The sequence below is a fragment of the Dreissena polymorpha genome, chromosome 11, assembly GCF_020536995.1.
Source record: "Dreissena polymorpha isolate Duluth1 chromosome 11, UMN_Dpol_1.0, whole genome shotgun sequence".
Taxonomy (NCBI): Eukaryota; Metazoa; Mollusca; class Bivalvia; order Myida; family Dreissenidae; genus Dreissena; species Dreissena polymorpha.
This window is the reverse complement of record NC_068365.1, coordinates 56,531,005-57,107,720: the sequence shown is the minus strand read 5'-3', so window position 1 is coordinate 57,107,720 and position 576,716 is coordinate 56,531,005. Positions and strand designations below refer to the sequence as shown.

The window sequence follows — 576,716 nt, the reverse complement described above, 5'->3', positions numbered from 1 at the left end:
TTAAATGGGATGTTAATATGCCTTGCTCTAATGATCTGTCGCAACCCCAAATTTTACAGACTCGAAATGCTGCATATTTACCCAAATGATTAATATCTTCAAATATGGGATTTCGTTCCTCTCAACCAAGAATATATTAATGAACATAGGTCAAAGTGAAAACGTGTGTGATGTAATATATAAACACTTTCTTGGTCATTGAACACTATCATGATTATCTACAATTTACTCATAATTCATAAGATGAAACTGAAGGTCTATCAATATGATTCCTTTTATACACAGCAGAACAAGTGTAAGGACAGTTTAAGTTAGTATCCTGTAATTATTGTGTATGTCTGTCCGTCGGTCGGTGAGAATTCATTTGTTTATGACCAAATTAAAACTAGAGAGAGACACTCTTAAACGTATGACATCAGTGGATTAATGTTAGATGAAGGGTAATGTCATTTCCAAAAGTTTTAATTTCTGATACATTATTAAGTTATTGAGGTAAGGTGTAAAACTTCGCATAACACTTTTCTTGAAAGGCAAAAGCGTGTGTGCGTTTAAAACAAATTAAAGTACAGTTATAAAAACGAAACTTATTTTACGTTTAATATTTAGTGATATACGATGAATGAAAACATATATTTAGATTCAAATGATCACTGGAACATCGGCTATTGGATCCCTGGCGATTCTCCCATCAATTCGAAAGAAGTACTAAAGGAGTTGAAGGAGATGGGAGCATCATTACCCTTTTGGAATTACATATTTCTGTGGGCATTGGTCTTGAAACAACAGGAGGTGGCAAAATTGTGCTTGCAGAAAGTGGAGGTATACTAAGTTGCCTCTTTTCTTTTCAAATAAAATGTACTTTATTTTTCTACTTGCGGAAATTTACTGCAACCTTAAATTCACTTACTTGTTTTGGTGCATTGATACCCATTAATGACAATGCTAGCGTGTATACCTTTTAAACTCCTTTTTCTGAACTCCACTAACATTCAAAAGATATGTCGCGATCAAACATGCTATTTGTTATAGAACTGTTATTATGTACGCTATATGTGTTGTAAAATTTAGAATTCAAACGAACATGTGTAACAAGGGTTCTGATTAATTGAATCATGAAACCGCGCGCTCGGATTCAATATATGGTAAAGTACCATCCAATGGTAGTTCAATATTGCTCGACAGCATTTACCTGTCAATCGTGAACGCAATTAGCATAAATAATAATCGTTGATTGTTTCCTTTATTTGGATCGGGATTTTGGGCGTTCACGTTTTGCAAGAGTGTAATGAGACTATAAAAATATAAATAATGAGGAACACATCAATCTATTAAGTTAGTGTACCGGACAGAACATCTCGCCTTATTGTTTGATGACGGCTGATGCAGACATTTATCGTAGAGTCTATTCGACTGTGAACGCCTAAATTCGGTATAGTTCTGTTTACTTCGTTTTATCCTAAATTCGACATTATCCGTAAGAAATTATCAGTTTGTTCAAGACAACACGTTAACATAGTGTTGTATTGATCGCTGGCTTTTTTAAAGGTGGAACCATTATACCGGTATCTGAAATATGAGCGAAAAGCTGAACGTTATAATTGATAACCTATGTACTGCGTAAATACTGAATTCTAATTTTATTCTCATATTGTACGAACGTTACGTCTATAAAATTATTTAATGATCTTAACAAGCCCTGGATGTTCGTAAATTAGCAAGACAATAAAGACAACCTCCCTGCGAAAAATGGGTATTACAAATTAATCGTATAAACAATTTAAGGCTGCAATGAGCTGTTCTTATAACGGAATGAGCGTTAAAATGTATATATATAAATATGAATAAATAAATAAATATAAATAAAAAAACATAAAACAGTAATTTCCCCTCGAATAATAATCTTAGTGTCATTCTCATATTTTTGTTCAATTTAAGAATAATTGTTTTAAACTAAATTGACACATATAATTTACATATTTGTTTATGTCGACATGCACATTTAATTGGGGACAACAAAACAACATTTTTATATCAATCAACAACGTAACTTTCGGGACACTACTGTAAAAAAAAATGCAATATACATCGATGCCAAATAAGTCATACCTTCATGATATTGTATAGTGCCGGGGAAACAATTACATATGTATTGACATGTAACTTCTAAAAAATAGCCCATTGTTTTAACTGTATAATTTATTCTTAGGCTTGATTTGTGTACACCTTGTCTAAAATATTTTTTTCCGAGAGCGGCTATTTTGATGCTATGAGACAGCAAATATGTGCATATTTCCATAAGTAATATGGATAAATGCTGTTATTGTTTGCGTTATGTAATACAACGTTTTTATTTACAGCCATGTGGAAAAATATTCGCAAAATTGAGTGAAATCTATTACTTCAAAAACATAGGGGTAAAATAATTGATATCAAACTTGTAAACCGGTATCAGGATCAGGATTAAGGAAAATGTAATAACTCTTTTATTTGACATGATGACAATCGAAGTGTTTGTAATTAAGTCATGCATTATAACAATGTTAAGTTTTTCTTTTCAGGAATATGTTTTGTACATAGTTACAATGTTATAGTGATGAAACATGAAACAACAAAAATAAAACGCCAAAAACGGATACTAATTCACGTATACACTATTCCACACTTTAATGCGGTTTTTACAACACAAAAAACGTAATCAATAGTGCGCATGCGTTTTGCGGTACCTTATGTGCATAGCATTCATATTGATTTAACAGCTAATTTTCCCGTGCATGCGTCAAGTTTCCATGTGAAACAGTCGTCAACTAATTGTTTATAAAATCTATTTAATTAATTCTTATTATTTGATATATTTTGACGTTTTTGTCTAAGATGGAATAAGCGAATACACAAACTTACCTATATTAATTACGTATTTTTCAGTGTTCACCACTTTTTTGACAAAAAATCGTGGAATATATTGTGATAATTCCTGCTTTAGTTACGCTTTGTCAACCTCATGAATTGTAAAATGCGCAGCTCGATGCGCATTGTAGGACAATGGTAAATGTGTGTAAAACGCAAGTTTCTGATTAATGATTGTTTAATTTTAATTTAATAATGATACTAATAATATGAATAATAATATGAATAATAATATGAACAATAATATTTATATTAAAAAATACATATGCAAGCATATAAAGTAGTTTAATTCGATGTACGTTTCGCGACATTTGAACATGTACGTCTTATTCATATTTATTTGGCTGTCATGTTGACGTAAAACAGTACAACAATATAACGCCGATTTTCGATTTTAATTTCATTATAGTTTCTTGTTAATCTTAAAAACGTCGTCGATATGTTCTGTATTTATTGCACAGTCATACAATTCCATTTCAAGAACATTGCTGGAGGGTGAAATACCAGAATCCTTTACTGTGTAAATCCACCAACCTCTAGATAAGAATTTGTTTTAAAAATCTGATTATATTGTTGTGGATTTCTGTCAATATAACTTTTTTGGATAAACAATCTAAAGTCAACATAAAGCTGCGTGTTAAAATTCGCAATCGTACGTTTGATATCGATCCATTGAAACAACGCATTTCTGTGTGTATTATTAGCAGGACATCAGTTTCGGAGCGTAAGAAATTTAAAATTTACAATCTTAGAAATATTAAGATGTATTTGACGACATTGATCTACAGTTAAATAACACGCTTCTGGTCCTTTTCAAGCTTGAATTAAAATACACATTAAACGTTAAATTAAAGAGAAAAAAACTTTATCGTGGCTCCTGATCTACGACGAAACAACAAAACACTTTTATAAACATTTTAACATACAATCCGTATCAAGAACATGTGTCTGCTATTATGATGGACTCAACAAATAAATTCAAATAAATTTCGTTTTAATTAAATACACTACCTGACTGTTAAAGAATTGTAAACTGTGTGGCGGATGTAGTCACTTCCACAATAATATTTCGGCTTTTTATACCACTTATTGTATTGTTTATGCAAATACATCGTACATTGTACAAAACCGCCAGAAAATGCACACTCAACCGTTCTTGATTTGTGAACTATTTTAACATCAATCTATTTTACGTGTTTGACTTACAGCGTGCAACAGCGATGGCTGTGATTGCGTCTGATTTCTATGCTGACTTGAGTAAGCAAAGGCAGTACATAGCGAAAGAAGACGAAATGCAAAAGTATATGGTGTAAGTAGATTAATTTTTCCTCATTAAAGTTATCAATAAAATCACATATATATGCCCTCTGTCTTTTTATTAGCATCTCATTTTTATACAGTAATGTTTGTAATAATAACGGCATTTCGTCTAAATGAGATAACGCAGATGTATCAATGTTGTTAATAACACGAAAGTACGTATCACTATGGTGGCTCTCTTTTAAAGTTGTTCAAATCGTTCTACTCGGCCGTACATATCAGTCTCCAGAGGTTAACAGATTTAAAAAGTAAAAAAATCTCATATTCATGGCGCATAGTTTTGCATATCTATCTAGCATTTGAAACACATTTTCATCCAAAAGACGACTAAGAACAATACTATTTTATATATTGTAGTATCATATATATAGGATCTGGCACGAGTTGTCATATCATACCATATTTTATTAAGCGAGTTCAGGAATTTTGTTAGCCTTTGGCGAACTTACTAACGAATTTACTGGACAAGTTTAATAAAATATGGTATAATATGACAACGAGTGTCAGAGCTTTTTTATCACATGCTTTTAAATGAGCATATTAAATAAATATTTTTTGCAAACATAATGATAAATCCCGAATGTTGTTTACATTTCGTGACGTCATTTGACATTGCAACGTCATTCCAGCAAAATAACAAATTGCGATTGGTCAATACAAGAAAACTAAGCCAATGAAAACGCTTAAAATTTTTGTGTAATAAAAAAAAATGTAATGGCTGTATTACATGGGAAACAGGGTATAGCATGTGATAAATTATAGTATATTTTATAGTTTAATCATATATTGGTCCTGTCATAAAGCGGTCCAGTATGCTCAAATCTTGACTTTTCGGCCAGTGTTCTCAAATCAAGGGTGATGAGATGTTGTATAAAGGCTTAAACAGCTTAATAATTGTATTCTAATTCTTTACGACCACAAGGCCTTAAACTTTGATACACGTAATATTTGGATTTTGATAAGTTCCTCTACCAATATTTTTAATTTATGTCATGGGCTCAGAACTGACAACGCCCCAGGATTGTTATCATTTATGTAGATTTATATTGTAACTGCCCGATATCAACCAGGTCACGAGGTGTAACATTTTACATTACAAATCATATACTAATCATACCATTAGGTATCAGTACATAAAAAGGTGACGATAATGTTTTTCCCCGTCCGCGGGGCACATTTGTTTTAACTATACAATAAAAAAGCCTATGTAAAACAAATACACATAGGCTTCATTATTTTATGTGAAGTCGGATAGCTGCGCTTTAAAAAGAGTGTTTTTTTCGTTCACGCACATGTATTAACACTGGTCATTTCCCAATGGTAACATTTTAAATAAAGACGTTATTGGCAATCTTACTCTATACTTTTTGCTGCTTTTGTAACTTAAATTTAAGCTCTGCTTATTGCGTTCGGATCACCGTACTTGGTTTTACCTTTTACTATATTCAATTCGTTCAGCTTCTTGTTAATGTGTTCCCTTATATTATAATATTTAAACTGAAGAGGCAGCCAGGGCAAAAAGGTTTGACTGCGAATAATTCACTATATAAAGATACAAATTGTGACATATTCTGTATTCAAGATACGCATTTTGTTTCCGATCAATATAAATGTATTTACTCAAAATAGGGGCGGAATGTTTCATGTGTTATGGTTCCTCCAATTCCCGTGGGGTTGCAATTTTGCTTTCAAACCGCAGCCAACTAGCTAGGATATATTTTATTTTTATTTTATCACCGAGTTTATAACCAGTATTCCTCGACGTAAATATTCTACCAAGTGTCCAATCCGTTCAATCTTTACAAATTACTAATTTATCCATGGCAAAGGTATATTGGAGCATAATAATAATATATAAGGTGATTGCAAGTACTTGAACACTATAATGAATAAAATAACAAATCACAACACAAAATATTCGTCCCAGTTTTGGTTAACATGTCTAATATGAAAGGTCAAGACTTACAAATCATGATCGCCGGTTAATTTTTTGTCGATACTTAAAATATGCAAACAAGGGTCAATACAGTTACTATATAAAGAATACTAGGTCGGTGCCGAATAAAGCGAAGTTTATTTTGCGAGGCCTAGAAAATCTAAACCACGAGCGTTTGCGAGTGGTTCAGATTTTCGGGCCAAGCGAAATAAACTTCGCTTTTTTCGGCACCGACCTAGTATTCGATTTATCCCATCAATGTTCTTAGTCGTCAATTATTTCTTAAAAAATAGAGTAGGGAAATAGAACTACACAGAAAATCCCAAAGTTATTTTAAGCAAAGATTGTTTTATTATCTTATTCGTCCCGAGCATAATATATTACAAAAAGACCAGTCACTAGCCTGTTTTTTCTATTTATCATACCTCTTTGTCCCCGATTTTAAAGAAGTTATGAAAAAATACTAAAAAACTGCAGTTATAGCGGGAAAGAATATGACTTGTCGTTTTACGTGTTAATAATGACGTCATGAGTACGCGCACTTAATATTTAATAAAAATAAATTTTTGTTTTGCTTTTTGTGTTGCATTTTGTGTTTAAAATATATTACATCTTGGTTGCAAATTGTTTGTTTTGTTGAATCTGATTCAATTTTTTTAAATGATTACTTTATAGTTGATTCCGAGTAATATGACTATAAGAGTCCGCCGCGCGTGACAGCTATATTACCGAAATACAGGAACATATATTCCATAGTGGTTTATTTCGACAATGCACGTCTGATGATGGGATAAAAGAAGAATTTGCCTAACAACCTTGAACAACCGTGAACAGCAACTTAAACTTGAACAAATCTGTCATAGATGAAAATAATGAACATTTTAATATTTTGAAAGAAGAACTATAAACAATATATGATACTCAATTAAAACGGTCCTTTATTAGGTCGAGAGCTAAATGGGTTCAAAATTGTGAAACAACTTTTTTTAAATAACCCTTGAAAAGTACAATAATACGACAAAAATATGACCAACTTTATTAATGAACACGGACCTCTTATAAGATAACCAATCTGATATTTCAAACGGAATCGCCTTATTCTACAGAAATATATACCATTCTCAAAATATTAACGTATACGATGAAGATTTAAATAGTTATGTAAATGGCATAGAATTACCCAAACGTTAACGTGAACAATTATATTGTTTAGAAACTCCAATTGAAATGAAAGAGATTTCTATTGTTTTAAAAAAACACGTTAAAGCAAAGGTTAATCCGGTTTTACAACGACTTTTAAGGAATTTTTGCCAAAATTGGGCACCTTAGTTTGCATTGCTCAATATCGGTTTTATGTAGTGGAAATGTATCCGTTACTCAAACACAAGGTATTATTTACATGCATACCTAAAGGTAAAAAACTAAGACAGTTTTTTTTTGTAGAACTGGCGGCAAATACATTTATTTAAAAAAAACTTGGCTATGGATGCATTGCAAACAGGTTGAAATTATACATAGATTAATTATTAATCAATAACCATTCTGGATTAACAATACTTGGGCCATAGGGGACAATACCAGAATCATCGACGATATACTTTTATTACACATATGTAAACGATAGTCCGTGTCTGCTGTTTCTAATAGATTTTGAAAAGGCCTTTGACTCTTTGTCATGGATATATGTTAATCCGACACCATCAAGGTATAATTTTGGTCCTGAAATAATTAAATGGTTTAATTGATTGTATAGACTGGAGTATCGGCGGTCATGCAATGTTGGGGTTTATCTGATTTGTTTCTAACACAACGTGGATGCAGACAATGGGATCCCCTCAGTTGCTACATTTGCATACTTTGCGCTTAAATATTGTCTATCAATATATGGTCTCATGGGAATCAAAACTTATGACATAGAATTCAAATTGCTATAATTTGCTGTTGACACCTCTTTACATCTGGACGGCTCTGCAGAATCTCTTTATGACGCTTTCGCTGTATTGTCACATTTTTCACATTTCACAGGGTTAAAGGTTAATTTCGACAAAACAAATGTCTGGATAGATGAAAACAAGTTCAGCGCCAAAAGCACAAAAATCAGATTGAAATTGGAACCTATAAAAATTTGACATTATTGGCTTAAAATTTCACGTTATCCTTGAACAAATGTAAGAAATTAATCACGTTGATAAATAGTTAAAATAAAGCCTTATTAGAAAAGTGGTCTATACTGGTTGTCACACTGATAGGACAAATTCATGTTAATGCCAATATTAATGGTGGGATTATATTAAAACTTTAACATTACCGGTGTTAAATAATCTCTTGTCGTCCGTGCCAATTCCACCGTAATATATTTTAGCAGAAATCAATAAATTGTTTTTTTATTTATGGAATGGTAATCCGATGGGAATCGAAAATGGATACATATTGTAAATACATTGATTGATATTCAAAAACTATACAATAATGTTAGTATCTTGAAAACTCAAGTAACACCATGTAAAATAAATTTCGGGATGATACATAAAATTCATCTGTTGAACATAGTAGAAAAGAACCATTTTAAAACCCACTTTTTTCTTCAGAATCCACTATTATTTAACCCAGAAATAAAAACAAAAATGTATATTTTAAATCATGGTGTGAAAAAATGCTTGCATTTTGCGAACTGTTAACCATTTACAGTTTAATGACTTTCGCCACGTAAATAACTTCAAACCAAACTATTTATTTTGCCAATAAATCATTCATGTAGTTACAAGATATATGAAACTGAGAAGCTCTACTGAGAACTGCTATAAAAGCCGTTTATTCCCACAAGCTTATGCAAGTTACGGTCCATTCTAGTAAATACAAAAGGCACAAAACCAATGTATGATATTATTACCAAAAAGTGACCAGTATGTATAAGTAAATGGTCGTCGAATATTTTAACTATATTGAAACAAAAGTTTGGAGACGTTTCTATTTGACTTTTTATATTACAGGAAATATCGATTTACAGTGGTTTCAATATAGAATTTTACATAGAATCATAGGTACAAAACTGACCGTTTCAGATTAACGGCTTATAAACAAGTATAAAAGAAAAAAGCTTTTAATTTTTCATTGAAAATAATAATTTCTTACTTTAGTCGTATTCTTTCGAATTCCGTGCGAAAACAATAGCATACATTTGGTTGGTGAAATGAAGCACATTTCAAAAAGTATTTAACAAATATATAAAAACAGTCGATGACAGTTGTAAAAAAAATCGCAATTAATGCACGTTAATACCGCTATCACCCACAAAGAGAACTGAGATGTATGACTCCTTCAGAAATGTTTACCACTGTCTTCGTGCATTGATTTACTTTGCCAATTTTAAATTGAGTGAAAAAGTGTGTTTAATTAATTTCGGTGATGATTTAGTTTTGAATGTATCACTGTGTATAACTTGCAGCGAATGGACGAACATATCAAAAGGAATCATTAACGTATCTTTCTCCGACGATGAAAAGAAAACGGCTTCTATGATCTTACAAAAGCTGCCTTACTGGGACAATAACTCTTGCATAGAGTTGGCCATCCACTCTAAAAAACTTGACATTATTGCACACCCTGCCTGTCAGAAAGCGTTTGATTCATTCTGGGAGATGGGTCTACATGGAAAGAAATCGTCAATAATGGTATAAAGTTATAAATAATATACGTGAATATGTATGCAAATGATTGATCTTTAGGCGATTATATATGGTATTTGTTAAATTTACATGTTTGAAGGCATAACACTTAAAATTGAATATGTATCATAGATTTAGTTTTTAACGCATGAAATAAAAAACTGACAGCGACGGAGTTTTTGCTGCACAGCGTATGGAGGAACAGAAAATGCAACTTCAAACTATAAATGCCACAGACATGAACACCTGTGTACAATCGGGATTGTGCCGTCCGATAACAGTTAAAATCAGAACTTTAAGGTTTTGAAATATGTGTTACTCCCACAAATGACAGCTTTAAGTGTGGCTGGGAACGATATTTTGACCCATTTGGTGCTGACGTTTCCGAAAACACGATGTTAGCTTGTGACTAACGTTTCGCGTACTTTGTCAACACACATGTTTTTACAAAACATGTTTTATTTTTAAGTATAACCTAAAACAAAGTTATTTAGTCAGAGGAACAATAGCTTTCCGTATTTTCTTTTGATTTTGTATGATTTAATTTAATATCAGCTTGTATAACAATAAATATAGTAGGGCATAGTTTGACATACATAATGTCCGGATAAACTTCTTGCTCTTTGACAAGGTATGTTTTTTTTTAAACTTTTTAAATTGTTTTGCTTTAACAGAATGCACATTTTGTCTTTTTTGCTAGAGTTGCATGTAAAATGAAACTATTCCATTAGTCATGGTGTGTGTATGAACCGTTTTGGCTGTCATATTGAAGATTGTAGACGATATTTTTGTGTTTTACCCGAAAGTTGTAAAAATCTAATTACATCTCAATTATCATTTGGTGTTGAACTGTTCTATAATGGCAGTAAAATATTAGGTTTAAAAATCTAGTGCATTTATTTACTTGAAAGCATTCTACTTTCACTTGATGTACTGTAAGATGATTGTCTAACCGTTGATTAGAAGACAGCAGACTAACTGTGTACGGAATAGGGTTTAATCAAATCTTTGGGCACTCTCACAATGCCATGTAATGAATGACACATTTATTTGTAATGGCAACACCATTAATGTGTCAGTAATGTGATTGAATCTTTTTAATGATTTGTATGAGTATACTTATTATTATTTTTCTTGTCATACGTTTTAGATTGGAATGTCTATATAAATGGTTGTGCTCATGATCAAGTCAAACATATTTAAGCTGTTGTATTAAGCTGCAACTTTTCGTTGATGTATTGCAGTCACAAATACAGATTTGGCAAAATGACAAAGTGCGAACGCAAAAAGATGTGCCCATTATTATCAGGTATGATGTGACATACACACTGTATTGTTAACCTTATATGTGTTTAATATTTGCTAGAAATGTCATATCGTGAAAATGATTATCTAAGGCATAAGTATGACACAAGAATCGTTTTAGCTTGGAAATTAAATGTGATAGGATAATTTGCTCTGTTGTTTTCGCAAAGATTAATATTATTAAGAATAATAACGATATAAGCAAAGATAACATACTATAATTATTTGAATTGCAATTAACAAGACAGTTGACACTATTTTGTGAAGTATTATTGATGTGTCTGTTACAGTAGAAGATTGTTAATTAAGTATAAGCTATTTTTGTTTGTTTATTTGCAGATCTTCACAAATGAATTTTTAAAATCCAGATGCTGTCTGAGCTTACCAAGTTCACATCTTACTGTCTGTTTGGACGTTGTTTGGATATAAAAATTGGAAAAGTATGGTTTTCATAGTGTGCTGTGATTGACTCTTATTTAAAGATACAATGTTGTATTCTAGACTTATGGTGTCATAAAGAAAATACAGTTGGAATAGTACGCACGAATTTCTAGAACATAATATCAATGGTATGCGTCTTGTGTTATTGTTTTAATCAGTCTGTCACCCAAAGGTACGCATATAAAGCATGTTAAAGTTTGTAAGGGAAATATTATGTTAACATTCTTCTTGTTCATGCACACTTTGGTTTAAACACTATTTATTTAGTTCAAAAGAAAGTACATATAAGCAATACAATACAAACATACATATTATTTTCGAACAATACACAAGGCAGGAAGAAATTGCAGTATTGCTTAATATAAAGGCTGTCGGATACAATTTGACAGAATTGAGAAAAAAGCTCGAGGCTTATGCTATGTCTCTCTTCTGTCAGTTAGAAGCTCTGCTGATATGGTGTAAACAACCAAACGTGTAACTACAACTTATAAAAATCACAAAATTATGAAACGTATAGTTCAGTTATTGGTATTTGAATACCGTTTAGAAATGGAGAAAATATATATGTAGTAATACAAATCATATAACAAGATAGTATATATACCAAAAAATGTAATACGTTGAGAAGGAAATGGAAGGAAGTGTAATAGTAGAATTCGAATAAGAGAAGTTGCGATAAGAAAGGAAGTAGTCGCGGGACGGGGCATCGTTAGCAGAAATGGTTTGTTTCTGAGATGGAGAAGGATTAGAATCTATGACTATCTCGGATGAAAGACTGAACATGTTTGAAAATTAGTGAATTTACTTCGTATGATCCGTCTTTAACACCAAAAAGAAGTAGTTGCAGAGTTATTGGTTGAAAACTGGACAGATTGTCAAAAAGGATAACTCTTTTTGCAGTATAAATGGGGCAATTGAAGAAGAAATGGTATGTATCTTCAATCTCACCACTTTGACAATATGGACTTTGTACAATATTTTTTGTGTACAAATGTTCATTTAAGCTGCTACAATGCATTCGTAAACGTGCATGTAAAATATTAGACTGCCGCTCTCCATTGTAGTAATGCTGGGGAATTATTTTTTTGTCTTTGTTTGGATTTGCTTTGAAAGCTGAGAGAGAAGGAGCTGTTCTTACAGATTCAGGTAAATTGTTCCATAAGTTTATAGTTGATGGTAGGAAAGATCGTGAAAAAAGTTGTGATTTACATTGAATGCTGCGAATATTGTTAGAATTGCGAAGTGAATAAGCCGAACTGTCTCCAACGCTACAGGGGATCAGAGTACACAAATATGAAGGTGATATAGAATTATACATTTTATAGAAATTGGTGAGTTTATGTTTTGTTCTCCTATTTTTTAATGGTTCAAGAGCCGTTTCATTATATAGATTCTGCAGAGATGCTAAACGTGTTCCTCCGCTAATTATTCTTGCCGCTTCCTGTTGAATCTTTTCAAGTTCAATTTCATCTTATTTAGTAATGTTGTCTCAGACTACATCAGCATATTCGAGAATTGGTCTGATAAATGCTGTGTATATCAATAGAAGGGACTTTCTATCGAGCGTAAACTTGAACGTTCGCATTAAATTAATTCTCTACCATGCTTTCTTCTTGATTGATTCAATATGCTCGTGCCAGGAACATGAATCAGAAAAAAGTAAGCCGAGATGTTTATGAGACGAAACCTCAGTGATTTGGCAGTCGTTGAGAAAAAGAGGGGGGTGGATTGGGCGGTTGACTTTTCTAGACATTACTAAGGATTCGGTTTTGGATGGATTGAAGGTAACCAACCACTTATGAGCCCAAGAATGGATTTTTGCAAGATCAGAGTTAAGATGGTTAGCTGCATCAATCGGGTTGTCGACGATTATATATAACGCAGTATCGTCTGCAAATTGGCGAATTGGACAGTGTATATCTCGTACAATATCGTTGATGTATATAAGAAAGAGGAGGGGCCCTAATATAGACCCTTGAGGAACACCAGCATTTATGGGTAATTGGTCAGATTGGAAGCCGGAAACTACAACACACTGGATCCTCTCCTGTAGGTAGTCTTTTAACCAAGATAGAAGATATCCAGAGATACCACATAGTCGGAGCTTGTGAATAAGTCCTTCGTGCCATACTCTATCAAATGCCTTAGAAATGTCACAAAATACGGCTCTAACCTCTTTACCTTCGTCGACAGCTTTAATAAAGGTATGATATACCGAGACTAATTGGTTGACAGTGGCATCTTTTGGTATGAAACCTGATTGAAATGGGGTTATAAAATCGGTAACCCTTAAATGGTTAAAAATGTATTTGTGGAGAATTCTCTCAAGACATTTACTTAACACGCTTAAAAGTGAGATCGGTCTATAATTTCCAACATCCTGAGGATCAGACTTTTTGTGAAGTGCACAACGTTTGCTTCTTTCCAACTCCGAGGGACTCTACCAGTACTGATGGAACAATTGAAAAGATTTTGTAGTGGACCTGCAATCTCAGATGCAATTTGCTTTAAAACTTGGTTATTTATTTTGTCTGGTCCTGATGCCTTTCCCGTTTTCATTACTTTTATGGAATCTAAAACATCTTGACGGGAAATGATGAGATCTTGAAAGACTGGGCAATCTGGCTCGTGGGAATGTAAGTTGTGCATGTGCGTACTGGGTATAGTTAAAGTCGATTGAGATAGGAAAAAGGAGTTTAGGATGTTTGCTTTGCCAAGAGGTGACTCATATATTGTACCATTGTGAATTAAGGGAGGCAACTCGCTATGTGAGGTGTTTTTACTCGTGAATCTTTTAATTATCTTCCAGAAGTCGGATGAGGAGTGTTGATTTTCACGTATTTGTTTAGCAAGATTATAAAAGTGAACTTTTTTTGCTGATTTTACAAGATAATTGACCATATTACCTTGTTGGCGATAAATGTGCCAATGATGATCTGAATTGGAAGCCTTGACCTTTTTGTATGCTCTTTTGCGGCGTCGAATTTCTTTTCGAATATTATTATGTAGCCATGGAGGATCAGCTGTTCTTATAGTAACTGTTTTGGATGGGATAGTAGCTTCGCAGAAACAGATAAGTTGACGTGTGAAATTTGAGGTATATATGTCAATGTTATGATCGCAGCAGTTGTTCCAATCAAAGTTCTGCACAAGTTGTCTTAGTTTAGTGTAGTCCCCATCTTTGTATTTCCATATTTTACGTTTAAAATTTGACCCAACTTTTCTGTCGAAGTTTATGACGCAGTAGATTGGACAATGAAACCGAACTTGTTGGTCAAGAAAAGGTTCTCCGACGCCACTTTTTAGCCCTGACAATGATGATGTTAACATAAAAAGGTCAAGAAGAGAATTCGAGGTTTCAGTGAAATGCGTAGGTTCCTTAATAGCCTGTGTGAGATTGTACTGTAAAAGAAGGGAGTCTATTTTGATCCTACACTGTGGTTTATTCATGTCGAGGTTGAAATCACCTGTGATAACAATGTTTTCAATACCTGTGTCAACGGCTAGTGAGATCGAATCGTTTATGCATTCTAGTATATAAGGACAAGAGTTAGGTGGTCAATAGAAAGATCCAAATAAAAGACGCCTTCCCTTGATACGTAATTCAACCCAAAGACATTCTAGATCGTCTATTTGTAGGTCAGGTCGCTCAATGGCAAAGAGATCAGATTTTATGCACACTAGAATGCCTCCATGGGGATCGTTACGTCTGTCGCGTCTAAACGGCGTATGATAGAAAGGGAAAAGTAAGTCGGCAGTGTCAACTGTTGAGCTGAGCCAAGTTTCAGTAAAAACTATTATGTCAAAATTATTAAGGTCGGAATATAAAATATCTTTCTTGGCGAGGAAGCTCTGAACGTTGTAATGGACAATTTTAAGATTATGCGCAAATGCATCAGATATGGAAGATGAAAAAGATGTACCCGTAGATGAGGAAAACATATCAAAGGAGTCGGCGGGTCCAGGATTTTGGTGGACATCGCCTCCTCTAAGAAGAAGAATTGCCAGCCAGCAAACTAACTCGAACATATTTATTTGTTGAAGCCCTTTACTTTTCATTGTGAGGAAGTAGAACAAACCAATCCTCATCCTGTAAACACCTATGTCAGTGTACATTATGTTATGCCCAAGTGTAAGAGATAATTGGATGAGGATACGCTATCGTGCGCCCGGCCCGCGAGAAGTAGAAGATAGAATGGAGAAATTATGACAAAAGAAGAATAACAAAAATAAACAAAAAGTTTGGTCATGTTGATGTTTTAAGGAAGTTTAAAACCTCATTTGATAAATTTATATGTCGCCCTGTCTAAAGGATACAAAAAGTCGAAATTGTAGTCGATGAGCGCGTGTTAACATAGAAGTACAATAATCTACGCAACAGGGGCTTAATAATCATGCCGAAAATTGGCGAGCTTTTAGTATATGCCAATGAGGCGTGCAAATGAACGCCGAACGGGAGAGTCCGTGTTTGTACAGTGTGCACGATTTCCGCAAGCTGAAAATAAGATACATGTGCACTGGGAGTGTGCCAAAGAATTGAAGATTACAGTTTAGGCACAAGTTAGAGGTGATAGAACGTGTTAAATATATGTAATGAAGTTAGGCCTTTGCAAATATTTTCGGGTGAAATGGATTATTGAAAGTGCATCTTATTGGATTATTTTTAGTAAGAAGCGTGCAGTTGCATTGAAAAAAAAAATGGATGTGTTGTTCACCAAAGTGTAGATATTCATATTTCAAGCTAGTGGATTTATTCATTCGAGGATTAGTTACCAGCTGTTATGGGCGTAATTGCACACCACACTTGAAAGAAACATTCGGACAGACATGTACAAGCAATGTGTCTGGTAAGATCTTTAAAATCATAGTAGAAGGTAGAATGCCACAAAGCTGTAGAATTAGTGTCTAGAAATCTAGTTATTTATCGTAGGATATTATAAAGTAATAAGAAAGAAGAATATACCAAACGAAAGAATACATAGTTGTTTTGGGGAGTGATAAATATAAGAAATGTTTGCAACTATGTGTTTGTGTAAATAAAACATAAGAAATGTATGCAACTTAGTGCATGTGTAATTGTTGGGTATAGATTGTACATTTAACGTTTTTATATATGCAATGTTAGTGTGTACTTGACGTTATTTGTTTGAGCACTTATATTAGGAGACAAAAACATGTGTTGTATGAGATCATGAATAAATGACTTCACATAGTAAATTAATTACATTCAGTCAACATAACAACACAATAATATTAAAACAAATAAGTTACTGTACAAAAAAAGTCATATAGCAGCTGAGCTTCAAACATTTGAGTGCTATTAAGTACACAAGCTTCACAGACAATTAATAACTAAGCTGCTGTATAAAGTAGGATTACTTATGCAGTGAGGTTCAACTTCATAAATGCTAGAGATTATACATAGTAAGATAACTCACCCAGCAGGCTGAGGTTCAAAAATGAGTTTTACACAGAACCATCAATTATATAAGACACATTTCAGAAGCAACATTTTATACACCATAATAATTAATGTGTTATAACATTTATTATGTACACCATTGCAATTATTCATTATCTTATTACTTCAGGCTTATAGAAACAAGATACATATTTAGCATGATAACTTAAGTACATATATTAGTTCTGAGAAGGATTCATCATTTTGGTGAAAATATATAATTGCTCAATTGGAGTAGATACATGGCCTTTGTATATGGCACAATAGATTTGATAGATGGTTAATGCACAAATTTTATGTAATTCATTTGGTATTAGTACCTAATTTTCAGTTGTATGATGCTGTTTACTCATTGTGTACAATGGAATTAATAGATGACTCACTTTTGTCATAATCTTGTAATGTTACAAAAAAATGGAAGTGGGTCTATGCTTTTTTAGATAGAAGAAATATCAATATCAAACAATCTTGGAATTTGAAACCGAAAATGACCAAGATTATTTGGAATGTTGATAAAATAACATTTAATTATTTATTATATAGATGCTTGCATTATGTAAGCATGTCAATTAGAATGAGTGCAAGTTTTTATGATTTCTATAACATACTGGTACAGGCATAATTGATAATCATAGGATGTGCATATCTACAGAATTGGAATTATCAAGTGATTTTAGTAAACCATTGAGATTTATCTTGTTTCAACATTGCAGTAAAAACAAAAGTCCTGCCATGTGATTTGATTGTTGATTTCAGTCTGTTTTATTGAGCGTGTCATGGTAACAATTAAATAGATGATATATTGTGAATGAACCTATTGATGGTTGTGTACATACACCAAGCAGTGATGTAATTTATTATCAAAACAAATTAAACAAAGGTAAAATACAGTATGTGATGTTCAGCAAGGCTATTGTAGGAGGTGTAGTGCACAATAAATGCTTTACATGTGGAAATATGTATCATTTTAATGGTATTTTGAAGTTACAAAAATTATTTTACAAGAAGATTATTATTGAGAATAACATGTGATTAATGTAGATAACATCTTAATGATAAGAAGATAAATAAATAACTAAGTCTACACAATTTATTATAAGTTGAATTTGATAAATGGGATGTTAAGCCACATTATTTAAGCAAGTAGTAGACATGGTTGTCTTTTAATACATTTACTTGAATCAGTTTTGCATGTAACTGGTATTAATTAGATTTGTTTATGACTATTATTTTGTTAATGTAAATAGAACCTCTTTTAGTACATATGATATTTACATTTTTATGGGGATAGGGTGGCAGTGTTAATATGTATCTACATAATATATTGTTGTTGGCATTCAGGAAAAAAATAAATAAAAAATAACATGAAATATTTTACATTTTGCAAAACATTTACATCAACTTCTGGGACATTTGTTACATACATTGGAGTAAGAATTATGACATTTTTGTAAGTAGTTATGCAAATATTTACATTATTTTCAGTAAATAGTCAGTGCGGATATGGTAGTATGTGTTCACTATACCTGGTTTTATATATTGATAGTATTGTTGAGATGAGGAAGTCAAGAATAAATATATATGTATATACATATAGATATATGTAGCAACTTTAGTACTATTTGCAACATTTTGAGGTAATAATGTGGCAACATTATTATAATAAACAGAATATATTGATAGCGTTTATGAAAAACACGCACAGTATTTAGGAATTTGTTATACACACATGTATACAACATATTTACACTTAATGATGTTATTTGTCAATATATATTGGGTGAGACTACTAGTACTTTTTAATAATTGTACATTTATAAATTCTTAATGATGTTATATGTCAATGTATTGGGTTACACTACTAGTACTTGTTGATACTTTTACATTTATAAATTCTAATATACATATCTATCCATTACACGTATCCAAGGTTTTAGGTTTAGAGTTCTCTTTATAATGATCTTGAATTCATTCATGTGTAGTGGTATATATCAACATATACTTGTACAAACAAACTTATACATTCATGTGTTAAGGTATATATCAACATATACATATAAACGTATACATTCATTTATGTGTTATGGTAATGGTATATATCAACATATACATGTACATACATACTTATACATTCATGTGTTAGGAATATATCAAAATATACACATATACTTATACATTCTAACATACATGTACACACATATATGCACATACAAACATACTTATAACATTTTTAACTTGTATGTTAGGGTATGCATTTTTGTTCCTAATTCTGGTGGGGACTGGGTACATATTAAATAGTCATTGAAAAAGGATGTTTAATGGAATGCAGAAATTGTTTGAGAAAAATTGACAAAAACTATAATTGAAGGTCAAGTCAACACTGGGTATTAGCTCATGCATGTGAAATTAGATTTGTACTTTGTAAGATACATGATAATCTATTTACGATTAATGATAAACAAAACACTCATACTGATTTCACTATGCAATATCCTGTACAGTATTATCAATACATTGTAGTGTATGCCTTGTTTATGTTCTATGATAATATAACTAGAACGGCTGTTTTTCATATTGAAGTCAAGATATGTGATTTAAAAGTATATTTTAATGAAAGTATGTGTACATTTTTTGTTATCGGTAAACAAACATTTTGTTGTGTTCGGTTCAATATAAGGTGACGTATGCCATTAAATATGTACAGCCTATTGCGTTAATTATGAAAATCATGTTTTTAAAGCTCTACAAAATTAAAATGCGTGGATTTAATTTTCTACACATTTGCTATGATTAAAAATGTATTATATATAAAAACATTGCTGTTTATAAATAGCATTTACAATTTATTACTTCCATAGCAAAAGTAAATTAATTCTATCTCATACCTTTTTCATTCGTTAAACAACATACAATTGCTAAATACATTTTAGAAAATGCCTAGCAGTATAAATGCACAACACAAATTGTATCATGAGATGTTATTCATTTAAGTTTCAAGTGTTTAGCTATACAAAATGTTCACTTTCTAAATACATAACTATTTCCAGTAAATGTGAATATATACATTCCTTATCTGTCTAGCAAATATTTTGTTGATTTTGCTCTTATTTGTTGTCTTAAATTTTATAAAATGGTAATAAATATGAAAAACAACATTGTTTTCTTTTCATGGCAAGCGTGAGTATTTAATGATTTATAAAACTACAGATACTTATGCACTTTGTAATTAATTATTTTCATACGCGAACAATTGAGTTATTTTCAACATAACCTGATCAGCATAACATGTACTTATACTCGATGAATTGAAACGTCATTTTATACAAAACGGCGCTCATCGGCGTTTATAACATGAACCACAAAAGATGACATAACTTCATGAATTTAAGGAACTTGTTGCTCAAATATAAGATTTGTATTTGTCAGAATTTGCACTTTTATGATACCTGATTTACCCCCCGTACTCACAGTGTTGCGACTTTACGACGATCATACCGATCAAGCCACGATCTGAAAAAGGTTTGGATCGGGGCGGATCGAGGCCGATCGGAGTCTTAATCGAGCAATTTGTCAAATTATGGTCTTAATTTCGACTTTTGTCTTTATATGTCCCCAACCACTATAGTGGGGGACATATTGTTTTTGCCCTGTCTGTTGGTTTGTGTGTTTGTTTGTTTGCCCCAACTTTAACATTTGAAATAACTTTTGCAATATTGAAGATAGCAACTTGATATGTCGCATGCATGTGTATCTCATGGAGCTGCACATTTTCAGTGGTGAAAGGTCAAGGTCAAGGTCATCCTTCAAGGTCAAAGGTCAAATATAGCTTCAAAGCGGCGCAAAAGGGGACATAGTGTTTCTGACAAACGCACATCTTGTTCTTCTTGTTTCTTGTTGGTCACGATCCCGCTTCGCTTGTTTTGAGCATGTTCAAAATAAGCGTGGTGAGAGCGTAGAGCTCTCCGATCATGAAGACTCTACCGCGATCATACTGCGCTTATGAAGACTCCACTACGTTTCTCCTGCGATTTGTTACGATCGGCCACGTTTTCGGCCACGCTTTGATCGTAGTAGAAGCGGCGTCTATGTGTAAACGGGGGTAACTGAATATGTATTTTTTACCATATGGGTCAAAATCTCGTTCCCAGCCACAACTAAAAAACCGCGCTGTTTTTGTCTTTTATTACCAACTTATTTTCAAAAGAGTGTGTATATAAGTCCAATGGGGTAAAACTTAATTTTATTATTAATAATAAAAAAATGCTTTGCGTTATGACTTTGTACATTTTGTTTAATGACTTTATAAGACCATTAAGTTATTAATTATTACATAACGTTTGTTCAGATCAGGCCTTCAGCGTTAAAATTGGTCACTTGGTAAACTATTGTGTAAGCAACTTAACAAAAAATAACATAATGTGGTGCATCTATTGTTATCTTGGAAATCATGTCTAGAGATACAAACATGGGTATTGTGGGTCAATGATTTGCTAACAATCGTTTATTTGTTTAATATAACGTGTTTAATTTCAGTTTACGATGTGTATTATCTTCCCAGTACTGGCAGGACTTTTGGAATTTAATTCAACAGACAGTGTTAAAGAAATTATCACGAAATTCTTCTACATGTCAAAAACGAAATTTATATACACCATGGTAAGTACACAGACATATCAGGTTTTGTGTATTTATAATTCTACTGATATAAGCAGGTAAAACACGCATATAGAGTATATATTACAAAGGAGTCGAAGAAAAAGCATCAAACGCTGCATTCATATTATTCTATAAGTATTTGTACCTACTACATTGAGCATCATGCGCAATAAGTTATTGTAAATCATACTTGCATATTTGTTTATTTATTTTTTTATAGATATCGTATTTTGCGTTATTATTCTCTTCCCATACGTATTCGTGTTTGATCTCGGAGACACTGTGACGACCACTCAATACGTATTGTTAGCATGGGTTGTGACAATGCTTCTCGAAGAAATAAGACAGGTAATTTTACGCTTTCTAATCACAAAAGTTTGTTAAATCGAACAAGAAAATAGTTTTGTTTTAAATTACTTTCAATACAAAGCGTTTAATATGTATTTACAATTCAGTCGTATCTCGGTTACGTTTTAGATATAAACTTAAAATACAATTATTGTAAGTCATTGCCTTTTTTAAAAATACTTCATACTTTATATACGCGTTAAAGTTAGCTGAAGTTCATTATGAATAGCCCTTAATAGTCATATTTTGTAGTATTTCGTTACAGTATGTAATGTGTTTAGTGTTGTTTTGTGTGTGTTTTTCGGATCGGTAGATTTGCAACCTGTCAGTGGTTTGAATTTAAACAAATTGTGTATAATGTTTATCTCTCTACTCAGATGAAACGCCGCCATATAAAATACTTCACAAACGGATGGAATGTACTTGACCTCCTCACGATCGTTCTGTTTTCTATTGGCTTTGGTCTACGATTTACAGACATGTTGAATACGGCTAGAGTCTTGCTTGCTATAGATTTTGTGGCTTTCGTTTTGCGCCTGAATCATATATTTTATGTCCACAATATCTTTGGTCCTTAACTGAAAATGATTCGCAAAATGGTATGTGCTGTCTTTATTTTTTTATTCTTAAACTTAATTAACGATATTTAAAAACATATTTATTTATAACATATAATATTAATATATTATTCAGACTGTTGTTGATGATGTTGTTATTGTTGTTGGTGTTCTTGAAATAATACGAAAATGATACATACTCTGTTAAATGACGTAAATTTATAGAAAAGTAATAAGTAGAATTTATATTAATCATAATAAAAGTAAATTAAAATGTTAAATCAAGTCCTATTGTATGGATTATACTTTGTATTATGTAACAACATAGTTATACATAACGATACATGTTTTGAAAATAAATCTAACGCACAAAAAACACATTTAACTGTATATTGTATGCGATTTCTTTTTTTGAATATAATATTCTGCCACTGATAATGTCAAATGGCATTTACTTTATTCCTTTCTTTGCTTTTAGATAAAAAACATGTATCGTATTATTTATATATTATTCAAACGCAAAAATGATATAAATATTTATCGTTAACAATCAAATGCATGTTGTGTGAATTGACAGTTTCGGGATCTGCTGTATTTCTTAATCATCATGGCAGTGTTTTTTTTATATCGTACGCCATTTCATCGTATGCAATCCTTTACCCGGATTCATCGTTCACTTGGGAAACTGTGAGACAAATACTTAGAAGACCTTATTGGCACCTTTACGGGGAACTGTTCTTGGAAGAAAAGGAAGGTAAAGTGAACTTGTTTACACATAATTTCCATGCAATAATACAATACTGGTTTCAGCTTAACATGTTTCTTTGTTATGGTTAACGCTAATCGAAATGTCACATTGGAGCATTTTGCGAAAGATTACCAATTTCAATAACCTATAGCGGTTATATACAGTATTTATTTGTTGTTTACGGATATTTCGCCTGGTAACTATAATTAAATAAAATCGCGATGGTCAGTTTACTTAAACATAACTTAGCCAATGTAAGCGGTTTATCTATGTCAAACATTATGAATGTAACTGACAAATGCACTTGACTAACAGCTATGGTTATGATTAAACTTATTTTGCAAACAGGGTTGACGGAATGCACGCACGATTCTGTTTTGTGGACAAACGGAACGTATCCACGCTGCCCGAGCGAAACTGGAAAGATTGTAGTTCCCATTATGATGGCGATTTACCTGCTTGTTGCCAATATACTGCTTCTCAACCTTTTGATCGCAATGCTTAGGTATATACACAACTCCTCTCGTTTTGAAGTAACGAACTGAATAAGGACTCAAACAGCCACTGGTGTTTTCAGAGGTATTCCATATTTAATGAATACGCTGACAGGCCGGTGTTGTGTCCACCTTTAAACGTGTTTCTGCTTCTGCATATGCTTGTTAAAATTTGCCGACGCAAACCAGTAGAAATATACGCCCCGTTAAGTGAGTGTTTTGATTTAAAAAAACGGATCATGTTTTTCAGTTTTTGTCCCCTTGTGTAAAAATCCACAAAACAGTATGAAGATGTAGCCTATTTTTCATTTTTATCTTCCAAATGCATGAAAATAAAATACATAATTTTAAAACAATATTTTAATTGCATCGTCTCCAAAAATTGAGCATAATATGCATGTGTTCATTTGGAGACTTTTCTAAGGCAAAACGTATTCGATCAATAAAGCTCCCTTATTTTAGAACGGAATTTGTTTACATTTGGACTCAGACTAGTTTTACACATATCTTATACTTCAAATGAATTTAATTAAAATTGATCAACATTAAAATATCCAACATAACAAATTAAATTAAAAATCAGTAAAAAAGAAAAATTCTCAAAATCATGCAACGTAAAATAATAATGTGAAAAGTAAAACGCATTAACTTACACGTCTTAATGACCAACCGGCTTGCAACATTGCGCTCATGAATATTCATACGAGCAATATCGTTTTTATAATTAAGGTTATGTTTTCCTAGTGTAAAAACCCACAGAGAATAATGAAACTGAAAATAAATTAGAATTATATAGCGTTGTACCACACCTTGAAACTTTTCGAAAGCAGCATGTTTCAAACTTAAACATCTCAGTTATGAGTAAATATTTTGATTTAAAGTTGTACATGTGATCATTTGACTACAGTATGTGCAAGCAAACAATAAAATCATTCATCAGTGACGATCGGATGCTTCAGCAAGTGGGGAATGTAGCCTGCAACATGCCGATCGCGACTCTGCGCTCCTGAAAATTTATACGAGACATAGTGTTTTTTAAATTAATGTTATGTTTTCCTGGTGTATCAACCTACCTTAAATGAAGAAATTTAAATTAAATTAGAATCATATCATGATTCGCCATTTTCACGTTCAAAAAGATGAATCTACACCTACCCCACGTGCAAAAGCGCCAAATTGTCACGGATCAATAATTTAATCGATAATATAGTCAAATGATCCTATGTGCAATTTTAAATCAAACTCTGAACTCATTACTGAGATATTCAAATTTGAAAAATGTTGCGTTAGAAAAGTCTCTAAGTGTAGAGCCAACTTTGCAAACGCTGACGTTGTAAAGTATGCATAACGGCGTATCTTTTATTTTTAAAAAGTCCTAAAATTTCCGTGATCATAAAACAATATTGTTTTACTCCTCTGGTTATTTTCATTAAATGTCAGATAGTGTAGTTGCTTTTTGAATAGTTATTGCATACTTATTTTATACTTTATTGTCGTTAAAAAGGCGAATACTTCAAAATACACAACATTAAATTAAAAAAATGTGTATCACTTGACAAATAAATGAGCGTTCGTTGGACTGTCATCAAGTAGGTTTTTTATTTTGACAAGTAATTCCCATCATTACAAAATGCAAAAACTCTAAAAGAAGGGTATCAGGAATTTGGGTTCATCCCCTCAATCATATACTCCTGCCTATCAAGTATGCATTTCAAACCTTTTTAAAATTTCAGTGTTGTATGCTCCGGAAAAATTAGATACAAAAATTAATAAAGGGCATTAAGTTAAAAAATGAATGCAATAATTATATTGTTTGTGTACTGGTAGTCCCCAACTATCTGTTAAGTTTTAAGTTGATGTTCTTTCAGATTTTACGTATTTTCCGGTCAAAAAATGCAAGTTCAAAAATTGAAAAAAAGCAAGACCTAAAAAAAGTTTTGTTATATGTCCATTGTTCATTTCTTCACTTGCATGTACCTACCTATTTATTTTTCAAATCGATAATAAACCTTTTCAAGAAATTCTAAACAAAGGGCAATAACTCTCAAAGGTATATATATATATATATATATATATATATATATATATATTTTTTTTTTCTTTTTTTAATGAATTAATTAATTTATTTATTTATATTGTAACACCCAATGTATATAATCATTGGCTTAGTTAAACGTGCGTTATTATGTAAGCAATATTTATTAGTTTATGTTTATTCTGTTTAAATTGCGTTTGTACCATAAACGATGTTTTTGTTTATTTAGGAGTGTCTCTGGATCACAGAAAAATGGAAGACATAAATGAATTTGAAAAGACGATGGTTTAAAAATACCTTTACTCTCAAAAACTGAAAGACTCTGAAAGTACTGACGGCAGGATAAAAACCACAAATGAAATGTAATGCGTATGCATCTTACTCTAAACATCTTTACATTATCACAACTGCTCTTGAAAAATGGATATTCATAGTGGTTTAGTAATTTTACTGTGAACTCATATACAGACCATGATACTAGATACTAATACTAGAGCTCAAACACATTGACATCATACTCAATAAACGTAAATGATACGTTAAAATTATATCCAATAATCTTAATTGGTTTGTACGTGAACATTTATGTAAGATTTTTATGACATGGTAACAATAATTCAGTAAAATATTTTCTTTAAATATATTTCTTCAATTCGGATACTATTATATTAGTTGGAACGGTATGTAAAATGAATGGAAATGGAAATGGAAATCATGTGACTACAAAATTAGCCCAATGTGTTACACTCATTAACTCAATGTATGCTCTGCATTTTCCTACTAACATAAAAAATGTTGTTTTTGCGTTTGAACTGAGACCAATCACTGCACCACTATGCCACTTGTGGAAATTTATTTCTATTATCACTTGTAATTAAAAAAAAACAAATCTTTCAACGCAAAACGAGTTCATCTCTATAAGAATCTCGATTTCCTTGCAAGATATTTCAAATAAACCAGATGAGATGGAACAAAAACCTTTGCCAGTGAACACAGTTATACTACATGGGTAATGTATTCGTTTCAAATGTCGTTATTGTTATTTAAAACGCAACATATGATTCATACGTCACTGTGCTGTCAAGTTTAGGGGTGTTGAATAACGCATAAAATAAACACTTCGTGTTAAAACAACGTCTTTATTTTAAGTTGATGTTCTTATAGTATGTGTTTAGCATTATCAATGCTTACTTTAACCAGACAGGTCATTGTAGTTGGTTTTATCGTTTTTTTATCTTTGAATGACTTTTTGCATTTAACTAATGAGCGATTTTTTGCTTATTTCAGACTTCAAGATATGGTAAGTCTAATATGTTTAAGTCTTCTAATTATAAAAACAATCTCTCGAATGTGTGTTTCCTTCCGATAAAGGCAGCGTGTTGTTCTTGGTTGCACGCTATCTCTTAAAATAAAAACTAATAATTATGTCGCTTTATTTTAGTGCAAATGTGTGTCTATACAGCATACATATTTTGTTCTTTCATGCGAATGTGTGTCTGTATGCGCATGCACATATCATGACAACTGTATATTTCAGAACAAAAGAATGGGCAGAATGTAAGTACACCTTTAGTCCAATTTATTTCATTTGGTGCGTGAACTGAATTACAGAAACAATTTCATTTCCCATATAATATGGAATATGTTTTGTCTCCTTTGTTTTACGGAGACAAATCACTGCACTGCTGTGTCACTTATGACGCAATTATTTGACTAATCTTTCGTAATATCAAGATAATAATCGACTTAACACCTCTACTTATTACTCACTAGAAACATAGGTCCATAAGGTTGGTTTACTATGTTAATATGATTATTTGCGCTAACTTATTTTTGGACAAAAGCATATTTGATAACGATGTATTGCAATAATTAGTATCAAGACAAAATTGTGTACAAAACATTATAATTTGTTCAATGTAAAAAATTATTCTGTCAACAAATTTAATCTTTCTTATTACTTGATGCAATAAAATGCTCTTTTCATCTTCCAAGCCTTTAGATCATATAATTAAATTGTGTTCCTTTGTGATAATTGTAGCCTTAAGAAATTCGAAGGTGGCTATGCTATTGTGGGCAAGTGGTTATGATGTCCGCCTAGAGACTGTGAGGTCTCAATACCCTAAGTGGGAACGCTCTTTAGATAGACTAAAGAAACAAAGTATTGGTCCTACCCAGCAAACGAACTCGAGAATATCTCAATAAGCCTCAGTGTTTGTATGCAATCGAAATGTTATAAATATGTGTCAACTAAAGTGTGTCAAATCAATTAGTATTACAGGGGTTATCAATATATAAAAATGTGGAAGTACAACTTGTTTTGCAATTGAAATATTTCATAAGTACATGTGTATCGCATGTTACACAATTTTTATCGCCACCTAGATGAAAATTCTGTTGACAGGCCGTTAAAATATGATTTCAAATAAACAAATGGTGCGACACACCATTTTAAACGTTTGCCATATGTGTCCTGTTTATCTTTGCGATGCACAAACAAAGGCTTTGAATGATACTTTTCAAAATGAAATTGATCAAAATGAATACATGAATGAACAATAATATTTGATCGTTTAAGCTTAAGTGTCTACCATTCTTCTTAAAGCAAGATGTCGTCACTGTTAATTAAAAAGAATGAAGCACCCATTAGTTATTTTGTCTGATACTTTTTATAAAATAAAACTAAATATCATTAATTTCCAATTAATTGTTGTGAGCCACACAAATTTAATGAATAAATGTGATCCTGTCAATTAAATTTCTATGTGACATTCCACATGTTATAATTTATATATCCATTTTTTGTGTGAATGTTACAGACAAAAACAAATTAAAAAGTTGGTTAGTACGTTAAATATAATTAGTATCGAAACAAAGATATTGCATATGGAAAATACAACGCGCACACAAAATTGCATATATATTGTCCTTAATCATACAGTACAAAAGCGTAATTGAGCCGACACTGTTTCCAGGTGTAATTTGTTTAAAATTTTCAGGAGCTTTTACGCTGAATGATTTCAAATCAAGTATAAGGTGATTTTGTTAAACTTATATAATCGATATCTGATTGATAGGCGAAGAAGATAAAATAGAGAAAGCAATGCAGCAGATGTAAGTACAGTAAATTATATCTTATAAATATTAAAGCAACAACTCACCACATGAGACAAACCGCATTAATGGCATTACACTTGGAGCAAAGTTTATTAATGTTTTTATATTGAACATTTATCATAATATACTTCTTTCAACATATTGTTTCAACATACCTTTGGTTTTCAAATGACTATTGATGTCTTCAACATTAATAGTTGTTACGGAGACTGTGTTTTTTGATACTTTGGAATGAAAGTTGTCTTTAAGACAAATAGAATGTAATAAAGCCACACTGTACTTGCCAACAAAACTAAAAATAGTTTTAAAGCTTAATTGCCAATGTAATGATATACGTTAAATAACGTCATTTAACGGTCTGAAACTTATTTTGAAGTTATTTCCTAACACTCACGTTCATGTCTTCATGTTAAAAAAAGTTGGTGTGTGTCTTTAAAGTGCATTAACTCGGCAAATATCAATGGTAAATACTGACATTTCCATGTTTTGTAAAATAAACATAGCTTTACAACTTAAAATCACAAATCACATATTTTTGCATGAAGTGAAAGTTTATCATGATAACTTTCCATTAGTTATTATGCGTTTATTTCGTTATATTTATTGTAGAATCCAGATTCAATGACATCTACGAACCTTTCATAGAAGAAATATGACAAGTAAAAGGGATGAAATCGTTCGAGTTGATAAAAATATATATTTTAAGCATAAATGTATTGATGTATACCATATAAATAAGAGTTTCGTTTGAGTGCGTTTGTTCATATTTTATTTTACTTTTAGAAAAACACAGAATATAAACACGACAATTTGAGCTAAACGTGTTGCTTTCTAATCATTTATAATTATTTTGCTTTAGAAATGTAGTTTATAGTTGAATGTACTTCCTCCTTTAAACACTTTATACAGAGATGAAACATTTATTAAAAGTGTTAGCTGAATGGAATCAAGCTGTCCACAACAATTGATCCACAAACACATAATATAAAATTGCAATTAGTATAACCTCGCGTGTTTTGGAGTTAAGACAGGTATAAATATGCGGATTTTCTAATTGTCTGCATTTTGTATATTGGCCCATATATCTTGCACAGGCTAACTGGGTAAAAATTAGTTTGTTTGTTCTTTGTGTATAACAAATAATAGATTTGTAAGCTGACCGAACGTTCAATACTTTTAAATAATTGCAATTCTATTTAGAGAACATTATTTGTCTGATATTTATTGGAATGAAACAAATTATTCTACTGTTTGTGTATTGTCTATCTTCTTTATCTTCTTGCCTTTTTTCTGCAATCATGTTACTAATTTGAAAACGAATTCAGATTGGACTTAATAGTATATGAAACGCATTTATCGCAAATGATTATCTCAGTGGTAGATGAATGTAACGTATAGTGTGTTTGTATTGGGGTGTTTTTGTTTTGTTTTATGTGTTGTACTTAATATTTTTAAAGTGTATGTCTTATATTGGATTATTCAATTTATTATTACATACTTAATAGATGGTGGTACAATTATTTAGTGTCAAAATAATGCCCCTTTCATATATGAATAAAACGTTTCATTGATGTTTTTTATCGGAAACAATTACCATGTCATCGATATGAGAATAATTTGTGTACCTTATAAAACAATACTTAATTATTGTGGAAAAGCTGTAAATATGATTCGGCTATGTCATTGGTCGACTCGAGTTATGTGATAGTCTTGAACTCATTTATCATGTATTAGATGTTTTATTGTATCAAATATGCTACTCGGTGCACGTGTTTTACGAGTGAACTGATACGATACAAGCAATTCAGTGAGATAATCTTTTATCTACAAGATCAAAATGTTCGCTCTTTATTGCACTTAACATTTATACAACACAAAACTTACCCTAAAGATCGAAGTTTCGGCCCTTAGTAAAAGTTCTTCATAGGTTCGAAACTTAATATTAACTTTACCAACCTAGTTAGCCCAGACAAACAGTTTAATCTTCAAACTGCATTATATAAGTATCATAAGTTAACATGTTAACAGTCTCATTTCTTCATTACTGTTATACATTGATCTCTGTTTTCTATACAATATACATGTACAGTACATAATGCTATAAATAATGATATCTTATTCACTTTCATTTTCACTTGAATTTAAAAAAAGGCTCGTTATAATTATGTCTAGCTCTTACAGTGATTTCAAGAAATGCATGTGGTATTTCTGCGAAAATTTTAATTAATTACATAGCTATATAATGAGTTATTTATAAAACGTATATCTAAATTTAAAATTATGTAAAGTTTTTCGTTTGTTATTTAATTACACTAGACACTAATATTTTAACAATATAAATAAGGTGCTCCTCCTTGTGCAAATAGAGTGTGTATAAGAAAACAAGTAATCGTTCGTTTAGTTCCGAAATACGCTTAACTTTTTCTAAATAAGTAGTTTATGTTAAATATATCTTGTCATGTTTTTTTTGGAACTTTTTTGTGTAACTACCTTACACGGAAAATTTATATCTGATTAGTACACTACAACGTGTAATAAAATTAAAATTCTGTTATTGAAAAATAGACCATTTGAAATGCAATATGCACGTACACCATTTATTCACTTCCTTTTAATGTGTCATTCATTTGGTCTTTGTATTTCTGTTTATGTTGTAAAAGTTTTCGTTAATTTAAATACTTGAGTTTTCTTTCGCTGTATCTATATGTTACAATTGAATGTAACTGTTGTGGTTTAGATTTTATATTTTTGTATTGAATGGTTTTAACGAATGCAACACGTAGTAAATAGTCGCATTATTTAATACCATGGTCTTTGTTTTGATAAATCTGTTTGCACTATTTGAATGTAAGTTTTAATTCATTTCTCAATTGCTGTTACGTTATAGTATGTAATCTTTTGAAACCCGACTTATAATAAGTATGTAGTTTATAATGCGTATAGTTAGTATTTAGTTTTCTTTGCTTAATGAAAATATATTGTTTTGCGAGTCACGATGTTCAAGGCATTACATCACTGATGAATAATATAAGAAGTTCCCTTTTTGCTCCCTATTTATTTTCAAAAATAAAAATAACCAAGGAATTGTTGAATATATGTATTGTTTACAAATATTAGCTTCCCATAAAAGAGTTCGAAATTCATAATTGCAATGTGTGTTATTTTTTATGCAATGCCTTTGATGTAATTATAGTTACTATTTAAAAAGAGAAAAACCTCCTGGTGTCAACAAAATGCATATTAAAAATACACGACTAAAAATTTAACTTCAAAGTTAAGTTGTTTTATTTTGTATGTAGTAAAATATTTTTAAATCGCTTATTACTTGTCTTGAAGACATGGTCCAATAACTCCAAATATCTTCATTTATGTTTATTTAACTAGTATGTTTAGTAAATTTAGTATTTTTTTTATTATATTTCTTTCATTAAACTATGCAAGAACGCCGTCCATCCATATGTCGGTCCACCAGAATCCAAATTTGTACTGCGTCGAAATCCGCAACTAATTGAATAGTTTTGAAATATCTTTGCGAATTCTGTATGTGTGTTAGACTAAAAGTTTGCTGTATGAGAAACAGTGGGTTGCTCGATTATCAAATAGTAAATGTCAAGCTTAGTTTAAATATTTTCTACAAAACTCGAAATACTGTTTGCACGTGGTACGTTTTAGGTTTGCGTGCATGTCAAAGCATTATGGGGAGGCATTTATTACCTCGTGCGATAAACCTAATAATAAACCTTGTTGTTTTAAGGCTGCGTTTAATATTTCTAAAAAGGAATATGAAGCAATTGAATTGTAATTACATGCAGCTTTAATACTATTGTTCATTTAAGGTACAAAGAAAATATATTTACATTAAAACGCACTTTGTTATTTATATGGTGATAAATAAATGAAGAGCCTTAAAACTACAAGTTTAATACATGTATATTTACTTACATGATGTAGTGTAAGCACTCAATAGTATAATCGGATGCACATACGGAAATAAATATTGCACGTGTCTAGTTGTTTTTTGTCTTTGATAAATCTTGTCATTTTCAATCACTTGTTTAATGTTTAGATTAAAATTGGAAATAATGATTGTGGTTTCACAGACAAAGCATGATCAAAACGATGCAAATAACGAGTCTCTTGTTTAATTATTTCAGATTTTACGTTTATGTGTGGCCTAATTGTATGTATTATTGTTGGATAAGACTGACTGTTGACGCCAAATTGTCCAGTTGAATTCGCGTGATCAGAGTCGTTTCAGGTATAGAAAATCGGCACGAGACCGATATGATCATATTGGCCCAGCGGATATAAAAACGGCCCGCTAATAACGTCAATGTGTTAGTATATTTAGTAACGATATGCTTTAGATGCTATTAGAAGGCAGTGTCTTATTAACTTAACAATTAATTTTATTTGAATAGCTTTCCTACAATTATATAGGTGCTGAAAGATAACTTTTCACCTGAACGAATCTTGTCTAATGACTATAACTCATAACCCTAGTTGTAGCGACTAGTTTCTGCCAAAGTCCTAAATCTATTACTTACTGCATAGTTGGGAAATACAAATAAAGGCATATTAAGTAGGCACAGAGCTTCACCAAAGTTTAACCATGAATGTCAAGCAAATAAGTGTTCAAGTTTCACCAGTTTTCGTGATCATTTTCGGTTTCGGGATGTTCAGGTGGGTGCTAGCATATGAAACACTGCATGCTTTCTTGAGTACCTAACCAGATAATTGACAGAAACTCAGCTATCTTGGAGTCACCCATTGCGATTGTTTTGAACTCCAAAATAAATGATGATGCCCTTTTAAATATGCAGACGAAATAGCGCCTAAAACTAGGAATGCTCATCTTCGAACTATAAATGCAAGGCAGTATGACACATTCCATGTCTTTACATAAGACATTTCTTCGTTTTCACCTAACATGTTAAAATTCCAGCCATTAGGGATTCTACATACAACTTATAAAACATTTCAAGTGTTTTTCAGAGTCAATGTATCCCTATTTTTTTATAAATGTATGTCTTTCCACTTTGCTGAGACAGGTAGGTAAATTCCAATCAAACGTTTTAAAAGGGTCAAACTTAATTAACTTCTTTTAAATGCAACTTAAAACAAGTCCCACGACAACAGGTTTGTGAATAAATGGACTATATTTCATTTGTGCGTATTTTTCGGTACCCATTGGATATTGGGGCTTTTTGTCCAATTCTACTTGTTCATGAAACATGTTGTACAAAAACAAATATTTGACTTAAATGAACTTTGCATCAAAAACCCTTCTTAATTGAAAAGTTGTTACACTAAGCTGAACAACCCACCCACTAATGAGTACAACCTAAACGAAGCTTGTAAAACTTGTACTCGCAACACAGTATTTTAAGTTATTATAGTTAAAACATAAGTTTAAACTTAAACATGCATTTGAATACATATAATGAACCACAGTGCCTACGAAACATAACCTTGCAAGACAATTAAAAGTGTAGCCACATATTGATGACCAAAGTTGGGCATACCAAGCAGGCCGCTGCTACGGTTAAGCCATGTCGCACTTGTTCAGAGCTACTGAGAAAAGTTGGCTGAACCTGATGTCCACACAAGATCACGTCTGATCCTCTGCAGGCAGTTAAACTGATGCACAATAGTAAAAGATGCACCTAAGATTCACATATAGGCCATCTAATTCATGCAACCTTAGAGCACATGCAAAGCCACACGCAAAGCGATTGAATAGTGTTGGAACTGAACAAGAAGCGACCAAGAACATAAGCGTTGTAAATCATATGCTTGCCTTGATTTTCTGCTATATTAGGGACATTATTTACGTAATTCAGAAATAAATTATCTTTCCTGAAACAGAATCACTACACATTTCTCTGATACTGCTTTAAACCACACACTTATTAAATATTATCCTAAAAGAGGGCTTTTAGCCCAATTTGAAAAACTTAAAATGTGTCCTTTTCGGGTAAATTCACAGCGTGAAATTACGAGATTTTGAAGAATATATGCGTAAATACAAAATATTTGATTATTTTAAAAACAAGTTATGTTGATGATGTATTGGTCCATATTTGTTTGTGTTATATTTTATATATTGGTTAAAAAGGGCTCAACATTGATTTTGCGAAATGCAGCAATCCTTCAGCATGATAAATAATTTCTTGAAAATAGTTGCTATTGATATCTAAAGTTTTTAATTCATTCAAAAACTGTGCAATATCAGCTTCAACAACACTGTAGCATCACATCGTTTTAAAAGAACTGTATTAATTTAAATTGAAAAACTCCTTTAAATATACAACTAACATTTTACTTGGTCGCATATAACATTGGATAAAATGTGAACCTAAATAAAAATTTCACCCCAAATATTACATTGAATATGCTAAGAGTACCTTACTTTTTGCCCACTTGACAAAGGGGGCATTCTCTGATTCTTATGAACTACCTTGAATCTACCTTGAAAAAATGAAAAACATTTGGATGCTAAATCATGTTTCTTAATAAATGTGCAAATATATTAATTGTGTAATTTGATTAGTTTAAAATAAATGCGATAAATTACTTGCTCAGTTGAAATTTGTATATTTACCAAATAATACTATAGATAGCACGCACTTAAAACCATGTAGGGTTAGCGCAGTACATGTAGTAAGTACAAGTGCTCCTCGGCTAGGCGACCAGGGTTCAATCTTCGCTCATGAATACCCATTAAAAACAAAACCTAGTTTTTGCACCTATATTTCATAATTCCTGCCAACTTCCGTGAGTTTAGAAAATTGTATAAGGTAGGAGTGCGAGCACACCCTCTGGGACCTATCATAATGCATCCTCATGCGCGGAAGGACCTCATATACTTCGAATCACACGCAGTTCGCACAGTGGTTGGTATACGCGCTTCTCTTCTAGTTTGGTTTGTGGTCACCGGACAGATGGTTTGTCCTCCGGTAACTCTGGCTTTCCTATACAGATCAAGACCACATGATTCGCCGAGTGACTTAGCGTTAATTCTTATGCTTCTGCTCACTCTAATGGAGCTCTGTGATCATAATAATTATAAATAAAAACAACTTGCACATTTTGACTGGAATCACAATATATATACTGGAAAAATATTGACATTTTTCACTTAGAACATGGTTTGAGATTCAAAGTTATCAAAACCATATTATTATCCATAATGACTATTTAATAAACCATCACAACAATCACTATTGATTTCTGCCATTGCTATTTTATGACAATCTAATGGGCATGAGAGTTTGCATTTCATGATTTCTCATCGATTCAAATATGTTTAGATAGTCAGCTTTAATTAAACTAATACACATAAAGTGAAACATCGGCTGCACCAGCAGTAGAGAAAAGTGATTGTACAATAAGGTCATTTTAATGACAATGAAGAAAGTGCCAAATAGTGAGACTCAACACAATTGCACCAGAGAAGACGCACATGTACATAACAACAGATCAGAAAGAAATCAAAGCGCTGAAGGCACTGAAGTTGTTCTCTATTGAATAATTTAAGACGTAACTCATTGTTCAAAATTAATCGCAAGTTTTCAATGAACACAAGCCATTCAAATTTATAAAGTGGGTCATAACGCACGGGTCGATTTATGTGTGCATTTTTAACATCCTTTTTATTTGATAGAGATAACTTGGACAAGATAACAACAACATGGCCATTTTTAACGTTCATAAAGCATAGAAAGTATTATGAAAATGGTAATGAGAACTGAATATAAAGACAATTTGCAATCACTATCATATTAAATGAATATTGTTGGAATATCGAATACCTTTCTTACTAAGAATATAATTTCATTATGGAAATTCCCTGTACAAAACTTTTGCTTGTTGACACCACATACAAATTCTAAATATACAATAAGATAATTGATGAAAATAAATTTAAAAAAATAAATCTGCGAGCAATACTTTTTACTCACGAATTAGGTAGACATAAAGACAGCCCTGTTGGCCCTTACTTTGTTGTTTATGCTTTACTTGTTACCCTAGAAGTTCACACGGTGTCAACAACTCTGACTTAAACATGGGTATAGAGTACTAATGCGTTTAACCCAGCGTTTCACCTTAAATGACTTTTACTTAACGCCAGCAGACACGCATGAATATATTCGAATATTTCATAGGCTGATTCGAGATTAAACCTCTGAACTTTTGCTATAGCACTGTGCCTGTGCTCAGCGCAAAGGATGTATCACTATTCATTATAAGGAATTCCGGACTACTCTCTGTATCTAACGACACCAATTGCGGCCCAGTTACAATTACGCGTTAAAATCCATCTCGCAGAATTTCAGGGTCAGTACTCGTTCACTAAATCCACCGGGGAATATATAATTAACTATCGATAAACACAGTTTTGCTTTCAAGATAAGAAAACAAACGAATAGTATAGTGTCACGATAAGAGGAAAATCGTTTAATTATCAAACCACAAATGTTTGCCGTACTCGGTCAGCACGTCTGGAAATCGTTCCTAAACGCCTGGATAGGCTGCCCTTATTTACAAGTTTGCTATTTTGATGTCAATTTTTTGTATCGAAAAGCATTGTGATAAAATGTGCCATTTACAAATCACAATTTTTTAATGACCCTCGTCATGCGAAAATGGGTTTTATTCCATATGCGCCCATCATATGTATAGCCCACTCAGTCTGCACATCTCTCAGTCTGGTCAGGAGATACATAATGAGACCGTAACACATTGGGTTATAGCGAACAGCATCGCCTCTGACCAGACTGCACAAATGCAAATGCGTAAGATACGCTGGCCGAAACGCATAAGACCCATTTTCGCATGACGCGGCCATGAAAGTGTGATTATAATGTGTCGAAAGAAAACTGCGAGTAAATCAAATGTTAAAATACGATATATTTCGATGGTGCAGAAATACACTCATAATAAGGCATGTGAGGACACATATGATGTGCACTCCCGTAGTATAATTGTTATCTACTTACACTAATGTGTGGTAACCCCGTAGTATAATTGTCATCTACTTACACTAATGTGTGGTTTGACAATGATAACACATATTTCATGCGGTGAATATGTGACTAACAAGTTTACAAACACAATAGTTAAACTTTTGTTTTCAATTTAACTATTTAGAAACGTTAATTGCAAACTTTATTTCAAAGTCTAGCGATTATATAGCATTTTTGTTGTTGTCTATAGTATACCTGTAGTAATTGGTGAACTCATGTTCAACGTTTTATTAATTGAGAAATTTGAATGTAAACAAAACTATTGCGTTGTTAGCACCCGTGAATACAAAAGATCGCCGCTATCTGTTGAGAACAAAAGAATGTTGTCCAGGCATATCAAATTTAAACCCGCTCTAGCAGCATGCTCTATGAACGAGGTTATACAACATCCCACGATACTTGTTTATTAGCATCTATTAATAGCCTCAGATTATGAATAGCGGCGGTTATCGTTCTTAGCGTAGTTAAGAGCAGACCGACTATCATCGCGTTGCACTAACATTAGTTGCTCGCAAGCGAACAACTAATAAAACTGAGGCCACCGATATGGAACACTGTAAAAGCACATAGGTTTTTAGGAGCTAAAACCTTGCACTTTGCCGAAAATTAGTCATAAAACATGAAATGTTCTATTGACATTAACCTCCTAACTTGACGATTGATAGAAAATGTAGAAAGAGAGAAAGAAATCAATAAAATTACAATTTAACTACTCAATTGTATATACAGACCAGTGCACCAGAACCATACCTTTCTGAGGCACGATGAAATAAAACAAAACGAAAATTTCGTCTTCGCTAAAAAGCGTCATAGAAGTAACATCATCGTTTAATATTCAGACCATCGTCATGAAATTCAGGAAGAAGCCACAATAAAGGGTGAGAAAGGTCAAATTACAAAGCTTGGTTATGTATGTCTATCTTTAGTCACTTAAAATAGTTTAAGTCTGATTGTTTCAAAATCTGTATAAGCCAGTTAAATTAATAATTATGACAATACGACAAGCATTTAAATGTGAATTATCCGCATCAGAATCCTGCATGCGTCAGGAAGAGCAAAATATATTCAGTGGTGAAGTAATTAGATCCTGCAATCGGTTTGACATCTGATACAAAATCAGAGCTTACGTTTAAACGAAATAATCTAAGAGCCTAATCTTCAAAGTACTTAAAATATAAATTCAACTCGTTCTGAAAGCAACTCAGAATTATAAGAATGTTTTTGCTATATTTTACGACTTCAATTTAATACAAACTTAACTTATGAAACACGTGAAAAAACGTATTTTTTAGGAATATATAATTCTCTATTTGTTGGTAAATTGTATTTATTAACTAAATTGCTATTTTCTACATGTATTAATTTATTAATTGTTATAACGTAGATCAGAGATCGGCTTATTGCTGATATTTTGATTAATATAAATTTCAGTCATTTAATTTTGTTATATGTAAACATGGTGTAGTAGCTTAAAATACACACATCAAACGATCTACCTACTGCGAAAAATAGACAGTAAATTCAATTTCTTTATAAAGAAATCTCTGCATAAATATGAAGTTAGATACAATAATCTAGTAATCTATAGGTGACACGGTTATGATGAAAATAATTTCAGATCAGAAGATAATTAAATGTAAGCGACGGCACGTAATTTAAAACGTCTGTTAACCAAATCTTACTTTTCATCTCAAGAACCATGAGTATCCAAATGTAATGACCCTAGATGCGCCCTTTGTGGTTATATTATTGAAGGGAATTCTTTTGATTTTAATGGCAAAGTGTTCAAAATAAAAACTAATATGTCATGTGATATACAAAATGTGATTAATGTATTAATATGCCACGGATGCAAAAAATATTATATAGGCCAAACTGGCGATAAACTTAGAAATAGGCGATCTGTCAATGAACAACAAATGCAAGACACCTCAACAAGACAGATGCCTTTAAGTGAACATTTAGATGAATGTTCACATTATGAACCGAAATTTAAAATATTTCCATTTTATAAGCTGTTTTGGAACAATATTAGCTAGGTTAGCAAAAGAACGTTTTTATACATTTATTTAAACTCCAATTCAATTCCATTTAACATTTATTGACGTTATGACGTCATAATTGATATGACGCTATCCCCATGACATTTTGACGTTGTAATATATTGTATTATGCCCTGATGAGGTGTGCGAAACGCGTTGGCTATATAAATATATATTTAAAATCCCAGACACGTGATATACTATACAAAAACGAGTTTATCAACTTAAAACACAGATTTGTCCTTTTTTGCGTTATAACGTCGAAATCATTGTAAATTGTTGATCGGCAATTTCTAGTCCAGCTTCATGTCGATCACACGCTCACGTGAAATGCGATTCTCGGTTTCAGATATTCGGTAACTCTGAGGCCCGGAACAAATAGTTTGATAAATAGCGTAAGGTGAAGGACGGATCATCGTACATTATTGAAATAAACATTCAAACATAGCGGTTATATAAGTGTTTGGTGTGGAAAAAAAGACAAATCTGTGTTGTAAGTTGATAAACTTGTATTTGTTTATTGTACTTATGCAGATTATGTTCGGTAGCTGGGGTATTTGATACTTTTACTTTTGTAAAAATCGGCACTGAACGTTCGGTCAGACGAGAGCCGACCTATCATTTCTACAAGTTCGAGAAGTGTTTTCTTGTAGTTAATGTTGATAAGTAGCCGTTCGTGGTCATTTTTCGTCACGAGGCAACCATTCCCAACTAAATGGTACATAGTTTACGAAAATCGACCGCCATTTAGGCACTGTATGGCTTTAACATGTTGATGTAGGTGATTTTCCTGTGTTAAGAGAATCTTACCTTGTACATATATCCATGGTTTTACATGTGACCCGCGCGTGTTTAAATTTAGATAATTTCTGTCCATGGACAGAAATTGAAAAGCCATATTTTTGTCCTGATTTTTGGCATTTCTCGATAATGACATTCAGAGGTTAAGAAAATGCGAGTCAACTCCTAGTTGCAATAATTCAACTCTCAGCTTAGGCTGAGAGTTGCAATGTGCGCTCTCTTGTCCATGGGTGCAAAATGTTATCAACAATTCAAAGGTTAATGAACACTGAAACTGCAAGAGCTTATTAAAATTTACCTATCTAAACCACAAACTCATCCAAATGGTACCATTAAAGCTAGAAATAATTGATTTGTATTGACTAAGGTTTTGTTTTGCACGCTGTATCCGCCATATTGGAAAATTGACCCAATATAGGTCAGGTCGCATTACACCAATATATTGTACGTCGCGTTATGTGTTGGAGCCAAAAAGTCGATAACGATGTGGTATTCGATACAGAATACACTGTTTCAAATTTAAACATAACAATGTCAGCGAGAAAAGTGTGTTGAAACATCGTCGTGTTTTTATCGGATGCATGCAAAGGATAACATCCGTAGGTTTCCATTCAGGTAAATTTAACATGGTTATGAAGTTTATTCATTATTTTCCTCAATTTGTCTCGAACGACGTCTGTAACTCTGTTTAGTGAAGCGCACGGATTCGCTGCGCTGAACTGCACCCATGTTTATGAAAGGGTGCATATGGACTGCCAGAGCCGCCATAGCAAAAATTATCAAAGGTTCTGGGAGTCCGTTTATATGGACTAGTCAACTCCCTGATTGGTCGGTCATCCTGTGCTGACCTGTTGTAGAAGTATGTTAACCTTCAATGTTACTTGCTATACACTACCTTGCGTAGATAACCGGCACACAATTCAGCCAAAAGTATGCAATACAAAAATATGCACAACCTAAGGCTTCAAGATAATCACAAGCTATAAATCATAAACACTTACAGGATGCATGCTAACAGTTTGTTAAAAAGACTATGTAATTATATTAATACAAGGTTTTGCTTATTTCGCGTTCAGAGTCAGTAAACAGCAAATAAAATAAAAGTTGTAAAACGTCAATAATTGATTGTGAAACACCTCTCGATTTTAATTAAAAAGGAGACTCATTAATCTCAAGGATCGATTGGAAAGTCCAGACCAATGACAAACAATATATCATATAGCAAGTATAAATTTGATCCATTTTTCGTTGGAGAATCAGTAGACTTCGGACACTCAATAGATAAGGATGGGTATATGAAAGGATAAAGCATAGCATACTTGTGAAAACGGAAATAAGTTACCATAATAACCCAAACTTAGATATGTTCGTGAATAGAACGCGTAACAATTTATAGGTAATATATATGCGTGTGAATAAAACTAGTAACATTCTACAGGAAATAGATATAATCGTGAATAGAACTAGTAACATTTTAGATGTAATATATATGTTCGTGAATATAACTAGTAACAGTTAACCGGTGGCCTGTTGTTCCATATGTTTACCTTTAACGTTTATGTGGTGTTGACAGCCTCTGATTGTTACGAGACAGACCGGCATAACAAAATTATATCGTTGTTGTTTTAACCGCAACTGTTACACTATCGTGGTATTCATTTATACCGAACATTGTACATCAATCGATGACGAATTAGTGTTTCAATAACTAACCATTTATTCGAATCAATTGTGGTGTTTTAGCAAAATATTAAATATTGATAGTTCATCTCATTTTGACGGTTTCGGGCTTTTAATTGTTTACTGTTATATATTATATTATATATTATCATTCGTCCATCTCGTCACGGTCTTGCTTCGCACTCAATCGTAAAACGCACTAAATATAACATGTTACTGTCTAATAGTTGTGTAATATATCAGGCGAGGCTAAGAATAATATAACGACTCGGCTTAAAAAAATCATGCAAACAAAGTCGCTACAACGCTGCATTTTTAGCGGGAATACATATTATTTTTGAAGTTTGACGTGTAAATAATGACATCCTGAGCACGTGCGCAAATATTTGTACAAAATGTGTTTTGATGTTGGTGTTGCTTCTTGTGTCTAAAATATATTGCATCTCGGTATCAAATTGTTTGTTTTGTTGAATCTGATTGTATTTTACTACAAATAATGACTTTATAGTTGATTTTCAGTAATTAGACACGCCTCATATCATCGACTGATTTAAGAACATTCTGTTGAACTGATATAAACAAAATATATCAGGCAGTGTTATATCACGGGGATACCAATGCAGCGGCATGATAAATTGCATCACATTGTCGCTAACTCCTTCCGTCTCATTCGTGTGATTTCAAAAGTCTCGTCTTATTCGCTTTGTCTATGTCTTGTGACTTATTGCCGTCACTTGTTACGCTAGTCTCGCCTCACTCGTCGTGTCTCACCCTTTTGTTATCAGTAACGTAGCTTATTGTATATCACTAATCTGGGATGATTAAGAGTCTCACTTATCTGGGATGCATTAGCGATATCTGAACGCAGATACCAATCCTCTTCAGTTCTTCACACGAGTTGTTGTCCGTTGATCAGGGAAGTGAATCCTCTGCGGATCCGCATATTCACGTCAACGTGGTCATTTTTAAGATGCAAACATGAGAAACATATATGGGGGTTCGGATACGATCATTAAACGATTGTATCTGTTATGTATTCGCTCAGCAAATTTTGAGCAACTTTTACGTAGATATGTTAAAAAGCTGTGTTTGAACATAATAAGCGAAACTGAAACATATGAACGAAAAAATTCATTGAGATTTTATTCGATTCGAAAAAAATGACGAATTTGATGGTGCTAAGTTTGTCAATAATTGTGAGTGTTAATACAGCTGGTTATGTGCAGCGTGTGTATTAAGTTAATACAACTTTGAATTGAGGACGGGTGGTGAGCACATTGCTAGTGGTCTATTACAGAATGATGCATAGGTATATGACAATTGCGAAATTGGTAGTGTATTGTTCGCGGAGTAATTTACTGAAACATACACAAATGATATATATTATTTTTGCATAACGTAAACTATGTCACTATGAGCATTGCATGCGCAGGTTAGGTAACAAAAACATCCAATTAAGCTTTAATAATGGGTACATTATTTCAAAATTTATTAAAATATGTTCATTATTTAAGTACATGTTACATATCGTTAATATCATTATTATTAATTTGACGTCGCGATCTGGCCGTTATTCGTATATGGCGGGCAAATACGATCATATATACCCATGGACCGATGATTTTATCACTGAAATGAATCAGATCGGTCCGCTTTACCTTAATGAAACGGCGTCCACATTCAATTTAAGCCAACGGCGATAAATAAAACTAAGCCACAATTCAACGGAATAGTATATAATAATTATATATAAACGTAGCAATCACAAGGGATAGCTGAAACTGGAGGGTTTCGTCATATGAAATACGTCAAACGAGATCCAACATGCATTGCGTAAAGAATTAAAGACGATTAAATATACAAATGACATAAATTAATCAACATATGCATATGAAACACATCACACAAAAGTAAGTATCCAAAACGACATCATACAATGAAAACTATAGTTACTGCTATGTGATAATTATTTCAAATTAATTTTATTTCAATAGTAGAATAGCAATGCTAATATTTAGCCCGATGCATATAAATATAAATTGCGTGTGTTTATATTTCATAAAATACAACATATGAAAAATAGTAGACTCAATGATCACACATTGTTATCCATTACATTATTGTATAGTTATATCTTAAATATCGTGCACAAGAACACGTTTGTATCGTATGTTTAGCCACTTATAATATAATTATATTAAGAAGTGAAACTCCAGCTGCTGGAGTAGTATTGAATTATTATTATAAACAATTAGTAGGTCCTTTATTTAAGGCAAGTGACCGATTGCCCAAACAGTACAAAACAGCATAATACAGCACAATACAAAACAACATAAACACATATAAGAATAAATATGGGGTCACCGCCTTGAAACGGTCAATGCAAAGCGTACAACACGCCGAACGTGCCAGTTAGCAGCATTGTTTGTTTCGTTACAACACAACGATTGTCTGTAGTTATGTAACGCCTCATTATAGTCTCCTTCCATTTCATAGCAGTGTCCCAGCAAGGTAAATGCAGTCTCCAGGTGATACAGGTTCAATTCATTTCTTATATCACACACATAAGACTCTAAGTCTCTTAATGAATGTAGCTGTTTATAACGTTCACCGAATGCTCCATACGTGAGATACTGTAGACAGTGTAAAAACGAACAAGCATCTTCCTCAGCGCTGTCCATCCATAGTCTTTCAATATGAACTCTATGAGCAACTTCTTCATCAGTGGTATTGCGAATCATTTCAAACAACAATATATTTGGAGTGCAGAAAGATTCTTGCCTAGTAAAGTTGACACAGAATGCGAAAGTGAATTTGTTGTGACTGTTACCCGACAGCATATTTGTAAACAGATTGTGATCACTGTCCCATTCTTTTCTTCTTCCTCCACACACAGCCTTGACGTTGCTGTGAAACCTTTTATCTACGTCCTCCAATACTTTAACTGCCGCGTGCATATGTCCACTACAGTACAATATAGAAGCCAATTTTAAGCGACTAGAAGCTAAATCCATATATAAGGTATATTTAAAACGTCTTATAATTTCGAGGTCAATTTCGTTTCGTAATCGCAAGCAGTTCGATAATTGCATTGAATTGTGTACCGTGTACAAGTGTTTAATAAACTCTAATGCAACACTTTTCAATCTGACATTCGTGGAACAATAGTACACATTGCGTAGTAAATATCTAACACTTCGCTGAACGGCTGTATTAGATCTGTGCATTTGATATTTTACTATCGGTAACATACTCAAGAAGTACACCACACGCTCGAACTTCAGCAGTAAGCTGATGCTGTCACGTAGGCATATACGCCTTTTTACTCCAGCTTTTACAATATGTAGTAAACTACAAGCTCTTAAACGACATCCTATTTGATTTATATCAATATTAAATACATCTTGTAGGTTGCTTCTTATCATGGAGTCAATATACACTAAAAGGCGTCTCTGCTGCCCCTTAGAGATTTTCCCATCAAACAAATTCACTCCTTGTATGATATAATGCGGAAGCCTTCCGAATCGCAGAAATTTCCGTAATACATTTAAACAAAGACAAACTAGAAACATGAGATTATGTTCAAACCACAGAGAAGGATTTGTTATTTCTATCGTGTAAAACATTATAGTTTTACAATGAAAGCTTGATAGAGAATCTCCCACAATTTTATAAAATAAGGATTTCTTTATCAATTTTAAAATAATGTAACATTTAATTTGTGTCATATTAAAGCTAAACATCAACATTCGTTCTATCAGGTTCGGAGACAGTCGCCATTCTTCGCGCTTGTAATCACTGTCTGGGTGCCCCGCTGGTACCAGGAAACTCGAAGTTACCCGTGCAGCCTCAAGTAGCTGGGCAGGTGGCCAATGTCTACATCTACATCTGTCTATTCAGTGCTGTATTTCAGGAAGAGGCTTGCATACGTGAACTGCAATTACCATATCCCAATTAAGCGAATTGCTTACAGAAGGCCCATTTCTGGTTATCTCTTCTTTATTTTGTATCGTATACTCGACGATCTGTTTATGTCTTTCAGCACTGATCAACACTTCTCCGGAATCTTTTCTAACGAACATATCCCCACGCAGACTAGTCTCCGGTTCCGGTGTGTTATTTCGGATGGCTTGTAACAAGTACTGTTGAGGTAGACCGATGTCGTCTTTGAGCATCAGTGCGTTGACAATCCCATACTCCCAGTCTCCCCAGACTCTCATTATATTGATATTAGTGGAACTCGTGAGAAAATCAATATCAGACTTGAGACCGGGTATAGTGGTCCCTTCCGACTGGCTCCCGAAATGAAAACATTCACAATTCTGCCCACTTAGTGTGAATCCTATCATCACCATGTTCTCCCTCCACAAGTAAGTTTTTCTCCGCTCCATTACAGTATCCTGCCCAGCTCCACTGTAATCAAGTACCTCCGATAGCCGGATGGACAATTCAGTGAAGTACTCCGGAATCTACATGTATACATATTATTTTAATTTTGATTAATATATCAGTATCATGTTGATACGTATGCATTCTACATAGTTATACAATATGATTTTTACAATACGTTTATGTCAATTGCTTAAATTAAAATTAATGTGTATTGATAAGTTTTCACTGGTGTATCGTATTCAATGGTTTTGCGTCAAAACTGAAAAGGGTGTTAAATATAAAACTTAGGTATAAAATGTAGCACACAATACATTTAAGTCGTATATTTTAAATATATGTTACAAAAAGAAAATTTTACATAGTGATTTTCTATAGTGTTTGTTTCAGAAAACTTATATTTTATGTGAAGTGTGTTTGTTTAAAATAAATCAACATGACATATTTAGCTTTGAAAATTAGGTTAAATTTGAATATCTCGTGTTATTGTCCACCAACCCAACCATCCGTACACCTGACCGTCATCAATGAAAGGTGTATTGTATGTCCGTCTTCAGAACACCCAACTTAACGCCTATTTTCCCTGCTGCCCGTCTACCTATATACCTGCTTGCAACCTGCTCTGTATTAAAGTTTTGTGTTGACCAGCCCGTATATTCGCTCGCCCGCCCACGTCACCGCTGTCCACCTCTCACTCTGCGTTCCTGTTTGTAAGTGGGTTAGTTCCCCTTTTGGCCTTACTATATGTATTTATGTCAGTTCGCCCATCTTACACTGTTATACTAACTATGTTTAATATGTATTATAAATACAGACAAGTAAATTATATACCTCCATATTAAGTTGTAATATCGCTTGTTATTTGACCAATATGATGCAGAACTCAACGCGCGATTTTCTGACAAGAATGGTGTTGATGAACTACCAGTATATACCTGAAACTAGAATAAAACACGAAATATAAGAATAAACACGTAATGGCGATTTCATAAACATTTGCATACAGTGACATAGTAAGCTAGATATACGTTTTATGCCTTTTATTGGCTGTAAACGCTTATTGTATACGACTTCATTTGACATAGTTTGTATATTTCAAAATATAACAAATGCAGACGTATACATATCATTAAAGTTTAAGTCTGACATTTAAGAGCTTAATTCCATACATTGAATGTATGACAATCTGTATGTTCAGCTCTTAACACCGATTTCATACATTAAAACAACCCAATATGATTAGATAACTTGCAGTACAGGTAATGACCTTTTTCGATGACTGTAATGCTGCTTGTTCATCGAAAATGCTTTAGTAAATGGTAAAACACATTAAGATGTAAATTGAAAAACACATTATAACAAATAAGAAAGTAAAATATATATTACGCAGAGCATCAAATAACATTGTTGTCATGGAAACGGACAATCAGCGTTAACCAGCGTTTTCAACTCTTTCCCACTCAGAAGCAAAGTGAAAATGGCTATGTGCAAACAACATAAAACCAGAACAACCTGCGAATACCTCCCAGTCTGTTCAGGTTTTATGCTGTTTGCGGTTTGCTGCTTATCAGTATATACGGGTTGTAAAAGAAGCCTTTAAAATGCGATCTTATAATACAGGTCTTTAATTAAATGTAACTTTCTAAAGTACTACACATGCGTCAAAATACGTATCTAGGCGGTAAAGGGTTAATAAATGTATCATGATATCAAGTAACATTATGACACAGCTTTTGTAAATATATTGCTTAATCCGAAACATGTAAAATTGACAAGAAAATGGACATATATGTTTTGGTCTAAACTATTTCACAAACCCGCTGCCGCTATAGCATTTTTACCGATTTGAGATGATATTCTAAACATACATGGGCACCTAATCTTTCAGAACTGTATAGGTATTTATATTTTTATTTCTTCCTAAGTTTAAACATGTTTAGATATTAAGTGAATAAAACGGGTGCCATGATATTTGGAAGTATTTAAAAAGTGTGGCGCTCTCCCAAACATAGAATAAAAGTAGAATAGCATATTGCATTAATACAAATTTAAATACATGTACATGTATATGACTTTCCAAGATATTTACCTGTAATTTTAACTGACGGAATAAAACATAATTATTAATTATCTTACAATCGGTAAATGTTATTGATAAAGTTTGGTATTATGACCCACCGAGAAAGATTGGTCGCAATGGAAAAAAGGTCTACCGGTGGATGTGGCCATATTTGATAATGTTTAATGTTAGTATTGTTTACTGTCAATTTAAGATTAACCACAGACACAACCTAAAGGTGTGCACAATGACAAGTTAAATCTTTATATTTAAAACAGTAATGTTACTGTGAATACTATTAACAAATTCTTACATCATTGTTGCATAAACCGTTGGTCTGTATAATCCATGATAACTTGAATTGATCAATTAACATCCTTGTGATAATCACTCTCTCGTGAAATTGTACATGAAATATTACACTAGTTGATATTATGATGAAATAGCAGTGTAGTCTCCTCATTCTCTTTGATACATGAATTGTTAAATCAATTATATCATTGTGTATACAACATGTTTTAAATTTAGGAAGTAATATTTACTGAATATTTAAATGTTGTTATTTCAATTACCATTGATTTGTTGCAATTATATTTGTTAAAGCAATACATGACATAAATTGAATTCACGTGGATTTAATTTCCCACCTAACTGTTTTTCATAAACTGAATGACTTATACAAAGAAATAAAGCATGTTTATTGATAAACATGGCTATTGTTGTTCAAGTTTTAATTAAAGCGAAGCTGATCATGTTGTTGACAGATATTGATTAAAGGAAAATGAATACAACTGTTTTACTGGATACAAAGAACACGGAAACATTTGTTAAATCTGCCAGTATTTTGCTCTTGAATTGCAGATACAGATCATGAAAGAAAACAACTAGCAATTATATCCGTTGCCCCGGTCTTCTTAATGAAAACACCTTGTTTGAATGTTAAGTGAATATATTATAAAACATCAATGTTGTATATGCCAACCTGTAGCTAAATATGTATTCTTGGACATACAAAGCACAGCAAATCCGTATATAAATCGGATATATGTTGCCAACAAACTTATCAAATGTTTCTCCCCGTAATAATCTAAATGTAAATTAAAAGTTTCTCAGCGGCCGGCATATCTGCTTGGTTTCTTAGGTATCTTACTTATGAGATTGTGCTATAAATACTTTTGAGTGGATATTTCTGTTCATACAAAAATTCAAATAGTTTTACATTGTTTTAATAAAGAAAAGATTTATTACACAGTTTTTCAACATATTATTGGACTCTTAAACATGAACACACACATATAGATTATGTGATTATAATAACTATAATGACCCACCTTCAGTGTCGACTAAGTATCATGCGACATATCGTCGAACAAATAGGGGAATACAAAGCAAAAAAATCAAAAGTTGAAAAACTTTAAAAAGTAACATTTCATGTCCAGAATTTCTCGATGGTTATAAAAAGTAGTATCGTTAAACAAATGGACCGTTCGGTTAGTTTATACCGATTAGAAACAAAATATAATGTCTTGTCAAGAAATATAAATGCTATATACAATAGACGCTTACCTTTTAAAGTTCGAAGAAAATATTTGCCAATTTGATTTTCAAATAAACAAATCCCGATGAAATAGTTGACAACTGCAAATGCTTACGCCATTAAATTTAATTTGAAAACGAAAGTACAAACATGCAAATGACGCTTAAATGAGCGGAAAGATAAATAAGTAAATACATGGTACGGTAACACACTACTAGATAAAGACAACTTTTGAAACTTTCTATTTATTTAAATTAAATTGGAGATGGAAAAGCATTGGCATTGCCTTTAGCGGCATTTTATTGTGTCCGCTAAATTTGATATTATCATCATTTATAACGTCAGTCATTTTGGCTTGTTTTGTCATTAGGGACACAGGTATTATTTAAAAGTACCCGCTGTACACTTAAATATACTTTAAAGTACCCGGAGTACGGAACAAATATTAAAATACCCCGGAATATGGCCGGGTGTTTTTAAGCGCATTTAACGTGACCGGGGTATATTGCTGTATACTAAGTAGTAACCCGGGTACTTTAAAGTAGTACCTGAGCCGTCAGCGACACATTTAGGCCAATTGAGAAAACAACGATTGGTCATTGTCGGCTTAGGTATTATTTAAAAGTATTCCGGGTACTCTTTAGACAACTACAAATTTTCATAAAATAGACTCAAATATTCTTTAAAATGCATCGGGATGTAGCCTGGTGCCTCCGTACCAGGGGTATATTGTTGTACATTTAAAAGAACATGAGGTAATTTTCATTAGTAAAGAAGCCGACAACGACAAATTGAGCGTAATTTAAATGTACACATGTTGTCATTATAGAACTAGTATAAATTGTACCGATATTTCGTTTGGACCTCAGTTGACATCTTACACTCGATGGATAAGTATGGGAACAGGAAAGGATAGAATGATTAAACGTTTTGCGAACATATATAAGTTACGATAAATACCACGTTTTATATATTTTCGTGAAAAAAAGTGTAAATTGATTTTGTATTTCATTGGCTTATATATGTTACGTTTAAGTTTTGTGGTGTTTGCATCGTCTAAAGGCAACCAGATGTAGATTCTATACATCATTATAGTCGTGTAGCTGTTACTGTTAAGTGTTATTCATTCATACCAAACGTTACGTGCACATAGCAAACGAAAAGCTTTATTGATAACTAACAACACATACGTTATACTTGTGGTGTTCCGGTAAATGTAATATGAAATATATTTATTTTCAAAGATGTTGTCATAGTTGGCATAGTTGGCATTTATTAATCGTAACGGGTACCTCGTTTTTTTTAAAGAGAATGGTGATTGTAATCCTATGCTCGAACGTCTAAAATATATAATCAAGCCTAAATTGGTTTATACAAAATGACGGCACAAGTACCTCCATAGTTTGGCATTTTTAAACTAATTTGCCATATTTGATCATTAACTGGAAGCTAGTCTTACATAAATTATGCGTACTTAGGTATATATGTGGCTCAATTTTCATGTTGTACATGTATATATTTTAAGTGCTAAATATTTATAGATCACCTGAGAAAGACGTGATCGACCGTCGTGAGTTGTCATTTTTTACTTTGTTACATCTCGATAAAGGCCACAGTTTCTTTTCCATCGTAATGTAAAACGGATCAAATAGGGTCAAAACTATGTCACCAGATTATATCGAAAAAAAACGTGTTTTCACTCTAGAAGTAGCATTCATTAACCAATCTTGATGAAACTTGGCCGAAATGTTTATAATTGAAAAACCGTGTTACCACTTAAGACACCACAGACAGGACTCAATCATGATAAACCTTAGTGAGAGTAGTTGTATTGGCAGTATCAGTGCAGAAAGTTTGGATTAAGTGAGATAAAATAAGATAATCACGTCAACTTTAGTTTGAATGGTTCCCTTCAACATATCTCTGCATATTTTAAAACCGTGTCAAGTGAAGTTAAAAATAAGCTCACTTATTTCAATATTGGGCAATTTTTATTCCACATGATTTTTAATGACCGCTTTATTGCTCTTAACAATACACTTTCTTTCCGAATACGCATTTCATGAGGCTCTTGAGTATTAACATTGTTAAGTACTTCGATTAATAATTCAGTCTTAAAGCGATCTCAATTACATGTACCAATTAAACGACTGACGAATAACGAATATCAAATACATCATATGCTAGTTTAGTGCATGTTTTGTCGTAGCTATCAGTAGTAGTAAAACACTGTTTAAAACTCCCAGAATGACTTACGATCGGTATATAAACTAAAGCTATTTTAAAATGCAAAGCTAGCGCTGTACACACAGGACAGTATAGCCATTAAAATATAAGAAAGATCCTAACAAATTCCATTTATAAAACAATCAAAATTATGCTCTACTACTTATAGTCACTAAAGACTGACATATGATAATTTTTACAAACATGTACACAATTTTTATCTTCAACAACAATTTCATATAAACCTATGTGTATATATGTTTCAAGTACTAATATTTGTACCTATATATTTATAGTTGTATAGTTGTATAGTTTTACTTCGCAGCTCTTACCTTATCGCACGAATTAAACACGAAAAAACCTATGGCTGAGTAAAATCGAGCACATATTGTTATCAATGTGAATATTAAGCATTTTCACGTTTATCACCAATCAAATTTCCATAATTACTGTTGCTGAACGATCTGTTAGCTTTAAGTTAAACTTGTATCTGTAAATCGCGATATGTTAACACATTAAGTGTTACACAAGATAAATATGATAGCGATTCATGAATTTATTTACTGGCGCGAACAAAATATGGATTTACAGTTACGGGTGGACTATTAAACCATTAAACAGCGGTTTTATACAAATCGAACTGCATAACACATTAAATAAAAACACGCATTGTATAAGTCATATTATGTACGCAGCGAAATAGAGTGTTAGTTCTTTTGTATAAGTCACGGATAAACTTCTTAAATGTGCTTGTTTTTCTCAGATGCACGTTTGGTTTTTGCTTTGGTGCACAAGTTTTACTCACATGTGGAAATGGTAGCTCGATTGAATAATTGCGCACACAAACTCGAAGACGTTTTCAGTTACATTGTGTTGCTGTCAAACGCGACGCTTTCCAAGTGTCCTTATTAACAAGATAACGGGCCTTGCGCCAACAAAAACATTGCGCATCCTATGTATAGCTGACTGTCGTCAGCTGACCCAAAGAGCATATGAATATATTAATAAACCTTGAAAAACCAGACGGAAGAATGTTATACAGATGTTGAAATGCGTAACTTAAACAGGAAGATTACAGCCAATTAAACCTGTGTTGTAATAAAAAATTGCAATTTGGACAGACACGAAAAAAATCGTATATGTTTAACAATTAGTCACTGACCACGTTTTATAACTGAATGATGTTTAAATATTTGATCAAAATTGGGATATTACGTTACATGTGTTATTGCGTGTAAATTAAAGTGACTCAACGATAATTATCACTAAAATGAAAGAGACGTGCTTCAGTACCGAAACTAATATCTTTCTAAAAACGGATTTCAAATTAATGAAAAAAGTTGTTAAAAATCCGCCCATGGTTTACTGGTTTTGAACGAAACAAAAATGTTCAGTCAGCACACGACGTATACTCGAAACAAATACAAGGATGTTAATGTGTATTGCATACTTTCCAAATAGCACTGACATTAAATTCATAACATGTTTGAAAATAAAGATAAAAAGAACAAGGCGTAAATATTGTTTTGCTTGATATTAAATAGTGATGTAGCCAACAATGAACAAAACATTTCAACCTCACGAACGTCCGATATTGAAAAATCAAATACATACGATTCGATTTTTAAATGAAGTTTATTAGCAATGTAATGTTAATTAGCTAAGAAAATTAACATATCAACATATTAAATCACACAAAAATCCCACCAATAATAACATTAAATACACATAATTGATATTCTGTTTGGGCAATTAATGTTCAGCGATCGGTCACATGTATGAAGCTATATTTTAACACACATCTCATAATAGTAAAGAAAATGTCAAATGGTGCATTGATGTCTGTGTATGAAAACAAGTTATTTCAAATTATTCATTTACGTTACGTAACAAAAGTATTCATTTCATTTTAAGATACGGTCGCTGTACAGAATATGAGGGATTAAACTCCACATAACCATCATCCATAACATTATACAAGTGGTGCATGTAATCGATCACGCAGACTGGATATAAGATATCCGTACATTATGTCATTATTAAATCTATACTGCAAAATCTTGGTAAATTATTTGCGAACGCGCTACATATATACAGGTAATAACATGAAACTTTTATTATATTTTCGCACACCATGACTTTGGAATTTGCTGTAAGTTCATGATATCATACATGCTGACATGTTGAGATTTTTCAAATACATACACATTTTCGCACACCATGACTTTGGAATTTGCTGTAAGTTCATGATATCATACATGCTGACATGTTGTGATTTTTCAAATACATACACGTGTATTACTTTTACAGACACAATTATAATATTACCAAACAGCCACCAGCTTTAAAACAATACAAAACAAGTCGCAATAATTCACTTAACAAATCTTACGTTTTGCAAATACGACTGATGTAAACTGTTACCTTACAAACCGTATCCAATATCCTAAAAATAACATAAATACATCATTACAATAGTATAACATAGCGTTACACTAATCGGGGGTACACTTGTGGTTTAGTTAATATATTGTTAAGAAAATCGAATGTCATTATAAGAATGGAGATCACAATAGACGATGGCTTGAAATTGTAACGGTAAAAACTTAAGATATGTTACTTCAAGGAAATAAGTTTAATGTATGACTGTTACGAATGTAAACCAGAACATTTTTTAATTTGTTACATTATTTCAATTTATTTCGTCGTTAAGACCAAGTATAAGCTGCACTCAGTCTGTATTTCGTAAGATAAGAAGAGTGAACACAAAAAGATGGGTACATTCAATTCACCACATCGACACTTAGGGTTATCCAAGATCTTCTTCAATACTTTTTAAGCTGTTACAATGTATCCTAAGACGTGCATGATACATGTCAGTCTCGCTTTTTGCCATGCAATCCACGCAAATTGACTCACACAATTGTATTCATTTTGCTATTGAAGACCTTCCCTTTAATACATGTATTGCTATCCTATAAAATTACACCTACCAGATAAATATATATTTAACACATTTTAACACCTTTTAAACTCGTAAGTGACGTATATAAATTGTATAATTATATATTATGGTGTTTTAAGGCAATATGTGGATTTGCCCTAAATACGATGCAAACTAAAGTATGCAGCATTGTATTTTTGTTGTTTACAGAACAAATCAAGGATTGTAAATTGTATTTATTAAGATACACTTACCTAGAAACCTCTACATTGTACAGAGTACGACATACATGATCGCGTTTCAGTAAACGAAATTAGGCACACAGCTATCACTATGAAACAAGTCAACTTCTTTAGGTTTACAATATATCAGCATTAGATAAATTGAATAAAAACATGTCAATAATAATAATAATAATTATTATTATTATTATAAAATGATTAACAAAAATGACGTACCCTTCTTTCAGAAGTTGTCGAGACAATTTCCGCTTTCGCTCGATTTTAATTTGGACAGCTTCACCTAAATTAAACAGGTAATTTTATGTAGTTTACTTAACCGTTAGCTGTTTGCATGTAAATGTTACAATATGATACTAACTTTCCTATATTTAAAGGCAGTTTTTGCATAAGTTAAGACATATCATACAATGGTTGAATGGGTTTTACGAAATGCGATCTTCTTAACTTATATACGTAGATACACATTTGTGTCTGATACTTTTTGAAATAGCAACGAAATATTTAAAACTGTTTCATAAATCACACACTGGTTTAAACAAAACGTGGCGTATGATGGAAGCTCCTGCGGTCGACGGCGGGAACTGGGCGGAGGGCGGCAGCGTCGATGGCAATAATGCTCGCTAAATATTTTTAAAAGTTAAATCATAAAATTTGGCGAAAATGCGAGTGGGAAGTATGAATTGGCAAAGTTAAATATTAGTCAGGCAGATTTAACGACCGACACAATGATTATGAAAGTTGAATTATAAAAGCAAATACTTAATAAACACTATCCGCTCTCTATTTTAAATAGTTTTAATCTTAGCTCGTCCAAACATGCTGTCAATGTTTATGGGCATGATATCTAAGCCAAGTCTAATAACCAGCCAGATTGAATGCTTAACAACTATATTATTGCCCAAATTTGCAAAAATAATGTAGCCTGCGCTCTAATAAATGTTTTTCGATAAATAACTTGTTTGTATGAACGCGTCTTGATGAATCTCTAGACAGTAAGGTTGAATAGAGACCTCACTCGGGATTGAATATGAGGCTGGTCAAATCAAGGTAAAGTTTAGTAAAAACAGACAGCATCGACTCAATATCCTGAGTAAGTATGAAAGTAGTGTTCCGAACTTTTTGTAAATGTCACGTACATGTTAACCTAGCTTGCTCTAGTATACGGGCCAGTCGGAAAAATGTCAAGGTCACTGTTGCAGGAAATAGACAGTTTCTGCCTAATGCCTTGCGTTTGGATGAATGTATGATGCCTAAATGGTGTATGCGGGTAAGCCAACGTAAATAGCATTGTCATGTTTCTTATAGCCTCCATTATTTGCTGTGACATCATGTCTTCAACTAATGAATACATCATACATATGTCAATGTATGCATATATTTTAACCGGCGTATGAGTTAACAAGCTTGCACTATTGTCGAAATTTGACATTCATTTTTAAAAATTTGTGTTTATCTTCTGTACAGAATGGGGAAGGGGAATATTTACTGCGATATATTAATCTTCAATATTGAAAATCTAACAACAGACATTATGGTAGAGCAACATATAGTATTAAGTCAAATTTATAGACTACGTGTAGTGGATCTTTAAAATAGCAAGAAAACATATACTGGGGCAACAGGTTTACACTTTCGATAACACGGTCATATTTAATACTAGTATCGGTAAGGAAGTTCAAAAGTATAATTTCACACTAAGAATAAACCACATTGCGATAGACAGAAAATGCATTTATATCAATATATATACATGTATTATGTATCCTTATATTAATAATGTAGATATATTTGGACATTGAATAGATTAGATTGTATACTTGTCAATAAGACTAAATTATCGCAGTATGGAGACATGATGCAAAAAAGACATATTTCGTGAAGAACTGATAAGATGTCGCTCCCCGTAATAATGTATGTAAAGTTAAAAGCTTCTAAGCGGCCGGCCTTCCTTCTTGGTTTCTTAGGTATGTTACTGATGAGATTGTTCTATACATACTTTTTGAATGAATAATTTGGTTAATACTAGTATTCAAACAGATTTACATTTGTCCACATAATTTTTATTAAACATTTTTAAATATATAAATACACTGTACAAAATGCACAAATAACTATTTGATTTAAATTCAGTGGTGATTTAATATTGCACCTTTGTGCAATACAGAGCGCATTGCAACTCTCAGCAACCCGTTGGTTTATACAACTGAGAGTTGAATTACTGCAAATACTGTTCAACATTCAAACACAATTCTAGGTGTTTGTGATTTAAACAATTGTGATGACCTACTTTCAGTGTAGACAAAGTATGATGCAAAGGATCGTCATAAAATGTGGCAATACAAAGCAAATAAATCAAAAGATATACAAACAAAAAATAAACAACATTACACGCCCAGTGCTTATCGATGGTTATTTAAAGTAAACGCATAAAACTCATGGGCTGTTGGGTAGTGCACGACCGATGAGAACCAAAATATAATGTCTTGTCAACAAATATATATGCTATACACAATAGACACTTACGTTTTAAATTCGGAGGAGATTTATACAATTGTTATTTTCAAACGATCATAGTCCGATGGAATAGTTGACAACTACACATTATGTCACCATTAAATTTTATTTGAAAACGAAAGTACAAACATTCAAATGACACTAAAATGCGCAAACATATTACAGAAATGGAACGGTTACACACTACCAAAAAAGGACAACACGGATATGTGTCAACACTTGTTGTCAATAACAATTATATGTATTGATTATCAATTCTTAAAAAATGCCAAATTTATTTATTAAAATGTTCAAATGCAACATGTTGGCTCATATTTAGTACTATAAATTATTCACGGTCTATTAGTTAAACCTGCTAGTATAAGTACCTAAAGGTAATTTAAAACGCTTTTTGCCGTTATTTTGACATTTTATATGAAATAAAATGAATATTTACTTACTAGTTCGTTTGGATACGTGTATCGTTACCATCCACATTGCGCTCACAGGTGTCGCTTCTCATATATCCTTTGAGATTGTGCGTGATGTATGGGGTAGACTTGCTTTTTCATTCGAGTGACGTCGTGCGCACCTTCAAAGTTTAAAATCCACCCACTGTTTCGTGAAAGGTATTGGTATGCATATGAGCATGAATAGCCATGTTCACACAAGCATAACTTAGATTCACACCATTTTGATATTCTATTTATCTCGTTACTTACTGATGTCCGAATAGGATATTCATATGACAGAACATGCATTTTCAACTGTCTATGTTGTTATTATTAATTTTATGTTTATTATGACCTATGTACTGAACACAACGTCCATGTTCGTTCTGCATATGGCTACAACCAAGATGTATCAGAAAAACAAATCTTCACGACCATTGTCTACAACAGAAAATACAACAACAACATAAATCGAACTTGCTTTAGACTTAATGAAATGAATGTAATACAACAAATAATGATGAACACAATAACTAATAGATCGATTCCATGCATACACAACCTAATATTGAACAAACACCTGCAAATGTCCGAAATGGATAGCATTGTCGCGCATTAAATCAATGTTATTGACAATTTTTAAGGTCTTAATGTAATACATGTAGTTTACGCGAATGTTAACACTGTTCGCATGAGCATTTTAGTGGGCTGTATATTTTCTTTATTCAGCATTCACCGATCATAAGATTATGCTCAGATGCTGTCAATGCAGTCACTAACTAACTTAAAGGTATATTCTAACACGGCAAACGACTTGTTTTCTATACACACAGAAGGAAATCAAGTGTGGGTTATTCTGCAATAACTTATGGGCGGAGCTTAATGTTTCGAAAATAGTTCCGAATAAATAAAGAAAATATTGCAGTAAAATGCACGTGCTAAAACCCGCTCTAAAAGAAATGTAATAAATGTAGCATGTATATAAATGTAATGAAACAATATATTGTATATTTGGTGATAAGAGGCATAACCACGTCTACAAAGAATGTTATTTTTTAGGAAACGTAATTCAGAAAACATTTATAGCATGTCAGCTTTTCAGTAGCATCAATAAACGTGACGTCATTAAGTTTCTACGATTGTTGTTTTCAATGAAAGTGACGTCATTTGCAAAATATTTATGAATGAAAATGACGTCATATGTTTGTACAATTCAATGACGTCACTAAATAGTGAACTTAGTACTTAGAAGGGCGGAGTATTGAAAAATATAGTTCACGTCCTAAAGCTTGAACCAAATCAATCAGAATCGTGTTAGAATCGAAATAATATTTTTCTATGATGGTTTGTTGTCGAATAACCCACAGTGAGTTGTATAGATTCGTGTTATCAAATCACTCGTGCTTCGCACTCGTGATTTAATTCCTACGCATCTATACTCCTTACTGTGGGTTATTCGACAACAAACCATGATCGAAAAATATTATTTCTTAAATTACGCACAAGTGGCATGCACATTTCTGGTTGTTAAACTCAATTTATGATGAATCCGTATCTTCTTGGAGTAGTAGTATTGAGCATTCATTTTATTGCTTAATTTAACGCCAAAATACTTAGATCATTTTTTGTTGAGGCTGCAATAGGTGAGATGGATCGCGGTGGACCATCAAGTGTTTGTGGCCTAGGCCGTAGACATCCAAAAGAAATGACATCGATTTAAATCTTACATTCAAGAAGTATCAAGTCGTAAAAACTGTTTTATCGACACTCCGTGTATTCGGACTATTAATTTAAATACACATGTGCAAGAATACCAGTGATGAAAAAGAACCATTATTTAAACTATCGGTGTAGGCAATTTTACAATACCTCAACCTCAAATATAGTATATCGTAAGCAGTTGTTTTTCGCCTCAACAAACATAAATCTAATGTAGAAGATAGCGGGATGATAGTTACTATGAACAGTTTTAAGATTCAAGTGGGCTGATTTTAAAACAGATACAAATGGGTAACATTTAAGTCTTTTTCAATAATGCCTGTCAGAACTGTTTGAATACTTGATTGTATCCACGGTCTAACATATCGTGATTCTACTGTAAAAAAAAAGTAAAACATGTTGCTATTTCCAATATTCAGAAAATATTTCAGTCATTATAAATGTCCAACAAAATGCCATTTCACTCAACCTGACATGACTTTTACATGTATTGACGTTAAACGATGATAAATTACCAACACACATGCATTAACAGTTAGCACACATTTATAAAAAAACGCTGTATTTCTTTCATGTGGAAAATGTTCTATTATGTGTCAGTCTTACACAAAAGCTGACAAAGTTAGTGATAAGTCAATCTGTAAATAACATCCTTTAACATTGTAAATTGAATTGTGTGTTATATTTGCTCTTCCAAGCTAGCACAATATGTTAGTTTCATCTGTATATTACTTTAATTCATTACAAAAGAAGCATAACATGGACCACAATGGATTATGTATTGAGTACTTTGATAATAATTAAACAAAATCTCTTTCAGGGAAGTTATATTAACCGTCGCGCTGTAATGGTAATAACGAACAAATATATTGTATTAAATCAGCCTACCCCCCCCCCCCCCCATCCACATGGTGCTTGTTCAATATTACCTCAAGCATCAGGAAGTTTATACATTTGCCTTTGGGCAAGCAAAGCGCATTCTGAACTACGGAACAACTGTGTTCGACTTAACGCAAACAGGCAATTTTGTATCCCAAAAATGAGGAAATAAATAACATAACTGCAACTGATTGTTTGCGTACCAGCAAACAAATCTAGGCATGTAATATGAGCAGGATGTACCTCTTACATGGTTCAACACTAACCGCATACGCCATACTTGTATGGTAGTTGCTTTCAACATCCTCTCGTGTGTGATGATTAGCACATTGTTTGCAATTCTTTTGCAAGGCGGTGACCCCAGCTTTATTCTTATTTGTGTTTATGTTGTTTTGTATTGTGCTGTATTGTGCTGTTTTGTGCTGTTTGGGCAATCGGTCACTTGCCTTAAATAAAGGAACTACTAATTGTTTATAATAATAATTCAATACCATGTAGGATTAGCGCAGTGCATGTAGTAAGTACAAGTGCTCCTTAGCTAGACGACCAGGGTTCAATCTTCGCTCATGAATACCCATTAAAAACAAAGCCTGGCTTTTGCACCTATATTTCATAATTCCTGCCAACTTCCATCAGTCTAGAAAATTTTATTAGGTAGGAGTGCGAGCACACCCTCTGGGACCTATCATAATTCATCCTCATGCGCGGAAGGACCTCATATACTTCCAATCACACTCAGTCCGGTTCGAACAGTGGTTGGTATACGCGCTTCTCTTTTAGACGACCCGGTCGGGTTCGATCCCCGTTCCCGAAAGCATGCGAGTTTGGTTTGTGGTCACCGGACAGATGGGACTTCCTCTGGTTACTCTGGCTTTCCCATACAGCACAAGACCACGTCTTTCGCCGAGTCACTAAGCGGTAATTCTTATGCTACTGCTCACACTATTGTATCTTCTGTGATCATAATAATCTTAAATAAAAAAACAACTTGCACATTCTGACTTGAATCACAATATATATACTGGAAAACTGGAAAAAAAAGAAATTGTTTACTTAGAACATGGTTTGAGATTCAAAGTTATCAAAACCATATTATTATCCATAATGGCTCTGAAATAAACCAACAAGCACTGGTACTTTCTGCCATTGTTATTTTATGACAGTCTAATGGGAATGAGAGTTTGCATTTCGTGATTTCTAATCGATTCAAATGTATGTTTAGATAGTCAGCTTTAATTTACTAATACACATAAAATAAAACTTCGACTGCACCATCAGTACAGAAAAGTGATTATACAATAAGATCATTTTAATGACAATTGCACCAGACAAGATGTACATAACAACAGATCTGAAATAAATAAAACTGGGGCCACCGAATTGGAGAACATGGGTTTCTAGGAGCAAACAAGCAATACTTATATCAGATGAGAAGTGTAGTTTGTATTAAACATCGCTATGACATGTTGTGACGTCAGAAACATTTACCAATTAAAACCGTTGTATCAATTATTTCTTCTTGTCGTTTCATCGTCTCTATGATAAATCCAATGATTCACTATATCTGCTTAATTTGTGCCTGGATCATTCATCGCCAACCGATAAACTTTGTATTGGTACCGAGCTTAAAATTGTATCAACAGTTTCCGTAGCATTTCTACAGGGCAAGACATGTTTACTTAGTAGCTATATACAATTGACGCTATCTTTACAATATTAACACATACATATATTTGATTACTGTGGGTCTATTTTATTGAATACAATATATCGTATTTTGAAATGAATATGACAGTTGAAATTTCGGGATCAACGAAGCCGAAAAAGACTGCTTACCCAGTCTCCTGCAATAGGTTGTCTTCACTTTTAAGAACACTTAAGTGACACAATTAAACAGCTTCTCACAAGGTTTTAAAGAAAAGCCTGTTACAACTAAACGGTCTTAAATATCGTTCTGATACGCACGTACAAAACATCTGAGGCTAACGTCATCGTCACGTTAATTTGTTGTAAAATTAATGATAATAACATGAAAAGTTAAAAACAACAGTGAAGTCTAAAATAACATCGCCATGTCATACCCTAATTCTGCACATAGAACAGTTCCATTCTCAAAGTGGCCATTTTACATTGTTTTTGTTCGTAGTTGTATTGTATAGTTTCAAATGAACAATCCTTTATCGTTTTGATGCTCAACTGTAAAACTACTCATAATTGAACCACTCTTTAAAACTGTAGTTTCGTTGCGTTTTATCATAAACAACAACACATCGAAAATAATGTATTTTTCACAGTAGTTGTTCCTTTAGATCGATATGAACATATTAATTGAATTATTATCTTCAATCGTACTTATTTTGTAAGTAACTCGTTATAATCTTTTTTGATATGAGGATTTTTTACTGTGATAACTCTGTGAAAAGTGTTTTAATTACTCCATATATCTTGACTGCAGATTACGATAGAAAAACTATAGTACCTAGTTCTTATTTTGTGTTTTCGATCGGATATTTATTTGGTTCGGTTATTTAAAAGTCGAAATGTTGCTTTATGATTAGTCAAGACTCAATATGTATACATGTGTAATTTGATCAAATAATACATAGATAAAACATAACACTATTTTAGTTATACAACGATCCCATGGAGATTTTAGCCGAGGGCATAGTATTAAGTCAAACATATGTGAAAACATCCCTTATACAGTGGATGCACAATTTAATGCATATCTTCAACTATATTTGCATGTTATATAAAGAAAAATATGTTAAAACAGATTGAAAATATTAATTATGTATAATTGCACATTTAGTAAATATAAATGTGATAAGCATAAGGTTAACAACATTATAACATAAAAGTTGCTACCTGTAGTGCATACACATGCAGTTTAGTGGTATTGGGAACATAATGGTGTTTTGTCACCTGTTTGGCATTATAGCAATAATCTTAAATCATACTTTGATAACGAGAGTGAACAACATCAGGTATGTGTGGATTCAAACGCCTTAAGTGCTTAGTCGTCATTCAGTCACAAAACAATACAAATAAAATAGTATTGCCACCTTGTCTCTTAGATATTGTATTGCAAATGTCTCTCGGTTCGCATACTTTGAACAACTTGCCACAGAAGTCGAACTAAATGCAGAACTGCCGCATTTCTTTTAGGTAGAATTTGTAAAGAAATTGTGTAAATCTTCCATGCCGATTCCACATTCTGCTCCAGTTCAAAACAATGCCCTAGCATTTTCAAAGAGGTATCAAAATAGGGGAATGATAGGGCCATTTTGCTTTCCGTTGAGAATGTTGTAGGTGCGTTGAGTTCAGTAAATCTCAATAACTTCGTTAAAGCTTCCGACTTTTAATTTCTTTGTTGAATAGTCTGTTAGTAAGATACTGTAAATAGTAGAGATACGGTTCCATTTGCACACGCATGAGGTCCTTGGTGTTATAAGATTGAAAAATTACTTCGGAGGAACAACGTTTTAACCTTAAATACCGTCGGTACATTTCGCACCGTAATAATTTAGGGACACACATGGCCTCTGATGGATTGAACATCAAAAAGACAGACTCTCTTTGTTTAAAAAAAAATTCATTGAAAAAAAAAGTTAACGATCAGAAAGTCGAGATAGAGGCCCTTAAATTAAAACAATGCGAAACAGAATATAGCCAAAGTTCCAGTCTCAACGATCTAGAGCAATACGGAAGACGAAACAGTATCCGGATTTCTGGCCTCTCAAATGACACTGACCAACAAGCATCAATGACCGTGGCCGATGAAACTATGAAAATGTTGAGTCAAAAGATTGGCCTTAAATTGGGAAGTACGGATGTGGACGTTGCCCATCGTCTTGGGAAATACATACCAAATAAAAGCCGACCAGTTATCGTCAAATTTGTCAGGCGGCAAACAAAAATTGAGGTCATGAAACGTGCCAAACTATTGAAAGGTACTGGCAGTTATATAAACGAGGACCTCACAAAGACAAATGCAGAAGTTTTAGCTTCATTACGTCTGAAAGAACCCGAATTAGTGGAGAAGGCTTGGTCCCGCGACGGAAAGCTATTCGTGCGATACCGAGGACATGAGCGCAATGAGATAGTGTCATCTGACAAATACAGACTTTGGCTGGCAAAACCATGGCCAAACAGAAACCAGATGACACCCGGTACAACATATGCCCGCAAAGTGTCAGATGGAAGCAACCCAAGACCGGCCAACAGATCTTAAACCTTCGAACAGTTTCAATAACCCTGGTCCCGGATATGGCTCCATTGTGCACCCGTAGAAACGTTGTCGTGCAACTATTTCATAAACTGTTGTTTTTGTAACTGTTCAACACACAGACACACACACGCACGTACGCATGCACGCACGAAATGAACCTGGTACGAATGAAAAATAGTTATGTTTATTATACAAAAGTACATAATTATCTAATGATGTAACATCTTATATTTGTCAATATAGCTATTCATGCTCATTTATACTTGATCCTAGATATTTTACACGTGCATTATTATAATACCACACTGTTTTTATGTAATTGATATATACTTTAATATATAACGGATATGGCTCCTTTGAGCACCTGTTGTCTGCAACCCTTTTCATAAACTGTGGTTCTTTATAATTATACAACACACACACAAACGCGCAAGCACCCATGCACGCACGCATTCACCGACATATCATTATATATACCTACATCCCCTACAAACACGAGAGCACAAACACACGCATGCACACATCACGTGCTTTACAACCACCGATTAACATAAAAACACATCCATTCATAAAAATATTAAAAAATATGTTTATTATACAGTATACCATAATTATCTAATAATGTAAAATTTTATATTTGTCGATGTAGCTATGTTTATTATACAATAGTATACAATTATCTAAGGATGTAACATTTTAATATTTGTCAATGTAGCTACTCATGCTTATTTATACTTGAACCTAGATATTTTACACGTGCATTGCTATAATTCCACACATCTGTACACTGTTTTTATGCCACCGATATATATTTAAATATGTAGCATGCGGTGCTTATAATATATACCGAACGTTTGTGCTAAACATGCAGATATATGCAATCTGTAAATTAGATTTACTCTATAATACCACATCACCTATGTTGTTATCTAACTACTCTCGTAAACATTTTTTAATCAAATACTTCATTCCCATTAGAGTTACACGCTCATAATTTTGATAACTTAGTATAAGCACATCCGGTAGTTAGTCTAGTTCATCTTTTTTTCGGAGCTAGATAAACCGACGGCCGGATACAGACGAAATTAAAATATGAGATTTTCATTCCAAATGTAGATTACTTCTAACAAACCTTTCTTTATTTAGTAAAAAGTGTGAGTACCCGTTAGTCGATCTAAGCATATTTCGTTTTTCGTATATTTGGATCGACAAGGAGACGGATGTACAAAATAACCTGTTAACCTGTTTTAATTTAGCAGTTTTACCCTACGTTTTCGTGTGCGTTTCTTTATAGAGCATATGTTTCTTAATATTAACACATATTTTTGTAACTGCAATAACCATATCTAGTTATTATTGTTATTAAAGTTATCTACGCTTAATAAGTATGATAACGTACACAGACGGGCAAACCCACACGTACGGACGCACAAACACATACACGTACGCGCAACCACATAGCGCGCATACCCAAAACTCACACGTTCGCGTGCACGAAAAGTTAAACCAGCATACGCACACACTCAAACGAATACACACACACACACATGCGCGCATGCACACACACGAAAGCGCACTCACGCGCACGCGGAAACACACGCGCTCACACACACGCACGTACACTCACACACAAACGCACGAGCACACACACGTAGGCACAAACGCGTGTGTGGATACACACGCGCTTACACACACACAAGTACACGCAAACACACGCACGAGCGCACGCGCGCACACGCGCATACACAAACTTGCACACACACGCTCATGCCCGCACAAACGCGCGTACGGATACACACCCGCTCACACACACACGCAAGTACACGCAAACACACGCACAAACACAAACTTGTGGACACACGCTCATGCCCGCACCAACACAACACACGCACACAGCAAGCACGCACACACCCACATACCCACCCCCAACACACACCAGGTTACGTGTAACTTGTTAAATGTTGATGTCGATAATAACACATTGGTGGATCGACTCTTTTTACATTATTAAATGTAAACTATATCATATTGAAACCAGGAAACGTACATTTATAATACTAAATATAAAATCGATTTCTTTTTATACGTAGAAAAAGAAATTCACTATTCAGTGATTTATTTTCCAAAGAGTGATCATCCATTGCACGGTGTCATATATACTAATTGTTTGTTGTTGTTGTTTTTTTCAGATCATTATCAATAATTTTACGATGTTGACAAAACAGTGTTTAGTCATCCCTGAACATAATATTCGTATTCCTTTTTGTACATATAACCTTTTTGTGTTGTTTTCTTTTTAATCTTGCATGTGTATTTAGACGCGAAATCATCCCAAAGACGATAATACTAAGAAAAACACAAAGTATTTTTATGAAATAGCTATTTTTGTAATTTGGATTGTGATTTTCTGCGCACAGTGTACTTATCTGACCTTTTATTTCTATTATACTAAAATTATCTTTTGAAGATATGAAAAAACAACAACTGTTTTTTAGAATTTACTGCCATACATTTTATGTCTCAGATCACTTTTATTACTCAATTAGTTTGAGTATTTCCAGTGTACGGAAATATGTTTTTTTTATGTCTCTATTGGAAGGCAGTCGTTTATTGTTCTTTTTTTCTCACTTTTGTTATTATTTCCTTTTACTTCCTCATTTCTATGGTATATTCATCTTTTTGTATCTCTAATCTTTGTTTCCTTTTTTTGTTTGTATGTATGGACATATGTCTTAAAATAGAAACCAACTGGACAAGCACACACAAATTATCATGTACATTACCCTCTACCGCTTTAAATGATTAAAATATGTACTTTGAATGTAAAAGGGCTAAACAATAAAGACAAACGAATAAAAATCTTCAAATGGTTAGACGAAAAAAAATATACTTTATGCCTACTACAAGAAAGTCACTTGACACACTCTTTAGCACAAATCTTAAAGGATGAATGGGACGGAGACATCTATCTTAGTGGACAACATACTAATAAACAAGGCATTGCTTTTTTAATTAAAAACAATACAGGGATCACAGTCGATAACTTAAACGAAATAATAATTGGCAGACTAGCAAGTATAGATATCAAAATACACGAAACACAATTAACATTAATCAACGTCTACGGTCCTAACATAGACGATTCCACAGTTTACGAAACATTACAAACCTTCATAATTAATAACCAAGATAAAAATATAATAATCGGTGGTGATTTCAATACTGTCCTGAACCCATCAGTAGATAAAAAGAAGGGAAACCTTTATAGTCATACTAAAAATAGAAACATTTTGAATAACATTATTGAAAACTACAATATGATAGACATCTGGCGTACAGTAAATCCAAAAGAAAGCAAATTCACCTGGCACTCAAACACAAAACCAACAATATTTTGTAGATTAGACTATTTTTTAATATCTGAGTCACTTTGCAACATTATTGACTCATGTAGCATTAAACCAGGATTTATGACAGACCACTCTCTAGTTGAACTTAAACTGCACAATATACAACCTGAAAGAGGCCCAGGATACTTTAAAATTAACAACAGCATCTTATTAGATACACAATACCAAACACAAATAAAACAGGAAATATTAAATACTGTTCAAAATAATAAAGACGCAAACCCAAACACCTTATGGGAAGTAATTAAAGGAAATATACGTAATACAACAATTAGATACACATCATTTAAACAAAAAGAAACACACAAACTTGAAACTGAAACCATCAAAACCATTGAAACACTTGAAAAACAATTGCATCAAACAAACACAAATGATACCACCGACATTGAAAATGAAATAACAATAAAAAAACAAATATTAGATGGAATCTATCATACACATCTCAATGGAATAATACTAAGAGCGCGTGCACAGCATGTTGAACACAATGAAAAAAACACAAAATATTTCGCAAACATTGAAAAACGTAGAAGTGAACAAAAAACTATACACAAATTAGTAGTCAATGGCAAAGATATAACAAACAGAACTCAAATACTAGAAGAACAACGTTTATTTTTCGAAACCCTCTATAAACGAAAAAATGTTGAAGATAACACCCTTTTTAAAAATACACATCACGCTTTAAACCAGGAGGAAAAACAACTGTGCGACGGATTGCTTAATGAATATGAATGTGGATTAGCCCTAAAAGAAATGCAAAATAACAAAAGCCCAGGATCTGATGGCATCACAATCGAATTTTATAAAATATTCTGGAATGATATAAAAACACATCTAATTAATTCACTTAACTACTCATTTAACAACGAAAACTTAACTACTCTACAAAAACAAGGTATTATATCACTTATTCCAAAACCTGGAAAAAACTTAGAATCGTTATCAAACTGGCGCCCGATTAGTTTACTAAACAATGATTATAAAATTGCAACTAAAAGTATAGCAAACAGAATTAAAAAAATATTACCATCAATCATTTCAAAATCTCAATCTGGTTTCATAAAAGGACGCTACATTGGTGAAAACGTTCGTCTTATCCAAGAATGCATCAACTATTTCAACAATTCAAATAATCCTGGTCTAATATTCTTTGCAGACTTTGAAAAGGCATTCGATTCGCTTGATCATTCATGTATGTTCTCTTGCTTAGAAAATATGAATTTTGGCGAAAGTCTCATTCAATGGGTCAAACTATTCTATACCGATATTAACAGTATAATCATAAACAATGGCTTCTTTTCAAACAGTTTTAACATCGAACGAGGGGTTCGACAAGGATGTCCACTCTCATCATCACTATTTATTATTTGCATCGAGTATCTATCACATCACATCCAATCAAATAAACACATAAAAGGCATATCACTAGAACCTGACGAAGAAATCAAACAATCCCTATTTGCCGACGATGCAACTTATTTTTTAAATGACAAATACGATTCTTTCCATAACCTAATAGAGTCGCTAACCCTTTACGGAATGACATCGGGTCTTAAACTAAACAAAAGTAAATGTACTGTGCTACGAGTAGGTAAATTAAAACAAAGTAATGTTCAATATAAAAAAGAAATGAAATTTAATTGGACAACCGATGAAGCCACAACGTTAGGAATTACTTTCACAAATAATGAAAAGGATACAGTTCTTAAAAACATACTACCTAAATTACAGAATTTCAAAAACTGCTTAAAATCATGGCATCATCGTAAACTTACACTCATCGGAAAAAACACAGTATTGAAAACGTTTGCACTTCCTAAATTAATATATGTATTAACAGTTCTCCCAAATCCACCAAATGATGTTATTAACGATATAAAATCAGCAATATTTAATTTCATATGGGACGGTAAGCCTGATAAAATAAAAAGAACTCAGTTAATTCAATCTGTAGAAAATGGAGGTATCCAATTAACGAACATTGACTCATTCTTAAATGCAATCAAATGCAGCTGGGTTAAAAGATACCTAGATAATACCAATACGAGTAAATGGAAATTATTCTACCAGAAAATCCTAAAAAAATATGGTGACTCCTTACTCTTTGAATGTAACATCAGCAATACTATCTTACATGAAATTGCAAACGAAAACATATTTCTGTCTGATGTTCTATCAGCGTGGAGTGATGTCACTCATAACTTAGAAACCCAAACCAGCAGTAAAACAATTTTGTGGAACAATAAAGACATAACTTCAAACAATAAGACGTTTTTCTATAAAGACTGGTTTGAACGAAGCATTAAATATGTCGACCAATTATATGACTACAGAATTAAGGATTTCTACTCTTTTGATAATATATGCTACATATACGGAATACCTTCAAATAATTTTCTGAAATACTACACACTAATCAAAAGCATACCCATACATATTTAATCTGAAATCAATACAAATAATACACCATGTACTCAAACAACATTTGTAGAAAACATACTTGGAAGAAAAAACAAAACAAATAAAATATTTTACACACTACAAATTAAAAACCCTACAGAAAACTCCAAAATCCAAAATAAATGGCAAGTCCTTTTTGGAGAAAATGAACTTAATTGGAAACACATATTTACCATGCCATATAAAGCAACTATTGAAAGCACACTGAGAAATTTTCAATATAAATACATCCAAAGAATTATAGCTACAAATAAATATCTCTTTAAATGCAAATTATCTAACTCAAATCTGTGTGACTTCTGCAGTGAAAACATTGAAACTATAGAACATCTTTTTTGGGAGTGCAAACACATCCAGCCTATTTGGAATCAATTAATATCTTTTCTTGAACAACATCAACTAAACGTTAAACTATCTTTCTTAGATATAAGTTTCGGAATTAACTCATTGAAATCAATAGACTGTAATAATATTGTGAATTTTATGGTCATATTGATGAAATATTTTATCTTAAACATGAAGTACAAAAAACTAGTACCAAATTTTAATTGTTTTGTCCATAGTCTTAAACTAAAAATCCAGATTGAGAAAGAAATAGCCCTCAGTAATGACTCATTACAAATCTTTGAACAAAAATGGAATCGGATTAAATTCTCATAATGTTTTGTCCACTTATATACATTCACTATAATGTTAGTTTATCTCTCTAAAACAGTTATGTTTATTTATTTATTTTTGTCAATCTGACAAGATCACTGTGAATATACAACAAAACACACAAGTCCAGCATGCTTTCTTACGACTTTATACAACTCATCATTTTTCATAACTATTCCTCTGTTGTTCTTTTCTTTTCTCTCTAAAAAAATATATATTAGCATATCTTGTATAACATGTTTGAACTTTATTGCTTTGTACAATCACTATGTTGTATGATCATATACATGTTTACATTGTATGTATGATATTGAATTATAAAAAAAAAAAAAAAAAAAAAAAAAAAAAAAAATTCATCTGGCAGCTTTGCTATCTGGATTGCTAATAACTCTGATGGAGAAACGCAAAACTGGTAAATGAGATTAGATTGTTTATCTTCTGTTATTTGGTTTTCTATCAAGTCAAAATATGTACAAGCTTCATCATATTCTCCGTTGCAGAAAAGGAAGGAAGCGTATCGCATATAGCAGCCAATGGTATCAGACTTGATGCATATACATTTGTCTAGCTTTATTGATGCCTTCGTGATTATATTCATGTCCTTCCTCGTTCTGTTCTAAATACGCCGAAGCACCTACACTAGCCATAATCGACATTTCGAATCGCAATACACAGTCATATTTTCTGTATTTCTCCAACGGGGCACGATAATACGTTTCTATGCGCGAAAATTCGTTTTCAAAAATAGCTTTCCTGGCATAGACGGGTTTGTTTGAAATATCAAATTCATACTTTAAGTCCTTCACTTCATTAAATACATAATGAAATAATGCTGATCCACAATATCTGCGGCGTTCAATTTTCCTCGTTATGCGCTCATTAAGCGTCGTTCCAATATTGTCCATTTGTACACTTTCGATGTTTGTCCGAAGTGAATCAATAGCATATGTTAGCTTATCCACCAATTAAGGAAACTCGTGTCTTTCAAATTTATCATAAAACAGGTTAACATTGTCTATGGTGAAATGTGGACAATAGCGGCGTTTTAAGAAGCGCTTAATTGTTGCAAGAATGTACTTGACGCAATTAAGAAGATTGTCCTCCCTCCACACATCATGCCGGATGTTCTCGACCGCAAAGAAGAAGGCTGTCTTGAAATGGAACGTACTCAGCCTGTCTCGATATTCTGACGCAAACAACTCCTTCCTTATCATCTTTGTCAATATAAATGCTTTCAGATGTATTGTATTAAAACTAAACATAAGTAGCCGCTCTGTTAAATTCGTGAACATTCGCCATTGATAATGAAAATAATCGTACGTACATATATTTGTATTTGTGGGGGGGGGGGTCCTTGTGGCACTATGAAGACGCCATATCTCTTGGCTTTTCTCAACGTCTTCTCCGAAGGCCAGTGGCCGGGGCGAGGTCTTTCGAAAACGAACTTACATTGCTTCGGAATACGTTTGCAGTAAAAGGCATTAACACTGTCAACATTAAATATACGTTCTGCAGGTCCGTGTCGTTTTGCTTGTCTTAATTCTACTGGATATTGGTTAAGGGTATCGAACATAATAGTATGTGGAATAATGCCGTCAGTTGAAGTCCAATCCCTTAGAAAAAAATTAAGATATCAACAGGATCCCAATCCGGATCCATTGTTTAAAACGCGATGCCTGTGCTGATGGTTCAATCATTGTTAAAACACAGTACTGCGATGCACATCCGTTTGTGCTCATCTGAATTACGACTTGATGATCATGTAGCTGAATGGAAGGCTGTTTTGAATCATGAAACACACGGAACGTTTCAAAACAAGTTAATTGGTCTACGTCAGACTTCATTCCAAGTGTTGTAGTGCCCTCCATTTGACTTCCTAACATAAACGTTCGTCTGTTACGCCCTAATGCTTTGTTTGCCAGCATAATGCTACGTTCATAAAAGAACAGTATTTTCCGTCTAAACTGTAGTAAGTGTTCATTGACCGCATAATAATCAAGAACACTTGAAAGAGTCTCTGAGAATTTTGTATACTCGGTCGAACTACTTCCCTGATCTAGGGCTGTTGTCCACGCATTCAACTCTTTCGTTTGTGCATGTTTCTGTTTGCATCGCAATTGATATTCACTTTGAAGAGCCATCATTTAAAGACAAAAAGCCTAACTGTACTCTAATCTCCTTTATTTATGGAGGGTGTAAAAAAATAAAATCATGGAAAAGATTGGGTAAGATAGCAATCTGTGCCTCTTGACAATTGTAAAACGATTACGTTACTAAATAGTAAACTCGATATAACTTCGCTAACATTCTGCAAGCCGAGCTTTAAAATAAAACGATATCGTACAATATAGCTGGCATGAACCGAATAGCAAAATAACACACACGATGTAAACCCATCTTTACATTAATTGACAACACTTGTTTTTAAACTGCATACATCAAATATTCATGTTACTGAATATTTATAAATTAATACATTAATAAATTATTTATTTCATCTGCTCCGTATTTGTTCACGTATTACTCTCGTTGGTTGTTGGATCTTTAATTACTTCACTCCTATTTTATTGTTTTAAATTGAAAAAAAAACACAACAAGTTAAACGATTTTGCATGGGCAAAATGTCTTCCGCTTTAAATTGATAAGACTGCATATGTATCTGTTTAACTGTTCACAACTTCCAACAAAACATGCTATTCTAACGACTCCAAGGTTTACACATACCACTTAAATGCCAATTGTATCAAAGTCCTAGTCAAAGTTCATATAACTAATGCTATCATGTCTATGTGTACCGAGTTTAAGTAAGCCTGCCGTACAAATAACTCCAATAAACTCGGAAATAAATAACTAGTTTAAACGTTATGAATAAGAACGATAATTTGAAATTTAAACCCGTTGACTTTGCATGCCACGTTGCGTTTGACGGATCTATTGTATTTATTATAACCATATTGATTAGTTTTGATAAGTGTTCTGAATTACGAAGCGGCCATAATTGAAACTCAATGACAGTGGTGTTATAACAGAGTTGCATGTCATTCGTTTTCTTAAAATATCAACATTTAACTTATACAATTGAAGAGACGTGATGAAATCTAAATATATGTTTATCTTTATAACCCGACGTGTTTTGTTCCCTACAGACTATGTATGTTTAAAGCCGGTACGCCTCTGATCTGTTGATAATATAACATAACTTTTTCAGAAAACACCATCTTATCTCGTCTACACACTTTTGCAGTTCATTCACATAAAAGTATAATCATATTCAGCATCCAACTGGACTTTACAAATGAATTGATACAGACAAAACGATCGAGCGCAAGAACGCGACGTGAGTAAACATGAATGCAGATAAACGGTGTGCTGAATGATAACAAATTGAATGGTTCCGTTATTTAGTTATTTTCGTTACCACAATAGAAAGCTGCATTTCCTTTTGATTGATTATGCATATTTGTTCTGTATTTGCTTGCTTCATGAATAGTGTATTGTTCTTATTGCTGTTAAGTGGTTAACATTAGCCAATATTTATGCACCTTATTCATTTACACCAAAAATTTCATAAAAATATTTGACATAATGCTTAAATTATGTAACTTATCATACGCTCGAAAGATTTGTGGTGGTGATAAGAATAATATATGCTCACAGTGCGTTGTATATTGGAGATACTTGATTTTCTGATTTTTATGTTTTGTTTTATTTTGTAATATTAATTGTAACGGGTTTTCATTGCATGTCGTTTTGTTTTAATTGGTTTGTTTACGTATAGAATGCGAAATGTTGTCTCTGTATAAACATTAACAAAAAATAGTTTTTGTCATATACCCGCAAATTTTAAATATAATGTCAAATCCAAATTATCCAAAAATGACGGTTTAATATAACGTAGTGATAGTTTGCTTAAAATTAAAAAAAAATCAAAGACACGTTCATTATTTATATAATTGAATAACATAACTTTACATTTTTTAAGAAAGGCGTATTACTACAAAACGAGCTTTAATCGCAATATTGCCTTTTAGAAATCTATAAATAGTAACATTCAATTTAGCTTTCTTTATCTATAAATTAACTAAAAATATTTGTTCTGTCTCGTTCATACAAAACTAACTAACGCAATCAGAACTTTAATTTGTTGTTAAGTAATTATAAACTGAAAAGCGAACATTATTTAATTGGGTCTAACATACTAGCATGATATTTGCTGAATATAAATATAATAAATTGAATATCTTATAAACAAAGCAACAATAAACCCTGCTCATTATACGAATAATACTAATACGTATTAATATTAGAATACTGATTATTATTATTATTATTATAGTGGTACCTTTAGTATTTTAGTCGTAGACATTTATTTTAACCAGTGTAGTGAACCGAAATGACGTTATGTGTCTTTGTACATAACACTTGCAAAATTATAATCACAATGCTTTAAGTAATTAAGGAGCTGACAAAAGGCTGAAGCGTAATACAATACATCTTCTTCATGTTCATTTGCTTTTGTTTAGAACAAAATTTGACGTGAATCATATTACAATCACTATGTTGTATCACACTTGGACAACACAAGAGAAAACAGAGCTAATTGTCAAACATAGGCATCTGTGCTACAACGCTTTGTGGGTGTATTAATCATCTATAGGGTTAAAAAATTTTCTAGTCACGTAACGTTAACTCGAGTGATTTTCTCTTGGACACTTTAACGTTGTTCTTTAACTGTCCATAAGTCATTAATGTTTGAATAACTGGCCACAGAAGCCGTTTATATGCAAGACGGCATGATTTATTTGAGGTAGCATTTGCAAGAACGTTTTGCAAACCGTCAACGCCGATTCCGCCTTGTGCTCCAGTTCAAAGCAGTGCCCTAGCATGTTCAAAGAGGTATCAAAAGGTATCAAAATAGAATATGCAGATATATCCCTTCGAAACAATACAATAAAGTATAATATTAAAAAATAATAAAATATTGTAAATGAATATGTACTACCTACGTATGTTAAAGTGTACACATTAATTTTAAAGCATGCTTCGAGAACAAACACAATGTACATGCATCGATGTACAGTGTTACCATTTTACCATCAAAAGAAGCCTAAAAACAATATGGCGATGACATTCGAATTATATAATGCCTTCATCTGTCACGTCAGCATAAAATATAAAACAAAACAGAAGCAGCAATTGAGAGCAATTTACATACACATTTTGACAAATAACGAACACAACAACCATAAATAGTATATATATATATATATATATTTTTCGAACTTTTATTTTGTGAAATAACGAAAGACACTAAAAACGTGTTTAAACGTAAACGTATTTATACTAAAACAAAAGTCAAACGTGTTTTCTTGAAAAAGAGACTTCTAAAAATTTCAGGAAAGATACATATTCAACATGTAATAGATTAAAAATCTTAATTCAAAACGAATTACTGTAAAACAAACGTGCATATTAATTATTTGGGAAAAAACACAGACGGACTGATCAGGGACATGTTCACAACAGCGTTTAGATAAAATAAACATGTGTCATATCTTCAAAAATACACATACAAGCAACGACAATTAAGATAAAAAATAAGCATAACAATTATTTTTATTTAGAGGTTACCAAAGGATCATACAATTAATATTAAACTTTCGTACACCCTTTTCTTTTAAAATGTCAGATCACTTCAAAACTATCAAGGATTATAAACATCACTATTTCCAGCACGCGCTAGTTAAATCATCCGCGGCAAATTGGATAAATCTGGATAACTCTTATCCAGTGGATAACTTTTGGTCATCTTCAATTTAAGGATATCTATTTTGGTTAGCGATTGTATAAACAAATAGATATTCAAACAGGTGCACGTTTTGGTAACGTTTTGGATAAAATTTAGCCAAGATATTTGATTTGGTTATCTTGATCCGAATAAAGGTTATCTTTTGGATCGGCTAAAATTATTAAAATTTATACAATTGGTAACATAAACATTAACAGGAATTAATGATTAAAGATTTGTATGACAGTTGTACAACTTAAGTTAATAATTTTATGTATTGTTTTGAAACTTGCCATACAAAATCGGTCAAATATATTTTGACCTTTCTAAAAATAATCGATCAAATCATATAGATCGGACTTCGTAACGCCTTTCTTCGGAAGAGTATGTGTTTTTTTTGCATTGTTTGTTTTGTAGCTCTCGTGACCGCGAAGTGCTAAAGGTGAGCTATTGTGGTCAGTCCGGTATCAGGCGTCGCATGTCTCGAAAATTAAGATTGTTATCACTTAAGAGGCCGCAGTTTTGGTAAATCTTAAGGACACTTGGTCAGGGTGTTTATCTTGGCAATATCTATGCATAGTGTAAATTGAGCTCAAGTGGGTTTTTAACGAGGTAGCTAGGTACAATCATAGGAAAACAAACATTATAAAATAATATATATCAATACTGTGTTGCCTAATTTTATTGAACCTTAGTCTGAATGATGATCATGACCATAAAGTTTAAAACTGGGTCATTTTAAGTAAAAAAAACTTGGTCACCAATTCTTCACTAATTGTTTTACAACTTGAACTCAGGTGGACGCTTTAGGAACATCATGGTCTTCTTGTTTATTTGACTGATCTTAAAAGAAAGAAAAATGAAAATTAACTCGTGAAATGTTACTGACTTATATATACACGAATAAATTGTTTACTTGAACACACGTGAAAACAATTGCGTGTAAGGAGTTATTGCCGAGTGTTCGCCTTGGAAGAGTGGAGTACGTACGCTACAGAAATGTGTTCTTTCAAAGTTCTTTTAAAATTCATTTTTATTTGGAAAGCTTACGTTTGTTCACAGATTTTGGCATGTTTTGAAGTTTGTCATTCAATGCTTTATATTAATAAATGTTAACATAAGATCTAAAAAGCTCCAGTGAAAGATCAAGAATAAAATTTTAAAAAGAACAAAGGTAACCCTCAGCAGGGCTCGAACCACTGAATTTTCCTGATATAGTAACATTTGTATTTTATACTATAGATAAGCAATCCTCGTAGTTTCACAAAATATAACGACAACAACAGAACTCTCCAAATTATTAATTTGTTTCGCGTTGCAACGCTTTATAATTTTCAGGTTTTTTAAATCGTCAAAATATGCATATAATGGCTATTTTAGAGCATGGTAAATGTTCAGTATTACTGTTTCCTCACAAATATCATAACTAAAACGAAAATGTGCGAATCTGAAACAACTTTTTTTAATTTTGTCAATTTACCCAAACGTGAAAAGGCCCCTTTAACGCTTACTCTAATGGACAACGGGAGGCAATGCTTTATTAATTTTTTTTATTGAATTTGATCATATTTCGGGATATGTACAAATTAGATATAATTACATACGAATAATATTGTTTTTTTAAGAATACATTAAATTACATCTACATGTACAAGTTTTACAGGCCATACACGTATAGTACAGCTTTTCTGAGATATTCAGCATGTATAAAGGTAAAAAAATGTAGATGGAGAACCAAATGTGATTGGCGAATGGATTGCGGAAGACCTCGTTGCGTACCTGGATTGCGTTTTTTATTCTCAGTACACTTGACTACTCGGGTGCAGAATACGTGAACTTCAGTTTACTTCCGGTCATCCGCTGTGCTAGGACCTCGTCAAACATCTCGCTGTCAGCGACTGTGAAGTGATTTTTCCAGTCTCCGATTATTCCTAGTAAAACATGTGCATAGTCCAATTATGTGGCCGTATAATTTATCACTTTCATGCTAAATAACGTTAAGCGAAAGACAGCTCTTAACTGATTCAAGTTTTATTTGTGTTAACCACCACAGATGACATCATTAAATATATAAATAAATGTATATTTAGTGTTCCGAAGTTTGCAAATGATAAGATGGTCTTCCGTGTATTTCTCGGCATGCTTACCCTTTCTGTAAAAGCAGCCTCCCTCTTTCCAAACCATTTCATTGACAGGTGTTGTAAATTCTCTCTTCTCTGCAAAGTTTCGAAAGGAGCAGGCATCGTGTACTGTCTTACAGAACTCTTCAGTGGCGTCCACACCGAGGAACCGCGCCAACCTTTGTATCTCCTGCACTCCGTTCTGTAAGCGTTAACACAAGTGGGTAAAAACCACTATCGAATTATTACACTTCAAACACTTACACTTCAAACACTTAAGTATGAGGCGATAAAATTGTGTCTTACATGACTATGGGTATATCGCGATCCCCGATGTGTAGGCAAACGCAGTTCCAAGAGATCAAGCCGGCCCGATCGAACAATCGATGAATATTATTGAACAAAATAGTATTTAAGATTTACCATCTTTAAATCTTCGTACATAACTAGGCAAATCTTGTCAGATTCTGAATTCATCTTTTCTTCGAATTCCCGAATATAGGAAAACATGTCGCCGAAGGGCACTGAAGTAAACATAATAATTCAATACGAACATTTCCAAAACAATATATTTGCCAACGCTACGAAAACAGTTTTAGTTTTCAAATACAAATAATTATGCAATTCCGTGCTATAAACACAATTTTATCGCAATGTTTCCTTATAAACTCAAGCTTCTGAGCGGAAAACAGTTTTGTTTGTAAAGTAATATTGCACTACACATCGATTTAACTGGCCTTAAACTAAATACCAAGCTATGTCTGCATGCAAGCTGCCAATAAACAAAATCACAGACCAATAAACCCATAAAAACGGCAACTATTGAGCGGATTCAGTTTTTGTATTTTTTTAACAGAGACCTTCAAATTGAACCCACTTTTCTCAGATGATATTTCGTAGAGAGGTTTTGATGGAAGTAACCTTTGCTCTAAATTTATGCACAATACCTTCATCGAAACTAATTGAGCAAAAACAGTTTAACCTTTACCCGACTGCCTACAATAGTATGCTAGGTCTGTTTTAACCTATACAAACATCAGAAAAAAATAACTCTATCCAAACATAAGTTATTTACCGGAAACCATTTTTGTTCTGTTTTTGGAAACAGTCACCTTGACCATACTGGCCCAAATGCAACCCTAAGCACGGTTTGCGTAAAACCTACATTCACGCAAAAAAACCTTAAGTCAAACTGAAGTTTTGGCCATTTTTCAATTAATAAGTAACTAAACAACTGGCTAAACAAACATGTCCATGATATAAACACATAAGTTGTCCACCGAACTATTATCAATAACGTCACCGGCTTTCTCCTAAATAAGATGACATAAGTGTTAAGTCAACATTGTCATGTACGTAGAAAGTTCATGCAAAATGTTCAGTCATTTTTAACCATACCGACAATTGTGACTCAATTTTCACTTTACAATATGACTAAAACAGACTGTCGCCAATAATATTCAAATATATTTTCCTAAAAATGCGAACGTATTTGTACATGTATACATTAAAGAATACTTTAAAATATGTCCAGAATAATGAATCTTCTTAAGGCTATGCTATTTAGTATAATTACAGAGATTTGACTGGAACCAGCATAGTTGAAGCACATCCCTGCCTTAATAACCAACCACGTGATAATGGCCGAGCCACATGTTTCAAATATTTTATTTTTTATTTTGAACCAAAGCTTATACACGATGTTCAAAATATAAAAGAAAATGATACTACTTTTCATAATATAAAACTTTAACAAAAAATGAAATCCTTCCAAATCTGGTAGGATTTTCTTGTGATGGCAGAGATTGTATGTGAGAGAATGGAACGACAACTGTGCGTGGGGATTGGTATAATTGATTAATAGCCGGAAAATATTGGTTTAAAATCCTTTTATGCATCTTACTTTTTAAACCCCATTATCAGACCTGACTGTTAAATGACAAACGCAGCTCGATACCAACATGAACACTTACGTTTCCCGTCGATATACAATTTCAGGAAGTTCTCAAATTTCCCTGAGTAATTGAACACGCGCATGCCGGTCATTACGTGATAATAGGACACTGCACAGTCCTTGGGGTTGCGCAATACTAAGACCATCTTAGTCTTCTTTTGCTCTAATTGTTTCGGCAGATATCGCAGAGGTAGGTGAGTGCTTATCACCCTGGGAGAAGGCGTTGATTCGAAGTTTTTCTCGGTGGTTTGCTCAATCAATGCAAACTTTCTCCCCGCTTCCATCTCTGTTTTTCGCGACAGAAGCATGTTCAAAATTTCGTCAACCCAACGGTTCCCTAAAAATGCATGGACATTTTATCGTTTACCTTCTTTTACTACTACAAATTCGTATTAGAGTGAACATGAACGCCCGATACAGTTGATTGATTTTATTTGGTAAAAATATGAACATTACATAGTTATTACATAATGCAGACAATATAAAATATATTATCACAGCAATATACATAGCAAACCATGGAATGCACACGCAATACCAAGGATAACACAAAAAAGAGAAAAATGATTTTCACTTATTTCCATTGTGGTCCTTGATATTGGTGGCAGTAACCATGAAACAGTCATGTATTAGATATTTAATAATGTTTATGTATCAAATATGTACTGTTTAATAAAGTATAATACTGATTAAGAATGAACAAATATAATCACATGTTCATTATTATCACAGAAGTTGCTTAAGAAAGTTACACACTGCATATGTAGTTAATAAACACACTTTGTAGCATACTATAAGTTTAAGAATAATTATGAGATCCTTGCATCTTAATGATAATAACACTTAAAAATGTATCACAGTATTTTAACAGAACATAAAATTCATACTAAAAATTATACTATAAAAAGCTATAAAGACTCTAAAAACTGTTTCTTGATGGCACCCTTGAAATTGTTAGGTTTAGTTACAGCCCTGATGTTTTGAGGAAGATTGTTCCATAAACAGATACCATTATATGTAAATGTGTTAGAACCGAAATTTCCTACTCTTGGTTTGGAAAAACGACCCGATTCGTCAAATGTAAAATTTTCAGCAAAATGATCAGATTCTGGCTGAGCTACCATATTAGACCTAGTACAACGATTATGTACACCAGACACTGGCTTAAAATTCTCACCCATATACCATTTTTAACCTTATGTACATGACAAAGTATGATCTGTTCTACTCGTTTTGAAACAGGCAGCCAACCTAAATGTGAAAACTGTTCTTGACCAACATGTGATCTGTTATCCATATTCAGAACAAACCTAATCATCTTGTTTTGTGTAGTTTGAAGCCTATTTTTAAGTGACTGAATAAGACCAGGGTACCAAAAAGAGCAGGCATAGTCAAAGTGGCACTGTATAAGGGACATGAAAAGGAGTTTTCTGGTGTGCAATGTTAAGAACTTACTATTTCTGTATAGGAACTTTATCTGAGTTTGCCTTTGTAATAATTGACCTAGGAATGGTTTTACCAGACAGGAACTGGTCCAATATAGCACCTAGGTACTTAACAGAACTTGATGGAGTAATTGACACATCATTGCAAGAGACATTTAGCTGAGGATTTGACCTTAGATTGGGCTTTGAGCCAAACAATATAGATTCTGTTTTACCAAGATGTAGGTAACGTTTATTGTCCACTAACCACTCACTTATAAGTTCGAGATCGCTAGAAAGAATGGATTCAATTTCTGAAATGTGTTTACCAGCTACCAGGATGCCAGTATCATCAGCATAAAGTAAAATTTTACTTCTTACCACAGCGGCCATATCATTCACATGAATTAAAAATAAAAGGGGACCTAAAATGGAGCCCTGAGGAACACCACATGAGATGGAGGCCTCGGAGGACATAGTACCCGATACGTCAAGAACCTGATGGCGATCGGAGAGATAGGAGGTAAACCACCTGACTGCGTCACTATGGAGACCAATAGCCTCCAGTTTCATGATTAAAATACGATGATTGACGGTATCGAAGGCCTTCTGTAGGTCTAACAATATCATACCAACCATCTTACCTTCACCCATCTTAAAACGAATATAATCAGATAAATGGGTAAGGCAGGTGTCTGTAGAGTAGCCACGCCTAAATCCTGATTGATAGCTATACAGAAGCTTTTTGTCATTCAAGTAACCTTCAACTTGGTCATAAATTACTCTTTTAATGATCTTTGAGATGATACTTATGACCGAAACCGGTCTGTAGTTTTCAACCTCAGTCTTAACACTTTTCTTATAGAGGGGAATAACTCTAGCTGACTTGAGGTCATCAGGAACAGAACCCTTTATGATTGACAAGTTAACAATATGAGCAAGGGGACAAGATATGAAAGAAGCACTATCCCTAACAAATCTAGCAGGAATGACATCAAAACCTGAGGCCTTATTAGCACTTAATTTACTTAATTTAAGTTGGATTCACAGCTAGCATATTCTGTTGCCGTATCAGGCCAGTAGCTGGTCTACTTATATAAAAACAAATGTTCGGCTTAAAAGAATTATATGTTTGACAAAACACAGGAGTAAACAAAAAATGAATAACACTTGAGTGACCGCCGTAGAACGGTCAATTGAAAGCGGTAGTGGCTCACACCTGTTTTAAGGAGCTCAAAACCTCACAGAACCAAGAGCTATTCACGTAAACGGTGTATTGAAAAAACTGACAAAAATAACCACATTTAAAAGATATAAACACAAAAAGTGGAAACAAAATCTTCGCTAAAGTGAATTTAAAAAGCCTTTTGACAAAAGTACCGTTTATACGCAATTTGATAACATTGCTTTTCAAAATATAAAATCCTAGACATGTCAAATGTATGTACATGTAAATAAATATCAATAGTGCTTACCAACCTGACTTTGGAAGGCTTTTCACGACAATATCATCATCGCGAATCTTCCATTCTCGAATGCTCAAAATTGTCTTCCCTCGCACAATGCCATCTTCCATGAAATTAGGCACGGGGTAACCGTCGACTGTAATCATACCTTGACACGTGGCCCCGCCAGCGTCCGTTAACTCGTACGGTTTTACGGACATTATCGTAGTCGTTCTAGTATATCCTTCAAATGTCGTAGTATCGTTTTTACTCGCACCTTTGAAACACAAAATTGAAACTTAACCTCACATGTGTCTATTAGAAAATGTCAATCATTCAGGATACCGAAATTGATTTTAAACACTAAAGTTAACAAAACTTACATTTAAAAGCATAATTAGGTTAACAGTTAATGTGGAAACACACTGAGAATTCAACGAAATGCTTTTTAGAAACATGTTGATTGTAAATATTGCTTGTAATACCAGATTTTTAAAGCTGAACCGTACACATGTTTGGCATTTGACCTTATGTTTAACTTGACCTTTGCAAAAAGGTAAGCACACTTTCTACATATAGTAAAAGTTCAAAAATCTGTTCAGGGGCTAACGTTAAACTTTTACTTGTATGTGCGAGAACTTCCAGGACGGGAAACGGTTTTTAAACGTTGCAAATCGTCCTTTTATGGTGGACGTTTATGGTGAATTATTTTTAAATTGCATCAGGATTTACACAATACCAGTCCGGACAAGCTGTTACTTCGACCTCTAAGTGCGACCTGCGACCTTGACCTTTGTGATTGGGAGATGGATGAACATGCAATTCGCCGTCATGCGGGTCATTTATTTCAATTTACTTCGAAATTATATTACAGTCCGGACAAGCGGTGTAAAGGGCTATTTTGACCTTTGAACCCGAAGTGCAACCGTTATCTGTGAGGAAAGGCGTTACAAGTAACTCATTGTCGTTTATGATGGTGCATATTTGTGGTTAGTTATTTAAAAATGTCCCGATGATTGACAAACTTACAGTCCGGACAGCCTGTTTGATACCAAAAATCGACCTCTCACCTCTAATTGCGACCTTGACTTTTTAAAAGAGAGACGGGCGACACGTTAGCTTACCATAGTGGCCATTTGAGGTAAGTAATCTGAATAGTACATGATGAATGACAAAGTTACAGTCGGAAAAAGCTGTTTTATTGACACTTTTGATCTTCGACAAGCAAGTAAGACCTTAACATATAAGGAAAAGACACAGTTGCTCTACGCGATACGTCGTCTCTTGAATTGCGAACAATGTGTGGTAAGTTTTTTTTACAATTGCGCGGTTAATGACAAACGACAAATAGACAGCCTGGACAAGCTCGGACGTACACACGCACGAATGCACACACTATCGAACCTTTTTACTGCTATATCGGCTGACATCGATATGACACGACGTTAGTACCACATAACCACGCATAAGGAAATGTCAATCATTGGTTATAAGTCTATAAAAAACGCATTCTGGTTATTATATCATGTGCCAATTTTATTGTCGATGTATACACATATATTAGCAATATATCTTCGAAAACGTGTTAATTGAAGGTAAATAGACCGATTTGAGCAAGGTTGACACACTACGTTGGCACTATTTTCGGTGAATATGTAAATAAAAATAGTGTACGTCTCACTGGAAATAATTGAACGACTTTCACTGATTGTTTATACATTTCTGTGTACGACTTATTGAAATTGATGCTCTTACTTTCAGACGTACTGTTTTTATTTTGCAACATTTTTTTCATAATATAGCTTAATCAGGAAAAAATAAATTCTTTTTTCATTTCGCAAGGGTAATGCCAACCTGAAACTGCATTATTGTAATCATAAACCGGGTAAGTATGAAAACATCATCAAACACTACATTAATTACTTAGACGGAACACTTTGACTTGAACTAAAATCCAAAGATGCAAGGTCTGAAACAACTGTTTTGTTTGGGTGTTGAACGTAATGGACGAATTTTTTATCAAGGGTAAACTTCCGTCAAATATATCAACTTCGAATAGTTCGTTTTTATTCATTACCCGAAAAACATAAGCTTTTAAGTGTGTTTTTTTTTCATTTAAAAAGTGTGCTTGGATTAAAAGCGATTAAATTGATATCAAATAGAGGTCATGCCTACTGCTTTTAAAATAAGCTAATATTATCATTTCAAAAGATGCAATATATAATAAATATTGGCAAGTGCTGGGTTAGAGGTGAAAATATTGTATTTCATATTCTAGGCCCTTTTCTGCCTATCTCACGGGTCCGATAGTCGGACCCATTCCCAATGCGAAACATGGATGTTTTTCCCCAATTATAAAAAAATTCCCAATATCCGACCGAAATAATCGAAGCCGAAAAATGCGTTTCCCGCAAGGTACCATGTTTTAAATAAATGGGCGCCGTGTTTTAGCGTGAACAGAACAGAACTCTGAAATATGAGGTTTAAATAAATCAAAAAAAATCGAACGCATTCATTTTAAATTTTGCAAAAGATTGTTAAATGTAAATATAAATACATGTAGTGCTGTAGTATATGGTGAGTTAGGCAGATACCCGTTGTATGTGAAAAGATATGTACGAATTGTTAAATATTGGTTAAAAATTGTTAACAGTAAAAATATTATTATACAAACTGTATATATCCAAGCATTGAATGATTGTTTTAAAGGATGCAAAAATTGGGTTGCAAATGTTAAACAATTGTTAAATGAATAAGGATTTTCCCATGTGTTTGAAACTGCAAATATAACTAATAGTAGTTCTTTTGTATGTGAATTTAAATGCAGACTTATTGACCCCGCTAAGCAAAAATGATTCGGAAATATGAATAGAAGTTATGTTCTAGATATGTATAGAATTTTTAAAACCTCTCGTGAATATTAGAACTACTTGGATTTATTGCCTAAAAATCTACGTGTATACTTTGTTTAAATAAGGGCTACGGCCCATACGTTGAGAATTCAGACCGGAAGGTACTCACGCAACATTTTCCCTCGTGAGGAACGGTATTGTCTTTGTTGTAATCAACGGGACATAGAGGATGAATTCCATTTTATTTGTGTTTGTGCATGTCTTCGTGTACTACGTCAAAAATACATTAAACGTATTTATTACATGAACCCATCTGTTGTAAAGTGTCATAATGTATTGACATCAAAATGTAAATTATAAATTATTAATGTATGTAAATATGTTAAAGAAGCCTTAACTATACGAAATTCTATTATAAATACCACTAATAGACTTAATAGTTTGTTTTTTCTTATTAAGTTCCCATAAATATCTGTCACTTATTTGCATTGATATAATGTGAAATAATTGTTCTTCTGTTTTTGTATTTTCTGCAAAAATTATATCATATATACCATACCCAAAATAAACGTATTAGTTTATCCTTACTGCCTTTAAAATAGGTATGTTTCTTCTTTTCAAAATCGTTGTTTTTTCTCTGTTCTTATTTTGTTTTGAAATTTCACTGAATTTACACATTGAATATATATATATATATATATATATATATAGATATATATATATATATATATATATATATATATATATATATATATATATATATATATATATATATAATATTGTATCATTGATTTTGTCAAAATTATTATATTTTGACACGTGACATTGTTTAATTTATAAATATATGCATTAAAGACGATGTATATGTGTATAAGTCTGAATAAACTGTCTGTTCTGTTCTGTTCATTAATTATTGTAAATTGGTTGAGAATCGATATCGATGGTCTGAGGTAAATAAATGTGAACTGGTTTCACTTTAAACGTTACCGTGGTTCGAAAGAATAAAATTGGGTAAACAATTACGGAAAACCGACCCAGTCTAAAAAATGTGGCATAATTCGAAGTACTACAGTATCGAAGTAAAATACAAAAAAAATGACTCGAAAGGCAAGCAAAAACTGAATATTTTGTGGGAAAATACTACCGCCAGTCAGTTTACGGTTAACCCAGAATCTGACTCAACCATTAACATTCCCAATAGTCCAAGTGAGAATGCCAGTTTGTGTTCCCCAGGAGGGGTTTCTGAGCAAGCAAGTGATGAACATTTACCACTGCTAGATTCAGACTCACTACCCTTTGTAGCTTCTTAAGATTTCAAAACTGTACATTTATGATGTTCAGCTTAACTTTTGTGTTTCAAAAAATGGTTGCCTTCAGACATTTGGCAACTTGAATTTTGAATAAAAATATGATGAATGCAGGTCCTTCGAATGTGAATAGTCATAAAAAAAATGTTTAATTACATATTGAGCTATGTATTGTATTTGAACTTCAAGCATTATAACAAAGTCTGTTTTTTTATCATACACATACTTTAATACGTTAGCATTGGACAATGACTGTTGTATGGTAAAAATCAGTTTAAATACTTTCTCAGCATCTTTGGCAACACCTATGTATGAAAACATTTAATAAGAAAAAAAATCAGAAAAAAGTTTACCAAATAATGCTTTTGTCGATGAAAATTCTTCCCAATTTGGACTCGAAAAATCCCAATTTTGCTAGGTATTTTTTCCCAAAATAGACAGAAAAAGGCCTGTATTAATATTTACAAAATGAACTTAAATAAAATTGTATACATGTATATATATTTTATTTCATTTATTGCTTTCGAAATATAATATACAAACGGATCTGATAGAGCCTCGTACAAGTTTTTAAAAATTATATCGTTCATTGCACGATTCACATTTGTATAGGGACAATAGTGCGTGTGTTAGTGCACTCGGCCATTTTGAATATGATATACTACATAAGTCAAGCATTTAAACTCCTTTATAATAAGACATCCTTCATGTAAATAAAACAAAATGCAAAAACTGTTCAAAATTCAAACTCATTTCCCCCACGATCGACCCGTTTTCAATATAAATAGTGAGAAGTAGCCTCATGTTCGAACTACAAATTGGAGTAGTGTGATGAAGTGAAGAAGTTGTTTATGAACACATGTGAATTTAACAAACCAGATTATCCTATATGTATATGTGTATCATAGGTATGTGTTAATACAAAATATTTCCGGTGTGATTATCGGTAAACGACAACTGATTGTATGACAACCTTGCATACAAATGTTATTTGTAAATACTATTGTCGATACAAATACAATGCCATCAACCATTAAAATGATTAAATATACAAACCGTCGATGTATATATCCTTATAGTATATATCCTTAAAACAAGCAATTTCTTAAAGTTAGCATGTGTTTACAGGTATATTTACTACTATCGCAATCATAACTTTCGCTTTATGATCCAATGTCCTATACATTACACACTGATATTACGGCGTTCTATTTTTTGAACTGGAGAACTTGATGAATAATTATAGTTCATAGTGTGATAATGCGGAAAATACGGAATCCGTATAGTGACATCTATAATTTCGCCCTTCTTTCATCAAGGGCGACACACAACACTTGAAGCGATACACGATATTTTGAGAGACAGTCGCGGCGACGCACGATATATTTAACACGATATATCGCCCTTGTGAAGGTAGCCCAAATTGCGATATATTGTGTTAAATATATCGTGCGTCGCCGCGACTGTCGCGGAAAAAATATCGTGCGTCGCCGCGACTGTTGTGCAAAATATCGTGCGTCGCGTCGTGTGTTTTGTCTCGCGTTCAAAGGGTGACGAACAAAACACGAAGTGACGCACGATATTTTGCGTGACAGTCGCGGCGACGCACGATATTTTTTATTATTCAAATATAGCCCATATTATCCGAATCTCGTGTATCGCGGTCTACTTTCAGACCGCGACACACGACGCACGAAGCGATACTCGATATTTTTCGCGACAGTCGCGGCGACACGCGATATTTATACTGTTCAAATATCACTGCATTAATATCGCCTGTCGCCCTTTTATATGCGATATCTCGCCCTTTGAGCACGACCGTCGCCCTTTACAAACGCGACCGCCGCCCTTTATGAACGCGATCGTCGCCCTTTTATATGCGAGATATGACACACGAAGCGATACATGATATTTTACGCCTTTATTGCGGACTTCACAGGCTAATCTGGAACGACATTTTACGCACATGCATTAAACCCCCTTTTCACAGAGCGCAGCTCATATGTATTAAATTTATGAGATGACATGCTGAAAAAGTTTCATTATACATGTTAATCTCAAATCACCGCTGGTCAATGCGAGCACGAATAAAGTCTTATTGAAACCTACAGTTCAAATCAGGCCTTCTAAGGACCCAGCAAACGCTCGATATCTCCGCTGCTCGCGTCACTTACTGTGCGTACTGTGTTGTGGTGGCAAAAACAATACTATGGCAGAAAGGAGATAAGCTGTTAGATTCATAATAAAAATAATTTCATAAATATTATATTTTTATGTCCGACAAGACTCGTTATATTGTCATCGGTGTTGCATCATTCAATATAAATTTAAGCTAAAGTGATGTAGCTTACTTATGATTACTAGTAATGTGGTTAAAAACAATCTAACGATTAGATACACCCTCCGGCAAAAAATCCCGGATCCGAACCTGCTGTGGTGTTCATTTTGCTGGAAACCTTTACACCATAAAACGCTGTTTACCCGACTTTACGTTCAACCACTTGTTTCCACGTGTCCAACCATTTTCAATACGAGTGAAATAAGATTGTTAGACAAAAGATGTAATTCAGCCTTTCTTTCGATTCACGTGCCGAATTTAAATAGAGTTGGAATTGATTTTTTAATTGAATCGTACATTGTTTTGTTAGTTTTTCTGGAGGATGTGGATCAAGAAAAACGAACGCCAACTCTTTACAAAAGCATTATATACAGCATGCATGCCTGAATAATCAATACATGTAGAAGTATATAGAAGTGACATAGCGACAATGTTCTATAGCCAATACATATTATGAATTGCGTACAATTATATTCCAAAACAGGATACAGTCTCACCAATAATTTCACCAAATATGACTTCCTAGCAAGTTTGCTGCAATAACTCAAGAACTTTAATTCCAATTGGAAAGCCTGTTCATTTTAGCTCTCCAGTTACTCGGTTGCAGAGTACGTGAACTTCAGTTTACTTCCGGCCATCCGCTGTGCAAAAATCTCGTCGAACATCTCGCTTTCAGCTACCGTGAAGTGAGTCTTCCAGTCTCCGATAATTCCTGGATAAAATACGTATTATGTCTGAGGAAAAGACAGTTCATGTATGAAACCAGGAAACCCGTATATTACTCAAGTTCACTGTTCGAAAATTAATTTCACTGAACGTATTTTGGGAATTCATTTATGTAACGAGTCCACATAATACATACTTTTGAAACGTCATAATATGCGTTATGTTTGTTTTCAATGATCTGCCTTTTCGTAAGATATCGAGATTTGTTCAATATTCGTCTTAACCATGGTAAAGTAACTGAGTCAATTGTCATCTTGTCATGTGTATTGCAGTTTATTGCCCCCGAGTATTGCTTTGCAAATAAGTAGGTAGTGTGCGTATTTGTGTGAGAAGTACGTGAGGTTCGTATATAATAGTTTGAACAGGATACTTCAAGTCATAGTCTTATAGTAATATCCGTACACTTTTATTGGATATGCGTTTCGTTTCAAGTATGGCTTTCCATGAATACGCAAAAATGACAACACATACAAATGAATTGAATTGTTGCGACCTGACAAAAAGGTAAGCCATGTTTACCGATTCGCATATTCGGATACATACTTACGTAATTTCTTTGAAATCTGAGATCATATCACAATTATATTTTTTTGAAATTTTGAATCGGACAGCTCCGAGTGTGTGATTCTCCAAACAGAAAAATCTTTTTGTCAGAGGGAAAGGACAATTTTCAAAATAACACAACGATTTGGTATTGATTTTTACAGAAGAAGGAATAGTGATTTGTTATTTACTTGAAAACACAGCTGTATGAACGATTTCTACCATCTACTAGTCTTATAAAGCTATGCATTTCGAGAGTTTCTAAAGTAAACATAAAAAACGTGTCAAACTCTTGAAAAGGCATCAAATATGTTTGCTTATTTGTGTCACGTTCTTGCGAGGTGGCGGCTTGTAAGTCGCCAAAACGAGAACCCGCCACAAAAAGGGCGACGAAATTCATGATTTCGTATTGGCATCCTTTTTGTAATTCTGTTGATCATATTTGTCGTTCTCCTGTTTTGGCGACCTAATCAAACGCTCGCTATAGCCAGAACAATATGAAATGTTTAATTCTTTTTCTGATAAATTGAACATTATGGAGTTGAAAACATTTAAGAGAATTTCTGAAAACCCGCATTTTGTTGGCATAAAAACCTACACATGGTGTCCATCATGAAATATTTAAAGAAGTATTAAATCATGCCAACAAATGTTATGGTGTTAAATGAATGGTTTATTTCAACACATACTCAATGAAAATTAAATAAAATGTGTCTAGTCATACATTCTTTAAACCCTAAACAAGTGTAAAAAATCGTTGCATCGCTTTGCAGCTGAAAAAAAAATCATTGGAACACCTACCGACAAACTTGTTACCCATAGTCAATGCCTACAACACGTCTTTGCAATTCTCACCAACGTTGCAAAACAATCACCGAGAACTTGCTTAGTATGTATCCAAACGGGTTAAAATATGAGACGCTTATTTCAAAGTTGGCGTAAATTTGAATAAATGCTCAAAATTTACAATCTTACCATCAAGTTTACAATCTTATTTGGTTCATTCAAACAATTTTTTTGAATTTCACCCAAACAAACATGCTATAAACGTATAAAAGGTTAAACTTCATTAAGGTTAACAACTCTATTCTTTATAGTTTATTGTAGTTCATCTATAATAACCCATATACAATCGTACCCCGATGAGAATGCACAGTGCGCTGCGTACAGTGAAATCGTTATTTCTTAATAATAAAATTGCACAATATTAGGACTACATTTTTCCACAGTGAGTAAGGATTCAAAGACGAATGAAGTAAAAGGCGTTGAAAATATATAAGTTCCTCGTTTCTAACATACAGTGTTTTAACTCTACAATATGTTTTGCCAGATTTAAGCAACACAATTTTTTCAACAATTAATTAGATTGATTTAAACACTACTAGCGTTTTAAAATTAACACATTGCACATAATTTCAGCTCCTTAAAGTCAACGGAATTTTAAAATGTTATACCTTTCCTATAGAATGAGCCACCAGGTTTGAAGAATCTTGCGCGTTCTTGTTCAGGCATACTTTTCTCCGCCATGTTGTGGAAAGAGCAGCTTTCGTGGACTGCCCGACAAAACTCTTCACTTGCATCCACGCCAAGAAACCTGGCGATACGCTGAATCTCTCTAACCCCGTCCTGTAAGTGAGTTAAAAGCAGAACGATGTGCACGATGTGACTAACCGTTGAGCCTCGTTCTGGGAAAACTGGGCTAAATGCATGTGCGTAAAAATGTCGTCACAGACTAGCCTTTGCAGTCTACATAGGCTTATCAGATGGACTCTTTCCGCATTTGTGGGATAATTCGTTTATATGAAGTCTCTTTTAAACAAAATCCGGTTTAGGTGGAAAGTGTCGTCCCTGATTAGAAGATCTCTCATCATGCATTATGCCCAGTTTTTCAAGAACGTGGTTCCGTAAGACTATTGAATTGTCTGAAGTATGAGACACTATCAGAATTCTAATGACGAACAGAGAACTATGAAAACAAGGAAAAGTGCTTTGTTAAACGATGAGAACATAAACAGCGACGCATTTTCAATGATTAGTAAATCATATAAAACGTTGAAATATTGTACTTAATGATTCAAGAAATTATAGACAATTTATTACAACAAGATACACATGTTGACCATGTTCAATCACAATTGAGTCATAAATGTGGTTTCTACGTCGTTTGACCTGGTGACCTTTTTTCGAAACACGTGACACTCAGTCAATTACTTAGTTAAGCAATGGTCAAAATGAACATCCTGACAAAGTTTCATAAATGTCATTAATTTGGCACCCAGAGCGGTAATAAAGCTTTTCTAATTTCTAATACCAGGTGACCTAGATCTTTGACCTAGACCTAGATCTTTGACGTAAATTACCCGGGTTATAAAGATTGAGTGTTAAATTCGGCCTCTAGGGAGGTAAATATGTAGAGAGAAAAAAGACTTAGCATTGTAACCTAGTTATTGGATGCTAGTTACCCAGGCTCGAACTCGGCCAAACATTGTAAAAATAAATATTAAGTCCAAGTTTAATTGAGATTTAATAAGTCAATTTGACTCTGGAGTGGTAACACAAATTTAATAACATTATCCTAAAGAAAATGAATAAACATGTACAAGACCGGAACTCTGAATAGAAAACATAATCATTATGGCAAAGTGTCTTCAAGAGTGAGCCATAAATAAGACCTCTACAGGGGTAACAAAGTTTTGACCAATTGACCTTGATTTTGGAAACCCGTAACCAAGATTTTAACTCGGTCTAGATATTTAAAGATAGACATTCCGACCAAGATTCATTAAGATGTAATCATGAATGAGACCTATATAGTTGTATCAATGTTTTTTGTGGGTTTTTTTAAGAAGTGATGATTTAGTTTTAGATGTATGTGACCAGATTAAAAAGTATTTGGATGTGTATTATAAAAATATACTTTTCAACCAAGTTTCAGAATGGTTAAGTCATATATATTTCCTGAAGAACGGCAACAATTTTTCTTATATTTGACCTGGTGACCAAATTTGTGGTCGAACGAGAAACATTTTCTAATTGAGCCTAAACATTATGTAGATAAACAGTCCGACCAAGTTTCATCTATAATGAGACATTAGAAAATGTGAGATAACATGCTAAATGTTGAAAACACACAGAGCATGCCGAACGACGCCGGACATAAAATGACCACGAAAGATCACCAAAAGCATCTAGTACTCAGGTAAGCTACACACTCATACCATTTTCAAATCTTCGTACATAACTAAGCAAATCCTGTCCGGTTCTGAATTCATCTTTTCTTCGAATTCTCTTAAATAGGAAAACACGTCGCCGTATGGCTCTGAAATGTAAATGGCACACTTTTAAGATTAGAATATAAGTCATTGTCAACGGGTTTATATAATGATTACCGCCGCAACAAGAATGTGTAATCTAAGGAATTGATTTGGACACATTTGGTAAATTATCAATCAATTAATAGTCCTTCCATTTTCTTTGTCTTGCGATGAAAGAAATAAAACAAATAAGGTTAACTATTCAACAATATATAAGCCCGAACAATGAACAACAATCATGAACAATAATAAAACTTACGTTTCCCTTCGATGAACAATGGAAGAAAGTTCTTAAATTTCCCTGAATAATTAAACAAGTGCATGTTCAGTGTGTGGTAGTACAAGGAAACCGCAGCGTCCTTGAGGTTACGCAACACTAACACGATCTTTGTCTTCTTTTCGTCCAGTTGTTGCGGCAGGTATTGCGGGGGTAAGTGTGTGGCCAAAATCCTGGGAGAAGGCATTTTATCGAAGTTTTCCTCGGTTGTAGCATCAAACAACGTAAATTTTCTCTCCGATGACAGTTCGGTTTTTCTTGTCAGAAGCATGTACACAATTGGGTCAACCCAATGGGTACCTGAAATTGCAGAGAAGTTTAGACAACCATTGAACGATTTGAGTACAATGCGTGCACGTTCTTGCCAAATACTCATTTAAATACAATGCGGCTAAGTTTATATGGAGAACAATTAGACCTCGTAAACACATTTCTTATCTCCTAAAACTTAAACATTTAAAGCATAAGAACTGCAAATTAACACACCCCCATCATATTATTTACAAAAAATATTCGGTAATGGTCAGAAAGATCATGGAATGGAGTATGTTAAGAAATAACAACAACATTGCGAAACTACCTGCTTTTGCAAGGGTTGCCAAGACAACATCATCATCGCGAATCTTCCAGTTCCGCATGGCAAAAAAATTCTTTCCTCTGGTAGTGCAATCTTGCATGAACGAGGGCATAGGGTAGCCGTCAAGTTTGATCATTCCTTCGCAAGTGGCCCCTTCGGCGTCCGTTAACACGTACGGTTCCACGGACATCGTTTTTTCGTTCGGGGATTCCCGTTAATTTTCGTAATAGTTCGTTAGTCTTCGGGACCTACATGTGTAACGATACATAGGATCTCAAGTTCCTGCTAACAGTAACATATCCGACAAAATATTGTTAACTAAAACATTTCAACACACAAAGCCCATAAAATGCATACTATTAAAATATGAATAATGTGGTCATTATAACTTTTTAAAGCAAATTCCCTTGTTTCAGTATTGTAACTTACTTACTCTGCCTTGTTAAAGCAAATTCCCTTGTTTCAGTATTGTAACTTACTTACTCTGCCTTGTTAAAGCAAATTCCCTTGTTTCAGTATTGTAACTTACTTACTCTGCCTTGTTAAAGCAAATTCCCTTGTTTCAGTATTGTAACTTACTTACTCTGCCTTGTTAACCTTGATAATCTTTATAAATTTAGTGTGGTGGGAATTCTACGCTTCCGTATATATTAAACGAAGTACGAGAGAAATAGAACAACTAGCTAAATCAATAAATATTTATACATCTCTGTTTGAACATGTTTATTAGACAGGTGAATTTATTATGGTACCTGATTGTACATTTGACGTGCTCGAATCAGATTAAAACAAAAGGTAAATCTAGATCCAATGCAAGTATGAATTACATAGTATACAAGCTTACATCAAACAGTTGTGTAAATGCAAGGCAAAACGTGTGTTATTTCACTCATAAATGAACATTGTTTTGAACAGCAATCAAAAGCTGTTTAAATTTAAAGACAAATCGCGTACTCACAGTTTGCACATATTTCTTTACTTCTCACTCCGATGTCACAGTGTTTAACGATGCGTCAAAGAAAAAGTACACACTTTATGTAGTTGTAGCAAACATATTCATAAGTTAAGAATCAGAACAGAGTTCTATTTTTTAAACTCGACAGTCCTGTATATACCGGGGGGGGGGGGACTTTCATCTCATATTGAGGTAATGTGAGGATGATCAGAATACTGGATTTCTTCTTTACAGTACTGTCTTGCTAGCGACAAGGCAAGAAGTACTGTCGCATATTTATCATCATCTTTAACTGTGGTACCCGAACTTTCCTTCATTTTTTACAGTGAAAAGGTACGGAATCCGGATAGAGCCATCTATAATCTCGCCCTTCTTTCATCAAGGGCGACACAAGACTCACGAAGCGATACACGATATTTTGCGCGACAGTCGCGGCGACGCACGATATTTTGCGCGACAGTCGCGGCGATGCACGATATTTTGCGCGACAGTCGCGGCGACGCACGATATATTTAACACGTATATATCGCCTGTTGTGCTACCTACACAAGGGCGATATATCGTGTTAACTATATCGTGCGTCGCTTCGTGTGTCTAGTGTCGCCCTTGATGAAAGAAGGGCGAGATTATAGATGACACTATTAGGATTCCTTAGAAAGGTCCGGTATAATCCAAATCGCAAACGATATCATCAGATAGGCAGTGTCTGGAAATATTGTGTTGTTTTAGCCTTTATATGAATACTTTAAAGATAGCAAATATTCGCCCTTCTGTGCAGTGCATTGTTATGTCGCTGCGTATATATAAATTAAGCTTAATTTCTGAGTTTACGGATTTTCTTGGCAAAGCTCTATTTTGTAGTATAGTTTAATATCGGTTTTAAGAACGCATTTGTATGGTGGCATAGAACGACCGTAAAGACTTGCTCACACCTTGGCATAACGATATTTTCGTGACGATTTTCATTGAATAAAAAAATAAAATAAACTAGCGAAGTAGAACGCAGTCATAAAAAATGTTACAAATATAAATATATGATTGTTTTAAACTGTTACCAAGGCGTTAGTTTGCAGATGTGCCTTTCAATTTATTTGTAATTGAAACAACGACCTAATGTTTTGTACGGTTTATCACTTTCCCCAGTGACACCCTTATCTCCTCATCATGACAAGGGATTATTATGTTGGTATTAAGAAAACCTCGTTCCGTTTTCAACATTCGAAATACAAATTCATATCGAACGATGTATTCATGTTCGTCTTTTTAAATCGCGATATGTGTTTGTTTTATTTTTTAAATGTAGCACTTTCAAATAAAATCGTCCTGTTCAGTAGTGTATTTTTTATGTGTTTTTAATAAAAAGTTATTTAATAAAAATACTGTTTTAGGACTGGGATTATCCTTTGTATTATATCGCAGTGGTTGAGTGTGCGATATCTCAATGCACTTCACCCGCGTACTGTTTTGGAGACAAAAGTGGAAATGCTAGAGACACTTAACGAAAAAATCTTATCAAACACGGAAACTGAAGAACTTGAAGATAAAATTGTGGAAACATACGTTTACATGATGTATTTACGCATGAAATATGACACACTTATCGCCGAGCGTGATCAACGGGATACGGACATAGGGAGTCAGCAGCCGACATTTCATCCCATGGATACGCAGCGTGGCCGAGGGGATACGGTTGTAAGAGGTCAACAGACGACATTTCATCCCTTAGATGCACAGCGTGATCAAGCGGATACGAGGTTGGAAATTCAACAAACGACATTTCATCCCGACGATACACCAACTACACTGGAGAACAGAAATACACATGCGTTACATAATCCAGTCGACACCATTCATCTGACAGGTATAAATCAAAATTCTTCCCAATTTCATAGATTACCTAAATTGTCCTTACCCATATTCAACGGTGATATTCTACAGTGGCAGTCTTTCTGAAATTCCTATGAGTCATCGGTCCATTTTAATATCAACTTTTCCAACGTCCAGCAGTCAATTGTATAAACACTGGTTAAAAATTACCACGGTAAAACAATGACCACGGTTATTATCGTGGTTAAGTTACCACGCAGTTAATCCGCTTGTACAAAACTTTTTACCGCGCGGTAACTTAACCACGATAATAAACAAATTAACCACGGTAATTAGTACCGCAAGGTGCACGCGTATGACGTCATTTTCGCGCACAACTGTCAGCAGAAGATCATAACAAACATGGCGAAGGAAGCAAAACGCACTAAGTCAAAAATGTTCACTTCTAGAGAAGTTGATATAATTGTCGACTTCATGAAGGAGAATGCAAGCACCATGCAAAGTAGGCACGCTTCCGCTGGTCCGGGGGCCGCCCACAAGGTCAACCAGTTGTGGTTGTCGTAAATGAACAGTGTAAATGCCTGCGGCAGCGGTCTTCGGATCTTAAATAGCGACTTCAGCGTATTCGTCAAAAAATAGCTCCCCTTCTGGCAGTATTGTGTTTAGCATGTTTGTAAATAATCATAACATGTATAAAAATCATTAGATGTTCAGCGGGAAATTACATTTTATCAAGGTAAGATATTTGTCTTATGTTTTATGATATTTAAAACTTGTTTTAACATTAAATTAATGACGATTGTTACGAAAGTTTCAATCAAAGTTTGGAAATTCAACGTTCGAAATCCGCCATTTTTGTTTGCATAGGTGTCGTAAATTCCGCTTCCTGAATGATTTGATTTTGGGAATTGTGGGTAGAACTTAGATTATTTATATTGTAGACAGACGTGCGCACGTAAAAAACAACAAATATCGAAGACAACATAATATTTTGTCTTGAAAAAATACATCAAAAGGGTTCAGGTGAATTAAAAATGCATATTTTACCTATTTGTATTTTCGTTTGCATCGATTTTATGTTATTTCATTGAAATCAAAGCTGTTTTCATTACGAAACAAGAAACATTGACCTAGTTATCGTCTGCGCATTTTATTTTGGAAGACCTTTACAAAGTCAAGGTCGATCTGTTTATAAACCGGAAGTTGTAAACTTGAAAACGAAAGTAAACAAAACAGGTGCCCAAAATTCGACCGAGATCAAATAATTTACTTAATAATTTGTTTTTTTTAATGATTTTAGTTTATATAAATTGATTGCACCTTAAAGACAAACATATTATGAGTAGGTAACAATAAGTTTATTGTTATTTATTTAATAAAATTAAATAAATCGTACAAACACGTCACTGTTTATTTAAATGTTTCTGGTACTAAACATGTTTCGGCCGTAGCCTTCATCAGTAGTACATAAATATAAACAAATACAAAGGAAGTGACGTCAATGTCATACAATAACGTAACGTCGTTTGGCGGAAAAATATATAGTTCATAATATTACATAATACATGATACAAAGATGGATCATTGCTGATACAACAGTCTATTAGTAATAATATAATTTATAAAAAAACATAGTAATAGACAAACATCAAATGTATATGTAAATTATGTTTATGTTCTATATGTCATACAGCAGTTTATTATTTAGACCGTTAGGAATCATAGTTTTTGTCGATGCGAACAGCATCGTCCAAGGTATTATAACCGTAGAAACAAATTTTCACAATGGCAACCTATGTAAAAGACCGAGCCAGTCCGATTGAGATAACTCGATTTTTCAGTTACTTCCCTTTTGCATTCGCTACTGCGTAGGAGATTGCTCGTCATTGATAACATTCTCCTAGCAGAGTTGTCGTTCGTGTTTCATCATTCAACAATGGCCGCCACCATGAGAGTCTCGATTCAAAACTTTCTTACTGCATAAATTGGCTTGTTTCGCTATTTAGAAGCTGTCATTTAGGATATTTGAATTATTTATTCACTATATCTCCGCTTATGACAGCAATAGTTGGAATTCGAAAGATATATACTCGATGTGAATGAAGGACTTTCTGGATCGTAACAGCTTGACACGGCAAAACTGGCATACTGGTATTTTTAGTTATCAATATAAGTCACATTGTGCTTTATAAATTGTATTCGAGCATTTTGCGACTTATTGAATGACTATGATACCCGATATCAACATTTCATCAGGTATTTGCAGATCACCAAGCTGTCCTGAAATTCAACATTGATTTCAAACTCTTTTAAGTCTTTACTGGTTTGTATACTCTTTCTTAGTGTAAGTACTTTTTATCATTTTAAACTTAAATGAACTGTGTCACAGTAAAAGAGACATTAAGGCGATTTTGGCCAGTTTGGATCTAGATCAGCCTGCAGTCGGTTGAAAGCTGTTTGCTTAAAAGCGTTTTTCTGACAATAACAAATAATTTACTTGGATACTGATTTGACTGCGCTTTTCCTGTGACCTGGCTCAAATAATAGAATTGTCATTAATCAAATTATTTATTTCGAACATTAATCAATTGTTTTTCTTGTCCCTCGGGATCAATGACTCCAACCTTTCCTGTTGAGCATTGGATACTGCTAAAGGCGATGCTAGGGGGCGTGAGAGATGTTGCACCTTCCAGTATCGCTCGATTGTTCATTGTCGGCTCGGGTACTACGTACATGTACCCCGGGTACTCTTAAGTATACTTACATGTATCCCGGGTACGGTAAATATACTAAAATGTACCCGGGAAATTTAACCCTAAATCCGTCGTTTTCGACTATTTTTTTGTAATAATTATATATACACATCAGGGCTTAACCCTTTCAGTGCGGGAACCGAATTTTAAATGCCTTTGCAAACAGTTTGGATCCAGATGAGACGCCACAGAACGTGGCGTCTCATCAGGATCCAAACTGTTTGCTATTCTGATAGTATTCTTTGAAAAAAAAATCGAAGAAAATGCTAGTTTTAGAAATTCAGCAGACGACATTTTAGCAGACGACAAATTACCCAGCATGCAAAGGGTTAACACTAACTTTTTTTTCAACTAGCCCGTTCGGGCTAGTAAATGCAGAACCTACTAGCCCTGACCAATCTTTCATGTACCCTGACCCAAGTATTATAAAAACCTTTATATTTATCATTCAACTTGTATTTTCTTGTGCTTGGAGATGCGCAATTATGATTAAATCATTCTTATTAGCTTGCCTTACTAATGCTGTTGAAATCAATATTCATCTATTTAAGACATCTATTTGTAATCTTCACGCCATTTCTGGAGAAATTTTCTTGTTTTTATATTTCCTCATACTTTCTCCTACTTTCCTCCTTCCCTTTTCTTTTCGTATCCGAGGAACCCCCATCCCCACCCGTAAAGCCAATCTTAAACAACGACATGAACGTTAAAACCTTTTTTACATAGATTGCCGGGTTACCGTCTTACAAGAAATGGTAAGTGAATCTCAATTGGCGAGGTATCCAGCTGCTATCCATGCCCAGCAAGGTACATTCTAGAGAGAATAAAGGCCGAAGTCAACAATCTTCTTAGAGAAGAGCAAGCAGGCTTCAGAGCAGTAAGATCATTTGCAGACCAGATTGCAACGCTCCAAATCATCATTGAGCAATCCATTGAATGGAACTGTCCGCTGTATGTCAACTTCATCGATTTCAAGAAGGCGTTCGACACAGTAGACAGAGACACGCTCTGGAAAATATTGATGCACTATGGTATCCCAAGCAAGATGGTAAACATAATTCGGAGCCTGTACGACAACAACCTCATCCAAGTCATCAACTACATGGGCCTCTCTGAGCCTTTCAAAGTACGCACTGGGGTCAGACAGGGCTGCCTTCTCTCTCCTATGATTTTCTCGCTAGTCATTGACTGGGTAATGAAAACAACACAGGATACACCAAGAGGAATACAGTGGACCCTTCAGAGCAAGCTGGAAGACCTTGATTACGCCGATGACATCGGGCTCCTGTCCCACACTTGCGCCCACATGCAGCAGAAAACAGAGAAACTGCAGGAAATAGCCAGATCAACAGGGCTAGAGGTCAACATCAGCAAAACTAAATGCCTAAGGATCAATCCAGGCAGCAGACAAGGCTTCCACATAGAAGGGCAAGCGATTTAAGAAGTTGACCACTTCACATACCTGGGCAGCATTGTCAGCAATACATGAGGTACAGAAGAGGACATCAAGGCCAGAATAGGGAAAGCACGCCACGCATTTGTGACAATGAGGCCAGTGTGGAACAATCGGAACATCCACTGGAAAACAAAGATCAGGCTCTTTAATACCAATGTCAAGACAGTCCTCCTTTATGACGCTGAAACATGGAAAAGGACTAGACGCCTGGACCAGAGTCTGCAAGCATTCATCAACAAATGTCTTAGGCAGATCCTAAGGATAAGATGGTCAGAGAAGATTTCAAACCAGGACCTATCGGCAAGAACAGGGCAGCAACCGGTTACGTACTCCATACTACAGAAGAAGTGGAGATGGATCGGACCCACGCTGCGAGGAACCCAACCCAACATAGCAAGGCAAGTCTGGATTAGAACCCTCAAGGACAAAGAAGAAAAGGTATGCCTACAAACTCCTGGCGCAGAACACTGCACACTGAGCTTCGCAAGATAAGGATGTCATGGGGAGATGCAAAAGCCCGGGCCATGGACCGAACCAGATGGAGAGCTGTGGTAAAGGCCCTATGCTCCGACCGGGGCGAAGAGGACTAAGTAAGTAAGTAAGTAGTATTATTGTATGACTGATATCAAGAATGCAATTATACGCGAAATAATGTAAACATCCTTTTTCTAGCCACAAAACATTATGAGATATATTTTTAAGTTTTTTTGTTTGCTTGTTCACGATAACTGCGTATAATGAAGAAACACACACATCAGCTTGCAAACACAAATAAAATATAACATGTTTTGCTTAGTATTTATTGTTTTGAAGTTTGTTTGAAACGTTTTTTATCACGATCAACTTAAACCAGTATGAGAATAATGTTTTTAACACGAGTATGTATTTTTTGGGGGGGTTACGTGTGACGTTCAGCATGCCTGTCCGATGTTTTGCATGGCGCCGACCTTTGCTTTAAATATTTGTATGTTTACCTGTCATGAATGCTGCAGTATAATGGTGTGCGCATATACGACGTAAGTCTCAGTTCAATATCAGACAATTTTAGTAATTTGAGTAATCGCGTTTAAGTTGCTACATATAAATGCCATTCACAGTTTCCGAATTCATTGATGAAATGCTCCCATATTAAAAGAAATTATACAACGACCGAATAAGAGTTGATCGAGTGTTTGAATAATCACGTCACTTTGTTTCCTAGACAAAGAGAGAATACGTTCATCTTACTTGGCATTAAAAGCACGTGAACATTCCAATAGTGTTTTATTAAATATTGTTCAATAAAAATATAGAAAGTAATAGCGGATTTCTATCAATCATTTAATGGTGTTGTATAAGTCAAAAGTATAAACACTGCCCTTCATTCAAGTCCTGAATCATTGAATGGGTATGAAATTAAGAGTTGATGCATGCCAATTTGCTTTTATAATACGTCATGGTACATATTCTTTAAATATGAATGAACTTTAAATGTTATCATACATATATATGTTTTCTTGGATGTAATTAGATTGTATTCATCTTTGTAGAAGTTTGTGTGTTTTAAAATGGCTCATTTTTAAGAACAATAAAATTAAATAAAAAAATATTTCACTAACTTTACAAAACTATCTCCTTTTGATATGAACACAACACTAATACAAAACGCGTGTTGATGTGGTCTCAAAATGTGCGAGTGAGCGACCGTTGGCATCTAGACCTCTTGTTTATAATTGTGTCAAGTCGAAACGGCGCAATGAGTCCGAGCGCTGAAAATGCGTATTTGTTCTTTATAACGGTCGTTGTAAGGTCGATCTCAATCTGTTTTCTTGTAATTCGCTTGTGCTTACATGCACCCCTGAAGAATCATATAGTAATTTCTTTTTCCGTCCCTCCGTCCCTCCGTCCGTCTTTAACAAGAAATATCTTTAAAAAAATATATACTTCGTCGATTGTGATAGGAGTTGGTGAAAGGTAAAGTGTTGAATGAATGAGATCAAAGATAGCGAATGTCTTTGTCTGTGCAGTTCTTAGCTGCATCACACGCAGTACGGGATGTAACGCGGAGTTTACGCGGCTTATTTTACATTATTACATATTGCTGGTCATAAACCTTTAGATACAAAACAGAAAACCAAAAGAAGAATGGAATTGAAATTAAAAGATATGAGTCAACCGGCCACACGCGAAGTATCCGTACATATTTTAAATATTTATGCGCACGTTCTTCGAACAAACCTGTTTAAGTAGTTTGTCGGGCATTACTATTTGATTCCATTATTAACAGTATCGAGAATCATCGCTCTCATGCTTAATACATTAGTCAATATTCTGGAATAATTCTTTTAAATTTAATCAAAAATAATATTTATCATGGTATTGTTGAAAACGCATTAAGAATCCATTATTGACATACCATAATTATATCGCTGAATATCTTCATTTAACATATTTCTGGTCTAAAGAAAATTCCAGTTCACATAGTTCACGCGATAGCGTCTATATTATATAACGAGTATTATACTGGCCGCGAACTGACCCTGATACCTTGCGGGTCGGAATGCAATGCATTAAAGGAATGCCACGCTTCGCCTGCTGGAACGACAGCGTGTTTACACCTTTATACTTACATGTTAAATGTTCAATTTCGAAAACAATTTGAAATGGTTTGGACAAAACGAATATCAGGATAGGGAAAAACGATACATTTATGAACTTAAATATTCTAGTACAAAGACAGGAATATGGAAGTTATTACTAAATATGAGAACATAGCCTTTAAGTACAAACGCTCTGGCGCTGGCAATCCTCTGAAAATAAAAGGTGCACGCACAAACTGTATTGATGTCGAGAGTTAAGTGTAAAACTGTCCAATCTATGAAGCCTTTTCAATAGAGATAAAATTGTTTCATGCTGAAAACGCAGTAAAACAGTGTTACAAAGACGCGTTCATGTTTCTAATGTTCTGGTGGTATGTTCAAATCAGCCAATTGAATAAATGAAGTGTATTCATAAGTATCTAGCCGCGGGAAATTTTATTTGAATTTTATTGGACACTTACAAAGGTCAGGTAAAGTGAAAAGCTGGCTTATACAGCTACGCCGAAAAAAGATATACGGCGTTGATTGTGGTCGTAGTTTATGAACGATCGAATGTTATATCTATGAGATCAAAAATATCGAATTCCTTTTTCTGCGCAGTTCTTAGCTGCATCACACGCAAATCAATTACGGGGAGTTGTGCCAGATTTCGTGGCTTATTTCGCTTTATTAGATATTATTACTCAGATATCTATATTTGCAGAATAGAAAAACACAAGAAGCATGAAAATTAATGAAAGCATATAGGTAAGCCGACAACACTCGAATCTTATTTGATTCCATTATTTTTGATATCGTGAATCATCGTGCTCATGCTTAATTAATTGTTCTAAATAGAGAAATATTTCTAATTAAATTAATCAAAATTGGTCCTAATCATGCAATTGTTAAAAACACATTACAAATCTATGATTTACATACCTTAATAATATCGCCGAATTTGTTAATTTAGTATCTTTCTGATCAAATTGACAGGCGCTCGATGACAATGTTTTTGTTTATTTTTTTTTAGTTACCCGTTGTTTGTTATAACGCATACACATACTCTATCAATAAAAATCTTCCGACAAAACGTCTTCTTATAAAAAAGGTAGTTCGACTATGTATATAGATTTTGACAACGAGTAGGTCGCGCGAGTTGTGTATCGTGTTATTTCTTAAAATGTGACCCAGCATTTGTAACATCTTGCATAATACGTACATTACCAGAAAGGAAATTCATTTATGCGTTGAATGGGATCAAGTTCGTGAAAATCGCTGCCCAATTGATAAAGTTTTGGCTGTTCAAAGCGGTGCACCCCGTTGTCGTGTGATTTTGAGTTGAATACCTTGTTATATATATATATATAGATAGATATATATATATATATATATATATATATATATATATATATATATATATATATATATATATATATATATATATATCTATATATATATATATTTGATAGTGAAAATTATTATTTTGTAAAGAAAAGTTTATTTTTGGTTATAGTTTGATTATTTTTCGTTAAAAATGATGAATTAACTAATTGATATTAAAGCCACACGCTAACCACCTGTGATATGTAACAGTCTGGCGTTCATGCTGTCTTTGCCTTTTCCCTTCTTACGGAGGAATCCGGAGATAGCCGATGTATCACGATTGGTAAAAGTATAAACTGAGTCCTGGGTAGGAGCAGATTAGTGAAGTAAAGTACATGTAGTAAATCCTGTCCACAGGAGCTGGGAGGTGTCCAGTGCTGGCGTTTCGAAAAGTTTGGTTCGTCATCAATACAAGCAACGGCAGTGCATACATTTGTTTTATATTTGCGTTTGTACAGTCTTTGTTATCAACAGAATATTAATGGACACTAATGCAGAAATTAGGTAAACCTATATTTGATAGGCCTAAAAATGTTGCGGCGTATCAGCTGTATAAGACAATCCTGGTTTTCATTCTATATTGAATGCTAAATTGATGCATTTGTAATATAGATGCAATGTATAGTTCCGAGGATTGAAACTTACATAATTTATTAAATAAGCGCTTAAAATAAAGCGATAAAGGTAGTTCTTCGCCATTCACTCTAGACGTTCACAATGATGAACCATTTTTATCATTTGACTGTTTGATTGGCAAGTGCTATATTTTCATTTATTGAAATGACATTATTTGGCCTATATTAGCAGTTGTTTTTTCGAAGCGCGTGTACAGAGGGGGTAATCACGTGACAAACAAGATGGCGACATCCATGCCTAGGCAGGTATTTTTCGTCGTTTTATGCTCTTTATTACTTGTAATATTATTTTTTATTCCGCCCAGTTTCCAGCCATATTAGAAAGAAAGTTACTGACTTTTATTCCTAAGTAATATTCGCTCTATATCTCTACTTTACTCGGTGCAAAATTGCTTAGCGGGATGACCTAATTAGGGCTCCACTAAGAAAATTTGCACCGAGTAAAGTCGAGATATAAAGCGAATTTTAATACGAAATACACGCTAATTACCTTTTTACTGATATGGCTGGAAAGTGAGCGTAATTTAAGAAATAAACAGAAGTAGTTAATGGTATAAAACGTCGAAAAATAACTGTCTTGGTATGGACGTCGACATATTAACTATCACGTCATTACCCCCTCTGGTATAGCAATGACGATGTTGAAAGATGGACTCCGGTCGATTAAAACGCTCTTTGACATATTATACCCAAGATGAGCTCTTTCCTTGCCAGAGGCATGAATTTCGATGTTGTTATTTATAAGGTGAACTGTATGGTGGTGAATTCTGTATTAAAATACTTCGCGTAACTATAATAGAAAATTTGATATACTTAATACTAACTATTATAAAATACATGTCTATACATAGTAACAAAATTACATTGATAATATTATGATAATGATATGGAAAAGGCTTGTCAATCATTAAAAGTGTGCCGATATTTATTTTCTCCTACCGGTTGGTATCTGGTACATGATCCTTCTTACGCCGTCGTGTACTGCAATGATCTCAAAATGTATTGTTCACGAGCTCACTTAATGGTGTTTTCAGCGATTATTTTTTTAAAGCATCAGAATAAATTTTCATTCGCTAAATAAAAGTATTTCTTGAGTTATTGTGTTTCCTATTTCAATCGATTAATTTCATTGTAATTATTAAATGTTCAAACAAACAATTCTGACAATTACAATATATTGTATAACTACATTTTACATCGCATTTATAAATAATTTGTTAACAGAAAAGTGTAACACACACAAAAATGTTATATTTTGTGAATAGATTCATTAAATTGTATAATAGGTTCCCAATTATATATGCATGTTTAGTTTCTATTTTATTTAATAAATTTACAAAATAGACAGTGTTTATGCATTTTAAAAGCTATTTGAAATTGTATTCTACCTTTGTTCGAACAACCCTTTTTGATCCGATTTAATATGAAATACGTTTAACTGACCGATCAACAGTACAGGTAATCCTAAGGCCAACACACAATATAACGTACAGTAATATTAAACTTCTACTGGACTTTGTGGTGAATAGACAGGGTCGAAATGAGTATATTTAACAATCAAACCTTACATGAATGAAAAGATCACCCAGATTTAGATCATATTAATAGTACTCGGTGCATGAATCTGAAATCTCGCATAAATCCTCTTGGGTCATCTTAACGTTCACGCCGTCGATTTGTATACAGATAGAGCACCAACAAGTCGTTTGAAATAACAATTATTGTAATTGCTACGCAATTAAAATACATATAACGAACTCAGGGAAACCAGTGACGCGCTAGAATAGCCATTAATAAAATGTAGAACAACGACGATAACAACAACAATACTACTAATAATTAAAAAAAATAACTTAAGATGATTGTGTTAAATCTGTGTTTTCAATCTTCGCTCAGAAGCATGGTCTATGAAATATGCTTAATGAACGATGGTTCAAATAGTTCGCGTGTTGCAACTACTGACGGAGTGTTTGATACGAAAGAACGGATACCATACTGTACCATACATATGTGTTATACACACTACTACAACTTTGATGAAATAAACACACCATATTAAGTTCACGAATTTATCAAAGCTCTTGAATCAACATTCCAGTAAATAAATTACAGATATAATCACCACTTTCATATATCTGTGATGTGGTGTATTGCTTGTCCATCATCACCCACACGTGCTCATTCCTTGTCAGCTTCACAGAGCAGGATACAGAGGCATATGAGTAGTAGGCATGTTTTCACTGCCCTTTTCCAAGTAAAAGTAATAGCCCTGTCCGCGCCTAACGCAGATTTGGGCAGTAAAGTAGTATATCCCGTCCACAGGAGCTGTGAAGTGTCTAGTGCTGGGGTTGTACGCATTGCCCTCGTTGAAGATCACAGTGGGAAATGCATTGACGTAATTTGACAACTTATGGAAGCCGTGAGCGTTGAATGCTGCAACATGACCTATAATGTATAATAGATAGTGTATTTCTAGGTTAAACGTATCCCTTATAAAAATAAATCAAAATGTATCGACACTCTCTATTAATTTGTCAAATAACATACCAAATGTAGTTAAGTATGCTTTTTGTTGAAAGTTGGAATAAGTATGAATGTACAATTTTGATGTCCAAATGAAAAAAATGATTTAAAATTAAATAAATAACAAAATATAACATGCTTATATCAAATTCTGCCTGATCAACTATTTAGCAGTTAACATATGGCGGCGGTGTGATAGCTGTCTATTATATCATGACTCAACAGGAATGATTTTTAATGGGTCAATATGATAAATAGAACTCCGAAGCTATGTTTACTATTTTGTATTTCATTTTTTATCAAACATAGGAATTTTTCATCAAATATCATTCGTAACAGCCATATGAGAAATTTATTCAACGTAGAAAGCTTTTCGTATGATTTTAATTTGCGGATGTAGATCAAATTGTTTCACGACAGCTTTGTATTTGCTTTCAAATAATAAAGAAGGAATTAAATTAAAACGAAAACATGTGAATAGGTCTCAAATGGAATGTAACTTTATCTAACAATAACGATTATTTGTCCTACATTACGGAATCCGAATAGTGACATCTATAATCTTGCCCTTCTTTCATCAAGGGCGACACTAGACACACGATACACGATATTTTTAGCGACAGTCGCGGCGACGCCCGATATTTTTTGCGACAGTCGCGGCGACGCACGATATTTTGCGCGACAGTCGCGGCGACGCACGATATATTTAACACGGTATATCTCCTTTGTGTAGGTAGCCCAAAAGGCTTATATATATTCAAGATACGAAAGTATTTGGATTGTTAATGCAGTTGCTACCGTTAAAGGGACCTCTTTCACAGATTTTAGCATGTATTGAGGCTTGTCATTAAATGCTTTATATTGATATATGTAAATATTGGAATTAAAAAGCTCCAGTAAAAAAACACAAGAATAACATTAAAGAAAGAAAAAAGTAACCTCAAACCACTGACCCCTGGAGTAAAAGTCTAATGCTTAGACCACGCGGCCATCCGCGCTCATACAATGAGTGATGCGTTATATACTTCATATAAGCAATCCTCGTAGTGTCACAAAATATAACGACAGCAACAGAACTTTCCAAATTATTCAATCGTTTCGCGTTGAAACGTTTTACAATTTTCAGGTTTTTAAATCGTCAAAAGATGCATATAATTAATATTTTAGAGCATGGCAAATTTTCAGTATTACTGTTTCCTCACAAATATCATAACAACAACAAAAATTTGCGACTCTGAAACATTTTTTTTTATTTTGTCAATTTACCAAAACGTGAAAAGACCCATTTAACCCAGACGGATGTAATAACTGCGCGGAAATTGAATAAGCATCAACCTTTCGAAAAATAACGTCAAGAGCGACACGCAGAGTCATTCATACAACGTTGCTACCATCTGCCAAAATCCAGTAAACCCGCAAGTGTGCAAAACAACTACACTTACACTTTCAACATTCACCAATCTTTAAGTGATCCTTACCTACCGTGCTTTAATTTAGTGTTTGTAGTCAATAAATAAATCTAATTAACAACAAGATGTCGATCTTTAGGGACTCATGTGTGTTCGTGACTGGCGTGACTAAGTTGTGCTTATAGTTGCGATGATAATGCTAGTGGCGTTGTATTCATGTTTTAAATGTTAAGATGATAAAGTAAATAATAACCATAGACAAGTGAAAGACCAACATCCTTTTTTTTAATTGGCATTTAACTACGATCCATTATATAGTGTCTTGATTTCAGTCTTATGTAAGTTTGACGATAACTCATTAATTACAAATCTGAGTAGTCTATTACTAGTATAACGTAAGAGCTTAACCATTATATTTATAAGCATCCTCATTGAAAAACTGTTTGTTCAAAATAACAACCGTCCAAATTGTTATGCATTTTACACTTCAGTTAAATTAAGTATTTTTTAGTATTATTTGTAATAAAAATGTATTCGTATTAAAAACATTATGTGTCAATTATTTTTGTACTTCGGTCTTATGTATTTTACGGTCATCGGTCTTAGAAATATCACAGGTTACTATGAGACCAGTAAGGCTTATGATTTGTCTTATGGTTCAGGATGCAGGATCACGTGACTTTGTGTGGTTCCAAATTAACTATTAATGGATGTAAACACAGGCTAGTGGTGCTTTTTTAAATAATTTGTTATAACAATTTTTCGTAAGAATTTCAACTAGTGCATAAAAGACAGATTTTATGGTGCTTATGGCAATTTGAAATGCATCAAACTTCGAATGCTTCGGTGTTTCTTTCATAGGCTTTGTCGTATAATGTCGAAATTGGGCTCATACAGGACTTTTCATTAGGTTGAGTCCCCCTCCACAATACAGCCATAATTTGACATTCATATAAACTAGATCATACATATTTACTTATATGGTGTGTTGACACATACAGCGGATGTCTCATAGTTCCCCTCACAAGCCTTGCCGTAGGCGGAAGGACTCGGGCTGGTGCATGTCCTGCTCCTCAGCTTCTGAACCAATCCACATGTGACTGAACAGCTCTGCCATGATCCCCAAGTAGACCAGCCACCGTCTTAGTTAAACATGATAAATTTTGTTTTTATAATGGATAGAACAAGTTCACTGTTTAAAACTTTCAACTCAATTTTCACCAATATTCAGCGGAATCGGATACTTACTTCTGCTTGAGCATGGTTCTTGAAGACAAACTGTATTCTCGAAGGGATCTCCGATGCAATAGTCCCCAAATCGGTCTGGTTTAGGATTAGTGCAGGTTCTGGTCCTCTTTCTTAGACCCACATCACACGTAACCGTGCAACCAGACCACGTGGACCATTCTGACCAGTTGCCATGTACTTGGAAAAGAACGGTTTTCGTTTAAAATTCGATGCATGATTTGCAAATTACTTTAAGACTATGTATAATTGTAAAATATAATGTGATTGTTTTACATTTCAATAATTACAGATTTAATATCCTTTATTCAGTTTTCTCTCTTGGTATTACGGTATTTTAATAAAACTATAGAGCTAATAAGCTTTTTATATAGTCATTTTTCTGTGTGGGGCATAAGTCTACTTGTCGTGAAAGTATTCACATTAAACTTAATGTAATAATGAATGGCTTTAAGAGAAAATGCCGAATACAAAAACTATATTCCCCTTATGATTTACAGCGTGAATGCCATTTGTTTATTTATTTTGAGATAATTTACAGATATTTATTTTAGGGATTAATCTTAACTTTTATAGATAGAAAGAGGTTATTGAAAGGTACACGCTACAAGAATCATAACTCTTTACACAGTATTTTTTTATTATTGTATGTCCTCAGTTGTCTTGTGCAGAAAATACCTTCATACTATATTTTCTTCTTGGGCGCATAACTAGAGAATTGATGGATGGATTCAAATGAGACTTCATTGCTGTCGACTATTTACATTCGGTCAAATATATATTGCTGCTGTTCTGTTTTAAAATGTGAATGACATGAACGCATATTTAATAATGGATTCTGTATACATTTTATGTAAACATAACTACTGTTATCAAAATAAGATTTAATATGTATATGTATAATTGTGAATTACATGTTTTGCTCCATGCAAGCCATATATTGTATGTTTTGTGCGAACTTAATTTCTTGTATAGGTCCTTTGACGCAATTGGAGACCCACTCCACATGCAACAGAACAGCTCTGCCATGCACCCCAACTCGACCAGCATCCATCTTAGTTAAACGTGATAAAATTTGTTGTTCATACTGAACAGAGGAAGTTGGTTTTTTTCCACATTTTCCACTCAATTTGCATCGTAATTAAATGGAATCGGATACTTACTTCTGCTTGCGCATAGTTCTTGAAGGCAAACTGTATTCTCGAAGGGATCTCCGATGCAATAGTCCCCAAATCGGTCTGGTTTAGGATTAGTGCAGGTTCTGGACCTCTTTCTAAGACCCACGTCACACGTAACCGTGCAACCAGACCACGTGGACCATTCTGACCAGTTGCCATGTACTTGGAAAAGAACGGTTTTCGTTTAAAATTCGATGCATTATTTGCACATTATTTTAAGGTAATGTTTAAATGAAAAATTATAATGTCATAATTTTAAATTTAAAGTCGAATGTTTAATATACATTTAATTGAAGGAAAAACATGATAGAATTAAGTATGCTTACCCGGACATAGCTGTTTGTTTGAGTCAACAGATGGGCCGGTGCAATTAAGACCACCATTGGTGGGTGACGGGTTTGTGCAGTCACGTATTCGTGACTGCGTGCCATTTTCGCAGGTCACGCTGCACGTCGTCCACGCACCCCGTTCTGCCCAATTGCCATCAACTGTAATGGTAGTAGTATGATCATTCGTTATATTTGAATATTAATATTATAGTAATGAACATTTGAAATTAAGGTGAGTAAATCTAATTATAAATGCATGTAGATTGACATACAGAATTCTTACCGAGTTGACAGAGTCCGCAAAACATTGGACAAGTGACTTCGGCGTCATGAATATCTGCACAGACGTGAAAGATGGAGTTCAGTCGGGCACAGTCCAGTGTTTCGTCGTCAATGCACGATGTTGCTTTAATACAATAACGAGTCATACCTTTGTTTCAAATACAATAAACCTTTTGTTGCTAATATTGTGTTTTATTTTGATGGTTTGCTCTAAAAGCATATGTGAACAGTCAATACTTGTAAGGCTCAGCCTATCAATATTAAGCTAGTTTTTATGGTTCAAACTGTTTGATGATTTTCAATGCATTTAGTCCTTTATGATAAAACCCGCATTTTTTTCGTTACATGTTTTTATTTGTAACTATGCTAATTTCAGCTTCCAGGTTAAAGTATAAATATTTAAGAACAGTTTACCACTTGATTGCTTTTATAGGTAACTACGTTGTATATTGCAAAAACTATCGAGAAGTCCCTACATTACGCATACGTTTACTGTGTGCACATAGTTGTGCATTGCATTGGTTACTGCTGCAACATTCATGACAAGAGTACTGCTGTCTGGTCTGGATGGAGCGACCAATGATAACGTTGGGGTCAACGACATCAGAACTGCACAGCTGCAAATATTTTAAGATTCGTGTCAATTTTTGGAGCGGTGTGTGCATACATGTCTTCATCTATTGTTTTATTCGAATCAGATTGTTTTGTGTACTAAGACTTTAGTAATATAAACTATACCCGTAATTGATCCTTAATATCAACGTATCCCTTGGATGGTTATTACTTAAAAACTATCTAAAATCATTCTTTGCGTAAAATGTATTAAGTGATATACGTATCGGGATTTATCGCAATGATGTTCACTTTCTGTACTTTATTTGCGATGCATAATTACAAAATTGCGGAATACCGTTAGGGCCATCGTGGTTACAAATTAAAATCCAGAGGGCGACAATGCGATAGTGCGATAGCACGATGGCGACAATGCGATAGTACGATGGCGACAATGCGATAGTACGATGACGACAGTGCGATAGTACGATGGCGACATTGCGATAGTACGATGGCAACAGTGCGATAGGAAGATGACGACAGTGCGATAGTACGATGGCGACAATGCGATAGTACGATAGTGACAATGCGATAGTGCGACAATACGATAGCGACATTCCGATAACGCGATAGTACGATGGCGACAATGCGAGAGTCATATCGTACTGTCGCCATCGTATAATCGCATTGTCGCCATCGTACTATCGCGTTATCGTACAGTCGTCATCGTATTATCGCACTGTCGCCATCGTACTATCGCAATGTTGCCATCGTATTGTCGCACTGTCGCATTGTCGTCATCGTACTGTCGCATTCTCCTCTATCGCCTTCGGGTACACATGCGCACAACTGTAACCTCTTTGAAAGTACATCTTTATAAAGTTATCCATTTAGTTTCTGCAATAAGAATAGTTTGTTTTTAGGAATGCGATAGTCGATAATGCGATAGTATGATGGCGAAAACAATGCGACAATGCGACAATGCGATAGTGCGATAATATGATGACGACAGTGCGACAATACGATGGAGACAGTGCGATAGTACGATGGCGACAATGCGATACTACGACGGCGACATTGCGACAACGCGATAGTACGATGACGAAAATGCGACAGTTCGACAATACGATGGCGACATTGCGAATAGAACGATGGCGACAATGCGACAACGCGATAGTAATACTATCGTACTATCGCATTGTCGCCATCGTACTATCGCATTGTCGCCATCGTACCATCGCATTGTCGCCCTCTGGATTTAAATGTGTAACCACGATGGCCCTAACGGTATTTCGTACAAAATGACACTATCACTATAATATAGTATAGTTCCGAGTCGACAATTCACGTAAGCGATCTTCTTGGTATTCGTGCAGTTTTTTTTATCATGTCATCGAAACATTAATTGCAACGCCGATTGTCTTTTTCATATTCTGATACTAAAAGATGTGGGCTATATTGAAATCACTTTGTAGCGTCGGTCAGTCTGTCTAATCAAGAGTTAACTTCCCAAATTTTATTAAGGACTTTCATCAAGAATAAATCTTCGCAGTAAGTAGACCTTAAGTAGACACGGTGTCGCGCAAAATATCTACTTTGATGCCTTCAATGTAAAGGTCAAATATTAAGGTAAATAGTCTTTATCTTGCAGCGATAGCGTCAAAAAGAATTTTCAGCAGTAGTACTTATGTCATCTAAAGGTTTCTAAATTGCTTTGTGCAAAAGTTTACATAAATGCGACGTTTTGTTGCAGGATCATAACGATGTGCTTATCCTAAAGGTCAATATGGGACTTTTATTTTTGCAATAAAACTTGTTCATCGCATAATTTAAGGATTTTATGATTTTTAAAATGACATGTCACATTATGTTAAATATTTAAGTTGATTTAACATGCACACACAACCAATCACTACCTGGAATATACTTTTTTGATATAAATTCTCGAATGTCATATGTCTGTGTCAAAGCGGCATATTGCTATACTAGTGAATGGTCTTGGCAGTTACAATTAAAGATGTTTCGAATTTAATGAAAACCGGTGCAAATTTCTGCAAAACTATCATTTAATCTATCCTTGACAGTTAACATCAAAACGAAAGTAGAACATAACTAATTTTACAACTAAAATGATGGGTTGCAAAATGTTCAAAAATATAAAAGCCGGTGAATGAGATAGAAACAAAGGTGTTCATCGTACTACAAGTTATTACCTGATTGTTCTGACAGCCCATATTGTAACGTACTTCGTTGCCGAAATGGAGCGTTTGCAGATAGCAGGACTATAAACACGCAAAATCGTAAACATGTTAATTTCGTAATATTGTAATTTATTATTGATCGTTTTGCTTAAAACGTGGAAATAAAGAAATAAAATTAGCGACTTCATGATCTGTTTTATAACTCCAACTTGATAGTGTAAATCGATGTGAGTTTTGCAGAAAAGCATATTTTTGAAAGAGATAACAAACTGTTTTTTTTTAATTATATTTTGGACGGATTTTAGGAACATATCATTGAATAACAATAGGTAATTCAGAATTTTTTAAACAGTTTAAAGACCTAGATTCATATACCACTATTCAACAATAATGTTGAACAGTTGGTGACCGTATATTAAGACAATCTTGTCAATAAATCGAATGACACAAACCTCATTGTTTGAACATTGACCTGTGTTTGTACACGCTTGAGGGTCAGTGATATTTTGACAAGTAAAGCAGTCCAGGCATTCTGAAATAATTGTAAGAAGATATTATAATCATGTATGTACACTTTTACGAGTGATTGCTTATATAGGTTTGCCTTTGGACGTCCTTCCGTCCGAATTTTTTATTGAGTGAAAAGTTATCGCAACTAAAAAAAGTATTTCTTTAAGGGCAATCGCAGTTCGCAAATATTTTCCACAAGGCTTTGTATTCAATCGAATGAAAAGAAATAATTTAAAATAAATGTATTGAAAATAAATAATTTAAAATAAATGTATTTATTAGAGTGTAAAAATGGTCTAATTACGATTTTAGGTTAGAATTTTTGGAAAAGTGATGGACCTTATAGCATTTTTTTAAACACGTATTTACTTCTTTCGATTATAGTTCTACCTCAGAAAGTATCGGGGCTTGACAAACTCTTCAAAAACATGTAAATCAGCATGCAACATTGAGAACTTTGCACACACCAAAAATAATTAAAGGCAAACTTTAAGAACAGTGATTTTTTCCCGAAATAAGCAGAATTTGTCACAAAGGCGGGATGTGGGAAAGCGATGACGTATGGGCAAACTTTTAGTAAGAGTCTATCACCAAGAGATTTGTTTTGTCGACCCTTAAGCTTAACTGAGATTTTTAGCTTTCGTGCTTAACCCCAATCCAAGTGAAAATGCTGATATACGTAATTCGAATTATTCGCTTGCTAAACACAAAAAAATATTTTACGAAATTGTGACCACATGAAATTGTAGCTACTGATTTAAATCTCTGAAGTGACGTATTTGTCTTTCATTACACTGTTTAACATACCTGATACTCCGATTACACACAGTATTCCCGCTATAATCAAAAGACCTGTGAATGTGAACAAATTTGATTAATCGATTCGCATCGTAACTCTTACAACTTGCACTATAAATAATGTGTTTTAACTATAATCAGAATTCATTATAACTAATAGTTTGAAAATCAGTATAGACATCTGTGTTTGCGAAAACCATTCGAATATATAAATATAACTTTCCGGGCAGAATTAGCAAAGTAAAAAACAAAAAATTATAAATAAATAAAAATAAATTCTTAAATAAATAAACACACAAATATACAAATATATAAGTTAATACACAAAGTAAATACAAAATAATGAATGATCAAAAATATACATTAATAAATACATTAATTTAAAAAATAAAAATAAATAAATAAACACACACATTTTTTATATAAATGTGACTTACAGATCTGCATGTTTGTGTTGACGCTGGTTAAGACAGTTTTAGAATGGAACGAAAAATAAAGACACACCGATTATGGGAATTTTGCGAAATGCCGTGGATAATGTGTCATATGGTTTTCCGATAACAACATAATCTTCGAAGAGTGACGACTGACCTTATCAAACTAAGGCTTTCCATTGCAAAATTCGATAAACAAAATTACAGTAAGGTCAGTTGCAAATACCTGTCTTATATCGTTCGATGTTACATTATTAGTTTTGTAAGAACGTACTGAAATTTCTGTGTTGTGCTTATTTACATTAACAATTATCACAGATTACCGATATGCAAACACGTTTCCAGAAGAGCGTTGATCTTTGTGTCTTGTTGTTTTTGCGAGAATAAATTTGTTGTGTAAACGCCTTTAATGCGTTGATTTAGAATTTTGAAGGGTTTGAAAGTCTTTAGTACCTTCAATAGCCGTATCGGCAGGAATATGCTTCTTACTGACGGGTATATTTGTCGTTGTGATTGATTATCTTGTAAATACTATTCACCCCCTACCCCCCCCCCCCCCCACACACACACACATGAACGATATTTCAGATATCTGCCACATTAGAGTTCTAATGGTTTGTGTTTGACAGGGCCTGTTCAGTTTACGAATGTTTGTCAGGCATTCAACTTGTCAATTCTTTCAAATTGTTTCTGAAGTCCGTGCATAAGATTACATTGCCGCACTCCTACTTGATTTACCTACTAGACATGAACATGTGGACGAATCTTGAATTGTGGTTGCAATTTCCAAAAAGTTAGGTTTTACTGAAATATTTCCGATTTTTATGTTGTATTGTGCTATGGATAAAGACCAAACAGCCCATAGAAAATCTTACCTGCCCAGTATGATCAGCACAAACCATTATTATTAATTAATTAACAAAGCAACATTAATAGAGCATATCTGACTCTCCTTTTAAAAAGGCCATATAGAACTCGTCTGATATCAAATGATATCAAAAGCCACCAACCGTATATACTCTATTTGCAAATAAAATCCTCTAAATGCAACGGCTATTGGTATAAGTAAACCATGAACGGTCAGTACATTTATTAAAATTGCCGAGTTCAATCTGCGTTCAATTATCCCGCTGAATAATTTATCAAAAGAAAATTTTAGTCAATAGTGATTTTCCTGGTACTAAGTCCTATAATTAAATAGTGCGTTACAATTTGCTGTGAAAATATAGAATAACAGGTTACTGCCTGATCTTTTTGTAATATATCAGGCAAGGCTTAGAATAATAAAACGGCGAGGCTTGCCGAGCCGTTATTTTATTCGTGCCGAGCCTGATGCATTACAAAAAGATCAGGCAGTAACCTGTTTTTCTGTTTATCATACCTCTACGTCCCCGATTTTAAAGAAATAATGAAAACATTGCTAAAAAGCTGCAGTTTTAGCGGGAAAGAATATGACTTTTGTCGTTTGACGTGTTAATAATGACGTCATGAGCACGAGCGCTTAAAATTTGTAAAAAAATGTTTTTGCTGTTTGTATTGCATTTTGTGTTTCAAATATATTACACCTTGGTATCAATTGTTTGTTTTGTTGAATCTGCTTCGATTTTACTAAAAATGATAATTTATAGTTTATTCCGAGTAATATGACCATCCTCCACACATGACTGATATAAGAACTTCCTGTTGACCATGATATAAAAAAATATATCATGCAACGTTATATCAGGCAGATATCAATGCGGTGGTATGATAAATTATGAGAAACGTCAGTGAAATGACACCATTAATGTTATATTATTTGCAAACTAGTTTTCGAGTTAGTAACCCCTACCCATTACCTTCTCAGATTTATTAAAATTCCAGCATTATTTTAATATATCTATTAATATATAATTATTTTAATTTTCAAGATACAAATTACGTCGCTGGCTACAAGAAGGCTACAAGAAGGCACATGAAGCTACCCTCGCCCCGGACTTGTTCCCTGGACCTTATCTCAAAGATGCACATATAAAAAACCTCGCTCTGAGACAACTGTGCTAAATGAATGTACGTAAAGTGTCGTCAGAGACAATACCTTCCGCTAAAACGTTATTTTTCGTTTAAAGGAAGCATTGCCTTTTCAAAGATTCCAGATTCAAACAGTTTCAAACACTTGACTCGCTCCTCTAATGTGAGGAACTTACGTTCACCACTCATTTTTATTCCGTGATTTATTATTCCGATTGCTTTTAAAAGTGATGTGTACGCTAGAAAGCTCTTTTAAAGAATGATCCGAAAATGTTATTTTAAAATTGATACTCAATATTGTAAGTACAATGTACTAATTAGCGGTCATTTAATTAGCGATTATTACTTTAAACGTGTCAAAAACTCTGACATATTTTCTGTTGAAGAAACCCCCACAATTATCCCGGGAAAACAAACCTTCTCAACACCGTATTATTTGTTAACTCGCAGCGGGCCGCTTTTATAATATCAAAGGCAATTACCGCTATCAAACGCTTTAACAGCAAAATAGACGGACAAATGATGTGCAGTGTTTTTAATTTTCGCGACTCGAGACGTATATGTATTCTCATATTTTTAAGAAAAATCCTACTACTAGCAGTAATTTTCGGTCTCAAATATAACATGTTTAGGATAGTGTAAAACTAGAACACCATCTGCTGTTGGTAGGGAGAGGCGTATTGGTAAGGGCAGCACATCTGCTGCTGGTAGGGAGGGGCGTATTGGTTAGGGCAGCACATCTGCTGTTGGTAGAGAGGGCGTATTGGTTAGGGCAGCACATCTGCTGTTGGTAGGGAGGGGCGTATTGGTTAGGGCAGCACATCTGCTGCTGGTACGGAGGGACGTATTGGTTAGGGCAGCACATCTGCTGTTGGTAGGGAGAGGCGAATTGGTTAGGGCAGCACATCTGCTGTTGGTAGGGAGGGGCGTATTGGTAAGGGTAGCACATCTGCTGCTGGTAGGGAGGGGCGTATCGGTTAGGGCAGCACATCTGCTGCTGGTGGGGAGGGGCGTATTGGTTAGGGCAGCACGTCTGCTGCTGGTAGGGAGGGGCGTATTGGTTAGGACAGCACATCTGCTGCTGGTACGGAGAGACGTATTGGTGAATGTAGCACATCTGCTGCTGGTACGGAGGGACGTATTGGTGAAGTTAGCACATCTGCTGCTGGTAGGGAGGGAAGTATTGGTGAAGGTAGCACATCTGCTGCTGGTAGTGAGGGACGTATTGGTTAGGGCAGCACATCTGCTGCTGGTAGGGAGGGGCGTATTGGTTAGGGCAGCACATCTGCTGTTGGTAGGGTGGGGCGTATTGGTTAGGGCAGCACATCTGCTGTTGGTAGGGAGGGGCGTATTGGTTAGGGCAGCACATCTGTTGTTGGTAGGGAGGCGCGTATTGGTAAGGGCAGCACATCTGCTGTTGGTAGGGAGGGCGTATTGGTGAAGGTGGTACATCTGCTGCCGGTACGGAGGGACGTATTGGTTAGGGCAGCACATCTGCTGTTGGTAGGGAGGGGCGTATTGGTTAGGGCAGCACATCTGCTGTTGGTATGGAGGGGCGTATTTGTTAGGGCAGCACATCTGCTGTTGGTAGGGAGGGGTGTATTTGTTAGGGCAGCACAGCTGCTGTTGGTAGGGAGGGGCGTATTGGTAAGGGCAGCACATCTGCTGTTGGTAAGAGGGGGGTATTGGTTAGGGCAGCACATCTGCTGTTGGTAGGGAGGGGCGTATTTGTTAGGGCAGCACATCTGCTGTTGGTAGGGAGGGGCGTATTGGTTAGGGCAGCACATCTGCTTTTGGTAGGGAGGGGCGTATTGGTGAGGGCAGAACATCTGCTGTTGGTAGGGAGGGGCATATTTGTTAGGGCAGCACATCTGCTGTTGGTAGGGAGGGGCGTATTGGTTAAGGCAGCACAGCTGCTGTTGGTAGGGAGGGGCGTATTGGTAAGGGCAGCACATCTTCTGTTGGTAGGGATGGGCGTATTGGTTAGGGCAGCACATCTGCTGTTGGTAGAGAGGGCGTATTGGTTAGGGCAGCACATCTGCTGTTGGTAGGGAGAGGCGTATTGGTTAGTGTAGCATATCTGCTGTTGGTAGGGAGAGGCGTATTGGTTAGGGCAGCACATCTGCTGTTGGTAGAGAGGGCGTATTGGTAAGGGCAGCACATCTGCTGTTGGTAGGGAGGGGCGTATTGGTTAGGGCAGCACATCTGCTGTTGGTAGGGAGGGGCGTATTGGTTAGGGCAGCACATCTACTGTTGATAGGGAGGGGCGTATTTGTTAGGGCAGCACATCTGCTGTTGGTAGGGAGGGGCGTATTGGTTAGGGCAGCACATCTGCTGTTGGTAGGGAGGGGCGTATTGGTTAGGGCAGCACATCTGCTGTTGGTAGGGAGGGGCGTATTTGTTAGGGCAGCACATCTGCTGTTGGTAGGGAGGGGCGTATTGGTTAGGGCAGCACATCTGCTGTTGGTAGTAAGAGGCGTATTGGTTTGGGCAGCACATCTGCTGTTGGTAGGGAGGGGCGTATTTGTTAGGGCAGCACATCTGCTGTTGGTAGGGAGGGGCGTATTGGTTAGGACATCACATCTGCTGTTGGTAGGGAGGGGCGTATTGGTAAGGGCAGCACATCTGCTGTTGGTAGGGAGGGGCGTATTGGTTAGGGCAGCACATCTGCTGTTAATATGGAGGGGCGTATTGGTTTGGGGAGCACATCTGCTGTTGGTAGGGAGGGGCGTATTTGTTAGGGCAGCACATCTGCTGTTGGTAGGGAGGGGCGTATTGGTTAGGGCAACACATCTGCTGTTGGTAAGGGGGGTATTGGTTAGGGCAGCACACCTGCTGTTTGTAGGGAGGGGCGTATTTGTTAGGGCAGCACATCTGCTGTTGGTAGGGATGGGCGTATTGGTTAGGGCAGCACATCTGCTGTTGGTAGGGAGGGGCGTATTGGTTAGGGCAGCACATCTGCTGTTGGTAGGGAGGGGCATATTTGTTAGGGCAGCACATCTGCTGTTGGTAGGGAGGGGCGTATTTGTTAGGGCAGCACAGCTGCTGTTGGTAGGGAGGGGCGTATTGGTTAGGGCAGCACATCTTCTGTTGGTAGGGATGGGCGTATTGGTTAGGACAGCACATCTGCTGATGGTAGAGAGGGCGTATTGGTTAGGGCAGCACATCTGCTGTTGGTAGGGAGAGGCGTATTGGTTAGTGTAGCACATCTGCTGTTGGTAGGGATAGGCGTATTGGTTAGGGCAGCACATCTGTTGTTGGTAGGGAGGGGCGTATTGGTTAGGGCAGCACATCTGCTGTTGATAGGGAGGGGCGTATTTGTTAGGGCAGCACATCTGCTGTTGGTAGGGAGGGGCGTATTGGTTAGGGCAGCACATCTGCTGTTGGTAGGGAGGGGCGTATTGGTTAGGGCAGCACATCTGCTGTTGGTAGGGAGAGGCGTATTGGTTAGAGAAGCACATCTGTTGTTGGTAGGGAGGGGCGTATTGGTTAGGGCAGCACATCTGCTGTTGGTAGGGAGGGGCGTATTTGTTAGGGCAGCACATCTGCTGTTGGTAGGGAGGGGCGTATTGGTTAGGGCAGCACATCTGCTGTTGGTAGGGAGGGGCGTATTGGTAAGGGCAGCACATCTGCTGTTGGTAGGGAGGGGCGTATTGGTTACGGCAGCACATCTGCTGTTGGTAGGGAGGGGCGTATTGGTAAGGGCAGCACATCTGCTGTTGGTAGGGAGGGGCGTATTGGTTTGGGCAGCACATCTGCTGTTGATATGGAGGGGCGTCTTGGTTTTGGCAGCACATTTGCTGTTGGTAGGGAGGGGCGTATTGGTTAGGGCAGCACATCTGCTGTTGGTAGGGATGGGCGTATTGGTTAGGACAGCACATCTGCTGTTGGTAGGGAGGGCGTATTGGTTAGGGCAGCACATCTGCTGTTGGTAGGGAGAGGCGTATTGGTTAGTGTAGCACATCTGCTGTTGGTAGGGAGGGGCGTATTGGTTAGGGCAGCGCATCTGCTGTTGGTAGGGAGGGGTGTATTGGTTAGGGCAGCACATCTGCTGTTGGTAGGGAGGGGCGTATTGGTTAGGGCAGCACATCTGCTGTTGATATGGAGGAGCGTATTGGTTAGGAAAACACATCTGCTGCTGGTAGGGAGCGGCGTGTTGGTTAGGACAGCACATCTGCAGCTGGTACGGAGGGACGTATTGGTGAAGGTAGCACATCTGATGCTGGTACGGAGGGACGTATTGGTAAAGGTAGCACATCTGCTGCTGGTACAGAGGGACGTATTGGTGAAGGTAGCACATCTGCTGCTGGTACGGAGGGACGTATTGGTGAAGGTAGCACATCTGCTGCTGGTACGGAGGGACGTGTTGGTGAAGGTAGCACATCTGCTGCTGGTACGGAGGGACGTATTTGTTAGAGCAGCACATCTGCTGCTGGTAGGGAGGGGCGTATTGGTTAGGGTAGCACATCTGCTGTTGGTAGGGAGGGGCGTATTGGTAAGGGTAGCACATCTGCTGTTGGTAGGGAGGGGCGTATTGGTTAGGGCAGCACATCTGCTGCTGGTAGGGAGGGACGTATTTGTTAGGGCAGCACATCTGCTGCTGGTAAGGAGGGGCGTATTAGTTAGGACAGCACATCTGCTGTTGGTAGGGTGGGGCGTATTGGTTAGGACAGCACATCTGCTGTTGGTAGGGAGGGTCGTATTGGTAAGGACAGCACATCTGCTGCTGGTAGGGAGGGGCGTATTTGTTAGGGCAGCACATCTGCTGTTGGTAGGGATAGGCGTTTTGGTAAGGGCAGCACCTCTGCTGATGGTAGGTAGGGGCGTATGGTTGAAGGTAGCACATCATGCTAGATAAGCTCCAGTCCTGACCAGAATTCCTGCCCCACTCTGGAACACGCGAGCATAAACTATATTTACTATGCACACCGCAAGTAATTCACTCATGTTTAAGTGTAGTAGACTTGCAATGAGACGCGTTCCATAATGATGACTTGCTGTCAGACCTCTAAAGCCCCTACCACAGCCCTAACAAAAAGGTTCCAGACACATTTAAACTGTCCTTTTGTTACTGATGACTAAATATTTTAGTTCACGACGTACTTATGCTGTCTGTCAACGAAAAACACAATCTATATTAAATCTTTAATATCGACACAGTTATTGATTCGGATATTTCATACGTAAGTTTAAATATTCTGTGCAAGATTAATTATTGCTTATAAAAGCGTCGCCAAGGATTTCTATGATGAAATGCCATTAATAGTACCATAGTGCCATTGTATCCTAATCTGACGCATTATTGCAGCCTTCTCAGAGGTATTCGTGGTCGTTTATTATCAACCTTGATCGTTTGCGAAGACTCATGCAGTATGCTTTAAGATATAAATTTTACAAGAAAACGTTTTGCTACAAACAGAACATGAACTCCCCTTAATTAAAAGATAGGTTTCCGATGTGTGTATTTTGCGACAACTTCAAAATAAGTACTCCAATCGGAGGATCACGTAATCTTAATATGACGAGTACCAAAAATGTCTGCCATTTTAAACGAAAGTTACATTTAATAAGAAAAAATAGATACTTTTCCATTCTATTCATATATCAAAGTTTGCACGAAGTCGTGAGCCTTCTGGCGTTATCTCATTTGTCAGATGATTCATCGTACATTTGCAGAACACATCAACACGTTTTTCATTAACATGTTAAGTGTTCAGATAAAATACATAGAGGATTGTCAATTTTGTTTATTTTTGAACGTTATCGTGCTTTAAATAATTAAGTTATGTTGCGTATTCAGACACGAATAAAATGCATTAAATCCCTATTTTATGGTGTTTTTTTAGATCAAATACGAGCTTTAATGCAATAAGTGAGTGTTTACTGAAAATTGTGGGCGCCACTTTCAACTATAAGTGACACACAATGATTGTTGTTGTTTAAAAAAAAACTTTAAATTGTTAACGAACAATACTAGTTCATAGAAATTTCCTAACGTTGTCTAGTTCACATATTCGATTATTTTACACACCTAACCAAATAATCACCTTTGGTTTAAAATGCAAGACAAATATCAAAACCAACCATTTCTCCCAGCGATTCATTAATTAACACAAGTAATATCCCTCAGTCATTTAAAAACACACATACGTCTACGAGGTCGAAATAGATGTCATTGGATCCAAGCAGACAAATTTCAGTAAACATACGTATATTAAAGGATAACATTCATAGCTCATTTTTATTGCAAATATACATGCGTTTTTAGAAACAAAGAATAGTGAAATAAAGTAATGATCTACCACTAAATGTGTCATTCCTGAAGATTCATAAGTATTAGCAGGTCTCTAAGTTACCCTCAAAGCCAATATAAATTCATAAATTAAATTATTCTATTTGTTGTATATCCGTTCAATCAAATGATACTTTATTGTTGGGCAGAGTTTTATTTGCAGCATTTATAAACACTTTTGACAGATGCAACACAGCATTCCGGTTTGATAGAAAACCATTATTACATTATAGATTTTATAAAGCAATATTTTATGAAAACACGTTTGAATAATTCATTTGCTATAAATGCCAAATAAGATTTACTTTTTATGTTTGTAAAAACATAAATAAAATGCTGGGGTTGTTCAAACTATTGCAAAATGTCGGTATTCTTTGTTGTTGTTTGAATATTAAGCTTACCTGGGCTAATTTAAGGCCACATTTAAATTTCTTGTTGGTCATCTTGTATACTTCATAATATCTTACCGCTCAATTTAGCTCCCCAATGGGCCATATCACTGAAATAAGGTCGAATCTCTCAAGAAAGCCTTTGTAATCGTTTCATTTACATGCGAGTTTTGTCAGATTCTCTGATTTAAATTTGGGTGAAAGGAAGTTATTAAAATCATTGTAGAGGAGCTGATGCAGTGAGGTAATTTTTCAAGGGGCACAGTGTTTCAAAGCTTGACTCAGTTGCAGAGATACCTTAGTGCTATACACGTCATTTAAAACATTTTAGAAGACCAAAAAAAAAGCTAAACAGGGATGTATTGGAATCAAGATTTCGGTCAGTTATTTTCTTTAATATATTTTTAGATCACCTGAACACAGCGTGATCAACTTTTATCCGTCGTCAACATTTTTGTTAATACTCTGGAGGCCACATCTATTGTCTGATCTTCATGAAACTTTGTCAGAAGATTTGTCCCTATGATATCTTGGTCGAGTTCGAAACTGGGTAACGTGAGGTCAAAAACTAGGTAACTAGGTCAAATTTAAGAAAAAACTTGTTTACACTCTAGAATTCACATTTTTTTTCCAATCTTAATTAAACTTGAACATTTGTCTCAATAATATCTCAGCTGTGTTCGAAAATGGTTTCGGTCAGGTGAAAAACATGGCAGCCAGCGGGCGGGGCAGTTTTCCTTTATGGCTATAGTGAAACATTGTTAACACTCTAGAAGTCTTTTATTTTTAATCATCATGAAACTAGGTCGGAGCATTTGTTCTAATGATATCTTGGCTGAGTTCTAAAATGGTTCCGGTCCGTTGATAAACATGGCCACAAGGGGGCTGGGCAGTTAATCTTATATGGCTATAGTATAACCTTGTTAACACTCTATGATTAACATTTATAGTCCGATCGTCATGAAACTTGGTCAGAAAATTTGTTCTTATGATAACTAGGCTGATTTTGAAAATGGTCCTGGTCCATGAAAAAGCATGGCCGCCAGAGGGCGGGTCAGTTTTCCTTATATGGCTCTGGAAAAAACCTTGTTAACACTCTAGAAGTCACATTTATAGTCCAATCTTAACGAAACTTGGTCAGAACATTTGTTCTTATGATAGATCGGCTGGGTTCTTATGATAGATCGGCTGAGTTCTAAAATGGTTACAGTTAGTTGAAAAACATGGCCGCCAGGGGGCCAGGCAGTTTTTTCTTATATGGCTATATTTAAACCATGTTAACACTCTAGTTGTAATGAGGATGTTGGGGCACAATGGTGATGATAATGATTATTACGACAATAGTCATATTCTTTCCCGCTAAAACTGCAGCTTTTTAGTGATTTTTTCATTATTTCTTTACAATCGGGGACGTAGAGGTATGATAAACAGAAAAACAGTTTGCCTGATCTTTTGTAATATGTCAGGCTCAGCAAGAATAAAATAACTGCTCGGCAAGCCTCGCCGTTATATTATTCTAAGCCTTGCCTGATATATTACAAAAGGATCAGGCAAAAACCTGTTACTTCTCTATATCGGCCAAAACAACAAACACTTTCTTTTCACAAAACAACGTAAACAACCCTTGCTTCACATTACTTCTACTCAGGTGAGCGACCCAGTACCCTCTTTTCTTGTGCAGGACATAACTCATTTAGTATTTATCACATATATTTTTTATAAACTGTGACAATTAATAGATGAAATCGAGAGAAAGGACAGATTAAAGCAACCGCAAGTCTCTTAGCTGTTTTTGGAGTAATTTCATTTTTACCATATTTTGTACAATCCGCTTCTTCTAAGGAGAATAGCTCTGCAAGTGTTTAGGCCTTTAAGTCAAAATTTATTATATATTTAATATTTTGTGTGTACTGAGGTATTAACTTTGTTATTTTTCATGTGCAAATATAATGTCATAAGTTGTCAAGCGATTTAAAAAAGCTGATTCTATAAGTAATTTATTTATTGACTTCACGGGATGGGAAGTCAGTTACAAGGTATAATTACCCGGACGTTAACTGAAAAGCACGTTGTAACCGACTTCTGCTTAAGTGAATACGATCTAGCTTGTCAATACAAAGCACATCATGATAATGTAAGGAAGTCTGCCAATTATTCACATGACAAAATAACATTTTCATCTGCTAAATGACAACTGTAGTTGGTGAATAATAATTGTGTTTTGCATTTTGCTTATAGCTTTTCGCGAATTAGTGCTCTTTCCAGCTTTAAGTTGTTGTAAACAATAACAACAGTAACAATAACACTTATAATAAATAATCTACAACAACAACAACAACAACAACTACTACTACTACTACTACTACTACTACTACTACTACTACTACTACTACTACTACTACTACTACTACTACTACTACTACTACTACTACTACTGCTACTACTACTACTACTACTACTACTACTACTACTACTACTACTACTACAACTACCACTACTACTACTTGTACTACTTCTACCACTGCCACTATTACTACTACTACTACTACTACTTCTACTACTTCTTATACTACTACTAATAATAATACAAATACTAATACTTTTAATGTATGTATTACACACTTCCTATTCATTTAGTTTACTAAGTAACTTAAACGAGTTCACGAATGTTTTACAGCTCTTGGATCAACGTCCCAGTAAATGAAATCCAAACATCCTGACCATCTGCATATATATGCAATGGGGTGTACTGATTAAGCATATGCACCCACACGTGCTCATTCCGGGTCAGCTTGACAGGGCTTGAGGCCGATGCACATGAACTGTAGCCAGAACTGGATTGAATGGAAGCTGTGAGACGCTCCCAGTTTTCAACGCGGCTGCGGCCTTTCTCCAAGAAAAAGTAAATGTAATTATTAGCTTGAGAGCAGATTTGGACGGTAAAGTAGTATATCCCGTCCACAGGAGCTGTGAAATATCCAGTGCTGTTGTTATAGGCATTCCCTTCGTTGAAGATCACGGTTGGAAATACATTGACATAATTTACCACTTTGAGTCCGTGAGCGTTGAAGGCAACTGCATGGCCTGCAATATAATATAGACAGGGTCTTTCTATGTTAAACATAACTTTATAAAAAAAAAAATAATCACACACTCTGCTCGTTTGACTGTAGCATAGCGAATGCAATTTATTATAACAATGCTTAAACGTTTGATTTTACACTATGAAGAAGAAAATTGCAAAACAGAGACTTTTATATGTATTGATTTTAATCTTCCGACCAAATATCTTTTTATTTCTCAAGTGGAATACTACCGGTACTTTATTTGACATAAGCAAAACCTCCAGTCTCTTTATGTTGCATATGTAATGCTAAACATTACAATAAATTGTACTGACACTAATGCCGCAACATATACGCTTGATGTCGCATGCTTATAATTACTTCTTTGCAAGTTGATAATCATAATTTAAGATCTATGTGCTATGCGTAACGATAAATCAATAATGAATACTATTGCAAATTAAACAAATTATAACAAATGCCATCAAAACTCCCGTCACATAATCATTAAAATTATATACAAATACTTTATCTTTGCTTATTTCATGTAATGATGTTACCATTAACCGGTTCATCGAATTCGATTCTATATGTGCGAAAAGTATATTTTTAACGATAATCCCTCTGAACAAAAAAAGGATAGTGCTAAGGTAATGCCTTTTAATATAGTTGATATCGTTGATTCACGGGGAGAAATCCACCGCGAGGAGTTTGATTAAGCATTAGCCTCTCGACCCGTAAATATATCCATACTCAGAAAACGTCCATGTATGCAAACCAATCTAACATACTCTTTCAACTTTCACCTCTTGTTAGAGATGCTTACTGTAATTAAATCGTGCATTGTAGACAGGGAGATAATGTTCCGAATGAGATTCAATTTCAATAACAACAATGTTCATTTCATTAACAACAAGAGATATATATTTTGAGACCGATTGGTGTTGTGAAAGCGAAAAAAGCACAATGAAAACTGATGCCAAATCTTTTCGATTTCGAATGACTTTTGGATGTTTCTGTTTGCGTTTCTATTTTTTTAATTTTCTGGATAACACTTACCCTTTCTGCACATTGTGACAGAACAGCTCTGCCATGATCCCCAGCTCGACAAAACGCCATCTAAATTATGTATAACAATTTATGCAATAGGAACGCTAGACAATTATCATCATTTTTTTATTGCAATCATGTCTTTTATTTAGTTCAATAAGAAACTTACTTTTATGAAACTCACGATTAAAGTGAATCGCCTACTTGTTGTGTTGCATGGTTCTGTAAGGCAAACTATATTCTCGCTCTGATCTCCGACACAATAGTCTCCATATCGGTTTGGTTTAGGATTGGAGCAGGTTCGTGTTCTCTTCCGAAGTCCAACATCGCATGTAACGGAACAACTGGACCATGTTGACCAGTCTGACCAATTTCCGTGCACTAATAAAAAGGGAATCCGTCTTTAACAAGGAGGGTAAAGGCAAAAGGTATTTCATCGAAATAAATGAATTGTTTTGAGCAGCTTTTTTATGTTTCCTTAAACATTTACTAAATCAACCGAGCTATCATTGGAACAAATATTCTTAACACGTTTAATTATGATTAGGCAATATATACATTCTTATTAATTCTAAACTTACCAAAAATTGAAAGTATTTGCATAAAAAGAAACCTGTATAGTTTCCGGGAGGTAATATTCTATGTTTTTTTAATGTTGATAACACAAGGGCTGGTCAAATATAGACCCTAGAGGCCAGATGTCGACAAACTCGGTAGAAGACCATCATATAATGTTACATAACATATAACGACATTTGGTCTTTGTGGTTTCAGAGCGACATTAAGAGTATTCAACTCAATGGATTCAAGAAACCTCCAGGGTTTGGGCCATTTTATCCCAAAATGACATGATTTGAAGAAACTTGGTAGTGTATCAGCATACGATTGTAACATGTTAAATACGAAAGTTGTGGGCCAGGAGGTTTTAGAAGAGATTGTGTTATGTTTTCACTATTAATACGTAAGATTATCATTTGGGCTTGCGGTTTTAATGAGATATTAACTAAATACAAAGTGACTATGTATTTTCTGTTAGGAAAAATAAAACAGTTAGAGCAGGGCTGACGTTGAACCAAGGGACACGATGTGAAGAAACTTGCATGCTGACCGCCACGCAATTTTACTTGTCAAATACCGACTTTTCCCTTGCTTTTCAGAGGATATTTTTTAAGTTTTTACTATGCATGTATACATATTGGAGAAAGAGGTTAACCGCAGAATGGAGAAAATTTTGATGCCAGTAGCATGATGTGGAGAAATTTAGTACAAGACCATCACACGTTGTTATATGGCTAATATCATACCAATAGGCCATGTAGTTTAAGAGACGATTTTACAGATATTATTTCTAAATTAGTATTTATTTGATATCCCTGGCAATGTTCCCTGGCGAATGAAGCGACCACCATGCTTAATTACAAATACCAACACTGTGGTGCTTTCAGTCAGAAGATGTTTAATGTTTTGTTTAAAATAATATTTGTTATTCAGGTGGCCTACATATGCAATACCAGGAGCAATTTAAAAAAACAACTTTGAAAGGTCACGGCAAGGATCATTCTTGTGAAGTTACTCCAGAAGCAAAGAAGGGAGAGGTCGTTAGAAAATAACGTTGAGGCACTCACGACAGACAAAACGGTATCCTTAAGGCTGTTTGAGTGAGCAAAAACAACGTTATGATGTCATTGTAGGTAAGTGTTATATTGTGATAAATAAATAAAAACAGATGTCAACTACACGTATTCCTACCTGGATTAATGCAGGTGTCCTTTTGGCAAACGGTATACTCGCTAGCATCGCCATAACAATTATCTCCAAATCTGTCTGGTCTTGGATTGGTGCAGGTTCTTGTCTTCTTTCGTAGTCCAACATCGCAGGTAACCGAGCAATCAGACCATGTGGACCAATCTGACCAATTACCATGTACTGTAAAGTAGAAACATTTTAAAACAGTGGATTCGTAAATGTTGATTTTTTTAAATTCTTTCACCCTAGTTCAAGCGTTTACAATATTTTGAGAGACCTACCAGACGTAGTCATATGAATAAAATGGTGACCTAAATTGGGTCAATTACCACAAAGCACATTTTTGTTATAATAAAGTCCATGGCTAATACGTTCAATGCTTATTTGATACATTCAATTGTTGTCGAAAATAGTATTTACCATTAGCATCTTCTTTACTTTCAAATAAATAATGCACGCCGCTAACTATTTAATTATACGTTTATATTTAACTATATAATATAATTAACAACTATACATGTATTTATTAATATGTTTTTTTTGCTTTGGTTATGTATTTGATATTATTTCAAAATATTTGAACGCAACCAATGTTATGTAAGTATTTGTAATGTCGTGACCGATAAAACAATAGTTATTTACATTTTCATCATGTCTTTCTGCTTTTGATATTCATATAATGTCTTGACTCTATACATACATAATTATTGTATTTGAGTATTTAAAAGGGCTTAACTGAAGCAGCTCTTACCACATTTGGCATACAATTGATCAGTTTTAAGAAGCGTAATCAAATAACAATATGGCAAAATAACACAGCATGCAACAAAAACAGCTTACATGTAAGAACTAAAAACGGGTCTATGGAGTTAATATTTAATGTATTTTCTATTTGTTGAAAGTCTAAAATTGATATTATTCGACCATTAACATTCATTTTTACCTGGACACAGCTGATTTGTACATATTTTCCAGTCAACAGCTGGTCCGGTGCAATTAAGACCACCGTTGCTAGGCGGCGGGTTTGTGCAAGAGCGTGCCCTTGACTGCTTTCCATTTTCGCACGTTGTACTGCACGAAGACCAACTTGCCCATTCCGCCCAGTTCCCATCAACTGAATGCCAATAGTATGTGTCTTGAATTCATGTGAGTTAAAAAATTGTAAGGTCTGTATCTATGTGAGGTAGAAAAACAAAACAAAATATCGCTTTTAAGCTTTATTTTATTTACAGCATCGGGCTTTATCGATATTGCAAGTTTACTATGTCATATTTTATAATATTTATCCTTAGTTTGACAAACTTATCAGCAAAACGGACACATGATGTACTGACTTTTTCTCATGTATCACAATAGACTGTCTCTTATCTAAAATGTACTCCTACCGAGCTGACAAAGGCCACAGAACTTTGGACACGTGATTTTGGCGTGATGAACATCTGCGCAGACGTTAAAAAGGGAGTTCAGCAAAGCACAGTCGAGCTTTTCGTCGTCAGTGCACTCGGAAGCTGCAATGCGGCACATCTTTGCAGACATCAAAGATGAATTCAAAACAATAATTTAAGTCAATATAGGTATGAAATAAATACTTGACGCTTCTTTTCAGCAATTATTTATCGCATTAATAAATACCCAGATTGAATAAACCATATTTTTATAATGATATTTGCGACAGATTATAACACCTTTCAATAAATTTACATACGCCATACTATATTTTTAAAATTTGTATCAAAACTGTTGAACAATATAGCCTTGACGTAAAATAAATCGAGCTTAAAACGGCTTTTAAAATCAAACTATATTTTCGGGAACAAACGCCATATGACAAATTAACTTGACTAAATAGCTACATATAATTTAACGCCACGTATATTATTACTGAATCTAAACCGAAGTTTATTCTTATAGGAAACCTATGAAGAAGAACATATGGGAAATTAGGCGACACTGATGCTCTGGTTCGGAAACTTTTCAATTGAATAATCGTGATATCAACCATAGTGTAATGAGTGTATGTACTAACGTTTCCTATGAGCACAAAGGTATGTATTGCAGCGGTCAGCACTGCAGCATTCATGGCATGTGGACTGCCGTCTGGTCTGACTGGAGCGTCCAATGATACTGTTTTGGCCAACAGCTGAGGAACTGCATAACTGCAATTTATTGGACTTATTGGTAGTTATGTTCGAGTACCAGTATAACTGATACAAAGAAAGCAAGTATAATTTATTTTATGCTTTAGTTTTAAAACAAACTGTGTTGTTTTTTTTACAGCAGATATATATTATAATATTTCGTTACCTGATTGGTTTGACATCCCATGTTGAAGTGTAAAACGGAGCCAGCTTGGAATGTTTGTAGAGAGCAGGACTGTTAATCAGAAAAAAAATAAAGAGACAGATTGAACGATGCATGAACTGTTGTTATACATATCAGATTTCTTTACAAATGTCTCCTATTTAAACATTATATTATACACCCATTGTCGACCATTTCGTGTTTCCGTACGCCAGTCAGTATGTCTCGCTTCTTGTGGAACATAATTCAGAAAGTATTACACGGATTTAAATGACATGCCATATGGCAGAAGCATAGTGTCCTTAAATGGGGAATCGCAAAGTACATGAACCATAACCCAATTTTTAGAATTTACAGAGTTAGTGCTCATTACACAATTTTCTCACTTAGAGTTGACGGTAATTTAACACAATTGTGTACAATAATAACGATGAGATAATAATATGAGAGGAACAGCGGAGTATAAGAAACCTGTGTCTTTCTTTGCTATTCATGTATTTATTTCCCTTTAATTAATTGTCCAAGCAAAAGTTCCATTTACTCGTTATAATAACGAAAACATAGACCGAGTGCAGTGTACAACTATCATTACTAGTCATTATCATTGCTATCATTACTAGTTTTCAGATTTAATTTTCTGTTTTTCAATAAACAAATAAAATTTGTCTGTTTCCCTTCTTTTAGGTCAAACACTTCTGGGTCGGAACAATACTGCTTAGACATTTGGCGCTAGCAGTGACTGCAAACATGATCATTATGTATTTAGTTCAACTGGCTTAAAGACTAATGTTGGCATTTCATAACACAATTAATGCAAATTAAGTGTATACAAACTTGTCCACTGGAACACTCTGAAGTATTTCTGCACTCATCGGGGTCAGCAATGTTTTGACAACTATAACACTCTAGGCATTCTAAAACGACATAACACATGTTTGCAAAGTTTTCTCACTTTGTTAATAAAGGTATTATATGTGTTTACTTATAGAGTTTGAAAATTCTATGAAATATGAACAAAATGGTGTACCTGACACTCGAATCATGCACAGAATCGCCAGTGGAATCCAAACTCCTGGAACATAGAACACACCCATCATGTGCATTTGAAATAACAATTTACACGTGCAGTGCGTTGAATAAGTGTACATATGTTCAAAATGTGTGCGCAACACATTATTTTATTGCATTAAATACTAATCACAAGTGGACCATATGCTTTATTACATTTAACTCACCTATGATCATTTAAATGGCCTTTCTGTTCCGTGCACTGTTATTTCAAAGTACCAACTGGTCTTATCAGCGATCGCAGTCACTTTAGTACCAGTGGTGTATGACATTTTTATATTCGCAACTGAGACCGAGATAACACTAGATGTGTGTTTAAACTGTCCAACATACATGACGGCATGTTACTTGATGATTGATCAGAGAAACGATGTGGAAAACTTCAATATAAGCAAAAAAATTATTTTCATCTTGATATTTCATTTATATGGTATATTTATTTCATTATTTTAAGTTGTATGAGAAAATATTATTAAAATAATCAAAGTTTTTATAACAATATTTTGTATTCAGAATTTGGAATTTTACTAAGAAACATAGTTTTTTCCCCTTATTTGTGTTTATATACATGTTTAGTTAAATGGCGCTAATATGACCTGTTGAGGTTATTAAGGTCCTACTGCACCCGTATTTCAGCCAGTACATTTGTTCAGCATCATTTAAACAGATCGGTCATTGGTTCTTAAATTCTTAAAGGGACTGTCAACCACGACGATGAAGAAAAGAAAAGTTATAAAATACCGTATTTTTTACAATTGTTTGTTTTTATTGATTACAATATCACGACTGGTATATTACATTACTTGAAAAAAGTGTTTAAGTTGGCATATTTTCAGTAAATTCGGTAATAAATTTTACTGGGTATGTCTACCAGGTAACTACCAGTTTACTATAAATAACGTCAGTAGATTTATATCATCGTCACGTGGTAAACCCAGGAATGCAAATTGTGCATGCGTAGTGAATTGAATACATTATATATATATAATTATCAATCTACTTGCGTTATTTATAGTGTGTTTATCGTTATGTCATCTATTTTCGCGATGTACTTTCAATTTCACATCGCGAAATTTAATTACCGAATATACTGAAATTATGAACTTTTGTCCAGTAATGTAAAATACCAGTCGTGATATTTTAACCAATATAAACTAATCAATGTAAAAAATACTGTATTTTAGAAAATTTCTTTTTTCGTCTTACGTGGTTGACAGTCCCTTTAAGGCGCCACTTAAACCACAAACGTTTAATAATCACTGGTCTTAAAAATACATACTGTCTTATAGACCCGCGCTACTTTTTTGATAGCCTGGTATTTCAAATGTTCATTTATTAATGTATATGCAGGAATGCTCTGAGACCCTTAATTTCCACAATGAGTGCAATTTCTCTTAGATAAAAATCTATGCAAAGTATTGTCTTGTTTATTTGGTTCTATTTTAGGTTCATGTCATCGTGGTTTTTCTTCAACCAGAGCTATGGTCTATCTTCTTATCAAACAAATTAACGCAGTTCATGAAAGCGTTGTTTACTGTCAAATGTTCGTATTACTCCGGAACATTACTGCTATTACTTCATTTTTTACAATTTCTTATAATATTTTTGTTTATCTGCGTATGACATCGTGTTTAATTTAATACATTGACATGTTTCATAACGCAAAAGTCAAAGCATGTCATATCATCTGTAGTGTCATAGGAATTCATTTTCAGACACACATCTCATTATTCTACGCATTTTAATACATTTTTTATATTATAATGTATGTTAACATTCATTGCACATAAGAATGTAATGTTTACTTTTATATATAAATCGTATTGTTATCGTGCTGAAAGAGTGTTGCAAAGTTATACGCAATGCATTCAGTTTTCATGACAAATGCGGCCATCACACAAACTATATAAAGTCAAATGATTATTAAGCATACCGATTTTAACTCGTAGATGAGCTCCATATTTTATACAAGATTCAGTGACCCAATAGCTTTAACTTTCTGTATTGGTAACACTTGATAAGAAGCTTATATCATAAAAGCGATGCGTTATCAGTTATGCGTTAACTATAAATGACATTAAATTCAAAGCATACTTTACTGTATGGTAAGTTCGGGCTTAGAACAATAGGAATTGCATATATAGCAGTTTGTTTACTTTGTTAGCGTTAGCGAGATTATACGATTGATAAAATATGTTACAAAAATACAAAATGGGCAAGAAAAATTATACATTAAACCCAAATTTCATAAAATGCAGCAAAGACAAATTAGCGCCCGAGCCGATTGTGACGTACATATTTTCCTGCAATAACCGAAGCATTCGTCTTTGTATTAGGATCGGAGTTAGTGTTCGTGTGTCGTATGAATAGATATCGTTGCAGGAATTCAAATAAACCGTTAAACTAAGTTTAGATTCACATCGTTCGTGTATGGTATACATGCTGGCGAATTCGGCTGTACAGCCGTTTTCAATTTCAGAATTAAATATCTGGCTTATTTCGAATTTTTCGACACGTGTTCTTCTTAACTTTTATTTTAATTTATATTGAAATATATATAATAAGTTTGTTACACATTCATAAATATTTGACAAAATCGTATAATCTCGCTTTAATATCTGTCTTACCTCAATCAAACATATCTAAATACCGCAATACCCAAATATTAGAATAAAAACTTTAATTCAATTTTTGATTCAATTCTAATCTAAATGAAAAAAAGAAAGGAAAGGCACAATATCTTTGAAACGACATCCATCTTCATGGTATACGTGAACCGGAAATGGTAAGAGTAGTCACATAAAATTAAACAATCAGCGAGTTTCTTGCGAAATGGTTCACAAGGCCAATAAAAGGATAAAATACACACATACCGGTATAAATCACTGAGCGAGTAAGTGTGCCGAAATAACAATAAGCGAATCATCGGAATACAGAGTTAGACTTACAAGCTCGTGTTGTCTCAGTGTTCATATACATTAGCCAAAGCATTAAGATACAACTTTTTCTTCAATGTTTACTTTAAAAAATCCAAGTGGATAAACATGTATATTTGTAGATTGTTTCCATTTATTTACTTAAGTTTATTAAAGTGTTTCGGACCTGAAATAAAACCGGAACTTGTTAAATGACTTAATATGAGGCATGCTACGTTAAAATGTTAAATAATTAGAATCTGTATTGTTTTCAATGTGCAAAAATGTAAAATATAGATATAAATGTAATATGTTAATATTTTATTATATATAATAGAATTATACTTAATCCTTTTCAGATGAATTTAATTATACAGAAATAATAAGTAAAAACAATTTAGCTAAACTACATTATTAAAATACAAACAAAACGCACTCATGTTATTTGACATTCCTATAGCATGTTACAAAGATACTCTGTATTTGATATTCGCACCATAGCTGTATCGACACGTTTTGTTGAAGAACTTTTAACGGTGACCGTAACAAATAGAAACACAAATTTGACTCTGAAATGTTTCATTGTGTCATCTGTCAGACACAAAAGTATTCTGTTCGGTAGAATGAACGTTTTTGTGTCTTTACGAACGAAATTATAATTCATAGATTTTTTTGCAATGTGGGGAGGTCCAAAAGTACTCAACATTTTAGAAGCCATGAGCGCATAAAACAATTATCGATGATAAACACTGTGTTTATTTTTATAATCAACTCAATTAATGGTTTGACTTTAAACTTAATTTAATGCACCGCGCAAAGTATTACTGTATTACTGTTTCCTCACAAATATCATAACTAAAACGAAAATGTGCGAATCTGAAACAACTTTTTTCAATTTTGTCAATTTACCCAAACGTGAAAAGGCCCCTTTAAATGTCGAAGAGCGACATATATTTCATGTCATTATCATATAATTTGACACTCGCAAGTTCACAATTTAGAGGAAGAAAATAACCACAAAACGTGTTTTAGTGTGATACATCATTAAACGATTGGTGGCTATTTTAATTTAATATTTTATGCATTTTTTTACCATGTTGAAATTGAAGGATTGAATATTGGAATATGGTCCACGTTCTTAAACTTTTTTCAACTTTTTTATGCATCCGTACCGAGGCAATTTGTAATCGCATCGTCCATCCGTACGTCCTTCTGTCCGTCTGTCCTCCTTCTTGTATGGAGCATAATACAGGAAGTCTTTAAAGCATTCAGATACAACTTCTTAATAGGACATTAAGGGGAAGTTCATGAACGAAACTCTAACTTAATACTTTATGGACGATTGGTTATTTCTCTTGCAGCAGAACACTCTTAGAACTGAACAAGTTAAGAAATTGAGTCTCGTTATGTTTTAATGTGCAGGCTGCGAGCAAATAACAAACGGTATTCGCAAGGTTCAACAGTTCCGTTTGCAATTATGTTGGAATGTTTGTATACAAACTTGTACATACACATAGCCATTTAAAATATTGAGTGGGGCGATAGGTAATCGTTACATATTTTGTATGTAAATAAAGAAGAGATTGCAAATCTGGTTCTATTTGTTTTACTATGTTTGTCTTCTGTCTGGTTATTTCCGCTTTTATCGTCAACGGTCTCTCTATGCCATCAACATTATTTTCACAGCAAAAAACGATGCAATATTTGATTATTAAATATAAATGGGTAACCAATTATAACAAGATTTCGTGTCAAAGATAATTTGATGTAAGTTTCAATATGTTAAAAAATGTATTCATTTTTGTCATAAATCGGAGAATACATAAAATGATCACGATAACCGGAAACGCACATATCGGTATAAAAATGGCAAATTGCAAAAAAAAACATCACTGATGTAAGATAATATAATTGAAATCATTATTTTAAACTTAATATTATAACGTTGTTCATATTGCATTCAAGTATAAAATTGATATAATGTAATATATCATTGATTTATGTTTTGTTAGGAACATTCTTTGTTTACCCAGTACTAGCTATATGGAATTCAGTTGTGCTTTACCTACACATAATCACTTGGGAAAAAAACATAAACATTATACGCCAAACATACAAGGCAACTTTTAAATAGAATCAAATTGACAAGTGAAAGATGCTATACCAACTACAAAATATAATTATTAAATGTTTTATCCAACTTACTTAGGTGAATATCGTATGGAAATAGTTCAAATTGAAAAGGCAATTTAAAGGACTAAACAATTGTTAATACATGAATTTTGTTTTTGTTTGGCCGTCTTCTTAAGTCCTTTGTCACATTGTTTGTGAATCGCTCTGACGTAATTACCTTACTATCACCCGATGATGTCACTGGAGTTTCGCGAATTCTGTCAACAACATGACCAACAGAAGCGTTTCCTTATAAAATTGTATTGAAATCTTTAAACGTCCTTTCCGTGTCATAAAAAGATTATTTCCGTAGATAATACAATCTTTAAAATAATTTGTATGAACATTGTTCCTGAACACTCAGAGATGCCAGTATTAATATTGTTAACCTATCGCATTATCATATAGTTGATCGTCCTTTCCATTTTTATTAGAATTTTATTTTAAAATAGACACCCATAATAGACCTAATCAAAAATTATTTTGGCGGAAAACCTGTTATATGTAGGTACAAACTAGGCAGACCCATGTACAATTATTTCAAAATCACATGCCATATCAACTATACTTATTTAAATGAAACTACCATTTACGGATTATATGGTCAAGCATGTTTGAATCTGTAATGTACAGATTGGATGAGTTTTTTCCAAAGTTGTGGATATCTGGATAACAACTTTCGGTCGCTACAAACCTTAAGTGACCATTAGCATCTGTCCATTGATTAAGTATAGATTAAATGGACATAAAAATTACATATATATACTCCAGTGATGTGAAAAAAGCAAGTTGCATCCATTGTATTTAAAACATTGAAACAAAAGCAGGTATTGCAGTAAATTTAAGAATGTCATACAGCCTGCCTTGATTATTATATCATTTTAATAATGCGCTTGCAATAGAACACGTCTTCCTTACCGTGTAAGCGAATGTACAAAATGTCATCATCATTTGTGCAGTGAAGATCAGAACGCATACTATGACCATAAGTTCTGGAAACCCAACACAACGCCAAAGATTTCCAACTTCCTTGAGTTAATTAATAGTTCAACAACAGGTTTTTCTGCATTGACTTGATGGATACACTGTAAATTGAAGGCATTTTGTGGTTCCCTATAAAAATACGTGTATCGTTTCCTAAAAATCTGTATTCAGCAATAAATCAAAATGTTAAAACAAGCAGTGACATCTTGTCAACATGATGTGTTATGGAAAGAGAGAATATGCACAACATATACATTTACTTACCGGTATTACTTTTAGAAGCATACAACTACCTTCAGCGGATTTATTAGTCATACAGTTTACTTATGTGTATGCATACATATTTTATAAAGTTGGAAAATGAGAACACATATACAGGCAACATAAGAATCAATGTTTGTACGCATATACAGGCAACATATGGATCAAAGTTGGATATTTTGTAAATATATATAGGCAAAACCTCTGCATCTCCTGAATAGTGTGTACACATATCAGCAATACATGGATCACAGTAGACCACTCAACATAGGCCACATATGTATCACATGTGGACATTATTAACACATATAGTTTAAACAAATTTATTTAAGCTCGAGTGCATAGAGAGCCTTTGGCTTATTCGAAAAACTCTCGAGTCCATTTCCTGCGAATATAACAAGTGATTGGTGTCTTTGGGAGATATTTAAAGAAGGCTCTCAAATTGGGGACCGAACTCGTTACCTCCCGATCGCTAGGCTGATCCCATATTCACTACGCCACAGCGACCTTCAAACCTTGAACACAAATATAGGACACATGTGAATCATATAATTTGTACACAAATATAAATACAACTTATGTTTCACAGTAGAACAATTGTGAACATACACAGAAAGCACTGTAGAACAATTTGTTTAAAAATATAAAGAAAGCACATAGTGCACATATAGCAAAGTAGAATTATTAACATATACAGATACCACATATATATCACAGTAGAACAATTGTATACTCATACAGACAGCATATATATCACAGTATAATTATTGTACACATAAAAAGAGAGTACATGTTTCACAGTAGAACAATTGTATACATATACAGACACTACATATATCACAGTAGAACAATTAAATACGTATACAGACAGCATTTGTATCACAGAACAACACTTGTATTCATGTATAGACAGCACATATGTCGCAGTAGAACAATAATTGTACAAATATGCAGACAACACATGAACCACAGTAGACACATAAAAACATGTGTTGGCAGAGAATTCACGCATTATAACAATAACACACATATACAGGCAGCACATGTAACACAATTTAACAATTGCATACATACATAGACAGCACATGTACCACAGTATAACAATTGCACACATGTATAGACAGCACATGTTACACAGTATAAAAAAATTGCACACATGTATAGACAGCATATGTGCAGGCAGTACATGTAACTCAGAAGAACAATTGCACACATTCATAGACAACACATGTACTGCAGTATAACAATTGCACACATTTACAGACAGCACATGAAACACAGTAGAACATTTTTACACATATATAAACAGCCCATGTATCACAGTATAACAATGGCGCACGTGTATAGACAGCACATGTTACACAGTATAACAATTGCACACATGTATAGACAGCACATGTACCACAGTATAACAATTGAACACATGTATAGACATCATATGTAACACATTATAATAATTGCACACACATATAGACAGCACATGTACCAGAGTATTACAATTTCACATATTTATTGACAGTACATGTACCACAGTATAACAATTGCACACATATATAGACAGCACGTGTACCACAGTATTACAATTGCACATCTATATAAACAGCACATTTACAACAGTAGAACACTTAAATGCATATACAGACAGCGCATGTACACATATATCGGCATATATATTGAGTTTAATTTCGAGTTACGTCACGTCCGTCCGATTTCATGTCCGTCTGTCCGCCCCGATTTATTTTCATGAAATAACTTTTGAACAAATGAACATACAACCCTCAAACTTCGTTTGTTGATGCACCCTTATGAGCTTTATATATACGACCCACCGTATTTTAGGTCACTAGGTCAAAGGTAAAGGTCAATGTGATCTCTTATAGAAAACTTTAGCATAGGCTCAAGAATTGAATTGCTTCCACCTACAGCCTTTAAATTTCATGTGTAGATGCACCTTGATGACTTTCACACGTCACGCCCTGTTTTAGGTCACTAGGTCAAAGGTCAATGTGATCTCTTATAGAAAACGTTATCATATACTGTATAATGGATGTGCTTTCACCTACAGCCTTTAAAATTCACATGTTGATGCACCTCATAAGTTTTACAAGTCAAATCCAGTGTCAGATCACAAGGTCAAAGGTCAATGTCACTTCAACCTCTAATAGAAAACTTTAATGTTGGCTCCAGAACAAAAATGCTTCCATCTACAATCTTCAGACTTCCTATGTAGATACACCTGACCTAAATGAGTTCTACATTATCACACTACGTTATTTGGCCATTAGGTCAAAGGTCAAGGTCACTGTGTTTTCTGATAAAGAAACATAACATTGGCGCTTCCTGGGTTCTACAAACCTCATATGTAGATGCATCAATGCATTTTGCGCAACACATACCGTTAAAATCACAGGTCAAGGGCACTGCATCCGCTTTAATATTGGCTCTAAAGTAAAGGAATTGCAACCTTCACACTTCATTTGTAGCTGTACCTTTATAAGTTCTGTCCGGCATAGACAGTGTACGTATATATCAAGTGGAAATCTCCTTACTATAATATCACATTGTCAATCAAGGCTAATGGTGGGGGTATGAATCACCTTTAGTGGTTGCTCTAGTTGTCTCAGTCGCAATAAACTCATTTATTATTCCTTTTCTTACAGGTCATGATGTTTGCCTTCATCTGCTTCTATTGTGCGAAAAAATGTTTGAAGTGTTTGAAGCAATAATTAAACATCTCAACCATCGCCACCAGAAACAGGACATAAAAAATAAGCAAATTGAACTAGATAGCACTACAGGCTTACTAGTGTACAGGCCAAAGTCACTAGAAAGCGTTCAACCATCAACGCATACAGTGTTGGCTTGTGATGATAACCAAAATGGTTGAAAATAAGGTTTTTTGTCACGAAAAATAATTATAAAGTCACCGCTAACATAAGGTTTCCTGGTCTTCCCCATATGGCATCCATGTTTTCCCAACATGGTCATTAAACACGCAAATTTCTCCACAAGAAATAGTTTTCTGGAGAAACCCTGCTGAGAGGTTATGGCAGACATGTGAAAGTTGGTATAAATCCTTTAATTATTGTAGTGGCTTGCAAATTAAAGCCGTTTTTCTCCCCTAAATGCCTGAACATGGCACATTTTGCCCGATCTTCTACTTCAGGGAGCAACATTTCGCTCATTTTTTTAGAAAATTTGTCAGGATTTTTTCTACATGTAGGCCAATACCTTTGTTATCAATGTTTATACACAATTGTTTCAAATTGGACTTTGAGAATTTTAATTTTTCCAATTTATTTACTCTATGTAAGTTCATGCCAAAATACACAGCACTGTTCCATTTGGTATTACGCGGCTCACAAGGTATCGGGTTTCCTGGGGGTGAAATCAGTACATGAAGCGATCATTCAATTAATCAATATATTTTCAAACACATTTAGTAATATTTACAACGCTCTTGAATCTTCAACGCATAAACGCGTAAGCTTCTTCTTCGAAGCTTCAGATTACTGTAAAGAACTTGACCAATATGGTTTGCAGGAGAAAAAATGTGCAGAACAAATCAATTATAAACAATTCATTTATGAACACCCATGTTCGACTGTTTATGTTTGTACAATATTGTTTTGATAAAAAAGACGACGAACGCAATCTTTTAATCAAGCATTAAGTATTTGGGCAATTTCATGGTGTTTCCTTGCTTATATTACACAGGAAAAGTATTCAACATCCGGTGTGTAATAGAAGGCGACAACGAAATATATGCGACAACATAATGTATACATTCTATTGTAGTTACAATATATTTTGATAATTCAGAGTTGATGTGAACTTTTGTTGAATATACACAATGTACAAAGTATTCAGATATGTTCTGACCACCGGACATATTTAAGTTAATTCTTATGGTTCTGGAAATGGCTTTGGATTTTTTTCAATATATTTAAGTATTTAGTCAGATTGTCATAGAAAGGATCATCGGTCGTGTTATGTTAATGTTAAGACCACAGAATTGTGACTTTGGTACGGATATTCAAAGTTAACGCAGACACGTGACCCGTTAGTAGTAAGTAGTATAGTCGACCCCTGGTATGTGTTTTTTTTTCACAAAAACTTGTATTGATGATCAAACATCATTATGGTCATTTACATGTTTAGTGTAGGCGATTGCAACTATCATATACTGCTATAGCACAATAAGAATCCTATTCTTGTTTGATAAAGGCCAATTTGATTCAGCCCATATGTTTGTCCCTGGTTACATATAGTGTTACATGTACAAGGCGTGCTTTACGAGCTGTTCATCTCATCGATATTTTGTTTCCATATTTGAATCATCGTTATACCGATGGTTTAGTGCAAACTTGTGATAGAAACATTTATGCAGCATGCAGGTCGATGCTGACTTTTTGAGATGTGTTAATTGCGTTTTCCTTGTTTATGTTTCATTTAAGAAACGGCGAGCACTTTGATTACAATTTATGAACATGGTTTTAAGGCAGATAACAATAATGACCCTTTTCTGCGAGTTTAATATTATGAGTGTGATAATCCTGCTGATTTTGTTTTACCAAAACAATATTGAAATAAGATTGTTCGCTGTTACAGATATATCGTTAGGTCTACACAGATGAACCGGTTCGCCAACGGCAAACAGCGCGATTGGATCATAAAACATTATTAAAGCTGCTTTAATTTTAATGCCGGACAACGAAGTTATTTCCGTATTTCATTCTTCTGAAAATGAATTTAAATCACTATAGATTGGGACATTTGTTCCGGGTTACATATTTGTGTAAAAAAAATACAATTTTATAGGATCTCAGCAGGAACACGTGGGAGCAGTGGTCTAATGGTAGGACGCTGGCGTAGGGATCGAGAGGTCCCGGGTTCGAATCCCGCCCCGACCACTGAAATTTCCTTGAGCAAGAAATTTATCCCACATCTGCTCCTCTCCACCCAGGTGTATAAATGGGTACCTGTGAGGGAAATAAGCCAATGTGCCGTGGCTGCATACTGCGCCAAGATGTTAACGGACGACTTATGACCCAGTGATCAGGGAAAACTGTAAAGCGCCTTTGAACGCACATCTCGAGTATGAAAAGGGCGCTATATAAATGTGGTATAAAACGAAAACAAAAAACAAAAAAAAACAACACTTAATTGTTATCATAAGTGGAACCTGCAAACTTAACAAATAATACGTATCAACTCATTAACTACATGCATATACGTCTATCTTTGTAGTAAAACGAGATTAAATATTCTTCAATATTTTCATTAGGGGTTCAATTATTAAATGATTTCAATGCGCTATCCAGTTATAAAGACCGTTGTTGATGTTGAGAAGGAATTTCAATGCCGGACTGGCACGACCACACCATAACGTGTTCCGTTATGAAACTCATTATAGTACACGTTCGACATCTTGAGTACAAGCAATTTAACATGCAAAAAATGAGCAAAATAATGACAAGAGGTTGCGAGAAAATGATGCGAGATCACGAAATTAATGTCGTGATCAAGCACTTTTATTGCATGCCTTCGAATCGCTTTTTAACGGTCTATTTCATTTAATATCCAAAGATTGAAAATGAGAAGACGCTGGGAAAATAAGAATTCGTTTCGGGAGCTCGCATCGTATTACGGGGTCGATTCCAGACATGATCGTACGGGGAGTGCGTGTCTTTTAAGTGAGATGTGCGATCAATAAACCTTTCTGTCAATTAATATATAATTAAACAACCTATTTTCAAACGCATATGTAATATAGACAACGTTCTGAATCTTTAAATAAAGTTCAAGGGCTTGCAATAGCCGTCCAGAGCAGCAGTCTTGGATAATCGCAGTGAAACGCACACACTTCCGAGCTACCTCTTCAAATCTTCAGATTACTAAATAACTACACGTTATTTGAGTAATATGGTTTGGTGAGGAAAAATGCAAAGAGCAATTCAGTTGTGTACACCCATTTTATAATATTCGACGTCGACTGTTCATACGTTTAACATTATTTTGATTATAATGAGGGCCACTTTCGCAATCTTTTGTACTGTTGTTTATATCATGATACAATGTTTTATAAAATTATACGTAAGTTCGTCGTACGATCACCGCAAACTCGTTAATTTTTCGCAATATGCATAATTCTAAAAGGCTTTGATGATTGTTAACTCATTCTCATGGCAAACTTTGAGGATGTTGTTTATGTTCAGTTTAATTTAACTTATTATAGAATTTGCAGCTTATATATTTTGAAAAATCCTTAACTTAAACCAATGCAAAGGTTATGGTTTTCCAAAAAGGGGGACAACTTAGGAGGGATATTAAATTTTTGTACAAAATCCAAGCATAAGAAATTGTTTAATCATTTACATACTTAGGAATTGTATTCACTTCAGGAGGATCTTTGGAAAATACCTTTGAAACACTTGCAGGCCAGGCCTCAAAGGCTTAACTAATAGTAAATCAATTATCCAACAATTTCAAAACGTACCAAATTAGAGTTGTTTGATCAACTTGTGTTACTACTTTTAAATTATGGATTAGAAATATGGGGCTTAACTGAGTCAATGGTCATTAAAAGAGCTCATTTAAATGTTTGCAAAAAAACTGCTAGGCGTGAAAAGTCAAACACAGAAAAAATTTGTATATGGGGAACTTAGGAGAACATCCTTGATAACTAAAAGAGCCATTAATGTAATACGGTATTGGTTGAAAATTATACAGTCAGAAGATCATAAGTATGTAAAGTTATTTTATAACCACATGTTTGAGAATTTAATAAATTAACCAAAATGCACATTCATGGGAAAAATCTGTTTGTAATCTGTTGAAGACCTTAGGCTTCCAATATGCATGGCTAAACCAAGGTGAAGGTGATGAAAAGTGTTTTTATTTATCCTTGGTAAAGTCCATATTAAATGATACATTTATCCAAAATTCGATGTCAGAACTTATTGATTCTTCAAGAGCAATAAGTGACAGGCAGTTTTGTAAATTTAAATTGCAACCTTACTTAAAAAAATGTTAGTATACATAAGTTTAGATTTAATCTTTGTAGATTAAGGGTTTCATCCCATAAATTAGAAATCGAATCAGACAGATGGCACAAATCTGAAGCTATAACTTTTCAAAATAAAACATGTCAAAATTGCAATGATGTTTGGATGAATATAATTTTTCATTAGAATGTTCGTTATATGATGATATTAGGAAATTGTATATGAATAAATATTATTTGAAAAGACCAAACACGATACAATTTATTGAATTAATGCAATCGGATAATAAAAGTACTAACAGAAACTTAGCTATGTATGTACATAAAGCATTTAATCAAAGAAACCTGTATAAATATTATTATGATTAATTGTATATAATTCACTACTCAAACTTGACTTCTCGCTCTCTTGTTGATTCGTCTTTGTTGTTTTTGATGTTATCGTTTTATCATAAATTGTTAAATAGATTCTAAATGCTGTAATCCAACAAAATTTGTCCGAGACCTTTTCATGTATTGATACTATTTTAACAACCTATGTAACTCAATACTGATCACATGTCATGCCTTTATATATATGGCACTATGTTTTCATCATTTAGACTCATGGACTGTATGTCTATTGTATATATTGAATAAGCTATAAAAACTATATTGCAAGTTTTTTACAAATACTGGGTCTAATTTTAAGAAATAACACGATACACAACTCGAGTGACCTTCTCGTCATCGATTAGATCCACTTCAAGTATGAAATCTTCAGAGAGTTATAAGTTGAATAGTTTTCTTTTAAATGATGTTTTCACTAATTAATATCATAGCCACACGCTAACCACCCGTGTCCCATACGTTTCAGAGAAGATTTTTTAACAGTATTTACTATATACAACTATTCACGAGGCTACATGAAAAATAACTAACTTCTGGAGCTTGCGGTTGCAGAGACGCAAACGTAAATGCCAAGAATAAAAATGGTAAAAGTTGTTAAACACGTGAGCGTTAAAATCGCTCTTGCCGAATGTGTGGCGTTCGTTTGGACAGTTTTATAGAATTATAAACAAAAGTGTACGTTAAATGGTTGTACTATACAACGATTACTACTATTCGTCGTTATCTTTGTCATCAACTTTGTCACCATCAGCATCATAACTCGCACGCCACTGACAGAACTATCACACATAGGTATCAATTCAACCTTATTTTACAGCACCGACATTCGTTGGCATTAACACCAAAGCGTGTTAAACGTGTGCGTCTAACTTGTGACCGTATCGCACTTTGCAGTACCTAGTGCATCCTCATATCGACAACTGACATGAACGAGAGCGCCGATGGCGCTGAAAGCCTAGTTGCAAGATACAGGGACGTTGCTGCTGAAGTAAATGTTTAGGTCAAAATATACTAAATAGTTTCCTTATATGTTTCGATGTAAAAGCGACAACTTTGAGCGAAAATAAATACAACATTTTGCACATAGAGACCCCCATAACCATACCTTTTCTTGACGGGCATTCTTAGCTAGATCGATTTAAGCAATAAAAAAAATATGTCATGTTCAAACCAAAAAAGAATTCGACTCAAATCAAAATCAACTGATTTTGCACCTTTTTTTCGGCCGTTTTCTAGTGGATTGTAACCGTTTGCAATGCCATTTTTTACTTTAATCTCCAACTTTATCCTATTTCAGGGATTTAGTATGTGAACGCCTATGCTTACCCTATCAATATTTCCAAACGATAAAACCAGAACAACAGTCTTAAGTGTATAACATGCCTTCGAGGAAAATATGATGATTTGTTTAGAGAGTACAGCCCTTCATGACTCGATTATTTAGTATATTGTAACCTTAACGATTTCTGATATCATTCTATTTTTAGAAACGGGAATTGCAAATAGTGACGAATGCGAATGGTTACAAAATGACATAACTATGAAAATAAATACGTAGATTTACATTATTTCACGCATACCATTATGCAACCATCCGTTTTCTTTTCCGACTTGATACATTTACAGCTTTCCATTTAATATTTTACAGACACAACACTCGTCCAGAGTTCGCGTAAATCAATTAAATCCGATGCCACATTTAAACCGTTAGCTCTTCTCGTAACTTTAATTTCTGGCTCAAAGTAAATCATTTTAACTTCAATTAACACATCTCTATTACTTTCAAACTCTACTTCATCAAATCCATAGAAAGGCAGGTCAGAATCCATGTCATAATTGACCTCTCACAGAACAGTAAACAAAGGAAATAGAAATTAGGTGTGAAGTCACTATCAACAAGAACATAATTGCTTTACGAACGAAATTTGTTTTAGTTTCTTAGAAGGTTTTTTCACGTAAAACGGTCTTAGATAAATTCACTAAAAACGGTGTCAGCAATATTCTTGGAAGAAAACGTTAGAAAGACGTTTCCAAAAAAAAATTGTAAGAATTACCATATACTATATTAAATAGATATTTCGTCTGATTTTTGATCAGGTAAGGCTTCATAATGGTCAACCGTTCAATGTGGGTTTTCGAAATGTAGCTTATACCTTAAGCATAGGTGCGTTGCACCTATGCTAAAAACGAAAATTGCGAAGAATTCGGCATGTTTCTTGTCATCTGTTTAAAAAAGATATTTTAGCAATAGCATTTTTAATTAAATCCTATGTATACCAAAACGTTGTTGAGTGATTATCATTATCATCGTCATTATCATCACAACGCAATCACTTGGTTTCGTTTACAATAATTGAACATACAACCCAGTTAACATTCATGACAAGAAACAGACTGTTTTTGATAATGATCATATTCACAAAGTTTATGCGTACTTCTTTTATGAACATTCTACAGTTTTGTTTTATTGAAATAAAAATAAGTTTGTTTCATTAAAAATTGAATCACATTGAACTTAACAAAGAATAATTCTGAATATATTTATAATTATTAATAATTGTTCAACAGGATATATTAAAATTAAGACTTTAAATACACATTCAGACTTAAGAAGACGTATTCATATTAACTAGCGTCAATTCCTTTAAGCAACATATTGCCTTAATTGCACAACATTTGTTTTTTGGTTTTAAAATGATCAGATTATGTTGGAAAACAGCAAAAGAAAAAACAAAGGATTTTATCAGCACAGATAATTGCAGAAATACGTCACGTTATATGTTTCAAAACAATTACATTAAGATGAAATAATAACAGTTTAATAAGCATGATTTTGTATTCCTAGATTACAGCCTTCAATAAGATACAATATTGTAGTGTTTTTGCTATGTACTCAAACATAGCAACACGCAGGATGCATTTGAATAAAACACACCGCAGCGCACCTGTTCGTGGTAAAAAAGTAAAATTACGATGATACCCGATTTGGGTCGTAAAAGCAAGGCACAAATAAAAAAAACTTATTTAACGACGTAAATAAAAAAAAAGCAGACAACGATAGGTTCACACAGATAATCACCAACATTAATAACAGTAATGCGAAAATACAATTTGAAAGTAATCTACGACTATAATTTTACCAGCAGGAATTGGTCGGTTTACACAGATAACATACATCATTAACAAGCTCACTGAAAACACAACGGATATGAAATATTTGAGCATCTTATTGGGTGTTATTTTCTTCTCACCATCAATTATTTCACATTTTGTCACTCTTTGTTCTTAAATTATCGCAAATTTATCAATACCAGAGATCATTAATTAGACAATTTCCAGAGGCATAATAACTTGTGTACTTACAAAAACAGTTTGTGTTAAACAAAACTTAAGTGTTTTCAGCGAAACCGTAATATTATGGCACAATTTCTATATCAGTGCTTAACATTCAAATGTATAAGTATATCTTTGGCCAGTCCATTTGTTTTCAAAATATTCAGATGGTAGGGAAACACACATTTAAAGATAAGCAAAAACACTTTGTTTTTAATTAGGATCAAACAAGCAAGTACGGTATTTATATCTTATTTCATAATCGTTTATCAGTGTTTTACATTCAAATTTAATAGTATATCTTTGACCATACCATTTGTGTTCAAAGTATTTAGGTATTAGGGAAACACATATTGAAAGATAAGCAAAAACATATTTTAATAAGGATAAAACAAGCGAGTACGGTATATCTGTCTTATTTTTGAATCGTTAATCAGTGTTTTACATGCGTATTTTATAGTATATCTTTGGCCATGCCATTTGTGTTCAATGTATGTAGATATTAGGGAAACAAATATTGAAAGATAAGCAAACACACATGTTTAATAAGGATAAAACAAGCAAATACGGTATTTCTTTCTTATTTTAGAATCGTTAATCAGTGTCATGTGAACATGATCAATCCAAGCAAACCATGTTAACTCATTTCCATACATATACAGAGCATGGATTATTGTCTGTACTAATCGAAGTATTAATGATAAAAAGAGCGATTCGTTAACATAGAACACAAATAAAATAATTTTATTCCACTGGGGCTCGAAATTTGGGCCTCTCACATGTGAAGCGAGCGTGTAACCACTACACTACGGAACCACTTAAAAAATCAAAATATTTATGTACTTGTTGCTGCATGCAGACAAATTGCCTTCTTGCAGATCTAACAGATAATTTTGTGTTTTTCCAAACGAGATGGAGCCAATGCCAAAGAGGTGGAGCTAAGAACATGAAGGGGCGCCAATGAACAATTTATCAATTAAGAAATGGCTTACATTTGACAGATTGTGTTCCTTTTTCATATTTCTTTTTATTTGTTAACGTAAATACTTAAACACGAACCTAAACAGAACATATAACCATTATGTAAAAAGATAAACATATGTATACATAAATAAGTAAACAACTAAATTAAGAAGACAATAACCTAAAAACATATTGTACGATGTAAATCCGAAATATGTAATATTCTAATGGGTCCAATAACTAAATGTTCAATACATTCTCAACATATTTTTATACCACAAATGCGTTCATAAAAAAACACCATTCACGACGTAATTAAAAGATGTTATTTCTGCTTGAAACAATGAGTTTTCCCCCTATTCCAATTGCATACTTCACTTAAAAACATGTTTTTCCATAATTATGTAGACTTTACTGTTTTCCTGATATTTCATAATGATCGAATTAAAGAAAAAGATCATACTCTCAACCTGGAATACGACACGAAAAGTGTATGGTCGGCACCGAAAATTAAAATAGCTGAAAATGTGCATTGGCGCCACCTCCTGTCATTAGCGCCACCTACTTGGCATTGGCTCCATATAATTTTGGAAAAAACACCAACTTATCTTTAAGTTCGACAAGAAGCAACTTTGTGTGTGCATGGAAATTAGCTCGTATTGTCGAACTACATTGCCCGATTTAAAAAATAATGCGAAATGTGTTGAGAAAAACATATTAATTTAAATCACAGTTAGGAATTATCCGTGACATTTAATTATATCCGATCCTAAGCATTTGCTCATGTATCAATGCATCGCCAAAAAGAGGTGGCGCCCCAGATTTACGGCCGTGTAATCGGTCGAACATTGGCGATAATGGGGAGATGCGTGTCAAGATGAATGCAAGCCGTAACTTTTATGACGATCGATTCCATATACTCATGAAGCATTGCGAGCCAAGGGTTCAAAGATATGGCCTACTTTATCTGCATTTCACCACATAATTATAGTTGATAGCATACAATACTGGTAATCAATGATCGAGTTCACTTTCTTGCTCATAAATACGGAAGCGTATATGGTATACCCCAATAATATGGTCATGCCGGAATAATTTATATCGACTTACTGTGAAATAACATGATATGTCGACATAGTTTTGCAGCTTTTTCTATGGAAACGTATATGGTACACCCTGATACTGTGATGATGTCAACATTCTATGACGGCATGATATGAAAAAGGTGTCATGTCGTCAAATATAACTCATCATGTCGACTATAACTACGATGGCAAGTCATTTTCAAAAGAGCATGACGCCTAAAACTATGTTGATTTGTCGACATAAGATAAGTTGTCAAGACTTGAACAGCCCGCATATTGACATAAGAGCCTAAATCTCTGACGATATTTTAACCTTTAGCCGTCTTGTAAATTTAACTATTTCAGTGTTGTTTACTGTATGACGGCATATATCTTGATGACTTGCAAGAAACATAATGTTGACATGGCGATATAACTGAAAGAGTCGATATAATTTATGTGGACAAAGGTCGTTGTTTAAAAATTATTGAAGCGTATATGGTGCCCAAATAATATGGTCATGCCGGATTAGTTTATATCGGCTTACTGTGAAATAACATTTTTAGTTCAGTTTTTATTGTGCTATATTGTTGTTTGTTTTTTTTTTGCTCATTTTTAGTTCAGTTTTTATCGCAAATGTTCTATTGAGTGTACTTCAGTACTTTCAATACGATTCATCAATACACTAGTGCTGTATGACTTTTACATAGATAGTGACACTTTTGTTCAGTTCTTTCAGATAAACCAAATTTAGGGACACTTTTTTTTAAGTTTAAACATGATATGTCTGTTGTTAATCTTGATTTTGTTATCCCCCGTAATAGGCGGAGGGATATTGTTTTGGCGTTGTCCATCCGTCCGTTCTTCCGGCACTTTTGTGTCCGGAGCCATACCTTGGAATTGCTGTGGCGGATTTTATTGACACTTGGTATGAGTATATATATATGGATAAGAGGATGATGCACGCCAAATGGCATTGTACACTATCTGTTAATAATGGAGTTATGGCCCTTTATATCTTGAAAAAAAATGCTTTTTAATATAAGCTTAGAGCTTTATCTCAATTAACACATGAGTCAGAGCCATGAAACTTGCCATAGTTGATCTCTTTTCATCTGGGGGTGTTCACATTCAACACCCATAATCCTAGGGTTAAAGGTCAAGGTCACACATTGAGGTCGAAGGTCACAAATTTGATTCATTATTAGGTTATTCCTTTACTATGCATCAAAGGATTTTGTAATAACTGCATTTTATTGTCTGAAAACCAATCAAATGAGTTATAAAAAAATAATTGAGAAATGGCACAACCCTTCACTTATATCTTTTCTTTTAGTTCTACACCCATCCATAAACACAATTTATTTGGCAGGGATATCAATTCAAGGAATTTGCTTGTCATCTTAATGTTTGCACGTTTATGATATATTATTCTTCAAATGATGGAGGTCAAATGTTTTTTTTTATGCCCCGAAGGTGGGCATATAGTGATCGGACTGTCCGTCATACTTTTTGGAAAAATGCTCATTACTTCTATGTCACTTCAGATGCAACCTTCATATTTGGTATGCATGTGTATATGAACAAGGCATTTCCATACGCACACAAATTTTGACCCCTTTGACCTTGACCTTGAAGTTAGGGTCCGCGTTTGGATTTTAAAATCTGCGTTAGGGTTTCAAAAAATGCTCATAACTACTATATCGCTTCAGATGTAACCTTCATATTTGGTAAGCATGCGTATATGAACAAGAACTTACCATACGCACACAATTTTTTACCCCTTTGACCTTGACCTTGAACTTAGGGTGCGCGTTTAGGTTTCAAAATCAGCGTTTAGGTTTCGAAAAATGCTCATAACTTCTATCAAAGCATTTTTCAGGGGCATATGTCATTCCATGGAGACAGCTCTTATTTATTCAATTTTAACCATTTCTATAATTCTCAAAACATTTGAATGAAAGTACGAACACTGTTTTTCATGCCAATGTAATCATTCTGATTCGATGAGTTATTTCCCTTAATGTTTGTATGTTTATGATATTTTTTTCTCCTAATGATGTACGTTAAAATGTTTTGTTTCTTTTCAACTTTAACCATTTCTATAATTCTGAAAACATTTGAATGAAACTACAAAACAATTTTATTCATGTCAATGTTAATCATTCTGATTCGATGAGTTATTGCCCTTTGATGCCATAGGCTTTATGAGGTATAACCTTTTAGTTTTCTGCACTCAGCAGCCACTTATTGAATTTATATTAAAATATAGAAGTACCAAGATGCGCATATGGTCACATACACACATACACACATACATACATACATACATACATACATACATACATACATACATACATACATACATACATACATACATACATACATACATACATACATACATGCATACATGCATACATGCATACATGCATACATGCATACAAGCATGCATGCATGCATACATACATACATGCATACATGCATACAAGCATGCATGCATGCATACATAAATACATACATACATACATACATACATACATACAAACATACATACATACATACATACATACATACATACATACATACATACATACATACATACATACATACATACATACATACAAACATACATACAAACATACATGCATGCATGCATGCATGCATGCATACATACATACATACATACATACATACATACATACATACATACATACATACATACATACATACATACATACATACATACATACATACATACATACATACATACATACATACATACATACATGCATACATGCATACAAGCATACATGCATACATACATACATGCATACATACATTGAAAGGACCAATAGCTGTTGAAGGACGGAGCGCTGCATGCATGCATGCATAGATGCATACAGACAGACATGTCATGCATGCATGCAGCGCTCCGTCCTTCAACAGCTATTGGTCCTTTCAATGCCTATGTCAACAAATTGGCTGCCCAGTGTTTAGCTCACATAAGCACTTTAGTGCTCATGGTGGTATTTGATTGACCTGTGTCCGTCGTGAACCTTTGCATTATGAACACTAGAGACAGCATTTCTTGTCCGATCTTCATGAAACTTTGTCAGGACATTTGCCCAAATCATACCTCAACTGAGTTCTAAACTAGTCATGTGGGGTCGAAAACTAGGTAAAAAAAATAAAGACCTTGTGAATACTCTAGAAGTCACATTGACTTTGCCAAAATGTTTGTGTAAAGGATATGTCACTTCTTGAGTTCGAAAATGGTTTTGGTCGGTTGAAAAAACATTGCCGCCAGGGGGCGGGACAGTTTTCCGGACATGGCTATAAAGTGTAGGTTCCAGCTGGTGTCAATGGATTTATGAACAAAATAAGAAAATAAGGACTTCAAAAGCCCAAGAAGAAAGTTGTTTATATGGTGAAAACATGTTATTATTTACTTTTTTTGAAAGATTTCATTAGAACTGGTTCATGTATCACTGACGTATATGTTATTTTAATTGTGCACATTGTTCCAAACTTCATAATAGAATGTTAATATATGTAATTACATTACCCCACCCACTTCTGACCATTTCATATGTCCTTAACTTTGTTTTCATGTGTCTTACTTTTTCTGAATAAATACTGAAGGACGGGTTGTAACTCATTAGCTGTTATGTTGTTTTATAACTCATCTTTTTAAATTTGATATTTAGAATAAAAGATTTATAATTTAAATTATCAGCTTCTATGCGAAGATTTGACGCTCAACTTTTGTTAAATCTGAATAAAGTTTTTATTGAATCGGATTATAATGCTCACCATTATAGTATCTGATTGATACTTCACTGTAGCTATTGAAGTGTTTTCTTGAACGCGCTTTTCGGTCTTTTAAATGTAAAATGTTTAGTTGTCTCTAGTTGACAATGTGCATGTTTTTTTGTGAGGAACTAATTTGCATAAAGCCGAAGTAAATACCAAAACTAACCTACTTACATCGATGAAGCGACAAAAAGAGCATTTCAATTCTTATACATGTAATTGCAATATCATTCTGCATGTGCATATGTTTTCAATGGTTTGGCTAAAAGACAATATAATTTGTGATTTATTCGTGCATGAATTAAGTAAGCGCCTCATTTTCCAATACGCAGTTTCGACTGTGTACATGTCGCAAATGGCATAATTTATCCAAGTAGTCCCACGCTTAATTTCCTCGTGCGCTTCGTGGAGGCAACTCGCTTCATTGAATATTAAAGGCCAGTCAAATGATATACTATAGCCAATCAGAATAATGTACACTAGTGGAACATAGGGCACTTGTAATTATGTAATCAACTGCAAGAAAATAAAATGCCATTAAAGTCAAGCGTTACTTTTTATATTCGCCGTACATTTTTGTCGTTTGAAAATGATGACTGCACGTATAATTGGCGATTAAATGCATAATTCGCTTTCAATAACACATTTATAATCCGGTTGAGTATATATATATATATATATGTAGGGTCAAACCATAGACCGATCTAGTCAAAGGGTACGTGTATCACAACTCATACAAAAACTAATTTGGTATTAATGACACAGCTGAGTAGGTGATTTCGCTTTAGTGAAAATTTTGACGGACGACGAAGACCGATCACATTAACTAGCCCTAAAATTGATCTACAAATAGCCCAATTTTGTGTCACATTTGAATAATTTTCTATTTCCTCAAGAACGAATTATTTGACCATTCAAAAAAATAAAGATCGAATTGCAGTATGAACATTTATTTCAAACATGTACTACATAAACTAGAGTTTCAGGAACAGCAAATCAAGTAAGAAAATACAAAATAAACATAGCATATATCTGCACCCGTGTAAATATTAAATATAAGATTTACACCAGTCGTTTAGTTCAATATATTGAAGTTTGAAATGTTAATAAGTCTTTTGAAATAACCATATTTTGAAAGAAACATTTCACAATTTATGGTGATTTCATAACTAAATGACCGCCATGTTTTCAAAAAATTAGTGACGTTTCATTCATTCTTTTGAAATCTAACAATGAAATGATGAACATGATTAATCTGTTTTGCCAAGTTTGCAATGTCTGTAAATGTGTACAACAATATGAGTGAATTTATTTTAGCAAAGAAAAAAAACACAACGTTTAACTACTCCATGATCAATTCCATTTACAAGAATATCAATTTTGTGTTTCTTATCGACACATTGTAAATAAAACTCGAAACGAAATTTATGGAACGAAACTAACTTAACGATTAAATTTGCAAAATATTACCAATTTTTAAGCATATATTTTTGCATATGTAATTAGTAAAACCATCGAATATTTCAGTCAAGGCCAAGAACAAAGAAGTTGCACTTTCAATCGATTCAGGAATTGGCAGTTGCTCTCGCTGCATTTAACACACATGTTCTAGGATGGGTATGAAGTCATCTTTACATCCAAACTGCGGTTTCTTTACAAAGTATCTGTCTTGAATACGATCAATGGTTTCCAATACGCAAGGAAGCCGAAATGAAAAAATCTCGGGTTCCATACGCCTTAGGCTGGTAGGACATTACTATCGATATCCCATTTGGTGCTTCCACGTGTCTTTGCTGCCGAATCCGATGAGAATTCCATAGATGGGTGAAAGATTTCAGATCACGTTGTATTAATGGTATTAAACAGAGTCCCAAGCATTCTAAATGCACAGGATCATCAATCCGAAGCAAGCCGCTGTCTACCATATCCTTAAAATAGTTCCTCCAAAACACAGTAAAACTGACTCTTAAATTTACCCAAAAACGTTCAATTCTTTGATTGCCAGTGGATCACCCAGTCATGTAACTGTTCATTCCAGACATGTTATCTCTGTCATTAAACCTAAACGCTATCTGCATAGCTCGTACCCAAACGTTTTCTGTCCCTGCATCGCCACGAACCAGACGTAGAAGGCGACCAATACGTTTCACAAAGTTAACAAAGAAGCCCGCGATAATTCGAGGGTCATTATTCGAATAACATGCCTCCAGCCATAATATGCAACTGGAAAATCCATCCACCGCAACGTGTATAGCAATTCCAAAAGGCTTTAGCTTATCATACCCATCAATGTGTATAGTAAAGACTAGATAGTATTAGGACATTTATTGGTATAGACTCTGCGTCGCAGGCGATGTGCAGACCTGAGAGCAACACCCTCAGGATCAATTACCTTGCATACACACCTTGTTGTTTCTTGGGTTACTTTGACATTTGTGGTTTTGTTGACCAGTTTCCATATAGTTTTATAACCACATACAGCCATCCCTCTTTGATATACTGAGCGAATTGCTCGTATAACGTCTGGAAGAGGAGATGACGCGTTGCGTCTTTTGAGACCTTCGCAGTATCCGTTTCAGTTGACTCAAACTGAGAGCAGTGTTGTGTAGGAAAAGCAAAAATCCACATATATCCAGACGCGTAGAGCCCTGTTTGTGATAACGTGAAATCCAAACATCCCTTTCTTGATTTGAAAGTACAGCTAACGATGAGTCAACATATATCAGTGCCACTAAGACAAAAATCTGCAATATAAAAAAGTTGTGAGTCGTTTAACACACGTTTTGCATGTATTAGTTAAAGAAAAATATCTAAATGAATCAATCGAGATTTAAGCTCTCTAAAAGCTCATAAAACCCAACGAACACATTAATATTTATTGTTTGCAAACACTGTATGTTATTTTTACATTTATACCAAGCATTCCTGCTGTAAAAATGGACTGTCTGAGGTCTTGCGTGTTTCGAAAGAATATACCAGAAACTAAATATCTGTTCGACGCCGGAAGTCATGAACCAATATTGCAATAATGTGATGATGTCAAAGTTCTACAACGACATGATATGAAAAAGGTGTCATGGCGTAAAAAAGTAACTCATCGTGTCGACTAAAACTATGATAGCAAGTCATTTTCACAAGAGCATGACGCCTAAAGTTATGTAGATTTGTCGACTTAGATCATGTCGACCAAATATATTTTCGGGAAAAGCCGGAAAAATTAACGTCGAGACTTCAACTTAATGTCGTTATGACGAGTAAAATTAAGGTGGGAAAAGCTACAAAACTATGTCGACATACCATGTTATTTCACAGTAAGTCGATATAGATTATTCCGACATGACCACATTATTGGGGTGTACCATATACGTTTCCGTATTTTTCCCAGTGAATTTTACTCGCCATGACGAAATTAAGTTAAAGTCTCGTCGTAAATGTTTCCTGCTTTTCCCGAAAAAATATTTGGTCGACATCATCTAAGTCGACAAATCAAGATAATTTTTGGAGTCATGCCTTTTGTGAAAATGACTTGCCATCATAGTTTTAGTCGACACGATGAGTTATTTTTTACGGCATGACTCCTTTTTCATATCATGCCGTCATAGAATATAGTACACCCCAATAATATGGTCATGCCGGATTAGTGTATATCGACTTTCTGTGAAATAACATGGTGTGTCGTCATAGTTTTGTAGGTTTTTCCCCTCCAAATTTTGCTCGCCATAACGACATTAAATGAAAGTCTCGACGTAAATCTTTCCGGCTTTTCCCGAAAAAATATTTGGTCGCAATGATCTAAGTCGACAAATCAACATAACTTTTGGCGTCATGCTTTTGTCAAAATGACTTATGACTTGTCATCATAGTTTTAGTCAACACTATGAGTTATTTTTTTACGCCATGACACTTTTTTCATATTGACATAATCACAGCATCAGGGTGTACCATATACGCTTCCATACATAAAGGCTACGTCGTATTTGCATATATGCCGCACTGGTTTAGAGTAATCGCTGCTTAAATCGAAGAAAGCATGTAGAACGAACCAAAAAGACCTTGTGCTAACTTGATATTCAGCCATACTTAAAATAATGTATTTAGATCACGCATCAGGAAGTCATTTGCTAACTGCTCACATTTGCAAACAATTATCTAGTCAAAATGTACACATCTAAAGGGCCGAACAAAACTAGCAGAGAATCATGAATTGTGTTACGTATTCAATAATACTATCCTCCCCTTGAAACATTGTCAAACGAATAGCTTTAAGTCAATTAAATGCATAGAGTTGTGTATTTTTCATCTCACAGTCTTAATGCAACTAACATTAATGTTGCATATACATTTTTAGATTTTTTCAAGACGATGTTTTCGCTTTGCATTGAATTATTTTTCTTCACAAAAATAATCAGAAAAATATATTGCACACTGAATTTAAAAAAATATATATAGTTTTGTTCATGTTAATTTTTAAAATATGTGAGCCTTCTTCTAAATTTTGTGTATAGTATTTCAAACAACTATGAAAACATATAAGATTTCTTTTTGAAACTGTGAATCTGTACAATATGTGCAGTGTTCTAGAGGCAAGTCAGTGTTACATTCGAGCTTTTTGAATTTGAACTGAATGCACATGTGCTCTATGTTGCTTTTATTACGTAGTGCAAGATAGAAACGCCACACTTTCCAAAAATTAGGTTTTGCGACGAGTCATGTGTCTCTAACGACACTGAGACATAAGCCTTAAATCGTAAGCATTCACTTTTATTTTGTAATACATTGTATAAATGCAAAACAATCATGAACCATCATTGTCAAAACATAATAATTAATATAGATTATGACTGTGTACGAAAATGATTTAAAATAAAAGTTACCAACATGAAGGTTTGACGGGAAAAAAGCGACACTACAATATAAATGTTAAATTCGTTTTCGGCTGATTATAAATGCAGACCTTATACAAAGAGGAAGACAACCACACGGGTTATCAGAGTCATGCTAAGTTGCCGTGTCATTTGGTGTGCTGATGACAAAATAAGCTATCAAAGTCACGAGCGACATTTACCATTTGGGATTTCTAGGACACATACTTAAATAGAGACAAGGGGGAAATTGTGGGTTTAGCAGCATAACACCCACGGCTCACAAACAAATCTTGTACAAACCAATGAACTGCCTTGTTATTCGCCATTTGCGTTGATACGTTACTTGTTGCTTATTAATCAACATTCATATTTTACATGGAATCTTACGTCACGAAATCGCGTATTGGCACATGTAAGCCATGGACCACAAGATATTTCAAAAACACAAAGACGCATTAAAGTTGCAACACGATCATGCCGGCTATCACTATGCAATTTAATAAATTCAATAGTTATACAGCAACAAGCATGGACTGGCGGACATTCATATATTTGGAGTGTAACTAGAATCAGTTCACATAAACAGATGTCGGTTACAACGTGCAATACAGCTGACGTGACAAACGGAAAAATATCTTGTACTCGATTTGTAACCTCGTGAATTGAAGTATTTTAAAGGCTATTGAATAAATCATTTTCGGAGTAAGTAGTATATATGGTCAGCATCAAGTGACGATTTTTGTGTGTGCAAAACCCAGCTCTTTATAACTTAGTTACGATCTCAAGTTGACGTCTTATGCAAAACCGTGGTCTGTGTTTTATTTTCAAATTTAATATCAATTCAGAGTTGATTTTCCAATACAAGCTGATGAATGCATATGCATTGTATGATTTTTTTCCCATAAATCTACGTTATAAAATTATGTAACAATTTGTATGGTTAAGGCTCCAAGCCATCAGTAGAAGATATCACTTGTGTCTGCTCGTCAATAAGCGGTTTTTCTTGTTGAGGTTATCGCAGTTCCATTTGTGGAAGACATATATATGAACGAACACGAACTAAAATTTAAAGCCTGCGAGTCCTAATACGGAAAAATGGTTAACAATCTGTGTTGTGTTGTATAGCATAAAAACTGAACGTTATAGGGAAATCCTCATTTTTTATAGATTTGTTTATACGACACATTTTTGTTCTGAAATGTGTACGAGTAAACATGTTGGTATCAACTTTGTGCTTAGAACAACTTAATATTGTCGAATCGTCAAATTCGGAGTCTAGTTTAGCATTTCTACTGTTCACAAAAGATCTTTGATGCAACAAATAAAATTTAAAGATTTGCAAATTTAAGTCCCGATTTGAAATGAGGCAACAATACAAAATAAACACCATATGCAGATGTATTTTGTTGATCGGTAAACACTGTTATATATGAGTACTTGTTCAGTCGCTGAGCAAATGTTTAATTTATATAAGGAGTAATCACAACTTTGTAATCTTCAAGCTTATTTTCACAAATGCTAGTCTATTAAAATACAATACGGCTTAGAATTGCTTAGAACAAAAAAACATCGACGCCGTTAGCCTTGCCTCTTTGATTATATTAACAATCGTTTTCAACAAACAAATTAAAATCAACGCCGCAATTTTTTTAAAAGATAGTTTATGTTTGGTATCTTGGAATTATACAACCAGGTGTATGTGTATTGGTAAAACGGGAAGTGATGATCTAATGATAGTTTATTTGCATTGAGATTGATTGTCCCATATTCGGAGCATGTCATTGGGCTGGAATCGTTAGTGGAAACACGATTATTTAAGATTTCAGACAATCTTTTCTGTTTAGCAAGATACACATAACAATAAAGTTACCGTTTATAGTATGTATACCATTTTTCCATGCTTAAACAACGTTAAAATACACAAACACATTCGTTAAACTACGTTTAAAGAAAAGCCCCATTTAAGGGTCCGCGTTCAGACAATTTTGTGAAAGACACAAAATTGGTTGAGCCACTGGGCAATAATCATAATTTTTATAAAGACACCTTTTATTTTTACTATACCTCAAGAATTCTAGTTCGTTACGCTAAATACATAAATGTGAGTTAAATGTTGTCAACATATTTGCTAAATTGTATGTACATGTATCATCATAATATCATATCAAATTATCCAAACCTTACTGGATTCATACAAAAAGAATAAACATTGTTATAAACGAAATAAAAAATTATAAGGTACTATACCAGTGATCTTCAACTCTAAAACAAAATTTGCATTAAACACATTAAATTTCATTTAAAAAGTTATGAACAACAGTCATGTTTATGTAAGATAATTTTGAGTGTTGTTGATATCTAGACGGACAATTTTAAAATGCCTGAGTGTGGTCCTTCGTTTTGTTTGTGGTTTGTTCAGAACTATTGTTGTTGTGTATTTTTTTTAACTATTACAGAAACATATATCGAATTATATTTATTTCCACAGCCCTATTTAAAATAGGGTATTATAAAATGGTCTCTAATCACTTTGTTGATATGTGGCGTGTCAGTATCATTTACCTGGGATAAAATTGCTATATTTTGCAAAAGTATCGCTACAGTCTTTCGCATAGAAAATATATGTCAAAATAGAATAATAATCGTGCGAAGTTTACTTATCGTCAAGAGCTGCCACATTAAGCGAAAATGTTGGGGCATAAAGTGGCAATACATTTTGTTGCTACATTAAGCGTAACAGATACGACAAAAACATCAGGAGGCAAAATTCAACGTTGCTCCTGACATTAAGCATCAGTCGTGCTACATTATACGTTGACGTAAACATCGCTTCACACAGCCTTAGAAATTACCTATTATCCATAATTGTCATATCAAATTGCTGACGATAGAATTGACCGCACACCAATAGTTGTTTGCAACATATGCATGACTGATGGGTGATAAGTTGGTTCCTACTTCCTAGTTCCTTATTCCTTTTTCGAATAAGGAATAAGGAACTGTTCCTTATTCCTTATTCACGCGTAACATATTTGTTATAGGGTTTTAAAGAACAATAATGCAAACATTTCCGAAATAAATCAACACAAAATAACTCGAATACATTTACTTTATGTATTACGTTACATATCCATGTTTCTTTTCGCGCTTGCATAGGATTTCTTTAAACCGAACCGATATTTTCTAATTCGAATACTAATTTCACATCAACAAAACCTAAAGCATATACTATTATTTTACATGTATGAGATAAAAAAATCAATCTTTCATAATTCATAATCCAGTTCCTTATTCGAGGCTGAATACGGAAAAAGGAACCAGTTCCTTATTCCTTATTCAAGCCGAATAAGAAACTGACATTTTCTTACTTAAACATCAATGAAATTGATCCAAAACTTACCACATATAAATGAACATATTATTTATATATTGATTGTATATGTAAAATTCTAATTGCAATACATTTCTACTAAGTTTTAAATTATGATTATCCAGTTCCTTATTCAGTGTGAATAAGGAATAAGGAACTGGTTCCTTATTCCTTATTCAAATCGAATAAGGAACTGGAATTTTCTTTTCATAAATTATAAGTCAACATCAACCAACGAGACGAATAACTCAACGAAAATTATTGTAAATGTATGTCGGGTGTAACACATATTTATCGCACTACATTTCTGCTTGTTTTATTTAATAATATCATAGTTCCTTATTCGGTTTGAATAAGGAATAAGGAACTGGTTCCTTATTCCTTATTCAAATCGAATAAGGAACGGATATTTTCTTACTGAACAAATAAAATAAATGAATTAAGAGACGCATAAATCAAGGACAATCACTGTATATGTAGGTTGGGAAAACAAAATATGTAATTATTACAGTACATTTCTTTTGAGTATTCTTGTGTAATGATAACCAAGTGCTGTTTTCGCGGCTGAATAAGGAAAGCGTAACCAGTTGCAATATCTAAAAATATCACTTAAAACCACCGAGAACAGTACCATTTTGTCGGTTCTCACGACTTTTAATCGTGCGCCAATTTTTAAGGTGGCCGGATGTAACGTAGGCATCATAGAGCGAGGAAACGCGCTTTCGGAGATAGAGAATCTATTGAAATAAAACTACCAAATTACAGCTATGTAAGTGTTGGTGTTTAATTGAAAAAAGCAACAACGAAATACAGAGGAATTTCTATGAAACTTTCCAGTCTAATAGAGGCACCGTGGCCGCTGCTTCCGGTTCAGTCTCGCTTTATTGTGACATCAGTGACGTCGCATTGATGACAACTCTGTCCGGAACATTGGCATTCGTCTTGTGCCGAGGTTGAAAGTCGCCGAATGTACCGTCGGTCTGCATGAGCGAAAAAACGCGTATTCGCACTAAAAATATATCAGAAGAAAACACACTTTTACAGCTAGAATGCACGCTTTTTCGTTTCAATTATAAAATAAAATAAAATATTGAGGCATTTCGATGAAACTTTTCAGTCTTATAGAGGCACTTGGACCGCTGCTTCCGGTGCAGTCTTTCTTTTATGGAGACGTGTTGAAATCATTTTGTATTTTTAATCATATCCCTTCGTAACAGTTTTCGTATGAAAACGGAACAATGCATCTAAAACATGTTTAGTTTTCAGCTATTATATAGACTTGACCAAAGTTCAGGGTCAGATAAGACTTCAAGAACTGTACCAGAGATATAAGTAACAAATCTTACACAAACAATCGCCAATAATAACGAATATAAAGCTGTGCTATTCTAAAATGATTCGAATTAAAGTATCCGGAAGTATGGCCTCTGAATAAGGAATTGGGCGTAAAGTTAGTTCCTTATTCGGAAGCCTGTATTTCGGACGATAACTTTCGGATATGTTATATTTTAGATGGTGTGTGGGTTATTAAAGCTTGAATATGTTATATGGACGTATTCTGTCAGATTTCTTTTCATATTCCATGTGACGATACACGCTGAAAACAAGTATTATGAAGACGATAACATGGAAATAGTATTGCCTTACTCAAACATAAATTGAAATTAACCATATAATATTAAATGTCGATGAAAATCATGGTTTATGTAGGTTTGAAGTCAAAAAATTTAATGCAATATGTTTCTGTCTAGTATTATTTAATAATAACACAGTTCCTTATTCAATGCGAAAAAGGAATAAGGAACTGGTTCCTTATTCCTTATTCAAATCGAATAAGGAACTGGCATTTTCATACTTACCAAACTATTAAAATGAACCAAAGAGACCAGCAAATCAATGGAAATCATTGTTAATGTAGGTTGGGTATAAACAAACATTAATTGCAGTACATCTCTAATGAGTTTCATTTAATGATAACCTAGTTCCTTATTCTGATTGAAAAAGGAATAAGCAACTGGTTCCTTATTCCTTATTCAAATCGAATAAAGAACTGCCATTTCCTTACACACACATACAAATAAAATGAACCAAAGAGACCAATATATCAATGAAAATCATTTTAAATGTAGGTTGGGTACTAAAATATGTATTGTAGTACATTTCTAAATAGTTTTTTGCGTCATGATAACCATTTTTTTGTGGTAAAAAGTAATCAGGTGCACTGTCTTCGGAACAAAAAGGACTGGTTACCACCAAGACCAGTGCTATTTTGTCCTGTATCACGACCTTTAATCTGGTGGCAATTTTGAAGATCGCCGGATGTACCGTTGGCATCCAAGATGAAGATGACGCGTTTTCGGAGATAGAAAATATATTTAAATATAAGCACTCAAGTAAAGCTGGTATACGCATTTGTTTATTTAATTAAAAAACAAAATACGGAGGAATTTCTATGAAACTTTCCAGAGGCCTGTGAGTCGCTGCTTCCGGTGCAGCCTCGCCTTTATGGTGACGTCAGTGACGTCGCACTGACAAGAACGCTGTCCGAAATATTCCACCAGCATTCGGTACGAATAAAGTCGGAACTGTTACGATAAGATCGGCGAGGGACTGTTTACCAAAGATGCCATCACCATTTTGTTGACCCCACAGTCAAATGTCGTGTTCTGAGGTTTAAGGTCGCCGGATATACCGTTGGTCTGAATGAGTGAGAAAACGCGTTTTCGCACTTAAACAAATCTATGAAGAAAAAAAACTTGTACAGCTAGTATGCGCGCATGCGTTTGAATTATAAAATAAAATATTGAGGCATCTCGATTAAACTTTAAAATCTACTTGAGGAACCTAGACCGCTGCTTCCGTTGCAGTATTGCTTTCATGTTGACGCATTGAAATCGCTTGCATTTTTAATTATATCCCTTTGTAACTGTTTATGTATAAGAACGGAATGGGATAGCTAAAACATGACTAGTATTCAGCTATCGGATAGTCTTCTACAGAAGTTAGGGTCAGAAAAAACTTCAAGAACTGTATCAGAGATATAAATTAAAAAATCTTACATTAAAAATAGCCAATAATAACAAATATATAGCTGCGCTTTTCTAGAATGATCCGAATTTAAATATCTGAAATTATGGCCTCTGAATAAGGAATTGGCGTAAAGTTAGTTCCTTATTCAGAAGCCTGGATTTCGGACAATCACTTTCAGATATGTTCTATTTACTACGTAGTGTGGGTTATTTAAGCTTGATTAGGGTCTATGGAAATGTTCTTTTCTACTGTATATTATATTTTGCGATAAGCGCTGAAAATAAGTATTATAAAGACGATAGTAAGAGACTGGCCTTTTCATAATCAAACATAAATACAGTAACCCAACATTAATGAACGTCAATGTTAATCATGGTATATGTAAGTTAATTAAAAAAAAAACTTATTGCCGTACAAATCTACTTTGTTTATTAAAATGATAACCCAGTTCCCGTTTTTTGCTACTAAATAATGCACAAGTAACCAGTTGCTATAACTTAGGAAAAATACCGCTAGGCCTGATAATCAAAAAGAAAAGCGCGATTTCTTCGCTTCCTGTGACCTTTTATCGCGCGCCAATGTTGTAAGTTGCCGGATATACCGTTTGCATCCAAGACACAGGCGCTCGATGGCAATGTTTGTATTTTTTTTAGTTACCCGTAGTTTATTATAATGCATACACATACTAAATCAATAAAAATCTTCCAACAAAACGTCTTCTTAGACAAAAGATAGTTCGACTATGTATATAGTTATGTCAATATCAATATACATAGTCGAACTATCTTTTTTAAGACGACGTTTTGTCGGAAATGTTTCATTGATTTAGAATGTGCATGCATCAAAATAAACAACGGGTAACTAAAACAAACAAAAAACTAAACATGAACAAAAAAACAATAACAAAAACATTGCCATCAAGCGCCTGTGATCCAAGTTCGAGAAAACGCTATTCCAGTGAAAGAACATCTGTTGAAATGCAAACACCAAATTACGGATTGTTTACGCATTTTTAATGAAACTTTCCAGTCTAAAAGAGGCACCCGGGTCGCTGCTTACGGTGCAGTCTCGCCTTGATGGTGACGCCAATCATGTCTTACTGACGGCAACGTTGTCCTAAATATATCTGATGGTCCCCTAATATATCGTTGGTCTGCACGAGCGAGAGATATTAATTAACATTCAAAGGGTTAATACAGTCAATTACACATTTTTTTGAAAGCCAGTACCTAATTCTACTGTAGCATAGATGTGAAAATCAATCATCCTTGTTTATTTGATTTTTAAATTGCACACCTCTTTTTTCTATCTTGTCCCCATGATATGCTTAGTCGAGGGAACGACTTACTACGCACTGCAATTAATAATTTTATACCCGTCCAACATATTCAATAATTTTCGTTGAGTTATTGGTCTCGTTGGTTCATTTTGATGTATAATTTATAGATAGAACATTCCAGTTCCTTATTCGATTTGAATAAGGAATAAGGAACCAGTTTCGATTTGAATAAGGAATAAGGAACCAGTTCCTTATTCCTTATTCAAGTCGAATAAGGAACTGGATAATCATCACTTAAAACTTAGTAGAAATGTATTGCAATTAGAATTTTACATATACAACCAATATATAAATAATATGTTTATTTATATGCGGTTAATATTGGATAAATTTCATTGATGTTTAAGTAAGAAAATGCCAGTTCCTTATTCGATTTGAATAAGGAATAAGGAACCAGTTCCTTATTCCTTTTTCAATCCGAATATGGAACAAGGTTATCATTAAATGAAACATAGTAGTGATGTACTGATAGTAGTGATGTACTGCAATTAATGTTTTTGATACCCAACCTAAATTTACAAGTTACATTTATGAAAAAGTCAGTTCCTTATTCGATTTGAATAAGGAATAAGGAACCAGTTCCTTATTCCTTATTCGCACTGAATAAGGAACTGTGGTATTATTAAATAATACAAGGCAGAAATATATAGCAATAAATATTTTTAACTTCGAACCTACATAAACTATGATTTTCATCGACATTTTATATTATTTGGTTAATTTTAATTTATGTTTGAGAAAGGCAATACCATTTCCTAATTATCCTCTTCATTTTACTTGTTTTCAGCGTGTATAGTGACATAAAATATAAAAAGAAATGTGACAGAATACGTCCATATAACATAATCGTGCTTAAATAACCCACAATACATCTTATATATTACATATCCGAAAGTGATTTTCCGAAATACAGGCTTCCAAATAAGGAACTAGCTTTACTCCAATTCCTTATTCAGAGGCCATAATTTCGGATATTTAAATTCGGATCATTCTAGAATTGCACAGCTATAAAATCGTTATTATTGGCTATTTTAATGTAAGATTTTTTATCAATTTATATGTCTGAGACAGTTCTTGAAGTTTTTCCTGACCCTAACTTCTAAAGAAGACTTTCCGATAGCTGAATACCAGTCATGGTTTAGCTATCCCATTCCGTTCTTATACCTAAACAGTTACAAGGGGATATGATTAAGGATGCAAAGCGATTTCAATGCGTCAACCAGTTCCTTATTCCTTCTTCCATACAAATAAGGAATTATGTTATCATTAAATTAAACTTATTAGAGATGTTCTGCAAATACTGTTTTTTTTACTCAACCTACATTAAAAATGATTTGTATTGATTTATTGGTCTCTTTGGTTCATTTTAATAATTTGTTCAGTAGGAAAATGCCAGTTCCTTATTCGATTTGAATACGGAATAAGGAACCAGTTCCTTATTCCTGTTTCAATCCGAATAAGGAACTATGCTATCATTAAATGAAACTTAATAGAGATGTGCTGCTATGAATGTTTTTTGATACCCAACCTCCATTTACAATGATTTTCATTGATTTATTGGTCCCTTTGGTTCATTTTAATATTTTGGTTAGTATGAAAATTCCAGTTCCTTATTCGATTTGAATAAGGAATAAGGAACCAGTTCCTTATTCCTTATTCAAACCGAATAAGGAACTATGTTATTATTAAATATAACAAAGTAGAAATGTACTGCAAATAATATTTGTTACACCCTACATACATTTACAATAATTTTCGTCGAGTTATTCGTCTCGTTGGTTCATTTTTTTTTACTTATAATTTATAGAAAGAAAATTCCAGTTCCTTATTCGATTTGAATAAGGAATAAGGAACCAGTTCCTTATTCCTCATTCACACTGAATAAGGAACTGGATAATCATCACTTAAATTTTAGAAGAAATGTATTGCAATTAGAATTTTCCATATACAACCAATATATACATAATATGTTCATTTATATGTGGTTAATTTTGGATCAATTTCATTGGTGTTTAAGTAAGAAAATGCCAGTTCCTTATTCGGCTTGAATAAGGAATAAGGAACTGGTTCCTTTTTCCGTATTCAGCCTCGAATAAGGAATTGGATTATAAATAAAAACAAGCATGTTTAAATGTACAATATTGATTTTTTTTTATCTCATACATGTAAAATAATAGTATGTGCTTTAGGTTTTGTTGATTTGAAATAAGTATTCGAATTAAAAAATATCGATTCGGTTTAAACAAGAAATCCTATGCAAGCGCGAAGAAGAAACATGAATATGTAACGTAATACATAAAGTAAATGTATTCGAGTTATTTTGTTTTGATTTACTTCAGAAATGTTTGTATTATTGTTCTGTTAAACTCTATAGCAAATATGTTACGCGTAAATAAGGAATAAGGAACAGTTCCTTATTCCTTATTCGAATAAGGAATAAGGAACTAGGAAAAAGGAACCAACTTATCACCAATGCATGACTGTCGAATTCGACATTGATTGCAATATTGTTTATTTGGATATCAGTTGCAAGAAAACGCGTACTTGCGAAAAACTATTTGACACCTTTCTCAAACTGGCGCCCTTATGTAGCGCAAACGAATGATCTTGTCCGATAAAGTTAAAGTTGAAAGTCGAAATCCATGAAATAAAAAAAAAGTTTTGCTGAACAATTTCAATTCAAAAAATGCATGTAAACATTTAAACAATTCGATTTTTTTACACTTTGAACACAAAGAAATGTTTTTCAGAGTTTCTATTGTTTACACATGACTGATACAAACAGTATTTTATACAAATGAACAAAACTCTTTTATTCCATATAATAATGCAATTCCAAATATAACATTTGTGATTTCATACCCAACTGTCACACCAATGACCTGTATTAACGTATAAATAGTTAAATAGGTTGAGATTGATATAAGTGTGTTATGTTTTATCTTTTATATTAATTTACCTTATTTTGTCTTTTATTTCGAAATCAAAATTACATATTCACATCAAATCAACAATAACAATAGACACAATTAGTTACATGGTAAATGCAATCAGTAAAATGAAAAGAGATTGTGGTGACTAGCTGTCTGTTTATATTATACACTCTTTTAACATGGAAATGCACTATCGATATTATAATACAGGCCCTTTAGTAGCCTTTAACGCTTACGGACTCAACATTTTGTCTAATGGCGTTCATGCATTTCCAACCTTGATCTTAAACGAAGGCAATGCGTACAATACAAGCACTGGATACTTCACAGCTCCTGTGGACGGGATATACTACTTTACCGTGTAAAACTTCTGTCAGACAGGAAACACTGTTTACTTTTACTTGGAAAAAGGCAGTGAAAATATGAGCGTCAAGGCGCGTCTAACAGCTACCTATGAGGCCGAATTTAACTCCGCGTCATGAACATCTGGCTCCTGCTCTGTGAAGCTGACCAGGAATGAGCAATGAGCACGGGTGGGTGTTGTTTCCCGTTCATTACACAACAACACATCTATATGAAAGTGGTCAAGACTTTTGGATTGCATTTACTGGAAAGTTGATTCAAGAGCTTTAATACATTCGTGAACTGCGTTTGGTCAGTTAGTCTCTTTAAAGCAAAACCCGTGTGCAATATAAATACCGTATGGTACTCGACTCCGCGTATCAACACATCACGTCAGCAGTGCCATCACCAAAACTTCGTTGATTAAACACTCTTATTGACCAGTCACCCAAACAAGTCGATTGAATACAACAATTTTTTTAAACAATCATTTTAACAAATTTTTGTGTTTTGTTTTGTGTTGTTGTTTTTTTTCATTTTTATTGGTGTCAAGTATTGCTAGTCCATTACTCAATGTCCTGCAGCTGTTATATGAATTCCAATAACGAACCAATACTACTATTTTAAGTAAGATATTTGTTAGTGCTGTACCTACCTCTGACACAAATCTATAACAGAACTTAAATTATGAAATATGGAGGGTTCATGTGAGATTTCATGGTCTATGTATGAATAAATATGATTTAAAATTGCTGGATTGTTTAAACAAGCAGTAAATTGTAAATAGTAGATTTGATTAGATAATTTATTTAGTTTGATCCTGTCTATTGTTTTAATAAACAGTAAAAACATTCAATGTGTGTTTATCAGATCAACTGCGTAGGACTTCAGATTACCTGCACTTCGGATTCGTCAGATAAACGTATTCAATATTGATTCAGGAATAGAAATGGAATAAATTAAACGAAAAAAAAACTCCATTAATCGTATTCATGTGTAAACCTAGTATTGAAATCAGTTGCGGGTACATTCAAGTCAACTTAAATTCCACATAGCTATTCAAATGACTGCACATTATGTATTTTGTGAATATATTTTATAACTACATGTATTAATATAAATACATATTTACACGTGTACTCGCAGCGGTCACTACATAAAAAAATACATAATTGTATTCTCATCTTAGAACTGAATGTATTTATTTATAGATTCACACGCTTTCTTTGTGGCTCAGTATCATTTCAATTGTCCGCTGACAAAACAAACTGTGTCTAACTGCGAGGGGTAAACGTAGTTGTGCAACAATAATGGTCCGAATTCTTCCATTCAACAAATTATATTTTTTCTGAATAAGATTATTGCTGAAAACATTTTACAATAAATCGTTCATAATTTGTACAACGATCATTAAATATTCAAGAAGATATTACGATCTACAAATAAATACAAATTATCTCACCAGAGAATAGAAAACAATAACTCTAGAAATACATTTATTTACCGAGTGAGAACTTTAATGTGTAATCTTCGGCGGATTTCTTATTACCTCAAACGTACTGAAGTGAGCTCGTAAATCATAAATTGCGTTATGTCAACAAAGTCGATAGTGATATAGGAGCAGATCGGATGAATAATAATATTAATTTTTTTTATATAAATGTAGTGATATACCATTTAAAATTCGTCCTTCTTCATGTATAGCTTAAAATGTTAATACTGTGGTTAATACTTTGTGATTGTCTTTTTTTTTGTCTTTGTGTTTGATTATTCATATTTGGACCTGACATTTGCATAGGAACGTGTTTACCGTTTTTTCGGGATATATACAATGGCAACAAACACCAGTTGTATTTTTCAACACACGGATTTTCCTGGGGCTTTTCTTAGCCGTAAGATACTCAACTTCCTCAATTTGAACTGGAATCAATGAATATTTACACTATTAATGATCTTTAATTATTGTAACATTGGAATAATGAACGTTTAATCACTATACAAGCCGGTTTTATATGCCATGTGTGACTTGGGTCGACTTGGGTTGACTTGGGTCGACATGGGAGGACTTGGGTCGACTTGGGTCGACTTGGGTTGTCTTTGGTTGACTTGGGTCGACTTGGGTTGTCTTGGATTGACTTGGGTCGACTTGAGTCGACTTGGGTTGACTTGGGTCGACTTGGGTTGTCTTGGGTTGACTTGGGTCGACTTGTGTTGACTTGGGTCGACTTGGGATGTCTTGGGTTGACTTCGGTCACCTCGGAAGTCTTACACCTATAGCAACGAGTCTGCAGTGTCTCCCCTCTGCGTTACGCAAGGAAGACAATCAATGTCTACCCTCTGCGTTATGCAAGGAAGACAATCGGTCATTGTAGTACAAGCGACAATAAGTAGCTTGACAGGCTGACCTACGAGACCTGACACGTGCACTAACTGGAATGGAAACCTGTGACACGGACTTATATATGAGTCTCAAGCTACCCAGCAAGCTATGGTATGTTATATGCTAAGTTGCTTTGGTCACCCCCACTCAAACAACATCCAAAGTCACAGAGATGTCCCTTGCTCAGGCTGACCTAAGAGACCAGAAATGTGCACTGTCTAATATTACCAAAGGAGACCTGTGACCCGGACTAATGTATGAGTCTCAAGCTTACCCAGCAAGCTATGGTATGTTGTGCGCAAAGTTGCCTGGTTCACCCCCACTCAAAAGGCATCCAAAGTCACAGATACTCCCTATGGTATATGGTCTCTAATTACTGCAACGTATTAAACGTTGTGATCTGTTCGGCAATCGAACGCAGACTGCCTGCTCCCATAAGAGCAGCGCTTTATATACTAATTGTTCACATGACCCGCTTGCTAAAGACATCAGCCTACTCTTTCATGTCATGAAAACACAACCCTACCGTTTCAAACAGTAATTGTATAATACTGTGACTACATTATGTAATACATATTGTGCATCTTTATAACCGACTTGTATTATTCAATCATCAAATTATGTACATAAAAATACAATGATAAATCCAAAATACACACGCTATTTGCGTGGAACTTACCGTAAAGTCGAATGCTTGCACACGGTAAACGTACTTTCGTTTTAATGTAAATACTAGGAATGAACTCAAAGAATAATAGAACCTAAAGGACAAAGTACCGGCAAAAATCGTCACAATAGAAAGGCGTGCATAACGTGAAGAGCATTTACACACTCATTCTTAATATTTGGAACATATGTTTGTTTACTCTTTTTGCTGCTTTCTGTGGAACAAATGTAATACATCTTAATATCAACATGTTTTTTGATGAAGAATCTGATTAATGTGTACGATAAAATATAACTAATGTGTTCAATCTTACTGATATACTTCAAGTCACATTTACTGATATATGATCTTCCTGTTGAACATGCTTGAACATATATCATGCAACGTTATATATGGCAGATATTAACGTTGTCGTATGATAAAGATGCAAGCTATGGACAACTTAATGTTGGAAGGAGCTCTAAGACGCAAAGACATCGCCGTATGCTTTTAAAGAAAAGCACAATTTAAAAAAAAAACAATAATGATTAACAAATGTGCACATGTCATTACATGTACACACACTTTCTTAATATTTGGAACATATGTTTATTTACTACTTGTGTTGCTTTCTGTGTATCAAATGTAATACATCTTAATATCAAATTGTTTGTTTCATGAGTCTGATTTATTTGTACAATGAAATATAACTTATGTGTTCAGTCTTACTAATATCCTTCAGGACACATTTACTGATACCTGATCTTCCAGTTGAACATGATTGAAAATTAAAAAAATGCAACGTTGTATAAGGCAGATATTAACGTTGTGGTATAATAAAGACGCAAGCTATGGACAACTTAATGTTGGAAGGAGAACTTAGACGCACACACATCGCCGTATGCCTTAAACGAAAAGCACAATAAAAAAAACAATAATGATTAACAAATGTGCACATGTCATTAAGCTACACGATCTAGTCCTTACGCAACATCCGTATGACTAGCAGAATTTCCTTAATGTATATTCGGAGTGGATTCAGATGCTAGAACTAATTCACAGAAGTCGTTTACACCGTGCCATTCAGTTGACGTCCCGGCAATGTACAATGTAACCGACTTCCCAACACCGTGAAGTCAAGACTTATAGCGACTTTATGAATGAACGTCTGAGAATTGTTAATCAATTTTAGGTGATGACTAATGCGCAAACCCCCAGTTTTCTACATTGAAGTTAAAAAAAAACTCACGTATACGTCCGATGTGAAATCTGAGGTGCTTTCTAAAAATTAATTTCACTTTAGTTTGAAGATTTGTTTTCAGTGAAATATGATACATATCGATAAACATGTATGTAAGCAAACACGGAAAAGACTTAGACGCCCGAGTGTCCTAAAAATAGTTCCATGTTTGAAACAATATGAAATAAATATGTGTGCGTCTACTGTGTGTGTATTTATATAAGCTGCTAGTATTTTATATTGCGTTTTATAACTGCATTCTTTTTTACACACCGTGTGCACATGTAGGCCCGTTATTTTGTATTAACCCATTTATGCCTAGCGTCCTGAAAAAAGGACATTGCAAACAGCGTAGGCCCAGATGAGACGCCGAATAATGCGGCGTCTCATCTGGGTCTGCGCTGTTTGCTTAAATGAATTTCTTTATGAAATATTCTAAATATAGAAATAAATATACTTGACACCCCTAATTTTGGAAAAAACATTGATCCAATTTAGAAGGATGGGAGAGTCCACTGGGCATAAATGGGTTAAAGAATGACAACAATACAGTAAGTCTTATGTAACGTGTTTGTGTAATATTCCATGTGTCTGTACTTCACTAACAAATCTGGGGTATCAGGTAAGACAACTTTTCATGCACCCAACTGGATCGTTAAAAAATATTTCATGAAATACAATTTCAAAAATTATGATTGCTTTCAGTAAAATTATAATGTCATGATTGTTAGAAATGACAAATTATTGCTTTCCTAAATGAGTTCAGAAACACCATCCAGTTAGCCTGTGGTTAGGTTTGAATACATGCTTTTTATATTTATTAAAATTTTATACTTTCCAAGTATAATTGTAACTCCGCCAATGCCGGTCCCAAGCCCGGATGAAAAAGGAGGAGGGTTGTGCTTAGGGCCAGCACCCCGACCATGGAAAACAAAATACGCTACAGAAACCCGAACCACAGCAACACAAAATGAGAATTTACGGTATCGACCCGGGGGAGAGCGTATCAAACAGAGAAATCTGCGGACAAACCTACTCTCCTCCAAGAACGTCTCACGGATAGGATTTTGGAATGTGCGAACATTATATGAATCAGGAAGGGCAGCTCAATTGGCCAGAGAAATGGAGAAGTTCCGCCTAGACATCATGGGCTAGAGTGAAGTTAGATGAACAACAGCTGGAAAAGTCATGCAAGCCATTGGCCACACCCTTCTGTTCTCTGGACCACAAAATGAAGAAGACAATCACCACAACGGGGTTGGACTGCTAACAAAAACTGCTCACAAGAGCTTTCTTGAATGGGAACCAATCAATGACAGGATCATGAGAGCCAGGTTCAACTCTTAGTTCCAGGAAGTGACCATCATTCAGTGCTATGCCCCTACAAACCAGGCAGATGACAACACCAAGGAAGACTTCTATGGCTACCTACAGAGCGTTCTAGATAAAGTCCCAAAGCGCGACATCACTATAGTCATGGGAGACATGAACGCCAAGGTAGGTTTTAACAACACAGGAAAGGAGCTCATCATGGAGAAGGAGGGAGTTGGAGATATCAATGAGAACGGAGAGTTATTCACTGACTTGTGTGGACTGAATGACCATGTCATAGGTGGCACCATATTTGCCCACAAAGACATTCACAAAGTTACATGGACATCCCCAGACAAGTCAGTGAAAAACCTGATTGACCATTTGGCGATCTCGCGAAGATGGAGGAGAACCCATCAGCGATGTCAGAGCTTACCGAGGAGCAGAGATTGGCTCAGACCATGAACTTCTCATAGCAAAACTTCAGGTCAGAATTGCAAGGGTCAGAAGGCAAGGGAACACCAAGAGTCCACGCTTCGATATCACCAAACTGAAGACGCGTCAGGACAAGCAAGAGTTCTCCATCAGTCTGAGAAACAAATTTGAAGCTTTAGCAGATGCAGATGCTTAATCGCTGGAGAAGAAATGGGAACAGGTAAAGAACACCTTTACATCTGTCTGTGAAGAAAGGCTCGGCTTCCGAACTCGAACCCACAAGACTTGGATCTCTGACAGTACCATCAATAAGATTGAAACGAAACGACCATTCCGTCAAAGGCTTCTCCAAGCCAAAACCAGAGAACAAACACAGAGAGTCCAGAGCGAATATTTAACCTTACAAAAGGAGGTTAAAAAGAGCTGCAGACAAGACAAACGGACACTGATTGACCACCAAGCAGTTGAAGCAGAAAAAGCAGCACAACAAAATGACATGGCTACCCTATACCAGATAACTCGCCAGCTAGCAGGACGCCAAAGCAACTCAAACACACCAGTGAAAGACCGAAATGGAAACATCCTGTCCAATCCAGAAGACCAGCTGAAAAGGTGGAAGGAGCACTTTGAAGAAATCCTGAACGGGACACCAGTTACGCAACCCCCCCCACCCCTCCCCCCCCCCCCAGCATTGAAGAGGGTCTTAACGTGGCAATTAACACAGGACCAATAAAAAACAGGAAATCACACAAGCCATCAACAAGATAAAGAACAGGAAAGCCCCAGGGCCTGACAATATCCCACCCAAAGCGATGAAGGCATCAACAGACGTCACTTCTGACATCATGTTTTACCTCATCCAACAGATCTGGGACACAGAAAAAGTTTCTGTTGAGTGGCAGACGGTTACGGTAGTTGTAACAATTGTACAGGGTTAACTCTCTACTAAAAGCTGGGATCGACCATTAATATTAGTTTTGCTAATTGAATTGCGTAAAAAATATTGTCAAAACACTTCTAATCTAAATAAAGTCTCTATCTTCCTGTAAATTGATTTATTAATCGTCTAAAGGATGGAATAACTTTTCCATAATGACAACAAATTAAAATTATTTAAAATTGATAAATAACTATTAGTTTTATAGTTACTTTGTGTTAATGTCGAGTTTTATACCTTCATCATTCCGGACGATCCTGGGCGATCCCGGCTTTTAGTTTCAAACGTATTTTCATTGAGAAAACACGTCACTTCGAGGAAACCAATAAAAAACCGTGTCTAGCGGCATTCCGTTTAAAATTAGGTACTGACGTGTTTAACCAGAAAAACTGCCGGGGATTTTCTGAATTGTCGGCCTCTTTTTGATTGTAATCAAGGGGTTCCGAATCTATTTCGAGATACGATCCGTTTGTTGTCTCCGAACTCACTCTGGGATTTAATTGTCATCTGATCGTACTGTATTAAGATTTTTGCATCTTTGAAAAGCTTATTTAAAACGCAGTTTATTGATATAGAACATATAATCCCGCCCAAAATACACACGACCGGTCGGGCATGTTCCTGGGACATTGGCTAGCCCGGACCAAGGTACGGGCAGTGAATGTCGTTCGGACGTGCCTTAGTGTTAAGCCCTGCACATTTATGTTAATTTTTCTGTAGAATGGCCTCTATATTATCGAAACACATACTCAAAAAGCATGTTGATGCAGTGCTTTTTGAAGAGAAGTGTGTGTTTAAGATAATCGGTTGCGCGTTTTACGACATCGGATTTTGGGCGCGAATACAACTCGGGTACAGTCTAATATGGACCGAGTACAATTACGTTTTTTTACCATACCTGGGGTACATGTAAGTATACTTCGAGTACCCAGGGTAAATGTAAGTATACTTAAGAGTACCCGGGGTACATGTAAGTAGTACCAGAGCCGACAATGTCCAATCGAGCTCCATGATCCCTCATGAACCGACTCAAAAAACCGAGTCGGGGCAATATTTGACTTAATTTTTGGTTTGGTTGCTCTCCAGGGATCGAAAATTTCAGAATCTTCCTAAAAGAACGACGGGTTTGATCCCCAGAAGCGACATTGAAAACTAGCATTCTTTGTTATCTAAAAGGCTTCTAAACCTGATATTCAATGATAATGTGAATTTTCTCTCACATGATATTCATCAGTCATATTATATAAAAACTTACAGCAGTAGTAAACAACTGGACAATAATTAATGAACGCATCTTTCATTTGTCTTTGACACTTTGATTTTGACATGGCCTAGATTTAAATATGTGACTGGACTTTACCAGCACTCTTGTAACAGAGCTAAAGTTTAAATGTACCATTGAAGATCACCTAAATCCAGATTTGCTATTATAGACGTGTGGAAAGTTTTAAGGGTGTGACAAGTAAGCGAAAATTGGTCATTACCCAGAGGCCACAACTGATCTATGACTGTATTTTAAACAAGAAAAATCAGTGCCTGATTTAGATTTCCTTAGATAGTTAAATAAAAACTAATTTCATAAGCATGGTAACAGTTTGACGGTAATGCTACCAATGTGTCACACCAGGGCCTTGAATTTGAAATCTAGGACATGCATGGTCATTTCTTCATGAAATCAGGACACAAAATTGTATTTTAAGTCCTTAATTGACCTGGCTTTAGTTCTCAGAATATTATAAGCTCAATCAGTATATTTATATCATTATTTATGCTTTGTGTATTGTAAACATATACACAATCATGCAGTTACATGATAGCAATAAATAATATCAAAGCTACCCATACTATAAAGGTCATTGACAAAGCCTATGGTCAAAATGTGAACACATTGAGTGTAATCGCCCTCTCGTGCCAGCAAAAACAACACGTTGACAGGTTGTCATTCTGACAGTTCTTTTTTTACTTTCATTTTGTGATATCAAACTATTTACAATAATGTGGCTGAGAAAAATATCGCCATTGCTTTTTATGCCCCCGGTAGGGTGGCCTATATCAGTTGAACTGTCAGTCAGTCAGTGTGTCAGTCTGTCCGTCCGTCCGAAAACTTTAATGGCCATAACTTTTTTAATATTGAACATAGCAACTTGATATTTGGCATACATGTGCATCTCATGGAGCTGCACATTTTCAGTTGCGAAAGGTGAAGGTGAAGGTCATCCTTCAAGGTCAAATGTCAAATATAAAGCGTCTGTCTGTCTGTCCAAAAACTTTAACATTGGTCATAACTTTTTCAATATTGGCGTGCATGCGTATCTCATAGAGCTGCACATATTGATTGGTGAAAGGTCAAGGTCATCCTTCAAGGTCAAGGTCAAAGGTCAAATTTTGCAATATTGAAGATAGCAACTCCATATTCGGCATGCATGTGTATGTCATGGAGCTGCACATTTATAGTGGTGAAAGGTCAAGGTCATCCTTCAAGGTCAAAGGTAAAATATATGGCTTCAAAGCTGCGCAGCAGGGGGCATTGTGTTTCACAAACACAGCTCTTGTTTAATATATTTGCTGCACATTACTTCAAAAAACTTACATCAATACACGATTTTCTTCGTTAATTCAATCATTCCTGACAGGCTTGTGTTCATATTTCGCTTACATTTTGACGCGCGTAGGTAGGACCGCATTACCGCTTCCGAAATGTGTATTCATACTATTGCCTTCGAGGAACTTATCTGATGTTTGACGGAAAGGGCCGAAAATGTGCGAGTGTGGGTCAAGTTCCCCACAGGTACTACTTTCCCGTTCCCCCAATTTTTTTTCCGTACCTAAAATTTCTCGTACCCAATTTTTTGTTCGTACCCAAATTTTTTTCGGTACCAATTTTTTTGTTCCCAAATATTTTTTCGTACCCAAATTTGTTTTCATACCCAATTTTTTTTCGCAAAATTTTTGTACCAAATTTTTTTTTATCGTTACCAATTGTGGTAATTGTGGTGATGTAGATAAACTTAACTTGATGCTTTTATATCCATCCTCTCAAAAGCATCGTCACACCAGTACTTTCAGTACTTTGATTAATTTGTGTATCCAATATGTTTCTTTACATAAACGGTCTAGATTGTTTTGAACAACATCAATAGGTACAAAGGAGAAATCTGATAAAGTGCAATCATTGTCAGTAGATCCAAAATGTGAAGCAACATGTGAAATAAGATTTATTGAACAATTTCTGATATCAAATCTATGGCTATTCATTCTGCGGGAAACATTCTGATTAGTTTGTCCAACGTATTGTTTATTACAATTTTTACATGTAATAAGATATATAGCATTGCGGGAAGTACAATCAACATCATAGCGTAAATCATACGATAAACCAGTAATACTACTATTGCAACTTGAACATATGTTTATATTATTGCAATGTGTACATCTTGGTCGGTTACATTGACCCGATAAATGAATATCAGTACTGTTATAAGAAACTGAACATCCTACAAGGCTGTTACGTATATTCTTAGGTCTTTTATAGGCCAAAATAGGTTTAAATGAATGTAAAGACTTAACACTTTCCTTGTTTGATAATCTGAACAAATCCCAGTATTTGTGTAAAATTTTAGCAATATAAGGAAATGATGTGTTAAAACATACATTAAATGGTATTATTGAATCAGTATTTCTCTGCGTAACACATAATGCACTTTCTTGCGTCATATTTTTCACTTGAGAAAATCCATTTTCAATAACATTTGTTTGATAATTTCTACTTTTAAAATACTTAAATAAACTAGATAAGGACTGATTGAATACAGCATCATCAGAAATAATACGTCTGTAGCGCTTTGCCTGACTGTATGGAATACTCCGCTTACAGGACATGGGGTGAGATGACGTAAAATCTAAGTATAAATGCATATTAGTGGGTTTACAAAAAATATTTGTAACCACAGTGCCTAGTTCACTTTTTGATATAGAAACATCAAGGAAAGATACACACTGTTGAGATATATGAGAGGTAAATTTTATGGTTGAATGGAAGTTATTTAAATTATTAATAAAAGTGTTTAAATCTTCTAAAGAGCCATTCCATATCATAAAAATGTCATCCAAACATCTAAGCCAAATATATGGTTTAATAGAGGTATTGTTAAGAAAATCTTCCTCAAATTTACCCATAAAAAGGGAAGCATAAGACGGTGCCATAGGACTTCCCATAGCAGTACCCATAGTTTGTAAATAATTATCGTTATTGAAATCAAAACAGTTATTTTCAAGAACAACTTGCAAAAGTTTGCTAACATCATCATTGGGTCATGCGAGTTGTGTATCGTGTTATTTCTTAAAAGTTGGCCCAGCATTTGTAAAAATATTGCAAGACATATTCATTTCCAGAAAGGAAATTCATTTCTGCGTTGAATAAGACCGATATCGTGAAAATCGCTGCACAATTGGTGAAGATATGGCTGTTCAAAGCGATGCACCCCGTTTTGGGATGATTTTAAGTTGCATACCTTGTTATATATATATTTGATAGTGATTTTTTGTTTCATAAAATTTAATTTTTCGTTATTATATGATTATTTATCATTCAAAATGAATTTTTCACTAATTAATATCATAGCCACACGCTAACCACCTGTGTTATTTAATATTTGACAACTTTGACATGTTTGACAAGTATTGAAGTAAATGACTCAAAAGTAACCTCATCATTTTGGGAAATAATGATGGCGATTTTTATGTTCTGTATGTTGCATCATAAACTTGTTCTACATTTAAAATACTAACATGATTTAAGTTGTATATTTACATTGTAAAGGCAGCTCTGCTGGTGATGTGCATTTTTTCATTTGTAAATGTTGAAAGCATGATTACATTAAATCAGTTTTAAATGGGAGTAAATAGACAGTAATGTTTATTTAAGAAGTTGAAATTATTTGACAGAACTATTTGCATGATGCATGTACATGATAATAATTATTCTATGTTTTGACTGGGACACATTGAAATTGCACTTGTATTTGTAATGCATCAATATTTATTTTGTGACGTTTTAGTAAACCATTTTGTGATATATCTAAACCAGTTGTTGTACTGCTGCAAATTAATAAATTTATAATTTACACCATAAAGAAATACAAAAGTGTATATTTAAATTTAAAAATACCATCAATGGGTCCCTGTATTGGAATGTTTTGAAAATGTTACATTTGTTGTTTTGTTGTTTCCATATTTTAAAGTTCAAATGTTGCACATACCAGAAGCTTGCAGCAAGGATTAAATATACATGTAAGTATTTTTGATTTTTTAAATGCAATTTCAGACGAAAATGCCAGCAGTCAACAATGAAGAGGTTATTACAATGATGCAAACATGTACTCAAAACCTCTTAGCGCATTATGTCCAAATGATCATCCCAAATCCACAGAAACATTATCCACTGTTGCTCTAAGCCCAGCTAGTGAACTGGGAGAACAAAAATCTGAAAATTTACAATTAAAAGATCAACTGGAGAAAGTAATTGAATAAAACACAATTTTAAGTCAAACTTTAGACCAAAAATCAAGGGTAATAAAAGACAGAAACAGACAATTGAAGCGAACATCAAGCAGGGAGAATTATTGAAAAGAAAAATATCAGAAATTTAATAATGATGAAAAAATTTATACTGAAGATGAAATGATTGTTAAATACATCACAATAGCAGAAATTGACAAAAAAATGACAGACAAAAACAAACAAATACAAGAATTAAATGACAAAATATATTTAATGGAAATAGAGAATTGTAAACTTAAACAGACTCGGGAGGCAACCATTTATGATAAAGACAGTACACCATACAGCATTGATGCCGATATATGTGTATTTTCCCTTTTAAATAGCAATGTATTATTTGAACGAATTGGACCAGTAATATCAGCAGTACTTAATTTAGTCAATATTAAGCCTAATAAATTGCCATCTGTTGGTACAATTCATAATTGGTCAATCGAAAAAGGATAAATTGCAAAAACCAAATGGCCGACTTAGTATCTAAAGAGAACACAACTTTACATAGTGATGAAACCTCCAAATATGGCATGAAATGGCAAGGGAGGGATAATGAAGGCAATTACACTCTATTAGGCTTACAAGAGATGGCCACAAAGTCCAGTAATGACTCATTGGATACTTTCAAAAACATCCTTAAAGATATTGAGAGTGTTTCTACCAATGGTGTTGGTAACAGAATATTATGCAATATAAAAAAACACTATGTCGGATCGCGCATCAACTGAATTTTTTTTAATGAATTACTTCAAGAATACAAAACTTCTATTACTACCACAAGCACTTGAACTTTTTGAAACATTTTGTGAAGAAGAAAAAGAATCATATTCTCAAATGAATAATTTTTTTGTGGACTCCATACTCTTGTTCATTTAGCGGAAACCGCTCAAAAAAACATTATTAGAAACTGAAAAATTACACTTTAACAATGATATTCTAATACAAAATAAACATTTTGATAAACCTTCTCTGCTAGGTACAATACGGCTGATTCATACATCATGCAAAGCATTTGCACGACGGGGTGACGCAAAAAATGGTTGCCATAGTAACTTTTTATCTTTCATTAGAGACACTTTAAAGGAAGAAAAAAATGTCGTTTCAATTACAGCCTTTAAAAGGGAACAGGTTTAATATTCTTTTCACAAATGCTGGACAAATTTACTACTTTCTTAACCATATGTGTGAATTTTTGGAAAAACACTGAACATTAATATGCCCTTGTCATCTGTTTTACATGATTTGAGAGATTTTTTGTAGCCGGTTGTTAGGCTCTTGGCCTTGTATCAAAGCTTATAACCACACCATTTTGTAATGTTATTGAGAACAAAGAAATAAATATTACAATGTTTAATGACCGCTTGAATGTACTGGCTGAATATCCTGAATATGTTTCGACACACATTGAGGACTTTATATGTGGAAAAATTAAGTTATATGATGATGTTGCAGTGAAAGAAGACAAAATTCTTCTACCACTTGGCAAGTTCTGCAATAGAAAATCATGTTATCGTTATCCTGAGCATTATGTTGCCCGCATTTGCTAAATTAATTAAAAATTCATTATAAAGACCATCTTCCTGGTGGAGAATTTACAAATGTAAATCTGATTCAAACAAAGATTGTTGATAAACACAACACATTTTCTGAACGCGTTTTTTCATATGTTGACCATCTGCTATCAATGAAACCAAATGTATACAATAACATTAGAATCGCACATTACATTTTCACTCAACAAAACGTCAGAATGGCTTTCTGAACAGAAAAATGGACATGGAATAATAAAACAAAAACGCAAAAAAGTAAAAAAATGAAAAAAATAAATAAACAAAGAGAAGAAACAATACATGCTCAACGGATTGAAAAGCAGCGAGAGGATTTCAAGAAAAAAGAAGACCAGGAACGGAGAAGAATTGAACGACTAGAAAAGGAAACACTGGACATGACATTTTATGGATTGTGGCAGAACGAACTTCAGATGAATGACGCACTTAGTAAAATTAAATCCAAAACAAACAAGAAGAAGCTTTAAGAGTACAACTTAGATTTAGAAAAAACGTATTTCAACAACAATGTTATAAAGATGTGTACAAAATGAGCAAAAATATTAATGACAGACGAAAAATGTTATCTGTAGATGAACTAAAGAAAAATGTAATAATACTTATGAATAAGGCACATGAAATTTCTGTATCTGATAAAACCCATGACTTGGTTGGTATAAAATATTATGCACAAGTTCATTGAAGAAAGTGGAAAATACAGATGGTACAATGGAACAGTAATATCACAGGTTTGCCTTAAAAACAAAACAACAACATTTGTCTGTGCTTTAAATAAAAATATTTGGACTGACAACTAACTGTTGCAATATAGATAACATTACATATAACATTTCAGCAAAAGTTTGTTCATAATAAATAAAGTTCATGTAATAAAATAATAATTATTAGTTTAGTTTAAACCTATTTATCTAAGCTTGACTGCATCCAAAGCCTATGGCTTAAATAAATGCTCTCGAGTTCGTTTCCTGGGCCTAGAACCAGTACTTGGTGTCTAAGGGGGAGATCTAAAGAAAGCTCCCACAGTGGGGATCGAACCCGTGACCTGGTAGCAAAGCGAACACCATATCCATTACACCACGGCGACCTAACAACAATTATTAAGCCAATGAGAACACATGCATGCGTGTTTTCTATCAATGTGTTTAACATACAATGTGTTTTTCCACTGTTCTACAGGTTCCTGGCTTTCCGGAATAATTCAATATCAAGTACGAGGATGATGATGATATTTACACAGCTAAGCTTGAAGAGGAGTACCAGGATGGTGACGTGCTGATCCGTGTTTAAATTTTAAGAAAGGTGGTAGGACAAATGCATCTTGACATGATATTTTATGATAAGTACATGCCGTTAAGTCAACAGAAGGGGAGCTATTATTAAATATTTGACTGCTGAAAATATGTGTTTATTTTAACTGAGAACATATTTCAATTTATTTAGTGGTTATTTTTACAGGGTGCTGTGTGTTTGACTGCAGTTTGCCATTATATTTTATGGTAATTGTGATTGTATATATAATATAAAAGTCGAGTTTTGAGAAAACTGGGCATAATGCATGTGCGTAAAGTGTCGTCCCATATTTGCCTGTGCAGTCCGCACAGGCTAATCAGGGACGACCCTTTCCTCTTTTATGACATGTTTCGTTAAAATTAAGTCTCTCGCAAAAATCCAAGTGATGTGGAAAGGGTTGTCCCTGATTAGCTTGTGCGTACTGCACAGGCTCATCTGGGACGACACTTTACGCAATTGCATTTTGCCCAGTTTTCTCAGAACACGACTCATATATATTGTTATTTACTAGTATTAACGTTGAATGGTTTATTATTTATCACTAGACAACATGTTTTTTGCATCATAACATCATATTACTAATTTCAAAAATCAAAATGTGTGTTTTAGCAGAATAATCACATTTTTTTTAATTTCCAAGGAAGACAACTCAACTTATGTTCGACCGATTTTCTAAATGTTTTCAGTTTTGAACAACACTAGACTTACACATTGGGCAGAGGAAAACTTTATTTATGTAGAAGCACCAGCTGGTTTTAGAGCTGATATTGGAACTAGGGACAATATTTTTGTATTACTATTTAATTGTCCCCTACCGGTAAAACCGGAGGGGACTTATGGTTTGCACTCCGTCTGTCTGTCTGTCAAACTTTTCTGGATCCTGCGATAACTTTAAAAGTTCTTCGTATTTGTTCATGAAACTTTTATTTTGATTGAAACCACATAGAAATTGTGAATAAGTATTCTTATCTTGGTATAATATTTACATCGGGAGGTTCATTCACGGAATCACATAAGACATTGTCTGGTCAGGCTCTTAAAGCGATATTTAAACTCAGAAAATATTTGTACAGTTACGTTAATATTACTGTTGAACATATGTTAGATCTTTTTGAAAAGATAGTTAAACCAATACTGTTTTATAGTGCTGAGGTTTTGGGGTTTGCTCGAGCAACGCCGATTAAAAGACTGCATACACAGTTTTGCAAGCCTGTATTAGGTGTTAAATGTAACACTCAAAACGATTTTATTTATGGTGATCATGGCCGAATGGATTTACATTCCCAGAGGCTTGTTTGTATTGTTAAATATTGGTTGAAGATCACTGGCTGTAGTGATAGAAAATATGTGTCATGTATTTACAATACTATGCGAAAACGGGGCTTAATGCATGTCAAATAAGATTAGCCTGTGCATACTGATTAGCCTGTGCAATGCGCACAAGCTAATCAAGGACGACATTTTACAACAGCGAACACCTACAGTGCTTTCAGCGCTTTGATTCTAATAATCGCCATATTTCGATGATAACAGGGTCATTGATGAAATAGTTTATTCAAGTCTCATCACCTTAGAATCATTGTACTTATGTTTTCGTAATATAATATAAATATTACATCATGTTTATGTGAATATTACATCTTTATATGTGATATAATATAATATGAATATTAATAATTAAGTGATGTTAAGAAAATGTGATGTTAGTTGATATCAGGAAATAAGATCCTGCAGATATTTGCGTGTTCATGACCGGCGCTCTGAGTATTTGTATTGAAGTACATACAGTTTGTTTGAAATTTGATATTTTGAACTTGATGTTAGATGTACAGTGAGATGTTAGTTTACGTTCTACGTAATAACGAATTTGTGATAATTATTTTGAAAGTGTTATTTTTTATTAACACTATTTGTAGAACATGTTCTAAAATAGAAATATTGAAATATCAATTTAATATATGCTGTGTAAATACTGTCATGTTTCTTTTGAAAATTGATTTTGTATTTTTACTGGATGCGAGATGTAGGATTTGTATCAGAACATTATTGTTTATTCAACCATAACGTTTTTATGCATCACCATGTTTTATGAATATATGAATGGTATGATATGTGTTGAACAAGGACCATAACGGCCTATCTCAACTGTGTAAATATGTATTTGTATTTGTCGAAATAAAAGTTCTTTCTGTACATGTTATGGCATTGCAAACAAATATATATAACATCAACGTATTATTGTCATTATACTTATTTCAAAACTCAAAATGTGTTTTTTAGCAGAAAAATCACATTTTTTGAAATATTACAAGGGGGAAAACTCCACTTATGTCCAACTTAATTTAAAAATGTTTTCAGTTTTGTACTTGTTGTGTGATTCCCTTCAAAATTGTATACAATATCAATGGGTTATCATCATAATACTAATTTCAAAAATCAAAATGTGTTTTTATCAGAAAAATCACATTTTTTGAAATTATCCAAGGGGAATAACTCCACTTGTGTTCAACCGATTTTCATTTTTTTCAGTTTTGTACTTGTTTTTCATTCCATTTAAAATGATATATAATATCAATGGGTTATCGTCATAACACTTATTTCAAAACTAAAAATTTGTTTTTAGCAGATAAAATCACATTTTTTTTGAAATTTTCCAAGGGGGATAACTCCACTTTCGTTCAACCGATTTTCAAAATGTTTTCAATTTTGTACTTGTTGTGTGATTCCCTTTAAAATTATATATAACATCAATGGGTAATCAAAAAATAAATTGTCTCGCTGAAGTCGCTACCTTAAAACAAGTAAAAGAAAAGTGGCGAAATATTGTACGTATGATTATTTAAGCACTTGTTCAATCAAATGTACATCTGAAATATTTGGTATGAAACAGGTATAAAAGAAACTGAATTGAATTTGTATCCCAAAGTAATTTGATTTAACGTTGATAACTTTTTATTTACTGTACCCGTGTACTGTCCTCTACTGTAGAATAAACATGCAAAGACCAACATATGCTTGCGAAAAATAGACAGATCAGCGACAGGTGGTGGCCTGCCTCTACCGAAGATAAGCCAGACCTCGCAGGCCGTGGCTGGGCTTTTCTATCACAGTTCTTCCTTCCATCATGGCATCTGCGAGTATGCAGATACGACCATCTCCGGAGACGGTAAATAGTGCAGTTAACAGCGAAACTGATGAAAATTGTTATCTTGCAGTGTAGTGTAATATATTACACCAACTTTATATTTTTCCAACACAACCTTGTCTAATGGTCATCGTTATTTGCAGACCCTCAGACCCTATGGCAGATGTCATAATACGATATACTCGCTGATTTGCCCAGCCCATTAAAGAAACTACCATTGCCGTTGGGGGCCAAGGATGTCAGCTGCGAAAGTCCGATGGCTGTGCAACGGAGACAACCCCGGGTCCATCGGCAAAGACTGTATCTTCAGCGCTCGTCTCCGTTGCTGGTTAGTCAATATAAATTGCCACCATAGAGTCTTTTGATGAGTTTTGCTTTGGCAGACTCTGAACGCGAATTATTTCAGCTACGTTGCTGGTTAGGAATTTACTGTTTTTATCCAAATTCCTTCTTTAAGGTCACTTGAGTTCTTGTCACTTATAAAGAATGGTACATCATTTAGTAATTTGAGAGCACTAGATATATTCCATCAAATAAACAATGCATCCGTTGAACATTTACTGTAACAGTGTAAGCATTTTCATAACACTAAAAGTTCCATGTTACTGTTCTGACTTATGACACACGAATGATGCTTTTCTTTATTTTACACAATCATGGTTTCGTCCACTTTCATAGAGGGGGTTCAATTTTCCAGCTAAACATATATGTTTATCCCATCATCAGACGAGCATTGTCGAAATAAACCACTGTGGAATAATTTTTCATCTATTTCGGCAGTCCTCAAATATAGCTGTCACGCGCGGCGGAGAATGGTCATATTACTCGGAATCAACGATACAGTAATCATTTTTAGTAAAATCGAATCAGATTTAACAAAACAAACAATTTGATACCAAGATGTAATATATTTTTAACACATAGTGCAACTCAAAAAGCAAGAAAACATTATTTACAAATATTAAGTGCGCGTACTCGTGACGTCATTATTAACACGTTATACGACACAATGCATGTTCTTTCACGCTAAAGCTGCAGTTGTTTAGTGTTTTTTTTTCCCATTATTTCTTAAAAATCGGGGACGTAGAGGTATGATAAAAAGAAAAACAGGTTACTTACTGATCTTTTTGTAATATATTAGACTCGGAACGTTTAAAGAAATAATTTACGACTAAGAAAATTGATGGGATAAATCGAATACTAGGTCGATGACGAATAAAGCTCGCCAAGGCTCGTGGTTAAGATTTTCTAAGCCTCGCAAAATATACTTTGCTTTATTCGGCACCGACCTAGTATTCTCTATTTCTTTTATTAACGTCGTGTTATTTTTTTCTGAGGTTTAAGCTTAATATTCAGTTTTCTTATTATGTACTGTATTATTTGTGTGTTTTTTTTTCAAAAAAATGTTGTATGTTGTAAATATAAACTATCCTAACAAAATCATAACCCCATTACTCTTGCAAATGGAATCACCTGTCAACGTGTAGCACTGTGCACTATTCAATTGAGGGTCCAAATGGGGGAAATTCTCTCTTTTGCAGCTTTGTTTGCCGACTGTCCAGGCGAGACAACTTGAAAAAGTGCGTCAGCTAGTTCCGCGGACCAAATAAGCAGTTGTATGATTTATATTAGATATTTTAAAGGAATGGGAATTATTCAGTCAAAGAATAGCTATTCTTATAAAGCTGGAATGCTCAATGGCATTTCTTTATGACATTAGTCATTGACATTTGAAATACCATGTGTACATGTACAACTATTTCAATTAAAATTCTTATATTATATCATGTAATAAAAATACACATGAGTAATTTTTTTATATTGAAGTTATAAGAATCAGTTTCCAATATTATATCTCTACTGAACAGTATGTATGAAACAAATAAAAACTTCAAAATATCACTTGCTTTAACAACGTTGACTCAATGAAACAAATAATATGATCTTAACATAAAAGATGTATAACAGGGTTCTATAATGTAACTATTTTCATCAGAGATGCAGGCAAGATGTGGTACATCAGCAGGTACAGATACAGATTGCAAAAGGCCCTTTCAATACTGTTCCTGGTGCCGATGTGCGCAGCATTGTACCTTTCCTGAGCTTCTGACTCTGTGAAAACAGTTATATGTTTATATTTTGTATACTGAATTATTTAATTGAAAAAGAGTTAGTATTTAGAGAATCAAGGACAATCTATTTCATATATGTGTTGATTATATGCTTAGCATACATGAAAGTTGTTTTTTGTGTTACTTTTTTTCGCAGTTTACGAAAAAAAACACCTGTCATTATAATATTTCACTAGATCTAGTTAAACTTATTTCTTCAATACAAGTTCATGACATTGACTTGTTGTTTTCACCTGACTGAAGTAACAGTGTCAGCAGGAAAGGCCTGCAAGGGTATCCACTATCTCCTAAAAGATATCCACGTTCAAGATCTGAAAAGAATATAACACTTCATTGTACATAGTTACATGTACTATAATAGTTAATCAAAATTGCATAATCATTGAAAGAAATATGGCAATTTTCAATCAAAACAAGATGTGTGTTCTGCTGGACACAAGTTATAAATATGTAAAGCAGTAGTATTTACCATTAACATTATTTTGATAACTTGTAACCATGAGCATGTCTCAAAATTGAATTTTTTTTTAAATAATGTAAACTTGACCTTGGGGATAAACACTGATTGTTTTTATAGTAGTGAACATAATCAACATTGAGGATTACATATATTGAACCAAAAGATTTAAAAGTGCAACCTTGATGGTGATTGGCCATATGCTGCCCAAGCTTGGACATTCGAAAGATGTTGGAGTCATGACAGCATCCAGGACAACATGCATTCACACTTGTAAACATCCCTGTGAATATAAATTTAGTACATTGTTAAACATTAAAGAGACATTCACAATCAAGCATGAAAGCTATGAAACATGATCCATCTTATGGCAGAGCATTCCAGTCCAAAATGCCATTGTAGTAGAATGTGCATACAGTAATACCATTAACTTGAGGCACAAAGAAAATTCTCCTGTCTATACTTATGTAGATCTTTAGTTCTCTTACAATGATCATTCATACATAAAATAGATTTGTTATTAAAAATCTTGTGAACATGCTTCACTCTTAATTGCTTACAACTCTGGTTAATATTTAACAATCCTAACTTTTCAAAGTCTGGAGCACAAACTTACAGGGTGCCTACAGTCATAATTATTAATGAGTCTAATATTCTTATTTTGAAATTTGTTTTCAACCCTTTGATTAGTCCACAATACCAGGATGAACTAGCATAATCAAGGTGACATTGCAATATAATGAATAACATTGTGTCTTTTTAAGTGGTTAATCAAATACATTTCAGATAATCCACTGTCTAAAATGGCACCTAGATACTTGACAGAATTCTAATATTGGGATTCAAACAACAAATTGCCAAAAAGTGTTACATGAGAAATATTGTTAATTCCAAACCTAGCCTTATGATAAACAATCAACAAACCAGTGTTGAAATACCCCACAGGAGCCTCTGTTAGGAAAACGCGATTCTTACTCAGCAACTCATATACATGTATGGCCTGACATGTACCAAAGTACATATGTGTCAAGATTACTGTGATGTCATTACAGACTACTACGCCAGTACTGAGTAAACTGAATTCAGTTAGCGTGTAGTCTCTCTCATGGGTGGATCACTGAATGGAAGTTGCAGATTATAGAAAAGAATTTTGGATACATCAAAATAGATGCGCGCATTAATAATATGGTATGCATTTATATTGCTGTATTTATATCAGCTCTCATCTGCAAATTAAATGAAATATAATTGCGTGTGCTTGAAATAGTGATAAAGTTGTGAAATTACACGTTGATCACTGCGAATTACAAAAGTTGAACAAACTGTTTTTCCTTAAGAGTTAATGTTTAAGATATATACCGGACTAAAGTTATGAAAATACGTACAGTACTGTAATGTTACAGTTCTACCGGATTACATGGGCATTTAAGACTGAGGCCAAACCTGTAGAGGGGACTTACCTTTGTGGTCACACGTTGCCTGGACGTTGAGGGAATGAAACCCTTTCCGATTCACAAAGGAAGGGTCATCTGGACAACCGGGAGAAATGATACGGACGTGTGTGACGTCGACACAGCATATAACGCCCGGAAACCCTCTCATTTCAAAGAAACCCGTCACCACTCGTCGTCTATCAGCGTCAGTCAGTCACGAGAAACCTTATGATCATATCCTTAAGTGCAAACAAGTTGTTCGTCACGTCGGTCACAACTCGGGACAAAGTTGCAATGTCCACGCCGAAGGTGTCTCCTATTATCTGGAGAAAAGCCCCGGAAGCGAGAAACCTCAAAGTCAACATGATCCTTTGTCGAATGGTCAGTGCCTGGTTTCGTCGCGTCCGTCTTCGTAATTTTGGCTCCAACAGGCCCGCAAGTCGGTCAATGTTGTCCGTCGAAAACCTATACCTTCGGCGCGCTTCGTCGTCCATTAAGTCCGTCTCCTGTCTGTCGACTCGTCGAAAAAGTCGAGGTCTACGATGTCTGACCATATGAACGTCCGCCATGTTTGTTGTGGTTAAAATGCAGTTACCCAGCTAGCATAGGTGGGTAAAAAGTTACCGCGGTAAGTGCGTGGTAATTTTTTTGTAAATTGTTTATACAAATGGTTTAACCATGGTAAGCGGTCTGGTTACCGCGATAACGTGGTTATCTTGCGGTTAAACTGTTAATACAATTGGCTGCTGAAGTTTAGTTATTTAAAGTCACAGTTGGAGGGTAGCGCCGTGCGGACAATTGAGGGATTTGCACTTACCAACGGGAACTATATGCAAGCTGTAGATTTACTCAGGGAAAGGTTCGGTAAAACTCACAAGATTATAAATGCGTACATGTATATGCAAGGATTGTTAGAAACACCATCGCCCAGTAACAATTTACAGAGCTTGAGAATTTTCCAAGATAACATGGAGGCATATATCCGTGGGCTTGAATCGCTAGGACAGAAGCAGGACACATACGGGACATTGTTGGTACCAGTGATTATAGGGCAGCTTCTGGCGGAAATACGACGCAATTTGGTTCGTGATCACGGAGATGCAAATTGAATTCTAAGTGATCTCAAAAGGGCGTTAAGTAAAGAAATCAATATTATAGAAGCGGGAACGCCACAAGGACATAGCAGTGAAATGTATTCATTTGACGCTACAGCCTCATTTTATACCGGGACGAAGCCTAAAAGGTCCTGGTCTATATAAAAAGGATGAACGGAAATCAGAGACCTAGCAACGCGGTCCATTTTACACGGACACGAAAAGATGAAGCAAAATGTGTATTTTGCGACGACAGCCATTCTGCAACGGAATGTTAAAAGATCACAAGCGAAGACGAAAGGCGGAAGATAGACAAAGGGAAACAACTGTGTTTTATTTGTCTAGGAACCCATTTTGTTGCTCAGTGTACGTCAAACGGAAGACGCCTTAAATGCAAGCGAAAACATCACACGAGCATATGTGACCGGAAGTCCGAATCTGCGTCCCACAATTTTACGTCCAAAAACCCTTCCCATGATGCTTCAGTGCAACACACTACTATAAAAGTACAAACTGGAGTTTTGTTAAAAACAGCGCAAGCCACAGTAGGTTTTAATTTCAACGATGCTGAAGCTAACATTCTGTTTGATGAAGGTGCACAAAGATCATTTATAACCAAAGAGCTGGCCGAGAAATTGAACATCGTCCCTGATTCAACAAAAGAAATGAGCATATCTTCGTTTGGAAGCACAGCGAACCAAGTACAGCACATACAGAGCGCTACCATCTACCTACACGCAGAGGAAAGTAAGAAAATTCCTCTTAAAGTCCTTATTGTCCCACTCATTGCTAAGCCCATGAACAATAGATTACGAAAAGCTACGTCCAACTTGCCCTATTTGCGAGGATTGAAACTATCCCACCCTATTACAGACGGCTGTAATTTTGAGATTTCTCTATTAATCGGAGCAGACCATTACTGGAATGTCGTAGAAGATGACGTTATACGCGGAGACGGGCCTACAGCAGTAAAGTCAAAGATCGGATATCTTCTTTCTGGCCCCTTACACAGCAACTATCCCAATAGATCAATGAACACTTTCCTTAATGTCATGATACCCCAGTCCCACTAATCAGAAGAAATGGCGATTACACGGGTCTGGAATTTAGAGTATTGGAATCAACGCAGCCGAGAAAGATGAAACAGCCATTGAATATCTTCAAAATTACCAAGACAACTTCATATCGTTTTTCGATGGCAAGTACTGTGCAAAATTACCATGGAAACAGGATCACCCATCTTTACCAAGCAACTACGGTGTCACGAAGAGAAGGGCTGAAGCCACTATCAAGCGTCTTAGTGAAGACCTCTTCATCTTACAGAAGTACGGACAGATTATAGAAGAGCAGGAGAGACGAGGCTTTATAGAGAAGGTCGCAGACGATTTCCAACCGTCCCAGCAAGTACCACGGCGTCAAGAAAGATTCCCTCACTACACCCATCCAATTGGTGTACGAATGCAGCTGTCGACAAGCACGTGAATCCCCGAGCCTGAACGACTGCCTTGAATCTACCTCACCTATCCTCAATGACTTTACAGCTATACTACTGAGATTTCGAACACACCAGTATGCCGTAGTCACAGATATAGAGAAAGCATTTTTGAACGCGAGATTACACGAAAACGACCGAGGTTCGACGAGATTTTTCTGGCTAAGTAACCCCAACGACCCTGAAAGCCCATTAATTACCTACAGGTTTAAAGCTGTGTTGTTTGGCGCAACTTGTTCCCCATTTATACTGAATGCCGTCCTTCTGAAACATCTACAGATGAATTCCCATGACAACGCCGCAGACATCTTGAAAAGAGACCTGTATGTAGACAATGTTTTGTCGAGCTTTGCGCACGAGATGGAAGCATTAACTACTTCCGGGAAGCACGTGATTTGATGTCTACAGCCGGGTTCAACCTGCGGTCATGGATGTCAAGTCCCCGTCTTAGAGAACTCGCGGAAGCTGAAGGTTGCCTTGACAACGACACAATCACCAAATGTCCTGAGTATGCGTTGGCATGCCGTTACAGATGATTTGTCCATATGCATCACGTGATATACCTACCCTAGAGAACGCTACTAAGAGATCCATCCTTCAATACTCCTCCCGTAAATATGACCCTCTTGGACTGCTGATCCCAGTGACCGTGCGAGCCAAGATTTTAATGCAAGAGATATTGAAAGAGAAAATTGATTGGGACATCCCACTTTCAATCAATTTTCAAGAGAAATGGAAATCACTTGCAGAAGATTTCAACAAAGTGACTACAATTTCCTTCCCCCGACGATATTTTCATCATGCAGACGACAAAAATACCTCACACTATGAAGCAGACAATACCCCCATAATGTACGTATTTGTCATTGCCAGCTCGTCTTGCTTCACACATACATGGAATCCTCTCTACCAAAGATGTGGTCTTCTGGTGCGACAGCCAAATCGTGCTCCATTGGCTGAAAACAAATAAACCACAAAAACGGTTTATTTCAGACAGAGTGAAAGAAATAAATGACCTATCTGCGACATACAACTGGAATTACTGCCCAACTTACGACAATCCTGCAGATCTTCTTACCCGTGGAATTCCAGCGTCACAGTTCATGAATAATACCTTATGGAATAGCGGACCGATGTGGATAGCTGATGAACAGAAGTGGCCGCATTGGGACTAACAAGAACAAGCAGCGGCATACGAGCAGACGACATCAGATGAGTGGACAACTTGTAAAACAACAGTTGTGACCACGGTTCACAATAGATCTAGTCCTCGACATGGATTACACTTAATTATAGACGTGAACCGGTACAACCGTCACAACAAACTACTGAGAGTACTTGCATACGTGCTTAGATTCGTGAAGAACTGCAGATCCCCAAAAGCAGAAAGATACCAAGGATCGTTAACAGTGCGTGAACTCCATGCAGCGGAGATGAAAGTGATTCAAAACTGCCAAACTACAGCGTTTCACGAAGAAATACACAACATGAGATCCTCGTCATCAGCACGACTTACCCTAGTGAAACAGTAACGACTTTTCCATGACGCCGAGGGATTTGTCCGATGTTGCGGACGAGTACATAATGCACCGTTTGACGACAAGACGATATTTCCGTTCCTGTTGCCAAGACGACATCCTGTAACACGACTGATAGTAGAACACGTCCATGAAAATCAACACCATGCCGGAACAAACGCAACAGTTACGCATCTGAGGTAAAAGTTCTGGATCTCGGCTATACGTCAATGCGTTAAATCAGTACTAGAAGTGTTATGTGAAAGCGAAACCGAGAGAAACAGTTGATAAACAATGTCACGGCCGTTAATCACGCGCGCCACCTCTTTTTGAGATGCATTAATAAATGAGCCAATGCAAATTCCGAGGTGGCGCTCAGGCCCGGATAGTTTGGAAATTTAGCGGATAATTTTATAGGGTGATTAGGTTTAATATGTTTTTCAACACATTTTCAATATTTTAAAAGATCAGCCAATGTAGTGCGATTAAGCGATTATAAATTCATCTAAAAATGTACAGATAAAAACAATCCCAACCCGTTTGGAAACGTGAGGACCTTTATAAGTTGTGGCATGGTAGAATTCGTAAAAGCAAATCGATGTATTTTGCCTGTGTGACGAGCAAATTCCCTGCCATTTAAATCGCTCATTACATAAAACGGTTGCTTTGAACCTGTACAAGTAAATGAGTGCACAAAAACATCGGCTTCTAGCCGATCTAATACATACATGTGCATTTTTCAAAAAGAGATGGAGCCAATGCCAAGAAGGTGGCGCTCAGATCAGGAGGTGGCGCCAATGCACATTTATAACTATTTTAAAGTGAAATATTTATTTTATGATTTCTATTATGTTTACAGGACTTACATTATTTTTTATAAGTTGACTACTTCAGAACATTTGAGTCGCGCGCGTTTTTAATTAGAAAAAGTAGTTTTCTAATAATGTATTGATGGGTTTAAGCGTACGTCTTTGTAAGATAACAACATTTAACATGTATTAAACAAAAATGTTTACGGAGAAAGACCGAGCTATCTTCATTTTTTGGAGTTGATAGTGGGGAAAAACAACATGAATGAGCCAAATTAAGATTCGTTGACCTTGGCCTTATAGTAAATTAAGCATTTGGATTAATGACCACAAATCATCGTTTGAAGAAGAAGTGTCATCTTATCCTTATTACGTGAATAATCATACTGTATACAACTATTGATGTCGATGAAGTATTTTGATAATGTTGAACATTAAGTTATTGGTTTGATTGAGTATTACAAATTTTTGGTATACATCGTACACAGGGGCGTAGCTGGGCATACGCAAATACGCACGTGCGTACGCTGTTTGGAAAAAATACAAAATTAAAGTTATAAAAAATGCAACAAAATATGATGCCTAATGCGGGTGAGGCATATTTTCAATGCAAGAGATGTGTTTTCATATCGAAAACATTAAACTGTCTTAAATTTTGTTGTTTTTTTCGACTTCATAGAATACGCATGATTTACCATGTGCGAGGTTACGTTTGTTTTGGTGGTGTCTATACATTACATTATTATCGACTGCGCTTTATCTTTGTTTTCTACATATGTATCCGAATGGATTGTTTGCGAAGCGGGTGATTTTAAGAATGACTGCTAATTTGATGTTGCCCCCGTACAGAGACGTCTTCGACGGAAAATCAGACCAGTCAACACCCAGTACAGATAAAAAAAACTGTTGACTGCTGACTGGAGCAATGTTCATTTGTATAAGTTCCCTGTTAGGTAGGTTAAACCTTAGTGTCACCTGTGCATGCAAATTCATAAAATTTAAAATCTTTTCCAAACCTCTCTAGAATGCACGTACGGCTTCGTACAGATAAAACAAATCAGGGAGAGCATGCTCCCGGACCCCCCCCCCCCCCCCCCCCTCTAGAACCCCGTTTTCGTACACTGAAAATCAGCGCAGCTACGCCGCTGGTACAATATGTTTTATTCGTGTTGGTGACTACTTAATTGAGTTGATCACGTGTATAAATTTAAAGACTTCCTCCTATTTATTAAAGTTTGTGTTTATGTTCTGTAAAGATTTGGGCCTTCGTATGTACGTTGAAAAATAAATTTAATATAACACATAAGATTATCTATCAAATCTACGTCATGTGGTAATGTCATTGCGATACGACTGTTAATTGATACATCCTGCATTGGCTCAAACTCCTATCATGAGCGCTGCGCTACCTCCTAAGCATTGGCCCCATCTCTTTTAGAAAAATGCAAATTTATCGCCTACGTCGACAAGAAGCCAATATTTGTGTGCATGCAGCATCTAATGTGTGTTGTACGCAATCGTTTGTTGCCATTAGCGATTAAATTGGGTAGACATTTTCTCGTAACACAGGGAAAACTCAGACGAAATGCTTTTTAGAACTCTTACCACGCGACAACTAATAAAGGTTCTCGCGTTTTTAAATGGGTTGAGAATGTACGTTTCTGTACATTTTTGGACGAATCAATCTTCGCTGAATCGCACTACATTGCCCGATTTTAAAAATAATGCGAATTATGTTGATTTTTTTTTTATAAAACCTAATCACCCTGTACAATTGTCCATGAAATTTCAAAACATCCGGGACTGAGCGCCACCTCGGAAGTTGCATTTGCTCATTTATTAATGCATCGCAAAAAAGAGGTGGCGCGCGTGATTAACGGCGGTGAATGTGCTTAACATGTGATTGATACATATGTGATAGAAATTGAACTTTTAAAGACAGTGCAATCTATTATGTGGTTTATGTGATTAATTGATACTTTGAGAGTAACTGAGATAATTATTTTGACTTATAATTTGTACTTAAAGTATTTGTGTTAGATTAACATTTTGATCATACTCATTGATAAATGTTGCTTAATCATTTTGAGGCCCCCAGAATGTCGCGGTTTTGGCGCGTTAAAGTTACGTCGCGCCAATTTATGTAACGTTGTTTTTTAAGTAACGTCATATCCTATTATGATGTTATTGTTAGTTGAATTAAAGGAACGAACCTGAACACAACGTCTCATTATTATCATCGTCTTTATACTTAACGCACATGCCTTTAACCCCATTTTCACAGAGCGCTCATATGTATTACATTTTTGAGATGACATGCTGAGAAAGTTAAATTATACATTGTCGTTTTCAAATCGCAGCTGGTCAATGCGAGCATGAATAAGGTGTCATATTGAAACGTACTGTCCAAATCAGGCCTTCGTAAGGCCCAGCAAACACACGAAATCTCCGCCGCTAGCGTCACTTTCTGTGCGTACTGTGTTGTGGTGGTACAAACACTAATGGAGAAGAAAGGAGCTATAAAGCAGTTAGATTCATGATATAAATAATTTCATATATATTATATTTTTATGTCCGACAAGACTCCTTATATTGTCATCGGTGTTGCATCTATCAAGATAAATGCAAGCCAAATTGATGTAGATTACTAATGTGATTAAAAACAATCTACCGATAACATTCACCCTCCAGCCGAAAATCCCGCATCCGAACCTGCTGTGGTGTTTATTTGGCTGGAAACCTTTACACCATAAAACGCTGTTTACCCGACTTCACGTTCAACCACTTGTTTTCACGTTTCCACACATTTTCAATACAAGGAAAATAATAGTTTTAGACCAAATATGTGCTTCAGCCTTTCTTTCGAGTATCGTGCAGAATTTAGTTTAACTAGAGTTCGACTTAATTATTACAAAAGGTCTTTACGCTTTAAATTTAATCGAACATTGTTTTGTTAGTTTTTAAGGGTGTTGATCAAGAAAAACAAACGCCAACTCTTTGAAAAATCATTATATACATCCTGCATGTCTGAATACACACTAAATGTAGCAATAAATTGAATAAAGCGAAAAAGATCTATAGTCAATACATATTATGAATTGCGTACAATTATGTTGCAAAACAACATACAGTCTCGCCAATAATTTCACCAAATATGACTTCGTTGCAATTACTCAAGAACTTTAGTTCCAACTGGAAAGCATGTTCATTCTAGCTCTCAAGTTACTCGGGTGCAGAGTACGTGAACTTCAGTTTACTTCCGGCCATCCGCTGTGCGAAAATCTCGTCGAACATCTCGCTTTCAGCGACCGTAAAGTGAGTCTTCCAGTCTCCGATAATTCCTGGATAAAATAGATATTATGTCTGAGAGTAACCAGGACCCCCGTATATTGCTCGATTTCACTGTTCAAAATAGCAATTTCATTGTACGCAGCAGTTAGGGAATTCATTTAACGAGATCACATAAAACAGAATTTTAATACGTCATAATATGCGTAATCTTTGTTTTCAATGCCTTTTCGCAAGATAACGAGATATGCACCATCTTTGTCGTAACCGTGTCAAATACTTGTTAAACAAGCACATTCGTTGAATTGATATCCCCCGCCATTATACTTCTGGACACAAAAGTATTCTGGACGGATAAACAAGGCCAATGTGCATCACCCTCTTATCCATATGTATACTCATACCAAGTTTCAATGAAATCCGTAAAAGGCACTTCCAATATATGGCTTCGGACACACAAAAAAGCATGTTTTCAAGATACAAAGGGCCATAACTCCGTTATTATCCGATGGTGCACAATGCCATTTGGCGTGCATCATTCTCTTATCCATATATATACTCATACCAAGTTTCAATGAAATCCGGCAAAGCGCTTGCAAGATATGGCTCCGGACACACAAAAGTGCCGGACGGACGGACCGAAGGACGGAAAGACGGACGGACGGACGGACAACGCCAAAACAATATCCTTCCGCCTATGGCGAGGAATAACAAGCAAATTCGTTGGATTGATATCCCCGCTATTATACTTCTGGACACAAAAGTTTTCTGGACGGAATGGACAACGCCAACGTGCATAATCCTCTTATCAATATATATATACTCGATATACTCGTACCAAGTTTCAATGAAATCCGTCAAACACTTCCAAGATATGGCACCGGACACACACAAAAATCATTTTTTCAAGATACAAAGGGCCATAACTCCATTATTATCCGATGGTGTACAATGCCGTTTGGCATGCATCGTTCTCTTATCCATATATATACTCATACCAAGTTTCCAGGAAATCCCCCAAAACACTTCCAAGATATGACTCCGGACACACAAGTGCCGGACGGACGGAAAGACGGACGGACGGATGGACGTACAACGCCAAAATAATATCCCTTCGCCTTTGGCGAGGGATAATAACTGGGTACAATTGTCATCAACCCGCATATTTCTTTTCGATATCGTTTGTAATAATACATAATCATTCTAAAGAGGCTTAATCTGCTCAATTACTTTAAGCTTTAAACTTGTAGTGAGTATTGATGTGTCAGGTATTTTGGTATACTGTGTATTGCAGTTTATTCCCCTGAGTATTGCAATGCAAGTAAGTAGGTACTGTATGTTAGTTGACCCAATGAGACGTCGTATACATTTGAAATCACTGAATATACATTAATAGCATTTAAATAGGAATGTTTTCTCGAATAAATGCATGGCAATTCAAATACATTTATATTATTATGGACGAACATGTCAGTCCAAATTTCTGTTGATTTAAGACTTATTATTTAAGCGGCAACATAGTTTGTACATGATACTTAAAGTCATAGTTTTATGCACAAAATGAAATATAATCAAAATTTTAATTAATTATAACGCAATATCAAATTCTCTGAAAAAATATTTCACTATCATATATTTGTACAACAAGGTATTCAACTCAAAATGACCCGAAAACAGGGTGGATCGCTTTGAACAGCCATTACTTACTTAATAATTAATTGTGCAGCGGTTTCCACGAATTCGGTCTAATTAAAAGCAGAAATAAATTTCCTTTCATGGAAATGTACATATCTTGCAATATGTTTACAAATGCTGGGTCAAATTTTAAGAACAAAACACGATAGACAACTCGCGTGACCTCGTCGACGATCAGACCCGATTCAAGTATGAAATCTTCAGGGAGTAAAGACAAACCTTCGCGTTGGACCAATGAAATCGCTCGTCTGTTTAAAATGTCGGCCAGTTGAAATATATGTAAACACAGGTTTCAAAAGGCGCTGGACAGTTATTTTTTATGCATAATGTAACGGCAAGAACGGTAAGATTTTTTTCATACGTTTTATTGAATTGTGGTACCGAGGTCCGTGAACTTTGCAGGGAAAATGCCATTGACTCCGTGAAGATTTCAGTCTTGGATCGGGTCAGATCGATGACAAGTAATCTTGTTACACATATTCCTACAATGGTTCAATGCCTATTGTGCATCTTGGCAATACTCACCAACGTTGCTAAACAATCACCCAAAACGTGTTCATTATTGATCCAAACGGGCTAAAATGTGACGCCGTTATTTCAAAATGCGCTTGCATTTGTTCAGCAGTGTATCTACTTTATTTACATTCGTAGTTGAGTCATTTGAGCAATTTTTTTAATTTCACCCGAAAATGTGCGTTAAACATATAAAAAGTTACACTTCATGGAAATCAACCATGATTTTCTTTATAGTTTATTGTATTGCATCTATGAGAATTCATATAAAATATTACACTGATGCGAATGCACAGTCTGCTGCGTACAGTGAAATCGTTATTTCTTAACAATAAAATTGCGCAATATTCGAAGTACATTTCTCCAAAGTGAGTACGGTTTCAAAGACGTTTGAAGTTAAAGGAGGTGAAAATGTATGAGTCATTTTTCGGGTACTAACATAGTTATACCAAATGTATTTAAGTGTACAATATTTCAAATGTTTCCAGAATTTAACAACACAATTTGTAAAACCATTAATTATAATGATTTTGACACTACGGTCGTTTTTTAAGCAAACAAATAGTGCACATATATTAAGCTCCTTTAAGGCAACCGAGTTTTAAAAAGTTATACCTTTTCTATAGAATGAGCCACCAGGTTTGAAGAATCTTGCGCGTTCTTGTTCAGGCATACTTTTCTCCGCCATGTTGTGGAAAGAGCAGCTTTCGTGGACTGCCCGACAAAACTCTTCATTTGCATCCACGCCAAGAAACCTCGCGATACGCTGAATCTCTCTAACCCCGTCCTGTAAGTAAGTTAAAAGCAGAACGATGTGCACGATGTAACTAACCGTTGAGCCTCGTTCTGGGAAATCTGGGCTTAATGCATTTGCGTAAAATGTCGTCCAAGATTAGCCTGTGATGTATATGTACAGGCTAATCAGAAACGACACGTTCTGCGTTTATAGAAATGTTGTTTATAGGAATTCTCTTCTAAACGGAAATCCGGTTTAGGTGGAAAGTGTTGTCTCTGATAAGGTTATCGCTAATCTGGGATGACACTTAACGCACATGCATTATGCCCAGTTTTCCAAGAACGTGGTACCGTAAGTCTATCTTAAGTCGTCGGAGGAATAAGACACAAATAGATTTATAATGACGATCAGAGAACTATGAAAACACGGAAAAGTGCGTTGTTGATGGACGAGTTCTGTTTCGGGGCAGAACATAAACTTTGACGTATTTTCAATGGTTAATAAATCATATAAAACGTTGAAGTATTGTACTTCATGATACAAGAAATTATAGACAATTTAAGACAAGATAAAAAATTTGACCATGTATAATAACGACTGAGTCATAAGTGGTTTGACCTGATGACATATTTTTTCGAAACTTAGTTTAGCAATGGCTAAAATGAACATCCTAACAAAGTTTCATAAATGTAATTAATTTTGCACCCAGAGCGGTAACAAGGCTTTTCTAATATCTAATACCAGGTGACCTAGATCTTGGACGTATGTTACCCAGGAAATAAAGATTGAGTGTTAAATTCGGCCTTAAGAGAAGTAAATATGAAGAAAAGATTTGACCTTGTTACCTAGTTACTCGATGCTAGTTACCCTGGCTCGAACTCGGCCAAAATGATGTCGTAGTTTCATAGCGATTTAATAAGTCATGTTGACTCTGGAGTGGTAGCACAAATTTTTATAAAATTATCCGAAAGCAAATGGATAACCATGTACAAGATTAGAATTCTGAAAAAATATTCATTCTGGCAAATTGTCATCAAGAGTGAGCCATAAATACGGCTTCTACAGGGGTAACAAAGTTTTGACCTAGTGACCTGTATTTTGGAAACCCGTTACCAAAATTCTTACTCGGTCAAGATATTTCAAGATAGACATTCCGACCAAGATTCATTAAGACTTTATCATAAATGCGGCCCCTAGAGTGGTTACAATGTTGTTGTTTTTTTAAAGAAGTGGTGACTTAGTTTTAGAGGCATTTGACCAGATTCATAAGCCGTCTTTCGATGTTTATTATCAAAATACACATTTTAACCAAGTTCTGAAAGTTTAAGTCATATATATTTTCTGAAGAACGGCAACACTTTTTCTTGATTTGACCTGGTGACCTAATTTTTGTGTCGGACGAGAAACATCTTCGTACTGAGCCTAAACATTGTCTAGATAAACATTCCGACCAAGTTTCATCTATGATGAGACATTAGAAAATGTGAGATAACATTCTAAATTTTGAAGACACACAGCGCATGCCGAACGACGCCGGACATAAACTGACCACAAAAGATCACCAAAAGCACTTAGTACTCTGTGTCTTGTTCTGAGAAAATTGGGCTTAATGCATGTGCGTAAAGTGTTGTCCTAGATTAGCCTGTGCAGTCCGCACAGGCTAATCTGGGACGACACTTTCCGCCTAAACTTGATTTTCAGTTAGGAGGGACTTCCTTGAAACTAAAAATACCAAAAAAGCGGAAAGTGTCGTCCCTGATAAGCCTGTGCGGACTGCACATGCTAATCTGGGACCACACTTTACGCACATGCATTTTGCCCAGTTTTCTCAGAACGCGGCTCACTCTGGTTAGCTACACGCGCATACCATTTTTAAATCTTCGTACATAACTAAGCAAATCCTGTCCGGTTCTGAATTCATCTTTTCTTCGAATTCTCTTATATAGGAAAACACGTCACCGTATTGCTCTGAAATGTGGATGGCACACTTTTTAAGATTAGACTGCAACCAATTGTCAACAGGTTTATATACTGATTACCGCCGCAAGAAGAATGTGTAATTTAAGGTATTGAATTGGACACATTTGGTAAATTATCAATCAATTAATAGTCCTTCCATTTTCTTTACGCTTCCGATAAAATAAATAAAACAAATAGGTTTAAATATTCAACAATATGTAAGCCCAAACAAAGAACAACAATCATGAACGATATTAAAACTTACGTTTTCCTTCGATGAACAATGGAAGAAAGTTCTTAAATTTCCCTGAATAATTAAACAAGTGCATGTTCAGTGTGTGGTAGTACAAGGAAACCGCAGCGTCCTTGAGGTTACGCAACACTAACACAATCTTGGTCTTCTTTTCGTCCAGTTGTTGCGGGAGGTATTGCGGAGGTAAGTGTGTGGCCAAAATCCTAGGAGAAGGCATTTTCTCGAAGTTTTCCTCGTTTGTAGCATCGAATAACGTAAATTTTCTCTCGGCTGGCAGTTCAGTTTTTCTTGTCAGAAGCATGTACAAAATTGGGTCAACCCAATGGGTACCTGAAATTGCAGAAAAGTTAAGACAACCATTGACCGATTTGAGTGCAACGCGTGCACATTCTTGCCAAGTACTCATTTAGTACAATGTGACTTAGGGTATATGAAGACCAATTAGCCCTCCTAAACACATATCTTATCCATAAAAACTAAAACAATTAAAGCTTACGACATGCAAATTAACACACGAGTCCCTACAAATAATATACACAATTTATTTGGTAATCGCCAGAAAGATCATGGAATGAAGTATATTATGAAATAAACAACAGCATTGCGAAACTACCTGCTTTTGCTAGGGTTGCCAAGACAACATCATCATCGCGAATTTTCCAGTTCCGCATGCCGAAAAAATTCTTCCCTCGCGTGGTGCAATCTTGCATGAACGAGGGCATCGGGTAGCCGTCAAGTTTGATCATTCCTTCGCATGTGGCCCCTTCGGCGTCCGTTAACACGTACGGTTCCACGGACATCGTCCTGTTTTCTTCTTGGATTTTCTTTAATGTTCGTAATAGTTCGTTAGTCTTCGAGACCTACACGTGTAACGATACACAGAATCTCGAGTTCCCGCTAACAGTATCTTATCCGACAAAATGCTGTTTACTAAAACATTTCAAAATATAAAGACCAATAATATATATAATATAACAATATAAATATTGTGGTCATTATAACTTTTGTAAAGCAATTTCTCTTGTTTAGTATTGTAACTTACTTATTCTGCCTTGTTATCCTTTATTAATAGAAGTTTTGCTAAATTTAGTGTGGTGGGAATTTTACGCTTCCGTACATATTAAACGAATAACGAGAAATAGAATAAGTAACTAAATCAATTAATATTTGCATATCTCTGTATGAACATGTTCATTAGTCAGGTGAAATTATGATGTTAGGGCTCGTATCAGATTTCAAAAGTAATAAGGTAAATCTAGATCCAATACAAGGATGAATTACAAAGTATAAAAACATCAGACATTTGTGTATTTAAACGCAAGTCTAAACGTTTGTTATTTCACTCATAACTGAATATTGTTTAACAATCAAATGCTGTTTTGATTAAAAAAAATATCGCGTACGCACCTGTTTTCACAGATTTCTATACTTCTCACTCCGATGTCACAGTGTTGGCTGTTGAACGATTCTTACTACACTTTAGTTGTAAAACATATCCACAAGTTAAGATCTAGAACAGAGTTCTAGTTTTTAAACTCGACAGTCCTGTATAGACCGGGGGAGGGGTGTGTGGCTTAAAATGAACGCCAAATGTCTGTGTTCACGCCGGGCGAAAATCTCACATTAAAGTAATGTGATGATTATTCTTTACTGTACACTGTCTGGCTAGCGCAAGACACTAGCGACAAGACAAGAAGTGCTATATCATTTAACTTATCATATTTTTAATCTGGTACCCGATCTTTACCTTACACTGGGAGGGTCTGAGTGGAAGGGTCTGGTATCAACCAAATCTCATACGGTATCACCGGATTGACAATGTATGGAGACATTATGTTATGTTATATAGCCTTTATATGGATATTATATTAGCAAATACGCTTCTTTCTGTGACGATGAATGTTATAGACCTTCGTATATAAATAAAGCTTTATTTTAGTTTATGGATTTGATTGGCATACTCTATTTGTATAGTACGGAAAACCGTTAGTGCCATCGTGGTTACACATTAAAACCCAGAGGGCGACAAGGCGATAGTACGATTATGTCAACCAGTCAAGCATAATTTAAGCTTGTCTCATTTTGAGGAGAGAGACCAAAATAGCTTTCTCTTTAAGCTTTAAAGGGATCTGTTCACGGTTTGGTAAATTGACAAAATTGAAAAAAGTTGTACTATCCCACTATCGGATTGTCGCCCTCTTTATTTTAATGTGTAACCACGATTGCATTAACGGTATTCCGTAGTATAGTTTAAAACACGCATTTGTATGGTGACATAGAACAACCGTAAAGGTCTTGGTCAGTCCTTGGAAAAACGATCATGTTTTATGACAATTGTAGAATAAAATCAATAAGAACCCAAACAAACGAAAAAGCATTCATTACTAACTAAATGATTAAAATAAATGCTCGTTTTAAACTTATACCAAGACTTTGTTATGCACATGTTTGTTGCAATTAATGTGTAATTGAAACAAAAAATTATGCTTTTGAACGATTCATCACTCTATCACAATGACAGCATGTCATAATATGATAAATCCCATAGGCGCTCGATGGCAATGTTTGTTTTTTTTATTTATTTTTATTGTTATGATTTTTTAGTTACCCGTTGTTTCTTATAATGCATACACATACTTAATCATTAAAAATCTTCCGACAAAACGTCTTCTTAAAAAAAAGATAGTTCGACTATGTACATATATATTGACAATATCTATGTACATAGTCGAGCTATATTGGGAACCTCGCTCTTTCTCTACAACAACAGCCAATACACACTATGGGCGCCAGATTTAATTTTTGACGCGCTGTTTTTTTTTCTCTGGAAATAACCATGGCAGACGAAATCAAGTGAAACAATTGGAAAGGAATGATTCATGTGTATGCAATTTACAACAAGCGAGCGGGGTGACGGCGTTTTAATTATAGGTAATGACGCACTTCCGTTGCTTTTTACCTTGTCAATATCTATGTACAAAGTCGAACTATCTTTTTTTAAAGACGTTTTTTCGGTAGATTTTTTTATTGATTTAGTATGTGTATGCATTATAATAAACAACGGGTAACTCAAAATAAATAAATAAATAAAACATCGTCATCGAGCGCCTAAGTTTATGACGAAACTCAAGATTTATGCCTTAATGAAATAGCTTGAGGCTTACTATGATACTACTAAATTAACATCTTGTTCAGCTTAAAGATCCGTAAACACTGACCCAAACTATTCTGCTATATAAAAACTTCCAACAACAGAAAGTGACATACGAATGTTAATTAAAACTAACGTTCGTGTAAAACCGTTACAATACAAACATTCTGCAATTTTTAAGCATCAAAAATCGTTTGACGATGCCATCTTGTATCATTTTGCGGATGATCTGGAATCAGGATCGGATTCGTTCGGTTTGCGTTAATTTGCATAATTTATGCAAGCTATAACAGAAATCTGCGGCTGTCGTCATAAACAATCCCACCGAAATTAAACTGTGTTTTCGAACCGCTTGTGAACGTCCGCAATTGAGCTCCGCCATTTTGTCATTAAAACGTAATGATTATTTATGAGAACTACTTATTTCATGCTTCCGACGCTGCCCCAAAAAACACTATCGCGTTCGTTCGTAAATGTTCGGATATTGTTGAAAGTTTGGCTATTATTGATATAACGAACACTGATTGTTTACGGGTCAACTTTATTTTACGAAATGTTTATTGAGTTTGAGCAGTTATGGATCTTTGAGAAAATGTGTTCCAAAAATGGTAAACAAAATCAAGCTTCGCAAAAACGTATGAGTAATATGAATATACATACAAAATGTGCACCACATTTTTAAAGCAAATTGCTTTATCAGAAATGTTTTTCTTCATCTTTTATTAGTATATTTTATTTATAGAGGTTTAGCTATATCATATTATAAATGGTATGTATTCTACGCTTCCGTATATAACAAGAGCACCGCTTTGCGGGTGCAGACCGCTCATCTATTTTACTTTTTAAAGGTGAAGGGACTCTCAATTTCAATCACAAAGGAGGGAGGGGTGGAGTGAAGAGGGGTGTATAGTGTGGGGGTGTGGTCATTTATTATATTCTCTTTCAAAAATGCGAACAAAAATGAAAAAAAATTCGGGGTGGGGGGGGGGGGGGATTCTTGGGTGCGATGGTTGACGGTATTTCAAAAATAAAATAACAAAAATAAATATTTGTGTTTTTTAACCGTTTCAAAGAAATAAAAACATTTGTGGGGGGGGTAGGTGGGGGGTATAGTGTGAGGGTGTGGTGGTCATTTGTGAAATGATCTTAAAAAAAATTGCGAGGGGGGGGGGGAGGGGGGAGGGCGTGGGGGATGGTTTGGGTGGAGTCTATTGTGGTTTGTCAGGTAAGAGTTGTTATGTCAAAGTATCAATCAAATCTAATCATAAATAAAGAAGTTATGGCAATTTTAGCAAAATTTAATAATTTTACCTTGAGAGCCAAGGTCATTCAAAGGTCAAGGTAAAATTCAACTTGCCAGGTACAGTAACCTCATGATAGCATGAACGTATTTGAAGTTTGAAAGCAATAGCCTTGATACTTTAGAAGTAAAGTGGATCGAAACACAAAATTTAACCATATATTAAAAGTTACTAAGTCAAAAAAGGGCCATAATTCCGTAAAAATGACAACCAGAGTTATGCAACTTGTCCTTTTACTGTCCCTTATGATAGTTTGCGAGTGTTCCAAGTATGAAAGCAATATCTATGATACTTTAGGGGTAAAGTGGACCAAAACACAAAACTTAACCAAATTTTCAATTTTCTAAGTATAAAGGGCCCATTATTCCGTCCAAATGCCAGTCAGAGTTACATAACTTTGCCTGCACAGTCCCCTTATGATAGTTAATAAGTGTTGCAAGTATGAAAGCAATAGCTTTGATACTGTAGGAATAAAGTGGACCTAAACACAAAACTTAACCAAATTTTCAATTTTCTAAGTATAAAAAGGGCACATAATTCTGTCAAAATACCAGTCAGAGTTACATAACTTTGCCTGCACAGTCCCCTTATGATAGTTAGTAAGTGTTGCAAGTATGAAAGCAATAGCTTTGATACTTAAGGAATACAATGGACCTAAACACAAAACTTAACCAAAATTTTCAATTTTCTAAGTATAAAAAGGGCACATAATTCTGTTAAAATGCACGCCAGAGTTATCTAACTTTGCCTGCCCAGTCCCCTCATGATAGTAAGTAAGTGTACCAAGTTTGAATGCAATAGCATTGATACTTTCTGAGAAAAGTGGACCTAAACGCAAAACTTAACCGGACGCCGACTCCAAGGTGATGACAATAGCTCATCTTTTTTTTCTTCAAAAAATAGATGAGCTAATAAAACAATGTTTAAGATGAAGTACCAGATAATTGAATAGAAAATAGAAAATAAAAAACATTATAAATTTATACATAATCATATCTGTATGAACATATATAGAGAGCTAATAGTTTTATTATTTATGTTATACAATTACTAATTTTGGAATATATACTTAATATGAAGTATAATTCGGCCTATAAAATATAAACAGTTGTGTGTAAATGGTACATAACCAAAATGTCTACTTTGATACAAAATAGAAAGTTCGCGCAATCGTTTTAAGCAAATGCACAAACATAAAGGGACTCGTTCACATATTGGGGCATTTTTTAAGTTTGTCAGAAAATGACTTAAATTTGTTTATTTTTACAATTGAATCTGTAAGCGCTCCAGAATGATAATAATAATATAATGTGATATCGTTGAAAAAGTTTTTATTCTCTGATTCTCGAACACGTGTCCTTAAGAGTAATGCGCTAGCCATGTAGCTATCTAAACTTTTTCCATTATACACGGCTTTGATATTTTAAAAAACTGATTCAGGTATTGAAACACAATTTAACGAACAAAACAGCAAAAAAAAATTTCAACTGTTTCGCGTGTGTAACGCTTTATATTTGTATTTTTTAAAAATGATGACTTTTCATAAAAAGAAACAGAATTTTCCGCGTGCGTCTATGTCTCAAACTTAATGTTATTTTGCGCTCTGATTGACAATAGTTTTTGTTTTTTGAATCTTTGACCAAAAAAAAGAAAACAACTGTCATGTCTACTATAAATTATCGAGTCCCATAGTCACTGTGAATGAACAAAAACTGTCACGTGACCACAAAAGTCAACGTCAGTAGTCATTTTATGACAACAAACAGCCGCGCAAGGTAGGTTTTTTCCAATATCTTTGCTGATGATCCTCTTACTTTCATACGACCTAGTGCAGGCAATATGGCATGCATATAGCTTTCGATCGGTATATCACGCGTTTTGTGTGTTGCTCTGGTTTTCGAGAACACTTCGGCACAAATTTCCATTTAAGAAGCAAACGTCACTAGTAAAATTACAAACAGTCAGTGTTCTCGAAAATTAACTATCACAGAACTGTCTATGCTTTACCGGACGAACATGGAACAATCTATTCATGTATTTACTTGCTTGGCAAATATACTAAAATCTAATCAATTTATATTGTTAAAGAGTAATCCCGTTATATTTGTCAGTACCATAACTTGTGTATCTTTTGCAAATAGGTGACCCTTTCATCTGTGCTGTTTGATGACCATGTGTGGGTACTATTAATCTCGTGTCTATATGCTGACCCTGGACTCATTGTTAAGTATATGGTCTTTCGATTCTTTTATCTAAATGACTTTTTCATTTTATTGATCCCAATTATACCCCACCCTGGGTGTAAACGTATTTGTGTTCTTACTTGAAATAAATCTTAAATCAGGTCTTAGTTTATGCAAATATCTCCCCAAAATGTATTATTAAATTCTCAAACTTCATCTTAACATTGCATATACATATTATTGAAATATCTCCTTATTAATTTCCATCATAAGAATAAACTCATAAGAATAAACGATATGTTATAAGCTGTTACATGACAACAATGAATATTCATTATGTCGAAATACCGTCTTCCAATAGCCTCATTTACTAAAACGCGGTGAGCGGGTAAAACATAGCCGTCTACAACATGCCGAATGCGGCGACACGAATTACCATTAGCAATTTAATGTCGATGTTTTTACTTTCATGACGCATATCGACTGTTTTGTTGAGAATCTCGAACATGTTTTAAGAAACTGTTAAGGAAACATTAGGCATTTTTCGTCGAAAAAAAATAAGACGATGCCTCACCCTCTAATATCATTTTTCTGACTGTGGAATGAGGACCCAAAGAAAGGGTTGAAGGCGATTTCTTTGTGTAATAATGACACTTAATTGTTTCGTGTCGTCGATCTTTAGTAATATTTGTTCCGGATAAGTTTTGTTCTCGTTCACTAACTACCTCTAATTGTGTATTCATGTTACATGTCTGCTATTTACACTATAACTACCTACCCCCTAACTCACATATACCGATGTACTAATTTAGTAGTCTTAAAGACCTATTCGCTAATAAATAAATAACACCGGAAACACGAGGCTCGACATGACTTTGTGAAACAAATGACTTGAGACGTTGATTGTTTTGTTTTACTTTGTTACTACGTTAGCCCCGTCACACCGGACTAGCGTCCTTACGGCGACCTAAGATTGTGTTTCTGGAAACTTCTGATTGTCGTAGTAAGGACGCCAATTACTTTTTCGGTAAAAATGCTGTTTTTCGCCTTCCCGTCACACCAGCGTCCTGGTTTATGGCGTTCTGTCTATATCTTTCCCATCACACGCAACATTCGTATTAGAAAAACAAAACAAAATGAAATTCGATAGGTATTTTAAACGATACTTAATACACGCATTAATTACATTTGTAATGCACAATAATATCATATATATTATTAAAGTAATAAACATAAATTCCAATAATTACTTAAAAATTGATAAGGCAACTTGTCATTCATATGACACAGTGTATTAAAACTATTACCGACTGTGGTTACAGCAGGAATTACAAGTATAGTCAATAATAAGCCTATAAATGAGTGTCAAGCTGAATGAGTTATATGGCCAATAAAGAGATACTAAATACACATGTTAATATCAACTATAACTGGTTAACCTTTGGTTCAACTCTATTTTGTTAGTTTAATATTGTATTGGCAGTTTTAACGCCTGGGAATTTATGTGCGAAAATATTTTTTTAGGATGCGGTTTCAAAATCATGCTACTTGACCGCATTAAAAATATTTACGGTTTTCCAGGAAAGATTTTCGAAACCGAAAAAAAAACGAAACTCGTTATTTGATTGTATCTATTCTTTTTATATTAAACGCTAGGAAAATCTATCGACACGCCCCATTTCTCACAAGCGTTAAAGTGAGGCTTATTCTGGACAAACTGGGCCGAATTCAAGTTCTTTAAGTGTCATCAAAGACTATGCTCTGAAGTGCGCATAGGCTTATCCGGCACAACACTTTCCGCCTTTATGGTATTTTTCCTTTAAAGTAAGTATTTTCTAAGCAAAATCCCGTAATGATTCGGCCCCTATAAGCCTTGCGGAATGCGCCGGCTAGTCTGGGTTGACACTCTAGGACTGCACAAGCTAGTCCGGCGCAACATTTTCCGCTTTTGTGGCACTGTTCCTTGAAAGGAAGCGAACATCCAGTTTAGGCGTAAAGTTTCGTCCCTGATTAACCTGTGTTGCCTGAGTCGGCTAATCTTGAATAATACTCTAGGCATATGCGCTTTTGGAAAACGGGGTTTAATGAATGTGCGTAAGGTGTCGTCCCATATTAGTCTGTGCAGTCCGCATACTCATATGTCCATCCGTACCTTCGGTCGTTCCTTCGTTTGTCCGTGCGCCCGTTCGTCCCTTATTTAGTCCGTCCGTTCGTCCGTCTGTCAATTCGTTCGTCCGTCCGTCAATTCGTTCGTCTTGAACACTATTTAAACTTGCTTTTGGTTGTTCGTACTGCAGTCGGACGTTTCTGCCGACCGGGTTTCTTGATTGTATTGTGCCGTGGAGTTCATAATGCCTTCGTTCATACGTGCGTCCGTTCGTTGTCTCTTCTTTCGTCCGTCCGTTCGTTCGTCCCTTCTTCCGTTCGTCCGTCTGTTCGTTCGTTCGTTCGTTCGTCCGTCTACAGTTTCCGCTAGCGGCTGACAGTTTGTTCATTTAATACAGGTTATTGTACCAAAGTTTTGTTTTCGGCTACTTTTTTGGCTACAGTTTCCGCTAGCGGCTGAAAATTTTTCAAATTAATGGAAATAGTTCACCGTGTTCTGTTTATGGATACCTTTTGTCTATAGTAGCCGCTTGCGGCTCTGGTAGCCAGTACCGTTTATAGGTTTTGGATATTCATCCGCAACCTAGCCGCCACTGGCTGACTTACGCTACCTCCAGGATACCCATTTCGGCTGCCTAGCGGCTAGATATCCGCTACCTTTTCATTTCTGTAAGGGTGTCTTTAATGTATCTTATTTATATGTTACAACGTGCTTATTTTTTTTTTGTTTTAATTGTATCTAATGATTTTACCTTTATGATTTAGCATAGAACGCGTATATTAAATAATATATGATAAATAAAACGGATTAAAAGGTTAATCAGTTCGTATTATTGTATTCAACGGGTTTTTTAGGCAGTAGCCAGGTGCCTGTGTATTGAGCTAATAAGATTGGGATCACCACAGCAGGTTGCTAATACACAGTGTGGACTTAACCTGTTTTGTGTAGATTTGGAAATATCATTATGTAAGTGGTGTGTAACCTATATTTATTAAAGTAATTTGTGAGAAAACTTACATATTGTCTCGAGTAAAGATGAAGCATAAAACAAAACAATAGTTCCCATCACACAAACATGACGCAAAATAATAATTTTTACAAACATTTATGTAGATTTGGGAAGATTTCGGTAGATTTGGGTAGATTTAGGTAATTCGTGTCGCCCCGGAAAACACTACCTCCGGAGAATACTCGCTCAACACGACGTTTGGAACGTAAATGAAAACAAGTTTATAATCAGGGATCACGCCAATTTACTTCAAACGGGCATTGCTCGAAAGCTAAATGAAAGCCTAGCGCTCGAAATGGAGAATAAAATAGAATGCAATTTACGTAATAAACAATAATACTTGACCTTTTAGAATAGATAGGTGACCACACGTTTAAAATGGCGCGATGGAGAAATTTGTCAGGGTATATATGTAACAACACCGTGCATAAAATAAACATTTTTACGAACACTACCGATAACTACCGAAAATTAATAGAAAACTCTAGTTTCCCGTCTCTTATCAATCTCCATGCAGAGTTGTCGTTCCTTGCTCTCACTGCATTAAGACGAACGCGTTAGTAATACTGAATTCATATAAGAGACCAACCTCTCTCATAGCTATGCTGGTTCCCGTCAAATCACTGCGCGGAGGTTGGTCTCTTATATGAATTCAGTATTACTAACGCGTTCGTCTTAATGCAGTCGGCATTCGGCTTACTTCATGTAAGCTGCTGCCATGTGCTTAGTCATTTCGCTTAGTAAAACTTACAATAAATATGCATTTTCACGCATAACTTAGTATTAAAATGATGATAGTTCAGCAACAAGAAGATAGGCACATGAAATTTTAACAGAAATGATTCATTTGTCATTTACTCGCAAGAATACATGATTTGCATAGTATTATTACGTCGAGTAAACATTAAAACGAAGTATGCAAGTAATGTAACACTAACTGATACAAAAAAGCATAAACACGCAATGAAGACGCAGTTATTTTAAAACAAATAAAACAAAGCAAAATGCAATTGTCATTTAGCAACATGCATGTAACCGCGGGTATTACCAATTGTAATATATCTACATGGTGTTGTCATGAAGTGAACTACAATTGTCATTAAGCACAATGAAATTGTAATTTAGCAGCATGCATGCACTGCCATGGCGGATATTCCCTTCCATATATGCATGCCATATTGCCTGCACTAGTTCGTATGAAAATCAGAGGATGATCAGCAAAGATATTGGAAAAAAACCTACCTTGCGCGGCTGTTTGTTGTCATAAAATGACTACTGACGTTGACTTTTGTGGTCACGTGACAGTTTTTGTTCATTCACAGTGTAGTAGAGCGTAATATAATCTTACTCATCACATCCTAGATGTAAGGAAATAGAACACGCAAAGCCAGCGTTCTATGTTTTAACTCGCGCGTTCTATGTTTTAACCATGTGCATTTCACACAGTTCGTCCTTTTATGAGTAAACAGGCTAATAGCTTACGTCCAACAGTCGCCTGCGCTAGTCTTTTGAAAAGCATGCGTCGATGCGGCCCTACCCCACCAGTCAAACCATCACGTAACATGTCATTACTCTATTTATGTATTCTACTTATGTCCATGTCTCCCGATGTTGAAAAGAACCCCGGACCTCAGTATCCATGTGGTCCTGTGGCATTGAGGTAAGAGATTATGACCCAGCCCTTGAATGTGACTCCTGTACAAATAGGTTTCACATCAGCTGTCAGGACATCAGTCAGACTTCATATGATGATCTTGTTGCTCGTGATGCGTCGTTCTCCTGGGTTTGCTCGATTTGTGATGCGGTGAATTTTTCTACCAACTCCTCGTTATCTGTGGATTTGCAAAATAGCTTTTCCATTCTGAGTGACCTTCACACTGACTTACCCAACCCAAGACGACAAAGTACCGGGACGCCAGCCAAAACAAATCGTAAAGATCCATACAATAAACAGTATCCCAAATTAAAAGTTATTTTAGTAAATTGTCAATCCATAGTTAATAAAAAGCCTGAATTCATAGCTCTACTCGATCACCACCGACCAGATATTGTTGTAGGAACAGAGGCGTGGCTACATAATGATCACAAAGATAGTGAAATTTTTCCACAATATTTAGGTTATTCTTCTTTCAGACAAGACAGATCAGGCAAAGGAGGCGGAGTATTTATACTCGTCAAAGGTACCATCATAGCCACCGATCAAAAACAACTCAAAACAGATTGCGAGATCATATGGATAAAATTGCTTTTCGAATCATGTAAACCTTTATACATTGCAGCTTATTACAGACCTAAAGAAGCAGACATCAACAGCGCCTTGGAATTTAGAAAATCTTTAGATCTTGCAAGTAAATTAAAAGGAAATCTTTGGATCCTAGGTGACTTCAACTACCCAAAATTATCATGGAGTACAGATCATGTTCCATCTATTAAACCCAACTGTAATTTTGTTAACCTTTATGATGATTTCATTGATTTTCTTTCAGATTTTGGACTGACTCAAATGGTTACTGATAAGAGGCGACAACATTCTTGATCTTTTTCTCACTACAAATCGCACACTAATAAATAATATTTCTTGTCTTCCAGGTATCTCAGATCATCAAATTGTTTCCTTCACAGCCAGTGTTAAACCAAAACAAATGTGTCAAAACCCTAGAACAGTACATTTATATAAGAAAGCAGACTGGGATGGATTCAAAGAGTACATGGAAAATATGTCCAATGATATTTTGTCAAATTACTCAACAGCTCCAGTGAGAGTCATCTGGGAGAAATTTTGTAATGCTATTACTACAGGAATTTCAGATTACGTCCCCACAAAAAAAAATAGGTCCAAAAGTATCCCTTTCGTGGATAACACGGCCCATCAAACGCCTAATAAGGAAGAGGGACAAACTCCATAATAAAATGAAGAAAATGAGAAACAGCAAAATTAAATCAACACTTTTAAATCTTAAACACCAGATCAAGAAGACCATCAAATTATCATATAATAATTACATTGAATATATTTTAGGTATAAGAGACCAAAATGGAGAACCAGATAAATCCAGTTCAAAATTTAACTCCAAAAAACTTTTCAGTCTTATCAAGAGCGCCAAACAAGATGCATGCGGTATTTCAACAGTATATGATAAAATTTCAGATACAACAAAATCTTCAAATACAGACAAAGCCAATATCCTGAACCAGCAATTACAGTCAGTTTTTAGCCCCATGTCCCCTCTAACTCTATCTCAATTTTGCTTTTCAGCCCTGGAGAACTCTAATGTTCATTCTTCTTCAAGTCGCAAATACCCAATCATGCCAGAAATCACTATCTCGGTCGACGGTGTTTTGAAGCTCCTTTCCAATCTGAAACCCCACAAAGCTGCAGGTCCAGACAACATCAGGCCACTTGTCCTTCAAAATCTTCGTCAGCAAATTGCACCGATAGTATCTCTTCTTTTTCAGAAATCTCTTAACACAGGCATCTTACCAAAGATTTGGACCTCTGCAAATGTTGTACCTCTGTTCAAAAAAGGAAATAAAGAAGATCCAACCAACTATAGACCAATATCACTAACATGTATTCTTTGCAAAGTTTTAAAGCATATTGTAGCTTCCAACCTCACAGCACATTTTAATAAACATAACATTTTGTATGATCTTCAACATGGTTTCAGGGAACGTCGATCCTGCGAAACCCAACTTATTCAACTTATCGATGAACTGGCTCGCAACCTCGCAAATGGTCATCAAACTGATCTTATACTTCTAGACTTAAGCAAAGCTTTCGACAAAGTCAGCCACCTTAAATTACTTTTTAAATTACAGCAACATGGAGTGAACAAATCTACAATTTCCTGGATTAAGTCTTTTCCCATAGGCAGATTGCAAACAGTTGTTCTGGAAGGAGAATGCTCATCAGAAGTCCCTGTAACATCGGGCGTGCCACAAGGCTCCGTACTTGGTCCATTACTCTTTCTTTTATACATAAATGACCTTCCTAACTCTATCTCTTCTCAAGTTCGTTTGTTTGCAGATGACACTGCTGTATACTTGGTTATTAACAACTTGCAAGACTGTGCCTCTCTTCAAAATGATTTAGACAAATTAGTACATTGGGAAAACCTGTGGGACATGGAGTTTAACCCTAGCAAATGTGTAGTCCTTGTTATTTCTAAGAAAAAACATAAATTTATCTTCAATTACAGGCTACATGGACAAATCCTTGAAGTCGTAGACAGTGCTAAATATTTAGGTGTTTCCATTTCAGATCATCTTTCTTGGAACAAACATATTACCAACATTACAACGAATGCTAATAAATCTCTTGGTTTCATCCGCAGGAATATACAGACTAAAAATGAAAACATCAGAGAAGTAGCCTATAAGACCTTAGTTAGACCCCAGTTAGAATATGCGTCATCTGTCTGGAGTCCACATACCAAACAAAATAGTGACAAAATAGAAAAAGTACAACGTAGAGCAGTCCGCTGGGTGAAAAACGACTGAACTTGGCTTGCAGACTTTGAAGGACCGACGTGACCTCTCCCGACTGACCCTTTTTTACAAAATTGTGTATGGCTTGGTAGCCATTTCGCCGCCATCATATCTTGAGAGGCCTATGAGGATGACTCGTCATATGCACCCACTCTCATTCAGACAAGTCCATACATCAGCCAACTACTTTAAATATTCTTTCTTTCCTTACACCATAGTTCTTTGGAACGGCCTACCGGCCTCAGTTGTACAGCAGGCAGACCTAGAGGGGTTCAAGCGTTGCCTTAGCCCCACTCTACTCCCCAGTCGTCCCTGAATGCACAAAACAGTGTTTTTAAATAACTTTTAACCTATAAATATGTTTCTTCTTCTTTTACACTATCACACTTTTATCTTCACCTCACTTTCATACTTTGAAGCTTCCCTTTCAATGCTTTTAAACCTTTTATTCTTGCACTGACACGCGCACCTGCCAATAGTACCCGCAAGGAGGTTCCGGCAGAATTGAAAGATAGATAGACATCAGACTTCAAAATCGTAAAAATGAACATCCAGCCATTTTGGCATTCGCGTTTTTTTCGGCGTCGCTGTTTAACCCAGCTTTTTATTTGATTCTTGATTTACTTTAGTTTTGACACTTTCAATATTATTTTACACATTGCTTTATTTATTGTTAAGTTTTGCAATGATCATCACATGAATATAGACATCTCATTTATACGTAATTTAATACGTACCGGTACTTCGACAAATGGCCATTTAGTTTTTCTTTTTCTTTGAGCAGCATTAAGGATCCCATTACGGGAACCGATGTGAGTTTTGAATAGGTCGAAGCATGCAATGGCGGCCAATTTAGAACAACAAATCGTGATACTTCAATGTAAGAACTTGTACTTCTTTAATCTACTCCAATCATGCCCCAAGCATGTGCCTCTCTAACTAATGTTTCCAAAAATCACACTTTATATATTTTTTTCAATATTGATTTTCGAGAGCACTTTAGCATGCAGCTTATTTGTATTTTCACCGTATTGCAATGAACGTGGAATTATAAACATGTGTGAAGATTTTTTTTTTTGGTATTTAGATATCTGTGTAAAGCAAAGGCGTTTATTTAAAACGACATATGGAGGACCGCAGGCGCGTAGGAGACTAAAACACGTTTAGGTCACTAACAAGGTGGATGTGGGCATGATCGATTTTTTTTTAATCTCTATTTTATACACGGCTTGTTCTGCACTTTTCTTTTAAAATTGCATATTCAAGATACACAAGTTTTAATTTTGTCCCCTACCGGTCAAACCGGAGGGGACTTATGGTTTGCGCTCTGTGCGTCAGTCTGTCAGTCTGTCTGTCAGTCTGTCAGTCCGTCACACTTTTCTGGATATTGCCATAATTTTCTTCATATTTTTTATGAAACTTGAAACATGGACAGCTGGCAATATGGAGATTATGCACGTCAATTCATTTTGTTCCTAAATCAAAAATTGTGGTTGCTATGGCAACAAATACTATTTGTTTTACTGACAATGGTGGAGTTTAACCGGTTTATTGCTTGGCAATCTCTTGTTGTTTCATTTTTTTCAGTGCCATATATTTTCTTAAATCAGCAAAAGACGCGATGTCCAATACAATAACTTGTGAAGAAATTGCATAGGCTGCAGAACGCACGGTTTTTATGGTCGATCCAAGCATTGAAGATTACATGATTGATATCTGCTTGAGTGTTTTTATGCCAAATTTCAAATTTATTAAAGAAAATCCATTATAATTAACATAAGACACAAGAATGAAATCGTAAAATAAGTGCTTGCTTGTTTTTGACCACTGGTACTGCATATAATTTTCAATAAAAGAACTTGACTATCAGCAGTTAATTGAACAAATCAATTAAATGCATGCTTAGTACCAGACTTCATGTAGCAGTGTTTAGTCAAAACCGTGCAAGAAAAGAATAATAAAGAATATTTATGTATGTTTTCGTTCAAAAATAATTTATTAAACAAACATTGAATTGTTATGACTTAAATAAAAATATTGGAAGTAATCGGTACGTTGAAAGCATAACTGTGGCTATTAATTCCTGGCAGTGGTGGTGATACCTTAGGTCGCAATGGTGAAGTGGATATGGTGTCCGTCTAGCGATCGGGAGGTCATGCGTTTGATCCCCGATGTAGGAGCTTTCTTTAGATTCCCCCCATAGATACCAATTAAGTACTGGTTCTAGTCCCAGGACTCGAGAGAATTTCAAATAAGCCTTGGGCTTTTCTATGGAGTCGAGCTAAAATAAAAAAATTAAAACCGGTAGGTTTAAACTAAATACCTCGTCTTTAGAGCAGTTATCCGTCGATAGTATTCCGGACACGTCCTCCATTGATTCTATGATCGCTATTGCGGCCCCATGTTAATTGTAGACACTGCCCCAATTTTTATTGAATACGTTAATTTTAACAGTTTTTAACTAGTTTTTAACAATCGCAGGCCAGTGAGGAATCTTCATAGAGTTATAATTTTCGAAAATATATTTTAGGCAACAAAAATATCGGAGCCGCCACAGAGGCTTTTGTGGCCCCTTTAGCTGATATGTGTTTATTAACGCAGCTTAGCTAAGCTATATGCTGCTAGCAATATAATGAAGAGTTCGTACGTGCTTGAATTACCAGCATGGTAATATTGTATCACAGGGCAATATTGTATCAGTAATAATAATAATTGTTCTGCCCGTATGCAGAAAATAGCACTAAATTTGTGTCTCAGACAGCTCATTCATTACACTTGTCTAGCGTTCATGCATACACGTAGCGTAAAAGTCTGTATTTTGGGTACTAATTAAACTACATAATATATATACACATATTACTTATGTATAAGTGGATGTATTACTCAATGAAGTTCACGTTCCAACTCTTTTTCGGCCATTTGAAACAATCCGCGTTCTAGACTTTTTATGACGTCATCAATATTCGCGTGTCGCACCTGCGACATGACAATTATATTAATAATTGAACATTTCCATGATTACAAATGTCAATGAAGAGTCCTTTCGTAATGGTAAGTGTGAGGGTAGTCTAAATAATTCAACGTTTTACACGGAATGATCCCCGTGAAGCCATATAGAAAATTGTCAATCCCTTATTAGCATTATTTGGGCTAAGATCAATGGTAGTCAACGTACTCCCAGAGCCTTTCAGTTTCATGATTTGTGCTATGGCGGCTTTGGGTTATAAAGATGAGAGTTCAATTATTAGGTCAAGAGATAAATCATAAACGTTGCATTAGTAAGGTTTACCTTTTAAGCAAAATTTTTATGTCTATGTATATAAGTTGGAGCAAGTTTTTTGCCATATGTTGGCTCATTTTCGAACAAGGTACATTTTCATTCAGTTGAATGTGCCACAGCTGAGTATATTATTTTTTACCATTACTATAACATAACAATTTTATGTCTGTTGCATGAGGACAGGCCCAGTTAGCCACTAGGCAGGGGTGGGGGTGGGGGAATGCAGTGGGACAGGTTGTCCTAGTTTGCCAAATACTCTGGCGCCAGCCGTGCATCAGGGCCCTTGCTACACTTTGGTAGATTGGGGCCAGGGCCCTTAGAGAGGGGAATTTTGCGTTGTTTTGTGCGAAAAGGGGAATTTTAGAAGATCTTTTCACCAACCATTCAAAACTTAAAATTGCTATATTTTAATGTAATTTACATAAATATACATTTAATCAAAGGTTAATAGCACAATAACAGCTGGCAACATACTTTAGGTATAAAAGTAAAAAATATTATTTTTTTTGGAGGGGGGAATTTTTAGCTGAAAAAGGGGAAAAAAGTATACTATTTTAAGGGGGAATGGGGTCGAATTTCGACCCCAAAAACGGCTAAACGAGGGCCCTGTGCACTCTCTGTTGACAACCAATTAATTAATTAATTTTTGAGATGCCATGCATTAATAAAGGAAATTAGCCAATGCTTCTTTCCTGGTTGCCCTCATGACCATATGTTTTTATAATTCTACTGTGAGTAGGTTTAATTAGTTGTTGTTTTTTTTTACATATTTTTATTGTCCCCTACCGGTTTCATTGGAGGGGACTTATGGTTTGCGCTCTGTCAGTCAGTCCGTCAGTCAGTCACATTTTTCTGGATCCTTCGATAACTTTAAAAGTTCTTAATATTTTTTCATGAAATTTGAAACATGGATAGATGTAAATACGGACATTATTCACGCCATTTTATTTTGTTCCTACGTCAAAAATTATGGTTGCTATGGCAACCAAAAATAAATAAATCTGACAATGATGGAATTTCTGACAATGGTGGAGCCGGTAGGGGACAATATTGCTTGACAATGGCCTTGTTTATTCTAAAAATTGGGCAATGTAGTGTAATTAAGAGCAAATTAAATTAATCCACAAATGTACAGAAACATGCAATCACAACCCATTTGGAAACTTTAGGACCTTTAAACGTTTTGGTATGATATAGTTTTTTTTAAAGCAAATCAATGACATCATGTCTATTACCTGTGTGATGAGCAAATTTCCATCCAATTAAAACAACATAAAATGATTGTGTTCAACAAATTCTAGTTGCTGAATGTAATTTTAGTAAATTAAATGACTCACTATTTAGGATTTCAGTCAAATTTAAGGTCTACAATTACCACTGCACCATGCAGGCATTCCGATTCGAACGAGGATCATAGTCTGTCAGGCTTCTTTGAACATAAAGCATTCATTATTTTTTTAATTTATGAATTTATGACACTGTTTCTGAAGATTGTCAATTTGCCAAACTGTGAACAAGCACAATCAATAGTTCTAAAATAAAAGTTTGAAGGATAAAAATATGGTCGATGTCGTTCTCAAACCTCGTAGCTCCAAAATTTTCATTTAATTTTCGTCTTTTTCGACATATGAAGTCTGGCGCTTGTTTTGTGCTATATCTCGTAGCTCTACGCCAATCAGAGCCCTTGAAAAAGCCAAGTGACGAAATGTTGTAGAATGATTGTTTGCTTTTTTCCCTGTGAAAAGTCGTAGCGACGTCATTTCACCTATAGGTACGTCATTTCGTTTGGACAAATTTGACAAAAACGTTTTTATATTTGCAGCTACAAGGTTTCCTATCAGGACGAATGGTCATACCTCATAAAAATGACAAAACTGTGGGGACAAAATATCGTAACTACCATTTCTGAATATAATGAGTATGACTTATCAGTATGACTTGCGCGTCAAGTACGGCTTATAATGTATTTTGCAGCTTCTTTTGTTTTGTATTTTTACATAATTTCAATTTCTAAAACATCGTTATAAAAAAATGAGACGTTTTTTTCTCTCCTGAAAAGTTGGCATTTTGTAGCTACGAGGTTTGAAAACGACAGAGACGATGTGCAGAAGTGTCATGAATATTTAAAGGGAGAAAACTCTTGAACATTAATGTTAAAGTAGCAATGAGTTACTTTCCTTAGCCCTAATAGACACTAACAAAACATGTCAGATTTAAGAGTTCAAGATCAAACTACAAAATAAGATTAGATTCTATGCTCAATCTGCAATTCAGGCTCCTCCATAATAACTACACTAAAATTGAAAACACGATATTAATCTGCAATTCAGGCTCCTCCATAATAACTACATAAAAATTGAAAACACGATATTATTATGTCCTTTTTAAATTTCGATAAACTGAGCAATAACAGCAGTGTTGGTTTTTTTGGAATGATTACAAATCTAAAAAAGATATATATTTTCCTACAACTCAAAAATGAAGATTTTCACCCCATTTTTTTTTGGTTACATTTTACTTTTTAGTTCATTTCCCTATACAGCTATTTAAAAGTGAACCTATGTCAATATAATATTAAAACTGCTGATTCTCAATTACAAAAAGATACTTGTTAGCAAAAAAAATAATCCCAATTTTAGTAAAAACATCCAGATGTTTCACAATCCAAAGGGCCCAATAAAGCCCAATTCCCTAAATTATTTAAAAAAAACAAACTTCAACAATAATAATTATAATTATAACAATAATACAGGCCAGTTCTGTGGTGTATCTACAGGTTGTTTCAAAGGACCCATTTCCAAAGCAACATTTATATGGTTTTGTTCTTCTAATAACAATTATTATAAGAGTTATATTAATTTAGTTTTTCCCAAATCAGTGGACCTTTCCCAAAATGGAAAATGCATTTTTCCCCAAAATGGCCTGTTATAAAAATGTAAATCAAAACACTCCCAATTTTTTTGTGTATTTGTTTTTAAGCCGAAATATATAGTGGCAGAATAATTAGTTTTGGGGGATTAAACTGTAAAATCTGGAAATCATGGTTTACACTTACTGCTGAGCAGGCATGAACAATTCATATTAATTTGTAACGATGGTACACTGTTGAAGTGAATCAATTCAAAACTAATCATTCCAATACCCATAAATTACATGTATGACAAAAATATTTCCTCGATAAAAACAGTACCTTTTCCTGTTACGACACATTGATGCTTGAACGAGCTTCAATTGAATGGGTGTCTCTGCACCTTTGATGTAGAGACATCCGTTTTAAATCATTGAACTTGCACAATTAATTTGTCATGCACCAAAACTGCAATCTTTAATTGCAAGGACTGGCTTCTTGATTTGCAGAATGGACATTTCTTATTGTTTTTTACCAGTGCTAAAAAGAAAAAAGCTAATAAATATTCCATTTTAAAGCCAGAAAAACCATGAGTCTATCATAGAAGGCATTTTCTGGCTTTGTTTGAATATTATTTATGCTTAAACACAAACTTCATTTGTGTACTTCTTGAGGCTCGGTTAACATAAATTAGGGGCTAATTTTTTATATGTAGCTTAAGGTTTAATGGCAAAAAATCTCTATAGAAGTGCAAATCTGTGAACAAGTCCCTTTAAAAAGTAATCTAATGCTAAATCCCCTTCCTCAAAAGTATTATGTGGTTATATGACAGACTGATATTGGACATGTATTAGATATGCAATGTGTACATAGGACTATTAAATTGGTGCGTTTAATCAAATACACTCCAATACTAGTAGTTTTATAGTTGCCGTGTTATCATTATCTTGTTAACATTTTCTTAACACAACTGTCAAGTGTCTTTAATTGACATTGGATTGCTATTTTCTTTCAGGTGTGTACATTTGTTGACAACATCAAGTCCCTTGTTCAGGAGTATAGGTAATTGTTGTCATTCAGGTTTATTGCCTCATGCACCATTCAAACAACAGCCTGTACTTATGACAGTAATATAAATACATTTATCAAACTCTAGTCGCTTCATTCTCAAGTGTTACGGTTTGTGGTTTTATGACAGTTTACCTAGTTTTAAAAGCAGTAAACTGTGGCTAAATATTTGTGATGCAAATATGATTTGGTGATAGTAGTTGTGGTAATAGAGTGTTACTGGTTGGTAAAAAATATATGTGTATACATTTATTTAAACTTTCATATCAATATTCTAAGTTATCTTGGGGATATAATTTTTAATTGATTTTTTAATAGTTATGTAATATTATTTTCAGCTTAAAAGTGGATTAAAGTACATGTTTTATTGGATTAATTCAGGATTTTAACACATGTTGTTGTGGATTTATGCAGGATTTATACCCATGTTGTAGTGGATTCATTCTGGATTTATTAATTAAACATGCAGAAAAGGTAAGTTATCATTTACTTTAATTATTTTTTAGCCATTTTAATGTGCCTGATTTTTAGCTCTGCTGTTTACAGAGAAAACCCGTGGTATTGTCATAGCCAGCTCATCGTGTTGTCCGACGTACGCCGTCCGCGTCATGCTAAAACCTTAACATTTTGATAAGGTTTTGAAAATTGGCTCTAAATTCAAAGTGCTTCAACCTACAACTTTGAAACTTCATAAGAAGCTGCACCTTGATGAGTTCTACATGCCACACCCATTTTTGGGTCTCTAGGTCAAAGGTCAAGGTCACTGAGACCTCTAAAAAAAAAATAATCTGACAAGCTTTTATTTATTCAACACTGCACCCCCAGCTGAGCGTGGCACCCGTTATGCGGTGCTCTTGTTTATATTCCTTGTAAGCATATCAGTATTGTATTGTATTGTTTCTACATGGACATTTCATTCATAAACTAGAGTGGTCTTAATGAATCTTTGAATAAATAGGTCCCTTTCCCCCATTAGAAGCAAAGTGAAAATGGCTTTTGCAAACATCATAAAACCAGAAAAGCCTGCAAGTAACTTGCAGTCTATTCAGGTTTTATGCTGCTTGCTGCTCATCAGTAACTAAGCAGGGGCGTAGATAATGGGGGGGCAGGGGGGGCAGCCGCCCCCCCCCCAATATTTCAGCTAGTCATCGTTATATAAATAAACGTAAAATCCCCCAAAAATTGCCGCCCCAAAACCAATATTTTTGTAATCACGCGCCGTCAGTGCAGAAGCCATGTGTCCCCTCTCCGTCTGCTCTGAGGTTGCCAATAGTGATGTTTAATATCCCTTGTTAGGTGTCATAAACTAGGGGCCGGGGTAAATGTCATTGCGTTAATTGTTTCATTGTTCTTTTCCGTGATTGCACTGTCAGTGTTTTGATTAGGGACAGGCGATTCTTTTAATTTTAATTGATCGCTTTAATTCAAAGGTAACTGCCACTTATTTTGAGTAAATATACGCGTGAAAAACAGTAATTAGTTTGAAAATATTTTTGTTCTCTAAGTACATCAGTAAACTCTGATTGATGAATTTTATGTTGTAATTAGAGTTTTTGGAAAGAAAATAACATTTATATCAACATGAAAGTTCCCCCAAAACGCACCATATTAATTGTAATTAATTTTTTTTCTGAACCACGGGAGAGGACAACCCTCTCAAACGAACCTCTTTATGTTCCCAGTACAGAAATTGGACCGCCCCCCCAATGTTGGGAGGTTATCTACGCCCCTGCTAAGGGATGAAAATGAAGCCTTAAAAACTTGAATCTCGTAAGAAAGGTCTTAAATTAAATTTATCTTTCTATGGGACTACAAATGCTTAAAAATGCCTACATGTATCTAAGTGGAAAAAGGTTAAATACGTATCTAAGTGGTAAAGGGTTTAATACGTATCTAAGTGGTAAAGGGTTAAATACGTATCTAAGTGGTAAAGGGTTAAATATGTATCTTATTGTTAAAGGTTTAAATACGTATCTAAGTGGTAAAGGGTTAAATACGTATAATCTAAGTGGTAAAGGGTTAAATACGTATCTAAGTGGTAAAGGGTTAATCATTAAAACTAAGAGATGGGTGGCTGTCTGGTTAGCTATATCAAAACGTCATGAGCCCTGAAAGTGTGAGGTCTGCTGTTTGACTCCTAATTTGTGATTAGTAAAATGTCTCATCCTGTGACAAGATTAGAAATAATGAGCTGGTTAGTAATTCTTTATCACCTGTATCACCTGGTAGGTTCATGTACAACTGGATTACCATATCATGTCCACTTGCAAGGCCTACCCTTAAACTTGTGTACTAATATTGAGATAATGGTGCAAACACTAAGCAGTGGTCTAAATAAAATGTAAGGATGTTCATGAATGTTGATTTAACTCCTTCTGCTGATGAATTTAGCCTTGTTCTCCAAAAACTGGGCGTAATGCATGTGCTTAAAGTGTTGTCCCAGATAATCCTGGCAGTCTGCACAGGCTTATCTGGGAGATCACTTTCCCTTTTGTTGTTTAGGAAGTTTCTTTTTAGCAAAAATCCAGTTTACGGGAAGAGTGTTGTCCATGATTAGTCTGTGCTGACTGCACTTACTCGGGGTATTCTTGGATGGCACATGCATTAAGCCCAGTTTGTCCAAAACTGGGCAGATTGCACTTGTCTTCAGGGTGCGTCACAGGGCGGCTGTTGGAAAGGTTGCTATAATGGATCACCTGTTTAAAACAATATACAGTCATTAAATTTAAGATATATGTTTTATAAAAAATTTAATATAAATTGAACTAACAACGGAATGCAAATTCAGTTAATTGAACATTAAACTTAACCAAAACTTTGATGAATGTGTGAATAATTTTCAAACTCAACAAAGACATGTATTTGTTTAAAAGATATTCGGTGAATATCCTGATTTAATAAAAAAATATTCAACATTTTTAAACAATTAAATTGAAAACAAAGGTTTACCGTTGTAATTCTCATATTCACTGCATGAAATGTTTGTTATGTAGTCAGTGAATTGCATATTTATGTATACAATGCATGATCATCGAGTTCATAAATCAATACCCAACACATATCACATTTACAGTGCATTTTTATACTCTAATATATGCTGGTTTTTGCACAACATAAGACCTATGGGAAATACCCATTACATTCATGTACATGTAAAATCAAACTGCTAATCTGAGAACTTGGATCTGAATTATGTGTCCTCACAATTGCAAAGGTGATTTATTTGTTGTTATATTCTTTATGTTTATGGTCTTTCTGTTTTTTAAAGGTATCTTTACATTTTTCAATGACGACATGCAATTGTCAGTTTCCTAAGATTATCAATTGCTAGTTATATGGTTATTCAATTTAAAAGTTAAGCTTACCTGAGCACGAAGTCTGACATCTGTCGATGATGCTTTGTGAGTGTGCGTTGTGAGTGTTTTTTCTCGAATTTCAGTTTGTTACTGCAAATGAGACAACATTGTTATCCAATCATGAGGAAACTTGGTCACAATTATCATCTGGACATTATCTATTCCCAGTTTGAATCTTGGTCATGTGTGTACAAAATAAGGTCGTCAGGTCAAATCTTATAAAAAACCTTGTTACCAATCTAGAGACCACATTTATCATTACATCTGGATGAAACTTGGTCTGAATGTTTATTTAGACAATGTCTAGACAATATATAGATGAAGTTTGAATCTGGGTCATTTTTTTACCAAAAAACTAGGTCAACAGGTCATACTATGTTGTCCTCTAGTGGCGCCATTTTTGACTCAAGCTAAATGAAACTTTCTTTTAACCCTTTGCATGCTGGAAAATTTGTTGTCTGCTAAAATGTTGTCTGCTGAATTTCTAAAATCATCATTTTCTTCATTTTTTTCAAAGACCACTATCAGAATAGCAAACAGTTTGGATCATGATCAGACGCCACGTTTTGTGGCGTCTGATCTTGATCCAAACTGTTTGCAAAGGCCTTTAAAATTCAGTTCCAGGGCTTAAAGGGTTAATGTATATCTTGACTTAATCTAGCTAGAGTTTAAATCTGGGTCATGTGTGTGAAAAACTTGGTCACCAGGTCGTACAATTACTTAGTACCACTCTAGGGCAATATTTATGATTCAGTCTTGATGAAACTTGGTCACAATTTTTTATGCCCCCAGATCGAATGATCGGGGGCATTTTATTTTTGGCCTGTCTGTCTGTAATTCTGTCCCAAAACTTTAACATTGGTAAAAAGTTTGCGGTAACTTTTGCAATATTGAAGATAGCAACTTGATATTTGGCATACATGTGTATCTCGATCATGAAGCTGCACATTTTGAGTGGTGAAAGGTCAAGGTCAAGGTCATCCTTTAAGTTCAAAAGTAAAAAAAAATATAATCCAAGGGAAGTAATAAGCTTTAAAGGGAGATAATTTCTAAACCTGCAAAATGATATATTGAAATTTTATTTCAAAGCAGCGCAATAGGGGGCATTGTGTTTGTAGCGGATCCGTGGTCTAGTGGTAACACACTGGCTTCACAATCCAGAGATCGCTGGTTCGATCCCCCGCTGCACCTAACCTACTAACTCGTCTTTCGCATGAGACATTAAACCGAGGTGCAGTGTACTAGGTGCTATACACCGGGCACTAAAAGACCCAGGGTCACCTCTGGAACGGGGTGTCTCCTGTAACTTGCACTATCCCCCGTAACCAACTAACACAGTCTTTCTGGGGGCGATGGCCATATGGGAGACAATCCCGGTGCACTCGATAAAAAAAAGAAAAAAACAACAAAAAAAACAGGGGCATTGTGTTTCTGACAAACACATCTCTTGTTTTTTTTGACATTGCAATGTCCTTGAACTCTTGAAGGTGAGGGCTTAAGGGCCATCATGACCTTGTTTATCATTATAACTTATGCTACATGAGAAAAATTACATGTGGCAATTGGGTAAAAGAAGTTTTTTTCATTAGGCTGACAGGCTCTAGTGAAGTTGTGAGAGCAGTGAAGATATGCATTTGAGTCTCCAAATCTTTAAAATGTTGTTATATTGTATATCGACTAGATTTGGACTATGCACAGCGACATATTTGGGGTCTATTGCTGTACAATTGAACAGAAATTATGTTAACTGTACTGTATTCATAACAGGTATCTTATGTCAATAATGTATGGTGATCCATTCATGTTGTATGAATGTCCTTTTCTTTAAATAAAATATTCGTTCATATTGTTTGTAATAATAAAGTACATGCAAGTATCATATTAATGAGCAAATGGAAATAGTTTTAATTTATGACAATGCTGCTGTTGCATTTTTTTTAAATTCTCAGCTTTAAACAAAAAATGTATTGCAACACAAAATCTAAAATTATAGCTGTCACATTAATTACAAACATTTATTTAAAGTTTTCTTAAGTCAGTTATTTACAAGGCAACGTGAAAGAATTCGGCATAAGCCTTCAAATATTGGGGAAAATGCATATGAAAACCATATTTGGGGATAACATTCACAGGACATAATTGATACAGGATTGGAGTTCTGAGAGCATTAGTTTCATTTGTTGATGTATTTACAGATTTTTTTTAACTGCTTCATCAACAGTTGTAAGGCTTCAGCTATGATATAAAACAAGTCAATACAGTGATGACACCAATAACTTTTATTTACTGAACTTGATGCATTTAAATGATTTGTATGAAATGGACTTTAAATAATGCCATTGGGCTATTATAAGAAAACAATCTTATTTAGATTGAACTTGTTTTATTAATGGCTCTGAAACTTGTATGGATAGTATTTGTGTTATAATTAATATGACAGACTATATTTGAAGCATTAAAAGGTCATCTAGATACCATAGGGAATATTTGTAGATTTGTAGATTTTCCTTATAAACCTCTTGTCTTTTACATTGATATAGTTTAATCAACCGTTGGGGCCTGGTTGTAAATATGAATAAAATATCAATTGTAGTAAACTGTTTACATTTTGATAATGGGATAACTTGAAATAACATGTTTATTGACATCTGCACGGTTTGTATCAGGGTTTGATTCTGATACCATACGACAGAAATTGAACCTTTTACCACTTAGATACGTATTTTGACACTTTTTAGTCCCTTAGAAAGTTTCATTAATGTTAGTCCTTTCTTTCTAAATTAAAGTTTTAAAGGCTTCATTTCCAACCCTTAGGAACTTCTGAGCAGTAAACAGCATAAAACCTGAACAGACTGCATGTTACACGCAGGCTGTTCTGGTTTTATCCTGTTTGCACATAGCCAATTTCACTTTGCTTCCGAGTGTTTCTTTAGCAAAAAAGACAATTACTTTGAAGAATATTTCTGTAGATCTGTAAATAATATGAAAAGTGTCATAGCAATGTTTCATGGAGATTTCATTTGTTGAGAGAAACATTTTCATCCAAAAGAAAAAAACATGTTTAAAAGTATTTTTTTAATGAATATAATCAAAAAGATTTTCTTTAAATAATTAAGTTTTTACTTTTTTACAGTTTTGGTCTTTTAATTATTTTTTTTTGTAAGCCATCGACTAAAAATTAGAGAAATATGAACCTAATAAGCAAGGAAAAGGGGCGGAATTCCATTGCCAAATTTGCCACTCCAGTCCCAAGTAGACCATATTTAGGTTCAAGCATTGCAGGGTATTAAAAACAATGAGTTTGATAGCTTCTTAACTCACTTTGTAGCATGCTTCTGCATCAGCTCTAGCTTTCAATAGTTATTTCATCATTAAATTCTAATCACAAAATGACAAACATTTAATGTAAAATCTACAAAAATATCTCATTATTTATTTGTATAAAGGATTAGAGATATTTTAGGCAACCATACTGAGAGAAGGTATAATTATGCAGGTATTCGTTAGTTAGCACTTTTTAAACCAGTAATTTATGTAAGAAAATTGCCTGTTTCAAATTTAATGTTGCTGAACATTTTTGATAGCATCAGTATAATATAGAGCGCTTTTCATGGCCATGTAATTTAATGGATGTGGATTGTGGTTGCTGATTTCTTTATTACGTTTTTATGCAATTTTTTTTTTTTTTTGATTAAATGTATTAAAAAAGTAGGTTACAGAAAATGTTGTAGGCTGCGGCATATTTTTCTGGGTAAAATTTTATGCTTCCCTAGATTACCATTAGATTAAATATATGGATTATGTCTCTCATAGTTGATTTGTTGCGCAAGTTGGATTGTAAGTTTTGATAAATGACAAATAATTGGTGCATTAAAGGGACTTTTTCAGATATTGAGCATTTTTGTGTGTCAGTAATGCCTTTAATAGTTAGATTTTAACTGCGTAACTGCAGAGCTCTATTGTAATAGAAAGGAAAGAAATTCAGGTAAGAAAAATAGAATCAAAGTACTGACAGTACTGGTGTGACGATGCTTTTAAAGAGGATTGATATAAAAGCATATATTTAAGTTTATCTACATCACCACAATTGTGTATGTGGGTACGAAAATTTTGGGTAGGAAAAAAAATGGGTACGAAAATTTTGGGTACAAAAATTATGGCAAAAAAATTGGGTACCGAAAAAGATTTGGTTACGAAAAAAAATGGGTAGGAAAAAAAAATGGGTACGAATAAAATTTTGGGTACGAGCAAAAATTTGGGTACGAAAAAAAATTGTACAAAAAAAATTGGGTACGAAAAATGTAGGGTACGAAAAAAAAATTGGGGGCACGGGGAAGTAGTACCCGTGGGGAACTTGATCCATCAGCGAAACTGGGAGGCGGGTTACATTCTCGATCAAATATAACAAGAAATATCTTTAAAAAGATATTCGACGTGTATTTTCTGTACCACATTCTGTTACAGTAAAACGTTTGTGGGTTATAACATTACGTTTCAGCATATAAATTCAAAACTTGATGCTCTTTAATTACACCATGCTCTTTAATTTCACATGTATATCATACCAAACTTTATATTTCGTTGTTTCCTTTCCTAAGTTAATGATGCTATGTGTACGGACGTGATTTTACATGCCCATGTGCATGAACATATAATTTTTCTCTTTTGATTATTGTTTTTTTTCTCTAATTCAATAAGCTTAGTCATGTTTGTTCGTTAATAGTACGGCAATAATTTCATGATGATTCCCGAAAGTAGGTATGAGCACATAGTCGTAAGAGCACTTGAATATGTGAGTTCGTCCATGAACACGTGGTAAGGTTAACTAAATCTCCGCGATATGACCTAATATGTGTTTAAAACAGCAAACAATATCCAACAAACGAATGAATTATCAAACATAGTAATAACATATTGTATTATAGTTTAAAATAGATTGGTTAAATGCTTAGAAAACGTTTCATAATTATCTTGCAAGTATGTTTTAAACTATTGTTCTCAAAGTGATCTTCTCCAAATATTGGAAACTTGCAACTACAACTTTTGTTAAAATTGTGTATTCTAGTCTACACTTTTCGTCAATACTTTTATTGTATATATGTCCTCGTGGGCTTAAATGCCTTATTGGATTAAAATAAACTGTCTGTCTGTCTGTCTGTCAGTATGTGCACTGATGTGGCTCTGTAGTTTCTGTTTGAAAAGTTTATTAAATATGCAAAATGAGAAAGCACGCAGAAGAGCGAGTTTCGCAGATGTTATACGGCTATTATGCTGCTTATATACCATAGTCGCTACAACGTTTACAAATGGCAGGTTCGAAATAATTTGTTTTCTTTACACTCATGATCGCGTTGAAAGTTAATTATACACGTTTTAATTCGCAATTATTTACTGAATCATGACAAATGTCAAATACAATACAGAAAATGCATAGTTGTTTAATTGATCTATAAACATATAATGGATTAAATATAACTGATTTAAAATTAACCTTTTCAAACTATTATTCAATCTTTTTCCCAGAATATGCTGTCCTATTTATAGCTGAGCTTCCTATACCTTTATCAATGATAATCAGCGAGGTATGCCGATTAGAAAAATCGAGCTATCTCAATCGGACTGGCTCGGTCTTTTACATAGGTCGCCATTGTGAAGAATGTTTTCATGGTATGGCTTCGCAGCATCGTCAAAAAGGGGCTTGATTCAGTGTCCTTGGGATTAAAAGGTTATCGCCCTAACAACATGGCAATTGTGACAGCTGTATCATAAAATATTTTTTTTATTTCATGTCAATGATCCATGCAGGGCTTAACACTAATTTTTTTTTCAACTAGCCCATTCGGGCTAGTAAATTCAGAACCTACTAGCCCTGACCAATCTTTCATGTGCCCTGACCCAAGTATTATCAAAACCTTTATATTTATCATTCAACTTGTGTTTTCTTGTGCGTGGAGATGCGCAATTATGATACAATCATTCTTCTTAGCTTGCCTTACAACACTGCAACGGCCGATATATCGCGGTTGGTGGGGTCCAAAGATCGCGAGCGCGATTTTCCGGCGCGCGATATATCTCGAGAAATGTCTAACTTAATTGTATTGAGGTTAATCTCAAATTTCCCCAATGTTTTCATTTTATATACGGCGCTGCTAAATATTTGTATAGTAATAATTGCAAACCAATTCTACAATAAACATTTTCATAACTACATACATATCTGTATTTATCATTAAAACCTAAATGTAAATAATTTTTTATTTTCATGTACGATCGCTCGCGAATCAGCTAAAAATAAGAATTCTTGCCGTAAAAAACGTATAAAATATAATTGTGCATAGATTCGAATTTACCCTTATAAATAGTCCTAATGAAGGAACTGAAACAGCGTTAATGGTTTCGATACAGCGTGTTTGAATTATATTTTATTAAGAGGAAATTCAATGCCACATAATTCGCGATAAACCGCAAAACTTTAGTTGAAATTTACAACGACACTTTTAATGGAAATTAAATTATCTCAATGTTGTACCCGCTACGAAATTTTTATTTACAAAATAAATACACACACGCCAATTTTCGCGCGCTTTTTATCAGAACAAAGAAATTCATGACCTGTACCAAAATTTAACGATTTATATACCAGTAAACTGCCATTATTACCTTTGCAATGACACTAATTGGTTATTTCTTAAGTGTTAAAAACAACTCCAGCCGTGTGTATACAACACTGTCACTAAACAATTGTTTTTCACGCTTCACTGCGTGCCAAGTAAGCCGCGAAATATAGGGTGTTAATACTAGCTAGAACCGGTATTTTGCTTTAATTAGCAAATTCTCAGATTTAAACATGTCATTTAGTGATCATGCTTGTCGGATTTTTGGGAGCCATAGCCAAAGCGCGATGTATTGGACAGCGCGATATACCGGTCCGCGATATGTTGGCGTTGCAGTGTAATGCTAATGAATTCAATATTCATCTACTTAAGACATCTATTTGTATTCTTCACAACATTTCGGGAGAAATTTCCTTGTTCTTTTTTCGGCGTAGCTGTATTAAGCCAGCTTTTCACCTTACCTGACCTTTGTAAGTGTCCAATAAAATTCAAATAAAATTTCCGCGGCTAGGTACGAATGAATACACTTCATTTATTCCATTGGCTGATTTGAGTATACCACCAGAACATTGGAAACATATCCGCGTCTTTGTAACACTGTTTTACTGCATGAAACAATTTTATCTCTAATGAAAAGGCTTAATAGATAGAACAGTTTTACACTCAATTCTCTACATCAATACAATTTGTGCGTGCACCTTTTATTTTCAGAGGATTGCCAGGGCAAAAGCGTTTATACTTAAAGGCTAGCTATGTTCTCATATTTAGTACTTACTTCCATATTCCTGTCAACATGTTAACATGTAAAAGTATAAAGAGCAGTGGAAGCGAGGCCTCACTTTAATGAATTGCATTACAACCCGCGAGGTATCGGGTCAATTGGCCAGTGTATGAATGTCAGAGTTTATATACAGATCATCACCGCCAGTAAAATAATCGTTATATAATAAAGACGCTATCTGTGAACTAGGTGACCTGGAATTTTTTTAGACCAGAAATATGTTAAATGACGATATTCAGCAATATAATTATGGTATGTCAATAATAGATTCTTAATGTGTTTTCAACAATACAATGATAAATATTATTTTTGATTAATTTAACAATAATTATTCCACCATATTGACTAATGTATTAAGCATGAGCGCGATGATTCTCAATACTGTTAATAATCGAATCAAATAGCAATGCCCGACAAACCACTAAAACAGGTTTGTTCGAAGAACGCGCCTATAAATACGGATACTTCGCGTGTGGCGGGTTGACTCATATGTTTTAATTTCACTTCCATTCTTCTTTTGGTTTTCTGTTTTGTATCTATAGGTTTATGACCAGCAGTATGTAATAATGTAAAATAAGCCGCGAAAACTCCGCGTAACATCCCGTACTGCGTGTGATGCAGCTAAGAACTGCACAGAAAAAGACAATCGCTATCCTTGATCTCATTCATTGAACTACCAACGCCGTATATCTTTTTTAAAGATATTTCTTGTGCCTCATACTTTCTCTGACTTTCCTCCATCCCTTTTCTTTTCTGATCCGAGGAACCCCATCCCCACCCGTAAAGCCAAACTGAAACTACGATATGAACGTTAAAACCTTTTTTACATAGATTCCTGCAGTTGCCATCTGACAACAAATGGCAAGTGAATCTTACATGTAGGTGTCGCAAAATAACGTGTTACGTTAGTTGTAACAATTGAACAGGGTTAACTCTCTACTAAAAGCCGGGATCGACCATTAAAATTAGTTTTGCTAATTGAATTGCATAAAAAAGATTGTCAAAACACTTCTAATCGATCAAACAAATTAAAGTAATTTAAAATTGATAAATAACTAATAATTTTATTGTAACTTGTTGTTAATGTCGAGTTTTATACCTTTATCGATCCCGGACAATCCTGGCTTTTGGTTTAAAACGTATCTTTATCGAGAAAACACGTCACTTAGTGGAAACCAATCAAAAACCGTATCTAGCGAAATTCTGTTTTAAAATAGGTACTGACGTGTTTTACCAGGACAACCACCGGGGATTTTCTGAATTGTCGGCTTCATTTTGATTGCAATCAGGGGGTTCCAAATTTATTTCGCGATACGATCCGTTTGTTGTCTCCGACTTCACTCTGGGATTTAATTGTCATCTGATCGTACTGTATTAAGATTTTTGCATCTTTGAAAAGCTTATTTAAAACGCAGTTTATTGATATAGAACACATCATCCCACCCAAAATACGCTCGACTGGTCGGGCATGTTCCTGGGACATTGGCTAGCCCGGACCTAGATACAGGCAGTGAATGTCGTTCGGACATGCCTTAGTGTTAAGCCCTGCCATGTGTTGTGACAAATTTTAGAACAACAGAGTCATTTTAAATTATTTGATCGTTTTTTGTTTGTAACAAGTTATAATTTGATCATGATGTTTTCATAACAAAGATGTATGTTAAATATCACTATTAGTCAGTGAGATTAGAGGTATTTCGTTGCCTGATGTACAGGATACATTTATTTTATGAATCTGTGACAATCAGTTGATTAATAATTTTTTCAGATGATAATAATTCTCTATCAGGATGACTATTTCATGTACCTGCAGTATGAATATTGAACTATAATGCTTCTGAAAAGTAATTGTCGAACTAGGCATATCTTGAAGTTTATTTGTGAATTCCAAGTGACTTCAAGATAAGAAAGTTCAGTTGTATACTAACAGGACATGTCCTCACTGCCTGCTCCATATTTTCCAGAATGTTCTATAGATGACACAGATGGAGATGTCTGGAGAGCATGCCACTTTTGGTGCCAGAATACAGGAGGCCAAAGGTTAGCTTCTATTCCTGCCCTGCCATAAAATGGTCAACTGGTCACCACACAACTACTATTAACATTATAGCCCCTAAGCACATTGAATCGAGTACTCATTGATTCTTACATGAAATACACATATGCACTCATTACTTAAGTATATCGTTGTGAATATATTACATAAATGTCCTTATATGACCTTTTATAAACTCTCGTTTAGGTTTATGTTTGTTTTAAAGTTTATCTTCATAGTCTGCTGCATCATTAAAGGAGAAATTGTCCTTGACAAGACAATGACTGTTGAAGTGGAATGGGGGCTTAGATAGTGTTACAATACAAACATCACTAGTGTTGTGGTTGCAGGCTGGCAGGTTCATACACTGGAAAACAAAACAAATCATAAACATATCTCTTGTCTGACATGATACAGTCCAGCTACACTTTTGACATTTAAAGTTTTCCATGTATTTGAGTGGTATGTGAGACCTAGTCACTTATGATGAAATGATTTTGTTCTTGTTACACTGTAACTCCAATATAGTGCGGTCCATTGTAACGCTGTGTCCAATATAACGCGGGGGGTCCTTGGATCCCGTTTTTTCTCCAACCTTCCATTTCTGATTCAAATCCATGTTATGCAACTTCATGTATTTTCATAAATTCAAAGAAGCCGGCGATCACAGCTTGATTGCTTTTTCCGTCCGATTAACTGATCTTAATCAATTAGAGGTGAAACGACTACTCGACAGCTAATTCGTGTTAATCTGTTGTGTAATGCCAATAAAGGTGTGAAAACTCGCAAGTCGGTGTTTATTACATGTATTCCCTATCAGAGCGGATCAGTGCGCTAATTTCAATAAGGCAAGTGCAAGCGGAATAATTATCAAATTCAAGTTATTTAAAACGATTACCTGTTTATGTTTTGTATTTATCGTGTATTGTATTTCATTGTATAAACTATGGCTGTGTAAGTGTGTTATCGTTTATTATATGCTACACATGCTTGATAAATAAAAATATCTTTGTGTGTGTTTCAGTACGTATACGAAAAATAAATTAAAAAATCCTGACGATTTATTTACATGCTAACGCAGTGTAATATATAGTTAACAGAGATGCACTTAAATTTTTGCTCGTTATCAGAAAGTCCACGAAAAGCACGTTTTTTACATGCTGCGTATGACGCAATAAAACATTTCTTTGTACATGTATCGTATTGCTTTTAATCTAAATTTAAATTCACTCGTCCAATGAAAGCTGTGTCCCATAATGCACTGTACTAATTTTTCTGAAAAATGGCGTAGGCATATGAATTTGTTTACAAAGTTCGTAAACATATTTCGTGTCATAAATGTTAAACATTATTTTTTCGTAAGTGATGTAATTATATTGGATTATCGGATAAATGTGCACATTAGAAAAGCGGTATGTATACTGTTATCGTTTATATGCATGTATTTGCGGATGACAACACAGCATGACAATACACAGGACCTATATTATAGGCTATACTATACCTGTTTTATAGCCCCGTAACCCTTTACCACTTAGATACGTATTTTGACACATTTGTAGTCCCATAGAGAGTTAAATTTAATTTAATACCTTTCTTACTAGGTTCAAGTTTTAAAAGCTTCATTTCCAACCCTTAGTTACTGATGAGAAGCAAACAGCACCTGAACAGACTGTGAGTTACTCGTAGGCTGATCTGGTTTTTTGCTGGTTGCAAAAGCCATTTTCACTTTGCTTCTTATGGGGGAAAGGGTTAAATAAATAAGCACAAAACTTATAACGCTGTCCGTTTATAACGCTGTTGCGTGGCTTGACCCCGTCATCCGCGTTATATTGGAGTTACAGTGTACCTTTTTGTTACCTCATGTTAAACAGGATTTTTAGCTCATCTATTTTTTGAAAAAAAATTATGAGCTATTGTCATCACCTTGGCGTCAGCGTCCGGTTAAGTTTTGCGTTTAGGTCCACTTTTCTCAGAAAGTATCAATGCTATTGCATTAAAACTTGGTACACTTACTTACTATCATGAGGAGACTCGGCAGGCAAAGTTAGATAACTCTGGCGTGACTTTTGACAGAATTATGTGCCCTTTTTATACTTAGAAAATTGAAAATTTTGGTTAAGTTTTGTGTTTAGGTCCATTTTATTCCTTAAGTATCAAAGCTTAGCTTTCATACTTGCAACACTTACTAACTATCATAAGGGGACTGTGCAGGCAAAGTTATGTAACTCTGACTGGCATTTTGACAGAATTATGTACCCTTTTTATACTTAGAAAATTGAAAATTTGGTTAAGTTTTGTGTTTAGGTTCACTTTATTCCTACAGTATCAAAACTATTGCTTTCATACTTGCAACACTTATTAACTATGATAAGGGGACTGTGCAGGCAAAGTTATGTAACTCTGACTGGCATTTGGACGGAATTATGGGCCCTTTATACTTAGAAAATTGAAAATTTTGTTTAGTTTTGTGTTTTGGTCCACTTTACCCCTAAACTATCATAGATATTGCTTTCATACTTGGAACACTCGCAAACTATCATAAGGGTACAGTAAAAGGACAAGTTGCATAACTCTGGTTGTCATTTTTATGGAATTATGGCCCTTTTTTGACTTAGTAACTTTTAATATATGGTTAAATTTTGTGTTTCGATCCACTTTACTTCTAAAGTATCAAGGCTATTGCTTTCAAACTTCAAATACTTTCATGCTATCATGAGGTTACTGTACCTGGCAAGTTGAATTTAACCTTGATCTTTGAATGACCTTGACTCTCAAGGTCAAATTATAAAATTTTGCTAAAAATGCCATAACTTCTTTATTTATGATTAGATTTGATTGATACTTTGACAAAACTACTCTTACCTCTGACATACCAAAATAGACACCAACCAAACCATTCCCCGTGCCCTCCCCCCTCCCCCCCTATTTTTTTTTTTTTAAGATCATCTCACAAATGACCACCACACCCTCACACTATACTATACTCCCCCCACCCCACCCCCCAATTTTTTTTTTTGAAACAGTTAAAAAACACAAATATTTATTTTTATTTTTTTATGTTTGAAAAACCGTCCAATCATCGCACCGAAGAACCCCCCCCCCCCCCCCCCACCACCACCCCCCCCCTCGATTTATTTTTTGTTGCATTTTCTTTTCGCATTTTTGGAAGATAATGTAATAAATGTCCACGCCCCCACACTTTACACCCCTCTTCACTCCACCCCTCCCTCCTTTGTGATTGAAAATGAGAGTCCCTTCACCTTTAAAAAGAAAATAGATGAGCGGTCTGCACCCGCAAGGCAGTGCTCTTGTTTAATTCAGTTACAATCCAGTTAGACATATATTAATAGCCACACCTTCCTATTGTTTGTATGAGGCTTTACAGTTAATCAATGGGAATATGGAGCCATTTGCTTTTGTTTACTGTCTAAATGTCAACACATGATAAGTCATCTCTGTTTTTACAGGTTTTTACTGGTTGACTATTGTCCCAAGAGACCTGATCATGTTTATACTAGGTTCTGATTGGCATCAACAAATTTCTGATATCCATATCTGCTATGTATGATGTGCAGCAGTTTTAATTTTAAATAAGATATTCACCATCCTTGATGTAAAGTTTTGAGGATGAATATCTTAGCCAAATTAAATAATCATTTCATATGCCCCTCAATTTGCAGAGTTATTCAAAAGTTCTCATCCTAACATTACCAGACATTACTATTAAATACAAGTATAACCTTTAACATGGAGTGGTGAAACCTTTGTACAAAAAGAATTTACAGAGAGGAGGATTGAAAGCCATGGGATAGTAATCTGTTTATCTGAAGTTACAATTTAATCTTTCATTATTTCATAGATATTATCACTGGTATTTGTATTGGCAATGATATAAGAGGTGTTAACCGATTGCACAACACCCTCAATCTTGTAAATAGACTAATAAAAGTCTTAGGAGTTATAGCTGTACTTTTGTAGCTGTTTTAGAAGTGCTTTTAACGGGATATTGATATTGCCCTTGCCATAACCTTTACTGAACTTCAGTAACTGTTGGAAGGAGTTACATCCCTTCTTTCAACTATATAAGCTTTATGGTCACATTGTCAATGTTATGCTCTTTTCCAAAAACAGAGACATTATTTTGAATCCTTGAACATTACCATGGAATTCACCATATCATTTATGAAATTAATAAAAAATACACTGAAAAGGAATTGTTTTCCTTTTCAAACAGTCATTTTATGTTTGCAGTAAAATTGACATGGACACGAAACTGTAATTTTACATGTTAATGTTGCATAATAAATCTGTTTTGTTTTGAATGTATTAACATTGTAAATGTTTGCGTTAACATTTGAATGTTTACTTTAAATAACATTCTAATGTATAAGTTATTTGCTTTTTTTGTTTTTCTGCAATTTACACTTTGGTGTTGTGGGGTTTGTACACTCATTATTTCTTTTTATGAAATTCTTTGCACAATATAAATAAGTGAGCACATTTTTATGTTCCCCATATACAGTCCAACCCCTACTTCCGGTCACCCCTCATCGCCGGTCGCCCCGTGTAGGCGGCCGGTCTGTGCCGCGACCGTCGATAAACACTACATAATGCACCCCTCTTTAGCGGTAACCCCGTTTCTCCGGCCAGCGGCCAGCAATTTTGCATCCCGAATGTTAAATTCCCCCCGTATGAGTGGTCACGCGCGAGTAAGTACACTGGCAAAATTACACCGACGCAATGGCAAAAAAATCGTTACGTACTTCCAGTCTGCGGTTTAGGCTCTGCAGTACTGAAGCGTGATGTGTGATAAACATTTTGACAGCCAGTTTGCAAATTGCATTTAATTAGCGGCAGATTATCGGGTTAAAAGCAACATGCGACCGTTTGATCTTTTTGTTTCTGCACATGCAAATATAATCTATTAGTACTTGAAAAGAGATTCTTAATTTATAATTTATTATTTGTAGCTGTTGAATCATACTATTTCAAGCACACATTTATGACAATTATCGGCTAATTAAAAGTTAAAAAGAACAATGCAACTTTTAACCGAAATCAACTGATCTACATGTTCTCTGTGCTACAAAGTTTTTATCCAAAAATCAATACACGCACGCATGGGTATGACGTGACATTGTACATTGGTGCATAATTTTCGCGCGCTTTTGTCGGGACAAAGGAAATACATGAGGACTTTTTTTATGCTAGAATTCGTAAATGTCTCGTTAACATATATCAATCGGGAATGTGTTTCGGATTACAAATTATGATTCTCAATTGGGAATTTAACAAAACATTTATATTTGTTTTATATTTACAATGATTTCAATATTAATTTTGATATAACCATTTACGCGGCAAAATAAATGTTTTTATAATATTATGCATGAAAAGCACGATTACCAGTAGATTACACCTGGTTGCTATTATCAGTCTCTTAAGTAACTGGCCACGATTTTATGTGGAGGAGATCACTGTCGGGACCAATTTGTGCGGTAGGTATTACAAAGACATAAAACTGCAATAAACCAATTAAATTATCGATTGATTGATAGTGACACGGGAGTTATTTACGCATAACTGATTCACAACTGTTCCCATTTTAAGTGCATTGGGGCCATACAACGCGCATTCTGAAAACAACGAATCATAAGAATTATTCTTTTTCATTTACTTGATTCTGATGAGGATGATATTGATGATGATGATTAGAAAGATGAATAGAATATTCTTTTGAATGGAAATGTTGTTTTATAGCTGACTTTAGAGAGGAAGAAAAAAAATTATTTAAAGTCTATACATTGTTTAGTACATGTACACATATTTAACATTTTGTTTATACAAAAATTGAACAGTTGGCCATGCACTCACCAACTCTAGACTCCCTATGACCCAACCCCCTCTTAAAAGGCCACCCCGCTTAAGCAGCCAGTTTGGCCGTTTCCCTTGACTGGCTGCTTAAGAGGGGTTGGACTGTATATATATGGGGAGCATAATTATAGTTGCCAGTTTGTACAATTCCGTACTTCCTTCCGTCACACTTTTGTTACAGTTTCTCATAGCGCCTTCAATATTTTACAGATCTCTTACATATTTGGCATGTAGGTACCTTGCATGGACCTCTACCTTTTGATGAGGTTTGAGGTCCCTGGGGTCAAGGTCACAGAGGCTAATAATCACAGTTTTTTAACAGTTTCTCATAGCGCCTTCAATATTTTACTGATCTCTTACATATTTGGCATGTAGGTACCAGTGCTCCAGCTAGGATTTGAAAAGGGCAGGGGGGCTTTTTTGTCAAAAGGGCACTTTCGACGCCCATTATTTGGTGAAAAGGGCACTTTCGACGCGCAGTATTTTGTGAAAAGGGCACGTTCGAGCGCGCGGGTGTTTCTGGAATGCTTTCTATTGCATGTTAATTTATGTTATAAATAATTGTATTATTCCCATTATTATTAAACCATTCAAATATAATGTCTACAATGAGGATTAAACTAATAACAATGTAATAAGAGATTTCTGAATTATCATATGTAAAAAAAAAAAAAAAAAAATTTTTTTTTTTTTGAGGTGGGTGGGGGGCAGGGCGGAGGTTCGGGGGTGGGGGGGTGGGGGGGGAGGGGGGGGGGAGGGCGGAGGTTCGGGAGGGCAGGGCGTGGCGCCCTTCGATTTAGGCCTAGCTGGAGCACTGAGGTACCTTGCATGGACCTCTACCTTTTGATGAGGTTTGACTGTCACTGGGGTCAAGGTCACCAAGGCTAATAATAATAGATTTTCCGTCACACTTTTGTTACAGTTTCTCATAGCGCCTTCAATATTTTACTGATCTCTTACATATTTGGCATGTAGGTACCTTGCATGGACCCCTACCTTTTGATTAGGTTTGACGTCACTGGGGTCAAGGTCAAGGTCACCGAGGCTAATAATAGGTTTTCCCAAGGTCACACTTTGGTTACAGTTTCTCATAGCGCCTTCAATATTTGACCGATCTCTTATATATTTGGCATGTAGGTACCTTGCATGGATCTCTACCTTTTGATGAGGTTTGAAATCACTGGGGTCAAGGTCACATAGGCTAATAACAGATTTTCTCAAGGTCACACTTTTTTTCCACACAATTTACCCATATATCGACAAAGCATCATCGGGGAGCATCCATCAGTTTTACTGATATCCTTGTTTAATCTTTTTAATCAGAAGTCATGTTGTTGGCAATGAATGTGCAATTCGCAATAAGGATATCATTAGAGAATGTTTGTTCTGAAAACATCTTGCCCAAATCATCTTGTCAGTATATTGTCTGTGAGATTGGAGAATGCTGAAATTTGAAATTCATACAACACTAAAATTCTTGCTCTAGCATCTTCAGTGTTTAAATTCAGGTGTTTATCATATGTAAGAAACTTGCTTATGTTTTTGTGATCTACCAAAGTATAAATCTCGAACACTGAAGATTGAGGGATGTTTATAGCACATACTTTTTTTTCTTGGAACATGTTCAAGATGTTGGGTATTCTTTCACAGTGCCTTTCGCTTCTCTCCATGAAGTTAACATATGTGAAATAAATTTAACATTGTCTTAGAAATCAGTGTCAAAGCCTTATAAGACTACAGGTGTAATTGTTCCTGAGTTGTTAATTACCTGTTTACTTTTTTAAGTATTCTCATTACAAGTAGCTTAGCAAGCAATAGGGAATCTGAATATAGATTCTTTTGAAGCTTGAGTAGCAGTTTTGCTCAAAGGTGTTTTCAGCCTGTAATATTGGAGATACCAGAATTGTTATTTAGATAGTGTTTGAAACTGCTCTGCAAATACCATCTTTTTCGAATTTTGTGAAGTGGGTATATAATGTGCAGTTTGTGAAAAGCTTGATATGGAGGAAGAGTTTCAGGGTAATGTTGCTGGCAAGAATAAAATAGATAAGACATATTTCTGGTGACATTAATGGGTGCTTGTTCAGTCTGACCTGGATATAAACAGGGTATTGTTGGCTGGAAGGAACTTGAATTGGGAGATAAAGTGCAAAACAGTTGGACAATTTACTGCATGATTGTGTTTTACTACTGTGCAAGTCAAGTTCCAGTTGGATGGCATTTTCTGTTGATGCTTGTTTTAATTTAAAATTATTCCTTAAGTGGTATAAATAATTTTAATAAGGTTATATATATATATATAATTATAAGGTTTAAAACTGTTAAAAGTCAAAATTGTTATTTTTAGCTAAGGTGAAATATTGAAATAAAAGGCCTCAGTTATATGCTTAAGAGGAATGTGTTAAAAAAAATTGTTCTTTTGCTTATATAAATGAGAAGAGGACATCAACTTAAATCATTGAATTGCTAGCAAAATGTTTTAGGAAAAAAATAACAGGACTTAAATGAACTACAGAGTATTTAGATTGTGTTTAAACGCAAAAAAATACATATTTTTGAAAATAATATGTATAATATATAACACAGAGGTTTTATGATTTTATTGATTATATAAAAACTGCAAATCAAAAACAACATGTTTTACTTAAAATATAAATACAATAATTGCCATTATTTATAATACAGCAAAAGGGAATTTTGCAAATCACATTGACATACAAGTATTGTTGAATTTGTTCTTATACAAAATGGCTTGAAAGTTCTTTAGATTTTGAAAATGTTTATCTTAAACACTGCATGCTCTGCAAGAACAGAAATAACTGCACATGTCTGCAGCTGCTGCATGCAACTCTTAGGTGCAATGTTTCAGTGAATAGCTGCTGTATCACACATCACATTGATAATGTCACATAAACATGCTATAATAATCTCCAAAGGTAATCAAAAAGATTGTACTGATATTTTGGGTGTGTCATTATAATGACCATTTGACTGGTTTCTTCATATTTAGTTCTTTTTATCCAATAAAAAAGAAAATGAAAATATAAATTGCACTTACATATTAATACATTATTATGTTTATCATAGTCAAATAAATATTGTCAAGATCTTTACAATTCTATATAGTGAGTTTTGTAATTTCAAATATAAGTTTATATTTTGAAACTCTTAGATGGTTATGATTAATTCAAATTGTTTTTCAGTAAATGTAAATAACGTATATCATTGACAAAAATTAATGTTGTAAAATGATTTGCCGTCTTAATTAAAGAGAAAAAAAGCTTCACTTGTAATACAGAAGAAATTGTATTCTGAATACATGAAGCTAATACAACAAGATATGTGTGTACAGGGCTCAACATTAACCTAAAAACCAACTTGCCCTGCCGGGCAAGTACATAGAATATCTACTTGCCCTGAACGTAAAGTCACTTGCCCAAAAATGAAATATCACATTAACTGTAAACCTCACGTTTTTGAATATAGATCAAAATGATACACCACAAAACCTTTTTTATTTGTGCACATATAACAAAATGATTACAGCAATTGAAGTCTAAACTAAATGCTCTTTGTTCTTTTTTGCACTTGCCCAGGCGGACAACTAGATTAGAAAATAACTTGCCCGGACCCAACTTTTACTTGCCAGGGGCAATAGGACAACCGTTAATGTTGAGCCCTGGTGTAATGTATTTGTAATGTCTTCCACCACCAAAATTACCAGATTACAGCACAAATCTAAAAAATAAAGCTATTTAATTGCCTGTCAATTATTTACCAACAATAAATCTTATACAAATCATTATTATGGTAAATACTATCATGACATGAAATGCACACATTATTGTTATTCTGCATATCAAACTTAGAAAAGCTAATAAAAATATTGAATTGTTGACCCCCAACAAAGCCGACTTATACAAAATAAAACATCAAAGAGTATCCTATTAGTATTAATTCTTCAGGAATTATTAGTTTTTATGCCCCCTGTAGGGTGGCATATAGCAGTTGAACTGTCTGTCAGTCAGTATGTCAGTCAGTATGTCAGTCAGTCCGTCCGAAAAAAACTTTAATAGGCCATAACTTTTTCAATATTAAAGATAGCAACTTGATATTTGGCTTGCATGTGCATCTCATGAAGCTGCACATTTTGAGTGGTGGAAGTTCAAGGTCAAGGTCATCCTTCAAGGTCAAAGGTAAAAAAATAAAGAAAATAAATTTTTTCAAAGCGGTGTTCTCATGAAGCTTCACATTTTGAGTGGTGGAAGTTCATTCAGGGTCAAGGTCATCCTTCAAGGTCAAAGGTCAATTTTTTTTTTTTTTAAATTCAAAGCGGCGCAATAGGGGGCATTGTGTTTCTGACGAACACATCTCTTGTTGTTAGTTATTTTATGAGCAAAACAACAAAATACCCTTCTCTTATTTGAGATTATTACATAATTGACTGTTAAACTACTAATGTTTATTGTCCCCTACAGGTGAAACCAGAGGGGACTTATGGTTTGCGCTCTGTCTGTCAGTGAGTCTGTCACACTTTTCTGGATTCTGGATTTAAAAGTTCTTCATATGTTTTCATGAAATATTGCTGAAAATGGTGGAGTTTCTATCTCCTCCTGCACTATTTGCACTAGAACCTTGAAACTTACACACATGGTAGCTATGAGCATTTGTGTGACGGTGACAGCGACGGAACTATGATCTGACCCTTGGGTCAAAAGTTATAGGGTTTGGCTGGGTCAGAGATTTTCCTGCGACCGCGATTTGAAAAAGGCTCATAACAACTGTGTCCCTTCAGATATTGCTTTCATATTTGGTATGCATGTGTATCTAGACAACACCTTCCCATACGCATACAATTTTTTACACCTGTGACCTTGACGTTGAACTTGAGGTCAGCGTTCAGGTTTCGAAATATGCAACCGTGATTATCATAGCTACTGTGTGCCTTCAGAAATTGCTTTCATATTTGGTATGCATGTGTATTTAGATATCACCTTTCCATGCGCATACAATTTTTGACCTCTGTGACCTTGACTTTGAACTTGAGTTCAGTGTTCAGGTTTCGAAATCTGCGACCGCGATTCGAAAAAGGCTCATAACTACTGTGTCCCGTCAGATATTGCAATCATATTTGGTATGCATGTGTATCTGGACAACACCTTTCATGCGCATAACATTTTTGACCCCTGTGACCTTGACCTTGAACTTGAGGTCAGTTTTCGGGTTTCGAAATCTGTGACCGCAATCCAAAAAAGGCTCATACCTACTGTGTCCCTTCAGATCTTGCTTTCATATTTGGTACGCATGTGTATCTGGACAACACCTTTCCATGCGCTTGGAATCTCAACTATGCATGGCCCCATTTCCAACCCTGGGGCGCCCCAGGGTCAATTATGCGATGTGGGGATACGTGACGGCCTCTACCGCGCCATTTCTAGTTGCTATATATTGTATGGACTGCCCAGCTGGAAAGGGACTTGTTTACAGATAGGCGCAGTAACATTAATGTTCAATATTTTGTCACAGATACAAAAATAAAAACCTGTGTAAACGATAGAAAATAATATTTTCGTTAAATTTGAATTTGCTAGTAAAAAGGAGGATTTTCTAAATTTTATTTTTACTCCAAAACTTCATTTTTTCAACAGCAAGTTCGTTTAGCGAAAGACTCTGGCCTAAACAACAAAATCAACACTCAATAAAAGGGTCAATAAAAATCTCATTTGCATTACAAATATGTACAACAAATGCTGCACAATTATAGACTAACTTATAAAAACATTGTACATGCAATCTAGAAGCATGAATATTATAAAAGCAAAAAATGTAGGCACAAAGATATTTTCTTGGCAAACTTTTATTTCCAATGACTTAACATCATCAGTAGGCAGAAATAACTTGGGCTGAAAAAAGAACATAAAACTTGATTAAAGCGCTCTTTAAAATCTCTGGAAAAGCACACCTGCATATTCAGACTTGATCATAAACATTATATAAAGTATATCCATGTACAAGTTTCAAGAATTCATTGTGTTTGGATCAATAGGTATTATAAAGAAGATTGCTGGATGAGTTTTTCTAAATTGGAATACATTAATTAAGGCGTCCTTCAGATTTCAATTAGTTGCATAATTATTATTTTCCAGAATATTAAGTGTTTGGAATTTATCAGACGCATGTTTCCAATTAAGAAATCATTTTGGTGCAGATTAAATGGGTTCAGAATCTTCACTGTTATGGCATATTTGAAGAATTCTTGGAGGTATAATTGTTTTTGACTGCATGATCATGGAAAGTGAAATGTGCAGGAAAACAGTTACTGGAAGAAATAACAAAGTGGAATAAACAAACATACTGAACAGGCGTTTCTTTGAACTAAAGGAAAACAATCTTTGCCTTCTCTACAAGTAAATAATAGATTTTTATTACACCATTTGTGTTTAGAATCATTTATTAGGATGAATTAAGTTCTCCAGCGAAATCTGGTGTTGTGGAAAGGTGTAATTTTGTTTTTATATGCTATATAAGCATTAAAAAAGAAATGGAAACACCATATGACACTGATGATCATCATAAGACAGACTCAGCATCAAGGGCAGTAAATGTTGATCAAGAAATTGTCAATAATGCAGGTGATTCCTCTACAGCTATGGAAGAAAACAGTGATACTAATTCAAAGGTTACAAGTGGGTTTGAAGATTTGATGGTAGAGATAAAAGCTTTTGGGACAAATGAAAGTGGTCAAAGAAGGGTGGATATGAATGTTGATGATAAGAATGATAGAACAGCAGGATGTTATGAAATTGGAACACCTGGTACTTACAATTATAAGCCATGTGATACCAAGACATTGGATAGTGTTGTTAATGAAAATAATGAAAATGTTTGTGAATCTGTTACCGATATTGAAATGAATGAACCTTTAGAAACCATTACTGCCAAAGAAATACCAATTGATGGTGAAGAGCATGAATTTCCCAACCAAGAAATAAAATATCATGGATATGGAACATTTCATTTTGAAAATATGCACTATTTTGATGAAGAAGAATGTTATGAAATTAATGACTGGGATGAATTTGTTGTAAAGGACACACTTACTGACGAAGTATTTGTTGAGTTAAAACCAGTATCTTTTGACAATGTCAATGTTTATGAGAATGTTCAATTACTTTTTCCTGTGATAGAACATTTTGGCTCAACAGAAGATGATTATGAGACTGCCAAAATAGAAATACTGTCTGACACGCCTGATGTTGAATCTGATTTGGAGGAATTACCAGAACTTATGATACAAGAATCACCAACATATTTTGTACTAGCAAATGCAGTTGTTACTGAGGAAGCACTAGGTATGGAGGAAAAAAGAATTGCTGAGGTAAATTTTATTGCAGTGAGCACAGATGAACAAACAGTTTATACAACTGCAGAAAAAGTGACACCTGCTGATGAAACGGGTGATATTGTTGAAAAAACTATTGAACAATCATTCAAAATGGATTCAGAAAGTCATACAGTTGAACAATTGCAGAAATTAGAGAATGAACATAGTAATTCACACTTAACAAAATCTAAAGAATTAAGTTCTGTAGATACATCCAACAAAGTGCAACAAAACATTGAAGAAAATAAAGAGATGCCTGTGAAAGAAAGTAAAAAAGATGATGACAGAGCAAATAGTAGTAGAACAAAATCTGAATCCATAAAACTTGACTTAACTTTGTTAGGAAAACATGATAAACCAATGTCTGAATATGTCTCTCCAGACTCTGATAGTCCCATGATTATCAATGCAGCCATGTCTGATGACCGAAGATTTTCATAGAATAATAGCATGGTCAGATGACAGTTACCTTGAACCTATGAATAGCCTTGACCTTATTCCAGGATCTGACCTTGAAGAATCTTTTCAAGGTCCTTCATTGGATTTCGACTTTGTTGTTGAAGGTATGAAGTTTGCTAAGTGTTTATTAGTATGACTATTATAATTGTTTAATAGCATGGAACTCTTTTGCATTGAAAACAAAACTAAAGTTATGTGTTTTTAATCTTTCATTTTTTAATGCTCCTTTGTGGTTACTATTTCGAATGGCATCAAAAGGATTAATGTTTGGCCATCAGTAATTTTTTAATTATTATTATTTTATTTTATTTATTTATATATTATATATCATATAATAAATATATGTAATTGCATGAAGTAGTATAACCTCTGGATTTATTTAAAATGAGAAAAGAAAAATAATTTTGTGCCTATGAGTCAACAAGTCCAGCAACAAGGTTTATTATTGCATCATGACTCTAGCTATGAGTGTTATGCATAATGGTGTCAAGTTATTCCATTCAGTAATTTGATTTTAGATGAAAACTATCGCTGACCATTAATTCCCACTTATTTTCTGTTGCCATGGTGAATAGAACACTGATTCTATCTGACATTTTGCATGGTCCCTTTTGTCAGAAGTTATGGATTTTCTTTGCTAGAGCAATTAAGTCATAAAGGAAGAGGTGTTCTAGTGTCTTTAGATAGTTTGCTAAAGAGTTTCTAGTGCTCATATTTGTAGTCTGAGTAATGTTGACCAATCTTTTATTATGTTTGATATGGAATGTGAATTTACCGCATTTGTTAAGATTGCCATTGTTAGGAGACTGGAAGAATATTTAACTTTACGTTTAACCCTTTACCACTTAGATACGTATTTTGACACATTTGTAGTCCATTAGAAAGTTTAATTTAATTAAAGACCTTTCTTACTAAATTCAAATTTTAAAGGCTTCATTTCCAACCCTAAGATACTGATGAGCAGCAGACAGCATAAATTTTACCTGAACAGACTGCGAGTAATTCGCAGGCTGTTCTGGTTTTATGCTGTTTGCATATAGCAAATTACACTTTGCCTCTGAGTGGGCAGGGGTTAAATAACTTAGTTTTGGGGTATTATGGAAAATGAGAGCGTTATTTGAGGCTTTAAGTCCCAATGTGAAAATTTTGGTACTGATGTGTCACTAGTTGCTTATATTTTTAGTAAAATCATTTTCATTCACGTTAGATTTTCGCTGAAAAGTGATGGGCAACATAATTAAATAGTGTACAACTTGTTTTGAGACAACCCCTCCTTGTTTTTGGAGGGAATTTAAGAAGATAAATTATCAAAACAGAGACTTAAGTTGTCACTTTTGTACATGATGGAGACTGATAACTGCATTATGACACATCTGCAATCTTCCAGCAGAAGATGTTGATTGGTTCTTAGTAGACACAGTCTTAACCCTTTAATCGCTGGAAGCGGATTTTAAAGGCCTTTGCAAACAGTTTGGATCCAGATGAGACGCCACAGAACGTGGCGTCTCATCAGGATCCAAACTGTTTGCTATTCTGATAGTGTTCTTTGAAAAAAATCGAAGAAAATGCTAATTTTAGAAATTCAGCAGAAGACATTTTAGCAGACGACAAATTTCCCAGCATGCAAAGGGTTAACAAAAGTTGATCAGTGTCAATGCTGCATTGATCAGTTTGTGTCATTGTCATTACGGATTATAAGTCCCTCCAGTGATCATGATGCTAGATAGGGAAATAAAGGAAATAAATACACCATGGATATTGGAAATGGGATTTAATAGATTTCAAATGGCATGCAGCCAATGATGCCTGTGATGGTGCATTATAAATTAAGTGCCTAATTTCATAGCTAGATGTTTTGTTGACACTGTTTGACTGTTCAAGTTGTAAAATGTTCTTTCTTTTGGTCTGTACATAGTTCTGTTTATGTTCTATTCAGAGTGTAGTTAAATATTAATATGTGTCAGACTGTAGGACAATTCCAGATTGAGTATACAGACAATCTGCTTGTGTCAATACAACCTTGACTGTTGTGTGCTCAATGACATGTAACTTAATGTAACCATCTGATTAATTAAGTCCATTATTTCGTTTGCATCATTCAGATAAGGCAGATATCATTCACAAAAGTGCGGAAAACTAGAAATCCTATTATAGAATGCTGACAGAGAGCATTGATCTATCTCTGTTTGCACTATTTTACTATGTGTGGCAAAACCTTATTTGCATTTTCTAAATGGGGTAGGATGAATTGAATTGGTCGCGATCAAGTACTGATTAAAATTCAGAAGTTGATCCTTGCAGTTAACGGGTAGAAAAAGGGGTGTCACGTTAAATTTCGGTCAATAACAGCTGTGGATTTTTTTTTTAAAGTGTTTTGGTTTTTGTATTTTCGCTTGTTGTGTAGCATACTGGTTAAGAGCTGTACACACTAATGCATGTTAATTTAAGTGTATGGATTTATTGATTTATTGTGTCGTAAAAATGGATATATATATTGAAACAGGATTTATAAATGTTACAAGTATGGCCTTTATTTGATTGGTACAATTGTAAGGGTTTCATGTTACTAGCATTTCAGTGCAAATAAAAAAAAAATCTCTCGCAATAATAAGATGTCAAATTAATCTTAAGATATTGTGCACATATCTTTGAGTGCTTCTTTTTTAATAACATCATTATGTGAATATTTTTAAATTGTATTAAGATTTTATATAATATCAAATATCCTCAATTCAATAATAATCTGTTAATATCATTATTATACTCTCTGGGTATATTGTAAGTGTAATCTTTCTATGTAGATAAACAATATGAGTCATGTTCGTAAAAACTTGTCATAATGCATGTGCGTAAAGTGTCGTCCCAGATTAGCCTGTGCAGTCCCCACAGGCTAATCAGGGATGACACTTTCAGCCTTATTTGGATTTTTGCTAAAAATAGACTTCATTTAAACAAAAAATGTCATAAAAGCGGAATGTGTCATCCCTGATTAGCCTGTGCGGATTGCACAGGCTAATCTGGGACAACACTCTACGCACATGCAATATTCCCAGTTTTCTCAGAACGGGGCTCATATAGTAGTCAAACTATGCACAAAAATAGTGTGTCAGCCTCTACTTTGCAGTGCTCAAAGTGCATGCATCCAGCACTAATAGTTCCATTATAATGCTGTGGATATGTAAATTGGCCTGGAAGCTAACGGCTTTTATGAGTTTGGAATACTATGTGCATATACACCATATGTGACCAGTGTTGGAGTGACAGAATTACACAAGCTGTCTCCGCTGTATATTTATGGATATAATGATTAACAACATGGATGCTACAACTGCAAAATTTCACAAATTCAGAGGTAAAAGTAGAAGCTTATTCATTTTGAGATACATAATTAAATAATGAATTAATGGCCACTTTTTTATTTTGAGGTTCACAATTCATTACTTGATGAGATGTGGTTATGTTTATGTATACGGATATTATATTAAAGTAAGTATTTGCACATAATAAATATTATGCAAAATAACATTATTCCTCCATTATCATCATTTAATTTTATGTTGTAATTAGAGTTTTTGGAAAGAAAACAATAACATTTATATCAACATGAAAGTTCCCCAAAAACGCACCATTTTAATTGTAATTGTAATTTTTTTCGGAACCACGGGAGAGGACAACCCTCTCAAACGAACCTCTTTATGTTCCCAGTACAGAAACTGGACCGCCCCCCTAATGTTGGGAGGTTATCTACGCCCCTGTTATCAGTGTGTCTTAGGATGCACTAAGTTCATTATTCTGTCCATGTTGATTAGTTTAGATGTTAAATTTTTTAAAACAATGGTCTGTCTGTAGGTGTATGACAAAGAAAACTTCTCACACTGCAAAATGCTGAGACAATGCTGGGTTATTCTGTGCTTCCCTTTGTCCTTTATACTCTGCATTAGTATAAGCATCCATGTCCTATCACCATTCAGTGCACACTTTTCCAGGTATATGCCTGTGCAACTGAATATTTTAGCTCTAATAAGGTGTAATAGGAACTGAAGTGAAAATATTTTATTTACTTTTTAGTCCCCTACCGGTTTCACCGGAGGGGACTTATGGTTTTGTATCCGTCAGTCCGTCACACTTTTCTGGATCCTGCAATAACTCTAAAAGTTTTTAATATTTTTTGATGAAACTTGGAATATGGATAGATGGCAATATGGACATTATGCACGTCATTTCATTTTTTTCTTACGTCAAAAATTGTGGTTGCTATGGCAACAAATAGACTAGAAATACTGCTGAAAATGGCGTTTTTTTCTGGATCCTGCGATAACTCTACAAGGTCTTAATATTTTTTCATGAAACTTGGAATATGGATAGATGGCAACATGGACATTGTGCACGTCATTTCATTTTGTTCCTACGTCAAAAATTGTGGTTGCTATGGCAACAAATAGACTAGAAATACTGCTAAAAATGGTGTTTTTTCTGGATCCTGCGATAACTTTAAAAGTTCTGAATAGTTTTTCATGAAACTTGAAACATGGATAGATGGCAATATGGACATTATGCACGTCATTTCATTTTGTTCCTACGCCAACATTTCTGGTTGCTATGGCAACAAATAGACTAGAAATACTGCTGAAAATGGCGTTTTTTTCTGGATCCTGCGATAACTTTAAAAGTTCTTATTATTTTTTCATGAAACTTAAAACATGGATAGATTGCAATATAGACATTATGCACATCATTTAATTTTGTTCCTACGTCAAAAATTCTGGTTGCTATGGCAACAAATAGACTACAAATAATGCTGAAAATGGTGGTTTTTTTCTGGATCCTGCGATAACTTTTAAAGTTCTTAATATTTTTTCATGAAACTTGAAACATGGATAGATGGCAATATGGACATTATTCACGTCATTTCATTTTGTTCTTACGTCAAAAATTCTGGTTGCTGTGGCAACAAATAAAAAAAATATTCTGACAATTGTGGAATTTCTGACAATGGTGGAGCCGGTAGGGGACTTTTATTGCTTGGCAATAGTCTTGTTTAACACTTATATTTTCAACTTGATCATTCATGCAAAGATACCCCAACACATTAACTGTTTACTACACATTACTCTACTTGTAATAGGTATTAAATTGGGTACCCTATTTCATTTCTCATGGTACTGAAGCTGCTTGTATTGGGTATCACAGCTTTCCTTGTACTTCAGATATTCAATAGGTGCTCCACCCTTAAGTAATTAACAACTAATTAAGTACCCCCCCCCCCCCCCCCCCCCCCCCCTGCTCCCTCCACACTGACACAGAGACACAAAGAAAAACACATTCATGCACCACTAACATTAGATTTATAATGTGATTTAATTGATTTTCATCAAGCTGAATAAATAAATGATTAGTGGTGAATGGTTTATTGTTTTGTCAAGCATGCAATTACAAAGGCTGATGCAAAGTTTCATCAATATAGCATTTAGACAACATTGCATACCCATGTTTTTTGAATTCAGAAATTGCATTAAACTTTGCCTAATCAAACTTGAATATAAGGCCAGAATTTCATTGAAATTTTTAGGTCAATCACTGAGATTTTAGATGTTAGTGAAGCAAATGATAAAGTGGGTACACTGTGCCATTATATTAAGAAAGTTTTACCCTTAAGAACATAACATACAAAATAACTGTTTTTATAATTTGATGAAATAAAATGTTAAACTATCAAATTATGATTTTTTCAGGAAATTTCTATGCATTTTCAAATAATATCATGCCCTTTTGTGCATTAGATCCCCTGCGAAACATTTTAGAATTGTTCTTTAAAATTTCTAGATTTGTACTGGAACAAATGACTAGAAGTGTTCTGGAATCATCCTTAAAATGATCTAGAATGATCTAGAACAGTTGTTGAACGTTAAATGAGAATAATTTGTAGAACAAATAGTTCTAAAACAGTTCTGATGGTTTGTTCTAGAACAATTCTTGAACCATTGTTCTAGAACTATTCCAGAATTGTTCTTGTATACATTTCCAGAACTGTTTTAGAATAATTGTTCTAGAAATTATTCTCATTTAACATTCAACAACTGTTCCTTAACAATTCTAGAACATTTTTGGTATGGTTACAGAACAGTTCTAGTCGCTGTCCTAGAACTGTTCAAGGACATTTTCAGAACTTTTCTAGAGTATTTGTTCCAGACTTATCTGAAGCAAACCTGCGGAACTGTTCTTAACATAGTTTTTCTTTTTCATAGTTCCAAGTGTACTACTCATCAGGATTAACCTGATTACCTTAACATTATTAAATAAAGTTTATATAAGAAAATATATAAACTTAATTTAGCTACAACAATATACTTCAAATAGTTACAGAATTAGAAAAAAGCATAATATTGTTGACATCAATAGTATGTATAAACAATAAGTATAATTAATATATGAAAGAAAATTTAAAAGGGAGGAAATTCCCCTAACTAGAGGGAGGTAATATGTAGAACTATTGTAGAACAACTGTAGACCTTCAGGTTCTAGACCTGTTCTATATGTGTTCTTATTCCCCATAAAAGCTTTTATAGAACTTACTGGTTCTTAAAGAGTTCTAAACGTGTTCTAGAACTACATTTTAGAACATTTTTAGAAATTTCTTGAACTTATTTTGTCCTTGAAATGTTCTAAAAATGTTCTTCACTATTATTGGAACAGTTTCAGAACTAAGCCATGTTCCACAAATGTTCTGGAATTATTCTAGAAAACTGTTCTGGAACAATTCTAGAACATATGTTCTAGAACGCGAATATGGAACGTTCCAGAACTGTTCTTGATGTTCTAGAACAGTTCCAGAACAGTTCCAATTTCTAGAACAAATTTTCGCAGGGGATGTTACCAAAATGTGTATTACTCATAAATGTATTTAATATCATGTAATTATACATTGACCAAATAATTGCAAGTATTATAAAAGTTGCATCTGCATTTGTTTTAGCTCATTGTGCTGACAACATACTGGTGATGAGATTTTGTGATTGTTTTTTTTTGTCCGTTGTTTGGTGTCTGTCATGCATGGTCAACATTTTTCTTGTGAACACTCTAGAGGCCACATTTATTGCCCAACTTTCATAAAAGTTATTTAGAACATTTTTCCCAATTATATCTTGGAGGAGTTTCAAACTGTGTCATATGGTATCAACACTTATATCACATGGTCATCTTGGGAACACTCTTGAGGGTTCATTTATTGCCTAATCTTCATGAAATAGTGTCTGATCATCTGTCCCAATGATTTCTTGCCATTGTTGGAAACTGGCACACAGGGTCAAAAGTAGGTCACAAGGTCAAAAGTAGGTCACAAGGTCGAAAGTAGGTCACAAGGTCAAATGGAGAAAGAGCTTGTGATCATCACTCTACAAGTCAAATTTATTGCACAATTTTCATGACACTTAGTGAGAACATTTGTGCATATTATATCTCAACAAGTATGACACTGGGCCACTTGGAGTAAAAAAAACTAGGTCACTTGATCACATTAAAGAAAAAGCTTGCTTACATTGGAAGCGCAATTCATTGCTTCATGAAATTTGGTAAGAACCTTTGTCCCCAAAAAATCTCAGATTAGTTCAAAACTGGGTCATGTGAGGCCAACAACTAGCTTAAAAGGTCAAATAAAATAAAAGCATTTGAACCTTGCAGGCAATACTGATTTCCCAATGTTTATGAAACTTGCACATAATATTGTTCCAAGGATAACTTGGTTTGGTTTAAAACTTGGTCATGGGGAGTAAAAGATTTGATAACTAGGTCAAATAAAAAAAGCTTGTGATCCATTTAGAGGCCACATTTATTACTCAATCTTGATGAGACTTTCTCAGAAGATTTGTCAAAATGCTATCTTCACTGAGTAAAAAACTGGGTCATGCAGGGTCAAAAACAAGGTTAACAGGTAATATGAAAGGAAAAGCTCTAAACACTCCAAAGTGAGATATGGTTCCTGAACATTTCTTTACATATCTAGCATGAGGTGGGGCAGTTTTACTTATACATGTATATAGTCTCAGGTGAGTGTCAAAGGGCCATTGGCCCTCTTGTTATTCTTTTTATATCATTATAAATTTTTTATCGGAGTATAATATGAGTGTAATATTTATGATACATTGTATTCAGAGAACTAAGATAACAAGAGGCAAAAACATTTTAAAATCATGGCACTGTAAGATGAAGATGTACGCCTCCTCCATGTCTTCTTGAAGTGTTATTTTTCATCGAAGTACAAGTGCTTGCAGCTAATGACTTCCTGTAATAGTGCTACTGAAGTTTGAGAAGGACAAGAGAAGAAATACAGAACATGAGAAGAGCTGATTTGCTTTTTTATGTTAGCTTATTTTCTCATATATTTATGCCCCCCCCCCCCCCCCCTTCGAAGAAGAGGATGTATATTGTTTTGCACATGTCCGTCGGTCAGCCTGTCCGTGGGTCCGTCGATAAAATGGTTTCCGGTTGATAACTCAAGAATGCTTAGGCCTGGGATCAGGAAAGTTCATAGGTACATTGATCATGACTGGCAGATGACCCCTATTGATTTTCAGGTCACTAGGTCAAAGTTCAAGGTCACAGTGACTAAAAGCAGTAAAATGGTTTCCTGATGATAACTCAAGAATGCTTAAGCCTGGTATCAGGAAAGTTCATAGGGACATTGGTCATGAACGGCAGATGACCCCTATTGACTTTCAGGTCACTAGGTCAAAGTTTAAGGTCATAGTGTCTCGAAACAGTAAAATGTTGTCCGGATAATAACTCAAGAACGCTTAAGCCTGGGATCAGGAAAGTTCATAGGGACATTGGTCACGACTGACAGATGACCCCTATTGATTTTCAGTACTCTAGGTCAAAGGTCAGGGTCACAGTGACTTGAACCGTAAAATGGTTTCAGGTTGATAACTCACAAATGCTTTGGGCTAGGATCAGGAAAGTTCATGGGGACATTGGTCATGACCGACAGATGACCCCTATTGATTTTCAGGACTGTAGGTCAAAGTTCAAGGTCACACTGACCTGAAGCAGTAAAATGGTTTCCGGATGATTACTCAAGAACGCTTGGACCTGGTATCAGGAAAGTTCATAGGTACATTGGTCATGACCGACAGATGACCCCTATACTTTTCAGGTTATTAGGTCAAAGTTTAAGGTCACAGTGACTCGAAGCAATAAAATGGTTTCGGGATGATAACTCAAGAACACTTAAGCCTGGGATCAGGAAAGTTCATAGGCACATTTTGGGATCAGGAAAGTTCATAGGGACATTGGTCATGACCAGCAGTTGACCCCTATTGACTTTCAGGTCACTAGGTCAAAGTTCAAGGTCATAGTGTCTCGAAACAGTAAAATGGTGTCCGGATAATAACTCAAGAACGCTTAAGCCTGGGATCAGGAAAGTTCATAGGGACATTGGTCATGACTGACAGATGACCCCTATTGATTTTCAGTACTCTAGGTCAAAGGACAAGGTCACAGTGACTTGAAACTGGTTTCTGGATGATAATTCACAAATGCTTAGGGTAAGGATCAGTAAAGTTCATTGGGACATTGGTCATGACCGACAGATGATCCCTATTGATTTTCAGGACTCTAGATCAACGTTCAAGGTCACAGTGACCTGAAGCAGTAAAATGGTTTCCAGATTATAACTCAAGAACGCTTAAGCCTGGTATCAGGAAAGTTCATAGGGACATTGGTCATGACTGGCAGATGACCCCTATTGATTTTCAGGTCACTAGGTTCAAGTTCAAGGTCACAGTGACTCAAAGCAGTAAAATGGTTTCCGGATGATAACTCAAGAACGCTTAAGCCTGGGATCAGGAAAGTTCATAGGGACATTGGTCATGATTGACAGATGACCCCTATTGATTTTCAGTACTCTAGGTCAATGGTCAAGGTCACAGTGATTTGAAACAGTAAAATGGTTTCAGGATGATAACTCGCAAATGCTTAGGGTTAGGATCAGGAAAATTCATGGGGACATTGGTCATGACCGATAGATGACCCCTAATGATTTTCAGGACTGTAGGTCAAAGTTCAAGGTCACAGTGACCTGAAGCAGTAAAATTGATTTTGGATAACTCTTATGTATTCACACAATGGCTGCCACTACAACTGACAGCACATTTTGGGGGCATGCATGTTTTACTAACAGCCCTTGTTCCTAATTAACACGCCTTAGGGGCCCATAAAAAAGTTCCAAGGGATGTATTGTAAGGGTGGGGGCATGTATTAGGGAATAAATGGTTTTTGAGGTTTATTGCCATGAAAGCCTAATTAGATAACCAGGTGCAAAAGCATACACCATGTTCACTAAATTAATTGCTACCTGCATTTGCAAACATATGTGATATGTAGTTTATTAAGATATGAAACCATTTTAAAATTAAAATTTTAGCTTAATTACTAAACTTTTATGGAATTCATTGATTTATTTCTACCTCACTTTATAAATTCCTCATATCATATTACCATGTTAAAATAAGCATCAGAAAATACAAGAAATATTAGCAGTATGTTTCTAAAGTACTTCTATGGAGATGTACATTTGTTCAGTATTAAAGTAAGTAGAAAGTTCACAAAATTACATTTATATCAAAAGATGATTTTAATCTGTACTAGTATGATACATCCGTTAACACTATACAAAATTGGGATGAAGATATTAAAGAGATTATTGTGACTTTATACCATCCACTGTTAAGGGATAAATAAATAATGTAACGTCCGTCAGTCTGCTCTTCCATGTTGCAATAACATGCAATATCCCAATTAATTTAGTAATTAAACTGTGTTCAAATTACAAACAAATTACACGGTCGTGTCACAAGCAGCAGCTATAGTTGCAGCTGTGAAGGATTCGGTTTCTGCAGCAGAATATTGTGTTTTTCAACATGTAATTACACTATTCTTTATGTGTGGAGTGTAGGTTAGGGGAGGGTGAAAAGCAGAAGATGTTAATTTTATTTTGCAAAAACCCACCTGGGCATTAGGGTAAATGTCAAACATAATATGACATATTCTGATTTAATGTGTGGTCTTTCTGCTGGAGTTTATTTACAAGTCTAATATAAAATTATAATCCTGTATACCTTAATGAAATTGACCTGCTTTTTAAAAAATGAATTAGCATATATTATTCCCGTGAATTATACAATATATGAGCGTTTGAGTTGTTTCATGATCATTTTACGCAAGTTAACAGATGCCATAACAGTTTACTTAGTTAGGAATGCTTTTATAGATTTTTATAACTTGTAGAATGGAAAAAATATGTCCATCATAAAGATATTTTAATATATTAATGGGTTAAGGTCAGTGCAAGGTTATAATGTTGGCAAGCTATATCCATGAATTACATAGTTCATTATAATGTTGAATTAGGCCCCTTATGCTGCCTGCTGTGTATATTGACATCTGAAAATGGTCCAAGGCTTTCATAAAGTTATGGATTGCTGTTGATTGTTATGGCTTGATATTAGTAATTAACACCTGGTACTTTTATACAATTAATAAAATGCTATGATATATATTTTAGTCAATGTTATTTATTTGAAATGAAAGTGTTTTCAGCTTTTTGTTCTTACAGATTACTTGTTTCAAGTATGCACACACAAAAAATATTACTATCTTCTGCAAAATTTATATACAGTAAATATTCTGGTTATTAGTTCATCTAAGAATACCCAATTAAAAGAAGTCCTATTGCTCCCTTAAAGGGATTTGTTTACAGTTCCCTAAAATGAAAACAATGCTTTGATTAAAAAAAAAAAAAAATTTAAATTTTGAAATGTATTCATATCAAAATATTGTAACACCCCTGACACAGAAAAATGTAAATATTGGTTCCTTAATTATTGATATTCATAACTTGAAATCGTTTAAATAATAAAGCGAGTGTAATGATTTTTGTTGATGATTTGAAATAAAACAACACTCAGTATTACAAGCATAGCATTGAAAATGCACTTATTATTGTAAATGCCATGATATAAGCAGTGGTAGGGAGAACGCTTTTGTTATAAAGAAGTCCAGTGTATGAATCAATATGGAGGCACATTGTCTATTTACATAATTTCCTTCCTATTTTAATTATTTTAAAATATACAAAGTTTTATGGTTTTGATAATAAATACATTGAATTACATCAATTAAAACATGTGTTAATCTGTAAAACAAGAGCCTTTAGCAGTAACACTTGTCTTGGTCTATTCAGCCTGGTCAAACATGAACATCTTGACCCAAGTCTTAGTCAACTGTGACATTTGCAGGTTATTAGCTGCAGCACAGTCACTAAGTGGCCATGATACACCTTTTGAATGAAATGTTCCCCGAGTGTTGATGATGATAATAATCTGACAGTAATTTCCATGGTTGACAGCCATATTGAATTGACTTCACTACTCTAGACAGTTGTGCAAAGGTGCCTTAACACCTCAAGATTTACTGCACCCTCACCTAAGGTGGTACAAGGGGTTATGTCCAAGTTTTCCTTTTTTCTGGTCTGACAAGCTAGACCATTGGTCATTATTAATTGTGAAAAAAGCTTGTGTAAATGCTAGCTTTACTTTGGGAAAATGGGGCTTAATGCATTAGTTTAAAGTATTGTCCCAGATTGTCCAGTGTGCAGTCTGCACAGGCTTTTTCAGTTACAACACATTCAGCGTAAACTTGACTTTTTGCCTAAATGATACTTCATTTCAATAATACAATCAAGTTGAAAGTGTCTTCCCTGAATCCGCATGGCCTTTGCCCGACTTTCTCTGGATTTGAGTCCTTTGCAATGATGTACGCATTCAACGCACTGCCCTTCATGAAGTGGAAGAACAGATGTCGCCACCACTTCCTTGACCGATGGTTGATGATATGATATCCAATCATCTGGTCAGACTCCTTTCATGAACTTCTGGTAATCCGCAAGTATTTTGGAAACTTCCACAGATCGTTGTGTTGCTTTACCAGATCATCGGTTGACAGTTCCCATGTCATTAGGACTGTGGAAGTTTGACAGGACCATGACACACTTAGTGTCCTGCCAAATGCAACAAGAAAGTTCATCTTTCTGGGCCACCAGGAACTCGTGTTTGTCCAGCATAACATTCCTTGGCAACAGTGCAGTTGGTAAGCCTTTCCTGTTGTTGCGCACTGTGCCACAGGCGTACACACCGCGCATGTGCAGATCCGTGAAAAGGGCCGGACTCGTGTAGTAATTGTCCATAAAAACTCTAATGTTTGTATGGTTCAGATGGCCAATTAGGTCAGTCACCACTCTGTGTGATAGGCCCTTTTCCTTATTTTCTTCCTTTCCAGTGTAGACTTGGAACTGGTGAATGTAGCCAGTTTTGCTCTTCGCCAATGTCCACACTTTTATGCCCCACTTCGTTGGTTTCAATGGCATGTACTGACGAAAGCCCAGACACCCCTTGAACTTCACCATACTTTCATCCACAGTAACGTTTCTCTAGGGGGGTACATTTTCTTGAATTTATCATTGAGATAGTTAAAAAAACACCTTTTTTTAAAGTTTGTCTGGTCTTGCAGGAGGTGGGGCTTCGTTATTTGTCAGGTGAAGGTAGCGCCAGATCAGATTGAATTTGTCCCGTGGCATGATGGTGTTGAAGGCAGTACAAAACATATGCTTCTTTACCCTCCAGTAGTCATTTCTTGACGGAAGACGAAGAACCCCCATACAAAAACAGCCTTCATGGCTGGGATATCTCCTGGAACCCAACGAGGAGCAAATGGTGGTGGTGGTTTGCGTGTCCGCTCTTGTTCAGCATAGCGGTTGGTCTCTGTAACCATATGCTGCCACAAGTCCTGACCCCAGATCAGTTCAAATAATTATGTGGCAGGGCATCTTCAGGGTGAACAAACGTTGAACCACCTATTTCACTGTACGTTCTCTCTTTTCGGTCGTCAAAGTTGGAAATCTTCCATTCTACGTCGAAGCCTTCAAACTCGTCATCATGTTCACCATCCGATTCGAAAAAGCCACGAAACCATTCGTCGTCAGTTCTTTGTTGACATTGGAAGCCATCTTCACCATTTTCTTCATTCAAATTACTCGTATTGTGTAGACATCGTTATTTAAATCGACCTCAATGTCGCTTCCATCGCTATCCATGTCCGTAGAATCCACCATGACGAAAATGAAAAAAAAAAAAATGTTTATGTATACACAACATTCTATAAAAAAGAATACCAGCATTATGTTGCTTATTTATGTCTAGCTTTGGGATTGTTTCCACAAATTCATCGCATTCATTAATGAATTATATTGTGATTTAGTTGATAATTTGGGATGAAAGGCACTTTATATACTTCGTTGGTAAACATAGTCAGCTCATGGATTATTGGCCATTAAGTATCCCTTCCCTACTTACTTTTTTGAAACCCTTTCCACCCAAAACACCTATTTTTTGCCTAGTCAAATTTCACAAAATGGCTGGCTTGTTAGTTTCTTATAAAAGATAAAGCTGATATTGAATTTATCTTGTGCAATTAATCATTTTTTTGGTTGTGGCCAGGTACAATCCATGACCTTTTAACTGCTCATGTAAGGCCTTAAGAAACATATCAGTTAGGCAATAATTAAACTTTGATGATCAATTTCCAATAAATTCCTAATGTGCCAAGTAGCAATGGGCAGTTGATCTTAATAACACTAGTCGCGCTTATTTGCTAATGTACTTTTGACGAAGATATTGGTTTGGCGTTTTGTTCCCTCAATTAGACCCTTCGTGGTCGTGCCGATAATTGCAAGTGGCGATTAAGATTTGAGACAGTTTTAAACCCCGTTCAAATTTGAATATTGATAAACCTTATAGATTCCCATTTTATTGCTACTGAAAGAACGCTTGGTCCATATTACTTAGAGTGTTAGTTTAAGTTTACAAATAGACGTATAAATATTGATATGACTGTTCTTTTGTGGCTTATCTTAAGAGTGGAAAAATTAAATGATATGCATTTATAAATTGTTAAGTTTGAACTTTTTAACTTGAGCTCGTTTTCATAGAATGCCTAAAAGTTATTCAAGCCCTCAAGAGTCCATTTTCTCTGTTGATGTCTGGGGAGGGTTCTAAAAAGTGCATCAACAGGAGAGATCAAACCCATGACCTCAGCGTTGCCAGACACACACCATATCCGCTACGCCATGGCAACCTCTACTACCTCAGGGTGACCGCTTGAAATTGATTCATGAAATGACTGTCTTTTAAAATGTTTTCCCATTCCAAAAACAGTCCATCTAGCTCAGTTGGTACAGTGCCGGACTACAAATCTGAGGATTGCGGGTTTGATCCCTGGTCCGGTTGCTTAACTTGCGTAGGTATTGATCATGAAATCCTTTCTGTGGCCAGTCTCCCCTTACCTCTGGTTCAAGTAGGGCAGTTGACAGATACTGTGATTATTAGTATGTGCACTTAGTGCTGGTACCCAGCTGTGCCTGGGAAAAAACTATGTTAACCCTTTACCACTCAGAAACGCACTTTGACAAATTTGAAGTCCTTTAGAAACTGAATTTAAATTGAAGTCCTTTCTTAATATATTCAAGTTTGACAGCCTTCATTTCCAACCCTTAGATACTGATGAATAGCAAACAGCATAAAACCTGAACAGACTGCGAGTTATATACTCGCAGGCTGTTCTTGTTTTATGCTGTTTGCACATGGCCATTTTCACTTTGCTTCTAATTGGGAAAGCATTCAGTGATATGAATGAAATACGATCAAAATGGCAAAAAATCCAATTAAACAATTAGCAATTCAGAATTGAAATTTAAACAATATCCTGTTTTCATTTTTGTCTTGATTTTAGACTTGATCATGAAACTTCTCCAATAAGGACCACATACTAATAACTAATAGCTACAGGTATATTAATGAAACATGATAGTATTATCAGTCTGCAATGTATATCTTTGAAGAATTTCTGTTTTATTATAGAGAAGATGTTTACCTTGTCTGTCGAAACATTCTTTTATATATTGTCTTTTACTTGTTAGATGCATTAAAAAAGGAATAAATTCAGAGTTTGTTGAATGCGCAGCTTTTTGTAGGACATATTAAAACAAAATTATAACGAAATGAAAACCAACTTTATTTTATAATTTGTAATACATTTTGTGTTGCTTTGTTATTGACAGAGAGTTAATTATAATGTAAAACTTTCTTTCACAACTCCTGTCCATATTGAACACTGTTGTAATCACCAATCACCTCCCTTGATGTGCAATTATTTGCATTACTGATTATCCCCCTTTTGCACTGGCTGACCATTGTGGACATATGATTTCTGATTAAACACAGTGCAAAGTTAAAGCACTGTGCTATAATTTCCGAAGCCTTAAATTCTTCAAAGGTCTGGATTAAGCAATATTTGATCAAGTCTGGTCTGAATAAGCCTCAGCTGGACAATTTTAAACTGATTTATGAGTGCTAATATCCCTGTCAAGTTTATGACCCGTCTGATAGGGACAGTGGCTGAAAGTTCCATATAACAGCAGTTTTATAGTTTTGTAAAGTTTATATCAATGTGAGGACGTACTCTACCTATGCAACTAAATAATAATTTTGTAAACATGATGTCTGTCCGGTGTCTTGTGTCACAAATTGTGTACAACACAGTTGAAGTTGAATTTCATTTTCGTGGGACATATTAAATATAAGAGTTGAGGCAAATGATATGTTTAACAATGATGCTTGGTTATTTTGTTTTTGATATTACTTTCCTTTTATGATGGACATTCTTCATTTTAGAAGTGTGTGTGTATTAAGTGGATTTTGTGTTTCTGTTGAAAAATGTGGAACATTTTTTAACCATTGAAAATTGTGGAATATTTTTGACACATCTAAAAGTGGATTTTTTTTAACATTGACGACTCCTGTGAAACATGAGTACATGACTTTGAATTTTGAACTTTACCAAGCTACATAATATATCAATTATGGCTCAATTATGAACTATGAAATTGTGATACCAGTAGTCTAAATGGCATTAAAAATAGCATTCTATAAAGGTGCATTACTTTTTCTTAAACTACTGATCTAAAAATTAGTTTATATTGCACATTAGAATATGTGCAGTTGTGTAGAACATTTTCAAATGGCATAATACTTTTTTTTATGGAGTCATATTGCAATAATCAGTGAAAGTGATGGCAGGGTACATTTTTGGTGATAATTCTTATAAAGGATTACCATCAAAGATTCTTCGGTTACAGAAAGGTGTGAGGATTGTGTTTATACCAAGCAAACATTCCTCTTGTTTAGTAAATTGTTTTAAAATTCTTGTAAGTTAATGTTATGCTGAATGGAAGTTTCCTTCATTTTTAGCGAGGCTGTTTTCGGAGAAAACCCGAGGTATTGTCATAGCCTGCTCGTCGTCTGACGTCCGCCGGCGTCGTGCTAAAACCTTTACATTGGCTCTAAATGCTTCCACCTACAACTTTGAAACTTCATATGTAGATGCATCTTGATGAGTTCTACACGCCACACCCATTTTGGGTCACTAGGTCAAAGGTCAAGGTCACTGTGACCTCTAAAAAAAAAAAAAAAAAAAAAATTCTGACAAGCTTTGGCAGCCGAGCTTGGCACCCATTATGTGGTGCTCTTGTTTGTATTCCTAAATCATACAACATTAAGCAGCTGAAAATAAGGTTATTGAAATATTTACCATATATTTGTTCTGTTTTAACACTGTGCAACTTTTTTTGTCCAATTGGAAAAAGTACTGCTACAGGTCCACTTGCGAAAAAGTAGTGCGTAAAATCCTTTAATTGGCAAATAGATTGTACTGAAATCTTCATTTTGAAAACTTTGCGTTGTGACATATTGGTATTTTTAGGTCTTATAAAAACTTGGTACTTAAATCACAAATTTAATATAATCTTTGATTTTTGTTGTTAATAATCCTCTGGGCTCAGCAGAATTATAGTGACAGTTTTTCGCATCTGTATTTAATGTTTAGTAGTATTTACTAGTATGACTTATTTCAGTAAAAACAACGATCAGGTTAAAAAACAAGAACTAATTAATTAATCGAGACATACTGAACTAAAGGCGGAGGGATATAGAATGGGTGTTGTCCGTCGGTAAGTCCGTCCGTCCAAATGTCTTTCATTCCCTCAGTCCATCCGTCAATTAGCAGAAGTGCCATGCACATAAACCATATCTCTACACTTTTTTTAATAAGAGTTATTGCCCTTTGTTTTTTGTATGATGTAACTTTTCAGGGCCATATCTCAGATCAGCTGCAAGATTTAAATATGAAATTGCATGGGTGTATAGATATCAATGAAGAGAATGCAATCCATAAAAACAATTACCCTACTAGAATGGAGAAGTACCATTAATCGGTACACTTTAAAGAAGGAAAAAATGGCAGTTAACTGTTTTCATTAGCAATTGCTTTCAATTAAAACCAACTTTACATGGTGGTCAGTTTGCCTTATACATAATTTATTAAAACTTCATTTAAATTGCAATACTATGTATTTATAAATAAAAAAAATATCTTTTGAAGATAGGAATATGAAAATTTAGAAATATAAATAGGAGAGACATTTTTGTTAACCTTCAACTGCTACTGCAGGTATGTTGTTTTTGATTATTTTCAACACCATGTCATGTAGGTCTGTGTACCATACCAGGGACCTATACAAACAAAGGGATTAGCAACCTCGCGATATCCCGTTACAGCACGCAAAATAAACCGGTGCGCGAGATCAGGGACCTATACTTTAATCTCGATCGATTGGTCCCGGTGTAGCGATAATAAACCGGTGCGCGAGATTTGATAATCTCGATCGATTGGTCCCTGTGTAGCGATAATGCGGCTACACGATATCGATTGCGAGGGATTTCGCTTATTTAACGCGTTACGTTTTTTCGGATTCAAATTATATTATGTTAAATAAACAAGTACCTATTCGTTTAATTGTTGCGTTGTTGATCTCAAAATCAATCATTAATTAGTCTTATTATTACAGTACGCAGTATGTCAAATGGGCACCCAATTATCGGACTCTTTGATGAATATTAATTGCCGGTTGTTTCGCCAGGGTTAAATTGCCGTTGTTTATCGCACGTATGTGCATGTAAAAAAGACCGGTCTTTTAATAGAATTAAAATGTTACCATGTTTTGTTTAAAATAGCAACATTATCAAGACATGTTAAGTGCAAACAACTCAAAATGTATAATTGTTCTTTTAACCTCCGACGCAGCAAATTTTCGAATGTCATTTTAATATTTATTTGGACTCCCTTAAGTCATAGTGAACGTTGGAATTCATGGAATTTACTGAAAATGTCTTCTAAACATAAAAATTTCCTTTCATGGGATGACGACATAGATTTAGATTTGGTATAAGGTTATTATACTGATGATGAGGCAAACAATAAATCGCAAGCAAGCACGAAAGAGCTGTGCTATATTTGTCCTGTTTGTGGTGCGGAGTATAAAAGTGTATCAGGATTTCGAGGTCATGTCATAAAAAAACATTAACAGAATTTACGAGGTAATAAATATTGGATGCATTTTTTAGTTCTGCATTTTGCGTACAAACCAAACAAAAAACAAGAAAGGTTTTCGTGTTTTAGTAGTTCTATATATATATATATATATATATATATATATATATATATATATATATATATATATATATATATATATATATATACTCATGTTTTATTCGTTTTATTATCATATATATCTCGAACAATCAATATATAAAACAACATTAATAAATCAAATCCTCGCACATGCAAGTAAGATATCCAAAACAGTGGACACATGATACGGTGTAATAATGATGAGACAATTGAATCAGGCATTTACAGTTACTAGTAAATAGTGTGTACAAAGGAGTTTAGTGTTTTATTCCTTTAATTATTTTCAAAGAAATGAATATAGAACGTGTTGTAGAATGGTTTTAACAAAATTATGGACAAAGATTTAAATGCAGTTAATAGAACATAAAAGTTTATTCTGACTTAAGCATGTTAAGCTAATCGTCATTTACATTACATTTACAATAACAGCATGCTTTTGAAGTAAATACAAATCATGCATCACTTCGAAAAAGTTCCTTTTACAATATAAGGAATAAACATGTTTTCGTGAGAATGTTAATATTGTTAATACATAGTGACCTGTCTGTACCAAAGTTCATAAGTGAAAAATATAATTATTAAATGACTTTTTTTAAACAAGAATTACATACATTAATATAAAATTAGGACACATATAAGAAAAAAATATGATCCCTGCATATAACTGCATAAAGTATATACTTGCATTGTTTTTTCATTCGTAATTTTTTTTTTAGAAATGTAGAATTGAGTAATACTGACAATGTAAAAGCTGTATGATATACCTCTACCTATGCTACACTTAATTGTAGTTAAGTATAAGTAAAATCCCTGTGTTGACAACCTATACTAAAGCAAAACTATAGTTTATGTATAGCGATATGGTTCCTTAGAGTATATAAAGTACAATCATTTTATTTAGAGAGAAATCTATAAGTAAAATTAATAACTCCATCTATATAAACTAGTTAATTTCATTTATCTATATCCCTACATCGACTATCTATGCGAAAAAAAAATAATTGAAAATTCCACCTCAGGATTTCCTATGCAGACATCAAATTTTAACAGTCTTTCCTATAACACCAGAACATAAGCAACGCGATTGATATGTTGTGGCAGTCCAGTCCATATTTGGTGAGATCTCGGAATGCATTTCCGATGCACATAGACAGAGCACGTAAAATCACTCTTAATTTCAACCGATAACTTGATTGCTGTCAGACTGTCATTTGCGTACAACTGTAACATTTGAATTGATTGCTCTAATTCCTTTACAACGAACTGAGATGAAAAATTTTGCAGTTTAAGTTCCACAGCAAAGTCTGAGAAGGTTGTCGTCTCCACCTCCATTTCTAGAAGCCTTGAACTACATTCCATCACATCAGCTTCAGGCTTATCATTGTTTGTCTCCTGGAAGGAGTCAAGCTCATATGTGGAGTCTTCATCAATAGCATAACTATGATCACTTGTGAACTGCACATTTTCACATTCTGACTGGGTAGAAGAATCTGTTGTAGCTTTAATGTTCACCAGGGGTTCACTGGCAACATGGTTTTCTTCCTTTGGCTGTTCAGATGTTATGTAGTGGTACTTGCGTTTCACCGTAAGGGATCCTCTTTTGCGTTTTCTAGGCATTCTAAAAGCATAAAACAAAACATATTCTAAAAATCAGTTAATAAAATGTTTACACAGTCACCATCATTTATTGAAAACATGGCTTGCCACCATAGGAAGACTAATAGACTATGCCACCTTTTTCCACATTTTTCGAAACGTTAACGCAAAACCTAAACGCAAAGTGTGACGGAATTTCAGACGACCAGACAGATGGACATAAAAATGTACTTAGTTGTATCAACATATTAATAAAATTAATTGAAATATTTATGTAAGAATTCCGATTTTTTGCATTAATTGAATAACAATTATCTACACATTTCAGAAATTCTTAATAGAAGCATTAACAATGTGGAAACAAACTCTTGAAAATATCTCAGAATAAATGTTTTCTCCAATGATAAAGAAATATGACCTTTGCAATTTTTCTATTTTTTTTCTAGAATAATAGTTATTAAATTTATATTTTAAAAAAAAATGGCCAAACATTCTGTGAATGAGAACGATTATATGTCTCGTGTTTTGAGAAAACTTGGCATAATGCATGTGCGTAAAGTGTCGTCCCAGATTAGCCTGTGCAGTCCGCACAGGCTAATAAGGACGACACTTTCCACTTTTATGACATTTTTTGTTGAAATGAAATCTCTTCTTAGCAAACATCCTTGAAAATTCCACCTCAGGATTTCCTATGCAGACATCAATTTTTTTTTTTCAAAAAATGCATTTAAAATATGCACCATACATTTCATTGAAATGTAACATTGGTACAAACACAAACAATAATAGAGCTTGTATTGATCAATCCCTAAGAAAAAGCGGAGACAAATGTTAATCTCAATTGTTTTTTTTAAATAATTGATTAAGGACTAATATTGTATCATCATTGAGCTTATACATATCAAGAACTTTGCAAATAATGCAAATTAAATGTACACCACACAATGCACTGAAGTGTACAATTTGCTAATCCTTAACATGCTGGGAAATTTGTCGTCTGCTAAAGTGTTGTCTGCTGAATTTCTAAAATTAGCATTTTCTTAGATTTTTTTCACAGAATACTTTCAGAATAGCAAACCGTTTGAATCCTGATGAGACGCCACGTTCTGTGGCGTCTCATCTGGGTCCAAACAGTTTGCAAAGGCCTTTAAAGTTTGATTCCAGCGCTGAAAGGGTTACGATACCAACATGAATAATATAGGGCTAGTATTTACAGAGCCTTGGCCCTTACGCAAAAAGCAATGACATATGTATACAAAACTGAAAGCGGTCTAACAATTAAAAAATGACTAAAGTTATACATGTGTATTGTCCTTTAGCTTATACAAAGTTATGAGTTAGTAAATAATGCAAATTAAATGTGAAACACACAATGCATTGAAGTGTCACATATCTAAAGATACCAACATGATTATCATAGGTCAATTATTGACCGAGCCTTTTGAAAAGAGCATTGACATACACATTCAAAACCGAGACTGGTTAAAAAAAAAAAATGACTAAAATTGTATAATCTCTGAGCTAATACAAAATTATGCCTTTGCAATTCATGTAAATTAAATGTGCACCACACAGTTTATTGAAGTGTAACATTTGCAAAAATACCAACATGATCAAAATAGTGCTACTATTGATGGAGTCTATTGAAAAAAGCCTCAACATATGTTGATAACACGTTTAACTAAAAAAATTGAAAAATAACTGAAATTATATCATCTTGGAGCTAATACAAAATTATGCCTTTGCAAATAATACAAATAAAATTAGCATCACACAATGCGTTGAAATGTAATGTTTGTAAAGATACCCATAAGATTAATATAGGGCTAGTATTGACTGAGCCTTTCGAAAAGAGCCACGACATATGTTGATCAAACTGATAGTGATTACAAAATAAAAAATGACTAAGTTGTATAATCTTTGAGCTAATACAAAATTATGCCTCTGCAAATAATACAAATAAAATTAGCATCACTCAATGCGTTGAAATGTAATGTTTGTAAAGATACCCATAAGATTAATATAGGGCTAGTATTGACTGAGCCTTTCAAAAATAGCCACGGCATATGTTGATGAAACTGAAAGTGGTAACCTATAAAAAAATGACTAAAATTGTATTGCCTTTGTGCTCATTCAAAATCATGAATTTGTAAACAATACAAATAAAATTAGCATCACTCAATGCGTTAAAATGTAATGTTTGTAAAGATACCCATAAGATTAATATAGGGCTAGTATTGACTGAGCCTTTCAAAAAGAGCCACGACATATGTTGATGAAACTGATAGTGGTAAAAATTAAAAAATGACTTAAATTGTATTGCCTTTGTGCTCATTTAAAATCATGAATTTGCTAACAATACAAATAAAATTAGCATCACACAATGCGTTGAAATGTAACGTTTGTAAGAATACAAAAAAACAATAGTATAGAGCTTTATTTGACCAAGCCTTTTGAAAAAAGCCACGACACACGTTTCTCGGATTATGGAACTTGGAAGTGTAAACAATGATACGCATGATTTGGTGAAAATACCCACCGTTGTTTTATAAGTAAATACAAAGCATAGTCGAAAACAAATGAAACAATAAGATGTATCAAACTCAACAAACCTTTGCAATGAATACTTCTGTGTTGGCAACACTTGGTTAATTTGTACTCTTATTATTTCTCGATTGCTTTGTCACGGTCTCGCTTTGTCAAAATGGCGGCTGTTAAAATTTGCCTCGAAGCGCGAAGTCTCGTTGGGTCGCAAGTCTCGTTCCCTTTTGCGTAACAACGCGATAGCTTGTTCTTCGGTTCAGTGAGTGTCTCATCCCTTTGTTTGTATAGGTCCCTGACCATACTCTACCAAACAATGTGCTGATATTGATAGGGGATGATCACCTTACATTTTGCATACACTATAGCCACATGTTTATACAGAGTACTGATTTATGAAGGATGAAATCTGAATAAAATTGAATTGGTACTTAACAAATTTAAGGGCTAAGTAATTTGATATTTTTCAACTTCTTTTCTCTCATCACCCACTCCAAGGATATAACAACTGTTCATGATGTTTGTTCAAGTTTTTTTGTTCATGAATGACTATAAACGACAAACAGCCATTCATGAACAAATTGTCATTCTTGAGGGTATTCATGAACAAGTTAAATAATAAAAATCCGTTAAAAAATGGCTATTTTTGATGAATGTCCGTTCGTACCATAGTTAACAGATGTTAAGTTCATGGAATCTATTTTGTGAACCAGTTCATGAACATCCAGTTTAAGAAAAAAACTTGTTTGACTCAATTGTTTAATTAGTTCTAATTAAATAAAGAACCATTGTTATATAAATACAGTCAAAAACATTGGTTGACTATGTTTTAAACATGTTAGAAGATGCTTAACCCATTTATGCCTAGCATCTAGAAAAAAGGCATTGGCAAACAGCGTAGACCCAGATGAGACGCCACACGATGCGGTGTCTCATCTGGGTCTGCGCTGTTTGCTTAAAGGAATTTCTGTAAGAAATATTCTAAATATAGAAACAAATATACTAGACATCCCTAATTTTGGAAATAAATTGATCCAATTTAGACGGATATGGGAGAGTCCACTAGGCATAAATGGGTTAAATGACCATGGTTGACCTTGAACATTACTATGTTTTATCTCTGGACAACCATGTTCTTGCCCTGTTTTATTGGTATCTGGTGACCATGGATCTTTCAACCATTCAAATATTACCAAAGCGAGGTTGATGTCCAGTGATAGAGGGCAATATGGGCAATATGTCTGCTATTTCAGTTTATTGGTCTGAAAACTCTGAACCTGTTGTCTTTCAGATGAGAGAGAGGATGTTCAAAAGAAGACTTTCACCAAATGGATCAACTCTCAGCTTTCTAAGGTGAGAATTTGTAACTTCCCTCTTACAAATATAAATACCTTTATGTGCAATAACCATTCATTATGTTAAGCAGATTTTGGGGAAAACAACATTATAGTATTTGAGGGCACAGAACATAGTATTTAAGGGAACACAACATAGTAAATTGAGGGAACACAACAGATAATTTGAATTTTCATGAAAAATTAATGTAAACATTAACATTCCTCATCACATCATAAAGTTTGATATCCCATGCCTTCTGCATGTTAATGTAGTTGATAACTACTTAGAAATAATGTCCCATTTATTGCATCAAAACAAAGAGTCAAAAGAACAGCATATTTCTTTTTATATATCATTCTAACTTCACACAATATTGCATTCTAACACTTATGGAAGCCTTCCTTGGACACTGCATCATGGGCATACTGTACATGTCGCACAATTACCAGTATTGAGGTATGCATTTGAGCATGCATCATGTGAAAATAGGTCTTATGCCATGTGCGCTCAGCATAGATCCAGACATGCATGTCATGCACGCAGTCTGGTCAGAAACTACCCTGTCAGCTATAAAGCCAAGCAAGGTTTTGTGGTTTCATCAGGGGACATGGTAATCTCCAGACCAGACTACTCAGATGTGCAGGCTGGTCCGGAGCTATGATGGCTGCATATGGCATAAGACCTATTTTTATATAATGTGCCCTAAATGCATATGGCAATTCTGAAAAGTGTGTGACATTTACAGGATGGCCATGACCCTTTTTCACACGACAGGGCTCAACATATTGTATCATGTTTCAGTGCGGGCGCCCCACGCTGGAGGACCTCTTCACAGATCTCCGGGACGGCACACACCTTCTCTCTCTCATCGAAGTCCTCAGTGGAACACCACAGGTTACTTCTTAGTTACCCATTGTTCTAAAAAAAACTGTCCCCCACCACTATAGTGGGGCACATATTGTTTTTGCCTTGTCTGTTGGTTGGTTGGTTTGTGTGTTTGTTTGCTCAAACTTTAGCATTCGCCATAACTTTTGCAAGATTGAAGATAGGCATGCTTGTGTATCTCATGGAGCTGCACATTTTGAGTGGTGAAAAGTCAAGGTCAATGTCATTCTTTAAGGTCAAAGGTCATATATACGAGTCAAAATCGCTCATTTAATGTACACTTTTGCAATATTGAAGATAGCAACTTGATATTTGGCATGCATGTGTATCTCATGGAGCTGCACATTTTGAGTGGTGAAAGGTCATGGACATCCTTTAAGGTCAAAGGTCAAATATATGGGGACATAGTGTTTCACAAACACATCGCTTGTTACATTTGAGGTTTACTCTGTGAAAATCCCTTAATGCATGTGGGTAAAGTGTTATCCGAGATTAACCTGTGCAGTCTGCACAGGATAATCAGGGACATCACTTTCCGCTTTTATTGTATTTTTTGTGTAAAAGAAGTCTCTTCATAGCGAAAATTCAGTTTACGCATGTGCATTAAGCCCTGTTTTCCTGGAGCAATGCTCATTTACACGTATTTTCACTCTTATATTTTCAGCATCAAAATATTATGTGTCTTAAAATCTGTTGTTGAAAGGTGTTTTGGAGATTATACTCTTTTAAAATTTGTTGAATATTCTTTAAGAAACATGGGAGCACTCAACATAAATTCTGTATTACTTGAAACAACACCTGTTAAAGTTGAACAAGACTTTCTTGCTATGAGTACTGATGGTGTTGGAGTATTATTATTCAGTGTAGAAAGAAATGAAAAGCAAATACTTAAATTAGTATTTGTTCATCTTTAATCCATTTAAGCAAATATTTATATTAGTAGTTTAACCTATATACCCTTAAATACGTTTAAATGGACTATACTGATATTATTGAACTTATTATTTATCAAGAGCACTATAATGTAACACCAGCCAATAATTGATGTGCTCATTTTTTATTTTCTATGAAAGAGCATTTTAAACCATTAAAATGCAAAAAAGTAATCTGTGTTTGAGTACATACCACTTTATTGCAGTTATAATTGTGTCCACTTATATTTTGTTTATTGAAACACTAATTTCTGTGAAAAATGTTTGATTGTTTTCAAAAGAAATAATCATGCATATTTATGCAAATTTTAGGTCAGGGAGAAAGGTCGTATGCGACTTCATCACATCAACAATGTACTTCGAGTGTTGGATGTCCTGGAAAAACAGTGCAATGTAAGTTTGTTTCTGACCAACAGGAGGGTAATACAGTTTTTGAATATATGTTTTAGACCTGACCAACATAATAGGGAATAGGAGAGTTTAACTCTAACAGTGCTGGAACCGAACTTTGAAGGCCTTTGCAAACAGTTTGGATCCAGATGAGACGCCACAGAACGTGGTGTCTCATCAGGATCCAAACTGTTTGCTATTCTGATAGTATTCTTTGGAAAAAAAATCGAAGAAAATGCTCATTTTAGAAATTCAGCAGACAACATTTTAGCAGACGACAAATTTCCCAGCATGCAAAGGGTTAAAAAAGAAGTGTTTAGCCAGAAACAATGTTACCTGCAAAACAGAGTTTTGGAGAACAGGAGAAAGCATTCTAAGCAATGTATATTTCAAATAACTAGGGAGTCTATATCCATATTGGTTGATTTAACATAAATTGATTCTCACATACTGTTTTCACATTTTTTTTTTAAAATTATCTTACTTGGCTACTACCCACTAACATAACATAAAACATAAACAGTTCACCATGGCGTAATGGATAAGGTGTCCGCCTAGCGATCGCGAGGGTCAAGAGTTTGATCCCCATTCAGGGAGCTTTCTCTGGGTCTTCCCTAAAGACACCAAGTACTAGTTATATGCCCAGGAAACGGTCTCGGGAGCGTTTCTATAAACCTTAGGCTTTCGATGCAATCGTGCTAAAATTAATAGGTTTAAATTAAACTAACATAACATTATAAGTACAATTGAGTTAAACCAAAAAGTATTTTAAATGGGGTTTACATTCATATCAGTCATTTAAAATACCTTCCTTCCGTTCATTCATAAACTTCATGCAGGCATATAGCCGTTTGTCAATATCAATATCATTAACATTTAATGCACTAGTAATTGATATATGAATGACAATGGTCCACTGATAAGTCAGTGAACTGACAAAATGTAAATAGTCGCTAATAAGGGCTTTACCTTGACAGTGTAGATAGCTTTATTTAAAACTAAGACCATAAACAGGATACAAGTTTACAATAAAAGATTTTACCGATAGAAAGTTGAAGAGTGTGCATTATATTTTTACTTTTGTTAATCATTCGTAGGAGGATTATTGAAAATTGAAAACATTTAATTTTGACAAATTAAGAAACAAACAATAACAACACCAGGTTTGTGTTTTTTGTAAACATATTGATAATTGTAAATGGGGATCATTAAGTGTTGAATGGTTTGAGTAAGATTGATCTGTTCTTGTTGTTAAGTATGGTGGTTTATGGGAAAATCATTACATGACTTTTTGTATTTAAAGCCATAAATCATGTACTGTAGTATGACTGATAGGTTGATATTTAATGTGGAGACGATGGTTCTTTGAAAGCACTGTGTGTTTGAAACATGTTTTAGTCAACAGAGCTTAAAAGAGCATCTAAATTAAAACGTTGAATTAATTGACAGTTTTATTAACTTATATCTTATATTTATAACATATAATTTTTAAATACAATTTTGTACAAAGGTTCAAGCATGTTCCTCCTGTTTGCAAAAACAATGCAATAAAATGTATATGCAAAGGGTTTAATTACTTGCTATAAGTAGTAGTAGTAGTAGAAGTTGTTCGAAGGGAAACCACTCTGTCAGTCTTGTCAGCTCTTTAAGATTAGATGCACTCTCTCAAGTGGAGGTGGGGTTAGTTTTTATTTCATTCATGCTGTGAGTATCGAAAACAGGGTCTGAGATTTTTTATCTTCTGTGTTTTGTAAGGCTGAACATTTTTGGCATGATGTACTGGTGTGTGGTGATAAACGATATTCAAAGTGGTGTAAAATTGGAGCAATTAGTAATAGATTAGGTGGGATTTCAGTGATGTGTAGTGTGAAATGTTTCACTGTCTGGAGTTTAAACCGTGAATATTGAATCAGTGAATTTGTGTGTCTTTTGTGCCTCATAATTTTCACTGCACAGTGTCCTAGGCATGACATTGTGGCGTACTTAAGATTGAAAATCAAAAACAGGTTTGTTTTTTCTTTCCTTATCTGGAGAATATATGCATAAATTATGGGCTTTTAACTTATGACTGCAAGCTATCGTAAAATGCATTAATTCAAATTCAAGATGCATTACTGATTAATGTTGCAATTTTGTTTTGATTAAGATCACCTAACGACAACAGGATGTGGTATCAGATGCAAATTCAATAAACTCATTTAAATTAAGTAATCACTTTGATAGGACATTTTTTAAAGTAGGTAACATGGAAAAAATAATTATAATTTTTGCAAGTTTATAATTAATATATTGTTTTTTTTCTATGCATATGCAAACAAATGCATTTCATAAATAATTATCTGTGGTGCAAAATCTTTTAAGTAAAGCCATCTCTCTTTTTGTATCAGAAAGTGGCTAATATTGTGTAACCCATTTAAAACATTATGTTATTTCATTTAATGATAGAGATTGTGTAGAGAGTATCAATTGTTGTACCCTATCATAAATGAAATCATAACTCACTGGCTCTTAAAAAATATATAAACTTGCACTTCTATATTTTAAAGGGACCTTTTCACAGATTTTGGTATGTATTTAAGTTGGTTATTAAATGCTTTATATTGATAAATTTATACATTTGATTAAAAAAAACTCCAGTAAAAAACAAGAATAAAATTAAAAAGAGAAAAAAGTAATTAAGAGGTCATCTCTGCTTATACAATAAGTGACGTTGTTTATACTTTATTACTTTATATAAGCAATCCTTGTAGTGTCACAAAATGCAACGACAACAACATAACTCTCCAAATTATTAAATCGTTTGCATTGCAATGAGTTATAATTTTCATAATTTAAATTGTCAAAAGATGTCTATAATGGATATTTTAGAGCATGGTTAAAGTTCAGTACTACTGTTTCCTCACAAATATCATAACTGAAACGAAAATTTGCGAATCTGAAACTTTTTTTAAAATTTTGTCAATTTACCAAAACCTGAATAGGTCCCTTTTAAATGTTTTGCCAAGGCCATGCAGATAAGACACTATGTATATAATATATTGGCACTTACTGCACTGCATACTTCCCTTCCACAACAAATATGATTTAATTTGTGTATACAAAATAAAAACTGCAATGTGAATGATCATGATAGTGCTGCAACAATATACCGGTATATCGGTATATATCAAAATACGCAATCCGCATATTGTATTGCGATACGATTTTCGTCATACCGGTACGAAAATTTTACAAACATGCATCTACATTTCGTTCAGAAAAGCCATCCAAAATAATGATATCAAGGTAAACAAAACAAAGCGGTATTATGTAAAAATAAATTGTTACGTAAAAATGGCATTCTAAAGTCTATTATACAGAGTAGCGTTGTTACATGGGAGCATTCATTCTATGCTTTTAAAAGAATTATCGTTGAATTAATTACGCACAACTAAATGTTTCGTTCGATTCTGAAATGAGCATTATTAAATTTGTAATCCGAATTTCCGAAACACGCTTCCGAAATGTAATTCTAACGCGACAATAAAAAAGTGCTTTATTCTTTTTCTAAATAAAAAGCACGAGAAAATTATACAGACATGTAGAACGTCGCGTGCAAAGTGTGGGTGTATTTGTGTTGTATAAAACAGAAACATCACGTCAGGCGATTTACGCGTGTTCAGTGGGGAAAAAAAACGCCCGATTGGAAGTTATTTCATCACATCTTTAAATAATAAAAAATGCCAAAATGTATTTGATATTTAAGAAAATTGGTGTATGTTTGTGTTTTGCAACTTTTGTGTTATTCTTGAGCATTTTTATAGTAAACATTTACCAGAATTTGCTTTAAAACTGGAATATACGGGATTATCGGGTCATTGGCGAGTTATAATTCTGATACAAGTAAGCAATATATTGCGATATATTGCAATACGGGTATTTGAACTGACAATATATCGCAATACGCTCTTTGTTGCAGCACTAGATCATGAATACACCGTAACTCCAATATAGTGCTGTCCGTTATAACGCTGTGTCCAATATAACGCGGGGGGTCCTTGGATCCCGTTTTTTCTCCAACCTTCCATTTCTGATTCAAATCCATGTTATGCAACTTCATGTATTCTCAGAAAATTCAAAGAAGCCGGCGATCACAGCTTGATTACTTTATCCGTCCGTTTAACTGATTTTAATCGATTAGAGGTTAAACGACACTCGACTGCTAATTGGTGTTAATCTGTTGTGTAATGTCAAAAAAGGTGTGAAAACTTGCGAGTCCGTGTTTATTACATGAATTCCCTATCAGATCGGTTCAGTGCACTAATTTCAATAAGGCAAGTGCAAGCGGAATAATTATTAAATTAAAGTTATTTAAAACGATTACCTGTTTATGTTTTGTATTTAAAGTGTATTGTATTTCATTGTATAAACTATGGCCGTATATGTGTGTTATCGTTTATTATATGCTACACATGCTTGATAAATAAAAATATCTTTGTGTTTGTGTCAGTGCGTATACGAAAACTAAATAAAAAAATCCTCACAATTTATTTACATGCTAACACAGTGTTATAGTTAACAGAGATGCACTTAAATTTTTGCCCGTCATCAGAAAATCCACGGAAAGCACGTTTTTTACATGCAGCGTATGACGCAATAAAACATTTCTTTGTACATGTATCGTATTGCATTCACTCTAAATTTAAATTCGCTCGTCCAATGAAAGCTGTGTCCCATAATGCACTGTACTAATTTTTCTGGAAAATAGTGTAGGCATATGAATTTGTTGATGAAATTCGTAAACATATTTCTTGTCATAAATGTTAAACATTATTTTTTCGTAAGTGATGTAATTATATTGGATTATCTGATAAATTTGCACATTAGAAAAGCAGTATGTATACTGTTATTGTTCAATTCGGTTTATATGCATGTATTTGCGAATGACAACACAGCATGACAATACACTGGGCCTATATTATAGGCTATACTATACCTGTTTGTATAGCCCCCTTAAATAAATAAGCTCAAAACTTATAACGCTGTCCGTTTATAACGCTGTTGCGTGGCTTGGACCCCGTCATGTGCGTTATATTGGAGTTTCAGTGTAGTTCAGTAATAAACCATGTACTGTTGATTTAGAGCCAGACAAGCTTATCAGCCTTTGTACACATAATCCAGATATGATATTTTGGCGTTCAGTACACAAATTATTGGCATCTTTCAAAATAGACGTCTCTGGACGGAACAATACTAACTTATAGGCAAAATATGAACACTTAGCATAGTTTTACACTCAACTATAAATACTATATCATTTATTGCACACACATGCAGATCACACAAGTTTTTGAACTTAGATTAACCTGCTCCAGTATGTATTCCAGCAGACCACATGATACATACATTGATTGCCTCTTGGTGGATTTTGATTAAACTGTCTACCTGCAGATTAGGAACCTTAATAAGGTGCTTGTTTATTACTGCACTACAGCAAACGGGTATTATATTTGGGCTGTGCTCTGTAAAAAAGGGGTTAAATGCATGTGAGTAAAATGTCATCCCAGATTAGCCTGTGCAGTCCGCAGAGGCTAATCACTGACGACACTTTCCGCTTTTATTATATTTTCTGTTTAGAGAAAGTATCTTCTTAGCAAAAACTCAGTTAATTGGAAAGTGTTGTCCCTGCACAGGCTAATCTGGGGCGACACTTAAGCACATGCATTCAACCCCCCCCCCCCCCTTTCACAGAGCACGGCTCCTTTAAGTTTTTTTTAAACATACGAATCATCATCAGTATTTGTATATTGCTAGAGAGAAACCAATTGTGCCACTGTTCACACAGGCTATTCTTTTCTCTTGTATGGAATTATTTCATTAACAAATGCCACTTTAAAAGATAATCCAGTTTTGTTGTTGTTGAACTGTTCATATTAATGTAAATATTTAGAAGATAACCTTACAGATGTACATGCATACATGCAAAAGGGGATTATTTTTTTCACATGAACATTTAATGAATATAAAATTCATTAATTTTCAAAAGATATTAAATATGAAATCCACAAGCAACTTTGCTGGCCAGGTAATTATATTTTTCGGTTTATCAATATTTATATGTCAAATTTCAAAATTATTGACTTATTTTCTTGCTTAACATTTCTTCATGTTTACTGTTTACCAATTTTTTTTTAAAGAATTTATGATTATTACTTGATACGATTTCAATTCCTAGTCTTAAACTAAATTGTACATAAAAACACACAAAACATTAAAACACATAAAACGCAAATGAACAAGGATTTCAATGCCCTTTATCAATACAATTACATGACATAAACAGTTCAAGGAGCCTACAATTTTGTCACATGTTATCAAAATAATTGGCTGAATTGTTTGTGACATTAAATTTTCTGTGATCCACTATGAAAGCTGTGCCACATAAGTGAATGAACATGTCAGCTAATAGGATGCAAATTGAATCATCAAGATAAATGTATCTGCTCTATGATTATAAGCCAGAGAACTGTTTACAAAGCAAGATTTGCTGATTGAAGGTTAAAATAGAAATATGAAAGCTGCAATTGTGGATTGCTGCACAAACAATCCTTTATTACAGACCTCAGTTTTTGTGGGTTTTAAGTTGGTAGTTTATGTGTCAAGCGGGATTGGTTTATGACTAGTCAAAATGTTACATTGAGTTTTGTTGAGCAATTTTGTTTGTCAATCTATCATGCAATTTTTACTTACAATAAACTCAACACAAAAAAGGCCTTATGATGACGGTATGAAGAGTCCATGTCCTGTTATCAAAGGTTAAGGTCACACAAAGAGTTCAAGACAGTTTTTTGTGTGGTAATTTTCCCAAAAGTCCTCACATTGTGTCATCTCTTGGCTTTTGCGGGACGATTTGCGAGAAAAAATCACTGAACCTTAAAAAAAATGGTTGAACCAAGGTTAAAGGTTAAAATGTATTGTCATTTGTTACCATCAATATATTAAAATCCTTTTGATCCCTTTTATTATTGAAGAGATAAAATGATTATTTATCCAAATCAGTCTGAATTGTGGTCCAAAGGAAGTTGTATGGCTGGCACAATAAGGAAAAGAATATGAAAAAATGATGAAACAGATTTATTACATAGATATATTGTTGAAGACCTTATAAAAGAATTTACCCATGTAAGGTCTTTGAATATTTTGATATGAAGACATTTATTCTGATTATTGCTTGATTCTGATTGAAGTTTCTAATCTTCTGTCAGGATGATTTATGTATGCGCCCAAAATATTAGAAAATTTATAATGACTGAAGTATTTCAAAAGTGAAAAGAGCTGCATGTATCTAAATTTAGAATTATTCTTATTGGCCGTACATCTTGTTCTAAATTGCTGTATACAAATAATTTATCTGTTAAGATCAAAGTAATTCTGAAGTGCAGTGCCAACATATTTTTTTTATGTACATTCGGATTCAGCTATTTGCTGATCTTTATTCTTATAATGAAAGTGGATATAATATAAGGAAATGTTAAGTGCAAAATATTGACTGCAATGTCAGCCTTGATTTACAGTGGATAAAGAACAGCTCTTTTTGATAATCGTAAATTCTGTGATATGACAAGACTTATGTTGTTTTTTTTCCATTTTCAGATAAAGCTTGTCAACATCAGCAGCAACGACATCGTCGATGGCAACCAGAAACTGACCCTCGGCCTCGTCTGGTCAATCATTCTCCACTGGCAGGTATCGTAAAAGAAGGCAGTTTTGTATGTGTTACCATGGCAGTCTTTTTTTTTCACCAAGGCATTCTTGTATATGAAGACATGGTGATATCCATCCACATCCAAAATGTTGCCAGGGTAATATCAAATATAATGCCACTGCATCTTTCAGATCTAACCATGGCAATATTGTTGTTGTTAACATTACAATATCGTATACATTTAATTTTTAAAGCTTTATTTGCCCCCCCCCCACCCCCGCAATATTTGAAAAAAATGAGTTGCAAATTTGTCACAATTGTGAAATATCAGTTGCAAACTTTTTTTAATGGTGCTGCAAACATTACACAATTGTGAAAAATGAGTTGCAATATTGTTCAAATTTTCAAATTCAGCTTGTTATGATTTAGTGTAGTAAAAATATGTTTAACCCTTAAAGCGCTGGAGCTGAATTTTAAAGGCCTTTGCAAACAGTTTGGATCCAGATGAGACGCCACAGAACGTGGCGTCTCATCTGGATCCAAACTGTTTGCTATTCTGATAGTATTCTTTGAAAAAAATTCGAAGAAAATGCTAATTTTAGAAATTCAACAGACGACATTTTAGCAGACGACAAATTTCCCAGCATGCAAAGGGTTAACTTGTGCATCATATAAACGTTTCTTTAAAAAAGCAATACAATTGTATGTCATTGTCTGGACACTTTCAACAAATAGAAATTAACATTCCCATCTCCCGATTAAAAGAATTCAGACAGATTAAGTCCTGATAGGACTTGTCTAATGACTGTTGATACCTTGACTCACTTAAGTTTTGACTACCATAATGTAAAATGTTGATTTTTATATTGTCTCAGAGTGCATGAAACAATTTTATGGGAAAACCCAGGTTACTGAGCAAATTCTACCAGAAATTGACAGTTAGTCTACAGTCAACTTAAAAACTCCCCAAAAGTGATCTGTAATGCAAAACTTCCTAAAACAGGAAGCATTAATTGATAAATGGAAAACTGTATTCTCTTTTTTCCCTTTCTGGTGACAAAATATTATCTAAATACACCTCTAAAAAAACTGTATGTGTAACCTTTAGCTGCATTGATTGCATTTTCAACATTAAAACTAAGCTCAATCATTGTTGGAGATATAGATTTTTTTATACTTATTTTATCAATGCTGTCAACAGCATTGACACTTATACATAAAGGGTCTGAATTGCTGAATCCTCTTTCAATATCAACCTGTATGTGTTGATATAAAATCTTTCTTTCCAATATTCACAGTCTGTGCCAAAAAACTGCTATGGTTCCTTCTAGCTTGATGCTATAAAAATTCCCATCAGACTTAACATTATTGCCTTGGCCATAGTTGGATTTGGCTATGAAAATAACAAGATTGCTTTGCATTAATTTCCCAAATATTTTAGCTACAACTATACAGCCTACTTTGGTCTACTTACTTGGATTCAAAAACAGACAGTTCTTGCAAAGGAAATATTAGCCTTGTACATGTTGTAGTTCTTGTATAGCAGATTAAGGTGTATGCAGATTAATGGCATTAAGTTCCCAGTTATGTGAGGAGTTTATGTTAAAAAAAAGATATTTACAACAACATTTATTCAGCAGTGAAGCTTATACAAGCTCATAGCAATATTTAATAGAGAATTGTTGGAGATGATGTGTTTGGCTCTTCAACATTTGCCATTTGTGTTATTGTGGGTGTTTGAGAACTGTTGAACATTCTGCATTATATTTTCAAAATAATATTTGCCAAGTGAAATCTTATAAATGTGTTTGATGTGTTTAATGTTATACTACTTAACGTACTGAATGTATTTGCTTTTAACTCCAATGGGTGCTGAGGTCAAGTATATATAGCCCATCACGTTAAGGCTGAAAGCCAAGACCTGTTTACATGTCTGAGTTCTGAAAGATTCTAACTCATAGCAAGTCAATTCAACATTTTCAAACCGTTCTCCATTTCAAAGGGAATTAAGTGTTCAACTGAAGCAGCTGAATTGTATAAAGTGCACATAAATATTTGTAAAATATTGTGCCTTAATGCATGATCTTTATTTAATATGTGTCAGATGTGTACCATATACTCCTTAAGGCCCGGTCAAACCGCCAGAACTTTGCTGGAGCGTTCCTTGAACGGTATGAAGAGGGGCCGAATTTCGGCAGCGCTCGTCACCGCGCACAAAATGGGGAAAAAATCGACAACACGGGCGTTGCCAAAGCGGTGCACCGCTGAAGCTAGCGTTGGTTTAGCTAAGGGTGTTACGGTACTCCGTGGGATGGTATATCGTAATAGTCTCCCCTCGGTACGGTTCACGATACGCTTCCGAGTCCGTACGGTACGGCTTTTTCCATGATGCATTCAAGGGAAGTAACTGTAATTCGCCCAAAAAATGGCGGAAGTTGTATTGAAATCACCCCCAGCAAGCTGCTGATAAAAAATATGGAAGAATTTTGTGTTATCAGTAAGAAAGTGGTAGGCGTTTATTTCGTATAAACATTTGCTTACATCACGACTTTAGTCGCTACGAATTTCCTAAGCAGGAGCTGTAATTTTGTGATTCCGCTGAGAATTTCGCAAATTCTTTGAAACCATTAAAATTAAATTTCAACCACTCAAAAATGTGCTGTGTCGCCTACGTCACGAAACAATGTTCAATATTTGACTGGTTCTACGAATTGCGCTTGGAGTTTTTTACGGCACAAGCAAAGATAGCCAGTTTGACTAGTTGGTAAACACGTTTTATTTTAAACTTAAATAATCTATCGAAGTAAAAGAAACATAAAGCAGTCCGTATTTTTTAAACATATTAGTAATTTCGAGTTCATATTTAATCAAAGTTTTAGATTTGTAAATAATAATAACTAATTGTCAATTCGTGTACTTTCATTACATTCTAATATATGGTATTTTGTATATTGTATGACACATACGTAGAAGTCTTAAATAAAATTGAAAAATGGTTTTAAATAGTTTGTATGTTGTTTCCATCTGACGATACGTATCGCGATACGTATTGTATCGTACACACTGTACCGTGATACGTATCGTATCGTAATGTGAGCGTATCGTGACTTCCTTAGGTTTAGCGTTGGTTTAACGTTATCGAGCGGTAGCGAGCGTTGGTTTAGCGGTGACGCGAGCGTTGATAGAGCGGCGTTCTTTGCATGTGCGCGTCGGCTCGGCGGGAGTTTAAAGTTGGTATAGCGGCAAACCGCTTCTGACTACGGAACTAAACGGATCGCTTTGATAGACGTTCTGATAATTTTTGATAGAAGTCAATAGTTGAAGTTCATTATGCCACGTAGACAAAAGAAGTGGAATGCTGGAGATGGAGAGGAAGCATTCTGTAGAATTCTGAGCCAGAGTTAGGAGGAGCTTTACATGCCACGTGCTTGCCATCAATGGCACCAACTGTGTGGGGAAAGTTCCATCTCTGGTACCATTTGTCAGCCAGGTCTCTCCATCATTGTTCAGTTGTTGGGCAAAACAACAATTCATCTGTGTACTCCTCAATGATGACCTTTACCACTTCTCTAACTACCACACTGATGGTGTTGTGGGGAACCCTCCAGGCGTATTGCATGTTTCTGTAGGTGTTACCAGAGGCCAGGTGCCGTAGGGTGATTGCCACTTTGAGACCAGGTTCCAGGCTTGGTCGGTAATTGGTGTCTTGTTTGGTCAATCGGGGGGTGGCATCCTCATAAAGTGATGGAAGGCTCATTTCTCATCTCCACCATCAGCTTGTGATACAGTCCATGTTCAGGCCTTCTCAGTATTCACTTTGACCCACACAACTCTGTCTCTCCTTCTTCTCTCTCTTCTCCTTCTGTCAACAGCTTGTTGCAATCTGAGGAGGTTCTGATTCTGCTGCTGGACTAGTGCACCAATCACAACAAGTCCCACAGCATCCATGGTAGAACACTTTTACTGTAACTGAGCATATTAAAATGAGGTCTGCACTCAACGGTAGCTCGATTAAAAATGGACTCCTGACTCATTTCTCCCCGTATTTATAGCCAAATTCTGGTCCCGCTCCAACACCTCAATACCAACGCCAAACCAAAGTTCATCACTGCAATGGATCGCTACTTCAACGCCCGACACCGTTCCAGCAATTCCGTGTCCTTTTAAAAAACGCTTACAACTGCTCCACCAAAGTTTGTGCAACGTTTAATCACTGCCCTGGCAAAGCTGGCGAATCAGCGGTTGACCAGCATTCAAGATTTCTGCATTGGCCTTGCGGACCCTAACGTCCACGAACTTTCGTCTAGCGGTGCCAAACTTTGACTGAGCGTTGGTGGAACGGTGGTGAACTTTGTCGGAGCGGAAAATTGCCCGCTCCTCACCGCTCATAATATTTTGTGCAGCTCAAAACTTTCTGAGCAGTAGGAGGAACCATCAGCGGTGACCGAGCGTATACGGCGTTGCTTTAGCGGTGGCCAACTTCTGTTTAACGGTCGTGAACGGTAGCGAGCGGTGATGATTGTTTTTCACCGCTACAGGAACGCTCAAGCAAAGTTCTGGCGGTGTGACCAGGCCTTTAATTAAAGCACCCACCCATAATTTTAAGCCCATACTGATTTGCAAAATGTGTCTGCATTATTTGTGAGTTAATGCTCACAAATAAAACTATCAAAGATGCTATTAAAATTATCACAATTGTCATTTGCTGTTATCATCATCAGAAATCTTTGTCACATCAGAAAGAAAAAGGTAGGATTAAGATGTAAACAAACACTGGGAGTTTATTTTACTTGACAGGTCATTAACAAAAATCTGATAAATATAATGCATTGCATTCACTGAGTCCTGAATTTGCATTTAATTCAGGTCAACTGTGTTTAGAGAGGTGATCCTATGTTAATCCCAAGGTACACATGATCCAACTCATAGAGCCCGATAATCAATGTTGTATCATTACAGGTCTTGCATGCAGAAACTGATAGCTAAGTGAGCAGTTTTGAGGTTTATATTTACACAAACTGAACATCAACATCAAACAACCCCTTGCAGCTTGGAACTCAGACAGGAAACAGCTGCAAGCAAATGTGCAACATTCAATGCATTCCTGTAGCCTGGGTTAGCTGTTTTGTAATAAGCTGTTTTCAATGATGAAGAATTTCTATTACTATGGGAGCCCTATAGAAACTGAAATTTAATAGGACTACAATTAGGTATGTCGGAGAAAATGTATCCTTACCAAAGGCTGTGCAAATAATAACATTAAACCAAAGAAAAACAGCGTCAAAAGACGTCATTTGGTGCGCTATGACTCTTCAAGAAAATCCTCCAGTCATTAAAAAATATATATCATTTTTTATATTGTTTAATTGTTTTAAAACTTTCTCACACAGATAGTAAAATCCTGACTCGAACGATTCGTCAATACATCCGTTTCAACCCGACTCTATTACTGTAAACTTACTTTTCAAGTTTCTATTTATTACCCGATAATCCCGTTTATTCCGTTTTTATAAATCACTTTCTGGTAAATATTTACGATAAAACCTCTCAATTATTTCTTTAACACAAACCTTGCCATTTTTTTTAGTATCAAATAAGTTTTAAATGACTATTTATAGATTTGATGAAATATTGCCTCTGAACATGCGTCAATCCCCTGACGTGTTGTGTGCTTGTTAAAACGCTCAATACACGCCCGCTTTCATTCAAATGACGCGACGTTGTACATGCTGCATAATTTTCGCACTCTTTTTAATTGAGAAAAAGATTCGACACACAATAAATTTGCACTGCTAATTTGAAGCAAGAATATTTTAACGTTCCGGTACATTTACATTCGGAAGTGTGTTTCAGATTAAAAACGCGTTAACATCGACTTACAGGAATGGCTTTCAGATTACAAATTTAATTATTCCCATTTGAGATTTCAACAAATATTAACAGTTGCGTTATGAATTCAACGATAATTTGTTTAAATACTTTACGAGTCGAATAAATGTTTTGATGGAATTATGCATGAAATTCACGTTGTCCACGAGTATTATGGCCAGTTGCCATCATCAGTCTTCTAAGTATCGATTATCGGATGAAACATTTACAAGTGTGCGCAATTTATTCAACAAAAGGTTTTTAAAGCGCATTACGTGTCGAATAAATGTCAGAAAAACGAGGTGAATCAGTTTTATAAATGGACATGATGAAATAGACATATACTGGAATTAAATTGTTATGGCATAATTGTAACTGGGAGTTATTTGCACAACTTACTCGCTATAAGTAATTAATTGTTTACCACTTGCAATTAATTTCTCGTATTAATTATGAGTCATAGGTAACACTTGTTTACAGTAAAAAGGTGTGATGATGATGCCCGAAACTGTCTTTAATGTACTGTACTGTTCTAGTTACCGGTTTTATATTATGTAAATGATACAACTTCTTGCTAATCAAGCTGCGATAAACTCTTACTTCGTGCCCGACGTCAATCAAAAGTAATGGTCGATAGTTAACCCCGCCCTCATAAGCATTCGCGTAACCGATTGGACGATGAACATCACAGTTTGACGACTGGAAAGTTACCTGATACATCCTTGTCAGCATTTAAATGACTGTGTAATGTGGCTAGAATAATCGATACGCCCATCATGCTATTCTCTTATCAGTGGATTATCCATTACCCCATGTGGTGTTTATGGCGATTACTTGTGAAAGTAGGTACCAAGTGCTCTTTTAAAACAGGGAATATTGATACAATGATAGAAAAACCTTGACAATCTCCACTTTCTTTTACTGAAAAATACACTGATCGGAAAATTTTAAGCGCCCCGGGGACTCTGATTTCGAAATTCAAGTGCCCCGGCGAGGAATCATTAAATGGTCTGTGGAAAGCACTGGTGTATATAACAGCTTGTAAGACAACGTTGGCCATTCTCATTGAAATCTGTACATATTGGCTGCTTTCAGGGAAAACAGGGCTTAATGCATGTCAAAGAAGATTAGCCTGTGCACACTGATTAGCTGTATCAATGATTTGAAGAAAAAAAACACATCTCGACCTGTGTTTTAAGACACACTCTTTATAAATTTGAATGGGTTGTGGTCATTTCAAACTTGCGATATAAAAAACTATAACATAATTTTGAAAACTGAGTTGCGTCTAGGATTATACAATAGCGAACAAATTCAGTGCCTTCAGCGCTTTGATTATTCCTGCAGGTAGAAGATGGAAAAACAACCAGAACTTCTAATTGTTTGTAGAAGGATATTAAAACTTGAATTGGAAAGAAAGGTATTTAAATAACTGCAAATTTCTATGGGGCTACAAATGGGTCAAAATTGGTTAAATGAAACTGATCCCTGTGTGTATTGTTGTTGCAGGTGAAGGATGTTATGAAGGACCTCATGGATGACCTACGACAGACCAATCTGGAGAGGACCCTGCTGGTGTGGTGTAGACAGTCCACGCAGGGGTAAGGGCACCTGCGCGGTTCTTAACCCTTTCCCACTCCTCGCAGTCTGTACAGGTTTTATGCTGTTTGTTGCTAATCAGTATCTAAGGTTTTGGAAATGAAGCCTATAAACTCTAATTTAGTAAGAAAGGTCTTTAATTAAATTTAACTTTTTATGGGACTACTAATGCGTCAAAAGACATTTGGTAAAGGGTTAATCACTCTGCAGTTAGCATTTTAACCTGTTTGTAGTCCCTAAGAAAATCAAATTAAAATAAAGACCTTATTTTATAGATTCAAGTTTTTAAGGCTTCAATTCCAACCCTAAGATACTGATAGGCAGCAAACAGTATTAAACCTGAACAGCCTGCGAGTGACAGTGACTCGCAGACTGTTCTGGTTTTATGAAAATGTATTGCATAGAGCCATTTCAATTTTCTTCTGAGAGGGAAAGTATTGAGATAATTTCCAATGATTGTCATCACAGTCTTTCCCAAATGCCATTGATTCTTGGTCATGTATGTTAATAAATAGAAAAATTCTGAAATAATTCCAAATTGAAGGACTTTAGTAATGAATTTAGAAAAAAAACACTCTATTTGTTAATTGAAGAAAAATTGGAAACCAAAAGCTGGAATTAAACACATTTATAATATATTTTCTCATAATGTAACACTTTTTTTAAATGGTTGCATGCAGCTTCTGATTGACCTATGTTAGGCAAAGGGAGACAATCACAATTTACAACCATGTACTTTGTGTTCCATTAAACTGTTTTAAAATGAATAATTCAAAAGCAAACAAGGCACAAAACCAATGTTTATGAAATTAAAAATACTTACTTTCACACCGTTTACAGAAAATTATTTATGATTGTTGCTATCAATCTAAATTTAAACAAGACTATTGCCATCCAATGTAAGTCCCCTACAAGTGAATTAGACTCCACCATTTTCAGCAATTTTTCTAGTCTATTTGTTGTCATAGCAACCAGAATTCTTGACGTAGAAACAAAATGAAATGACGAGCATAATCTCCATATTGCCATCTATCCATGTTTCAAGTTTCATATAAAAAATGAACAACTTTTGAAGTTATCGCAGGATCCACTATTTTCAGCAATATTTCTAGTCTATTTGTTAAAATGTCTAGTCTATTTGTTGCCATAGCAACTAGAATTCGTGAAAAGGAACAAAATGAAATGACGTGCATAATGTCCATATTGCAATTTGTCCATGTCTATCTCATTAAATCTTAACTAATAATGTATACTAAAATTCTGTATGATATTGACACATAAAGATGAAATTTTGCAACATTTGTTTATATTGTTTACAGGTATGCAGAGGTAGATGTTAAAAACTTCACAACAAGTTGGAGGTCAGGACTGGCCTTCAATGCTCTCATCCACAGATACAAGTAAAGTGAACAAATTAACTAAAAATAAACATTTTTTCTTGTTTTACACTTGTAATATAGATCAATTTCCCACTGTAAGTGTTTTGGATATCCTGTAACAATCCCCCCTGTCAAAATTACAGCAAAATGGTTTTTATATATATATATATATATATATTTGTGACTTGTCCATACCTTTGTCACTAGCTCAACGGCCATGGTAATAGTGGACGCACATATTTCCTACATGGCCCTAGTGAAAGGTACTGTTTGTGTCTTGTCCATAACTTTAAGGTGCATAATGGGATTTTGAGACAAATTATCATTACTTTAAAATTATCAACCATCTCACTCACTCAAATATCAAAGTTAAAGTAGACAGACTTGAAGTTGGTGCAAAATCCTTATGTGGACAGATAGTGAAAGTATGTAGAATATTACATAGTACATTCTTGTTCCGTTACTATGTCCCTTGTAGTTGCAAATAAATACGTTCAAGCAAACAATTCATTTAGAAATTCTAAGCAATATACATGTTTGTTTAAGAGCAAGTACAGATTTTGTAAGGGCTAGTTGGACTTTAAAATAACTAGTCAAACAGCATTTTTGGAAAATTTCTCCCTTGCTTTGAAGTTTGAGGAAGCACCGAAGAAAAACTATTGCAACATTGGACTGGAAAAAACGAGAATGTATATATTGGCTTGGCTCTTCAAGATGAATCATTCACCACATCTTGGGCTTCCTAGCATCATTCAATAATCTTATCTTTATAAAACACAGATTATTCTCTATATACTCACTAACCTTTCTTAGGCGTTTACTGTGAATTCCTGAAGCAGTAACATGAACAGCAACCTTGTAAACTGTTATCAGTCGATCCAGATTAAATTTTAGTGTTACTTTTCCATTTTGTAATGGAATTTATAGCAGTTTCACATGCAATCCAGATATTTTAAAGCAACTGTAGACGTCTGAGGATGCATTTTTCACTTTGCTTATCCCAAATTATATTGAAAAATATTAGGTAAGTGTTTCTGTACTTAAATTTATCTGACGTGAAGTATCAAATATTGATTGCAATTTATTTTTAATGTCAAGCATTGTGACAGCAGTATGTGTATGTGCCAAATTCAAGTATGAGCAGTCTATTATGTTTGATATATGTTCCGTTTTAAGACACCTACAAAGGGCATTTCAGTAAATGGTAGTTGATGTTTAAAGTACAATGAAGTATTTAAAATTCATTTGACCTCCTTTTGATAAAACATTACAACATCATTTGTGGGGAATTTGTGGGATATTAGATGAGAAATAATCTCTTGGTAGGATCAGATTTACAAGGAAATTGCCTACTTGTAAAGACATGCATGGAAGAAATGCCTTGCTATATTTGAGCCTGGATCTTGGAATACAAGGTAAATACTATTTCATAAAGGAATTCATTTAAGCAAACAGCGCAGACCCAGATGAGACGCCGCATTATGCGGGGTCTCATCTGGGTCTATGCTGTTTGCAATGTCCTTTTTTCAGGACGCTAGGCATAAATGGGTTAATGCATGTGCGTAAAATGTCCTCCCAGGTTAGCCTGTGTAGTCCGCACAGGCTAATCAGGGACGATACATTATGCTTTCATGGTATGGTATTTGATGGTATTTTCCTCCCAGATTGTGCAGTCGTCTAAGGTATGACACTTTCTGTTTATATGGAATGTTTTGTTTAGAGGAAGTCTCTTCTAAATGAAAATCCAGTCTATGCAGAGAGTGTCGTCCTTCATAAGCCTAAGCAGATCGCACTGGCTTATCTGGATTCATTAAACCTCATTTTCAGAGCGCCGGTTTAAATATTTCGTGAGGGTCATTTCATAAATGTTTAGAAAAGGCCCTGCTATATTTCAAACCCATTTCTGTTTGACCTTGACCTCTCCAGACCAGAGTTGTTCAGCTATGACCGTCTGCTGCCCCGATCCCCGGAGGAAAGACTCGAGCATGCCTTTACAGTGGCTTATGAGAAACTGGCTGTGGACAAGCTGTTGGACCCAGAGGGTAAGATTAGCAAAGGCCAATAAGGAAAGTGTTGTGCTTTGGTCAATCTGACCTGGGCCGATATTCCCCAAACAATCTTAGACTTAAGTCTAAGATTACAGAATATTCTTTAATTAGAATATTTAATAATTGCTTTAAATTAATTCAAACTTGGAATTAATCCCCTTAATCCGCATTATTTTTCATTAAAACATTTTGTTGATGACAAACTCACCATTGAAAGTCTGATCATATTTAATGCTTGGCTTATTTATTTTGGTTTTATGTATATTCTTTATTTTAAAGTCTAAAAATGGGTTGATGAACACTGGCCCGATCCTATCTCTGGATAGAAACATATTTGCTGTAAGTTGGCCCTTTCACTACAAACATTACAAGCTCAGTTATCAGTCTAAATATAACCAATAGTAAACAAAGCTTTAATGCAACAAATGTTCTCATTGGTCAATATTTTAGGGTAGATAAAATTGTGTACGCACCAGTCTTACTGACCTGTGTACTAACGCGAAAGGAATTGTGGGTAGCACTTATTTTACGAGTGAAAAATGAAAGCGAAAGTACGTCAGGTAATCATGCTTCTGATAATCGCTATCAGTCTTAATAGAGATTCAAAATCACATTTAAACATAATAAAATAACATTTCTTCACACAACATTCTGTTCTAAACACACAATAAAAAACGATTTTTCTTTCATTATAAACATTTTCATTCCTACCCAGAACTACTTTCGCGGAAGCATAATTCCCCAAACCAGGGGAATGTGATGCGTCTTAGTATAGAGGTGACAATAACATAGTGACGTCACCATCTATGTATAGAATGGCGTAGATGCAGTCTGAGAAGTGAAACTTTCTAAGTGATGGAGCATGATTCAATATTGGTAAATGTTCAGATCGGATCTCAGTTAATATGTCCTTGCCTAGTCTGATCATCCCCTTATCCCCTTATAATTGAGTGATAAATGTCTCATTTATGATTAGATGAAAAATGGCTTTTTTCTGATCCCTTTACCCCTTAGATAGGTATTTTTATGCATTTGTAGTCACTTATAAAGATTAATTTAATTAAAGACCTTTCTTACTAGATTCTTACTAGATTCAAGTTTTAAAGGCTTCATTTTAAATCCTTAGATAAAAATCAGCAGCAAACAGCATAAAACCTTAACAGACTTCGAATTACTCGCAGGCTGTTTTGGTTTTATTGTTTGCACATAGCCATTTTCACTGTGCTTCTAAGTTGGAAAGGGTTACATAACATGATTTCAGGTATATATCGTTGTGATTATATCTTATGATGCTTTGTTATAGAAATTGTGAAAGATTTCCTCATTTGCTGTATAAAAAACATTTTAGAGATGGTAACTTTTAGTTTGGTTATGGTTGGCACTAATTTAATTATTCATTAAAAGTAGTTTATAAAGTAAAAATTCATACTCTGTATGTAGGATTAATTTTCTTGAGACCTTGAAGTGAAATCAAGTAAAAGTGGAACAGGGTGACCATATATTAGATTTATTATGTGTTAAAGATAATTTATTGGTGCGGACTGTATCTTTGTCATTCATGATGTTTTATGACCCATTAGACCATACAATGCTACATTTAGTCAAAAGTCATATGTTGCCGTTGATTTTGATTACCTTATAACTATATTCCTTTACAAATCTTTTAGCTGATTAATGCTTTGATTTCTATAATATGTTTATATTTTATGTATATCTGTTAAATGGAAACATGATAATTTAACAGCAAAACAATTAAGCTGTACTTGATTAATGCAAGGTTTTAAAAAAACGATTTTTAAAACTAATTTCTTAAAACTGTGTTTTGGTGTATACTAAAAAGGTGGATGGGGTGTATTTGAGAGAAAATATAGGACTAAAACTAAGGTATATTCATTCTGTTTTTGTTGAGTAAATATTATTACAAGCAAAACAATATATTTTTTATGTCCCCCACCACTATAGTGGGGGACATATAGTTTTTGCCCTGTCTGTTGGTTTGTTGGTTGGTTGGTTTGTTTTGCAATAACTTTTGCAATATTGAAGATAGCAACTTGATATTTGGCATGCATGTGTATCTCATGGAGCTGCACATTTTGAGTGGTGAAAGGTCAAGGTTATCCTTCAAGGTCAAAGGTCAAATAAATAGCTTCAAAGCAGCGCAAAAGGGGACATAGTGATTCTGACAAACACATATCTTGTTTTTTCTTTTGTTTCAATTATTTTCTAATTCAGATTGTATTAGGCATGATTGATGTACACTGTTTTTACCAAAATAGGTAAATATGTTGAAACTAAATTCTGCTCCTATTTATTTTTCAGATGTGAACGTTGAAAACGCCTGATAAGAAGTCAGTGATGATGTACCTGATGTGCCTGTTCAAGGTGCTGCCCCATTCTGACATCCCCCTAGACCAGGACCTTGACCTGCCCCTCTCCCCTGCCACGCCCCTCAGTCCGGGGACCAGCTCACTGACTGGGTCAGGGAGGGTTGGCATACAGGAGTCAAAGACATCAGGGGTATGTGTACTGGGATTGTATGATGCTAAGATGAATTGTGGTGGGGTGATGATTTGTATGTGTTGTTAAGGTAGGGCATGCAATTGTTGTGTAAAAATTGACATGGGGATGTATGAATGACCTCCATTTATGATGGTGGTGCTGATGGTGGTTGTGATGATGAATGATGATGATGATGATGATGATGATGATGATGATGATGATGATGATGATTGATGATGATGATGATGATGATGATGATGATGATGATGATGATGATGATGATGATGATGATGATGATGATGATGATGATGATGATGATGATGATGATGATGATGATGATGATGATGATGATGATGATGATGATGATGATGATGATGATGTAGCATCTTTTTAGCTCGGCTGTTTTTGGAGACTTGGGTCACTAGGTCAAATGTCAAGGTCACTGTGACCTCTAAAAAAAATAAAAAAATCTGACAAGCTTTTGCAGCCGAGCGTGACACCCGTTATGCGGTGCTCTTGTTTAAACTATTTCTTATAAATGGTTTTACCAAGCTTGCAAAATATTAAAAAACATTGGAACTTGTGTAGAAATGTTAATTGCGAGTTCATGTAGCAGATGCTTTGTTAGTTAAACATCAATCATGGCTTTCCATGCAGCCATATGGTAATCCCTGCCCTTTTGTTTGTCTTCATATATCCAACACTCTAAATTTTGCAGTGACCTTCAAATTCTAGAGTCAACATAATATTTGTTGATAACAGCAACTGAAGTATTCACTGCTCAATCCTACAAAATCATTTCTCAGTCACTATCTCATTAAATGATTTTTTTCTTTCAACATTGAATATACATTACAGCAACATTAAAAACTGAGAAATTATAGCATTAGATTATCATATTGGAGAATAAATGGGATGTTAAGTGAAGTGTCCCTAGATGGTAATTTGCGACATAGTTTGAAACTTCATCTCATAAGAGACAATTACGGTTTAAAACAAGTAAGTGCAATTTATAAGCATTTAAGATTCAAGGCATTGTTCAATGCTTGGTCATACATTCAAATCATTATTTTAACATGTCAATAATTTTTAAACTCTGCTCCACACCAAAAAATCGACATGCATAATTATGAACAATATTGAAGACAGAGTTTTGATTCCTTACTTTGCTCTTGCTATTTTGTTAAAAACATTAAATAAAAAAGAAAACAAAGAATTCAGTAATACAGTTTGGTATTTTGTTCTCTTCATCGTCCAGTCAGCATTGTAGTAAAAAAACATGAGAAAGATCGACTGTTTTAACCCTCTCCCATTTAGAAGCAAAGTGAAAGTGGCTATGTGCCAACAGAATAAAACCAGAACAGCCTGAGAGTAACTCGCAGTTTGTTCAGGTTTTATTCTGTTTGCTGCTCATCAGTATCTAAAGTTTGGAAATGAAGCCTTTAAAACTTGAATCTAGTAAGAAAGGTCTTTAATTAACTTTGACTTTCTAAGGGGCTACAAATGCTTCCAAATATGTATCTAAGTGGTAAAGGGTTAAATGGGATTAGGCCAGTTATATTTGTAGTTGGAATTTACACTGACCTTCATGATAGCGAAAACTGTTAGCAGTTATACAGTTTACTGTACCATTAGATGTTGTTCCTCTATTTTGTAGGTCTTGTGTCTAAATGTGTCTCCTATCTCTTCAAACTGTTGACTTGGAATGTTTTTCTTGTCCGAAATTTTTGTAGTGGAATTGACATTCAATCTTAGATCAAACACATTAAATGATATTCCTGGTGAGGTGTTTGTCTGAGTGGGTCCTTTAAACTTGTTTGTCTATTAAAAAAAAAATAAAAAAAATAAGGTCTTTTTTTTTCAAATTACTTTTTTTCAGTGTGAAATTCATGCCCATCAAACCTACAGTAACATTGCAAAAAATATGTATCAGATTTTAACAAGAAATGTCACTAAAAAGACAAACAGCGTAAACAAATCTTATGAAACATTGTGTGTGATCAATGGCAAGTACAACCAAATTTTGTTGATGACCAGGGCTTAAGGTATTGTCCAGTATTGGAAAAGGTCAGTCCCTGCATTAAAGATTCTATTGATCTTTAAGGGAATATATTCCCATCTCTACATTGATCCATGGTCATGCAGTTCTCTGTGAAGTAACCCTGTCCTCTTAATGAACGAACATGGTATTTGCATGTTTAAAGTCTATTTAACTTCTCCAGTGACATGTTCAAGACCTTATTTTAGTCTGCAACCATAACCTTGTTCACTTAACAGTTTAAAATGTATGACGTAAAGCATATTTTAAAACTAAAAATAGGGTTGGGAACAAAAATAAAATCATGTATGAATATTGGTTTTTCCATATTCCAATGTATTTGAATTGTTGATTTTTTTCAGCCCAAAACAGTGCATGAATATTAAAGCAGCATGCTTTGTAATTGTATAATAATTAATTTAATTTGTTGAATGGACTAACCAAGGAATAATTTGGAATAAACTGCATGTGTATTTCATTTTAATCTTTTTTTTTATAGAAAAAAAGTGCAAATGATAGGCAAAAATGTACAGGGTCATATCATCTGTGCAAAATTCTTGGAAAATTGGGAGTATTGATTGTTGAATAAGAACTATTTTTGCACATAGAACTATGAGATCTTGACTTTGTGTATAAGTTCTATTTGTGTTTGTATCCTTATCCTTAATTATGTTAAGTAAATGTTTCCTGTCCATAAAAGAAACCCTTGTATTTTAGCCTCGTTCTGTGGAAAAGGGGACTTAATGCATGTGCGTAAAGTGTTGTCCCAGATTAGCCTGTGCAGTCCACACAGGCTAATCAGGGACAACACTTTCTGCTTTTTTAATTATATTTTCTGTTTAAAGGAAGTCTCTTAGCAAAACTCCAGTTTAGGTGGAAAGTGTTGTCCCTGATTAGCCTGTGGGGACTGCACAGGCTTATCTGGGACAACACTTTATGCACATGCATTAAACAACCTTTTCACAGAGCACGGCCCATTTAAATTATGACAGCATTGTTCCGATGGGCAAGTGACTGACAGTATAGACCAACTCCATGAACAGAGTGTAATTTCAGATTTCATATTAGTCCTGTTTGCGAATATTGAAATATCTGTTCACATCCTTAACTGAAATGCATGTTACTTTCTGTAAATGTATGGGGTATTATAAGTAGGCAGACAGTTTATGTAATTATCCATACATAAGTTCTGTTAATCAACTTCACTATGCATTCATAATAATCAAATATACATTAGACACTGGGACTCAGTCATCATTTTATTAACAGATAGTGTTGGCAAAAACTTCAAAGTTCTGTTAACTGGGTCAGTTAGTTTACTTTGTACAGCAGTGCATTACAAGATCAAAAGTTTTATTCCCAAGTTTTATTCCTGGTACTTCCACATATTGTTTAGCTCTTTTAGTGCTGGAACCGAATTTTGAAGGCGTTTGCAAAAAGTTTGGATCCAGATAAGACGCCACAGATCATCAGGATCCAAACTTTTTGCTATTCTGATAGCATTCTTTGAAAAAAAATCGAAGAAAATGCTAATTTTAGAAATTCAGCAGACAACATTTTAGCAGATGACAAATTTCCCAGCATGCAAAGGGTTAATAAACATCCATAAAATTGAGCCTTGCTCTGTGAAAGCCGGTTTAATGGTTTTGTCCCAGATTAGCCTGTGTTGTTAGCAATGGCTTACCAGGGACTACACTTTCCACTTTAATTGTAATTTTACTGAAAATGAAAACCCTTCTTGACGAAAATCCAGTTTAGGCCGAAAGTGTTGTCCCTGATTAGTTTGGTAGGACTGCACTGGCTAATCTGGGATGACACATCACCCTACACACACATGCATTTAACCTCCTTTTTACATAGCAAGGCTCCATTATTTCTATCTCATTCTAATAGAGCAGTTGTCGATTTCTGGCACATGTATGTCACCTAGTACTGGTGAACAAGCTCCACTAGGAAATCTGTGATAAGGTAACAGGTAAAAGGTCAAAACAATAATAACAGTTTGACCAGTAAGAGTGTACAAATGTCAGGCAAATGTATTTATAACTCAAGGGCAATTTGTATTGAATTAAATTAAGTAGCCTTGAAGATTATTTCTCTTCTTTTATATCCCTTTGCATGCTGGGAAATTTGTCGTCTGCTAAAATGTCGTCTGCAGAATTTCTAAAATTTGCATTTTCTTCTATTTTTTTCAAAGAATACTATCAGAATAGCAAACAGTTTGGATCCTGATGAGACGCCACGTTCTGTGGCGTCTCATCTGGATCCAAACTGTTTGCAAAGGCCTTTAAAATCCGGTTCCCGCACTGAAAGGGATATTGATCTACCAGGCTAGAATTCAGAAGCTCACATGAAACTGTTGTATGTGTTAAATATATCTTTATCAGATAGAATTGTTTTACTTTTGCTGTTATTCTAGCATATGCAGCACACATACAAAGTAGTCTGTTAACTATCAGGGAGATATGAGCTTATTAGATGTTTATATTCTTATAGTAATAATCATATTCTAGCTGTAAACTTAATAATATACAGTGCCTTTACTTACAGCTTTGTATACAGCTTTGTGGCTGAAGTAATAATTTAGAGTCAATACATGAATACCTGTCTTGAAGTCACTGATATAATGCTAGTGAACTTGTTGTTTTTATAATAATTAAGTAACTTGTGTTATTTGTCTATATTACTGGTAAGTAAGAAAACACTGTGTGGTATAGATTTCTAGTAAACTGAACTTGCTTTGTATAGTTTGTTAGCATAATTGTATTTTGTGAAAATAGTTCAGAAAGAATCATATCAACATTATCTTGTTGTATTTACTGCCCCAGGCGCAAACTTGAGCATAATGAGCAATGATGGAACGCATCTGCAACAGCAATTTAAGATTTGATAATTAAACAAGAAAAACTAATTCATATAAAAAACAGTCGGTCGTACTAAGATGCTTCATATACTGCTGTTTTAAAAGAGGTATTATAGCATTATTTTTAGCAGAATTGTTAGTCAACATATCCTTTTATAGCAAGCATAAGAGAAACACCACACGATTCTATAGTTAGCATAAGAGGAACAACACATAATTATATAGTAAGCATAAGAGGAACAACATATTAATGTATAGGTAGCCTAAGAGGAACACCACATTATTCTATAGTTAGCATAAGTGGAACAACATATGGTTGTATCGTTAGCATAAATGGAACAACACATCATTTTAAAGTAAGCATAAGAGGAACAAATACCAATTATCCCTTTTGTGTTTGGTAGATTGTGGTAAGAATCCTTTTCCACTTTGTTTTAACTTAAGGAGATATGTAAATGAGTGGCGTTTGGGAAAACTGGGCTTAATGCATGTGTGTAGTGCCGTCCCAGATTAGACTGTGTAGTCCACACAGGCTGATAAAGATCTTTACAACACTTAATGCTCATGCATTAAGCCCAATTTTTGCACAGCAATGCTCAAAAAGTTTTCATGTTACAGAGATAAACAGATATATAAAACTGGTAGCTCATGTTTGCACACATTTATCTTTTATTCTAGCTGGATTCCTAGCCTCTCCAAACACTAAAATGCCCCATGTTGTTAAGTTTAAATGTCATTGTATTTGTCTGTCTCTCCAAGATTAAAGTTAAATTAAAAACACACCTTCAAAATTATGGGCCATCATACAAATTCTAAAATTACTGAAAGCAAGATTTATAAGTCTTTATGCAGAGATTTATGTAGCACTATTCTCTATCTCTGACAGATGATATAACAACTTTTGGAAAACAAAAACAAAACTTGATCATCTGCCAGCTTCATGCTGCCATAATCTGGTAAATGACTGATTGAATGATGGAGAGATAATGATCAGAACTTATGGGGCTGTTTTTTTCACCTCCTCTCAGTTTCAAAGGAGGATTTCGTAATCATATCAATGTTATTTCTAATTGTACACATGCTTGCTTTGCAAAGTTTGGGGAAGTACCGGGTAATTGTGATAAATGCGTATGCAATAATGTTAAAAGCTACTAGATCAAATAGTATTCACAGGCCTTTTCTGGCTTAAATTTGCTTTGCTTTGGCAAATATCTACTTATTTTGGTTATTGTATGGGTATTTTTAAAGAAAACAGTGTTGCCAAATGGAATTTTCGTAAGCCAAATTGGTCATCTGATTCATGAAAACAATCACTGTTTCCATGACTGGTTTTTATCGTGTATGCAGATAACAACTGTTTTTCACTTTTTAACATGGCATTGATTGGTATAGCATTGTTGGTTGGTGACTGGTCACCATTACTTAAAAAAGTAAGATAGCAACCTAAACATGGTGCAGTTATCTTTTTGGGTTCTTATTTTTCTCAAAGATAATTTATCTTGTTATCTTTTGGTCTTCTTTTTGCCAAAGAAGACTTTGTTAACGGTTTTGGTTCTAATATTTCTAGATGACTGATGGTTAATATCTGTTTCTGTTCTTAGTTGTTATTAACTGTTTGGGTTCTTTGTTGTCATTATTTGTTTGGGTTCATTGTTGTTATTATCTGTTTAGGTTCTTTGTTGTTATAATCTGTTTTGGGTTCTTTGTGAATGTCTGTTTGGGTTCTTTGTTGTTATTATGTGTTTCAGTTTGGGCTCTTTTTCCCCTCAAAAATACTTTCTTTTCTTTGTTCTTGTTTTCTTTTGTCCCCCAAAAGATTGAATACTTTTCTTATCTGCTTCGTTCAAGATGTCTGACGAGTCATCTATATGGTTCTGTTCTCTCTCCAGATGGCTGCCTCCTTGAGCTCGACTTCAAGTCGTCAGAGCACGATGAGTTCCTCAGGCTCGGTTGACCTACTTTCATACCAGGACGCTCTGGAGAATGTTCTCACATGGCTGCTTGAGGCCGAAGAGGAGATTGACAAACAGGAACCACTTGGAGAGACCGTGACTGTGGTCAAGATGCAGTTTAGTGAACATGAGGTAAGTTATAAAACATAGTTTTGTAGATATAGGACATGTGTCATGTTACGTCAATTTGATTTGGTGTTTTCATTATCTGTCTGTATAGATGCATTTGATAGAGATTGTTTTAGAGGACCATCTTTGTTTGTGATAAATTCTGGGAAAAGTGTGAGGTTCTGTTAGCCCTTAAACCCTTTTAAACCCTGAATGTTCCAGGGCGGTGATTCCATCATTAATTGTTTTATGTTTATTTAAGTTATAAAAGTAGGGGACAGCAACAAGTTTTTCTGCTGATTAAAGTTTCATTGTTTGGTATAATGTAGTTGCTATAATAAAAAGAGCTTCTCTGAGCACATAATCCAGTGTCCGGCTTCAATATTTACCTATTAATGTATTTAACACAGGTATGTTAACATGTAATGCCTGATCTTCATAAAGCCTCTAAAAATAACACAATGATATTTCTGATTACCTGTATTTCAAATTTACTTGCATCAGTCTGCAGTGATCCAGCTTGGATCTAAAAAGGGCAGGGGGGGGGGGGCTATTTTGTCAAAAGAGCACTTTGGAGCCCTTCTTCAAAGCACACAATTACTCCTACTTTCAGGCTTTTATGTTGGAGCTTACTAAGCACCAAGACAGTATAGGGACCGTGCTGCGTGACGGTAACGACCTCATTGTGGAGGGCAAAGTCAAGGTAGATGAAGAGAACGAGATACGTGTGCAGATGGGTCTGCTGAACAACCGCTGGGAGGAGTTGAGGCTGAAAGCACTTGAGAGGCAGAGCAAGTTAGTGCAGTGTAACCCTGTACCATTCAGAGACTCAACAGATGCACATTCTGATTTTTTTTTAAGTCCCATAGAAAATGGTATTAAATTAAAGACCTTTCGTGCTACATTCAAGATTTAAAGGGTCCATTTCCAATACCATTATACTAACTAGAAGCAAACAGCATAAAACCTGAAACACTGAGTTACTTGAAGGCTGTTGGTTTTATTCTGGTTGATTCACTTTGCTTCTAATTTAGTGACCCAATTAAATTCGAATCCAGTCAAAAAGATCTTAAATAAGTTTGATTTTCTAAGAAGACTACAAACACTTAAATTTGGGTATCTGAGTGGTAAAGTGATCAGGTGGAGTTTGGGTTAAATAAACTAAGCTGACAAACTGTTACATCAGTTTGAGTCAGGTTTGTGACACAGCTCTTGTTAAAGTCAAATTACTTCTGTAGTATACTTAACATTGAAAGTGTCATGTAGAAAGCCTTAATAAACAATTAAATTACACCTATAGATAAGTCAGCGTTGCCTATTATATTCAGAATTTAACAATTTTATGAAGGAAGATGCATTTATTATATTAAAAAATCAGTTTGAATTGTTGTGGCATCATTGTGTAGGAAGGTTGTGTCTGTCTATAAAGGTCAGCTTGTTTGATGATGATAATGGAAATGAGTGCTTGTATACATTACAGAGGGTGGCTTTTTCAATCCTTGACCTTGCCATATAATTTGTGTGGGACTTGGCAATAAAATCCCTTTTATGCCCATTCTCTCCTGGCCTCCGACAGCTACAATGACAATAACTAGGGCAAATCATCCATTTCTGGCACTAGTATGTGCACTTAGTACTGGTTAACTAAGTTACCCAGGAAATGTGTGAGTAGGTTAACAGTCCACTGTAATATGACTGAAATATTGTTAAAAATGGTGACAAATTCCAACAAGCAATCAATCAAAAAGTCTATTAACATGAAGATATCATGATACCCTGGCTTCATACTCAAACGTGATTCGTATATTGAACATGTTTTTTCCAGACTTCAAACCTCCCTCATGTCCCTACAGCAACAACAGCTTGATGACTTGGCAGAATGGTTAACAAAGATGGAGGCTCGGATCAGTGTCGAGCGGAAGCTTGGCTCAGATTTGGTCCAGATCAGGCAGCAGATTGAGGAGCACAGAAAGCTTCAGGGTGAACTTGATCAGCAGCAAAAGAAGGTAGACAGTCTGCAGAACATGGTGGTTGTTGTGGATGATAACAACACAGAGTCAGGTGGGTGTCTTTACCCTTTTACCTACCTCTCAGATACCCATGTTGATGCTTTTGTTGTCCTTTGGAGAATCCAATTTAATTGAAGACCTTTCATGCTGGATTCATGTTTTAAAGCCTTCCTTTCCAACCATGAGGAACTGAAGAGCAGCAAACAGCATAAAACCTTAACAGACTGCAAGTGATGTGCAGGCTGTTCTGGTTTTATTCTGGTTGTCTTTTAGCCATTTTCACTTTTCATTTTTAAGGGAAAGGGTTAGGTTAAACTTTGATTGTCCAGCATTCTTATTCGCAAGTCCCAGGTGAATGAATAAAAATCATATTATATGATAAACAATAGTTCTTGCTGTATATGTTATAAATAAAAAAAGTAAAAAAAAACTTATGGAAGGCTTTCAGGAAATGAATCCTGTCATAAATTTGTTGATATCATTTAAAAATGCAATTTTGCCTCAGTTTTAAAGTCCACAAAGTTTGAATAAATTCCTTTGTGCAGTATTGAAAAGTTAAACAAAAAAGGAAAAAAATATACATGTGAAGGGAAAAAATTGGCCAGCCTGTTCTTGCTTTTTTTATTCAAATTTTAACATGCCTGCTTTGACAATTAATTTTTTTAAATAGTTCTGTAGAACTTAACTGTTTACAGTCGCCCAGACTTGGAAAGATGCAAAATCTTTTCATTAATATAAATTGGATGACCAACAAAATGAAACAAACAGGCTTATCATAGAAGACACTCTCCACTTTTATGGAAGTTTTCTCTTAAAGAAAGTCTCTTCTATATAAATCCAGGTTTATGCCATCAGTGTTGTCCTTGATTAGCCTGTGCAGACTGTGCAGATTAATCTGGAACAACACTTCACCAGGGTTCTCGGTGGGTTATAATTTTATTTCACCATATAAAAGCCATTTTACAGCCATTTTTCAATAATAGTCTTAATGCGTATACAATACATTTATCCTTTGTTTTAGTATAGAAACCCATATTACACAAGTTCTAGAATGTCCAGTTTTAATCTGTTCATGATACAATAAACATAATCTGGAACTTCAATATAAGCCTGAGTATAATGAACCATGTTTATAAATAAGTTCAATGCTCATACATTGCCATGTTATGTTGTCATCATACATTTTCAAAAGCATGCATATAAACTCTCATGCACATGCATGAAGCTTAATTTTCATAAAGGGCAGCTTGTATCTATAAAATGAAATTTTTTGCCTTGTTACAGCCTGTGAGGCGATGGAGGCCCAGTTACAGAGGCTGGGAAAGCGCTGGGCGGCCATATGTCACTGGACGGAGGAGCAGTGGCTCCTTCTACAGCAGGTGCTTGTTAAGGTCAGTATTGAAGTTCAAGGTCAAGGTCGTAGTTTTCAAATTGTCCCATGCATATGAAATAAGGGTTTATAGTTTAGTCCACTTTTCATAGTTTCCCATGGAATTAAATATATACATGCATGTTATAAAATGTATTTTGTAGTAAGCTTATGTGGAAAATTTTCATCAAAATAATGCAACACAGATAATGTGCAGGAGTCTAAAGTTAGTAAATTACACAATGCTTGCAACAAAAAGCCGCATTCTGCTTCAATTAACCCTTTGCATGCTGGGAAATTTGTCGTCTGCTAAAATGTTGTCTGCTAAATTTCAAAAATTAGCATTTTCTTGATTTTTCTCAAAGAATACTATCAGAATAGCAAACAGTTTGGATCCTGATGAGACGCCACGTTCTGTGGCGTCTCATCTGGATCAAAACTGTTTGCACAGGCCTTCAAAATTCGGTTCCCGCACTGAAAGGGTTAATACTCCTAGTAAAATATTGCCAAACAATTATAGTCCATGTAACACAAGGCATCAAAAAACTAAACTCAAATTGTTGTTTTTGCTGATATTGCCATTGAAACATCATTATTTGTTGCTACCAGTGGCAGAACTTCTCCGAGGACAAACTTGCGTTTGCTGACTGGCTGTCCGACAGGGAAACACTGATCCAGAAAATGAGGGCCGCTGATTTGTCCGAGACTGATGTAGCCATCAAGCAAGTTCAAGATTTAAAGGTTTGTTCTTGTTCTTTATTACTTTCATTTGAATTATCTGATTCTTTTTCAAGACTTTCAACACATCAATATTGAATATTTTATTTTTGCAAAACCTACATAGCAAGAGGAACAGCAACTATTGTGGATATCTTTTTGCTTGTGGATATTTGATTTGTTAATGGTGTATGTCCTGGCAAATTGTTTCTTTTTTTCACAGGAAATTTAATGATGTCATCCCTTTATCTTTTGAAAAAAATGTGTCAACAAAAACGCATAATTAAAATACAAACAAAAAATACAACAAAATAGGTTTATACTATAAGCATTTGGAAACCTTCTAGTGGGTATTTTAGGCAGATATTCAGGAAAAAATATTAACCATTTGACTTTTTGAAATTTGATTTCATTCCTAATTTACTTTAGACAATAGAGCGGGACATGGTGGTGCAGGTGCAGAAGTTTGAGGACCTGTATGAGATAGGTCAGCAGATCGTCCAGTGTGTGGACAACGAGGAAGCGGTCAAGAAGATCTCTGCTGACCTCGAGGCATTCCAGGACAGATGGAAACGACTCGTCGAGAACATGGAACTCCAGAGCAAAAAGGTTGGAGAATTTTTATAAGCATAAGAATTTTGTAGTTGTTTAATTAGTGTTATCAAATTTAAACAAGGCGTATTATGGGAAAGCATGGCAGCACCCATAGAATTGTTAAATAATTCAATGCTTCAAAAAGTTTAAAACGGATCATCTTTTTAATTTTATAATCTTCGAACTTGATGCCAATATTTATTAGCCTTATATCTGGACCTAGTTTGATTACCTGCCAGATTGGTTGTGGCACATCTAAATTATGGCTCTGAAATTATTCCAAATGGGACAAATTAATTTTGTACTGTCCATATTCCAAAAGTTTTAATTGTAACATCTTTAAACTTGTTGACAATTTGTATTGGGTGAATAACTAGACCAAGTTTAAAAAACCCAGCCAAATTGCGTGCAGCACTTCTAAATTACGGCCCTTGAACTATCCCAAATTTGCAAAATTTATGTTCCCTCTAATTCGTGGTGTAGGGCATATCCAATATTGATACAATTGTATTTCATGCTTGCAAACTTCTTGATCTTTCTGTAAACAAAGAAAGGTTTATAGTATACAATCAACTCATAGAAAAAATAGCAACAGGAATGTTGATTTACCTTCTTCCCGTAGCATTCAAAGTAACATCACTGATGATAATATTAAACTTGATAAATTTAAATGGAATGATACGCTTAGGGATAGATTTATTGAGACTTTTGTTAATATGTATAACTTATGCAAAGACAACATTTTTCATCAAATTACTGTCGAAATGAACCAGGCTCTTCAAACAATAGTATCACTTAATAAAACTGCTGCAGAAAACATGAAAGTCCATAATAGAACCAAACAACGTAACGTTTATGAACGGCAAGATACACCATGGTGGGATAATGAATGTGATAATTTGAAATATTGTAAATATAAAGCTTTGAGAAAATTCTGGGTCACAAGCTCAAGGGGGGATTTGCAAATTTACATTAACGAAAAAAGAAATTTTAAAGAAATGTGTAAAAACAAGAAGGATATTTTCCAACACAATATGAGAAATAGGCTATGCCAAGCACGTAGTAATCCAAATTTATTTTGGCAAACAATTAAAAGTGCAAATTATAAAAAAGCTTCACATTGTAGTTATCAGCAACAAATCAAACAAAGTGATTGACTAAATTATTTTAATCACTTATTATATCGAGAAAATATGCTCATGATTGCAACTTCTGAAGAAGCTGCATTACCTGAATATGATTTAGTTCTAAATAGTCCTATCACACAAGAAGAAATAATGAGAAGTATTAATAAATTAAAAATGGGAAGGGCGCAGGGGTTTGATGGTATAGGGGCAGAGTTTTATAAAAACACGGCTAATGTTATATGTCCAGTATTTTGCTCTCTTTTTAATCATATTCTTAATACAGGTGTTTTTCCTGACATGTGGAGCAAAAGCATTATTGTTCCCTTACACAAATGGGGTTCTAAACTGGAACCGACAAATTATAGAGGTATTTCTTTAATAAATGTAATGTATAAAATATTTGGAAATATTGTTAATTCACGATTGTGTACTTGGGCCGAAGAATTTGGCAAACTAGATGAGTCGCAATCAGGTTTTCGGAAAGGTTATTCTACAATTGATAACATATTCGTATTACAAAGCATGGTACAAAAATATATAACTAAGCCAGGAGGAAGGTTTTATGTATTATACGTTGATTTTCAAAGGGCTTATGATGGTATATTGCACCATAAACTATTTGACATAATGCAGAAAATAGGTTTAAAAGAAAAACTTTATAATGTCCTTGTCTCTATGTACTCTAATTTACGGAGTCGCGTGCGAGTCATAAATAACAATGTTACCACTGATTTTAGGTGTAACATTGGCACAAGACAAGGGGACGTAACTAGCACGATCATTTTTAATTTATACATAAATGAGTTATCCCTTTACCTGCGTGACCAGGGTCATCAAGGAATTTTTATTACGGATGACATACCAAATATACAATGTATATTATTTGCCGATGATGTTGCGAGTTGCTCTGAAACGGCTATTGAACTACAGCGTCAATTAAATAGTATATCTGATTTTTGTCGAATAAGTGGCATGACTGTAAATGAAAAGAAAACCGAAATAATTGTATTTAGAAATGGTGGCCCATTGCGGTCATATGAAAATTGGTTCTATAATGGAAAGCATGTAAATGTCACGTCAGTGTACAAGTACATGGGTCTACTGTTTACTCCTAAATTAACCCTTAAAGCGCTGGAGCTGAATTTTAAATACCTTTGCAAACAGTTTGGATCCAGATGAGACGCCACAGAACGTGGCGTCTCATCAGGATCCAAACTGTTTGCTTTTCTGATAGTATTCTTTGAAAAAAATCGAAGAAAATGCTAATTTTAGAAATTCTGCAGATGACATTTTAGCAGACGACAAATTTCCCAGCATACAAAGGGTTAAGTTGGTCCAAGGCTAAAGCTAAGTTGGCAATGCAAGCAAAAAAATCTATTAATGCCATAAAAAGTTACCAAGGCTATTTTGGAAAATTTGACATTCAAGAGTATTTTAAACTTTTTGATTCAATGGTTAAGCCGATCCTTTTATACGGGGCTGAAATTTGGGGTCATACCCTTTCTGAAAATATAGAACAAGTCCAGGCTCAATTTTGCAAAGATTTTATTGGTTTGAATAGGTCAACAAACAATTGCATGGCCCTAGGGGAGGTTGGTAGATTAGAATTATGTGTAGAATATCATTTCAAGTGTGTTAAATACTGGTGTAAACTTATTCACATGCCATTGCATAGATATCCAAAAAATTGTTATAATATGTTTAAACGCCAGGATGAAATCGGAAGGACAAATTGGGCTACTTCTGTAAAAAATCTGTTATTTAATTATGGATTTGGTTATGTCTGGGTGTATCAAGATGTTGGCAATGTTGATGTATTTTTACAACTGTTTAAAGATCGCCTTATTTGTTGTAACACGCAAAAATGGTCAGGGAGTTTATTCGACTCGTCTAGATGTGAAACATATAGAATGTATAAATCATTGCTTGAACCAGAAAAATATCTTTCGCTTAAAATACCATTCTTTTATAGAAAAGCATTTGCAAAGTTCAGATGTTCCAACCACAAGTTTCTTATTGAAACTGGACGACATCTTGGTATAGAGCATGGTCTTCGATATTGTATACATTGTCTAAATGTAGAAAACACACGTGTCATTGAAAACGAATTTCATGTATTTTTTTATTGTTCTAAATTTCACGAAGAACGTAACATTCACCTTTTTTCTTGGTATACAGGAAACAGAGAAGAAATAGATTTTATTAATCTGATGAAAACAAATAATGATCTGACATTGAAGAAAATTGTATTATTTATATATATGTTGATGCGAAAAGTTTAAACATAAAACTATTCACAACTCATGCATGTAAAATATGACATGTCTGTATATTGTATTTTGGGCCGGTGGCCTTTATTTACAAAATAAATTGTCTTGTCTTGTCTTGTCTACAATCAACTCATAAATAAATGTAAAAAAGGGTTATTTGGTGGTTTATATAGTGTAAACCTGTTGTTTGTCTACAGAAAGATCAAGAAGGCTGCAAGCATTTAGTAAACTTGTATAATGAACAAAAACTAGGGTTAGATCTGCACATGGGGCAGTCGTGAAGAAGCTGAGAGGACCTGAAACTCTGACTTACACACACACACGTAAAATAGAGTCAAGACTCTGAGCGTTCCATATTACTTGAATTTAGTTAAAAACAAATATTTGTCAAATTTGTTTTGTGCAGTCCGCACACACTAATCAGTTACGATACTATCCGCATAGGAAGGATATTTTTGCTTAGTAGACACTAATTTTAAACACAAAATTCCATATTAAGCAGAAAGTACCATCCTTGATTAGCCTGTGTGGACTGCACAGGCTGATCTGGGACAATACTCAATGCACATGCATTAAGCCCCGTTTTCCCAGAGCAAGGCTGTATAGTTTTGTGCCAAGCCCTCAATAGTTTCCACTTGCTCTAAGATTGTTGGCTTGAGGCTATCATGAATACTGTATCTGCTTAGCATGTCTGTATGAGATACAATAGTTTGGTGCCAACTCCTAGATAATCTCCACTTGCTCTCATATTGTTGGTCTTGGGCTAGTTAGCATGAAATATTGTATCTGGCTATTGCTGTATTAGATACAATAGTTTTGTGCCCACACTCCAAATATTCTCCACTTTGTCTCAGATTATTGGAAAAAATGTTGTAATTTCTTAACATTATTGTATGACATGCAATAGTTTTGTGCCCAACACTCAATATCATCCACTTTCCCTTAGATTGTCGGCCTAGGTCTGGAGCTCGGTGACGTTCCCGAGGTTGCCGAGGAGACAGAGGTTAGTGAGGTCAGCGCCAGGCTGCAGAGCGCCGACCCAGTGGCAGCAAAGAAGCGCCGCGTGGACCCGTCAATCCGACTGGAGTTTGAACAGGAAGTAGCCCAACTTGGTGCCTGGTTTGAGAAGGTTGAGTCTGCGCTGGAGTTGCTGTCACAAGACGAAGGGGCCGGGGAGGAATCCTTTACCCCTGAGGAACAGATGGTGTTGATTGAGGTAAATTAATTGATGGTTTTTAATATATTCATTCACCCTGTCTTATTTAAACTAGTATTCTCACTTATAATTGTTGTTCTTTGTTTAATAAAATTGACTATGTTTATAACCTCTGAATTTCAAACTTACGACTTGTGAATAATCACGTATAATTATTAGCTAATATAAAATAATTTGAGTGGCACTGTGGTAAAATGGGGTTTAATGCATGATCGTAAAGTTTCGTTCCAGTCAGCACAGCTGGCTATTCAGGAACGACACTTTTTGTGTTAAGGTAGTCTGGAAAATCCAGTCTTGGCAGAAAGCGTCATCCCAGATTAGCCTGTGCCAACTGCACACTTTATGTACATGCATTAAGTCCCATTTTCCCAGTGCTAGGTTCATGTGTTTCCCGTGTGTTGCAGGACTCACAGAATGAGATAGACACCCAGTCCAGCAGTGTAGAGCGCCTTCTGCGACAGGGGAGAGCACTAGAACAGCAGCTGCTGGATGGTATGTACTGAGTAATGTCCCTTCACATTTTCACTCCATGTTGTATTTTTGTTGTTTATAATAAAAATTTTAATGATTCACTGTATGAGAAATAATTTTGTTATTGTTGGTTTGTTTGTTTTCTATGAGGAAAATCATGAAGAAAAAATGTTAAGACCTTTGATGGAATTGTTTGGTATAAAAAACTAATGATTTTCATATGCAAGGTAAAAAATTTGCCTTGATAAGTCAAAATAACAAAAATGATTGCATGTACACATTTTGAATGATTTCTTTTGTGCACATACGATGAGTGTTTATTGTTTGCGAGTTCAAATAATTTATTTGTATCATTTATTTATATTTCAGCTGGAGATTCCCCAGAGATTGTAACCATAGCAACAAATAAAATAGAGAAACGCTGGAATGCCCTGAAGACTCTGTTGAGTGCCACACAGACATTAGTGGAAATGAACTTGAACATGAAGAAGTTTTATGATGAGTTAAAGTCCTTGCAAGAGTTAGTGACAGGCTATGAAAAGTGGGTAGTTTCAGTGGAATCTGTGACTGATGAAGGGTCTGATGTTAATCGTCAAATTGAACAGTCCAAGGTTGGATTTTCTTCCGTTAAATGTATTTGCAAACATGTTTATGCAAGCACATAGTGGGAGGCATTAGGCAGAACACTTGTCCTTCAGTGAATAAATTTGAGCTGTGCTTTGTGCAAAGGGGGTTTAAGACATGTGCCTAAAGTGTCTTACACAGCAAATATGTGTAAAAAAGACTTCTTTTCTTAAAGAAAATGGCACATTGTCTAATATTTCTTATTTGACATGGTTATGGTTTAAAAATTACGACGATTGAACGGTTACATGAAGCAATATTTAGCAAAAATAATGAAAGAAATAATGAAATGTTTAATAGCACAAAATAATAATTTTAATCTCGGCTGTATTACTTTAAAATAATTCCAAGACAATAATCATTCATTTAATCAATACAAATAGAACATCGTCGAATTAAGGTGTCGTCGAATTTGGGTTATGGTAGGATAAAAAATGTTGTCGGTGAATTTCACATTATAAATATTGAATAAATCGGTTTTTTATTTAGGAGACACTTGCATACAACCCTACTTATTTTAACTAGTCCTACTTTTTTATTGATTGACTGCTTTTCTGCTTGACTATTGTCAAGTTAATATTGGGCCATTTTTAAAAGTCTATTTTTAAACACAGTAAACCAAGTACTTGCCAGATTCAGCGGATACTTACCTTTTTTTTACCATGGACAGCTTATTTAATTGATTAAGAAGTAACAAAACAGTTTAATTAGATAATTGAAAGTACTGGATTGTACACAAATAACACTACCTATTTTTTATAAAAAGGAAAATTGTATTTATAAAAGCCTTTTAACTAGTAAAGTAATTTGAATTTTCCTCTTACATTCATAGTCTCACTGTTATTTGCAAATGTTCTCACAGGTGAAACAGAAGTCAATGAAATCTCAGCAGGACCGTGTGAGTAAACTTGCAGCGTTGGCCAAAAATCTGTCCACCTCCTCAAACTCTGTCAGACAGGATTTTGACTCATTCCATCATCGTTGGAACACTGCACTGCACAAAATAGGTATGTCTATCTTTTGTGTTTCATGAATCCTTTTTTTTTGCTTTATTTTCATGAAATATATGAGGTGTGTCATATTAAAACTTGGCTTAATTCATGTCTGTAAGTATCATCTTGGATTTGTCGCACACAGTCTTCACAAAGTTAACACACATTCCACACAGGTTCCACAAGTCAACATGCAGTCCACACTCAGACCGCACACAGTGCACACTCAGTCCATAGTTAGTCCACACTCAGTGCATACATAATGCACACAGTCTTCACTCAGTGTACACTCTGTGCACACTCAGTCCACAATCAGTGTGCACAGAGTCCACACTCAGTGCACATTCATTAAACATTCAGTCAACACTCAGTCCACACTCAGTGCTCACACACAGTCCACGCCCAGTGCACACTCATTAAACACTCAGTCCACACTCAGTCCACACTCATTAAACACTCAGTCCACACTCAGTGCACACTTAGTGCACACTCAATCCACACTCAGTTCCTACTCAGTCTACATTCAGTTCACACTCAAACCATGTCCAGCGCATACTCAGTGCACACTCAGTCCACACTAAGTACACACAAAGTCCGTACTCAGTCCACAAGCAGTCCACACCCAGTCTGCACACAGTCCACGTTCTATATCCAAGACATGACTTTCTACGTACATTGCTATATGGTTGGAAGCGGCTTCTGGGAACAGAAAAGTGTATAGTGTCAACCTGATTAGTGATAGCTTGCATAAACCAGGTTTTTCCACAACATGCCTCATATTATTTGTAATAATTTTTTGTTTCAATTAAGTTTACGTATGGTTAATGCCTTGGCAAGAAATTGTTAGTAACTTTTGTTTCAAATTATTTTGTTCATATGTATTTATTATTTATTTGGTAAAAGCCTTGATGCCTTTATGATGAAATTGTGTTTGTGTTTGGTTGGCTAAGTATGAATGAATCTTTTGATTGAAATGCTGGAAAGTTTTCTTTGTATGCAATGTTTGTTTTATACTATTTTCTTAATAATTTGTTAAATTTATCTGAGCACCATTATTTTTCCTTTTCTTTTATTACATCAAAGACATGATAAAGAATGTAAACATTTATTTAATTTCCACCTTCCTAACTTTTATCATCCTGTTGGCAGAGAAACAAGAGAGTAAGTACACAATATTTTGCCACAATATGTACATCATATTATCATGTAACCTACTTGTGTTGTCATTGTCATGTTGCATAGATGTTCAGACATTACTCTAACCCTACTATGAATTGTTATGTTATAGTATTTACACCTATTGAACAGCTGCTGTTCTAATGATGTATCAAAACAGTTATCGGATTGATAGTGGTATTTGTTTAACAGTGTACAAGTAAACATATTTCATAGAATGTGTCACTTTTTGTAACATTTGTAGTTATTGTGTTTATAATGTAGAATGTGATATTTATGCCCCCTTCGAAGAAGAGGGGGTATATAGTTTTGCACATGTCGGTCGGTCGGTCGGTCCGTTCACCAGATGGTTTCCGGATGATAACTCAAGAACGCTTAGGCCTAGGATCATGAAACTTCATAGGTACATTGATCATGACTGGCAGATGACCCCTATTGATTTTCAGGTCACTAGGTCAAAGGTCAAGGTCACAGTGACTCGAAATAGTAAAATGGTTTCCAGATGATAACTCAAGAATGCTTAGGCCTAGGATCATGAAACTTCATAGGCACATTGATCATGACTGGCAGATGACCCCTATTGATTTTCAGGTCACAAGGTCAAAGTTCAAGGTTACAGTGACTCGAAATAGTAAAATGGTTTCTGGATGATAACTCAAGAATGCTTACACCTAGGATCATGAAACTTCATAGGAACGTTGATCATGACTGGCAGATGACCCCTATTGATTTTCAGGTCAGTAGGTCAAAGGTCAAGGTCACAGTGATGCGAAACAGTAAAATGGTTTTCCGAATGATAACTCAAGAATGCTTACGCCTAGGATCATGAAACTTCATAGGTACATTGATCATGACTGGCAGATGACCCCTATTGATTTTCAGTTCACTAGGTGAAAGGTCAAGGTCACAGTGACTCGAAATAGTAAAATGGTTTCCGGATGATAACTCAAGAATGCTTACGCCTAGGATCATGAAACTTCATAGGTACATTGATCATGACTGGCATATGACCCCTATTAATTTTCAGGTCAGTAGGTCAAAGGTCAAGGTCACAGTGATGCGAAACAGTAAAATGGTTTTCCGAATGATAACTCAAGAATGCTTACGCCTAGGATCATGAAACTTCATAGGTACATTGATCATGACTGGCAGATGACCCCTATTGATTTTCAGTTCACTAGGTGAAAGGTCAAGGTCACAGTGACTCGAAATAGTAAAATGGTTTCCGGATGATAACTCAAGAATGCTTACGCCTAGGATCATGAAACTTCATAGGTACATTGATCATGACTGGCATATGACCCCTATTAATTTTCAGGTCACTAGGTCAAAGGTCAAGGTCACAGTGACTCGAAACAGTAAAATGGTTTCCTGATGATAACTCAAGAATAATAAGGACTAGGATCATGAAACTTCATAGTTGCATTGATCATGACTGGCAGATGACCACTATTGATTTTCAGGTCACAAGGTCAAAGGTCAAGGTCACAGTGACAAAAAAACGTATTCACACAATGAGTGCCACTACAACTGACAGCCCATATGGGGGGCATGCATGTTTTACAAACAGCCCTTGTTATAAGTTTAAAACAATGAATGTTATGCCTTCATTATGCTGAGTAAAAAGCTTAACACTTACATAATTGCATGTGACAGCATGCACAAGTTTTTCTTAGCATTTTTACCTGACACTTGATAATAATGTCATAATATACTAAATTGTAGTTAATTAAACTGCATGTTGGATTCATAACATCAGCTAACATCATTTTGTGTATTGTTATTAAACATTTCGATTACTTTGCTTCCAAAAATAAGATACCTTTTTGTATCTCAGCTGTTCAGTACTTTAAATTAAAGTGAGCAATAAGTATTTATTGTCTCCAAAATCAGTAATGTTTCCTACAAGAATAGTTTCAATATACCATTGATTTGAAATTGGTGTATATTGTTCAGCATAGTAATTTTCAAATGGCCCACTTTCCGCTTTTATAGAATTTTTCTTTTAAGAAACTCTCTTCTAAACAAAAATCCAGTTTAAGCTGAAAGAGTTGTCCCTGATTGTCCTGTATGGACTGCACAAGCTTATCTGAGACGACACTTTACTCACATGCATTAAGCCCAGTTTTCACAAAACGAGTCTCATATTTTCTTTTGTTGTGCAGGTGAGCGACAGAGGGCCCTCACTGATCTCTTGGAGCGTCAGCCGCCCAAGGCCTACATTGAGGCCATGGATGCTCTGCTGAGGTGGCTGGAGAACAATGAGGAGGTTATCCAGTCCGAAAAGTTTATCGTCAAGGAGTTACCTTCTTTGGAGAAACAGCTGAAACATTTCAAAGTGAGCACTGGAGATTTATGTTAGTCTGGCTCAACAAAAACTGGGCTTTATGCATTTGGGTGAAGGGTTGCCCAAGATTAGCCTATACAGTCTTATCAATCACAGGCTTATCTTGGGCGACTCTTTCCACTCAAACTAGATTTTCGCTAAGAAGAGACTTCCTTAAAACAATAAGTACCATAACAGTGGAAAGTGTTGTCCCTGATAAGCTGTAAAGACTACACAGGCTAATTTTTTACCACACTTAACCCACATGCATAAAGCCCAGTTTTCCCATAACACACCCCATGTTATTCTTTCATCTTTGGTCATGCTTTATGTTTATGTTTTCTGTATGTCTGTCTTGTATCTAAAATTGTAATCTAGTCAATAATGTGTCATGTCCCAAGTATTTGGTGTATGTTCACTGTGTATTGTATTAAACATTCATGTTTGTTTTCACATTTGTTTGCCACTATTTCAGCATTATCATTTTTTTAACCAAAACAATCATTTATTGAATATGCCTTTGCCACAGTTTAACCACACTGTTTTCTCCTATCTTTATATATTGCTGTTTTTAGGGTTGAAGGAGAAAACTGATACATATAAGCTTAGCAGATAAAGATTTCCTTTGCCAATATCTAACAAAAAAGTATGTTATGGTATTTACATGCAATTTTGTTGGAATACTTGGAAAGGCCCTGAGACAATTAGATTGCTTCAAGGCAATGTGGGTCAGGCAGCTGACTTAATTTTGAGCTCACCTGAGCATAAAGTGCTCATGATGAACTTTTGTGATCGCCTTTTTCCGTAGTGCACCGTTTGTTGTGGGAAGTGCATAGCCACCATTTACCATCTTCATGAAAATCTGTAAGAACTTGTGTCAAAATGATATCTTCATACATGCCATACGTCCTGGATTGTCCCGAATTGTCCCGGAAATGAAGAACGTGTCCCGCAGTCCCGGAAATTTGTCAAATATCGTATCTTAGGCTTAACTGCACCTCGAATCTATGTTCCCACTAATCCCCAGCATCTCCATGGCAATGCCTACCCAAATAGGTGACTACGCTACGTGTCAAAATCGATCAATTAACAGGGGCCCTCTTATCATATCGATTGTCTCACGGTCGCAGTCAAATCGAAAAGGCGGTATTATTTAATGTGGTTGTTAATTGGATTGAATACTTGTATACTGATTATATGGCAGTTTGTTGGCGCACGGTTTGAATGAGCGACAACACTCGTTAGCAGTCATACCTGTACCTGCAGTAAGATCATGCAGACGACGAATGACGTAATTTTCATACGCGTGTGATTTTAATGCAGTTTGTTGAATTAATTACGCACAACTGTAAATGATTCGTTTGATTTACAAATGAGCATTTTTCAATTTGTAATCTGAAACATGCTTCCGAATTTTAATGCTTACGCGACATTAACAAATACTAGCGTAAAATAAACAGTGCTTTATCCTTTGTCTCAAAAGCGCGCGAAAATTATGCAGACATGTAGAACATAGCATGGAAAGTGTGGGTGTATTTTGTGTTGAATAAAAACATGAACATCACATCTGGCGATGAAGCGTGTTCAGTGGGAAAAAAACGCCCCGATTGGACGTTATTGCATCACATCTTTAAATAGTAACAAATGCGCTACAAAGTTTTATGCGGCCGTGGATACGCCCAAGCGTTTCATGCAGATGACGTGACATGTACACAAAAGCAATTTGGTGCTCTTTTCTAACACCAAAAACACGTGGCTTGTATCTAGTAACAGAAGTAGTAATGTTTAATTTGACGTTAATAGATCTAGTGTATTTCGGATAGGCTTTCGAACTTAGCAATTTACAATGTGAAAAAAATGCGTACCCAAAATGCATACATGTCTATATATATCGCTATATGATGTAAACATGTCCCGGAAAATCGGCAAAGGTCCTGGAAAATTGAGCTCAATGTCCCGGAATTGGTCCGAAAATTTATGGCATGTATGATATCTTGGATGAGTTAGAAAATGGTTCCAGTTGTTTGAAAAACATGGCCACTGGGGGGTGGGGGTGGGTGGGGGTGAGGGGGCAGTTATCCTTATGTCCCTATGATTAAACCTTGTTAACACTCTAGAAGTCACATTTATTGTCCAATCTTCATGAAAATAAGTAAGAACATTTGTTCTCATGAAATCTCGGATGCGTATACAAATGGTTACGGTCTGTTGAAAAACATGGCCACCTTCGGGTGGGGCATTTTTCCTTATACGGCTTGATTAAAACCTTGTTAACACTCTAGAAATCACATTTTAAGTCCAACCTTCATGAAACTTTGTCAAAACATGTTCTAATGATTTATTGGACGAGTCCCAAAATGGTACTGGTCTGTTGAAAAACATGGCCACCAGGGGGCAGAGCATTTTTATTTATATGGCTTTAGTTAAACCTTGTTAACATTCTTGGAGTCACATTTATTGTCAAATCTTTATGAAACATGGTCAGAACATTTGGTTTTAAAATGGTTATGGTTTGTTGAACAACATTGCTGCCTGGGGGTCATGCATTTTTCCTTATAATATAAGGAATATAAGGATATAAATATATTATGGCTATAGTGAAATCTAGTTGACTCTATATAAACCACATTTATTGGCCAATTTTCATGAAAATTTGTCAGAACATTGGTCCCAATGAAATCTTGGCTGAGATTGAACATGGATCTTTTGAGCTCAAAAACTTGGTCACTAAGTCAAACATATATAAAATGTGAATACTCTAGTAGTCCTTTGTTTGGTCCAATCTTTTATCTTCATGAATAAGTTTCACAGATTATTTGGATCTCAGATGAGCGTCTGAGGGCCCATGACCCTCTTGTTTTACATTTTTAGCATGGTGTTTGAATCAGTTTCATGTGCATTCCTATATTTATGCAACATCTATAAAATAATGTAAAATACCTCCACAGACCCTGGGTGAAGATCTCCATGAGCAGAAGAGTAGTAGAGATTATTTGAGCAGGACAGGAAGTGACCTTATTAGCAAAGGTGCCTCTGGGGAAAAAGCCTCTAAACTGGAGACAGATTTAAAGCTGCTCACTAGCAGATGGAATAGTGTGTCTGCTGCCATGGAAACCAGAATCAGAGACTTGGAAACAGCTGTTCAACAACTCAAGGAGTATACTGTAAGTTGTTTACGACATGCAAACGATTTTGTGCATGCCAATGTTTTTCAAGTTTAAGATCCAGATTGATACATTATCATTTGAACTCCAGTCCCCCAATCTTGTTCTTTAAATTACGGACATATGTAGTTTTCGAAGAAAACAAGGTTGCCAGCTCAAGGTCAATGTCACACTTGAAGGTCATATGTTTGAGTATGTTTTCTTATGCTGGTTCTACATCTCTTTACCTTTAAGGGATTTTAATGAGATAGGCAGAAGGCATAAAGCAGTCCCACCACTTGAAGGTGAGGGTAACAACTGAAAGTCATTATAGTGGATCTAGTTTTCCTGTGCACTGCCTTGTTGCATTCCCAATTAATCATAAGTAATTCATGGACATCCCATATCTTGTTTTAAAAGACTTATTGTCTTTGTTTAAATCAAAACAGATTTCTGTTATAAAGTATTTATCAGCTTATAATTATTCATTTAGCCATGTGTTGTGTTGGAAAATTAGGACTATCTTTTTAACCAGGTTTTCCAAAGGAAAAATCTGGTTATTAGATTGGCAAATGTCGGCGGGCGGGCGGGCTGGCTGGCGGGCTGGCGGGCGGAACAAGCTTGTCCTGGCCATAACTTTGTCGTTCATTGTGAGATTTTAAAATTAATTGGCACATTTGTTCACCATCATTAGACGGTGTGTCGCGCGAAAGAATTATGTCGATATCTCCAAGGTCAAGGTCACAATTTGAGTTCAAAGGTCAAAAATGGCTATAAATGAGCTTGTCCGGCCCATAACTTTGTCGTTCATTGTCAGATTTTAAAATCATTTGGCACATTTGTTTACCATCATTAGACGGTGTGTCGCGCGGAAAAATTACGTCAATAATTCCAAGGTCAAGGTCACCATGACTAAAAATATATTTATTTTGATACAAATCAGTTCAGTTTTAGTTGTCCCCCTTTATCTGACTTTTTTTCACATTGAAAACCTGGTTTTGTGACAATTTTGTCCCTTGTCTTACATTTTACATTTAGAGTTTTATTCACAAGAGAGGTGTGATCAAAATTGTTGTACAATCATGGAAGAAAATTTATCACAAATAATATGAATGAAATTGAATTTTAATCATTAAAAAATGAAAACTCTTGTAATCATGTCTGTAGAGAACAGTTTATATAATTCAAAAAGGTCAGTTTTCTATGATGCCATCATGTTTCATCATAAACCTTTTTGTAAACTTATTTGTTGTAATGTATGTATAACTAATCTAAATAATTTATTCACAACATGTTCCATGTATTCATTTTATTGGTGTTTTTTTTTTTTAATTCCCAGACTCTGCGGCAAGGGCTAATGACGTGGATGAAGGAAATGGACGTCTTTCTTCATGCTGAGGACCCCACAAAAGGCGATCTTCCCACCCTGCAGGCTCAACTGGAAGAGAACACTCGAGTCCAGAAGGACATTAAAACACTGCAGAAAAATATGGACGATATCAATCACCTGTACCGCTCACTTTCGTTAAACATTGACCCTGTTTATGGTGCTAAGCTTTCAGAAGAAGTGGAGGAGTTGAACACGAACTGGAATAAAGTTTTAATTCTCTCGGAACAGCAGCACGATAGATTGAAAGGGTCACTGGACTCGAGTGAAGAAATATATCGGGAGATTCGACGGATCATTTCGTGGCTTGAGCCAATCAGAGATGAGATTTCTAACAAGGATTATTCTGTGCAAAGCTTGAGTGATTTACAGGTGAAGAACAAGCGCTTTAAGGTATTTACATTTCCTCCTGGCTTTACTTCCTAAGCTACTTAATTTAAAGACCTGTTATAATATAAAGTTTAATTTGCAAACAAAGATTATTGTTGAAATAAAAAAATACACTTTTGATCTTTGTCTTATCGTATCATACCACTTATAGTGTATTGCATTTGCATATCTATATCCACTACAAGTTCACTTTTGCCGATACTGTAATATAAACCAACTACAGAACTTGTTTAAGAGTATGTCGTCCAAAATATGTCACATCAAAGTTAAATGCATGTATCAGTATTGTTGTGGTAAATGTACCCTTTAGTGAAGTACAGCAGTTGTCAGTTATGGCATGTGCCTTTGATACTGTAAAACAAGATTACCCAGGAAAAGTGTGACTTGATCAACTGAGGGAAATTCTGTTGAAAATTAAACAAACAATACAAAACAATAATATCAGATAACATATTATATATTGGCTGGAATATAACACACAACAATTATTGTCAAAGCCAAAATGAAACTGCTGACTTCTGACCTATTTGTGAGATGCAACAGTATGCTGTTCCATTTGTAAGTTAACTGATCATGGACATTTGAACCATTTCAAAGACGCTGAGGACAGAGATGACAGGTAAAGAGTCAGAGGTGAAGCAGCTGACAGACGATGCCAACGAGATGTTGAGCACGGCGCCGTCTGGTTCCCTGCAGGACCTGGCACGGTCCCTGATGCGTATGAGTGCCATGTGGACCCACACTCTTCAGCAGGTGGAACACTACTATAAGCTGTTCCTCACCTCGGAGCAGAACTGGCGGGAATTTAAAAGTGAGTTAATGAACATTAATGGTGATATTAATGAAGTTTGGTGGCAAAATCTGTTTTTGGTTTTAAGACATTTTGGTTTGTGGCTTTATTAATTTTTAGAAGAACTGGCGGGAATTAAAAAGTGATTTAATGAAATTTGGTTGCCAATTCTGTTTTTTTGTTTGGTCTTTTTTATCACTAATCAAAAAATGACTTCCAAGCATGGACTGTTGGGAATACAAAAGTAAATGAAATGCAATCATGAATTTGATATTGTGTTGATTTCCCTGGTTTTAACATAATTGTATGCAATATAATGCAATATAATGTTATGTTTCATTTAAAGCAAGTATTTTATTAGCAAAAATCCAGTTTATGGGTAAAGCGTTGTGCCAGGTTAGCCTGTGTAAATTGCACAGGCTAATCTGGGAGGACACTTTTCGCACATACATATTGCCCATTTTTCCTAGAATGAAGCTCATATATGGACAGTTTAATAATTTGCGGTATTGATGGCAATTGTATTGATTATTTCAGATGCCCTTGGTGATGAAAACCGTTATCTGGATAGACTGGAAACGAAAATCAAGCATGCAACATCTGTCAGTACAGATGCAGAAGAAATATCTGAATACATGGATGTACGTTTATAAACCTTGTATTGTAGATAAAAGATCATTTTTGTGCAAGAGACCAGATTAGCCTTCTCAGTGTGTAGAAAGCTGTTCATGGGTCGTGGGTTCGAACCCAGGCCAGGCAAATTAACATGAGTTGAGATTTGTCATGAAATTCTTTCAACTGCCATTCTCGCCCTACCTCTCATTCAAGTATAGCAGTTGTCAGTTACTGTAAAATGTGTGTGCACTGGTAAAGTTTGAGATGGTTAACTAATTGCCATGATATGACTTAAATATTGTTGAAAAAAAGTGAAAAAATCCAACAGAACAAACAAACAAACTTTTGTGCAAGATTCTTATAATTGTAAATAATTTGTACTGTGTCCTGCAAAAATGGCTGATGTGCCATAGGCAACCAGCTTAGCTGCAGAACAGCCGGTGCATTTAGGCAGTCCACTTCTGAGGCAACAAAACCTTGTATGACTTTATAATGGACTGGGTAGCTCTTGACCGGACTGCACGGATGCGCAGGCTGGTCTGGAGCTATGGTGACGGCAAATGGCATGAGACCCATATTTGTATGATGGGGTCATCTTTTTCTATGTATTTTCCTGCTGCGGTATTTTTTGTTTAAAGGAAGTCTCTTCTTCGCAACAATTTAGTTTTGAACGGAAGGGTCGTCCCAGATTAGCCTGAGCAGTCTGCACAACACTTTCCGTACATGCATAAAGCCAAGTTTTCACAACACTTTCCGCACATGTATAAAGCCAAGTTTTCACAACACTTTCCGTACATGCATAAAGCCAAGTTTTCACAACACTTTCCGTACATGCATAAAGCCAAGTTTTTACAACACTTTCCGTACATGCATAAAGCCAAGTTTTCACAACACTTTCCGTACATGCATAAAGCCAAGTTTTCACAACACTTTCCGTACATGCATAAAGCCAAGTTTTCACAACACTTTCCGTACATGCATAAAGCCAAGTTTTCACAACACTTTCCGTACATGCATAAAGCCAAGTTTTCACAACACTTTCCGTACATGCATAAAGCCAAGTTTTCACAACACTTTCCGTACATGCATAAAGCCAAGTTTTCACAACACTTTCCGTACATGCATAAAGCCAAGTTTTCACAACACTTTCCGTACATGCATAAAGCCAAGTTTTCACAACACTTTCCGTACATGCATTAAGCCAAGTTTTCACACAAAGCAACTCAAATATATTTAAATTTCAGGACATAGAGTCATTTACGTCTGAGCATACCACAGAGAACCGAGCCCTCATTGAGGAGTTGAAACAGGAAATGATTGTCAACAGCATCTTGTCAGATCAGGTCACTTCAGAGTCTGATGTCTACGTGAAACGCCTGGAAAACCTAGAAAAACAGGTAGAGTACATACAGTTACATTTATTTTGATGACTTATTATCTGCCTACTGACGGTATCCTTGCACCAGAATTAACATTCATGTGACCTTTTCCTTAAAAAATCCAACACTTTTTTAATATTTGCAAATTGCTATAACATACAACCTTAAGCAGTACTTTTTTATCCTATTAAACCAAGATATTTCCTTAAATGCCAGGCAAAAGAAACAATCAAGAAGATGGAAGAGTCCATTAATGAAGCGCAGGCGGTTGAGAAGGAGCTTCTAGAGCTGTCTAAATGGCTGACAGTGGTGGACAAGGAGATACAGAACAGACTCGACGCAGACGTGTTGGCAGGAGACATACCTGAGGAGAGTGAAGTGAGTTAGCTCCCTTGAATGTATGAGAGTGAAGTGAGTGAGCTCCCTTGAATGTATAAGAATGAAGTGAATGAGCTCCCTTGAATGTATGAGAATGAAGTAAGTAAGCTCCCTTGAATGTATGAGAGTGAAGTAAGTAAGCTCCCTTGAATGTATGAGAGTGAAGTAAGTGAGCTACCTTGAATGTATGAGAGACTGTATGTAGCATGTATGTGTATTAAATACTAGATAATATAAAAGAAAAGTCAATCACATTAAAATTGATTTTTCAGCAAATGAAGGAGGAGTTTCGTCAGCAAGAGGAGTTGATTATCTCCCTTGAAAAGAAGTCTGCTGAGTACAAGGCAGTGGGAAAACTGGATGCAGCCCGTAGAATTGAGTACCAGCTGCAGAGAATTAAGGTAGGCATGTAGGCTTGTAGCTGAGTTAGAACAAGCAGTGCATACTGTTGTATTATTGGGGGTGGAGTGCGGGGAAGTAATAAGTCCTCCCCCCCCCCCAACAACAACAATAAACAACAACACAGTAACAAAACACAAGAACCACACAACACATAAAAATTTCCTCTAATACAAACAAAAAGACAGAGTTTACCAAAATATTTATGTAAATTTCAGTAAAACAAAGTATTTGATGCCATTTTAAATCTTTTCTGGCCACTGTTTACATATTATTTGCCATTTAAGAAAAAACACAGTCACGTCCCAAGTCTTAACACAGGCTATTTTTTGTGTGAAACTTGCTAAACAAGATAACGTCCAAGTTAAATTGTTTCTTTTTATTGAATGGAACGTAATATTATGTAAATGTCTGAAAACTTTGATCTAAATTTCACATTATGATCTCACTTTGATTTCATTTGTCAATTTCAGAGAAGCATGGCAGACCTAAACGTGAAGTTCCAAAAATTTCAACGACCAGCAGATTTTGAGCCAAAGCAGAACCATGTGAAGCGAGAGCTGAACAATATTCAGGAGCGCATGTATATGCTCGAGATTCACGCAGACGATCTGGACTTGCTGCAGGCCAAACATGACCAATGCATGGTATCACTTACCTTCTAGATTTTAAAGGAAAAAAACCCAAAGAAAACAATAAATTAATATTTATTTCAATAAGCATAAGCTATTGTTAGTAAGAATTGCTTGACTTTGTTATTTTTAAATGTTGTGTTAAAAGATGTAGTTTTATAAGCTATTTATAAATTACAAATTTATTTTTTTTTGGTAAAAAAGGAACACTTTAAAGACATTTTAAGTGATATACATCTAGTATCAATAATTTACAGAAACATTAAACCACTTATTTTATAATCAAATAAAAAAAATTGAAATATTTGCAAAGAAATGTCTTGTAATAAATTCCGGCGGTAAAAAAATATTCCAGGTTTCTTAAAAAAATTCTACAGAAAAAGATGAGTGAAAAAAGCCTGAGCATAACAGATTGTTTATAAATGTGTCTTAAGTCTCAGATATTTTCAAGATGACATTGGATTTACGTAAGTTAATTTCATTCCAGAAATTCTACACAACGATGAGTGAGTTGAAGTCCGAAGTAGAGTATGTCATAAAGACTGGACGCCACATTGTGGAGAAACGACAGGTGGACTTTCCTGATAAACTGAGCAAACAACTGGATGCATTGAAACAGCAATACAACGTTATTGGAGCTCAGGTACACCTCCAGACTGCATGTCCACCATTTATATATCGTGTGGGGTAATACTCCCCTTTTCCCAAATGTTTAAAAACAAATATACAAATCATTTCCAAATGACATCTTATTGACCAAACTAAAGAAAAACTCACATTTACATGGGTAAAATAATGATTTGGTAATTATTTATTGAAAAATTGTTTTACATTGTGCATGCAATAGCTTGTGAGACCTGTCGAAAATTAAGTAAATATACTTCTTAATACAATGCATCAATTGTATGATCCATTCCCACGGAATGTTTTCAGCTAAAATACTATGTTTGTATGCCTGTTAATAAATCAAGGGGTCTAATGGGAACACATGGTTTGTTTAGGTGGACAGTGTCCAGAAGAATAACATCTGCTCATTATTTAAAATTTTAAGCATTAATAACCCGACCAAGTTTGATATCCAGACAGATCAAATGAAGCACTTTTGAATTATGGCCCTTGAATTATTATTAAAAAATGACCAAATTAACTTTGTTGGCTGTTAAACTCTCAGATTTTTTATCAGATCATCATGAAACTTGATGATAATGTTAATTTACATAATATTTTAATATTTTGAGAAGTTCAATAACCAGCCGGAGTGCATGAAGCACATCACAAGTATGGCCCTTGAATTAACAAATGACCGAATTAAACATGTCCCCCTTTAACTCAACTAGGTTTAATTGTATCATCATGTGGTCACAATGCTTGTGGGTATAAATCTCACCCATGTACGAAAATAATCCAAATATCTTGAAGCTCTTTAGAATTATGGTCTTTGAAAAATATGAAATTTCCAAAATATCGAGCTCTCTAGCTTAAATAGTTTTAATTTAATAATCTTCAAAATAAAAAATGTAACACAGTCCTTCAAACAGGCTTATTTTATGACAAGTTTGCTATCTGGTTTTCCAATTATATATTTTTTGAATTTTAATTGAAATAAACATACATGCCATATGTCCCGGATTGTCCGCGATTGTCCCGGAAATGAGGAACGTGTCCCGCAGTCCCGGAAATCTGTCAAATGTCCCGGATTTAACACAATCCATACATACATGTACCTTATCTTAGGTTTAACTGGACCTTGAATCTGTGTTTTCACTGATTCGCAGCGTCTCCATGGCAATGCCTACCTAAATAGGTGACTACGCTATGTGTCAAAATTGATCAATTAACAGGGGTCCTCTCATCATATCGATTGTCTCACGGCATTGTTTAATGTGTTTGTTAATTGGCTTGAATACGTATATACTGATTTTATGGCAGTTTGTTGGCGCACGCTTTCAATAAGCGACAACACTCGTAAGCAGTCATACCTGTACCTGCAGTAAGATCATGCAGACGACGAGTGACGTAATTTTCATACCCGTGTGATTTATTGCAGTTTGTTGAATTAATTACGCACAACTGTAAATGTTTTGTTCGATTCTCAATGAGCATTATTCAATTTGTAATCCGAAACACGCATCTGAATTTGAATGCTTACGCGACATTTACAAATACTAGTGTCAAATAAACAGTGCTGTTTGTCTCAATAAAAGCGCGCAAAAATTATGCAGACATGTAGAACGTCACATGGAAAGTTTGGGTGTATTTTGTGTTGTATAAAAACATGAACATCACGTCAGGCGGTTTACCGGTGTTCAGTGGAAAAAAAAAAGCCCCGATTGGACGTTATTTCATCACATCTATAAATAGTAACAAATGCGCTACAAAGTTTTTATGCGTCCGTGGATACTCCCAAGCGTTTCATGCAGATGACATGACATGTACACAAAAGCAATTTGGTGCTCTTTTCTAACACGATAAACACGTGGCTTGTATCTAGTAACGGAAATAGTAATTAATAATTTGACCTTAATAGATCTAGTGTATTACGGATAGGCTTTCGAACTTAGCAATTTAAGATGTTAAAAAAATGCGTACCCAAAATGCAAATATATGTCTATATAATATCGCTTTATGTATACATGTCCTGGAAAATAGACAAAAGTCCCAGAAAATTGAGCTCAATGTCCCGGAATTGGTCTGAAAATTTATGGCATGTATGGAAATAAACAGCAGTCACTTTTGTAAGAACTGATGTCCACTTTAAAGCATTTGATGTCATTTTCATTGTCACGGAGCACCTTTGTTGCCTAGGTAACGGAGGGCAAGACAAAGATAGAGAAGACACTGAAGCTGTACAAGAAACTGAGGAAGGAGCTGTCTGCTGTGCAGGACTTCATCACCCGTAGCAACCACGAGCTGGACACACGTGAGAAGGCAGACACCACTGGGACCTTAAACAGGCAGAAGGACCTCTCCTTTGCCAAGGTACTGAGAAAAAACTGGCTTAATGCATGTGCCAATAGTGTTCACACAGGCTATTCAGGGACGACGTTTTCAGCCTAGACTGGATTCTGTTTAGAAGAAGCAAATTAAATTAAAACAACTCAAGACAAAAGTAGTCTTCCTATTGATTTATTTTACCATTTTACTTAACAATATTTCCAAGGCACTAAAGATGCTTACGGTTGTGTATCAGTCATGCGTAAATAATCAGTCGATAATTTCAAAGGTTTTGTGACAGTTTGTTCGCTATGATATACTTTCCACACTAATTGGTCACTACAGTGAACACCTCCACACAAAAATTGTGGCAAGTTACTTAGGACTCTGATAATGGCAATTGGGGTAGCTCATGGAAATTGTGCATTGAATGCATAATATCGTCAAAACATTTATTTCGTCACGTACTGTGAAACCATTATTATTCGTCCGACATTAATTTTCGCATTTTTCGTCCTTCGACCGATGGACGAATTCAAGATCCGGACGAACAATCATGTCCCATATTTGAAACAAATAAGACTGAATTACCGTAGGCATGAGGCATTTAAATCCAGCGTAATCCACGCATATACACAGGGCTCGAAATTAACACTCGCACACTCGCAAAATGCGAGAAAAAAAAGATTGCAAGGGAAGTTATAAGCCACTAGTGTTTTTTGTGAATAAAGAAATAGTGAAAAAAAAACGAGTTATATTGCTTAATGCGTTCGACGGCGTGAACGCTAAACCGTAGGTCAATTTTTTGAACATCCGAATACCCATATGCAGAAGCGCGCACCTTATTTGTTGACTGGTATACTTAAAATACAGATACACAGATGGTATTGATACAAAGAACTTGAAACAGTCGACTATTCACACTCAAGTTAAATCCGGTTTTGACACAAAGGGGTGTTCATTATACAGTGTACTGACAACTGACATTTCCTGTAAAACGCGAATGCAATAAGGCTGTATCGAATGCGTCAACTTCGTTTAGGTATAATAGTGTTGATTAGCGCTAATTGTTAACAACTTTATTACCCATTGTGTGTATTGTGTTTTTCAGGGGTGTTGCAGATTATACAGCCTACACGCGGCGAATCCGGATTAAAGACAATACTATTTAACGCAATTAAAATATGACGATGTGTGATCAACACCTGACTGAAATATATTCTGCGCTTTGTTACAAATTAATAAAGAACATTTTGATTTGTGTTTAGTTGTTTGGTTTTTACTGCATCTACTATTTTTGTACATATACATAAAAACCCGTACCTTTGGTTTTTTTACGATTTTTTCGCAACCGCGTATTACATGTATTACAAACAAATCGGACGTTGTTTTTTTTCAAAACCAGAAATGGACGAATTTAAGAGCGGACGAAGTAGTCATTTTTATGAAAAGGGCGAAATTTTGTGCCGACGAAAATAAATGGTTTCACAGTAAATAGTTTTAACAAATTATTATTGAACTCATTACACATGACTATAATTGTTTTGATAAATTTTCAAATGAAAATTGTTCAAATTGTAATCAAAAACATCGTGGTAACAAGTTGACAATCAATTAAACAGTGATCATGCATTTCCTGTTGACTTTTTGTCCCAATAAAAAGCGCACAAAAAACTTGAATACCACAATTATATTAACAACTTAACCTAAATATTATTGACACCTAAACCTCAATTTCATGAACTTTTTACCTGAACTTTACTAACATTACACCTGAATATCATTTAGACTTGCATCTCAATTTCATAGGCACTTTCACCTCAATTTCATAGACATTTTCTCCTCAATTCATTAACACTTTCACCTCAATATCAATTTCACCTTTACCTCAATGCATTTGCACTTTCACCTCCATTTCAATCCCACCTTTACCTTAATTTCATGAACACTTTCACCTCAATATCATGAACATTTCAACTCCCAAGTTGTTATGTATCGGTCATATTCTCTAGGCAACCCTACAGGAGATTATGAAGCGCCATTCTCTGCTGACCTCCATGCGCGACCTCGTGACCCAGATAAGTGACCTTACAGAGGAGGGCACAGGTCTGGTTGAGCTGGGAACCAACTTGGATAACCTCTCGCACCAGTGGAACCAACTCTCAGAGAGGCTCACAGCCTGGATACAGAAACTGCAGGTGAGACTGGATAAGGCTATAATGAGTTTGTAGAAAATGTGTGTATATTAAGATATTTTAAACGTTTTTGTGATGTTAAAATTATTGCAATAATTTTATTACATGCTCTTAATCCATGTTTTGATATGCCCCCAAAAGAAGATGGCAGAATATATTGGTTAGACTACACTCCATTATATCACAGTCTGTTATATCGCATTTTCTGATATACCACAAATTGCCTTTCAATAATCGAATTAGCATGCTTACTAGATAGCATGTTTTAATCTGAAAATTTGCAAACTTTATCAAAAAGGTGCTAGCTAGTATTTCACCCTTTATTTTGATGCTTAGTGTGGCATGCAGTGGAGCTCCAAAATAGGTTATTACTTATAATGTTGTTTTTACTGGACTGGGCCTGTTTTTTACACTTAAGAAATAACCAATTAGTGTCACAACCCAAGTATTCATGCCAGTTAAGTTGCGTATAAATCATTTAGTTGCCCTACTGATCATTCTATCTCGACACGAAATACGGCTAAGAGCAATACTGTCTTGATTAAATGAAAACAGTTTTGGTTGTAAGTAAAAGGTCAAAACAACTGTAAATAATAGTGGCATATTGTGACTATTTATATTCTAACACCATTTGTGAGAGTTGATTTGAATGCATGCAATATTAGATTTTATACATACTTTACGTAAAGATGTTTTTGTCTAGTTTATTCACGATCATACCTAAAAAAAAAAATAATTGTAGGTTTTGACTTTTTATTATTAACAAAACTATAACAAATATGTATGTAAGAATTGGTTTGCAATTATAACTATACAAATATGTAGCAACGCCATAAATAAAATAAAAAAATGGGTAAATTTTTCAACGTATCCACTGAACAATCAAGTCAGACCTGTCTGGAGTTATATTTTGATGTATATATATCAGGATCGATAGACCCTGCAAACTTCAATATAATGGACTTTGCAGACTGCACAGGCTAATGTGGAATAACATGAAGCACATAAATCAAGATTGTTTTCCTTGATTGCAACTCAAATACATATCAAAATGTATCATGCTTTGAAGAGAAAGTGTGCCACTGCTGCTTTTGTATCCATGATGTCATTATTAACTCCATCTATAAAGACAATGTCTCAGATGAACATCAGCCAGAAGATACAATAATAAAGTGGCTCATCAATGTGTATACCTCCGATAATAATGATAATGATATTGAATGAAATTATTCGATTTATGTCACATAGAGCCATGGCTACATTTTTATGCTCACCAAAATAAAATTTCGGCGGAGCATATAGTTGCCAGTTTGTCCTTCCCTCCTTCCTTCCTTCCTTCCTTCCTTCCTTCCTTCCTTCCTTCCTTCCTTCCTTCCTTCCTTCCTTCCTTCCTTCCTTCCTTCCTTCCTTCCTTCCTTCCTTCCTTCCTTCCTTCCTTCCTTCCTTCCTTCCTTCCTCCCTCCCTCCCTCCCTCCCCCCTCCCTCCCTCCCTCCCTCCCTCCCTCCCTCCCTCCCTCCCTCCCTCCCTCCCTCCCTCCCTCCCTCCCTCCCTCCCTCCCTCCCTCCCTCCCTCCCTCCCTCCCTCCCTCCCTTACTTACTTACTTACTTACTTCCGTCACACTTTTGTTACTGTTTCTCATAGCCCCTTTAATACTTTACTAATCTCTTTCATATTTGGCACGTAGGTACCTTGCATGGACCTCTACTTTTAGATGAGGTTTGAGGATACTTGGGTTAAGGTCACCAAGGCTAATAATAGATTTTTCTGTCACACTTTCGTTACAGTTTCTCATAGCACCTTCAATTCTTTACCGATCTCTTTCATATTTGCCATGTTGGTACCTTGCATGGACCTCTACCTTTTGATGAGGTTTGAGATCACTGGGGTCAAGGTCAAGGTCACCGAGGCTAATAGTAGATTTTTCCGTCACACTTTTGTTACAGTTTCTCATAGCACCTTCAATACTTTACCGATCTCTTTCATATTTGGCATGTACGTACCTTGCATGGACCTCTACCGTTTGATGAGGTTTGAGGTCACTGGGGTCAAGGTCACTGAGGCTAATAATATATTTTTATGCCCCCGATTCAATAAAAGGGGGTTAATTGTTTTTGGCCTATCTTTCTTTCTGTCTTTCTTTCTTTCTGTCTGTCATTCTGTCCCAAAACTTTACTGTACAGTCAAGTTTTGCAATAACTTTCGAAATATTGGACATAGCAACTTGATATTTGGCATGCATGTGTATCTCATGGAGCTGCGCATTTTGAGTGGTGAAAGGTTAAGGTCAAGGTCATCCTTCAAGGTCAAAGGTAAAAAAATTATGTCCCAAAACTTTACTGTACAGTAAAGTTTTGCAATAACTTTTTAAATATTCAACATAGCAACTTCATATTTGGCATACATGTGTATCTCATGGAGCTGCACATTTTAAGTGGTGAAAGGTCAAGGTCAAGGTCATCCTTCAAGGTCAAAGGTCAACAAAAAAGCGGCGCTTTAGGGGGCATTGTGTTTCTGACAAACACATCTCTTGCTTTAGGTGGTTATTATAACATAGATTGACAAAGCGCATCATCGGGGAGCATCCATCAGTTTCACTGATATTCTTGTTGTCAATATATATTATACAACAATTTCTGTTTTTTCATTGAAGACGACAGCCCCAGTGAACGTTGACGAAAAGTTCACTCAGTTCCAGACTCAGTGCCTGAAGGTCAAGGACTGGATGTCCCAGACAGAGTCTTTGCTGCAGACACATGACTCTCTGCCAGCGGAACATCAGGTGTCGGACTTCTGGATCTCCAAACTGCAGGTATGAATTGTAAACTCAAAAAGTAAATAGTTGCTTTAATGGAATTGCCCTGAACTTATTGCTTATTGCAATGCATGTGTGTAAAGTATTGTCAAATATTAGCCTATGCAGTCTGCACAGTCATTTCAGGAACGGAGCTTAGCTCGTCAACTGTATTTCCAGTTAGAAGCGCTTTCCTTTAAACTAAAAGTTTCATAAAAAGCGAAATGTAGTCCCTGATAAGCCTGTTAGGACAGCACTGTCTAATCTGGGATGACTCTTCACGCACATGCATTATAGGTCCTGTTTTCTCTGAAAACAGATCATATATATATTATAAAAATTAAAGACTGTCTTTAAATATTAAGTTTTATTTGAATAACAAAATATATATCAGGTCAGATCTAAAAGACTGCTTTTATATGTTTGATTTTCCAGTTTCCGGATGTAATTGTTAGATATTCCATTTTTTTAGAGGAAAAATATAAACTATACATTTCCTATAGGTTTCATTTGTAACCCATAGATACTGATGAGCAGCAAACAGCATAAAACCTTAATCATTTTCAAGTTACTCGCAGGCTGTTTTGGTTTTATGCTGGTTGCATATGGACATTTTCACTTTTCTTCTAAGAGGGAAGTGTTAAAACGGCAAATATTTAACTGTTTGCCACATTTCAGACAGTGCAAAAAGACTGTGTAGACAAGGCCAGTGAGGTGGAGACCATGCGTGAATGTGCCATGTCCATACTCAACAAGAATGACCAGTTCACCAGCATGGTTGAGCCGGAGCTTACCTTCATCAACCAGCGATGGGCAGAAATCACCGCTCGATTGAAGGTGAGCAAGTCTCAAGACGTGTGGTCAGTGTCACAGAATATATATGAAGGATAAATAAAGGATATATGGTTGGTGACTTTTGATAGTATGTAATATCAGACAAGTCTGATATAGTGTAGGAAAAAGTGAGGCTTGACACGCCTTTTCACATGTCTTATCTGATGATTTGCATAATAATATGCGTAAATCTGTGACTATATCAAGCCACATCTTGATATAGAGAGTTTGAACAAAATGCTCCAGTATAGGAAGTAATCATGCATATGACATGGTTTCATTTATCCAATTTTTAAGCTATTGTAAAATGCCTGGTCTGGCAACAAAACGTGTGTGGGAATTGGGAGTGAAATCCATTTTACAGCCATTCTCCCTCCATCTCTGATTCAAGTAGGGCAGTTGTCAGTGACTGGCACACATATGTGCATTTGGTACTGGTAAACCAGCTGTCCTAGGAAAGTTAATGGTCAGCTGACCACGTGATACACTGTAACTCCATTATAGTGCGGTCCGTTATAACGCTGTGTCCAATATAAAGCGGGGGGTCCTTGGATCCCGTTTTTTCTCCAACCTTCCATTTCTGACTCAAATCCATGTTATGCAACTTTCAGAAAATTCAAAGAAGCCGGTGATCTCAGCTTGATTGCTTTATCCGTCCGTTTAACTGATTTTAATCGATTAGAGGTTAAACGACACTCGACAGCTAATTGGTGTTAATCTGTTGTGTAATGTCAATAAAGGTGTGAAAACTCGCGAGTCCGTGTTAATTACATGTATTCCCTATCAGAGCGGTTCAGTGCGCTATTAAAGTTATTTAAAACGATTACCTGTTTATGTTTTGTATTTATCGTGTATTGTATTTCATTGTATAAACTATGCCTGTGTGTGTTATTGTTTATTATATGCTACACATGCTTGATAAATAAAAATCTCTGTGTGTGTGTTTAATGTTTCAGTACGTATATGAAAAAGAAATGAAAAAATCCTGAGTTTTATTTACATGCTAACGCAGTGTAATAGGTAACAGAGATGCACTTAAAATTTGTGCCCATTATAAGAAAGTCCACGGAAAGCACGTTTTTTACATGCTGCATATGACGCAATAAAATATTTCTTTGTACATGTATCGTATTGCATTCAATCTAAATTTAAATTCGCTTGTCCAATGAAAGCTGTGTCCCATAATGCACTGTAATAATTTTTCTGAAAAATGGCGTAGGCATATGATTTTGTTTACGAAATTCGTAAACATATTTCTTGTCATAAATGTTTAACATTATTTTTTGTAAGTGATGTTGTAATTATATTTGATTATCGGATAAATGTGCACATTAGAAAAGCGGTATGTATACTGTTATCGTTCGATTTGGTTTATATGCATGTATTTGCGGATGACAACACAGCATGACAATACACAGGACCTATATTATAGGCTATACTTTACCTGTTTTTATAGCCCCTGTAAATAAATAAGCTCAAAACTTATAACGCTGTCCGTTTATAACGCTGTTGCGTGGCTTGGACCCCGTCATCCGCGTTATATTGGAGTTACAGTGTATGACTGAAATACTGTCGAAAATGGTGAAAACCCAACAAAAGAAACAAACAAAACAGTAATTCTAAAGCATTCAGGTACTGTTGCTTTAATAGGTATTGTAAAACCATTTATTTTGGTCGGTATGGAATTTCTTGGTTTTTAAAAAAAATGACCTTAGTTCTTGGTTATCTGATTTTCACAAAAAGTAATATGGAAATTGTGTGGGTCATTTTCAGATTTGTTTGTAATACTTGTCTGCAAGGGGTTCACTTGCAGGAGGTTGTACCCATGAATTAACTTGTTCATTGTAATGAGGTTAGAGTTACTGGCCCTTTTTATTGCATGCCATGCAAATTAACTAGTAAATTGTTATGATTAATGGGACAAGTGTTTGAATGACGAAGCCAATTTCCAATAAGGCTTTATTCCACTACAATCATACTTACATTCTTACCTTTATCGGCACCAAAAAGAGAAGGCGCAAATATTATTGCTTATAATAATGTTCTAGTTTGCTGTTTCATGTTTGCTAAATTAAATCATGGTACTAAACATGACAACAATTTGTATAGTACCTGTTTTCATGAATACAAATCTTAACTTTTGTTATGCCCGCGGATGGAAAGATCGAGGGTATATTGTTTTTGGCCTGTGTGTCTGTGTGTCTGTCACTAAACTTTAACTTTGGTCATAACTTTTACAATATTGAAGATAGCAAATTGATATAGTGGCATGCATTGTATCTCATGGAGCTACACATTTTGAGTGGTGAAAGGTCAAGGTCATCCTTCAAGGTCAAAGGTCAAATATATGGCTTCAAAGCGGCGCAAAAGGGGGCATTGTGTTTCTGACAAACGCATCTCTTGTTTTTTAATTACCATGGTTAGAATTTTATGGTTTCGGTTTGTATTTTTAAAAAAATCAAGAAGAACTAAAAATTAAATAAGAAACACATTGTGTAGTATCTGGATGTATCTGCATTATGGATCAAATGCAGGATGTGTGCCTGGATTACGTTGGTTATTAATGTCTTGCATGCCTTAGATTATTCAGTCTTGAACAATTTAAACATTTGACATAATTATGGTTGGGATCTTAAATTTGTGAATAGATCTACCCTGAAAATCAACAAAAATTATTGTTCCGGATAATAATAGTTTCAGTGTTCAGGAAAGGTAAATTTTATAGAAGTTTACTTTGTCTAAACAACCGCTGGTTAGGGAGAAAACAATCTTAATATGTTATTGTTTTTTATTTCACCAGGAAAAGATTGCAAAAGGCCAAGAAATGGACGAGGCGAGAAAACCAACCCCTCCCTCATCTCCCAAGTATGTTGAGCACACAGAGGTCAAGGTTGAGTTCACCAAGACAACTGTTGTCAAGACAACTACATCAGAGTTCACAACCTCAATGACCTCTGTATCTTCTGGTGCAATATCGCCTATATCCACCACAGTGTCTGACACTGAATTCCCTCCCGCTCACACTCCGGAAATCTCAGAAAATTTTTCTAAAAGCAAGGTGGTTGTCGCCCACTCAACTAGCCCGTTAAAATCACCAGAGTTGAAAGAGAGCGACCTTGAGAGTTCATCCCGCAAGTTTCATTCCCTGTACGAGATCGCCATGGAGATGATAGAGAATTATCAACGAGAGGTGCTCAACCGTGGCGAGCTCCAGCCCAGGGATGTCACTGGAGACTTGCAGGATAACGCTAAGGTAAAGAGTGAGATGGGTTTTGGCTCATGGGATCATATTTGATGGACGAAATGTCATACTGAATATATGTACTTTAAATTGTTATCTCCCACCAAAGGTAAAGGAATATAGCATTGGCGTTGTCAGTCCTTCCGTCAGTCTGTCCATCTGTCCAAAAAAAAAAATTGGTGGGGGATATCAATGCAACAAATTTTTCTTGTTAATTTAAATCTTTTTGAAGGTTGTTACATAGTTATTTTATGTATCCATTTTTCAGATCAGTCTTGGTGTTATTTTGTACCAGGTGCTTGTCTGAGAGCGACGTAATTGGGCTTTGCCCATGCTTGATAATGGATATCGAGTTAATCATATGGTTTGTTACAGTAACCAGCCGCCACTGTTTCCTCTTGACACAGTACTCTGCGACATTAGTTGCAGGTCCTTTTTGTTTCAGAGCTTGGATGTGAATGTGATGCACATGTCACAGCAGATAGACCACCTGCTGGTGCAGGGGGACTCGTTGTCACTACAACTAGAACACCAAGATCCAGTGGAGAGTCTGCGAGTGCAGGCGGAGGTGGAACAGCTCAAAGTAAGATCTGTGCCTAGTATCACGAATATACTTAGTAAATATTGTGACCCAAATTTTGGAGTTTCCAAATGTTTTAAGGATATATATTTTTCATTCACCTTAGCTCAATTCTTCTGGTATGGTCCACCATGTGGATTTTAAAATAATTAGGGACAACACTTTCCGCCTAAACTGGAATTTTGCTAAGAAGAGACTTTCTTGAAGCAAAAAATATCATATAAGCAGAAAGTGTCGTCCTGATAAGCTAATCAGGGACGACACTTTAAGCGTATGTCTTAAATCCGTTCTTGCAGAGCTCATACATTGTTTTTATTACGGAAGTATTTTTTAGTATCTTTTTTATTTTTGACGATGCTGCGAAGCATCGTCTAAGTTATCATATCATGAAAAAATTCTTCACAATGGCAACCTATGTAAAAGACCGAGCCAGTCCGATTGAGATAGCTCGATTTTTCTTATCGGCATACCTCGCTGATTATCATTGATAAAGGTATAGGAAGCTCAGCTATAAATAGGACAGCATATTCTGGGAAAAGATTTAATTATAGTTTGAAAACGTTCATTTTAAATCAGTTATATTCAATCCATTATATGTTTATAGATCAATGAAACAACTATGTATTTTCTGTATTGTGTCTGACATTTGTCGTGATTTAGTAAATAAATTACGAATTAAAAAATGTGTAATTAACTTTCAAGGCGATCATGAGTGTAAAGAAAACGAATTATTTCGAGCCTGCCATTTGTAAACGTTGTAGCGACTATGGTATATAAACAGCATAATAACCGTATCATATCTGTGATACTCGCTCTTCTGCGTGCTCTCTTATTTTGCATATTTAATAAACTTTTCAAACAAAAATTACAGAGCCACATCAGTGCACATACTATTTTTGACAATTCATTCGTTTGTTGGATATTGTTTGGTGTTTTAAACACATATTAGGTCATATCGCGGAGATTTAGTAAACCTTACCATGTGTTTATGGGCGAACTCACGTATTCAAGTGCTCTTACGACTATGTGCTCATACCCACTTTCGATCGGGAATCATCATGAAATTATTGCCGTACTTAACGAACGTACTTAATGCCTAAGCTTATCGAATTAGAGAAAAAAGAACAATAATCAAATGAGAAATAGTATATGTTCATGCACATGGGATTGTGAAATCACGTCCGTACACATAGCATCATTGACTTAGGAAAGGAAACAACGAAATATAAAGTTTGGTATGATATACATGTGAAATTAAAGAGCATGGTGTAATTAAAGAGCATGTCAAGTTTTGAATTTATATACTGACACGTAATGTTATAACCCACAAACGTTTTACTGTAACAGACAGTTTTTTAAGATAAGTGGTAGATAAAATACACGTCAAATACCTTTTTAAAGATATTTCTTGTTATATTTGATCGAGAATGTAACCCGCCTCCCAGTTTCGCTGAAAGGATCAACTTCCCCATGGGTACTACTTCCCCGTACCCCCAAGTTTTTTTTCGTGCTCTACATTTTCGTATATAATTTTTTTCGTACCCAATTTTTTTTTCGTATCCAAATTTTTGCTCGTGACCAAATTTTTTGTTCGTACCCAATTTTTTTCCTAACAAATTTTTTTTCGTAACCAAATCTTTTTATGTACATAATTTTTTTTTGGCATAATTATTGTACCCAAAATTTTCGTACCCATTTTTTTCCTACCCAAAGTTTTCGTACCCACATACACAATTGTGGTGATGTAGATAAAATTAAATAGATGCTTTTATATCAATCCTCTTCAAAAGCATCGTCACACCAGTACTGTCAGTACTTTGATTCCAATTGTAACAATATTTTAGTTATATCACAGCGGTCAGTTATCCTGCACAAAAACTACAGTAACAATAACTATATATGTAAGCCACTTTTTCCTTCACTAGGATGCCTGGGACTCTGTGAAGGCAGACACGGAGCGCAAGAGGAGGCTACTGGTCGTCATAGCGCCCCAGTGGTCAAAGTTTTTGCTGGCCGCCCGTGACCTTAGCATGAACCTAGATGCCATGGATACCAACATCAAGGTTGCCAACATCAACCGGGAAATCCATAAGGTATTGGATAAGAACTGCTTAGTGTTGTCATTTGTTATTTTGCAAAGAAGTGATATTTTTGTGTCTTTAAAGTGTGATGATATGGTACATTGTTCTCTGAAAATGTCATATTAATACTAATGATTGTGGCATATCATCTTTTTTTTGTAAATATTTGCACCATCAGTCTTTGTTTTGTTTCATATGTTTTGTGTGTCAAGATTTGCCTCAAGTTTTTTTAATGTCTGGAATGATTTTTGATTCAGTTTATTTTTACTTTGGATGAATCTGCCAGGAGACCATGTAACGCCTTACTCTTCTATGCTTTTCTTTGAAAGTTCAAGGTTACAATTGAGAGCCAAAGGTCACACAAGTTTGTTTTAATTCTATTTCTGCGCCTTTTTTGTCTAATGTTTTGAAGGCATCTGTCTTGTGACAAGGTTTGTTCTCAGAAATATTGTCAACGTAGTTTTGTGGCGATACAAAGTTGATTATAATTTTGGTTAACTTTAGAATCAGTTTAAATTATGAAATGAACAATATAGTGGCAAAACTGCTAGTTGTTTTGAAATTGAGTATAATGTTGGTGGCTCTGTGGACAAACGGAGCTTAATGCATATGCGTAAAGTTTGTCCCTGATTAGCTTGTGAAGTCTGCACAGGTTAATCAGGGATGACACTTTCCACCTTGTCAGGTTTTTTGTTTAGAAGAGACTTCTTCCATAAAGCGGAAAGTGTACCTGATAAGCCTGTACAGACTTCAATTGGTTTTGTGAGGCAATTCTTAAAGTGATATTATGGGCATCTTACAGTTTATAGTTTTCTATCGCAACCGTTCTTTATTTTTGGTGTTTTCACTTCATATACACTTACATCTTACATTTGTTAATGCAGCATCAACATACTTAAACAATATCCTGGAAAGAGAAAAATAATGCATTTAAATATATAAACCGTACTTTCGTTTTGACAACTGACAACTGACAACAGAAATGATTCGATGTACAAGGTGCATCTAAATTTAGTTTTAGTGCAGATTTGTTCATATGACACAAAGACACTATTTTGTTTTACGGACCATTTCGGCATAGAGAACTCATAATGCCATTGGGTGAGTCATGTAAAATATTGATTATAATATAATTTTTTTTATAAACAACTGGTGGCAAGATGAGTTGCAGATAATTGGTCAGTAACCGCATTTTAACTAACTCTTTTGACCTGTTAATTCTTGTCAGCTCAATTCAACAATGAAAAATGCCCATAATATCACTTTAAGGCATATGCATTAAGCCCAGTTTTGCCAGAGCACAGATGATACAATATTTGTTTAACTTTTTAACAAAAAAAGCATGAGTGTAAAGTACGCTTAAATTCAGTCTGTATATCATTGTATCATCTTTCATTTCATAAAACTCCCTCCCAGGAGGTAAGTTCTACTACATCTACAGAAGTATGTGCTTCTTTTCCACACCATTTCCTTCAATGTTCTTACATTGGTGGTCTGTCTGTTTTGTTCACATTAAGCTCGTTCCTTCTGTTACCCAATATGTCCTTGGTTTCTTACAACATGTTTCAACTGTTGCAGCAAACACAATATAAATTATGCATCTTGTTTCATATGTCTTGTGTTTTAAGTTTAACATGATTCAGGATGTCCTGATTTTTGAGATCATTATACTTAAAAGATATGATTAAGGTAGACCCTAGGCAGAAAATTACAGCCTAGATTATCCTATGTGGACTGCAGAGGTAAATCTGGAACGATATTTATGTACATATCTACATTTAGCACGTTTTCAGACAGCTTGGCTCAATTGTAACAAACGTGATTAATTATTGAGCAGTTATTCTTTAACTGCTATATTTGGTATTCTCAAAAGGACATGTTGGGTTGCACATCTTATTTTCATCCAAGTTTTTTTAAGCTACTAATTGGCTACAGGTTCTAAATTCTGCATGAGATTGAAAAGGATTTCATTGTTTAATTCAATATTTCGTACTGAGTTCTTTCTCACTCCCACTGAAAGTAGTTCACATTTATGTTATAAAGCATGGGGCTGCCTCAGCAGATTTATATTTGAGATCAATTTTCTTTTTTTTCTTTGTTTTCTGAGATGAATATTCAAATTTTTATATGTTGCATTGATTATGCTTGAACAATTAGTTTGAATGTGAAAAATAATAAGAATGGCAATAACGCAAATCAATTCTTCATAAGTTTGCATGTCTTAGACCATTTTCAAAGACTTATGCTTAACAACTTTATCAAAACAAACCAAATATTCATAAATATTTGCATCTTCATCTGACATTTTTTTGTTTTTATGAAGACTATTTTTGCATATATTGCATCATTCCTCCATTTATGATAAATATGTAAAGAAGGTTTGCATATGGTTTAAAGTTTATGGTAAAAAGAGTATATATTTGTTTATTGTGACATGATGAACGGCCATGAAAATTATCAGTGTGGTATCTGTCCAGAAGAGCATGTATTTAGATGTCATGAGTTAACAAATACTGTACTTGGACCCCTACTTACTTTCTTAATTACTTATGTTTGAGTAATAACATAACATATAGGGTTTCACTTTAATTGTATTCCTAAGCTGGTGTTATTAATGTTATTCTCTGTATTATTTAATTTTCATTCTGCAGACTTCGCTTTATCTTGAAGTTGTTGATTTTAAGAAAAAAATATTTTGCTCATATTTAATTTAACAATTGCTTTATCGCTGACAATTTCTAAGCTTTTTTTTCCAATTTTATTTAGTTCAAAAGACAGTCTTTTAAATCCTCAATATAACACTTAACTTTTTAATTATTTGTCTGTATGTGTATGAATTTATTAACATTTCAAACTTCATTTAAATGTTTTACTCTAGTAACAAAAAAGTCGGAATAAAATAATTCACCCCCTTGGTGCCAAAAAGGTGCCATGTGCCTATTAATTTCAATGTCACATTGTACCTTTTTGCACCAATGGGGCTAAATGTTCATGCATTTTTCTTTACACATATGGTTTATAAGTATATTTATTGACAAGAACAATTGTCAAAATTATTATGCATTGTTATTGTCTTGTAATAGCTATGAAGAGTTGGATTCAGTGCTTTTTGCTAATGCATAAATGAAAGTGTTTTTAATGTTATGTCTACTAGGGTTCACCTTATAGAACTGGAAATGAACTGAATATCATAATAATATTATTTTTTTCAGAAACTTTCCGTTGGGAATTTAGTTATTCATTTGAGAACAATATATATTTTTTAAGATTGGGAATTGGGCCACAAATTGAGCTCCAAATAAAGCCCCCAAATTGTATACTAGCATTCTTTAAATAAAGTATCTTTTAAGACACCTTCCTTTAACACTGTTCTTTTTTATTTATTTATTTATTTAAGATGTTTTACTTCCACAGCAAATGGGAACTCATGCATTTCATTTAACATGTTCACTTTGAGAAAGAATATGGGTTCCACATGTGTCCCATTAGTTTGCTAATGAGAGAAATTCTACTTGAGAATAGTAACACTGTGATAGAGCCACTAGTTGGAATGGCAAGCATGACTTTTATGTAAAATATGGGCACAACCTGGTAGCAATTCTATGTGTGTCTGATGGCGGTACATAAATTGGTGCAGTAAGTTAATTACCTTTATCTGGTGGAAAACAATTAGTATATTGCCATCTTGCTGTATGAATCATCCCAATAATGATGGGCAAAGTCAACTGCAAATGTTGTCCCAGAATAACTGAGGCAGTATGCTTTGCTTGATAATGTAGTTAGCTGTTCATAATATGTCTGATATTGACTCAAGGATGTATGCTTAAAATATGATAATGTGCATTTTTATTCAAAATAAACGTTAAATGTGTCAGCAAAAAAGGAGTAAAGTGTGGGAAAAATATGTATTTTTTTTTTTTAATAAATTTTTGAGCCATTGTATTTGACAGTGCAAATACAATCATATATGAATAGTATGTGTATTGCATAATGTACATCAACATCTGGCTTCAAAAACTGTTAACAACATTATTATGCACTTACAGCGAAATTCATTAATCCCATCTGGTTCTCTTTCTTTCCAGAAATAGTTTCCACCAGCATTCATGCAGTCTGCAAATCAAACATAATTGCTTCTGACAATAAATATCTCAGAATACCATTCTACATTAATGCTTAGGTTCTGCCCACCATGTGTTGCTCAATACTCAACAATAGTGAATCTGATGTCAATGTATAACCCTTTACCACTTAGATATGTATTTGGACACATTTGTTATCCCAAACAAAGTTAATTTTGATTAAAGACCTTTCTTACAAGATTCAAATTTCAAATGCTTCATTTCCAAACCTTAGATACTGATGAGTATCAAACAGCATAAAACCTGAACAGACAATACAAATTGATGATTAACTTTCTTTTCAGAACTGAATGATATTAAAAATTGCCTTTTGACATAAAATGTACACTGATTATAAATATGACCTTTTTACATAAAATGTGCACTTTTTCAAAGATGACTTCTTAAATTGTAGTAGTAGAAGAATATGTTATTTTTGTATGGACAAACACGAAGTGTTCTACTTGATACAGTTTGTAAAGGTTTGCATGTAATAATAGTTTTCTGCCTCAAGAAATGAACCACTCAATGTATGACTGGCATGCTGCAGGTGTTATTGCTGCCAGGGCTGGTTAAGTCATCTGTCTAAAATCTGTTAGGTACTGCACTAAATGTTTGAACCTCTATACTTTGCATAGGAGCACCCATTATTGTCTGTGCTCGTGCAATTCATGTGAGTTTGTGCTCACACCCACTTATGCCGTAGGTGCATAACTGTTTCCTTGTTACATTCATAAACAATAAAACCTGTTGATTGCAAGTGAAATCAGTAGTTTAGTTGTGCAAGCCACATGTCATATGAAAGATGAACAGCAAGGGTACAACATGGATTGAACATTCATTTGTTAAACAAGAAGGCAATGAACTAAAAGTATTTAAGCTTATTTTATATTTCCCAACTATTGTGATCCCTGTCCCAACAAGGTTATGATTGCTGCCCTTTACCAACAAGGTAATGACCCCTGTTCCTTACCAACAAGGTTATGATCCCTGTCCCAACAAGGTTATGATCGCTGCCCTTTACCAACAAGGTAATGATCCCTGTTCCTTACCAACAAGGTTACAATCCATGTCATTTACAAACAAGGTTAAGATCCCTGTCCTTTACCAACAAGGTTATGATTCCTGTCCATTACCAACAAGGTTATCATCCCTGTCCATTACCAAGAAGGTTATGATCCTTGTCCTTTACCAACAAGGCTATGACCCCTGTCCTTTGATCCCTGTCCTTTACCAACATGGTTATCATCCCTGTCCATTACCAACAAGGTTATCACCCCTGTCCTTCACCAACAAGGTTATCATCCCTATCCCTTACCAACAATGTTATGATCCCTGTCCATTACCAACAAGGTTATGATTCCTGACCTTTACCAACAAGGTAATGATCCCTTGCCCTTACCAACAAGGTAACCATCCCTGTTCATTACCAAAAAGGTAATGATCCCTGCCCTTAACCAACAAGGTTAAGAACATGGCCCTCACAAACAAGGTTATAATCCTTGTCCTTTACCAGCAAGGTTATGATCCCTGTCCCTCTTCAACAAGGTTATGATCCCTGTCCTTTACCAACAAGGTTGTGATCCCTTGCCCTAACCAACCAGATTATGATCCCTGTCCTTTTCCAATAAGGTTATGAGCCTTTTCCTTTTTATGCTCCCCAAAATAAATTTCGGCGGAGCATATAGTTGCCAGTTTGTCCTTCCTTACTTACTTACTTCCTTATTTCCGTCACACTTTTGCTACAGTTTCTCATTGCGCCTTCAATACTTAACCAATTGCTTTCATATTTGGCATGTAGGTACCTTGCATGGACCTCTACCTTTTGATGAGGTTTGAGGTCACTGGGGTCAAGGTCAAGGTCACCAATGCTAAAAATAGACTTCTTTCCGTCACACTTTTGCTACCGTTTCTCATAGCGCCTTCAATACTTTACCAATCCCTTTCATATTTGGCATGTAGGTACCTTGCATGGACCTCTACCTTTTGATGAGTTTTGAGGTCACTGGGGTCAAGGTCAAGGTCACCGAGGCTAATAATAGACTTCCTTCTGTCACACTTTTGCTACTGTTTCTCATAGCGCCTTCAATACTTTGCCAATCGCTTTCATATTTGGCATGTAGGTCCCTTGCATGGACTTCTTCCTTTTGATTAGGTTTGAGGTCACTGGGGTCAAGGTCACCGAGGCTAATAATAGATTTTTTAGGTGTTTAATAACACATACATAGACAAAGCGCATCATCGGGGAGCATCCATCAGTTTCACTGATATTCTTGTTCAACAAGGTTATGATCCCTGTCCTTTACCAACAAGGATATGATCCCTGTCCTTTTCAAACAAGGTTATGATCCTTGTTCTTTACCAACAAGGTTATGATCCCTTTCCTTTACCAACAAGGTTGTGATTCATGTCCCTTTCCAACAAAGTTATGATCCCTGTCCTTTACGAACAAGTTTATGGTCCTTGTCCTTTACCAACAAAGTAATGATCCTTGTCCTTTACCAACAAGGTTATGATCCATGTCCTTAACCAGCAAGGTTATGATTCCTTTCTTTTACCAACAAGGTCATTATCCCAGTCCTTTACCAACAAGGTTATGCTCCCATTTCCTTTATCAACAAGGTTATGATCCCTGTCCTTTTTTACCAACAAGGTTATGATCACTGTCCTTTACCAGCAAGGTTATGATTCCTTTCCTTTACCAACAAGGTTATGATCCATGCCCTTTACCAACAAGGTTATGATCACTGCCTTTACCAACAAGGTTATGATCACTGTCCTTTACCAACAAGGTCATGATCACTGTCCTTTACCAACACGGTTATGATCACTGTCCTTTACCAACAAGGTTATCATCCCTGTCCATTACCAAGAAAGTTATGATCCCTGTCTTTTACCAACAAGGTTATAATCACTGTCCTTTACCAATAAGGTTATCATCCCTGTCCATTACCAACAAGGTTATGATCCCTGTCCTTTACCAACAAGGTCATGATCACTGTCCTTTACCAATAAGGTTATCATCCCTGTCCATTACCAAGAAGGTAATGATCCCTGTCCTTTACCTACATGGTTATCATCCCTGTCCATTACCAACAAGGTTATCATCCCTGTCATTCACCAACAAGGTTATCATCCCTTGCATTTACCAACAATGTTATGATCCATGTCTATTACCAACAAGGTTATGATTACTGTCTTTTACCAACAAGGTAATGATCCCTTGCCCTTACCAACAAGGTTACCATCCCTGTCCATTACCAAAAAGATAATGATCCCTGTCCTTTACCATCAAGGTTGTGATATCTTGCCCTTGCCAACAAAGTTATGACCCTGGGCCTTACAAACAAGGTTATCATCCTTGTCCTCTACCAAAAAGGTAATTATCCCTGTTCCCTTTACCAACAAGGTTATGATCCCTGTCCTTTACCAACAAGGTTTTGTTCCCTTGCCCTAACCAACAAGACTATGATCCCTGTCCTTTTCCAATAAGGTTATGATCCTTATCCAACAAGGTTATGATCCCTGTCCTTAACCAACAAGGCTTTGATCAATGTACTTGACCAACAAGGATATGATCCCTGTCCTTTTCAAACGAGGTTATGATCCTTGTTCTTTACCAACAAGGTTATGATCCCTTTCCTTAACCAACAAGGTTTTGATCCATGTCCCTTTCCAACAAAGTTATGATCCCTGTCCTTTACCAACAAGGTTTTGATCTCCGTCTTTCACCAACTAGGTTATGATCAATGTCCTTAACCAACAAGGTTATGGTCCCTGTCCTTTACCAACAAGGTTATGATCCATGTCCTTTACCAGCAAGTTTATGATTCCTTTCCTTTACCAACAAGGTTATGATCCCTGTCCCTTACCAACAAGGTTACAATTCCTGTCCTTTTTTTACCAACAAGGTAATGATCCCTGTCCTTTTCCAACAAGGTAATGATCCCTGTCCTTTACCAACAAGGTTATGATCACTGTCCTTTACCAACAAGGTCATGATCACTGTCCTTAACCAACACGGTTATGACTCAGTTTTCCAAAATCATAAAATTTTATTCAATGGAAATTGGCTCTTAAATATTGCAAATTTGTTCATTGATCATTATTTTAAGTCCAAGTTAATGAAGAAAGCTAGATTGTTCTTAATTTATGGGTATCAGAAACTCCTCGTCTGGACTTGACTCAAGTGAGTCACTCACAGAAATTCACAGAATCGTAGTGCTTAATTAGAAACAACCATATGATAATTATGGAACTTAATATAGTGAGATATTGAGATATAACTGACAAAAAAGCAACAAAAATATATTTTTTGATGAATTATTCATTCTAGATATTTCTTTGGTATTATCAGTTATTAATGTGCAATATTTTCCTCAAAGTAACATTTTTATATTTATTAAAAAAATGTATTCAAGTTCTCGTCTTTTCCAGGTGCAATCAAATAGAATGCTCTTAATTGCATCAACATTTGGATTGTGTAAACTAAAAACATGCAGGCTATTTAAGACTTTGTTAACAAGAAAATTATTTGTGTAAGTAGTTTCATATATTCCATCATCAGAAGCTTTCCAAAGATGCCATTTTCATGCAATAAATTATCTACAATCACTATGGGTCATAAACAATGTCAGCAACAACAGTATTTCCCAGTGTTTGGAATGGTGTTTATGGCAGTTGTTGAAAATTACATGATAAAAACAGTAAGTGTGTGGAAAATATTCACTAGCTGTAATATAGGGCAGAAGTAGGTTCCCAGGATAGAAGAAAAGTGTTCTCAATAAACACAGATATAGGTGGCAGTACATACAGGTTTTGCATTTTTATACCCCTCGTTTTAGAATGCTGCATATAACAGCCACACTTTCTGTCTGAGTGTCCTACCAGCTGTCTAGATGTCCGTCATAAAATTCCTGTCTTATAAATAAATTTTCCATCTAATGCTGAACTTAAACATACCTGGGAAAAAATATAAATCGTCATAATATGATATGTTTTGTGAATTTGCCATCTTACAACCTTAAAGGTCAAGGCCATATTAAAAGATCCAAGGTCTGTCTCCACCATATCTTTGCAATTTATTGATTGATTTAAACATACCTCTGCACAAATTTAAACCTTCATAAGATGATATCTTGTGTCAATTCTCCATCTTGCTACCTTAAAGGTCAAGGCCATACTTAGAGATCAAAGGTCTATTTTGAGCTTAAAACAGCTTTAAAATTCCTTGCTCAGCCATAACTTTTCCATATATAGATGGATTTTAAAATATGTGTGCATAAATTTTAAAAGTAATATGCATGGCGTATTGTAACACACATATCTCTACCTCAAGGGTCACACGTAGATGTCAACGGTCAAATGAAAATAGTCCTCATCTCAGTCCTACATTTGATATAGACATTAATTCTAAAATAACTTGGCACAATTGTAAACCTTCATAGGACAATCTTATCAGTAATGTGTGAACACCCTGCTTTAATAGATTAAATATATCTACTGGATATCCTAATCTTTCTCAAGAATATCAGTATTTAAATAGTTTCTCTCAAAGAACCCGTGATATTGTAGCAATATAGGCTGATTATACCCACCAAGCATGCAAAATGTGTTACCATTTGTATTTGTGTATTACTTTTGTATTGAGTAAGACACTTAAGACCATTATAAATTGTAAGTGATCAGTTGCCATGTGTTTGTTGCTCCCAAATGGCCATTGTGGATAATTAAAGCAGTGTGGCTGGTGCTATTATGCAGCTATTATAATTAGAATAATTACCGTTTGTTGTCATGCTAACTATTACATAGTGATCAGGAAGATTTGTGAACAGAATACTGATATCCTCCACTTGCTCTCAAAAAAACAATTATATAGGTAGTGCTCTGTGAAAAAGGTGTTTAATGAATGTGCTTAGAGTTTTGTCTGAGATTAGCCTGCGCAGTCTGCACAGGCTGATCAGGGACGACATTTTCCACTTTTATGATATTTTTTGTTTAAAGAAAGTCTCTTCAGAGCAAAAATCAAGCTTAGGGGGAAAGTGTTGTCTCTGATTAGCCTGTGCTAAATATAATAGCTTATATTTCAATATGTCTTCAAAATTAGTATTTTAAGTAAAGTAATTTTTATTCTTAACATACATGATTTTCCATGTAATTGAGGGAGCTTTTGCATATTACCTTGCTCATTAAGGTAGCGCACCTCTAATCCGAGAGATGCTTTTTATTTTTTTCAAACTTCGAATTTTGATATGTGTTTACCTAATATATTTAGAATACATTATTTTCACTATAAATATTGATCCAATTATCATCTGAAAAATACGATTTCGCGATTTCTTCAAAGATCGACAAGCCTTTTTACCTGTTAACTTATGGATATCTAATTTAAGGTTGCACTGACGTAGAGTTGTCGTGGCCGAGTGGTTAAGGCGATGGACTAGAAATCTTTTAGAATCTTCCCGCGCAGGTTCGAATCCTGCCGACATCGCATACTTTTTGCGACGCATTTTATTTCTTTTCTAACGTAATTTGATTTAATATAGCATATAAGCTATGTTTATTGTTAAATATGTTGAAAATTGTATGCACATCCTTCAATTTTTAAAATTAAAACAACGTTATGGCTAAATTGGGTAATTTACTGCTGAAAATACGAATGATGCATGTTGCATTTTTATTTTTATTTCAAAAAGTAAACGGTAAATCTGTCTATTCCTTGGTATTTAGTTGTATATAGTGTTTCTATAAAAAAATTAGTTTAAAATATAACTTAAATGATACTATTTTGAATTTTATGACACTTTGTTTTTAACCGACCCAATTTTTACTTGGCTGAAATCACTTACATTTCATTGTGCTATTCCATTGATAAAAATTTGTAAAAAATAAATGTCTGTAAAAGAATACTTATTTCATCTTGTTTAAATTTTAAACACCTTTACTGCATCTGTGCACACCAACTGCATGCCCATATAAGGAAATTTGAATGAATTATGGAACTTTTATATACCCCAGGGGTGAAAATAAACTGGACAAAAGACGAGCGTGAGGGTGGTTTTGAAAAAAACGGTATATTTTTTTTTAAAGCATGGAAAGCCTACCTACAAATTTGCATGTAGTTCAGTGAAATGATGCTGATTAGGAAAATAATTAATTAAATTATATTTGGATATGTGCCAATTAGGGGTACGCTACCTTAAGAAAGGTAGACATTGTTGAACATATCTCTCAAAATCTTATTTGCGTTTTCTATTCAGGAGGAATGACCAACAAATTTTGACTACATCACTAATACTTTCCAAAGCTAATAGTAAACAACGCACCTTACAGGATAGTTTGTCCTGTAATCTCTCCTCATAAGCAGTATCATTGAGGGATTGATTAAGGTAGTAAAAACAGTAACTTATTGTTGCTCTGATACCTTTTAATGAATTTTTTATACGCCCGTCTATGACGGGACGTATTATGGTATACCCCGCGTCTGTCCGTCCGTCCGTCTGTCCGTCCGTCCGTCTGTCCGTCCGTCCGTCCGTCTGTTAATGTCGTACGCTACGTCAAATATCCTTTGACAGATTTTCTTCAAATTTTAACACAATCTTAATATTGATAAACCCTGATCCCCTTTCGTTTTTGACGGAATTCTGAATTGTCGTTCCAGAGTTATGGGACTTTGTTCGTCAAAATTTCGTGATTTCATTGAATGTCCTACTGTAGCTCAAATATCCTTCGATGGATTTTTTTCAAATTTCAACACAATCTTAATATTGATAAACCCTGATCCCCTTTCGTTTTTGACGGAATTCTGAATTGTCGTTCCAGAGTTATGGGACTTTGTTCGTCAAAATTTCGTTATTTCATTGAATGTCCTACCGTAGCCGTCCGTCCGTCCGTCTGTTAATGTCGTACGCTACGTCAAATATCCTTTGACAGATTTTCTTCAAATTTTAACACAATCTTAATATTGATAAACCCTGATCCCCTTTCGTTTTTGACGGAATTCTGAATTGTCGTTCCAGAGTTATGGGACTTTGTTCGTCAAAATTTCGTGATTTCATTGAATGTCCTACTGTAGCTCAAATATCCTTCGATGGATTTTTTTTTTTTTTTTTTAGTATCCCTGAAAAATTGAACAAGGTGAGCTTTTTTCTATTCCGATTGTACACTACCACTTACCCATCTACATTTCTCTTTTATTATTGGTCAAAATATCTATAACAGGTTTACTTCAACTCCATATCCTCTAAAGAAATGCATACATATACTCAAAAAAAGATATGGTATGAATGTCAAGGAGACGGCGCTCCATGCTCATGTACTTATAAAATAAACCATGTATTCAAATACAAATAAACTGAAGTAAAAAAATGATTCAAAGGGTTATTTATTACCTTACTACTTCATTGGCGAACGACGGGCGTATCATGGGCTCATGGCGCAGCTCCCCAGTTATGATATCCCATAGCAGCAGAGATAAATAAGAAGGTTGAGCTAATAAGATTTTATACTGAACAATTAATATCTTATTGGAAATAGACTTTATGTGTAGCAACAGTTGCAAAGGGCTTGAATGTTTCTTGTTTTGTTTTAAATTATCACTTGTTCCTGCGTCTAGTGAAACAATGGAGGGTCATCCATGTCTTTGGGGCATATTTCTATGAATAAGTTTACAAGACAGGGTGTCCCCTTTTTAGCTCGACTATTATATATAAAATATATATAGTGGAGCTATCCTACTCACCCCGGCGTCTGCGTTAGCGTTAGCGTGCAAATGTTAAAGTTTTCGTACTACCCCAACTATTTTCAATGTCCCTTGACATATTGCTTTCATATTTTGCAGACTTGTTAACCATCATGACCCCAACCTATAAACAAGAGCAGACAACTGTATCAAGCATTTTGACAGAATTATTGCCCCTTTTATACTAAGAATATGCATATTATTGATAAATCTATGTTAAAGTTTGCGTACTACCCCAAATTATATTTCCTATATCCTCTGACATATTGCTTTTTTATTTTGCATGCTTGTTTACCAACATGACCCTTGAAACAAGAACATACCACTGTATCAAGCGTTTTGACATACTTATGACCCCTTTTACACTTATATAATTGAACATTTTGCTTAAATTGCCATAACTTCTTTATTTGTGATCACATTTTATTATTACTTTCACAAAACAACACTTACCTGAATACCAAAATGGATCCCAACCAAACAATACCCCACGCCCCTACCCAGAATCCCTTCCTCCACCCCCAACCTCCCCCCCCCAACATTTTTTTTTAAACATCATCTAATAAATTACCCCACCCCACATTATACCCCCCTCTCCCTCATGTAATAAATTACCACACCCCACATTATACCACCTCTCAACCCCCCACCCTACCCCCCCCCCCCCAACACATTTTTTTTTTCTATTCTTATGATGGCTTAAATTATACTGTCAAGTAATCGAAAAGTCGAGCGCGCTGTCCTCTGACAGCTCTTGTTATGCCCCCAGTAGGGTGGCATATAGCAGTTGAACTGTCCGTCGGTCTGTCCATCTGTCCAAAAACTTTAACATTGGCCATAACTTTTGAAATATTGAAGATAGCGACTTGATATTTGGCATGCATGTGTATCTCATGAAGCTGCACATTTTGAGTGATGAAAGGTCAAGGTCATCCGTCAAGGTCATAAGTAAAAAAAATACAATCCAAGGGAAGTAATAAGCTTTAAAAAGGGAGATAATTTCTAAACCTGCCAAATGATTATATTGAAATTTTATTTCAAAGCAGCGCAATAGGGGGCATTGTGTTTCTGACAAACACATCTATTGTTTGTGTAAGGTATTCTATCCCTGTTTAAATATGTTTACAAAGCATGCCTTCCCTCAATTACAAAGCATGCTTCTTTTTTCTTGAGAGTTTCACATTTCCTGTAGTACTTTAACTTAAAAGCAGTATTAATTTCTTCAATATCCGAATCTTGCATTATATTCTCAAGAAAATCATGGTAATCTTGCAAAATGTAATTTTTAGGCATCTTTAAATGCCTGGTGGTTTAGATTTATAGCATAATTAATTATTCAACTAACATAGCTGATTTAATATTATAGATATGGATGCAGAAGACCAGAGAATCAAAGCATACCTTGGCATGATTGATTGTTGAGTGTTAAAAGCAAAAGACTTAGGTTAATTAAACAGCAGCAACATTTCTCTTAGAAACTAATCTCTTTACTTCTGTTATAATATTTTCAGGAAACTATATTTTGTTTCAATCAAGAATAATTTTCAAGTAATATGCCCCACTTTTATCAGCAGGATTAACACAGAGGATGTTTGGTTAGTTTTGCATTCCCCGTGAGGTTGTAATGCACTGCACTACCAAATGGTGATATGTGGTTACATATCAGTGAGTGCACTTGTGTTTTCTATTGGCATAAGTCCATTTGCAAGTTACAAACAATGGCATGCAGATATACTCAACAAAGAAATTGGTTAACAGGACAATTATTATTTTGTTTGCAATACAATTCTTTTCTCAAGACGGCTTCCTAAGTTGGGTGGGGGGTTGGACTACAAATCAGAGCATTGCATTTTCTGTCTTCAGCTGGGCTATATAACTTGTTTGGGGTTGGTCATGAAATCCTTTCCTCCTACCTCATCCTCCTATTCAAGAAAGGCTTGTGTCAGTTACTGGCACAACTTTGTCTTCTTAAAACAAGTAACCCAACAATTATGAGAATTTGTTTAGAACTGATGACTCTGATATGATTTAAATACTGTTGAGAACGGCCAAAAAAGAGAACGAAAAACAAAGCAAGCATAATTTAAAATATATTATATTTTAAAAGTTGTATAATGGATAAGGAGATATGCTCTTAATGAACCCTTCTTACTAAGGTTACAAAAGCTGCATGAAATAACAAATATCAAAGAAAAAAGGATTTTCATTTGTGGAAAGGTCAATATACATTAATTATTATAGAATATTACTTAAAGGCAAAATATGAAATATAATTGACTATAAAACTGGCATTTCTGATATTGTGTCTTGGCACATCATCAATAGTGCATGAAATTGGTTAATGACTTTAAACAATCCAGCTACACTATGGGTTCCAGACTATTATTTAGGCATTATGTAACACTAGTGATTGGGGCTACACATCACTAGGTAGGGTTAAACGTTAGTATGTTAGTTTACACAGGTGAAGAGCCCATACTTTTACTGTTGTGAGTTCTCAGATGGAGCCAATTATTGTATCACTGGATAGTTCATAACCCATTATTTTTGGTTACAGAGCACCATAATTGCTTTGTCTGATTGTTCTGACATAAATACTGATATCTTAGTAATTCTACCCCTCCCTTCCCCAAGTGGGAGTATAATGGAATCACCTTGATGGTGGTTTGGTCTGCCATGCTGCACTTGCTGATTTGGTGGTCTTTCACATTGTACATGTGCTATAATACCCCCATTATTATTGGTAATGGGGGCTGTATAGCAGGGGTGTAAAATAACGGTCGCCCGCTCGCATTGGCGACTGTATTTAAGCCTCGGGCAAATGGAATATCCAAAATACTGGCCTGACTGGGTGACCCCATAACTAGATCAGCCAATGCTTTGATTAACAGGTAACATTTGGTAGTATGGTTGTCATGTTAATAGAGTGTGAGGTCGTTTAATAACGATAGAAATGCTGCGCTTTATGCTGGAACTGTAACCAGTCTGCAGTGCGCGTGGGGTAATGTTTATCGGGACACCGTTTATATTCCCGCATTATGTCATCGTCCATACAAATCGACATTTGTAACTTTAAGGAGGGAATAATTGTAAGAATAATAAAGATAGTGATACACCAAAATCTGACCAAATAAACAAACGAAAGCTAGAACAAAGGAATTAAGAGCAGTCAAAAAGAAAACGTATGTTCCAAACTGGATAGTTTTATTAGCATAGTTGAGGTTACGCAACTATGCTTATGTTAGAGCTACATTTCGAAAACCGACATGGAACGGTTGACCATTATGAAGCCTTACCTGATCAAAAATCAGACGAAATATCTATTTAATATAGTATATGGTAATTCTAACATTTTTTTATTTAGAAACGTTTTTCTAACGTTTTCTTCCAAGAATATTGCTGACAACATTTTTAGTGAATTTTTCTAAGACCGTTTTACATGAAAAAACCTTCTAAGAAACTAAAACAAATTTCGTTCGTAAAACAATTCTGTTCTGGTTGATAGTGATCTCACACCTACTTTCTATTTCCTTTGTTTACTGTTCTGGGAGAGGTCAAATTCATTAGGCCCTGGTTTAAGGATATGTAGAATTTCATTGGTTAATTATAAATAGAAATTAACATATTCTCAACAGGAAGTGGGGCATAAAGCACTTTCGTTCTTTGTAAATTTGTAAAAAAAATAGCAGAGTACGCTGAATGTTTTCTGATTTATGACATGTATTCTGACCTGCCTTTCTATTGATTTAATGAAGTAGAGTTTGAAAGTAACAGAGATGTGTTAATTGAAATTAAAATGATTTTCTTTGATTCAGAAATTAACGTTACGAGTAGAGCTAACGGTTTAAATGTGGCATTTAATTTAATGGATTCGCGCAAATTCTAGACGAGTTTTGTGTCTGTAAAATATTAAATGGAATGCCGTAAATGTATCAAGTCGGAAAAGAAAACGGATGGTTGCATAATGGTATGCGTGAAATAATGTAATTCTACCTATTTATTTTCATAGTTATGTCATTGTGTAACCATTCAAATTTGTCACGATTTGGAATTCCCGTTTCTAAAAATAGAACATTTTGGTAGCATGAACCAACAAGGGAGGCGACTCGTGATGTCAGAAATTGTTAAGGTAACAATAAACTAAATAATCGAGTCATGAATAATTTGAGTCTGTACTCTCTAAACCAGGGACCTATACTGTATAGGTCCCTGTCTAAAGAAATCATCATATTTTCCTCGAAGGCATGTTTTACACTTTAGACTGTTGTTCTGGTTTTATCGTTTGGAGATATTGATAGGGTAAGCATAGGTGTTCACTATTAAATATCTGAAATAGGATAAAGTTAGAGATTAAAGTAAAAAATGGTACTGCAAAAGGTTACAATCCACTAGAAAACGGCCGAAAAAAGAAGGCGCAAAAACAGTTGATTTTGATTTGAGTCAAATTCTTTTTAGCTCATCTATTTTTTGAAAAAAAATTATGAGCTATTGTCATCACCTTGGCGTCGGCGTCCGGTTAAGTTTTGCGTTTAGGTCCACCGTTCTCAGAAAGTATCAATGCTATTGCATTCAAACTTGGTACACTTACTGACTATCATGAGGGGACTGGGCAGGCAAAGTAAGATAACTCTGGCGTGCATTTTGACAGAATTATGTGCCCTTTTTATACTTAAAAAATTGAAAATTTGGTTAAGTTTTGCGTTTAGGTCCACTTTTCTCAGAAAGTATCAATGCTATTGCATTCAAACTTGGTACACTTACTTACTATCATGAGGGGACTGGGCAGGCAAAGTTAGATAACTCTGGCGTGCATTTTGACAGAATTATGTGCCCTTTTTATACTTAGAAAATTGAAAATTTTGGTTAAGTTTTGCGTTTAGGTCCACATGAGAGTCCCTTTACCTTTAAAAAGAAAATAGATGAGCGGTCTGCACCCGCAAGGCGGTGCTCTTGTTTGGTTTGACCATGACATATCTTTTTTATTGCTTAAATCGATTCAGCTTAGAATGCCCGTCAAGAAAAGGTATGGTTATGGGGGTCTCTATGTGCAAAATGTTGTATTTATTTTCGCTCAAATTTGTCGCTTTTACATTGAAACATATAAGGAAACTATTTAGTATATTGTGACCTTCAGTATATTTTCTTCAGCAGCAACTTCTTTGTATCTTGCAACTATGCTTTCAACGCCATCGGCGCTCTCGTTGAAAATAAAAGTGACAATTTTGACTTACCAAATTTAATATTTGATGAATGATTATAGGACAATTGGTGAATAAAAGGTGAACAAATTGGTTATTTTTGGTCATATTGTTTATTTACACAAGTCAACACATGGTTAATGTTTACAGACATAATTAGAATAGCTTGTCAAGTAAACAATTGTATTGTTTTTAACACAAATATTAATTATACATAATTGCTGTGAAAAATGCAGGGCGACCACAAAATCAGTATGGGCGACCTGCTTTTACAAGCTGCTGGCCCTGCAGGGCGAGTTGCTTTTAGCAAAATTTTACACACCTGTATAGGAGTCACTTTGTTGGTCTGTCTGTCCCAAAATTTCATCCGATCTTCACCAAACTTGGTCACAAGTTGTATCTAGATGATGTGTAGGTCAAGTTTGAATATGGGTCATGCCGGGTCAAAAACTAGGTAACGGGGTCACTAAGTGCGTTTTAAACCAAAAGTTTCTCCGGACCATAACTATGTCATTTGTCGTTAGATTTTTTAATGATTTGATACATTTGTTCACCATCATGGTAGGTGTTTCATGCGAAAGAAGTAGGTCGATATCTCCAAGGTCAAGGTCACACTTGGAGTTCAAAGGTCAAATGCTTGTCCGGGCCATAACTTTGTCATTTATTGTGAGACTTTAAAACCATTTGGCACATTTGTTCACCATCATTGGACGTTGTGACATGCGAAAGAATTACGTCAATATCTCCAAGGTCAACGTCACACTTTGAGTTCAAAGGTCAAAGAAGGCCATAAATGAGCTTGTCCAGGCCATAACTATGTCGTTCATTGTGGGATTTTAAAATCATTTGGCTTATTTGTTCAGCATCATTGGACGGTGTGTCCTGGGAAAGAATAACGTCCATATCTGCAACGTCAAGGTCACACTTTGAGTTCAAAGGTAAAAAATGGCCATGAATGATCTTGTCGGGGCCATAACTTTGTCATTGATTGTGAAACTTTAAAATCATTTGGCACATTTGTTCACCATCATTGGACGTTGTGTCATGCGAAAGAATTACGTCAATATCTCCAAGGTCAACGTCACACTTTGAGTTCAAAGGTAAAACATGGCCATAAATGATCTTGTCCGGGCCATAACTATGTCATTCATTGTGAGATTTTAAAATTACTCCATACATTTGTTCACAATCATTGGACAGTGTCATGCGAAAGAATTAAGCCGATATTTCCAACGTCAAGGTCACACTTGGAGTTCAAAAGTAAAAAATGGCCATAAATGAGCTTGTCCAGGCCATAACTATAGTCATTCATGGTGAGATTTTAAAATGACTCTGTACATTAATTTTGTTCACAGTCATTGGACGGTTTGTCATGCGAAAGAATTCAAAAGTTCAAAGGTCAAAATTGCTATAAATGATAATGGCATATTAATTCTTAAAAATCACCATAAATTAGCTTCTTTTGCTTTGTAAAGACAGCATGCAAAATATTCTGTGTCAATGCATGTGGGGGTATACGTGACGAAGCTCTAGTTTTATTGTGCACTTAGTCTAATCAATCCAGTTTTCTGTATGTCAACATGATACTTTTAGATATGTTGTTGTTACAATGTAGAAGTGCAAAATTATATTTTTCTGTTTGTTTCATTACTTGGTACAGAGTTATGTACCCTTGACAGTTTATTCAATAATTTAACAAGAAGCTTGTATTCTTTGTGTGATCAACGTGAAATAGCAGTGGACAAATTTTTGAAATTCAGTTTTATTAACAATACTCAAGTTTTGCACCTGCTTGAAATGACCCATTTTGCACCTGCTTGAAATGACCCATCGTGAATGTATTTGTCATCTGCTATGACTTTTCTACTCAAGATGAGTAGTATTTTATTTGGTTATGTTCGATTATTATGCCCCCTTTCGAGGAAGAGAGGGTATATTGTTTTGCAAATGTCGGTCCGTCCACCAGATGGTTTCCGGATGATAACTCAAGAACGCTTAGGCCTAGGATCATGAAACTGTATAGGTACATTGATCATGACTGGCAGATGACCCCTATTGATTTTCAGGTGACTAGGTAAAAGGTCAAGGTCACAGTGACTCGAAACAGTAAAACGGTTTCTGGATGATAACTCAAGAATACTTAAGCCTAGGATCATGAAACTTCATAGGTACATTGATCATGACTGGCACATGACCCCTATTGATTTTCAGGTCACTAGGTCAAAGGTCAAGGTCACAGTGACTCGAAACAGAAAAATGGTTTCTGGATGATAACTCAGGAATGCTTACGCCTAGGATCATGAAACTTCATAGGAACATTGATCATGACTGGCAGATGATCCCTTTTAATTTTCATGTCACTAGGTCAAAGATCAAGGTCACAGTGACTCGAAACAGTAAAATGGTTTCTGGATGATAACTCAAGAACGCATATGCCTAGGATCATGAAACTTCATAGGTAAATTGATCATGACTCGCAGATGACCTCTATTGATTTTCAGGTCACTAGGTCAAAGGTCAAGGTCACAGTGACAAAAAACGTATTCACACAATGGCTGCCACTATAATTGACAGCCCATATTCTATTCATTGTATGTGTGTGTCCAAAAAACTTGGTTAAAGTTTGATAACTTTTGCAATATTGAAAATAGCAACTTCATATTTGGCATGCATGTGTATCTCACTGAGCTGCACATTTTGAGTGGTGAAAAGTCAAGGTCATCCTTCAAGGTCAAAGGTCAAATATCATTGTATTTTTCTTTCCTAAAACTTTAACCCATTTATGCCTAGTGAACTCTCCCATTCAGCTAAATTGGATCCATTTATCATGACTGACAGATGACCCCTATAAATTTTCAGGTCACTAGGTCAAAGGTCAAGGTCACAGTGACAAAAAGCGTAATCACACAATGGTTTCCACTACAACTGACAGCCCATATGGGGGGCATGCATGTTTTACAAACAGCCCTTGTTTTTAAATACTGATTAAACTTTAGATTTATTACATATCAAAAACCAAAAAAAAATTCAGCTTTAACTAATGTTTGGGCTTTTTATGTCCCCCACCACTATAGTGGGGGACATATTGTTTTTGCCATGTCTGTTGGTTGGTTTGTTTGTTTGTTTGTTTGCTCCAACTTTAACATTTTGCCTTAACTTTTGCAATATTGAAGATAGCAACTTGTTATTTGGCATGTATGTGTATCTCATGGAGCTACACATTTTGAGTGGTGAAAGGTCAAGGTTAAGGTCATTATTCAAGATCAAAGGTCAAATATATGGGTCAAAAATCACTCATTTAATGTACACTTTTGCAATATTGAACATAGCAACTTGATATTTGGCATGCATGTGTATCTCACTGAGCTGCACATTTTGAGTGGTGAAAGGTCAAGGTCATTCTTCAAGGTCAAATGTCAAATATATGGGGACTTAGTGTTTCACAAACACATCACTTGTTCTTGCTAAAGGCTGTTGATATTCTGGGACTTGAATCAAAAGTCTTGCAAAAGATATAAATGAAAAGTAATACATAAATATTTCATTTACATCTTTGTATAAATTTACCTGCGTTTTTGTCTTGCAAACCACTAGCCTGACCACCTTGGTTACTAAAAAGTTTCAGGATAGTAGAAATTCACTTTTGTATTTAGGAATGACTCAATAAAAAAGAGATTGTTTGTTCTTCATAAGATTTGAGTTAATGAATCAAATAAGATAGTAAAAACTGTTTTTATTTCATCTCTTGTGTTAAGGAATAAATTCAATTTCACATGTCTGTATCTTATAATGTTATAAATGGGGATATGGAATGCAGTCTTGCACATGGATTTATTGCATCTGAAAGGGCCACTTCTTCTTCCTGACAGGCACTCTGTCAGTATCTCTTCATTACCTCCTATAATATAGCAGTATTCTTATGATTGGCACCAGCTTGCATGAAACTTGGTAATATCCTCCTTGTGGAGTAAAGTGAAAGTCACACAAACTCCACCTTACCTTTCTGAGAGGTCAGAGAATACTACACCCTACCTTTGGTAGAGGTCAATTGGGTGTTTGGATGTGCTTTTAGCAAAGAATCTGTTGTCTGCAATCTCAGGTTTGAAAATGAAGCCAGCATTTTTTTAATAAGTGTGTCATCTATATGCAGAGAGTTGTGTGCATCTGTGAGTTATGTAAAATACCATGGAAGTGGTCATGTGTCGGTGGTAAAATAGTGGTATGATGCCTTGAGTGCGATCTAGAAGATAATAAAATATCATGGAGGATTGAAATTTTTATTTTCGTTGGAATTGGTCACTTGTTATCCTGAAAGGAATTGGTGAGATGAACCTAGCGATGAAGAGCAATTTTACTTAAATACTTGCATTCTGTAATATGGTAAAATAATTATTTTCGCTAAAACTTACAGAACAAATGAGACCGTAGGATGATTGTAGTGTGCATGATATAAATTGATTATATACAGATAGTTAGAAAGCGGCAAATAAGTACATATATATAGTATCTGTTTCAGTGTTATCATTTTACTATGAATTAAATTGTTTTAACAGTGAATATTTGGATAGCTTCTAACCTCTGGGAAACACTTGTCCTGTTTAACTTGTAATCAACTACTGAGCATTCTAACAGACCTCATAGTTTGGTAAAACATTGACCTTGTCAATTACAGCTAATCAATTAGTAATGACAAGAGCAGGTATGATATTTTATGTTCTGTTCAACTACATAAAGTATGGAATCTTTTGTATTTGATTGTTATTTTTAAAAAAATGTATAAAAAAACTTTCACTTCTAAGGTGAAATGTGATTTTTGAAAGAGGTGTATGTTTTTTGCGAATTAAGACTTTTATTTTCATAGAAGTTCTGCCAAAGACAAACATTAAAAAAGGAAAGCAAAAAGCAGATGGACTGATGTTGATATTATGTTTCGGGAGATATTGGGAGATGACATTCACAGAGATACTTTTAGGAAGAATTTCGACTAATTGATAAAAAGTTTGCAATTGTAGCAAATATATTCAGAACTTTCTTTTTCTGGAGCATAGATTGATAAACCATTTGAAAAAATAATTTGAGAGCGCCAACCTGCTTAGCAACATGGAACCGTGGAATTTCCGAACTCTCCAGAGATTTGTCTGGTTTGGATAATTGAATTAATGACAGACCTATATGCTGAGAAATTGGCTGTTAATTGTACGGAATTGAAGTTGTGTAAATAGTTTAAGAAAATTTGTAATCAATTCGAAAGGTGAAAGGAAAATGCAGGAGGCATTTATGTTGCAGTTTTAAGTGAATCATGATTATTGAAGGTGTGATGTGCACCTTTAGATTTTATAGTTTAATTGTAACAGTTAATAGTTTTTGTATTATGTGTAAAATATTTTCATGCTCAGTCATGCTTATAACATTTTAGTGAAGAAATTATTCATATTGTTTTAACATAAAGATTATGTACAAGAAAATATGGATAGATGTTTTAAAGTAAAATCCTCAAAATGGAGTTGAACAATACATCACATAAAACATATGAATATATATATATTTTTTGGGGGATGAAATAAGTGATGAAATCGATATATTTAACTGGAAATAAAGTGAAATGAAGACTATATTTATTTTGCATAGAATGTTTCTAGAAAATGACTGTGAACCCATAAGGGCAAAAGCACCGTTTTGAAAACAGTAGCGTAATTTGTGTTCAGTTAGGTTTCCGTTGTTTTTAAGTATCATACATATGACAAGATATGTTCTGGATAACTCATATTCATAAGTGAACAATGGCATTTATTCCAATCAAGTGTATCCATTTTTATATGGGCCTATTACCCCTCAATGATCATAACGAAGACTGAACAATAGCCCCATCAGTATGTGAACATTGAAGTTTTCTTGAGTTGTGGCCCTTGTGAGTGTTATAATGGGTGCCACAGATGAGATTATTTCGCTTGTGTCAGCCTTGACCTTGCTGTTGAGCCTGGTGTTCCTCTGCCTTTTGGCGGCCATATTGGGCTTTGGAATATTGGTACTGAGAAATGTAAGTATCGAAATGAAGCCCCTTTGTCTTTTGTAATAATTCACAAACCTGATGTTTTTTTCCAATAAAAAAGAATTAACTGTTTCCAATTTGTTATTTTGGAAATGACCAGGAACAGATGTGTATTAGGGCTTATCCTATCCAGAAATGTTTTAATGTGCATTTCGTTTTTATTCAAATGTCCAGTTTCTTATAAACAACTAATAGGGACACTGAACAGGCATACAACATAATTTGTGATGTATGCACATCGGACACTGTTCTTATTTAATTATAACAGCGGATTAACAATTGAAATCAAATGCAGGTCACATTTACACACTGATTTATAAAAAACAGGCAGAAGCGAAAGATACTTTAAGTAATTAGTATATTGCCTGTGTATAAATTGTTTGAATTTCTTTTTTTCTTTCATTCTTTTAAACTGCTGTTTACATTTTAGTAGACAGTATTTTAATTGACATTGCCTACAAATAAGACACATATAGAGTTTAAAAAGATCAATAGAATATAAATAAATGTAGCATTTCTCTCCGATTCTCAGCTTCATCATAACAGTTGCTCTAAACCTTGTTAAAATGTCAACATGCAATTTTTAAACTTGTATCATTTTATTTGTGCTGTTTATTATATCAGATAAATATTGATTCACAAATTTGCTTATTTTTTTTATAAGAATTGACAGAGAACATGTTTTCACACTAATGTATCCATAAATTGAATCCATGTGGGCAGTTTAAGTGTCAATTAAGATTGGTCCATAAAACATCACGGACATAAGTGCCAAGTAATGCTACTAGTATCACTAAATGGTAAAGGCACTGGCTACTGAATACTGAATAAGTACTTGGACGTAATAGAGATAGATTTTAGGCCCTAAATAAGGTGGCGTATAGCAGTCCGTCTGTCTGTCTGTCTGGCATTCTGTTGAGTTTTTTTCCTTAATGCTGCATGCTTTGAGATATTTACCTAATTCTTGTTATGTGCGTCTACCTGCATGAGTTACCGATCATGTTCCAGTTTTGTTCCATTCCCTTGATTTTTTTGCAAAGTTATGGGCATTGGACTTAGGAATGTTCTTTAAAAAAACAAACTTTTCTGAATGTTCTTTTCCCTGAAACGCTTTAAGATACTGACCATATTTTTTGGTGCGTGAGTCTACCAACATGATCTACAGATCAAGTTCTAGTTTTGCTTTGGTCCATTGATTTTGGATGAAGTTGCTAAAAAAATTTTGCGAAACACTTTCAGACTTTCAGATATTTACCCGATTTAGTGTGTGTGAGTCTAGCTGCATGACTTTCAGATCAAGGTTGACTTTTTTTTTACCTATGTGGGGTTTTGAGATTAAAGTGGAATGAGGGGACATAACTGACACATATCGTGTTTGAAGATTCAATAGACTGTCAATGTATGGTGTGTTATTAGCCAGATAACTTGTAGGTAATGATTGGTAATATTATAATGTCTATGGCTATTGTAGTCAGATACTTTGGATACATTAGGGTTACTTTAACAAGTATGTGTTCCACATTCTGACGGCTATGCTCGCCCAAGCAGGTATCTATAGGTAAACGGCATCAACTATGTCAAGTAAATTAAGAAAAATGAGCACACATAAAAGGAACCATCATAGAAAGAACAAAACACTACACCAAACACAATAGATCAGCTTAAAAATGGTTTCACATCTTTCTGTCCACACATCTATCATCCCATACAGGGTGCATCTTTATGGCCTTTGGGGCATGTAATGAACTTGGCATGCATTGTGAAACACTACCGTGCTGGAGAAAGATATATACAGGATTATCTGTACTATATAAAAATTAATGCAGTAATTATCTCACCTCATCTTCGCATGTGGTCTCATGTGGGAAATAGGCCAAGGACCAGCTTCCTCCTTGCGTCTTTTGGGGTCTGGGTTAGTCCTCCAGGCGTTTCGGGTCTGGGTGAGTCTCTTCAGCTGTATGCTGTTTGGCCTTTATCTAGCAAGTTTATTTTTGAAGACTTGACGCCATCTTTTATAAAATGATTCTGATTATGCTCATATTCTTAATCAAAACATTCAATATTGCCCAGGGGAATAAGAGTTCATTGTGTTGCCCATTTGATGCCAGTACATTAACTGCAATGTTTCACTTGACATATATACAACATAACTATGAAAATCAACAACAACATCACGCTGCTAAGAAGTACAAGTATGCCTTCTCTCAAATCAACAGTCATATTGCTAAGTATAATGATGACTACAGTGACGATATAGCTGGTAAATGTGACTGAGATTATGTATAAAATCCACGAGGTCTTTACTTGATGACAATTTGAGGAGATATAAACGAACCATTCTTATCATTATGCCAAATATATTCTGGTTCACTGGAACAGCTTCATATATAGTGCAAGGTGCAGTGAATAAGTTAAATATTAACTAAAATTAATTATAACAATTAAAACTTTTAACTAAACAGTCTGTGAAGCTTATATTTCATCATATTTATTTTTATTTTCAACCATAAGTATTATTAACCAAACACTGAAGGACGACAGGCATGCATTTGTTACATTTCAAAAACATGTATGCAAAATGTGTTCAAAGCAGTGTACAGTCAATCTTGTGCTTGTGACCACTTGAATTAAGCGACTTTTGTCTTATGCGACCACTTTAAATCCCGCCCGAGCGTTTCAACTATATTTTCATATTGTATTAAGCGACTTTTGTCTTACGCGACCAGCGACCGCCGATGTTAGTGTATTTTGATGCCCGAGTCTTGAATTAAGCGACTGCTTTAAGGTAAAAGTGGTAAATCTGTTGACCGTTCAGGAACAAATCAGTGTTGATTGTTTATCTAAGCCGATAACATGAACGATCTCATCTTTGTTTTACTTTCACACCAGCCATTTCCTTTGTCTCGATGACCGGTTCTGACCGGTGTTAATGCTGACTGCGTATCAATTTTTGGTGTCAAATAATACAGTGAGGTATTGCCAACAGTCTACGGGTTAAAGAGTTTACTATCTGGGACGTTAAGTGACAAATTTGATCGCCGATTTAATTGCAGAAACAATGCGCCTACGCTACAAATATTTTCACAGTGTTCTCGAGAGGTGTAAAAAATGAACTATTAATCGGTAACATGTAGCGAAATCTGTTAATAAAAAAATGTAATTGTTATTATGCTAATTAGTTTGTGTTAGCAAATTTTCCAATCAGGCGTGTTTATTTAGTTTTAAATCAAGGTGTTTTATTTATTTCCCTAGGTACCATAATCAAGTCAGATATATAGAAGCTAAAATGCAGAAATTACAATGTCAAAACGGAAAGTATTAAGGTTAAATGAGAAAATTTGGGTATTGGAAGTGTCGAAGAGTAAAAGTGCACATACATTTAATCGCGAATGAGTTTGGAGTCGGAAAAACCCATTTTCCGTGCAAACCATTTACGTTGTATTTAGAATAAGAGAGAGAACAAATACAACTTATCTTAAGTAAAAAATTGTTTTAATTATTTAATTTATATTTAGATTAATTTGATTACAAAAGCAGAAATTACTGTGTCAAAAGGAGATAATCCGATATCTGGATTTAAAATCAAAGGTCCACATTCATCACAAATGGCCTTTTTTTATTTAAAGACCATTTCATTAAAAGACCACTTTTGGTTACTCCCTTTAGTGGTCTCTAAATACAAGATTGACTGTACTTCTTTGTTTAATTGTTGCATCTTTAATGTCAAAGATCTGATCAACCTCAACTTCAATTGTCATTCTTGGCAAATTTCGTAGAGAATTACCTAAAACTGATTACATATCATCGTTGTCTGCATTCTGTGGTTCATTGTGAATACCAACACTCTTAAGTTCTTAATGTCAGTTTCTGACAATTTTGATAAATCCAATGTACGTGTCTGCCTATTAACTAACTGCTTGTGACCATTCTTTTGTATTTTACCTGAATCAGACTGTTTATTTTTTTGTTCCTTTCGAACTGTTACTATTACTTGCTTTTGGTTTGTTTTTCGTATTGCTTCTTTATGAATATAAGTTCGAACTCTCTCCTTTTGGACTTTTTCTTTTGTACTGTGGACAGGACAACTGATTTAATGTGCTTAAAATATTAGCATTAACATTTTATTTTCGTATTTTAAAAATCCGTTAAATGAAATTTCAAACTTTCTGAACTTTCTCTTTTTGGGCTTTTTCTTTTGTACTTTGGACAACTAATTAAATTTGTTTAAAATTATCATTAAATTTTTATTTTTATTGTCTAAAAATCCATTAAGTGAACTCTCAAACTATTTTTGATGTAACAAGACTTTGTCTCCTTTTGGAGCTCACATTAAAATTTGAACTTCTATAAACAAAAGAATTGTAAAAAAAATGAATAACAAAGAAAATTAATTAATTAGGACGATGTCCTCAGTTATCTCCCATAATTCACTTACCTACCTATTCACTATTTCAACACCATAATAAATAATACTAGTGTGTTCATTTGAAATCAGAGGAATTTAAGAAAAATTAATGTGTTTAACTTAAATCAGTGACAGTCAAGGAACTTCAAAATCAAGCTTGGTAACTTTTCAACCTTTGGGCATCTGCAAGTTTCATTTTAATTTCTACCTGTACACCATCCATCTCCAATGAAGGTATGCCTCGGTTAAAAAAATGAAGCCCACTGTCAGGAATTCAACCACTAAGCCTGTTTTCATAAAAACAAGGTCTGTTGTTAATTAAGTAATAAAACAAATATTCCGAAGTTTTAACATGGTAACATATATCTTTACTATTGTCTGATTAGGCTTTGATTGATTGTTGTTCGGAGTCTGGCAGACAGACTTTCTTGGAGTTTTTGGAATGACAGCTGGTACTCTTTATCAGAGAGAACTATTTTGTATTGTTTGATTTATTTATTGTTATTTAAGTGATTCTATTCTTAGAAAGGCATGCAGATTTGAAGTGGCTTTTTTTTGCCTCCAACTGTTGCAGGTCTGTTGTGTAATCATTTAGGTAAAAAATGAATTAAATGAATTACTAGAACTTGAACAATTAAAAAGCAGTACAATGGTTGACAATTTGAAATGTCAGTTCCATGTTTTCTGTCTGTGTTAATTTTAGTAATAATTGACTAAGGTAGTTCATAGCCAAGTAATGTCTGCTGGAAGCAATATATTACTATATCAGTTATTGGTCAAGTTACATCTCATGGAAGTCAGTAATAATTGACTATGGTGGTAGCTCATAAAATCCAATCATAATGGACTATGGTAGCACATGTTCTAGTGAATTCATCTTAAACATAGTTGTTGATGTGAGCTGTTTTGATACATAATAATGATGCTGACAGTATGTTCTTGCAGGAATTGCCAATTTTGGTGTAGTTTATCTGGATAAAACATGTTATAATAAATTAGCATGCACATAAATTGGATATGTTCAATAGACAGACATCTGCATAATATAATATTGTGCAAGGAAACTCTATAACTATGCCATCAATCATGTGTTTCTCATTGCTCCAAGATCCTGTCACCATGTTGCAGTTGTACTTGCGACATTAATATTTACAACAACAGGTGCATTTGTGGAAAAAAATATATTGACAAGTTTTTGTAACAACAACAACAGGTAGAATATTCTTAAGACTATGAATTTAAGCTCGACTATTATATATGAAATATATATAGTGGAGCTATCCTACTCACCCCGGCGTCCGCGTGACCGTCTGCGTTAGCGTCTGCGTTAGTGTGCAAATGTTAAAGTTTTCGTACTACCCCAATTATTTTCATTGTCCCTTGACATATTGCTTTCATATTTTGCATACTTTTTTTACCAACATGACCCCAACCTATAAACAAGAGTAGACAACTCTATCAAGCATTTTGTCATAATTATGGCCCCTTTTCCACTTAGAATATGCAGCAAATGTTAAAGTTTGCATACTACCCCAACTATTTTCTTTGTCCCTTGACATATTGCTTTCATATTTTGCATACTTGTTAACCAACATTACTCCAACCTATAAACAAGAGCAGACAACTATAATAAGCATTTTGTCATAATTATTGCCCCTTTTATACTTAGAATACACACATGTATGCATATTATTGATAAATCTTTGTTAAAGTTTGCATACTACCCCAAATTTTTCCTATATCCTTTGACATATTGCTTTTATATTTTGCATACTTGTTTACCAACATGACCCCAACCTATAAACAAGAGCAGACCACTGTATCAAGCATTTTGACATTATTATGGCCCCTTTTACACTTAGATAATTTAATATTTTGCTTAAATTGCCATAACTTCTTTATTTATGATCACATTTTATTATTACTTTGACAAAACAACACTTACCTGAATACCACAATGGATTCCACCCAAACAATACCCCACGCCCATACCCAGAAACTCTCTCCCCCCCCATCCTCCCCCCCCCCCATTTTTTTTTTTTTTTAAACATCATCTAATAAATTACCACACCCCACATTATACCCACCTCTCACCCCCCCCCCCCTACCGCCCCCCCACCCCCCACCCCCCCCCAATTTTTTTTTAAAACATCCTCTTATAAATAATACCCCCCCCCCCCCCCAAGAAATTTTTTTTTTCCTTTTTAGCTCACCTGAGCGATAGCTCGGGGTGAGCTATTGTGATAACTTACCGTCCGGCGTCCGTTCGTCCGTCTGTCTGTCTGTCTGTCTGTAAACAATTTGTAAACATCTTCTTCTACTAAACCATTGAGCCAAATTCAACTAAATTTCATGTGGAGCATCCCTAGGTCATGGGACAAAAGTATTGTTAAAAAAAATTTGATCACATAACCAAGATGGCCGCCATGACCATATATGGTAAAAACCTTAAAAAATCTTCTTGTCAGAAACCTCTCATCAGATTTTCAAAAAATTTCACAGGGATGACCTTTGAAGGCTCCCCTGAAAAAGTTGTTCAAAGAAATTTGATTCGTCAAAAAACATGGCCCCAGGAGCTCGTTGAACTTTGCATGTTTATTCGTTTTTGCCTATTTTGTGAAAACTTTCAAAAATCTTCCACATTTTTTGTCCGATCCTTTCCAAATTTGCACAGTGTCTTTATATCAATGAGGACACGAACCCTACAAAAAATGAGCATTATTGGTCCATGAAGTACAGAATTACCTCCCCTTGAATTGAGAAAATGGTGTTTATGCAATAAAGTCCAAATTTTTCATCCAATTCTTTCCAAACTTGTTTATATATCAGATTCAAGAGAATAAAATTTTCTTTATTATGGTTTTTCTTTCATGAAAATCCATAAAGGATAAGTGTTATTAATCGTTGCTTAATTAATGAACAATGCGAATTATCGGTATTGATTTTTTTCCTGACATGCCCTCCCAGATATTAACCGCTTTCAGCTGTAGACTGTGCATCAATACATCGCCGTGTTATTGACCTGAAAAATTCATACGCAGTCGGCATTAACACCTGTCATCGAGACAAATTACTGATGTGAAAACAAATCGTACATCGTAGAGGATTAAATAAACAATTACATCTAATTAAAGATTAAAGAATGCTGCCGATTTAAATCAATTTGAGTACTTTTTGCGTATATTTGATGCCGAATGGGAAGCTGTGTTTAGACTTAAGTTGAGAAAAATGGCAACGAGATACTTGCCTATTGGTAGCTAAAGAAACTTCAGCGTACAGTTTATAATGGGTGGCCATTCCCGGCTGTAGTCTAAGGGCGGGTAGTGAACTGGTTGAGAAAAGTGGAAGCTTGTGGAAAAGCGGTTTGAGAAGTTTGTAAGAAAACCCTGAATTATCAGTCTTGTGGGAAGAAGGCATTGCGTCTCCACGCAGAAGGCCCTTATCACATAAAGAATATAAGAACCATCAAGACCAACCAGGTAGGGTTTTTATTTTTAACCAGGTTTTCCGAAGGAAAAAACTGGTTATTAGATTGGCGAATGCGGGCGGGCTGGCTGGCTGGCGGGCGGGCGGAACAAGCTTGTCCGGGCCATAACTATGTCGTTCATTGTCAGATTTTAAAATCATTTGGCACATTTGTTCACCATCATTGGACGGTGTATCGCGCGAAATAATTACGTCGATATCTCCAAGGTCAAGGTCACACTTTGAGTTCAAAGGTCAAAAATGGCCATAAATGAGCTTGTCCTGGCCATAACCATGTCATTCATTGTGAGATTTTAAAATCATTTGGCACATTTGTTCACCATTATGGGACGGTGTGTCGCACGAAAGAATCACGTCAATATCTCCAATGTCAAGGTCGCCACGACTAAAAATAGATTAAAAAAAAAAAAAAAATTACAAAGGGGGTTAATTTTGTTTGTTCATTTTAAAAGTTCAGTTTGAGTTTTCTCCCTTTATCAGATTTTTTTTCACAATGAAAACCTGGTTTTGTGACAATTTTGTCCCTTGTTTTAAACTAACACCCCGAATTTGGTCGTTTTTTCTGTTGCTAAAGTTTACTGTTTAGGTTGTTTTGCATCAAAAATCGGCAAGATAGATCTAGCAAATTTGCCAACTTTTTTATATTAATAATGTATGATTCATTGATTGTGAGCTTTTAAAACATTTTGACCTTTGAATAAAGCATAAATCAGGAAAAGAATTTTAACAGTAATTGAAAATACGATCAAATACGCCATTTTTGCTGACTGGGACAGGTCTTTTTTAGTTAAATAAAATGTTTTATTGTCCCCAACATATGAGCCCAGCAGCAAGAAATGTTTTTTTTTTTACTTTTTGTAAAACAAATATGGGCAACCTACCGTAATCCAAATTCACCGACACCTTAATTCGACGATGTTCTATTTTTATCGATTAAATGGATGATTATTGTCTTGGAATCATTTTAAAGTAATACAGCCGAGTTTAAAATTATTATTTTGTGCTATTAAACATTCATTATTTCTTAAATTATTTGCTAATTATTGCTTCATGTAACCGTTACATCGTCAAATTTGGGTCACACCAGGATACAATTATTTAGCATTCAAACAACGATTGGGATAAAAACTAGGGGAACCCATGCTGAAATTTTCAATTTTAACTGTTTAGCAGAAGCCACCATACCCAATTTTCTTAGGTGTATGTGGAAGCTTCTGGCAGCATGATTCTGTGAATATAAATGGTGACATTTGATTCTGCATTAATTAAACATGTATTATTGACTTTTTTAAAGTATGTGTGAAAAATATAATTTGTAACCACTGTTACAGGTTTTATCTGGTTCTTCAAAAGCAACACCTGCAGTCGAGTCCATGCCAGACAGAGGGTGCATGTGAATGAATTGCCTTTTGACTAACTTTGTGTTCTTTATCAAATACATGAAGATTTTTAAATATATGTGTATGTTGTTTTTTTAAGAAAATAGAATCACCAGAACAAGTACAGGCACCCTTTAAATGTGTCGAATCCAGGAGCATCTGGGGGCCTCTGGCCCCCTTGTCCCCTGGACCCACCGAGGGCCCTGCGGCCCCCTGGCCCCCAGCTTTAATTTCAGGATTTTCAAAATATCCAACTTTGACCCCTGCAAATGCTTTGCTAAAACTTTGGCTACAGTTTCTAAAATTTGGCTACACAAAATTCCATTTGGCTAAAATGTTGGCCACAGAAATTTTTGGGCAAGAGGAGCCCTGTTTGGATTGTATTTGGGTCATCTGGGGTCAGCAACTAGGCACTAGGTCAAATAATAGAAAAACCTTGTGTAGACTATAGAGGTCACAGTTTTCATCAGATTTTATTGAAATATAGTCAGAATGTTTGTCTTGTTAAAATCTGGATTGGGATTGACTTTGGGTCATCTAGGGTCAAAAACTAGGTCAGATTAAAAAAACAAACTTTTGTAGACAGTAGAGGTCACAGTTTTCATTAAATCTTTATGAAATTTGGCCAGAATATTAATCTTGATGAAATCTGGGTTGGGATTGTATTAGGGTCATCTGGGGTCAAAAACTAGGTCAAATCATAGAAAAACTTTGTGAAGACAATAGAGGTCATAGTTTTCATATGATCTTAATGAAATATGGTCAGAATGTTTATCTTGATAATATCTGATTTTGGATCGTATATGGGTCATCTGGGGTCAAAAATTAGGTCACCGGGCAAATTCTAGTAAAACCTTGTGTAGATGAAAGAGGTCACAGTTTTCATCACGTCTTAATGAAATTTTGTCAGAATGTATTAATTAATGAAATTTGGCTTGGGATTGTATATGGGTTTAAAAAAAATTAAGTTCATGAAGCAAGGTTATCAGGTGAGCGATTCAGGGCCATCATGGCCCTCTTGTTATATTTTTGAAAGATCGTCTAATAAATTATTGAATATGAAACATTTCCCCATGATGGCTTACATTATACTGTCAAGCACTTGAATAGTCGAGCGTGCTGTCCTCTGACAGCTCTTGTTTTTATTTGAATTTATCATTAAAATGTTTTATAGTTGATGTTTTTTATTGATGCTTAGTATTAACTCATTGCAAAGTTTGCACACAACCATAATGATTATGATAAAAAAAATACACACTTATAAATTACTTAAAATCTTCATGGTGTTTAATTGCATGTCTTCCTGCTTGTCTAACAATGTGTGCATTTAATGTGATCTTGCCATTCAAATAAATTTCTCAGAGAAAAAGTGTCCATCAAATTGCAACTGATCTATTTCATAAAATAAATCTCAAGATTTAAAAAAGTTAAAAATATCATATTCATGTGGAAAATTCCATTTCTTTCAAAAAATATAATTTTTTCAAAATGAATCATTCATTAATTCCCTCTGCAGGCATTTGAAGACGAGTTAAGACGACGTCAGCGCGACCTTGAAGCCCTGCACAAGCAGGGGCAACAACTCCGTGAGCAAGGGGCAGCAGCCATAGCCGAGCCAGAGATAGAACGCCTGCAGAGGCAATGGCAGGACATCAGCAACCATGTAAGATATGCAATGTCTTAGGCTCCTTTCTTGCAATGAAGACTAATGCTTTTGCAGTAGTGGACAAACCCTTTTCCCACCCTGAACAAATGCTTTTACATCCCTGGACTAGTGCTTTACAGTCAACGGACAAACATTTTCCCTCCCTGGACAAATATGTTTTCCCTCCCTGGACAAATGTTTTGTCTCCCTGGACAAAGGTTTTCCTTCCCTGGACCAACGTTTTCCTTCCATATGATTAATCCACAATTGTACACTTTTTATTAAATAATAATCATACATGTATCTGCATATGAACACAGTATAAATTTAGAAATCCTAGACAAATATAAATATTAGTTTAATTTTTCTTGCAGGTTGCCATGATACAGTACCCACCAGTCACCATGGCAGCAGGCGACCCTCAAGGTCATGGGCAGGTAACCAGGACAACCACAACAGTTGTGCAGTCCAACATAACAAGGGCCGGGTCTCCAAGGTCAGCGGCACAGTTCAAGGTCGACGCCAGACGGCTCTCTGATCAAATTGCGGACATAAATCGGCAGCTTACTGGACCGGAACTCGGAGGAAAAGATTTCGATGATTTTACCAAGCAGGAGGATATTCTTAAGGTATGGACACTTTAAAATTAACATAAATTATTTTAGTGGATGACTATTTTTTTTTCCCATGCTCATAATTATTTGTCTTCCTGCTATTAATGGGCATGACTTCATTTGTCTAATTTTACTCAACACGAATAGTTGTGCTTCCACATAGGTAATTTTATTACAAGACACTTTGGTTGTTATAATTTTTGAATCTCTGCAATAACTGAAGTATCATATTAATGAGCTTGTTTGTTGGTATGTCATAATAACAGTTAATGAACATATACATGCAGCATGATATAGCGTATGTGATGTTAGTTGTACACATTTCCTGAAGAATTTGTATGTTCAGGTGCTATATGACTGCTTTACAAGTGTTGCAAGTCACATTAATGTTTTGATTTGGTCATTATCATTCACCTTATCTAATTAAAGGATTAATACCATTGTTTATCCCTTTCCTGCTCATAACCAAAGTAAAAATGGCTATGTGCAAACAGCATTAAACCAGAACAACCTTTGAGTAACTCACAGTCTGTTCAGGTTTTAAGCTGTTTGCTGCTCATCAGTATCTAAAGGTTGGAAATAAAGCCTTTAAAACTTGAATCTAGTAAGAAAGGTCTTTAATTATTTTTAACTTTCAAAGCATATGCAATATTAAAATCTTATCATATACACAATAACTATCAGGCTTATTACCCATGTGCTTTTCAACCAATTTGCCAATGGCAATTATGGACAATTATTACATAAGCTTTAACAAAAACCATTTTTTATGCCCCCCTTCGAAGAAGAGGGGGTATATTGTTTTGCACATGTCGGTCCGTATGTCCATCCGTCCACCAAATAGTTTCCGGATGATAACTCAAGAACGCTTAGGCCTAGGATCATGAAACTTAGTAGGTACATTGATCATGACTTGCAGATGACCCCTATTGATTTTCAGGTCACTAGGCAGTGTTTTTTTTTACTGTTTTAGGAATGGGGCCGGGTCCCTTTGGATTGGGAAAATTCGGATTGTTTTGACTAAAATTGGGAAATTAGTGTTGTTGTTGTTTTGCTAAAAAATGCCTCAAAATTGAGGATACATGTGTGTTCAGTATTACATTTACTAAGGTTGAACTTATATGGATGGGAGATGAACAAGATATTGAGATCTAAAAAAAAAATTTTTTTTTTGTATTTTTTTTTTGTGGAAACCTTCCATTGGGAATTTTTAACTCCCATTTGGGAAAAATATATACTTTTTCCCATTGGGAATAGTTCCGGTTACCGGACCCGATTTTGAATGGAAAAAACACTGCTAGCTCAAAGGTCAAGGTCACGGTGATTCAAAATAGTAAAATGGTTTCTGGATGATAACTCAAGAACGCTTATGCCTAGGATCATGAAACTTCATAGGTACATAAATCATGACTCGCAGATAATCCCTATTGATATTCAGGTCACTAGGTCAAAGGTCAAGGTCATGGTACCATGACTAAACTTAGAAAAATGGTTTCCGGATGATAACTCAAGAACGCTTACGCCTAGGATCATGAAACTTCATAGGTTCATTGATCATGACTCGCAGATGACCCCTATTGACTTTCAGGTCACTAGGTCAAAGGTCAAGGTCACGGTGACTTGACACAGTAAAATGGTTTCCAGATGATAACTCAAAAAAGCTTACACCTAGGATCATGAAACTTCATAGGTACATTGATCATGACTCGCAGATGACCCCTATTGATTTTTTAGGTCACTAGGTCAAAGGTCAAGGTCACAGTGCCAAAAAACGTATTCACACATTGGCTGCCACTACAACTGACAGCCCATATGGGTGGCATGCATGTTTTTCAAACAGACCTTGTTTTACATTATTTCCTTGTTCAGTACGTAAGAATTGTTTTCTGTGTGTAGATTATTCATAACTAATGGATAATTATCTTAAGTTGTAAGTAGATCTCTAAAATAAATCTTTAGATACCAAACAAATCTAACAGATCTTTTGCATGTCCTTCATCTGGTTAAATATTTTTGTGTAAAAGCAAATGGAATTTTAAAAAATCATACGTCTTGTACCTTGTGAAAATAATTTGAAAATTGTTCTTTAATTTTACAAAAATCTTTTTAAATGTTCTTTATTAATTAGTGGATAACATTTGACATAGCTCAGAAATACTGATGAGATAGATTCACCATAGGGAGAAGAGATGGATAAGAGATGCTTATCCTACATGCAATGTAGTGCTGTTTTGACATTAGTCTGGCAGATGATTGGCATGGCTGTTGCTGCTTGGTGTAGATTTTGTTTCACCTTCCATTCATTTAGTCCCCAGGGCGGTGATTTATTTGCTTTGACATCTTGAGTATGCTTAGGTAAATAACAGAACTGTGTGTGACCCACAGGTTAAATCTCCTGTGCAGGTAGCAAAGCATCCTGATAATCTATGGTGTAGAAACATAACTTTTACATTATCATGGTTTCATGGATGAGGAAAGAATTCTGTGATTGTACCAAACAAAATATAGTTTAAACATTAAATTGAGTCTTTGGTTTTACCTTAATGTGTATATTGAATGAAAACATTACTTTCAACATTTTGTTCTTATAATGTTAACATTGTTGAAATTGTGTTTGCATTTTGTGGATAACACAAACAAATATAATGATAAAGATATGATAATTTTTTATCTTATGACATAATTATATCCTTTTAATTTAGAGCAAATCATTTATTTTTGCATCTACCAAACATTGTTTATAGTTTGCTATACTAACAATCTCTTTAGAGAAATTCACTTTCTTTGCATTGGAATAACCTTTTCTTAAAGTTTTGGCATACCATTAATTTTGAGTTTTAAAGATATGGTTAAATTTAGTTAATAAGGGGACATTGTTCTGAATTTTGTGCTGGTACTTTTCATGCAGGCCTAGCTTTGGATTTCATTGGTAGCCAGTGGAATCAAGGTCAAGATCAGTGTCATTAAAAATTATAAGTTTGAACGGAGGAGTTGTTCTGGAAGTATGTGTGAACATGCAAACTTTGGGATTGTACACTTATTTAAATTAGGGTAAATTACTTTTATAGTAGAGAACTAAAAAGCTGATTTTGTGGCACTGTCAGGTTCTTTTTGCCCAATCATTAAAATTTCTCATAACATTTGTACTTATGATATCGGTGCAGTTCAAAATGGTTCTGGTATGTCAAAAAACTTGGCCACCAGAAGGTAGGGCAGTTTGCCTAATATAGCTCTAAAAATACCTTGTTGACACCGGAGATCACATTTATTGCGCAATCTTCATGAATTTTGTCAGAAAATTCCTCCCAATTAAGTTTTGACTGCGTTATAACGTCGGTCCCATGAAATCATAATCTAAGTCACACTGTCAAAATAAAAAAAAAGCTTGTGAACGCGTAAGAGGTCATACTTATTGCTCAATGTTGATGAAAATTGGTCAGAACATTTAATCCAATTATATCTTAGTTTAGTGCAAAACTGGGTCTCTAAGACTGAAAACTAGGTTGCTATGCAAAGTTAAAGAAAATGATTGTTAACAATCTAAATTCCACATTGCGCAATACCACAAAACACAACAGGTTTCCAGGTTTTGTAGCAATTTTATTATGATACCCTGTGTATATTACTACCTGTTCAGAACACTCTTGTTTCTTTGTTTCTCAGGTGAGCGCTTTGAGCCTTTGGCCTTCTCGTTTTTAATATTAGACTTAAATTGAATTCAACATGATGGAAATGGTTGTTTTTCAAACAATGTTTATTTGGTTTATTTAGGTTATTTGTGTTCTTTATTTTAAAGGAGGTGGGGGGGGGTACTTTTAGCTAGAAAATATAACTCAGAGCCAGGCAAAGCGTTTTTCTGTTTGAGTTATTTTCCTGATATTTTCTTCCCTCCTAGCACGTAAATGTTGTATCACCACTCTTTCAGGGCATTCAATGGCACAGGGTTCGTATAGCTTTTTACTGTAACAACTTGCATGTGGAGTACAAACAGATCTGACATTTGTTACACTTCAAATTGATCTTTTTAAGGGGCATGAGAATAATATCATTTGTATTAAAATACTTAGAGGACTGATGTTTTCTCTCTGTACTTTGGAAAAATGTTGCATGAGGAATCATTGTCATCATTATTAGTTATATCTTTGTTCATATTTAAGGACATCAAATCATTTGCTCAAACTTTTAATTGTCAATTAAGTTGACTTTTGATGTAAATAAAATTGATTTTACAAGAAACTTTCTTGTCAAACGTTAAAGCATTATTTTAGCCTACCTGTTTATTGTCCCCTACCGCTTCACCTGAGGGGACTTATGGTTTGCGCTCTGTATGTCAGTCTGTCAGTCCGTCAGTCAGTCACACTTTTCTGGATCCTGCGATAACTTTAAAAGTTCTAAATATTTTTTCATGAAACTTGAAACATGGATAGATGGCAATATGGACATTATGCATGTCATTTTATTTTGTTCCCACGTCAAAAATTCTGGTTGCTATGGCAACAAATTGACTAAAAATACTGCTGAAAATGGTGGTTTTTTGGATCCTGCGATAACTTTAAAAGTTCTTAATATTGTTTCATGAAACTTGAAACATGGATAGATGGCAATATGGACAATACGTACGTCATTTCATTATGTTCCTACGTCAAAAATTCTGGTTGCTATGGCAACAAATAAAAAAATCAAAAAAATCTGACAATGGTGGAATTTCTGAAAATGGTGGAGCCGGTAGGGGACTATTGCTTGGCAATAGTCTTGTTAAAAATAAAATAAACAAACATTTTAAAGATTATAATCACAGTTTCATAAACAACTAGCTTGGCTATTAATATTTTGAGCAACAGGGTATAGTTTAAGCTTTCCTTAAAAACTTAACTGAACTCTGTTTATTATATTACAATATTACATATAAGCTGATATATTTATACTTTATATTATTCTTGTATAGGCCATATTGTAGAGTTTTGGGTGGTGATGGTAACACTATTTTAATTTGGCTAATAGAAATATAATTGTTTGAATTTTGCAGTGTAGAATTGTTGTTGTTTTTATGATTGAAAAGTATAGTTTATGATAAATTTCATCAGAAATCCTAATTAATTACAAAAATGTAATAATTTTACACTCTGTAGAATGGTATGAGGATTATTCTGTTTAGTATTACCATTTACTTGAATACACAATTTGTAGTGGAATATCTAATATTGACAGTTTTCCTTTCTATAAGCGTTGCTTGTAAATAAGTCTTTGTATGTTCTTTCCTTTTAAATAAGTCTTTTTTATCTGACTAGTTTCTTAACTTCCATATCAGTCAAGTGTAATGCTCCATATACAAGAAATATACCCAACCTGTATGGTAGATTTTTTCCAGGGTTAACTTTCTTTGTGACATTAAATATATGTAATCCATATCAATATAATAACAATATACATAATAATATAATAATGTAATAATGCTAGCTTTGTGAATAGAGAACCTGGCAGGGAATCAATAAGTATAAGTTTAAATCCCAGCTCAGCCATATAACTTGTGTATAGTTATAAGTATTTCTAGGACCATTTTCCCCCTACCTCTGAATAGGGCAGTTGTAAGTTGTCAGTTACAGTATCATGTAAGTTATATGATATGCCCTTAGTGCTGGTAAGCAGGCAAGCTGGTCATAAAAAAGTGAAATTTGGTTAACTGAAAAGGTATCATTAGGTAAAATGCAACAGTGTGATAAGGTTAACTGAAAAAGTGTGATTACATTTAGGTTAACTGACAGTGGTGAAATGATTTAAATACCATTAAAAACTGATAAAATTCCTACAAACAAACATTTTGAAATTAACAAAATCTAGAGGTACTCGGTATGTAAATTAATTGCATGTAACCAATTAAACAAATTGCATTTATTGTAGGTAAATGTTCATTTATTTTCTTGGTTATTGTGAATGTATAATATAGAATCAGGGGCGTCGGAAGCAAATTGACATTGGGGCGGCGGAGGCGTTGGGTATAGGAGGGGGTATCCCCCTCCCGTTGGTGTGGGTCCGGAGCCTCAAATTTTAGCATCAAATGGCCCATTCTGGTGCGTTTGTATGCCTGATACCTGACCTTATACACGTCTATTGCAGGCATTTTCTGAATGACAAAAGTTGTGACAGACAGACAATCGATGGAGAAGTGATATGTCGCAGTTTGTACTTCGTAGCAGGCGACACAACGATAGGGATCATGTGGGTTAAAATAACGTTCTTCGGAATTTTTTTCCTGCAATTCCGTTTTGGAAATTTGAAATTCGTTGGTTTGGAGTAGACATATTGAAATGACACAAAAAAAAGTGGTAAAAAACATTAAATACGTTTTTTACAATTAATTCAGGTACCTTGAGGTATCTTTAATTTTGTGATAATTAAGGACTATTGGATATCGGCACATTTGTTTCATGTCATACTTTCCTTTATATTAATAAAAAGGAAGCAAAGGCTTAGATCATACCAACAATTAAAGATTCCCATGTTTAACTACTCAAGAATAAAGGGATTATTGTTATAAAACAGATCGATCAATTAACAACATAATTGACACGTACACTACCACGGGCGGGTGATGGCAAACAACAATACACGAGTCATAACCGCGAGAGCGTGATTACCTTGCTTCGTGGTAAAGATATTTTCAAATATACGGGAAGGTCTTTGCCGAAATTTCCTTTTTGCCGAAAATATTGGGGAGGCGGCCGCCACCCCTGCCGCCCCAGCTCCGACGCCTCTGAGAATGTTATTATTTGTGCATCCTTGCAATATGTAGATTTTGCTTTGAAAACATGTAGACAATAGACATCCTTATCATCTAGAGAGATTTGAAATAATGTACATACAGGGTTTATAAGAAAGCACTGTATTTCAACTATATTTATTATTTTGGAAACATGATCAAGGCAGCATATGGACTTGCCTGTATCAATTATCTTGTTCAGTTATTTGGAAAGTTATAGTGCGTGTGCCTTTTATGAAGATATACTAAGAATTTTAAATGCATAAATTAGTTTTAACTTTTAATAAAAAATATAATAAAATTTGATATGTAGTGAGTTTATGTAACAGTTTTTTTTTATAATAGAAAATATTAAAAATGTATGAGCCATTTGACAAAAAAACACTATAAAACATTGTCAAAATTCTAACAACAAGGTTGGCTGTTGTTGCTACCTGTTGCTATAGCAACATGAAATGAAGGTTGCATGGCAGTCATGTAATAAACCAGTCAATTCATCAATTCATCAAAAGATTAAATATCAATAAATCTTTAAACTGAATGTTTTGCTCATTTATTCAGGTATTTCATGGAGCTACTGTGTGATACTCAGTGCAACATTTCAATGTTGGCTTCCTTAAAGTATAAGTAGCAGGCGTGACACAACCCAGTTACTTTGCTCTTGATCTTTCCAAACTTTCCCTGCTCTCACCAACCAGTGCATAAAGTTAAAGGGGCCTTTTCACAGATTTTGGCAAATTTTGAAGTTTTTCATTAAATGCTTTATATTGATAAATGTAAACATTGGATCTTAAAAGCTCCTGTAAAAAATCAAGAATAAAATTAAAAAAAGGAAAAAAAAGTAGCAGGTACCAGGGCTAGACCAGTGACCCCCAGAGTCCTGGAGTTAGTATGAAGTAAAAACGCATTAGCCCTCTCGGCTATTCCGCCGGGTATACACAGTTTAAGAATTTTATAGCTTATATAAGCAATCTTCGTTGTTTCGTAAATTTAAACGACAACAACAGAACTTTCCAAATTATTCAATCGTTTCGCGTTGCAACACTTTATAATTTTTAGGTTTTCAAATCGTCAAAAGATACATATAATGGCTATATCGGACTATGGTAAATGTTCAGTAATACTGTTTCCTCACATATATCATAACTAAAACGAAAATTTGCGAATCTGAAACAACTTTTTCCATTTTTATCAATTTACCAAACCGTGAAAAGATCCCTTTAAACTTACTTTTCAATAAAATAATTAAAGTAAAAAAAGAGTGAATACAAACTGGTAAAAAAGTTATATTAACTGTACAATTTTTGTTATATAAAGAACCTACAGCAAAGGGGCAGCAGGATGAACCACCCTGAATTAATTTTCTATAGGTATCTTTCCTTACTTTCTCCACCCACTATCCCAACCATGCAAACATTCGCATGTCATGCTGTTCTTCATCACAGGAGGTACAAAAGCGCCTGGAGGATTCAAAGGCGGGAATCGATCGTCTGGATCAGGAAAGGGATGATGTGTGTCGCCAATGTGAGGCCGACGAGAGAAAGAGGCTCCGCCTACTTGTGGACAACCTTCACGCGACCTGGACGGAGATTAACGAGGCTTATACCGACAGACACAGGTAAGGGTGGGGTCAACATGGGAATCAATGTTTTATTAAGTGACGCGTGTTCAGGGAAAACTGGGCTAATTGCATGTGCTTAAAAAGTCATACCAGATTAGCCTGTGCAGTCTGCTGTGAAGACACTCCTTTTTAATGAAAAATTAAGTGAAAAGTGTTGTCTGTGCTTAGCATGTCTGGACTGCACAGGCTAATTTGGGACCACACTTTTTGCTCATGCATTAAGTTAAGTTTTCCCAACAAGGCTCGAATTTGCTTTCCTCTTGGTCCACTGAAAGGATGAGGCTAGCGAACTTTTGTGATCATTCATAAATGTTTAGAAATCTCATTGGTTCTGTATCAAATTCTGCACATATTTCAACCAATTAAATGCTTGTTATAAAAACAGTTACATGCAGGTGATGTTTGCTTTGTCATATTAATATCATCATCCATTTGCTTTTGTTATATTTACCAATTGAATAATAATAATTTCTTGTCTGACTTCATTTGCAGAGTATTTAATAGAGAAGGGTAATTTAATTTATAATGAGCAGGATAATCAGTTTCATGAAAAAATTTAATAATTTCTCCTGCCTAGGTTTTCTTTTACAATTCAATTTAAGTTTCGTGTATATGATACGTAAAAAGAAATGTATACTTCTGTAATCAAATATATGCCTCTAAATAGAGAATATAATACTACTTTCTCAAAAAAAGAAAAAAGACACATTTCATTTGTAAATAAAAAACAAATTCTACATTAGTACATTTCTGATCGAATCAATAGCTGCTTTAATATAAATTTTACTTCTGAAAACATGACCACAACAGAATTGGAAGATGGAATTTGTGGAGCCAGGAAATATAAGAATTAAACTGTAATTTGATATAATGACTGAACACATTTGTTTAATTCCATTGTTTAGTTAGAAACCTGCATTAAAATAAAGGGAAAATTAAGGCTTCTATGGGAAAGTGTTTTGCTTAACAGAAATTACATTACAATAGCGATACAAAGATGCAATAGCTGATTGCATTATGCAGTATTTTGGCTTATGTTTCCTCTTTAAGCCGAAAAGGTAACACTTGTGCTATAATTACTGATACACAATGATTGGGGGGTCTAATCTGTATTTGACTTAACCTAAAGTAAGTGACACCGAGATAAAAAGCCAGCAATTTATGTGAGCTTACCTATAATAGTATAATGTGATTAAGTGGAATTTAATTGAATTGAACAGGCAGTATGTGACAGGTAAATAATACATAATCTTGATGACTCTAATTTGTTTTTCTCTTTCATTGAAGACCAAAGTACTTGTATTTTAACCAAACAGAAAGAGCAAGTTTACAATTTTGGATAACTCATAATTTTTTCAAATAAAATGCTCCTTAAAATATTGTCACTTTAAGCAGAAATATGTTGCTGTACTTTGTGGACGATTAAATTCTTGGAAATAGGGATCAGAGCAAAATTACAAGACTATTATTATGTTTATATAATATATGTGGAAATATTTGTTCTAAACGCACTGCAATGTGTTTAGTATTAATTGTTTAAATAATCAAATTTTAACCAATCCATGGCTTTTATAAAATTTGTTTTATAATTTGTGGCTGAAAGAAAGAAAATATATTATTGGAAACTTTACTTTAGTTTTTTTTTTTTTTTATAAATTTAAATCACTTTCTAGCAGCTGAATAAACAACAATATGTCACTAACTATTTTTGAAGAGTACACAATGAAATAACTTATGTTCATAGAAGACACATGTGAAAGAAAATTGTTGATTAAGGTTGAACAAAATTATAATGGTTGATTAGACAAAGTAAAACTCAGTTTAACATTATATGGCATTTAAACATGACCTCTGAGTTGAGGTCAAAGGGTTTATATTGTGTAGAATACTAATATATTAATTCTGTATTGTATGATTTCTTGATAGTAGTTCAACTATTTGTCAACTAAGGTGATTTACGAGCAATCGGACAGCGTGGAATTGTTTGGACAGATATGATTGGATTTATTGAATGGATTTAATACCGTTTCTGATCTGGTTTGTGAGATAGTAGTGGCTCATGTTGTGGGATAGTATAAGTCTGATCTGTGAGTCTGTTTGTACTTACTAATAGGGATAGTATAAGTCTGATCTGTGAGTCTGTTTGTACTTACTAATAGGGATAGTATAAGTCTGATCTGTGAGTCTGTTTGTACTTACTAATAGGGATAGTATAAGTCTGATCTGTGAGTCTGTTTGTACTTACTAATAGGCTTCTTTGCTTGCAATACGTGATTGATGCTTATGTTACGAAAATTTACTGGGAATTATTACATCTTAATTTGAATATCTGTGCATTTGGTGTAAAAGTGGAATTATTGGGATATTGTATATGGAATTTTAATTTGGAATTATATTACTTATGATCTCATCTGCAATATATGGAGTTAAAGGACCCAGAAAAGATTTTGTGCAATTAAGGAAGTTTCGTAAAAATAATTTCTTGTTTTTTTTTAAAGCATAAAATATCAACACACTACAGTTCTGTTTTTCAACACAAAAACATCAGAAAAAATAGACTGAACTATTGAATGACTTCAGTTGGCATGCAGCTGTCCTTTTACAATTTTTGTTTAGTCCTCACTGTGAGCTTGTGACAAGTGTCTTCAATTTAATGTATACCGAATTTTAAATGAGCTTGAATCGGTCAAGGGTTAATGTTGCTACATAAATATGACTGATGGGTTTTGTTGGCATGGTTTTGCATTCATTTGATATTCTAATGACAGTTTCTCGATTGTTGACGCCATTGATAGATCTGTTTAACTTTAGGGTAGATGTTTGTGTCAAAGAATAACATATGGAAGGCATTGAGGCATGTGAAGGAAGCTATAACAGTCTCATATGTAAATTTATATATGCTCTTTTTTGTTGGCGATGCTATTGTGAATTTATTTATCTGGCTGAATTTTATTGTCTGACAAATATTCCTCTAGATAACTTTTTTAAATTGAAATTTGTCCATTTTCATTGACTCATTATTTTCTTATGTTTTTTGCTTCATATATGTTGTGAGGATTAATAAACGCTTAACAAAATTATCAAAGTAAATATATTAAAAAAATGTATGAGTTAATAATGTATATTTTGTTGCAGTGTAAATTTAAAAATTAGTTTTGCTTTGAACTTTAATTAATCATAACAAAATATTAACCAGGTGTTCAGTCAAAGTTAAATTCCTGGCTATGAGATTTTGGCATGATTGTTGTGTGGGCAGGCTGTGTCATACAGGTAGTATCCTGTTGACGACTTACGTTTGAATTGACTGATCTTAATAAAACTTTAATGTAGCAAGCTTGTTATGTGACCTTGATGGACTTGTATTTAGGATGATTATGCTAAAGTTTAAGGTCGATCTTATTAAAAAAAGTTTCCACTCGATAAGTTGTGTTTGGATGGAGATTTGTTATGAAATTTTGTGTGTAGGTAGCTCACATGCAGACCAAGCTTGGGATTGCAGAATTATTGTCCCCTACAAGTGAGGGACTTATGGTTTGTGTTCTGTCTGTTAGTCAGTCTGTCAGTCAGTCAGTCAGTCTGTCACAATTTTCTGGATTCTGCAATATTTTCATGAAACATGGACTGATGGCAATATTGACATTATGCATGTCATTTCATTTTGTTCCTACATCAAGAATTCTGGTTGCTATGGCAACAAATATACATTTAAAAATCTGAAAATGGTGTAGTTTCACTGGTAGAGGACTTAAAATGCTTGGCAATAGTCTCATTTTGATTAATATCCTTAATGTTGAAAAATGCATTCTTGTGGTGTTGCCATGTAGGTTTTCTTTTAAGAGCAAATAAAATTGCAATAATTTTGAGATATCTTTAAAGCATAAAAGTGTCTTTAACAATGGCGTCCCTAGTTTCTAAATTTCAAGGACAAAAGTCTCCCACATCATGTTGCTCGGGTAGAGTACATCAAAGGTTACTAATCCTTGAACCCTTGTCAAGGCGTGGTGGCAATTAGAATGTGTCCTAAGATCACACTTTGATAATCACATGCGTGGTATTGAAATGTTGAAACCTAATTAATGAATGCAAATCAGTCACTTGACTCTTAACTTGATTCTGTGATAGGGTTATGATGGTTTATATAAAAAGGGTTGTTGAAGTACTTAAACATGTGATTATCATTTGATTTGTTGATAGTGTATTATTTGATATTATTTGATTTGGAGATAAATGTATTGTGAAGTAACATCTGTTAACAGTACTCATTAGATAATAATTTACATATTACCATATATTTTAGAACGAAATTAATAGATAATTGGACTGTTCAATTTATTTGTTGCAGAAAGTTAAAATAAGAATCTGTTTCATACAGATTAAAATAGTGACTGTTGGGATCCTTTTTCAATGTGATTGAAGAAGTGAACACCGGATGCCTATTTTCTATACAAGCATGAAATCAATATCTAATTAGTGCATGGAATTTGAATATTACACTATTGGCTGATAACAAATCATTGACTGACTTATGTATTTTATGGTTCCTGTCAATAATTTGTCAAGTTCCTGATGATTCTGTAGAGAGTGTTGAGGATATTCAGTGTGAGATAGGAACCATGTTGACCATGAACCCAGTGATAGGTACAGATGGCACCATACGGATAACAAATGACCCAAAGTTGATAGAGTGAGTATTGTGGAAAGTACTATACATCCAGCAAAGTACCTTTTTTGACCTGGTTGTGGTTTGTTTGGTACAGATTTAGGAATGTTTTAGTGTATATATTTGGATGCCTGTGAGCATTTATCCGAGCCTTTCTGGGCTGTTACTTAATCTTTCAGCATGTATTATGAAATGAAATAAAAAGAAATGTTCAACATTTTGTTCAAGATTGTGTGTCACATGAAAATCTAAACCCATGTCCCTGGCCAAACGTGAAGGTCACATTTGTGGGTCAATCAATAAATAATGGCATAGTATTTAGCTTGTGTGGACCAAAACTTCAGCATTCATCATGCAGTTAAAAAAAAAAACTTACAGCAAGTGTTTACCAGGTGTAAGACCTGTCTTCCTAGTTAAAGGTCGAGGTCTTATTTGGTAATAAGTCAGTTTATGGCATAATACAGCTTAATGAGAAAATTAATACTTTTTCATGCAATTTAAACAATACAAACACAAAATGTTCTAATCATAGTGACTGCAGGTCCAATTGTAGACAGGTTGCCCTCGCTTAAAAGGCCAAGGTGACAATTTGAGGTCACTGATCTAATTTGGGCAAAATGCAAATGCAGAAACATTGACAACATATTATAATTTCATGCCCTTTGTACATGCCCTTTTTTATGGGACCGCTTTAAAGTTTTACAGTTTTTAAGAATCTTTCTCAAAATGTTTGTTCATATATTTTTTTATAGAAATGTTAGTTTACAAAAACCCAAGGCCAAGTATGGTAACTTACCTCTTTGCACAAGGCAATTGAGAATTATTGCCCTTTTTTATTAGAAAAAATTGTTTAATTTGCTGTTTCCGCTCTCCAACTTGTACAAGAAGTTCTCAAACACTTAATCTTGACTGCTTGAAGTCACACAAAATAATCTGCTGTACCCTTTCACACTGAAATATTTTAACTCTTTTGCAGTCCCTTACAAAAAAAGGAAATAAATAAGACCTTTCTTAATAGATTCTAGTTTTAAAGGCTGAGAATTTTTCATAAAGAAACTGATGAGCAGCAAACAGCATAAAACCTGAACAGACTGAGTTACTCACAAGCTATTCTGGTTTTCTGCTGGTTGCATATAGCCATTTTCATGTCAGGGCAGGGACGGGGTAAGAGGCCCAGACATATATACTAGACTTACCTTTCAGACGATGGACACGGGCTGCAGAACAGTGGCGCCAGTACCACAAGGATGTCACCATGGTGACCAAGTGGCTGACAGAAACAGAACTAAAATTAGCAGACCTGAAACTGCTGCACGACTTCGACAACAAACTTATAGAGAAATCGTATGGGGTGAGCTTTGTTCAATTATCCCATCCTTAAACTGATTTGTGTACTTTATATTCCCTGATAAATGGCCCTTCAGGGTTGTTTGGAGGTTGGTGGGGGACCTTTTATTTTCCTAAAAGGGGGCATTTTTATAAGCAGCATTTTTGTTTCCTTCTTTTAAGGAAAACTTGCAAAATTGCAAAATTTCTCATTGCCATCCAAAAAACTCTCTAAAGGATGGACAGTTGAGTCGATTACATTCCAAAAGGGCATTTTCTGTGAGTGAAGATACAAAATGATTACTTAAACTGAAAATTTTAGCAAAAAATATGAGCAATTATGTTGCACCCAGTTAAAAAGACCCATAATTCCCAATCTGAAGAAATCAAGACACGCAGTTTCCCAATTACAGGGGATTTTGTTCTTATTTGTCCCAATTAGCGCAGTAGCGGTAGTTTTCCCAATTAGGAAAAAGAATTGCCGAGAAGAGATGAAAACATTGGCATTATGTTTGATATCTTGTTCTGTAAGAAAATATACATAATTTGACTGTGAGGCTCATTATTGCAAATTTCAGTAAGATATTTGCACTTATAATGAAAGCAAAACTAAGCAATAATTAGTTACAGAAACGTGTAAATTTGTGTTAAAAATGCGGATAGCATTTATGAGGGAATATACGGTATCTTATTCTCATTTAATTCTATTTTGTTATAAAAATGTTTAAAATTCTGAAGACATGGACTTATTACATTTCAGATAACTAAGTATAACATGCATATCTCACGAACAATGTTCAAGCTCGCAAACTTCTATGGGTAAACACCTATTTGCTTTTAGAGAAAGCGCCCCTTTTGGGCGTTAAAAATGGCAGATAGCCGGCCTTGGATGGTAAGCTTAATGGCCCATCTGTTAGACCGTCATATATAAACATAACATCCGGAGGTGGATGATTTTGCTAACTTTAAATTAGGTTTTGCTAATTATGCAAGAGAGCTGGGTGTGAGGTGTCAACTCTTATAACATTTGCAGAGGTTCTAACTCGGGGTTTCTTTTATGTAGCATTCAAACTATTTGTTTCTAAAATATTCTAAGGATGCATGGTTTTAGTTTGTGTAACAGTCCTGGTGTTTTAGTTTCCTTTTATAATTTCTTTTTTTTAACATTCATTAATCATTGCTTTAATTTGAATAAAATAAAGGCTAGCTAGATTTGGCTGTAAACCAAGCAGGCAAGGAACATTTTTTATTTGTATTATCCTTCATAAGTATTATGGTACTTTATATACTATTTAGGATGGCATAGGTTTCCTTTGTTTAACTGTCATTATCGAGCTTCTCTGTTCACACAAAGAATATCATCTCTCAGTTCTGTTATAATTCAAGATATAAAGGTTTTATATTGTGCATGCAATTCAATGTAGCAATAATATTTAAATTTCCATTGCATTAGGTATATCAAGTGTACATTAATAGTGAAAACATTAAATTCAGCACTTTATAGTTCAAATTTGTATATAGTTTTAGTTATTGAGGTTTTGATTTTAGCGAGGCTGTTTTCGGAGAAAACCCGAGGTATTGTCATAGCCTGCTCGTCGTCCGCCATCTACCAGCGGCGTGCTAAAACCTTTACATTGCCTCTAAAATCTAAGTGCTTCCACCTACAACTTTGAAACTTCATATATAGATGCACCTTGATGAGTTCTACACGCCACACCCATTTTGGGTCACTAGGTCAAAGGTCAAGGTCACTGTGACCTCTAAAAAAAATAAAAAAATAAAAAAAATTCTGACAAAAAAAAAAAAAAAAAAAAATTCTGACAAGCTTTTTCAGCCGAGCGTGGCACCCGTTATGCGGTGCTCTTGTTATATATTTGTCTAGTTATTGAGGTTAAAATTTGTAAATAGTTTTAGTTGTTGAGGTTTAAATTTGTATATAGTTTTAGTTATTGAGGTTTTAATGTGTATACAGCTTTATCAATTGAGCTTTAAATTTGCTTGTAGTTTACTTTATTAAGGTTCACATTTGTGTAAAGTTTTAGTTATTGAGATTTTAAGAAAAGGAATATAAAGCTTTAATTTAAGAACAAGTGGATATTAATGTTTTGAGTTTATTAAACTGTGTATGCCCCCCTTAGAAGAAGAGGATGTATATTGTTTTGCTGGATGTAGGTCAGTTGGTCAGTAAGTCTGTCTGTCTGTCTGTAGACCATTTCATTTCCCATCAATAACTCCTCAATAAATTTACCAATTGGCTTGATACTTCACATGTGCAGTACCCTTGGAAATTAGCTGACCCCTATGGAAATTGGGGTCACTAGGTCAAAGGTCAAGGTCACTGTCACAATAAGTGTGAAAATCGTTTCAGATCAATAACTCATCAACCCAATGACAGATTGGCTTGATACTTCCCACGTGTATTGGCCGTGGATCGATTTCTAATCAATAATTCGTCAACAAATTTACCAATTGGCTTGATACTTTACTTGTGCATTGGCCTTGGAATGTAGCTGATCCCTATTGAAATTGGGGTCACCAGGTCAAAGGTCAAGGTCCCTGTCATTATAAATGTGAAAAGCGTTTCGGGTCAATAACTTGTCAACGAATTGATCTTGGTCTTGGGCAGTTAAGCTGACTCCTTGAAATTGGGGTCACTAAGTCTAAGGTCACTGTAACAAAAAGTGTGAAAATTGTTTCATATCAATAACTCGTCAGCAAATTGACTTATTAGCTTGATTCTTCACATGTGCATTGGCCTTGTACACTAGACGACCCCTATTGAAATTGGGGTCACAAGGTGAAAGGTCACTGTCACATTAAGTGTGAAATTGTTTCCGATCAATAATAAGTCAAAGTATTGACAGATGGGCTTGCTACTTCCCATGTGCATTGGCCTTGGACAATACATGACCTTTATAGAAATTGGGGTCACTAGCTCAAATGTCAAGGTCACTGTGACATTAAGTGCTAAACAATTTTCTGTTGGATATGTCATCAAAAGATTAATTGATGGATGTCAAGGCCCTGTTTGGGCATCTTTCTCGGACCGCGGAGCTCTTGTTACTATTGATATTTTCAGGACACAAGATTGTTTATTTGTATAAAATACAGGAAATAATGAAGTTTATGCATAATAAATTAAAGACATTGAGGTCAAGATACATATGTATCAAGCTTTTGTTGTTAAGGAAAATGTAATATAATGTTATAAAAGCTTTGGGACATCAACTTATTCAAATCCTAAGTAAACTCTCAATATCAAGGTTTATGTTTGTACAAAAATTATGATATCAGACATTCTACTTGTAATAAATTTAGTATTGTGCAGCATTTATTTGTATTTATTAACAAAAGTCAGGTATTCATTTGTAATAAATATTGTATTGTGCATGACTGAACTTACATCAATAAGGTTAAAATATAAAGCTTTTGTAAAACATAGCATACGTAATAACATAGAGTTCAAATACAGATCCAATACTGTATTTGCGAAAACAAATAAATATGTTCAATAAATACAAAAACCATTATCCTATTATCAAGAAGTTCATTTGTCTTTCCTCCAGGATATCGAGGTCAGCATGCAGGGTATGCAGGGCACAGTAGATTCCATGAACAACATCGGGAACGAGATCATGAGACAGTCAGCAGCTCCCAACTTAAACACCATGAAGGAAAAGCTGGAGTTTCTCAATGCACGCTGGAAGAGTATTGAAATGGACCTTCAACAGAGTCATGAAAAGTTAGTTTATTCTTTACCACTGAGATATAAATTTTGACACGCTTGGAGTCCTTTAGAAAATCAAATAAATTATGGACCTTTCTTACTAGATTCATTTTAGTTTTTAAGGCTTCATTATACCCTCACAAACGAAGTTTAGGGGAGGTATATAGGAGTGAACTTGTCTGTCGGTCGGTCGGTAGGGTGGTCGGTCCGTATTAGTGTCCGCTCTCTAATTCAAGTAGTTTTCATCCGATCTTCACCAAACTTGGTCAGAAGTTGTATCTACATGATGTCTAGGCCAAGTTCGAACATGGGCCTTGCCGGGTCAAAAACTAGGTCACGGGATCATTTAGTGCCTTTTAAACATTCAGCATGTTGTCCGCTCTCTAAATCAAGTAGTTTTCATCCGATCTTCACCAATCTTGGTCAGAAGTTGTATCTCGATGATCTTAAGGCCAAGTTCGAACATGGGCCTTGCCGGGTCAAAAACTAGGTCACGGGGTCATTTAGTGCGTTTTTTACCATTCAGCATGGTGTCCGCTCTCTTTTTCAAGTAGTTTTCATCCGATATTCACCAAACTTGGTCAGAAGTTGTATCTAGATGATCTTAAGGCCAAGTTCAAACATGGGCCTTGCCAGGTCAAAAACTAGGTCAGAGGGTCACTTAGTACGTTTTAAACATTCAGCATGTTGTCCGCTCTCTAATTCAAGTAGTTTTCATCCGATCTTCACCAATCTTGGTCAGAAGTTGTATCTCGATGATCTTAAGGCCAAGTTCGAACATGGGCCTTGCCGGGTCAAAAACTAGGTCACGGGGTCATTTAGTGCGTTTTTTACCATTCAGCATGGTGTCCGCTCTCTTTTTCAAGTAGTTTTCATCCGATATTCACCAAACTTGGTCAGAAGTTTTATCTAGATGATCTGAAGGCCAAGTTCGAACATGGGCCATGCTAGATCAAAAACTAGGTCACAGGGTCACTTAGTACGTTTTACACATTGAACATGGTGTCCGCTCTCTATTTCAAGTAAATTAAATCCGATCTTCACCACACTTGGTCAGAAGTTGTAACTAGATGATGTGTAGGTCAAGTTCGAACATGAGCCATGCCGGGTCAAAAACTAGGTCACGGGGTCACTTAGTATGTTTTAAACCTCACCATGTTGTCCGCTCTGTAATTCAAGTAGTTTTTATCCAATCTTCACCAAAATTGGTCAGAAGTTGTATCTTAATAATGTCTAGGGCCAGTTTGAATATGGGTCATGCCGGGTCAAAAACAAGGTCACAGGGTCACTTAGTGCGTTTTAAACATCACAATGTTGTCCGCTCTTTAATTCAAGTAGTTTTCATCCAATCTTCACCAAACTTGGTCAGAAGTTGTATCTAGATGATGTCTAGGTCAAGTGTGAATATGGGTCATGCCGGGTCTAAAACTAGGTCACGGGGTATCTTAGTGCGTTTTAAACCTCACCATGTTGTCCGCTCTCAAATTCAAGTAGTTTTCATCCAATCCTCACCAAACTTGGTCACAAGTTTTATCTAAATGATCTCTAGGACAAGTTTGAACATGGGCCATTCCGGGCCTAAAACTAGGTCACGGGGTCACTTAGTGCGTTTTTTAACCTTCAGCATGGTGTCCGCTCTCTAATTCAAGTAGTTTACATCAGATCTTCACCAAACTTGGTCAGAAGTTTTATGGAGATGATCTTAAGACCAAGTTAGAGCATGGGCCTTTCTGGGTCAAAAACTAGGTCAAGGGGTCACTTAGTGCGTTTTAAAAATTGAGCATGGTGTCCGCTGTTTTTTGTGAAGACGACATGCAAAATATTATGTGTCAATGCGGCATGTGGGGGTATTCGTCACGTCTGTGACAAAGCTCTAGTTTTAGATTAAAAAATACTTATGAGCAGCAAAGAGCATAAAACCTGAACAGACTGCAAGTTTTTACAGGCTGTTCTGGTTTTATACTGGTTGCATAAAGCCATGGTCACTTTGCTTTTTAGAGGAAAACAGTTTAGCATATCAGATGTTGGTCTGTTAATATGTAACTAGTTCAATTTGTGGAATCATATCCTCAAGTTTTGCTGAACAGTTTTTGCTTAATGTTCACAGGTGAAGAACCTTGATTTGTTGGACATTTTAAAATATAGAATTCTGACTGTGACCACTTTGCTTGTGTCCAAACTTGATTTGTGCCATGGTATCGTCTAGTTATTATACCCACATTACTATTGGAATGGGAGCTATATAGGAGTCACTTTGTCGGTCTGTCGGTCGGTCTGTCTGTCCGTAAAATTTCATACAATCATCACCAAACCTGGTCAGAAGTTGTATCTAGATGATGTCAAGGTCAAGTTTGAATATGGGTCATGCTGGGTCAAAAACTAGGTCGAGGAGTCACTTAGTGCGTTTTAAACCGAAAGTTTGTCCGGACCATAACTATGTGATTCATGGTTAGATTTTAAAATGACTTGGTACATTTGTTCACCATCATGGGACAGTGTTTCATGCAAAAGAAGTACGTCAATATGTCCGAGGTCAAGGTCACACTTGGAGTTGCCCATAAATGAGCTTGTCTGGGCCATAACTTTGAAATTTATTGTGAGACTTTAAAATCATTTGGCACACTTGTTCACCATCATTGGACAGTGTGTCATGCGAAAGAATAACATGGATATCTTCAAGGTAAACGTCACACTTTGAGTTCAAATGTCAAAAATGAAGACAGCATGCAAAATATTCTTTGTCAATGCAGCACGTGGGGGTATATGTCACGTCTGTGACAAAGCTCTAGTTTCTTTATAAAATTTTGCAGAATAACAACTTAAAAAAACAAGTGGGCATATAAGTGAAAATTAACAGGTTGATAGAAATAAGCTCAGGTTCCTATGGTGATTAAATCCTCTTTCAGACAGGTTTCTATATAAACTACAAATTTATACACTTTTTCATGGTGATGGACTCCTACCTCAGACAGGTTCCTATGTTGATAGACTCCTTCTTAAGGCAGGTTTTTATGGTGATTAACTCCTATCTCAGATCTGTTTCTATTGTGATCAACCCTTATTCCAGACAGGTTTCCATGGTGATAAACTCATATTTTAGACAGGTTTCTTTTGTGATAAACTCTTATATCAGACAGGTTTCCATGGTGATAAACTCCTTTTTCAGACAGGTTTCCATGTTTATAAATTCCTATTTTAGGCAGGTTTCTATGATGATAAATTCCTTTTTCAGACAGGTTTCTTTGGTGATAAACTCCTAGTTTAGACAGGTTTTGATGTTGATAAACTCCTATTTCAGACAGGTTTCCATGGTGATAAACTTTCTCTTTCAGACAGGTTCCTATGATCATAGACTCCTATTTCAGACTGGAGCAGTCAAGCGTACGTACCAGTGAGTTCACCAACGACATGGATGAGCTGTTTTTCTGGATTGACGAGACAGAAAACATAATGTCCACACAGCTGCAGCTTGATGAACACTTCCTGGAGGACCTGCTCGAGAAAATCAGGGTATGCACAATGATTGCCAAATATGGGTTGTAACTCTCCATGTTGGCATTTGAGATTCTTTATCACTGCTGACACTGACCTGTGTTTTGTGTCCCCGAAAGAATATTTTAGCGCATCTAAGTAATCAAGTAGTCATAGTTCCATAAATATTGTGTGTGTTGTATGAAAAATTCAAACCTAAACAGTCATATATCCACAAACAGCGAATGACATCTCACGCCTTTCGGAAACTACAAAATCTGACAAACTGATAGAACAGACATCTCATTTCTAAACACAGCATTTCAAAGTTGGTTTGTGATTGTATGCACTGTTGTCTTGGAAACTATTGATTATGAATTGAGAAAAATAGGGTTTCAATCTGTATTCATGATAACTTAAATGTAGTGTCATGAAAAAATCAGGCTCTAGGAGAAGTGCCCCCCCGGAGAACTGCCCCCCCAAAGATTTTTCACTGGGCGGAGAACTGCCCCCTCACTGTTTTTTTAAAGGGCGGAGAACTGCCCCCCTGCTGATTAATAAGGAGCGGAGAACTGACCCCCTGTCAGAATTGATGACCCGGAGAAGTGCCCCCTAATTAAAGAAATTTCGCAGCGATATATAAAGCGAGTATTATAATGACAATAACGCCAGTAACTTTCTTGCTATTATGTCTGGAAATTGAGTGAAATTTCAAAAGTAATATAAAGTTGTACAAGTAATAAAAGTTATAAAACGGCAAAAAAATACCTGCCTCAGCATGGACGTCGCCATCTTGATAATCACGTGATTTTCGTCTATGTGAACAAAGAAAAACAAATCACTTTTTGCTAATAAAAAGTTTTCGCGGCTGAATTATTTGATCTTTTCCCCGTAATTAAAACAAACAATTAGCATGCAGTTTAATCCATCCTTATGCAAGCTGAAAACAATAATTTATTTGTTTGTTTTCGCCAATTACGGATTTGGACGGTTCAATATAATAAACCTGTATGCGGCTTTATTCAAAGCTAACAAGTTCTTAACAATAAAGGTCAGTCCAGTCTACCAATTAAAAGATTAAAAGATCGCTGTGCTTATTGTTAACGGTAACAAGTTCTCTGCCTGCCTAATTAGCTGCTAATTAAAGCAACTGTTACCGATTTTGTTTGTTTGGCATGTCGACATGATCTGCTCAAAATGCAAACTGTTGCCGTAATATGTGTAATGTGTGTATTTATGTATGTTATTTTGAATGACACATGAATTAACTAAACAACATAAATAAATTGATTATAAATTCGACTTCACTCTACTTTTTAGCATAGGTGCAACGCACCTATGCTTAAGGTATATACGACATTTCGAAAACCCACATCGATCGGTTGACCATTATGAAGCCTTACCTGATCAAAAATCAGACGAAATATCTATTTAATTTAGTATATGGTAATTCTTACATTTTTTTTTAGAACGTTTTTCTAACGTTTTCTTCCAAGAATATTGCTGACACCGTTTTTAGTGAATTTTTCTAAGACCGTTTTACGTGAAAAAAAACCTTCTAAGAAACTAAAACAAATTTCGTTCGTAAAACAATTCTGTTCTTGTTGATAGTGACCTCACACCTAATTTCTATAATTTGTTGACTGTTCTGTGAGAGGTCAAATGTTTACATAACTGAATTCATAAGGCACTGGTTAAAGGATATGTAACATTTCATCGGTTAATTATAAATAGAAATTAAAACATATTCTCAGCAGGAAGTGGGGCATAAAGCACTTTTATTTTTTAAAAATGTGTAAAAAATGGCGGAGTACGATGAATGTTTTTTGATTTATGACATGGATTCTGACCTGCCTTTCTATGGATTTGATGAAGTAGAGTTTGAAAGTAATAGAGATGTGTTAATTGAAGTTAAAATGATTTACTTTGAGCCAGAAATTAACGTTACGAGTCCCGGAGTAGAGCTAACGGTTTAAATGTGGCATCGGATTTAATGGATTCGCGCGAATTCTGGACGAGTGTTGTGTCTGTAAAATATTAAATGGAAAGCTGTAAATGTATCAAGTCGGAAAAGAAAACGGATGGTTGCATAATGGTATGCGTGAAATAATGTAATTCTACATATTTATTTTACGACTGCAACGATAAAACAACACATTACTCCATTTAACTAGTTTAATGACCCGATTCCAAAATATTTTGCCTCCCAATAAACATCACAAAATGTAATAGAATGCACAAAGTATTCACTAACAGATCTCTTTAATATTATACGAGTAAAAAGTGGGATATAAAAGGCCGCAGCGAAAAAACAGCCGGTGGTAACCACGAGCCCAACGAAAAATCGGCTACTCACTCGTGGAAACCTGTTACTTTGAAAATATACCTACCGGAGGTGGATGAGCACACGATAAAATTACAAAACGTGAAGTAACACCGTTATAGTAGCAACACCGTGTACCCAAAATAAAAAATGCTATTGCTCATCAAGCGACCGAACTAGGAAGAACCATATACTTTGCTGGGCTAAATTTACCTAGTTCTACCAATCGCTTGACCATTGTATCCACTTTTACATGATAATCGCCATGACACTTTTAATGACACACTAAAACTTTTACTTGATCACTACACTTGTGATCGCACTTTTTTCACACTTGCGAATAACATACTTAATCGGACATTGATCACTACACTTGTGATCACACTTTTGCGCACTTGCGATAACACTTACTTGATCACTACACTTTTGATCTTTTACATACTTAATCGGACATTGATCACTACACTTGTGATCACACTTTTTGCGCACTTGCGTTAACACTTACTTGATCACTACACTTGTGATCCAATACTTTTACTTGTACCTTTTACATACTTAATCGGACATTGATCACTACACTTGTGATCACACTTTTTCGCACTTGCGATAATATACTTAATCGGACATTGATCACTACACTTGTGATCACACTTTTTCGCACTTTCGATAATACTTTTACTTGATCACTACACTTGTGATCACTTTTATCGCCACACTTGCGATAATATTACTTGTACCTTTTTACAATCTTAATCGGACATTAAAATACAACTTATCGCTCAGCCAGCGATTTGACACCTAAACGTTTTTTACCCTACGGTATTGATACTATTTTTTATTCTGTTCAAGCAGCTTAAACTTTAATAACTTGGAATTACCCGAAAGGACAAGGATGATAAACTACGCAAGTAGTCACAGAGTCCATTCAGATAAATGTAAACTTGGAATTACCCGAAAGGACAAGGATGATAAACTACGCAAGTAGTCACAGAGTCCATTCAGATAAATGTATAAATGCGCATGCCCATCCGACCCCCGGCAAACAGAATGTTCCGGCACTGCGACAGGAAGGCAAATGCAACAAGAAATATATGACAATAAAATTACAAGACAGAATAACACATAAAAAGGCTCATATGACAATAAAAAACAGACAGAATATAAAAAACGACGCCAAAGTGAATGTTCGGATATGGAAGTGGCATCAAAAATTCCTGTGCACTTATATTAAACACGAGACAGTTCATTGTTCACCGGCAGAATGCATGTGCTCTATATAAACGTGCGTCAGTGCGTTTGTCCATTGTAGCATTCGATGAAGACAGTCCAAGCGCCGAGTCACGCTGTCCGCTGGAAAGCGCCCCAGTTGTACAAGACCAAGTTTGGCACCATCTCGATCGACTGTAAGGGGTGTGGCCTGGCCCCGGCACCAAAATGGGTGTGAATGTCTTCTATCAGATTTTAGGAGCCCGCCATGAGCCGGTGTACATGTACTGGAAATAGAGAACTTGCCGACAGAATCGTATAGCTCAAATGTATAGTCCATTTATGTGCAAGATATGTTTTTAAATCGACTCTGAGCATCTTAAAATGTGGATGTCGGACCAGTCGAGATATTAATCAGGGTGCGGTGGGTGGGGTTTGTTGACGATCCGAACAAAAGCACAGGCAGTTTGCAAAAGGCGGAATGACGTAATATCACGTGGTACGGAAATGCGTAATTTCATTGTTTTAACGAACTCTACCGAAGCATTCCTATATAACGTTACATCCGTAATCGTATCTATAGAAACCAGCAAACAACATTTGTTTCCGCGAAAATAAATATTATTAATTTATATTCAGAAATTAATAAGTCTTATTTTACGACTGCAACGATAAAACAACACATTACTCCATTTAACTAGTTTAATGACCCGATTCCAAAATATTTTGCCTCCCAATAAACATCACAAAATGTAATAGAATGCACAAAGTATTCACTAACAGATCTCTTTAATATTATACGAGTAAAAAGTGGGATATAAAAGGCCGCAGCGAAAAAACAGCCGGTGGTAACCACGAGCCCAACGAAAAATCGGCTACTCACTCGTGGAAACCTGTTACTTTGAAAATATACCTACCGGAGGTGGATGAGCACACGATAAAATTACAAAACGTGAAGTAACACCGTTATAGTAGCAACACCGTGTACCCAAAATAAAAAATGCTATTGCTCATCAAGCGACCGAACTAGGAAGAACCATATACTTTGCTGGGCTAAATTTACCTAGTTCTACCAATCGCTTGACCATTGTATCCACTTTTACATGATAATCGCCATGACACTTTTAATGACACACGAAAACTTTTACTTGATCACTACACTTGTGATCGCTCTATTTTCGCACTTGCGAATAACATACTTAATCGGACATTGATCACTACACTTGTGATCACACTTTTGCGCACTTGCGATAACACTTACTTGATCACTACACTTGTGATCTTTTACATACTTAATCGGACATTGATCACTACACTTGTGATCACACTTTTTGCGCACTTGCGTTAACACTTACTTGATCACTACACTTGTGATCCAATACTTTTACTTGTACCTTTTACATACTTAATCGGACATTGATCACTACACTTGTGATCACACTTTTTCGCACTTGCGATAATATACTTAATCGGACATTGATCACTACACTTGTGATCACACTTTTTCGCACTTGCGATAATACTTTTACTTGATCACTACACTTGTGATCACTTTTATCGCCACACTTGCGATAATATTACTTGTACCTTTTTACAATCTTAATCGGACATTAAAATACAACTTATCGCTCAGCCAGCGATTTGACACCTAAACGTTTTTTACCCTACGGTATTGCTACTATTTTTTATTCTGTTCAAGCAGCTTAAACTTTAATAACTTGGAATTACCCGAAAGGACAAGGATGATAAACTACGCAAGTAGTCACAGAGTCCATTCAGATAAATGTAAACTTGGAATTGCCCGAAAGGACAAGGATGATAAACTACGCAAGTAGTCACAGAGTCCATTCAGATAAATTTATAAATGCGCATGTCCATCCGACCCCCGGCAAACAGAATTTTCCGCCACAATAAATTTCACAAATTTATCCCCCACAAATTCTGGATTAGCCCTTTAACAGAACTTTAAGATGACGTCGCGAATGCAATCCAAATACAATTCGAGGCCAACATCCGACAGATGCACACCATCGCTCCGAAAAAACCCTGGCGTCGCGGAATCGATCGGCACGGACACTATTTCGTGCTTGGTAAACTTTTTCGCGCGCAGCCGACACCAGCGATTGATGCGCTTTCGCTTCGTGTCGATCACCTGGTCAGAAACACCTGCGCCGTTCCAAGTGAGGCGAGGTAAAATGTTAATCCACGCAAGCACAGAATCTGGAAGGGCGGCCCGAATGTAGTTCAATTCTCTTTTAATGGTGTTTTTTAAGTTAATCACTGACGTATTTGCAAGATCGTTACCCCCTAGGTGTATAAAAAGAATGTCCGGCGCTTTATTTAACAGGACGTTCGACTCGACCGCATGCCGAAACTGCGCCCACGACATTCCGCGCATGCCCCACCAACTGATTTGTTTGTCGCCGGGGATTCTCAGGTTGCTCTTGCCTGTCTGAACGGCGCGAACGCCGGCCCAATACGGGATCGAGTCCCCGATTACCCATATGTCTGAAAAATAAAAGACTTGCTTTCAACGAATATTCTGGAAATCTATCGAATATACGCGTTATACGCTTCCGATGACCAACGCCCCATCTGTTTGATGGCGGTTGGCTGAATACCCTCTGAGGCTAGGTCCGTAGCTCTACCTATCCTGAAGCTGTGTGTTTTGATATGATGATTATTGAGCTGACCAGACAAAAGACACTTTGATAAAACAGATGCGAATTGATTCCTAGTGACTGGGCGACCATCGACATGGCAAAAACATGGACCGACGCTATGGGGTCGTACTGCAAGGTAGTCTGTAAACGACCGAACTGGACACAACGCAGACTCCGGCTCGTATGGGATCCTAATTGTGACCGGAATACCGCGCTGATTTGTTTTATGTTTCCTGAGTGTGACCAGTATGGCGTGTTTATCCCCCGTGACCCTAACGTCGGCTATTTGCAACTGATTACTGCATGTTGCTGTTGCTACCAATTCACTGACTCGGAACAGACCGAAATATGCCAGAGTAAACATAGCATTGAATAGTGAGCGCTCGAAGTCATTATAACACACCTTTCCTAATTGCGAGATTATAACCGTCAAGACCTTCCGAGTGATCGGTGCCCGCGTATCAACCGTTTGTCGCGAGCGAGAACAGCCCTCAAGCATTTTCTTCACTACAAAAATGTTACTTATATCGTACCAGCCCCTATATTTATGAATATAACTCAATCCCGAAATGTAGCTCTTGATAGATTTAGGTGATAGACCCTTTTCAAAACAATAGGCTACAAAGAGAACAACATGTTGTTGATCCGCGGGCCAGTTGTTGTTTAGACTATATGCAGATCTAAAATTGTTGAACACGGCGGTATGATACGAACGCCACGAATTTACTGACATACTTTTGAACATTAACGCCTTTGCTGTATGTTCAAGACGTTCCACAGATGGCCCGGAAACGGTGTCGGAGCGGGGTCTGCTTCCGGTGCCAGCTCTCGGAATTTGTTCATCTGAAACCGAGATAACGCATCGCACAATACGTTCCGAGATCCTGGTACGTGACTGGCGCGAACGATAACATTTATTTCCAAGCATCTTAAAGTGAGAGTTCGAATAAGATCCATGACCATATCGGACTTGGAAGTCGACTTGTTCAATATATAAACAACCGCTTCATTGTCGCAATGGAACATAATCTTTTTATTTTTTAAATCCTCGCCCCAGAGAAACAGTGCAACTACGATTGGAAATAATTCGAGAACAGTTATGTCACTAGTTACGCCCTTTTCCCTCCATAAATCAGGCCAACGAGCGTTACACCAGTGACCTTTAAAATAAATCCCAAAACCGAAACCAGACCCGCCAGCACTATCTGTAAACAATTCAGTGTCAACATTGGATATCCAGTATCGGTCATGGAAAACCGACAAGCCGTTATAATCGCGCAAAAATGTCAACCACATTTCGAGGTCTTGCCTCACAGCACGTGTTATACGTATGCGGTGGAATGCTTTGGTTATGCCACAGGTGGTGTTAATTAATCTCCTGCAAAACGGGCGGCCGACTGGGATTGCCCTGCACACGAAGTTAAGAGACCCTATTAACGATTGCATTTGCTTTAGATTAATTTTTTGTTTCTGCACGATGGAGTGAATTTTTTCCTGTAACTCAACAATTTTTATTTAAGGAATGCGGACTACTAGTTCCGCCGAATCTAATTCTAAGCCTAAGAACACGATTATTTCCGTGGGCCCTTCTGTTTTCTCGGTGGCTAACGGCACGTTTAGCTCGTGCATGCAATTGATAAACGAATCCATCACCTTGCGGCAACCTACTTCAGATTTATCGCCACCCAGAAAATCGTCTAAATAGTGTATAAGCTTGCCCGATGACATTTTACTCTTAACGCAGAATTCAAGGAATGAGGAAAACTGTTCAAATGTTTTGCAACTGACTGAAGCTCCGAATGGTAATGCTTTTTCCACATAAAACATGCCATTAAACTGTATGCCCAGTATTTCGAAATCTTCTCGCCGAACTGGGAGTAGGCGAAATGCATTCTTAAGATCCATTTTGAAAAGTTTACAGTGTCGCCCTTAATCTTGAACCATGTGAACCGCCTCATCGAAATTTGTGTACTGAGCGGATGAGTATTTTTTATCAATGAAGTCATTAACCGAGTTACCCTCTGGAAAGGAAAGGTGATGAATCATCCTAAATTCACCTGGTGTCTTTTGGCACCAGGCCAACTGGGGAAACCATGAAATTAGAAAAAGGTTGTTCGCTGAAAGGCCCAGCCAACCTCCCCGCCAAAATCTCCTTATTTATCTTATCTTGAATTATGTCCGCATTTGCGATTGCAGACTTTAAGTTTTTACTAAATCTACTGACTCTGGGTCCGTTATAATGCATTGAAAACCCATTTGTAAAACCATTTAAAAGGTCATTTCGATCTGTAGAATTATACGATGTTAAATATTCACGTAATATTTTGATATTCACCGGCGATGGTGCGAGATTAAGTAGGTCATGATTACAGGGAAAATTAGCGTTCGATTTAGAACCTATTTGGGGTGCCACGGTTGTTCCCGCGCCATTGGGGCCGTGGTCGAAATCGATGAAATCCCCGTCCCCTTTGAAAACGAGGCGCCCCCGCGACGCTGATAGGGCGGAGGCGCAAAGGACAGTTAATGACCGGATGACGAGATCCGCATTCCGAACATTCGTGTGTAAACCGACAATTGGGCCACATGCAGTGTCCCTCGTTAAAGTGGTGACACAAATTATTAGCTTTTGGCGTCCCCTGTCGCTCTGGGGCCCGTGTTTGCACGCATCGCCACCAAAGATCATTATTGATTGACGCCCAAGACGTAGGGTGCAAGGCCTGGCGCAGACTAATTTCATTGTTTTAACGAACTCTACCAAAGCATTCCGTACATAACGTTACATCCGTAATCGTATCTATAGAAACCAGCAAACAACATTTGTTTCCGCGAAAATAAATATTATTAATTTATATTCAGAAATTAATAAGTCTTATTTTTATAGTTATGTCATTTTGTAACCATTCACATTCGTCACTATTTGGAATTCCCGTTTCTAAAAATAGAACATTTTGGTAACAAGGGGGGCGACTCATGATGTCAGCAATCGTTAAGGTAACAATATACTAAATAATCGAGTCATGAAGGGTAGTCATGAAGGTACTGTACTCTCTAAACAAATCATTATATTTTCCTCGAAGGCATGTTATACACTTTAGACTGTTGTTCTGGTTTTATCGTTTGGAGATATTGATAGGGTAAGCATAGGTGTTCACTACTAAATCCCTGAAATAGGATAAAGTTGGAGATTAAAGTAAAAAATTGCACTGCAAAAGGTTACAATCCACTAGAAAACGGCCGAAAAAAAAGGCACAAAAACAGTCGATTTTGATTTGAGTCGAATTCTTTTTTGGTTTGAACATGACATATCTTTTTATTGCTTAAATCGATTCAGCTAAGAATGCCCGTCAAGAAAAGGTATGGTTATGGGGGTCTCTATGTGCAAAATGTTGTATTTATTTTCGCTCAAAGTTGTCGCTTTTTCATCGAAACATATAAGGAAACTATTTAGTATATTTTGACCTAATCATTTACTTCAGCAGCAACTTCCCTGTATCTTGCAACTATGCTTTCAGCGCCATCGGCGCTCTCGTTTCTTCAAGTCAGCTAAATTAATGCCTTTGCTTTGCCTATTAATTTCCTTTTTTATACGTAAATTTACGGTTTTTTTCCATGGGTCAATACTATCTTTATAATGTAAATTAATTCCGATGTAACTTTTCCTCCATAAGTACTGAGTTGCACGTCTATATTTAGTTGCGACACTTGGCCAGTATTAACACGCACGCGTTTCCTGTGTGGATCTCGACTATGTTTCGCGCTCTTATTAAAACACGACTTTTACATGGCATTCATGTATAGTGAGTGGTGCAGATGGGTACCAAGGGCCTTAAACAGTATTATCACATGCCTCTAGACAATTTGTGTTATTCAGTTCGATAAATGGTAATATACTTGTACTGAAATTCAATTGTTACCGGATAAAATGTGTACGGCGATAACGTAAAATTACCCGTAAGTATTGTTTTCACTACGTAACTTATAACTAATATGACACCAGGGGCAGTTCTCCGCCCCTACAGATTTGATGGGGGGGCAGATATCCGCCTACTAAATTCTGACAGAGGGGCAGTTCTCCGCCCCTACCGAATTGATGAGGGGGCACCTCTCCGCCACCTTTAAAATAAGGGGGCAGTTCTCCGGGGGGCGATTCTCCGGATACCAAAAAATCATGGTTTAAACGGATGTCATGGTTTATTAATGTAGAACCTTGAGAAAATCAGGGTTTGAACTGTGGTCATGATTACTAAATGTATTACTAAATGTAGTACCTTAAGAAAGTCAATGTTTGAACTGTTGTAGTTGTTTCTTAATACTGTGAAACCATATATTTTCGCCAGCATGAAATTTCGTCATTTAAAAAAAAGACTTTTTCATCAGCACTTAAATTTGCCAATTGCTGACTTTGAAAAAAAAATAATAATAAATAAATATTCAATAACCGATTTGTTTATAATACATGTCCAAAATATATCGCGGTTGTGATAAATCGTGGTGGGAAAAGAGGAAAGCCACTTGGGAGTCACTGGAGGTGGGGCCTGTTTGTCACATGTCAATATACAAGTCTTTTGTTATCAGGTGATCAGCAATGGGCCCCCATTATTGTATGCCATTGACAAGTTCATTATTATAGTGATTAGTGGATTAATGGGACAGAATAACCTTTAACGAGTGTTTTAAACAGTGAAGCCAATTGCCAATTGGTCCTATTTAATTACTATCATGGCCAAACTGATAACAATCTTTCCTTCATCTGCGCCAATTAGAGAAGGTGCAAAAATAATTGGTTATAATAAGTGTTAGTAAACTACGTAGGTCAGTTTTAAATAATGTTTCAAGAGTTTCGCATCGTAAATATTTGATTATTTTAAGAACAATAATTTGTCTGAAATGTCTTTTATTTAAATAATGTCAACGAATTTAGCAAATTTAAATTATTACACTGTAATTCCAATATAACGCCGATGACGGGGTCCAAGCCTTGATAAATGTGTTTAAAAATTTCATCAACACAAACATACAGCACTTTTCGGAAGTATAAGATGAACAGTGCATTATTGAACAGCGGTTTCATATGGCACAGTTCAGATGTAATTGTAACAACCAATGGACGAGTGAGCTTAAATTAAATTTAATGCAATAGGATACAAAGCAATGTTTTATTGCGTCATACTCAGTCATTAAAAAAAAGTGCTTCCTGGGGATTTCCTGAAAATCGCATCAAAATGTAAACAATTACCCTACGTTTGTATGGAACTAATTGTCATGATAGCTAATTAGTTACGTTTTCAATTGCATTTAAGCTGACAATATCTAGATTTATATTGTCTACAAATAACAATGATTTGAAATATGTATCGTAAAACTTGTCAAAGCTGTCAATGATTAAAACCCATACACGAAACGCAAGCTATTTTCACACCTGTATTTTACTTAAACGCAAATGACCAAACACAAATCGATATGTTCTTTATTAATTTGTTATCAATGTGCAGAATGTCAGGTGTTGATCACACATTGTCATTTTTATTTCATTTATCATTGATCCGGATCTGCTGCGTGGTGGTTGTATAATCTGTAACAACACTGAAAAACACAACACACACAATGAGTAATAAAGTTGTTAATAATTAGCGCTAATGATTACTATTCTACATAAACAAAGTCAACTCATTCGATACAGCTGTACTGCACACTCGTATTACAGCAATGTCACATGTCAGTTAAGTACACTGTGTAATCTACACCCCTTTGTGTCAAAACCAGATTGATCTTGATTACAAAACAGACGCAGTATGAATGCGTGTATTACGTTGGATTTTAATGCTTCATACCTACAGTAATTCAGTCATAATTTTGTTCAAACATGGGACATAATTGTTCGTTAGGATCTTAAATTCTTCGATCGATCGACTGACGAAATACACACAAATTAATGCCTGATGATTAATAATGATTTCACAGTAAGTGCCTTAAGCAGGCATTGAAGAACTGTTCCAGCACCACTCTTACCCTCTCCCTTCAAGGCAAGAAGGCCTACATTATATCTGCTCCCCTGCATTATTTCATATATATAAAGATTATTTCTGATTATAAAGAGCAGGAACTTTTGAAGTGAAAGACACACTTGATTGTCAAAAGATTTTTTGTACTTTTTGCTTCTCTGTTGAGTAATGAATTATTCTCTTGTAATTATAATTGAACCATCATTGTAAAAATTTAATATCTTGCAAAAAACATACCCATATTCAATTCTTTACATTAAGATCTATCTAATGGTATTTTTCAAGGTGTAAATATGTAAATAATTGATTAGATTTTAAGCAGCGTTGTCCACAAAAAAGTGCATTTCACACAGCAGAAATTTACAATTATTTTACTGTGCATGTAATGTAATTTTAATGTAAAAACAAAAGTGGTGTTTCTTTTCATACAGTATATTGTTCTTTGTGCAACTTGTTTCACTTTTTATTGGTGAGGCAAAGGTTTTGGCACTGGATTAATACTTCAAACATGGGAAAAATCAATCACCTGGCCGTTTGAGTATTTTAATAAACTTAACAGATGGATTTTTAGATGCCAGTGGCCTAAACTTGAAAAGGTTTTGTCATGGCTACTAAGTCAGTGCCTAAACTGCCTTGTGGAAATCATGCAGGTACAATCTGCTGTCAAGGGTGTGCAAAAAAAGAAAATCTATGTCAAATGCAATTGAAGATTAAGGGTAAATATTTTGTGAACATGTGGCATTGTCCCAACACTGAAATAATTAAGATACAATAATTAATATTCAATTAATATTCAATTTTTCTGCTGACCTACTTTCAGGACAGAGAGGATGACATTGCTGTGAAGAAGCAGAACGTTGAGGCAGTAAACCGGAGCGGATCAACCCTCGTGCAACAGGCAGGAATGAGCACGGAGGATAGGGAGAACATACACAAGGACCTTGATAATCTCAACAACCGCTGGAGGAAGGTAGGCTTAATACATGTCCGTAAGTGTCGTGCCAGATTAGCCTATACTGTCTGCACAGGCAAGTCAGGGAGGACACTTTCTGTCTAAACTGTATTCTCACTAACAATAGAGTTCCTTACATCTGGTCTAAAACTTTACACACATGCAATGAGCCCCATTTTGCAAAAGCTTGGCTCATATTTTTTTAAGTGGGAATTACTTTGTCAGTTGTCAGAGCAAATTTTGATAGGTTTGTATTCAAAGATATTAATGGAATTTACCAGTAGTGGCGTCTTGTTAATTAAGGATTTAATTTGCTGTTTTCAGTATATATTTTAGTGTTAATTTTTTTTTTTTGATTGTGCAATCCAATCAGTTACTCGAAATTCTTGGATGCCCCAACGCGTACAAATAAAATGCAGGAGCAACTGTGTCTATGCAGCTGGTCAATAAACCTGCTGTGAAAACTTGGAGTAAGGGGCGTATGGCAACATAGAATTGTGCACTTGTTATCAATGAATTTCAGCAACTGTTATTCTTAGTGATTAATTGTATGCTGTTGAAATCTGTGAATCAAAGTATGTGTGAATTACAGTAAATATATGAATATATTTTTGCTAAATCATGAAATAATTCCAAAATATGTACTACATTCATTTGATATTTAATCAGCCATGATGCAAGCGTTTGAATAATCAGACTTTATGAGCAGTTTTTCTTTCAGTTGATAAAACAACTTACAAAAAAAACATTTCATTACTTACTTTTTGAATGCAAATAAATTGCTACTGCACACAACATTTTATGTTGTTATTCCCAAATAATAAATACGACCCTCGCTCTAGGAAACAGGGCTTAATGGATGCGCTTTAAGTGGGGAACCTGGATTAGCCTATGAGTCTGCACAGGCTAGGAAACAGGGCTTAATGGATGGGCTTTAAGTGGGAACCTGGATTAGCCTATGAGTCTGCACAGGCTAGGAAACAGGGCTTAATGGATGGGCTTTAAGTGGGGAACCTGGATTAGCCTATGAGTCTGCACAGGCTAGGAAACAGGGCTTAATGGATGCGCTTTAAGTGGGGAACCTGGATTAGCCTATGAGTCTGCACAGGCTGGGAAACAGGGCTTAATGGATGGGCTTTAAGTGGGGAACCTGGATTAGCCTATGAGTCTGCACAGGCTGGGAAACAGGGCTTAATGGATGGGCTTTAAGTGGGGAATCTGGATTAGCCTATGAGTCTGCACAGGCTAGGAAACAGGGCTTAATGGATGGGCTTTAAGTGGGGAACCTGGATTAGCCTATGAGTCTGCACAGGCTAGGAAACAGGGCTTAATGGATGCCCTTTAAGTGGGGAACCTGGATTAGCCTATGAGTCTGCACAGGCTAGGAAACAGGGCTTAATGGATGCGCTTTAAGTGGGGAACCTGGATTAGCCTATGAGTCTGCACAGGCTAGGAAACAGGGCTTAATGGATGCGCTTTAAGTGGGAACCTGGATTAGCCTATGAGTCTGCACAGGCTAGGAAACAGGGCTTAATGGATGCGCTTTAAGTGGGGAACCTGGATTAGCCTATGAGTCTGCACAGGCTAGGAAAAAGGGCTTAATGGATGGGCTTTAAGTGGGGAACCTGGATTAGCCTATGAGTCTGCACAGGCTAGGAAACAGGGCTTAATGGATGGGCTTTAAGTGGGGAACCAGGATTAGCCTATGAGTCTGCACAGGCTAGGAAACAGGGCTTAATGGATGGGCTTTAAGTGGGGAACTTGGATTAGCCTATGAGTCTGCACAGGCTAGGAAACAGGGCTTAATGGATGGGCTTTAAGTGGGGAACCTGGATTAGCCTATGAGTCTGCACAGGCTGGGAAACAGGGCTTAATGGATGCGCTTTAAGTGGGGAACCTGGATTAGCCTATGAGTCTGCACAGGCTGGGAAACAGGGCTTAATGGATGGGCTTTAAGTGGGGAACCTGGATTAGCCTATGAGTCTGCACAGGCTAGGAAACAGGGCTTAATGGATGGGCTTTAAGTGGGGAACCTGGATTAGCCTATGAGTCTGCACAGGCTGGGAAACAGGGCTTAATGGATGGGCTTTAATAGGGGAACCGGGATTAGCCTATGAGTCTGCACAGGCTGGGAAACAGGGCTTAATGGATGGGCTTTAAGTGGGGAACTTGGATTAGCCTATGAGTCTGCACAGGCTAGAAAACAGGGCTTAATGGATGGGCTTTAAGTGGGGAACCTGGATTAGCCTATAAGTCTGCACAGGCTAGAAAACAGGGCTTAATGGATGGGCTTTAAGTGGGGAACCTGGATTAGCCTATGAGTCTGCACAGGCTAGGAAACAGGGCTTAATGGATGCGCTTTAAGTGGGGAACCTGGATTAGCCTATGAGTCTGCACAGGCTAGGAAACAGGGCTTAATGGATGCGCTTTAAGTGGGGAACCTGGATTAGCCTATGAGTCTGCACAGGCTAGGAAACAGGGCTTAATGGATGCGCTTTAAGTGGGAACCTGGATTAGCCTATGAGTCTGCACAGGCTAGGAAACAGGGCTTAATGGATGCGCTTTAAGTGGGGAACCTGGATTAGCCTATGAGTCTGCACAGGCTAGGAAACAGGGCTTAATGGATGGGCTTTAAGTGGGGAACCTGGATTAGCCTATGAGTCTGCACAGGCTAGGAAACAGGGCTTAATGGATGGGCTTTAAGTGGGGAACCTGGATTAGCCTATGAGTCTGCACAGGCTAGGAAACAGGGCTTAATGGATGGGCTTTAAGTGGGGAACCGGGATTAGCCTATGAGTCTGCACAGGCTGCATAGGAAACAGGGCTTAATGGATGGGCTTTAAGTGGGGAACCTGGATTAGCCTATGAGTCTGCACAGGCTGGGAAACAGGGCTTAATGGATGCGCTTTAAGTGGGGAACCTGGATTAGCCTATGAGTCTGCACAGGCTGGGAAACAGGGCTTAATGGATGGGCTTTAAGTGGGGAACCTGGATTAGCCTATGAGTCTGCACAGGCTAGGAAACAGGGCTTAATGGATGGGCTTTAAGTGGGGAACCTGGATTAGCCTATGAGTCTGCACAGACTGGGAAACAGGGCTTAATGGATGGGCTTTAAGTGGGGAACCGGGATTAGCCTATGAGTCTGCACAGGCTGGGAAACAGGGCTTAATGGATGCGCTTTAAGTGGGGAACCTGGATTAGCCTATGAGTCTGCACAGGCTAGAAAACAGGGCTTAATGGATGGGCTTTAAGTGGGGAACCTGGATTAGCCTATGAGTCTGCACAGGCTAGAAAACAGGGCTTAATGGATGGGCTTTAAGTGGGGAACCTGGATTAGCCTATGAGTCTGCACAGGCTAGGAAACAGGGCTTAATGGATGGGCTTTAAGTGGGGAACCGGGATTAGCCTATGAGTCTGCACAGGCTAGGAAACAGGGCTTAATGGATGCGCTTTAAGTGGGGAATCTGGATTAGCCTATGAGTCTGCACAGGCTAGGAAACAGGGCTTAATGGATGCGCTTTAAGTGGGGAATCTGGATTAGCCTATGAGTCTGCACAGGCTAGGAAACAGGGCTTAATGGATGCGCTTTAAGTGGGGAACCTGGATTAGCCTATGAGTCTGCACAGGCTAGGAAACAGGGCTTAATGGATGGGCTTTAAGTGGGGAACCTGGATTAGCCTATGAGTCTGCACAGGCTAGGAAACAGGGCTTAATGGATGGGCTTTAAGTGGGAACCTGGATTAGCCTATGAGTCTGCACAGGCTAGGAAACAGGGCTTAATGGATGCGCTTTAAGTGGGGAACCTGGATTAGCCTATGAGTCTGCACAGGCTAGGAAACAGGGCTTAATGGATGGGCTTTAAGTGGGGAACCTGGATTAGCCTATGAGTCTGCACAGGCTAGAAAACAGGGCTTAATGGATGTGCTTTAAGTGGGGAACCTGGATTAGCCTATGAGTCTGCACAGGCTAGGAAACAGGGCTTAATGGATGGGCTTTAAGTGGGGAACCTGGATTAGCCTATGAGTCTGCACAGGCTATTCAGGGACGACACTTTCCATTTTAATGGCATTTTTAGTTTAAAGGAAGTCTCTTGCAAACAAAACCCAGTCTAGGCCACTGAAGTGTTGGACTCTATGGGCTAGTCTTGGACTAAACTTTATAAACACGCATTAAACTCAGTTTGTTCAGAGCATTGACCATATTCAAAATCTGTTGTTAAGGTGATGAATGAGATCCCAGATGCCATACACAGTGTAGAGAAACATCTCCAGCAGCTGCGAGTGTTCATCTCTGGCTTGGATGACCTTCAGAAGTGGGTCACGGGCACACGGGAGGTCCTCACTGCGAGGCACGCCCAGTCAGCCACAAGTGTGGATGAGCAGGACTCAATCATAGTGGATCCACAGGTGGGTTTGTTTAGTCATTGGAACTTATTTTAGGTAGGATTGCATTAGGTGTGATTTTAATGCCCCCGGTATGGTGGCATATAGCAGTTGAACTGTCAGTCCGTCTGTTTGTCTGTCTGTGTGAAAAAATACAATCCAAGGGAAGTAATAAGCTATAAAAGGGAAATAATTTCTAAACCTGCCAAATGATATATTGAAATTTTATTTAAAAGCGGCGCAATAGGGGGCATTGTGTTTCTGACGAACACATCTCTTGTTTAGCTTTACTTTTTCATGATGCTTCATAAGATTATGCAATAATTAAAGTGACATACAGATTTGTAAATAACTTTATTTTTATTTTACATGCATTTTTTTAAAACAGCTAACAAGTATTTTTACACTTCAGAATATGATTTTAAAGTCAATTGTTGGCGTCAGTAGATTATCAATTTAAATTCATGAGTGATCAGAGAACTTAATATTTTCACAAGTTGTGCAAACAATTGTTTAATTTTAATGCTGTTCTTTCTGTATTTATTCTTACAAACAGGAGAATTTCACCTGAAAAATCATGTCATGATGACTTCATTTCACATTAAAACAGTGAACAGAATCAATATTTTTCGCCCTTATTTTTCACTCTGTGGAAGGATGAAATATCGCTTTCAATTACCAATATTTCCTTACAAACCAGAGGAAGGCATTGAAAAAATATCTTTATTTCGTATTATTCTTAGACAACACAAGATGCAGTGAAAGCTAAACAGGCCAATATCAACTCCCTGAATCAGACTGGTGTGGCCCTACAGAGGGATTTCAAGACTTCTCAGTTGCCCCCAACTGTCCAGCACCAACTAGACATGCTTAATTCTGATTGGTTGATTGTGAAGGACCTCGCTGAGCGAATGGAGCCCACCCCTCTGGACTCGTCTGTTCATGAAGTGTTTACCCAAGGTACTTGTTAGTTGTTGCCTCTGTTGAAAATGAAGGAGTTTATATCCGATTGCTTGTGTTTCATCCGTTTGTTTCTATTATTTGTATTTGAGCCTCCATCTGGTAAAATGGGGCTTAATGCATGTATGTCTAGATCAGTCAGAGATAAACCAGTGTCGTCCACATGGGGCTTAATGCATGTATGTCTAGATCAGTCAGAGATAAACCAGTGTTGTCCACATGATATTTTTGGTTTAAAGGAACTCTCATAGCAAAAAATTTAGTTAAAGCGGAAAGTGTCCTCCCTTATAAGCCTGTAGAGATTGAATCTGGGACAACACTTTACCCACATGCATTTAGACCAATTTCCCCCGAGCAATGCACATATAATTTTTCACTAACCTTATGTTCACTTGAAAAAGATTCTTTATTTGATCATGAAATGTTCATACAACATATTAGATGGTTCATGTTTGTAACATCAAGTCTTTGAGGATATATGGCCTTTATATAATTATGTATAGTGCAGTAAGACATATATGGTCTTGCACATGCACATGTAACTCCTTGCAGTAAAAAGATGTCAAGATAACGTGTCTTTGTCCACTAGACTTCATTTTGGTGCTCTTCTATTGCAGAAGGATGAAAAAATAGCTTGTTGTACACTAAACCAAATATGATCTTAAATTCCCATGCATTTCATTTGCAGCTAATACGTTTTTCTAAATACCGACTACAATTCACATGCATTTACATGTAATTTCAGTAAAAGGCTCCAAAGTTCAGGCCACAATTCATGCCCAAATGAGCTTAATATCAGATGACAAACCTGATTGGTCGGATTTCAACCAATCAGTGGCTGAGTTGAGTGATTGGCTGAAACTCCTTGAAAGAATGCTGAAGTCACAGCGGGTCACAGTGGGAGATATGGAGGAAATAGAGGAACTCTCAAACAAACAGAAGGTACATTGAAGTGTTCAGCATTGATTGGGTGCATCATTTTTATATGATTTTATATGAATATGCATGATAATATAATTATGACTTCTTAGTGAGTCATTCAGTCATGCTCAGAATTGTTTTTTCTATTTATTGGATGCAAGATAATATAATGTAAGATAAGCAATGGTGATTATAATTTTTTAGAGTAAAAGAAAGACTTAGTGCACATCAAATAAGTTGAATAGTTTGAAAAAGGGGCTTATCCAATATACAGCCAGCATAGCTCCAAACCAGCCTTCGCAGTCACACAGTTTGTTTAGGACCAACGCTGTCCGTCAATGAGACCGGGCAACCTTGCATGACTATAGCATACAGGATTGCTCTTGGCCAGACTGTGCAACTGTGCAAGCTGATTTGTCCTCAAATTGCTTGAGGCATATTTATGCAAAATGCATGTTTTTTCTGTTTATTCAACTCGGGCAGTTAGTGCACATCATACAAAAAAAATAGGGTAAACTTGTCTGCGGTATGACTAAAATGTTTTTATATTTTGTGTCTTTATAGTTATAATTAAAAACAATAAATCACACACACATTTACAAGTAGACAGTACAGGTAAGGGTGAGACTATCTTACAGGAAAATTTGGTCAAAAATACTCTGCTATCACTAAGTGGAAATGACCTTGAAGAAATTGGGGCTGTCTTGAAGGACATTGCTGAACATCTGACACTGTTAAAGGTGCATTCACACCTGCCCTTCCCAGAGTCGGTGTATATAAACACCTATTTAGAATACTTCAAAAACGTATACTCATAATCAGGCACTGTTTGCATGATATATAGTCTATTAATCCTTAGAACACTCCTGCATGCATTCAGTTAACATAACCATTCATCAAAATAAATATCTTTGAATTCCATCACAGTTTTTCCCTTTATGCAACATGTTGCATATAAACCCCTGTTTTATTTTAAATTTTCTTTAAACAAAGAATTTAATATCTTATGCCATTAATATCACATATATGAAATAAATCACAGTTACATCCCTTGCAGTTACCAAAGAAAACAACTCAGTGTTCTCCCATTGATAAAATGTCACAATCCATCATAAAATAATGTTTATCAATTCTAACAAATTGAAAGAACTATATTTAAAAAATATTGTGAGAGAAAAGCTTTTATTATGTATATCAATCTGCGGAACAAAAGATAATGTGAAAATTGCATAATTAACCGTATCTTTAACACCGTGTAACTCAATTATTTAAAATACCAGAAAGTTACAAAACTCAATTCTTATCCTGAATTCTCAAACATAATTATCAAAAACATGTGTAAATATAGGTTAATGTTAATACTTATAGCGAAATTAAAGTTATAATGACAAAGGATTTGTAGAATGTTGACTGCATGATTCATGCATCGTAGCCTTAGCGATTAAAGTGATGCATTAGTTTTCCTCAATATATATTGTGTAAACAATCAATTAATCTAAATGGGGAGGCAAACTTACTTAAATCTCTTCATACACAATTGTAAATCCTATCCAGCTCAGAAGCAAAGTAAAAAAGGCTACATTCAACCAGGATGAAATCAGAATAGCATGCAAGTAACTTGCAGTCTGTTCAGGGTTTATGTTCTTTGCTGCTCATCATTATCTTGGTTGGACATAAAGCATTGAAAACTCTAATCTAGTAAGAAAAGTCTTTAATTTTTCTGGATTTTCTAAGAGACTGCACGCAGGTCAAAATGTGTATCTTAGTGGAAAAGGGTTAACAAAAATTCTGATATAATTAAATTCTGACAAAACCTAACAACTTATCTCTAGACTGATAGGTGTGATTGTGTGGCAGGGTTATCTTGGGGAGATGGAGGACAGGAAGTTGAGACTGATGGACATCCAGATGTCTGCTGCAGAGATCACAGACCCCTCCCTCAGTGAGGCAGAGAGGAAGACCATCACAGAGAAAGGTAGGGGAGATGAGATGGGAATAATGTTTTGGGATGCCATATTGGGCTATTGATGGGGATGCCATATGGGGCTATGGATTGGGATGCCATATGGGGCTATGAATTGGGATGACATATGGGGCTATGGATTGGGATGCCATATGGGGCTATGAATTGGAATGCCATATGGGGCTATGAATTTTTCATGCCATATGGGGCTATGAATTGGCATGTCATATGGGGCTTTGAATTGGGATGCCATATTGGGCTATGAACTGGGATACTGTTATTGGATGCCATGTGGATTAATCCATTGTTATGCTGTTTGGATGCATGATAGGGCAATTTATTGGGCTGTCATATGAGGCCATGCATTGGGATGCCATATGGGACAATGCTTTGGGATGCTATAAATAGCAATCAAAGAAAGAAAGAACTCGACACTAATAAAAATGACCTTTTTAGCTCTCCTGTCACGAAGTGACATGGTGAGCTTATGTGACCCTGTGATGTCCGCCTGTCCGGCGTCCGTTGTGTGTGCGTGTGTGCGTGCGTCCGTCCACAATTTGTTTGTGTAGACAGTAGAGGTCACAGTTTTCATCCAATCTTTATGAAATTTGGTCAGAATGTTTATTTTGATGAAATCTGGGGTGGGATTGTATTTGGGTCATCTGGGGTTAAAAAACTAGGTCACTAGGTCGAAAACTAGGTCACATAATAGGTCAAATAATAGAAAAACCTTGAGTAGACAATAGAGGTCGCAGTTTTCATCCAATCTTTGTAAAATTTGGTCAGAATGTTAATCTTGATGAAATCTGGGTTGGGATTGTATTTGGGTCATCTGGGGTCAAAAACTAGGTCACTAGGTCAAATAATTGAAAAATCATCAACAATTTTTTTTATGTAGACAGTAGAGGTCACAGTTTTTATCCAATGTTTATGAAATTTGGTCAGAATGTTTATCTTGATGAAATCTGGGTTGGGATTGTATTTGGGCCATCTGGGGTCAAAAACTAAGTCACTAGGTAAAACACTAGGTCAAATAATAGAAAAACCTTGTGTAGACAATAGAGGTCGCAGTTTTCATCCAATCTTTATGAAATTTTGTCAGAATGTTTATCTTGATGAAATCTGGCTTGGAAATGTATTTGGGTCATCTGGGGTCAAAAACTAGGTCACTTGGTCAAAAACTAGGTCAAATTATAGAAAAACCTTGTGTAGACAATAGAGGTCGCAGTTTTCATCCAATCTTTATGAAATTTTGTCAGAATGTTTATCTTGATGAAATCTGGGTTGGGATTGTATTTGGGTCATCTGAGGTTAAAAACTAGGTCACTAGGTCAAAGAATAGAAAAAACATCAACAATTTGTGTAGACAGTAGAGGTCACAGTTTTCATCCAATCTTTATGAAATTTGGTCAGAATGTTTATCTTGATAAAATCTGGGTGTGGATTGTATTTGGGTCATCTGGGGTCAAAAACTAGGTCACTAGGTCAAAAACTAGGTCACTAGGTGAAATAATAGAAAAACCTTGTATAGACAATAGAGGTCGCAGTTTTCATCCAATCTTGATGAAATTTGGTCAGAATGTTTATCTTGATGAAATCTGGGTTGGGATTGTATTTGGGTCATCTTGGGTCAAAAACTAGGTTACTAGGTCAAATAATAGAAAAACCTAGTGTATACAATAGAGGTAACAGTTTTTATCCAATCTTCATGAAATTTGGTCAGAATGTTTGTCTTGATGAAATCTGGGTTGGGATTGTATTTGGGTCACCTTGGATTAAAAACTAGGTCAATAGGTCAAATATTAGAAGAACCTTGTGTCGACAATAGAGGTCACAGTTTTCATCCAATTTTTATGAAATTTGGTCAGAATGTTTATCTTGATGAAAACTGAGTTGGGATTGTATTTGGTTAGTTTGGTGAGCGATTCAGGGCCATCATGGCCCTCTTGTATTATAGAATTCTTGATTGGAATACCAATATGTTTGAAACTGTATTGGGGTACCTTACTGGATTTTGTATATAGTTGCCATATGGGATATCTGGTGTCTGATAACCGATAGGATTCTGTGTGTTAAACCTTTTGGAGATACCATAGTGTTGTACGTTGTTGAGAAAAGAATTTCTTTAAAAAAACACTAATAGAAGGTCGGCTCCATGTTTTTAATGCATGTAGCACTTGTAGGGTTTCATATGTCAACACTAAAAATATAAGCTCATAGGTTTATACCCTCCTGGGATGAATGGAACTGTTCATTGGTTTCTTGTTTGGCATTATTGGGTAAGAATAGGCACAGACCTTCACTGGTATATAGGAAACTGATTGACAAGCAATCTGGGCCCATTGTTGGGGTGCCATTTTATGGCTTCAGAAATAGAATAGATTTAGACTCAAGTAGTCTGAAGCAAAAGTGTGGTATAATCTTCCTCAGCAATTATTGGTATGTTGACTAAAAATCTGAATTGAAACAATAGTTTGACAATTTTAGAGTAATATTTAGTGGCACTGAAGAGCTTGCAAACACAAAACGGACACTGACCGTTGAACCTTTCTGCAGGAATAATTTAAATACACTATTTCATAAGTATATAAGTTAGTTATATATTGGTTTCGGTAGAGCACAGAATATTCCACAAAGTTAATGTTATGATGTAGTTCAACTGGTAAAGAACGAAATAAAATATGAATAAAGGAAAACAATTCACCTGTGTTATTTATGGAAACAGAATTCACAGGATCAGGTTATTGTTGTCAAGCTACATCAAATCATAATACTAACAATTAAAAAACTAGGCTTGCTAGATCAGTTGCTGCAGTGTTAGACTACTTATCAAAGTATCGCAGGTTCTGTTGGTACAGCGTTAACCTTCTTATCAAAGTATCGCAGGTTCTGTTGGTACAGCGTTAGACTTCTTATCAAAGTATTGCAGGTTCTGTTGATACAGTGATAGATTACTAATCAAAGTATCGCAGGTTCTGTTGGTACAGCGATAGACTACTTATCAAAGTATCGCAGGTTCTGTTGGTACAGGGATAGACTACATGTACTTCAAAGTATCGCAGGTTCTGTTGGTACAGCGTTAGACTACTTATCAAAGTATCACAGGTTCTGTTGGTACAGGGATAGACAACTTATCAAAGTATCGCAGGTTCTGTTCGTACAGGGATAGACTACTTATCAAAGTATCACAGGTTCTCTTGGTACAGTGATAGACCACTTATTAAAGTATCGCAGGTTCTGTTGGTACAGCGATAGACTACTTATCAAAATATTGCAGGTTCTGTTGGAACAGTGTTAGGCTTCTTATTAAAGTATCACATGTGCTTTAGGTACAGGGATAGACCACTTATCAAAGTTTCACAGTTTCTTTGGTACATCGACAGACTACTTATCAAAATATCACAGCTTTTGTTGGTACATCAACAGACTACTTATCAAAGTATCGCAGGTTCTGTTATTACAGGTTTAGACTACTTATCAAAGTTTCGCAGGTTCTGTTGGTACAGCGTTAGACTACTTATCAAAGTATCACATGTTCTGTTGGTACAGCGTTAGACTACTTATCAAAGTATCACATGTTCTGTTGGTACAGTGATAGACTACTTATCAAAGTATCACAGGTTCTGTTGGTACAGCGTTAGACTTCTTATCAAAGTATCGCAGGTTCTGTTGGTACAGGGATATACTTTTTATAAAAGTATCGCAGGTTCTGTTGGTACAGCGATATACTACTTATCAAAGTATCACAGGTTCTGTTGGTACAGGGATAGACAACTTATCAAAGTATCGCAGGTTCTGTTCGTACAGGGATAGACTACTTATCAAAGTATCACAGGTTCTCTTGGTACAGTGATAGACCACTTATTAAAGTATCGCAGGTTCTGTTGGTACAGCGATAGACTACTTATCAAAGTATCGCAGGTTCTGTTGGAACAGTGTTAGGCTTCTTATTAAAGTATCACAGGTGCTTTAGGTACAGGGATAGACCACTTATCAAAGTATCACAGTTTCTTTGGTACATCAACAGACTTCTTATCAAAATATCACAGCTTTGGTTGGTACATCAACAGACTACTTATCAAAGTATCGCAGGTTCTGTTATTACAGGTTTAGACTACTTATCAAAGTTTCACGGGTTCTGTTGGTACAGCGTTAGACTACTTATCAAAGTATCACATGTTCTGTTGGAACAGCGTTAGACTACTTATCAAAGTATCACATGTTCTGTTGGTACAGTGATAGACTACTTATCAAAGTATCACAGGTTCTGTTGGTACAGCGTTAGACTTCTTATCAAAGTATCGCAGGTTCTGTTGGTACAGCGTTAGACTACTTATCAAAGTATCACATGTTCTGTTGGTACAGCGTTAGACTTCTTATCAAAGTATCGCAGGTTCTGTTGGTACAGGGATATACTTTTTATAAAAGTATCGCAGGTTCTGTTGGTACAGCGATAGACTACTTATCAAAGTATTGCTGGTTCTGTTGGTACATCAATAGACTACTTATAGACTACTTATCAAAGTATTGCAGGTTTGATTCCTGGCCCAGCTACATAACTTCTGTGGTCAACTTTTTATTGGTAATACAATTATTTATACTGTCGTTTTGCCTGCCTTCTCTGATTCAAGCAGAGAAGTTTTGATTAACTGGCATAAATTATATTTGTGAGTTTAGAATTAGCACACCAGAAATTATCCAAGGATATGGTGTGTTTGTTACTGAACATCGTTGTATAACAGATAAACTTTTAATGATGAAAAGAAACAACCAAACATCAATTTAAATGGTATAACTTACATGTTATGGAAGCAAATAGGCCGTTGAAACGCTTAATTTGGCAAAAACCACATTAACCCTTCCCACTCAGAAGCAAAGGGAAAATGGCTATATGCAACCAGTTTAAAGTCAGAAAAGCCTGCCATTGCGATCTGGTCAGGTTTTATGCTGTTTGCTGGCAAAAAAGCCTTTAAAGCTTAAATATAGTAAAAAATGGTCTTTAATTCAATTTGATTATCTGAGGTGCAACTACAAAACTGTCAAAGTGTGTATCATATTGGTAAAGGGTTAACACCTCCATGTTTCAGCCGAGAGGCTTCAGGATCAATGGGACCAGGCGTTGTCAAGCGCGATGAAACGTCAGTCGGAGCTGGACAATATGGCCTCCCAGTGTCAGCAGTTTGAGGAAATGCATGCAGAGTTTGATTGCTGGCTGACTAGTGTTGAAGGGGAGCTTGCAATGGACACGCCTGCAAATCTGAACACCCAAAGGCTTATGAAACAAAATAAGGTGAGGCGTTTTTCTGTAACTATATCAGTCTGACACAGCCCTTAATTCGTTGAACATGCCCCCAAATTTGAACATCATGAGGCTTAAACATACAAACAATTCAAGGTGTTTTTAGCTCAGCTTTTTTCAGAGAAAACCAGAGGTATTGTCATAGCCAGCTCGTCGTCAGCCGTCCGTCGTGCTAAAACCTTTACATTGGCTGTAAAATCAAAGTGCTTCCACCTACAACTTTGAAACTTCAAATGTAGATGCACCTTGATGAGTTCTACATGCCACACCCATTTTTGGGTCACTAGGTCAAAGGTCAAGGTCACTGTGACCTCTAAAAAATTAAAAAAATATATAAAAAATTCAGACAAGCTTTCATTTATTCAAAACTGCACCCGCAGCCGAGGGTTGGCACACGCTATGCAGTGCTCTTGTTTGTGTGATGTTATCTTTAAACTTGTACTTCATGCATGGATGTCATGTATTGTAGATCTCTGTCAATTAATATTGGTTTCTTTTGCTGCTTTCACTTTCATCTTACTCTGTTCTTATTTTTGGACTGGAATAAAGTTCAGCAGACCAGAGTAGTTTACTGAAATAACATTGGTGCAGTTGCAATGAATGTGTAAAAAATGTTTGAAAACAAGGTCAATTAAACATAATAATGTGATCAATTTGAGCGCATTGGTTATGTTAATTTAGCTTTCATGTGTCCAATGATTTGTCCCAGATATATCCTTCTGGTAGTATAAATCTACATACCAAAAGCATGCAGATGTGTAATGAACTATATGTCATATTGGATTTGCAGACATATATTTATACTTCTATGCTAAATAAAATATTAGGTTTTTTCATTCAAAGAAACAGCTTGTAAAGCATAAAATTTATTAATTAGGCTACTTCCAATGCAAAGAACTACTTCAGTTTGTGCAGTAAATTAAAATTCTTGATTTCTGTCTTGGCTCAAGACTCTAAGCAGAATGTTTTATGCCTGTAATTTGTATAATTATGATAGCATAAGCCAAAGTATTTGAAGGAGATCAAACATTTGAATTCAAGCCACATAGTTGGGTAATGCCTGCTCAACAGTATTTTAATTGTAGCCATTTTTTCTTTACATGTTCTTCATTTTATAGTTGATGTAAGTTAAATGCCATTACTTATTAATTTGTTCATACAAACACTTGTTGTTTCTTGTGAAAATTTATATCACATTGCACATAGCTATAAAAGTACCAAGCAAAACATGTCTTCTAGAGAACTTCTCTTTAAGTTACAAGCCATTAGTTATTCTGATATTTAAAAAAATATTTCATGTTACATTTAATGTTTGAAAAATATAGCATACAGCTAATAAAGAACCAAACAAACTCTGGAAAATTTCATTTGTATAACTAATTGATTGTTGAATATTTGATTATTTGTGTCAGCCAGTTACATACCAACTTTCCTTTTGTGTGTGCATGTGAACACAGCTTCCAGAATGATGGTCCCTGTGAGGACACACTTATTTGTACTCCCTACACTTAAAATGGTTAACCTGTTGATTAGCTTTCAATTTTATATTAAACATGTGAAATAACACTATTTGTTGCTCTGATTGTTGTTATTTGATACTCTTCTCAGTTTTTCTTAAAGATTAAATTTTGTACATTTTAAACATTTCTTGAGTTAAGATCTTTCAAAAGAGTTTTGAGTGTCAATAACATCACTGAAGTTTAGATCTTCCAAACAAGGTCTGAGTGTCAGTAATGGCCCTGAAGTTTAGATCTCGAAAAAAGTCTTTGTCTCTCTGCGTTTCAATAATGTGGTCTTGTTGACATTTCACGTTGTACACAGATCAACTCCCCATAATTTTGGCTATTGCTCTTAATGCACCATTTCCTTAATTAAGGACACAATAAGGAAATATATGTTTAGATCTTTGAGAATACAATCCCTGTACAACATTGTAATCTAGTTGGTTGTTAATAGACCTTTTGCAAATACAACCGTTGTACAATGTTGTAATGTCATTTGTTGTCATAAGATCTGTTGCACATACAACCCCTGTTCAATGTTGTTTATGTCATTCGCCCACAGACACTGGAGGTGGAAGTGTCTGACTGGCAGCAGAGGGCAGACCGGTTGAAGGAGCTGGCTAACCAGCTGATAGAGAGGTACCCCACAGATGACACCAGTCTCATCAACCTCCAGGTGCAGAAAACATTTGACAGGTGGACAGCTGTGCTCAACAAGTGAGTGCAGTATGCTTATTATCCCCAGGCTTTTTGAAAAGCGTGGGAATATTGTGGTTATCTCCGCCGTCTGTCTGTCCGTCTGTCTGTCCGTCCTGGCCACTATCTCCTCTTACACTATTAGCACTAGAACCTTGAAACTTACACACATGGTAGCTATGAGCATATGAGCGACCCTGCACTATTTGGAATTTTGATCTGACCCCTGGGTCAAAAGTTATGGGGGTTGGGGTGGGGCCGGGGCAGAGATTTTTACTCATTTTTAACCAGGTTTTCCGAAGGAAAAAACTGGTTATTAGATTGGCGAATGCGGGCGGGCTGGCTGGCTGGCTGGCGGGCGGGCGGAACAAGCTTGTCCGGGCCATAACTATGTCGTTCATTGTCATATTTTAAAATCATTTGGCACATTTGTTCACCATCATTGGACGGTGTGTCGCGCGAAATAATTACGTCGATATCTCCAAGGTCAAGGTCACACTTTGAGTTCAAAGGTCAAAATTGGCAATAAATGAGCTTGTCTGGGCCATAACTATGTCATTCATTGTGAGATTTTACAATTATTTGGCACATTTGTTCACCATCATGGGACGGTGTGTCGCACGAAAGAATCACGTCAATATCTCCAATGTCAAGGTCACCACAACTTAAAATAGATTTATTTTGAAACAAACTTACAAAGGGGGTTAATTTTGTTTGTTCATTTCAAAAGTTCAGTTTGAGTTGTCTCCCTTAATCAGATTTTTTTTCACAATGAAAACCTGGTTTTGTGACAATTTTGTCCCTTGTTTAAGGTTATTTTACTATAATTTCTATGTTTCTGCACAGATTGTCTTCAAATTGATACTGAACCTCTCTAATGACAATACGGTCAATCTAAACTATGCATGGCCCCATTACCAACCCTGGGGCGCACCATCCACATAGGCCACGCCCACCCAAAATTGCATTTTACTATAATTTCTTCATTTCTACACCAATTCACTTCAAATTGATACTGAACTTCTCTTATGACAATATGGTCAATCTCAGCTATGCATGGCCCCATTATCAACCCTGGGGCCCCCCACCCAAATAGGCCGCGCCCACCCAAAATTGCCTTTAACTTTAATTTCTTCATTTCTACACGGATTCACTTCAAATTGATACTGAACCTCTCTTATGACATGAAAGACAATCTCAACTATGCATTGCCCCATTACCAACCCTGGGGTGCCCCGCCCACATAGGCCACGCCCACCCAAAATTGCCTTTTACTATAATTTCTTCATTTCTACACCCATTTACTTCAAATTGATACTGAACCTCTCTTATGACCATACGGTCAATCTCAACTATGTATGGCCCCATTACCAACCCTGGGGCGCCCGCCTACATAGGCCACGCCCGCCCACATAGGCCACGCCCACCCAAAATTGCCTTTTACTATAATTTCTTCATTTCTACACCGATTCACTTCTAATTGATACTGAACCTCTCTTATGACCATACGGTCAATTTCAACTATGTATGGACCCATTACCAACCCTGGGGCGCCCTGCCCACATAGGCCACGCCCACCCAAAATTGCCTTTTACTAAAATTTCGTCATTTCTACAACGATTCACTTCTAATTGATGCTGAACTTCTCTTATGACAATACGGTCAATCTCAACTATGCATGGCTCATTACCAACCCCGGGTGCGCCCCTGGGTCAAATATGCGACGTGGGGATACGCGTCGGCTTCTGCCGCGCCATTTCTAGTTAGGGTTAAATTAAACCCAGCATTTAAAGGCTAAGTCTTATTCAGCCTATAGTCTGTTTCATCATTTAACCATAATTATTACCCTGAAAGAGTGTGACTAGGTTACTTTACCTCTTAAATATATCTGAAAAGCTGATATAATTTGCGGCAAATTCAGATTATCATACTCAACAAGTAAAGTTGTGCTCTGGGAAAATGGGGCTTAATGCATCTGCCTAAAGTATTGTCCGAGATTAGCCAGTGCAGTCTGCGCAGGCTAATCATGAAAAACATTTTCCACCTCAACTGTATTTTTTCTAAGCAGAGAGTTTCTTTAAATGAAACATACCATTAATTCGGAAAAGGTTTGTTCCTCATTAGCCTGTGCATTCTGAACAGGCTTATCTGGGACTACACTATGCATATGTATGAAGCCCTGTTTTCCTAGTGCCAGACTCAGTATTATTTACACTTCCCACAGACTTGCAAGCAACATAAAGGCTGCAGACAAGAGCCTGCAGTCTCTGGAACAGTTTACCGGTGCCCTGGAGGAGTTTCTGTCTTGGATGCAGGGAACCGAGCACAGCTTTGACCGCCTAATGCAGGAAACTGGCAAGGCAGACGTCATAGGAAATGAGGAGCTTTGCAGCCTCTACTTGGGAGAGTTTCGGGTAAGGGAGATAAATCTTGTTGCATGGGTTGTCTTCCTTTTTGTATAAATTGTCATGTGCAGATGTCTTTTAATGATAATATGTTTGACATTTTTGTGTCATGATATGGATTTTGTATGGTTGACTTTGATGTGCTACATGTTTTCCATTAGACCCCCAGTTGATGTGATTAAATTTAATGATGTATGCAAACAAAAATTGTTATTTGTTTGCATTTGAATGAAGAAATGTCGATTCAATTATGATTGTCACAAACGGTTTCTGTTATTAACTGATACTAGCATAAAAATCTTAAGTTGAGACTTAAGTTCAGGCTTAGGTACTTTGTTGTCATACGGCATGGTCAGATGAGTGGCTTTACTGATAACGAAAGATGTGTCAAAATTATACAGGTTGATAAACCCGGGCTGTTTAATGACTACCCTGAATATGATGCACTAAGAAGTAAATATACCCCATATAAACATATTGATATGAAACACTGTAACTAAGTCTGCAAGTAAATTAAATTGTTCACATTTGTGATCTTTGGACTGATTAATTTGATATGCTTATATATGCAAGACCAAGTGAGTGCTGGTATAAAAGCTCCATCAAGATTAAGATCAGCGATGGATAGAATCAGCCATGTATGTTATTTATATGTATCTGTGAGAGTAACTCAGGTCACTACTTCATACTTTACATTTGCAGATAAAACACATTGAAATTTAAATTTCACAAAACAGAAACAAAATTTACATATCAAATCTGGAGCGACTTAAGTTTTTCTCCAAACTGCCAGTTAGGATGAGACAATATTATCACAACATATAAATGTGTGTGAATCCTTAGTAAAGACAGACATTACTGAGTGCACTGAAATGACACTTGCATACTTATTGAATATAATTTGCTACTTTCTTTTCTGAACTTGTATGAGTTCACAGAATTTGACTTTCAATTGTGAAGTTTTTAACTTGTTCTTCCAAGTTTGAAAATCAATATTCTGATTCTGGAATTATGTTATAGTCAATATGATATGATTTTGAACCATATGTTTGCTAGCTTGCGCATAGATGTATGCAAACAGTATAAAGTTGTGTTTAAGATAAATAGGTTTGTAAAATAAATAAAATGTAGTTAAGGTACATACACAGTAAAAGGTTGTTCATAAGTCAAATTGATTGGTATAATAAATTAATTATTTGGTGTTTGTGATGACAAACACATCGCTATGTGCTGTATTTTTTTCTGAATTCTCGAGAACTATGGCATTCATAACAAATTAAGAATAACTTATTGTTGTTCCAAAAGAGTTTACAAGGTTACATCAAGGCTAATGACCACAGTAACTCTGTAGCAGAACTTACAGAGTGTTCCCCTGGTAATTTTACTCTTGTAATTCAAGTATAACTCTGCCTCTTTGATCTGGACAAAATCAAGGAAATTACTTCACTCCAGGTCTCTTTTGTAAGGCCTTCAAAAACAAAAACAAGTCAATGATTCATCATTAACCCTTTGCATGCTGGGTAATTTGTCGTCTGCTAAAATGTCGTCTGCTGAATTTCTAAAATTTGCATTTTCTTCGATTTTTTTTCAAAGAATACTATCAGAATAGCAAACAGTTTGGATCCAGATGAGACGCCACGTTCTGTGGCGTCTCATCTGGATCCAAACTGTTTGCAAAGGCCTTCAAAATTCGGTTCCCGCACTGAAAGAGTTAGTGGTATACAGGTGTTGTATTGGAGGATTATACAGTACTTGTAGAATTTTGGTGCTCTGTTCATTGTGATATTGGTCTAAATTTGAAACCTTTGAAATTTTTGGTACACGTTTTTAACCTTACACTTTGGAACTGCAGTTGTTTAATGTTCTAAATCTGTCCAAAGACCTTTGAAAGGACTTCAAAGCCAGATCAGTTTCAATCATCTTGGCAACATAAATAGAACACTAGACAAAATTTGTTTTCCCTGCTTTTGTACTCTATGTTTATTAAGGTTTACTTAGGATTTACAATTTTCTTTAAAATCTTGGTGGCGATATAAAGTCTTTTGACATCACTTTTTTGCATGAGACATTTTGAATGAAGTAGTAGATGACACTGTTTTGAATATTTGGACTAACTGAAATTGATACTCTATGGGTGTTCAAGGCAGATTAAATATGTGTTTTTTTCATGCACTGTTGATGATCAGCATCATTGAACTTCTTTCTTACTTCTTGTATTCCAAAATAGGCAGCATAGAGTGATTTGCATGTTTAATTTTCCCCTGGGTCTTAGAATTATGCACATGAGTGGAGTTTGTTGGTGTGTTTTAATGATGCTGATGTTTTATTTAGGGTAAGAATGGAAACTTGGGACATAATTACCATTAAAAATGGAAATGAATATTTTCTCAATCACACTTGCTAATCAATGGCTATAAAACATCAAATATCTTTATGATGATGGCCACATTTGCTTGAGCAATAAGCATGATGTACACAAGCATGATGGCTTTGAGTTGTCCCAATATTTTATTAGGATTTTGTTTTTATATCTGATTTTACTTTATTTTGCTGTTGTAATAGATTGCTGCTTTGAAGTCCAACTTTAAACCATAATTGCACATAAAATTGTTGAAAGGATAAAAAAAATAAAGCCATTAACTGATAATATATGTAAAGGTAATTTATGATAAAGTGTGTACTGTTGCCTTAAGGTATAATGTATGTGTATTGCTTTATATAACAGGTAACAGAACAACTTTTTCCCATGACCTTGCAATCAAAATAGCACCCATGTATTTTAGAAAGATATTGTAGAAAAACATGAATAAAATTGGAATACAAGTGTGTATGTAAAAAGGCTGTAAAGATGAGTGTGTGAGATAAATATAAAGTAATTATTTCTGCCTAAAAACTGATTGGGTTAAGATTTGTATATGCATTATAGAATCAAGTGTTCTATTTATCATATGTGATGAGACGGAGCATTGAATGAAACTTACATTGAATTGTGGGATCCTGCTGTGAGAATTTGAAAAAAGGATGTATGTTTAAAAAGAATTGTGTGTACATGATGGATTGGGGACTGTTTGTTCATGGATGAAGCAAATGTAAAATTGTGCCTTTGGTGATGAAAATACGAAAGGAAGCATTATACTACTATAGTCATTTTAATATTTAAGTGCATATGTTATGACAGGTTTCTGTGGGTGGGGGATGAAGTGAGGACAATAAGCTGGGGATATTAATTGTTAAAAAGTGTACGCAAATACAATATGATGTAATTGGTTATTTCAACATAAACATGTTTCGATGCAGCTCCATACATTTGCATATATAGTCCGTACGACATTGAGAAAACATATGCTACCAACTATATATATATATATATATATATATATATATTTCTCTGTCTCATCAATAAAATATTTGAACTTTGATGTATTCATTAAAATGTATTTTTTCTTGCTTGATGTTATTATCACTTGTATCTTTATTTGGCAGACCTCAGGGATATTGTATGAAAAAGGTTTTGTACATACTATTTAATATGGTGAAACATAGTTATTTAACGAAAACACTATAATTAAACCTGTTGTGCTTTATCTCAATTATTGGAATGCGTTAAATAATTCTGTATTTGTTTTGCTTGAAATCGTATAATCAATAAGATTATGTTCTAACTCTGAATGTCTCTTTACATGATATTATTATTAATAACTTGCTTTCAGTATTAGTCAGTATATAATGTCTGTATACTTATATTAAATGATTGGGTGTGCCCTGTTCTTTGAGTTTCTGAAAACAATGAACAGGTGTCTGGATTGGTATATTTCATGGCATCTATTTTTCAAGCTCTGGTGCTTTTCTTTTCTCTCTGAAACATTGTTTGGCCTGGAAATCATGAAACCACACAAGTGCAATTGTTTCCTTTGGTAATCTATTTTTTCTGAGCAATATGATTTTCCATCCAGCACTCATGATATTGGCCTGATTCTTTATTCCAGGTGTTCATACAAAATGTCTGGTTTACATTATATTTGCAATTAGGGTCAATGAAAATCCAGGGGGAATAAGAAAGTTCATATTGATATATTCATACAGGTGAAGTAGCAAGAATTAAATATGCAATACCTAAAAATACTGGAATAAAGTGATGTGTTAAAAAGCATTTGGTTGTGGCACAGTTAAAATTCTAGTGAATACAATAATTTTAGTGTAGTGAAAACTTATTTTATGTATTCCATGCCTGTGTACATGTTTTATTGTATTCATAATATTCAAATTGTTGAAAAACATATGTATTATTGTTTTTAACATAAAATCTACCAAACAATCTTATAGTTATTATAGAGGTTGGCATTGTTGATGCAGTATTTGTATTTTATTTCAAAGCAGTTCACAGGCTAAATTTGAGACAATTTGTGTATTGTTTCATTGAAATGTAAAGCACTTTCACAAATTTGACTTTTAGTCAGTTATTTGCTAAATGAACATTGATATTTTTGTAATAAGTTATAGTGACTAAATAATTAAGTTCTCAAAAATGTGCTGAACATGAAGAAATATGACTACCATTTTCAACTGAGTGGCATGGCCTTTTTAATGCTCTAAATTCAGACATTAGATGCTTATTATTCAACAAGCTCTCCACGGCAAATGACACGCTGATTATGGTTGCAGTTTCCTGGAATATGGCTGGTATATCGAGTTCAGGCAGGGGCTTACTTTAGGATTATATTTTACAGTAAATTGAGGCTCTTTAAGCAGTCAAGCCCATGCTATTCCTGTTACAAAAAAAATATGATAGCTAGAAAATAATTGTGGGTGACATGTCTATTCGATAACTTTCATGCTTCATAATTAGACTTTTTTGAAAAAGACAAATTGTTGTCGAGGAGAAAGACAGTCACATGGTTGCTGGGAAATGCTTGGAAAATGATGAAATGAATGAATCTTTGGGAATCTATGCATACGAGGACAGAAAGGAATAATGAAGACGTAAAGCGGAAGGACATATCTGATTTCACGTGGTGTTAGGAATATTCTTGTTCAGACTGTTTTAGTTTATTGCTCGGAAGATTTTGTCCTAGAATTGATTTGTGCAGAGACTGCAATATTGGGATGGTATAGTTGTGATAAATTCTGTGGTATGGAAATAAGTTTTGTTAAATAGGATAGTTTCTTGGATTCCTTTTATGAAGATAAATTAATATTTTAGTTCTTTTCAAATAGGTATTTTCAGTTTGTAAATAATTAAATAATTGAAATATTTTTTACAGAAAGGTTCAGCTTGAATGTGCATTTTTAGCTCACCTGAGCACAACGTGCTCATTGTGAGCTTTTGTGATCGCCTTTTGTCCGTCGTGCGTTGTCCGTTGTGCGACGTCAACATTTGCCTTGTTCACTCTCTAGAGGCCACATTTATTGTCCAATCTTCATGAAATTTGGTCAGAAGATTGGTCTCAATGATATCTTGGATGAGTTCGAAAATGGTAACGTTTGCTTGAAAAACATGGCTGCCAAGGGGCAGGGCATTTTTCCTTATATGGCCAAATATGGCTATAGTAAAATCTTGTTCACTCTCTAGACACCACATTTATTGTCCAATCTTCATGAAATTTGGTCACGAGATTGGTCTCAATGATATCTTGGATGAGTTCAAAAATGGTAACGTTTGCTAGAAAAACATGGCTGCCAAGGGGTGGGGCATTTTTCCTTATATGGCTATATATGGCTATAGTAAAATATTGTTAACTCTCTAGAGGCCACATTTATTGTCCGATCTTCATGAAACTTGGTCAGAAGATTCATCCCAATGATATCTTGGACGAGTTCCAAAGTGATGCCGGTTGGTTGAAAAACATGGCCGCCAGGGGGTGGGGCATTTTTCCTTCTATGGCTATAGTAAAACCTTCTTAACACTCTAGAGGCCAAATTTATTTTCTGATCTTCATGAAATTTAGTCAGAAGATTGGTCTCAATGATATCTTGGATGAGTTAGAAAATGGTAACGTTTGCTTGAAAAACATGGCTGCCAAGGGGCCGGGCATTTTTCCTTATATGGCTATAAATGGCTATAGTAAAATATTGCTAACTCTCCAGAGGCCACATTTATTGTCCATTCTTCATGAAACTTGGTCAGAAGATTCATCCCAATAATATCTTGGAAGAGATCGAAAATGATGCCGGTTGGTTGAAAAACATGGCTGCCAGGGGGCGGGGCATTTTTCCTTATATATGGCTATAGTAAAACCTTGTTTACACTCTAGAGGCCACATTTTTTGTCCAATCTTCATAAAATTTGGTCAGATGATTGGTCTAAATGATATCTTGGATGAGTTAGAATATGGTTACGTTTGCTTGAAAAACATGGATGCCAAGGGGCGGGCATTTTTCCTTATGGCTATATATGGCTATAGTTAAATCTTGTTAACTCTCTGGAGGCCACATTTATTGTCCGATCTTCATGAAACTTGGTCGCAATAATATCTTGGATGAGTTAGAAAATGATGCTGGTTGGTTGAAAAACATGGCCACCAGGGGGCGGGGCATTTTTCCTTAAATGGCTATAGTAAAACCTTGTTAAAACTCTAGAGACCACATTTATTTTCCGATCTTCATGAAACTTGGTCAGGAGATTTGTCCCAATAATATCTTGTAATCTCAGGTGAGCGACATGGGCCTTTCAGGCCCTCTTGTTACATTTTTACTAATTATACAATATTAATTGTATTATTATTTTTTTGTAAATTCCATTTTATTTGTTGTTTGATAACATTTGTTATGTACTGGTTATGACAGATATTTAATTTATTATGCACACACTTTTAAATAAAGCCTATTATTGACTGTATAAATAATTCATAGTAATTTTCATGTAGTGAATTTTATAATATTTTCATAGATCGGTTTCATTTCAGTGATGCATGATAATTTCGTTGAGTTAATGTTAAGTACTATTATTGTGTAATTTTGTGACATGGATTTTTACATTTATGTTTGTAGCAAATGATTACAATACGGTTCAGACACAATGGGAGTTAACTCTGTGCAGCATATCCACACTGGTGTCTAGAAAGTTTTCTTTAGGAGTATATGAAGTTAATATTAAAAAAAGAATATCTTATCAGTGCTACAATACCATTCCTATGGTAACTTATTTTACATTGCTAACAAATATGTGCATCCATATTATATGAGAAAACACTTTTGAGTGTCAGACACCACAGGTGGTTAGGGTGTGGCTATGATATTAATTAGTGAAAACATCATTTTGAATGATAAATAATCATATTATAACGAAAAATTAACTTTTCTGAAAAAAAATATTTCACTATCAAATATATATATAACAAGGTATGCAACTCAAAATCAGCCCAAAACGGGGTGCATCGCTTTGAACAGCCATATCTTTATCAATTTTGCAGCGATTTTCACGATTTTGGTCTTATTCAACGCAGAAATGAATTTCCTTTCTGGAAATGTATATGTCTTGCAATATTTTTACAAATGCTGGGTCAACTTTTAAGAAATAACACGATACACAACACGCATGACCCAGTTGACAGTGATCATGCTGTCTTTAAGACTGAAATCTTCACGGAGTAAAGGGCAACTTCCCTATAAAGTTCATGTAGTTCGATACCATAATTCAATAAAACGTATGAAAAAACATTATTACCGTTCTTGTCGTAACATTCTGCATCAAGACTAACTGTCCAGCGCCGTTTGAAACCTTTGTTTACATACATTTCAACTAACTGACATTTTAAACATACGAGTGATTTCATTGGTCCAATGTGGAGGTGTGTCTTTACAACTGGAGATTTCATTCATAAAGAATACATGATCACTGTCAACTGGGTCATGCGTGTTGTGTATCGTGTTATTTCTTAAAAGTTGACCCAGCATTTGTAAAAATATTGCAAGACATATACATTTCCAGAAAGGAAATTCATTTCTGCGTTGAATAAGACCGAGATCGTGAAAATCGCTGAAAAATTGATGAAGATATGGCTGTTCAAAGCGATGCACCCCGTTTTGGGCTGATTTTGAGTTGCATACCTTGTTATATATATATTTGATAGTGAAAATTTTTTTTTCAGAAAAGTTAATTTTTTGTTATAATATGATTATTTATCATTCAAAATGATGTTTTCACTAATTAATAGCATAGCCACACGCTAGCCACCTGTGTCAGACACCATACTAAGTGAATTCAAAAGGGTAACTATATCAATATCTGCAATAATGGTGTTTCAAAAAGGAACACAAATATGTGTACTTTTTGGGGGATCAAAACCAATACACCTGTAATTTGGGTTCAAGGGTTTTGCTCAGATTCGTCATAATAATAATGATAATAATTATTGGTTACATTGATATGTTTGCCAATTCAGCTCAGTTCATAAGTACATGTATTATAGCCTATCTTTGATCTACTATTGTATACAGTTGCAAGTGTGATGTATGCTCTTATGTAATATTTCATAATGAAAAATTGTGCAAATAAAGTATACAGGTTTAAAGTTCAACTCCCGTTATTTTGTAAGCTCATGAAAAATACTTTGGTCATGGTACAGGTATTTAATTCATAATTGCTCAAGCTAAAAAAATTGTGTAGTAAAACAGCTTTTGGTCATGTTAGGCCATGATGCTATTTGTGACAGTGTATTTTATTTAAACAATTTAAGTGTTAAGCTTAACCAAAACTTGTTTCCATCTATAAGCAATAAATTGTGACAGATACATATGAATAATTATGTTGTTAGGGTACATTAGACTCATTACAACTTTGAAATAACATTAATATTTTCTAAGGAAACAAAGTGTTTAAGTTTTATTGTAGTCATTTACATAGCAGTTATTTAGTTACAGTAATGTAAACAAAAATCTGTGGGCCCAATGTTGATTTTATTGCTTCAATATGGCTTGTAAACAGATAATAGACAAGACATGATGGATGTTTAGGTCAAGCGAAACATAACAGGATTGAAAGTATTTAAATTAATTCTGAATAGTCTGTTTTGGATAAAAAAGTTTATTTTTGAAGTATAAATTCTTCATTGAATGTGACAAGTGTTGAAAATAACTTATTTAAGAAAATTTACTTAAATCATTGTGATAAATTGGTGTACAACATGAGTTCTTCTTGTTAAACATATTAAATATGTGTTATCATATCAAGTGTTGAATTTGTGCTCTCTTAGTGACATAAACAGTTCATTTTTTGCATTTAATTTAGATATTAGTATACCTTGCCTGTATAATTATGTCATATTTCATGTTTCTAATATCACAAACATGTATGATAATATTATTTACTCTTTAATATAATTGAACATTTACCATATTGAACACAAAAAAGGGATGTTGATGACATTCAGTATTTTATTGTTAATTTGTATACAGAAATAACTGTATAATTGGAAACTTTATATTCATTTTGAACATATACATTATTATTAAAGGATACAGTTTTTGTCATGAATGGATACATACCTACCATAGCCAGAACATAATTAGACTAATTGCATCTCAGATGTAGGTTGAAAATGTTTTAAAATATGAGTATATTAGCAAAAAAGATGGGAATGATATCGGTGGCAACAGTTGGGATATGTTGTGAACAGTTTATGTACGTAGCAGGCTAGCCCACAACTGCAAGTACTTTAGTCTCATGTGCTTGGTTTGTTTTCGTACAGGAAGTGAAAATGAAAGAATAGTCACAATACTTAACAGTTATGATAATAAGCATGAATATTTTACATAAAATGTGAAGTAGTGATAAATGAAGGATAGCAACAAGGGGAAGCCATGATCACTGGTACTATATTATGGATATTTTGTGGACACCGCTAGAAGTAACATTGATTAAATCAGAAGGACGAATGTCTCGTCGAAATAGTAGCCGTTCTTCTGGCAGTTTTGAGAAAGATTTAATTGACGACATCTACAGGACAGAACTCCGCCTGTATCAGGTACTGTAGGGCTATCGCAGTTACTTCCCTTAGTTTGTCTAACGCATCTTTAATGGCGGAAACTGCTGCTGAGTTTTTGTTTGTTTTGAGTTTGTTTATTTAGGAATGTTTTGAAATTTTACATATGACACATAATCTGGGACAACTGGGCGTAGTGCACATGCAAAAAATGTCCTCTCAGATTCACCTGTTCTGTCTGCACAGGCTAAAATGGGACAACACTTTCCACCTAAACTGGATTTTTTCTAAGTAGAGACTTTCCGCAAACAACAAATACAATAAATGCAGAAGGTGTGGTCCCTGATTAGCCTGTGCAGACTGCACAGGCTTATCTGTGGCAATACTTTACACACTTGCATTAAGCCCTGTTTTCCCAGAGCTAGGTCTATAGTAAAAAAAAATTACCATAAACAAAAGATGCAGTTAGCTCTCTTGCTATGTGTCATAATATTTTTTTACTCAGTAATTTGATTGTTACAGTCATAGATTTAACCAGATATCATTATGTATTTTTTCCACTGGAAAAACTGTGTCATTAAGGATAATGATTCAAATGTAATATTTGAGGAAACGAAACAAAAAAACTTGCCAAACAATCGTATTGTGTGAAAACCAATTATGAAAATGTGTAGCTGTCAGTCATGTGTTCCATGAGGTTTATAGATTTGTTTAATACATTAGAAATTGTTTGGATGAATTCATCAGAGCCAAACCATGTATTGATGACAAAAAAAGTATTAATTCTAAATCATTGGAAATTGATCCATCCATGCATGGAGCAAATGAGATGAATGATAAGGAATGGAAATGTCACATTGGCTGCATGAAATGTCAGCCTTAAAACTGGTATCTGCTTATTATTTCTCTGAGATAAACCACAGTTTAAAGCTTTTTCATTGAACTACATATACCATAGGTGTGTATGTAAATGAGTATAAGGTCCTACCATGGTTGAGGGTGCATTATGTGTGGACCCAAAGTGAGTCCAAGCACTCGTACTAGACTCATGAAAGTTGCGATTAATTATGAATGATAGCTACAATTTCCAGCTATTGAGTTGTTACTGAATGTTTTCAATTTTGGTTTGGTCTTGTATTGTGGGGTGTAAGCGGGAGTACCTGTGGGAAACCCCTCCTGTTTGGTATGTCGACCATCAACCAAACTCACATGCTTCCAGGAACGGGGATTGAACCCAGGTTGCCTTGGTGAGAAGCTCATGTATCAACCATTGCCCTTACCAGACAGACATAGAGAAACAACAAGGGTTGTTTGGCATTTATTTATTTATTTAAATCAAAGCACTGAATGCACTGTAGGTGTTAGTAATTACATAACATTGGGAACTACTTACACTTCACAACTTCATTAAAAATGAAGTTAAAGAAGCAAACAACTAAAATAGATGCTAATTATTGTTTGCAATGTCTTTCAAAACAGAGCTTCTACTAGCATTTAAACCAGTCTTCTTCTTTTTTTCTAGTAATGATAAAATGTAAAAAAAGTTAACTCCATTTTCTCTTGTCTTTTATTATGATTGGAAGTGGTTTTAATGGGCACTAAATCTAAAGATGTCAAGTTTAGGGAGTACAAAGTTAGTTTGTTACTGGGACAGATACATTTCAGTTGGGAATTATTCCTGTCCTAAAAAGCTGGCTTTAAAACGCTCCTAATCTCCATTACGATTGGAAATGTCTGTCTCTTCGCAAAATAGATTATGAGCAAATGATGAAAAGTGTGTTCAGGGTGAAATATTGTATTTAATGCCATGAAAGTTTTGGGCTCATAACAATTTTGCTATCAATAACAATATGTGCACTTCAAGCTTCAAGAGTTTTGTCAATAGACTGGAAACATTGATTGCATTCTCTCATTTGAACACTTCTATTGCTTTTAATATCACTTTAAGCCATACTGTTGTTTTGGAAGTGTTAACAGTTTTTTTAAACTTAAAAATGAGCCTTTCTCTGGGAAAAGGGGGCATAATGCATAAGTGTAAAGTGTTGGCGGCGATAAGCCTGGCTTATCTGTAGAGGCTTATCAGGGAAAACAGTGGTTTTTGTATAGACAAATTTTCATTGTAGAAAATTCCTTAAAATAGGAAAGTATAGTCCCTGATAAGCCTAAGCAGACATCTACGCACATGCCTTAAGCCCTGTTTTCCCATAGTGTTGCTCAAATGTCTTGTTTTAAAATGGGCTTTGTGGAAACAGTATCCATATGTGTGTCAAGGGTGTCCAGAGCAGTTTGTTGCTGAACAAAAGTGTTTCCTAGAGTAGTTGGTATAAGTGGTAAGATGTATAATTTTTTATGGTTGCACAAATTCAAATGACAAAACTTCTTGAGTTTGTTGACAAGCAAAACGAACAGAAGGAACATAATATGTCTGTAAAAATAACTTAATGTAAGAAATGTAGGACAACACTTAATGTACATGCATTAAGCCCCATTTTTCCAGAGCAAGGCCCATATTGGAGCACAGCTGTTCTCCCGCTGTTCTCCCGTTGCTGCCTCATATTGCCCCGCTGGACATACGTTATTTATTACTGTGGCATTTCTCACATTAATACCGGTACATTATTATAGATGAATAATATATGAATGGCATGACAGTTGTCTGCTTGTGATTTAGGTTCATCTTCGTTTATGTATTTATGTTTGACACCTCCTGTTGCGAGATCTTGTTATGATCAACATATGAGGAAATGGTGCTGCCACTGTTTGTTAGTAATGTGCCATTCATTCTGACTTCATCAAATGCAATTTACGTCCTAAAATCTTGCTTAATTTGGCGATATAAAAAATGCAATTATATAAATGAAGTGTTTTAAACTCATATGGTATTGGTTGCAAAATAAGTGCTTATTGTTAAACCACACTCATATCCAAAAATGATATTTGATCTTGCACATCCCTGTTTTGAAAATAAAATTACCAGCAGATACATTGTAGGGGTAAAGGACTGAGGTGCTTACCTCATCAATTTATTTCAAATGCATGACAATAGTGTTAAATAAATGTCATCATATATTGCAGAAGTTTTAAGAAAGCAGTCATTATATATTGCAGAAGTTGTAAGAAAGCAGTCATTATATATTGCAGAAGTTGTAAGAAAGCAGTCATTATATATTGCAGAAGTTGTAAGAAAGCAGTCATTATATATTGCAGAAGTTGTAAGAAAACAGTCATTATATATTGCAGAAGTTGTAAGAAAGCAGTCATTATATATTGCAGAAGTTTACAAAGCAGTTAATTATATATTGTAGAAGTTGTACCAAAGCACAATGAATGGATTTGGGTAAAAACGCGACACAAGTTATACTGTGTGGAAATGATTTAAGAAATAGTTAGATCTGTGCTCTGGGAAAATGGGGCTTAATCATGGGCGAACAGTGTGGACCCAGATTAACATGCGCAGTCCACACAGGCTATAATCAGAGACTCCACTTTTGTCCTAGGCTGGATTTCGGTTTAGAAAACACTGCTTTTACTCAAAATATTCCATAAAAGCGGAAAGTGTAGTTCCTGTTGACTGCACATTTGCTCATCTTGGCGACTCATTGCGCATATGCGTCAAGCCCATTTTTCCAGAACAAATTGGCCCAGTTGAAAACAGCATTTTACAAATGGACTTGTAAAATAAAATAAGAATTTGCCTCCCTGCTTGGTTAATAGAAAAAATGAATTATTATGTGATCTATATTCATCTTCTGGTTAATTGAACATCGCAACCCCTCATTTGTTGAGACAGCCCTATAAAGAACAGCTGCAGGGGAGCCATGAGGCAGGCAATTTACAACAGAAACAGGATTTATGGGTCACATGGGTGAGCTTCTAGAGGACTAATATGCCTCAGCTCAGTGAAGGTCTTGAGTATATCAATCAAAAGCAGTTTTAGTTTAACATTTTCTGAGGATTATTATGGCGATCCTGTTTTTGTGAAATGCTGTGATAATATACTGTTTCGTCTTTTTTTAGTGGTAATTGAATTGTTTTATTATTATGAATAAAGTTAAAGTATGAATGTGACATATTTTGCGAGGCTATGCCTATACGTCATACAATGGAGAACTTTTTATAGTAACAAGGCTACAACTTTTCTATGGTTTAAAACTTGGTTACACAGTGATTTTTTTTGCTCAAATTTACAGCCGATTTTCGGCTGCTTCCCAATCGCAAAAATACACGTTTTTTCCCAAAAATCTGACCAAAATTTCCTAAAAAAAAGCCCAACTTCCAAAAAAAAAAAAATTTTTTTTTTTTTTTTTTTTTAGAAAGAAGTCTCATATAAGTCTCAACTTTATTTTTTAAACATCTTACAAAATATATAACTTGAATTTAGTCATTTTTGTCCATAAATCATTCCCAAACTTGCCACTTTTATTGATTAAAAAAAATTGCAATTTGACCAGACTCCCTGAACATGCACTTAAAATCAATATCAGTTCTGTTACTTATAATCCTATTTATAATGCTTAATTTTCCCAATTTCATGGTTTATCCCGCTTTTTTTCCCAATTTCACGGTTTATCGCGCTAATTTTCCCAATTCAAATGGCACAGGCTGTAACAAATTAAAGCAAAAAAAATCACTGTTACATGGTGTTGCTGCATTTCTTGTTTTAATGCATGTTTATTTCCTCCATACCATTCTAACATGATTTATGTTATTTCATGTATAAAACTACGGAAGTATTCCTGAATACACCACTGATTTCGTTATGGCATTTTTTTCAGGTGGAGGTTAGAATCCATTATGTGTAAATAAGGATATACTCGAGGCCAGCAATTATTGATCTATTGAGCAGACCTTTGATCAATATGTTGTTATTTTCTTTTTGACTTCAGGGTAAAAAGTTAATGAAATAATGATCTACACACAGATAAATCCAGTGAAGATGAATTGATGAACAAGTTTAGTTAATGATGGCATCATGCAGAAATTTAACTGTCAATGGAAATTCTGATACAGGATAATGATTTATGTTGATCATAACGTCCCTCTCTTGTTTATCTAATTTTAAAAGTAATTATAATCTCTTGCGAGTATTTGACAAATAAAAAAATTCTTAAGGGAAATGTTTTGGATTTCCTTATGTCATCCTCACATAAAAATAACATTATATTATTTTGAAGACAAAATTATAAGATGTCTTGAAGCTGTAAGGATGAAAATTGTTCTACACTTATTTAGTGTATTGCAGCCTGTCAGGTGCCAGCCGAGATACCACTGAATGTCATCAAATCTGATAAATAATCATTTCACTGGCAAAAGTGTCTAATTCAATTTTAGGGGTTATTCTTATTACCAGCTTGTCCACTGTTCTCAGGGAGACCTGACAAAATTAGTATTTATTGCTTTCTGGTAAATGACCCATTACTCTGTCTGGTCACATATACACACCAGTAATATTATCAGGGAAGAAAACGTAGTCATTGGACAATTTGCGCTGTCAGTGAGGACTGCTTGAGTATGGTATTGCCTTCAAATGGGTTTAGTCTCTGCCTGGAAAGATGATTGTAATTGTGGCCCGCTGTTTTCAACTCTCAGCATAAAACTGTAAAGGAATTACTGGATTTACTGATTTAAATGATTTCCTGATGAGCTGAGACGAATGTGTAAAATGCAAACAGTATAATGCATTTGGTTTTGCATCAGTCAGTGGCAATTATAAAGAAACACATGAGTGCTAAGTTCTTATAGATAGGGGATGGAGAGATTTTATACTGAACTTAATTTGATTCCAGTTGGGAGCGTTGCTTAATGTGTCTGAATTAGGAAATACTCAGAAAAAAACAGTATTTAAATGGTGCCATGGGTGATGTGTTTAAGAATTATGGACACATTTATTTAATCAATAATGAATTAGGATGGATTGAGTGATGCACCAGTGCCAATTATTTTGCTGAGCTGCCTTTGCATGAAGAATGCTAGATCTACCTCACTTTGATCCCTATTGGCAGCTATCAATTACACATTTAATGCAATGAGCAGTGACCATGCAGAAAAAAGTGGTTACAGACCCTCAATTTTGCGTCAATCCATATGGGAAGTAACTCCTACAAGGGAAATAACTCTCAATAGACGTAAACTTTTTCGTCAGTATTCTGAAGATCTAATAAATCACAGGGGGCAAATAGGCCGTGATAATGCCTCTCTATCAACATCAAGATACACTTCTGAAGATTTGCATCGTTTGACTGTACCCAGTAGATTTCAAAGGGATTCAACTCCTGTAAGGACTAGTAGAAGTCTACAAAGGGAAGTAACTCAGAAACGGCAAACATCTGTAGACTCAGCTATTTCAAGAATCCAGAGGAAATTATCAGAAGAATTGTGTCATGTAAGCAGTCAGGGTGGTAAAAATTTGAATGTAAATCAAAAACAAAATGCAGGGGATACATATTCAATATCGCACATTCAGCGTTCAGGGGAGCTAACAAATAAGCAGCTTGGTGGTAGTTATGATGATGTCAGTGAGGAGTTAAGGCTTAAACAGCTTCCTAATGTGGGTTCTCTCCCTTTGCCAATACCTCATTCATATTCAAGGGAGATAACCCCTGCATTAGTTCAGCATGCACACTCTGTGGGCCAGCAAAGGGAGGCTACTGCTAGTCCAAGAAGGCAAAAGGGAAAGAAATACAGAGTTACCTTTGAGGTACACACATATAAATTTTTTTAAATTATTTTGTTATCATGGTTTTAACTGCTCCAAAAGGCTTCACTGGAGGGCACTTTAGGTTTACGGTTTACCTCTGGTCCATCTGTCTGTCCTTCACAATCTGGTTCTGGAAATAACTAAAAAAGAACTAAGGCTAGGTTAATGTATGTGTATAGAATGCCATTTGGGTAAATATGTAAAAGATCCTGGGATAGCTTAACCCTTAACCATAAGCAAAGTGAAAATGGCAAACCAGAACAGCGTGCGAGTAACTTGCAGTCTGTTCAGGTTTTATGCTGTTTGCTGCTCATCAGTATCTTTGAGTTCAAAATGGAGCCTTTCAAACTTGAATATATTAAGAGAGGGCTTTAATTTATTTTGTTTTTCTTAAGGACGGCAGTTTGATTTACTATGCACTATATTTCAGCTGTCTATGCCAGCATCTACTGATGATGGGGTCCAGGGGTTGAAGAATTTTTCCAGAGTCACTCGCCCATCAGGGCGAGTAGGCCTGACAATCCACTCGCCCTTCACTTTAATCTACTCGCCCTGCATTAAAAAAAATAGATATCTTTATTTACAGTTATGATCAACCAGAACCTTTTAAACCTACTTAACATAGTGACACTAAACTGCAAACAAATTAACTACATTATCTGATAGATTATATTTGCTTTCCTTACGTTTTCTGCACCTCTTTCCTTTTCTCAATTCTTTCCGCTTCTCGTTTTGACGACCTTTCTAATTCTTTCTGTTCCCTGTCGCCACCACCTTGCAGATATTTTGAAATAGAACCCTTTTCCATTTTAATATTTCAGACGAACTTTTACTGAAAGACACGCTTGATTGACAAACGGTTAATATATGGTAAATTTTGCCTAAGGCTTCTGATCACGAAATTTGGAATTATTCTGTTTATTAATAATTATTTTTTCTGTTTATTTTTAATTAAATATAAGAAGTATTATAATTAACCAGTGATGTATTATTGTTTTATTGATATTTACATTAAAATTCACGGAATGACCAATATATTTAACAGTTTTATTCACTTTTAATCGATTAGCTAAGAGCACTGCCAACGACGAAAAGAGTGCCGCCAATTTCGAGAATTATTTTTACTGTGCCCTTGACGTCATTTTTTATTGTCAAAACGAAAGTGCAGTTTTTTAGTGTACTAAACGTAGTTTTTGTTTGTTCAAAAAATTGTACGCAATTTGTATCGATGTGGAAGGAGTTCTGGAACTGAATTTATATTTCTCAACTTGAAAAACAGCACTCGCCCGGTCGGTCGAGTATTTAACAAATATTACTCGCCCGACCGTCAACTTCACTCGCATATGCGAGCGGTCAAGTGGATTCTTCAACCCCTGGGGGCATATAGGTGTTGGATTATCCACTTGTTTGTTTGTTCCTTTGTTTGTTCGTTCTACAATCTATACCAGGTAACCAAAATGATCAATAGTGACATTTCTCTGGCCAAGTCCAAAAGTCCCCCCAAAATTTCACCCAGCATGGAAAGTAGACTTCCGCTTAAGTAAACTCCTGACATATCTCTTTTAAATTTGCATCAATATTTCTCTTATTTTCTGTTTCCTAAAGCTTTCAATTTATTTTTACACTTTGTGATTTTGCCAAGAAAACAAGGACATTTAAGAAATGGTAAATGAAACTGCAACATGAAACGTTGTACAGTCTTGCACAGTCTATTGTTAATTATTTATGGGCTTCATACAGATGCTCATAACAGTAATGAAGGTTATGGAGATGTTGATATTGCAATCAGTGCTGTAATGTCAAGATACACTTCCCTGATTATTTTGTGTTCGCTTTTTTGAGGCTGTTTGGACCCATAATCTGATATTCCTTATATGCACCTGTAAATATATACTATGCTTTGCTAAATCTGACTTGCTCAGAGGGGCTTTTCTTTCTGTATCAAAGTAGTTAGAAATCATCTACTAGAAATTATAGGCCTGGTTTGTAACATTTTGCCAGCAGTTAAATTTCTAAGACAGTCAGTAGCAGCTGACAGAGTCACTTTGTGGTAGTAGTTTCTTTGACAGGAACACATGCCGTGGGGGAACCTTTACATAGCATAATTTTAAAAAAACTTAGCTAATGCATGTGCGTAAAGTGATGTCCTAAATGAGCCAGTGCAGTCTCCACAGGCTATTCTGGGATGACACTTTACCTCATAACTGGAATTTCTCTAAGAAGAGACTGTTTAAGTAAATTAGTATAAACTTCGAAAGTGTCATCCCTAATTAGGCTGTGCAGAATGCGCAGGCTTATCTAGGACAAATCTAGTTTACCAGAATGAGGCTCCATTGTTCATGTAGATTATATAGAGATAATAGGTTGGTGACGAACCCGATAAGATCCTCCGACAAGCCAGATAACCATTCTCCATCCACGTCACCAACCTATTATTCTTTTTATCCTGTCACATTTACAATATTCGTTGAAATGTTTCTAAAATATCTAGTTTTCGAGTATTTTGTGTTTAAATATTTAATATGGGAAACATCACGCGCGAAAAAAACACATTGTGACGTCACGTCATGCAAAGCGCTTAGGCTAGCTTCCATCTTGTTAAACAACACAAAAATTGAGTTACTCATTATTAATTCAATACACAAAGATGAAATTATGCTGTTTAAATAATAATGTTAAACAGTTATTTACATGTATTTGGTATTTTATTAATAGAAAAAAAGTATATTTTATTAATAGAAATAGTAAAGGCATGCGCATGCGCGGGGAGCAACTGACGGATATTCGAGGTCACGTGGTCATCTAGCCTTATATCTTTTGGGATATTAGGTTACCTGGTTATCGGGCTGATTTAAAGGCATGTGACAGGATAATTATTTATATTGTATACAGAGAGTTAGGCATAGATGCATGTAACTTATTAAGTTCTTTTACTGCAAATTTGTATGCACTGAACATGTTAAATTATTTTGCCATTTCAGTGATAGTTTAAGATTTCATTATTTACACGGAAACAAATCATGCTTAAATTTTCTCTTTTAATCTTTTAAATCATTTTAAAATTTTCTTCTTCACCACCATTTTAGATTTCTTTCACATAGCACTGTTGTCAATGAGTCCCTTTTTTAGGTTAAAATACTTGGAAGAAGCAGTCAAATGGATCAAAGTCCAAAATGCTTTAAACGGAACTGTCAGATGTTTCAAATGGTTACTGAACATGAAGACAAGGCTTTTTAGAATAGCAGGTCAATAGGTTTTACCAATAAACAAGGCACTCAGTATGCTTCAATCTTGTTCTGCGGGAAATTACATGCTTTGCCGTAAATCTGTAATTGAACTGTGCATTGTAAGAGGACATATATTTCTGCAAGCCTTGAGGTTCAAGCATCATCAAATCTGCGCTGATTTATGTCGTATGGTGGGTATTATTGATCATATTAGTAAATGATAGATTCCCCGCTGTATTTTCTGGTTAGGGTTTCCGGCAGTTCTCTGTTTGACATTGGCTTTAATCACTTGGCACCATAAATGGTGATTTAGAATGTGAGATTGGTATTATTATTCTGGGCGGTGGAAATTATAGCCTATTTTAGCAGCTGTTGGAGAAATAAATTATCAATATCGGTAGAGAACGATCCTATTTACTAAGCTTCGATATAATTGAACATTTTGAAAATCCATTCTGAAAATCGTTAATAGGGATAAAGTAGAATTTATTTGAATTTTCGTCGCAAAAATTTGATTTGAATGTACAAGTTTCCACAATTATTAATCATTTAAAACAATGATACCAGAATTTACAGAAAATCCTCTTTATGAATGCATGTTGTTGCGATGTTAATGCAATACTTATTTTTATGCATTCAATTTAATATTGGTTTTGACAATTTTAAGTGTTAAATAATTTTTATATAATTATTAGAAAATTCCTGAGATCGGGTAGACTCATAACTTTATTTTATTTTAACCATGGAAATATAATTTTTATTTCTCTCACCTTTACCTTGGTGTTCAGGTTTGAATGCAATTTAATTTAGCATGTACTTGGTTGCAATAGTCAAGCATTTAAGCTGGAATGAGCTTTTCATATACCAAAATATAAGGGAGATAAACCACATATGTTCCTTTGTCCAGCTTAAAATATAGTTGTCTTTCTTATTTATCAAAGTAGCTTATGGCTAACTTTACAGGAAAATGTGTTGTCCGTAGCCAACATTAGTTTATCATTTATATATGTTCAGGGATCATATTTTCCCGCAACATCAATCCAGGGCTATAGATAACAAGCGTATGTGCGTTATTACGCAATTAAAATAACCAAAAACGTAATTAAATTCAAAATCAAGCGTACAAAAACGCAAATATAAATTTAATAACGTAATTCCCGTAAAAAACCTTGCGTCATGAAACGCAATTCTTACAAACACCGGGCGTATTTTTTAAGACTGGTTATTTCCCATACAAAAAAGTACCAAATAGTTTATATGCTGTCCTATGAAGAAAAGAAGGCAGTCTTTCCAGCGGTTATCAACCTTTGGGGTAAATTACTGTAATTATTCGTAGACCCGTCCGATTTCTACTTTCATTTTCTTAAAATATCAAAATGGCCACTCGTGGCCGTAGAAAGAGAATCGTCACACAAACAAACATCAAAGACAGGTATTTACGCCAGAATATTGGGGAAACCGAAAGCTTCTGTGCTGCTTTGCTGAACGATCTGTTGAAAGATGTGATCATTTCTCCCGAGAATTTAGTTCGCCCGTTATTATCGGAGATTTTGAATGAGGTTGTTAAACCCAAAAAAACACGTTATGGGTAGTGTAAGTGAAAAAACTTTTAAAAAGTGGCGAAACAAACACCCGTGGCTGGTGATTGATATGGAAAGTGGAGTTATAAAATGTACATTATGCACAAACATAAAAAGTAAATTAAAACTAACTAATGTTGATATATTTATTTTTCACATGCACATGATAATATAGTAATCTTAGTAGATTTTTATTATATTATATATGTCATTCCCTAAATTACCCAATTGAGTTTTAAAAAAAACGGGGGTGAAAAAACCCAATTAAGCTCAACAGTAGGGGGTTAAATTTTTTGCTAAAATCTATTGAATTTACAAAAACCCTATTGTTGTCAAAACAGGGGGTGAAAAACCCAATTACCCAAAAAATTATCTAAAGCCCTGATCAATCGGTCCGGATATAAATGGGGAAAAGTATCCGAAAATGTATATCCGAAATCATGACAAATTACGTTAAAATATATACCATTGATTTTGCCATTCATGAAGGTGGTATAATACACGTACAAGTAAAATTCCCTTAGGCATTTTTTTTTAAACGGAACGAGTTTTCTCAACTGGTTTTATCATTTGGTATTTGATTGTTGTTTCGTGTGCTGTTTTTTCAGACTTGTCATCGCTGTCAATATCATTAATCTGTGTAAGTCTATACCGATGTTTTAAATTGTTGTCGACTCGATAATAGCTTACAAACATGCACTGAACCAAACAAATGTCTGTGTGTAGGTTGGCTACTGAAAACAACAAACCAAATAATTAAGAAATAATTTGTTGTCAAATAACCCACGGCCGATAGTTTAGATGCGTAGGGATTTAATCACGAGAGCGAAGCATTTGAAACCACGCATCTAATTTTCCGGTCGTGAGTTATTCAAAAACAAAGTATAATGTACACGAATTATTTCGATTCTAACACGGTTTTACTAAAGATTTATTCAATGTATATTATTTTTCTTGTGAACTACTTTATGTGAAGTTCCGCCCATAAAAATAACTTTCCGCTGTTCTGTCGATCAGATCCGCAACTTTCATTCATAACGTTATTACCCGATTATTACGCTGGTGGAAAATGTATCGGCATGTTTTGTTTAGTTACAGCGCGTGCATTCAGCACGTCTTTTCGGAAGCGTCTTTAATCCGATGTACACAAGTTTTTGATTCTTGGTCTGACGTGCAATAAACTGGTCCTGACCGGTTTAGAGACTGCAGCGAATGGTTTATCACACCTAATCGAGATAAGAATGTCATTAGGGTGTGTTAGCATGTACACTGTGTAATCGATTTCATGACATGGAAATGTTAATAGCAAACAGAATCGGACCAACTGTTTGGGATTTTTAATTGGTCTTTCATGACCCCAATCGGTCTAGGACCGACAAAACCGAAAAAAAAATGATCCCTGTATATGTTATAAGGATTTTTATTATGAATACATCTCTTTTTTTCTTGGATTGGTATTTTAATTGGATAAAACTATAGCCTGCAATTATTTTTTGTTTACTTTATCAGGTTAATTGGCCTTGGTGCCCTTCTCAAAAAATGTATGTTTTAAGTACGTTTTGCATGCGTTAAACGTGGTGGTATTGGCACTGCATTTTATGTGCGCTTTTTCTTACCGAGTGAGTTTTTTAACGAAAACGAAGAAACAAGACATGTGCGCTTTATGTAGGTAAATGTGCGCTTTTAAGTTTGTTAAATGTTTGCCTTTTTATAAGTTCGTTTTTGACTGCCATGTATGTGTGTAAAATGTGCACTTTAAAGTGGGTTAAAACTGCGCTTTTCAGAGAGTTAAATGTGCGCTTTTTCATAAAAAAGCACACAATTAACTCGCTTAAAGCGCAGTTTCACCCACATAAAAACAAACATGTGTGTAAAATTTTCGTTTTTATGTGGGTTAAACGTGCACTTTTTATAAGTCAGTACCTATAAAAAGCGCACATTTAGCTCGCTCAAAGCGCAGTTACAACCCACATAAAAGCCCACATGTGTGTTAAATGTGCTCTTTTCTGGGGGTTGAAAATGTGCTTTAAGCGAGCTAAATGTGCGCTTTTTATAGGTATACTGTCTTATAAAAAGCGCACATTGAACTCAGTTAAAAGCGCACTTTTAACCCACATAAAAGCGCACAATTTATGCACATGAATGGCACTCAAAAACGCACTCACAAAAAAACACATGTGCGTTAAAGGTGCATCTTTTGCCTTAACAGTTGATTCAGTTATATGCTGTTAAAAGTTTTTTTTTAATTCAGATACGCAATAAAAACTAATAATTATATACAAATATATTTGTATATTTTAAATAATTACAAGATAATTCAATTTTATACTTTAATGTACACCAACATTTGTTAACATACATGAGTTATTAAATATCAATGATAATTTGATGAAATAAATATTAACATAATTAGATTATAAATAAACAAAAAATAATAGCATACTAATAATAACATGTACAGTATATACACAGGAACATCTATATACATAAGAAAGATGAGAATCAATCAAGGCCTGTCATTTCTTTGAGGCGGCTGAGTGCGGCTCTCATCTTTCTCTCCAAGTCTGCCATCAGCCGGTCAAACTTCTTTGCAACTATTATACTGTCATGGCCTTTGCGCGGCGCGTCTTGTGCATGATCGCATTTGATCAGGTCCTGAAAGATATTTTATAATGTAAGTGTTGAATATTGCTGTTATGGTAATCTCGTTGCTATAAAAATTATCAATTTAAATCAAAACTAGTTTAATTGCTTGTTGTTTTTGGTTGTTTATTTTTGCAATTGTAATCCTCTGATGACATGTGACTTAACGCTTTTCATAAATAATTAAAAGAAAATACGTTTGGTAGAAAACACTGTTTGAAAATGTACCAAGATATGTGGTCTCATTTGGCTGTGTGGACTGGTCGGAAGTATGACGCCTTTAAAATGCAATAACCAGTACCCTGTATAGTTTTACCTCAAAACAAATCCAGCTTTTCGTGGTCAAGGACAGGGTGTGGTTTTCCCACTCCTGTTCTCCTCACGTTGGCCAGCTTGTGCAGGGTAAAACCTGGTATTCAAGTCAATACATCAGGTAGTCTCCCTTTTGCTACCTTTTTTGGCAGGCGATGCGATGATGCACATTCTTTCCAAAGGATCTTCCGATCAATGTAAATTTCACCATGGGGTTTAACCCAGGGCCAGTCTGGCCTGTAAATTGTGACGGTCTTTCACCATGTCTGATGATATGGCACATAGGGCATTTGAAGGTATGTAAATATTTTTAGTCATCAAACTCATTTATTTTTAACCAAATGTTATGCCACTCATGAAAGCATTTATAAAAATATATTATAAAAAAACCTTCTGATTGGCACATTTGGCAGAGAGTCTGGCTTGATATCAGGTGTCCAATTAGTGTTATCTTGGTCCGCCTGCCGGCAGCAAACAACAGAACCTTCAGGTGTGATATAACCATGGCTACCAACTATTAACCATGATGAATGGCTTACCCCTCTCATAAACACAAATTGTTTTGAAACAGGAGGAAAAAATAAAACAACACAAGAGGTCAGGAAGCAGGATTTGTTCAGTCTTGTGGATTTACACAGCAGTTTGGTTTCTGTTGTATTGTGTACAGAAAGATAAAATAATGAAGATCCTTACTACAAAAAAACAAGTACCTGCTTTAGGCATCTTATAATTTCTACTATGAGAATTTTGTCCAGTACACTCAGTTATTGGCTGTCCATTAATCACAGTGGTTGGTACACTGGCTTCTCACCTAGCGGCCCCGTTTCTGGCAGCATGTGAGTTTGGTAGGTGGTCACCATACCGGACATGTGTGGTTTTCTCTGGGTACCCCTGCTCCCCCCCCCCCAACCCCCACAACACAAGACCACACCAAAATGGAAAAACTTCCAGTAACAACAAAAAAGCTGGCAATTGGTGCTACAATTAAAAATTCACCCCAACTTTTGTGTGTCTAGTAAGTTAATTATATAGGTGTGCATGGACACAAAATGTAGCCTCTTGTTTTTGGAAAGGACCTCAGAAAATCGTAATACGCACACATGGTCAGTTTAAGCAAAATTCATGTTAATTGTATACACTTCAACGCCGTTATTTCGAAGTCGTCGGGACCGTTAAAAAAACTTCGGTTTAACGATAATTCGAAATAAACATTTGACAGACGACTTCTGAGGATTCTGTAATAATAAAACGTTGTGGAACTCGCATGGTTCAGTTAAACGCTACTATTAATAGTTGTTTACTTAAAAAAAGTAAACTAGTCAGATTGCAATAGATTTCTACTTGTAACAAACGAAGGAATAAAACGATTCTTGTTCTTCTTTTTATGTTTTCTCTAAGTACAGAACATATTAAATATAATGGATATGCGCTAATTATCTGAACATATAAAATATAACGAATATCTCAAATTATCAGACCATATAAAATATAAGGAATAGCACAAATTGTCATACATGTAAATACAGACGAATACATTTTTTGGAAATGAATTAACGGATTAAAGAACCGTAACAAACGGTAAAAGAAAGTAACAAACGGGGGAATATAACGATTCTTATTCTTGTTTTTATTTTTCTCTATTTACAGAACATATTAAATAAAACGAATAGCACAAATTATCAGACATACATACATATGAATACATTTTCGGAAATTAATTAACCTTTTTTTTTAATAATACGCAATGTCTCTCTGAACACCGGCGTTCGCGCAGACGACAAAGGTGTAATTATCGGCTTTTGACGCGCCACGACAAAGGTGTGAAATTACGCTCAGTATTTTGCAGTTTTGACTTCGGATTAAAGATTGATAATTAGGTGCGAATTATAGTGTTGGGACCGACAGAATCACTTCGAATTAACGATTTCTTCGGTTTAACGAAGTTCAGATTAACAATGAAATTTTACATTAAACAAAGAAGAACCAAAATCGGGACCGGAAAAATACTTCGAAATAACGGTGACTTCGGATTATCGGTGTTCGAAATAACGGTGTTGAAGTGTATATTCTGAATTGAAAAATTAGCCTCATAGTATGTGCTTCTGCTACCTCCAATATATGAGCAGGTCTCTGTGAAAGCTCATGGGCTTAATGTGTGTGCTGTAACCTATCCTGGCAGATCAGCCTGTGCAGTCTGCAGCTGCTTATCTGTTATGACGCTCTCTTCTTAGAATGGATTTTCATTTAGAAAAGACTTCGTTTTAATGAAAACTACACTGGTCTTATCTTGAACTATACTTTCTTCATATGCATTAAGCCCAGTTTGACCAAAGCATAATATTAACATTTGATTTTTTAAAGGTCATAATTCCTTTTTCTGGTTTGGCTCAACAGACAAAAGGCGATCACAAATACTAAGTACCGTCACCTGAGGATTTCAATATACTGCAATTATAAATATTTAATTCTGACCACACAAGTAAAAAATACCTGTTTTGGTGTGTTTCGTGATAATTGTAGATAATTTGAATCAAAAATCAAGCGCAATTAGTGATGTTGTCTAAATAAAGTGTGGTCACTTGACAGAAGTTATTTGTTTTATCATAAAATCTTAAAGTTTAGTTGTCAACTTTGAATATCATGGTCGTTAATCTCTGAAGACGAAATTAAGTTTTACAATCATGTAGGATCAGTCTTCTACATAGGATTAATGTTATTTTAAATGATCTGTTGCTATGGTAACTAGCAAAATGGTTAAATGTCATGAATTCTTTTAAAACTGAAATGTCATTTTATTTTACACCATTGTCAACGATGTTTAATTATTTTGTACATTTGCAAACTTAAAAAAAAGAAGTCTTAAAATTACAGAAATCTTGATTTATTTATAAGTGAGCGCAATGTAGACACCATAAAAAGGAATAGATGTCTGTCTCTTACATTTTAATTTTAAGGTAAATTGTTCATAAACAATTAATGTAGGAATTTAATTATTATGTTCTTACAGTCCACTGATTATACCGGCTGACTTTGAGATATCCCTTTGATTTAAATATCTTGTATCAGAATTAGATTTAAATACTATTTTGCAAACTTTAGAAATATAATCATTCACAAAAATTTCACTGCAGTTTTTCAACATTATGATTTTGTTTCAAGTTATGTAAATGTTTTAGCTTTAAAATAAGTTTATGATCAAACAGGTTTTGTCAAAATGATTCAGCTATTATAAATTCTACATTATAGTGTTACATGTTTCAATTGCTTGGATGGAGTTCTATATCCATAAAACGTAATGGATGATCCCCAATGATGCTTTTGGTTTAATTGTGTGGAAAAAAGTGTGACCTTGAGAAAATCTATGATAAGCCTTAGTGACCTTGCCTTGACCCCAGTGACCTCAAACCTCATCAAAAAGGTAGAGGTCCATGCAAGGTACCTACATCCCAAATATATAAGAGATCAATCTAATATTGAAGGCGCTATGAGAAACTGTAACCAAAGTGTGACCTAAAGAAAAACTATTATAAGCCTCAGTGACTTTGACCTTGACCCCAGTGACCTCAAACCTCATCAAAAGGTAGAGGTCCATGCAAGATACCTACATGCCAAATATGTAAGAGAACGGTAAAATATGGAAGGCGCTATGAGAAACTGTAAAAAAAATGTGACAGAAAAATCTATTATAAGCCTCGGTGACCTTGACCCCAGTGACCTCAAACCTCATCAAAAAGTAAAGGTCCATGAAAGGTACCTACATGCCAAATATGTAAGAGATCAGAAAAATATTGAAGGTGCTATGAGAAACTGTAACAAAATTGTGACGGAAAAATCTACTTACGCCTAGGCTTACGCCTAGGATCATGAAACTTCATAGGTACATTGATCATGACTCGCAGATGACCCCTATGGATTTTCAGGTCACTAGGTCAAAGGTCAAGGTTACGGTGACCTGAAATAGTAAAATGGTTTCCGGATGATAACTCAAGAATGCTTATGCCTAGGATCATGAAACTTCATAGGTACATTGATCATGATTCGCAGATGACCCCTATTGATTTTCAGGTCACTAGGTCAAAGGTCAAGGTCACGGTGACCCGAAATAGTAAAATGGTTTCCGGATGATAACTCAAGCATGCTTACGCCTAGGATCATGAAACTTCATAGGTACATTGATCATGACTCGCAGATGACCCCTATTGATTTTCAGTTCACTAGGTCAAAGGTCAAGGTCACGGTGACCCGAAATAGTAAAATGGTTTCTGGATGGTAACTCAAGAATGCTTACACCTATGATCATGAAACTTCATCGGTACATTGATCATGACTCGCAGATGACCCCTACAGATTTTCAGGTAACTAGGTCAAAGGTCAAGGTCACGGTGACTTGACACAGTAAAATGGTTTCCGGATGATAACTCAAGAGCGCATACACCTAGGATCATGAAACTTCATAGGTACATTGATCATGACTCACAGATGACCCGTATTGATTTTCAGGTCACTAGGTCAAAGGTCAAGGTCACAGTGCCAAAAAATGTATTCACACAATAGCTGCCACTACAACTGACAGCCCATATGGGGGCAAGCATGTTTTACAAACAGCCCTTGTTCATTTTATTCTCACACATGAAATAGTCATGCTTTATTTCATTAATGAATAAAGAAAATAATTTCATTCCTGATTAAAGAAAAATACTTTTTTTCACTTGTGGTGCATATTATTTTGTCAGATAACAATTGCAATTTAAAATCACGAATCAACCAAAACCAACAAAATACCCATATATAATTTAGTTCGCAAAGCAGACTTATTTTTATGATCAGATGAAAGCATGGTGCAGTTAGAAAAATTATCTTAATGGTTCAGGGTGGACTGCATTCACTTTGAATACAGATCTGGTCAACTTTATGTCCAACATATACATACACCACATGGTGATTCTTCCTGTTCATCTGGTTTGTTCTTCAAAAGTTAAACCAATAATTGAAAACCAGATATTGATCACTGCCTGTTAAGTGACAATTTCAATTAAGTTGGGTATAATATTTGCATCTTAAAACTTGAATAACTAGCCATAAAAGTAATTGCTTCTTTCTTTTAATGTGCATGTTTGTTTTCATTATAAAACGAGTGTGAGCAAGTTTGGTTTTTCAGAATTTTTGTTACTCATTATAGCACGAAATAGCCATACTCAAGTCCTGAATGTTGTGTGCTATTATGAAACACATAATTTTCAAAATTGATTGTAATGAAATTAATATCAAAATAGTGATTGTTAAACTTTTCAGAACTCCAACATTATGAAAACAATAAAACAATAAGAGGAAACTTTGTAATAAAGTCCATCAGTTTTACATTAGCATTACTTGATTATTCAATACAGTCCAACCCCTACTTCCGGTCACCCCTCATCGCCGGTCGCCCCGTAAAGGCAGCCGGTCTGTGCCTCGACCGTCAATAAACACTATATAATGCACCCCTCTTTAGCGGTAACCCCTTTTCTCCGGCCAGCGGCCAGCAATTTTGCATCCCAAATGTTAAATTTCCCCCATATGAGTGGTCATGCGCGAGTAAGTCAGTCATGTAGATTGGCAAAATTACACCGACGCAACGGCGAAAAAATTGATACGTACTTCCAGTCTGCGGTTTAGGCTTTGTAGTACTGAAGTGTGATGTGTGATAAACATTTTGACAGCCAGTTTGCAAATTGCAATTAATTAGCGGCAGATTATCGGGTGAAAAGCAATATGCGACCGTTTGATATTTTTGTTTCCGCACGTGCGAATATCATCTATTATTACTGGAAAAGAGATTCTTAATTTATAATTTATTATTTGTAGCTGTTGAATCATACTATTTCATGCACAAATTTATTACAATTATCGGCTAATTAAAAGTTATAAAGAACAACGAAACTTTTAAATGAAATCAACTGATGTACATGTTCTCTTTGCTAAAAAGTTTTTATCCAAAAATCAATACACGCTGGCTTTCCATGGGTATGGCGTGAAATTGTACATCGATGCATAATTTTCACTCGCTTTTGTCGGGACAAAGGAAATACATGAGGACTTTTTTGATGCTAGAATTTGTAAAAGTCTCGTTAACATAAAACAATCGGATTACAAATTATTATTCTCATTTGGGAATTGAACAAAGCATTTATATTTGTTTTATATTAACAATGATTTCAATATTAATTTTTATAAAACCCCTGCTAAAAAATGTTTTTATAATATTATGCATGAAAAGCACGATTACCAGGAGGATTACACCTGGTTGCTATTATCAGTCTCTTAAGTAACTGGCCACGATTTTATCGTGTAGGAGATCACTGTCGGGACCAATTCGTGCGTTATGTTTTACAAAGCCATAAAACGGCAATAAACCAATTAAATTATCAATTGATAGTGACCAAGAGTTATTCACGCATAACTGATTCACAACTGTTCCCGTCTTAAGTGCATCTGGGCCATACAAAGCGCATTGTGTAAACAACAAATCATGAGAATGATTCTTTTTCATTGACTTGAATCTGATTATGATATTGATGATGATTAGAAAGATGAATAGAATATTTTTATGTCCCCCACTATAGTAGTGGGGGACATATTGTTTTTGCCCTGTTTGTTGGTTGGTCTGTTTGTTGGTTGGTTTGCGCCAACTTTAACATTTTGCAATAACTTTTGCCATATTGAATATAGCAACTTGATATTTGGCATGCATGTGTATCTCATGGAGCTGCACATTTTGAGCGGTGAAAGGTCAAGGTCAAGGTCATCCTTCAAGGTCAGAGGTCAAATATATGTGGCCAAAATCGCTCATTTTATGAATACTTTTGCAATATTGAAGATAGCAACTTGATATTTGGCATGCATGTGCATCTCATGGAGCTGCACTTTTTGAGTGGTGAAAGGTCAAGGTCAAGGTCATCCTATAAGGTCAGAGGTCAAATATATGTGGCCCGAATCGCTTATTTTATTAATACTTTTGCAATCTTGAAGATAGCAACTTGATATTGGGCATGCATGTGTATCTCATGGAGCTGCACATTTTGAGTGGTGAAAGGTCAAGGTCATCCTTCAAGGTCAGAGGTCAAATATATGTGGCACAAATCGCTTATTTTATGAATACTTTTGCAATATTGAAGATAGCAACTTGATATTTGGCAAGCATGTGTATCTCATGGAGCTGCACATTTTGAGTGGTGAAAGGTCAAGGTCGAGGTCATCCTTCAAGGTCAAATATATGGGTCAAAATTGCTCATGTAATGTCACTTCTGCAATATTGAAGCTAGCAATTTTATCTTTGAAATGCATGTGTATCTCATGGAGCTGCACATTTTGAGTGGTGAAGGGTCAAGGTCAAGGTCATCCTTCAAGGTCAAACGTCATATAGGGGGACATTGTGTTTTGAATGAAAATGTTGTTTTATAGCTGATTTTAGAAAGAATGAAATACAATTATTTTGAGTCTATACATTGTTTAGTACATTGTACACATATTTACCATTTTGTTTATACAAAAATTGAACAGTTGGCCATGCACTCATCCACTCTAGACTCCCTATGGCCCAACCCCTCTTAAGAGGCCACCCCGATAAAGCAGCCAATTTGGCCGTTTCACTTGACTGGCTGCTTAAGAGGGTTGGACTGTACCCATTTTTATTAGCTCGACTATTATATATGAAATATATATAGTGGAGCTATCCTATTCACCCCGGCGTCGGCATTCCCGTATCCGTTTCTATTGGCGTTTGCGTATAAATGTTAAAGTTTGCGTACTACCCCAAATGTTTTCAATTTCCCTTGACATATTGCTTTCATATTTTGCATACTTGTTTACCATCATGACCCCAACCTATAAACAAGAGCAGACAACTGTATCAAGCATTTTGACAGAATTATTGCCCCTTTTATGCTTAGAATATGCATATTATTGATAAATCTATGTTAAAGTTTGCATACTACCCCAAATATTTCCTATGTCCTTTGACATATTGCTTTTATATTTTGCATACTTGTTTACCAACATGACCCCAACCTTAAAACAAGAGCAGACAACCGTATCAAGCATTTTGACATAATTATTGACCCTTTTATACTTAAAATATGCATATTATTGATAAATCTATGTTAAAGTTTGCGTACTACCCCAAATATTTCCCATGTCCCTTGACATATTGCTTTCATACTTTGCATACTTGTTAACCAACATGACCCCAACCTATAAACAAGAGCAGACCACTATATCAAGCATTTTGACAGAATTATGACCCCTTTTATACTTAGATAATTGAACATTTTGCTTAAATTGCCATAACTTCTTTATTTATGATCAGATTTTATTTATATTTTGACAAAACAACACTTACCTGAATACCACAATGGATTCCACACAAACATAACCCACGCCCCAACCCATTATCCCTGCCCTCCCCACCCCCCCCCCAAAAAAAATATTTATTTTTTTTCCTTTTGTTATTTTTGAAAGATCATCTAATAAATGACCACACCCCATATTATACCCCCCTCTTAACCCCCCAACCTCCCCCCCCAAAAAAAAATAAATGTTTTTCCCTTTTTTTATTTTTGAAAGATTTTCTCATAAATGACCACACCCCACATTATACCCCCCTCTCAACCCCCCTACCCCCCCCCCCTCCCAAAAAATAAATAAATATATTTTTATTTTTTTTTATTTTTGAAAGATCGTCTAATAAATTATTGAATATGAACAATTTCCCCATCATGGCTTACGTTATACTGTCAAGCACTCGAATAGTCGAGCGTGCTGTCCTCTGACAGCTCTTGTTTAAAATCTTTATATGTCCCCCACCACTATAGTGGGGGACATATTGTTTGTGCACTGTCTGTTGGTAGGTTTGTGTGTTTGTTTGCTCCAACTTTAACATTTGCCATAACTTTTGCAATATTGAAGATAGCAACTTCATATTTGGCATGCATGTGTATCTCATGGAGCTGCACATTTTGAGTGGTGAAAGGTCAAGGTCATCCTTGAAGGTCAAAGGTCAAATATATGGGGACATAGTGTATCACAAACACATCGCTTGTTTCATTATTTTTATTAATCTTTATAGGGGGGGGAGGGGGGGGGACATGAATGCAGTTATAGTCCCTTATTAACAAAAAATAACATTTGTTAATTTGCCTGGGATGTGAAGGAAAGTTTTGCTGCTAGAGGTCTCAACTTGTTAACTTGCACACCTTTAGGCCACGACTTTTATATTTCTTGGTTTACAAAACCGCCGACCCTAATTTTTGGAAAATGGGAAAAAAAATAAAATCGGAAAATCGTCTTTTTTATATATATTTTATTCCCGACCGCACTGAAAAACGAGCGAAACGAGAAAAAAAAACGATCCGGTTTGAGTACGGTTGCGAATAAAATCAAGTAAGTACAATCAACGATTGGTTTACATATATTACAGAGATCGGGATATTTTTCAATGTGACACAGTATGTACCAGTCCTTTTATGGGCACTTCTCAAAAATTATTTAATTACAGACAATAGGAAAATCAGCGTCAGTAAAATGTCGACCGCATCAAAATTTATTTCCGAGTCTGTGACGCAACTATATTGTTTAACATGTTTATTATATTAAACAAACCCGATATTATAGTAGATAAAAAAGTATTACCTTGCAATTTGATAATTAGTATAAATAATCCAATAAAACACTGCCATTATTTACGATATATGTGTTTAGGAATTTTGTAAACACGTCCGCCATAGTTTATAGGAACTGTACAGAAAGTTTGGAAATCGGAACAAATCGGTATATCTCGGAAAATCATTGATAAATGTATTTGTCGTTTTAATGCTCAGGGCCGAGTAATTTCGGCAAATCGGAACTCAACTTGCGTAAAACACTAGCTCAATTATCCGTTAAACTCCGCCTCCGTTCTCTGCAAAAGATTCGAAGGCGGAGCTATGCAAGTGCTATAATTATAATTAAATTGGAGGATTGCAATTGAGAAACAAACGCACGATTGGTTCGGCATGTTGATTGCTAGACAAAGGAAGCCAATTTTGTCGGCGCGAAATTTGTCGCTTTATTGCTTCAGACAGCAAGCGGCTTTCCTTTGATGACGTCAAACTGTCAATTCACACAGACTGCACATTTTCGTAAGACTTTAACTGCATGGCTCCTTGTTTACAATTCCAGTAAAAACACTTGCTAATGTAACATAACGCACACAAAACGCACATTTGGGGCATTGTTGGATATATATAATGATCGAAATTTGTACCACATTTCATACAATCTTAAATAGGCAGCCATCTGGATCAACAAATCTTTAGCCTCGGGTTATAATTACCGGACACGAATATTTGCTTACCGTATGTGCCAATCTTCGGTCATTTCCGTATGTATTCGTTAGGTGTCCGTTGCATACGTATATTTAGGTTGCAGACACGTGACTTAACAAACGGCCAATCAGAATTGTACATGTAGACATGTGACGTTACACAGCCAATCAGAATTGTACACATAACAATTATCAAAGCTTTCGTTGTTTATATCTATATTTATAGACAGTCTTACTTAAACGGCCGAATATACAAGTCGCATTATTGCTGGCTTTCGCGGGATGGGCCCGTTGCGGGCTTCGCATGTATCTTGTATTTGACAAACATTTTGGAAACGTTGTGTTGTGTTAATAAGCAGAAATAAAACGCAAAGAAATCAGAAATGAACTTTGTTGGTTACTGTGTCTTTTCCACGAACGATACGCAATTACGCTACACAGTACATTTTATGGAGCCGTGTACCATGGATACGACCGAAGTACGATCACAAGTGCGATCACGTGCCGAAAAAATGAAAACATCACAACCACAACGCGACATGAATTCAGGTCAGTTGTTTAAAAAAATTATGGCAAACTTGGAGAGGGAATTTCAGCATTTATAAAGTAGAAAATGAAAGTAAAAGGCGTCATGACAACGAACTTTTTCAGAATCGTTTTAAAGAATTTTACGAAGTTAAGTGTTTAAAGAAATAATTAATCATGTACGAAGAAATTTTGCAAATATCAAAATCGTGCCAATTTTACATTTATCGGTACATTTTTATAAATAACGGTGAATTGAGAATAAAAAGAGATATTTGAGTTTTACATTATTTTTATGAGTTATGGAAATCATTAAATTAAAGGTGTACACACAGAGAGTATTTAAAGAATTTTTATATATATTTTTGGTATTGTTAGAATATAGAATTATGTACGGACATATGGGTTTTTTTGCATACCAATACATTTTAAATTGTTAGAATGTTTGTAAATTTTCATTAAATTAAAATGTACGAGAAAAATAAGAGTATTCAAAACAGTTTTGTTTATTATTTTAATAAAGAAAATAAGGCGGGTTTTGTTTATTAGAATGATAAAGAAAATTAAAGAGGACGAATAAATAAAATTATTGGAAAATTTAAAAATAGTTTCAGAATTGTAAAAGAAAGAAATAGGAAATAAGAACAGTAATGGTAATTGCGAACATGAAAAGGGCAGACACTTAAAAAAATATTATGTAAATATGTATATACGTCATTGTGTTGATTGCAAATATATGTAGGATATCGGTAATATTGAAGGTCTTGAGTAATTTTAAGTAAGAATTTAATGCGATCTGACGCGTATAGCGCAGTTAAAATATAACGATATGTACGCATTAAATTTCTAATATAATTGTTTAAGGTTTACAATTATATTTTATGAGCACGGCTGACTGATCAGCGTTCGGACATACCGAGCCCGAGGTTCTGATAACCTTAGCGTCCTCATGAGTAAGAGAATCTATCCCTGTGCCATCGAAGCAAATTACGCTATGGACAGAAGATGCGATGTCGCATAAGAATTATTTGAGTAGTTCGATTAGGAGCAAAGACCTGAATTTTGAAGTATACCGATACGTGTTCTTATTTTATGAATGCATATATATAAAAGTCTGCCTTGTCGTATTTGCGCATTTTTACAAGTGCACAGGTCAAACATGTCAATAAATCTATGCCCAACGGCAAAACTATAGTGATAAAGATGAGGTTTATGAAACCATGATATGAACAGGTACGTCTATCATAACCCATTACTCTAGGTCAAAAAAGTGGCGCGCGCCTGTCAAAAATTTACTGGCTGCACGTGTGTAAAATGATTATGCCTAAGGCGGTACACAAGTCATATTAAGTAAATGGCTTGTCAGATGTCAAACTGTCATGTACTTATCAGAAGTATGTTTCGAGGAATTGACTAATATTTTTTCGTTGTAAAGAATTTATTTTTTTGAATAAGATATCACAGTAAGTTGTCATGACGATATTTAACAATAACTAAGGGGATATTTATAAAATGTTTGCCATGATTTTGAACAACTGATACTTGTATCACCACGACGCAGATAAAAATATCGAGATTTGAAGACAACGCCGAAGAAGAGCGACTTCGCGAGACAACGCCTTCCACAACCAATAGAAGAAACAAACAACATAATTAGAATGGAACATCACGGCGTTTACTCTCAAAGTGAATACCTGGTTCTATCGCTAAAAGAAGACCAACGCCAGAAGATTTCGAAGGACAACAAGTGACGCAACACTGGACACAATACTTGTGACGTTTAACACTATAGAGTAGATGCAGCCGTTCAACTGTTTGACGTGCGTAGATAACGCATTTGGAATGATACTTCCGAGGCCTAAGACATCAAGGAGAACACTGCTATAGTTAATACCTCGTGAGCATTATGGCCAATAGAAGATCTTAATGTCCCGAGAGAAATGAAGACGCTGGGGCCATCAACAAAAGTACAAACGACAACGAAAACATCAACAACGATGAATACAACGGAAACGACAATCGACGACGCAAGTTAAACATCGGAAAGCAGAGCAGAATCAACAAACGCATTCCAATCGCCACAGACGAACCTACAATCGACTTATCTTCATGACGGCGGCAATGACTTCAATGAAACATCGTATTCGCCGCGAGCTACAACTTCAAGACAACATGGACGACACCAGATGTACAGATGGCCAACGATCAACAGATGATGTTCTGCACAACATTTTGATTGACATTTAAATTGTATAACAATTACTAATGTTATTTATTCCAGCAGAGATGCTTATCAAGGAAATCATATTGTTATCTTCATATTTTCCATCATTTGAGTGTATTTATATGAATGTAGTTTTTGTTATTTAATTAGTAATTCAATAGTAAAATTTTAAAAGATTTTTTTAAATCATCAAATATAAAAAAATCAAATTAAGGGGGAAAGTTGTGTAACATAACGCACACAAAACGCACATTTGGGGCATTGTTGGATATATATAATGATCGAAATTTGTACCACATTTCATACAATCTTAAATAGGCAGCCATCTGGATCAACAAATCTTTAGCCTCGGGTTATAATTACCGGACACGAATATTTGCTTACCGTATGTGCCAATCTTCGGTCATTTCCGTATGTATTCGTTAGGTGTCCGTTGCATACGTATATTTAGGTTGCAGACACGTGACTTAACAAACGGCCAATCAGAATTGTACATGTAGACACGTGACGTTACACAGCCAATCAGAATTGTACACATAACAATTATCAAAGCTTTCGTTGTTTATATCTATATTTATAGACAGTCTTACTTAAACGGCCGAATATACAAGTCGCATTATTGCTGGCTTTCGCGGGATGGGCCCGTTGCGGGCTTCGCATGTATCTTGTATTTGACAAACATTTTGGAAACGTTGTGTTGTGTTAATAAGCAGAAATAAAACGCAAAGAAATCAGAAATGAACTTTGTTGGTTACTGTGTCTTTTCCACGAACGATACGCAATTACGCTACACTAACATTAAACTTTGGATTAAATTATCAAAATAAAGCAAAAGCCAAGTTGACAAATATGATTGTATTAATTCGCGTCAGTTCAAATAAGACGTTTTGCTTTGTAAATCAACGAGTTTTCATGACAACAACAACTTTACCGCGACGACGCGGGGATCGATCTACCTCGATTTTTTTTCATGGACGATGTCATAAGTCCAATAAGAGCAAACACATACTTTGTGTATGAGTAGTTTATCTTATATAAGATTTATGCAACGGGCATCGCATTGCGTAATGGTGCGCATCGAATTACGGAAATGAAGCGCAGTTTTTCGTTTTAATGGGAGAAGAACGCATGTCATTTAATGGAGTGTTTAAAATTGCCTGATGTTACAAAAGGTGCTTTTAGGTGACTCATTTCATTTGAAGATATAGATGTGTTTCATTGCATAATTTGATTTTTCGTCTCTGTGTTAAGGTTATAAAAGATATGATGTCTTTGTTCTGATGTTATTAGTATTAACTTATTTTTCCAATGTTTTTTTTTTTTTTTTTTTTTTCGACCGCCCGATGGACCATTTTCAAAATAATTTTTGTAAACCAATAAAAAAAAAAGTCGTGGCCTTATATTATGGGCTTTTTTTATCTCACTGATAAGAAAATGATGAGATGAGCTATTGTTAGCTAAATCTTGATGAAACTTGTTAAGAATGTTTATCTTGACAAAAGCTATTGCAAGTCGGTATCTGGGTCATGTGTGATGAAAATCTAGGTCACCAAGCCAAATTTTTATTTAAACCTTTTTGCTACTCTTGAAGCCTAATGTATTACTTAATCTTTTTAAACTATCTCAATATATTTATTTCGACAATAGCTAGGCTAAGTTTAATCTGGGTTATTTGAGACACAAAATAAGGTCACCAGGTAAAAACTTTGAAAATCTTGTTGCCACCCTAGTAGCCTTACCTTATGCAATCTTGATGGAAATGGGTTGGAATGGTTATCTTGACAATATCATGGCTTAGATTGTATTTTGTTCGAGTGTACTCATCCATAAACTTAGGTCACAATGTCAAATCATAGGAAAACTTTATTCCCTCTTTTGGAAGCAATGTTTATAACTCAATCTTGATGAAACATGATCAGATTAGTTATCTTGACAATATTTAGGCTTTGGTTGAATCAGGGTCAAGTGGGGTTAAAAACTAGGTCACCAGAGGAAGTCTTTAACAATTGGTGTACCTTGAACACAGGTGAGCGCTTTAGGGCCATTATGGCCATTTTTGTTTGTAGAATATGTAAACCTCAATGAGATCTGGTGTGTATTCTCCTCACAGAAACATATGGTGAGATTTTTCATGGAGATGCATACTGCATTACAGAGGAATTACATTGAAATAAAGGGCTTACCAGGATCTTGAATGATGAACATCTGTCAGTGATGAAGATGAAAATATTGAGAAGTGTGAGCTTTGATGAATATACCATGTTATAGTGCATATTCCTCTAGTGAAAATCCCTAAGTGCTTTACATTTCAAAACTTTTGGGCGTATCTTTTTGTACCCAACCAAAGGCGGAGGGATATAGAAATGGTGTTTTCCGTCTGTCTGTCCGTCTATCACAAGATTTTGTTAGGAATATATCTCAGAAACTATATACTTTTTTTAAGATATCAACATAAATCTTCACAGGTGTACAGGTATCAATGGCAGGGGGCATGAATTCAACGAATTTACTTATTTTAATTTATTTGTGGAGGACTTGTGATCAGGATTGGGGCTAGATTGATTTAGTTTTTGTCTTAAATATTGTATTTCTCCAAGTTTTTTATGTCCCCCACTATAGTAGTGGGGGACATATTGTTTTTGCCCTGTCTGTTGGTCTGTTGGTTGGTTGGTTTGCGCCAACTTTAACATTTGCAACTTTTGCAATATTGAAGATAGGAACTTGATATTTGGCATGCATATGCATCTCATGGAGCTGCACATTTTTAGTGGTGAAAGGTCAAGGTCATCCTTCAAGGTCAAAGGTCAAATATATGGGTCAAAATCACTCATTTAATGTACACTTTTGCAGTATTTCAATATTCAAGATAGCAACTTGATATTTGGCATGCATGTGTATCTCATGGAGCTGCACAATTTGAGTGGTGAAAGGTCAAGGTCAAGGTCATCCTTCAAGGTCAGATGTCAAATATATGTGGCCAAAATCGCTCATTTCATGAGTACTTTTGCAATATTGAAGATAGCAACTTGATATTTGGCATGCATGTGTATCTCATGAAGCTGCACATTTTGAGTGGTGAATGGTCAAGGTCATCCTTCAAGGTCAGAGGTCAAATATATGTGGCCCAAATCGCTAATTTTATGAATACTTTTGCAATATTGAAGATAGCAACTTGATATTTGGCATGCATGTGTATCTCATGGAGCTGCACATTTTGAGTGGTGAAAGGTCAAGGTCATCCTTCAAGGTCAAATATATGGGTCAAAATTGCTCATGTAATGTCACTTCTGCAATATTGAAGCTAGCAATTTTATATTTGAAATGCATGTGTATCTCATGGAGCTGCACATTTTGAGTGGTGAAGGGTCAAGGTCAAGGTCATCCTACAAGGTCAAACATCATATAGGGGGACATTGTGTTTCACAAACACATCTTGTTTACTTTAAAATCACAGGATTCCCATGATTGCATTAAAGAAAAAAGCTAGTGAACATTCTGGTAGTCTTTTTATCATCAATCATCAAGAACCATGCTCAGAATATTTTTTCTAACGATATTTTTACTGTGCAATTGGAACTATGTTGAAGTGTGTTGTAAAAAATGGCTTCAATTGTTGTGTCGTTTCTAGGTTATTCCCCTTCCAGTTTCACCACAGGGGACTATTACCCCCCTCCCCTCCCCCCCCCCCCAACCTCTGTCTCAGAACAATCTGGATCCTTTTTTATACCAAAATGGTGATTGCTTATAATGGTTACACGAATAATTGAAAATTGAGATTTGGATCGTTCTATAACTAAAAATGCTTCGGCTATAAAATGCTTTTGTGTTTACAAGACATATTCTGTCTGATATTGTTTTTGTATAATAATCTGAAAAATATTAAGACTACTTACTGACAATTTTATGCTGATACCTGTTCAAGCAGTATTTGCTACACCCCTAGCAATTCAATCCTCTTTAATGGAAAATATGTGTTCTTGTATTGAATAATAATTGTAATGATCATATACAAACATATTTATAGCATTCTTGAAATGTCTTGGGGAATACATTTCTATTATTATTAATTTTTTATCATCAAATGTCCAATATTCATGAAAGTCTGGTATAAACGTGGACTTTAGAATGAATGGCTTCAGCTCCCCTTCTCGAAAAAGTGCACTAAATGCGCATTTAATGCGCTTTTAATGCGCATTAAAGCGCATGTTATTGGCACCGTATTTTTTGCTGAAAAAAATATGGTGCCAATAACATGCGCTTTAAAGCGCATTTAACTAAACAAGTGCATTTTTCTGTTCAAATAATACACTTTTTTAGTGTATAAATGCACTTTTGTGTGTATTTTAAAGTGTACTTTAGTGTTTTTAAGTGAATTAATACGCTTAAGTGTATTTAAGTGTATTAATTCGCTTACCGTTTTTTTTTTGTTCCCCAAAAAGTACACTTGAAGCGTATTTTAAGCGTTTTAATTTACTTAGGAAAACATGAAAAAATACACTTAAATACGCTCTTGTGTATTTTTTGAAAAAAATACGCTCTAGTGTATTTTTTGCAAAATTTGGGGAAAAAAATACGCTCAAGTGTATTTTTTTTTTAAATACGCTCTAGTGTATTTTTTGAAGAAAAAAAAACGCTCAAGTGTTTTTTTAGTGTATAAAGTGCACTTAAGTGTATCTTTGAAAATGTCTATTAAAAAAACATTCATTTGGATATGAAAAGTGGCCGGTTTAAATATGATCTGAGAGAACAACAGCAAATAAACTTTGAAATAAACACATTTATTCACATAAATCATTTTAAAATAAACAAGTAGTTAAGGCCATTCTATGGGTGCTTAAAAGCTTTTCCGCTTTCCTCTGCAACTGCTTCCCCCTGTCCCTATACTTTTTGGTTTACATTGTTCCATACAAAGAATGCATTGAAAAAAAACATGTCAATATACAATTTTTTCAAACAATATCACAATAAATAACAATGGCAAATAAAATATGTTGAAAGACAAAGACATACATGTAGGCTTACCAAATTGTCAAATAGCAAAATAGTTTTTTTTTTAATCTTTCTCAATCCTCACATGGTTTTTAATATTGTTAAAGATTTTTTCTTGCCAAACTTGTAATGTGGCGCACAAATTATGTAAGTTTTTCGAGTTTATATGAAAAAACCTAAAATGACATCAAAGATAATTCGTTCTTATTATTAAATATATAAGCACTATGGACATGAAAGCACATTTGAGATCTACATAACTTTCCAAACTTGGAAATATATACAACCATTTACAACTATTTACTCACAAGTTATCTCAGTTTTAACTATAAAGGGGACATATCAACAGCTAGAACAGTATTTTATAGTCTGAAATAGATTTATTTATTAAAAATAACGTTATAAATAATTTCTAAACACAAACACTTTCAGAGGGTAAGAGAGACATTCGGAGGCCGTGGGAAAATCTTAGGAGTGACACAAATTCAAATAAACTTGTAATGTGGCGCAAAAATTATGTAAGTTTCTTGAGTTTATATATCTAAAAAAAATACATTTAAGATAATTCATTCTAATTATTAAATTTATAAGCATATGGACAATGAAACGCACACTCGCTAGGTTTTGGCAAACAATAACCTGCTCAGTAAGTTTTTGTGGGTTTTTGGCAAGGTGGTTTCCCGTCTGTAGATCTGCCGTGGAATCATATGGAATTCTATGGAAATCGTTAGATGGAATTCCGTGGAGTATTGGCACTAACTTTCCATCCGATTCCATGCAATCAATGGAAAAGTGAAAAAAAAACAGAAGAGGGACTTGATATGGGATGGAATTCCATAAAATGCCGTGGAATTCCATAGAATTCCGTGGCATTCCATATAATGCCGTGGAAATCCATAGAATGCCGTGGAATTCCATAGAATGCCGTGGAATTCCATAGAATGCCGTGGAATTCCATAGAACGCCGTGGAATTCCATAGAACGCCGTGGAATTCCATAGAACGCCATGGAATTCCATAGAATGCCGTGGAATTCCATAGAATTATATGGAATTCCGTGAAAAGATATGGAATTTAATAAAAAGCTGGAATAAAATAGAAAAAAACAGATTATAGATCAAAGGCATTTATCGATTTTGAAAAACAAATGTGAATGTAACTAAAAGTTTCATCATAGAAGTTAAACAAGAACAAGATCTGGCATCAATCATTAACCACACACATGCAGTCACAGTACATATTCAAAAATGAGTGGTTTTACATTTTCATAAAGTACCAACTCTCTTAACCACAGGCATGCATGCACACATTCAGAAACACATCCATAAACATGCCCGCATATACAGGTGAGAAAAGAAAAACTTATAAAAGGCACAATATAAAACATAGAAGTAGAATTTTACATTTCTCTTATGACAAGTATACTTCCTTTCTAACATATGTTCATAAACACACACAATTACATGCACACACACATCACGCACAATTGTTCTAGAGTTTTTCTCATAAGTTTTAACGTTCAACAACTGTTCCTTATTAATTCTAGAACACTTTCAGTATGATAACAGAAGTTCAGTTCTAGTTGATGTGTTCCAGTACAATTCTAGAAAAGTTCCGAAGGTTAACTTCAAAAATATTTAAGTCTGAAACCAACTTTCTAGAAAACAAATTCCCATGCAGACAACCAGTATTCAAGTACTGAGCATAGTTAATAATAATACATAACAAATTAACAACTGTTGTAAATTTGTTATTTATTATACTATGCTCAGTACTGTTGAACACGGACTTTATTCAATTATCCAAGTTTCAAATTCCTAAATTAAAAAAAACACAAATAAATAAAGACAAAAAACAAACACAAAATACAATTCACAAAATAAATAACTGGTCTTTTTTATACAAGAAGTAACCGAAATAAAACATGTCACTAGCCACAGACTGCCAGGCTTAACACAGAGGCTAGTTTTTAAAAATGTTTGTACAAGTCTTCCACTGCCATTTTCCTTTTCTTCTGAGAATATTGAACACCAGTCACTGCCTCCGGGTCCTTTTTGGTATGAGGTACATTGTATACTGCTCACATGTGCTCTACAGAATAAAAAATCATAAAAATGTCTAAAGCAAAGAGTTATTTACATTCAAACTATAACAAGAGATTGCAAAGCAATATGGTCCCCTACCTGTTAAACTTCACTATTTTTAGTTTGTTAAATATATTTGTTGCCATAGCAACCAGAATTCTTGCATTATAAACAACATGAAATGACGTGCAAAATGTCCTTATTGTCATCTGTTCATGTTTCAAGTTTCATGAAAAAATACTTAGAACTTTTAAAGTTATCACAGGATCCAGAAAAGTGTAACTGATTAAGACCAATATTTTGAATTCCAAGACAAAATACTTTCAGGTGGTTAACATAAAATAACTTATCTAGCCCAGGGCATGACAATATTTACCATGAATTTGTGGCCCTGTAAGTCCTCTAGGTAAATGCGCTTAAAGAGCTGCTTTGCTGTTAGATTATTTCCCTGCCAAACTCTGCAGTATCTTCCATCAACTGGTCAATGGTAATTAAAGCACATAATGAAAATGTGTAGGGAACGTAATTCATGAATTGTTTTAAATATTAAGTTGTTAAATGGTCTTTAGAAAGAGAACTTAAAACGAAGTGAATACATCGCAAAGCACTAAGCATAACTTAATTTGTTGGTATGATTAGTATAAATTTAATATTGCTATAAATAGAATGATGTGTAATTCTATTGGTATGAAAATGCACACTCAGATACCTAAAAACCAATTCCATTGGTTTAATTTTTTATTTACAAGCAAATACGTTGAATTGATATCCCCCGCCAATATGCTTCTGGACACATAAGTATTATATTTGACACTCAAACAAGCATTTTTTAAAGATACAAAGCGCCATAACCCCGTTTTTAACAGATGGTGTACAATTCCATTTGGCGTTCATCATCCTCTTATCCATGTATATATACTCGAACCAGGTTTCAATGAAATCCGCCAAAGCACTTCCAGGATATGGCTACGGACGGATGGAAAGACGGACAGACGGAAGGATGGAAGGACGGACAGACAACGCCAAAACAATATCCCTCCGCCTATGGCGGGGGAAAATAATAAACATTAACACCATTAATGAGCATTGAGTGCTCACCATGCACAGTACAAAACTTCCTTAGCCTCAGTTCCATAACCTTGCATAATAAAATTCCTATACTACATTCAACGTTATTAATTTCTCCACATAGGTCTTATTACTTCCTTTTTCAACCTGCAAACTCCACTAAGTGAAAATTTGGTGAAAATATGGGTGACAGCTGCTTTTAAACTAATATTTGCCATACTAAAACCTCAAATATCACATAAAAAGGTCTACAATAATGTCATAAGAAGATTAAATTTAAAGAAATATTTAGAAATAATAAAAAACACAAACCTTCAGTTGTTGTTCTATTCCTAGACAGACTGCTCAAACACTGTATGCATCACTCTTTAGCAATATTTCATGTCACTTTCCAAATGATATAAATACATAAGTATTTTAAGAAAGTGTTTTTAATGGAAAAACTCATGAACTCTTCTGTTTGTTAAATTTCTTTAACTTTATTTTAACAAGTTTAACCAGTACATTGTTCACCATGTTTCATGTTTCAATCTAACAGGTAAACTTTCTGTATTTGAATTCAGCCAATTAGAAAAGGCTGTTATATCTTATAACCAATAGATTTGCAGCAAACATACCCAACATCTGATGCAAAGCACACGTTGGGGTTATCAGATAGATTGTTATTTGACAACCTGGACTGGCTGAGTTTGATATTGAGAAAAAACAGTGTGTATACCACTTGGACAGGGTTAAGGAATTTTAACTTGTAGAAATTGCTTTGAAAGTAACAACTACTCCTACTTCTGCAGAACTACTACTTTAATTACTACAGCATCAACAACACCACCAACAACAGCAGCAACAATAACAGCAGCAACAGCAGCAGCAACAACAGCAGCAACAACAACAGCAGCAGCAACAACAACAGCAGCAACAACAACAGCAGCAACAACAACAGCAGCAACAACTGCTACTATTGCAACAACTGCTACTACTGCTACTTCTATTGCTACTACTATTGCTTCAGAAACTGTTAATGGTACTATTTCTACTACTACTTCTGCCACCACAACCTCTACTGATATAAAAAACACTACTGCTACTACATCAATTACTACAACAACAACACCTACTACAACAACAACAACTACTACTACTAATACAGCTACTACATCTACAACAACTACTACTACTGCTGCTGCTGCTGTCGCTACTATGAAGTCTATTTGGCTATTTGTAAGTGTAAGGTGTTCTATATGTGTTCTAATTCCCCATTAGAACTTTTGTAGAACTTACTGGTTCTTAAAGCATTCTAGATGTGTTCTAGAACTACATTTTAAAACATTTTTAGAAATTTCTTGACCATATTTTGTCCTTGAAATGTTCTAAAAAGGTTCTTGAAATTATTGGAACAGTTTCAGTCCTAAGCCATTTTCCACAAATGTTCTGGATTTATTCTAAAAAAACTGTTTTGGAACAATTCCAGAACATACGTTTTAGAACACAAATATGGAACAGTTCCAGAACTGTTCCAATTTCTAGAACAAATTTATATTTATCCTTATTGCATTTTCTTTTAAATACAAAATACATGATGCAAATAAATTCATACATGTATTAAACTACAAATACATTTCAGACAACCAGCGAAAATTTTCTAAGTTATTTTCCATTGATTTCCATCCAAGAAAATGTATAAGTTATTTTCCATAACGATTTCCGTTGAAAAAAATGGCTAAGTCCAACTTTCCATGGTGTTTTCCATACATTCCGTGGAAATGCATGGAATTTTAGTTGATATTCCGTGGAATTCCATAACAGCTTCAGATGGAAAATTGGCAAGTGGATGGAATTCCATCAAATTCCATGGATTTCCATCGATTTCCGTAGAATTCCGTAATATTTTCTATGGAAATCCATAGAAAAGTGCTAATGACTATGGCAGATCTACAGACGGGTTCCTGTGGGTTTAAACACTTTTTTGTATTAAAGTATGTTAAAGTCTTTTACAATTTTGTGCTGATATGTTTCAGTAAAAAAAGTAATAGCCCCATGCAGTTTTAAGGGAAAAAAACACAATGTGCAGGAAAATCATCTTTATAACACAAACAAATATGAACATAAGAATTGTACACTTCATTATAAAATGAGGCATTTGTGGAAGATTGTATGGAAAAAACGATTAACCGCAGTGTTCCGCAGTGGGTCAATATATTTAGATCGCAGCTGCTGCAGAGAACTAGGTCACAGCTGTTGGGGGTACCTGAACCGCAGTGGCCGGAGGAACCTGGACTTCAGCATTTGGAGAGACCTTGACCGAATATGGTGGTGGGACCAGTAGTCCAGTACAGCAGCCATTTGAGAACACGACCGCAACCGCCAGGGGGACCTGGATGGCAGCCAGTGCCTAGACCTGATCTTGGCAGCTGGAGGGACCTGGAAAGCAGCAGGCGAGACCGGAAAAGCAGGGGCTGGAGTGACATCTACCACTGATGTTGCTTGTGTCCTTCTCTTCTTAAGGATCTTGAATGCGTATTGATCTGCAAAAGATAAACATGATATCACACACTATCAAAAGGGCGAGGCATTCTTCATACTTGTTAAATTGTAAGGTTTTTGTTTCACTTAACTATGAAATATTGCTGTAATGGTAATCTTGTTGCGATTATAATTAGAAATTTAAATCAATGCAAGTTTGTTTGCTTGTTGTTTTTGTTTGTTTATTTTTGCAATTTTTTAATCCTGTGATCACATGTGACTAAACTCTTATCATCAAAGAAATAGCGTTTTGTAGACAATACAGTTTGAAAATGAACTAAGATGCGTGGTCTCATTTGGCTGTCTGGACTGGCTGGAAGTGTGATGCATTTTAAATGCAATAACCTGTATAGTTTTACCTCTCAACAAATCCAGCTTTTCTTAGTCAAGCACAGCCCACTCTCCTGCTTCACTTTAGTTGGCCAACTCTTGAAGGGTAAAAACCTGGTGTTAAAGTCCATACATCAGTAAGTATCCCCCTGTTTCTTCCTTTTTTAGCAGGTGATAATGCACATTCTTTCCTTGGGGCAAGAGTTTTACCTTTAAAATCAAAATATAAAAGTTCTCATTGAAATATGAGGGAAAGAAGTCCATTCAGTAATGACCAGACTTAGCTATAAATAAAGTTTAAGATGACAATAACCATAAAACACAGCCATAATAATTCACTGTACACAACATTAACACTTTTTAATTTGTATATTTATCTATTTTTGTTTCAATTGGTGTTAGTTTTCCTTAAAATTACAATGCATTTACTTATCCTTATACCAGAGACAATACATAAACATGATAATGATCATAATTAATTCAATGAACTTAATTAAAAAAGGGATGCAGAAATAAAAATACAAACCTGTTACAACTGTTCTTCAGTATCCAGCCACTTTGGACCTCCTTTGATTTACTACATTGTAGTAAATACACTTTGTTTTCATCACACAATACTTCATGCTGACAGTATTTCAAGACATTTGACACTACAAGTACAATTTAAAATCTTAATTTGCTAAATCATGTCTAAAAATGTAGCTCATTATCAGTTGCTGACACCTGCTTGTTTAAACAAATTTACTTCCTGTGCCCTAAACCAATCAAAAGTGGCTTGTTTTCAAAACAAAAACTATCAACCAATCAAAAGTATGCAGATGATATGCACCCCTTTGTTAGGCATTGCTGCATCACTGATAAGAGATTAGTGTTTATGATGCATATTTGATTTAATTGGGGGAGAGCTGATCTTTTATCTGTTGTGTCAGCTTGAGATATATCTACTGATAAAGGCAAATTTCAACACCAAAATATTTATGGAATAATACACATCACTGATAACAATTCTTCTCTTTGTGACCTTAAATTGAATATCATTACTGAGAAATGACAATCTGTTTATTGTTTATGAAATCACAAATTACAATACATGCACATAACCCTTAGCATATTATATTTATTTGTGAATATTTCAATTTGACATACTGAAAGGTGTTAGAAAATTATAATTCTATTATAAATATTATTTTAATTGCCTTTAAAAATGTGTTTAGTAGACAATGTGGTAGATATTAATTTTATTTGGGTTAAATATCAGTATAAGAAATTTGAGAAAATATAATTTAAATATTAAAAATATTGAAAGTGTCAAAAATATTATGTGGGCTTGCCAGAAGCCCACATAATATTTTTGACACATTCAATATTTTTAATAAGTGACCCACAGCCTGATTTAGTTGAACTTGTGCTTTTTAAAGCTGTTAAGCATTGTTGTTAAAAAATTTATTATGAATAGTATTATTTTCTTGATGTTTTCAAATAATCAATAAACATTTGATAATGTCATACATAACACTTGTATTTGTGTTGTTTTTGTAAATCCTACAAAATTTTTACTACTAATATATAATGTATGAAAAGTATAAAATATGTTCAGACCCAGAAAAGATACACTTATTAATACACTTAAATACGCTTAAATTGAAAAGACACACTGTCTTGGAAAAGATATAGTTAAAAATACACTTCCATTGAAAAGACGCACTCAATCATATAAAAGTACAGAAAAAATACACTTGGCAATTCAAAAGATTATGAAAAAACGCGCTCTAATTTCGAAAAATACACTTTAATGCACTTAAGTGTACTTTTAAAACGAAAGACGCAGAAAAAATACACTTTTTTGGAGAAAGCGCAGAATAAATGCACTTCTTAAAGTGTATTTTGTTAAAAAGCGTATTTTATTTCGAGAAGGGTCTATTATGTTCTGGTATAAGTGACTGCAGCTAGACTCTGCTTATTTATCCGGGATAACAATAACTTTAAAATATTTTTACCAATGTCTTCTCTGTAATTATTCTGATAGTCTATTTATCTTCCGAGTGTCAGACAATCTGTTCTGTCTGTTACATAAAATGTAGTCTAATTCATGGAAGAAAAATTCCTTTGTAATTAATACAGAATTTCCATTGAGAATCGGTTGACATTGTTTTGTTCATTTTTTCCCTTAACTTATTATGCCTCCCTTCTAAGAAGAAGGAGTATATTGTTTTGCTGGATGTCTGCCGGTCTGTCTGTCGATCTGTCTGTCAGTAGGCCAGTTCCGTTTCCGATCAATAACTCGTGAACGGATTTACTGATTGGCTTGATACTTCACATTGCATTGGTCTTGGAAGTAGATGACCCTATTTAAATTGGGGTCATTTAAGGTAAAAGGTCAAAGTCACTCTCACAATAAGTGTGAAAATCGTTGTTAAATTACATTATTAACATGTTCCACTATCTCTTCTGTAACACTGCAGATTTAAATTGCAATAATATGTAGATTGGAGGATATAGTCGCTTACTATTTGACCAGGGGGTCCTATTTGATCTGACCATTTACCTAGTTAAATTGGGATCAAGAGCAGTTTTGTCATGCATCAATTTACATAAATTGACTTTAAATATATACCTTAATATTGATGTGAGAGGGGTTAAAATTTGTTTTCATTCTTGGCTTATGAATGTGCTACATTTTCGATATATAAAAGCACAAATACCCATGCATGAAAGATCCACTTGTGGGTGTACTCGGCTTCCTATAAATGAACTCAATTACAACTTTAAATTGAAAGTTTAACCCTTGATGTACTGATGCAAGATAAATCGTAAAATCATAATATTTTTTAAGCACCTACTATAATGATGCAATTTTTACCTCAATAGCTTCAAATCATGCCCTTAGATTTGACAGGGTTACCTTGCAACATGCCTATGAATTTAGTAATTAACCTACTTCCAGTTTCCAATTTCAACTCCATCAATAACCAGGAACTGTATGCTGTAGGCAGTCTCCATAATTCTTTGAATTGCAGCCTTCTATAAATTCAGTGATAGTTAGCCTGCTGCCTCATGAACTTTGACAAACAGCCATTGGTTGAAACATTATGAATGATAGCTGAGATTGACATATCTTGGCTTTTGGGCAATAAAGAACAATTTGTGATAGGAGAAGTAATTGCCACTAATAGTGGCAAATTGAGTTAATTGATTTTGTAATTAAGCGAAAAGGTGTAGACCTATGTAATTGAAACAGCAGAGGGGGTTGATAACATCTGTAATCTGAAATAATTATGTTGAATGGAATATAATGTAGTGTAGGGTATGACCAGCCATTGAATTGATTATGAATTAGATTTAAGGGATACTGGTTTTAGAGTGAAAGTTTATATTCTGTTGGTCAGGGCAGCTGTATGTGTGGGTTATGATGTTGAGGGAATTAAATATTGCAGATCATAGAAGATAATGCCAGATAGTGTTGCTGTGATTTTATTGGTGATAATATATAAATACATGGTTTGGATGTTTGTTTTGAAATTTCATGGATAAAAATATAAGTAATTGGTCATGAAACAATGCCACTGGGACAGTGTTTATTGGTTCTGTAATTACTACTGAGCGATCATATTTTTAGCGCTGAAGATGATGTTATAGAGATAGATGTGTTTTCTTTGTCAGGATAAAGTAATCATGTTTGGCCAACAGTGACAGCTGATCCATTAGCTCCGTGACCCAATGTTCAGAATGGCATGCAAAATGGTTGTTTCTAAAAAGCAACAACAAAAACTGGTACATGAATTGAAGAAAACTTAAACCAGTGTTAAAAATTGCACAGCAGATGAAAGTGTATAAAATGCACTCTCTTGGGTCTACTTACATAATTAGTAACAAATATGGAGTAAGGGAACTTGATACTGTTGTATGTGATATCTGCTGGATTTTACATAGAAAAACCATATATTCACCAAAAAATAAAAAAGTTGTGAAAAATAATCATAAAAAGTTATTTTTATGTCATATAGAAGTATAAAAGAACATTCTGTTGCATATTTGCATACTTAACTATTTTTTTTAACTAAACAGGTAATTAAACTGAGAAAAATAAATTTAGTTGTATGTCTTAGAATGTTGGGAAATAAATTAAGCTGCCCATGAATAAATGCGCTGGTGCACATAACCTTTTAAGTGTTTTTATTTCTATGATCTATTTCTATTGAAGTTGAGTGGTTTAAATAACTATCTATTTTATATGTTATGTTTAGTTAACTGAAGTTTAATTTTCATTCAAATTGATGGTTGTGTGTTATTTTATATGCAATTTTTTTAACTTTGTTCAGGATAAACAGGAATAAAGGGTTCAAAAATTTGGACAGTTTGAAAAATGTATTTAAAAGGATATTAAGTAAGAAAAAAAGTTGTTAACAGTTAATTTTGAAATAAGCAGAAAAGCAGCGGGCTAATGGATGGATATAATGAAAAAAAAATAAGTTTTTTAATTGAAAGGTGTCTAGAAAAGTATATATATATATATAGTTTTAAACTGTTGAATTAATGAATAGCAATGCAAAGTCTTTGTAAATCATGGACCAGATTCTGTAGTTGTCACCATAGCAGGCAAAAAATTAAAATTTTTAATGAAGTTTTTTTGTGGAACCGTTGATAAAAAGCAAGAACTCTGGAGTGGCCAGTGCTTGCGAATGTTCTGTCGACCCTGGTGCATAATACGTCGCGGGATATTCGTTCCAGACAAAGACGCCTTCAGTTGTCGCCAAGTGTTCTGGAAGTCACCATGAATCTCAAATGTATGCTTAGAAAATTTGAACAGGTAGATAAAACTTCTTTAAATGATTTTGTTTTTAAGATAAAATTCTCTTTAATGAATTTGTTTTCTTTGACAATGTGGTTCATAGAAGAGCCATTCAACAAGAGGATTCATTAATTATTAAGCATTTCATTTGATATGCAAGCTTAATTCTTTTATTTGTCTTGAAAAGTACAGCCTTATTTTCAAAGTATAGGCTTTTAAACATGTTTTGCTATGACTATAGTAAGTCCCCTACTCTGAAATCAACCAGAAAAGATTGTCTTTACAGCTGTGTATGAGAAGCAAAATATTTAGCTCATATTTTTGCTTGTTATTTTAGCAGGATTAAAATCTGTGCTTTAAAAATAAGCATTTACTGCAATGTTGCTTTAAGTAAAAACAAAATATAATAAAAACAGGGAGCACAAAGATGAAGAATCTTGCATACATACAGAGGAAAATTATCTGGAACAGAAGCTTGGTTCAGGAGCAAGAGTTCTCAAATTTTAGGTTACTATTTCGGATATAATGAGTAGTTTTCCGAAAGGAATGTATGTGTGTGTTTTGGTTAGACAAGAGGGATTCGCAAAAATGAATTAGAGAATAATTAAAGACTGCTGATGGGTCATATAAACTGAAGATCTGTAAATGGTTTTGTATCATGGCAAAAACAGATGTAGGCCTTCATGGTGGCTGGGTTCATCATCTGTTGAGGGGCAAATACATTTGATTATACATGGGTGACTTATTATTGTATGATTGGTATCAAGTTTCATGTATTATATTTTTAATTGTATCTGTAGTATCAAATATTTGCATATTTTTTGTTGCTTCCTTACTGAAAGTAAACTCACAGTACTGAAAAAATATTGTCTGAATGCAAATAAAATGAATTATATTATTTGCTCAGAGCTGTGATGACCTTGATTTCATGTGATTCCATTTTCTAAATTTAGCCTATTATAAGTTATGCAAATGCAGTGCTCCAGCTATGCCTGAATGGAAGGTCGCACCGCCCCGCCGTTCCGAAGCCGCGCTTTGCTTTTCCTAGGCAATGTCCTGCCCTTTTAATCTGTCCTTGTACAAAAATATTTTTTATTATTTAATTTCATAACTGGCAAAATTACATTAACATATTATAATTTATTATTATTAATAAAATGTTACTCTTTTATTGATTTATTCCTCATTGTAGACATTTTATTCACAATGTTTAAAAATAAAGAAAATAATGTATTATAACAAATATTATATTATGAATATAATATGCAACAGGGAACGTCACAGATGACACAACTATATGCTCAAAAGTGCCCTTTTGACAAAATATCCTGCTGCCCTTTTCAAATCTTAGCTGTAGCACTGCGAATGGACCAATGGATTTTACTTATATTTTAACGCTATGTATCATTTCTGCCACAAAATCCAGAAAACTATTGCCATTTGCAAGAGAAAAGCTAATGGTATTGTGAAATGGTCTGTGTTCAAAATATGACCGAACATTAAGCCTGTGGATGGATAAATCATTGATGAAAGAAGTGGCAGGCCCTGCTTTAGTGTTATCACTTTTCCAGGCAGCATCTTGTCTGATGCAGATGATATTAGGGTCACACTTATCAGACCAGGCCTGCCTCAAAAAGTCATAATTCATCATTTGAAAATTATAGATACCAAGCGTTGCTCTCAAAAGTATTGTATCTCATTAAGAAATGGTTTGCAGATAAATGATTTTAAACTCATCCCTAAATGCATATGGGCAGACAAGGAATCCAGTATAGTGCCCAGGGTGGCAAGAAAATAGATTAACAGACTTCTGGTGTTTTACTTTCTTTTGAGATAATTGTGTGGAATGTAGCCTAAAGGTGTTACCTTGCTGCCCAATTGATCACTTCTGTTTTTTGGACATTTTTTTAAGAATAGACTTTAAATAATCTGATTTAGTGGTACCTTTTAAGCAGACATTATGACAATATTTAATTGATGCACATCAAGAAATGCACCTGGGGCCCTTTTATTAAACTGTTTCAGTAGTTTAAGTCTTTAAGTCTTTATTTTAAAATTGATAGCTTCAGGTCTATGGACTGGTATTATTGACTGCAGACTCTGCATTTTGGTCTGGGATTGCATTGACTTCATGATATTTTACCAATGTCTTCTCTGTAATTATTCTGATAGTCGAGTTATCTTCGGAGTATCAGATAATCGGTTATGTCTGTTATTAAGTCTGATTTATATACAAAAAAGTGCAAGTAATTCATACAGAATTGTCATATTTAATCTGTTGAGTTCTATGCATTTATTCATTATATTGTGTAACCTATTTTTCCCAGAAACTTTATTACATTACATTATTTAAATTTGATTTAATTTCTTCTGTCATACTACAAGTTAAAGCTGCAATAATTTGTAGATTGGATGAGGTCAGCTGTTCTTTTTGTCCAGGGTGACCTATTTGATCTGACCATTAACTGAGTTTAAGAAGAATGAAGAGCATTTTTATCCCCTGCCAAAAATGGGCGTTCCCCATCCGTCCACCCGTCATTCTGTCCGTTAGTCCATCTGTTTGTCACGTAATTTTGAAATTGGCAGGGGATATCAATTCAAAGAATTTGTATGTTGATTCATTAAATTTATGTAAATTGGTTCTAAATTTATGTCAGGGGGTTTGAAATTTGTTTTCAATCTTTGCCAATGAATTAACTAAATATTCCATATAAAAGTACAAAGACCCATCATGCATGAAAGATCCAGTTATTGGTTTACCTGTGCTGCCTACAAATGATGTCTAGTACAACAGGAAATTCTCCATCCATAGAAAAATTTGACGCCAGGCACAAACTTGGAAGATAAATCATGACGAAATTCAATCATATAATGTGTCAAGCACTTCGTACTATATTAAATCAATTATGACCTCATTATTTCCAAATCATGCCTTTTGATTTTACAGTTTTACCTTGCAGCATGCCTACGAAATAAGTAATTAACCTATTTTCAGTTTCCAATTTCAACTCCCATCAGTCCCCAGGCATTGTTTGTTGTTGGCATTCTCTGCAACCTACCTTTGAATTGCAGCCTTCTATAAATTCAGTGATAGTTAGCCTGCTGCCTCATGAACTTTGACAAACAGCCATTGGTTGAAACATTATGAATGATAGCTGAGATTGGCATATCTTGGCTTTGGGCAATGAAGAACAATTTGTGATTGGAGACATAATTGCCAGTAATAGTGGCAAATTGAGTTAATTGATTTTGTAATTAAGCCAAAAGGTGTTGACCTATGAAATTGAAACCGAAGAGGGGATTGATAGCATCTGTAATCTGAAATTTGATGAATGAAAAGGAATAAAAAGTAGTGAAGGCTATGCCCAGCCATTGAATGGATTGTGAATTAGATTTAAGGGATATTGGTTTTAGAGTTAAAGTTTATATTCTGTTGGTCAGGGCAGCTAAATGTGTGGGTTATGATGTTGAGGGAATTAAACATAAATGACAGATAGTGTTTCTGTGATTATATGGAGACTCAATGGTTTGGATATTTGTTTTGAAATTTAATAGATTGAAATCTCTGTCAATGGCCAGGAAATAATGCCAGTGGGACAGTGAATATTTGTTCTGTAATTACAATTAAGAGATCATATTTTGACCACTGAAGCTTTAGCGATAGAGATAGATGTGTTTTTTTGTTGTGATAGTAATCATATTTGAAAAGGGCCTTACAGTGACAGTTGATCTTTTAGTTCTGTGACCCTAAGTTCAGAATGACTTGAACAAGTAATTATCATTCATTGTTTCTAAAAAAGCAACAACAAAATCTGACCAATGTACATGAATTGAGGACAACTTCAAACAGTGTTATAAATTGCGCATCAGAGGAAAGTGTATAATGCACTCTCTTGGGTCTTAACTTACATCATTTATAAGACATAGGGAGTAAGGCAACTTGATAGTGTTGCTCAAATGTTCTATATACATGAGTTTATTTTGAACAACAATTTATTCACTGAGAAAATCAGTTGTGAAAAATAATGGTAGAAAATGTTTTTTTTTCATGTCATATGGAACATATAAAAGAACAATTTTGTGAACTATTTGATGAACTACAATTTAATTTGAACTAAGGAACACAAAGCAAAAATTGAGTTGAATGTATTTGGAAGGTGGGAAAGATTGGTGCCTGTGAATAAATACACTGGTGCGCAAAACATTAAAACTGTTTTTTTTAATATAATCTTTGAAGTTATGAGTGGTTTGAATAGAATCCATGTTATATGTGATGTTTTTATTAACTTAAGTTTAACGAAAGCACAGAATAGATGGTTGAATGCTATTTGAAGTGCAACAAACATTTAGTTTGTCTGGGATTAACATTTATAAAAAGTTGAAGGTTTGAAAAGTTTGAAAAAATTATTGAAAGAATATAAAATGAGAAATGTGTGAAATAATTTATCTTTAAAGTTTGGAAAAGAAACTGCCAAACAGTAATTAATGAAAATTATTAAGGTTATTTAATTGTTAAGAATCTGTAAAAGTAGACAGATATATATAGTTTAAACATGTTGAATTATTATGTAAAGCATAACAAAGTCGATGCAAATCATTGACCAGATACTTAATAAATCATCTAAGCTGGCAGTGATTATCAATTTTTTAATGAAGTTTTGTTTTGGATCCGTTGATACAAAGCGGAAACTCTGGAGTGGCCAGTGCTTGCGAATGTTCTGTCGACCCTGGTGCATAACACGTCGCGGGATATTCGTGCCCGACAGAGACGCCTAGAGTTGTCACCAAGTGTACTGGAAGTAACCATGAATCTCAAATGTATGCTTAGAAAATTTGAACAGGTAGATACAATTCTCTTTCATGATTTTTATTTTTTGTGACAATTTGGTTTATAGTTGTGCAAGTAAACATAAAGATGCATTGATAAATTAGGATTGCATTAAATGTTAAAGATGAATTTTTCAATTTATCTTGAAAATTCCAAGCTGGATTCCAAATTATAAGCTTACATAACATGTTCCGCTGTGACTTCAGTAAAACCCCTACACTCAGAAGTTAAAGGGCGTCGATTGTCTTTACAGCTGTTCTAGAGAGGCAAATATTTAGGGTATTTTTATGCCCCCCTTCGAAGAAGAGGGGGTATATTGTTTTGCTCATGTCTGTCGGTCGGTGCGTCCGTCGGTCCGTCCACCAGATGGTTTCCGGATGATAACTCAAGAACGCGTAGGCCTTGGATCATGAAACTTCATACGTAGATTGATCATGACTGGCAGATGACCCCTATAGATTTTCAGGTCACTAGGTCAAAGGTCAAGGTCACAGTGACTCGAAATAGTAAAATGGTTTTTGGACGATAACTCAAGAATGCTTAGGCCTAGGATCATGAAACTTCATAGGTACATTGATCATGACTGGCAGATGACCCCTATTGACTTTCAGGTCACTAGGTCAAAGGTCAAGGTCGCAGTAACTTTAAACAGTAAAAATGGTTTCCGGATGATAACGCAAGAATGCTTACGCCTAGGATCATAAAACTTCATAGGTACATTGATAATGACTGGCAGATGACCCCTATTGATTTTCAGGTCACTAGGTCAAAGGTCAAGGTCACAGTGACTCTAAACAGTAAAATGGTTTCCGGATGATAACTCAAGAATGCTTATGCCTAGGATCATAAAACTTCATTGGTTCATTGATCATGACTGGCAGATGTCCCCTATTGATTTTCAGGTCACTAGGTCAAAGGTCAAGGTCACAGGGACTCAAAATAGTAAAATGGTTTCCGGATGATAACTCAAGAATGCATACGCCTAGGATCATCAAACTTCATAGATACATTGATCATCACTGGCAGATGACCCCTATTTATTTTCAGGTCACTAGGTCAAAGGTCAAGGTCACAGTGACTAGAAACAGTAAAATGGTTTCCTGATGATAACCTAAGAATAATTAGGCCTAGGATCATGAAACTTCATAGGTACATTGATCATGACTGGCAGATGACACCTATTGATTTTCAAGTCACTAGGTCAAAGGTCATGGTCAGCCTATGGTCAACTGACAGCCTATATGGGGGGCATGCATGTTTTACAAACAGCCCTTGTTGCTATTGTTTTTAGGGGGATGAAAAGCTGTGCCTTACCAACAAACATTTACTGGGTTGTTGCATTAAATTAAAACAAAACATAGGAAAAACATGTGCACTAAGTTAAAACTCCTTGCATGCTCCGTAGGGAAGTAATCTGAAACAGAAGCTTCCATGGTTAAGGAGCAAGAGGTCTGCGTGAATTTCAAGTCACTCTTTGCAATTATAATGAGCAGTTTTGTGATAGGAATGTATGTGTGTGTTAAGTTAATAGACAAAAGGGATTCGGAAAAATGAATTAAAGGATAATTAGCGACAGCTGATGGGTCGTATAAACTGATGATCTGTAAATGGTTTTGTATTATGGCAAACACAGATGTAGGCCTTTGTGGTGGCTGGGTTAATCTTTTGTTGAGCTGCAATTACATTTGATTATACATGGGTGACTAATTGTTTTAGGATTTGAATTAAGTTTCATGTATATATATTTTTGTGTATGAATACATATTTACTTATTCTTTTGCTCTTTCTTAGGGTAATTAATATCGCAGTACTGAAAAAAATTGTCTGAGGGCCAATAAAAAGAATAATTGTAATTGGTCTGAGGATGCCATTTTCCATGGGGGATGCCTTGTAATGCAAATGGATATTATCTATGTATTTTACTCATATTTTAACCCTCTGTACCATGGCCACCAAAATGTCCAGAATATTATATCCCATTGAGAGAGAAAGGCTAATGGTATTGTGAAATGGTCTGTGGTCAAAATTTCATGGTACATTTTGTTTGTGGATGGATAAATCATTGAAGAACAAAATGAGCGGCCCTGTTTTAGAGTTATCACTTTTCCAGGCAGTTTTCTGTCTGGTCCAGATGATTCTAGGGTCACAATTATCAGACCAGACTGCCCAAAAAGTAATAATTCTTCATTAGTAATTTAGATTCCAAAGGTTGTCCTCAAAAGTATTGTATCTCATAAAGAAATGGTTTGCAGATAAATTGTTTTAAACTCAACCCTAATTGCATATGGGCAGACAAGGAATCCAGTATAGTGCCCATGGTGGCAAGAAAATAGATTAACGGACTGATGGTGTTTTACTTTCTTTTGGGATAATTGTGTGGAATGTAGCCTAAAGGTGTAACCTTGCTGCCAACATGATTGCTACAGTTGGACATTAGCAAAGCACAGAATTTACCTGATATTTTTACCATCTATACAGAAATCTATGTTTTTATGCCATTGTTTTGCACATGTCGGTCGGTCCGTCGGTCGGTCTGTCGGTCCGTCCAACAGATGGTTTCCGGATGATTACTCAAGAAATCTTAGGCCTAGGATCATGAAACTTCATGGGTACATTGATCATGACTGGAAGATGACCCCTATTGATTTTCAGGTCACTAGGTCAAAGGTCAAGGTCACAGTGACTCGAAACAGTAAAATGGTTTCCGTATGATAACTCAAGAATGCTTACGCCTAGTATCATGAAACTTCATAGGTACATTGATCATGACTGGCAGATGACCCCTATTGATTTTCTTGTCACTAGGTCAAAGGTCAAGGTCACAGTGACGCGAAACAGTAAAATGGTTTCCGGATGATAACTCAAAAATAATTAGGCCTAGGATCATGAAACTTCATAGGTACATTGATCATGACTGGCAGATGACCCCATTTGATTTTCAGGTCACTAGGTCAAAGGTCAAGGTCACAGTGACTTGAAACAGTAAAATGGTTTCCAGATGATAACTCAAGAATGCTTACGCCTAGGATCATGAAACTTCATAGATACATTGATCATGACTGGCAGATGACCCCTTTTGATTTTCAGGTCACTAGGTCAAAGGTTAAGGTCACAGTGACTCGAAATAGTAAAATGGTTTCCCGATGATAACTCAAGAATGCTTACGCCTAGGTTCATGAAACTTCATAGGTACATTGATCATGACTGGCAGATGACCCCTATTGATTTTTCAGGTCACTTGGTCAAAGGTCAAGGTCACAGTGACTTGAAACAGTAAAATGGTTTCTGGATGATAACTCAAGAATACTTAGGCCTAGGATCATGAAACTTCATAAGTACATTTATCATGACTGGCAGATGACCCCTATTGATTTTCAGGTCACTAGGTCAAAGGTCAAGGTCACAGTGACAAAAACCATATTCACACAATGGCTGCATCTACAACTGACAGCCCTTGTTTATTAATGGAGATGAAGAAATGCATCATTGCTTACAATTATTCAGTAGTTTTGTTGTTGGAAGTCACACATTATTTCAAAATATATTCTGTTATAATTGATGTCTATTTAACTTGCATTAGTGGTGCTCATTCTCTGCTTAAATTTGTAAGATTAAAAAAAAGAAAAACACAGTCATGTCTTTTAAAAACAGCAAAGAACCATTGCTACAGTTGTAGTGGGTACTGGCTTTAATGATGGTCTCGCTGATTTGTAAATCACTAAAATCTGGGTTGTAAGTTTGTAATCCTTTATGATCTGTTATGATAACCGGTTATGATGGCCTGAATGATCAAACGGATTAATTAGGCATTTCCTTGATTACAATAAACAAATTAAACCCCTCTGGAATGCGTCTGACCAATTAAGAAAACCCCCAAGTGGGAAATTAGCTGAAAGCTAGTTATCTCCCCTTTGTGAGTTGCGTAATAGATGTGAATTAAGCCACAAACATTTTATCCCTTTATTTACTCTCCTTGTAATGAAGGATTTGTTGGTCCTGAATAGGGATTTGTCTCAAGTAGGGTATTATAGAGGTAACATTGGAGAATGTTGATGTTGTGGTCTTTAGCAAATATATAAAGGTACTATTATAGAGTGTGTATTGACAATTATTTGAAGAGTACTAGAAATTATCTCCAGTTTTCACTTGTACAAAGCTTAAACTTTTGTAAGTAATCAATCTCCATATTATATTGTAAAGAAATAATTTATTTTACACTGGTATGTACTTAAACATAATTAATATTTAAAGCTTTTAAAAGCCTGATTTTAATTTGTGCATGTAAGCATGCACCTGGAATTATTCATTGCTGGTTATATTATGCATAGAAAAAAGTACAAACAGCATTTTAATAAAAAAACTACATACAATTGCAAATATCTTGTTTGAAAGTTTTAGCATACAAGTAAACATATGCTCAAGGTTAAAAGTTTAAATTTAATTTGTGAGTGTTGAAAACATCAGCATCAAATAGTTATAGCTACCACACAGCTACATTGTCATTTCTTTGGTGACAAGAAGATTTCAAGGGAAAATTTTGGTGACAGCTTAATTCTCCTTAAAATTCCCATCTTGGTCGTTAGAAATGCGATAGTCCAGATGTCTTACCATATTATAACTATAAATGCTGATCTTTTCATCAGAATGCAGTCTTCCCTATGTGATTAGCAGATTAAAAGGTAAATGTCTGTTTGAAATTGCAACAGATTGAAATCCAAGATAAACGTTTTATTGGAGAAATGAAAGAGTTGCTTTGTTTGATTTATTGTTCAGTTCAACTTTGACTTTATGTAGTTGGAAAGCAAATCGTGTCGCATAAACGTTATGTCACAAATTGCAATTTTCAATGTAACAAAAGTCAATGACTTTTCTGAAATTTCTTTAAATTGAATTTAACATTAACAACAATAGTTGTATAAAAGTACAAAGAATGCATTTGTTTTGACCATGAATTTGAAGTTGAAATGATTCACTTAAATAAGACATTTTATAACAAATAATATTTCATAAACAAGAAAACAATATTAGAACTGAACTCATGATTTGGTTGCTTAGATGTTACTGAAGTAAAATTATTTAGATGCATTTATTGATGACAAAATATGTCCCAGTATGGATAAAATCTATTATGCAATTTGAATATTATGATCATCAGGTAGAATAGGTTTTAAATTACTGTGTGGCTGCAGTGTTGTCTTTGTGCCTAATCAGTATTCATTAGTGGTTTTAATGGTCATAGTATACAGTATAGTCTTGCAATTAATTATCATTATTATAATGGTGATGGTGACATTGAATAGATCAACTCCATGGCAGCTGGATACAGGCTATTTGAGAGGTCAGGGAGCCCGAGTCAGCCATTTTCACATATTTGCATTTTAAGGTTTGGGCATTCAGCTTATGTATCATTCTGGGAAAACTGGGCTTAATGCATTTGCTTAACGTGTTGTAAGAACAAAGTAAATTTCCTATTTGAAAAGAGTTTTATTCTAACCTTAGTACCAAGAATAGATATAAAAGCTCAGCTTTCCTGCCTTACAAAAAACAAGTATTAATTTGAAGGTGAAACCATAAAATTACAGTAATGTAACATTGTTTTCCCTCAAATCAAGTTTGTGACACACAAAGTTAATAGAATTAATTTATATTTAACATCTTAACTTATCCATTGTTGTCTGTTTGTGTTTATTTGTGTAGTGCAGATGGGACTTTTTGTTTGTTCGTAATGTTTCACTGTCCTTATGTGGGTGATTTGATACCTTATTTAAGACAGGAGGAAACTGTTCATCCTTTAAACACTTGCCAGTCAGACACAATTGTCTTGTATCCATATCCACCTTCCAGACATACACATGAAGTATTGAAACTATTGTATAACATACCCCCCTCCCACACACACAACTGTCTGACAGTGGGATATGTGAATGAACTTCCCTTCAGTTCTTATGAATGTTATGCTGGTCCTTTTTTATAAGAAACAAACACTGACAGTTGATATGAAATGATAAAGACCATAAATTGATAGAAAAAATGTGAAATCGTGTAAAGCAAAGCAAAAATGGCTATATTCAACCAGCATAAAACCAGAACAACTGCAAGTAACTCGCAGTCTGTTAAGGTTTAATGCTGTTTGCTGCTCATCAATACCTTAGGGTTGAAAAAGAAGCCTTTAAAACTTGAATATATTATGGTCTTACATTTTATTTAATTTTTTAACAGATCACAAATGTGTAAAATTGCGCATGAGAGTGATAAAGGGTTAGGTTTCTCATAATATCTATTGTTATGTTCTATATTTCTGTTCATAGATTGGAAAGCAGCCTGTGCACATTGCACAGGCTAATCATGGACAACATTTTATGCACATGCATTATGGCTCTTTTCTGTTCTCAGGACCTGCAAGCGGAGGTAGACAGCCACCAGGCCACATATGACTCCCTGAACTCTGCTGGGAACCAGCTGGCCCAAAGAATGGTGGGAACCGACATCCAGCAGCTACACAAGCGCCTTGAGGAGATGAACCAGCGCTGGCTCAGCCTCATGACCAAATCTATGCAAATTAGGTAAGCCACCATGCCAAATTGGTGAAGCGTTAAGCAAATTATGACCAAATTTGGTAAATCACTCAGCATCTATAGACAAACTCTTTTGCAAAGGGTCTTCTAGTCATTTTTGCTTTTGGGTGCTTTGGATGGTTTGGCGTTCTGTTGCAGCCGTAAGTACTTGAATTTTGATTCCTTAAAAGCTTCATTGAATGAAACCTCATTGCTAACTTCTCTTTTAGATTAAAATCGTCTAGGCCTTTAAGATACAGTCATACAATTTTAGTTATAGAAGTAATTAAATTGTAAACAATTTTAATCGCTAACATTCAATATGAAGACAACTGCATTTATTCTATTGGCCCTTCTATCACATGATATTTATTGGGATCTTTGAGGTTGATGTGATTGCAGATTCCAGCCCTTAAAGTCATTTAATGATTTAGTTAATGGATATAAAGTGCACTGGTAAAGCACTGTTACAAAAAGCTCAACTTTCATTGCAACTTTAATCAATGCATGTAAACAATTAAATTAATTCCAAGTGATCCATTCTACACTTGGTTTTTGTGCAAATCTGTCACTGTGCCAAAGCATTGTTAATGTCACTTTGTTTCTGTGTTGAGGAACAGAATAATTCATAAGAGATTTCAATGGTACTTGGAGAACTGATCCCCAGAGTGCAATTTCTAATGATTAAGTAATTAAGAGGAAAATAAGGTTCATTTGGAATGTGATTCAATGATCTTTTGCAGGCAGTTTTTCTATTGTAACAAATACTGTCCCCCTTTTGTGATGAATTATTAGCACACTTGATGCATCACTTTGCACAGTGTTATATTAGACACATGTTTTTAAAATACTGAAATACTGGTGACAATAACAATATAGAATATGTCTTTTATGAATTTGAATTTTTTTATGCAAAGTGAAAGATTTCATCTCTGGTATTTTGACCTATAGGAGATACAAAATATAATTTTATAAAAAATATCGCCATATAATTAAATGAAAACATGTCTGGTTTTTACAATCATCTTCAAAACAAAGGAGTCCTGTCTTTATAAACAGCTTACAACACCATCAAAGTGTTTTCAATAGGTTCATTAGTGACATGGTGTCTCTAATATATGGACTGAGCTCTGTGAAAAGAGGGTGTAATGAATGTGCTTAAAGTATCGTCCCAGATTAGCCTGTGCAGTTTGCACAGGCTAATCAGGGACAATATTTTTCCCTTTTATAATATTTTTCGTTTACAGAAAGTGTCTTCTTAGCAAAAATTTAGTTTAGGCAGAAAGTGTTGTCTCTGATTAGCCTGTGCAGACTGCACAGGCTAATATGTGACGATTCTTTACACATATTCATTTAATCCCCTTTTCACAGAGTGCAGCTCATCTGTAGTGTAATATTGTACCTAAATTGTACAAATGAGCCATATGGGAAAATTTAACTTGATGCAAGCACGGAAAGTGTCGTCCCAGATTAGCCTGTGCAGTCCAAACAGGGTAATTAGGGACAATACTTTCTGCCTGAAGTTGATTTTCGTTAAAAAGAAATTTCTTTAAACGAAAAATACCATAAAAGCCAAAAGTGTTGTCCCTGATAAGCTTTTGTGGATTGCACAGGCTAATCTGGGATGACGCACATGCATAAAGCCCAGTTTTCCAAGAACAAGGTTGAAATAAAGAATAAATTGCAGGGGTCGTTTGGAGACAAATGCTGAACAGTGGTTACGACTGCTGCACACCATAGAGGACCTGTTGGCATGGATACTGAGGAAGCAACATGATCTCAAGGCACAGAGACCTGTTGGGGGAGACAACTCATCCCTGAAGAAACAGCTTGATACCAACCAGGTAGCTAGGAGTTACTTCTTTTGTTGTATTGTCGTCTTGTTAGAATTTTTCCATTTTCTCAGACTAATTCTCAAAGGGGATTACAATGGTTATGGTAAAAATGGTGTTTAGTTGTTGATGAGTTGAATGATAGTTAATAATTATGAGTTAAACATATGGAAAATGAAGGAAAGCAATAACACTTATAGATGCTGCAAAGGCGAATACATCTGTCAACAGTACTGTTGTTTTGATTTCTTCAGAAACTGTGGGAGCAACTGAACCTGAAGGGCCCCCTGGTGGAGCAGACGTTGTCTGCAGGGCGCCAATATCTGCAGGAGGAGGGGGAGGACAGCAGGCTCAGTGTGGACAGCGGGGACAGCTCAGCAGACACAGGTGACACTCCACTAAGTATTTTGGGGGTTACGTAGGATTGCTTTGTTGACTTTTACTTTTGTGCGATCTAGTTTTAGCAATAACTACCCATCAAATAGTTTCATTAAATAATGCTGGAAGTGTACATATTGTACAAAAATTAATATTCCTGGTCATTCTTACATCACATGTAACCGTTTCCCACTTAATACGTCGAAGTGGGTTCAGGTTTTATGCTGTTTGCTGCTCATAAGTATCTCAGGGTTGGAAATGAAGCCTTAACATGAATCTATTAAATAAGATTCTTAATTTTATTTTATAAGGGACTACAAATGTGTCAAAATGCGTATCTAAGCAGTAACGGGTTAATATTTCTAGTCTTTCTTACATCACATTTACAGCAGTGTCTTGAGATTCTAGTGTTTTGTTTACTCTGCCAGGCGACACAGGCAGCTTGGAGAAGTCCCCAGAACGAGATGCTCGGCAGCTGATTGTGAAGATCCGGCGGCAGATCCGTCTGCTTAACAGGAAGTGGGTGGAACTCAATCAGGGATGCAAGCAATGGCAGGCTGTACTGGATGAGGTCTCAGAGGTAGAGTAAATTGTAGCAAAAGTTTTGGTTCATAATGCTCCCATCCAAGATGGTACAATGTATATTGGTTAGTGTAAAAATTCTCATTACTTAAAGCTTGCGTTATTAGATTGGCTGGAATGTTCATCCCTTTTTATGCCCCTCCATCTACCTACCACTGGTTTCTATGTTTATGGTTTGTATGTCCCTTTCATTCCCTACCACTGGTTTCAATGTTTATGGTTTGTATTCCCCTCAAACCCCCTACCAGTTGCATTCTTTATGGTTTGTTTGTTATTTCATTCCTCTACCACTGGTTGAAATATTTATGCCCTTCAAACCTCTAACCATGGTTGCAATGTTTATAGTTGTTTTTATGCCCCTTCATTCCCCTTATTTGTTGTTTCAATGCTAATGGTTGTTATTCCCCTCAAACCCCCAACCACTGGTTGGAATGTGAATGGTCTGTATGCCCCCTCCATCCCATACCACTGGTTTATGGTTCTTAATATATGGCCCTTTCTTTCTTTACAAGGGAAGTTGTCCTGCTAACATACTAGTTTGACCTTCAAAATATTTGTTTCACTTCATGTCATCTAAGTGCAAGGGAGATATAGTTACATCAAAAGGTGGTCATAATGAGGCTCAAGCCATTTATAATATGGGTATAATTGTAGTTTATTGTAGCTTGTATATGCTTTAGATTGTAATTATAAGAATTCAAATTTTCTACATTTCATCTGGGTATAAAATGTCCAAAACGTTTGTCTAATTTATGCATAAATGCCATCTCGCTTTCTCAACAGTTCATAAACTGATGAAATGCAAAACATGCTGTTCAATTTTTAATTAAAAACATTAAGTCATCAATAAATGACACCAAAATTACTTCAAGTATATAAGTTTATTTTTACTTACAACAAATAATGATTTGCTGGTGGTGAGTAAAACAGTTAAGGTACAAGGGCAGTTAAATTAAATATGAGCCGTGCTTTTTGAAAAAGGGGTTTTAATGCATGTGCGAAAAGTGTTGTGTCAGATTAACCTGTGCAATCTGCACAGACTTATGAAGGACGACACTTTCAGCTTTCATGATATTTTTCGTTTAAAGAAGGTCTCTTCTTAGCAAAAATAAAGTTTAGGCAGAAAATGTCTTCACTGATAAGCCTTTGCAGACTGCTTAGGCTAATCTGGGACGACACTTTACGCACATGCATTAAACCTCGTTTTCACAGAGCATTGCCCATATTTATTATCTTGACCATTAATAATATACCAAATTTTCTCCCACAGAAAATGACATACTTCCAAGATGCTATGGATGATCTCAAGGAGAGCCTTACAAAAGCTGAGAATGAGAAGAACACATGGAAACCTGTAGCAGATATCCTTATAGAGAACCTGCAGTATGAGATAGAGAAAACTAAGGTAATAAACTGGTTGAGATTGTGTATGCCCCCATAGAGTGGGATGCATTAAGCTGTTTACTTAAGGACACTCTGTCCCTAAGTACATATATGTATGTATGATTAAAGCTTGTGTTTTAAGCTCCTCTGTTGAACTACTGGGTCGTTGTCTCTCAAACTTATACAGCGGAATGATATCCATATTGTATATGATAATTAAGAAAGGCCTTAATGTGTAGATGATTTTTAAGAAAGAAATGTTGGCTGCAAAATTGTGTGGCAGAATTATGGCCCTTTGTTTTTTCCCTACAGATAAAGAGGATATTTGTTCATGCCAGTGTAAGATCGTTTGTTATTTCAAGAGTGATCAAAGAAAATATATTTTCACTAGTGGCGCAGCAATACGTTATCATTGTGAAATAACAAACGATCTAACACTGACATGAACACATTTTCTGTTTCTTTTATGCCCCCTTTTCAAGAAAATAATTAACAGCTGCTTCCCTTTGTCTGAAAAGTTACCCTTTCTCGGAGTTTCTCCCGCTGCGTGCCTCAATACACTTCAAAACACAAATGACGTCATTAATGTGACGAAATGACGTCATTATACCAGCGAAATTGCCAGTTAAACTCTTTTACAATGTAAATAAACGGTGAAAAAGCATAAAAGAAAAAGAAAATTTGTTGGATTCGGTGGAATGTCGATTTTAATTCACTCGTGATCATATAAAATATATATAAAATTATTTATGATATTCTAAAAATAGAAAAAGGAGTTCCGAAAATTTGTTCTTTTCACTGGTGAAAATAACAATTTGTTCTTTTCACTGCTGTTATTTCACTGCAGAAATGTCATATTTTATCATAAGGTATAAAAGAAATAATAGTCCCAAAATTGTGTTTAACTCCTGTAACTCCTTCTTGAATCTCGCTAATACTTTTACAGTTGAAAGACCTTAATGAGCAGATGAATGTAAGCAAAATTATTGCCCCAGTCTTCATGGTTATATACTTAACTCTTTCCTACTCAGAAGAAAAGTGAAAATGGCTATGTGCAAACAGCATAAATCCAGAACAGCCTGGGAGTAACTCGCAGTCTGTTCATGTTTATGCTGTTTGCTGCTCCTCAGTATCTAAGGGTTGGAACTGAAACCTTTAAAACTAAGATCTAGTAAGAAAGGCCTTTAATAAAATTCAACATTCTGAGGGATTACAAATGTGTTAAAATAGGTATCTAAGTGGTAAAGGTCTAAACCACATGCCCAAATCCTAAGGCTTTCATAGATAATGATTATATATGTACTTTGTAGTGCATTATTGCCAACCAATGTTCTTATAATAAAAAGCCATGGTTCATTGCAGACATATCAGCAGGCAGTGGCCCCCATACAGGGTCAGGTGGACAATGTGAATGACCATGTGAATGACTTTGAATCTGCCAACGTTATACTCACCCATGTCATAGTACACAAACTAGAAGACTACAAAACAAGGTATGTCTGCTTATTAATATAGAATCATTATGGCTCGTGGGACATTAATTTTTGTTGATTTTGTGGGTTGACAAATTTGACAGAAAAACAAAGGGAAATGACCGATACAAATTCCTCAGAAAACCATTATTGTACGTGTCAAGAACATTTTTTTTGAAGAGCAAAACATTTGATGCCAAGGAGTATAAACAGTTTTTACAGTTTTCAGTTAATGTTTCTTTACAAATGCATCACAATCTTAAACAAAGCATTATGGATGTTTCAAATTTAAGATTTATTGTTAATGTTAGTTTTATTTCAAAATAATTCTTATTTTTGAATTTTAGGGTAAAATTATAATTTTTATTCTGAATGTTAACAATAATTTAGCAATTAATATAAAGGATAACATGATGGTACTAGGCAGATTACAAGCAAAGTGACATAGCATTTATAGTCTTGATATGAATTAACTGACATATATTGAAATATCAGCCATTAACACTAATATGAACATATGTGTCTAGAAAACTGGGCATAATGCATGTGCATAAAGTGCCGTCCCAGATTAGCCTGTGCAGTCCGCACAGGCTAATCAGGGACGACACTTTCCGCTTAAACTAGATTTTTGGTAAAAAGGGACTTCCTTGAATTGAAAAATACTATTAAAGTGGAAAGTGTTGTCCCTGATTAGCCTGTGCGGACTGCACAGGCTAATCTGGGACGACACTTTACTCACAGGCATTATGCCCAGTTTTCTCAGAAGGCGACTCATATTCTTTGTTGTGTTTTCACAGATGGAAAGAAATTCAGTTGTCTGCGGAAGACAGATTAAAGAATTTACACGATGCCTTGAGAACTTTCGGACCTAACTCCCAGCATTTCCTCTCTGGTTTGTGTTTAGAAGATATCTGGTTTAATTAACCATCACAACTTTCATAAATTTTAATCATTTTATTTGGTAATTGAACATTATGATCAGATTGTCATTAAAAAATTTGAAAACTGATAATTCAATTATTAACATGATATGACATGTCAACATAGCATGAAAAGGACTTTTTCAGCACATAGAATAAATGGCACATATATATTGGCCATATAATATATTATTGTAGCTATAATTTATAGGCTAAGCTTCTTAAAACTTATATTTCCTTTTTTAATCATCAAACAATACACATTATAGATGAAAGGCAATATTTAGGTAATACACAATCTTTATTTGATAGAAGTTTTCACTGGTATTGACACCCATGTATTTGTTGCAATGCTTTCAAAACTTTGTTATACCCCCATTACCATTAGTAATTGGGGCTATATAGGAGTCACTTTGTCAGTCTGTCTGTCTGTCTGTCCCGAAAATTTCATCCGATCTTCACCAAATTTGGTCAGAAGTTGTATCTAGATGAGGTCTAGGTCAAGTTTGAATATGGGTCATGCTGGGTCAAAAACTAGGTCACGGGGTCACTTAATGCGTTTGAAACGGAAAGTTTGTCCATACCATAAATATGTCATTTATCGTTAGATTTTAAATTGACTCGGTACATTTGTTCACCATCATGGGACGGTGTGTCGAGCGAAAGAATTATGTCGATATCTCTAAGGTCAAGGTCACACTTGGAGTTCAAAGGTAAAATGCTTGTCAGGGCCATAGCTTTGTCGTTCATTGTGAGCTTTTAAAATCATATGGCACATTTGTTCACCATCATTGGACGGTGTGTAGCGCGTAAGAATTACGTTGATATCTCCAAGGTCAAGCTCACATTTTGAGTTCAAAGGTAAAAAATGGCCATAAATGAGTTTGTCCGGGCCATAACTATGTCGTTCATTGTGAGATTATATTTAATAAACTATTTGAGCATCGCGCTTAATAAATATGCGTAAATTGTTGTCCCAGACAAGCCTACGCATTTCACACAGGCTGATTTGGGACAACACTTTCCGCCTTAACTGGATTTCATTTAGAAGTGACTTCCTTTAAACAAACAATTCCATCAAAGCGAAAAGTGTCATCCCTGATTAGTCTTAATACTGTACAGGCTAATCTAGAACAACACTTTACACACATGCATTAAGCACAGTTTGACCCAGGGCAAAGCTTATTAGTCCCCTACCGGTGAAACCGGAGAGAGACCTATGGTTTGCGCTCTGTGTGTCTGTCAGTCTGTCACAGTTTTCTGGATCCTGCGATAACTTTAAAAGTTCTTCATATTTTTTCATGAAACTTGAAACATGGATAGATGGCAATATGGAGATAATGCACGTCATTTCATTTTGTTCCTACGTCAAGAATTCTGGTTGCTATATGGAAACAATTAAACTACAAATATTGCTGAAAATGGTGGATCCTGCGTAGGTAGGGGACTTGTATTGCTTGGCCATTGTCTTGTTTATATTGTTATGTACTTTTGAATAGAGGGATTTTCACACATTTTTAGCTCGACTATTATATATGAAATATATATAGTCGAGCTATACTACTCACCCCGGCGTCGGCGTTAGCGTTAGCGTAAGCGTCTGCGTGCAAATGTTAAAGTTTTCGTACTACCCCAAATATTTTCTTTGTCCCTTGACATATTGCTTTCATATTTTGCATACTTGTTTACCAACATGACCCCAACCTATAAACAAGAGCAGACAACTCTATCAAGCATTTTGTCATAATTATGGCCCCTTTTCCACTTAGAATATGCAGCAAATGTTAAAGTTTTCGTACTACCCCATTTATTTTAATTGTCCCTTGACATATTGCTTTTATATTTTGCATACTTGTTTACCAACATCACCCCAACCTATAAAAAAGAGCAGACAACTCTATCAAGCATTTTGTCATAATTATTGCCCCTTTTATACTTAGAATATGCATATTATTGATAAATCTATGTTAAAGTTTGCGTACTACCCCAAATATTTCCTATATCCTTTGACATATTGCTTTTATATGTTGCATACTTGTTTACCAACATGACCCCCAACCTATAAACAAGAGCAGACCACTGTATCAAGCATTTTGACATAATTATGGCCCCTTTTACACTTAGATAATTGAACATTTTGCTTAAATTGCCATAACTTCTTTATTTATGATCACATTTTATTATTACTTTGACAAAACAACACTTACCTGAATACCACAATGGACTCCACCCAAACAATACCCCACGCCCTTACCAGAACCCCTTTCACCACCCCCCCCCCCAACCTCACCCTCCCCCCCCCCCAAAATAATTTTTTTTAAACATCATCTAATAAATTATCCCACCCCACATTATACCCCCCTCTCACCCCCACCCCCCCTACCCCCCACCCCTCCACCCCCCCCCCCAAAAAAAAAAAAAAATTTTTTTTTTAAACATCATCTTATAAATTACCACACCCCACATTATACCCCCCTCTCACTCCCCTCCCACCCCCCTACCCCCCACCCCCCCCTATTTTTTTTTTAAACATCATCTAATAAATTACCACACCCAACATTATACCCCCCTCTCACCCCCCCCCCCTCACCCCCTACCCCCTCCCCAAAAAAATAAATATTTTTTTTCCTTTTTTTATTTTTGAAAGATCGTCTAATAAATTATTGAATATGAACAATTTCCCCATGATGGCTTACGTTATACTGTCAAGCACTCGAATAGTCGAGCGCGCTGTCCTCTAACAGCTCTTGTTTAAAATGGCATTTGGTTTTTATTATAATTGTTATTTATTCACCTTGTATAAGTCCAAACCAAACTGTGTGATATCATAAGATTATTGACAAAAATATTTGAACACCATTTAGACAGCAGAATAAAATGAGATTCTTGTAATCATGGTATCACAACAGTTATTGGGGAAGATCACATCTTTACTCATAGCATTGTTTACATACAGATAATATTCATGATTAAACACTCCACTTAGTGTTGAAGTACTCACAGTGTTTAATTAACTGCAACCTTTTGACAACCACTGTGTGCATTGTGATAAATGTGGACATGTTGTGTTTATATTTTTTGTGCAAGAGATGGACTTATATTCCAAACATATGAAGTGGTGTAAAATAAGATGTATGTTTTTAAAAATTAAATAGATGCTAAAGTGGACAATGGATCTAATAAATTTATTTTAAAATCGTGAATCAATTGAGACAAAGAAAGTGGTTGCGATGAAAGGTTAGCTCATATTTAGATTGTGTCATAATAACACACAATTTTTTGAAACACCCCTAATGAAAATAAATGGAAATTTAGATTTATTGGTATTTGCATGAAGAATTTCAGGTGAAACTTTCCAGCAGATTATTTGACTTATACATGCATATATGTATAATTAATAAAAATATATTTAAAAAAACATTTGAAAGAATTTCATTCTCTTGTTCATGAGGTCTAATTGGCCCACCCATGAGGGTTACTTGTTTTCCTTATATGAATATACTGATTTTTTTTTCTTGAAATCATAAGGCCCAGAGGTTTGATATTTGACATGTAACAGTCTTCTAGTATTAATAAATCCTTTTTGCATACACTTATTTGTTCAAAGACAGTATGCATATTAATTGCCCTTAAAATATATAAATTTACTGTAATGATTTTTGCTGGTTTTTGGTTAGAACTTGTACATTTCAATACACATCATCTTGTGTTTTTCGCCATTCTTCAGTTTAGGTCATAATAACATGTCTAAGGTAAGTTTTTGAAGGCCTTAATGCCCTTTTGTTTTTCGTATGTGTCATTTACTACTGGTACATATTGTTTACAGTCTGTACATATTAACAAAAATCAAGATCACTTTACGCAATTATGTAGGCAAACTCTACAGTCAACCATTTTCACACGTTTACCAATCATTGTGTTTATGAGACCCGCTGTGAGATAATGGGGCTTAATGCAAGTGCGTAAAGTCTCATCCTAGAATAGACTGTGAAGTCCGCACAGGCTAATCCAGGACAAACCTTTCTGCTTTAACATGTATTAAGTGAAAATCTAGATTAGGAGTAAAGTGTCACCCTTATTAGCCTGTAAAGCATGCACAGGTAACTCTGGGATGACACTTCACGCACATGCATTAAACCCTGTTTTCACATATTGAGGCTTGTTGTGTTTTGCAGCCTCTGTAGAACTTCCCTGGGAGAGGTCGGTCGCTGGAAATAAAGTGCCTTACTATGTCAAGTATGCATCTTCAATAATATTAAATTGCTAGTACTAATATTAGTTTAAATAATTACCTCTCTGTAAAGTATTAATACTGTTTTTGTTGTTGACATTTTAAAGTTCAATCTCCCAGGTAGATTTCGTCACACACACAGTGTAGATTTATTTTATGGTGTCATGTGGTTTATATAGTAAAAGATCAGTGATTTAAAACTGCTAAATCACCATTTCATACAGTGAAAAATAACATAGAAGATATTTCATAATTTTCATTATTTTACTGTGAAATCATGTCATTATTTTGACTTAATGACATGATGAATCCTACCAAATTATCAGGTTTACCCCTTTTCAAATGATAATTCTTTTAACCGTGGAAAAGCATGAATCATGAAAAAAGATTGGTTTCTGTAGAGGATTTATGTTTACTCACATGTGATAATAGAAAATAAATAATTGTAGTTGTGGCTAGGCCTCATGTGAAAATATTAATTTCTCCGATCACTTCTGAATTATAACCAATGAGTATACTCTACATAAATAGTGCTTATTAGAGTCTTGTTCATGGAAAACTGTTCTCAATGAATGTACTTCAACTGTTCAGTCCACACAAACTAATAAGGCACATGGAATTGTGCGTCTAAAGGGGGTCTCTTCTAAATGAAAAATCAGTGTAGACAGAAAGTGTTGTTCCTGATACCATACAGGCTCATCTGGGACAACACTTTACACACATGCATTATGCCCTGTTTTCCTATCACAAGGCTTATTTCATCGCACATTATGTTCCAGTCACACCAAGAAGACGACTCACTGGGACCATCCAGAGATGACCCATCTCATGGACGCACTCAACGATCTCAACAATGCTCGCTTCGCTGCATACAGGACCGCGATGAAACTGAGGCTCGTCCAGAAGAAACTCTGTTGTAAGTACTTGTTTTGTGGATTAATTCGTGCTTTTGTAATAATTGTTATCTGGATCTCCTGTTCTACAGAGGTACAAACAACAATTACCCCATTTATGTTCCAATAAAGTCTGTTTATTTGGTACTAAGGCCTTAAAATTAATCTGTCTTCAGTCAATTCAACGCATATGCATTAAGCCCCATTTTCCCACAGCCTTTGCTTAAAGATATATTTCTAACAGTGATTGTTGTATTTCCTGTTTTCTAGTGGATCTGGCTTGATATGACTGTTTAAAAATTAATAAAAACATAAAAAAAATGAAAGTTTGATTCTTGTTTCCCAGTGGATCTGGTGGACATGAAGGTTGCCACAGAAAAGTTTGATGAGCAGGGCATACGGGGCCATAACGACAAGCTGATGGACGTTGTGGAGATCATCAACTGTCTGTCGGCCATGTACGAGTCGTCCGGCAGCAACAACGATGTGCCTCTCTGTGTGGATCTAGTGCTCAACTGGATGCTGAATGTCTATGACATGTGAGTACCATAGTTTCATTGGTCGTCCTTGTTCATCAGGATTTGTTATCCTCCCCCAAAGCTGAAGGGATATAGAATTGGCATTGTCCTTCCGTCCATCTGTCTATCAAATGCTTGTTATGTTTTTATTTCACAGTATTTCAACTGTATGCTGAATGTTTAACACATGTGATTGCAATATTTATGCTCCCCTTCAAAGAAGAGGGGGTATATTGCTTTGCACATGTCGGTCTGTTGGTCCGTCCACCAGGTGGTTTCCGGATGATAACTCAAGAACGCTTGGGCCTAGGAACATGAAACTTCATATGTACATTGATCATTGATAACTTAAGAACGGATACGCGGCCAACAGGGCGAACTCTGAACAAAATAACTGAAGCAACTGGTCTGTAATCCTAAATCTATAATTATCAGATGAAACATCATCATTTGAGTAAAATAAAGTGGATCAGTAAAAGCATTATCAGAATATGAGATTTTTTTGTATATTTTGTATATTAAATATTGTGTTAATGTTAAATTTTGTTGATTAATATAAATATAAGCAGGACAGTGGAGGTAATACACTATTATATCTTTCTTAAATACAGGGGAAACAAAAGCAATAAGTTTAAATTTCATGTTTAATAAATAGAGGATATTTGTTCATGTCAGTGTGAGATCATTTGTTATTGTTTTCATTGTCCCTTGACATTTTGCTTTTATATTTTGCATACTTGTTTACCAACATCACCCCAACCTATATTTCCCCCAACCTCACCCCCCCCAATTTTTTTTTTTAAACATCATCTAATAAATTACCTCACCCCACATTATACCTCTAACTCACCCCCTACCCCCCTCTACCCCCCCCACCCCCCCCCAATTTTTTTTTTTAAACATCTAATAAATTACCAGACACCACATTATACCCCTCCTCTCACTCCCCCTACCCCCCCCCTCCCCCCCCAATTGTTTTTTTTTTAAACATCTTATAAATTACCACACCCCACATTATACCCCCCTCTCACCCCCACCCCCCTACCCCCCCCCAATTTTTTTTTTTTTTAAACATCTAATAAATTACTACACCCCACATTATACCCCCCTCTCACTCCCCCCTACCCCCCCCCCCCCTATCCCCCCACCCCCCAATTTTTATTTTTTATTTTTTAAACATCTAATAAATTACCACATTATACCCCCCTCACTCCCCCCTACCCCCCTACCCTCCCCCACCCCCCCATTAAACATCTAATAAATTACCCCACCCCACATTATATCCCCCTCTCACCCCCACCCCCCCCCTACTTTTATTTTTGGAAGATCGTCTAATAAATTATTGAATATGAACAATTTCCCCATGATGGCTTACGTTATACTGTCAAGCACTCGTATAGTCGAGCGCGCTGTCCTCTGACAGCTCTTGTTAGGTCACAAGGTCAAAGGTCAAGGTCACATTGACTCGAAATAATTAAATGGTTTCCGGATGATAACTCAAGAATGCTTACACCTAGGATCATGAAACTTCATAGGTACATTGATCATGACTGGCAGATGACCCCTATTGATTTTCAGGTCACTAGGTCAAAGGTCAAGGTCACAGTGACTCGAAAGAGTACAATGGTTTCCAGATGATATCTAACATTAGGTCAAAGGTCAAGGTCACAGTGACAAAAAACGTATTCACACAATGGCTGCCACTACAACTGACAGCCCATAAGCCCATATGGGGGGGCATGCATGTTTTACAAACAGCCCTTGTTTTTAATTTGTATGCCCCCGGATCGAAAGATCGGGGGTATATTGTTTTTGGCCTGTCTGTCTGTCATTGTGTCAGTCATTGTATGTGTGTGTCACAAAACTTTAACCTTGGTTAAACTTTTATAACTTTTGCAATATTGAAGATAGCAACTTCATATTTGGCATGCATGTGTATCTCATGGAGCTGCACATTTTGAGTGGTGAAAAATAAAGGTCAAGGTCATCCTTCAAGGTCAAAGGTCAAATATCATTGTTTTTTTCTTTCCTAAAACTTTTACCTTTGTTAAAGTTTGGTCATAACTTTTTTATGCCCCCCTTCGAAGAAGAGGGGGTATATTGCTTTGCTCATGTCGGTCTGTCTGTCGGTCGGTCGGTCCCTCCACCAGGTGGTTGTCAGACGATAACTCAAGAACGCTTGGGCCTAGGATCATGAAACTTCATAGGTACATTGATCATGACTCGCAGATGACCCCTATCGATTTTGAGGTCACTAGGTCAAAGGTCAAGGTCACGGTGACCAGAAATAGTAAAATTGTTTTTGAATGATAACTCAAGAACGCATACGCTTAGGATCATGAAACTTCATGGGTAGATTGATCATGACTTGCAGATGACCCCTATTGATTTTGAGGTCACTAGGTCAAAGGTCAAGGTCACGGTGACCCGAAATAGTAAAATGGTTTCCGGATGATAACTCAAGAACGCATACGCCTAGGATCATGAAACTTCATGGGTAGATTGATCATGACTTGCAGATTACCCCTATTAATTTTGAGGTCACAAGGTCAAAGGTCAAGGTCACGGTGACCCGAAATAGTAAAATGATTTTCGGATGATAACTCAAGAACGCTTTTGCCTAGGATCATGACACTTCATACGTACATTGATCGTGACCCGCAGATGACCCCTATTGATTTTCAGGTCACTAGGTCAAAGGTCAAGGTCACAGTGACAAAAATCGTATTCACACAATGGCTGCCACTACAACGGACAGCCCATATGGGGGGCATGCATGTTTTACAAACAGCCCTTGTTAATATTGAAGATAGCAACTTGATATTTGGCATGCATGTGTATCTCATGGAGCTGCATGTTTTGAGTGGTGAAAGGTCAAGGTCATCCTTCAAGGTCAAAGGTCAAATTTATGGCTTCAAAGCGGCGCAATAGGGGGCATTGTGTTTCTGACAAACACATCTCTTGTTATATTTTTTTTTTAGGTTAAGGACATTGTATGTATTTATTTGTGTAGACAGAAAGTTGTGGTGTATTACTGCTGGAGTTAAAAAGACTAAGTTCGAGGAAATTTGTGTCTGGTAATTGAATAGCCAAAGCTATGCAGTCAAAGTCTATTTGAGATTAACAATGATGGAGTATTTTAACAGTATTTTCTGGAACTAAAAACTAAACAGATACACAAATTTGCTATTGAAAACAATATTTTATTTTAACTTGCTCACATTTGAACATGTATTGAAGGTATTGTTGTGTTTACAGCACTCGAAGTGGGAAGATTAGAGTGCTGTCATTCAAAGTGGGCATTATTTTGATGTGCAATGGACATGTGGACGATAAGTATAAATGTAAGACTGAAAGTTTATATTAGGGAATACAAAATAGTCAATCTTATTTCACAAAACTGAGAGTTTTGTAATTGTAGGCATTTTAAACAAGGCTATTGCCATATTGTTTTGTTCCAATAAGAACAAACTCCTTTACGCTATTGTTTGTTCAATATTTCTAATTAAGTTAAGATTAATATATTCAAGAAAACTTTACCTAAGAAGTTAATATGTGTTGATAATAATTATGTTGTCATAGTATGTTAACAATATGTGTATAAAATATGCAATAATATGTTTATTTAGGAATTGCACATCTAATTGCCCATGAAATTAAATTATGTTTAAAAAAAGAAAAAAATGTCTTGCTCATGAATAGATACATAAATAAAAGATGCAGAAATATGATGTTAATATAAATAAATCACAGTTTAAGTAAATTGCAACATAATTTATAAGTTTTCATAAACTTTTTTTAGTCCTGTTCCGCCTGATCGCAGACAAGAATGGTCTCACAGACCAGCGCAAGCTTGGTCTTCTGCTTCATGACTGCATGCAGTTACCACGGCAACTAGGCGAGGTGGCTGCTTTCGGTGGCAGCAACGTTGAACCCAGCGTGCGCAGCTGCTTTGAGAAGGTACAATTGTTGCTAACAATGGATGGGTTGCCATGGTTTGAGTGAACACCATTATTGAGTTTTTTATGGTACACAAAACAGAGATTTTAGTTTCTATGGTAACTATGATTACAAAAATTTAGGTTGCCATGATTACTGCATGGGTGAAAGTTTTCCGTAATATTACGGATCTCCGTAAATTCGATCTTCAGTTAGGTCGTTTTTCCAGATTGTATGAATCCGAGGAGATATTTGGGGGTAATCCCTGCCTTTGATTTTGATCGGACCTGAAGTTCAACATCAAAACAGTAACGGCTACGAGCCAAAATAGCATGTCTCCCGCAAAAGGAATCGGGTACGGATTCGAGCCAAAAGACCAGAAGGCAGCATGACGTCACCTCATTAGAATATTCTGGTGAAATCTGCCGATAATTTATGATTCCTTTGTCTATGAAATGGTTTACCGCACGGAATAACTCTAAGTAAATCGGGAATCTGACTTGGTTTCCAAAAAAGCGTTCTGATTGGTTTATGTAAATTGGTCAACTAATGGAAATGGACGTTACGAAACTGTCTTATCTCTAAAAAAAATAAGACAGACATTTCAAAATAACTTTACTTCCGAAACAAACAAAAAACACGATCAAATCATGTATTTGCATCTGGGGTACAACACAAAAGAACTTGAAAGTTGTGTGAAAAACAAGTGGCGATGAGAATGGCTCCATGAAAGAGACTCTCGTGGAGAGAAATGGGGAGATTGTTTTTTTTTAAAAACACTCCGGGTAGCGCATATTGTGATATCTGTTTCAAAACGATCAAGTACCAATCAAATGGGAAAAAGGCAAAGTCTCACGCCGAGGACGTTACGCATGTGAAAAATTACGGGACGTGAAAATCAAATCATTAGAAAATTACAAGATAAGATATACAAACAAATTACTTAAAAATACAAGACAGAAAATGTGTTGCTATAACATGTTCATTGACCTATATTATACTGTAAATATTTGTATATAGTTTAGAAAGTATCTTAAGATTTTACCTATCATGTTTTATCTACATTAAATTTTAAAGAAACAGATTGTGATATTTTCTAGCCTGCAAACTAACTGTTTTTTAGCTCGACTATTATATATGAAATATATATAGTGGAGCTATACTACTCACCCCGGCGTCGGCGTTGCTGTTCCCATGTCCGTTTGCGTGCAAATGTTAAAGTTTTCGTACTACCCCAAATATTTTCAATGTCCCTTGACATATTGCTTTCATATTTTGCATACTTGTTTACCATCATGACCCCAACCTATAAACAAGAGCAGACAACTGTATCAAGCATTTTGACAGAATTATGGCCCCTTTTATACTTAGAATATGCATATTATTGATAAATCTATGTTAAAGTTTGCGTACTACCCCAAATATTTCCTGTGTCCCTTGACATATTGCTTTCATATTTTGCATACTTGTTTACCATCATGACCTCAACCTACAAACAAGAGCAGACAACTGTATACAGCATTTTGAAAGAATTATTGCCCCTTTATGCATATTATTGATAAATCTATGTTAAAGTTTGCGTACTACCCGAAATATTTCCTGTGTCCTTTGACATATTGCTTTCATATTTTGCATACTTGTTTACCATCATGACCCCAACCTATAAACAAGAGCAGACAACTGTATCAAGCATTTTGACAGAATTATGGCCCCTTTTATACTTAGATAATTGAACATTTTGCTTAAATTGCCATAACTTCTTTATTTATTATCAGATTTTATTAATACTTTGACAAAACAACAGTTACCTGAATACCACAATGGATTCCACCAAAACAAAACTCCATGCCCCAACCCAGAATCTCTGCCCCCCCCCCCCCCCCCCTCCCCCCAATTTTTTTTTCCTTTCTTTTTATTTTTGAAAGATCATCTTATAAATGATCACACCCCACATTATACCCCCCTCTCACCCCCCCCCCCCCCCCCTACCCCCCCCCCCTTAATTTTTTTAATTTTTTTTAAAGATCGTCTAATAATTGACCACACCCCACATTATACCCCCCTCTCAACCCCCCTACCCCCCCCTCCAAAAAAAAAAGATCGTCTAATAAATTATTGAATATGAACAATTTCCCCATGATGGCTTACGTTATACTGTCAAGCACTCGAATAGTTGAGCGTGCTGTCCTCTGACAGCTCTTGTTCTGTTTTTAATCACTTAAAAATACAGGTGTCTTTAAGCTCAGGAGAAGTGATTTTTTTGTTTCAAATAAGCTAAAATGCAGGAGCTTCCGGGGGCCGGAGGCCCCTTTGACCCCTGGCCAGAAACCGGCCCCCAGGCCCCCAGATTTTATTTTCAGTATTTTGGGAATTTTCAACTTTCACCCATGTAACTGTGAACACATAAATTTTGGTTATCATGGTAACTGTGAGCACAGAATTTGCTTACCTTGGGAACTGTGAGGATATATGGTTTAAGACAACCATGGTTACTGAGAACAAATAAAGATTAATGTAACCTTTATTACTGTGAACACATGTATATTGGTTACCATGGATACTGTGGCCAACACATTTTCTTCCTTTTGAACACAGAGATTTGGGTTACAATGGAAAAATGACAAGTACAATTTGGAAAATTGTTTGTTGATCCATTGCCAGTCTCATGCCCATTTCTTTATTTCCATAATTTTGCAGGCGGCTGGAAAGCCCGAGATAGAGCTGAAGCATTTCCTGGAGTGGCTGCGCCAGGAGCCCCAGTCCCTGGTCTGGGTCCCTGTTATGCACAGGCTGGCGGCCGCAGAGAACGCCAAACACCAGGCCAAGTGCAATATCTGCAAAACCTTCCCAATCATCGGACTAAGGTATTTACTCTATAATTAATTTGATCCTCGCTCTGGGAAAATGGGACTAAATGCATGAGCATAAAGTGTCCTCCCAGATAAGCCTATGCAGTTTGCACAGGCCAATCAGGGACAACATTATCCGCTTTTATTGTATTTCTATGCTCCTGGATCGAATGATCTGGGGGAATATTGCTTTTGGCCTGTCTGTCACTGTGTGTGTCTGTCCCAAAACTTTAACCTTGGTCATAACTTTTGCAATATTGAAGATAGCAACTTGATATTTGGCATGCATGTGTATCTCATGGAGCTGCACATTTTGAGTGGTGAAAGGTCAAGGTCATCCTTAAAGGTCAAAGGTCAAATATATTGCTTCAAAGCGGCGCAGTAGGGGGCATTGTGTTTCACAAACACAGCTCTTGTTTGTTTAAAAGAAGTTTCTTCTTAGTGAAAATCAAGTTTAGGCGAAAAATGAAGTTCTTGCTTTACCTGTGCCGAGTCTGCAGTCTGAATCTTGGACAGCAATTTTATTAGCGAGGCTGTTTTCGGAGAAAACCCGAGGTATTGTAATAGCCTGCTCATCTTCCGACATCCGCCGGCGTCGTGCTAAAACCTTTACATTGGCTCTAAAATCAAAGTGCTTTTACCTACAACTTTGAACTTCATATGTAGATGTACCTTGATGAGTTCTACACGCCACACCCATTTTGGGTCACTAGGTCAAAGGTCAAGGTCACTGTGACCTCTAAAAAAAAAAAAATTCTGACAAGCTTTCGCAGCCGAGTGTGGTTCCGGTTATGCGATGCTCTTGTTAAGCCCTGTTCTCCTAACATGAGGCTCATTTGTATTAAAGAGTCATTTGACACAGTGGGTGGTATAACTGGTTTTAACCTCAACTGAACAAGCAGTACTCAAAAGTGAGTTATGCCTGTCATTGCTGTTGGTCATGCTTCGTTGTTATCAGAGAACTATAAGCCCTCATAACAATTGGCTGCAATTTTCTAGAGATGGTCCTTTATCAAATTTCTTAAATACATTTAAAATCTCTGGATGCCATATTGTCCCAAAATAATTACAAAACAGAAAATTAAATTTAATTTAAAAAATGTTTTGTATATTTTTGTGAATTATGTGTATTGTGTCTATTCAACAGGTATGTTTCTCTTCAAAGCTTCAAGTATGTTCCACGATTTCATAGGAACCTGAGTCCCTGGTACTTACATTATTATTATACAACTAAAATGTTTCTCTTCCACAGGTACCGATGTCTTCGGTGCTTCAGCTTTGACATCTGTCAGAACTGCTTCTTCTCCGGCCGTAAAGCCAAACACCACAAACTGACTCATCCTATACAGGAATACTGCACCACTGTACGTACATAGAGCTCTATTAGTGAACATCTACTTGTACTCTGCAACATTTTTTTAACACTTGGGCCTTGTTATGGGAAAACTGGGCTTAATGTATATGCGTAAAGTGTTTCCCAGATTAGCCTGTGAAGTCTGCACAGGCTTATCAGGGGAAAAACTTTCTGCTTTTATGGAATTTTTGTTGAAAAGATTAATACTAACTTCAATGAAAATCCAGTTAAAAAAAGTGTCGTCCCTGGATGGATTGTCTGGACTGCACAGGCTAATCTTGAACAACGATCACTTCTATGCTTAAAGCCCAGTTTTCTGTAAATTTAGACATACCTTTTTTAATGCTAATGTCATCATGAAATTCTGAGTATTAATTAATAACCTAGTTTTTTCATGGAGATTGATTAGCAAGATTGAGGCATATGGGACTTATTAGTGGTGTGATATTCAAAACTATTCAAAGCATGAATAAGAATACAGATGATAGCAAATTTGTATCCCCGCCAAAGGCGGAGGGCATGAGAATCCGCGTTGTCTATATCTCAGAAACTATATCAGATTTAAACATGAAACTTCATGGGTGTATAGATATTAATGAGGAGAAGTGCCATGTACATGAACCATAACCCTGCACTTTCTAAAATAAAAGTTATTGCCCTTTCATTTTGTATGCCCCCGGATCGAATAATGGGGGGTATATTGTTTTTGGCCTGTCTGTCATTGTATGTGTGTGTCTGTCCAAAAACTTTAACCTTGGTCATAACTTTTTTAATATTGAAGATAGCAACTTAATATTTGGCATTCATGTGTATCTCATGGAGCTGCACATTTTGAGTTGTGAGAGGTCTAGGTCATCCTTCAAGATCAAAGGTCACATATATGGCTTCAAAGCAGCGCATTAGGGGGCATTGTGTTTCTGACAAACACATCTCTTGTTGTATGATGTTACTATTCAGGGCTATATCTCAGATACCATACAAGACTTCAACATGAAACTTCATAAGTGTATTGATATTAATAAGGAGAAGTGCCATGCACAAGAACCATAACCATACTTTTTCTAAAATATGAGTTATTGCCCTTTGTTGTCTTTGTATTGTGTAACTTTTCAGGGCAATATCTCAGATATGCTACAAGATTTCAATATGAAACAACATGAGGGTATAGATATCAATTAGGAGAATACATAAAACACTTACCCTACACTTAAATTTTTTAGGATTATACCATGTATGAAGGGATTTGCACCCATCCGTAAACAACAATTATTTGGCGGGGGGTATCAATTTAACGAATTTGCTTGTTCATATTTATATTGTATTTGTTTGATTGCAAAAAAGACAAGTTTGTGATGCTTTTTTGCTTTCCTTTAGACCTCATCAGGTGAAGATATTCGTGACTTCACTAAAGTCATGAAAAACAAATTCAAGACGAAGAGCCATTTCCGTAAACCTCGCCTGGGTTACCTCCCTGTACAGACCGTCCTAGAGGGCGACATGTTAGAAAGGTAGAGAAACTCGTGTTATTGTTTAATTTACATAAATCTTGTGTGCATTACCTCCATGTTTAGACCATCCTTGAGAGGAACATGTTAGTAAGGTATGGCACTAGTGTCGTATGTTTTTTTTTAAAGAATTTAATACCATGGATAAATTAAGCAATACCATGGGTAGTTTTATACAGAGATTTAATAGTTAAAATAAGAAGTTCAGTCTACTCTCGTTATCTCGACATCGGATATCTCGATTTTCTTGATATGTCCAAGTAAGGTCAATGTCCCAACTGTTTTCCTTCTTTATCTATATTAATAAGCATCGCATTTTTCGATTTTTGTTATGTCGAATTATTCGATATCTCGATATAAAAATTTGTTCCGAGTCCCGATTTTACATGTATTTACAGTGGTTTATCTCGAAATGCAAATAACTGTCCCAGTGTCGGCAAAGTTGAGAAATTTTTTCTTTGATAGTTACTTCACTATCCCGCTTCGCCCGGCTGCTCCCGATTCTGTGCGTTAGACAATTGATCCGTTAATTGCATCAATGATCACACCTATGTAATGTTGTTTGCCATTAATACTTGAGTAAGGCCTGTCACTTTAACTGTCACTTTAACAGCAATTAACATTTCAAAATGCATTGAGTTATATTTTTGTGTATATAACCCGTTACAAAGTTGCAGAACTACAAAATGTACATGTACAGTTCAGTATTTCGGAACATGATTTACGCATTTCATATGGAAAACCTCGTCTTGATTGGACGTCAATTGCATCATAACTTTAAATAGCAACATTAACGGATGTTTATTCGACAGTTTAGAAAATGATAACCGCATGCGTTCATGCAATTCTGTAACCCTTAAAACATCATTTTAAGCATTTAAATAGTAAAGTTAATCGTGCCTCGTAAAAACGTGTATATATCAGGTAATAGATAGGGTATTAGAGAGTATCATGCCACACGTTGACGGCTTTAGTTAGACCACTTAGCAGGTATATAAATGTTAAAAACAAGGTAACTTTTTGTCTCATTTTTATCGTTTTCTTGATATTTTTTCTTGTTCCTGCCGAATTCAAGATATCGAGAGTAGACTGTACTAGTTCAAAATGTTGTTGAAGTAGTAGTTATAGTAGTAGTAGTTGTAGAAGAAGCATTGGCAGTACTGGTAGTATAGAAGTAGTAGTAGAACTAGTTGTAGTAGTTGAAGTAGAAGTTGTATTAGTAGTTGTAGTAGCAGCAGTAGTAGTAGAAGTGGTTGTTGTTGTTGAAGTAGTTGTAGTAGTAGTAGAAGTCGTTGTAATTTTAGTCGTAGTAGTAGTGGTTGTTTTAATTGTTGTAGAAGAAGCACTTGTAGAACAAGTATAAGTAGTAATAGAAGTAGTAGTAGTAGTTGTTTTAGAAGAAGCAGTAGCAGTAGTGGTAGCATTAGTTGTAGAAATACTAGTAGTAGTAGTAGTAGTAGTAGTAGTAGTAGTAGTAGTAGTAGTCGTAGTAGTAGTAGTAGTAGTAGTCGTAGTAGTAGTAGTAGTAGTAGTAGTAGTAGTAGTAGGAGCAGCAGCAGCAGCAGTAGCAGTAGTAGTAGTAGATGTTGTAGTAGTGGCAGTAGCAGCAGTTGCAGTTGTAGTAGTCGTAGTAATAGCAATAGTAAATCTTTAGTAGATGTAGTAGTATTAGTAACAGTAGTAATACTAGCAGTAGTAGTAATAGTAGTAATTGTAGTAGTAGCAGTAGTAGTATTAGTAGTAGTAATAGTAGTAGTATTATATATTATGAGCATAATAAATTGTAAATGGGGAAACATTTTAAGATTATTGTCCCCTACCGGTGAAACCAGAGGGGACTTATGGTTTGCACTCTGTCTGTCAGTCAGTCAGTCAGTCTGTCTGTCAGTCTGTCAGTCAGTCCATCTGTCACACTTTTCTGGATCCTGCGATAACTTTAAAAGTTCTTCATATTTTTTCATGAAACTTGAAACATGGATAGATGGCAATATGGAGATAATGCACATCATTTCATTTTGTTCCTTCATCAAGAATTCTGATTGCTATGGCAACAAATTTTTAAAAAATCTTACAATGGTGGAGTTTCACCGGTTGGGGACAATATTGACAATCTCTTAATTTTTACAGATTGAACTTGTTATTGGTGAATTTTTTGGTAGGTCTAATAAAAAGATAATGCACTGACATAATCAAATTGTAATACCAGTCAAGTGAATGAAAGTTGGCTGGACATAAAGAAATAACATTGTTGTTTTGCTTGAATAATAAATGTAATGGTTGTATGATAAAAGTCCTGAATTATAAGGTGTTTAGCCCTCATTAGGCACTGTATTGGAATGCTAATGCATCAAGCAAGTCATTTATTATTAATAGTAAAGTAACACCTATGGAAAATTTACAACAACTATAAATTTCCAGTGTCTGTCATTTTCCTCCAAGGAGGTAGTAAATGTCAGTCTGGTATTGATTTGTGCAGAAGAATTACTTGTTTACAGAAATAGTACAGTAACCATGAGACTTTTAACGAACACCAGCAGGCAAATTATTGATAATTTCTGAATTTATCTGTTATCATTATGTATTGGATTTAATTATCTATGAGATTGACAAGTGCATGATGTGTGAGTTTTTTTCACAATTTTTTTAGCCTGGGTCTTGGAAAAATTGGCTAAAAGTCTGAGCGTTAATTGTCATCTTAGATTAGCCTTGCAGTCTGGACAGGCTTATCAAGGATGACATTCTGCCTGGACTGGTTTTGGTTTAGAAGAGACTACCTTCAAACAAAAAAATCCATAAAAGGGGGAAAGTATAAGAAAAGGCCTGTATTAGACTGTGCAGATTGCACAGATTATTTTGGGCAGATGCGTTAAGCACAGTTTACCAAGAATGATCACTGTACCAAGAATGTGGCTTATTAGATAAAAGGCCATTAACCAGCTTGTGTTGTCGCTACCAAACCAGTAGGTCTTCAGTATATTTGCTGAGACAGCTTACAGCACCTTCTGACTTTTGATGGAAGAGATGTTTATAGAACAAAAAAGAAGTATTTAATTTTTAAGTAATAATAAACCTTTAACTGTTTAAAATCGGCAAAAAAATGATTGAATTGTGTATCTAGTTTAAATTATTCATTCTTCCACTTTTTATGCCCCCGGATCGAAAGATCTGTCTGTCTGTCTGTCTGTCTGTCTGTCTGTCTGTCTGTCTGTCTGTCTGTCTGTCTGTCTGTCTGTCTGTCTGTCTGTCTGTCTGTCTGTCTGTCTGTCTGTCTGTCTGTCAGTCATTGTATGTGTGTGTCCCTAAACTTTAACCTTGGTTAAAGTTTTTTAACTTTTGCAATATTGAAGATAGCAACTTCATATTTGGCATGCATGTGTATCTCATGGAGCTGCACATTTTGAGTGGTGAAAAGTCAAGGTCATACTTCAAGGTCAAAGGTCAAATATCATTGTATTTTTAATTCCTAAAACTTTAACCTTCGTTAAAGTTTGGTCATAACTTTTTGAATATTGAAGATAGCAACTTGATATTTGGCATGCATGTGTATCTCATAGAGCTGCACATTTTGAGTGGATAAAGGTCAAGGTCATCGTTCAAGGTCAAAGGTCAATTTTTGTCTTCAAAGCGGCGCAATAGGGGGCCTTGTGTTTCTGACAAACACATCTCTTGTTATTACCGGTAATGACCAAAATATGGCAAGGCTTGTACTATAATTAAAAACGAGTTTATTATGCAAATGATGTTTGTTGAGGTTTAGAAATATTCATATATTTCTATAGGGCTAAATTTAAACCAAAAAATTAAACCATAACAGGTATCAGCTTCATTTCATCTTTATTGAAAAGCTTAAGAGTCACACAATCATATTGTTTTTACATGAAGATCATGATGGTGCTATTCAATTCTATTGCTGGATTGGATCTCACATGGTATTGATTGTATCTATATATATTGAAGTATCCATGAGTAACTGTTATGGGGAGCTGTGTGAGTCAGTGGATGAGTCTAATGTCATGTGATTGGCAGAAATAACATTTATAGAGGTTTGCTCCAAGATTGACTGTCATGTGATTGAAATGCCAGAACGTTGTTGATGACATAGAAACCATAAATGGAACAATGTTATTATACAAAATGGTTGAAGCACTCATGTAAATTATACATTCTTGTTGGTGGAAGACTGAATATCCAATGATTTAAAGCATTAGATTAAAGTAATTAAAGAATAAAACTGTGATTGCTATATCATGTGACTAAATTAACAAATATGGACTCCTAGAATGTGTTTTCTTATGAAATGACTGAGAGCTACAACTTTAAATGCAGTTCTTGTACAATATTATATTGAACAAAGTAAACTGTCAAGTGCATCAGATAATTGAATGTAATAAAGTGTGTTTGATGCCTGTAATGGAATGAATATCAGATGATGAAAATCAATAGCTGAACATTCAAATGCTGATTGCATGACCACCGTTCTTGGAAGATAAAGCTTTATGTGGGTAACGGTCTGTCCCAGATGAGCCTGTGCAGTCCCCACAGGCTAATCAGGAATGACACTTTCAGCCTTAAGACTTGATTTTCAATTAGAAGAGACTTCCTTTATAAATTCCATAAAAGCGGAAAGTGTTTTCATGAGATTAAACCGTGCCGACCTCATAAGCTAATCTGGGACGACACTTTATCCACTTGCAATGAGCCTGGTTTGTCCAGAACGTGACTCATATTGAAGTTTGATTGTACCGTTTATAAGTTTAATGCAGTGAAACAAACCCAAATGCTGATAGTGGCAGAAGTTGTGATAATTAATTGGCTTGATGGGCTTACTGAAGGATCAGAAGGGCAGTCTAGAAAACCTGGACTGGACTCATGGACTGGACTGGACTCATGGACTGGACTGGAATCATGGACTGGACTTGTGGACTGGACTCATGGACTGGCTGAGCACTGATTTGCCGATATACTATAGCTTAACCAGAACTTTGCCTGCATTCACCTGGGAATTACCACTTGAGCGCCGGTTTGAGTCTGCGGCGCTATGATAGTGAGACTGGGGAAATAGAGAAAAAGATTCGCACGGAAAACTTGACAGTCGCAGATGCACACATAGACTATTAACTTACGACAATAACTCGAATTTTTTCTTCAAAAAAAGCTAGAGCACAGTTGACTTCATCAAGTATATTTGAGCAACATAAACATGGCGCATAAAATCTACATTTACATAACATTTTTTCATTTTCAGGACGAAAAAACTATAATGATAAATTTCTGTATAGATTGTTTTCAATGCTGTAAAACAACTTAGTTACAAGTGCTACAACATTTCATTCGTATATATAAAACCATTATTCGGCGCATTCTGTTAACCTGATCAAGTAATGTCTTATTCAGATATTTTATCTTATACATTATCATAAATTAATATTCATCTGAAGTCCAGTATAAAAACATAAACCAAAACTTAACGGACACACAGAAAAACACATCCGAACATCCACCCACACACAGAGGGTAAACCTTAAATCCCTCTGATCATAGACCAGTAGGGGAATATAATTACTTTGTTTATAATTTTCAATAAGGCAACATTGTTTACAAAGATGTGATGCAGTCCAGTCCATGAGTCCAATCCACAAGTCCAGTCCAGTCCATGAGTCCAGTCCAGGTTTTCTAGACTGCCGATCAGAAGGCCCCAGGCCCTCCAGTATTGGTTATTTAATCTCATGATTGGAGTCAGTATTCCCAGTGGGAATAAAAGGGGAGAATTGAACATACTTGATCTTCCTTGTCTGACAGTTCTGAGAAAAAGAAGCAATGATTGTTGGTGAGGAATGTGTTTGGAATTGTATTGTGCTCTAAAGACTACACAATTTGGATTCTGTTTCGATATGTTTTTATATATTATTTGTTAGACAAGTGTTTAAACTTTTTTTAATGTGAGTACTTAGTGCCCGTTGTTAATTTTTTCAATAGCTTGATATTTAATTATTATGGAATTATTATAACAATATATCAGAGGAATATTGATTAGTTCCAACATGTTCATTTGTCTGAAGTTTATTCAATACATGTTCATTTGTCTGAAGTATATTCAATACATGTTCATTTGTCTGAAGTATATTCAATACATGTTCATTTGTCTGAAGTATATTCAATACATGTTCATTTGTCTAAAGTATATTCAATACATGTTCATTTGTCTGAAGTATATTCAATATTTGTTCCAATCGAGACATCCTTGTCAATTAATCATGATGGAATTTTAATGCTTTTCCAGTAGGCTTATGCATAACTGCACGGTGTCTGAATGCGGATTGGCAACTGGGAGATGTGTCTATTGAATTATAAATAAAATGTGAATGTAACATGTATCAGAGAATAGATTTGCTAGACTGGCAATCATATAGCTCATAGTGAATGTTAAAGTCGAGAGGAGAGAAGTCCTTCAGTGTTGCATGGTATTTTATAGTGACTGAAAGATACTGTATATATGTGGTGTGAGTTTAAAGGACTTGATTAAATATGCATCCTCCAATGCTCAAAGTCACTTGGGGATATTAATAAATTCTTTGAAGAGCTGTTGCCAGGACATTTAAGAAACATTTGTGTCTATAAATAAATACTCCCACGCAGGATTGCAATGTTATATCAGAGGCATATAATGAGAGAATCTAGATACTGGAGCATTTGTCCAGTGGTTGTTGGTACTGCCATATGAACATTATTTTATAATTATAAAGAAATACTTAAACAAGCAGTAGCCATTGCATAGCAGTACAAATTGATGATAGGGGTTCATACTGAAATGTTTTCTTCATCCAGTGCACTGTTGTTGCTATGGTGATGGAACAATCAACAAGATCTGCCTGACAACAGCTTAGCCTTTAGGAAATCTGGGACCTCATTGTTGAATGGAGATATCATTTGAAAACATTTGTATGCAGTGATCAGTGTTTGTGGGAAATACACCAAAGCAGGCTTGATTATAAATCCCTATGGGATCAGTAAATTTGACAGTGGGATTATATTTGTCTTCTAGTGTACACTTTTTGCATGCAGTTAATTAACTGGAAGATATCTAGTACAGGAATATGTTGTCCATGTTCTTCTGAAGTTAGAGGTTAAACAGTGAAAAACCTAACTCAGTTTTGCCAAAATAACATAAAGCTTTAACTATTGTAGCATTGACACTACCTGTTCTACCTTTGACTATAGATCTTAATTGGGGATCACAATCTGTAATAGCACATTAGTGTGAGGATACTTGCTGTATTGCACATTAGTGTGAGGATACTTGCTGTATTGCTGTGAGAATACTTGCTGTATTGCTGTGAGAATACTTGCTGTATTGCTGTGAGGATACTTGCTGTATTGCGACACTTCCCTTTAATGCACTGTTGTGACCAGTGATACTTGCTGTATTGTGACACTTCCCTTCAATGTACTGTTGTGACCAGTGCTGGGACATAATTCAACATAAAAACATGGGACTGGAGTTCCTTATAAACAGGTGGCTACTCTTGATTTTTTGTGGAAAAATGTATTTGTATGGGAAAATATGCAAGGCACTGTTGAAAAAAATATTTGCGTTAAAAGCAGTGATGTTATTTAAAAAAAAATAAGCATATTTATTTATTTTTTTTGTGTTATTATTTTTCCTTTGTTGATGTGAAACATGTTTGCCCAATTTAATAATCAACAGCTGAGACTTGAACGTTGAAAGCCACTGGAGTTTGGGCCAATTTAGGAATAGCTCAAGATTGCCAACTCTAGGATCATTAGTTTGAATCCAAACCACAATGCCCTAATAGTGGTGAAATGTCAAAACAATTCCCCAAAACAAACAAACAGCAGGACATTCTGTCCACCACAAAGCCCTTATAGTGGTGAAATGTCAAAGCAATTCCCCAAAACAAACAAACATCAGGACATTTTGTGTAGTGATTACTGCACAAGTTATCTAACAGTACTTTGATATCTTATAGTTACTGTAATAAGACACTAAAATATAATGTACACATAAAAACAACAGATTCTTGAACAATGTTATTGTTCCCAAACATAAGTGTTTGATATTTCTTCCTTTCATGACATTATTGCAAGTGTGATAACACCATGGATATGGAGAGCATTAAGGCATTCAGTAAAGATTGACCTATACTGCAAGAAAGATGGGGAAATTCAGCTCACAAACTTTAAGAACTCAAACAATGCTAGCGCTCTAGACATTGGAATGTGCAAAACTCTATATCATCATGCCTGAGTTGTCATGCAAACCAGTAATTTATAAAATGTTCATTCCTGGAAAAGAAATACTATGACAGTTACAGGGTTTTAAATTATTGGTTTGTTGTTAAGTGTCTGCTGGTTTTCTGATGCTTGAAAAGATCTTTGAAATGAGTTTTTATGCCCCCGGATCGAAAAATCGGGGGTATATTGTTTTTGGCCTGTCTGTCTGTCATTGTGTCAGTCAGTCAATCATTGTATGTGTGTGTCACAAAACTTAAACCTTGGTTAAACTTTTATAACTTTTGCAATATGGAAGATAGCAACTTCATATATGGCATGCATGTGTGTTGCATGGAGTTGCACATTTTGAGTGGTGAAAAATAATGGTCAAGGTCATCCTTCAAGGTCAAATATCATTGTATTTTTCGTTCCTAAAACTTTAACGTTTGTTAAAGTTTGGTCATAACTTTTTTGAATATTGAAGATAGCAACTTGATATTTGGCATGCATGTGTATCTCATGGAGCTGCACATTTTGAGTGCCTAAAGGTCAAGGTCATCGTTCAAGGTCAAAGGTCAAGTTTATGGCTTCAAAGCGGCGCAATAGGGGGCCTTTTGTTTCTGACAAACACATCTCTTGTTAACGTTTGATTGCTGGGGAGGTATATTGATTCTGTTTGTTATAAGGCAGTAGATGTATTGCATGCATATGCAAAAGTGTATTTGCCATTTGAATGTCATCCAAAAATTGGTCTTTTGCCATACGTGACAATTGTAGCCCCAGCCAGTTTGTAGAAACATTTTCAAGATACTGTATAGATGAGTTGTCCAAAACTTTTATGTCCTGAACAGTTTACCATTAGCTGAATAACCCTTCCCCACCCAGAGGAAAAGTGAAAATGACTATGTGCAAACAGCATGAAACCAGAACAGCCTGCGAGTAATCAGTCTGTTCAGGATTTATGCTGTTTGCTGCTAATCAGTACCTAAGGGCTGGAAATGAAGCCCTTAAAACTTCAATCTTGTAAGAATTTAGATTTTACATTAAATGTAACTTCCTAAGGGACTACAAAAGCATCAAAATGTGTATCTAAGTGTTAAATAGGTATCTAAGTGGTAAAGGGTTAAATACGTATTTAAGTGGTACGGGTTAAATACGTATCCGAGTGGTAAAGGGTTAAATATGTATCTAAGTGGTAAAGGGTTAAATACATATGTAAGTGGTTAAGGGTTAAATATGTATCTTAAATTGGTAAATGGTTAAATAAGTATCTAGGTGGTAAAGCGTTAAATACGTATCTAATTGGTAAAGGGTTAAAACTGAAAAATGGCTGTTAGACTTTGATGATGAGAGGATCTTAATTGAGTCATGTTGATCAGTCAATACTATTGGCCAATAAACATTAGATTCTGACCATCTCCATCTGAGCTGATCTAGTTGAAGTCATGATGAATACATACTTGACTATTGGCTATAAACATTAGATTCTGACCATCTCCATCTGAGCTGATCTAGTTGAAGTCATGATGAATACATACTTGACTAGTGGCTATAAACATTAGATTCTGACCATTGCCATCTTACTTGATACATATTGAGTCTTGATAAATTAATACTTGACCATTGACCATCAAACTAAGATTCTGGTCAATCTTCTTTAAAATTGAGAGTCATTATCATCTGATACCAGAGATGTTCTCATTAAATCATCTGCGCTGATCTTTACTTCAGTTTGGATAAGTGTCCAATAAAGATCAAACATTCATCCAGATTAACTTTTTATCCTGATTGAAATGTAATCCAAACTGACCTTTGATCTCATTTGAACTCTGTTGTTCCCAGAACACAGATCTTGGAACAACTTGGAATTTTATTAAATTTTGATCTAGGTCAAACTATTATATGCAAGATCTAATTACATATATCTATTCAAGAACTAAACTGAGCTGTAATACAGTAGACTCTCTGTAAACCGGACGGTCTCGGGACCGGCCTGATCGTCCGGTTTTCAGAGAGTTCCGGTTTACCAAGGGTATGCATATTGCCCAAATATACATGGTATGCATTGTGTACAGAATCACATAAAAATAAAACAAACCATATACATTTACATGTACCAGGTGATGACTGTAGGCAGGTACTGATGATGTTAATTGCATTATTAAAAAATGTGTTTTTAATCGATTAAAAGCAAAAAAAAAAATCCATACAGATTTGTTTTGATTAATCCCACAGTGAACGTGGTGCTTTATACATGAACGTACGTGGCATTTGTCATATAGGCGAGTGACGACACAAATAAGATTGTTGTAGATACACGATTTATTATTCAATACATACATGTACCATATTTCATAAAACATACACACAAGCAAAAAACAGTGTCATAATTATTTTTTAAGATATTCATAATCTCAAAACCTACTAATTCTTGAAGTTTACGATTTTTCTTTTAAAATACCCGAGAAGATCATAAGAAAGTGATCGTCGCAACGGCATGCATTAATTTTTTAATTAAATTGTTTATCATAGGCGATTATAAATAATTAATAAAACAATCGAGTCAATCACTTTTTGGTGTTACCGCACGTCTATTATAGACATTCACAGTTTGTTTTACATTACTTAATCGGACTCCCATAGCGAGGTAACGACTTGACACCATTATGGTATGTTTTATCCGATTATCGATAATGCGCGAGCAAAATGTGTGACACCGCACTCGCTGTGCTGACTAGGTATTGTTATTTTCACGCCTCGGGCATCTTGAGAATTTAGACCGTCCGGTATACTCAATGTATTTTACGTTGAAAATGACCAAATTTACGGAGATACCCGTCCGGTTTCCGGTTTTCAGAGAGTTCGGTTTATTCAACATTTTTAAACAAAGAAATAGAAGGAGAAAATACGGGACTGGCCCGACCGTCCGGAATCGGGAGAGTTCCGGTATTCAGAGAGTCCGGTATTGGCAGAGTCTACTGTATATATATATATAGATCAATTCTCATTAACGTTATTATCTTCATTGCTCATATAATATTCATCAGCCATTATATAGTCTAAATGGAACATTGTGTTTATGCTCTGAAGGAAATGCACATTATTGATCAGCATTGAAATGTTTGCTCAAGGTAGAAAGATAAGCATTTTTTTGTATGGAATATGCATATATGGCTGCAATTTTTCTGTTGGTTTTGAGTTCTCTTTTGGTAAAAAATCTCCACAGTCTGTTTATATTTTTTTCTTTAACGTGAACAAGTCCGAGTGAATCATCTGTTCCTGGCAAGGATTGCATGGATATCTTGAACAATTGCTGAGAAGTGTCTTTTTGTGTCATAGAAATGGGATGTTTCCATGGTTTTCTGAAAGCACTTTGGTAATCTTTATATTGTTTTAAGAACTAATGATATTGTGTGAAGTAAAATGGCTTGATTTGTATTGATTGTATTAATGGCATGTTTATTTCCAAGTAGTGAAATTCATAAAAACTATATTATCTATTCAGTTGGAAATTTTCCTCCAGCAAAAAAATATTTAGGAAATCAAAATATTAGTTTATTACCAAACGGTGGGGTATGAGGGAAGAAATATGCATCTTAGGACTTAAATTAGAAATTGATTGTTTTTCCAAACCATACTCACTTTCTGAAAAAAACAAGTTTGACTGATAACTGCAAATATCTTCATTTGCAGTTCTGGTTTGATTTTGTCGTAGACTATACCTTTGACTGATAATTTCATTTGTTGTTCTGGCTTGATTTTGTCTTATACTATATAATTGTACATAATCTTAATTTAAAAAAGTAGTTTATTTCATGATTTCCAGTTTTGAAATATACTCAATCTTGCATACTTTCCCTTGTTAGCAATTAGCACTGATCAGCCCCTGCATACTGTCCCTTGTTAGCAATTAGCACTGATCAGCCTTATTTCCCCAAAATGCTGATAGGCACTTATGGCTTACAATGGCTGATATGTAAGCACACATGTTGGTGTATTTTCAGCCCCGCCCCGTCGCCCCAGCACAGCATATCCCAGGACATGCATTCCCGTCTGGAGCAGTATGCCAACCGTCTGGCCGAGGTGGAGCAACGCCAGCAGCAGGCAACCATTCCAGAGGAGTAAGACAATACTTGAGCCTTGCTCTGGGAAAACAGGGCTTAATGCATGTGCGTAAAGTGTCATCCTAAATTAGCCTGTGCAATCCGCATAGGCTAATCAGGGAGGACTCTTTTCACCAAAAGTGGATTTTTGGTAAGAAGGGACTTACAATGAACGAAAAATATAATAAAAAGCCAAGTGTTGTCCCTCATTAGCCTGTGCAGTCTGCATAGGTTTATCTGGGACAACACTTTACGCACATGCATTAAGCCCTGTTTTCCCAGAGCAAGACAATTTAATTATGCAGTTCAGCAAAAAAAAAAATTATCTCGCCATTTTCTTGGTTGAATTGCAAAATCATAAATTATTTATGGTTAGCTGGTTTTTTATTAAAAAATATATTAAAGGTTGAGGATGTTACTTTTGTGCCTGGCCTTGTGTTCACAAAGCTGTTCATCAATATTGAAAATCAATTTAACTTGAAAACAGCACTGGAGCATCAACAAGTACTGCATATGTTTGGTTTACTTTCCAGAAATGAGGAGCATAACCTGATAGCACAGTATTGCCAGAGTCTGAATGGGGACAAATCATCACACGCCGTAAGTGAAGAATTACTACATGTCTGCCAGGTTACATGATGACATCATCAATTACCCCTTTACCACTTAGAAGCAAAGTGAAAATGTCTTAGTGCAAACAGCATAAAACCAGAACAGCCTGAGAGTAACTCGCAGTCTGTTCAGGTTTTATGCTGTTTGCTGCTCATCAGTAGCTAAGGTTTGTATATGAAGCCTTGAAAACTTGAATGTAGTAAGAAATGTCTTAAATTAAACATAACTTTCTAAAGGACTACAAATGTGTAAAAATACATATTATCTTCAGTGGTAAAGGGTTGTATATGTCAGTTTAAAGCATGTTATCATTATAGTTAAGGTAGGAGTTGTGAGAATACAATAACAGCTTGTTTCATCCTAACTATACAAATGGTAAGTCATACCATTGCCATAGATGGGACATATGTAGGCAATTATTTATTGACACTTTTATGGGACAATGTAACAGTATTGTTTAATGTACTCACATTCAGTAAAAGAGACCAGTGCAGGGCATGATTATATTGGTCTTTCCTATATGATACACAACATAGAACATCAAAATTAACTTCACTGTATTCCAGGTATAAGAACCTATGTTGATCATCATTATATTGGTCTTCTTTATATGATAGATGGCATAGAGCATTAGTAATAACTGCACTGTATTCAAGTTAAAGGGCCCTATTCAATTCCAGGTTATATTGTAGTTCCCTTTAAGATACACAACATATAACATCAATATCAACAGTATTCTGCTTAAAGAGCTCTCTGCTGATGATAATACTGTTTATTCTTCTTCTTTATATGATACACAATATATAACGGTTATTGGTAAACACATTGGATAAGTAAAAGCTACGACACAAGCAACTTATTTCCAGTTAAAGAGCCCTATGCAGATCATGATGGCGGTAGACGTTCACCAGAAGACAGAGCTGGAGGCCATGATTCATGACTTGGAGGAGGAAAACAGGTCAGTGCAGGGGGGCATCATGGATATGTTATGAGCGGCATCATGAGAAAATAGGTCTTATGCCTGTGACTTTCCTGCGCATTGGAGCAGTTTTGTCAGAATCTGCCCTGGCCACCATATAGTCCTGCAAGATTTTGTCGTCTCGTAAGCGTGCAGCGTAGCTCCTGACCAGACTGCTCCAATGCACAGGATGGCACTGAGTTACACTTGCCACAAATTCTTTAGGAACCATTGTATGTAATTAACTTGTAAGCATTTGATGCTAGTAAAGATAATGACTTGACATGTAAACTGAAAACTCTCTTAACTGGAATCATTTTCAAACTGGACAATTGTTCTGGTCTGTATTCTTTGTTTCACTAAATATTTATGTGTTAAAAATTTCCCTAATACTGAGCGTTTTGATCACATAATGTTTCTTGGTAAATTAAATTGATGCCTGAGAATGCAGCAAGGGCACAACAAAACGGATAACTTCTGTATTTATGAATGTTTATTCATTTAAATAAATGAGCTGTGCTTAGAGAAAATGCAGCTTTAAGCATGTGCGTAAAGTGTTTTCCCAAGTTAATCTGTGCAGCCCGCAAGGCTTATCTGGGATAACACTTTCTGTTTTTGAGGAAGTCTTTTCTTTATTAAAATCCTCTTAAGGTGGTAAATGTCCTCCCTGATAAGTGTGTGAACTGCACAGGCTAATTAGGGAAACACCTCACGCACATGCATTGAGTCCCTTGTTACCCAGCGCAAAGCTCAAATGCAATTATAATGTTTCAGGACCCTTCAAGCAGAGTACGACCGCCTGAGAACGCAGCAGGAGCACAACAACAACGAGAACCAACTGCAAGTGAAGGACCCTGACCCAGAGTTGTTCACCAATCATGACGAGGAGATGCTTGCCGAGGCCAAGTTGCTACGGCAACACAAGGGTCGCCTGGAGGCCCGAATGAGGATCCTTGAGGATCACAATAGGCAGCTTGAAGCCCAGTTACAGAGGCTGAGGACGTTACTAGAACAGGTAGGGAAGATCTGTCACAGGGCTGTAACACTGCCATTCGCCAAATAGGCCAATGGCTACAAAAGTTTCATTTGGCTAAGACAATTTTATTTGGCTACAATTTTAACTTCATAAAATCCGATAAAATAATCAAAATGACACAACTATCAGGGAAATTGAGCTTAAGAAAATTTCGAGCCAGGGAAATAGTTTTTGTTTTCAGATTTTTGAGCAGCTGGATATAATGTAATTAAAGAGTAATGCCCCCTTTAATAAATTTGAGCAGGTTTAGGTATTATGTTCGTTTTAAAACTTTATTTGCATATTCATGTTACGTTCCAGTCTGGTGACAAGAGCATGTCCTTATCATCGTCCATTCACGGTTCACCGCTCACCACTCCTAGTTCCTCCCACAGTTCGTTACCACGGGAACCATCGGGGAAATACTTCTCAGCTCACATGGAATCTGGATCGCACATGAACGGCCATCATTCAGCAAGTAAGTATATAAGAGCCTTGTTCTGGGAAAACTTTCTGCTTGTACTTGATTTTTGGTTAGAAGTGTGTTCATTTAAAGAAACAATTCCATAACAGCGGAAAGTGTCCTCCCAAGATGAACGTTTGCAAGCTGCACATGCTAATCTTGGACGACAATTGACTCACTTGCAATTAATTCCACTTTTCCAAAAGATCGTAATTATGGTTCATTTTTATTAAGAAACACAAAGTTCATAGTTGCTTGCATTAAAGTGAGATTATACGATTTTTTATATGTGTTAAATTGTAATATATTTATAAAATATGTTACAATAAAACAAAATAGGCAAGAATAATGATACATTGAAGACGAATTTCATAAAATGCAGCAAAGACAAATTACCGCCCCGAGTCGATTGTGACGAATATATTTAGTACATATTTTCCTACAATAACCGAGTCATTTGTCTTTTTATTAGGATCAGAGTTAGTGTTCGTGTGTCGTATGAATGTATATTGTTGCAGGAATTTAAAATAACCGTTAAACTACATTTAGATTCACAGTGTACATGCATGATATACATGTTGGCAAATTCGACTGTAAAGACATTTTCGATTTCAGATTTAAATATCTGGCTTATTGCACATTTTTCGACATATGTTCTTCTTAACTTTTATTTTAATTTATATTGAAATATATAATAAGTTTTTTTGACACATTTTATATAATTTCATAAATATTTGACAAAATCGTATAATCTGGCTTTAACATAACCTAGTTAAAACTTTGGTGTCATCAATGATGTTTGTATGGAAAGTGAGCTATTTTCTGAATTGAGCTCAGACATAGAAAATAAGATGAAAGCTGTTACCAATGCAAAATACTAAGCAACATATATTGTTTTTAACAAAACTAAATACTTTGTTAGATTAATGTTCAATATCATGCAAATTGTTATTTAAGAATAATGTTTATGGCATAGATCAATACTTCATGAGATTAAAGCTTAATTCTATAGCTATACACTTATTATAAATGCTGAAAACTTAGTAAATTTGTGAATAATACCAAGGCTAAATACCAACTATGATAAATGCTCACTTCTAATACTTAAGTGAAAAGTTGGAGAGGTGTAAACATGATTCATAGTTAGAGATTGTATTTAGTTACTCCTTATATTATTCCTTTTGTCTAATCTCTTTAATTTGATTTTAGGGTTTGTTGAATACATGCCCTTAAATGGGTCTTGTTCTGGGAAAACTGGGTTTAATGTGTGTAAAGTGTCATCCCGGATTAGCCTGTGCAGTGTGCACAGGCTAGTCAGGGACGGCACTTTTTTATTTATTTTATTTTTCACTAAGAAACAACTACATGTAATAAAAAAATACACTAAAAACTGAAAGTTTTGTCCCTTATTAGCCTGAGCTAAACTGAGACAACACTTTACGGACATGTTTTAAGCCCTGTTTTCCCAGAACAAGTATTACCAGCCAGTTCTGTTCACAGGCATGGAGGACAACAGCCGGCTGGCAGCTCTGGGTGCAGATAATAACTTACCACCATACAACCCAGACAGAGCTAGAGGTAGGAATACATAGCACTTGGATTTGTTAACCCTTTCCCACTTAGAAGCAAATTGGAAATGGCTATATGCAAACAGCAAAAAGCCAGAACAGCCTGCAAGTTACTCGCAGTCTGTTCAGGTTATACGCTGTTTGCTGCTTATCAGTATCTAAGGGTTGGAAATGAAGCTTTTCCAACTGGAATCAAGTATGGAAGGTCTTTAATTAAATTTAACTTTCTAAGGGACTGCACATGTGTCAAAATGTGTATCTTAGTGGTAAAGGGTTAATGTGTCTTTTCTTTGTAAGGTGCAGAGACATTTGTTACACAATATGTTATATACAGTAGTGAACAGGTCCAATATCAAGAACACATTTTCATGCTTGTTCTCTCAGAAGATAAGGTTTTAGTATTCACTCAGCTGAGAATCAAGAATGTTGGTCAGCTTAAAAACAATTAAAAATCTCAGCTATAAGAGTATGCACATATTCCTCTAAAAACTCAGGGTTGAGTCTTACTCAAAACTCAAAAAGCTTCTATGAACACCAAATTGAGTATGATGGTCAAGCAAATGAGCAACCTTAGAGGAACATCCCAAATTTGTGTCAGAACATTGACCTTAGTATGTTTATTTGATAGGCCAAGATCATAATTTTGGGTCAGAAGTTGTGAAATAAATGATGTTTTACATAGTTTCAGGCACAGGCAGTGTGGGTGAGCTGTTTAACCGGGCTGGTCAGGTCGGTAAAGCAGTTGGCTCCCTAGTAACAGTCATGACTGATGAGAATGGTGATGCCATAGTGGAGGAGGACAACAACTTCTGACATCATCTGTGATGTCATCAATATGTGTGTATCTGTTTGAAACATGTGCAGGGAGGACATGCTTTAATGTGAAAAATCCTACTGTGATGTCATCAGTTCATGCGTATGTGTCGAGAGTGAACTGAAAGATTAAGTGACATGGCCAATTACATTTTAAATCTGATGTTATTAAGTAAAATGGTTATAATTTTCGCTGATGTCTTGATGATGTCATATTGTGCATATCATAATTAGGGATTTTGAACAGTTACTTCAGATATAAAGTTGTTCTTTCCTTACCATATATTGTTTCAGTAAATTAAACAAATTCTTATTTCATGTTGTACAGACTTACATATTATACTTCTTTTTAACCAGGTTTCCAGAAGGAAAAAACTGGTTATTAGATTGGTGAATGTCAGCGGGCGGGCAGAACCAGCTTGTCCGGGCCATAACTATGTTGTTCATTGTGAGATTTTAAAATCATTTGGCACATTTGTTCACCTTCATTGGACGGTGTGTCATGCGAAAGAATTATGTCAATATCTGCAACATCAAGGTCACACTTTGAGTTCAAAGGTCAAAAATGGCCATAAATGATCTTGTCCGGGGCATAACTATGTTATTAATTGTGAGATTTTAAAATTACTCGGTACATTTGTTCACAATCATTGGACGGTGTGTCATGCCAAAGAATTACGTTGATATCTCCAAGGTCAAGGTCACACTTTGAGAAAATAATTGAATTTGACACAAGGGGGGTAACTAGGAACAATCAGTAACAATGCACAATTTGAACTATCTCCCTTTATCAGACTTTTAAATCAAGGTCGCCACAACTTAAAATAGATTGAATTTTACACAAGAGGAGTAACTAGGAACAGTCAGTAACAATGCTAATTTTGAATTGTCTCCCTTTATCAGACTCTTTTATTTTTATTTTATTTTTTTTCAAATTGACAACCTGGTTTTGTGACAATTTTGTCCCTTTTTATTAATTTCAATTACTTAGAGGTATATAACTCTTTACTTTTTACTTTGCTTCATCCTTAAAAAAAAATTTGACAGTGAATACTCAATAAGACAAGCATTCTTTTTACTTTGTTAATAAACTTTTAGTTCCCGTTTTGAAATTAAATGTATTATATACAAGTAGAAGAATGTACGTAAAAATAACTTCACTCAAATTATCTTGTAAATACATAAGCATAATCTTTAGTTGTCAAAATTGTAGCCCTTGATTCGGTTGCCTTATATTTTAATATGCCATAATATGTTGATTTGTGCAGCATATTGTACTGAAATGCATGGATATACAACTGTGAATACTATTGTTGGGATAGTTGGTGGTATTTAGGTGTCTTGATGTTGTATTGTTTATGCAGCATACGTTTTAGGATTTCATTATTTTGTATGGAGATATATGGATAATTGCTATTTTTAAAGTATAGATGCTTATCAGATTACAATATCACTGCCAAAGGTCATGTAGTTTAACTGAACTCATAAGAAGAGTCTGATTGTACACTGTGTTCTTGCTCCGTTCTTCTATCACAGTATGATTTTGGTGGTCAGTATGTGAAACCATTTTCTTAGAAATGAAATTTACATTATTTTAAATTGATCCACTTATATTAAAACCAATATTTAAATATTGTGCTCTCTATTTCTCATTGTATCTTTTTTGTTTTATACAGTTGATACTGGCATGATATATTTATAGAAATACAGTGTAGTGTTAATATTTAAACTTAAAAGTTATATATAGAACCACCTATTGTTTATATGGAATCATGTATTAATATAATAAGTTGTAGTTTCATAACACAATACAATGTACACCAAGTTTAATATATTTCCATATTAGCATTAATGGAAAATTCTATATCAATGTAATAATTATTGATATTTTGAGTTCACATATAAAGGGATGTTAAAATTGCCCAGTTGTTCCCATGCTTTCTATATAAGAGTCCCTCTTACACACAAAAACGATTTTATAAAGGCATTCTCAATGTTGTTTTCACTGTATTGCTTAATAATTTATTTGTGATTTGATGGGCGTAGAACAAGTCCTAATTGCTTTGTTGTTTCTCGTTCAAATACTTTAATAACCCACTTTTATTGGTGCTTTAATGTGTCATATTTAAATATTTTGTATATATTTAAGTGTGACATTGAAATAAAATTTCAAATAAGTTATTAAAAACAACATATACCATTTGAATAAGAATTAAGTTATTATGATTACTTTCTTACACTTAATACTTCTTTATGTATTTTGTTTGTTTGCATATTTAATATATGTCAGACAGATGAAATACTTGTGTTAGTCTGTTAGATAGAATAATTAATTTGGTAGGCATGCTCCTTAGAATTTTGCAAGGGTTTGTGCCATTTGAACTCCTTGCATGTCAGTAGGTTGCCAAACATGTGTTGGATTCCTGTAGAAGTAAGTAGCCTTTAACGTTGTTTTTATACATTATACATAATTGTATATCTTAATATTTTTTGGTCTAGGCATGGCCATGGATTTATTTAGAACCTTTTTCTGAATGACACAAAGTTCATGAGTTGTGTTAAATTTGTTGGCTGTATATGTTATTTCCTCTGTAATATTGTAAATTTGTTTACCATTTTATTTGTTTATTTTACCCTATTTATGAGACATTCGAGTACTTCCTTACACTTTTATTTTCTCATCGTTTAAGTAAATCATAATTTACGTATTCCGTATAATTTGAATTTGTGTATTTATAGGTATATCTTAAAGTTTTGAATTCTCATTTGGTTAAGTCATAGCACCTGTGTCTGGTTTCGATTACATGGGAACATGAGTTGTGATGAAGCACTTACATATAACTGAATGGTTGTATGTTCAGAATTTGTGATGTATATTTTACCACAAGATTATAACATGTAAATTAAAAATAAAATATAAAATATGCATGCGTGACTTGCTTGTGTTTTACCTTATGTGTGTTTGTGGGTTTAAGACAACGCTAGAACACCAGTCAGTTTGGTGGCTATTTAAATACTACACGGATACAGCGATAGCAATACAACATTGTAGGCGGGGCTTATCATACTGACGTTATCAGGATACATGACACCTTTGTATGGCTTTGTACCGTACGAACACAATGCAGAATTTTATTACAGCTTGTTCGTAGGTCTTCTAATGAACACGGCATTCATTTCCTATACATTGGAATATTTAGTGTGTGTTTTTTATGCCCCCGGTAGGGTGGCATATAGCAGTTGAACTGTCAGTCTGTTTGTCTGTCTGTGTGTCCGTCCAAAAACTTTAACATTTGCCATAACTTTTGCAGTATTGAAGATAGCAACTTGATATTGGCATGCATGTGTATCTCATGAAGCTGCACATTTTGAGTGGTGAAACCTCAAGGTCATCCTTCAAGGTCAAAAGTCAAAAAATACAATCCAAGGGAAATAATAAGCTTTAAAAGGGATATAAGTTCTAAACCTGCCAAATGATGTATTGAAATTGTATTTCAAAGCGGCGCAATAGGGGCATTGTGTTTCTGACAAACAAATCTCTTGTTTCCAAATTATTTGCAGGTGTCTGCATACACTGATCTTAACGCTACCACGAGGGTATTGATTTAAGATAATTTGTGTGCTCACTTGCCTGCACAATAAAAATGAACCGCAATAAAATAAAGACTGACTGTCACAACATACAGCAATAAATGCAGTTACTGCAATTTATTACCATATCTTAATATACCACATTTAAAGTGTGAACAAATTTAGGTACATAATCAGAAAATAACAGTCTAGACAACATTCGAACTTATCAAAAATAAATATTGACATTACATAATTTATTAATAAACAAGAGATTGCCAAGAAATATCGTCCCCTACCGGTGAAACTCCACCATTGTCAGTATTTTTTTACTTTTTATTTTAGTATATTTGTTGCCATAGCAACCAGAATTCTTGAAGTAGGAACAAAATGAAATGACGTGCATAATCTCCATATTGCCATCTATCCATGTTTCAAGTTTAATGAAAAAATATGAAGAACTTTTAAAGTTTTGCAGGATCCAGAAAAAATGTGACTGACAGACTGACTGACAGAGCGCAAACCATAAGTCCCCTCCTGTTTCACCGGTAGGGGACAATTACATACTAGTTTGATTTTCTCGCGTGAACGATCCAGTGATGATAGGGCATATTAAATGTTGAATTATTCTTATAAAATAAAACAAAATACCATTATGAATAGAATGCTGCTCATTTCATTATCGAGAATTTCAAAGTAAGTTTTAGGTATATTGGACGACAAAATAAATTACGTGAACATCGCGAATATTGATATCTTAAATTGTATTGACATGTTATGCATTCTATAATAGTGGTGCGTTTAGGACATTTCGTACTTTAGATTCTTTGGAGGCAAAGGACGCAAGCACCTTTTCCTCACAAACCGTTTCCGATTCTTATGTGCATTGCATACTTGTATACTAGTATATTTAAGCGCAATGCTTTTAAAAATAAGTTGTGTCCCTAAACGAACTGTTATATAATATTTCTAATACAATACGAATATCTTTGACAAAGAAAGCAAAGTGTATATGGGAAACGTGCTTGATCTGGAAAATGCTGCCGATATCGCTACAAGAAGGTTCGAATATTAAGATACCGTATTGATTCGCGCCTTCAAGCGCGCTTCATACACTCTATATTGGCGTTTTCGGGTTTGTAATGAATTTAAGATTGTTCCACAAAAAGTCGAATACGACAGCAATCGATTTAAAAAACGCAAACGACGTAGCCGGTATTTGCAACAATGTGAAGCAAGTGACATACCGAATGTATTGCGTTGCTCTCAATTCGCCATAATTATTGTACCATTGCCGAGGGGCTGAACAGTAAGAACGATCCAAAACAACATTTAACATTGTCTTTTCTTTAATACGTCGTGAAAAATCAACACATGATTAAGTTTATTCAAATTATACTTAAGACATACAGTCCATAGTATACATGATCAAGACATAGTAGCATATATAAAGGCATGACATGTAATCAGTATTGAATTTCATAAGTTGTTGAATAACGTATCAATACATGTACATCAAAAAGTCTAGGACAAAAACGTTTGGGTTTTTGGATTACATCATTTAGAATCTAGTTAACAATTGATGCTATAACGATAACACCAAAAACAACAAAGACGAATCTACAAAAGATCGAGATTGTGTAATGAATTATATACAATAAATATTAATAATATTTATACCGGTTTCTTTGACTAAATGATTTATGTACATACATAACTTAGTTTTTGTTGGTACTTGTATTATCCGATTGCATTAATTCAATACATTTTATCATGTTTGGTCTTTTCCAGTAATATTTATTTATATAAAATTTCCTAATATCATCATAAAAGGAACATTCTAATAAGAAATAATATTCTTCCTCAAGAACATTGCAATGTGCGTTTTAGCAAAATCTGAACAGTGTATAGTTTTTCTTTGGTTAAAGACATTTATAAGCGTTAAATTACAGTTCTCGTGTATATTTATATCACTAAGCGTATCAAAATATATGAATATAGATAAAAAAAACTTACATAAGAGCGATCATGTATTAATATATTTTAATATTTACACATTCAAGCTATAATAACAGTACGTTTGTTAATCGCTAAGATCGCATGCAACACGTGTATATATTGTCTTCATTTCGATACGTTGCGGTGACTTTATTATTCTAAGCATCTTCTAAAATGCACAATAATGAGCCCGTTTAGTTCAAATAAAGAAGTTAAAGAACTAAAAAGAAAAAAAGGCATCGAAAGGTTAACAAGTTGTAAACGCTTAATATATGTTAATACAATTCAACCAGTTATATATCGTGTGTCATGATTAGCATATCTGTAAAGTTATTACCCTCATGTACACGAATTCATTCCAGTTCTTCTGTCCGTTTGCTTTTGAGAAACACAAGATATGAGCTGGGAACAACCTACGATATTTTTATGTAACAAATTATCGGATATCCACAAAATGTGTTTTTGTGTTGCATTTCTTGTGAACTCTATTACGGCCATCGAATTTCAAGTTGTGATTGAAATGAATATTGTATATCTAAATACGTGTCTTTGTCTTTGAAAGGTGAATAATTCAATTCATGTTCACATACTTATTGCAAGGACAACCGTTATATCTAATATTCTACCTTACCAAACGCCTTTCAACATTTTTTCATCACCCTAATAGAAACGTTTGGATTGACCAGTTTGTAGTACACAAGAGCTTAGCTCTCGGGCGTCCAAAAGCCAAATGCTGTTAACGGGCTGAGATTTTCGATAATGTATGTTCATATCGATATTATTGTATATATAATGGTATGTTTGGATTCTATACATTATTAATAATTGTGAAATATAGAATATAATTTACCTTAAAACAAATCCAGTGTTTCGAACAACTCGTAAGTTTTCTCTATGTCACCATACACAGCTGCTAACTCTTCTTTGGGGATTACACCGTCTCTGTGAAATAACATTGGCGCACAGAATACTTTTCCTTTAAAAAAAAATTGTGTACATTGTATTGTATATGATTATTGACAATAATTTTAGTTAAATAAAAGAACTATTAAATAATTATATTTGTTTTGATCATGTCGATTAAATAGTGTCTAACGTAGAAGATATATTCGAGATTCTTACATTTTAAATAATATTTTTATTGTCGTTCTTTTTTCTTTCAGAGGTACAGATGTTGCTCCTTTTGTAAACAAGTAAAGTCTGTTTCAAATAATGTAATAGATTTTACAACTTGAAACCAAAATTACAAAACACAAGTTATTTTCAATAAAATGAAACACACATGCCTAAAGGTTTTCGTCCTTCTGATCTTCAATTCAAATTTCCGGACGCTTCAATGCTTCCCTGCGTGTCCGCATGACCATTAACCTGTACGCGCAAACCATTTTCAATGTCCTGTTTTACAGCCACTTCAACCTGAAAGTTTTTGCCGTCCGTGCTGACCTTGCTGCTGACCTATGTGCCCTTGTTGTTTTACTTGTTGTCGTCTGACCTCTTTTTGCTTGACTAACTGCCGCATGACTAACTGCCGCTTGACTGACTACCGCTTGACTGACTGCCGCTTGACTGACCGCTGCTTGATTAACTGCCGCATGACTGACTGCCGCTTGACTGACTACCGCTTGATTAACTGTCGCTTGACTGACTGCCGCCTGACTTACTGCCGCTTGACTGAGCGCCGCTTGACTTACTGCCGCTTGAATTACAACTGCTTTATTTACGACACGTAACTTACTGCTGCTTTACTTACTGCCGCTTGACTGACTGCCGCTTGACTTACTGCCGCTTGACTGATTGCCGTTTGACTTTCTGGCGCTTGACTGACCGCCGCATTACTTGCTGCCGCTTGATTTAGTTCCGCTTGACTTACTGCCGCTTGACTGACTGCCTTTAGACTAACTACCGTTCGACCTATTGCCGTGTTTGTAAACATGATCTCTGCAATTTTCACAATTGGGAATTTAAACTTCATTTGTCCCGAAACAATCTCGTGATGAGAAATCCGTTTATAACGTTTTGAACGCGTCAACGATGTCCTTTGTGCTTTGTTTAAATTTTGACAATGAACCGACAATTGTTTCGGTATGTGGAATCAACATTTCGCAATAGTCTGAACGTCGAACACAATTGTTTATTTAATCAGAGGCGAAACTTTCCATCTAGACTGCATTTAAGTCGAAAAGAGAGTTACAATAACCAAGCGATTCCGTAAAATATGTGGACTGCCTATGCATTTTCCTACAGACCGGCTTATTTGATGTTTGACGAGACTTCCATACAAAATAACAGTAATGTTTTTAAGAAATATCACAAAGTGTTACATCTACGTCAGTTGCCATCGTGGATTTACGACAGGAGGGTTTGGATTTTTTTTGTTTCGGGGGTTGGCACTTTAAGTATGCTATGTGGCCAGGCATTCATCTTCAGAATATAAATTGTTGAAACTAATATTAAAGATAATATCATTTAACAGGTTTTTTATGATTAATATTACAAATATTGTAAATCAATACATGTAGAAACTAGCAATTTAGGTCATACTTACAATGTTCCGTAAAAAAATTCTTATAAAGATATAGTGTTGTTCGTTTGAATTAACATATAGAAAGAAAAATCTTTAAAATCTATTTTTTTGTTCAAAAGAATTTAGATTTGATTTTTAAGAACGTTGAAGATGTCGATTTGAAGGGCATAGTGTTTCATATAATGACGTTACCGGATTTTAAGCCGAGTGTGGACTCGTATGTAGGTAGCGTGGACTCGTATGTAGGTAGCGTGTACTCGTATGTAGCCGAGCGTGGACTCGTATGTAGGTCATCAAGTAAGATGCTTTTCAGATTTTGAATTTCGTTTCTTGTTGAATCATAACTTATTATTTTAACTCGCTGCAAAAATTGTATTTATTGGAAACAATTTAAATCTTGCCTTTTTTTACTTAAGATAGAAATACAAACTAAGCTTTGTAATTCGACCTTTTCAAACTTATTGCGGTTTCTTCCTTAATTGGACGACGATGATCTGAATGTTAAAATATATAACGTTTCTAAAGCCTGTTAGTAAAGACAATACGTTGTTGTCAGACTGTACTTGAAATTCCACTGTACGCATATTTGTAATGTATTTAACTAACTTTTTAACTATGCAACCTTATACAATGTCTTTTTTCGGTGATACTGTAATTTTCTTATATCGTCTTTCTTGTGCTCAATTACTTAAATGTTAACCGATTTATTTAAGCCCATCGAATAAATTTGGATCACGGAGACGTTTCATAGGAAAGACAAGTACTTTTTGTATTTGACAAGAGCTTGACAACGCTCTCAGATTAGGTAATATTTGATCCTGGTGTAACAGGCCATCCCCCCCCCCCCCCCCCGGCCACTTTTTTCCCCGGCAAAATGGAAAAAGTGGCCAAGGCCAATTCTTTCCCCCTAGTCCAATTCTTCCCCACCCCTGATTTTTCATTTAATATATCTTTCCGTATACACCTTTTGGCAAGTTCCCCCCCCCCCCCGGCCAGTTCCCCCCCCTATCTTGTAAAAGTAGTTTTAATAATATAATTTGAAAGAGAGTTGCTTAAACTGCCTCCTCCAATTTTTTATCTTTAATTTTACCTATCTTTTAAATTTATTCTTCACTTTTCGACCAGTTTTTCCCCCTGGTCAGTCCCCCCCCCCTACCATGTAAAAGTAGTTTAACAACAAAATTTGATTGAGAGTTGCTAAAACTGCCTCCACACCCTTATTTTTTATTTTACTTATCTTTTACATTAATTTATTCTTCACTTTTCGGCCAGTTTGTCCCCCTGGCAAGTCCCCCCCCCCCCTAACTTGTAAAAAAAGTTTTAACAACAGAATAAGATAGAGAGTTGCTAAAACTACCTCTATCCCCTTATCTTTTATTTTACGTCTGTTTTATATTTATTCTTCACTGTTCGTCCAGTTTTTCCCCCTGACCAGCCCCCCCCCCCCGCCCCCCCCCCTACCATGTAAAAGTAGTTTTAACAACAGAACTTGATTGAGAGTTGCTGAAACTGCCTCAACCCCCTTATCTATTTCATTTGACTTATCTTTTACATTTATTCTTCACTTTACGGCCAGTTTGTCCCCCAGAGTCATGTTAAAATTAATTCTTAAGTATGGAGGAAGGGGGGGGGGGGAATTGGCCGAGGGGAGAAAAAATGGTCAAGATTCATGTTGCAATAGGTAGGGGGAAAAATTGGCCAAAGGGAGAAACAATGCCGAGAGTCAATTCGCAATAAATTCTTAAGTAGGGAGGGGGGAAAGATTGGCAGAAGGGAGAAAAAATGGTCGAAAGTCATGTTAAAATAAATTCTTATGTAGGGGGGGGGGGGGAATTGGCCAAGGTTAAAAATGGTCAAGAGACTTATTGCAATTAATTATTTTAGTAGGGGGATTTGGCCAAGGGGAGGGGGAAGATTGGCCTAGGTCAATTTTTCCTCGGGGAAAAAATGGCCGGGTAAAAAAATGGACCGCTACACCGGGGGTATAATTTGAACAAGCTAAGTTGAGGACCATACTAGGATGACGCACACGAATATTAAAGGGGCCTTTTCACGTTTGGGTAAATTGACAAAATTGAAAAAAGTTGTTTCAGATTCGCAGATTTTCGTTTTAGTAATGACAGTAGTGAGGAAACAGTAATACTGAACATTTACCATGCTCTAAAATAGCCATTATTTGCATCTTTTGACGATTTAAAAACCGGAAAATAATAAAGCGTTGCAGCGCGAAACGAATTAGTAATTTGGAGAGTTCTGTTGTTGTCGTCATATTTTGTGAAGCTATGAGGATTAGTTATATGAAGTATAAAATACACCTGACATTGTTTCCGGAAGCATGGCCGAGTGGTCTAAATGGGAGACTTTTTAATCCAGGACTCCAGGGGACAGGAGTTCGAGTCCTGCTGAGGGTTACCTTTTTTCTTTTTTTATAGTTTATTCTTGATTGTTTACTGGAGACTTTTATATCCAATGTTAACATTTATCAATATAAAGAACTTAACGACAAACTTCAAAACATGCCAAAATCTGTGAAAAGGCCCCTTTAACCCAACTAACCCATGCGGATGTAGAGAATTAGATTAGATTTCATTTTATAAAACCGGCTTAATGAAACAGTCACATATATGGAGGAAAATGTTAACCTTATATCTGCAATAACATCTGAATTATGTAAACAAGATGGCTGACAGGCCCTAGGTCGCTCACCTGAATATGTAGAAATGGTCAAGTTATTTGTAGATGTTGTGCTGTTTGTGAAATCACTATTTTTTATCAAGACTTTCATATACACCACAAACTTGATGTGTTCTTAGATTTTAACAGTAATCTGTAACCACTGGAAGTCTTCAAGGTTATATGTTTACACCACCAGCCCGAATATGATTTCATGGAAACAAATACAACAAATCGGATAGCGGAATTAAATAAATTATTAATGTCTAGAAGCCCACATTACATCACGCAACCCGAGGGCTGTAAGCTATATATAGCGTGAAGACTACCCCTGATGCATGGCCACTTTTGATACCAGAGGAATGATTTGAACGAATTAAGAAGAGGAAAATAATTCAAAGATACACACTAAATATCAAACTACCAACACTTGTGTTCGAGAGATTTTTGACGATTGTTCACGATATTTATCATCATATATAAGTCGATATAAATCGTTTAACCCCAGAGAGTGTTGCAAGTTTTGACCCTAGAGGCATATTTTGAACAAACTAAGCATGGCCCACTTTATGACGTAACAAACCTCTTAAAGTTTCAGAGAAAAAGTTATTTACATTTTTCACTATATACATGTACATATATGGAAAACAAGTAACCACCAATCGGGGCCAATTTTTTTCACAAGGGGCATTTCGTGAACAAATTTTGTAGATGCCCATCATACAATCTTACGCATCCAAATATTATACGACTCGCCCTTGCTTTTTCATGTTTACAGTTATTTTCACTATAACATCTTATAATACATTCTTTATAAATCATGTGACCCCTGAGCTGTGGCCAGTTTTGTGATAACTACTAGAGGATGTTACAACGTAAAGACTAAAGCCCGTATTCTTGCGGTTTTAGAGAAGTTTTTCAAGATGTAATTTAAAAAATATATTGTTAGCATCGGTACCCTACAGCATATGCAGTGAACCGATACAATTTTAAAAAGCTTTGCAAGAGGGTCACCCAAGAAATATTCCTGTGATGTTTCGTTTTTATCCGTCACGGGGTTAGGGAGGTGAAGTAGTTGGAGAGAAGAATGCAATGCATGCAACTCACGCAATAAAAGACGCCGGACAACACTGACATGAAAGCTCTCCATGAGCTCAGGTGAGCTAACATGGTAGGATTATTATTCTTTGATAAATAACTCTGTCTCCAACGAAACAACTATGGATCTTAATAAATCAACGGTTACAATATTTTTCTTACATTGATCAATAGTTTAACAATTAATTATTGACATCTATCGGACAGTTTTAATATAAGAAGAGGTCAAGGTCGTCCACTGTCATCTCTCTTGATTCTCTGTTTACACTAACCATGAAACTACATTGAATTTAATGATGTTATTTAGGGTATTTTAGGCATTAAAATAAAGCAAATGTTTACGGTCCTCTTGATGACATATTTTTCAACGTCGATCTCGGAAGTAATTTACAGCATTAGTAAAACACTATAATAATAATGATATATTCAATTCGTTGTATATTATACAGTATAAATACAACTCTACAAAACAAGAATAGTTAATAAAACGGAACAATAGAGAAAATATAACGAAACGCAAGTTCTATTGTATAAAGTGTGGTTCTTAAAAGGACCTAAGTTCGTTTACCTTTTGTGTTATTAAGAAATATAACACTTTACATTTTATTACTAGAAAATACGAGTTTTAAAACAGGGACGCTTTTGAATTTAATTCATTGATTAGTTTATTCCGCCACCATATAACGTAGAAAAAATCATAGAGGAATATAACATATAACTGCAAGACGAAATCCTGTCCAATGCATCAACAAATGCAAGACATACCAACACATTACTACATTACATATTACTATAGCTCAGTGGGCCATTGCCGACCTGAATCGGCTTGAAATCACCCCAGGGTGACTAGAAGCCGTATCATGTCACCCTGGGGTGACTTCAAGCCAATTCTTGTCACCCGGGGGTGACTAAATACCGATTCATGTCATCTGGTAACCCTTGGGTGACATGAAGCCGATTCTAGTATTCAGGGTTGAGTAGCGTCGGCTTGAACTCACCCCAGGGTGACATAAATCTGTCATGTCACCCTGGGGTGACATGAAGCCGATTATAGTCACCCGGGGTTGACTAGCGTCGGCTTAAATTCACCCCAGGCTTGCATGAATCTGCTTCTAGTCAACCCCGGGTGAATTGTGGGCCATTTCAGGTCGACAATGACCCAATGAGCATTACTATATCTGTCATCTATTCATAAATATGTGCACATTTTCCAATATAAATGTATCATGAGAAATATTGCAACAAATACTAATATATCCAAAAATTATCTACAATCAAACACATCATTTTAATTCGCAAGTCTAAAATAGAAACTGCTTAACATTTGTATTGAGAAAACCCCAATGTTTTAGTCCCCATTCGCGGAATAGATCGTTGTTTTGCATATAAATCGTATATCGCGAAATTAACTTTACATTAATTCATTGAAATATATTTTTTATCGCGGTAGACATCGAAAACCTGGTCAAAATCGGCTTTGAATTGATAAAATAATATATAAATGATGATAACTACATGCAAAAAGGCGAAAATAATTGCAGCGTCGCGAGTTATGCAAATTATAAATATATATTTAGCTATCGCAAAACATTTTTAGCATTTGGAAGATAAATACAAAGATTTAGCAAAAACGTATCGTTGCAACTCAGTTTCCGTATGTACCAGATGTATTTGCATTTGTTCTTACCTTCTCTTCGCAAAATTCGCCCGTATCCGCAATTTTGTTTGTTTAGGTTTGAATTAACGTGTCGAATCATGAATATTAATTAGGTCGTTTTCGTACTTTACCGTACTCGACCCCAAAATAAAAATCGCTATATTTTTTGTTTTCAACCGATTTCAACAGGATTTTCAATGATAGCCTCAATAAAAACACGTTTTCTTACGATTCTGCCCATATATATCTCCGCGAACGGGGACTTTAAAAACAAAAAGGACCGAAAGTGAATATTTAGGTATATTTTCATATAGCACACAATTAAACCCCAGAAACTGTATCAGGAAAGAAATACTGACCGACAAACTATTTTAATTGCACTAAACACAAAACTTCATCAGATGTTTTAAGTTTTATCATAATTTAAATTAAAACTTTTAATTTAAAATGAAATATAAAAATAAAACATGCTAAGTTTTATGCATTTCTTCAATTATCTAAAATCAAATATCTAAATTATCTAAATATTAAAAGCAAAATTCATGCCGAAATAGCTCTAAATATGACCAAATACGAAACACATTGTAACAAATTGGATAGCATTACTATATAGAAAAAATCATCTTAGACAGCAAAACAATTAAATGATTTTTTTTCTCTTCATAAGCTCACAATTGTTTTACAATATGTGGATTCTATACAATCAGTTTATAGTATCACCGATGATATTATGTAATTGTATTTGTTTCAGAGAATATCTTTGTATTATAAAAAAATTATGTTCGAGAAAAATACCATAATTACTTTTATGTAAACGAGAATTGGAACTGTATCCTCTCTTATTTATTATTGATAGCAGCATGAGTATATATATATATAACAACATATAATACGAATTATAGTACAAGACAAAATCTTGGCGTGCCTGGTTGTTTCAGAAAATAAACAGCAATAATTAATATAACATTGTATTAAATGTAATAATATGGAATCAAAATTTAAAAGTATTATATAACCTATAATATAGAAACAAGAAAAAATACAATAGTGGAACATTGCATACAAAGACCACCACCTATATACACATTTATTTGTTTGAATAGGAGACATATGTAACTTACAACTGTATAAATCAATGATCAATGTCATCAGTATGTCTTTCGATTAACATGATTAAAAAAACATGTGTTTTATTTCATAATTGTCTTTTTTGTCTTAGTTTATACCTTTAACAAATAAACATAGAAAGTGTTGAAAATTTCATTATAGACAAATACAATTAGTTCCATTATCTCTATATGTTGATGTACTAGAAACATGACATATATTATATTGATGTCATTTTCTAGACTAAATATAAGACTTTAAAGTCTTTTAATTATGCATTATGTTTTCATTTGAATGTAACAAAATACAAAACAAAAATTATGAATACACAACTAAGAATAACAAACCGGTCATTTATTAAATACATTCAAACCTTTTATTCTTGCATGACAACCACAGAATGTTTTATACGCGTATACAAAGAACACGATGGATCCTTTATACACAAAGATTATTTAACTCATACACTATATATGAGTAAAGGCAATACTCATTTTTGTTTACGGTTCTTGTGTTGTGCCGTTAAGCCAAGTGTTTTATCGACATTGTTATTTGATTTCGACACATCAAACACAACAATTTCAATCATGTTCGGAATATTGTGTACATCAATTGGTAAATGATTCTTTTCACATGAATAAAATGCGTTTGCACATTACTGTTAGTGTTTTGCTGTATTGAGCTTAGGATACATTTTCAAAAATGTTTACTTTGGGAAGCATGCATTTACAAGGCTGTGTATTACAAATGTTCCTGACGTATTGGATTCTATGAACTATATTATGTGATGGAATGATTAGGAGTATAACCCTAACCCTGTTGCCTTTGTATCTTTTATTAATTAATGCATTTAACTCACTGTATCATGCAGATGCTCTCCTGGAATGAGATAGTCATTACACATGTTATATATATTAAAACATATGATTGGTTTTTCATGAACTATTTATTATAGTTTTGCATTTTACTGAAAAAGCAACATGCCTCTCTGGGTCTTTTTAGTCAATTGGCAAAAACATTAAGCTGCAGAGCAGACAAACCCAGATTAAACACCCAACCTTCAGTTCTTTTATAATGTACAATGAATTTTCATTAATAATAAACTGCCTCACTGAACGACCTACACTATGCCATTCCTGAATAGTTCATCTCTGACCTGTGACACGTACATATGCATCTAAAAGTCCTTAAGCTCATATAAGTTCATTCTTTATTGTTTCATACACCCACGATCTTACTCTTTAATATTTTCATCGAATCGTTCGCTTATGCCTAGCCTTACCCACTTAAGCTTACGACCGATCATCACTTAAGAATAGTTCTGTCTTTATAATTCTAATATTCACTTATCAATACATATTTATATTACCCACACAATAATAAGAAAAATTCTTACAGGTTTTGGTGTCCGACTTTCATACACAGGTTTTGGTGTCCAATATTCATACACGTAATGTTCAGGAGCATACAACTGCAAACAGATATGGTATATTTTATTCTGATGCACTAAATTGAATGATATATACGTTAGTAATATGCTTTCACTTAAATGAAGTTATAACTGTGTTTGAATATAAATACAAACATGCTTACTCTTAGCGAAGATTGTATATCATCAAAAATGGCACGGTGCAGGTTGTTATGAGTACATCCTTTTACCTCGTGTAAAAAAAAAACGTTGTTATGAGTACATGTTTGTACCTCGTGCATGTGATATCTCATGCTCTTTAATACACGTGCAATCTCTTCTTTTTCTTTGTCTACTTCAAAATTTGATATCTTTTCAAGTTTCGCTTTAATATCGCCATATTCTAATAATAAGCGGTTTTCTTCAGCCTCAGCCCTAAATAGAAAACAAACAATATCCAGGCTGCAACTGAGTAAGTACAAACAATTAACACATACTACGTGATTCGTCTATGCAATCTAAAGACTAATATAGAAAGTTCCGTATTTAAGATTACCTCCTTATTTTTTCCTCGATTGACCTTAGTGTACGATCATATTGCAGGTTTCGATAAGTCTCGTTCAATATTCTAGAATGAAAAAACTAAACAAATTATTAGTTTGCGTGTTTAACTTATATGTTTTATTAACATATTCCACCTTTGCATGAAAAAAATAAGGTTGAATGTTTGATGTCTGATTGTATTCACAGCAAGTATTTATGATTCATTTACATATTAAATACATATCAATACATTTTACAGGTCTATTCTAATACCACATTCATGGGCACGTAGAAGAAAACGTTTCTTTCAATACTATTGGTTCATTATTAATTTTGATTAATGGATCTACTTCTTGAGGTCGTATCTCAGCATTTAGCAAGCAAACATGTGGAAAGATAACATTTATAGTATAAATTATTTATGCATAATATGTACTCACGCAATTTGTTGTTCCAACACCTTTGATATTTTTTGTATATATGACAGTTCTTCCTCTTTCCTTGCAAGTCTAGAATTATTTGTATAATGTCTAATGACATAAAATGCTCGTACAGATTATGATATGGTACTACTACAACTACTACTACTTCTACAACAACAACAACACCAACAACAACTACTACTACTACTACTACTACTACTTCTTCTACTACTACTACTACTACTACTACTACTACTACTACTACTACTACTACTACTACTACTACTACTACTACAACTACTACTTCTTCTACAACAACAACAACTACTACTACTACTACTACTATTGCTGCTGCTGCTGCTCCTTCTTCTTCTTCTACTACTTCTACTACTACTTCTACTACTACTACTACTACTACTACTACTACTACTACTACTACTACTACTACTACTACTACTACTACTACTACTACTACTACTACTTCTACTACTACTACTACTACTACTACTACTACTACTACTACTACTACTACTTTTACGACTACTTCTTTTTTTATTCAATATCATACATACAATGTAAACATGTATATGATCATACAACATAGTGATTGTACAAAGCAATATAGTTCAGACATGTTATACAAGATATGCTAATATATATGTTTTAGAGGGAATAGAAAAGAACAACAGAGGAATAGTTATGAAAAATGATGAGTTGTATAAAGTTGGAAGAAAACATACTGGACTTGTGTGTTTTGTTGTATATTCACAATGATCTTGTCTGATTGAAAAATAAGATTTAAAAAAACAAAACTATTTTAGAGAGATAAACTAACATTAGAGTGAAATGTATATAAGTGGACAAAACATTATGAGAATTAAATCCGATTCCATTTTTGTTCAAAGATTTGTAATTTGTCATTGCTGAGGGTTATTTCTTTCTCATTCTGGATTTTTAGTTTAAGACTATGGACAAAACAATTAAAATTTGGTACTTGTTTTTTGTACTTCATGTTTAAGATAAAATATTTCATCAATATAACCATAAAATTCACAATATTATTACAGTCTATTGATTTCAATGAGTTAATAACGAAACTAACATTTAAGAAAGATAGTTTAACGTTTAGTTGATGTTGTTCAAGAAAAGATATTAATTGATTCCAAATAGGCTGGATGTGTTTGCACTCCCAAAAAAGATGTTCTATAGTTTCAATGTTTTCACTGCAAAAGTCACACAGATTTGAGTTAGATAATTTACATTTAAAGAGATATTTATTTGTAGCTATAATTCTATGGATGTATTAATATTGGAAATTTCTCAGTGTGCTTTCAATAGTTGCTTTATATGGCATGGTAAATATGTGTTTCCAATTAAGTTCATTTTCTCCAAAAAGGACTTGCCATTTATTTTGGATTTTAGAGTTTTCTGTAGGGTTTTTAATTTGTAGTGTGTAAAATATTTTATTTGTTTTGTTTTTTCTTCCAAGTATGTTTTCTACAAATGTTGTCTGAGTACATGGTGTATTATTTGTATTGGTTTCATATTTAATATGTATGGGTATGCTTTTGATTAGTGTGTAGTACTTCAGAAAAGTATTTGAAGGTATTCCGTATATGTAGCATATATTATCAAAAGAGTAGAAATCCTTAATTCTGTAGTCATATAATTGGTCGACATATTTAATGCTTCGTTCAAACCAGTCTTTATAGAAAAACGTCTTATTGTTTGAAGTTATGCCTTTATTGTTCCATAAAATTGTTTTACTGCTGGTTTGGGTCTCTAAAAATTATGAGTGACATCACTCCACGCTGATAGAACATCAGGCAGAAATATGTTTTCGTTTGCAATTTCATGTAAGATAGTATTGCTGATGTTACATTCAAAGAGTAAGGAGTCACCATATTTTTTTAGGATTTACTGGTAGAATAATTTCCATTTACTCGTATTGGTATTATCTAGGTATCGTTTAACCCAGCTGCATTTGATTGCATTCAAGAATGAGTCAATGTTCGTGAATTGGATACCTCCATTTTCTACAGATTGAATTAACTGAGTTCTTTTTATTTTATCAGGCTTACCGTCCCATATGAAATTAAATATTGCTGATTTTATATCGTTAATAACATCATTTGGCGGGTTTGGGAGAACTGTTAATACATATATTAATTTAGGAAGTGCAAACGTTTTCAATACTGTGTTTTTTTCCGATTAGTGTAAGTTTACGATGATGCCATGATTTTAAGCAGTTTTTAAAATTCTGTAATTTAGGTATTATGTTTTTAAGAACTGTATCCTTTTCATTATTTGTGAATGTAATTCCTAACGTTGTGGCTTCATCGGATGTCCAATTAAATTTCATTTCTTTTTTATACTGAACATTACTTTGTTTTAATTTACCTACTCGTAGCACAGTACATTTACTTTTGTTTGGTTTAAGACCCGATGTCATTCCGTAACGGGTTAGCGACTCTATTAGGTTATGGAAAGAATCGTAATTGTTATTTAAAAAATAAGTTGCATCGTCAGCAAATAGGGATTGTTTGATTTCTTCGTCAGGTTCTAGTGATATGCCTTTTATGTGTTTATTTGATTGGATGTGATGTGATAGATACTCGATGCAAATGATAAAAAGCGATGATGAGAGTGGACATCCTTGTCGAACCCCTCGTTCGATGTTAAATCTGTTTGAAAAGAAGCCATTGTTGATGATTATACTGTTAATATCGGTATAGAATAGTTTGACCCATTGAATGAGACTTTCACCAAAGTTCATATTTTCTAAGCAAGAGAACATAAATGAATGATCAAGCGTATCAAATGCCTTTTCAAAGCCTGCAAAGAATATTAGACCAGGATTATTTGAATTGTTGAAATAGTTTATGCATTCTTGGATAAGACGAACGTTTTCACCAATGTAACGTCCTTTTATGAAACCAGATTGAGATTTTGAAATGATTGATGGTAATATTTTTTTTTAATTCTGTTTGCTATACTTTTTGTTACAATTTTATAATCATTGTTTAGTAAACTAATCGGGCGCCAGTTTGATAAGGATTCTAAGTTTTTTCCAGGTTTTGGAATAAGTGATATAATACCTTGTTTTTGTAGCGTAGTTAAGTTTTCGTTGTTAAATGAATAGTTAAGTGAATTAATTAGATGTGTTTTTATTTCATTCCAGAATATTTTATAAAATTCGATTGTGATGCCATCAGATCCTGGGCTTTTGTTATTTTGTATTTCTTTAAGGGCTAATCCACATTCATATTCATTAAGCAGTCCGTCGCACAGTTCTTTTTCTTCCTGGTTTAAAGCGTGATGTGTATTTTTAAAAAGAGTGTTAATTTCAACATTTTTTCGTTTATAGAGGGTTTCGAAATATAAACGTTGTTCTTCTAGTATTTGAGTTCTGTTTGTTATATCTTTGCCATTGACTACTAATTTGTGTATATTTTTTTGTTCACTTCTACGTTTTTCGATGTTTGCAAAATATTTTGTATTCTTTTCATTGTGTTCAACATGCTGTGCACGCGCTCTTAGTATTATTCCATTGAGATGTGTATGATAGATTCCATCTAATATTTGTTTTTTTTTTAAATGTTATTTCATTTTCAATGTCGGTGGTGTCATTTGTGTTTGTTTGATGCAATTGTTTTTCAAGTGTTTCAATGGTTTTGATGGTTTCAGTTTCGAGTTTGTGTGTTTCTTTTTGATTAAATGATGTGTATCTAATTGTTGTGTTACGTATATTTCCTTTTATTACTTCCCATAAGGTGTTTGGGTTTGCATCTTTATTATTTTGAACTGTATTTAATATTTCCTGTTTTATTTGTGTTTGATATTGTGTATCTAATAAGATGCTGTTGTTAATTTTAAAGTATCCTGGGCCTCTTTCAGGTTGTATATTGTGCAGTTTAAGTTCAACTAGAGAGTGGTCAGTCATAAATCCTGGTTTTATTTTACACGTGTCAATAATGTTGCAAAGAGATTCAGATATTAAAAAATAGTCTAATCTACAAAATATTGTTGGTTTTGTGTTTGAGTGCCAGGTTAATTTTCTCTCGTTTGGGTATACTGTACGCCAGATATCTATCATATTGTAGTTTTCAATTATGTTATTTAAAATGTTTCTATTTTTAGTATGAGTATAAAGGTTTCCATTCTTTTTATCTATTAATGGGTTCACGACAGTATTGAAATCACCACCGATTATAATATTTTTATCTTGGTTATTAATTATAAAGGATTGTAATGTTTCGTAAAATGTGGAATCGTCTATGTTAGGGTCGTAGACGTTGATTAATGTTATTTGTGTTTCGTGTATTTTGATATCTATACTTGCTTGTCTGCCAATTATTATTTCCTTAAAGTTATCGACTGTGACCCCTATATTATTTTTTATCAGAAAGGCAATGCCTTGGTTATTAGTATGTTCTCCACTGAGATAGATTTCTCCGTCCCATTCATCTTTTAAGGTTTGTGCTAAAGTAGGTGTCAAATGACATTCTTGTAAAAGGCATATACTTTTTTTTTCGTCTAACCATTTGAAGATTTTTATTCGTTTATCTTTATTGTTTAATCCTTTAACATTTAAAGTACATAATTTAATCATTTAAGTAGGTGGAGGGTAATGTGAATCGTAATTTGTATGTGCTTGTCCAGTAAGTTTTTATTTTAAAATGTGTCCAGTTGGTTTCTCTTATAGGACATAAGATGTCCATACATACAAACAAAAATAGAAAACAAAAATTAGGAATTCAAAAACATAAATATTCCATAGACTTGAAGAAGTAAAGAGAGATAATCACAAAAGTAATTAGACTTGTCCCTAGTAGAGACATAGATAAAAAAAGAATAAAATAAAACATATGAGCAACCATAAAAAGCAACATGTGAACAAAAACACAAGCCAATGTGCTTATGCATAATACTCATGTATATAATTATACAACACAAATTGTGCACATCAAAAAACACAAGCCAATGAGCTTATAAATAATACTCATGTATATAACTGTACAACATACCATTTGGAGAGAAGCACAAGCCAATGAGGTTATGAATAATACACATGTATATAATCATACAACATAACATGTGAATAAAAAGCACAAGCCAATAAGCTTATGAATGATACTCCTCTATGTAATCAATAAGTTGTAAATAAGTATGTCATTTAGTATGCAAAGTGCAAAGCACAATTTCTGGGTAGAGTTTGAGAACACAAAGCCGGCGTAAGTTATATTTAACCTCTCAGTATTACAACCCAGAGATAGAGGGAAAAAAATCAAACACACAAACAATAATTTTCCATATCTGTAAAGGTTCTTAGTTACCTCATTAAGAAAGAACTAACTAACTACAGTTACTACACTATGTGTCTCTGGCATTGTATCTCAGATAGTATATTGTTATGTATTATTAGTATAACACTTAATATCAAGGTACCTTAAATTTATGATTTAAAGAGGCAATTTTTAGATCACTAGTCATTTTGTAAAGTTAAGCTTAATAATACTAAATTCAGATCCCATGCCTTTAAATATGATAACAAATAGCACATTGATTTTTCTGGAAATACATATACACATACAACAATGTACACAATACATTATATCTTTGTTCAAACAATCAAACAGGCATACAAACAGAGTAACTATGAAACACAACATGTGAACAAAGAAAAAACACCAGCCTATGTGCTTATGCCTAATGCTCATGTATATAACTATACAGCACAAAGTGTAAACATAGAGAATACTAGGTTAGCGTTGAATACAGAGAAGTTTATGTTGCGAGGCTTAGAACGCCGGAAGCGCGAGCCTTGGCGAGCGCTTTCGGTGTTCGAGCCGAGCAACATAAACTTCTCTGTATTCAACGCTAATACTAGTATTCTATTTATCCCATTTGATTTTTTCAACGTGACGTTTAACATAAATAGATCTAATAACCTTAACAATAATTTTAATTCAGTCATTAAAGCGCTTAAAATCTAACAAATGTAACCATGCGTAGTGATATACATGTATTTGTTCTGGTACGCGAAATAGTCTTTTAAAAATTCACACACAAACTGTAAAACAAGTAAAAATATCACCATATGCATACATTCAATTTTACGCAGTATGCGAATTTTAACACATTACGACCGCGAAAAGAAGATTTTACTTTACTATAATTTATTTTATTTTCGAAAGAAAATGATCAAAATCCAATCTGGCGGCCATTACTCCTGACAAAATGCTGTCGATGTCAACATACATGTACACCATCGACGACCTAGTTCTGGCTACCATTACTTTAAATGTCGCTTTTTATGATTTTTGACTGGCGCGACTTTGTACAGGTCTGTCAATACTAAATAAACTGTACGCTGAAGTTTCTTTAGCTATCGAAGACCTTGACAATTTTGACGAGTAAACAGACAATTGCAGCGACTGACACTTTATTTGACAAAATATACAGGGCAATACGTTTTCCGACTTCGGACGACGAATTTCAGGACGCGCAGAACGTGTTTTTTATATAATGTTATGGGTATGCCGTGTGTGATCCGATGCATCAATGGCGCCCATGTTAAAATCATTTCCCCGAGATCAGGGAACGACAAAAGTACAATCAAAAATCAAAACATGTAAGAACTAGTATCTTACCTTTAATTATCCTTTAAAATCCATCTAAATCCATTTAACTCAATTATTGACGATTTTGCATCTAGGGTCTTTAATAATTATTTTAGCATAGTTAAATAAAGACCCTTATGCCATTCTATCACTTTATTCAAATGAGTATATGAACGCGATAAACTTTCTTCTTCGTCACACGCTACGTCATGTACTCTACATTACTGCTGTTCAAATGAACCGGAGCAGTTTATCTAATAATAGCCGTTGGTAAACTCGGTTGCATTTGCAGATTTCTGCATATAAACATAATTATGTTTAAACTTGCACAATGTTTTATTTATCTATGGTAAATGCCCTTATTGTACGAAAAAATAATCTAATATATAAATACACAAAGAATGGAAAACATTCAAGTACACAACAGATGAATGAGTAGAAAATACCCGTGTACAAATGGGACGTTCCCAATTCCAGTGTGGTGCTATTTTTACCATCTTATACTTTACACAGCTCTATGCCTAACGTGAATTAAATAGGAAAGCAAACATAGCAGATTATTCATGAACTGTGCGATATGTGTATGGCTTGTTGTACATTCTTAATATTTAAGTTAAATGTCAAAAGTATATGCTTTGGTTATAAACAATGCACATTACACTAAATAATGTCATATGACTAGATTTAAAGGTTGAAGGTCGTATAATTTTGAAGCTCAAGTTTTGTCGACTTTGTTTCTTATGAAAAATCATTCAGTGGTAAAGTAAATATACATAAAAAAATAACAAAACAAAAATCGTGTAATTTGATATTTTATTTCAACATTTCTTTTGGTGAATATATCATATATATTTTTTTCTGCAAAATATGCACATTTTCTTTTCATGGGTGATCTTAAAATTCGATCAATGAACCAAACAATTTCGACCTAATTTTAGCGCATATCGCATGACGTCATTTAAAAAGTAGTCCGTGCACGCGACAGGTATATTCCACAGTGTTGAATACAAGCAAGTATATTCCACAACGTGTTATACCGTCAATGTCGCGGTGAAAATGGGATAAAAAATGAAAACACCAACAAGCTAATGAGCTTATGCATACTACTTGTGTATGTTATCAATAGGTTTTAAATAAATAGGCTTGTCACTCAGCATACAAGGAGCATAACACAATATCTGGGTAGAGTTTGAAAAACACAAAGTCAGTGCAAATATATATTTTACCTCTCAATATTACTATCTACAGATTGAGGGAGAAAAGACACATACAAACAAAAAAATGTCCATACCTGTACAAGTTCTTAGTTACATAACTGAAAATGAATAGCTCAATACACTATGTGATTATGACCTTGTATTTCAGATAGTACATGTTTTTATGTATTTTAAGTATACATATTGTATCAAGGTACCCTTCAGTTTAGAAGAAAAAAAAGAAAAAAATCTGTTTACAAGGCATCTCTTAGTTCATAGGCAGTTAAAAACTGCAGCTTTTTTATTGTGTGCAGCCTTTTCTTGAAAGGAAAAGGTTAAGATCATCCACTCAAGATGTTAGAAATTGATTACATAGTGTATCTTATGACAGATTAACCACATATATTATATTTCTGTAATATTATTGAAGCAGTTCAATAAATTAATATGAATTTTGTGTCACAAATTTATCAGCTCAACAAGATTCTGTATATAGCACATTTTGAGGAGTCACATTTGTCAAGATTGTTTAGCAATTACAATAACAATTGTATAAAATAATCTTGTTTAAAGATTTGTTTTGATTAGTCATGAGTACATATTATGGTCATGAAAGTTATAACAATAGGGCTATTGGTATTTATTTAGTATTAGATTAACCCCAAAAAGGATCACCTATTTATTTGAATAGGTGATCTATGGGGAAATATATAATATATATATCTTTACACACATATATAGTACAATGTATATATAATATATATATCTTTACACACACATATATAGTACAATGTTATTAAGAAAACAAATATTTTTATGTTCACCAATGAATGAATAAACCCATATGCGACCACCTATGCGAAAACAAAACCATAGATGGTTTGTGGGGATAAGATTAATTGTAGCAATTACAATAACAATTGTATAAAATAATCTGCTGCTGCTCCTTCTACTACTACTACTACTACTGCTGCTGCTGCTACTTCTACTACTACTACTATTACTACTACTACTACTACTACTACTACTACTACTACTACTTCTACTACTACTACTACTACTACTACTACTACTACTACTACTACTACTACTACTACTACTACTACTACTACTACTTTAACGACTACTTCTACTACTAATAATAGTAGTAGTATTAGTAGTTGTAATAATAATAGCAATAACTTTTATTAATGTTATTGTTAGTATGTCTTATTGGTAATAAGAGCTTTGCCACAAACGTGAATCATACCGCAGAATGGCTTTGCCATCTTTATTTAAACAGAAAAAGCAAACACTGTAACGTTCTTTAGGACGTATTTGGTATTTTACTATAATTAATTATTAACGAAAGCAGTTTATTAATACATGGTATTGAAAGAACACACACATGATCAAGTTTATTGACATGTTAAAGATTGACAATGATGTACGAGTTGTACGAAATCTATCCATTTTTGTGTTTTAAGCTTTTAAATTGAGAGTTAACTTATACTATAAATAGTTTCTCTCCATTTACTTGCATTTTTTATCATCTTAATATAAATATACACAACACGATACAATGTTGACCAACTTTTTGCATTGCTTCATCTTGCTGAAAATATTTTGATATTAGTTCTGTTAAAAAATTATGTACGTCATTGACGATCTGTGAATATATTGTGTTGTAATATGTGTGTTCTCATGGGCTTCAAGCCTAATATATGTTGAAATAAACTGTATTCAATTTCTAATATGTTGATAACTGTGTGACAAAATATCTTGAAACTATAAACTTCATAGTGATGACGGTAAATATATGGTAACATAGCAAAGACAAACCTACTCATTGTTTAGTTCCAAATTCCATTCCGTGGCGTTCATAGCTTTCCTGAAATGAAATAAAGCAATATCCTGAATTCATAAAATATAAAACATACATGTACAGTACAACATAAATATGAATGATTGCGAAAACTACCATTATGCCAGTTGAATATAATATAGTATTGTACAGCTGTAAACTATTTTTTAACATACTATTCAGAGTAAACAGAACATATGTTTTTCTCTAAAAGCTGCTTAAAATATTTTCTATTGGATAATACGTTTCAAAAGGTATACTTTTGCATGAATAAGAAAATGAACTGAACTCGCTATAAATAAAAGGTACTCAAACGAATCGGTAACAGAGAAGGGTTGATCACTATGTTGTTAAAATTGAGACCTACTATTTCCATTTTAAATATTGATATGTCTGTTCAATGAACTAGTATTGTTTCTATCCATGTGTAAATATTCAAATGCGTTGGGCTTGAAAGCAATAACATAATATCAAACTAAATGAAAGGTTTATGAAGTTATGCTATGTGCATGCACACTGTTGCGCACAAATTATATATAATATACAAGTTAACATTAATAGTACGGATTGTTTTAATGCTCGCTGATATAATGGTACATATTCCAGCTTCATGACATACTTCCAGGTCCGGTGAATTGTTTAGTAATGTGATTACGTCACAAATTGTGTAATAAGTCTGATGATAATAAACGTTCTGTGTCAAACTTATTATTAACAAGCACAGGGCAGGTAGTTCATCTAATTAAAATCATTGTTTAATCGACTGACTGTTATTGTTATCGTCGATTTGTTCATAAATACGGCTCGACCGCTCATTTTTGTTTATAGTTAATTTCGACTAAGAACTCACGGAATAAGCGAAATATTTGTTCGTCCGGCTGCTGAGCTCGTCTTCTTTTGTATAAATCTGAGATGTAGGCGGGTTAAGCCAATACCAATATCTTAACAACATAAATAATTATCAATATTGGTCATTTGCTCCAGTTTGATTTCACTGTCCCTCTTAAGTAAGTGTTTACATTGAACAAAAAGTTATTTGTACCAAAAATGTTTAATATGCCGAAATTGTGAATTGTTTCTGAAATTAAGATATATTTATTAAAAATATAACGGAAATACTGTACAAGAAATATAAAATATATAATATATCTCTTTGCTACTGACTCTTTTTAGTATAAGTATTTTCAGTACTCTAAACTCTGGTCTAGATATACTCCACTAGTTGGAATTTTTTCTGGTTGAAACGTAAATTTTGAGAAGAAACAAATGTTATTTGATCGAAACGTTAAAGTGTAGATTCATCAGAACTAAATTAAAACTAATTACAAATTAGAAAACAATTGAAAAAAAGAAAACTTTGTTAGAATTACCGTATATAAAATGGCATATTTAACCATGGTTTTGAAATTGCTGTTTGTTTGTTTTTCAATAAAAAAGAGAATTCCATAAACAATTAGAAATGGTTATTTGACTTTGTCGGGATGAGGCACCTAACAACATGTAAAGATGTACATTCGTACAGAGCATTAGCAAAGGCAAATTACAAAGGTAAATATTTTAATGCACGCTGTTAAACGATTAAGCTGCTTGTGTATTATACATGCAGCGATGGTAAATGTGCTGTTCGTATCGGATACTTAATTATTCATTAACACGGGAGTTATGATTGATGAAGCTGTCAAGAATACTTTAAGAACGAGATTTGAAATGAACCTTTGTCTTGTTATAAAGAGAGTTTAAAACTTTTACAAACAACTGATGTTGACATGCTTTTTAATATGGCTTGATCTTTTTAATGATAATTAAACACGATGCCATTAAACATTATTTTTGGAAAACAGTGCATTACATAGTTTAAAGTTTTGTGAGACATATTCGTTGATTTAAAATCTTCAGTGACAAATACGTTAATAGAACATATTATTGAAACATCTTAAATAAAGGTATTGTTAAATCCACAGTAAAAAATATTCTTTGAAAGAAAAGAAAAATTTTTTTATAGATAATTTCATAAAAAATAACGTTCTGGTGTATCGCGATCATGTTATACAAATTTTACGACAGTCAAACATGTGTACAGCAGCCAGTTAAGCGAAATGGTAAACGTGTCTGCTATAGTCATGTTATATTTGTAGATGGTTGGTCAGCGGATATTATAATTATTATTCAAAGAAACACAAGCCTAACGCTTAGAAAACCTTTATTGTGCACAACCATGGCACAAACAGTATGTTAATTCAAACAACCACAATCATAGTACAACTTTTGAGACTAACTAAATTGTTTTATATTACATAGATGTTTTTAAACAGCACAAAAATCAATCTAAATCAATACTATCTCATCATATCAAGCTAAACTATTGTCAATCACATGTATTCATTTTCAATCAAAATAATATTATTTTGAAAACAATATTTAATAATGTAATTACTACCTCATCGTTGTAAAGCACGAACGAGGGGTCTTTTAAAACGTATAACATACTTTGATATAATTTATTAAGATTTCCCCGTTATAATCCCAGTAAAACAAACCGTATAAACACCATATTATATATTTTCTCACAGTGGTCCGAATCGCTCACAACTCAGACAGTTTTGGCAATCAGATTCTTTGAGTTAAATGTCAAAACAGGCTTCATTAACAAATACACATTTTGTAAACATTAAGAAGAAACTCTTATTCAACAAGTTTGGATCTTTCCAACAGTAAAAATGCTTGATTGAGAAAATAAAGAAAAAAATTCTTATGAAAGATTATTTATTGCTTGTCAGAAAAAGACTGCATATTATTTTGATAAGTAGTAAAAAAGACAGATCTTTTAAACGTACTTTGTCTTGTTTGAAGTTTTT

At 34.9% G+C, this 576,716-nt stretch overlaps 11 protein-coding genes and 4 long non-coding RNA genes across 19 annotated transcripts in view; 3 read left to right on the top strand and 12 right to left on the bottom strand.

The window, feature by feature from the left end:
• LOC127850879 (uncharacterized) overlaps positions 1-18,311 on the top strand; it is a 29,890-nt gene extending 11,579 nt beyond the window's left edge. Inside the window, exons 10-14 of the mRNA XM_052384270.1 lie at positions 638-819; positions 4,113-4,213; positions 9,606-9,831; positions 11,070-11,134; positions 11,470-18,311. Coding sequence (XP_052240230.1) covers positions 638-819; positions 4,113-4,213; positions 9,606-9,831; positions 11,070-11,134; positions 11,470-11,491 — 596 coding nt within the window. The 3' untranslated portion in view covers positions 11,492-18,311. The remainder of the gene's footprint in view (positions 1-637; positions 820-4,112; positions 4,214-9,605; positions 9,832-11,069; positions 11,135-11,469) is intronic.
• A 59,189-nt stretch (positions 18,312-77,500) lies between these two features.
• LOC127850164 (sulfotransferase 1B1-like) lies at positions 77,501-90,353 on the bottom strand. Its single transcript, XM_052382985.1, has 7 exons — positions 90,190-90,353; positions 85,009-85,251; positions 82,125-82,442; positions 80,575-80,675; positions 80,179-80,353; positions 79,811-79,962; positions 77,501-78,874 (listed from the first exon to the last, which is right to left on the bottom strand). The coding sequence occupies exons 2-6, from the start codon at positions 85,193-85,195 to the stop codon at positions 79,844-79,846; spliced, it is 900 nt and encodes a 299-aa protein (XP_052238945.1). The 5' UTR covers positions 85,196-85,251; positions 90,190-90,353; the 3' UTR covers positions 77,501-78,874; positions 79,811-79,843.
• A 1,468-nt stretch (positions 90,354-91,821) lies between these two features.
• LOC127850166 (sulfotransferase 1B1-like) lies at positions 91,822-98,007 on the bottom strand. Its single transcript, XM_052382990.1, has 6 exons — positions 97,867-98,007; positions 96,912-97,156; positions 96,314-96,631; positions 95,959-96,059; positions 94,195-94,366; positions 91,822-92,183 (listed from the first exon to the last, which is right to left on the bottom strand). Exons 2-6 carry the CDS (start codon positions 97,096-97,098, stop codon positions 92,065-92,067), a joined length of 897 nt encoding a protein of 298 aa, XP_052238950.1. The 5' UTR covers positions 97,099-97,156; positions 97,867-98,007; the 3' UTR covers positions 91,822-92,064.
• Positions 98,008-113,396: 15,389 nt separating this feature from the next.
• LOC127850168 (uncharacterized) lies at positions 113,397-115,175 on the bottom strand. Of its 2 annotated transcripts, XR_008035090.1 has the most exons (4): positions 115,160-115,175; positions 114,819-114,995; positions 113,659-113,835; positions 113,397-113,552 (listed from the first exon to the last, which is right to left on the bottom strand). It is a non-coding gene; the product is annotated as an uncharacterized LOC127850168 (long non-coding RNA). The 2 variants fall into 2 exon arrangements; XR_008035089.1 differs by having other exon boundaries at positions 113,397-113,835.
• A 7,402-nt stretch (positions 115,176-122,577) lies between these two features.
• LOC127849864 (putative small proline-rich protein 5) lies at positions 122,578-123,066 on the bottom strand. The gene has a single exon (XM_052382617.1). It carries the CDS (start codon positions 123,064-123,066, stop codon positions 122,578-122,580), a length of 489 nt encoding a protein of 162 aa, XP_052238577.1.
• Positions 123,067-123,099: 33 nt separating this feature from the next.
• LOC127849863 (uncharacterized) lies at positions 123,100-123,946 on the bottom strand. Its single transcript, XM_052382616.1, has 2 exons — positions 123,526-123,946; positions 123,100-123,404 (listed from the first exon to the last, which is right to left on the bottom strand). Exons 1-2 carry the CDS (start codon positions 123,944-123,946, stop codon positions 123,100-123,102), a joined length of 726 nt encoding a protein of 241 aa, XP_052238576.1.
• A 111-nt stretch (positions 123,947-124,057) lies between these two features.
• LOC127849862 (uncharacterized) lies at positions 124,058-126,543 on the bottom strand. The gene is made up of 2 exons (XM_052382615.1): positions 125,611-126,543; positions 124,058-125,539 (listed from the first exon to the last, which is right to left on the bottom strand). Exons 1-2 carry the CDS (start codon positions 126,541-126,543, stop codon positions 124,058-124,060), a joined length of 2,415 nt encoding a protein of 804 aa, XP_052238575.1.
• Positions 126,544-131,227: 4,684 nt separating this feature from the next.
• Positions 131,228-138,127, bottom strand: LOC127850162 (hemicentin-1-like). Its single transcript, XM_052382984.1, has 11 exons — positions 138,028-138,127; positions 137,820-137,864; positions 137,627-137,706; positions 136,796-136,864; positions 136,518-136,647; positions 135,877-135,999; positions 135,435-135,605; positions 134,495-134,671; positions 132,950-133,126; positions 132,755-132,814; positions 131,228-131,714 (listed from the first exon to the last, which is right to left on the bottom strand). The coding sequence occupies exons 1-11, from the start codon at positions 138,035-138,037 to the stop codon at positions 131,302-131,304; spliced, it is 1,455 nt and encodes a 484-aa protein (XP_052238944.1). The 5' UTR covers positions 138,038-138,127; the 3' UTR covers positions 131,228-131,301.
• A 58,864-nt stretch (positions 138,128-196,991) lies between these two features.
• On the bottom strand, positions 196,992-199,234 carry LOC127850167 (uncharacterized). Its single transcript, XR_008035088.1, has 3 exons — positions 197,916-199,234; positions 197,511-197,588; positions 196,992-197,257 (listed from the first exon to the last, which is right to left on the bottom strand). It is a non-coding gene; the product is annotated as an uncharacterized LOC127850167 (long non-coding RNA).
• Positions 199,235-207,073: 7,839 nt separating this feature from the next.
• LOC127850165 (sulfotransferase 1B1-like) lies at positions 207,074-214,245 on the bottom strand. Of its 3 annotated transcripts, none has more exons than XM_052382988.1 (6): positions 213,931-214,245; positions 213,137-213,347; positions 212,536-212,853; positions 212,179-212,279; positions 210,191-210,362; positions 207,074-207,420 (listed from the first exon to the last, which is right to left on the bottom strand). In XM_052382988.1, the coding sequence occupies exons 2-6, from the start codon at positions 213,321-213,323 to the stop codon at positions 207,302-207,304; spliced, it is 897 nt and encodes a 298-aa protein (XP_052238948.1). In that variant the 5' UTR covers positions 213,324-213,347; positions 213,931-214,245; the 3' UTR covers positions 207,074-207,301. The 3 variants fall into 3 exon arrangements, with proteins under 3 accessions (XP_052238948.1, XP_052238946.1, XP_052238947.1); XM_052382986.1 differs by having other exon boundaries at positions 213,137-213,453; positions 213,931-214,244; XM_052382987.1 differs by having other exon boundaries at positions 213,137-213,383; positions 213,931-214,244.
• Positions 214,246-233,768: 19,523 nt separating this feature from the next.
• On the top strand, positions 233,769-308,698 carry LOC127849861 (utrophin-like). Its single transcript, XM_052382614.1, has 11 exons — positions 233,769-233,952; positions 234,393-234,432; positions 246,674-246,749; positions 285,525-285,586; positions 286,373-286,465; positions 287,701-287,781; positions 295,411-295,503; positions 302,840-302,931; positions 304,249-304,329; positions 306,235-306,350; positions 308,676-308,698. Exons 3-11 carry the CDS (start codon positions 246,686-246,688, stop codon positions 308,696-308,698), a joined length of 705 nt encoding a protein of 234 aa, XP_052238574.1. The 5' UTR covers positions 233,769-233,952; positions 234,393-234,432; positions 246,674-246,685.
• LOC127850942 (uncharacterized) lies at positions 280,450-284,533 on the bottom strand. Its single transcript, XR_008035570.1, has 2 exons — positions 284,305-284,533; positions 280,450-281,714 (listed from the first exon to the last, which is right to left on the bottom strand). It is a non-coding gene; the product is annotated as an uncharacterized LOC127850942 (long non-coding RNA).
• Positions 308,695-550,125, top strand: LOC127850937 (dystrophin-like). Of its 2 annotated transcripts, XM_052384338.1 has the most exons (65): positions 308,695-308,873; positions 315,646-315,840; positions 316,430-316,611; positions 317,642-317,877; positions 319,110-319,216; positions 319,804-319,935; positions 320,341-320,520; positions 324,849-325,118; positions 325,523-325,610; positions 325,959-326,200; positions 327,076-327,220; positions 330,547-330,719; positions 333,656-333,871; positions 335,190-335,630; positions 336,225-336,438; positions 336,955-337,058; positions 338,277-338,429; positions 338,628-338,789; positions 339,062-339,190; positions 339,662-339,835; positions 340,308-340,463; positions 342,626-342,799; positions 344,767-344,952; positions 347,602-347,760; positions 348,421-348,579; positions 351,377-351,829; positions 352,263-352,400; positions 354,323-354,491; positions 389,371-389,519; positions 389,876-390,130; positions 394,041-394,058; positions 398,318-398,490; positions 404,357-404,504; positions 408,046-408,221; positions 411,572-411,716; positions 424,692-424,841; positions 429,044-429,229; positions 429,949-430,165; positions 430,911-431,107; positions 432,944-433,061; positions 438,137-438,339; positions 440,413-440,567; positions 442,771-442,960; positions 507,419-507,588; positions 509,267-509,423; positions 509,666-509,798; positions 510,218-510,369; positions 511,642-511,776; positions 513,117-513,247; positions 514,024-514,118; positions 518,322-518,382; positions 519,157-519,293; positions 519,617-519,809; positions 523,047-523,132; positions 523,591-523,748; positions 526,425-526,591; positions 527,829-527,940; positions 529,305-529,438; positions 541,672-541,788; positions 542,304-542,370; positions 543,249-543,340; positions 544,115-544,355; positions 544,677-544,833; positions 546,319-546,396; positions 547,069-550,125. In XM_052384338.1, exons 1-65 carry the CDS (start codon positions 308,712-308,714, stop codon positions 547,197-547,199), a joined length of 10,683 nt encoding a protein of 3,560 aa, XP_052240298.1. In that variant the 5' UTR covers positions 308,695-308,711; the 3' UTR covers positions 547,200-550,125. The 2 variants fall into 2 exon arrangements, with proteins under 2 accessions (XP_052240298.1, XP_052240299.1); XM_052384339.1 differs by lacking the exon at positions 394,041-394,058.
• Positions 417,472-420,551, bottom strand: LOC127850938 (uncharacterized). Its single transcript, XM_052384340.1, has one exon. It carries the CDS (start codon positions 418,795-418,797, stop codon positions 417,757-417,759), a length of 1,041 nt encoding a protein of 346 aa, XP_052240300.1. The 5' UTR covers positions 418,798-420,551; the 3' UTR covers positions 417,472-417,756.
• On the bottom strand, positions 487,315-492,570 carry LOC127850941 (uncharacterized). Its single transcript, XR_008035569.1, has 4 exons — positions 491,935-492,570; positions 491,438-491,618; positions 487,867-491,080; positions 487,315-487,497 (listed from the first exon to the last, which is right to left on the bottom strand). It is a non-coding gene; the product is annotated as an uncharacterized LOC127850941 (long non-coding RNA).
• Positions 550,126-576,716: the final 26,591 nt, after the last annotated feature.

What these genes read in the sequence shown, in the direction of transcription:
- LOC127850162 (XM_052382984.1), bottom strand. An exon ending in TGGGATGTCAAACCAATCAG is followed by an intron (nt 136,648 to 136,795) that starts GTAACGAAATAT and finishes AATAAATTGCAG; the next exon opens with TTATGCAGTTCCTCAGCTGT. An exon ending in TGTCACAATGTGCAGAAAGG is followed by an intron (nt 131,715 to 132,754) that starts GTAAGTGTTATC and finishes ATTATATTGCAG; the next exon opens with GCCATGCAGTTGCCTTCAAC.
- LOC127849863 (XM_052382616.1), bottom strand. Translation starts at nt 123,946, where the DNA reads ATGTGCTGCCCTAACCAATACGCCCATCCCTACCAACAGAAGATGTGC. An exon ending in CCTCCCTACCAACAGCAGAT is followed by an intron (nt 123,405 to 123,525) that starts GTGCTGCCCTAA and finishes CCGTACCGGCAG; the next exon opens with CAGATGTACCACCTTCACCA.
- LOC127850937 (XM_052384338.1), top strand. Translation starts at nt 308,712, where the DNA reads ATGATGTACCTGATGTGCCTGTTCAAGGTGCTGCCCCATTCTGACATC. An exon ending in TGCGCAGCTGCTTTGAGAAG is followed by an intron (nt 523,749 to 526,424) that starts GTACAATTGTTG and finishes ATAATTTTGCAG; the next exon opens with GCGGCTGGAAAGCCCGAGAT. An exon ending in GAACGGCCATCATTCAGCAA is followed by an intron (nt 544,834 to 546,318) that starts GTAAGTATATAA and finishes TTCTGTTCACAG; the next exon opens with GCATGGAGGACAACAGCCGG.
- LOC127850165 (XM_052382988.1), bottom strand. Translation starts at nt 213,323, where the DNA reads ATGTCCGTGGAACCGTACGTGTTAACGGACGCCGAAGGGGCCACATGC. An exon ending in ATTGTTCATCGAAGGAAAAC is followed by an intron (nt 212,280 to 212,535) that starts GTAAGTTTTAAT and finishes TCCACATTTCAG; the next exon opens with AGCAATACGGTGACGTGTTT. An exon ending in TGGCTCATTCTATAGAAAAG is followed by an intron (nt 207,421 to 210,190) that starts GTATAACTTTTT and finishes TATTTTATCCAG; the next exon opens with GAATTATCGGAGACTGGAAG.
- LOC127850938 (XM_052384340.1), bottom strand. Translation starts at nt 418,797, where the DNA reads ATGCTTGGAAATAAATGTTATCGTTCGCGCCAGTCACGTACCAGGATC.
- LOC127849861 (XM_052382614.1), top strand. Translation starts at nt 246,686, where the DNA reads ATGACACAGATGGAGATGTCTGGAGAGCATGCCACTTTTGGTGCCAGA. An exon ending in CAGAATACAGGAGGCCAAAG is followed by an intron (nt 246,750 to 285,524) that starts GTTAGCTTCTAT and finishes GTTGTCTTTCAG; the next exon opens with ATGAGAGAGAGGATGTTCAA. An exon ending in TCCTCAGTGGAACACCACAG is followed by an intron (nt 286,466 to 287,700) that starts GTTACTTCTTAG and finishes TGCAAATTTTAG; the next exon opens with GTCAGGGAGAAAGGTCGTAT.
- LOC127850166 (XM_052382990.1), bottom strand. Translation starts at nt 97,098, where the DNA reads ATGTCCGTGGAACCGTACGTGTTAACGGACGCCGAAGGGGCCACTTGC. An exon ending in GGCAACCCTTGCAAAAGCAG is followed by an intron (nt 96,632 to 96,911) that starts GTAGTTTCGCAA and finishes CTGCAATTTCAG; the next exon opens with GTACCCATTGGGTTGACCCA. An exon ending in ATTGTTCATCGAAGGGAAAC is followed by an intron (nt 96,060 to 96,313) that starts GTAAGTTTTATT and finishes TTTACATTTCAG; the next exon opens with AGCCATACGGCGACGTGTTT.
- LOC127850164 (XM_052382985.1), bottom strand. Translation starts at nt 85,195, where the DNA reads ATGTCCGTAAAACCGTACGAGTTAACGGACGCTGGCGGGGCCACGTGT. An exon ending in ATTGTATATCGACGGGAAAC is followed by an intron (nt 80,676 to 82,124) that starts GTAAGTGTTCAT and finishes TGTTTACTTCAG; the next exon opens with TGCCCTTCGGCGACATGTTT. An exon ending in TGTACGAAGATTTAAAGATG is followed by an intron (nt 80,354 to 80,574) that starts GTAAATCTTAAA and finishes TAACGCTTACAG; the next exon opens with AACGGAGTGCAGGAGATACA.
- LOC127849862 (XM_052382615.1), bottom strand. Translation starts at nt 126,543, where the DNA reads ATGTGCTGCCCTAACAAATACGTCCCTCCCTACCAGCAGCAGATGTGC. An exon ending in CCAACAGCAGATGTGCTGCC is followed by an intron (nt 125,540 to 125,610) that starts GTAACCAATACG and finishes CCCTACCAACAG; the next exon opens with CAGATGTGCTGCCCTAACCA.
- LOC127849864 (XM_052382617.1), bottom strand. Translation starts at nt 123,066, where the DNA reads ATGTGCTACATTCACCAATACGTCTCTCCGTACCAGCAGCAGATGTGC.